At 42.6% G+C, this 576,716-nt stretch overlaps 19 protein-coding genes, 1 long non-coding RNA gene and 1 other non-coding gene across 35 annotated transcripts in view; 10 read left to right on the plus strand and 11 right to left on the minus strand.

Annotated features, from left to right (window-relative positions):
* Window positions 1-43,701: 43,701 nt before the first annotated feature.
* On the plus strand, window positions 43,702-83,909 carry rasgrf1 (Ras protein specific guanine nucleotide releasing factor 1). Its single transcript, XM_064929881.1, has 27 exons — window positions 43,702-44,306; window positions 49,169-49,275; window positions 50,078-50,225; window positions 51,117-51,212; window positions 51,308-51,561; window positions 51,993-52,072; window positions 52,202-52,395; window positions 52,834-52,943; window positions 53,089-53,207; window positions 53,703-53,863; window positions 54,149-54,212; window positions 54,445-54,587; window positions 54,847-54,929; window positions 55,037-55,285; window positions 56,534-56,904; window positions 57,056-57,175; window positions 75,228-75,404; window positions 75,581-75,687; window positions 75,789-75,901; window positions 77,943-78,003; window positions 78,178-78,281; window positions 80,323-80,407; window positions 80,537-80,734; window positions 80,991-81,070; window positions 81,207-81,324; window positions 81,419-81,487; window positions 81,659-83,909. Exons 1-27 carry the CDS (start codon window positions 44,031-44,033, stop codon window positions 81,749-81,751), a joined length of 3,780 nt encoding a protein of 1,259 aa, XP_064785953.1. The 5' UTR covers window positions 43,702-44,030; the 3' UTR covers window positions 81,752-83,909.
* Window positions 83,910-84,099: 190 nt separating this feature from the next.
* On the plus strand, window positions 84,100-87,291 carry ctsh (cathepsin H). Its single transcript, XM_064929883.1, has 12 exons — window positions 84,100-84,241; window positions 84,426-84,457; window positions 84,831-84,936; window positions 85,154-85,224; window positions 85,308-85,412; window positions 85,543-85,629; window positions 85,844-85,899; window positions 86,012-86,093; window positions 86,189-86,257; window positions 86,341-86,447; window positions 86,689-86,814; window positions 86,919-87,291. The coding sequence occupies exons 1-12, from the start codon at window positions 84,172-84,174 to the stop codon at window positions 86,992-86,994; spliced, it is 987 nt and encodes a 328-aa protein (XP_064785955.1). The 5' UTR covers window positions 84,100-84,171; the 3' UTR covers window positions 86,995-87,291.
* A 1,045-nt stretch (window positions 87,292-88,336) lies between these two features.
* blm (BLM RecQ like helicase) lies at window positions 88,337-124,159 on the plus strand. 3 transcript variants are annotated; one of them, XM_064929885.1, is made up of 22 exons: window positions 88,337-88,648; window positions 105,105-105,165; window positions 105,256-105,919; window positions 107,606-107,741; window positions 113,699-113,808; window positions 113,921-114,053; window positions 114,171-114,892; window positions 115,027-115,203; window positions 115,379-115,497; window positions 115,599-115,712; window positions 115,809-115,907; window positions 115,995-116,143; window positions 116,265-116,371; window positions 116,471-116,631; window positions 116,736-117,024; window positions 117,116-117,306; window positions 117,477-117,621; window positions 117,716-117,915; window positions 118,084-118,279; window positions 118,430-118,552; window positions 118,714-118,930; window positions 123,640-124,159. In XM_064929885.1, exons 1-22 carry the CDS (start codon window positions 88,551-88,553, stop codon window positions 123,866-123,868), a joined length of 4,440 nt encoding a protein of 1,479 aa, XP_064785957.1. In that variant the 5' UTR covers window positions 88,337-88,550; the 3' UTR covers window positions 123,869-124,159. The 3 variants fall into 3 exon arrangements, with proteins under 3 accessions (XP_064785957.1, XP_064785956.1, XP_064785958.1); XM_064929884.1 differs by having other exon boundaries at window positions 105,105-105,919; XM_064929886.1 differs by having other exon boundaries at window positions 105,105-105,919; window positions 116,736-116,931.
* Window positions 124,160-124,362: 203 nt separating this feature from the next.
* LOC135509333 (FERM domain-containing protein 5) lies at window positions 124,363-244,847 on the minus strand. Of its 3 annotated transcripts, none has more exons than XM_064929888.1 (14): window positions 244,514-244,847; window positions 154,583-154,687; window positions 153,245-153,287; window positions 152,391-152,469; window positions 148,825-148,922; window positions 147,706-147,829; window positions 137,186-137,273; window positions 136,848-136,936; window positions 135,872-135,935; window positions 135,549-135,631; window positions 134,763-134,837; window positions 134,150-134,218; window positions 133,962-134,068; window positions 124,363-130,006 (listed from the first exon to the last, which is right to left on the minus strand). In XM_064929888.1, exons 1-14 carry the CDS (start codon window positions 244,613-244,615, stop codon window positions 129,423-129,425), a joined length of 1,710 nt encoding a protein of 569 aa, XP_064785960.1. In that variant the 5' UTR covers window positions 244,616-244,847; the 3' UTR covers window positions 124,363-129,422. The 3 variants fall into 3 exon arrangements, with proteins under 3 accessions (XP_064785960.1, XP_064785959.1, XP_064785961.1); XM_064929887.1 differs by having other exon boundaries at window positions 135,549-135,640; XM_064929889.1 differs by lacking the exons at window positions 147,706-147,829; window positions 148,825-148,922 and having other exon boundaries at window positions 135,549-135,640.
* Window positions 244,848-245,926: 1,079 nt separating this feature from the next.
* trnah-gug (transfer RNA histidin (anticodon GUG)) lies at window positions 245,927-245,998 on the minus strand. Its single transcript has one exon. It is a non-coding gene; the product is annotated as a tRNA-His (tRNA).
* A 591-nt stretch (window positions 245,999-246,589) lies between these two features.
* malt3 (MALT paracaspase 3) lies at window positions 246,590-258,973 on the minus strand. The gene is made up of 15 exons (XM_064929890.1): window positions 258,864-258,973; window positions 257,923-258,012; window positions 257,674-257,798; window positions 257,426-257,564; window positions 257,117-257,292; window positions 256,813-256,909; window positions 256,049-256,090; window positions 255,307-255,510; window positions 253,480-253,657; window positions 253,260-253,334; window positions 253,044-253,171; window positions 249,679-249,828; window positions 248,658-248,812; window positions 247,496-247,618; window positions 246,590-247,343 (listed from the first exon to the last, which is right to left on the minus strand). The coding sequence occupies exons 2-15, from the start codon at window positions 257,939-257,941 to the stop codon at window positions 247,011-247,013; spliced, it is 1,944 nt and encodes a 647-aa protein (XP_064785962.1). The 5' UTR covers window positions 257,942-258,012; window positions 258,864-258,973; the 3' UTR covers window positions 246,590-247,010.
* Window positions 258,974-259,890: 917 nt separating this feature from the next.
* On the plus strand, window positions 259,891-281,731 carry alpk3a (alpha-kinase 3a). The gene is given in 15 exon segments (XM_064929897.1): window positions 259,891-259,973; window positions 260,333-260,612; window positions 261,523-261,644; window positions 264,251-264,368; window positions 264,514-265,924; window positions 274,130-275,602; window positions 275,605-276,553; window positions 276,801-276,948; window positions 277,564-277,691; window positions 277,781-277,816; window positions 277,957-278,231; window positions 278,685-278,773; window positions 278,962-279,179; window positions 279,271-279,319; window positions 279,480-281,731. Coding segments are annotated over 14 exon segments (5,526 nt in total). The 5' UTR covers window positions 259,891-259,973; window positions 260,333-260,472; the 3' UTR covers window positions 279,850-281,731.
* A 216-nt stretch (window positions 281,732-281,947) lies between these two features.
* slc28a1 (solute carrier family 28 member 1) lies at window positions 281,948-291,091 on the minus strand. The gene is made up of 18 exons (XM_064929891.1): window positions 290,982-291,091; window positions 290,643-290,713; window positions 290,479-290,555; window positions 289,825-289,916; window positions 289,388-289,577; window positions 289,141-289,282; window positions 288,719-288,832; window positions 288,225-288,299; window positions 288,048-288,128; window positions 287,829-287,909; window positions 285,463-285,588; window positions 285,215-285,345; window positions 284,921-285,089; window positions 284,390-284,587; window positions 283,057-283,138; window positions 282,852-282,950; window positions 282,590-282,695; window positions 281,948-282,487 (listed from the first exon to the last, which is right to left on the minus strand). Exons 1-18 carry the CDS (start codon window positions 290,983-290,985, stop codon window positions 282,376-282,378), a joined length of 1,950 nt encoding a protein of 649 aa, XP_064785963.1. The 5' UTR covers window positions 290,986-291,091; the 3' UTR covers window positions 281,948-282,375.
* Window positions 291,092-291,987: 896 nt separating this feature from the next.
* LOC135509337 (sodium/nucleoside cotransporter 1-like) lies at window positions 291,988-300,402 on the minus strand. Of its 4 annotated transcripts, none has more exons than XM_064929894.1 (9): window positions 300,155-300,391; window positions 299,908-300,049; window positions 299,485-299,598; window positions 298,993-299,067; window positions 298,816-298,896; window positions 298,597-298,677; window positions 296,125-296,250; window positions 295,509-295,639; window positions 291,991-295,370 (listed from the first exon to the last, which is right to left on the minus strand). In XM_064929894.1, the coding sequence occupies exons 2-9, from the start codon at window positions 299,950-299,952 to the stop codon at window positions 295,310-295,312; spliced, it is 714 nt and encodes a 237-aa protein (XP_064785966.1). In that variant the 5' UTR covers window positions 299,953-300,049; window positions 300,155-300,391; the 3' UTR covers window positions 291,991-295,309. The 4 variants fall into 4 exon arrangements, with proteins under 4 accessions (XP_064785965.1, XP_064785964.1, XP_064785966.1 ...); XM_064929896.1 differs by having other exon boundaries at window positions 295,328-295,398; window positions 300,155-300,385; XM_064929893.1 differs by having other exon boundaries at window positions 291,988-295,639; window positions 296,149-296,250; window positions 300,155-300,402.
* Window positions 300,403-301,460: 1,058 nt separating this feature from the next.
* LOC135509339 (uncharacterized) lies at window positions 301,461-308,991 on the minus strand. The gene is made up of 3 exons (XR_010450921.1): window positions 308,923-308,991; window positions 308,580-308,656; window positions 301,461-308,448 (listed from the first exon to the last, which is right to left on the minus strand). It is a non-coding gene; the product is annotated as an uncharacterized LOC135509339 (long non-coding RNA).
* A 5,677-nt stretch (window positions 308,992-314,668) lies between these two features.
* On the plus strand, window positions 314,669-322,073 carry znf592 (zinc finger protein 592). 3 transcript variants are annotated; one of them, XM_064929900.1, is made up of 10 exons: window positions 314,669-314,931; window positions 315,429-315,515; window positions 315,606-317,913; window positions 318,028-318,206; window positions 318,301-318,474; window positions 318,593-318,752; window positions 318,862-319,134; window positions 319,329-319,441; window positions 319,734-319,872; window positions 319,998-322,073. In XM_064929900.1, the coding sequence occupies exons 3-10, from the start codon at window positions 315,625-315,627 to the stop codon at window positions 320,475-320,477; spliced, it is 3,807 nt and encodes a 1,268-aa protein (XP_064785972.1). In that variant the 5' UTR covers window positions 314,669-314,931; window positions 315,429-315,515; window positions 315,606-315,624; the 3' UTR covers window positions 320,478-322,073. The 3 variants fall into 3 exon arrangements, with proteins under 3 accessions (XP_064785972.1, XP_064785971.1, XP_064785970.1); XM_064929899.1 differs by lacking the exon at window positions 315,429-315,515; XM_064929898.1 differs by lacking the exons at window positions 314,669-314,931; window positions 315,429-315,515 and having other exon boundaries at window positions 315,522-317,913.
* A 9,761-nt stretch (window positions 322,074-331,834) lies between these two features.
* On the plus strand, window positions 331,835-339,344 carry kti12 (KTI12 chromatin associated homolog). Of its 2 annotated transcripts, XM_064929905.1 has the most exons (10): window positions 331,835-332,333; window positions 334,013-334,064; window positions 334,181-334,233; window positions 334,383-334,438; window positions 334,690-334,769; window positions 335,558-335,717; window positions 335,817-335,879; window positions 336,105-336,173; window positions 336,832-336,941; window positions 337,106-339,344. In XM_064929905.1, the coding sequence occupies exons 1-10, from the start codon at window positions 332,183-332,185 to the stop codon at window positions 337,134-337,136; spliced, it is 825 nt and encodes a 274-aa protein (XP_064785977.1). In that variant the 5' UTR covers window positions 331,835-332,182; the 3' UTR covers window positions 337,137-339,344. The 2 variants fall into 2 exon arrangements, with proteins under 2 accessions (XP_064785977.1, XP_064785976.1); XM_064929904.1 differs by lacking the exon at window positions 337,106-339,344 and having other exon boundaries at window positions 331,837-332,333; window positions 336,832-337,044.
* LOC135509342 (cholesterol 25-hydroxylase-like protein 1, member 1) lies at window positions 339,296-340,545 on the minus strand. Its single transcript, XM_064929902.1, has one exon. It carries the CDS (start codon window positions 340,290-340,292, stop codon window positions 339,387-339,389), a length of 906 nt encoding a protein of 301 aa, XP_064785974.1. The 5' UTR covers window positions 340,293-340,545; the 3' UTR covers window positions 339,296-339,386.
* Window positions 340,546-340,617: 72 nt separating this feature from the next.
* Window positions 340,618-350,650, minus strand: si:dkey-24l11.2 (uncharacterized protein LOC100034462 homolog). The gene is made up of 12 exons (XM_064929901.1): window positions 350,536-350,650; window positions 348,173-348,862; window positions 347,950-348,009; window positions 347,797-347,849; window positions 344,439-344,583; window positions 343,891-344,240; window positions 343,474-343,702; window positions 343,233-343,347; window positions 343,005-343,125; window positions 342,804-342,915; window positions 342,599-342,711; window positions 340,618-342,468 (listed from the first exon to the last, which is right to left on the minus strand). Exons 1-12 carry the CDS (start codon window positions 350,563-350,565, stop codon window positions 342,399-342,401), a joined length of 2,088 nt encoding a protein of 695 aa, XP_064785973.1. The 5' UTR covers window positions 350,566-350,650; the 3' UTR covers window positions 340,618-342,398.
* A 1,087-nt stretch (window positions 350,651-351,737) lies between these two features.
* Window positions 351,738-352,585, plus strand: ch25hl1.2 (cholesterol 25-hydroxylase like 1, tandem duplicate 2). Its single transcript, XM_064929031.1, is given in 2 exon segments — window positions 351,738-351,948; window positions 351,951-352,585. Coding segments are annotated over 2 exon segments (846 nt in total).
* Window positions 352,586-363,923: 11,338 nt separating this feature from the next.
* Window positions 363,924-368,517, plus strand: tspan3a (tetraspanin 3a). The gene is made up of 7 exons (XM_064929906.1): window positions 363,924-364,123; window positions 364,852-365,043; window positions 365,736-365,810; window positions 366,099-366,200; window positions 366,308-366,460; window positions 366,552-366,635; window positions 367,575-368,517. Exons 1-7 carry the CDS (start codon window positions 364,061-364,063, stop codon window positions 367,665-367,667), a joined length of 762 nt encoding a protein of 253 aa, XP_064785978.1. The 5' UTR covers window positions 363,924-364,060; the 3' UTR covers window positions 367,668-368,517.
* Window positions 368,518-372,384: 3,867 nt separating this feature from the next.
* On the minus strand, window positions 372,385-389,832 carry pstpip1a (proline-serine-threonine phosphatase interacting protein 1a). 2 transcript variants are annotated; one of them, XM_064929907.1, is made up of 16 exons: window positions 389,699-389,832; window positions 388,094-388,194; window positions 387,924-387,998; window positions 387,766-387,800; window positions 387,545-387,651; window positions 387,050-387,112; window positions 383,829-383,933; window positions 383,329-383,374; window positions 382,038-382,117; window positions 381,749-381,847; window positions 381,458-381,554; window positions 380,117-380,204; window positions 379,908-379,993; window positions 377,662-377,771; window positions 377,386-377,536; window positions 372,385-374,818 (listed from the first exon to the last, which is right to left on the minus strand). In XM_064929907.1, the coding sequence occupies exons 1-15, from the start codon at window positions 389,726-389,728 to the stop codon at window positions 377,405-377,407; spliced, it is 1,254 nt and encodes a 417-aa protein (XP_064785979.1). In that variant the 5' UTR covers window positions 389,729-389,832; the 3' UTR covers window positions 372,385-374,818; window positions 377,386-377,404. The 2 variants fall into 2 exon arrangements, with proteins under 2 accessions (XP_064785979.1, XP_064785980.1); XM_064929908.1 differs by lacking the exons at window positions 377,386-377,536; window positions 377,662-377,771.
* Window positions 389,833-396,127: 6,295 nt separating this feature from the next.
* Window positions 396,128-529,921, plus strand: scaper (S-phase cyclin A-associated protein in the ER). 4 transcript variants are annotated; one of them, XM_064929909.1, is made up of 31 exons: window positions 396,128-396,445; window positions 434,064-434,181; window positions 435,249-435,325; window positions 435,548-435,745; window positions 440,123-440,223; window positions 443,649-443,765; window positions 444,547-444,674; window positions 444,849-445,105; window positions 445,864-446,193; window positions 449,018-449,185; window positions 449,353-449,416; window positions 452,331-452,466; window positions 452,601-452,712; window positions 453,135-453,275; window positions 453,511-453,666; window positions 453,768-453,910; window positions 454,649-454,730; window positions 454,857-455,009; window positions 457,401-457,508; window positions 475,194-475,330; window positions 487,505-487,570; window positions 487,691-487,817; window positions 496,874-496,989; window positions 508,658-508,781; window positions 510,708-510,937; window positions 512,686-512,841; window positions 515,743-515,983; window positions 517,668-517,817; window positions 527,715-527,906; window positions 528,573-528,621; window positions 529,081-529,921. In XM_064929909.1, the coding sequence occupies exons 1-31, from the start codon at window positions 396,269-396,271 to the stop codon at window positions 529,182-529,184; spliced, it is 4,458 nt and encodes a 1,485-aa protein (XP_064785981.1). In that variant the 5' UTR covers window positions 396,128-396,268; the 3' UTR covers window positions 529,185-529,921. The 4 variants fall into 4 exon arrangements, with proteins under 4 accessions (XP_064785981.1, XP_064785982.1, XP_064785983.1 ...); XM_064929910.1 differs by having other exon boundaries at window positions 452,349-452,466; XM_064929911.1 differs by lacking the exon at window positions 396,128-396,445 and adding an exon at window positions 414,224-414,847.
* Window positions 529,922-545,003: 15,082 nt separating this feature from the next.
* On the minus strand, window positions 545,004-549,582 carry isl2a (ISL LIM homeobox 2a). The gene is made up of 6 exons (XM_064928935.1): window positions 549,460-549,582; window positions 548,883-549,072; window positions 548,147-548,406; window positions 547,143-547,426; window positions 546,796-546,963; window positions 545,004-545,704 (listed from the first exon to the last, which is right to left on the minus strand). Exons 1-6 carry the CDS (start codon window positions 549,515-549,517, stop codon window positions 545,588-545,590), a joined length of 1,077 nt encoding a protein of 358 aa, XP_064785007.1. The 5' UTR covers window positions 549,518-549,582; the 3' UTR covers window positions 545,004-545,587.
* Window positions 549,583-554,207: 4,625 nt separating this feature from the next.
* etfa (electron transfer flavoprotein subunit alpha) lies at window positions 554,208-564,788 on the plus strand. The gene is made up of 12 exons (XM_064929914.1): window positions 554,208-554,339; window positions 556,061-556,210; window positions 556,336-556,417; window positions 556,585-556,667; window positions 556,918-557,017; window positions 557,660-557,770; window positions 558,001-558,102; window positions 558,641-558,709; window positions 559,605-559,687; window positions 563,153-563,218; window positions 563,341-563,421; window positions 564,429-564,788. Exons 1-12 carry the CDS (start codon window positions 554,301-554,303, stop codon window positions 564,462-564,464), a joined length of 1,002 nt encoding a protein of 333 aa, XP_064785986.1. The 5' UTR covers window positions 554,208-554,300; the 3' UTR covers window positions 564,465-564,788.
* Window positions 564,789-564,871: 83 nt separating this feature from the next.
* The window catches only part of LOC135509348 (transmembrane protein 266-like), a 59,917-nt gene continuing 48,072 nt past the window's right edge, over window positions 564,872-576,716 (minus strand). Inside the window, exons 7-11 of the mRNA XM_064929913.1 lie at window positions 575,108-575,246; window positions 574,483-574,598; window positions 573,575-573,767; window positions 566,591-566,653; window positions 564,872-566,487 (exon numbers count right to left, since the gene is read on the minus strand). Of these exons, the coding sequence (XP_064785985.1) occupies window positions 565,835-566,487; window positions 566,591-566,653; window positions 573,575-573,767; window positions 574,483-574,598; window positions 575,108-575,246 (1,164 nt within the window). The 3' untranslated portion in view covers window positions 564,872-565,834. The remainder of the gene's footprint in view (window positions 566,488-566,590; window positions 566,654-573,574; window positions 573,768-574,482; window positions 574,599-575,107; window positions 575,247-576,716) is intronic.

Consider the following 576,716-nt stretch of genomic DNA (forward strand, 5'->3'; position numbering starts at 1 on the left):
TAATCATTACCATTTTGTTTCATTCATGTGACCGACCAATACTGGTTCATAACATGTGACAGACCAACACCTCATGAGGCTTCTTCTCTCTAAGCTGAGACCTTGAAACTGAGATATCTTTAGTTCGTTCTCAAAACAAGGACTGGGCGTACTGCCAAATTACAGCTACTGATAGTGAGGATTTGTAGTCAGCCATTTACATGAACACATAAATTGATTTATTGGTTTATAGAACAGCACATGAATAGAACACAAAAATTAGTTATAGCACAATCACCAGTTGGAGGGGCATTCAAATGGATTTTTTCCCAGGTTGGAAGGCTATTTCTAAGACCTACTTATATATTTTAAGGGTTTTGCTCTGTGGACTAAATTCCTTTGGAACATTATACTGATGTATAAAAAAAGGTGCCCTTCTTTGCAAGGTACTGGAAAACCTATCTGGTCTTTGTGGTTGAATCTGTGTTTGAAATTCCCTGCTCGACTGAGGGACCTTACAGATAATTGTACTGTACTGTATGTGTGGGGTACAGAGATGAGGTAGTCATTCAAAAATCTTGTTAAACACTATTATTGCACACAGAGTAAGTCCATGTAACTAATGCCTTGAATCTCACAAGGGGAAAGCATGGAAAAGTCAAGGACAATCTGGGAATCGAAAAGCAACAAAGCGGTTATCCTGGCACTTTTTGGTGAACAGGGGTGGGATGTGGCTAGAGCAATGTAACAACTCACAAATTCATAGACAGAGAATCAATGGCTATATATCATTCATTTAAAAGTTTTAAAAAATGAATAGATATACCAATCCCAGACTGCCCCTTTAAATGAAAAACAATTCATTTTTTCCGATGACTTGTCCAATTCCATCAGTTTTGGAGCAGTTGTTATGCACTGCAGGCGGCTGCTGTTTGGGTTTCCTGTGGCTTTGAGCCTAACCAAGGCAGACTGAGAAAGGCTTATTAAAAATGCCTGCACGGCACCGCAGATCCATTCCCAAGGCCACGACCAGGGAAAATGCATCGAGCCACAAATAGAATCCTACATGTAGATGATCTAAATCAGGTATTCCCAAACTGGGGTGCAATGCCGTCGGCGGTACACTAAATAAAAATGTGATTCACATTTTAAAAATAATAATAATAATAGTTTTTTTCGTTTTTTTTTTACAAATCTTCACATTTTCAAATTTGGGTGAGGTTTCAATCTCACCTGAGTAGCCTCGTTTCACTGCCAAAAATAAAATTCAACCATCTAGCAGAGGTGTGGACTCGAGTCACATGACTTTGACCCGAGTCAGACTCGAGTCACAAAGATGATGACTTGCAACTCGACTTTGACTTCAACGCCAATGACTCGTGACTTGACTTGGACTTGAGCCTTATGACTCAACCTGACTTGATACCCTCCCCAAGCCCAAATATGAAAAATTATGCTATTAAAAAAAATGTGCAGCGCATCAACTCTTCATTTAACAGATTACAATTTGAAGCTGACAGCAGCCAATCAAATTGTGCCAGCTGAGAAAAAGTTGTGCGTGGCAGTGCAGAGGAAGGTCGGCGTGTGAGTTCAGATGGAGCCCTTGGAAAGATGAAACCCAAAATTATTATTTCTGGATATAAAGATGACGCTGTATCAACAAAAAACGGATTGCAAATTGCAAAACATGCGGGAAGAAAATTACAGACGATGGCGCAACAATTTCCAACTTTGTTCAACATTTGAAGCTGCACAAAAAAACGGTATGTTGTGGCTAATATAGCCGACAGCTATATATTTTATTACTTTACTAGTGTATCATTTAGGCTAAAGTAACGTTAAATCAATGAGCCTCCACACAGTCAGTCAGTGCGGGAACGTGATCATTGCACCCAAGATGGTAGCCTAAATCCTGCCTGATGTTACTGCTGTTCCTAAAACAATTGACATGGAATGGTCTGCCTACCCATGTGAGAGACGCAGACTCGGTCTCAACCTTTAAGTCTTTACTGAAGACTCATCTCTTCAGTGGGTCATATGATTGGGTCAATATTTATGCTGCAGTAGTTTATGCTAGGATCAGTTTATTATATCTGGAGTACTTCTCCTGTCTTATCCGGTGTCCTGTGTGTATTTAAATATGCTCTCTCTAATTCTCTCTTTCTCTCTTTGTCTCGGGCGACCTGAGCCCTCGGACCATGCCTCAGGACTACCTGGTATGATGACTCCTTGCTGTCCCCAGTCCACCTGGCCGTGCTGCTGCTCCAGTTTCAACTGTTCTGCCTGTGGCTATGGAATCCTGACCTGTTCACCGGATGTGCTACCTGTCCCAGACCTGCTGTTTTCAACTCTCTAGAGACAGCAGGAGTGGTAGAGATACTCTTAATGATCGGCTATGAAAAGCCAACTGACATTTACTTGCTGCAAACTCGACAACTACTGCTGTGATTATTATTATTTGACCATGCTGGTCATTTATGAACATTTGAACATCTTGGCCATGTTCTGTTATAATCTCCACCCGGCACAGCCAGAAGAGGACTGGCCAACCCTCGGAGCCTGGTTCATCTCTAGGTTTCTTCCTAGGTTTTGGCCTTTCTAGGGAGTTTTTCCTAGCCACCGTGCTTCTACACCTGCATTGCTTGCTGTTTGGGGTTTTAGGCTGGGTTTCTGTACAGCACTTTGAGATATCAGCTGATGTACGAAGGGCTATATAAATAAATATAGCCTACTGCAACCACACACAGAGGGAGAGAGAGAGAGATAGAGTGTGTGTTAAGGTTGGGCGATTGTGTACACGCCTACATCGCCCAATTGCGCTCCAGAGCAATCCTAAATAGTCAATCACTATTGGGGAGGGGAGCAATAAATGTATAGATATTTTTAAAAGCATTCATTATTTGCATAAATGTAATATGCTATCTATTACTCTTGTTAAAAATATCAAATGGTATTAGATTTAGTGAAGAGCACATTATGACTTGTGTAGGACTCGAAAGGACTGGAGAATTGATTCTTGACGGTCTTGACTTGAGACTTGACTCGGACTTGCCTGTCTTGACTTGGGACTTGACTTGGGACTTGAGTGTTAAGACTTGAGACTTACTTGTGACTTGTAAAACAATGACTTAGTCCCACCTCTACCATCTAGTGTTCAGCGAAATAACAACACAATGTCAAATACAGGGAGCCAAATAATTAACATCCAATCACTTTAACTGTTACTCTCTCGCAGGAATTCCACTAACGGTCCGTATGTAGCCAAAGGTAGCTGCTGCTCATGGATAAATGGTTGAAAAAAAGTAAGGCCGAGTCCATAGAGACACATACCAGCTCTACTGGTAGTACTGCTACTACTACTAGGACAATCTGTCGTTCTGCCCCTGAACAGGCAGTTAACCCACTGTTCCTAGGCCGTCATTGAAAATAATAATTTGCTCTTAACTGACTTGCCTAGTTAAATAAAGGTAAAATAAAAAAATATATAAAAAAAAATACTGCTACTACCAGCAGTACTACAGCTGCACCTGTCAACAACAAGTTGTTCTGCTTCTACGAGCACATCCAATGATAGCATCAGTAATTCTACATTTGTTGTTAGCCCAGCTAGCATGGACACTGAAAATTGTGAATCTGATTCAGCCGAAGAGCTACTGGCCCCTTACCTGGGAAAGCACCGAACTACAGACAGCGACGTTGGACCATCGAAGAGGCGCAAATATGATGAGATCTACATTGATTTGGGGTTCACTTATATTGGGAGTAGTGCCTTTCCTCAGCCACAGTGTGTTATATGTGCAAAAGTACTATCTCACAACTAGATTAAACCTTCACTCATGAACAGACTTTTAGAAACAAAACATGCAGATTTGAAAAATAAGGCACAGGAGTTTTTTGAACGAGAATTCTGACAACTTTCGAGTAGTAAGACATGTATAAAAGCTATACTGCCAATGCCTATGTCAAACAACACTGTTTCACAATGCATCAGTGACATGGCAGGAGATATTTTGAAACAATTACTGCTTCGCTGTCACGCCCTGACCTGAGTATTCTTTGTTTTCTTTATATATTTTTGTTAGGTTTGTCTATGGTTGCCTAGATTGGTTCTCAATTAGAGGCAGCTGTTTATCGTTGTCTCTGATTGTGAACCATATTTAGGCAGCCATCTTCTTTGGGTATTTTGTGGGTTATTGTCTATGTTATGTGGCATGTTAGCACTCAGTTTCTATTGCGGTCACGTTCGTCTCTTCAAGGAATACCTAGGATAGGATAAAGTAATCCTTCTCACCCCCCCCCCCCTTAAATGATTTAGATGCACTATTGTAAAGTGGCTGTTCCACTGGATGTCAGAAGGTGAATTCACCAATTTGTAAGTCGCTCTGGATAAGAGCGTCTGCTAAATGACTTAAATGTAAATGTAAATGTAAATGTCTGGTTAGTTTGTTTGTTTTAGTGTACTTCGTGTTTTTTTCGTCAATCATTAAATCATGCATTCACACCACGCTGCGCTTTGGTCTCCTCAATACGACAATCGTGACAGAATAACCCACCTACAATGGACCAAGCAGTGTGGTAATGGCCAGCAGCAGCAGCGGCAAAGAACGCAGGACCCATGGACTTGGGAGGAGATTCTAGACGGAGGGGAATATCGCCGCCCCAAAGCAGAGCTAGAGGCAGCAAAAGCAGAGAGGTGCCGGTATGAGGAGGCAGCACGGCAGCGCGGCTGGAAGCCCGAGAGGCTGCCCGACAAATGTTTTGGGGGGGGGGGGGGTGGCGGCACAGGGAGAGTGTGGCAGAGTCAGGAGTCAGACCTGAGCCAACTCCCCCTGCTTACCGTAAGGAGCCAAGGATGGAACCAGAGCCGGTCAGGGCGGTATTGAGACAGTGAAGGAGTTAATGGGGAGATTGGAGGAGAGAGTTATGAGGGAGGTGCTGTGTTGGTGCCTGAGGCACGACATCCGCCCGACGGAGCGTGTCGGGAATTTGATTTCACCTGGGTCAGCTCTCCATACTCGTCCTGAGGTGTGTGCTAGCCATCTGGTAAAGACTGTGCCAGCCCCACGCACCAGGCCTCCTGTGCGCCTCCCTTGCCCTGCACGTCCTCTGCCAGCTCGGCATTACAGTTCTCCGAGCCGTGCTTACCGTGGCGGGCGTTGTACTGGTCAGGCACCGTGTTATGCGGTGGAGCGCACGGTGTCCCCAGTACGCGTGCTTAGCCCGGTGCTCTACATCCCAGCTCCCCGCATCTGTCGGGCTAGGGTGAGGATCCAGCCAGGGCGGATGGTGCCAGCCCTGCTCTCAAGATCTCCAGTACGCCTTCACAGTCCGGTCTATCCGGCACCACCTGCACGCACCAGCCCTCCGGTGGCAGCCCCGCGCACCAGGCTGTCTCTCCGTCTCATCCCTACAGATGCTCCCACCTGTCCAGCACTGCCAGAGCCATCCTACTGCCCAGCGCTTTCATGGTCTCCCGTCTGTCCGGAGCTGCCAGAGCCGTCAGTCAGCCAGGACCTGCCAGACCGGTCCGTCAGCCAGGACCTGCCAGAGCCATCAGTCAGCCAGGACCTGCCAGAGCCGTCAGTCAGCTAGGTGCTGCCAGAGCCGTCAGCCAGCCAGGAGCTGCCAGAGCCGTCAGCCAGGACCTGCCAGAGCCATCAGCCAGCCAGGAGCCGCTAGAGCCATCAGTCAGCCAGGACCTGCCAGACCGGTCAGTCAGCCAGGACCTGCCAGAGCCATCAGTCAGCCAGGACCTGCCAGAGCCATCAGTCAGCCAGGACCTGCCAGAGCCGTCAGCCAGCCAGGACCTGTCAGAGCCGTCAGCCAGCCAGGAGTTGCCAGAGCTGTCAGCCAGCCAGGAGCTGCCAGAGCCGTCAGCCAGGACCTGCCAGAGCCATCAGTCAGCCAGGACCTGCCAGAGCCGTCAGTCAGCTAGGTACTGCCAGAGCCGTCAGCCAGCCAGGAGCTGCCAGAGCCGTCAGCCAGGACCTGCCAGAGCCATCAGCCAGCCAGGAGCCGCCAGAGCCATCAGTCAGCCAGGACCTGCCAGACCGGTCAGTCAGCCAGGACCTGCCAGAGCCATCAGTCAGCCAGGACCTGCCAGAGCCGTCAGTCAGCCAGGTGCTGCCAGAGCCGTCAGCCAGCCAGGAGCTGTCAGAGCCGTCAGCCAGCCAGGACCTGTCAGAGCCGTCAGCCAGCCAGGAGTTGCCAGAGCTGTCAGCCAGCCAGGAGCTGCCAGAGCCGTCAGCTAGTACCTGCCAGAGCCGTCAGCCAGCCAGGAGCTGCCAGAGCCGTCAGCCAGCCAGGAGCTGCCAGAGCAGTCAGCCAGCCAGGAGCTGCCAGAACCGTCAGCCAGCTAGGAGATGCCAGAGTTGTCAGCCAGCCAGGAGCTGCCAGAGCCGCCTGTCACGCTGGCGATGCCAGAGTCTCCCTCCTGTCCGGAGCTGCCAGAGTCGCTCCTCAGTCCAGAGGTGCCTTTCCGTCCAGTGGAGCTCTCTACGATGATCTTAAGTCCGGGGCCCGCTGCGAGGGTCTCCCCTCCTGAGGCGCCACCTAAGTGGGCCAAGACTGAGGTAGAGCAGGGTCCACGTCACGCACCCGAGCCGCCGCCGTGAAAGAGGCCCACCCGGACCCTCCCCTTTAGATTAGGTTTTTGCGGGCTGAGTCTGCACCTTTGTGGGGGGGTACTGTCACGCCCTGACCTGAGTATTCTTTGTTTTCTTTTTATATTTTGGTTAGGTCAGGGTGTGACATGGGTGATGTATGTGTTTTTGTACTGTCTAGGGGTTTTGTAGGTTTATGGGGTTGTTTACCATCTAGGTGTTTATGTATGTCTATGGTTGCCTAGATTGGTTCTCAATTAGAGGCAGCTGTTTATCGTTGTCTCTGATTGGGAACCATATTTAGGCAGCCATCTTCTTTGGGTATTTCGTGGGTTATTGTCTATGTTATGTGGCATGTTAGCACTCAGTTTCTATAGCGGTCTTTGTTTATTTGTTTATTTGTTTATTTGTTTGTTTGTTTGTTTGTTTGTTTGTTTGTTTGTTTGTTTCTTTCTTTCTTTCTTTGTTTGTATGTTTGTTTGTTTGTTTGTTTGTTTTAGTGTACCTTGTGTTTTTTCGTCAATCATTAAATCATGCATTCACACCACGCTGCGCTTTGGTCTCCTCAATCTCCTCGATCGTGACATTCGCATACAAGCCAGTGAATTCTATGCACACAGCTCCTGGTATACTGTATATCAGTTATGTTTATGGGGGGTCAATTAAGGAAGGCATCCTCTTCTGCAAACCATTGGAAACCAGAACAACAGGAGAGGATATTTTTAAAGTACTGGACAGTTTTGTGACATCAAATGGACTTTGGTGGTCAAGATGTGTTGGTATCTGTACTGATGGTGCAAAAGCCATGACAGGGAGACATAGTGGAGTGATAACGCATGTGCAAGCAGTTGCTCCCGATGCCACTTGGGTACACTGCAGCATCCACCAAAAGGCTCTTGCTGCCAAGTGAATGCCTGACAGCTTGAAAGACGTTTTGGACACTACAGTGAAAATGGTTAACTTTGTTTTCTGCACTATGCAATGATATGGGCAGCGATCATGTAACGCTTTTGGAAGTGTGCTGGTTATCAAGAGGCAAAGTATTGACACGTTTTTTTAAATTGAGAAACGAGCTTAAAGTTTTCTTTGCTGACCATAATTTTCACTTGTCTGTACGCTTGCATGATGACGGGTTTCTCACATGACTGGCCTATCTGGGTGATATTTTTTCTTGCCTGAATGATTGGAATCTAGGATTACAAGGATTCTTTGCTACTATATTCAATGTGTAAGGCAAAAATGTGGCTATGATTAAGAAGTTGGAGCTCTTCTCTGTGTGCATTAACAAGGTCAACACACAGGTCTTTCCATCATTGTATGATTTTTGTGTGCAAATGAACACAGGCTTACGGACAATGTCAGATGTGATATAGCGAAGCACCTGAGTGAGCTGGGTGCGCAATGACGCAGGTACTTTCCTGAAACGGATGACACAAACAACTGGATTCGTTATCCCTTTCATGCCCTGGCTCCAGTCTACATACCGATATCTGAACAAGAGAGCCTTATTGAAATTGTAACAAGCGGTTCTGTGAAAATTGAATTGAATCAGAAGCCACTGCCAGATTTCTGGATTGGGCTGTGCTCGGAGTTTCTTGCCTTGGCAAATCGCGCTGTTAAGACACTGATGCCCTTTGCAACCATGTACCTATGTGAGAGTGGATTCTCGGCCCTTAATAGCATGAAAACTAAATATAGGCACAGACTGTGTGTGGAAAATGATTTAAGACTGAGACTCTCTCCAATACAACCCAACATTGCAGAGTTATGTGCATCCTTTCAAGCACAACCTTCTCATTAACCTGTGCTGAGTTATTCACAATTTTCAATGAACAAATAAAGTTTTATATTGTAAGATGGCTAAATAAAGAGCAAAATTATTGATTATTGTTATATTATTATTTGTGCCCTGGTCCTATAAGAGTTCTTTGTCATGTCCTACGAGCCGGGTTGTGACAAAAACTCACACAAATTTGTATGTTTAATACATGTATCGTAAAGTGTGTGTGTAGCAGGCTTACAATGATGGCAAAAAACAACATTTGAGAGTGCGCTGACCCTGGTGCTAGAGGGGGTATGCAGCTAGAGGTTGAATGTTTGAAGGGGTACGGGACTATAAAAAGTTTGGGAACCACTGATCTAAATGTTCAAAGTGCAGACATAAATATCCACTGCACTATATTGTTTCCTGAAGGGAGAAGAATTCAACATTACTGTGAGCTGACATTTTCATAGTTCATTGCTCCATTTCAATATAAGCATGAGAGCAGGCCTGATGTGTTTTTCTTGTGTAATGGACCCAAATTGTGAAGTGTCATACTTTACACATCTTTGTGTACATCCTGATATAGGAATAATACAACACAGGGGAAGGATAAGCAAAAACTAAATGTTATACAATGGTATGACAATCAACTTCCTAGATACCTCAGAAACAACCTGAATGTAAACGTGTTGAATTGAACATCCAATGATCTCGAGCCCATTCCCAGTAGCAGGCTAAAATTGCATGAACTTGATGAACATATATGAATCAGTAGGGGAAAGGGAATGACTGAGGGAGAAGCAATTTCAACTTAGTGAATTTTGGTGGCACAAGGTCCTCAGTGTTGCAACTGGCCGCTAAATCACTATAGCTGGCTGTAACCATGACTCGTCATTTAGGAACAATAGATCCGACATGAAAAATATCCCCAGGATTTATGGTGTGGCACACAAAAGCTGTAAAATGAACAGCATTTGCTCTACAGCCGATCTAAATGTCACACAGACAAGTAAGAAGAGCAATGACTTGGGGAGGCTCATGTTGGGGGGGGGGGATTGTTGATGTTCTGCATCAGCTGAGATAATAGCATTTTTATTGAGAGTGGTCGTCAACAGCGCCGTAACCTTGCCTGGGCCTGGCAGGCTCTGAGCTGTAGTGTAAGTGATGGGTCTCTGCCAGGATCTGACCATTAAGACTCATTAGTCCCCATTGATAGCCCTGATGCACTGATAGGTACTCTGGAAAGAAGCGGCTAAGGAAAAGGTCAGCGTATGGATCTTGATTTGACCTCACTAACCCATCCCTGATTGGCAGCATCTGTCATCCATAGATTTAATTTAGCGGTGATTGAGTGCTGGAGAGGACAGACGGGTAAAAACCCCTGGAGGCTGTCTCATTGCCCTGCTGGCTCTTCCAGATGGAATCTGTGTCTGCCCACCTTAATAGCACATTGTCCTCTGTTCTCACTTCATATATGCTGCAAATACAGGGGGTGTGCAGTGTGGTGCCAAGACAACAACCTCTCCCTCAATGTGGGCAAGACAAAGGGGCTTATCGTGCATTACAGAAAATGGAGGGCCGAACACACCCCTATTCATATTGACGGGGCTGTAGTGGACCGGGTCGAGAGCTTAAAGTTTCTCAGTGTCCACATTACTAAGGAGCTATCATGGTCCAAACACATCAACACAGGAGGCTGAAAAGATTTGTCATGGGCCCTCAAATCCTCAAAAAGTTCAACAGCTGCACCATTGAGAGCATTTTGAGCTGCATTATCGCTTGGTTTGGCAACTGCTCGGTATCCGGCCACAAGGCGCTACAGAGGGTAGTGTGTACTGCCCAGTACATCACTCCCTGCCATCCAGGACCTCTATACCTGGCGGTGTCGGAGGAAGGAGCTAAAAATTGTCAAAGACTCCAGCCACCCAAGTCATAGACTGTTCTCTCTGCTACTGCACAGCAAGCCGTAGCAGAGAGTCTGAGACCAAAAGGCTCCTAAACAGCTTCTACCCCCAAGCCACAAGACTGATAAATAGATAACCAAATAGCTTTTTGATTTTATGCACACACACACTGGACTCTGCCCACACACTCACCCATACTTACAATCCACACAATCACACAAACGTACACTGACACAAACTTACACTGACCCAAAACACACTGACCCAAAACACACTGACCCAAAACACACTGACACAGTGGTGTTTTGGGGTATCTGTACTTTACTTCACTAATGATATGTTTTACAACTTTTACTGCTAAAGAAAATAATTTAATTTTTACTCCATACATTTTCCCTGACACCCAAAAGTACTCATGACATTTAGAATGCTTCGCAGGACAGAAAAAGTTCAAATTCACACATTTATCAATAGAACACCCCTGGTCATCCCTATTGCCTCTGATCTGGCAGATTCAGTAAATACTAATGGTTTGTTTGTAAATTATGTGTTAGTGTGCCCCTGGTTATCCGTATCCGTAAATAAAAAATACAATGTTTTCTATGAAGGTATCTTTACTTTTACTAAAGGATGACAATTGTGTACTTTTCCCACCACTGACTCCAACACATACACACACACTCACTCACACACACATACCATGTACACACAGGAACTCATTCGTCACACACACACTTTCACACTTCTGAGCTCATCAGATACACTGCTGCTATTGTCTTTTTCTATCCTGATGCCTAGTCACTTTACCCCTACCTATATTATATGTACATGTCTACAGTACCAGTCAAGAGTTTTACTTAATTATTTCCTATTTTCTACAATGTAGAATAATAGTGAAGACATCAAAACTATGAAATAACATATATGGAATCATGTAGTAACCCAAAAAAGTGTTAAACAAATCAAAATATATTTTAGATTTTAGATTCTTTAAAGTAGCCACCCTTTGCCTTGATGACAGCTTTGCACACTCTTGGAATTCTCTCAACCATCTTCACCTGGAATGCTTTTCCAACAGTCTTGAAGGAGTTCCCACATATGCTGAGCACTTGTTGGCTTCTCTTCCTTTACTCTGCAGTCCAACTCATCCCAAACCATCTCAATTGGGTTGAGGTCGGGTGATTGCAGAGACCAGGTCATCTGATCCATCACTCTCCATCTTGGTCAAATAGCCCATACACAGCTTGGAGGTGTGTTGGGTCATGGTCCTGTTGAAAAACAAATGATAGTCCAACTAAGCGCAAACCAGATGGGTTGGCGTATCGCTGCAGAATGCTGTGGTAACCATACTGGTTAAGTGTGCTATGAATTCTAAAAACATCACTGACAATGCTACCTAAAACCACCCCCCACACCTTCACACCTCCTCCTCCATGCTTCACAGTGGGAACTACACATGTGAGATCATCCATTCACCTACTCTGCGTCTCACAAATACACAGAGTTTAGAACCAAAGATCTCTAATTTGGACTCATGAGACCAAAGGACAGATTTCCACTGATCTAATGTCCATTGCTCGTGTTTCTTGCCCCAAACAAGTCTCTTCTTATTATTGATGTCCCAGTAGTGATTTCTTTACAGCAATTCGACCAGGAAGGCCTGATATTCATGCAGTCTCCTCTGAATAGTTTATGTTGAGATGTGTCTGTCTCTTGAACTCTGTGAAGCATTTATTTGGCCTGCAATTTCTGAGGTTGGTAACGCTAATGAACTTATCATCATGGGCTTGATGGTTTTTGCGACTGCACTTGAAACTTTCAAAGTTCTTTACATTTTCCAGATTGACTGACTTCATGTCTTAACGTAATTATGGTCTGTCGTTGCTTATTTGAGCTGGTCTTGCCATAATATGGACTTGGTCTTTTACCAAATAGGGCTATCTTCTGTATACCATCCCTACCTTGTCACAACACAATTGATTGGCTCAAAAGCATTAAGAAGGAAAGATATTTCACAAATTAACTTTTAACAAGGCACACCTGTTAATTGAAATGTATTCCAGGTGACTACAGTACCTCATGAAGCTGGTTGAGAGAATGCCAAGAGTGTGCAAAGCTGTCATCAAGGCAAAGGGGGGCTACTTTGAAGAATCTCAAACATAAAATACTGCTTACTACATGATTCTATATGTGTTATTTCATAGTGTTGATATCTTCACTATTATTCTACAATGTAAAATTTTTTAAAAATAAAGAAAAACCCTCGAATGAGTAGGTGTGTCCAAACTTTTGACTGGTACTGTACCTCAATTTCCTCGAATCCCTGCACATCGACTTGGTACTGGTACCCCATGTACAGTTGAAGTCAGAAGTTTACATACACTTAGGTTGGAGTCATTAAAACTCGTTTTTCAACCACCCATGGTAACTTTAACATACAGTGACTTCAGAAAATATTCAGACCCCATGACTTTTTTCACATTTTGTTTGTTTGTTGTTTGAGCGTTATTCTAAAATGTATTAACACGTTTTTTCCCTCATGAATCTACACACAATACCCTATAATGACAAAGCAAAAACAGGTTTTTAGAAATGATTGCTAATACAGTTGAAGTCGGGAGTTTACATACACTTAGGTTGGAGTCGTTAAAATTGGTTTTTAAACCACTCCACAAATTTCTTGTTAACAAACTATAGTTTTTGGAATTTGGTTATCCACTTTGTGCATGACACAAGACATTTTTCCAACAATTGTTTACAGACAGATTATTTCACTTATAATTCACTGTATCACAATTCCAGTGGGTCAGAGGTTGACATACACTAAGTTGACTGTGCCTTTAAACAGCTTGGAAAATTCCAGAGAATGATGTCATGGCTTTAGATGCTTCTGATAGGCTAATTGACATAATTTGAGTCAATTGGAGGTGTACCTGTGGATGTATTTCAAGCCCTACCTTCAAACTCAGTGCCACTTTGCTTGACATCATGGGAAAATCTAAATAAATCAGCCAAGACTTTTTTTAGACATTGGTTTAGACCACGTTCATCTGTACAAACAATAGTCCGCAATTTTAAACACCATTGGACCATGCAGCCGTCATACTGCTCAGGAAGGAGACGCGTTCTGTCTCCTAGAGATTAACGTACTTTGGTGAGAAAAGTGCAAATCATTCCCAGAACAACAGCAAAGGACCTTGTGCCGATACTGGAGGAAACCGGTACAAATGTATCTATATCCACAGTAAAACTATTCCTATATCGACATAACCTGAAAGGCCGCTCAGCAAGGAAGAAGCCACTGCTCCAAAACCTCCATAAAGAAGCCAGACTACAGTTTGCAACTGCACATGGGGACAAAGATCATACTTTTTGGAGAAGTGTCCTCTGGTCTGATGAATCAAAAATATAACTGTTTGGCCATAATGACCATCATTATGTTTGGAGGAAAAAGGGGGAGGCTTGCAAGCCGAAAAACACCATCCCAACAGTGAAGTACGGGGGTGACAGCAGCATGTTGTGGGGGTGCTTTGCTGCAGGAGGGACTGGTGCACTTCACAAAATAGATTGCATCATGAGGAAAGAAAATGATGTGGATATATTGAAGCAACAACTCAAGACATCAGTCAGAAAGTTAAATCTTGGTCGCAAATGGGTCTTCCAAATGGACAATGACCCTAAGCATACTTCCAAAGTTGTGGTAAAATGGCTTAAGGACAACAAAGTCAAGGTATTGGAGTGGCCATCACAAAGCCCTGACCTCAATCCTATAGAAAATCTGTGGGCAGAACTGACAAAGAGTGTGCAAGCAAGGAGGCCTACAAACCTGACTCAGTTACACCAGCTCTGTCAGGAGGAATGGGCCAAAATTCACCCAACTTATTGTGGGAAGCTTGTGGATGGCTACCTGAAACATTTGACCCAAGTTAAGCAACTTAAATGCAATGCTACCAAATACTACTTGGGTGTATGTAAACTTCTGACCCACTTGGAATGTGATGAAAGAAATAAAAGCTGAAATAAATCCTTCTCGTTACTATTATTCTGACATTTCACATTCTTAAAATAAAGTGGTGATCCTAGCTGACCTAAGACAGGGAATTTTTACTTGGATTAAATGTCAGGACATAAATGTATTTGGCTAAGGTGTATGTAAACTTTCGACTTCAACTGTATATAGCAATCTATCATTGCTCATTGTGTATGTATTCCTTGTGTTACTATTTTTTTCTATTATTTTTATTTATTTATTTATTGTATTCTGCATTCTTGCGAAGAACCCGTAAGTAAGCATTTCACTGTTAGTCTACACTTGTTGTTTGCGAAACATGTGACTAGTTGATTTATGTTGCCAATGCCCTATTCAAGACTAGTATTTACAGTAGATTTTGCTCTCTTTTCCTATATCAATTTTCCACTTATCATGATGACGAAACACTTCATTTCAGGAACCAGGTGTAAATAATAATGGAATGTCAAGGTGTGATAAATTCCTAGCTATCGCACTTAAAACCAGCCAGCTGTTGTAGTTCAAATGAAGGAAAATTAATACCTAGCACACTTCAAATGTTCAGTTACAGTATAAGCACAGTGACAACCAACACCTGCCTTTAAAGAGCCCAACTCTCAACTGTGGAACCCCATCAACACATCACAAAATGGTTTGTGTTCATGATACTCTTGAATAGATAAAAGAAGCCCAGGGACCATTTGTTCTTGAGGGATTGCATAGTTGTTCTTAAGTCGCTGATCAATATCTCATTTTACATTTCTGACATGTCTTGGCACTTCAGTGAACAAATTTGTACGGTGGTAGACGGCTATTTTAATGTCCCTGGCCATTGTATGTTACATTATCCAGCTATGGGATGCACTGGACATATTTTTTGTTGATCAAAGCAAGATCTGCTGGTGAATCCAATGGCAATTTTTTAGGGAATATGGGAGGAGAAGACTTCCATGTACAATGGAACATGTCCAACTATCACACATTCCCAGGATGGAGGAGAGCAAGTGTGAGCCAACCGACATCAAGCATTCCATCTCCTCCCACTCCACTCCTCTCCAGCCATCCTCCAGAGCAGATAGAAGACATAAACAGGGATGTAGAGGATGCAGGGAGGAGGATGGACCTGGTTATATAATGGAGGGACGTGTTTGCATGTCCCCTCTGAGTTCACATCAGCTGATGGAGGAGGGAAGCTTGAAAACACCCTGCCTTGTCCTTACTTGGGCTCTGCCACACTGCATTAATGTATCCATTCACAGTCACTGATAATTGGCTTACTTTTAGGTGTTTGTATCTATCTACTCTAGAATTGTGCATCATAAAACTACAGTGTGCAACATGTAGACTGCTTTGTCCAATCCTCAGCCTAGTAAAGGTAAAAAAGCAGAGAGAGTGTAATCAAATTGAAAATGAACAGAATACAGTACATAGCAAAACTACTACTGGAGGATGGATTATTTCATGCATCAGAAATTGTTCTAGATTTGGTCCCCGAATCGTGGTGCATATTCTCATTGATAAACCATTGCAGACAATGTTAAATATCTAGAATAAGAATAAAACATTTATACAGTATTCAGATTAAAATTGTTTGCATCATTGCAATGTGTATTTTATTGCTGGATATGATACGTTTATGCTAAATTACTGTACAAAATAACTGGTGTTTCCTTGTGGACCATTGACAATTTAATGTCTTTGTTCGTAACTTTAGCAAACATGGATAAGTGTTCAGGATATCAGATCCTTAAAATTGAACAGTTTAGGCAAAATAAGACATCAGCCAAAAGAGGCGATGACAATCCTTCCAAATAGCAAACATGTTTCCCTAGAAGCTTGCAGCACACAGTGTACTGCATGTCTGGGATGTTGGTTTGAAGGTTTTCTTTCCCACTGTGTTTCGTGCCATCCCAAATAACACACTGTTTCAGCTGCGGGATGAATGAGACAAATAGTAGAGAATCAAAGGACCTTGACAGCTTAGAAGGAAGGAGCTTTTAATGTTGCATTTCTAGTTAAACTACTTTTGTATACTTGAGGCTATACATGTAAAATAGAGGTTGAAAGACTTTTGTAAGCACATTAATGGATATACAGATATACAGTGCCTTGCGAAAGTATTCGGCCCCCTTGAACTTTGCGACCTTTTGCCACATTTCAGGCTTCAAACATAAAGATATAAAACTGTATTTTTTTGTGAAGAATCAACAACAAGTGGGACACAATCATGAAGTGGAACGACATTTATTGGATATTTCAAACTTTTTTAACAAATCAAAAACTGAAAAATCGGGCGTGCAAAATTATTCAGCCCCCTTAAGTTAATACTTTGTAGCGCCACCTTTTGCTGCGATTACAGCTGTAAGACATACCCCAAGCGACTTACAGCTGTAATCGCAGCAAAAGGTGGCTCTACAAAGTATTAACTTAAGGGGGCTGAATAATTTTGCACGCCCAATTTTTCAGTTTTTGATTTGTTAAAAAAGTTTGAAATATCCAATAAATGTCGTTCCACTTCATGATTGTGTCCCACTTGTTGTTGATTCTTCACAAAAAAATACAGTTTTATATCTTTATGTTTGAAGCCTGAAATGTGGCAAAAGGTCGCAAAGTTCAAGGGGGCCGAATACTTTCGCAAGGCACTGTATGTGCTTATGATTCTATGATACAAAATGCCAGCATGATTATTGAACAAACATACATATTAAAATAATTTCATAACACATCAAAAAGTGACAGTACATTCAGCATTTACCCAATAACTCATATCACTGAGGATTTTTGCAGTAGAAACCTTGCAGACTGAACAGTTAAGTGGACTGTGTGGCATGTGTGAAATTCAATTACAGACCCGCTGTGGAGGCACTCTGTGCAACACTGGCTGATTGGAGGAATCACCAGCCAGGTGGCGACCCTGCAGGCAGTATCTAGCACACAACACAATGCCCTGTGCCACGGCCAAGAGCTGGGGCTCTGCCACCTCCCAGCCCACCAAGAAACTCACCACTCCACACTGAAACACTAGGACATGGACATGGTCACTAGTCACAGACATGCAGTCTCCACAGATGGCTCTAGCTGCCTTTCTGCACTCAGGTCACTGGGAAGGGAAAGTACATTGTTGGGCACTTTCCTCTATAATTCATGCCCTGCTCCTGAAATAGCACGTTCTGATAGCGCTCACGATTTCATCGCCACACACTTACAAAGTAGAACCACTGCACATGCAGGATTTTAGAGGAAAAACAAGTGTAGGATTGTGTTTGAGGTTAGAAAAACACACAAATACCGAACATTATGGTGATATATAGAGTGTCCTTAATATCCAGATGTAGGATCTTAATTTGATCACCCTGTTGCAGGATAACTGTTTTATTCCAAAGGGTAGGTTAAACAGAGCAAGTAAAATGTGGCCATACTTTATCACTCATATATCATCAATGATGCTATTTAGGCCTATACAGATGTAGGATCTTAATTTGATTATTATTTTTTTTTGCTGAGAATTTTCCTGTACCGCAGGAAACACAAACTTGTAGTATATTTGAGGTTTTAAAAGGCCTCTGAAGTCCCTTACAAAAATGCATCAACTGCTACAAAAATGTCCATCAATTAGAATCGACATAATAATTCACATTTCCTGTGGCTGCAGGGTTATTTTCATGCTGCAGCAAACTGACTCAAATTAACATCTTACATCTGTAATGTTATCCTTTGGAGTTTGAGCTGGTAAAGTGTTTGTTTAACAAATGTAGATGAGCAAAAAAGACTGTATAAAATAAATAATAGAAATACTGAGATATATTGTATGCTCAAATTTTGTAAAATATAATTTCATACCATTACAATTGCTCAGAGAAATGTATTTTGTTTAACAAGTAATACTTTTTTTCTCTAAAATTAGGCACCCCGAAAGCTTCTCATAAATAAAATCAAAATGTAATTCCCATTAACATTCCACTTTTTTAAATGAATCCTAATTTAAGGAACTGCATTGTGGCCTTCCTTGGCTTCCTGTTTCACTGTGGTATAACAATGAGGTAACATGCATGTAAAATCCCTTTGTTATCCGTCACAATGTGAAAAGGCAAAGAACTCACAAATGAAATAGACAAATTGTTATTTACCTTCATAAATCAGACAATGGATACAAAACAATAGCTGTGGTGGGTTTGGCATTGAAAGAAGGATGTGTATGCAGAAAATAACCTCATACCTACTGTAAAATATGGTGGTGGGCCTTTGATGTTATGGGGCTGCTTTGTTTTCACTGGTCCTGGGGCCCTTGTTAAGGTCAACGGCATTGTGAACATTTCCAAGTACCAGGAGATTTTAACCAAAAGCCTGGTTGCCTCCGCCAGGAGGTGGATCTTCCAGTGAATCATCCAGCAAGAAAAGAAACCCAAGCACACATCAAAATCTTTTTACAAATGAATAAAAAATGCAAATGTCTTGAGTCAATAAGTATTCAACCCCTTCATTATGGCAAGCCTAAATAAGTTGAGGAGTAAAAATGTTTTCTAAACAAGTCATATAATAAGTTGCATGGACCTACTCTGTGTGTAATAATAGTGTTTATCGTGATTTTTTAATGACTACCTCATCTCTGTACCCCACACATATTGTACAATTATCTGGAAAGTCCATCAGTCGAGCAGTGAATTTCAAATCAAATCTAATTGTATTTATCACATGTGCCGAATACAACTGGTGTAGACTTTACAGTGAACTGCTTGCTTACGAACCTTTCCCAATGATGCAGTTTAAAAACTAATAATACAAAATGTAAAGGTAACTTGCACAAGGAATAAAATAAAATATACAAGAATGGAGCTACAGTATATACAGGGAGTACCAGCACTAGATCAATGTGCAGAGGTACGAGGTACTTGAGGCAGATACAGTATGTACTGTACATGAAGGCAGGGTATTATCAGATTATCAGTGTAAAAGTGTGTGTGTGAGTGTGCGTGTGTGTGTATGTTTGTTTGTGTTGTGTCGGTATGCGTGTGTGTATGTATTGTTTGAATGTGTGAGGGATTTGTGTGTGAGTAACAGTGTAGTGTGTGTGAGTGAGCGTGTGGTATATCAAGTCTAGTGTGGTGTGTATATAAAGTCTAGTGAGTGTGCATAGGGTCAGTACAAGATACAGTCATTAATTGGCTATTTAGCAGTCTGGCTATGTTGGTCCGAGAGCTGATGCTCTGGTAACATTTGCTGGATGGTAGCAGGGTGAACAGTCTATGGCTTAGGTGGCTGGAATCTTTTGCAATTGTTCGGGCCTTCCTCTGACACTGCCTGATATAGAGGTCCTAGATGGCAGGAAGCTTGGCCCCAGTGATGTACTGGGTTGTCCGCACCACCCTTTATAGCGCTTTACAGTCTAGGGCTGTGCAATTGCCATACCAAGCTCTGAGGGCCCATTCCAAATCTTTTCAGAACTTAAAGCTCTCGACCCGCTCCACAACAGCCCTGTCGATATGGATGGGGGCGTGCTCTAACCTATTTCTCCTATAGTCCACCATCAGCTACTTGGTCTTACTGAAGTTGAAGGAGAGGTTGTTATCCTAGCACCACACTGCTAAGTTTCTGACCTCCTCCGTATACATTTACATTTAAGTCATTTGGCAGACGCTCTTATCCAGAGCGACTTACAAATTGGTGAGTTCACCTTATGACATCCAGTGGAACAGCCACTTTACAATAGTGCATCTAAATCATTTAAGGGGGGGGGTGAGAAGGATTACTTTATCCTATCCTAGGTATTCCTTAAAGAGGTGGGGTTTCAGGTGTCTCCGGAAGGTGGTGATTGACTCCGCTGTCCTGGCGTCGTGAGGGAGTTTGTTCCACCATTGGGGGGCCAGAGCAGCGAACAGTTTTGACTGGGCTGAGCGGGAACTGTACTTCCTCAGTGGTAGGGAGGCGAGCAGGCCAGAGGTGGATGAACGCAGTGCCCTTGTTTGGGTGTAGGGCCTGATCAGAGCCTGGAGGTACTGCGGTGCCGTTCCCCTCACAGCTCCGTAGGCAAGCACCATGGTCTTGTAGCGGATGCGAGCTTCAACTGGAAGCCAGTGGAGAGAGCGGAGGAGCGGGGTGACGTGAGAGAACTTGGGAAGGTTGAACACCAGACGGGCTGCGGCGTTCTGGATGAGTTATAGGGGTTTAATGGCACAGGCAGGGAGCCCAGCCAACAGCGAGTTGCAGTAATCCAGACGGGAGATGACAAGTGCCTGGATTAGGACCTGCGCCGCTTCCTGTGTGAGGCAGGGTCGTACTCTGCGGATGTTGTAGAGCATGAACCTACAGGAACGGGCCACCGCCTTGATGTTAGTTGAGAACGACAGGGTGTTGTCCAGGATCACGCCAAGGTTCTTAGCGCTCTGGGAGGAGGACACAATGGAGTTGTCGACCGTGATGGCGAGATCATGGAACGGGCAGTCCTTCCCCGGGAGGAAGAGCAGCTCCGTCTTGCCGAGGTTCAGCTTGAGGTGGTGATCCGTCATCCACGCTGATATGTCTGCCAGACATGCAGAGATGCGATTCGCCACCTGGTCATCAGAAGGGGGAAAGGAGAAGATTAATTGTGTGTCGTCTGCATAGCAATGATAGGAGAGACCATGTGAGGTTATGACAGAGCCAAGTGACTTGGTGTATAGCGAGAATAGGAGAGGGCCTAGAACAGAGCCCTGGGGGACACCAGTGGTGAGAGCGCGTGGTGAGGAGACAGATTCTCGCCACGCCACCTGGTAGGAGCGACCTGTCAGGTAGGACGCAATCCAAGCGTGGGCCGCGCCGGAGATGCCCAACTCGGAGAGGGTGGAGAGGAGGATCTGATGGTTCACAGTATCGAAGGCAGCCGATAGGTCTAGAAGGATGAGAGCAGAGGAGAGAGAGTTAGCTTTAGCAGTGCGGAGCGCCTCCGTGATACAGAGAAGAGCAGTCTCAGTTGAATGACTAGTCTTGAAACCTGACTGATTTGGATCAAGAAGGTCATTCTGAGAGAGATAGCGGGAGAGCTGGCCAAGGACGGCACGTTCAAGAGTTTTGGAGAGAATAGAAAGAAGGGATACTGGTCTGTAGTTGTTGACATCGGAGGGATCGAGTGTAGGTTTTTTCAGAAGGGGTGCAACTCTCGCTCTCTTGAAGACGGAAGGGACGTAGCCAGCGGTCAGGGATGAGTTGATGAGCGAGGTGAGGTAAGGGAGAAGGTCTCCGGAAATGGTCTGGAGAAGAGAGGAGGGGATAGGGTCAAGCGGGCAGGTTGTTGGGCGGCCGGCCGTCACAAGAAGCGAGATTTCATCTGGAGAGAGAGGGGAGAAAGAGGTCAGAGCACAGGGTAGGGCAGTGTGAGCAGAACCAGCGGTGTCGTTTGACTTAGCAAACGAGGATCGGATGTCGTCGACCTTCTTTTCAAAATGGTTGACGAAGTCATCTGCAGAGAGGGAGGAGGGGGAGGAGGATTCAGGAGGGAGGAGAAGGTGGCAAAGAGCTTCCTAGGGTTAGAGGCATATGCTTGGAATTTAGAGTGGTAGAAAGTGGCTTTAGCAGCAGAGACAGAGGAGGAAAATGTAGAGAGGAGGGAGTGAAAGGATGCCAGGTCCGCAGGGAGGCGAGTTTTCCTCCATTTCCGCTCGGCTGCCCGGAGCCCTGTTCTGTGAGCTCGCAATGAGTCGTCGAGCCACGGAGCGGGAGGGGAGGACCGAGCCGGCCTGGAGGATAGGGGACATAGAGAGTCAAAGGATGCAGAAAGGGAAGAGAGGAGGGTTGAGGAGGCAGAATCAGGAGATAGGTTGGAGAAGGTTTGAGCAGAGGGAAGAGATGATAGGATGGAAGAGGAGAGAGTAGCGGGGGAGAGAGAGCGAAGGTTGGGACGGCGCGATACCATCCGAGTAGGGGCAGTGTGGGAAGTGTTGGATGAGAGCGAGAGGGAAAAGGATACAAGGTAGTGGTCGGAGACTTGGAGGGGAGTTGCAATGAGGTTAGTGGAAGAACAGCATCTAGTAAAGATGAGGTCGAGCGTATTGCCTGCCTTGTGAGTAGGGGGGAAGGTGAGAGGGTGAGGTCAAAAGAGGAGAGGAGTGGAAAGAAGGAGGCAGAGAGGAATGAGTCAAAGGTAGACGTGGGGAGGTTAAAGTCGCCCAGGACTGTGAGAGGTGAGCCGTCCTCAGGAAAGGAGCTTATCAAGGCATCAAGCTCATTGATGAACTCTCCGAGGGAACCTGGAGGGCGATAAATGATAATGATGTTAAGCTTGAAAGGGCTGGTAACTGTGACAGCATGGAATTCAAAGGAGGCGATAGACAGATGGGTAAGGGGAGAAAGAGAGAATGACCACTTGGGAGAGATGAGGATCCCGGTGCCACCACCCCGCTGACCAGAAGCTCTCGGGGTGTGCGAGAACACGTGGGCGGACGAAGAGAGAGCAGTAGGAGTAGCAGTGTTATCTGTGGTGATCCATGTTTCCGTCAGTGCCAAGAAGTCGAGGGACTGGAGGGACTGGAGGGAGGCATAGGCTGAGATGAACTCTGCCTTGTTGGCCGCAGATCGGCAGTTCCAGAGGCTACCGGAGACCTGGAACTCCACGTGGGTCGTGCGCGCTGGGACCACCAGATTAGGGTGGCCGCGGCCACGCGGTGTGGAGCGTTTGTATGGTCTGTGCAGAGAGGAGAGAACAGGGATAGATAGACACATAAGGTTCATAAGGTATAGGTTGATTCATCGCCATCGGTGATCAGGCCTACCACTGTCGTGTCATCAGCAAACTTGATGATGGTGTTGGAGTCGTGTGCGGCCACGTAGTCGTGGGTGGAAAGGGAGTACGGGAGAGGATTAAGCACAGACCCCCAAGGGGCCCCTGTGTTGAGGGTCAGGGGAGGTGTTGTTGCCTACCCTCACCACCGGGGGCTGACCTGTCAGGAAGTCCAGGATCCAGTTGCAAAGGGATGGGTTCAGTCCCAGGGTCCCTAGCTTGGTGATGAGCTTGGAGGGGACTATGGTGTTGAAAGCTGAGATGTAGTCTATGAATAGCATTCTCACATAGTTATTTCCCCTCTTGTCCAGTTGGGAGAGGGCAGTCTGAAGTTCGACTTAAATTGCTTCATCTGTGGATCTGTTGGGGGGGTATACAAATTGAATTAGGTCTAGGGTATCTGGGATGATGGTATCGGTGTGTGTCATGCCCAGCCTTTCAAAGCACTTCATTATTACCGATGTGAGTGCTACAGGGCAATAGTTATTTGGGCAGGTTACCTTGGAGCACTTGGGAACAGGGACAATGGTGGTCAGCTTGAAACATGTTGGGATTACAGACTGGGTCAAGGAGAGATTGAAAATGTCTGTGAAGACATCTGCCAGCTGGTCTGCGTATACTTTTAGAAAGCGCCGTGGTATTCCGTCTGGCCTTTTGATTGTAAACATGTTTGAACATTTTGCTCAAATCAGTCATGGTGAACGAGATTACACAGTCATTCGGAAAAGCAGGGGCTTTTACGAAAGGCACAGTGTTATATTCCTTGAAGCGACCATAAAAAGCATTTAGCTCCTTTGGGAGTTCTGCATCGCGGGCATCTCATGGCTACGTTTCCCTTTGTAATCCGTTATCGTCTGCAAACCCTGCCACATATGACGAGTGTCATAGCTGGTGCAATATGATTCCACCTTCCTCCTATTGTATGTTTGATATCTTGTCAGAGGTAGTAGAGGAATTCAACCCAGCACGTATGCTGCCTGTAATGCATTGTTTTTGATTTGGATACGTTCTTATAGTCACTGTGGGGACAACGTTGTCTTATGCACTTATTGATGAAGCCTGTGACTGTTGTGGTAAACTCCTCAATGTTATCGGATGAATCCCAGAAAATATCTCAGGCTGGACTAGCAAAACAGTCTTGTAGCCACGTGTCTGCGTCATCCACCCACTTTCGTATTGAGCGCATCACTGGTACCTCCTGTTTGAACTTTTGCTTGTAAACAGGAAGCAGGAGAATGCAGTCATGGTCAGATTTGTCAAAGGGCGGAAGAAAGAGGCCGTTTTTGTGGGTAGAATAAAAGTGGTCTAGAGTTTTAGCGCCCCTAGTGGCGCAGGAGATGTGTTGGTAGAATTGAGGTAGGAAGGTTTTAAGTCACCCTGCGTTAAAGTCTCCGCCCACCAGAAACACTGCTTCTGGGTGAGCGGTTTCTTGTTTGTGTATGGCCCCATACAGTTCGTTGAGTGCCAGAGTGATGAGGCCCATGGTAACTTTTATTAAAACAGTTACAGAGTTTAATGGCTGTGATAAGAGAAAACTGAGGATGGATCAACAACATTGTAATTACCCCACAATACTAACCTATTTTTTTTCTACCTTTATTTAACTAGGCAATTGCCAGAGTAATTGACAGAGTGAAAAGAAGGAACCCTGTACAGATACAAATATGACAAAATATGCATCCTGTTTGCAACAAAATATTCATCCTGTTTATAATACTGCAAAAAATGTGGCAAAGCAGTTAACCTTTTTACCTGAACACAAAGTGTTGTGTTTGGGGCAAGTCCAATACAACGCATTACTGAGTACCACTCTCCATATTTTCAAGCATAGTGTTGGCTGCATCATGTTATGGGTATGCTTGTAATCGTTAAGGACTGGGGAGTTTTTCAGGACAAAAACGGAAATGAACTAATCACAGGCAAAATCCTAGAGGAAACCCGGTTTCAGTCTGCTTTCCACCAGACACTGCGGTATGAATTCACCTATAAGCAGGACAATAACCTAAAACATAAGGACAAATCTACGCTGGAGTTTCTTACCAAGAAGACAGTGATTGTTCTTGAGTAGCCGAGTTACAGTCTTGGCTTAAATCTACTTGAAAATCTATGACAAGACCTTAAAACAGTTGTCTAGCAATTATCAACAACCAATTTGACAGAGCTTGGAAATTGTTTAAACAATACTGGACAAATGTTGCACAATCCAGGTGTGGAAAGCTTTAGAGGCTTATCCAGAAAGATTCACAGCTGTAAATGCTGCCAAAGGTGCTTCTACAAAGGATTGACTCAATGGTGTGAATACTTAGATGTATATTTAATCCATTTTGAATTCAGGCTGTAGCCTAGTGGGGAGACAGGTAGCCTAGTGGTTAGAGCATTGGGCCAGGAACTGAAAGGTTGCTAGAGCTGACAAGGTAAAAACATGTTGTTCTGCCCCTGAACAAGGCAGTTAACCCACTGTTCCTAGGCCGTCATTGTAAATAAGAATTTGTTCTTAACTGACTTTTTAGTTAAATAAAGGTAAAAACAACCAAATGTGGAATAAGTCAAGGGGTATGAGTACTTTCTAGAGGCACTGTAGCTCAGTAGCTTATTTGTTTAATAAAGTATTTTTTGCTTATCTTTATAAAGGGTGCCAATCATTTTGAAGGTGACTATATATATTATGTATTGGGTGAATTGAACAACCTGGTGACTCTGCCTGTCTCTCCCATTGTCAGAGATGGCTAAGGGACAGTACAGTAAGTCCCAGTGGCTGGGCTGATGTGAGATTGAAGTGGAACTAAATTAGAGTTATTTTTGTTTGCACAGGGCTCACCCAGGCAGACAAGAATTCTGCATTTTGTTCCCAGAGCAAGACTCGGCCCCTTCAGGAAATACTGTACTACAGTGGATGTACAGTGACTAGTGGTAACAGTAAAATAACATACAATTATTATGAAATCAAAACAGTTTTTTATTACTGTGCCATGGTCATTGGTACTGTAACAGGCAAGAGTAACAACAAAATCAGGCCAGCATTTTCTGGGTCTCCACACTCCCTCACCCATCAACATCACTTCTGACTGGCAGACCAACTAATATGTCCTGACAGAAGAGAATCAGCCTCAGTTGAGAGGGAACAGCCGTGGGAGCAATGCCTGCCTACCACATTGTGTTTGGTCATCAGCAAGAATGAGCAGACTTCAATCATACAAGATTCAAAATACCATCTCTTACTTTACTATACCATCACCCAACCGTTCCGCTTTTCTTAAGCTGATGATACACTAGCAATGTTTTGAGGCAATATAGTGATGAGCAATGTTGCCAGCAATGGTTGCTGCCAGGGCCATAGCCAGGGTCTGAGTTTTAGTGAGGTCTCGGGAGGTGTTAAGAAAATTGAAGCTAATTTACTGCATTTCTATTCTATTTAAAAATTCTCAAATGCTATTTGGAGAACAGCAACAAAAAAAAAGCAGCCATTATCACATTGGTTGCTGTAGCTTCCTATGACTCAGTCGATCTACAAAAACATAGACTATTAGCTATATAATTAGCTGCTACAGCACATATAAACTCCTATTCACTCAGCACCAGGATTAATAATTATAATTGAATAGGTATGGAGGGAGAAATCTGTTAACTGAAAAAATATTTTATGAACAAAAGGTAAACAAATATGTTTGCTTTACACAACTTTTTTGTTGTTGCAGTTTTACAGCTAATTACCTGCAATTCTACACATTGTGCCATGACTTATATCATGTTAATATGATATCTGAGGGAGCTTGTCCTAACAAAATCAATGGGGGCCCAGTTATTACTACAAGTTTAGATATCTGGCTAGACTAACTAGACTAATTAGCCAATCAAAATAAATCACTGACAGGCTAATTGAGTGATTGTCAGTGAGTGACATATAACAAGAGGAAAACTACTGATGCACAACGAAGTTTCAAAATTGAACCTTGTGTATTCTTCTATTTTTGTATTAAAAAAAATCCTCAATCCGATCACAGATATTGGTCATGTGAACAGTTTGCCATTCAAATATTTTAGGGGAAAATGACGGACGTTTTTCGAGCTGAAGTAAGAGAAACTCACCTCCCGTTATGGAGTGAAATATTGACCATTCACATCTCAAATGTTTCTTCACTGCAATATTCGATCATGTTACATGAATAATAAACTGAACCAAAATATAAACACAACATGTAAAGTGTTGGTCCCATGCTGAAATAAAATATCCCAGAAATTATCCATATGCATAACAATGACTCTAAAATGTTGTGCACAAATTTGTTTACATCCTTGTCAGTGACCATTTATTTTGCCAAGATAATCCATACATCTGACAGGTGTGTCATATCAAAGAAGCTGATTAAACAGCATGATCATTACACAGGTGCACCTTGTGCTGGGCACAAAAGTCCCCTCTAAAGTGTGCAGTTTTGTCACACAACACAATGCCACAGATGTCTCAAGTTTTGAGGGAGCGTGCAATTGTCATGCTGACTGTAGGAATGTCCACCATAGCTGTTGCAAAATAATTGATTGTTCATTTCTCTGCCATAAGCCTCCCCCAACAGTGTTTTAGATAATTTTGCTGTATGTCCAGCCGGCCTCACAATCGCAGACCACGTGTAACAACGCAAGCCCAGGACCTCCACATTCAGCTTCTTCAGAGAGCTGATGAAACTGTGGGGTTGCACAGCCAAAGAATTTCTGCATCTCAGGGAAGCTCATCTGCATGCACGTCCTCCTCACCAGGGTTTTGACTTGACTGCAGTTTGGCGTCGTAACCAACTTCAGTGGGCAAATTCCCACCTTCGATGACCACTGACATGCTGGAGAATTGTGCTCTTCACAGATGAATCCCGGTTTTAACTGTATTGGGCAGATGGCAGACAGTGTGTATGGCGTCATGTGGGGGCAAGCAGTTTGCTGATGTCAACGTTGTGAAAAAAGTGCCCCATGGTGGTGGTGGGGTTATGGTATGGGCAGGCATAATCTACAGACAATGAACAGAATTGCATTTTATTGACAGCAATTTGAATGCACAGAGATACCTTGACGATATCCTGAGGTCCATTGTCGTGCAATTCACCCACCGCCTTCACATCATGTCGGATGGATTTGTACAGAATTTCTGGAAGCTGAAAATGTCCCAGTTGGCCTACATACTCACCAGACATGTCACCCATTGAGCATGTTTGGGATGCTCTGGATCAACATTTACAACAGTGTGTCCCAGTTCCAGCCTATATCCACTTCACACAGCTATTGAAGAGGGGTGGGACAACATTCCACAGGCAACAATCAACTCTATCAACTTTACACAGTGAGTTAGGAAAGCTAAGGCTAGCTTTTTCAAACAGAAATTTGCATCCTGTAGCGCTAATTCCAAAAGGTTTTGGGACACTGTAAAAGTCCATTGAGAATAAGAGCACCTCCTCCCAGCTGCCCACTGCACTGAGGCTAGGAAACACTGTCACCACCGATAAATCTATGATAATTGAGAATTTCAATAAGCATTTTTCTACGGCTGGCCATGCTTTCCACCTGGCTACCCCTACCCCGGCCAACAGCTCTGCATCCCCTGCAGCAACCTGCCCAAGCCCCACACTTCTCCTTCACCCAAATCCAGACAGCTGATGTTCTGAAAGAGCTGCACAATATGAACCCCTACAAATCAGCTGGGCTAGACAATCTGGTCCCTCTCTTTCTAAAATGATCTGCCAAAATAGTTGCAACCCCTATTACTAGCCTGTTCAACCTCTCCTCCTATCGTCTGAGATCCCCAAAGATTGGAAAGCTGCCGCGGTCATCCCCCTCTTCAAAGGGGGAGACACTCTAGACCCAAACTGTTATAGACCTATGTCCATCCTGCCCTGCCTTTCTAAAATCTTCGAAAGCCAAGTTAACCTGTTAGTGATCCCTTCGCACGCCAATCCTTTTAGCTGGATCGATTTGACAACTTTCAGTGAAATTGCAGAGTGCCAAATTCAAACTACAGAAATATCCATATTCAAGATCAAAATAAAGCTTAACTTCTTGTTAATCCAGCCGCAGTGTCAGATATCAAAAAGGCTTTACGTCGAAAGCAGACCATGCGATTATCTGAGGACAGCACTGAGGACAACACATGAAAATAATTTTCAACCAGGCAGGTGGCGACACAAAAGTCAGAAATAACGATATAATAAATTGCTTACCTTTGAAGATCATCTTCTGTTGGCACTCCAAAATGTCCCAGAAACATCACAAATGGTCATTTTGTTTGATAATGTCCTTCTTTATATCCCACAAATGTCAATTTATTTGGTGCGTTTGATTCAGAAATACACCGGTTCCAACTCACCCAACATGACTACAAAGTATCTAATAAGTTATCTGTAAACTTGGTCCAAACATTTCAAACAACGTTCCTAATCCAACCTAAGGTATCCTAAAACGGAAATAATCGATAAAATTTAAGACAGAATATACTGTTTTCAATACCGGATAAAAACAATGTGAAGCGGCCTCCAGTTCATGCGCAACAAACAGTAGAGTCCACTTAGAGTGACACTTCCAAAGAACAGCCCAACGTCTTCATTTCTCAAAAGAAAAACATCAACCAATTTCTAAAGACATCTAGTGGAAGCCATAGGAACTGCAACCAGGTTCCTATTAAATAGGGCTTTCAATAGAAAAATGGGAAATACTACCTCAATATTTTTTTCCCTGGGTGGTTTGTCCTCGGGGTTTCGGCTGCCAAATCATTTATGTTATACTCACATACATTATTTTAACAGTTTTAAAAACTTTAGAGTGTTTTCTATCCAAATCTACCAATTATATGCATATCCTAGCTTCTGGGCCTGAGTAACAGGCAGTTTACTTTGGGCACGCTTTCATCCGGACGTGAAAATAGTAGTAAAACTAAATGCCTGCTCTTCAACTGGCCGCATCCACCCGCCCAACTAGCATCACTACTCTGGACGCTTCTGACTTAGAATATGTGGACAACTACAAATACCTAGGTGTCTGGTTAGACTGTAAACTCTCCTTCCAGACTCACATTAAACATCTCCAATCCAAAAGTAAATCTAGAATTGGCTTCCTACATCGCAACAAAGCCTCCTTCACTCATGCTTCCAAAAATACCCTCGTAAAACTGACAATCCTACCGATCCTTGATTTCGGCAATGTAATTTACAAAATAGCCTCCAACACTCTACTCAGCAAACTGGATATAGTCTATCACTGTGCCATTTGTTTTGTCACCAGGGCCCCATGTACTACCCACCACTGAGACATGGCCCCCCTTGGCTGGCCCTAGCTACATATTCGTCGCCAAACCCACTGGCTCCAGGTCATCTATAAGTCTTTTCTCAGCTCACTGGTCACCATAGCAACAACCCCCCTAGCACGCGCTCCAGCAGGTATATTTCACTGGTCATCCCCAAGGTCAACACTTCCTTTAGCCGCCTCTCCTTCCAGTTCTCTGCTGCCAATGACTGGAACGAATTGCAAAACTCACTGAAGCTGGAGACATATCTCCCTCTCTAACTTTAAGCATCAGCTGTCAGAGAAGCTTACCGATCACTGTACCTGTACACAGCCAATCTGTAAATAGCACACCCAACTACCTCATCCCCATATTGTTACTTACAGTGCCTTGCGAAAGTATTCGGCCCCCTTGAACTTTGCGACCTTTTGCCACATTTCAGGCTTCAAACATAAAGATATAAAACTGTATTTTTTTGTGAAGTGGGACACAATCATGAAGTGGAACGACATTTATTGGATATTTGTTAAAAAAGTTTGAAATATCCAATAAATGTCGTTCCACTTCATGATTGTGTCCCACTTGTTGTTGATTCTTCACAAAAAAATACAGTTTTATATCTTTATGTTTGAAGCCTGAAATGTGGCAAAAGGTCGCAAAGTTCAAGGGGGCCGAATACTTTCGCAAGGCACTGTATCTTCTTGCTCTTTTGCACCCCAGTATCTCTACTTGCACATTATCTTCTACACATCTATCACTCCAGTGTTTAATGCTAAATTGTAATTATTTTGCCTTTATGGCCTGTTTATTGCCTTACCTCCCTACTCTTCTACATTTGCACACACGGTACATAGATTTTTCTATTGTGTTTTTGACTGTACGTTTGTTTATTCTATGAGTAATTCCTTGTTGTTGTATGTGTCGCACTGCTTTGCTTTATCTTGGCCAGGTCGCAGTATTAAATGAGAACTTGTTCTCAACTGGCCTACCTAGTTAAATAATGGTAAAATAAAAACAAGTGAAGGAGATGTGCCGTGGTGCATGAAGCAATTTGTGGTCACAACAGATACTGACTGGTTTTCTGATCCACCCCCTACCTTTTTTTAAGGTATCTATGGCCAACAGATGCATATCTGTATAGCAGGTCATGTGAAATCCATAGATTAGGTTCTAATGGTATGATGTGGTAGTTGGTATGGTAACTGTTTTGCTGGATGGTATGATGTGGTAGTTGGTATGGTAGTTGGTATGCTGGACGGTATGACGTGGTAGTTGGTACGGTAGCTGTTATGCTGGACAGTATGATGTGGTAGCTGGTATGGTAGCTGGTAGGCTGGACGGTATGATGTGGTAGTTGGTATGGTAGCTGGTATGCCATACGGTATGGTATGGTAGCTGGTATGGTAGCTGTTATGCTGGACAGTATGATGTGGTAGCTGGTATGGTAGCTGGTATGCTGGATGGGATAGTGTGCTAGACGGTATGGTATGCTGGACAGTATGGTATGCTGGACGGTATAGTATGCTGGATGGTATAGTATGCTGGACGGTATAGTATGCTGGACGGTATAGTATGCTGGACAGTATGGTATGCTGGACGGTATGGTATGCTGGACGGTATAGTATGCTGGACAGTATGGTATGCTGGATGGTATAGTATGCTGGATGGTATGGTATGCTGGACGGTATAGTATGCTGGATGGTATAGTATGCTGAATGGTATGGTATGCTGGACGGTATAGTATGCTGGATGGTATAGTATGCTGGACGGTAATGTATGCTGGATGGTATAGTATGCTGGATGGTATAGTATGCTGGACGGTAATGTATGCTGGATGGTATAGTATGCTGAATGGTATAGTATGCTGGATGATATGCTGGATGGTATAGTATGCTGAATGGTATAGTATGCTGGATGGTATGGTATGCTGGATGGTATAGTATGCTGGATGGTATAGTATCCTGGATGGTATGGTATGCTGGATGGTGGCAGAAACTTATTTAGAAATCTAAAGACCCAACCTAGATTCAAGCCAATGTCTTAAATAGCTGAACTTGTTAATACTCCAACCTCTTGAAAGTGACAAACTGACACTTTTTCATTTTAGCCCGAAATAACTTTATCGGAAGAGTGCCTTTTACTTGACAGCCTGTACTTGTGTGTATGAGGTAGTTGTGAAATGTTTAGATATTACTGCACGGTCGGAACTAGAAGCACAAGCATTTCGCTACACTCGCATTAACATCTGCTAACCATGTGTATGTGACCAATAAAATTTGATTTGATTTAATGAATTGATTTAAATTGACAAATTTCCTTATATGAACTGTAAGTATAGAGTATTTAAAACTGTTATGTTAATATTTTTTGTTGAGTGTACATACGGTGTTCAGTTTGTCATGTTTAACTGACAAAAATATCCACGCTGGGGTGCATGCTAAACGATAAGCATGCTAATTAAAGCGCATATATAGTCAATGGGTCAAACTGGCTAAATTTGCTAGCTAGACACAGATCGCTTGCTAAGGTGCCTTCAGAAAGTATTGACAAACCGAGCAGGCTGTTTCTCTAAAAAAGAAAGAGCAATTAGGGAATATCGTTTGAGCGGATTATGGTGAGTTAGAAGCCTGCTGGATGATACACAATTAGGAGTAGCGCTGTCTCGTTACAGCCTGAATTTAAAATTGAGTCACTGATCTAAACACAATACCCCATAATGTCAAAGTGTAATTGTTTGTAGAATTTAAAAAAATTAAAAGCTGAAGTTCCGAATGAACCGGCGATAGTAGTTGGAGAACCCAATGAAACGTTGGAATTCCTTAAGGGTGGCGGGTTTGGGCCATTTACTGGCAGCGGTGACTTTGTTCTCATCCATGCTGACCCCTCCAGGTGTCAGTACAAAACCGGGGAAAGTTTACATGGAAGGAGCTCTTTTCAGTCTTCACAAAAAGGTTATGGTCATGGAGCCGTTTAAGAACCTTTTGCACATGCTGTATGTGTTCCTTCAGGGAATAGGAGTAAATCAGGATGTCATCAATGTAGACGGTGAGAAAGCGGTTGATCATGTCCTGGAAAACAGATTGGAAGATGGCGGGGGCGTTCGTAAGGCATGACCAGGTATTCGTACTGCACTCGTGCGGAGATAAAGGCTGTCTTCCGTTCGTCGCCTTCACGTATACGGACTAGGTTATATGCACTTCACAGGTCAAGTTTAGTATAGATGTTGGCACGGCCCACTTGTTCAAGGGTCGCTGGGATCAGAGGAAGAGGGAAACAGTTCTTGACCGTGACATCATTCAGGAAACGATGATCAATACATGGATGGAGACCACCGTCCTTTTTCCAAATGAAGAAGAAGATGGACGCAGCAGGGAAGGACGAATATAACCGTTTGAGTGATTCATCAATGTAGTTATCCATTGCCCCATTTTCCGGAATAGATAGGGGGTAAACACAGCCCGTCGGTGGGTGCACTCCAGGGAGTAAATCAATAGTACAGTCTCCTGGGCAATGTGGTGGCAGAGTGGAGGCCTTGGTTTTGCTGAAAACATTGCTGTACTGGGCGTATTCAGATGGTATGCTGGGTGGCACTGCCGAGGCAGAGTCCTCAATGGTGGTGGCTCTGCAGAGTAGGCTGAGACAACTGGAGAAGTAGGTAGAAGACCAGGACAGAATTTCACCTTGTCGTCACGAGATGGCAGGGTCGTGACGACAAAGCCAGGGGTGTCCAGGGATGAGTTGCTGTTTGGGGGATGAGAGTTCCATGAGTTGAATGGTTTCGGTGCGGAAGACTCTAATCTGGAGGGTGACGCCCTGTGTCAGGTGCGTGATGAAGCCCGTGCCCAATGGCTGCCCGTCCAGGGTGTTAATCCTTAATGGAAGGTTGACAGGTGTTAGATCAATGTCAAGCTCTTGTACTAGCACACACTGCGGCCCCAGCTTCCGACAGGGCAGACGGAGGGGCAGGTTTCGGGTCGAGAGCCAGACCCTGTCCCCCGGTGCAAACACGGCCTCACTGCGGTGCTGGTCAGCACTCCTCTTCTGCCGTTCTCCCGCTAACCGTAGTGAGTCCTGAACGGCTTTCCAGGTGTCCTTGGAGCGCTGTACCCATTCCTCCACCGCAGTAGCCTCGGTCTGGCTCTGATGCCATGGGGCCAGGACCGGCTGGTAACCTAACACACACTCAAAAGGGGACAAGTTAGTTGAGGAGTGGCGTAGGGTGTTCTGAGCTAGTTCAGCCCAAGGAACATACCTTGTCCACTCACCAGGCCGGTCCCGGCAAAAGGACCGCAGAAACCTGCCCACATCCTGGTTTACACGCTCCACCTGCCCATTACTCTCGGGGTAAAAACCTGAGGTTAAGCTGACTGAGACCCCCAGTCTCTCCATAAATGCCCTCCACACTCTGGACGTGAATTGGGGACCCCGATCAGAAACGATGTCCTCAGGCACCCCATAGTGCCGGAAGACATGGGTAAACAAGGCCTCTGCAGTCTGCAGGGCCGTAGGGAGACCGGACAACGGGATGAGACCACAGGACTTAGAAAACTGATCCACAACGACCAGGATCGTAGTACTTCCCTGGGACGGGGGAAGGTCGGTAAGAAAATCCACCGATAAGTGTGTCCACGGCCGTTGTGGAACGGTGAGGGGTTGTAATTTCCCTCTAGGCAGGTGCCGAGGAGCCTTGCTCTGAGCACACACTGAGCAGGAGGAGACATAAAATCGCACGTCTTTAGCCAGCGTGGGCCACCAGTATCTCCCTCTCAGACTCCGCACTGTCCTCTCGATGCCCGGATGACCCGAGGAGGGGAGAGTATGAGCCCACTGGATCAGCTTGTCCCGGACCCCCCTCGGCACATACTGAGTCCCCACTGGACAGTTTGGGGGGGCCGGCTCTGACCGTGAGGCCTCCTCTATCTCCGCATCCACCTCCCATACCACCGGTGCCACGAGACATGACGGTGAAATGATGGGAGTTGGCTCAACGGACCGCTCCTCGGTATCATAGAGGCGGGACAGCGCGTCGGCTTTGGTGTTTTGGGAGCCTGGCCGGAATGAGAGGGTAAACCGGAACCTGGTAAAAAACATGGCCCATCTAGCCTGACATGGATTTAGTCTCCTCGCTGCCCGGATATACTCGAGATTACGATGGTCAGTCCAGATGACAAAAGGGTGTTTAGCCCCCTCAAGCCAATGTCTCCACACCTTCAGAGCCTTGATTACAGCTAACAACTCCCGGGCCCCCACATCATAGTTTCGCTCCGCTGGGCTGAGCTTGCTCGAAAAGAAAGCACACGGGCGGAGCTTGGGTGGCATGCCCGAGCGCTGGGACAGCACGGATCCGACCCCAGCCTCGGACGCATCCACCTCCACTATGAACGCTAAAGAGGGGTCCGGATGCGCCAACACGGGCGCATTGGTGAACAGCTCCTTCAAACGACTGAAAGCTCTGCCCGCCTCTGCTGACCAACGCAAGCGCACCGGTCCTCCCTTCAGCAGTGAGGTGATGGGAGCAGCCACCTGACCAAAACCCCGGATAAACCTCCGGTAGTAATTGGCAAACCCTAAAAACCGCTGCACTTCTTTCAACGTGGTCGGAGTCGGCCAATTACGCACGGCTGTAACGCGGTCATCCTCCATCACCACCCCGGAGGTGGAAATACGATACCCCAGGAAGGAAACGGACTGTTTGAAAAAATTCAATTTCTCCCCCTTGCAATACAGGTCATGCTCCAGCAGTCGCCCAAGTACCTTACGCACCAGAGACACATGCGCCGCGCGTGTGGCAGAATAGATCAAGATGTCATCGATGTACACTACCACTCCCTGCCCGAGCAGGTCTCGGAGAATCTCATCTACGAAGGATTGGAAGACGGCTGGAGCATTCTTCAACCCGTATGGCATGACGCGGTACTCATAATGACCAGATGTAGTACTAAATGCGGTTTTCCACTCATCTCCTCCCCGGATACGCACCAGATTATACGCGCTCCTCAGGTCCAGTTTTGTGAAGAAGCGCGCCCCGTGAAATGATTCCACCACTGTAGCGATGAGAGGTAGTGGGTAACTAAACCCCACTGTGATGGAATTTAGACCTCTATAATCAATGCACGGACGCAGACCTCCATCCTTCTTCTTCACAAAAAAGAAGCTTGAGGAGACGGGTCATGCGGAGGGCCGAATGTACCCCTGTCCCAGCGATTCAGCAACATATGTCTCCATCGCTACCGTCTCCTCCTGGGACAATGGATACACGTGACTCCTAGGAAGTGCAGCGTTCTCCAGAAGGTTTATTGCGCAGTCCTTTCGACGATCTGGTGGTAATTGGGTCGCCCTCTTTTTACTGAAGGCGATAGCCAAATCGGCATATTTAGAAGGAATGCGCACGGTGGAAACTTGGTCTGGACTCTCCACCATAGTCGCACCAACGGCAACTCCTATACACCTACCTGAACACCTACCTGAACACTCCTCTGACCACCCCTAAAGAGCCCCCTGTCGCCAGGAAATCACCGGGTTGTGTTGAGCTAACCAGGGAACCCCCAACACCACTGGAAACGCAGGTGAATCTATAAGGAACAGAGTAATCTGCTCCTTATGATCCCCCTGCGTTACCATGTCCAGCGGCACCGTAGCCTCCCTAATTACTCCTGACCCTAATGGTCGGCTATCTAAGGAGTGCACGGGGAAAGGTAGGTCTAACGACACCAGGGGAATCCCTAGCCTTAACGCAAGCCCACGATCCATGAAATTCCCAGCTGCGCCTGAATCGACTAGTGCCTTATGCTGTAGAGAGGGACAAAACCCAGGGAAAGAAGTCAACACATACACATGACCGACAGGAAGCTCTGGGTGAGTCTGGTGCTTACTCACCTGGGGTGATCGAGCAGTGCTCCGCCTGCCCTCCCGACTCCCAGACAAGTTCCTCCAGCACCGGTCGGACGTGTGCCCGCGTCGACCACAACTGGTGCAGGAGGACACTCCTCCTCCGGTCCCCCTCGAAGCCGCCCCTCCTAAATGCATAGGGATAGGGGCAGGAGGGCTGGGAAGTGGAAACGACAGGGCCTGATCCGAACGCCCGCGGGCAGCCAGCAGGTTGTCGAGACGGATAGCCAAGTCAATGAGTTCATCCAGTGTGAATGTGGTGTCCCGACATGCCAGCTCCCTGCGGACGTCCTCCCTGAGACTGCATCTGAAATGGTTGATCAAGGCCCTGTCGTCCATCCTGCTTCTGCGGCCAAGGTCCTGAACCCCTGAGCAAAATCCTGTAGGCTCCTCGTCTCCTGACGCAGGTGGAACAGCCGTTCACCCGCCGCCCGACCCTCTGGTGGATGGTCAAAAACAGCTCGGAATCGGCGGGTGAATTATCCCTCGCCGAGTCCGGACCATTCCACACTGCGTTGGCCCACTCGAGGGCTCGCCCAGTCAAGCAGGAGACGAGGGCGCTCACGCTCTCCTCTCCGGAGGGAGCAGGACGCACGAAAGCCAGGTATAGTTCCAGTTGAAGGAGGAAACCCTGGCACCCAGCCGCCGTTCCGTCATGCTCCCGTGGGAGCGTCAGCCGAAGAGCCCCGGAGCCAGATGTGGTCGCAGGAACAGGAGGTGCTGAAGAAGGGGGTGCTGGAGATGAGGTGGGAAGGCCACTCCTCTCCCATCGATCCATCCTCTCCATCATTTGGTCCATGGCAGAACCAATCCCGTGAATCACGCTGGTGTGATGGAGGACCCTCTCTTCCATCGATGGGAGTGGAGACGCGGTTGCTCCTGCTGATTCCATGGTGGTGCGGGATTCTGTCACGTTTTACCAAGGTGGGTGGAATCAGGCGCAGAGAGCAGGTTTCAGTGATTTGACAGTTTATTCCCCGACGCACAAAAACGACGGTCAACCCAACACACAGGGTGAATAATCCAACACAGGATCAAAATAAACACAAGTACTCCACCAAATGACATGAATACAAAAAACAATCCCGCACAAAACAAGGGTGGGACAACCTACTACATATAAGGACACTAATTAAACTAAAATACACACAGGTGAAACTAATAAGACAAAACCAACAGACAAACAAAAAAGGGATCGGTAGTGGCTAGTAGGACGGTGACGACGACCGCCGAGCACCGACCGAACAGGCAGGAGAGCCAACTTCGGCGGAAGTCGTGACATCAGGTCAATGGAGATTTTAAAACACTTACGGAGTTGAATGGTTGCGATATGAGAAAACAGGATGGATCAACAACATTGTAGTTACTCCACAATAATAACATAAATGACAGAGTTTAAAGAAGGAAGCCTGTACAGAACAAAAATATTATAAAACATACATCCTGTTTGCAACAAGGCATGTAAGTAATACTGCAAAAAAATGTTGTAAAGAAATGTGTTTTTTGTCCTGAATACAAAGCATTATGTTAATGGCAAATTCAACACAACACATCACTGAGTACCACTCTTCATATTTACATGCTCTGGCTATGCTTGTCATCGGAAAGGACGGGAGATTCTTAGGATAATAAGAAATGGAATGCAGCTATAAGCACAGGCAAAATTCTAGTGGAAAATATTGTTCAGTCTGCTTTTGAACAGACACTGGGAGACAAATTCACATCTAAGCAGGACAATAACCTGAAACACAACTGGAGTTGCTTACCGAGACAACATTGAATGATCCTGAGTGGCCTAGTTACAGTTTTGACATAAATCGACTTGAAAATCTTTGGCAAGACATGAAAATGGATGTCTAGCAATGATCAGCAATCAACTTGACAGAACTTGAAGAATTTTAAAAAGAATAATGGACAAATATTGTCCAATCCAGGTGTGCAAACTATTAGAGACTTTCCCAAAAAGACTCACAGCTGTAATCGCCGCCAAAGGTTCTTCCACAAAGTGCTGACTCTTGGGTGTGAATACTTACAGTATGTAAATTAGATATTTCTATATTTCATTTTCAATAAATGTGGAAACAATAAAATAAAATAAGTATTAACTTTATCATTATGGGGTATTGTGTGTAGATGGGCGAAAAAAACATATATTTAATACATTTTGAATTCTGGTTGTAACACAACATAATGTGGAATATGTCAAGGGGTATGAATACTTTCTGTAGACACTGTATCTACACTCACAGATCATGTGTGACTCAGTTGGTAGAGAACGATGCCTGCAACGCCAGGGTTATGGGTTTGTTTCTTATGGGGGACTAGTATGCAATCACTATAGTAATTCGCTCTGGATATGAGCGTCTGCTAAATTAATTACGAAAATGTGTTTTTGTTTTTGAAGGTTTGAGGTTTTTGTGTGTTTAACTAGCTGGTTAGCTAGCTTAAATGTATAGTTCACCCAAATTTTTAAATTACATGTAGGTTTCCTTACCCTGTAAGCAGTCTATGGACAAGGTATGAGAGCAATTCATGTTTTGGTTTAGTTTCCCTGGTACTGTTTCCAGATACTAAAGTTCTAGCATTTGTGGCACATTCTGTTGCCTCAGACAATGACCAGTGTATCATCAGTTTAGTCTGCAGAACAGCACACAATACTCCAGCTACATGATCACACATGTAGCATGATCCAGGTTAATTAAAAGCATTATTTACCACTTTTGTGTATTCTGGCATCTGTCACTGTGAGGGTTGTTTGGCTACAGCTGATTGGTCAGTCAACACCAGTCAAAACCAATCCAAATGACAACTGTGTGGATCGTTACTTTACATTGGTCTTACTGTACTGTCTAGCCTCCAGAAATCATGGGCTAATGTGCTGGCATCGTTGGACTCCCAGTGTGAGCTCTGACAGAGACAGAAGACGAAATTCAGACAGATTATGATGCCACATTATCACTGCAATGCAGCTTCCTAAATACCATTTCGTCCTCTGCACCTTAACCAAGCTCTATACCTTCCATTCTCTCTCCAGATTCTTCATAGGAAAATCACGTTTCAGTGATTTGAATGTTAATTTGAATGTTTTGCTTACTCAGTTTCACTAAGAGCCTGGGAGTGCTGTCACCCCAGCCACCCTAAGTATGAATATGATGAAGCAGACAATGAGCATGAGGAGGGGCATGGTAAAACCAAGCAGGCTGCTTCTAAAAAAAGAATGAGTAATTAGTGAATATCGTTGTAGAGGAGTATGGTGAATTAGAAGCCTGCTGGATCATGTAATTAAGAGTAGCCCTGTCTCATCCACAGCACTGAGAGGGAGGTTCTGTAGAGATACTGCAAGAGCAGCATCCCTTGGATCTCAGTGTGAGAAATATAGGAACCACAATGGCCATGCCTTCATCTTGACTACTTTAACGCTTGTGGAAAACATGATAAATATATACTTCACAAAAATATTAAGATTGTGTATGATCATGACAATAATATGTTTGCCTTTAAATCAATGTGTGCATTTACAATTCTAAATGTTAATTGAGGGTTAAATCAGACTTTAAAGAGGCAGCTAGCAAGCTGATCATCCTTTTATTATATTGACAGACGAGCACATGTGCCATCTCCCCTCTGTAGGAAGTGTGTATGTGGGAGTAGGTTATAGACAGTGTGTTGGTGTATGGGGGAGGGGGGTCTCTTCTGCCTGAGAGCAGCAGTTTAGTCGGACCCGATTGGAGCTCCAGACATGGCTTTTCTCTGCTATGAATCTGTTGAAGGGGGCATTTGAGAGCTTGGTTTCACCTGGCCCTGAGCTTGGTTTCACCTGGCCCTGAGCTTGGTTTCACCTGGCCCTGAGCTTGGCTCCAGGAGAGCATACTAACAATACATCCAATGTTATCAGCTTCTCACATGTGCGTCTCTGCAAATGTTTAAAAAAGGGTCCGTAAAGATTGGTTGATGATAGGTGCCTTAAGCTTACGTTGGCTCAATTTATGGCAAAGGGAGTCATCTGCTCTTATTTCTTCAAATCTACTTTATTTTGTATTTTTACATTGTACGGTTTATATAACCATTCGATGAATATGACTTTGGATTAATATCAGTCCCCATAAATAGCTAATTGAAAGAATAGAGGAAAAGGTCTGCTTAAATAGCTGCCTTAGAGAAGAGAGGGATTTATAATAGAATGGATCTGCGAGAAAGCAAATAACAACAGATATGAAGTCATAAATAAAGTATTTAAATGACTGACAGCACCACATTAAAGGCTGGCCTTTGAAACAAATTGGGTGCTCAGAGAAGCATATTGCCAGTGTGCTACAACATGTTTTGTAGCTCAGCTATATAACCACTGTGACAAAGAACTAGCACAAGCCACAGGACATTATGCCAATGACTCCAACAAGCTCAGATAATGGGTTCCCTGATAATAATGAAAACGGTGAGCTATGGAATACCATTATGAATTGTTGTAAACAGAGTAGTGTACATAAATGAATGAGCAATGCTCAGAATTTATCATCATGCCAATCTATCTGATGCTGGACTGCAGTTTCTTTTGTGCCTCCCTTTTTATGGAGCAATGAAAACAGGTTAAATTAGATCCCGTGTGCAATAATGAACTTTAAAGTACCCATCCAACACCTACCATGTTCTGCAATGGGGAGCAGAGGGTAACAGTATTTCCTGTTCACTGGTTTGAAACATACCCAAATATTTCTCATGCTATTACAGTATATCACTGGTGTTGATTTCCAACACCTTAATGAACTGTAAAAGTCCTATACTTGAGTAATGCCAATGGAATAAAGATTAGGTCCCACAGTAAAGGATTTAAATAGCTAAAGTAATCCAATAATTAAATAGAGTCATTGTGATGTTGCTCTTTTTATCATCTGCTGCTGACTTCGAATAATATCATTATTCAGCAACATATTACATTTTATTATGTTTATGAGGCACTATCATATTTATTGTGTTTGAAAATGTTGTCATCAAGCCTCTTATGGAGTGGCTGTGAAGAATCGGCTGCCCTGGGACTAATCAAAGCAATGAATTATAATACAAGAGAAGACAGCTACCAAAGGGCAATGAAGGCTATTTAAACTACTGTATAGGTTAAAGAGATGCAAACACCTCCTCATGGGTGTGCCACGGTTGTGAACAGCCTATTATGTTTGCAATAAGTCAGTGATGGTTCGTGAGCGGCAGAGAGAGAGAGAGAGAGAGAGAGAAAGAGAGAGAGAGAGGGGGGGGGTGAAGGAGAATGCAGCAGGAATGTGTATGACGCAGACAGAACAGGGCAAAGCAAACAGCCCTCAGTGATAGTCTCTGCCACCCTGGTACGTGTGGACCTGGCTGGCTGGCTGGCTGACTGAGGAGAGCCGTGTTAGGGAAAGATGGACGAGAGTCTATTAGCATAATCTTAATACAGATTCTGAAGGAGGCCCCGGTTTTAGCGTATAAAACAGGAACTCTGCTCCATCCAGCTCTTTGCATTATGTGTGAAGTGAAGAGAATGGATTTCCTTTTATTCTGCTAGAATAATCACTTTGATCTGCAACAAATGAAGTGCCAGATTTGTGCCAATGCTAAAATTCTATACAGTAGGCTAAAGCCAGTTCCATTTACATGTAATATTCTAAATATAAAAGTTGTTGATTGCCACTGTTATTGTGCTATGGTAAATTTGTTGAAACAATCAGTTTAGTGTTATTTTAAAAATAGTGCTGATTTACTGTGGTGTTATGATAGCCACTTTGAAAACATCCAACTCTAACCTCAGAGGGGTAATATGGGTCAGCACTCTCCAACCATCTGCCTTCTGTCACTGGACCATCATTTACTGCAACCAAACCTTTGTTAGGTAGGCTGAGAGTGCAATAGCACTGACAGCAACAAAACAGCACATTTTTTGCAAGGAAATAAAAGAGTCACTGAGAATTGCTCAGGTGGGTCCACTTGAATAGGTTGCCAAGCATGGGCTAAAGAAATTCAAGATTTATGTCTAATCGACCTTGTCATTAACCAAATTGATTACATTAATGTAATGGCAAGGCAAACCATGTATTGATGTATGTCAGTGAATAAGACTGACCTTTACAAGTGTGTATTCAAGACGGCCAACTGCTCTATGAATTTTTAAACAATTAAAATGGTCTATAGTAGGCATTTTTGTGAATCACATGGACTTAAGACCTACCCTTATATAGCCAACCACCTGCCTACTATAGTCTATCCCATGGGTAATGAACTTTCACAATCTGACTGCCCTGTGAAATGTATGCTTTTCGTTCTCTGAGTAACAAGGAGTTACAATTCCATCTCATTAGATTCATAAAGTAGTGTTAATTCACGAATAATACAACTTCCATGTTTGGTTAATGAGAGTAGTCAGGAGGACTAAGGTATCTCTTGCATGAAAACAACTGCTCACGCGACGGCTTCACTTTCACTTGTTTTGAATTCGCTGTCCAATGTTCTGAAATGTGTTTTCCCGAAGATACGTCACGTGACTTCGCTGTCTCGCTCAGCTCACTGTTTTCAGGAGATTTCACGTGAGAATACGACAAACCACCTCGCGCACGCTATAATTATCTTCCATTGCCTGCCTCCGTTTAAATTCATAGTCGGTCTGTTTTTTCTTTATTTTTGTGTAGAAATGTGGGAATTGAAGCCCTAAAATATCCTAAACGAATTTAGGATGATACATCCGTGTTCTTTGTTTTGTTTCTCTCTTTTTGTACTTCATGCCAACATGGTAAATGCAGGGGCAGAGCGGACTACTGCTTGTCCGCAATCAGAAAGTCCACGTCTGTCTGTGTACCGGGTTTAAGAGGATGTAAGGAACAAGTAGCTTTTTTTAACCAAAGTCTCCTTATAAAAATGCAGAAGGGAATACGACTGAATGATGGTCATGTCACCTACCTGGGTCTTTTGGCAAAGAAGGATGGTACGAGGCGAGGTTGCTTGAGCAAAAGGAGCTCAGACAACACAAAATGGCACACAAAGTGGTTCGCTTTATTACAAAATATGCTGTTTTATTTTGAGAGCGAGTCCAGCTCTCGACCTGCGGGATTATACCTGTTGGAGGGATGTGTGTGTGACAGAGCGCCGTCACCTAAACCATCACAATCATCCAAAGAGTGTTTAGAAAAGCAGGTAGGAATAACACACATACAAGTTCACAACGTTGTTTCATTTGTCTTTTTTTTACGACTGTAAAGTTATAGGTTGTCATTAAATAAACATGAATGATGCACGAGTTACCGGCGTGCAGATATCCCCATGAGGTTGAAAGCAGGTTATCATGTGAATCAGACGGTTCAGCGTTATGAGTACATGTAGCATATATATTTTGGGGGGATAAGTGTCCCCCCCCCATTATTTATGCTATTTATCCTATCCCTCTTTATCCACAGCGAGTATTACATTACAGTCCAGTTAAAATATAACCCACAGTTGGTCTCTATCATATTCAATAAAGAACTGTTTGCTCAGCGTGCGTTTGTTATGTAATCTATGCATCGGATTAATGATTCCATTATAAACACCTAATTGAATGCCGGGCTGCCTCGCGGTTTTCTGCATTGTTTTTATTCTATTTTATTAACAAATATTCATTCGGTTTTGCTGCATTGTGCCTATATAGGGTTGATTATTTTAGACAAAAAAAACAGGACATTTATTGGCAACAATGTATTTCTACATGGTCTACAGGCCTACATGTTTAAACAAAACATGTGGTTGACATGGAACTATTATTGTCAAACCAATGTAATGTTATCTCACAGTGAAGTTTGGTGACACTGTTTTCTTTTTTCAACAAAATTGCGCTAAAGGTATTGCGTATCACAGTCGCCATCTTGCGGATATTTGACGTAATATCACAGTTTGACGTATTGATATAACTCTTGCACTGTTTTTATTAATAGCATCCTACCTCGGCAACTGAGTCTGCAGCAAATATTGTTTAGTAACAAGACCGTACGCCAAAACAACGGGCACGGGGTCTTCGTCACTATTGTTTTTATGTTTTGGTACACTGTATTTTGCTCGCAGAGAAATGGGATGAGTTATTCCTTCACATTGGGATCAGAGGATGAGGCTGTTCAAATCTGGAAGAAAAAATAAAACATAATCGTTTGTCTTGATTGGCTTCTACTGTGGGCCTATGATGCTGCAACCTGGTCTCAGATCATTTCGTATTATTCTTTATGTAAATCCGATACACTCCAGTTAGTATGATATGTTACGTTTCATATCATATGTATTAATTTGTGGATGTTCATCACCCATTTCCTATATTCTGCAACCTGGTCTCAGAGCATTTAATATTATTCTGTTAGTAAATCCGAGGCACTTAAAGGTTAGGGTTAAGTTTAGGAGTTAGGTTAAAGGGTTAAGGTTAGTGTTACATTTAGGCGTTAGGTTAAAGGGTTAGGGTTAGCTAACATGCTAAGTAGTTGCAAAGTAGCTAAAAAATGTATTTCCTCTCCAGTACTTTTAACTAATGAAACATATGATTTACAATTCTGCAGAAGCCTAAACCTGTAGAAGTAGATGCCATAAGATCCTACTTCCTTAGTTCAATAAGATGGTTAACTGATACTTTTCATCTTATTATATGGCTCATCTTGTTTAACATTCCTTCCAAAAAACAGTCATGAAAAACAGAATAATTAATGGTGCTGCAATCTTAGTGTTCTCTATTACTGAAAAGGTAAGTTAATATTGTGCACATGAAGAATGGTGTAATGATTGTGGAATGTTTTGTGTGTAGGATCATTGGATTGAGGCTCTATCTGCTAGTAGTTCTGTTTACTTCTGTTCTGTTCTGCTCTGTCTGCAGTCCCTATCCCATGACTGTATAGGCTGCAGTCCAAAGTGAGTCCAGGCCTTTCCTGTGAACAGCTGTCCCTGTGCTGACAAAGCAATATGTGGCATATTGGCTAATATTTTGCTCTCCCAGTTCCCCTCATTAGAGAATGAAAACTCCTTATATCATGAATGTGCAAATTGTTTTAGAGGAATTTGTCAGGGATCTTTTGATCCATCCTTTTCAACATGATCATTGGATGGCTTACTACAACAAAACACAAGGTTATAATGTTGTTTTGATAGTCTGTGAGTCTGTATTTGTGAAGGAATGATCCCTTCTCATCTGTCGTACTCCATAGCTGCCAGAGTCAACAGGCTCTGTTCACAACTCAATACAATGTTACATAGCTCAGAATATATTTGTCACACCCCATTGCATCCTAATAACATCTCCAAGCCAACATACATTACTTCTCATTGTAATTGTTTATTCAAAAACATGAACACCACCGTTTTCTCACATTAGTGAGTATTCATTGGCCAGTCAATGTGAGCGATGAGCAATAAATAATAAGTGATACGTAATTTCATTAATATAGAAGAATGAGCAGTGTATGTATGCCTTATGAGAATGCATAACCATAGACCATGCACCTTGTTTGCAAGTTCATCCTGAATGATAAGAATTAGGATGGCACAGAGACAGTCAACCGCCTAAATCTGTGACAATGGATTTGAGATGTAGACTTTTAAAGTTCAATCGAGTTTAAGGCTTAACTGGATGAACAACGGAGACAAAATACAATATGAAAGTTGATTAAAATAGGTTAGGGGAGTGGACTCGTCTCAGAGGGAAGATCCTTTGATGCCCAGTAGTCCTAAACTAAATATTATCTTCAATAGTCATGGTATGCTGGTTTGTAATCAATGTACTGTACTATTCAAATAACCATATTTATCTCACCCTCATTTCTGCCCTCACACATTGGCAGCTTTAATCGAAATTTGACTGTGAAGTAAAATTCAATGATGCAGGTCGTTGTGAAGTTTGACAGCTTAAGGGGCCACCATATTGATGAAAGCTCAGAAAGACGGGTGCCTGTGCTTTCTAAAGAGAGTGTTAATGCCCCAGGTAGAATGACAGGTCAGTAGACGTTTTTGCCTTTCTTCTATTTGCATCAAAATCAGGAGTTTGAATGACCTTTGATCTGTTAACTCATTACAATTCTGGATTTGAGCGTTTATTCCCACATTCAATTCATCCCCAAATGTCGTTATCTAACGATGATAAGGTATTTTAGCCCATGGTTCATATGGCAACCCTATTTGCAGGGAACTGCAGAGAGTATCTGTGTGTTGTCGCGCCTCCACTCCCTTCCACTATTAACACAATCAACCGCTATCTGTTGTAAATGTGTTCCTTGAACTACCTCAGAGGGGCCAGGGCCCATTGGGGAACAGCTGCATTTTACAGCATTCGGCAACCAGTGATGGCTGATGTATTTCTGTTCTGTTTTTTCTTATCTATCTAAAAAAATGTTAGCTGACATGGCTAATTGAGTGATTGTCAGTGTCTAACATAAAAAGAGGAAAACTGCTGATGCATAATCACATTTTGAAATTACACCTTGGGTATTCTACTATTCTAACACTCAACAATAAGTTCAGACCCTGATTGACTTCCTAAAAAAAACATTGAAAGTGTGTGTGTTGTGATTCAGCTGTAAACATAAAGCATGAAGCAGGCTGTGTCTTAAACAGGCTGTGTGTTAAACAAGGCTGTGTGTTAAACAAGCCTCTCTGCTTTTAGAAAGAGGATGAAGGAAATCTACAACAACAACAACAAGCATGCATCCCTGAAAAAAATAGATCCGATTATCTTTGAAGGAAGGATGAATACCATTCAGCCATGAATAGTGATGAGGTGCAGGTTGATGGGTTCCTGTTGGCCAAGGATTAGGCTGGGCATTCGCTCAACATGGCTGCCGCCAGAGTACACACTACGAGTCACATTTTTAACCTTGAGTGTGATTCCAATGTGTGAGATGTGATAATGCAGGCTGTTCTTTTGCCAAGCAGCGCTGATCTTTTCCTATCTTGCCATGCCAATCATTGTGTGTTTTGGTGTATTTGAGAAAAGTGCACTGAAATTCTTATTTGAGGAAAGAAAAGTTAGGATATGTTGAATCATAACACACACACTTTCAATTTTTTTTTAGGAAGTCAATCAGGGTCTGAACTTATTGTTGAGTGTTAGAATAGTAGAATACCCAAGGTGTAATTTCAAAATGTGGTTATGCATCAGCAGTTTTCCTCTTTTTATGTTAGACACTGACAATCACTCAATTAGCCATGTCAGCTAACATTTTAATGATTTAAATGTACAACAAGAAATGTACTATATGTACAAGACAGGGTCTGGCAAGGTCTGAAATGAACTTTTAATCCACCAGATAATGTGGATGGTCTATGATCGTTAAGTGACTGTGATGCTTCGTACACAGACCTATTGGTGTTGGGGAATTCAGCGTAGAGAAGGCCAGCTTAGTTAAAATGGAGTGAGACAAGTAGTGCTAAGAGCCTATCCATTCGCACAGAGTGGAGTTGCTAGGTAACAGGTAGTGCACAGTTATGTAATTGGCAATGCCTCCAGCTTACATGTCTTATGGCTTTTCCTCCTGGGATCCGGAGCCATCCAGGCAGCCAGGCGGTCAGACAGCCGGTCAGGCGGTAACGCGATCAGGCGGTTAGGCGTCCAGGCAGCCAGACAGTCAGGAGAGGCTTTCTACTAAAATCCCCCTTGATCGAGCTGGTGGGTGAGGATGTGGGTTTCCTTTCCCCACCCTCATCTGTGCAATGTACTCCCCTAATGTCAGCAATGAGAAAGGGTACACACAAGCTTAGATTATGAGAGGGTTCATGGTTTCAATGATGTGTGTCTGCAGGCACACTGATGTTTTTGGCCAGAAATACTCTTCATAATCTTCTGTTCAAAAATTATTTTTGTGTAACTATGTTTGTGTTGTAGCTGCTATACTGTGCATTGTCTGACCTTTTCGTTGCATTTTGTGGTTATAATATGATAGCTAATTTAGATTTCTATGGATTGAGAAAATACTTTTTCTCATACATTAAAAAACAAAGAATCCAAATGCCGCTCTACCCATGCAATGTAGTAATGTGTTTTTTTCTGTGTGTTTCAGTACTACTTCACTGTAAATTTCACCCATGAAAACCAGAAAGCCCTGGAGTTGCGTACAGAGGATGTCAAGGATGGTGATGAATGGGTGGCTGCAATAACACATGCCAGGTACCAGGCCTCTACTGCAACCTGTCTACCCAGTCAACACCTACATTAACACACACATGTGCTATTATTGATGTCTACTGTGTGGATGGGTGTAATCTCTTAGATAAGGCATGATGTATGGTTTGAAATGTACAACTTGACTCTGTGGAGATGTGATAGAACTGTCATGCAGCATTAAGGCAATGTATTTGACGAACATTTCTGGGGGGAAATGCTGTATGGGGAACTTGAGCAGGATTTTTAAACATTCGTGTCACCTGAGGTAATAGTTTGTATGCAGCTCATGTTGAACCGTATTCCTGATATACTCTGGTTTCAGGTGTTGTTATTGAACTGTTAGTAGTAAATTGGTATTGTGTAATTTCAGTTGAATGAAACAGGGTGACTGGTGATGTAGCTTACTGTATAATAATCATTGTGAAATAATAAGTGCCGTTGTGATGATTGGTGGTCTATTGTGACTGTGGATTTGGGCACTGCTCTGAGGATATTCTTATCAATATGGCCCTGCTGTATTTTGGTTGGTTATCTGCTGAGACATGAGCAGCAATGTACTGTAGCTACACTTCACTGAGCACAAAGGATATTAATATTTACACCACTGCATTATGAGGCTGTTCATAGACCTGAGGTCTGTATGGGTACACATGTGTATGTAGGGCAGGGGTAGAGTGGTGGATGTATACAGTCTGCATGGGGGAGCATACAGTCTTGAGTGTGTCTATCTGTCCCTCTGAAAGTATGGAAACATGCCTGTGGAGAGTTGCTGCAGTGTGTGTGAGTGTGTGTTTCCTGTCCACAGTTACAGGAACCTGGCCACGGAGCACGAGACGCTCATGCAGAAGTATCTCCATCTAATTCAGATCGTGGAGACAGAGAAAACGGTTGCTAAGCAACTTCGACAACAGATAGAGGACGGGGAAATAGAGATTGAACGGCTAAAATCAGAGGTAATATTCATTATGATTCCTTCTGCCTCAGTGGGGGATTGTTATGTTTATTTTTTACTTAACAGGAAAGCGGTTGGAGCGTGTGTGGGATCTAGCGCAACTACAGTACAGTGAAATATCTCTCAGGAGCACCGCTCAAGATTTCTAGGATTTTGTCATCTGAGTGAACTAAAATGGATAATGACTGTACTAGTTGTTTTTTATGTCTATATTATTGAATAATACGAGAGAGAGAGAGAGAGAGAGAGAGAGAGAGAGAGAGAGAGAGAGAGAGAGAGAGAGAGAGATTGGGAAAGATTGAGAGGGCCGCTCTGTCACAAAGAGATGTGTGCAGACCCACCACTTTACATCTCCACTCATAAGCAAACCCTCCAATAGAGCTATGTTCCCTGCTGTATTCTTCAGATCAAATAGTCATGTTACTTTAATGTGCAAATGTGGGGCTTGAAATGAAATGGTGTGCTGAATATGCATGAACAAGGCTTTTTTACAGTGCCCCCTCCCCCCACCAAAAAAAAACATAACAATAAACTCTTTCAGCCTATACAAAGTAAATGGGGACACTTACCTTCAGACAGTTCTGAGTAGCTCCCAGCTCTTTTGTGCAGCACATTTATGGCTTTTCTATGTACAGCAGCACAGTATCACACAGTGTGAGTCTGCATTTCTAACCAATGGAAATGAGTGCTGATGTAAAGATATCAGCCAAGTGAACAGAGTTAGTATTGCCACCACCACTACCACATGTCAGAGCTGGCAGCTTTGACAGCCTCTAATTGCATTTGACACAGTCACTTTGTTAATACGCTGTCAAGTGAGGAGGAAACTTGGAGAGCAGGTTGTGAGTGATGATGACTGGTGGATCTTGTCTGTGGCTGTCCTCTATGGCAGATTTCCGGCCTGCACAAAGACAATGGGAAGATCCAGTCGAGTCCAACAGCCGACCCCAGTGAAGATGATGACTCTGAACTCAAGAAAATAAAAAAAGTACATATTTACACAAAATATGTTCTACTCTATTTTCAGTGTATTTGCCAATGATGCAGGAAAGTAGCTCACCTTTGATTCCCGTGGTCCGCTAGGTGCAGAGTTTCCTACGAGGCTGGATGTGCAGGAGGAAGTGGAAGACCATCATCCAGGACTACATCCGGTCTCCCCACGCCGAGAGCATGAGGAAGAGGAACCAGGTGGTGTTCAGCATGCTGGACTCTGAGGCTGAGTACGTCCAGCAGCTCCACATCCTGGTCAACAATTTCCTCCGACCGCTCCGTATGGCCGCCAGCTCCAAGAAACCACCCATCACCCATGACGACGTCAGCAGCATCTTCCTCAACAGGTGTGCAGCTGTAGATGATCACGCCAAGCTAACCACTCACACTGCTGTCTCTCACCTCTCTCAGGGAGACAGTGATATGACTGTCTCAATGCTGTAGGATTTTATGTTCATGCATTAAAACTATGGTCGATAATGAAAACATAATAACCCTGAGATGTAATGGCATTATGCTGTGTCAAAGCCTCATTCTAAGATGTTTCTTTTGTATTTTATTTAACCTTTATTTATATAGGTAAGTCAATTAAGAACAGATTCTTATTTGCAATGACGACCTGTCAAGAGGCAAGTGCAGCGGTATAAAATCTTAACACACTTGCACATACAGGCATATTCACTGTTGCATGTTTGAATCCTTTTCACCTAACTATGGCTAGTGTATATTTTTCTCAGAATGGGCACTTAACATCTTGTTAATTTCCCCTTTACTTTAGTGAGACCATCATGTTTCTGCATCAAATATTCTACCAAGGGTTGAAAGCAAGAATAGCAAGCTGGCCAACATTAGTTTTGGGTAAGCTGACTAAAGTGCTTTTTTCAGGGTCATTTAATGGATGGATGAATAAGATAATGCTATGTCCCAATTGACCTCATACATCATCTATCAATCTCTCATTCACTTGTTGGTCCTCTCTATTCACAGCTGACCTGTTTGACATCCTGCTGCCAATGTTGAACATCTACCAGGAGTTTGTGAGGAACCACCAATACAGTCTGCAGATCCTGGCACACTGTAAACAGAACCGAGACTTTGACAAGCTGCTGAAGCAGTATGAGGCCAAGCCAGACTGTGAGGAGAGGACTCTGGAGACCTTCCTCACCTACCCCATGTTCCAGGTAGGCATACAGTACTGTACATTCCACTGTCTTCTCATTGACTGTCCAGTCCCCGTCTCTCAGCTCAAACAGCTCTCTCTCTCTTCAGACAAAGGCTCCTCCATTGATCACCAACAACAGAGCAGATATTTGTCTCACATGAATATCCCTGTTGTTTTTTTCATAAACACATAAACTGGTTGTTTGTGAAGCTCAGGGTTTCATAATGGCTATTTTCTGGCAAGGCATGCAGTTTCCGTGCAGTCTGCTCCACTGGGGTCTACTTTGGGCTCTGCTGTGTTGGTAATACATTTCTGCTGATGACTGTGAATGTACATAGAAGTCCCTACTGATCTGCTGCAATGAGTTTGATTGTGTTTGTGTCTGTGTCAGTGTGTGTGTGTCTTGTATGCAAGTGTGTGTGACTCACCTGCCCCTATTAATTTTCTGTCACTCCAGATTCCCCGCTACATTCTTACTCTCCATGAGCTCCTGGCCCACACACCACATGAGCATGTGGAGAGGACAAGTCTGGACTACGCCAAGTCAAAGCTGGAGGAGCTGTCCAGGTATACCTGCCCTACCACCATATAGCGCCAAAGCAGCAAACAGGACACCTCAGTTTACCATGCTTACTATACAGAATGCATACACACTGACAAAGTGAATACAATGACATTCCAAATGTGAAAAGACCAACCTCTCTGCCCCTAGAATCATGCATGACGAGGTGAGTGAGACAGAGAACATCAGGAAGAACCTGGCCATTGAGCGCATGATCGTAGAGGGCTGCGAGATCCTCCTTGACACCAGCCAGACGTTTGTCAGACAAGGTAAGCTCTGAGAGAAGATACACAAAGGAACCCAAGATCCCACATAAAGACAGAATCATAGAGGTGGATTTTCTACCTCGCAACTGTTTGACTGCCTTTGTGTTATCACAACTTCAAACCTCCGTAGGCCTACCTGAGCCTCCATAAGGAAAGACTTAACCAGCGGCTTGGGCGATATAATCCTGTCTGCCTTTATAGCATGTACTGAAAGTGGGCTGACTCTTTCATTTCCAAGGGTAATCAGGCTGTTGGGAGGCAATCCGACAGTGAGTCAGGGACTGTAAATGTCATACATCCCCAACGGACTTTGATGGACATATAAAGAAGAGGAAAATCATATAGAGATATGGTTTAACCTTACAGTATGTATATATCCCCCAAAGTCATTGAACAGGTGAATGAGGCCTCTCCCAGTCTTGCAGTACAGTTCGTCTGTGAGCCCTCATCACTAACTGGACAACCCTGCTGTATGTCTCTCCCCCTTCTGCCATACAGGCTCTCTCATCCAGGTGCCAATGAGTGAGAAGGGAAAGATCACCCGTGGGCGACTGGGCTCTCTGACTCTGAAGAAGGAAGGGGAGAGGCAGTGCTTCCTCTTCTCCAAGCATGTCATCATCTGCACCAGGGGCTCTGGAGGGAAGCTGCACCTCACCAAGGTGGGCCTGCCCTGGGCTGCTGAGCCTACTATACAATCTCTTAAGATGCATCCTGGACCAAAACCAATTACAATACATAGATGGTCCTATGATATTGAAGTCAACACATCCTCTTAAGGAGTCCCTTATTACTTGGGTGCTGATTTACTCTGTTTATTGACCTGTAGGTCTATATGTGTTGCTACATAATAATATAAGTCATATTGTTATTGATTATTCAGTAATGGAGGGAATTCTTGGAATGTGGTTGTGAGTGTGCTAATGCATATTGTATGTTGTTCTCAGAATGGCGTGGTCTCTCTTATTGACTGCACTCTTCTGGAAGACCCCGAGGGGACAGATGATGAGTGTAAGCACCGCACTGTTTCATTCCTACCTCACTGAAATATGGAGCACATATGCTTACTGTATGTAGAGTGTAACATATGATGAGTTTAGTATTACACTTTTATGAAGTATACTAGCTATAGCCTCCCTGCAAGTGTCATCTGTTCATCATCATTTACAAGCACAATAAACCTCTCATTATGCCATGGTAATGACCCATTTCTCCTATTCACCTCTGTTTGTTTTGCCCAAAGCCAAACCAGACAAGGGTGTACAGGACATGGAGCACCTGGACTTTAAAATCGTGGTGGAGCCTAAAGAAGGCCAGTCATTCACAGTGATCCTGGTGGCCTCCTCGCGGCAGGAGAAATCTGCCTGGACCAGTGACATCAGCCAGGCACGTCTGCTCTGCTCTGCTTTACTCTGCATACATCACGTCTGTCTGTCTCCAGCAGGGAGACATGGGGCTTGGATGTCTGTCTGTCTCCAGCAGGGAGACATGGGGCCTGGATGTCTGTCTGTCTCCTGCAGGGAGACATGGGGCCTGGATGTCTGTCTGTCTCCAGCAGGGAGACATGGGGCCTTGATGTCTGTCTGCAGAGTGGCTGTACTCACACCTTTCCTCTCCCTTAACCTTCCCTTCTTCTCCCTTACAGTGCATAGACAACATCCGCTGCAATGGGCTTATGATGAATGCATTTGAGGAGAACTCTAAAGTCACTGTGCCACAGATGATCAAGTAAGCCCCATTCACAACTATAGCCAAACAGTCAATGGGATTATCATGGTGCCTTTATTTGTGTGTTGTAGTGTTTTCATGTGTTTGTGGGTTTTTTCTGTGAGCAGGTCTGATGCCAGCCTGTACTGCGATGACGTGGACATCCGTTTCAGTAAGATGATGAACTCATGTAAGGTGCTGCAGATCCGCTATGCCAGTGTGGAAAGACTTCTAGAGAGATTGACCGACCTGCGCTTCCTCTCGATCGACTTCCTCAACACCTTCCTGCATTCCTACCGCGTGTTCACCAGTGCCGATGTGGTGCTGGACAAGCTCATCACTATCTACAAAAAGCCCATCAGTGCCATCCCAGCCCGGTAAGGCCATAAAAGATCTGCTACTGCTTTACCATATAGCCTAGACTTTGACCAACACAGTCAGATAAATCTCTAAATCTATCTCATGCCCAGTGCTGTTTAAAGATGATACATTGTCAGTGTTTTTACATGGCCGTGGCCCCTACACAGTAAAGAGGGCTGTAGTTAGGGCTGGTGATGATAACATCCCCTGACAGGCTCAGCAGCCTCTGGCCTCCTCTGGCTGCCTCTCTCTCCTCTAGCCCACCACTGATCTCCTCACAGCTCTTTTTCCACAGCCCACAGTATTACTTCTTTACCGTGTGTGTGTGTGTGTGGGTGGGTGCGTGGGCGCGTGTTTGTGTGTCTGCGTGCCTGCATGTGTCTGTGATGGAAGGTGAGGTGAGGAGAGCTGGGTAGAGGTCATGTCTGTGTGTGTGATGGAAGGTGAGGTGAGGAGAGCTGGGTAGAGGTCATGTCTGTGTGTGTCAGTGTGGTTGGTGTGTGTTCTGTGTGAGAAGGCAGTAATTGGGCCCAGCCTCTTCTTCTGCCTGCCTAAGAGCGTCTCAGCAGGGCTTTGTCGCTGTCACCTTAGCAACTGGCCTCTCTGCTGCAGGACCCCACCCTCTCTGTTCTGCAGAGGATCTATAGTATGAAATATTTATGGTGCATGTTGTCGACCAGAGCAGAGCAGACCCTCTCTCCGGCCCAGGAGAGTGAGCCTAGCTCCCAGGCTCAGATCAGGGGGAGCTCCCTCCCCATGCCCACACCATGCAGCATGTTTTCATGTGGAGCCTGTCATGTCACTGTGAGCCACCGCCACTCTGATGCTTGTGTCAGCAGCATGGCTATTTGCTCTGTCACTCGCTGTGCTATTTATGGGAACCCGTGAGGTCGCAAGGAGGGTGGCAGTGAGTGGGAGAGGTTTTCAGCAACAAAAAAGACAAGCACGACTGCAGAAGCACCATTCTGCTATTGACAATGTATTGAATTATTTACATTTTAGTAGACACTTATCCAGAGCGACTTACAGTAGTTTTGTGCAAACACTTTCATTCGTACTGGTCCCCCGTGGGAATCGAACACACAAGCCTGGCGCTGCAAGTGCCATGCTCTACCAACTGAACCACACAGGACTATCAATACAAGACAAAAAGACATGGATAATTCTGATCTCCTTGTTATTTGCAACACACTGAAGTGCTAAAGTACATAGCTATAGTACATCCTTCTGACTATAATAAAATGTGTTGTTTTTTACTGCTGCAGATCCCTGGAGTTGTTCTTCGCCAGCAGTCAGAACAATAAACTCCTATATGGGGAGCCTCCCAAATCCCCCAGGGCCAGCCGTAAGTTTTCCTCCCCCCCTCCCCTGGCCATCACCAAGACATCGTCCCCCAACCGCCGCCGTAAACTCTCCCTCAACATCCCCATCATCACTGGGGGCAAGGCTCTGGACCTGGCCGCCCTTAGCTGCTCCTCCAATGGCTATGCAAGCGTGTACTCCTCCATGTCCCCCTTCAGCAAGACCACCCTGGACATCAATAAGCTTTATGTCACCAGCCCCATCACCAGTAAGATCCCTGACGAGGGAGAGGGCAAGACAGACAAGGCAGAGGAGACCATTGTGTCTAAACAAGGTAATCCAGCTAAGGGGCAGTGGGGCAGTGGGGGGGATGGGGTGTTATGTTCTTATTGGTGCTTCTTAAAAGGAATATAGCGCAGGATTTTAATCATGACGTGTCTAGAAAGTGGTATGTACTGACCTGTTTTGCACTTGGTGTACTGTAGATATTTCAGTTCCGGAGGAAAGTGACATTGACCAAAACCAGAGCGATGACGCAGACCCAGAAACGTCTCCTATCAAGTCGCCAACCACCCCCAAAAACATGAAATGCAAAAACTCTTCAGGTACATTGTGTCCCAGACTGCACAGTGGTGTCATTATCACTCAGTGCCATGATACCAGAGCACCTGGATCACATGCTGGCATGCCACCTGCGTCCTCCCCTCAGCCAAAATGCCATATTTATCAAGAACTCAAATATGCTCTCCTGTTTTACATGGGAAACAGAGTCAGAATTAAGAAATCAAAGCACACATTTTCATTGTTACTTTTTGTCACGTTCTGACCATCGTTCGTGTGTGTTTTCCTTGTTTTAGTGTTGGTCAGGACGTGAGCTGGGTGGGCATTCTATGTTGTGTGTCTGGTTTGTCCATTTCTATGTTAGGCCTGATATGTTTCTCAATCAGAGGCAGGTGTTAGTCATTGTCTCTGATTGGGAACCATATTTAGGTAGCCTGGGTTTCACTGTGTGTTTGTAGGTGATTGTTCCTGTCTCTGTGTTTTGCACCAGATAGGGCTGCTTTTGGTTTTCCACATTTGGTCCTTGGTTGGTGGGTGATTCTGTAAGGGTTTTCCTGTGGTGAAGTAGAGGAGGACCAAAACGCGGCGTGGTTATATTGATTCATGTTTAATTAAAACAGATAACCATGAACACTACAAAACAACAAACGCGGAAAACCAAAAACAGCCCTATCTGGTGCAAAACACAGAGACAGGAACAATCACCTACAAACACACAGTGAAACCCAGGCTACCTAAATATGGTTCCCAATCAGAGACAATGACTAACACCTGCCTCTGATTGAGAAACATATCAGGCCTAACATAGAAATGGACAAACCAGACAGACAACATAGAATGCCCACCCAGCTCACGTCCTGACCAACACTAAAACAAGGAAAACACACACGAACGATGGTCAGAACGTGACACTTTTACATGCATTTTCCCTATTTATGTTATATCCTCTATCTCTGTCTTTATTAGAAATAGTCAAACATAATAGAGATAAAGTATTTTCTAAGCCTATTCAATTGTCAATGTGCATACACCCAAAGAATGCTAAACTTTGTGTTTAATGAACTCCGCCACACAAGATACAATTCATGCAGACTGTAATTTCGTGGCGAGAATAAGAACATGCTGGGAAAGCCAGCTCTAGGAATGAGTAGGTGTTGGGGATACTTGTGTCATAGCAACTACAGCATGAGTGTGTTTCCCAGCCTGCCGCCCCCGGTAAACGAGATTGTTTTAGTACAAAACAGTCAGTGAAGAAGGCTTTTGTTGTCTGTCCCAGATCCAGGCACGTACACAGATCAAATCAAATCAAATGTTTTACTTGTCACATGCGCCGAATAAAACAAGTGTAGACCTTATGGTGAAATGTTTACTTACAAGCCCTTAACTAACAATGCAGAGTAGGAAAATATTTGCTAAATAAACTAAAGTAAAAAAAGTAACACAATAAAATAACAACAACAAATCAAATCAAATCAAATTTATTTATATAGCCCTTCGTACAGCAGCTGATATCTCAAAGTGCTGTACAGAAACCCAGCCTAAAACCCCAAACAGCAAGCAATGCAGGTGTAGAAGCACGGTGGTTAGGAAAAACTCCCTAGAAAGGCCAAAACCTAGGAAGAAACCTAGAGAGGAACCAGGCTATGTGGGGTGGCCAGTCCTCTTCTGGCTGTGCCGGGTAGAGATTATAACAGAACATGGCCAAGATGTTCAAATGTTCATAAATGACCAGCATGGTCGAATAATAATAAGGCAGAACAGTTGAAACTGGAGCAGCAGCACGGCCAGGTGGACTGGGGACAGCAAGGAGTCATCATGTCAGGTAGTCCTGGGGCATGGTCCTAGGGCTCAGGTCCTCCGAGAGAGAGAAGGAGAGAATTAGAGAACGCACACTTAGATTCACACAGGACACCGAATTGGACAGGAGAAGTACTCCAGATATAACAAACTGACCCCAGCCCCCCGACACATAAACTACTGCAGCATAAATACTGGAGGCTGAGACAGGAGGGGTCAGGAGACACTGTGGCCCCACCCGAGGACACCCCCGGACAGAGCCAAACAGGAAGGATATAACCCCACCCACTTTGCCAAAGCACAGCCCCCACACCACTAGAGGGATATCTTCAACCACCAACTTACCATCCTGAGACAAAGCTGAGTATAGCCCGCAAAGATCTCCGCCATGGCACAACCCAAGGGGGGGGGGGTGCCAACCCAGACAGGATGACCACATCAATGAATCAACCCACTCAGGTGACGCACCCCTTCCAGGGACGGCATGAGAGAGCCCCAGCAAGCCAGTGACTCAGCCCCTGTAATAGGGTTAGAGGCAGAGAATCCCAGTGGAAAGAAGGGAACCGGCCAGGCAGAGACAGCAAGGGTGGTTCGTTGCTCCAGAGCCTTTCCGTTCACATTCCCACTCCTGGGCCAGACTACACTCAATCATATGACCCACTGAAGAGATGAGTCTTCAGTAAAGACTTAAAGGTTGAGACCGAGTTTGCGTCTCTGACATGGGTAGGCAGACCGTTCCATAAAAATGGAGCTCTATAGGAGAAAGCCCTGCCTCCAGCTGTTTGCTTAGAAATTCTAGGGACAATTAGGAGGCCTGCATCTTGTGACCATAGCGTACGTGTAGGTACAGGGAGGCAGGGTAGCCTAGTGGTTAGAGCGTTGGGCTAGTAACCGGAAGGTTGCGAGTTCAAACCCCTGAGCTGACAAGGTACAAATCTGTCATTCTGCCCCTGAACAGGCAGTTAACCCACTGTTCCCAGGCCGTCATTGAAAATAAGAATTTGTTCATAACTGACTTGCCTGGTTAAAAAAAGGTAAAATAAAAAAATGTACAGCAGGACCAAATCAGAGAGATAGGTAGGAGCAAGCCCATGTAATGCTTTGTAGGTTAGCAGTAAAACCTTGAAATCAGCCCTTGCTTTGACAGGAAGCCAGTGTAGGGAGGCTAGCACTGGAGTAATATGATCAAATTTTTTGGTTCTAGTCAGGATTCTAGCAGCCATATTTAGCACTAACTGAAGTTTATTTAGTGCTTTATCCGGGTAGCCGGAAAGTAGAGCATTGCCGTAGTCTAACCGAGAAGTGACAAAAGCATGGATTAATTTTTCTGCATCATTTTTGGACAGAAAGTTTCTGATTTTTGCAATGTTACGTAGATGGAAAAAAGCTGTCCTTGAAATCGTCTTGATATGTTCTTCAAAAGAGAGATCAGGGTCCAGAGTAACGCCGGGGTCCTTCACAGTTTTATTTGAGATGACTGTACAACCATTAAGATTAATTGTCAGATTCAACAGAAGATCTCTTTGTTTCTTGGGACCTAGAACAAGCATCTCTGTTTTGTCCGAGTTTAAAAGTAGAACGTTTGCAGCCATCCACTTCCTTATGTCTGAAACACATGCTTCTAGCAAGGGCAATTTTGGGGCTTCACCATGTTTCATTGAAATGTACAGCTGTGTGTCATCTGCATAGCAGTGAAAGTTAACATTATGTTTTCGAATAACATCCCCAAGAAGTAAAATATATAGTGAAAACAATAGTGTTCCTAAAACGGAATCTTGACGAACACCGAAATTTACAGTTGATTTGTCAACGAGGCTATATATGGGGGGTACCGGTACCGAGTCAATGTGCCGGGGTATGGGTTAGTCGAAGTAATTGAGGTCATATGTACGTGTAGGTAGGGCTAAAGGGACCATGCATAGATAATAAACAGAGAACAGCAGCAGCGTAAAAAAGGGGGTCAATGTAAATAGTCCGGGTAGCCATTTGATGAACTGTTCAGCAGTCTTATGCCTTGGGAGTAGAAGCTTTAAAGGAGTCTTTTGGTCCTAGACTTAGTGCTCCGGTACTGTTTGCCATGCGGTAGCAGAGAGAACAGTCTATGACTCTGGTGGCTGGAGTCTTGGACAATTTTTAGGGCCTTCCTCTGACAACGCTTGGTATAGAGGTCTTGGATGGCAGGAAGCTTAGCCACAGTGATGTACTGGGCCGTATGCACTACCCTCTGTAACGCCTCGCAGGCGGATGCCGAGCAGTTGCCATACCAGGCAGTGATGCAACCAGTAAGGATGCTCTCGATTGTGCAGCTGTAGAACCTTTTGAGGATCTGAGGACCCATGGCAAATATTTTCATTCTCCTGAGGGGGATTTAGGTGTTGTCGTGCCCTCTTCACGACTGTCTTGACGTGTTTGGACCATGATAGTTTGTTGGTGATGTGGACACCAAGGAACTTAAAGCCCTCAACCTGCTCGAAGTCCTCAATTTGAGGGAGAGGTTGTTGTCCTGGCACCACACTGACAGGTCTCTGACCTCCTCCCTATAGGCTGTCTCATCGTTGTTGGTGACCAGGCCTACCATCGTTGTGTCGTCGGCAAACTTAATGGCGGTGTTGGAGTCATGCTTAGCCACGCAGTCGGGGGTAGACAGGGAGTACAGGAGGGGACTAAGCATGCACCTCTGAGGGGATCAGCGTGGCAGATGTGTTGTTGCCTACCCTCACCACCTGGGGGCAGCCTGTCAGGAAGTCCAGGATCCAGTTACAGAGGGAGGTGTTTAATCCCAGGGTCCTTAGCTGAGTGATGAGCTTTGAGGGCACTATGTTGATGAACGTATTATAGTCAATGAACAGCAGTCCATTGTTCCTTTTGTTCAGGTGGGAAAGGGCAGTGTGGAGTGCAATACAGATTGCGTCATCTGTGGATCTGTTGGGGCTGTATGAGAATTGGAGTGGGTCTAGGGTTTCTGGGATGATGGTGTTGATGTGAGACATGACCAGCCTTTCAAAGCACTTCATGGCTACATATGTGAGTGCTATGGTTTGGTAGTCATTTAGGCAGGTTACCTTGGCGTTCTTGGGCACAGGGACTATGGTGGTCTGCTTGGAACATATAGGTATTATAGACTCGGTCAGGGAGAGGATGAAAATGTCAGTGAAAACACTTTCCAGTTGGTCAGCGCATGCTCTGAGCACACATCCTGGTAATCCGTCAGGCCCTGCGGCCTTGTGAATGTTGACCTGTTTAAAGTTCTTACTCACATTGGCGACAGAGAGCTTGATCACACAGTCGTCCGGAACAACTTGTGCTCTCATGCATGCTTCAGTGTTTCTTGCCTCAAAATACGCATAGAAGTGATTTAGCTTGACTGGTAGGCTTGTGTCACTGGGCAGCTCGGCTTCCGTTTGTAATCTGTAAGAGTTTGCAAGCCCTGCCATATCCGACAAGCATCTGAGCCGGTGTAGTAAGATTCAATCTTCGTCCTGTATTAACGCTTTGCCTGTTACATGGTTCGTCAGAGGGCATAGTGAGATTTCTTATAAAGGTCTAGCCTTTAGCTCAGTGCAGATGTTGCCTATAATCCATGGCTTCTGGTATGTACGAACACTGTGGGGACAATGTCATTGATGTATTTATTAATGAAGCCGATTACTCATGTGGTATACTCCTCAATACCATCGGATGAATCCCGGAACATATTCCAGTCTGTGCTAGCAAAGCGGTCATGTAGCTTAGTATCTGCGTCATCTGACCACTTCCATATTGAGCAAGTCACTGGTACTTCCTGCTCTAGTTTTTGCTGGTAAGCAGGAATCAGGAGGATAGAGTTATGGTCAGATTTGCTAAATGCAGGGCGAGGGAGAGCTTTGTACAGGTCTCTGTGTGTGGAGTAAAGGTGGTCTAGAGTTTTTTTCAACTCTGGTTTCACATGTAACATGCTGATAGATATTAGGTAAAACAGATTTTAGTTTTCCTACATTAAAGTCCCCCGGCCACAAGGAGCGGCACTTCTGGATGAGCATTTACACAAGGAGTGGCGTTATCCAGCTCGTTGAGTGCAGTCTTAGTGCCAACATTGGTTTGTAGTGGGAAATAGACAGCTGCAAAAATATAGATGAAAACTCTCTCGTTAAAAAGTGAGGTTTACAGCCTATCATGAGGTACTCTACCTCAGGCGAGCAAAACCTTGAGGCTTCCTTAATATTAGAGATCGCACACCAGCTGTTTTTGACAAATAGACACAGACCACCACCCCTCGTCTTACCGGAGGTAGCTGTTCTGTCTTGCCCATGCACTGAAAACCCAGCCAACTGTATATTATCCATGTCGTCGTTCAGCAACGACTCGGTGAAACATAAGATATCAGTTTTTAATGTCCCGTTGGTAGGATAGTCTCGAATGGAGCTTATCTAGTTCATTTTCCAATGATTGCACGTTAGCCAATAGGACGGATGGTAGAGGCGGGTTACCCACTCGCTGACGAATTCTCAAGGCACCCAGATCTGTGGGTCCTGTATCAGGGTCTGCTCTTCATGTGAATGACGGGGATTTGGTTCTGGGAGCCGCAGTAAATCCTTTACATCTGACTCAAAAAAGGTGAGTAATCACTGTTCTGATATCCAGAAGCTCTTTTCGGTCATAAGACAGTGGCAGAAACATTATGTACAAAATAAGTTACAAACATGAAAAAACTATATTAGCACAATTGGTATGGAGCCCATAAAACTTCAGCCATCCCCTCCGGTCTAAGGCTCTACCTGTGCAGAGCACATGCCCCTTCCATTCGCCAAAGTGCTTTTTTGGGTTGTGGTATAATTCCCCCACAAAGGTTTTGTATACCTTTGTTGTTCAGAACCCACTGCCCTCAAGTCGTCAAGTTCGCCACCACTCACACCGTCCGTTGGTTGAGTCTTGAACCAGAATCTGTCTTTACAGAACATGTTGAATATGACAATTCTCTTTCAAGCCCATGAAGCCATTCACCAACATTTCCAGCTTAATGTCAAAATACAGTCAGTACTTACCAACTGTAGTTTCACTGAGCAGCTATTGCTGCTATTCTGGCATGCACTTGAAAAAAAAAAGTTGAAGTTACAGGCAACCGAAAAAATTGCCTTGTCTGGAAATGTAGATTATGTACTCTACCGTGCACCGTAGATACTGCTGCCCTACGTCCATAGTCATTGAACACTGATGTTTACATACCGTTTCACCCACATCATATGTACACTGAAAAAAAATGTTCAAAAGATTTTACCGAATTACAGTTACGGAAATCAGTCGATTGGAATGAATTGGTCTCACGATCACACAGGTGAAGAAGCCGGATGTGGAGGTCCAGTTCTGGTGTCGTTATTTATTTCAGCTCATGAAACACTTTACATGTTGCGTTTATATTTTTTCCAGTACACACACACACACACACACACACACACACACACACACACACACACACACACACACACACACACACACACACACACACACACACACACACAGTAGTATAGCCAAGGCTCAGCCTAGATAACTACTGCAGTACACCTTTTCTATGAATATACTGTCCATACTAGCTAGACACACCATCATATATATATTCCGGACTGAGACATTGCTCGTTCTGACAATTCATTTGTATTGTATTTTATTGTATTTGTGTATTGTTGTTACGTATACGCAGGGAGTCACGAAGCAGTTGCCAAACGTTTAAAAATCAACATTACAAAAATACAAAACAGGAGAAGCATACTGAACGTAACCAAAACTGCCTAAAGACTCTATGAAAGGAGAGTAATCAGAGTGGTGATGAAGTCCATGTGTGCAATGTAGGTTGCCAGGACTGGTGGTTAGTAGACTGGCGACGTCGACCGCCAGAGAGATCAGGTGACAGTACCCCCGAGAGCACTCCTCAGGACCATACCCTTCCCAGTCCACCAAGTACTGGAGCCGACGCCCACGACGTCAGGAGTCCAGAAGGGACCTAACAGCATATGCGGGTGTCCCCTCAATGTACAGGGGAGGGAGGGGTGTCGCTGGAGATGGCAGCAGCCAAGAACCACCAGCCTGAGGGAAACATGAAAGGAGGATGAGATCTGGTAGTTGGTGGGGAATTCTAAATGATAGGTTACCTCATTGACCCTCCGGAGGACCTTGATGGGCCCCACAAACCGGGGTCTCAGCTTCCACCAGGGCAGGTAGAGCGGGAAGTTTCCGGTTGAGAGCAAGATGCGATCACCAGGATGGAACACGTGAGCCTCACTGGTCCTGATGCCAGAACCATTCATCCACTGAGGGGGCCTCTGTCTGACTTGGAGTCCACAGAGTCAGGGTCGACTGACATCCCAGGACACACTGGAAGGGAGTCAGCATGGTGGAGGAGTGACGAAGTGAGTTCTGTGCATATTCCGCCCAGGGAAGTAACCGGACCCACTCCACCTGCCGGTCCTGGCAGTGTCTCCTTAGGAACCTCCCTAGCTCCTTGTTGGTCTTCTCCACCTGCCCGTTAGACTGAGGCCGATACCAAGGCTGACCGCGGCCCCCCAGCATCTCCATAAAAACTTTCCAGACACGCGACATGAATTGTAGACCACGGTTGGAAATTTTGTCCTCCGGAAAGTCATAGTGCCGGAAAACCTGCTAGACTAGTGCCTCGGTGACATGGAGAGTGTTAGGTAGACCAGAGAGGGATAAAACAGGATTTAGAGAGTCTGTCAACAACCAGAATAGTGGTAAAACCCATCGGAAAGGAGATACGTTAATCTCTAGCGTCGAGCAATCCCGTATCCGGGAGCGTAATCATAGCCTCAAGCTCATTTGCATAACGCAACGTTAACTATTCATGAAAATCGCTAATGAAATGAAATAAATATATTGGCTCACAAGCTTAGCCTTTTGTTAACAACACTGTCATCTCAGATTTTCAAAATATGCTTTTCAACCATAGCTACACAAGCATTTGTGTAAGAGTATTGATAGCTAGCATAGCATTAAGCCTAGCATTCAGCAGGCAACATTTTCACAAAAACAAGAAAAGCATTCAAATAAAATCATTTACCTTTGAAGAACTTCAGATGTTTTCAATGAGGAGACTCTCAGTTAGATAACAAATGTTCCGTTTTTCCAAAAAGATTATTTGTGTCGGACAAATCACTCCGTTTTGTTCATCACGTTTGGCAGAAAAAAAAACAACGAAAATTCAGTCATTACAACGCCAAACTTTTTTCCAAATTATCTCCATAATATTGACAGAAACATGGCAAACGTTGTTTAGAATCAATCCTCAAGGTGTTTTTCACATATCTATTCGATGATAAATCATTCGTGGCAGTCGCCTTTCTCCTCTGAACATAATGGAAAAGTGGACGCAGCTGGAGATTGCGCAATAATTTCGACGGAGGACACCAAGCGGACACCTGGTAAATGTAGTCTCTTATGGTCAATCTTCCAATGATATGCCTACAAATACGTCACAATGCTGCAGACACCTTGGGGAAACGACAGAAAGTGTAGGCTCATTCCTAGCGCATTCACAGCTATATAAGGAGACATTGGAACACAGCGCATTCAAAATCTGGGGCATTTCCTGTATGAAATTTCATCTTGGTTTTGCCTGTAGCATTAGTTCTGGGGCACTCACAGACAATATCTTTGCAGTTTTGGAAACGTCAGAGTGTTTTCTTTCCAAAGCTGTCAATTATATGCATAATCGAGCATCTTTTCGTGACAAAATATCTTGTTTAAAACGGGAACGTTTTTTTATCCAAAAATTAAAAGAGCGCCCCCTATATCGAAGAAGTTAAAGAGTCTATGGGACAGATGTGACCAAGGCTGCTGAAGCACAGGAAGGTGAAGTAGTTTCCCTGCTGGAGCATGCTGGGAACATTTAAATTGAGTACATGACTTGACATAGTGGGTGACGTCCTGCACCAAAGTGGGTCACCAGTATTTATTGGAAAGCGATTGGGTGGTGCGGGTGATATCTGGCTGTCCATAGGCGAGGTATGTGTGCCCAGATCAACAGCCAATCTCTCACCAATGTGGGGACATAGATGCCCTCTGGAGATGCCCACCCTCTCCAGACCCTGGCAGATATTCACATCTCTGTCCCAAAACACAAAACACACGATACGGGAGGACCCGATTGATGGGCTGGAGGACACTCACAGGGCCCTCCACCAATGTGGAACCACAGGGTGCGGGAAAGCAGGTGCTCTGGTGATTGTCATCTTTGACCAGGAGATGGTTGGGTTATGAATTTGGAGCCACAGAAGGCCGAGAAGGACTTTGTGTACGGGTCAACGATGAGTGATGAGGAAGGGAAGGCTTTCCTTGTGCTTGGGTCTCACGGTGAGGGTGAGTGACTGCTGTGGCGTGCGTAATTATGCCGGATCCCAATGGATGCATATCCAGGACTTGGAAAGGAAAGGCGAGTGGGTATGAAGTTAAATTCAGGGAGGAGGCGAGGGCCTGGTCGATAAAGTTCCCCACGGCACCGGAGTCCACTAGAGCTGTAGAAACAACCCTTGAGGGACAGCCAGCAAAATGGGAACCAGAAAGGGTTTGGCGGAGAATGATAATTGAATACTCACGCCTACCCTGGGAGACAGAAGGTCATGGGGCTGTTCTAGTGGACCCAAGCCTGGAAAGTGCCGGACACCACTGAAGCTGGTGCCCCCTCCTGGCCGCAATGGGAATAGAGCATCAGCTGTCTCTGGCGACGCCACTCTGCTGCGAAGATGTGTGGCCCGTACCTCCATGGGTTCATGTACAGGTGCAGTGATCTGTGAGCTGCTCTGACAGCTGGTTCTTAAAGCTAGTGAGGGAGATGTGAGTCTCCAGCTTCAGAGATTTTTGCAATTTGTTCCAGTCATGCAGAGAACAGGCAGCAGAGAACTGGAAGGAAAGACAACCAAAGGAAGAATTGGCTTTGGGGGTGACCAGTGAGATATACCTGCTGGAGCACATGCTACGAGGGGGTGCTGCTATGGTGACCAGTGAGCTGAGATAATGCGGGGCTTTACCAAGCAGAGACTTGTAGATAACCTGTAGCCAGTGGGTTTGGCGACGAGTATGAAGCGAGGGCAAACCAACGAGAGCGTACAGGTCACAATGGTGGATAGTGTATGGAGCTTTGGTGACAAAACGGATGGCACTGTGATAGATTGCATCCAGTTTGTTGAGTAGAGTGTTGGAGGCTATTTTATAGATGACATCAACAAAGTCGAGGATCGGTAGGATGGTCAGTTTTACGAGGGTGTTTGGCAGAATGAGTGAAAGATGCTTTGTTGCGATATAGGAAGACGATTCTAGATTTAATTTTGGATTGGAGATGCTGAATGTGAATCTGGAAGGAGAGTTTACAGTCTAACCAGACACCCAGGTATTTGTAGTTGTCCACGTATTCTATGTCAGAGCCGTCCAGAGTAGTGATGCTGGAAAGGCTAGCAGGTGCGGGCAGTGATTGATTGAATAGCATGCATTTAGTTTTGCTTGCGTTTAGGAGCAGTTGGAGGCCAAAGAAGGAGAGTTGTATGGCATTGAAGCTCGTCTGGAGGTTAGTTAACACAGTGTCCAAAGAAGGCCCAGAAGTATACAGAATGGTGTCGTCTACGTAGAGGTGGATCAGAGAATCACCAGCAGCAAGAGCAACATCATTGATGTATACAGAAAAGAGAATCGGCCCAAGAATTGAACCCTGTGGCACACCCACAGAGACTGTCAGAGGTCCGGACAACAGGCCCTCCGATTGGACACACTGAACTCTATCAGATAAGTAGTTGGTAAACCAGGCGAGGAAATCATTTGACAAACCAAGGCTGTCGAGTCTGCCAATAAGAATGTTGTGATTGACAGAGTCGAAAGCCTTGGCCAGGTCGATGAATACTGCTGCACAGTAATGTCTCTTATTGATGGTGGTTATGATGTCGTTTAGAACCTTGAGCGTGGCTGAGGTGCACCCATGACCAGCTCTGAAACCAGATTTTCATAGCGGAGAAGGTTCGATGTGATTCAAAATGGTCAGTAATCTGTTTGTTAACTTGGCTTTCGAATACCTTAGAGATGCAGGGTAGGATAGATATAGGTCTGTAGCAGTTTGGGTCTAGACTGTCACCCACTTTGAAGAGGGGGATGACCGCGGCAGCTTTCCAATCTTTGGGAATCTCAGACGATACGAAAGAGAGGTTGAACAGGCTAGTTATAGGGGTTGCAACAATTTCGGCAGATCATTTTAGAAAGAGAGGGTCCAGATTGTCTTGCCCGGCTGATTTGTAGGGGTCCAGATTTTGCAGCTCTTTCAGAACATCAGCTATCTGGATTTGGGTAAAGGAGAAATGGTGGGGGCTTTGGCGGGTTGCTGTGGAGGGTGCCGGGCAGTTGACCGGGGTAGTGGTAGCCATGTGGAAAACATGGCCAGCCGTTAGGAAATGCTTATTGAAATTCTCAATTATAGTGGATTTATCGGTGGTGACAGTGTTTCCTAGCCTCAGTGCAGTGAGCAGCTGGGAGGAGGTGCTCTTATTCTCCATGGACTTTACAGTGTCTCAGAACTTTGAGTTAGTACTGCAAATTTCTGTTTGAAAAAGCTTGCCTTAGCTTTTCTAACTGCCTGTGTATATTTGTTCCTAACTTCCCTGAAAAGTTGCATAGGACGGGGCTATTCGATGCTAATGCAGAACACCACAGGATATTTTTGTGCTGGTCAAGGGCAGACAGGTCTGGAGTGAACCAAGGACTATATCTTTTCCTAGTTCTACATTTTTTGAGAGGGGCATGCTTATTTAAGATGGTGAGGAAGGCAATTTTAAAGAATAACCAGGCATCCTCTACTGTCGGGATGAGGTCAATGTCATTCCAGGATACCCCGGCCAGGTCGATTAGAAAGGCCTGCTCGCAGAAGTGTTTTAAGGAGCCTTTGACAGTGATGAGGGGTGGTCATTTGCTCGCAGACCCATTACGGATGCAGGCAATGAGGCAGTGATCGCTGAGATCTTCATTGAAAACAGCAGAGGTGTATTTGGAGGGCGAGTTAGTTAGGATGACATCTATGAGGGTGCCCGTGTTTACTGATTTGGGGTTGTACCTGGTAGGTTCCTTGATAATTTGTGTGAGATTGAGGGCATCAAGCTTAGATTGTAGGATGGCCGGGGTGTTAAGCATGTCCCAGTTTAGGTCACCTAGTAGCACGAGGTCAGAAGATAGATGGGGGGCAATTGATTCACATATGGTATCGAGGGCACAGCTGGGGGCAGAGGGTGGCCTATAGCAAGCGGCAACAGTGAGAGACTTGTTTCTGGAAAGGTGAATTTTTAGAAGTAGCAGCTCAAATTGTTTGGGTACAGACTTAGATAGCCTGCAGAGATCTGTATCACTATCTTTGCAGTAGACTGCAACACCACTCCCCTTGGCAGTTCTATCTTGGCAGAAAACGTTATAGTTAGCGATGGAGATTTCAGGATTTTTGGATGTTTTCCTAAGCCAAGATTCAGATATGGCTAAGACATCTGGGTTGGCAGAGTGTGCTAAAGCAGTGAGTAAATCAAACTTAGGGAGTAGGCTTCTAATGTTAACATGCACGAAACCAAGGCTTTTACGGTTACAGAAGTCAGCAAATGAAAGCACCTGGGGAGTGGGAGTGGAGCTAGGCACTGCAGGGCCTGGATTCACCTCTACATCACCAGAGGAACAGAGGAGAAGTAGGATAAGGGTACGGCTAAAGGCTATACGAACTGGCCGTCTAGCACGTTTGGAACAGAGAGTAAAAGGAGCAAGTTTCTGGGCATGATAGCATATATTCAAGGCATAGTGTACAGACAAAGGTAAGGCAGGATGTGAGTAAACCGCTGAGGCATTGAGTAATGATGAGAAAGATATAGTCTCTAGAGATGTTTAAACCAGGTGATGTCATCGCATATGTAGGAGGTGGAACAACACGGTTGGTTAAGGCATATTGAGCAGGGCTAGAGGCTCTACAGTGAAATAAGACAGTAATCACTAACCAGGACAGTAATGGACGAGGCATATTGATATTAGAGAGAGGCATGCGTAGCCAAGTGAACATATGGGTCCAGTGAGTGGTTGGGCTGACTGGGGACACGGCGATTCAGACAGTTAGCAGGCCGATGCTAACAAGCTAACAGTTAGTAGGCCGGGGCTAAACAAGCTAGCAGTTAGCAGGCCGGGTTAGCAAGCAAGCAGTTAGCAGGGGCTAGCAGTTACAGACCGGGCAGGCAAGCTAGCAGTTAGCAGACCGGGGCAAGCTAGCAGTTAGCAGGCCGGGGCCGGCAAGCTAGCAGTTAGTAGACCGGGGCAAGCTAGTAGTTAGCAGGTTGGGTTAGCAACCAAGCAGTTAGCAGGGGCTAGCAGTTAGCAGACCGGGTTAGCAAGCAAGCAGTTAGCAGGGGCTAGCAGTTCGCAGACCGGGTAGGCAAGCTAGCAGTTAGCAGACCGGGTTAGCAAGCAAGCAGATAGCAGAACTAGCAAGTTAGACTTTGGGGGACGTTGCGATGGGGGTAAGTCTGTTTTTGCCTCTTCGTGCGGTGACGTCGATAGACCAGTCGTGGAATTAGTAGGGATTCCAAGTAGCTCTTGGTAGCTAGCAGGCCTATCTGGTTAGCAGAATGGGCCTTCAGCGGGTGTCGCGCCTGAGGGGCCTGTTGGAGTCCTCGGGCAGGTTATGTCGGTATTCCAGTCGTAGGGGATCTGCGGGGTGCCGTGCCCCGTACCGACTGTAGAAGGGGTCTGGATATTGTAGCCCAGGAGTATGCTTCTGCGGTAGCACAGGAGCCCTGACCGGGCTAGCTTCAAGCTAATTGGCGCTTGCTCTGGGATGGAAACGCTAGCCAGGAGTAGTCATCCAGTATTGCGGTTAGATAGTTGGGAAGATCCAGATGAAAATGTTCAGTTTGCGGTAGGAATCCGGGGATAAAAATAATAGATCCGTTATGCTCTGGTTCGTCATGATGTTCGAACTGGCGAGAGCTTTCCGAGCTGAAGGTTAGCTGATGACCGCTGGCAATGGTTTGCTGACTGATAGCTGGTAGTTGGCTGGCTTGCTTCAGTTGAGGGATTCCAGATCCGAAGTAAATATAAATACTTTAGGGGAAAAAAGCAGATCCACGCCACATTGGGTGAGGCGGGTTGCAGAGGAGTATTTAGAAGTTGAGGTTTAGCAAAATATTTTAAAAGATATGCGAAGAAAAAGATGTAAAACGATATATACAAGGGACACGACAGGACAAAGACGTCTGACTGCTACGCCATCTTGGATTGATGCCTCTCCCAGGCTACCGTAGCCCACACCCATCCGGTCAGCAGGGAAATGACCATGGCAACCTTGGACCTCATGTGGTGGGGATTACGTCTGATAAGCAAAATACAGGGAGCACTAGAGTAGGACGCCACAGCATTTCGATGGAGTACTGTCATACTTCTCCAGAAGGGACAGTCAGGTGTCGCTGACCATTGTGACGACCTGTGGTAGGAGGCCCTCTGTCAGAGACAGAGAACCTCGCTAATGGTGTCGAGGCGATGGAGAACACGGAGGACCTCCTTCATGGTCGTACCCAGTAGAGCCAGCTGGTCGTGATGTTGGTGGAGTAGATGACCCTGTTCCTCAACCGTCAGGAAGATGGTGTAATCTTCTACAGTTTCCATAATTTCTGAGGCAGTATACTGTCACGCATACACAGGGAGTCAGGTGCAGAATGTGAGTTTAATAATAATAACAACAACAAATAAAAGTTATACAAAACAGGATGAGCGTGACCAAAACCAATACTTCCTGATGACTGTGGCTTACTGAGGGCTGTATGAAGGGAGAGTAATCAGGGTGGTGATGAAGACCAGGCATGCTTAACAATGGGGAGCAGGTGTGTGCAATGATGGTTGCCAGGTGTGCACAATGTGGGTTGGCAGGACCAGAGGTTTGTAAACCGGAAACGTTGAGCACCAGGGGGAGGGAGCAGGAATGACAATTGTTTGGTATTACTGCACTGTTGGAGCGAGAAACATAAGCATATGCAAAACATGTGTACAAGTCCAATAAAATTTGATATAGGGTATGTTTTTATAGTTATTGTATATTTCAATTATTGATATTTTCTTTATTTAGTGTATGTTAATTCCATTACTAATATTGCAGCAGGTGCAGAAGACGTGAATGCGCACTTGTTCAAAAACAATACTTATTTCCAGGCAATGCATTTTTTTTGGTTGTATGTAACTTTTTATTTAGACTTTTTTGGGGAGTAACGTACATACCATCCGGAACAGCAGTAATGGCTCAGTGAATCTCCATTCTTTGGTAATTACCGAATGTATGACATTATTACGCTTGAAAAGCTGGTAAATGGATAATTGACTGGCTACTTCCTGGGCTTAAATGAGGATGTCATATTCAACCTCTCCTTTGTAAACCCCAGATTCTGGTTCAGTTGCATCTGATATGCCCTGTATGTAGCTCACACACATCCGGTTGCACCTTTTTCCCCAGTCTGCCCTGTACTGAGATTGCTCCTTACAAAAAAGATTGCAGTCAAATTGAAGTTTAACAGTCGTAGAATGCAGTATAACTGCACTTATTCTGCAATTACTGCGTCCAAAATATCACAGTTGACTGCAGTTACTGCACTTTTACTGCAGTTTCAAAACTGCAATATTTTTTTTAAGGGGTGCTGGGTATCCAAATATGCATAGCTTGAGAGATTCGGTCACTGATTGAGTGTGTGTAGCTAGCTACCTAGTTTAAATATCAACAGTACTGCCACAGCAGCATTACATTTGATAACACTTGATTTAGCCTACATCATAAGCAATATTTGGTCTGGTTGGCTGATACCGGCAGCAGAGAGAGGCAAAAAGACAGAGGTAAATCACAATCAGTAAAAGTTATCGAGCTATTTACATTAATCATCAACATAAATGATCAGCTGATAGCCCACCCTCTTCCATATGTCAATTATGTCTTTAGGAGGCACTGTAACTCAATAGTGTGCAATTGCAGCCTGCAATTCGGGGGGTTCCTGCCTGTGGGCATTCGGGGGGTCTCTACATGCGCCCCCCTCGAAGCATCCCATTTGTTCCTTCATGAACCCCACCCCTCGTGCACCCTGTTGGTTCCTGCATAAATCAAGCTCCCACCTGCCCTCACCTTTGTTAACAGAACTACGGAAAATAGTACCTGACAGGCAGGGGCAAAAGACACGGTCTACCGGTTTACCGTTAGCTAGCTACAATTGTCGCCCCCGGCCCTTCTGTGGGGTTTATCGCAGATGGCATCCGTTATCGTGCATTAATGCCACCTGCTGTACTGGAGCACCCCGCCTACCATCTGTCCTTACAAAAAAAATGGATCAATAGAACTATAAAGAGGGGTTCCTGCAGATGCAGGAATACCACATGCAGGAACGACCCAAGCTGCGTGCCACAATTGCACCCTTCTCCTGTAACTAGCTTGCTTACAATTTGTGATGAGTGAGTGTGTTGGTGCAGAAATAAATAGGCCTTATACCCTATGTTCAATATGTTTAAAATGTTGCTACAGAGCACCTGCCCCTTGCAGGTCTGTGCACGGCGCTGCCCAACCCTTAGGACAAAATGTGTACCAAGTCAAAGGTGAACAGAAACCTGACATCATCTACATTAACAGTACTCAGATCAGGTTTATATAACTCATCATAAAGCTCAACTGATTTGATTAGTTCCTTAATCACACAGTAATGTCTGTATATTGTCAGTCAGTGTGCAGACAGTGTGATGAGAAACCAGTCAATTTCTCCATTATGCTGATATTGGTGGCTATATTTAGCTACACCCATCTTGAATATCATAGCCTCATGTAAGGTCTCTATGCTCTACTGGGATAGAATGTGGTGCTCTTGGGTTTCTGCCCTCTACTGGAGACAAAATAAATTAACAAATCTGTCCTGTTACACAATATGAATTACACAGCCAAAATAGATCATGCGTTTTGGGGTAAGATCCATTAAGTTGCTAAGCGTCGTCAACAACCTCTTAAATCTCAGTGAGCAGGTTATAGTTGCATCTATTTCCCTCCGGTTCCTATTGAAGTAGTAGTGAGAGACCAATTAAGAGCATTCATTTGATGCAGCTGACACTTTAATGGATATTTTTTGTGGCTGTCCTAGTGCAGTCATAATGTCAGCAGTTCTGTTTTATGGTCTCTCCATTTTATACCTATATTACTTTCTTGTAAAGGTATCACACTGCATCAATCAAGTTCACTAAAATGAATCTCATGGCATTTTACAGCCAGTATAACTGTCTCTATATTGTATCTCCCTGTAGAATTCTCCCTGTTTTCCTACAATAATGGCACGGTGATGTCATCGTGCCGCCCTGAGATGGACAATAACAATCGCAGTGCCCTCTCTGCAGCCTCCGCCTTCGCCATTGCCACGGCAGGAGCCAATGAGGGCACGCCCACCAAGGAGAAGTACCGCCGCATGTCCCTGGCTAGCACAGGTACACAGCGTATTAAACATCAGTTTTGTCCACAATGGAACAATTTGTGTACACTACATTTTCAAAAGCATGAGCTCTTCAATGTCGTTTTTGTTCTCAAGAGAGAAAAAAAATCTATATGTCATTAAAAATGTAGGTGTGATATTTACATGGCATATTTTATCCATTTTCCCCAGGGTTCCCAACAGACCAGAGGAATGGGGACAAAGAGTTTGTAATCCGAAGGGCTGCCACCAACAGAGTCCTGAATGTTCTGAGGCACTGGGTGTCAAAACACTCTCAGGTAAGTCTTCCAGATACATAGTCATTACTTGTAAGGTCAAATAGTGTCCAGGTTTCCAATCAGTTAACTCGTGTGTGTGTGTGTGTGTGGTGACCTCCAAGGACTTTGAGAGTAACACTGAGCTGAAGCTGAAGGTGATAGCCTTCCTGGAGGAAGTGATGCATGACCCGGAGCTGCTGACACAGGAGAGGAAAGCAGCCGCCAACATCATCAGGTACCTACCGGTACTACCGCCGCCTCAGCTTATGAGGCGGAATCTGGACCCTTACATATCAGCTGGGCTAGACAGTCTGGACCCTCTAATTCTAAAATTATCTGCTGAAATTGTTGCAACCCCTATTACTAGCCTGTTCAACCTCTCTTTCGTATCATCTGAGATTCCCAAAGAATGGAAAGCTGCCGCGGTCATCCCCCTCTTCAAAGGGGGAGACATTCTAGACCCAAACTGCTACAGACATATCTATTCTACCCTGCCTTTCTAAGGTCTTTGAAAGCCAAGTTAACAAACAGATTACCGACCATTTCGAATCTCACCGTACCTTCTCCGCTATGAAAATCTGGTTTCAGAGCTGGTCATGGGTGCATGTCAGCCACGCTCAAGGTCCTAAACGATATCATAGCCGCCATCGATAAGAGACATAACTGTGCAGCCGTATTCATCGACCTGGCTAAGGCTTTCGACTCTGTCAATCACCAAATTCTTATTGGCAGATTCAACAGCCTGGATTGCCTCGCTTGGTTCACCAACTACTTCTCCAGTAGTGTTCAGTATGTCAAATCGGAGGGCCTGTTGTTCGGACCTCTGGCAGTCTCTATGGGGGTGCCACAGGGTTCAATTCTCGGGCCGACTCTTCTCTGTATACATCAATCATGTCGCTCTCGCTCCTGGTGATTCTTTGATCCACCTCTACGCAGACGACACCATTCTGTATACCTCTGGCCCTTCGTTGGACACTGTTAACTAACTTCCAGATGAGCTTCAATGCCATACAACTCTCTTTCTGTGGCCTCCAACTGCTCTTAAATGCAAGTAAAATTAAATGCATGATCTTCAACCAATCGCTGCCCGCACCTGTCCGCCCGTCCAGCATCACTACTCTGGACGGTTCTGACAACTACAAATACCTAGGTGTCTGGTTAGACTGTAAACTCTCCTTCCAGACTCACATTAAGCATCTCCAATCCAAAATCAAATGTAGAATTGGCTTCCTATTTCGCAACAAAGCATCCTTCCCTCATGCTGCCAAACATACCCTTGTAAAACTGACCATCCTACCGATTATCAACTTTGACGATGTCATTTACAAAATAACCTCCAACACTCTACTCAACAAATTGGATGCAGTCTATCACAGTGCCATCCATTTTGTCACCAAAGCCCAATATACTACCCACCACTGCGACCTGTATGCTCTCGTTGGCTGGCCCTCGCTTCATACTCGTCGCCAAACCCACAAGCTCCAGGTCATCTACAAGTCTCTGCTAGGTAAAGCCCCGCCTTATCTCAGCTCACTGGTCACCATAGCAGCACCCACCCGTAGCACACGCTCCAGCAGGTATATCTCACTAGTCACCCCCAAAGCCAATTCTTCCTTTGGCCGCCTCTCCTTCCAGTTCTCTGCTGCCAATGACTGGAACGAACTGCAAAAATCTCTGAAGCTAGAGACTCTTACCTCCCTCACTAGCTTTAAGCACCAGCTGTCAGATAAGCTCACAGATAAGCTCACAGATCACTGCAGATCACTGTCCATAGCTCATCTGTAAATAGCTCATCCAATCTACCTCATCCCCATACTGTATTTATTTATCTTGCTCCTTTGCACCCCAGTATCTCAACTTGCACATTCATCTTCTGCACATCCTACCATTCCAGTGTTTAATTGCTATATTGTAAAACTTTGCCACCATGGCCTATTTATTGCCTTACCTCTCTTATCCTACCTCATTTGCACATGCTGTATATATATATTTTTGTACTGTATTATTGATTGTATGTTTGTTTATTCCATGTGTAACTCTGTGTTGTATGTGTCAAACTGCTTTGCTTTATCTTGGCCAGGTCGCAGTTGCAAATGAGAACTTGTTCTCAACTAGCCTACCTGGTTAAAGGTGAAATAAAAAATAAAATTAATTATGGACACACTCTGTTATTATTGAATACATGGGCTCTCGCTTCTTTAGGGCTTCTATGTACAGAGTAAAGAGAAACACGCACATTATAAATACATACTTGACTCTGTTGTATGGTCTATTAGGACCCTGACACAGGAGGACCCAGGTGACAATCAGATCAGCCTGGAGGAGGTGACACAGCTGGTAAGTGGGATGACTGCATGTGTAAATGGCAGTTGAGTCAAAGGAGGACAATCTTTCCTTGACATACATTATGTATGTTAAGGATGTGTCTCAGGAATGTTTGAATATAGTGAAGTAGTTTTCATACCTCATGTCTTGGGAATGGTTACCGGTGATGCTCTGTGTGTGTGCTAGGCGTCAGTAGGAAAGGCGGAAGCGTTTGAGAGCCATTCTGCCCTGGAGATAGCAGAGCAGCTCACCCTACTGGACCACCTGGTCTTTAAGGTCATCCCATATGAGTGAGTGACACTGAGTGACACAGCTGATGATACACACACACACACACACATAACAGTGCATTCGGAAAGTATTCAGTGTTACTGCCTTATTCTAAAATAGATTAAATTGTTTTTTGTCTTCAGTCTACAGATAATACCCCATAATGAAAAAAGCAAATACAGGTTTTAGAAAATTTATCAAATTATTGAGATATTACATTTACAAAAATATTCAGACCCTTCACTCAGTACTTTGTTGAAGCACCTTTGGTAGTGATTACAGCCTCGGGGTCTTCTTGGGTATGACGCTACAAGCTTGGCACACCTGTATTTGGGGAGTTTCTTATCTGCAGAGTTTCTTCTCTGCAGATCCTCTAAAGCTATGTCAGGTTGGATGGGGAGCATCGCTGCACAGTTATTTTCGGGTCTCTCCAGAGATGTTCGATCAGGTTCAAGACCGGGCTATGGCTGTGCCAATTAAGGACATTCAGAGACTTGCCGCGAAGCCACTCTAGCATTGTCTTGGCTGTGTGTGCTTGGGATTGTTGTCCTGTTCGGAGGTGACCCTTGCCCCAGTCCTGAGCGCTCTGGAACAGGTTTTCATCAAGGATCTCTCTGTACTTTGCTCTGTTCATCTTTCCCTCGATCCTGACCGGTCTCCCATTCCCTGCTGCTGAAAAACATCCCCACAGCATGATGCTGCCACCACCATGCTTTATCATAGGGATGATGCCAGGTTTCCTCTAGATGTGACGCTTGTCATTCAGGCCAAAGAGTTCAATATTGGTGGCTTCCTGAGTGGAGATTCCTGGTTCGAGTCCAGGCTCTGTCGCAGCCGGGAGACCCATGGGGCAGTGCACAATTGGCCCAGCGTCGTCCGGGTTAGGGGAGGGTTTGGCCGGCAGTGATGTCCTTGTCCAATCGTGCAGGCCGGGCGCAGGGCACGCTGACAGGGTTGCCAGGTGTACGTTGTTTCCTCTGACACATTGGTGCAGCTGGCTTCCGGGTTAAGTGGGTATTGTGTCAAGAAGCAGTGCGGTTGGGTTGTGTTTTGGAGGACGAACGGCTCTCGACCTTCGCCCCTCCCAAGTCCGTACGGGAGTTGCAGCCATGAGACAAGACTGTAACTACCAATTGGATACCACAAAATTGGGGAGGAAAAGGGGCTAAAAAATAAATACAAAATCTTATTTCTCATGGTCTGAGAGTCTTTAGTTGCTTTTTGGCAACACTCGTGTGCCTTTTACTAGCTTCCATCTGGCCATTCTACCATAAAGGCCTGATTTGTGGAGTGCTGCAGAGATTGGATGTCCTTCTGGAAGGTCCTCCCATCTCCATAGAGGGACTCTGGAGCTATGTCAGAGTGACCATCGGGTTCTTGATCACCTCCCTGACCAAGGCCCTTCTCCCCTGATTGCTCCGTTTTGACCTGGGAGACAGCTCTCAGTCTTGGTGGTACCAAACTTCTTACATTTAAGAATGATGGAGTCCACTGTGTTCTTGGGGACCTTCAATGCTGCAGAATTTTTTTGGAACCATTCCCCAGATCTTTGCCCTGGCACAATCCTGTCTCTGAGCTCTACGGGCAATTCCTTTGAACTCGTGGCTTAGTTTTTGCTCTGACATGCACTGTCAGCTGTGGGACCTTTTATATAGACAGATGTGTGCCTTTCCAAATAATGTCCAATCAATTGAATTTACAAGAGGTGGACTCCAATCAAGTTGTAGAAACATCTCAAACAATGGAAACAGGATGCACTGGATCTCAATTTCGAGTCTCATAGCAAAGGGTCTGAATACTTCAGTAAATAAGTTATGTTTTTTTATTTGTAATAAGTGGTTTGCATTGTCATTATGAGGTATTGTGTGTCGATTGATGAGGAACATGTTTTATTTAATTACATTTATAATAAGGTTGTAACGTAACAAAAAGTCAAGGGCTCTGCATACTTTCCGAATGCACTGTACAATATGGGACACATAGTGATTTTTAAACAACAACTATGCTCTATTAATGAGAATAAATTGTTTTTCTACTTGATCTTCCAATATTGTTTTACAGAGAGTTCTTTGGTCAAGGCTGGATGAAGAATGACAAGAATGAAAGGACACCATATATCATGAAAACAACAAAGCATTTCAATGATGTATGCAGCCAACAACTCCCATCTCCCAACATAGTACCGCTGTACATTTTCACTTTTCATTACAGTGTGTGGCTTTGGTTGTTATGCATTAGGAACAATGGTATTCCTTGTCTGTCTTGCCTCTGTTAGATCAGTAACCTGATTGCCACTGAGATCCTGCGTTGTGACGATGTGACCACACGGGTGGCGGTGATGGAGAAGTGGGTGGCGGTGGCGGACATCTGCCGCTGTCTCCATAACTACAACGCTGTGCTGGAGATCACCTCCTCCCTCAACCGCAGCTCTGTGTTCCGTCTCAAGAAGACCTGGCTCAAAGTGTCCAAGCAGGTGGCCACATTTCCCACTACACACACCCAGCTCACTGAGGGCTCATAGCCTGGTCCTAGTAATATTATTACACATTTTATCATTGCACTAGGACCTCAATACACTATTATAAACAGCTTGTTATGACACCTCAGACCTCCATGAATCGTTATTGCTTATTACAGATTACACATCACTTTAACTATGTTGATTATACTGTTCCTGGGTGTTTTCCAAAATAATATTATTTTAAACAGTATTTTATTTCATCCCTCAGACTAAAACCGTAATTGACAAGCTGCAGAAGTTGGTTTCGTCAGAGGGGAGGTTCAAAAACCTAAGAGAGGCTTTAAAGAAGTGAGTGTTTCTGCTGGTTGTTCTAATAACTACAAAAGCCAATGTGTATCAGACGATGATGCTGGCCATTCAGGCAGTGGATCGATCAAAGTATTGTCAAATTGGTGACATCCTACTCTTCTGTTTTTCCTTCTAGCTGTGACCCTCCCTGTGTACCATACCTGGGGATGTACCTCACTGATCTGGCTTTCATTGAGGAGGGGACGCCCAATTACACTGAGGACAAATTAGTCAACTTCTCAAAGATGAGGATGGTCAGCGGTCTCTGCTATGTGTAATGTTACAGAGATATTAATGTATTCTATGGCTTTGTATTGTATACATGGCTTCTGTTCCCTCTCTCTACAGATTTCCCATATCATCAGAGAAATTAGACAATTCCAGCAAACAGCATACAAGATTGATCATCAGCCAATGGTAAACTTTTAAAGCTCTTTCATGCTAACTTGTTTTATATTGTACATATAGAGAAACAAAAGAAAATGGCAATGACCATGAGGGAAATCCTGAGTGTCCGTATTTGTCACATCGTATAGATTATCGTAGTTGTAGCCAACCTGCTGAAACTGTATATTTGTCCTGGTCTAGGCAGCACAGTATTTGCTGGACAACAGCTCTGTCCTGGATGAAGAAAGCCTGTATGAAGCCTCTCTCAGAATTGAGCCTAAAGTCAACAACTGAAGAGGATGACAGTTTCCTAAAGTGTACTCTCTGTTAAAGAACTATGTTGTACACAGTAGACATAAACAATAACTGGTGTTAAGTCATGTTTAACATGTTTGCTCTGATACGTGTATTGTTTTTAGAAGTCTTATGTACAAATGTTAATTTAATCGTCACGTTGTTGAAATATTTAATTTTCCTCTGCAACAAGGACCATTTCACTGGGCTTACTAGGGTGATAACTAAAGTCACAATGATCTTGTACAATGGTATGTCCTTTGTAACTAATTAAACTGATTGACATCTTTTCATACTGTGGACTTTGCACTTCATGTAAGCACACGTGCTGCCAGGATCATATTGTACATAGGAAAGATTGTTCTCTTTACTCAAATGGATATGTGTTTATCTGCAACTGATGTAGCATTGTAAAAATCAAACCAGGTAAAACATTGACATTTTCTTACCCCAAATTGATGTGGCTAAACCAATGAGTGTTCCTTGAATTGTTCTATCAATTCCGCCTCAGCTCTGCTTTGTTTGCTTCCGCTTGTTTTATCTATCAACATTTGAGTCATCCTGTCACAGTTGTGACCGAGATGTGAAAGCCACTAGCACCACAGAGCTTTGTCTTGTCATCATGAATGATTCTTACAAGAAACACCTGCTCTTAGAAGTGACTGATTTGCAGCACAGTACTGACTCTGCTCTGAAAATAAATAACTCATAAGGGCATGTTCACAACACAAGCTTTAATCTAAGAACCAGCAAAGTCTGGTTTGTTTTGAAAACAATTTTAAGTCCTGTGTGAATACAACCTACTGTAACCTAGAAGATGATTAATGATATTTGTAGCTTTATTTCATTACTGTTGCATGTTTCACTGTAACGGGCAGTTAAATCAAACTTCATGCTATATATTTTCAAAAGTAATTCAAGTTAAGTAGCCATGATTTCAGTTTTGTTTTGCAGAATAAGCTCTATTAATCCATGTAATTTGAAGGGACAGTAATAAGCCAGTGTACGTTATATCTTCCAGTTTGACAATGATTAGTTGGTGGTGACATCTTGTTTCACTATGACTCACTGGACACAGTCGTCAAGTCAATGTATATTCCACATTGGTTCAACAGAATTTCATTGAAATTAAATGGAAACAATGTGGATTCAACCAGTATGTACCCAGTGGGGAGTTTGGGGAGGAATATGTTAACCATTTTGCTGCTATTCTTGGAGCATGCCATTGTATATGTAGCTGTTTCCCTTTTTTAAACCACATGTTTGTTTGCTTTCAATTTAATCTAAACAGTGCACACATTTTAAAGAAAAATAAAGCAAAACCCTTGAAAATTGTAGTATTTTTAGGCTTTGATATGTGTACAGTGCAAGGTTGTTTCGCTATTATGCTGTATAATTCAAAGACAATCTATGTCCTTTTGCTGTTCCAGTGATTGTGGAACGTGACCGTATATCACTTTGTTAAATGCATTGTTAAGAGTATGATGAAAGTAAGTGAATGAGTTACTCCGCCTGCAGCATTCAAAGGGTATTTTTGTAGTATTAGTATAAGGGAAGGGGATACATAAACACAGGGAAGTATTTTGTACTTTGTTGTTAATTCACCTGCTGAAATGTATTCTGTACAGTTTGTATATGCAGCCCTGCATATTTCTTAATGTGGAACAGTGTCAAGTACAAGCATTGTATCCCAAGCTTTAACACAAAATGCTACAACAATTGTGATTTTGAAACCATGACTTAGAGGTAGAAGACAACTTCAAAGTGTTTTGCATATACTGTAATCCTGTCTATAATCATTCTCTTAGCAGGAATATAGTAATGTAGTGCTTATTCTGTGAATATTTGTATGTATTTTTACCATGTACAGTCTAGAAACATTAAAAGCTCATGTGGCAGGCATGCAACACTGTATCAGACAACATTAAAACAATATATATACTTATATATACTGTATACACTTATACGTGCACATACTCTTATAAATGAAATATTAACAAACGTTTTGCTGTTAGCAATACCCAGTGGTATGAGAATTATCTTTCAACCCTTATGTTTATTTCCATGGCTTGAGAAATATTTCCAGTTTTATAAAAATACAAAAAATATGTATGTTTCCTGATTACCTCTTGCTAATAAATCTATTCTATCTCAGGGGCATTGTTGTCTCAAGTGTGTTTGTGGAGAAAACAATTGTATTTTTCTCTCTGCCACCTCTATCACACACAAACACACACACACTGCAGCAACTTTACTTTAATTTTTATTTATGTATAATAAAAGTTCAGCGTATATTTCGTCACCTTTTGCACTGTCACGGGGAAGTCGGGAAGTGATCAAACCTCGTGACTTTCGGTTCGTTCATTCACTGCTCTCACTGTTTGTTGCAGGAAGACAACAGCTTTACCAAACTTTGAAGTATGAAGATCTTGGTTTTGTTGATATTTGCTGTATACTCTGTTACTTCTTTATATCCGTTTTCCGAGGAGGGTAAGTTGCAATTGAATATGTTTTAGGCTATGTTGAATCGAAATTATACCTAATTTGCGCTTTCAAATGAATAATGTCAATTGATTTATCAACATCACATTTGTGATCAGAACGACTGATAGAATAATGGCTTTTAGCCTATTGATCTTTACAATCTCAAATCAAATGTTTGTTTTCTTTACAGGCGAATATCACTTTAAGTTATGGATGTCACAGGTAAGTTCGATTTGGCACGAAACCAGGTACTTTCCTACAATACAAGGAAGTTTTCTGTTTTTTTGTCTGTCTGCAAAAAGTATTATTTGAAAATAATAAATATTGGAGAATATTTTCATCATACTAAGCCCTATAGATAGAATACATTTCATTTTAAACTGCAATAGTGTGTATGGAATTACTGATAAGCTAGGCAACTAGACAGAAGAGTGTCTTATCATTGTAAATAAGAATTTGTTCTTAACTGACTTGCCTAGTTAAATAAAGGTTAAATACAAAATATCTAATGCATTTTGAAATGCACTGTATCTACATAAAAAAATGGTAAAATCACAGTGACCTGAATTGAGATGTTACTGTGTCATCCATGTAGTACAACAAGGTGTATGACATGGAGGAGTACTACCACAGACTTCAGATCTTCATTGAGAACAAGAGGAGGATTGACTATCACAATGAAGGAAATCACAAGTTCACAAGTATGAATAACTGCATGATGCTTGTTTTTTTCCATATGTTAGAAGTGTCCACAGCCTTTGAGTATGATCAGTGGAGGCTGCATAATAATAGCTAGAACGGAATGGTATAAAACACATGGAAGCCGTTACCACGAGCCCATTCTCCCCAATTAAGGTGCCACCAACCTCCTGTGTGGCATATTAATTCTGTCTTCTGACATGTGACCTTTTTACATAGTGGGACTGAATCAGTTCTCTGACCTGACGTTTGCTGAATTCAGAAAATCTTTCCTCTTGACTGAGCCCCAGGTATTTATATTCCTGTTATGTATACTTCTCTTGATTTTTTTACTTGAAAAACACATTTAAATCTTTCTTTCTGTCATTCTTAGAACTGTTCTGCCACTAAAGGGAGTCATGTGAGCAGCAATGGACCATATCCAGAGTCGGTCGACTGGAGAAAGAAGGGGCACTATGTCACAGCGGTGAAGAACCAGGTATCCTAACACATACAGTATAGGATGCACTTTCTAATGATATAAATGATGCGTTATCTGGCAAGGTAAAGATGCTTATGTGGAAGACCACTGTATGTGCTGAAGGTAGATTTTGATTTGTGGTGTTCAGGGGCCCTGTGGTAGCTGCTGGACCTTTTCCACTACAGGCTGTTTGGAGTCAGTCACAGCAATCGCAACAGGGAAACTCCTACAACTGGTGAGATACTTATCTACTTCTCTATTCTAAAAAAATAAGTGGGAAGGAAAGTTGGCCTCCTTTTGCTGAGGCAATTCAATACCATTTTTACAATTGTGTTTAAGGCTAGTAGTCGCAATACATTTAGGAATTAATTGAAATTCTTGTCCTATTTCTGATCTTGAATGATGAAAAGTATATTTTATCCAACTGCTGCTGCCTTTATATTGTTCAGTCAGAGCAGCAACTAGTGGACTGTGCTCAGGCCTTCAACAACCACGGCTGTAATGGGTGAGTGTCACCACTCGAAAACACGTTTCTTTGTAATATATATTCCCCCCTATTCTTGGTCTTACTGGACACTTAGATTCTTACTGAGGCTCTGAAAAAAATTATCTTTTAGCGGGCTCCCCAGTCAAGCATTTGAATACATCAAGTATAACAAGGGAATCATGACAGAGGAGGACTATCCATACACTGCACATGTATGTAAACAGCCATTCCATCTTTATAACTACAGTACTTGCACTTCAAACGGTGACGATATATTAACATCATTAATGTTGGAATAATTTTGAAGGATGGCACTTGCAAGTCCAAGACTGAGTTGGCTGCTGCTTTTGTTAAGGATGTAGTCAACATAACAAAGGTAAGTAAATGCAAATTACTCTGGATTATCTGGTGCATTGACTACCCAGGCAGTCAGCTAATTGTGTATTTATTACATTGCAGTATGATGAAATGGGTATGCTGGATGCAGTGGCCAGATTCAACCCTGTCAGCCTTGCCTATGAGGTGACCTCTGATTTCATGCATTATGATGGTGGTGTGTACACCAGGTGAGAATGACTCTGCTATTTTGTTAAACCTAGAATATGGATCATATCTGTGCTTTAAGAGCTATGTTGCATATTTTCCAATAAGCACAGTTAAAAACAGGACTCACAGCTGTAGCCTACCTACCATACAAACAGCATCAGAAAGCAATACAAATAAATATGTAGATTGTGCATGACTTCTTCTTTCTATAAAATAGGAATCATGGCCTTGCATTCTGCATCTTCACTTCTCTTATTGTAGCATGGAGTGTCACAACACCACAGACACAGTGAATCATGCGGTGCTGGCTGTGGGGTATGGTGAGGAGAAGGGCACACCCTACTGGATAGTGAAGAACTCTTGGGGAAGCAGCTGGGGAATGAAAGGGTAAGACTTCAATGACAAAAGTAGAATAACATTGTGAACAGTATGGGCCCAATGTTATGTAACAGAACAGTGTTATGATACAGTATGTTGTGCTGTTTTCACAGCTATTTCTTCATTGAGCGTGGGAAAAACATGTGTGGACTGGCTGGCTGCTCATCTTATCCCCTTCCTGTGCTGTGAATGTTGAATTCTGCACGCCATGGGGGCAAGAGTAGAAAAAAGGGACATGGAGCCAAAGATTTCATTATCAGTTAAACTTTTAAATCAATGATATGGTTTGATTTGTATGTTTGCTCACCACCTCAGGGAGTCTGATTATATACTGGGAGAAACACTCCCCACTGCACATCTACTGTTTTTAATCAGGATTAGATTATTGTGCTGACATGAAGATTGTTATGATTTTAATCATGTGAAATTGTTTTTTTTAACTGATTTCATGTTTGTGAATAAAGTTTCTTGATTTCTCTGTCACAATTTGATGAGCGACACATTTCGAATTCAGATAAGACTGTGTGATGATGCCGTTTATATAGTCCAGTGTTTTTTTAATTTAAATTAACTGGGTAGTTTGGCTTCTGGATGCTGATTTCCTAAAAGCTGTGGTATATCAGACCATATACCACGGGTATGCAAAAACATTTATTTGCACATTGGTAACCAGTTTATAATAGCAATAAGGCACCTCTGGGGTTTGTGGTATATGGCCAATATACCACAGCTAAGGGCTGTGTCCAGGCACTCCACATTGCGTTGTGCATATGAACAGCCCTTAGCTGTGGTATATTGCCAATATACCACACCCCCCATGCCTTATTGCCAGTGCTTGAATTGAAATAAGTGCTGATACTGATTTTGGGTAATGGTACTGTTTACATTTAGGTGCAGGAGCCCCACAATACATTAACATTCTAACATTCTATAAGAGGAACAGGAGTTAGAAAATGCAAGGTGCCGGTACTCAGCTTCAGTGACCTGCCCAAGTCAAGCACTGGTTAAATATATGGGTATGATGCAAAACTACTTGTTTACTGTTCTAATTACATTGTTAATTAGGTTATAATAGCAGTAAGGCACTTTGGGGGTTTGTGGTATATGGTTAAAATACTATGGCTAAGGGGCTGTAACCAGGGACTCCACATTGCATCATGCGTAAGAACAATAAATCAAATGTATTTATAAAGCCCTTTTTACATCAGCCAATGTCACAAAGTGCTATACAGAGACCCATCCTAAAACCACAAACTACAAGCAATGCAGATTAGAAGCACAGTGGCTAGTAAAAGCTCCCTAGAAAGGCCAGAACATAGGAAGAAACCTAGAGAGGAACCAGGGTCTGAGGGGTGGCCAGTCCTCTTCTGTCTGTATTGGCCATATACCACACACACTCGGGCCTTATTGCTTAAATACTGTATATTCCTTTCTGCATGTAGCCAGATAGCTTTTCTATCTTTGACTACATTTCCCATGATAACCAGACCCGTGACAGGAAATCAGTTTCTGAACCAATGGAAAGCATTTAGTCAAAACGGCGCTAAAACACTTTAACAGACTGACTCTTTGCCTTTGGTTGCTGAATTTATTTATTTTTGTCAATTAGCTATAGCTAGGTAGACAACGTTTTATTTTATAGACCACGACAATAATACATCCACAGACTGCACAAGTGGTGTTTCGCGAAATAACAAGACTAGACAGTTATAATGAATGCTAATGTTGAGAAGCTAGCCTAGCTGATGATGTCCAGTCTTCCTCAAAATAATTTGAAGGAACAACTCGAGAGACATAGCAATGCTGCTCAGAGAAAACTGTCGTTGTCTAAACCCAAACCAGGGTAAGTATCTTGTTTGTCCAGCTGGAGTTGTGTGACGTTAGCTAGCTAGCTACCTGTTAGCTCTGGTCCTGGGAGATCCGGGCGGCCTTCTTCAACGCTCTGTTGGACCGATTTGGTTCTGTGACCGGCTTCATTCGTTGCTCACAAAACAATTATGTATGTACGTTATAATGCCGATGGACTATCCTATTTATGCGCAAGCTGTCGTTTTTTATTTTAGTTTTATTTCACCTTTATTTAATTATTTAACCAGGTAGGCGAGTTGAGAATAAGGTCTTTGGAGGCAAAACGGATGGGACTGTGATAGACTGCATCCAGTTTGCTGAGTAGAGTGTTGGAGGCTATTCTGTAGATGACATCACCCAAGTCAAAGATTGGTAGGATGGTCAGTTTTACGAGGGTATGTTTGGAGCATGAGTGAATAAGGCTTTGTTGCGAAATAGGAAGCCGATTTCTAGATTTCGTTTTTGATTGAAGATGCTTAATGTGAGTCTGGAAGGAGAGTTTACAGTCTAGCCAGACACCTAGGTATTTGTAGTTATCCACGTATTCTAAGTCAGAGCCATCCAGAGTAGTGATGCTGGATGGGCGGGCAATGATCGGTTGAATAGCATGCATTTAGTTTTATTTGCGTTTAAGTGCATTCGGAGGCCACGGAAGGAGAGTTGTATGGAATTGAAGCTCGTCTGGAGGTTAGTTAACACAGTGTCCAAAGAAGGGCCAGAAGAATACAGAATGGTGTTGTTTGCGTAGAGGTGGATCATAGAATCACCAGCTGCAAGAGCAACATTTTTGTATACAGAAAAGAGAGTCGGCCCGAGAATTGAACCCTGTGGCACCCCCATAGAGACTGCCAGAGGTCCGGACAACAGGCCCTCGATTTGACACACTGAACTATATCAGAGAAGTAGTTGGTGAACCAGGCGATGCAATCATTTGACAAACCAAGGCTGTTGAGTCTGCCAATAAGAATGTGGTGATTGACAGAGTCGAAGGCCTTGGCCAGGTCGATGAATACAGCTGCACAGTAATGTCTCTTATCGATGGCGGTTATGATATCGTTAAGGACCTTGAACGTGGCTGAGGTGCATTCATGACCAGCTCGGAAACCAGATTGCATAGCGGAGAAGGTACGATGTGATTCAAAATGGTCCGTAATCTGTTTGTTAACTTGACTTGGCTTTCGAAGACCTTAGAGATGCAGGGTAGGATAGATATAGGTCTGTAGCAGTTTGGGTCTAGAGTGTCTCCCCCTTTGAAGAGGGGGATGACCGCGGCAGCTTTCCATTCTTTGGGAATCTCAGATGATACGAAAGAGAGGTTGAATAGGCTAGTAATGGGGGTTACAACAATTTTGACAGATAATTTTAGTTAGAGAAGGTCCAGATTGTCTAGCCGGGCTGATTTGTAGGGGTCCAGATTTTGCAGAACTTTCAGAACATCAGCTATCTGGATATGGGTGTAGGAGAAATGGTGGAGGGTGCCGGGCAGTTGACCGGGGTAGGGGGAGCTAGGTGGAAAGCATGGCCAACCGTAGAAAAATGCTTATTGAATTTCTCAATTATAGTGGATTTTTCGGTTGCAACAGTGTTTCCTATCCTCAGTGCAGTGGGCAGCTGGGAGGAGGTGCTCTTATTCTCCATGGACTTTACAGTGTCCCAGAACTTTTTTGAGTTTGTACTGCAGGATGCAAATTTCTGTTTAAAAAAGCTTGCATTTGCTTTCCTAACTGCCTGTGTATATTGGTTCCTAACTTCCCTGAGAAGTTGCATATCACGGGGGCTATTCGATGCTAATGCAGAAAGCCACAGGATGTTTTTGTGCTGGTCAAGGGCAGACCGGTCTGGAGTGAACCAAGGGCTATATCTATTCCTGGTTCTACATTTTTTGAATGGGGCATTCCTATTTAAGATGGTGAGGAAGGCACTTTTAAAGAATAACCAGGCATCCTCTACTGACGGGATGAGGTCAATGTCATTCCAGGATACCCCGGCCAGGTCGATTAGAAAGGCCTGCTCGCAGAAGTGTTTTAGGGAGCCTTTGACAGTGATGAGGGGTGGTCGTTTGCTCGCAGACCCATTACGGATGCAGGCAATGAGGCAGTGATCACTGAGATCTTGGTTGAAAACAGCAGATGTGTATTTGGAGGGTGAGTTAGTTAGGATGATATCTATGAGGTGTGCCCGTGTTTACGGATTTGGGGTTATATCTGGTAGGTTCCTTGATAATTTGTGTGAGATTGAGGGCATCAAGCTTAGATTGTAGGATGGCCGGGGTGTTAAGCATGTCCCAGTATAGGTCACCAAGCATCACGAGCTCAGGAGATAGATGGGGGGGCAATCAAATCACATATGGTGTCGAGGGCACAGCTGGGGGCAGATGGTGATCTGTAGCAAGCGGCAACGGTGAGAGACTTGTTTCTGGAAATGTGAATTTTTAGAAGTAGAAACTCCGACATATATCTGTCATTATTATAAATAAATATATATATATTTTGTAATAGTGACAATTGCAACAATACTGAATGAACAATGAACACTTTTATTTTAACTTAATATAATACATATGGGCTTTGGGATGGGTTTTCTAAAGGTGATTCCACAGGGTGGTATTTTTTTAATTTAGCCGTTTCTGACCCCATGCTTACATCTTTATCACAAATAAGACACCTTGCTTTCCCTGGTGCCAATTTCATGTAATAGTCCCACACTGGTGCTCTGCTTTTCTCTGCCATCTGTAAAACACACAGCTCTGAAGTGACAATGATACTGAAGAGTCTGCTTAGGAGACAAATACTCTCAACTGTTTGAATAAAAATAGAGCTTAAGTTACCTGTGATGAATGTTGAAAACAAAAACTGTAATTTCTATATGCAGGAAATCCTATTTTAATAATGGCGTGGTAGGAATTGACTACCAAATTGCGAGTCATAATTCCCATGACACCAAGCAAATTCTGAGAGGCGGTTCCTTCATTACTTTATTCCATAGGATATTTTTAGATTCACTTAAAATAAGGTCTGTGTTTCATGTAGGCTTACACCACCTTGCCAATTTTATTACTGTGTAGATGTCCATAGGACAAGGTAACTCTGATCAATATTGGCTAAATATAAGCGAAGTTAAATAAAATTGTACAGTGGGTTTATTAAAATATTTTGACAAAAGTTACCTTATCCTAGTGAGATTTACACGGGTCTCAAAACGCTGAGGTGGTTTAAGCCTGCACGAAACACAGACCTTATTTGAAGTAGATCAAGACATTCTCTATGGAAGACATGAACGGTAAAATAATGAAGGAACCCCTTTCAAGTTCAGCCGCAAATTATTACAGGAATTATAACGTGTTGACTATTTCTCTCTAAACCATATACCTTTGACTATTACGAGCCTGCTGCTGCTGCCACCCCTCAGTCAGACTGCTCTATCAAATATCAAATCATAGACTTAACTATAATAAACACATAGAAATACGAGCCTTAGGTCAAATCCGGAAACTATCACCTCGAAAACTAAACGTTTATTCTGTTCTGTATTTTATCTAAAGGGTGGCATCCATGAGTCTAAATATTCCTGTTACATTGCACAACCTTCAATGTTATGTCATAATTACGTAAAATTCTGGCAAATTAGTTCGCAAAGAGCCAGGCGGCCCAAACTGTTGCATATACCCCGACTCTGCGTGCAATAAACGCAAGAGAAGTGACACAATTTCACTTGGTTAATATTGCCTGTTAAACTGGATTTCTTTTAGCTAAATATGCAGGTTTAAAAAATATATACTTGTATATTGATTTTAAGAAAGGCATTGATGTTTATGGTTAAGTACACATTGGAGCAACGACAGTCGTTGATTGTTTTTTATAAGATAAGTTTAATGCTAGCTAGCAACTTACCTTGGCTTACTGCATTCACGTAACAGTCAGTCTCCTCGTGAGGCAGGTGGTTAGAGCGTTGGACTCGTTAACTGTAAGGTTGCAGGATTGTATCCCCCAGCTGACAAAGTAAAAATCTGTAGGCAGAACGTTCCTAGGCCATCATTGAAAATAAGAATGTGTTCTTAACTGACTTTCCTAGTTAAATAAAGATTTAATAAAGGTGTAAAAATAAAAATAAATCTGCAAAATCGGCGCCCAAAAATACCGATTTCCGATTGTTATGAAATCTTGAAATCGGCCCTAATTAATCGGCTATCCCGATTAATCGGTCGACCTCTACTGCTAGCTAGTGGCTTCGGAATGGATTCGATGGGCCTCGTAAGCCAACAGTCCGTTTTGCTCTAGACAGCTATTATTCAGGGGACGTTAGCTGCGAAGATCGGAAGGTGAGAGGGTTCAGAGCTTGCGATAGGAATCCAGGGATATGGAGAGAAAAATAGGTCCGGTATGCTCTGGTTGAATCGCGTTGTACAAACTGGCGAAAGCTTTCCGAGCTAGGGGTTTGCTGATGACCGTTAGCTGGCTAGTTTATGTTGGAGAGATTCCAGTCATAGAGAAAAAATACTTTAGAGAAAAAGCAGGTCCACACCACATTGGGTGAGGCGGGTGGCAGGAGAGTATTTTGAAGTAAGGGTTTAGAAAAATTAAAAAAGATATGTGAAGAAAAATATATATACATGGGACATGACAAGACGAAGGACAAATACGTCTGACTGCTACGCCATCTTGCGTTAACTCGTTGTATACGAGTTTCCTATTCCGACCAGTACGTGAACACGGAAATAGTTCCAAAATACGATAACTATTTTGTACGGTAAAATTAACTCTGGTCCATGCGCATGCGTCGGTCCTAACATTAGACTGCCTAAATATTTCTAACTAAGAGCATTTTATTTGGGACACGTCATTTACCTAAACCTCAACTAAATCTTGTAACGAATAATGTGGAAATGGAGCAAGTTGAGGAGACTAAATTGCTTGGTGTAACCCTGGATGGTAAGCTGTCCTGGTCAAACTTTATTGATGCAACGGTAGCTAAGACGGGGAGAGGTCTATCAATAGTAAGGTGCTGCTTTCTTGAAATCGCTATCAACAAACAAGTACTAGAGGCCCTAGTTTTGTCTCACCTGGACTACGTTCCAGTCATGTGTCAAGTGCCACAAAGAGGGACAAATTACATTTGGCCAATAACAGAGCAGCTCGGCTGGCCCATAAATGTACAAGGAGAGCCAACATTTAATGAAATGCATGTAGAGGAAAGATTGACTGCATCACTTTGTGCGAGGTATTGATTGACATGTTGAAATCACAGAGCTGTCTGTTTTAAGGGACGAGCACACAGCTTAGACACCCATACATACCCCAAAAGACATACCACCAGAAGTCACTTGCCAGATATATTATAGAAAGGAGAATCCAATGAATGAAGGAACAACTCTCCACCCAGCAGACTGTCAACCAATCGCATTCACGTTGTCATGCTGCGTCACGCGGTTGCTTAGCTAATCGTCAGGCAATGCAAATAGTCTGGGTAGACATTTAATTAGCTGTTCAGGAGTCTTATAGCTTGGGGGTAGAAGCTGTTAAGAAGCATTTTGGACCTCAACTTGGCGCTCCAGTGTCGCTTGCCATGCAGTAGCAGAGAGAACAGTCTAGGACTAGGGTGGCTGGAATCTTTGACACTTTTTAGGGCCTTCATCTGACACCCCCAGGTATAGAGGTCCTGGGTGGCATGAAGCTTGGCCCCAGTGATGTACTGGGCCCTATGCACTACCCTCTGTAGTGCCTTGCGATCGGAGGCCGAGCAGTTGCCATACCAGGCAGTTATGCAATCAGTCAGAAGGCTCTCGATGGTGCAGCTGTAGAACTTTTTGAGGATCTGAGGACCCATGCCAAAAAATATTTTAATTATCCTGATAGGGAATAGGCTTTGTCATAGCCCCTTCACGATTGTCGGGTGTGTTTGGACAATGATAATTTGTTAATGATTTGGATGCCAAGGAACTTGAAGCCCTCAACCTGCTCTACTACATCCCGGTCGCTGAGAATGAGTGCGTGCTCGGTTCTCCTTTTCCTGTAGTCTACAATCATCTACTTTGTCTTGATCACGTTGAGGGAGAGGTTGTTGTCCTGGCACCACCTGGCCAGGTCTCTGACCTCTTCCCTATAGGCTGTCTCATCGTTGTCGGTGATCAGGCCTACCACTGTTGTGTCATTTGCAAACTTAATGATGGTGTTGGAGTCGTGCTTGGCCATGCAGTCATGAGTGAACAGGGAGTACTTAGTCCCAGGGTCCTTAGCTTAGTGATGAGCTTTGAGGGCACTATGGTGTTGAACGCTGAGCTGTAGTAAATGAATAGCATTCTCACACAGGTGTTCCTTTTGTCCAGGTGGGAAAGAGCAGTGTGGAGTGCAATAGAGCTCAAATCGAATACAACAGGTGTAGGTAGACCTTACAGTGAAATGCTTACTTATAGGCTCTAACCAATAGTGCAAAGAAAAGGTGTGTGTGTGTAAAGAAATAAAACAACAGTACAAGACATTTGAAAATAAGAGAAGCAAGGCTATATACAGACACCGGTTAGTCAGGCTTATTGAGGTAGTATGTACATGTAGGTGTGGTTAAAGTGACTATGCACACAGTGGGGGAAAAAGTATTTAGTCAGCCACCAATTGTGCAAGTTCTCCCACTTAAAAAGATGAGAGGCCTGTAATTTTCATCATAGGTACACTTCAACTATGACAGACAAAATGAGGTGGAAAAAATCCAGAAAATCACATTGTATGATTTTTTTATGAATTTATCTGCAAATTATGGTTTAAAATAAGTATTTGGTCATTAACAAAAGTTTATCTCAATACTTTGTTATATACCCTTTGTTGGCAATGACAGAGGTCAAACGTTTTCTGTAAGTCTTCACAAGGTTTTCACACACTGTTGCTGGTATTTTGGCCCATTCCTCCATGCAGATCTCGAGAGCAGTGATGTTTTGGGGCTGTTGCTGGGCAACACAGACTTTCAACTCCCTCCAAAGATTTTCTATGGGGTTGAGATCTGGAGACTGGCTAGGTCACTCCAGGACCTTGAAATGCTTCTTACGAAGCCACTCCTTCGTTGCCCGGGCGGTGTGTTTGGGATCATTGTCATGCTGAAAGACCCAGCCACGTTTCATCTTCAATGCCCTTGCTGATGGAAAGAGGTTTTCACTCAAAATCTCACGATACATGGCCCCATTCATTCTTTCCTTTACACGGATCAGTCGCCCTGGTCCATTTGCAGAAAAACAGCCCCAAAGCATGATGTTTCCACCCCCATGCTTCACAGTCGGTATGGTGTTTTTTGGATGCAACTCAGCATTCTTTGTCCTCCAAACATGACGAGTTGAGTTTTTACCAAAAAGTTATATTTTGGTTTCATCTGACCATATGGCATTCTTCCACTCTTCTTCTGGATCATCCAAATGCTCTCTAGCAAACTTCAGAAGGGCCTGGACATGTACTGGCTTAAGCAGGGGGACACGTCTGGCACTACAGGATTTGAGTACCTGGCGGCGTAGTGTGTTACTGATGGTAGGCTTTGTTACTTTGGTCCCATTTCTCTGCAGGTCATTCACTAGGTCCCCCCGTGTGGTTCTGGGATTTTTGCTCACCTTTCTTGTGATCATTTTGACCCCCCGGGGTGAGATCTTGCGTGGAGCCTCAGATCGAGGGAGATTATCAGTGGTCTTGTATGTCTTCCATTTCCTAATAATTGCTCCCACAGTTGATTTCTTCAAACCAAGCTGCTTACCTATTGCAGATTCAGTCTTCCTAGCCTGGTGCAGGTCTACAATTTTGTTTCTGGTGTCCTTTGACAGCTCTTTGGCCTTGGCCATAGTGGAGTTTGGAGTGTGACTGTTCGAGGTTGTGGACAGGTGTCTTTTATACTGATAACAAGTTCAAACAGGTGCCATTAATACAGGTAACGAGTGGAGGACAGAGGAGCCTCTTAAAGAAGTAGTTACAGGTCTGTGAGGTAGTATATACATCAAATCAAATGTATTTATATAGCCCTTCGTACATCAGCTGATATCTCAAAAGTGCTTGTACAGAAACCCAGCCTAAAACCCCAAACAGCAAGCAATACAGGTGTAGATGCACAGTGGCTAGGAGAAACTCCCTAGAAAGGCCAAAACCAAGGAAGAAACCTAGAAAGGAACTAGGCTATGAGGGGTGGCCAGTCCTCTTCTTGCTGTGCCGGGCGGAGATTATAACAGAACATGGCCAAGATGTTCAAATGTTCATAAATGACCAGCATGGTCAAATAATAATAATAATAATCACAGTAGTTATCGATAGTGCAACAAGTCAGCACCTCAAGAGTAAATGTCAATTGGCTTTTCATAGCCGATCATTGAGAGTATCTCTACCGCTCCTGCTGTATCTTGAGAGTTGAAAACAGCAGGTCTGGGACAGGTAGCACGTCCGGTGAACAGGTCAGGGTTCCATAGCCGCAGGTCGAACAGTTGAAACTGGAGCAGCAGCACATCCAGGTGGACTGGGGATACCAAGGAGTCATCATGCCAGGTAGTCCTGAGGCATGGTCCTAGGGCTCAGGTCCTCCAAGAGAGAGAAAGAGAGAATTAGAGAGAGCATACTTCAATTCACACAGGACACCGGATAAGACAGGAGAAGTCCTCCAAATATAACAGACTGACCCTAGCCCCCCGACACATAAACTACTGCAGCATAAATACTGGAGGCTGAGGCAGGAGGGGTCAGGAGACACTGTGCCCCCATCTGATGAGATCCCCAGACAGGGCCAAACAGGCAGGATAACCCCACCCACTTTGCCAAAGCACAGCCCCCACACCACGAGTGATATCTTCAACCACCAACTTACCATCCTGAGACAACGCCGAGTATAGCCCACAAAGATCTCCGCCACGGCACAACCCAAGGGGGGCGCCAACCCAGACAGGAAGATCACGTCTGACTCAACCCACTCAAGTGACGCACCCCTCCTAGGGACGGCATGGAAGAGCACCAGTAAGCCAGTGACTCAGCCCCTGTAATTGGGTTAGAGGCAGAGAATCCCAGTGGAGGGAGGAACCGGCCAGGCAGAGACGGCAAGGGCGGTTCGTTGCTCCAGATCCTTTCCGTTCACCTTCACACTCCTGGGCCAGACTACACTCAAATTATGACCTACTGAAGAGATGAGTCTTCAGTAAAGGTTGAGACAGAGTCTGCATCTCTCACATGGGTAGGCAGACCATTCCATAAAAATGGAGCTCTATAGAATTTTAGGGACAATTAGGAGGCCTGCGTCTTGTGACAGTAGCCTATGTGTAGGTATGTACGGCAGGACCAAATCGGATAGATCGGTATGAGCAAGCCCATGTAATGCTTTGTAGGTTAGCAGTACAACCTTGAAATCAGCCCTTGCCTTAACAGGAAGCCAGTGTAGGGAGGCTAGCACTGGAGAAATATGATCATTTTTTGGTTCTAGTCAGGATTCTAGCAGCCGTATTTAGCACTAATTGAAGTTTATTTAGTGCTTTATCCAGGTAGCCGGAAAGTAGAGCATTGCAGTAGCCTAGAAGTAACAAAGCATGTACATGAATGTATAGTTAAAGTGACTATGCATATAAGATAAACAGAGTAGCAGCAGTGTAAAAGAGGGGTTTGGGGCACACAATTGCTGTTCAGGAGTTTTATTTTTTATTTATTTAGCTAGCTAGGCAAGTCCGTTAAGAACAAATTCTTATTTTCAATGACGGCCTAGGAACAGTGGGTTATCTGCCTGTTCAGGGGCAGAACGACAGATTCGTACCATGTCAGCTCGGGGATTTGAACCTGCAACCTTTCGGTTACTAGTTCAACACTAGGCTACCCTGCCGCTTTATGGCTTGGGGGTAAAAATTGTTGAGAAGCCTTTTTGTCCTAGACTTGGCACTCCGGTACTGCTTGCCATGGGGTAGTAGAGAGAACAGTCTATGGCTGGGGTCTTTCACAATTTTTAGGGCCATCCTCTGACACTGCCTGGTGTAGAGGTCCTGGATGGCAGGCAGCTTTGCCCCAGTGACGTACTGGGCCGTACGCACTACCGTCTGAAGTGCTGAGCTGTAGTCAATGAACAGCATTCTCACATAGGTGCTCCTTTTGTCCAGGTGGGAAAGGGCAATGTGGAGTGCAATAGAGATTGCATCATCTGTGGATCTGTTTGAGCGGTATGCAAATTGGAGTGGGTCTTGGGTTTCTGGGATAATGGTGTTGATGTGAGCCATGACCAGCCTTTCAAAGTACTTCATGGTTACGGACGTGAGTGCTACTGGTCTGTAGTCATTTAGGCAGGTTGCCTTTGTGTTCTTTGGCACAGAGACTATGGTGGTCTGCTTGAAACATGTTGGTATTACAGATTCAATCATGGACATGTTGAAAATGTCAGTGAAGACACCTGCCAGTTGGTCAGCACATGCCCGGAGCACACGTCCTGGTAATCCGTCTGGCCCTGCAGCCTTGTGTATGTTGACCTGTTTAAAGGTCTTACTCACGTCGGCTACGGAGAGCATGACCATACAGTCGTCCGGAACAGCTGATGCTCTCATGCATGCCTCAGTGTTGCTTGCCTCGAAGCGAGCATAGACGTGATTTAGCTCATCTGATAGGCTCGTGTCGCTGGGCAGCTTGCGCCTTTGCTTCCCTTTGTAGTCTGTAATAGTTTGCAAGCCCTGCCACATCTGACGAGCGTCGGCGCCGGTGTGGTATGATTCAATCTTAGCCCTGTATTGACGCTTTGCCTGTTTTTATGGTTCGTCGCATGGCATAGCGGGATTTCTTGTAAGCTTCCCCCACCTTGAAAGCGGCAGCTCTACCCTTTTAGCTCAGTGCGAATGTTGCCTGTAATCCATGGCTTCTGGTTGGGTTATATACGTACAGTCACTGAGGGGACGACGTCCTCAATGCACTTATTGATAAAGCCAGTGACTGATGTGGTGTATTCCTCAATGTCATCGGGAAGAATCCCGGAACATGTTCCAGTCTGTGATAGCAAAACAGTCCTGTAGTTTAGCATCTGCTTCATCTGACCACTTTTTTATAGACCTAGTCACTGGTGCTTCCTGCTTTAATTTTTGCTTTGAAGCAGGAATCAGGAGGATGGAGTTTTGGTCTGATTTACCAAATGGAGGGCGAGGGAGAGCTTTGTACATGTCTTTGTGTGGAGTACAGGTGATTTAGAATGTTGATAGGGATTTGGTAGAACTGATTTAAGTTTAGAACTGATTAAAGTCTGATTAGAACTGATTAAAGTCTCCGGCCACTAGGAGCGCTGCCTCTGGGTGAAAAAAGTATAGCCACAAAAAGTATAGCTGAGAACTCTAGGCAAGTAGTGTGGCCTGCAATTTATCACAATATACTCTACTTCAGGCGAGCAAAATCTAGAGACTTCCTTAGATTTCGTGCACCAGCTGTTGTTTACAAATATGCACATACCCCCCCCCCCCCTCCCCATCTTACTGGAGTGTGCTTTTCTATCCTGCCGGTATAGCGTATATCCCGCTAGCTGAATATCCAATGTTGTCATTCAGCCACGATTCTGTGAAACATAGGATATTACAGTTTTTGATGTCCCGTTGGTAGGATATTCGGGATTGTACCTAGTCTAATTTATTGTCCAATGATTGCACGTTGGCGAGTAATATTGACGGTAGCGGCAGCTTTCCTATTCGCCTTCTGCGGGTCTGGACTAGGCATCCGGCTCTTCGTCCTCTACCTGCGTCGCTTCCTCTTGCAAATAACTGGGATGTCGGCACTCCCGGGTGTTTGGAGATTATCCTGTGAGTCCTGCTTGTTGTTGAAAAAATCTTCATCTAATCCGAGGTGAGTGATTGCTGTCCTGATGTCCAGATGCTCTTTTCTGCCATAAAATATGGTTGCAGAAACATTATGTACAAAATCATTTACAAATAAGGGCCTCCCGGGTGGCGCAGTGGTTAAGGGCGCACAGCTGGCGCTGCAGTACAGCCACTCTGGGTTCGCGCCCAAGCTCTGTCTTAACCGGCCGAGACCGGGAGGTCCGTGGGGCAACGCACAATTGGCCTAGCGTCGTCCGGGTTAGGGAGGGTTTGGCCGGTAGGGAAATCCTTGTCTCATCGCACACCAACGACTCCAAGGTTGGCCAGGTGTTTCCTCCGACACATTGTTGCGGCTGGCTTCCAGGTTGGATGGCGCTGTGTTAAGAAGCAGTGCGGCTTGGTTGGGTTGTGTATCGGAGGACGCATGACTTTCAACCTTTCTCTCCCTAGCCCGTACGGGAGTTGTAGCGATGAGACAAGATGGTAGCTACTAAAAACAATTGGATACCATGACATTGGGGAGAAAAAGGGGTAAAAATAATTTACAAATATCGCGAAAACCCCCCACATAATAACACAATTGGTTGGGCGCCCATAAAACTGCTGCCATTCCTTCCGGCACAATTTTATATCAACATCTGTGTAGGAGTACACGTCCTGGTAATCCGTCTGGACCTGTTTAAAGGTCTTACTCACATTGGCTACGGAGAACACAGTCGTCTGGAACAGTTGATGCTCTCATGCACGTTTCAGTGTTACTTGCCTGGAAGAAAATGATGTGTATATTTCGAGAAAAGTGGCAATTTTTCTCTAAGGTACATAATCTCACGATTCCAAAGCTATACGATATTAGAGATAGCACGTTATCTCACATCTCTGAAAAGATTTGTAATTTTGTACATGTTGACAAAATTGGTGCTTCTGATGGATTTTTGAGCTGGCACCCAATAGACTCCCGTTTACTCCTTGAAGGAGAGCGTTCCTTGTCCCAGAATTGCCCAGAATGCACCACGTGGCCTTTGATGTGGCATCTCCTCAAAAGTATTTCTGCTGTTGAGAATGTCAGACTCCACTCTGTGAGGCACATTGATCTGCAGGTTGAACATGGTGAGATTGTAGTCTACTAAATTGATAGTGTAGTTTGTTTATGCGATTTTTTTTATTTTTTTAATATTTTTTTATTATTATTATTATTATTTTTTACAGCTAACTTTACATGCTGATATTGTCAGTGGTATTATTTTGTGTAGCTTATTTTGCTTGCTAGCTTGACTGTCAAGCGCATAGAGAGCATTGCATTGTGGATTTTGTAGTCGACTTGAGCTGCAACAGATTTCCACAACGATTTTCAATGTTGCCACTGTCGTGTCTGGCTATGCCGGATTAAGTGATATGACATGCTAGTCTATAAAATATTTTCTCCGTAATTAATATTACCTGATTGAGCTACTCATGTAAATGTAATTAACTAGAGAGTCGGACACCACAAAATAATATTTATAGAGCTGTTATCTTCTGAATAAACTCTTAAAGACCTAGTAATATTTTACATCAATAGCAGTCAATATTAATCGTCATCTTAATTCAGTCTCATCTGAAAGTTGTAAATTCTTGTTATCTGCACGAACCTTGTTGAATCAGCAGTACAAAATTGGGTTTAATTATTTATTTACAAAATACCTAACTAATCACAGAATTACACATAATTAAATCATAACTTGATTACAAATTACGTCATAAAGGAAAACGTCCCCTGCGGGCGGAACAGATATGACCGCTTGTTACACAAATGTAAAGGGGCTGGGTTTTGGTGAAAGAGCGGGAAGACTGAGGAACAAAGGGCGAAGCTGTGCTATCATAAATACAGTATCTTATGCATTCTAAATTACCGCCCATTTGGAAAAGGGAAATGCAATAAATATTTACACTGAGCTGCGTTTCGGTAGGTAGGTGGTAGATGAATATGTTGTATGTTCCTTCCTAACCCTCGTTTGCAGCGGCTGTTTCTAACTCAACGGCTAGGGAGGTATCACTTCTGTAGGGAATAAGAGTTCAACGTTCATACCATTCGCAACCAAAGCTCACGCTGATGTTGGCTTCGTTCTGTAGTTATTATCTGAACCATTCTGACATCGGACCGTCGTCCTCACGTCCTCGGAACAGGAGGTTATATTGTTGTCAAGGCTTTATATAGGAAGGGAGAGGAGGGCGTGTTTGAAAAGTTGTATAGCCCATGTCCCTTCACAGGGGCGGGCCACTGATTGAGCATAGCCCTAACTTATGAAACCCCAAATCTCACATTTCCGAAGCTAAAATCACATTTCATCCAATCACGAATAATCTCATATTCAAACATTGAAATTGAACAACAATTCCATGTGAATCCGATAACTCTGATGTGTAGATTTTCCACTGTAGAGTTTGTACTGTAGAGAATGTCTCAGACCGAACTGACATCGTAGTCATCAATTGGTCGGATTACCAGAATATACACTGCTCAAAAAAATAAAGGGAACACTAAAATAACACATCTGAGATCTGAATGAATGAAATATTCTTATTAAATACTTTTTTCTTTACATAGTTGAATGTGCTGACGCACAAATTATCAATGGAAATCAAATTTATCAACCCATGGAGGTCTGGATTTGGAGTCACACTCAAAATTAAAGTGGAAAACCACACTACAGGCTGATCCAACTTTGATGTAATGTCTTTAAAACAAGTCTAAATGAGGCTAATATTGTGTGTGGCCTCCACGTGCATGTATGACCTCCCTACAACGCCTGGGCATGCTCCTGATGAGGTGGTGGATGGTCTCCTGAGGGATCTCCTCCCAGATCTGGACTATAGCATCCGCCGACTCCTGGACAGTCTGTGGTGCAACGTGGCGTTGGTGGATGGAGCGAGACATGATGTCCCAGATGTGCTCAATTGGATTCAGGTCTGGGGAACGGGCGGGCCAGTCCATAGCATCAATGCCTTCCTCTTGCAGGAACTGCTGACACACTCCAGCCACATGAGGTCTAGCATTGTCTTGCATTAGGAGGAACCCAGGAGGAACCCAGGGCCAACCGCACCAGCATATGGTCTCACAAGGGGTCTGAGGATCTCATCTCGGGACCTAATGGCAGTCAGGCTACCTCTGGCAAGCACATCGAGGGTTGTGCGGCCCCCCAAAGAAATGCCACCCCACACCATGACTGACCCACCGCCAAACCGGTCATGCTGGAGGATGTTGCAGGCAGCAGAACGTTATCCATAGGGTCTCCAGACTGTCACGTCTGTCACATGTGCTCAGTGTGAACCTGCTTTCATCTGTGAAGAGCACATGGCGTCAGTGGCCAATTTGCCAATCTTGGTGTTCTCTGGCAAATGCCAAACATCCTGCACGGTATTGGGCTGTAAGCACAACCCCCACCTGTGGACGTCGGGCCCTCATACCACCCTCATGGAGTGTGTTTCTGACCGTTTGAGCAGACATGCATATTTGTGGACTGCTGGAGGTCATTTTGCAGGGCTCTGGCAGTGCTCCTCCTGCTCCTCCTTGCACAAAGGTAGAGGTAGCAGTCCTTCTGCTGGGTGGTTTTCCTCCTACGGCCTCCTCCACGTCTCCTGATGTACTGGCCTGTCTCCTGGTAGCGCCTCCATGCTCTGGACACTACGCTGACAGACACGGCAAACCTTATTGCCACAGCTCGCATTGATGTGCCATCCTGGATGAGCTGCACTACCTGAGCCACTTGTGTGGGTTGTAGACTCCGTCTCATGCTACCACTAGAGAGAAAGCACCGCCAGCATTCAAAAGTGACCAAAACATCAGCCAGGAAGCATAGGAACTGAGAAGTGATCTGTGGTCCCCACCTGCAGAACAACTCCTTTATTGGGGGTGTCTTGCTAATTGCCTATAATTTCAACCTGTTGTCTATTCCATTTGCACAACAGCATGTGAAAGTTATTGTAAATCAGTGTTGCTTCCTAAGTGGACAGTTTGATTTCACAGAAGTGTGATTGACTTGGAGTTACATTGTGTTGTTTAAGTGTTCCCTTTATTTTTTTGAGCAGTGTAGTTCATTTCCCCCCACCTTCTGAGGTTAACATAGAGATTCTGGGAACAAAGGGTTTGGCAAATGTAACATCAGTAGGGTAGAGAGAGGAAAAAGAGGTAAAGAGGTATTTATGACTGTCATAAACCTACCCCAGGCCAACGTCATGACACTACCAACCTTATTATAGTGCCAAAATTAAACATTTGTTCACAAAAAATATTGTACTCACATATTAGTGTTATTTAACACTGTAAATTAAAGGAATGAGATGTTTGGTGTGGAGTTTTCCTTTAATATTGTTGTTTTGTATTATTGATTTTGTATTGTTGATATGTTATGGTAGATTAGTGTGTAATGGTGTGTTATGTACTGCGTAATCGTGATTGGATCCCAGGAAGAGTAGCTGCTGCCTTGGCATAAAATACAAAAGAAAAATTGGACCAGAGCTAGCTAGAAGTCGGTAGCCAGCAGAGATCTATGCACAATATACTGACTAAAGTAGGTAGCTTTCCAGATAAGGATTTTCTGGATTAGATCGTCTGCTAAATTACTCAAATGTAAGAATTTTGTGGACATTGGAGCTACAAGTGTTCCTTGTAAAAAGTTAGCTATAATGACTTCACTTTTCTTTGCAGGACATTTTGTTTCAAAAAGAAGTCCACATCAGGTATCACCAAGGTGGAAGTTCACACTAAGGTAAACAGCTCAAATGGTTTAACAAACAGGAGTGTCAATGTTCCTCATGATAATGCAGTAATTAAACCTCCTTTGACGTTTTCAACCAAGCCCGAAAGACCTCTCGCCAAAATCAACTTCTCCTCAGTCAATCCCAAAAGCAAGTATGAAGCCATCAGTCCTGTATTAACCCCCTTTTCGGGGAGAAAACCCATCCCAGCTGTGTCTGCTGCAAAGATCTCCCCTGCTTTGACCAAATCTGATAGCTTGATCACAGGTAGCAATGGCAGCAAACCCTCAGGACTTGATAGCTCTTTTGGTATTCCCCTGGACGGATGGGATGATTTTGATGACTTTGAAACCCCTGTCAAGGGCAAAAGTACTCTACCAAGCCCAGGGATCTCAGGTAGGTGTGCCAAGGTGACACCTGTTTCCAGTGTTGAACAATTGGATATTAACACACACAGATCAGACAAATGTGTCCCTCTACGAGCGCTGAATACAAAGACCAACAGCCGTCATAGAAATAAGTGTATTCTTGATGGGACAGAACAATGTACTCTCACAATGGAGGAATCACAAGATGCTTCGGAGTCTGCCAGTACTGCTCCAAGAGACAATCCCATCCAGGATCCAGCAGAGTGGGAGCACTGGGAGGTGGAGGATTCTCCCATTAAAACGGTTAGAAGACGGCCTTCTGCTTATCAAGCCAAGTCTGTGCTGAGTGACAGTGAAGATGAGAACATCACTGCACCCGGTTCAGTTGAGAAGAAAGGTGAGTAGTACTCTTAAAATATAGCCTTGCTCAGGTCCAATTATCAGTGTCTCAGGTCCAAGTATTTTCCCTTTACACATTTATTGTAAGCTGGAGGTCACCTACTTAAAGGAAAACTACATCCCAAACTGTTTCATGAGTGTATTGTTGATTTAGTCCCACAATGTTTTGCATATCAGCAATCACGTTTTCAAGATGTATAGCTTTCAACATACAGAAATTAGAGGTTGACCGATTTTAATTGGATTGGCCGAATAATTAAGGCCGATTTTTAAGTTTTCATATCAATCGGAAATTGGTATTTTTGGACACCGATTTTGCCGATCTTTTTTTTTTTACACCTTTATTTAATCTTTATGTAACTAGGCAAGTCAGTTAAGAACACGTTTTTATTTTCAATGACGACCTAGGAATGGTGGGTTAACTGTCTTGTTCACGGGCAGAACGACAGATTTTCACCTTGTCAGCTAGATAATCTTACAGTCAACTAGCCCAACGCAATAACGACCTGCCTCTTGTTGCACTCCACAAGGAGACTGCCTGTTACGCAAATGCAGTAAGCCAAGGTAAGTTCCTAGCTAGCATTAAACTTATAAAAAACAATCAATCATAATCACTAGTTAACTACACATCGTTGATGATATTACTAGATATTATCAAGCGTGTCCTGCGTTGCATATAATCTGACTGAGCATACAAGTATCTGACTGAGTGGTGGTAGGCAGAAGCAGGCGCGTAAACATTCATTCAAACAGCACTTTCGCGTGTTTTGCCATCAGCTCTTCGTTGTGCATCAAGCATTGCGGTGTTTGACTTCAAGCGTATCAACTCCCGAGATGAGGCTGGTGTAACCGAAGTGAAATGGCTAGCTAGTTAGTGCGCGCTAATAGCATTTCAAACGTCACTCACTCTGAGCCTGTGGTTGTTTCCCTTGCTCTGCATGGGTAACGCTGCTTTGAGGGTTGCTGTTGTCGTTGTGTTCCTGGTTCGAGCCCAGAGAAGAGCGAGGAGAGGGACGGAAGCTATACTGTTACACTGGCAATACTAAAGTGCCTATAAGAAATCCAATAGTCAAAGGTTAATGAAATACAAATGGTATAGAGGGAAATAGTCCTATAATTCCAATAATAACTACAAACTGAAACTTCTTACCTGGGAATATTGAAGACTCATGTTAAAAGGAACCACCAGCTTTCATATGTTTTCATGTTCTGAGCAAGGAACTTAAACGTTAGCTTTCTTACATATCATGCACTTTTACTTTCTTCTCCAACACTTTTGATTTTGCATTATTTAAACCAAATTATTTCATTATTTATTTGAGGCTAAATTGAATTTATTGATGTATCATATAAAGTTAAAATAAGTGTTCATTCAGTATTGTTGTAATTGTCATTATTACAAATAAAAATACATTTAATCGGTATCAGCTTTTTTGGTTCTCCAATAATCGGTATCTGATGCATTTTGCATCATATGGTTCTGCGTTTTGCGTCATATCGGCTGTATCTTGAAAACATGCAAAACATTTTGGGACTATATTAACAATGGTCGAATAAAACATATACCAAAACATAGTTTTGGGGTGGAGTTTTATTTTCAGGATGAACATCTTGGCAGGGTGTTGATAAATAATTATGTCCGCATTGAAACGACTTCAACTCATCTCCCAAAATGTTTCCGCAGATCATCAAAGTAAATGGAATGAGACAGATGTCATAGACATTGATGACAAGTCCGAGCAAGATGGAGACCTAGATTTCATCCCCCCTTCCCCAAGTCCAGAGGATTTCAGTCATTCTACTTCTACAAAGGAAACAAGGTAAGTTTCTGCTGTTCATGTGTACATTCATCTGTTGCATTTTAGTCAGATTATGTTTTACATTTCTTTCTAATGGATGTATGACTTGACAACTGATGGTGTGAATGCAATTGTCTTTATATGTTGTACAGCAAGCTATATGGTGCCTTCAGAAAGTATTCATACCCCTTGACTTATTCCATATTTTATTGTTACAGCCTGAATTCAAAATGGATGAAATTGATTTTTCTTCTCGTCGATCTACACACAATTCCCCTTAATGGTAATCAGGGAGGCAAACTAGTCTCCTTTCAGGGGAAATTCGCAGTTTTGAATCCAAAATAGGTGACCTACGTGATTCGTGTAGATCCGATTAGAAAAGTTTTCGGGGAGGGGCTTTGGATGACTACTGGTTGTATGCAAATGAGTGATGCGCATTTGGCGCAATACTGGCTGTGTCCAAGGCTCTGCCAATCGTTCACATAACAACAGAATGCAGCACGTGGCTGAAGGGAGAAGAGACATCAGATGTGCTACTTACAGCATCAGCGCCCGTGTGTACTGGAAAGACAGCGGAAGAGTGGAAAGGCAGTTTGTATCCATAGGTTTGCCAGTTAACTTACAGCAGCGCGTCCCCTAAACAATAGTGAAGAGGTAGATGAGAAGCCTGACCATGGAGACGGGGGTGAGAAGGTGATGAAGCGTACTTCATAAAAACAACTGGCATTTGGAAAGTTTGAGGTGAGGGAGGAAGTGTGGTTGAACAAGTACTGTTAGCATTGTTAATTTGATCCAGCTAGCAAGATACTTATTTGTTAGCTAGCCAGAGAAATGTTGACCAACATTAGCCAACTTATCTGAACAAATAATTGAGGCTCTGGTGTGAAAATTAGCTGGCTAATAAAGTCAGACAGCTAACGTTACAACATCAGATGAGCTAACGTTAGTAACCTAACCAATTTGCTATAGAATTAACTGTTAACGTTATACAACTCCTTGCCGTTCCTCAATATATATTATGTGTTAGTTGCTTACTGGACCCTGGTGATCTGTGAAATGTTAACTAGCTAACAAACTAACTGCTATCTGTGAAATGTTAGCAGTTAGTTTGTTAGCTAGTTATCTGTGAACTCGTGTTTTCCCTCTACAGTATGTGATTAATCAGAATGAGAGAATTAGGTGAAAATGACTCGCTGCTTGTTAAACAAGTGTACAGTTGTGGCCAAAAGTTTTGAGAATGAGACATATTAATATCCACAACGTTTGCTGCTTCAGTGTCTAGATATTTTTGTCAGATGTTACTATGGAATACTGAAGTATAATTACAAGCATTTCATAAGTGTCAAAGGCTTTTATTGACAATTACATGAAGTTGATGCAAAGAGTCAACATTTGCAGTGTTGACCCTTCTTTTTCAAGACCTCTGAAATCCGCCCTGGCGTGCTGTCAATTAACTTCTGGGCCACATCCTGACTGATGGCAGCCCATTCTTGTTTGTTTGTCCACCTGCCTCTTGAGGATTGACCACAAGTTCCCAAATGGGATTAAGGTCTGGGGAGTTTCCTGGCCATGTTCCCCGAGCCACTTAGTTATCACTATTGCCTTATGGTAAGGTGCTCCATCGTGCTGGAAAAGGCATTGTTCGTCACCAAACTATTCCTGAATGGTTGGGAGAAGTTGCTCTCGGAGGATGTGTTGGTACCATTCTTTATTCATGGCTGTGTTCTTGGGTAAAATTGTGAGTGAGCCCACTTCCTTGGCTGAGAAGCAACCCCACGCATAAATGGTCTCTGAATGCTTTACTGTTGGCATAACACAGGACTGATGGTCGCGCTCACCTTGTCTTCTCCGGACAAGCTTTTTCCGGATGCCCCAAACAATCGGAAAAGGGATTCATCAGAGAAAATGGCTTTACCCCAGTCCTCAGCAGTCCAATCCCTGTAACTTTTGCAGAATATCAGTTTGTCCCTGATGTTTTTCCCGGAGAGAAGTGGCTTCTTTGCTGCCCTTCTTGACACCAGGCCATCCTCCAAAAGTCTTCGCCCCGCTGTGCATGCAGATAAACTCACACCTGCCTGCTGCCATTCCTGAGCAAGCTCTGTACTGGTGGTGCCCCGATCCCGCAGCTCAATCAACTTTACAAGACGGTCCTGGTGCTTACTGGACTTTCTTGGGCGCCCTGAAGCCGCCTTCACAACAATTGAACCACTCTCCTTGAAGTTGTTGATGATCCGATAAATGCTTGATTTAGGTGCAATCTTACTGGCAGCAATATCCTTGCCTGTGAAGCCCTTTTTGTGCAAAGCAATGATGACTGCATGTCTTTCCTTGCAGGAAACTATGGTTGACAGGGGAAGAACAATGATTCCAAGCACCACCCTCCTTTTGAAGCTTCCAGTCTGTTATTTGAACTCAATCAGCATGACCGATCTCCAGCCATGTCCTCGTCAACACTCACCTGTGTTAAAGAGAGAATCACTGACATGATGTCAGCTGGTCCTTTTGTGGCAGGGCTGAAATGCATTGGACATGTTTTTTGTGATTCAGTTAATTTGCATGGCAAAGAGGGACTTTGCAATTCATCTGATCACTTCATAACATTCTGGAGTATATGCAAATTGCCATAATACAAACTGAGGCAGCAGACTTTGGGGGTCACAAGCATTCTATTATAAAGGCTGTCATGGCTAACTGCAATATTCAGGTTTGTTTTTTTCTCAAGACTTGTGTGTCATTTGCAGTAAAGTCTATGCCACAAGTAACATTGGCATGCTTTCCTTACATTTTTTTAGCTGTGAGTTGGGTTCACATTAGCCACTTTTCTTTTTACACAGACTGATCATATTCTTTGTTGTTTAAATAGTTTTAACATTCTGTATACTCCCCTTGTCCTAAGGGTCAAAAATGACCCGCCTTCTCTAAACCCCTAAAATAAAGCAGCTTAATTTAATTTTAAACCCCAAATCTATTTTGCATGAAGAAGCAACCTATCATTCATCACAAACTTTGTGAATATCCGGGTTTTTATCCTCTTCACAATGCAGAAAGACTACATTTAATCAGTGGACACCACTCATTTCTGTTACAACACACCTGTCATAATTGTTTTCTTTACTAAAGTAGAGGATTATTATTGTTTGAGGTACTGCATAGGTCTAAACATACATCTTTTAGAAAGAGAGAGCACTTGTGTAGCAGAAATAAGTTTTGAATGCATTTTATTGATGGGAAACAATAACTCTTGAATGTTTTTGGCAACATAGTGATATTCTTATATACTGTACAATGAGGAATTCCACTACAAAATACTAGTCTTCTCCCATTTTTTTAAACCATTGCCCCCACCCACAAGGTGTATAAACAACAACAATAAAATAAGATAATAGATACAAAACAAAAACATGAAGAACATAAATCAAATCAATCAACTCTAATTAGCACATGTAGGAAAGTATGCAAGTGTGTGTGCATGGACTTTATACATGTATTTCTCACGTGCAGGAAATAGTATTTATTTTACAGTCCTTCTTTGGGGGGCAGAATTTGGCTGCAGCCTCAGGTGGATCAGGACAAGATTCAGCCCCATGAACATCTTTCACAAGCACTGCAGAGGCTGCTGTGCGGGGGAGGTGCTCCCTTCTTTCAATGTGTGGGGTTACAAGTGCCTTTCCCAGCTGCTCCAGGAACACCCTCCTCTTGTTCCGCTTATCAGACATCCAGGTAGGGTTGATCTTGTTCCATATCAAGAAGGCATTGTATGAGGACACATCAATGGTGTTATGGAAGATGACCAGGGGCCAGCGGGCAGTCATCCTGCAGCTGTAAGTTCCAATCATCTTGTCCAGGTTGTCCACGCCTCCTTTGTTGTGGTTGTAGTCCAGGATGATGGCTAGCTTCCTGTCCTCACGATCACTGATCTAAGCTGTTTGTGCAGTGTGCTCAGGAGGACCACATACTTGTTCCTCTTTGGGAGGTAAGAAACTGGAGTGGTGGTGAAGGAAAACTTTGGTGAGAAGCCCTCTCTCCTTGTTGTGAGGCGTGCAGGGGGGAGCTCAACTGCCAACCATGGTGATCTTCTTCATTACCTGCTGGCTGAGTTAAATCAGTAGCATAATCTCCATTTCTTATCATGTGTGTTTTTATGGTGAGGAAATTATTTTAGAACTACCGGGTCAAAAATGACCCTAAGACAATCTTTGTACCCTGGTGGTGTACAGCTTTCATGGAAATATGAACGAAGACTATGTTTCACTTTTTCTAATGTTGGGGTCACTCTAAGAAATGTCATCTCATTTCAAGTTGGAAAAAAAGATCACTTGGGGGTTTTCTCTGCTGTTAAACATAGTGGCGGGTCATTTTTGACACTTAAAACAACACAAGGGTTAACCTGCATTTCCCCCTAGCAGGGATTTTTTTGCATGTTTTAGTGCTCAAGAAAAGTGTCACCTTTTTGGGCCCTCACCAATTTGCATCCCTGGGCAATGTGAACACATGTTTTATACATTTTTGTAAATGTATTGAACATGAAATACAGTTCTCATTGACATAAGTATTCACACCCCTGAGTCAATACTTTGTAGAAGCACCTTTGGCGGAGATTTCAGCTTTGAGTCGTCTTGGAAATGTCTATCAGCTTTGCACATCTGGATTTGAAGATCTTCTCCCATTCTTCCTTGCATATTTTCTCAAGCGCTGTTAAGTTTGATGGGGAGTGGCGGTGAACAGCAATCTTTAAATCTTTCCACAGATGTTCAGAGAGATTCAAGTCTTGGCTTTGGCTGTGCCACTCAAGAACTTTCATATCCTTTTTTCTGAAGCCATTCCAGCATTGGTTTGGCTGTATGTTTCGGGTCATTGTCCTGTTTGAATGTAAATCTTCGCCCCACTGAGGTGGTTTGTACTCTGAAACAGGTTCTCATCAAGGATTTGCCTGTATTTGGCTCCATTCATTGCTCTATCCTTACAAGTCTCCCAGTCCCTGCCACTGAAAAGCATCCACATAGCATGATTCTGCAAACACCATGCTACACGGTATGGATGGTGTTAGACAGGTGATGAGATGTGCCTGGTTTTCTCCAGACATTGTGCTTTGCATTCAGGTAAAATAGTTATATTTTTGTCTCATCAGACCACTATCTTTTGCCTTATGCTCTTTCTTTCATGTGCCTTTTTGCAAACTCCAGGTGTGCTGTCATTTGCTTTTTCTCAGTAGTGACTTCCGTCTGGTCACTCTCCCGTAATGCCCAGATTGGTTAAGTGCTGTAGAGACTGTTCTGCTTCTGGCACATTCTCCCATCAGCCAAGGAACTCTGCAATTCTGTCAGTGTGGTCATTGGGTTCTTGGTCACCTCCCTGACCAAGGTCCTTCTTGCCCAGTTGCTCATTTTGGTCAGACAGCCAGCTCTTGGCAGAGTCTGGGTACTTCCATATTTAATTTCCCAGTGATGGAGACCACTGTCTTCTTGGAAACTTTCACCACTTTAGAAATAGTTTTATACCCTTCCTCAGATATATGCCTCATCACAATTCTGTCTTGGAGATCTACGGACAGTTCCTTGGACTTCATGGCATAGTTTCTGCTCTGTGATACTGTGGGACCTTATATAGACAGGTGTTTCTTTCTAAATAATGTCCAGACAATTGAATTGGCCACAGGTGGACTCCAATCAAGTTGTAGTGACATCAAGGATGATCAATGGTAATTGGATGCAACTGAGCTCAATTTGGAGTCATAGTAAAGGGGTGTGAATACTTATGTAAATAGATTTCTGTATTTCATTTTTATATAAATTAGCAAACATTTCTGAAAATATGTTTTCACTTTGTCATAGGGTATTGTGTGGCGATGATGAGTGAGAAAATAATATCCATTTTGAATTCAGGCTGTAACACAGCAAAATGTGGAATAAGTCGAGGGGTATGAATACTTCCTGAAGGCACTGTATCTACTTGGTAAGCGTTGTTTATGATCACAACAGATTGAAGTCAGCTGGCTCTGCAGTCCGTAAAGACATCAGTCCTGAATCAACAAGAGGGTCGGTGTCGAGCCTACAAAGAGTGTCTGATGGTCCTCTGAAAGAAAGAAAAGGTGAATAACATGGGTTATGTTTAAGCCAGATGTTTTTTTTATTTTTTATAATTCCAGTGAACATTGCATATACTTCTCTTGTATTGAGTCCTCGTTTTATTTGTCCCTTTAGTCACCAATCCAAAGTCTGAAGATCAGCTCTTGAGTATCATGGAGTCCATCTGTGCTCTGGTGGATTCCATCCCTGATCATGAACTATTAGGCCTGTCCTGTGGGCCAGAGCTCTTACTGCAGCGGGCTCATAGGTAATTAATTTAATCTGAGCTATTTTATATGGGACAACTACTGTAGATTAATTTTCAGCTGTAGTTCTACTGTGACATCTATTAATCTGTTAGCCATATCACCCTTTTTACCATCAGGAAAAGGATAATTGCTACTGGCAGCAGTGACACATCTTCAAGGACACAACAGCCAGACAGCACTGTCTTGGAATCCAGATTCAGTGAAAAGACTACTTTTTCCTTTGCTACTCCAAGTGTCATGACTTCCACCACTTGCCTGCCCAAGGGTAAAGGAGATTCTTCCATGAAAGCCCTTCCCTTCAGGAGGTCCTCAGTCATATCTGTGGACTACGACAGTAGTGTTTTTGAGGACTCTGACTGTATGGTCAATGTTCAGACTCCAGGCATCTCTTGGAGACCCAGCACTCATGAAAATCCTATTTTCACTAGAGACAAGAAGAAAGCATCCACAACAGGCCAAAGTAATTGTGACTCTCCATCGAATTATGGTATCTTCAAAAAACAAATTGGTGATGTGGCTCAGTCAAATTTCTTCTTCTCACCGAAGAGCCCGGTAGCTGCTGTACAAATGACTGGGCAGAGCAGTACCCAAGCCTCTGTGGCACAAGCCCCAGCAGTTACGGAGCCAGACGATTTCTTCATTGATGACTTTGACATAGATGACTTCAATGATTCAGATATCCCTGATTACTTTGAACCCCCAAGCTCCTCAGCGTCAAGGCAGGACTCCAGTTCTATCTCTAAAGCGGTGCGTGAGGGAGGACCAAGTACATCAACATGGCAGAAGAAACCAGCTACACCAGCTCCTGTGGCCAAGCCTCCTAAAATCACCTCTCCTGGCAAGTACATTCATTATAGGGCAGCCTTGAGATTGGATTATTCCTTCTACTAAACAAATGTTTTTTTAGTTTTTCTTACATGGATTACTTGGTCTGTAGCTCAGACAGACTAATGTTTATCTAATAATTTGCAGAGCCCACATACAGAAACCCTGCTCACGATCGCTTCAGAGGCTTCAACTTCCCCCACTGTCCAGAGATGATGAAGATTTTCCACAAGCGCTTTGGTCTCCATCAGTTCCGATTCAATCAGTTGGAAGCCATTAATGCTACGTTGTTAGGTGAAGACACATTTGTCCTGATGCCAACAGGTGAGTGGGGGATCAATGCCAATTGTAATATTGTAGTATACAACAAGTGCCTTTTTAATGCATTAATTCAAATAACTCAAACTGACTTTGCAGATATGTAGTATTTAGTAGGTATGAACAGAAAATGTTGATTAGATAATGTGCTGGATGTGTTTTGTTATTTCCTGTTTTTCAGGAGGGGGTAAAAGTCTTTGCTACCAGCTGCCGGCCTGTGTGTGTGCAGGAGTCACTGTGGTCATCTCACCACTGAAATCACTCATTGTAGACCAGGTCCAGAAACTCACTACTCTGGATGTAAGTTTTCTACATACTGCTCACAGTGTGAAGTATGAAATGTACACATTCTTGCCACCCTATGCTTGGAATGTGTTTTAAATATCCTTGCATGTTTTTAGATTCCCGCCACAAGTTTGTCTGGTGAGAAGACTGACAGTGAAGCAGCCAGGATCTACTTGCAGCTGTCCAAGAAGGACCCCATAATTAAATTGCTCTATGCAACTCCTGAAAAGGTGAGAACTAAATCATTTAACCAGTAATGCTGTTATCAACCTCTTCTAATGGGAAATGCTATATTCAGACCTGTTTTTCAATCTGTTTTCCTCCAGGTGTGTGCGAGTGGCAGGATGATCAGTGCCCTTCAGAACCTGTATGAGAGAGGTCTTCTAGCACGCTTTGTCATTGATGAGGCTCACTGTGTCAGTCAGGTAGGTTCCTATATGTGATGCCTTATCTGGTCTAATGTTAGGTGTTAGAGGGAGACGATGAACTTGATGCCCTGTTGTTTCTCTCAGTGGGGCCATGACTTCCGGCCAGACTATAAGCGGATGTACGAGCTGCGTCAGAAGTTCCCCAAAGTGCCGATCATGGCCCTGACCGCCACTGCCACCCCCCGCGTCCAGAAGGACATCCTCAATCAGTTGCAGATGACCCAGCCTCAGGTGTATGTGCTCTAAGACGTGCCTTACCTGGGAAAAAACACCAGTGCAGTTGTAGTATTGTCGTATGCAAACATACAGCAGCTGTTTGTATGAATGTTCCTCATGGTGTCATTTCTCTTTCAGGTTTACCATGAGCTTCAACAGAAACAACCTCAAATATGCTGTGTTACCCAAGAAACCCAAGAAGGTAGATGAGGACTGCATTGACTGGATCAAGAAGAATTATCCACGTTAGTGTTCTCCCTCACTTGGTCAGAGGTTTTTAATGCTAGTGGAATTAAGTGTTTTGAGTACTGGGATCATGACTGGTTTTTACTCCTTGTGTGTAGGTGATTCTGGCATTGTGTACTGCCTGTCCCGTAATGACTGTGACAACATGGCTGACAGTCTTCAGAGAGCTGGTATACTAGCGCTAGCCTACCATGCAGGCATCAATGACAAAGACAGAGAATATGTGCAGACCAAATGGATCAATCAGGATGGCTGCCAGGTGAGGTGATTTTAACAGATGTTTACACGTTAATGTCACTAACCACCTTCGTACTACTTGAGCTATAATTAACCCGGGGTTAATGTTGTATCCCTGTCCTCCAGGTCATGTGTGCCACCATAGCCTTCGGCATGGGCATCGACAAGCCTGATGTGCGCTATGTGATCCACGCCAGTCTCCCCAAGTCAGTAGAGGGCTACTACCAGGAGTCAGGCAGAGCAGGCAGGGACGGAGAGATCTCTCACTGCATCCTCTTCTACTCCTACTCTGACGTCATCCGCATCAAGAGAATCCTCACCCGTACAGATCTGAATTTTGACTATATAGACTTACAAATAATAGTCTGCAATTTTGTATGGGTTATATATCACGTATTGGAACATTTCCATGGAGGTATGGAAAGCTCTATGGACGATGTCGAAAATCCTGTATGTCAAAGTGTGAAAGTGATATTGAGAAAATGTCCACTCTGTTTTGATCACAGTGGACAAAGATGGAAACCACCATACCAAAGCCACTCACTTGAACAATCTGCACAGTATGGTACATTTCTGTGAGAACGTGATGGACTGCCGAAGGATACAGTTGCTGGCTTACTTTGGAGAGCACAAGTTCAACCCAGGCTTCTGCAAGGAACACCCTGATGTCATCTGTGACAACTGTGCCAGACCCAATGTAAGAGTTAACCCTTGATAATAAACCCATTATTACTATTAACCTTTTCCTTGACTCAGCACTTGTTCTATTTCACTGCAGTATTTTTACAGCTATGTGGTTATAATGTTTCATGTATGAATTTGAAGTGTTTCTATTTAGTCAAACTGGTTGTTATTTTTCACTTTCAGCAATACAAAGCAAGAAATGTGACTGAAGATGTGAAGAAGATTGTGAGATTTGTCCAGGAGAATTGTGAAAAAGTTGGCTCCAGATACAGCAAATCTGCGAACCAAACCCGACTGACTCTGAACATGTTGGTGGACATTTTCTTGGGTAACCAGTAAATTAGAGCACCACTTAATTGAATGATTAAAAATTACTGTATGTTTAGTGTTTCTGAGAGAAACTCAACAATGCTTTCTGACAGGTGCTAAAACCGCCCGTGTCCAGTCAGGGATGTTTGCGATAGGAAAGGCTTACTCCAAACACAACGCTGACCGGCTGTTCAAGAAGCTGGTTCTGGATCACCTTCTGGTGGAGGACCTGTACATCACAGCCAACAGCCAGGCAGTGGCCTACATCTCTGCTGGACCCAAAGCCATCAATGTCCTCGGGGGACACATGCAGGTGAGCTTACACACCACACATTATATTGGTCCATAAACTTAGTTCTCATTCGATACGTCAACAACTGTTGTGAACGTGTTCTGTCATTCGTTATTAGCTTCACATATTTAGTTATGTTTGTGAGATCCCTGCAGTAGAAATGGGGACAGTTATTTTTCCTTGTCCTAGGTGGAGTTCTATGAGACCGAGAGTGCCTCCAGCATCAGGAAGCACAAAACTGCTGTGGCCAAGGATGTCTCCAAGAGCGAGGAGATGGTCCAGAAGTGTCTGCAGGAGCTCACTGATCTGTGCAAGAGGCTGGGCAAAGTCTTTGGCATTCACTATTACAACATCTTCTCCACTGCCACCCTGAAGATGATAGCCGGTGAGTGCTGAGAGCATACACCACTTTTTAGACTTGTTGTATTTCATTCATGTTCATATTCCTTTCTAGACCAATCAAGTGTTTACCTAACATTATATTGGTAGACTTCCAATAACCAGTCGTTGTTGTAAAACTGTTTCCTTCTCCCAGAGACTCTGTCGGCCGACCCGGATGTGCTGCTGACGATTGATGGTGTGACGGAGGACAAACTGGAGAAGTATGGAGCAGATGTCATCGCGCTTCTGCAGAAATACTCTGAGTGGAAGCTACCTGGTGAGTGACCATACTGGGGAACGCATGTCCTATACAACTCGATAATACTGGATTTCATATGTTCATGTTCCTACTCAGTGATATCTGTGCCCTGCTGTGTTGGACCTGTAGTGTAGTTGGTTTGTGTTAACATGTGTCTGTCTGACTGAACCCCTCTGCAGTGGAGGAGCAGTCTGACACCACTGAAGGAAGCTCCACTATGGCATGGATAGACACAAGCAGAGGCCATGGAGACGACGAGGAGGACTGTTATGAGGACGACGCTGGATCTTCCAGTTATTTCAATAGTAACAACGGCAGAGGAGCGAAAAGGAAAAAGGCCCCCGCCTTCAAGAAATCCAAAAAGAGAAAAGGATATACAAACTCCAATTCTAAAGGGTTAGTGTTATGTGTCAAATGTCAAATCTTATATTCAGTCATATAGAGTGACGAGTGAAAGTTTACACACCTGCTTATGAGTACAGTCTTCACATTTTGCTGCCTTAAAATGACATCTAAAAAGGATTACATTTTATACATACAGTACCAGTCAAAAGTTGGACACCTACTCATTCAAGGCTTTTTCTTTATTTTACTATTTTCTTTATTTTAATATTTTATGTAGAATAATATAGATGACATCAAAACTATGAAATAACACAGCTGGAATCATCTAGTAACCAAAAAAGTGTTAAACAAATCAAAATAGATTTTAGATTCTTCAAAGTAGCCACCCTTTACCTTGACGATAGCTTTGCACACTTTCAGCAGAAGGCTGTGGCAGCCATGCTGGTTAAGTGTGCCTTGAATTCTAAATAAATCAGACAGCGTCACCAGCAAAGCACCATCACACTACTACCTCCATGCTTCATAGTGGGAACCACACATGCGGAGATCATCCGTTCACCTACTGGTGTTAACTTAAAATGACACAACCAGGTTCCAGTTAAACAACGTTTACTAAACCCTATTTCCACAATACATGGTTGCCATTGCACTCAGGTAATGGCAACCCCTGCGCAGGCATACTAATAAGAGTGATGGTGCCGTAATAGGGATACATGTGCCTAATAGTTGGAACCACAAATCTCACATTTGGACTCATCAGACCAAAGGACAGATTTCCACCGGTCTGATGTCCATTGCCCGTGTTTCTTGACCCAAGCAAGTCTTTTCTTTTATTGGTGCCCTTTTGTAGTGGTTACTTTGCAGCAAAGACCATGAAGGCCTGATTTCACGCAGTCTCCTCCGAACAGTTGATGTTGAGATGTGTCTTTTACTTGAACTCTGAAGCATTTACTTGGCCTGCAATTTCTGAGGCTGGTAACTCCAATGAACTTATCCTCTGCAGCAGAAGTAACTCTGGGTCTTCCTTTCCAGTGGCGGTCCCCATGTGAATGCCAAGAGTGTGCAAAGCTGTCATCAAGGCAAAGGGTGGAAACTAAAATATGTAGATTTTGTTTTAAACACTTTTTTTGGTTACTACATGATTCCATGTGTTATTTCAGTTTTAATGTCTTCACTATTATTCTACAATGTAGAAAATAGTAAAAATAAAGAAAACCCATGAATGAGTAGGTGTGTCCAAACTTTGACTGGTACTGTGTGTGTGTAATTTAATATATATATATATATATATATATATATATATATATATATATATATATATATATATATATATATATATATATATACACACACACACACACAGTTGAAGTTTACATACACTTAGGTTGGAGTCATTAAAACTCGTTTTTCAACCACTCCACAAATTTCTTGTCAACAAACTAGTTTTGGCAAGTAATTTTTCCAACAATTGTTTACAGACAGATTATTTCACATATAATTCACTGTAACACAATTCCAGTGGGTCAAGTTTACATACACTAAGTTGACTGTGCCTTTAGCTTGGAAAATGTCATGGCTTTAGAAGATTCTGATAAGCGAATTGACATCATTTGAGTCAATTGGAGGTGTACCTGTGGATGCATTTCAAGGCCTACCTTCAAACTCAGTGCCTCTTTGCTTGACATCATGAGAAAATCAAAATAAATCAGCCAAGACTTCAGAAAAAACAATGGAGACCTCCACAAGTCTGGTTCATCCTTGGGAGCAATTTCCAAACGCCTGAAGGTACCATGTTCATCTGGACAAACGGTAGTACGCAAGTATGAACACCATGGGACCATGCAGCTGTCATACCGCTCAGGAAGGAGACGCTTTCTGTCCTAGAGATGAACGTACTTTGGTGCGAAAAGTGCAAATCATTCCCAGAACAACAGCAAAGGACCTAGTGACGATGCTGGAGGAAACCGGTACAAAAGTTTCTATATCCACAGTAAAACGATTCCTATATCGACATGACCTGAAAGGCTGCTCAGCAGGGAAGAAGCCACTGCACAAAAACCGCCATAAAAAAGCCAGACTGCGGTTTGCAACTGCACATGGGGACAGGTTGTACTTTTTGGAGAAATGTCCTCTGGTCTGATGAAACAAAAATAGAACTGTTTGCCCATAATGACCAGCGTTATGTTTGGAGGAAAGGGGGGGGGGGGGGGCTTGCAAGCCGAAGAACACCATCCCAACCATGAAGCACGGCTGTGGCAGCATCATGTTGTGGGTGGGTGCTTTGCTGCAGGAGGGACTTGTGCACTTAACAAAATAGATGGCACCATGAAAGAGAACTAAAGAGGCCTACAAACCTGACTCAGTTACACCAGCTCTGTCATAAGGAATGGGCCAAAATTCACCCAACTTATTGTGGTAAGCTTGTGAAAGGCTACCTGACACGTTTGACCCAAGTTAAACCATGTTAAGGCAATGCTACCAAATACTAATTGAGTGTATGTAAACCTCTGACCCACTGGAAATAAAAGCTGAAATGAATCATTCTCTCTACTATTATTCTGATATTTCACATTCTTAAAATAAAGTGGTGATTCTAACTGACCTAAAACAGGGAATTGTTACTAGGATTAAATGTCAGGAATTGTGACATAAATGGATTTGGCTAAGGTCTATGTAAACGTCCGACTTCAACTCTACATGTGTTTTTTTTTTCAAATGAATTCTAGCGATATTCTATATACACTGCTCAAAAAAATAAAGGGAACACCTAAAATAACATCCTAGATCTGAATGAATGAAATATTTTTATTAAATACTTTTTTCTTTACATAGTGTGGCAAAAAAGTATTTAGTCAGCCACCAATTGTGCAGGTTCTCCCACTTAAAAAAACCAGAGGCCTGTAATTTTCATCATATGTACACTTCAACTATGACAGACAAAATGAGAAAAAAAATCTAGAAAATCACATTGTAGGATTTTTAATGAATTTATTTGCAAATTATGGTTTAAAATAAGTATTTAGTCAATAACAAAAGTTTATCTCAATACTTTGTTATATAGCCTTTGGCAATGACAGAGGTCAAACGTTTTCTGTAAGTCTTCACAAGGTTTTCACACACTGTTGCTGGTATTTTGGCCCATTGCTCCATGCAGATCTCCTCTAGAGCAGTGATGTTTTTGGGCTGTTGCTGGGCAACACGGACTTTCAACTCCCTCCAAAGATTTTCTATGGGGTTGAGATCTGGAGACTGGCTAGGCCACTCCAGGACCTTGAAATGCTTCTTACGAAGCCACTCCTTCGTTGCCTGGGTGGTGTGTTTGATCATTGTCATGCTGAAAGACCCAGCCACGTTTCATCTTCAATTTGTAAGTCGCTCTGGATAAGAGCGTCTGCTAAATGACTTAAATGTAATGTAAATGTACATGTAATGGATCTCCTCCCAGACCTGGACTAAAGCATCCGCCAACTCCTGGACAGTCTGTGGTGTAACGTGACGTTGGTGGATGGAGCGAGACATGAAGTCCCAGATGTGCTCAGTTGGATTCAGGTCTGGGGAACGTGCGGGCCAGTCCATAGCATCAATGCCTTGCTCTTGCAGGAACTGCTGACACACCAGCCACATGAGGTCTAGCATTGTCTTTCATTAGGAGGAACCCAGGGCCAACCGCAACAGCATATGGTCTCACAAGGGGTCTAAGGATCTCATCTCGGTACCTAATGGCAGTCAGGCTACCTCTGGCGAACACATGGAAGGCTGTGCGGCCCCCCCCCAAAGAAGTGCCACCCCACACCATGACTGACTCACCGCCAAACTGGTCATGCTGGAGGATTTGCAGGCAGCAGAACGTTCTCAATGGCGTCTCCAGACTGTCACGTCTGTCACGTGCTCAGTGTGAACCTGCTTTCATCTGTGAAGAGCACAGGGCGCCAGTGGCGAATTTGCCAATCTTGGTGTTCTCTGGCAAATGCCAAACGTCCTGCACGGTGTTGGGCTGTAAGCACAACCCCCACCTGTGGACGTCAGGCCCTCATACCACCCTCATGGAGTCTGTTTCTGACCGTTTGAGCAGACACATGCACATTTATGGCCTGCTGGAGGTCATTTTGCAGGGCTCTGGCAGTGCTCCTCCTTGCACAATGGCGGAGGTACTGGTCCTGGTGCTGGGTTGTTGCCCTCCTACGGCCTCCAACACGTCTCCTGATGTACTGGCCTGTCTCCTGGTAGCGCCTCCATGCTCTGGACACTACGCTGACAGACACGGCAAACCTTCTTGCCACAGCTCGCATTAATGTGCCATCCTGGATGAGCTGCACTACCTGAGCCACTTGTGTGGGTTGCAGTCTCCGTCTCATGCTACCACTAGAGTGAAAGCACCGCCAGCATTCAAAAGTGACCAAAACATCAGCCAGGAAGCATAAGAACTGAGAAGTGGTCTGTGGTCACCACCTGCAGAACCACTCCTTTATTGGGGGTGTCTTGCTAATTGCCTATAATTTCAACCTGTTCTCTATTCCATTTGCACAACAGCATGTGAAATTTATTGTCAATCAGTGTTGTTTCCTAAGTGTACAGTTTGATTTCACAGAAGTGTGTTTGATTTGGAGTTACATTGTGTTTAAGTGTTCCCTTTATTTTTTTGAGCAGTGTACTTGCAACTGTATATTTGAGTTATTTCATGCCAGACTTAGTATTCTGAATCAATCTGGCAACTACATTTTACCTGTTTTCATTCTCTGCACTCCTGTCTCTTGGTGTAGGAAGTACAGCAACAATGGGTCGTGGACAGGGTCCAATTCCAGAGGTGGATCTAAAGGCCGGGGGTCAGCAGCAGGACGTGCGTCAGCAGCAGGGCATGCGTCAGCAGTAGGGCGGGGCTCAAGGCCTTCAGCAGCAGGCCCAGTGGGGAGGAGGCCCGGCTTTATGGCCCTCCCCACACCACAAACAAACAGCCGGCCATTCCTCAAACCAGCCTTCTCTGTACTGTAGGAGTATAACTCCTGGCCATACCTGGGGTCTAACAGAGGGATTTTGGAGTAGCAAGGAAACTCCTAGTTAGTAGAGGATTTGAGACTGGGGTTCAATTTGATTCCAATTTACTTGTAAATTATTTACTTGTTTCATTTTAACTGTTGCACGAATGTGTGTTTCTGTACAGCGTCTTCAATAGTCTTTTTTTCACTGGATTATCACTGTTTGTTTGTTTCTTTAGCAGTATTTCTTATCCATTCTGACGTGAAGTTTTCCACTTTTAATAAAGGCTCATAAATTATTCCTTAATGTGATACTGCTTTAAACTGTTTTCTGGAAAAGGTAAACATGGGAAATTGTGTTGATTTGTTTTGCACCACGCCCTTAATACTGTACTTCCATTTACCCAAAAGCATGGAATGTGTAATGTTCCCTGTAGATGGCACTATATAATCTGAGTTTTAAAAAAAAGTGTAATTTGCATTGAAGAGCCATAAACCACAAGAAGCCCATTTTTAAATGTTTATTCAATGTTTATTTCAAATTTGAATAGTTTAATGGCACCAGTTACAAGGGACTATCAGAGAGAAGCAATATTGTATACTGTTTTGTACAGAAAGTTTTCTACAGTATAAACATGGGATTCAGAATGGATCTGAACAAGAACTGGATTTGGCACATTTGTATATTCATATTACGTAAATAAACAGCAACCTTCATTGGAGAGAGAAAGATACATCAGACACGTCTACAGACACTTATGCATATACACTTATTTACATGTATATGCACAGCTGTGTGAGTGTTTGCTTGGGAGCTGGCGACGGGGTGGAAGCATATTACAACAAGGTGACATAATAATGACTGGTTCTATTAACTCTCTCAGCTCTATAGCTGTAGCTCTGTCTGCCCTATACTTGTTAAGTAGCATTGCTGTGGGAGTAAAGGGGGACCTTCAGGAAAAGACAGCTCAATGCCATTTACCTTTTGCAGTTAAACTAGCTCATCTGCTGGCATGTTATTTTTCAAGCTGTACTTTTCACGTGATTATTTCATCTTCATGTCATTGGCAAACCGTCATATGTAGAATATATTGTACCTCCTTTAATCAGAGTAATGGCCAATCAATGTTATTTATTAGTCTGTGGTTTCCATAATGATTTCCAACATACTATATGTAAACCAGGGCAGTTGTCCAAAGATAACAGAAATCCCCTATTGTTTTACACACTACCAGCAAGAGTCTGAAACATCTACATTTACATTTAAGTCATTTAGCAGACGCTCTTATCCAGAGCATCTACCAGACAAACAAGTACTACAGCCAGTTCCCAGGAGAGATCAAAGAAACTAATGTAAACATGACATCACCAGATCAAATGTACTGTACAGATTCAAGGTTTTTCAGAGGCAACGTGCCTGTACAGATAGATTCAGACGGATATAGAACTACATAACTTTCCCTCTGATACACAAATGACTCACTCTGCCGTAAGTGCCGACCATACATCACCACATGGGATCAGTAACCAACACCCTACATTAACAACAGCTACATAGTAAACAGTGTTTTCCATTTAAGCCTATGAGATTAAAGGGTAGTCCATACATTATGAGGAGAGTTCTCTGCATCTGTCTCTATCCATTCACTCATTTGCCCCTTTGTTAAAAATGCAGAGCCGTTCGGGACTAAAGATTCCAGGCACGGGAAAGACCCTTCGGTCACAATGAAGTACTGTTGAACAAAATGCTGAATTCCAACATCCCAATAAGAGCTTTAATAATGGAAGGAAAAAAACAAATTATGGTACATACTAAGAATAATAACTGTCTTCATTTTACATTATTACTGTGTTTTATGAAAAAGGAAAAGGCGCGTACCATGAGCTCTAATTTGTTGGTAATGTAATTATACTACATGACAAAAGAATGTGAACATCTCATTCTGGAGTTGGTCCATGAGATGTTGGAACATTGCTACAGGGACTTGCTTCCTTTCAGCCACAACAGCATTAGTGAAGTCGGGTACTGATGTTGGGCGATTAGGCCTGGCTCGCAGTCGCCATTCCAATTCATCCCAAAGGTGTTCGATGGGGTTGAGGTTGGGGATCTGTACAGGCCAGTCAAGTTGTTCCACACAGATCTCGACTAACCGTTTCTGTATGGACCTCACTTTGTGCATGGGGGAATTGTCATGCTGAAACAGGAAAGGACCTTCCCCAATCTGTTGCCACAAAGTTGGAAGCACATAATCATCTAGAACATCATTGTATGCCATAGTGTTAAGATTTCCCTTCAATGAAAATAAGGGGCCTCCCCCGAACCATTATTTCTCCTCCACCAAACTGTACAGTTGGCATTATGCATCGGGGCAGCTAGCGTTCTCCTGGCATCTGCTAAACCCAGATTAATCCGTCGGACTGCCAGATGGTGAAGTGTGATTCATCACTCCAGAGAATGCATTTCCACTGCTCCAGAGTCCAATGGTGCCGAACTCAGTGTTGAGTGTTGCAACCGAGGACAAACGATTTTTAGGCGCTACGTGCTTCAGCACTCAGCTGTCCTGTTCTGTGAGCTTGTCTTCCACTTCGCAGCTGAGCCGTTGTTGCTCCTAGACGTTTCCACTTCACAATAAATTGCATGGCTATGTGCTCAATGTTACACACCTGTCAGCAACAGGTGTGGTTGAAATAGCCATATCCAATCATTTGAAGGGGTGTCCACATACTTTTGACCATGTAGTATACAATGACAGTCAACTGATTTTTGACACTGCAAAAAAAACAGCACAATGTCCAGTGTAAGACTTCTGTTTACATTTCTATGTCCATTTGCTCTTACAATTTGACTGATTATTGCTTATTGAATGATGCTGCCTTAATTGTTGCATGCTTGGAAAGAACATTAAAGCTGCATAATGCTGATAATGTGTATGAACATAGACCATCAATTGACCTTTTTTCTCTTCCAGTTCCCTGACCTTGAAGAAGTAACACTAACAGACTGTCTGGAACTGTCTTGTTGACCATTTCAGTATTTAGCATTAGGCAAGTTATAAATAGGAAATATGAATGTATAAAATAATGAAAAAGTACCGTTATCTTGCATACTGGATCAACACTCCCCATCCAGGTACAGACAAATTCAACCTTTCAAGTCATCCTCTATCTTTGTGTGCTGTTCATTGGAAGTGCATGCATAATACACTAGCATAAGGAGCATGCATATTTGACTCAGGAATTTCTGCCTTTCTATGGTACGTAACTGTTACTGCACCAGATTTGCTACTAAGGGCTTCTTTTAGCACACCTCTGCCATAAACATGGGTATTTCACACAGCAGATGTCTGGGCCCCACACTGTTGATGGAGGGTTAAGAACTGAAATGTCTAGGACCACAGTAGACACCCAGCCGTATCACTGACTAGTATATGCTGCAGTGTCTTCCTTGCTGAGTCTACTTCAACTAGCAGGGTCCTGTTGGGGGACAGACTACACTCAGGGCCAGGGGATGCAGTGCTCTGGATACATGGGCCCAGGCTGGGCTCCCCAGGGCAGAGCAGGCAACAGCACCGCTGGGGGATCAGAGCATGGAGCAGCTGTGTGGAGGTCATGGTGTTAAATAACAGGCCAAAACAAGAATGGCTGCAGCCAATAGTCACAAGCACCAAATGGTCACATATGCATTCCCCTTTGATTATACTTGTACTGGCCTCGTGGCATGTGAGGCTGGTCGACTCATCAGTGCTCATTTATTTTGACATCCCTTGAACCTCTACCTTTTTCTCATTCAATCTCTTTCTTTCAATATCTTTCTTTATCGTTTTCTCTCACTTTAAAAAAAAATAAGACCATATTTTTTATCTGTCAATACTTCACATTATCAGCTTGAAGTGTGTTACATTCCTACATACAAACACACAACACACACTCACACCTGGACCAGGTACAGTAGAGGAGGTAGAGACGAAACCCCACAAAAACAGATTTGACCCAATATCAGCCATGACAGCAGAATTACTGCTCCCTTGAGCTATGAGACAGAATAGTCTGCACAGACACCTCTCAAACCGTGGTAAACAACTGATCGATCTGCATTGTCTTTGGAGTTCTATGTTTTCTGTTGGTATTGTAGTCCAGTCTACTTTTGACAATATGTATTGTTCCTCCACCATCTGTTGTGCCTTCCTGGCCTACAGTGGGCATTTTAAATAGTTCTCTTGACAACTAAAAAGTATGCATGCTGGTGGAGTGAGAGAGTTGTGATCTATACGGAGTGGATCTGGATAAAAGCCCAGTTTTTGAGTCAACCCCTTCTTATATATGTCCATAAATGCCAGACCTCACTTGAAACACAGAGCTAAAAAAAATTATATAATTTCATCTTCAATAACAAAATATCATTTCAGTTCTGTTAAAAATATACATGGAAAAACTGTCAATATAATAGGAAACAAACTACTTTGTACAAAAAGTACATCATTGTTATTCTTATACTAACAATAAATTACAGTATAATATACGCAAAATGAAGAGCAAGGTTGATATGGAACTGAAAGAAATCATACATTTCAACAGATCTTAACATAATCAAGAAATGTACATAAAACAAAATTAAGAAATATGACAAAACAAATGCACACATTCAAAAGTACTGAAGTATTTAACCTAAAGAGTATTGCACATCTACTTAGACTGGTCCTATTGGTGCTTGTGAGTGTTTCCAAGAAGTTGATCATCAACAGTTACTGACACTATGGGGTCACATAACACCATGGTCACTGGTTTATTTAACTGTATCCTTTATAAAAACTTCAAACAGATTTCAACTTCACAGCTTCTACTTTATACACCTATTGTATTTCCACTAAAGTATAACTTTAAAACAATCCGACAAATTCAAAACGTTCTTCATATCATATACTTTTTTCTTCATAAAAGGCATTTGGTAATCATCCCCGACTTACTCAATTTCAATCACTTGCGCTTTGTTCTGATCAATGAAAACCATTATAGATGTATGGCTTGGGATGGATGTTTCTTCATCTTAAAAGGCATTACTGTCTACTTCACTGAACACTTTTCAAAGCTGTATTTATTTCACTTCATTCTGAACCATTTCGATGACTTGGGGGCTTCCCTGATATCCTTGCATCACATTCTTCTCCTATGCAATTTATTTTCCAAACAATACATAGTAAATGTAGGCAACATTCTTTCATTCGTTGCAACAAAATGTCTTGTTCCTGTTAAAAAATACTTCAGTTCTTTTATTTCAGTTTCTTATTTTTTCGTTTATTTTTTTTGAAAAAATAAAATACCTGAAATGACCTGAAATTCAAAAAAAAAATGTCTTCTGGGTTTGTAAAAAACAAACGAACGGTAAAGGGGAAAAAGGGGGAGTAACTCAAAATGGAGGGAGAGAGAGAAACTCCTGGCACAGTGATTCCAGGAGTATCATGAGAGAAGCTGGGTTCATGGTTGGAAAGGGGCTGCCCTCCATCTCTCCGGAGCTTTAATCGTCTTCTCTAACCCCGAATGGGCTTACGCGCTCTACGGCCTCATGCTCTCTCTCATTTGTTAGTGAGCAAACTGCCCGCCCAGCGGAGCTTGCAGGCAAACCACCGCCTGAGGGGACAAAAGTATTCGTAATGGAACTGCTCAAATTCGGGGGTCTGGCGGATATCACGTAAAAATGCAACGTCAAGGTCGGATTCAGTGAGGACGATGAGGAGGAAGAGCAAGACAAAGAGGAGTCCAATGGTCACAAGAAGCAAACGGAGGACACTTAAAACAAACGTATTCACCTGTTCCACTTCGCTGAGCGGCGAGGCTCCCTGTGCACCCTCAACCGTCGCTCTACTGTCTGACAAGTCGCCAGCATCCCCCACCGAGGGGGTGCCTGCCTCCGACTCCTTCTCCTCCTTGATGCTGCAGGGGGCTCCGTTGACCTGGCGTGCCACAGCCAACTCCAGGCTGTGCTCTGCCACAGGGGTAGGCAGCACGCTGTCAGAGGGGCTGTAGGCCTCGTCAGAGATCACCGCCGAGCCCTCGCTGGCGTCCGTGGCTAGGCTGCGGGAGCGCGGCATGAAGGAGTCCCCATGGGACACAGAGCGCACAGGTGTAGAGTGAGCACTGTCACGCAACGACTCCAGACCTGTCCAGGGCAGGGAGTGGAGAGAGAGGGAAACAGACTCAGAGGGGGTTTCCAGTACACAACACTACAGTGCTAACACCTAATAAGATATTGAGTTTCAACCATGTGAGTGGATATCAATGTGTTTATACAGTAACATAATGCAATCCAGTTGCTTAATGATGGATCATATGAACATCACTCTGGACTGAACCATTGATCTATTATAGATGAAGGTCTGATGAGTGGGGAATGTCCAGTGACAGAGAGCTCAAGAAGCACATGCTCCATACTGATTAGCAGCTTGTTCATTAGTCCCACAGCACGCTGAGCCCTCCCTTGTATAAACCTTGAAAATCACAGTGGGTAGGTTTATTTTTCAGACAATAATAACACTCACTAAGTATTGCTAATTTCAACCTACATGCAGGGAGTTATAATTCCCACAAAATGTGAGGTTCATACAATAGCAGGGGGAGAACATCATAATCCACAACATATAAATAAATATAAATAAGATACATGCAATTATAAATAAACACCCCACATAAAGCATTTGGTCATTCTCAAATAAGAGTTAAAAAAAAATGTTTTCTTAATAATTATTTACACAGTATTGGTCTCTGGGGTAGCCTACAGTTAGCCTTAGGATGCATTAAAGGTTTCTAGCTGTCACATGTGCTCCCTTTCCGGCCTCTAGGTCACCAGGCTGCTCGTTATGGCACACACCTGTCACTATCGTTACGCGCACCTGCACGTCATCCGATTCACCTGAACTCCATCACTTCCCTGATTATCTTCCCTATATATGTCACTCCTTTTGGGTCCTTCCCCAGGTGTTTTATTTATGTTTCAGTTTCATGTCTGTGTGCTGTTCGAGTTTCTTGTTTTGTATTATTTCTGTTTATTTATTAAAACACTCCTTAAACGTGCTTCCCGACTCTCAGCGCACATCGTTACACGAGCTCATCAGTGATCGCATGCTTACTCTACAAAAAGCAAATGCAGCATTTTTCATTATAACAAAAGGATATGCAAATGTATCTATACTGAACAAATAATATAAGCGCAACATGCAATAAATTTAAAGATTCTACTGAGTTACAGTTCATATAAGGGAATCAGTCAATTGAAATAAATTAATTTGGATTTCATGGAGAGATGGAGGGCAGCCCCTTTAAATTCATGGATTTCACATGACTGGGCAGGGGTGCAGCCATGGATTGGTCTTGGATGGCATAGGCCCACCCACTTGGCAGCCAGACCCACCCACTGGGAATGCAGGCCGAGCCAATCAGAATGAGTTTTCGCCCACAAACTGGCTTTAATACAGACAAAAATACTCCTCATTTGAGAGAAATAAGGTTTTTGTGCATATGGAACATTTCTGGGATTTTTTTGTTTCAGCTCATGAAACATGGGAACAACACTTCACATGTTGAGTTTATATTTTTGTTCAGTGTATACTTGTTCAGTGTATATTCTCATTTTACGAGCTACAGGACAGATGTCACTGCGGATGAGAAAGAGTTGAGCTTGCGCTGACTGTTCCATTCCTCAGACAGCCACCGCAGAAATATTACACCTTCATAGAGGTAGAGGGATATCATTTCCTGATGATGAGGCATATTTTAAATGAAAGAATCTCCCATTCTGAGTGATGTTCTATCGATTCCCGGGGTAATTTCATGTTTTCATGTGTATCTGAGCTATTGCTGTTAAGCAGGCATACAAGCTCTAAACATTCCAGCTGTATTTCTGCCTTCTTGAATGGCAAATAGCTCAGATAGACATAAAAACATGAAATGACCACAGGAATCGATAGAACATCACTCAGAAATGCTCAAAAACCACATAACATTCAAAATGGGTGAATCTTTCCTTTAATGCTCATATGTGTTCTTTTCATCCATAGGCAGAAAAATCCTCATCGAGGAATTACAAAATAGAGATTAGGTCAGCTCTGTTAAGCCATGCTGACTGCTGAGATCCTGTCAAAAGCAAAAGTAGGATGCCTCTGTAATGGGTGGCAGTGAGAGGCCATCTTTACTCATTGGTAATCTCCTTCAGTACATCCTAGGATATGCTTGGTTGCAGGGCAGATTGCAAAATGCAACCTATAGACATTTCATTACACAATATATCTTCCGGAGGACATTGCGTAAAGCTAGTCAAAATCCTCCAAAGGCCAAAATATCGTAAAAAATATCAAACTGAATATTTACCTGAATTCAAAATCAAATCATACCTTCACAAATCAACAACAAAGCAGTATCACCTCAATCTGTACCTCAACCATTACAACCAGAATAAGAAGACCCATAAACTCAGACTTCCTCTAAACCAGCAGAAGGATAAATGAAACGATGAAACTCAAAGAGGTCAAGAAATAGATCCAAAGACTGTTCACAAAGGGTCTCCAAGGACCATATGATTTAGAGGATCAGACATCAAAGGCATGGCATCATTTCCATTCTGTTAACATTGATGAGGTGGGAGTGAATTAACACACAGGGAGCTGGTCACTGTAACACTCCAGGAGGGTGATGATGATGAGGTTACCTGTCGGGGTGCTGGACTGGGGCCAGCCATCGGGCAGAGGGGTGCCAGGCAAGATGGGGGGAGGCAGGGGGGAGAGGCTGCCAGGCTCCTGCCCAGTCAGGGCAGGGTAGAGGGGCAGGACGCCCAGGGCCTTGCCAAGCATCCTGGGTCCCAGGCTCAGCACGCGTACCTTTACATCCCGGTAGCAGTGGTTGATCATCCGCAGGTGGACGTTCACCCGTGTGGTGATGCGGATCAGACACTTCACCATGGTGGTGTCTTCAAAAGCTCAAAGCATGCAGGTCTGTGTACTATCCTGGTGGACCCTGTCCCAGAGCCCCAGCGGTGTGCTGGTCTCGCTTTATGTGTTAGGCCAATGGCTGCAGTCTTGGCTGGCAATATGAGGGCTAGCGAGAGCGACTGTCCTGCTGTAGCAGTGTTCAAACGACTAGCACTGGCCATGTCCAGGCCCCACCCAGGCCAGTGACATACATGGAGAGGAAGGCCTTGGCTATTTTCAGCAAGGGTATTAATACTACTGTAAGACACCCAGTCAGCACAGGCAGGGGTAATGGTTGACAGGTGAGAGCTTGTCATAACTCTCTGATACATACAGCACCAGACCCTTTCACTCACACTCTCCACTCTACTGCAGCAGCATAGAGTGTATAGCCAGGTGTACATACTGTACTGTGTATTTGGGAGACAGGCAGGGACTCAGCTGTGACAAGGACAGGTCTTCAGTCCTGCTGCTCCTGTTCACCTGAGCCCATGCTGCAGTGTCAGCCTGCAAGGTTAGCCTCATGGATAGAGGACAGAGGCAGGTCAGAACATGTGTGAGAGAGGAGGAGCAGGGCAGGCCCACCTGCAGGCCCCAGGCCCCTGGGTTCAGAGTAGGTGGACTGACTGACGGCTGCACCAGCTGCCCTTGTACTGGCACTGTACCCCTCGCTCACACACACCCCTAGTGTTGATAGCTCGCACTGAAATAGACCAGCCTGAGTGACACACACACCTGTGACTTAGCCCTCCACTCCCACAAGCAGGGGAATGGCTAAGCTCAGGTTACAGTGTGTGTATATGTGTGTGTGTTCTGAGGGGGGGGCATAAAATACTTCCAAATAGGAGCAAGGACCTGATACGTTTAAAAACGTTAGGATTTAACACCCTCCATTGAAATATCCACAGATTACCTTTAAAACCTTAGACCCAAACTAAAGCATGGCGACCCATTTCCACAACTATCCAGATTACTGTACATGTGTTCATTTGGATACAGACAACAATATAGAGCTGTGTCACTCCTGTCCACATTCCTAAAGGCTCTTATGGGACAATGATTCACCTTTGTCCATAACATGACCGTGGGGATTGTTATGGAGCGCCAGTGTTGACTGAGGGGAGTAGTGGGTCAGGGGTCAGGTCAAACACTTACCCTCCATGATGGAAATGTGGACGGCTCTCCGGCGGGTGCGTGGAACACTGGTGAGGCGCGGCCCGTGAGTGATGGATGGACAGCTTCTACTGGGAACCAGGCCAGCCCTGTGGAGACACACACACACGGCATCTGAGATGGATGATACAGTGCCCACATTGACATCTAGTGAATAGCATTGATTTTACCTGTGTATTTCTGGAGGCTCTCGTTTGATTTTGGCACTCTGCTCCATCACTTCTTTCGCCACTCGTCCACTACAATAAAGCACAATAATAGAGCTCCCTGGTGCCACACACTACACAGAGCAGTTCAGTGAGAAGCATCAGTACAGTACACAAGAACTGAGATTAGATTAACCTGGTGAACCCAACTCTCTCTAACCCAATCACCGTCTCCAGACTACACTGCAATATTATTTATTTTCCAAAAGATTGAAACACAAACTCAACCTTTCATCATAACATAATGGACTCAACATACTGTAGCTATTTTAAACCATTAGAAAGTTCAGATTTCCAGTAACAAGAACCAGTAATTTTAAAGGTTTCACAGACCAAGTTATTTCCATGCTCCTAGCACTTCAGCATTCACAGATGTGAAAGGAATGAAATTAAATGAATGCTGAAACATTGTTCTGAATGTTACACTGTCCCCCTCCCTGTCCCCTCTGTGTCCTGGCTCAGGTAAAGTAGACTGACTTTACAGCAGGGCCCTGAGGTCCCCTATGCTGGAGAAGCTCTCCAGCATAGCTGTGGGCTATCTGCAGTGCCCTCTACTTACTGTCATACTTTACTGTACCTGTAGCGGAAACGACTCCCCTTGAAGAACAAGTTGCTGCTGGACACTGTCCGCACTTGACTCGACTTCTCCAGCCTGATGGAGGGGAAGAAAGGTGGAGAAGAAGAAAGGAAAGGTGACATCATACTTTTCACATTATAGCCTGTTGCTGCAGTCAAATGACTAGTGGCCTCACGGGTGGAATGTTATTCACATTTTTCATCATTTCATAATTAATCATCTTTGGTGTTTCTATGTCAAACAGTTATATTTTTTAATATTTTTGTTATATTTCAGTCTTCTGTGATGTATATAACGTGTAATATTGGGATGCAAACACATCATACTAATTCCATCTCTGTGTGTGCTGTGCTGCCCTTTGTTTGCCCCCCCCTTCTCTATCTCCTATCACCTGAGCACTCCCTCAACCCGCATGCTCCTCAGCAACCTTCCCTGTCACCCTCATCCATTACTAGACTCTCTCTGGTCATTGTGTTGATGTGTTGCAGGGGAAGGGGACCTCCCAGAGGTAGGGGGAGAGGACACACAATCAGTCATGGCTGAGACGGAAGGAGCACTCATTTCTCTGGAGGAGCCGTGCAGGGTTCACTGGCATGTCCCAGTGCACACTAACTCACAAAAGCTCACCGTTGCCTCACGTCTCGTTCCCTATCTCATAAACAGCCTGACAACGCTGCTCTCAGGACACTTCAAGGTCAGAGGAGAGGAGAGCCCTCTTTAGATAGCTCTCACAGATGCCCTGGAGTAAAGTGTATAACTATGACTTAGAGGAAGAATAACACTTACTTGTAGAAGGCTTGGTTCTCCACTCCACATTTCCACAGGTGCTTGCAGGCCTCAGGTGTTGGTGCAAAGTACGTCAAGATGATCTTTTTGTCCTGCACATTAGAAATAAATGTGCAGGAAAATAAAACAACCTAACAGTTTCTCAGTTTCAAGAGTCATTACTATTACTACTGCTGTTTATTGAACACACCGGGCTGTGGTATGACTAGAACATGCTATCTCCAGGACCTGTTTTCAGAGAGTATTGGCCATAGAACAGTCACAGTCACTGCGCAGCTCTCTATACTTGACTCCCCCAACACATCAATAATTCATGCTCTCACCTCCTTCTGATTTGCATATATATGGAATATCTTTCCCTCGAACTTCAGTTTGGTCACCTCGTTCCTGCCCACAAGGAAGGGGATAGTTACTCACACAACCAACTGCATTGAGAGCCACAAGCTCTTAAAAAATTCATCACAACCACTAGCAGACCACACAAACAGCAATGGAGCTCCATGTTTGGCTAACAGAACACATATCTGATAATACCCCAGGTAAACTGGAGACATGGGATGGGAGAATGTGCCGAAGATAAAAAAAAATCTAACAAAGCAGCTGTAAATGCTGTAACATATTGTAACATTCACATTGTCTACTTGGCCAGAATTTGTAAGTATTACAGACATACGGTACTGAATTAGGTGGTTGGATTTCTATATCAGGAGTGAATATCTAACTCATATTTAACTATTACAGACCCAATATAGTGGGCTACTGGCTTAATGAGAGGGGCTGTATGGAATAGTATGTTAGAGCAGCACTCATCCATGCATGTCATTAAGGATTATTACAGTCACTACTGCATGCATGATCAATTCTCTGTTGTGGTTGAGAACATGTATTTTCCTTGTGCATTTAAAAACAAGTTGATTTCTAACAGACATGTCTGTGAAATCATATGCCCAGAATAGTAGCAACTAACTAAGACAATGGGACACCTGTATGCATGCTGGCCCTCTGGTCAGGAGGAGAGAATCAGCTGGACACACTCCACTGATTATGAATGTAGAACCAGCAGTGGTATGTGGTTTAGAATTATTTATTTAACTAGGCAAGTCAGTTAAGAACAAATTCTTATTTACAATGACGGCCTAGGAACAGTGGATTAACTGCCTTGTTCAGGGGCAGAATGACAGATTTGTACCTTGTCAGGGATTCAATCTAGCAACCTTCCGGTTACTGGCCCAACGCTCGAACCACTAAGCTACCTGCCACCCCAGAAATCAGCATTAGAGCAGAAATCATTCTACTCACCACTTGAGAAAATGAACCCTCTTGTTTCCCTGAAGCACGACAAATCCGAATGGGGTGAAGGCAAGAAAGGCTGGATTTCCAGACACATCCTGTCATACACAAAATAACAGTGTCTCACATTGTTATGGCACAACACAATAGACCTACAATAGATACCTGTATCAAATACACACATACATACTGTATGACTGTGTAGATGCATGTGTGCTGCCATTTGCCCTAGCAATGCATTATCCATTCTACCAAGAGAGACCTCAAAGCTCAAGTAGAGGAAACAGGGTGTTTTAATGCAAATGTCTTAAACTGAAGCAGCAGTGTGTGAGAATTGGCCACCCAACCTTGCATGGATGAGGATCCACACCATATGTCTCCAGCATCTGGGCTTTCTGGAGGAAATGCAGCTCTGATGTGTCAGGTGTCTGGCCACTGAGAGAGAGAGCATCAATGTCTGATTAAGAAACTTAACATCAATACAGGTCTATGAAAAGAAAGAAGCAAAGATAAAATGCATAAATAATATTAACTATGACAGAACTACAGTGCCTTCAAAAGTATTCACCTCCCTTGGCATTTGTCCTATTCTGTTGCATTACAACCTGCAATTTAAACGTATTTTTATTTGGATTTCATGTAATGGCCATACACAAAACAGTCCAAATTTGTAAAGTGAAATGAAAAAAATTACTTGTTTCAATCCCCCCCCCCCCCCCCCAAAAAAAACGCAAAAGTAGTTTGTGCATATGTATTCACCCTCTTTGCTATGAAGCCCCTAAATAAGATCTGGTGCAACCAATTACCTTCAGAAGTCACATAATTAGTTAAATAAAGTGTGCAGTCTAAGTGTCACATGATCTCAGTATATATACACCTGTTCTGAAAGGTCCCAGAGTCTGCAACACCACTAAGCAAGGGGCACCACCAAGAAAGTGGCACCATGAAGACCAAGGAGCTCTACAAACAGGTCAGAGACAAAGTTGTGGAGAAGTAAAGATCAGGGTTGGGTTAACAAAAATCCTAGAAACTTTGAACATCCCACGGAGCACCATTAAATCCATTATTAAAAAATGGAAAGAATATGGCACCACAACAAACCTGCCAAGAGAGGTCCACCCACCAAAACTCACAGACCAAGCAAGGAGGGCATTAATCAGAGAGGCAACAAAGAGACCAAAGTTAACCCTGAAGGAGCTGCAAAGCTTCACAGCAGAGATGGGAATATCTGTCCATGTGACCACTTTGAGCTGTACACTCCACAGAGCTGGGCTTTACAGAAGAGTGGTCAGAAAAAAGCCTTTGCTTAAAGAAAAAAGCAAGCAAACATGGAAGAAGAAGGTACTCAGGTCAGATGAGACTAAAATTGAGCTTTTTGGCCATCAAGGAAAACGCTCAAACTCAACACCTCTCATCACCCCAAGAACATCATCCCCACAGTGAAGCATAGTGGTGGCAGCATCATGCAGTGGGGATGTTTTTCCATTGGCAGGGACTGGGATACTGGTCAGAAATGAAGGAATGATGGATGGCGCTAAATACAGGGAAATTCTTGAGGTAAACCTGTTTCAGTCTTCCAGAGATTTGAGACTGGGACGGAGGTTCACCTTCCAGCAGGACAATGACCCTAAGCATACTGCTAAAGCAACACTCGAGTGGTTTAAGGGGAAACATTTAAATGTCTTGGAATGGCCTAGTCAAAGCCCAGACCTCAATCCAATTGAGAATATGTGGTATGACTTAAAGATTGCTGTACACCAGTGGAATGCATCCAACTTGAAGGAGCTGGAGAAGTTTTGCATTGAAGAATGGGAAAGAATCCCAGTGGCTAGATGTGCCAAGCTTATAGAGACATACCCCAAGAGACTTGTAGCTGTAATTACTGCAAAAGGTGGCTCGATAATGTATTGACTTTGGGGGGGGTGAATAGTTATGCACGCTCAAGTTCTGTTTTTTGTCTTATATCTTGTTAGTTTCACAAAAAAAATTGTTTTGCATCTTCAAAGTGGTATGCATGTTGTGGAAATCAAATGATACAAACCCCCCAAAAATCTATTTTAATTCCAGGTTGTAAGGCAACAAAACAGGAAAAATGCCAAGGAAGGTGAATACTTTCACAAGCCACTGTATTTCCCTTATACAGAGGAGTGATTAACAGAGTGAGCTGGCAGGATGCTGAATAGACCAGTGAGCTCTGACTAGATGGCCAGACAGTGTATCAACCATCCTAGATACTGCACCTCTACCAATTAACATTTAATCAAGCACCAACCATTCAACAGCAATGGAGTAACATGAGCATCAGCCTGACCTCCATCACAATCAATGGAAAAAACATGACGAGATGCCAGTGAACCTATAGGCTTGAATTACTGGTGCATTCAAAAGATCCAAATAGGCACCTGTACCAGCATTCCAATGATATTTTCTGTGATCACAGAGTCAGGCATGTTGACAGGCGTTTTGTTGGTGGTGAGACATGAACAAACCACTAGAGAGCAGCAGAGGATCTTATCTATAATTATCATTTTAAAGATCCTTCATCTTTAATTTATGTAGAGCACATTATCGCACACTAATTATGATTTAAACAAAGGAGAATTGCCTTGTGGGAGGATAAATAGCTCAGACATTATGGCTAAAACATTATCCATGTGGCCTCAACCACATGAACGTTAGCAGCCTGAGGGTGAGTGTAAAGGATCAATGTTGGGAAGTGTCTGTTGCAGCCTGTCCCACTGGGAACACCATGTCATTACAATGTGGAGAGGTGTCTGTCGCAGCCTGTCCCACTGGGAACACCATGTCATTACAATGTTGGGAAGAGTCTGTCGCAGCCTGTCCCACTGGGAACACCATGTCATTACAATGTTGGGAAGGGTCTGTCGCAGCCTGTCCCACTGGGAACACCATGTCATTACAATGTGGAGAAGTGTCTGTCGCAGCCTGTCCCACTGGGAACACCATGTCATTACAATGTGGAGAAGTGTCTGTCTCAGCCTGTCCCACTGGGAACACCATGTCATTACAATGTGGAGAAGTGTCTGTCGCAGCCTGTCCCACTGGGAACACCATGTCATTACAATGTTGGGAAGTGTCTGTCGCAGCCTGTCCCACTGGGAACACCATGCCATTACAATGTTGGGAAGTGTCTGTCGCAGCCTGTCCCACTGGGAACACCATGTCATTACAATGTTGGGAAGTGTCTGTCGCAGCCTGTCCCACTGGGAACACCATGTCATTACAATGTTGGGAAGTGTCTGTCGCAGCCTGTCCCACTGGGAACACCATGTCATTACAATGTGGAGAAGTGTCTGTCGCAGCCTGTCCCACTGGGAACACCATGTCATTACAATGTGGAGAAGTGTCTGTCTCAGCCTGTCCCACTGGGAACACCATGTCATTACAATGTGGAGAAGTGTCTGTCGCAGCCTGTCCCACTGGGAACACCATGTCATTACAATGTTGGGAAGTGTCTGTCTCAGCCTGTCCCACTGGGAACACCATGTCATTACAATGTGGAGAAGTGTCTGTCTCAGCCTGTCCCACTGGGAACACCATGTCATTACAATGTTGGGAAGTGTCTGTCGCAGCCTGTCCCACTGGGAACACCATGTCATTACAATGTGGAGAAGTGTCTGTCTCAGCCTGTCCCACTGGGAACACCATGTCATTACAATGTGGAGAAGTGTCTGTCGCAGCCTGTCCCACTGGGAACACCATGTCATTACAATGTGGAGAAGTGTCTGTCGCAGCCTGTCCCACTGGGAACACCATGTCATTACAATGTGGAGAAGTGTCTGTCTCAGCCTGTCCCACTGGGAACACCATGTCATTACAATGTGGAGAAGTGTCTGTCGCAGCCTGTCCCACTGGGAACACCATGTCATTACAATGTGGAGAAGTGTCTGTCTCAGCCTGTCCCACTGGGAACGCCATGTCATTACAATGTTGGGAAGTGTCTGTCTCAGCCTGTCCCACTGGGAACACCATGTCATTACAATGTTGGGAAGTGTCTGTCGCAGCCTGTCCCACTGGGAACACCATGTCATTACAATGTGGAGAAGTGTCTGTCTCAGCCTGTCCCACTGGGAACACCATGTCATTACAATGTGGAGAAGTGTCTGTCGCAGCCTGTCCCACTGGGAACACCATGTCATTACAATGTTGGGAAGGGTCTGTCGCAGCCTGTCCCACTGGGAACACCATGTCATTACAATGTGGAGAAGTGTCTGTCGCAGCCTGTCCCACTGGGAACACCATGTCATTACAATGTGGAGAAGTGTCTGTCTCAGCCTGTCCCACTGGGAACACCATGTCATTACAATGTGGAGAAGTGTCTGTCGCAGCCTGTCCCACTGGGAACACCATGTCATTACAATGTTGGGAAGTGTCTGTCGCAGCCTGTCCCACTGGGAACACCATGCCATTACAATGTTGGGAAGTGTCTGTCGCAGCCTGTCCCACTGGGAACACCATGTCATTACAATGTTGGGAAGTGTCTGTCGCAGCCTGTCCCACTGGGAACACCATGTCATTACAATGTTGGGAAGTGTCTGTCGCAGCCTGTCCCACTGGGAACACCATGTCATTACAATGTGGAGAAGTGTCTGTCGCAGCCTGTCCCACTGGGAACACCATGTCATTACAATGTGGAGAAGTGTCTGTCTCAGCCTGTCCCACTGGGAACACCATGTCATTACAATGTGGAGAAGTGTCTGTCGCAGCCTGTCCCACTGGGAACGCCATGTCATTACAATGTTGGGAAGTGTCTGTCTCAGCCTGTCCCACTGGGAACACCATGTCATTACAATGTGGAGAAGTGTCTGTCTCAGCCTGTCCCACTGGGAACACCATGTCATTACAATGTTGGGAAGTGTCTGTCGCAGCCTGTCCCACTGGGAACACCATGTCATTACAATGTGGAGAAGTGTCTGTCTCAGCCTGTCCCACTGGGAACACCATGTCATTACAATGTGGAGAAGTGTCTGTCGCAGCCTGTCCCACTGGGAACACCATGTCATTACAATGTGGAGAAGTGTCTGTCGCAGCCTGTCCCACTGGGGAACACCATGTCATTACAATGTGGAGAAGTGTCTGTCTCAGCCTGTCCCACTGGGAACACCATGTCATTACAATGTGGAGAAGTGTCTGTCGCAGCCTGTCCCACTGGGAACACCATGTCATTACAATGTGGAGAAGTGTCTGTCTCAGCCTGTCCCACTGGGAACGCCATGTCATTACAATGTTGGGAAGTGTCTGTCTCAGCCTGTCCCACTGGGAACACCATGTCATTACAATGTTGGGAAGTGTCTGTCGCAGCCTGTCCCACTGGGAACACCATGTCATTACAATGTGGAGAAGTGTCTGTCTCAGCCTGTCCCACTGGGAACACCATGTCATTACAATGTGGAGAAGTGTCTGTCGCAGCCTGTCCCACTGGGAACACCATGTCATTACAATGTTGGGAAGGGTCTGTCGCAGCCTGTCCCACTGGGAACACCATGTCATTACAATGTGGAGAAGTGTCTGTCGCAGCCTGTCCCACTGGGAACACCATGTCATTACAATGTGGAGAAGTGTCTGTCTCAGCCTGTCCCACTGGGAACACCATGTCATTACAATGTGGAGAAGTGTCTGTCGCAGCCTGTCCCACTGGGAACACCATGTCATTACAATGTTGGGAAGTGTCTGTCGCAGCCTGTCCCACTGGGAACACCATGCCATTACAATGTTGGGAAGTGTCTGTCGCAGCCTGTCCCACTGGGAACACCATGTCATTACAATGTTGGGAAGTGTCTGTCGCAGCCTGTCCCACTGGGAACACCATGTCATTACAATGTTGGGAAGTGTCTGTCGCAGCCTGTCCCACTGGGAACACCATGTCATTACAATGTCAGCCTGTCCCACTGGGAACACCATGTCATTACAATGTGGAGAAGTGTCTGTCTCAGCCTGTCCCACTGGGAACACCATGTCATTACAATGTGGAGAAGTGTCTGTCGCAGCCTGTCCCACTGGGAACACCATGTCATTACAATGTTGGGAAGTGTCTGTCTCAGCCTGTCCCACTGGGAACACCATGTCATTACAATGTGGAGAAGTGTCTGTCTCAGCCTGTCCCACTGGGAACACCATGTCATTACAATGTTGGGAAGTGTCTGTCGCAGCCTGTCCCACTGGGAACACCATGTCATTACAATGTGGAGAAGTGTCTGTCTCAGCCTGTCCCACTGGGAACACCATGTCATTACAATGTGGAGAAGTGTCTGTCGCAGCCTGTCCCACTGGGAACACCATGTCATTACAATGTGGAGAAGTGTCTGTCGCAGCCTGTCCCACTGGGAACACCATGTCATTACAATGTGGAGAAGTGTCTGTCTCAGCCTGTCCCACTGGGAACACCATGTCATTACAATGTGGAGAAGTGTCTGTCGCAGCCTGTCCCACTGGGAACACCATGTCATTACAATGTGGAGAAGTGTCTGTCGCAGCCTGTCCCACTGGGAACACCATGTCATTACAATGTGGAGAAGTGTCTGTCTCAGCCTGTCCCACTGGGAACACCATGTCATTACAATGTGGAGAAGTGTCTGTCTCAGCCTGTCCCACTGGGAACACCATGTCATTACAATGTGGAGAAGTGTCTGTCGCAGCCTGTCCCACTGGGAACGCCATGTCATTACAATGTTGGGAAGTGTCTGTCTCAGCCTGTCCCACTGGGAACACCATGTCATTACAATGTGGAGAAGTGTCTGTCGCAGCCTGTCCCACTGGGAACGCCATGTCATTACAATGTGGAGAAGTGTCTGTCTCAGCCTGTCCCACTGGGAACACCATGTCATTACAATGTGGAGAAGTGTCTGTCTCAGCCTGTCCCACTGGGAACACCATGTCATTACAATGTGGAGAAGTGTCTGTCGCAGCCTGTCCCACTGGGAACGCCATGTCATTACAATGTTGGGAAGTGTCTGTCTCAGCCTGTCCCACCGGGAACACCATGTCATTACAATGTGGAGAAGTGTCTGTCTCAGCCTGTCCCACTGGGAACACCATGTCATTACAATGTGGAGAAGTGTCTGTCTCAGCCTGTCCCACTGGGAACACCATGTCATTACAATGTGGAGAAGTGTCTGTCGCAGCCTGTCCCACTGGGAACGCCATGTTATTACAATGTTGGGAAGTGTCTGTCTCAGCCTGTCCCACTGGGAACACCATGTCATTACAATGTTGGGAAGTGTCTGTCGCAGCCTGTCCCACTGGGAACACCATGTCATTACAATGTGGAGAATTGGGTAATATTTGGTACCCACTAAAAAATAGCCAAAATTCTGTTGAATTCTGTTATCACTGCACTTTTAACCATTTAAAAGCACACCAATGTTCAAATGGGAATACAATGTCAGATATTTTATTTATACAACAACTTAATGGGTTATTACTGTGCTTGATCTAATAGCACAACCAAATAACCTGAATTGCAGTTAGTTGAGATTACATCTAAGTACATGGTGCAAGTGATCAACGCCATTTGAGATTCTGTTCAGATTGTGAAGATTTCAACATACCTGCGTCCGTGAATATGCACGCTTTCTATGATTACATAAGAAGACATTTATTGTTATTGTAACCTCAAAATGTGGGCGTGGATGTATTACTCATTTTAATGTTGAATAATGTTACATTTGTTTGCATTTGATATTTTTAGGCTATTTACTGTATTACAAAAGTAATATTGAATTGTGTTTGGTTGACAACACAAACAAATACCAACATTTAAAGGAGATGTATCTACTGCTTGGATAGTTTAATCTGAACCACTGACTTAATCCTATTCATTCTTTAACATTTATTTTTGGTTGAGATGAAGATGTGAATCCAGTAGATAATTTGTTAACTTGTCGACAAGTGAATATGCTATTTACCATATTACAAAAGTGATAGTGATTGTCTTTGGTAGTCAACCCAACCTAATTTCAACATTTGAAGGAGATAGAGCTATCCAAGCAGAAGATACACCTGCACCACTGAGTCTGGCTTTAAATTTATCAGCAATTTATCAACAAATTAATAATTGATATGATGGATTCACATCTCTATTTCAACCAAAAATCCAAAGTTAAAGAATAGGACTAAATCAAATCGAACTTTCAATGCACTTTAAATACAGTTTGATTTGATCCTATTCTTTAACTTTTATTTTTGGTTGAGATGGAGTCATGAATCCAACATATTTATTATTGACTTGAAGATTCCATTTGAAATAAAACCTAGGCCTTTATAGTGTTTTTGGAAAGTATTCAGATCTCTTCCCTTTTTCCACATTTTGTTACATTAGAGGCTTATTCTAAAATGGATTAAATAAAAACATTTAAATCAGCAATCTACACACAATACCCCATCATGACAAAGTGAAAAACAGTTTTTTTAAACATTTTTACAAATGTATTAAATATAAAAACAGAAATACCTTACTTACATAATTATTCAGACCATTTGCTATGAGACTCGAAATTGAGCTCAGATGCATCCTGTTTCCATTGATCATCCTTGAGATGTTTCTAAAACCTGGAGTCCACCTGTGGTAAATTCAATTGATGGGACATCATTTGGAAAGGCACACAACTGTCTATATAAGGTCCCTCAGTTGACAGTGCATGTCGGAGCAAAAACCAAGCCATGAGGTCGAAGGAATTATCCGTAAAGCTCCGAGATAGGATTGTGTCGAGGCACAGATCTGGGGAAGGGTATTGAAAACTTTCTGCAGCATTGAAGGTCCCCAAGAACACAGTGGTCTCCATCATTCTTAAATTGAAGAAGTTTGGTACCACCAAGACTCTTCTTAGAGCTGGCTGCATAGCCAAACTGAGCAAACGGGGGAGAAGGGCCTTGGTCAGGGATGTGACCAAGAACCAGATGGTCACTCTGTCAGAGCTCTAGAGTTCCTCTGTGGAGATGGGAGAACCTTCCAGAAGGACAACCATCTCTGCAGCACTCCACCAATCAGGACATTATGGTAGAGTGGCCAGATGGAAGCCACTCCTCAGTAAAAGGCACATGACAGCTCTCTTGGAGTTTGCCAAAAGGCACCTAAAAACTCTTAGACCATGAGAAACAAGATTCTCTGGTCTGATGAAACCAAGATTGCACTCTTTGGCCTGAATGCCAAGTGTCACGTCTGGAGGAAACCTGGCACCATCCCTACGGTGAAGCATGGTCGTGACAGCATCACGGTGTGGGGATATTTTTCAGCGGCAGGGACTGGGAGACTATTCAGGATCAAGGCAAAGATGAAAGCAGCAAAGTACAGAGAGATCCTTGATGAAAACCTGCTCCAGAGCTCTCAGGACCTCAGACTGTGATGAAGGTTCACCTCAACGAACCTAAGCCCACAGCCAAGACAATGCAGGACTGGCTACAGGACAAGTCTCTGAATGTCTTTGAGTAGCCCAGCCAGAGACCGGACTTGAACTCGATCGAACATCTCTGGAGAGACCTGAAAATAACTGTGCAGCATCGCTCCCTATCCAACCTGACAGAGCTTGAGATGATCTGCAGAGAAGAATGGGAGAAACTCCCCAAATACATGTGTGCCAAGCTTGTAGCGTCATACCCAAAAAGACTCAAGGCTGTAATCGCTGCCAAAGGTGCTTCAACAAAGTACTGAGTAAAGGGTCTGAATACTTATGTAAAGTGTGATATTTCAGTTTACTAAATTAGCAGAAATGTCTAAAAACCTGTTTTTGCTTTGTTGTGTAGATTGATCAAGAAACATTTGTTTAATCAATTTTAGAATAAGGCTGTAACCTAACAAAATGTGGAAAAAGTCAAGGGGTCTGAATACTTTCTGAAGGCACCCTTTGTATTATCCATTTTTAGTTGAATCCTGGGCTGAACTTAAACAATAGCTATTGATGGCTTCCCAAATGCTATACACTGTAGGCTTAAATAGCATCATTGATGATTTACTGAATGATTGATAAAGTATGGTTACATTTAATTTGCTCTATTGAACATACCCTTATTAATGACTTTGATAGCAATATTTCAACTATTAAGTCGAGATTTCTCAACAATCATTCTCATGATAACACATTGGCAATAGTCAGTGACATATATCAAAGCTAAGCCATTGCAGGGCTAAAACCCTGAATGAGCCCAAAGGGATAGCTGTAGATAGATCAACTCTCCAGTATGAGGTGCTGCCCAGCCTTTTATTTTTTTCTTCTGTTAATGGATCTTATATTGATCTGACGTTTCAAAGGTAAAAATTGAAATTCAATATATTTTCCACATATATTCCATGTTACAATATGTTGACAAATTATGTTGAAACTACATTGATTTAACCCGTTTGTGCCCAGTAGAGTGTATCATCATTAAGAAACCATCAGTGATGCTTCATCAGCTAACCTGCTGGCAGAGAAAGTAGTGTGTGTGTGCGTGTATGCCTTTGTGTGTTTGTATGTGCACACACTACCGTATTTCACTTCATTAGGTGTATTGCACTGCACTCCATGACAGGTCTTGGGCCACAACCCTCATAATAATGACTGTATTAATGAAAGGTAGTTTGTGTGCTCAAGAAAATCCCACCATCTTGTCTCTGCAACACCCTGAAATGACAGTGGGCCATTAGCCAGCCTACCTGGTTGTTTCTGCTAGTTGCAGGTATTGGAAGGTTTTCCAATTGATTAAACAAATGTTTGAGAAGAGTATGAAGGAACTAGTTTCCAAGACAATAAGCATTCGCACAATGGTAGTTAGTGCTTTCTCAGTCAAATTGATTCATCTTATAGGTGCAGTGTGTGTATGAACGTTCATGCACGTGTGAGAGGTTAAAGAGAAACAGTAGATTGGTTCTTACATCAGTTCTGTCTTGTGTATGTCTGAGATTCGTCGCTCCAGCTTCTCTGAATGTTTTGGGAAGAACTGGAATTTAGAACTGTATCCTTCAGGATGCTTCCCAGGGTCATAGTCCCCAATCTCAGCTGGAACACAGTTTATAAAAATGATCTGCCATTTCACAGCACCACAGTCTAACCATACATGGTTACATACAGTAATATATCTAACATTCACAACATCATTAAATTCAATAAATCATAAAAAAAGTGGGTACAGAATATGTTTGCAGTAATAACTGCAAGTGTGAACTCTTAAACAAGAATTATTAGGGCTAAGGTGAGTATTTACACAGTTCTACACACACATTACTGGCACCCTTGCCGAGATGTTGTTAGTTCACAGGCAGCCTGTGCTGTATGTCAGCAGAGCTCTTAATGACGACAAGTTAAACTGGCCCAGGGTTGCTGTGGTTTATTTGTGACTTCATACCACACTGAGCTCCCTCAGGCGGCTCTGACAATCCTTTCCCCCAGCGAGCGAGGACGAGGAGGTGATCAGGCAGCACCTCCTCATGAACAGAGCCAGTGCACCTGCCAAAGGACCTGCCTTCTCTTTCTCCTAACATTGCACTTTCTGCGGCCTTCGGCTCGCTTGCCGTACCCCTCAAACATACAGCCTGCCTGCCTCTCGAGGGTCTTCTGCATGTGAGCTCCATGCTTATACACCTAACGATATTGCTGAGAGCAAGATGCCTGATAATCATGCAGAGGGCTTACAATCTAGCATGAAATTCACGTTTAGCATTCAAAGCATTGATCTTACTTATCAGCTGTCCCATCTTTCTTTGTCAGCTATGGTTTCACAGTGTAAATTAGTATGGTGGTGCACGTGTTGTCTGCATTAACATTTTAATTTAATGCTTTTTAGTACACAGTAGAGATCAGTCAATACAGAGGTAAGAATCCCTCAGGGCATATAATTTACAAAGTGATAGCTACATCCTTATGAGAAATCCAGGTGTTTTTTTCCCCGGCTGGTATTCATCTCTATGGTGGAGTGACTGGCAGAGAAGTTATGTGAAGGTGCAGTGCAGAGAGTGGGGCAGGCAAATCCAGCCTGTCAGGTCCTGCCACTGTACCTTGCAGGATGAAGGCAGCCAGCATGGCAGCATCCGTCGTCTTACACAGGAGGCGGCCATGATACAGATCTCTCTTGATCTGCAGGAAGACTAAATATCTGGGACCAGAACAGAGTGGGCGAAGAAGGTCAGAGGTCATGGATCTCAGTCACCTGTCTACTTTAATGAGATTCATCAACATTACAGACCACACTTATTTTTAGATCTATTGCAACAACAAGACATCGCCACAGATAAATCTCAAAAGATGTTGGGGACAGGGTTTGGTAAGGGATGCCCTGAGGCAAACTGCTGCTATTGTCGACTGACTGTGTTTCTGTTCAAGCCTCCAGATTAGAATCCAGACAAGACCAGAGGTTCCCAGAACACGGCAGCACTGTCCTGACAGATATAGCAGCTACACTGGCTGCAGACTGAGACTAACACCTGGAACAAAGCAGTTGTTACCAATGGTTACAGTACAGGATTGCCCATTTATTGATTCTGAAGTGAATGTAACACGTGATAGAAACAGTGGGAGAAACGACCCAACGGACCCCAGATTCCCCTGATACCAACTTCCAACAACCAACACCAAAATGAGCCCACGAGAACCCATGCATGTGAATGCGAAGAATATACACTACCATTCAAAAGTTTGGAGTCAAATGTCCTTGTTTTTTTAAAGAAAAGCTAACTTTTTTGTCCTTTACAATTACATCAAATTGATCAGAAATACAGTGTAGACATTGTTAATGTTGTAAATGACTATTGTAGCTGGAAATGGCAGATTTTTTATGGAATATATAACGAGGAGTGGGAGGACCCAGTGCACGACTGAGCAAGAGGACAAGTACATTAGAGTGTCTAGTTTGAGAAACAGATGCCTCACAAGTCCTCAACTGGCAGCTTCAAGCTGCCTCCCAGTTCTCTTTCTATTCTGGTTAGGGCCAGTTTGCGCTGTTCTGTGAAGGGAGTAGTACACAGCATTGTATGTGATCTTCAGTTTCTTGGCAATTTCTCGCATGGAATAGCCTTCATTTCTCAGAACAAGAATAGACTGACAAGTTTAAGAATAAAGTTCTTTGTTTCTGGACATTTTCAGCCTGTAATCGAATCCACAAATGCTGATGATCCAGATACTCAACTAGTCTAAAGAAGGCCAGTTTTATTGCTTTTTTAATCAGAACAACAGTTTTCAGCTGTGCTAACATAATTGCAAAATAGTTTTCTAATGATCAATTAGCCTTTTAAAATGATCAACTTGGATTAGCTAACACAACGTGCCATTGGAACGCTTTGGAGTGATAATTGCCGATAATGGGCCTCTGTACGCCTATGCAGATATTCCATTCAAAATCAGCCGTTTCCATCTACGTTTCCAATACAATAACAATGTCTACACTGATCAATTTGATGTTATTTTAATGGACAAAAAATGGCCATTTCTTAAAAAACAAGGACATTTCTTAGTGACCCCAAACGTTTGAACAGTAGTGTACATCTCCTCGGCTGTAATTTTGACATCTAGGCCAGCTTCACAACAGCTAATAGTATGTCACTTAAGGATCCATAGGTGCTAAAAAAAGCTATTTCCTTTTCTCTCTTTGGGTGACTCCAGTTAAATGGCTGATGCTTGTCAATTGTCTGCCTTACATTTCTTTTGTCCTTTCTGCTTGCCTTTCACATCTCTGCTGTCAGTAGATTTGGTGAAGAAAAGCTGTGAATTGAAATTAATATTTGACCCATCTCTATCCTCTTCCCTCATTGTGTGGTCTAACCTGTGTACCATATATTGTCCAGTATCGCTTCAGTATGCGATTAATGAGGAAACTATATTGAAGAAAACTTCAGTGTCATTGATTATTTCCTCTCCTTTCACTCTTCCTCTCTCTAGTATGAGGTGGTCTATCCTGCCCTACCACTCTCATCATATCTCTCATCATATCTCTTCCTCTCTCCAGTATGAGGTGGTCTATCCTGCCCTACCACTCTCATCATATCTCTCATCATATCTCTTCCTCTCTCTAGTATGAGTTGGTCTATCCTGCCCTACCACTCATCATATCTCTTCCTCTCTCTAGTATGAGGTGGTCTATCCTGCCCTACCACTCTCATCATATCTCTCATCATATCTCTTCCTCTCTCCAGTATGAGGTGGTCTATCCTGCCCTACCACATCTCTCATCATATCTCTTCCTCTCTCCAGTATGAGGTGGTCTATCCTGCCCTACCACTCTCATCATATCTCTCATCATATCTCTTCCTCTCTCTAGTATGAGGTGGTCTATCCTGCCCTACCACTCTCATCATATCTCTCATCATATCTCTTCCTCTCTCCAGTATGAGGTGGTCTATCCTGCCCTACCACTCTCATCATATCTCTCATCATATCTCTTCCTCTCTCCAGTATGAGGTGGTCTATCCTGCCCTACCACTCTCATCATATCTCTTCCTCTCTCCAGTATGAGGTGGTCTATCCTTCCCTACCACTCTCATCATATCTCTCATCATATCTCTTCCTCTCTCCAGTATGAGGTGGTCTATCCTGCCCTACCACTCTCATCATATCTCTCATCATATCTCTTGCTAACTATATTTCTCTTTTCCTCAGCCTTCACTCTCCTTCTCGCCTCCTCCCCTCTCTCTATCCATTCATAATTCACATAATTCATTATCTGCACTCTGCATTCTGTGTTCATTTCATCATACCTAAGTGTAGACTCCCTGGACGGTAATGAATATGAGATGGCAACCACCTGATTCAAACAGGCTAGGTTGGTGTGCCTCCTTTCAACACATACACAAATAATTGTAATAGACATTAACAAACACACATGTACTAATGCACAGACACAATAAACACACTCATACTCAATTGCACATGTACTTGCTTCTTTAATGTCATCATCAAGTGGTTGAAATCAGAGTATCAGAGGGCGTTTAAAGGCCCTATTGAGGGCACAGAGAGGCTTTTCTGGGTGACCTCATTGCAGACTGCACAGGGAATGAGGGAGTCAGGCGAAGAAATGCATAAGTGATTCTAATCTGAGCTAGCTGAGAGCTAATCATGTATCATTTAGAGGAGTCTGCTAGCCGTAATTGACCCTCAGTCTTCCTCTTTCCCTCAGCAGTCAGCCAGCCAGAGAGACCAACGCAGAGCACAGCTACACAACCTCGCAATTTAGCAGCCATTCTACTTCAGGGAGCAGGCTCGCTCACAAGCTTACTTAGGAAGGCTTTTTACATACATCTCAACTTCAAACAGCACTGTCATTTTATTTTATTTATCGCACTGTTTTTAGACGAAGTGCTCTTTTATCATAGAGGCCCTTCAATAATATCTGGGAAAAAATGCTGTCAGTGCATTCAGAACACAAACATTTCTGGGGGAAATGAAAAGTGTGAGAAAAGGTGATAAACACCAGCTGCTGCTTTGAAACTGCTTTAGAAAAGGCAAAAGTTATTGAAGATTTTTAAACACAAAGCTTTCATGTCTGCTTTCCCTGACTTTCTCTTCATACTAGAGGCTGGGGGAGTAGTTGTTGGCATTTCTCTACTTTGCTGAGTTTCACACAAAGTCCTACCTGGTGATTTCCTCTTTGAGAGCAGCGGGGTCAGGGGGGTAAAACTTGACTCTGAGACACATGGTGAATGGAGGCTGGGCTGGGGAACAAAGGAAATGGAGAACCAAATAGTCAGGAACATTTCATGATCACAGTTTAAATGATGAACTGAAAAAATGCTCTAAATGCACCGCCTTGCAATAGTGTCTAACATAGCTCTAACCTGACATGTGTTTGATTCAGACACTATGAAGTTAGAGTTTTAAATGACTGGTCAATTTAAACACTCATTAATTAAGCAATCTGTGAAGGGGGCACTGACAAATGATTACTGTAAATCTTTACTTCATATCATCACAAGGTAAACAGTAGAATAGGCAAACGGAATCTCGCTTAAAGGAAAAATAATTTTACATCATCATAATGATGTGGAAGGTGACACTTTGCTTCTTGAAAGTCCAATATCTTGAAAACTTGACTGCTGGCATGAAAAACATTTTGGGACTGTATCAACAGTGGACTAATGAAAACAAATACCAAAAGATAGATGTTGACTGGATTTTCCCTTTCAGCTCTGTATCCACAATTAGGGAGACACAGTTCAAAATGATTTGCAAGACAGTGGGTGAGAGACCTTTTGTGTGGATTATCTTTTGCTAGGAAGGGACAATTAATACAGTTCTGTCCTTCCAGTCAAATCGAGAATCTAGATATATTGAAATCCTAATACAGTAACTTCCTACCATTTGAATTCAAATGCACATTTATTAGTCAAATTAGATGATGCGTCATTAAAGATGCCATGGTGATGATAACTATAATTGCTCAATGAGCAGAATGATCATAGCATGAAGAGGAAGACACTGAAGACTTACATTTCATCTGCTTGGCAATACACTTTGTGACCTCCAACCAATGCTACATCAACAACAAAAAGACATATGATCAAAGTGTGAAAAAAGCTAAACATGTCTAAAACTCCTGCAATGACACTGACACCATGCTCTTATCACTCTATGAAGCAGGTTAAATGCAATAAACAGGAATGACAGTTCATCGAAAGACGTGTGAAAACCTGTGTTATGTTATGTCATGTCAGCTTCACGCCTAAAACACACTGACGCATGTCTCCGTTCATATCCAACACCCATCTCTAATCTGACAAGAATCATATAATAAATGCTATCAGTTCCTGATTTGTATAACTAAATCATCATCATACTGAAGCAAATTGAACAGTAAGGGCATACAGAGATAACAGCTCTCTCTATAAATGACAGTAATGGATGGTCTTTCAAATTATAATACTATACCACCAGCATGCCTGGGCCTGCCGAGACAGACAGACAGGCAGACACTGCAGTGGCAGTGCTCTCTAGGGTCAGTTCAGAAGGTAACTCTGGTTTTGCCGGTATATCAGGCACTGGTTCATCCCCCATCCTTCTGGCAACATTTACTCCATCAATCCCCTCTCTCCGCCAACCCCTCACCCCAACAACAACCACGGAAATAGCCCTGAGTGGCAGCATAAGAAATGCAGGATGGGGGAGGACCGGTCTTGTCTCTGATGCTAAAACACAATGTGAGCACATGTTAATTCTTCATGAATCAAGCAGTGCAGCTACAAGCCATCTCTGAGTAATAACCCTCTGTGCTCTGATGATGATTGTATGAGTGTCTCTCTAAAAGCGTATGTTATGAAAGTGTCACGCCCTGATCTGTTTCACCTGTTCCTGTGATTGTCTCCTCCCCCTCCAGGTGGCGCTTATTTTCCCCAGTGTATTTATCCCTGTGTTTCCTGTCTCTCTGTGCCAGTTCGTCTTGTATGTTTAGTCAAGTCAACCAACATTTTTTTCCCGTACTCCTTTTCTATCATATCGTCCCCCCGGTTCTGAGCCCTGCCTGACTCTGGGCTACTTTCCGGCCTGCCTGATCATCCTGCCTGCTCTGACCTTCATCCTGCCTGCCCTTTGTTACCTATTGGACTCTGATCTGGTTTTGACCTTTTTGCCTGTCCACGACCATTCTCTTGACTACCCCTTTGGATTAATAAACATTGTAAGACTCCAACCATCTGCATCTGGGTCTCGCCTTGTGCCTTGATATAAATAAATAAAATAACATTTCTTCAATTTGGCCCTGTATCTCTTTAACCGGTCACCTCCACTGCAGTATGCTTCATCCAACACAGACACACACACACACTCACTCACCCGCTGCTTGTCTGGGTCCACATATCTGATGCCGAAGTAGTCCTTCTCCAGCAGATTCAGGTGGTGGCAGATGAGGTCGAACAGATACTGTCCTTTAGCATCCCGCTGCAAGATAAGGGAAAAACAATAGCATGAGAAACTCACAGCGAACACAAGAAAAGACCACAACTAACAACTTAAAAGGAAATTTTGAGGAAACATCCCCACTGACAGGGAACAAGTGGTCCGGCCCAGCCCAGGAACTCAACAACTTCATGAGGACATGAGGGAGAATGTGAGATTGAAGGAAAGAGGGAGGTAATTACTGATAGCAGAATGTGCTTCATATTTTCCAGACCCTGTGGAGATATCCAGGATTCATCCAATATTAATGACAGCCACTACAGCCACCTGCAGAGTCTAGGCCGGAAACCTCCATAGCTAAAGCACAATGAGAGAATGGATTAAGTGTGCTGACAACTGGCTGGGTTAGACTGACATTTGTTCAGGGAGATGACTCAGGGACGGGGAGGGTGATATGATACTGGGTCTTGATAACCAAACAACGCACATCAAGTATCACACAGTATAAGTATGAAGATTTAAAGGCATTAATGATGTATGAATGGATTTAAAGGCATTAATAGGAGATCAAAGAGAAGTCAACTCACTTGGCACAAATTGGTGAATCAATGTTGTTTCCACATCATTGCAATCCCCCAAAATCTATGTGATGATGTTGAATCAACGTGAAAAACTGACTTGATTTGAAAAAAGTAATTGACATAGTGACATTTTTGGCTGATTTCACTTTGATTCACATTAGTTGACAACTCAACCATATGTAAATCAAAACTAGACATTGAACTGATGTCTGTGCCCAGTGGGAAGACATTGAAGGAGAGGATAGAAGAGGACAGGAGACTGCCCACCTTCACAAGCCTTTCCCCTCCTTCTCTGACACATCGCTGAAAGACTTATCCAGCTCCCAGCACTGATTACCATTTAAAATATCACTCAGACCAACATGTTTTCCATAATAATAGTTAAACTCTCTGAATTATTCCAGAAAGACAAGTTATTTGAGCTTCCAACAAACATTGCACACCACCATTACAAGTTGTTTTCCCTCAGGCATTTGTGAGGACTGCTGGTATTAGCAAAGGCACACACCAGGGATGATTACAGCTCATTGGAACAGGGTGGTGATCCATTCAGCAGGCAGGCAACTAATACATCTCTCTACCTAGTCTACAACCTAAGAGTTTTATACTGCAGGCTCAGCCAGGCTGTCAGCTTAACACTGTGTCAGTCCTCTAACTATAGTCTAGAGGAATGACACTTGTCCTGTGATGAGCATGTGTACTGGGACTGGGTGGACTAGAATTCTGACACACTGGCACCGTGTTTCAATACACTGTTCTTATACAGTAACAAATCAAATTGTATTAGTAGCCCACTTTTGCCCACTTTCGACTTTGACATTGTTTCCCAATGATAAACTGCCTGACTAAGACATCTTAATTTATCTACCATCTTTGGCTCCACTCCTCTCCACCTTCCTCCCCATTGCCAGGGAGAAACAGGCCTCACATGCCACCTCACTCCCTCCCCACTGGCTCACTGGGGGCCATTTAATGGAGCTCAGTAATAGGGTCAGTAAACACACATGCTCCTCACAATCAAACTCATAAGCTCATAACATAACTCTCAAAGGAACATGCTTCAAGGTCAAGTATATCAGGTGTCAGATAAACCAGTCACACTGCTATTGATAACATGTCAGCCTCCTAATGCTGTGTGGGGGCTACGTTTAACAGAACATCACAGTGAAGGATGTGAAAATCTTTGCTTGAGTTCATGTAGAATCTGTATCCCGCTATAGCAGTATGGGAATGGAATGAAGTCTATTTAGTGGCCTTGGTCAGGAAAATAATGTGGTTAATCCAAATGTTTATCTACAGCATCCATATACTGTATCTACCATCTCTCACTGTCCCTATTTGCATAACAACCAGAGAATTTCATGATGCCCTCAGTGTGGTCAGAGCTCTGCATGTCTATTTTTGGTAGTCTGACAGATGGGGTGCAGTGGACCTTAAATGCACCCGATTAAAGCATGCCAAGCACAATGTGATGTGTGGGTGAACAGCAGAGGATTCCCTAAATGAGCTCCTGACACAGAGGGGACTGAGGCCTGCTGGGAATGTCAGGCTGTCTGGCCATGCGTGGGTAACATGCTGCTGTGGGCCTGGACACAACCTGATGGATGCTGCTGCTATTGGATCTTGATGGATCTCTCCAGTCCAGAGAACAAGACGACATCATGTCCCTCTCCATCACAATTAAGAACAGTATGACCCTAGAGCTTCAGGCCAGGCCAGGCAGTTTGGACTTCTAGAGTCAGCCTCAGTCATTGGGCCTGTGATGGCAGAGGAAGTGTCCCTGGGAGCAGTAGTCTCCTCCATGTCATTACTCAGGCTCCAGATAACACACTTCATTAAGAGAGAGCTCTGTCAGAGAAAGCTTACTGGGTGCCAGCCGTGACTCTCCGGACAAATATTGGCGCAAGGGAGCGGTGCTCGAGGTGTCACAGTCTGACCTTTCCACAGTAAGACTAAGGGCTCCCAGGCCGCCATGGGCAATCGCCACTGTCACTTCTAGACCGTTCTTTCACAGCGAGCTCACAAATCAACCCGACAAGCCTGCTTACTGGGTTTGGGCAGCAAAAATAGAAGCGCAGGGCTGTTGCATTGTGCAAGGACACACTCGCTTTCAATTATGCAAATTAGATAATACAGTAAATGACATAGATCCCTCAATAAGATAAATCAGTATCTCACTCGTGTATTGACACAAATATCCTGTCATGCATCCTTATGAACTACATACATTGCATTTGGAAAGTATTCAGACCCTTTGACTATTTACACATTTTGTTACATTACAGCCTTATTCAAAAATTTATCAAATTGTTTTTTCCCTCATCAATCTACACACAATGCCCCCATAATGACAATGCAAAATCAGGTTTTTAGAAATGTTTGCAAATGTATTAAAAATAAAAAACTGAAATATCACATTCACATAAGTACTGTATTCAGACCTTTCACTCAGTACTTTGTTGAAGCACCTTTGGTAGAGATTACAGCCTTGAGTCTTCTTGGGTATGATGCTACAAGCTTGGCACACCTGTATTTGGGGAGTTTCTCCCATTCTTCTCTGCAGAACCTCTCAAGCTCTATCAGGTTGGATGGGGAGCATCACTGCACAGCTATTTTCAGGTCTCTCCAAAGATGTTCTTTCGAGTTCATGTCCACGCTCTGGCTGGGCATTTCAAGAACATTCAGAGACTTGTCCCTAAGCCAATCCTGCGTTGTCTTGGCTGTGTGCTTAGGGTCATTGTTCTGTTGGAAGGTGAACCTTCACCCCAGTCTGAGGTCCTGAGCACTCTGGAGCAGGTTTTCATCAAGGATCTCTCTGTACTTTGCTGCTTTCATCTTTCCCTCGATCCTAACTAGTCTCCCAGTCCCTGCCACTGAAAAACACCCCCACAGCATGATGCTGTCATGACCATGCTTCACTGTAGGGATGGTGCCAGGTTTCCTCCAGGCGTGACGCTTGGCATTCAGGCCAAAGAGTTCAATCTTGGTTTCATTAGACCAGTGATTCTTGTTTCTCATGGTCTGAGATTCCTTTAGGTGCCTTTTGGCAAACTTCAAGGGGGCTGTCATGTGCCTTTTACTGAGGAGTGTCTTCTGTCTGGCCACTTTACCATAAAGGTCTGATTGGTGGAGTGCTGCAGAGATGGTTGTCCTTCTGGAAGGTTCTCCCATCTCCACAGAGGAACTCTGGAGCTTTTTTAGAGTGACCATTGGGTTCTTGATCACCTTGACCAAGGCCCTTCTTCCCCGATAACTCAGTTTGGTCGGGCGGCCAGCTCTAGGAAGAGTCTTGGTAGTTCTAAACTTCTTCAATTTCAGAATGATGGAGGCCACTGTGTTCTTGGGGACCTTCAATGCTGCAGAAATATTTTGGTACCCTTCCCCAGATCTGTCCCTCAACACAATCCTGTCTTGGAGCTCTACGGACAATTCCTTCGACCTCAAGGCTTGGTTTTTGCTCTGACATGCACTGCCAACAGTGGGACCTTATATAGACAGGTGTGTGCCTTTCCAAATCATGTCCAATCAATCGAATTTACCACAGGTGGACTCCAATCAAGTTGTAGAAACATCTCAAGGATGATCAATGGAAACAGGATGCACCTGAGCTCAATTTCAAGTCTCATAGCAAAAGGTCTGACTACTTATGTAAATAAGGTATTTCTGTTTATTTTTATACATTTGCAAACATTTCACTTTGTCATTATGGGGTATTGTGTGTAGATTGATGAGGAAAACAATTAATTTAAGAATAAGGCTGTAACGTCACAAAATGTGTGAAAAGGGAAGCAGAGGTCTGCATACTTTCCGAATGCAACCCAAGGAGAGCCAATGACAAAGCAAAAAGGCTGAGAGACAGTGATGTATATGGACGAGCGATGATGCATTAGGTCAGACAGGAAGCCTTTCTTTGGTTACAGACAGCAAGTGTGTTAGTATTCCATAGCACTCCTCTTTTCCTCTCCTTCTCTTCTCTCTTTCCCCCACACAGAGCCCAGCTGCATTACTCCCCTCCAACAGGCTCTGTAATTACAGGATGTGTGTGATTGTGTGATGGGATAAAGGATCTAATGAATGATGCTGGTGAATTCCTAATTAAAACTAATGTTGCGTCTCTTCAGTTGGGTTGGCCATGGATTGTTTAAGGGTGTCTAACCAAACTGCCAATAGAATCTACTGGTCTGACCATTGACTAACCAAATAGCATCTCTGATAAAGACACTGATTTGTTTGTGTGAACAGGGATATGCAGTGGTTGTTGTGGCAGTAGCCCTGTGGTGTGAAAACCTATGCATTATGTTACCCCTTTTACAGTTGGGTAGTAAGGGAGCCCTCCTTCCACACATCATGTAAACAGACTGCATGCTCATCCAACAACTGATAATTACAGAGACATCAAGTAGATGATTCATTTATTATACAAATATTTGGCTAAACCTGTGGCAAAATGCCTGTCCTTTACTAATATGACAGTACACAGCAGTGGTAGCACAGCAGGGAAAAGTTGGGACAATTCTATTCAATCTCAAACTGCTTTATAAGCGTTTTCTTGTCATGGGTTTTCTCTGTCTTAAGGGAATGGAGGGAATGCTGCAGAAACAATAAAATATCTTCCATACGATACCCTTAACGTGTTTCCCTGTAAATGGTTGGTCTGTTTAACTGACAAAAGATGAAGAACCACATTCTGTGTCATGCTTGTGTGTCCAAAAAGAAACCCAGAGGACCTGCAGGGCATAAGGCTCCATACCAACACAACAGACACAAAGTTGATGGAAATGCAGCCAGATATCTGAATGGAGCAGATAGTTATAGGCCTACAGCTTGTAGGTACATTATGCTGAATGATAGAATGACAAAAAGTCTGATCAACAAAATAATCCCCAGGCCTAAAACAGCATCAATGCTCCCCTACTTCCTCAGGGTCCCACTTTCCTTTCAGATGAATCACTGAAATGGACTTGTTTTATTGTGAAGGGAAGGGAAACACAATGCTGTTGGCTCGTGTGTGACTGGTGTGTGTGTGTGTGTGGGGGGGGGGGGGGGCAGGCCCACTCCACCACTAGCCAGCCCTGTGTGAATGTTCAATCTCAGGCCCTGCTACCTCAACCAGTCCGCAGAAACAGCAGCATCACAGCCTGGGGTCTGAGGCCCAGAGCGCACGCACGGCAACTCATCCAGAACCCATTACATACAGTACACAAACAGTTCTGCTTGGAACAGAAAATCTACCATCAAGTTCTCAAGCCAAGTAACAGCCGTAGAGAACATTTAACGATCACCCAGGAAATCTATAGGTTCTTTTAAACAGAGAACATAACATCAGACAGTCATAAAGAGCAGATCCTTATGAGTTAGATTTATGAAACTAATTCTTTAGCACTCATCACATTTATCAAGATGTTTAGCTTTATTGATCCCAGAGAATGCCCTCCAGAGATCTGCTGCGTTCTGCTGTTATGAGAATGTAAGGTATCAGGGATACAGAGCAAATTCTCCACTCAGCAACTTCACACTATCCTCATAGCCTCGCCTGTCAGGTTTATACTGTAATTTATGGAAGACACACGTCTGGGAGCAAGGCCATAGACTCCCTCTAAAACTTCCACGTGGCATGGGACCAGTGCTGCTCCTCTCCCCCAATGAAAACGTATTGTGTACTGTACTGAAATCAACTCTACTTTTCTTTACTGAACTTTTAGACCCCATCATAGCACTGAGACTGCACTTGTGAAGCTGGTAAATTACCTTTTAATGGCGTCAGACCGAGGCTCTGCATCTGTCCTCTGCTCCTAGACCTCAGTGCTGCTTTTGATACCAACGTCACCACATTCTTTTGGAGAGATTGGAAACCCAAATTGGTCTACACGGACAAGTTCTGAACTGGTTTAGATCTTATCTGTTGGAAAGATATCAGTTTGTCTCTGTGAATGGTTTGTCCTCTGACAAATCAACTGTAAACTTCGGTGTTCCTCAAGGTTCCGTTTTAGGACCACTATTGTTTTCACTATATATTTTACCTGTTGGGGATGTCATTCGAAAACATAATGTTAACTTTCACTGCTATGCGGATGACACACAGCTGTACATTTCAATGAAACATGGTGAAGCCCCAAAATTTCCCTCGCGAGAAGCCTGTGTTTCAGACATAAGGAAGTGGATGGCTGCAAACGTTCTACTTTTAAACTCGGACAAAACAGAGACAGCTTTTTTCCATCTACATAACATTGCAAAAATCAGAAACTTTCTGTCCAAAAATTATGCATAAAAATTAATCCATGCTTTTGTTACTTCTAGGTTAGACTACTGCAATTCTTTACTTTCTCCGGGTACCCGGATAAAGCACTAAATACATTTCAGTTAGTGCTGCTAGAATCCTGACTAGAACCAAAAAATTTGATCATATTACTCCAGTGATAGCCTCCCTACACTCGCTTCCTGTTAAGGCAAGGGCTGATTTCAAGGTTTTACTGCTAACCTACAAAGCATTAAATGGGCTTGCTCCTACCTATTTTTCTGATTTGGTCCTGCCGTAAATACCTACACGTACGCTAAGGTCACAAGACGCAGGCCTCCTAATTGTCCCTAGAATTTCTAAGCAAACAGCTGGAGGCAGGGCTTTCTCCTATAGAGCTCCCTTTTTATGGAATGGTCTGCCTATCCATGTGAGAGATGCAGACTTTTCTCAACCTTTAAGTCTTTACTGAAGACTCATCTCGTCAGTGGGTCATATGATTGAGTGCAGTCTGGCCCAGGAGTGTGAAGGTGAACAGAAAGCCGCTGGAGCAACGAACCGCCCTTGCTGTCTCTGCCTGGCCGGTTCTCCTCTCTCCACTGGGATTCTCTACTTCTAACCCTATTACGGGGGCTGAGTCACTGGCTTACTGGTGCTCTTTCATGCCGTCCCTAGGAGGGGTGCGTCACTTGAGTGGGTTGAGTCACTGGGTTGTGCCCCCCCTTGGGTTGTGCTGTGGCGGAGATCTTTGTGGGCTATACTCGGCCTTTTCTCAGGATGGTAAGTTGGTGGTTGAAGATAGTGGTGTGGGGGCTCTAGTGGTGTGGGGGCTGTGCTTTGGCAAAGTGGGTGGGGTTATATCCTTCCTGTTTGGCCCTGTCCGGTGGTATCATCAGATGGGGCCACAGTGTCCCCTGATCCCTCCTGTCTCAGCCTCCAGTATTTAGGCTGCAGTAGTTTATGTGTCGGGTGGCTAGGGTCAGTTTGTTATTTCTGGAGTACTTCTCCTTTCTTATCCGGTGTCCTGTGTGAATTGAAGTATGCTCTCTCTAATTCTCTCTTTCTTTCTCTCTCTTGGGGGACCTGAGTCCTAGGACCATGCCTCAGGAATACCTGGCATGATGACTCCTTGCTGTCCCCAGTCCACCTGGCCGTGCTGCTGCTCCAGTTTCAACTGTTCTGCCTGCGGCTATGGAACCCTGACCTGTTCACCGGACGTGCTACCTGTCCCAGACCTGCTGTTTTCAACTCTCTAGAGACAGCAGGAGCGGTAGAGATACTCTTAATGATCAGCTATGAAAAGCCAACTGACATTTACTCTTGAGGTCCTGACTTGCTGCACCCTCGACAACTACTGTGATTATTATTTTAGGCTGGGCTTCTGTAACGCACTTTGAGATATCAGCTGATGTTAGGGCTATATAGAAGGGCTATATAAATATATTTGATTTGATTTGATCTACACTCTACTGTACTGTACTGTGCTGTACTATGCTGCCCAAACTTGTGAACCCAACTGTGGTTTGTGACTACTGTTGGGGTTCGTTCTTTGTTCCTTGTCAATCATTGGCTCATTGATGAATTTAGCGTTCAGATAATATATTTAATGAAATTATTCAAAAACCTTTATTAAAGCAATTGCAGACAGAAGTTGACAACAGGAACATAGCACGCATGTTTCCGAGGAAGTTCTGCAAAATAGAAAAGGGTCCGGGTTGTTTTATTATACCTACAGTCATATATCTTAGTTATGTCACTGCCTACGTCGTTACCTTCTACTCATGATACCAAAACCATACCTACACAGGTATATGAACAAGAGTTTTAGTGTTATCTAAATCTCAGTTGTAAATGTCCACTCCCCAATTTGATTTATAGTGGAATGTCTGTCTAGTCTCTTATCTCTTGCAGAGTTCCGTCTCACAGTCACACATTTCTCAGACAGTTTCTTTATTAGAGGCAGAGATTAGAAAAGACTGAGGAACAATACTAAACCTTTATAATGAATATATAACGTGGGGCAAAAAAGTATTTAGTCAGCCACCAATTGTGCAAGTTCTCCCACTTAAAAAGATGAGAGAGGCCTGTAATTTTCATCATAGGTACACTTCAACTATGACAGACAAAAAGAAAAGTAAAATAAACTACAACTAATTGATAAGTCTACCATTACTTGTTACTTCTGTGAACTGTCATTATCCTCCCTCCCCATGAGGAAGAGAAAATATCTTAACGATATGTGGGGTTTTGGTAATGGTCTTTCAAAGCACAAGGCAATGTTTCTTAAACTTACAGAAGGCAGACAAATTTATCCAAAACTATACATACACTGAGTATACCAAACATTAGGAACCCCTTCTTAATATGCCTTAATTTCTCAAAAATATAGACTCTTAGTTTTCACTTGACACCCAATTTGACATGCTCCTATGAACTTCACATGTTGGTGCTCATGGGTCCTTTTACATGGAAACTACCAAAACTATCAAATCAAAATCAAATCAAATTATATTTGTCACATCCACACGGTTAGCAGATGTTTTTGCGGGTGAGGTGAAATGATTGTGTTTCTAGCTCCAACAGTGCAGATATATCTAACAATTCACAACTATACAAACATTTAAAATTAAGGAATATATTAATATTCGGATGAGCAATGTCGGACTGGCATAGACTAAATACAGTATAATAGAATACAGTATATACACATGAGATGAGTAAAGCAAAAATATGTAAACATTATTACAGTGACTAGTGTTCCATTATTAAAGTGGCCAGTGATTTCAAGCCTTCCTTTGACATTGGGTGCTGTAGGTGTCCTGGAGGGCAGGTAGTTTGCCCCCGGTGATGCGATGGGCAGACTGCACCACTCTCTGTAGAGCCCTGCCTATGCGGGCAGGGCAGTTGCCATACCAGCCGGTGATGCAGCCCAACAGGATGCTCTCAATTTTGCATCTGTAAAAGGTTGTGAGGGCTTTATGTGCCAAGCCAAATTTATTCAGCCTCCTGAGATTGCAGAGGCACTGTTGCGCCTTCTTCACCACACGGTCTGTGTGGGTGGACCATTTCAGATCGTCAGTGATGTGTACGCCGGGGAACTTGAAACTTTCCAACTGCTCCACTGCGATCCCACGATGTGGATAGGGGCGTGCTCCCTCTGCTGTTTCCTAAAGTCAACAATCAGCTCCTTTGTTTTGTCGACATTGAGTGAGAGGTTATTTTCCTGGCACCACACTCCCAGGGCCCTCACTTCCTCTCTGTAGGGTGTCTCATCATTGTTGGTTATCAGGCTTATAGTGTTGTTTCGTTTGAAAACTTGATGAGTACAGGAGGGAGTTGAACATGCACCCTTGTGGGGCCCCTGTGTTGAGGATCAGCAAAGTGGAGGTGTTGTTTCCTACCTTCTCCACCTAGGAACGGCCAGTCAGGAAGTCTAGGACCCAGTTGCACAGTGAGGGGTTCAGACCCAGGGCCCAAGCTTAATGATGAGCTTGGAAGGTAATATGGTGTTGAATGCTGAGCTATAGTCAATGATCAGCATTCTTTTTAGGTATTCCTCATCCAGATGGTGTAGAGCAGTGTGAGATGTTGCAAGTTCCAAACTGCCTCTGGAATCAACGTCAGCACAATAACTGTTTTGTCGGGAGGCCGAGCAGTGGAGGCTGTTATAGCAGCAAAGAGGGGACCAACTCCATATTAATAACCATGATTTCGGAATGAGATGTTCGACTAGCAGATGTCCACATACCTTTGGCTATATAGTGTATTGTGTTGCAGTTGCATGGGAACATTGCATTAACTTACTGTTAAAGAAAAGACAAACTCGCACACTGCTCTTGCTAGTATTACTTTTTTATTGAAGCTTACATGTCGGCTTCTTGGCCTTCATCAGAGCGTACTGTGTCTACATGTACTGGAACCTCCAGAAAGTTGTTGCATGTTGAGAGAATCAGGTTGTATTGTCCAGGAATGAATTCCTGCAGCCTTCCATCAGCACCCAGTGTTCCCACCAGCAGCATGACGCTCTGCCTGGAGAAACAGCAAGCCGTTCACCCTCACCAGGCAGAAAGTGGGCCATCAAAACACAATAGGAGTGAGGCAGAGTATGGATTTGACCCAGAAACAGGAAGAACCAGAAAAACAAGCAAAGCAACAGAAGCTGGGGAGTGGGGACGGACTGAAAGCAACAAAGAGACTACATGTACATGTAATATAAACCACACATAATACTTAGCATGAGCGTCCGTATAAGCTTTTGCATGCTCAATTGAGCAGAATATTAAATATAGCTTTATATGAAATGTGAGTTGGCATGTGCAGAACACAGACGATAAATCACCTCTTCAGGGAGAGAGAATCCACACTACCTAAATGACATAGGTAAACTTCCAGTGCTCAAGTGCTTCAAGTTCATAAATGATGCATAATTAACAAGTGTGTCAAAGCTCTATGATAACCGCTTTTATAAACAAATCATTAATTACATACACAACTTAATATATGGACAGGGGCCTAACCTAGTGTGGGCCAGATTTGCCCTGGTAGACTGGATTATGTGAGAGAGAGCCTGGTCTGTCTGAATCATTTATTGAGATTGCGGCTCCTCGGGCCTCCATCAAAGCATTGACACGCGAAGCTGCGGTGCGCCTCTCACGCCTGCATGCACAGAGAGTCAGTCTCCAGGGCCAAACCGCTTTCTGCATTTTCATGGCTGGATTAATCAGTGGTAAGTGATCTCTCCTGGGGCTTGGGAAACAATGGTGGGGCTAAAGTGGCACCAAGGAACCCCCTGCCTCTCAACGTGGAAGGGCTGGGGTAGCCAACAGAACTGCAGTCCTGAGGTAGGAGCTGTACCGTACTTTAATGCATACCACTCCAAACTCTAAGAAAAAGGGTTCCAAAAGGGTTCTTCGGCTGTCCCCATAGGAGACCTTTTTTGGTTCCATGTAGAACCAACAGTGGAAAGAGTTCTGCATGGAACCCAAAGGGTTCTACCTGGAACCAAATAGGGTTCTTCAATGGGTTCTCCTATGGGGACATCTGAAGAAACCTTTTTAAGCTCTAGATAGCAATTGTTTTTCTAAGAGTGCACCACTCCCCTTCTCCAGTGAGCCTGTTTGTAACAGTATAACAGTCCTCAAAACCACAATGACATAAAAACAACTAAGCATCGCATTGAAAGAGATGGTCATCTCCCTCAGCAAGGTAAGTAAATAACTTTAACAGCTATTTTGTCCATTAGGGCCAATGCACAGAATTTCAAAGGAGAACAGTGGATCTGTCGAGCTGACCTCATGTAAGGCAGAGGTGACTTAATCAGCATAGAGAAATCAAGCATTCCGCCCCTTCACTACCAGGACTGCACTTTTCTCTCCGTTGATTGTTTTTTCCCTTCTGTTGGTTACAGTAATAATAGTATTTAATTCCTGAGAAACATCACTGACAGCAACGACCAGTGTACTTGTATTATGTTGAGCTGGATGCTCTATAGAGGAAATCTAAAAGTCCATTGGATCACAGTGTGAGATTGGGCCAGTTGATGCAGCTGCACTCAGTAGATGAGGGTTGGAGGGTTGTTGTTGACTAGAGGGGTCTCTGTGTTGTGTGTGCTGTGTGTGTACAGTTGCTGTGTGCTGTGAAGAGAAAGTTAGGGAAATGACTGCAGCAGCTGCAAGGTACGAGAGACATGTACATGTGCATTTGGCAAACCACACCATATATGGATGTGGAGGAAGATTTACATTCTACTCCGTGAGGCATGCATTGGTATGGCACCCACAGAGGTATTAAAATAGTCAGAGCTGCTCAAAATACCTTCATTAAGCAAAAAGGAAGAGAGCCTCCTGCTTTGACCACAGTGAGCAGCACAGACTGGTGACATCCTAGAGGATACAGACACCACATCAGGGAGGCAACACCAGGCCTGGATCTGATGAATACAACAAGCTCTAGGATTTGCTCAGTGGGTATTCCTGTGGCATCCCCAACAGGGAACTGTCAAAAGGAGTAGTGTACACACTATGCTTTATATACTGATTTATATACTGTAACAGACTGTGCATGGACAGGAGGTGTCTTTACTATTGGGACTGTCACATTCCCATTAAAAAAACAATTTATCAAACAGCACAGATTTGAGGATGCCTCTGTCATCACTCCTCTGTTCACCACCCTGGCCAGGCTCTGGGCAGCTCTATTTTGGACAAGTTGGCCACATGTTGAGGCTCTGTTGGTTAACTTTACGTGACAGGGGAGAGGCCAGTCCCCTGGAGAAAACTCTCTAGGAGGGAGGAACCAAGAGAACCATGTCTATTGGAGGGAGCCAAACTGCCTCTGAAGTCTTCCTCATACAGCCCCAATAGGCTACTGTACACAGTCACAGAACACATAAAAAAACCTGCTTCTGTCAGTCCTCGGCTCTTCACTTCACACTGTATGAAGCCCAGGGTATATATACCATCTGAAACACCATGGGAAAACCACAAAGACACACCGCTCTGCTTGTGAAGTAACTTGGCGAAATGCAGCCATGGAAACCTCACAATTTTTAAAAGAAAAACCAGAGGTGGAGGTGGATAAAAAAAAGTTTATATCGGATTTTGGTTTGTCTTCTTTAATATAAACCAGAGCTATAGTATATATGGCTCCATATTCACACATCAGTTGGCCCTGAACCTTCCACCCACCTCTGTATGTAAGAAGAAAGTTACTGTTGAAATGCACATCCACACTATTCTATTCTCCTGTGGCCTCTGAGTCAATCAATTAAATATACAATAATGGGACTCACTTGACAAAAAATACCTTACATTCAAGAGGGAAATTATCTTTTTACAGTCAAAAGAAAACAATTTCCCAGTGAATGCCCTCATTCTTCAGGAAGCCCCTCTTGCTGCCCTGCTTCCTGTGTGTTCTTTTTTCTTTGTGTGATGCACTGATATGACATTTTTGGCTGATACCAATAACCAATATTTTCCTTGACAAAAAACCTGATACCTTTACCGATTACCGATATTTAACATTTTTGCGGCCTTTTAAACAGTCTAGTATAGTTAAATAGTTGACACACACACATGGACGTAGCGGTCTAAGGGACTGCATCTCAGTGCAAGAGGCATCACTACAGTCCCTGGTTCGAATCCAGGCTGTATCACACCCGGCTGTGATAGGGAGTCCCACAGAGTGGCGCACAATTGGCCCAGCGTCGTCTGGGTTTGGCCGCCAGTGTAAATAAGAATTTGTTCTTAACTGACTTGCCTAGTTAAATAGGTTACACACACACACACACACCACACTGACCAAAAAGTTATTTTGTTGGCGTTTACGTTTGTCCCTATTACCAGAAAAACATTATCAAAACCTATTTCTTTCACTTACTTGCTGTGCTGTTTCATTGTTAATTTGTTCAGTCGTTTCAAACTCAACCAGGATTTCTTTGGAACACAGTTTGGGTCTTTGTGTGTCAAAAAAGATACACGTCAAACTATTTGACATGTCAAATAACACTATTTGACATGTCAAATAACATGTCAAATCAGGACCTGAATATGACTGCACGTCACATAATAATTTAACGAGCTCATAAATGTTTTACGTAGTTACTACACGTAGATTACACTATCACTCGTATTTCATATGTCACAACAATTCATCGATAAGTATGCTATGATGCTGGTAAAGTTGTATCGCGCACCTACAGTGCTGGTCATAAATAAAAGCTAGCTAGCTCATGGATGCAAAAATGTTTCTTCTTTTTCCAAATACATAGCAAAACGACATAATCTGTTTCAGTTGCTATAGTTAGCGAGCTAATTATATAGCTAGGTGTCATCATCTAAAATAACCCTAATTTATAAGACAGTTCTTATTTGATTAATGGTGGTCGGTAATGTGAAGCTAGTCACAATAGGACTTAGCCACAGTAGTGGACTTTGCGATTAGCCTTCAAAATAAAAGTATGCCATTGACAGTGATGCAAATGAATACAAATAGTAGAATTATGCCATAATTGAATAGATCATGCTAAACGAGGTTGGAATGTTGTTGTATAAAATCAACAAAAGACAATAATTTGTTAATTTGACAAAAATCTGTTTAAATCACACTGGATGTATTATACTTTAGAATTGCATTGGGGGCATACTTATTGCACAGCCTTACCTATGGATTGTGGATCAATGACATATACATTTACATTTAAGTCATTTAGCAGACGCTCTTATCCAGAGCGACTTACAAATTGGTGAATTCACCTTCTGACATCAGTGGAACAGCCACTTTACAACATGGGGTATCAGTCTACTCAGTGACACCCAGAGAACATTAGCGTCATAGCTCTTATTGCAGGTCTCTGAAACAACTGTGAATTGAGCCACATTTATTGTCAACCTACGTGTATTGAACACTATTCCAGAGGAAAAACAATACGGTGTGGATGTTTTGGAGTCTGATAACTCTGAGAAGGACTTTGGGAAAAAATAGATTGGTTATTGAGTAGACTGATACCCCATTTCATTGATCCCCAATCCTTAGATAACGCTGTACAGTGCAATATGAATGTCAATACACATAATTGACTGATTGGGGAGGTGATTTCACAGTCACAGTCCCGCCATAAGAGCTACAATGCTAATATTTGCGTAAACTCTTCACAGTTGTGTTATGTGGCTATCACCAAGTAGACTGATACCCATTTCATTGCTTCACATTCCAACCTTGTTTAACATTATCTAGTCTAAATATGGCATGATTCCGCCAATTGCAACCTTCTGCATCACCTTCAAAGAGGTACTTTTACTTTGAAGGCAAACCGCAAATTCCACTATTGTGCCTAATCCTTATTGTGGCTAGCTTCACAGCACATAACCTGCTCAGGTCGAGCCCCACTCGCCAGATGAAGCTAGCTGTCTGCTTATAATGTTACCTTTGGGTAACAGGGTTAAGTAGATGGCTAGCTATATATTTTCATGAACTGAAATTCAATTTCAATAGGCAAACAACAAGTGGCTGCCTAGCTAATACATACTCACAAGGATTCCTAAATCATTGCTAAGAAAAATGAAAATAACTGCAGTTCTACTGATCATTCAGGCTGGTTGTATTGGTGCTCGCTAGGTACCAAGCTAAAGCTAGCTAGCTACCCCAGAAGTTGCGGTTGAACAAATAATGATTTATTACCAACGCGGTATCGTAAACTCATTGTTTGTGGCCGTTGTTTGCAGACTTTTTTGTGCAGCTTTGACAGTGCTACTGATAGTAGTGGTGGTGCTTGACTTGCACGTGCAAATTCAGAACACACAACATTCTATAATAGAACTGTGTTACTTAACATGTCTAATTAAAAGTTGATTTAATGCATCAGTGTTATTTGATGTGTATCTCTTTTGACACACAAAGACCCCAACGGCGTTCCATAGTATGTAATGAAACTAATAGCAGTGACACTATTACTGTGTAAATCTAGTAGGACAACACCTGAAAAATAGTGCACTTGGTAGTGTGTACTGGTGCTCGACCAGTCGCGAAAGCCAACATCATCCACGACAGAAAACGGTTGATTGTCAAGGGCAATGAATTCCATTATCTTGGTGTTAATGGATTTCGCCTTTGAGTTGTCTCGCTGAAATGTTCTTACTCTTTCAAATGACTGTTCGACTTGTTGACTGCTCGATCCACACAGCAGACATTGTGGGCTAGGTTAGGAATTCTGTGTAGTGCAAAATTTTACGTGGCGTCATAACGTCATGCACCTACATTATATAGGTATGCACGTCAGCACATCGGGCCAATACTGATGTTGGCATTTTTAGCTAATATCATCCGATTCCGACATGTTCACAGATATATTGTGCATCCCTACACACAATACCTTCACCAGCTGTTTTATTTGTGTCAGCAAATTAAGTGGCAGCCAAAAATACCATTTTACAAGCAAGCCGGTGTTAAAAATAATAAATAGAAAATGTTTCAAGAAAAGCACCAATGAGAAATTCAAATAACCGGTTCCTGAACAGGGCTCATGAACAAAGCTGGGCTGAGAGAAGGTGGAGAGAAGAAGCAGCTGGAGGTGTTGAAATGCAGGCACCTCTCACAGGGGATTATCATGTTATCTGCTCAGTTAGAGTGGAAATTATGCAAAACAGAGTGTGCAATAGATCTGGAACAATTAGCCACCGCGGGTGTCGACGCATATTTTACAAACAACAGGCCAAATTCTATGGGCCAGTGAAGGGCAAAGCTGCTCTGGGATGGAGAAAGGATAGGAGCCGAGAGACAGAGAGGCAGGGCTCAGCTAATAACCAACCCCACACAGCCCGAACCATTGTTCCCAGAGAGCCATGTATCCAGACAGACTGTGAGCTTAATCTGGACCCTCTATTAATCTGGATCCTCTATTACCACTAATACAGTACAGGGAGCCTTCCACATGAAACCTGTCTGACATGACCTTCTGTTAAGGTGTACCTACTAGGGAGATCTTAAAAGGCCATATAAAATGGAGCAAGTTGAAATAAAACTCTTAACTGGCTCAGGGGCACTTAACAGCCTCTCCAGGAAGAAATCCAATGATACAATAGTGCCTGCAGTAAGCAGACTTATGCTTATGGCACTAATAATGCCAAGGAAGCATTGTTCAGTGTGTGAAAGAGATATTGCCAGCAATGCTAATGTGCTCAACTGGTGATGTGAGGTCTTTAGGCCAAACATAGACATGCTATGATAATATGGGCTGTGGGAGTCTCCAACAGAGTGATCTGTGGCAAGATAAAAGGCAGCAGTAAAACAAAATAAATGTTAGCTCTTGAGGGCTGATGATGCAGTCTAAAGACATTGAGTCATTGCCCCACAGACAGTCTGACTCCACGTTGTGCTGTGTGAGCTGAGACTGACTAGTGCGTCACTATCAGGGCTGTGCAGATCCCAAAGAATGAGTTATTGTTTCTATGCTAATCCTCCATATGACACCAATTGTATGGCATGTATTCTGTTGTGAGGGTATGTGCTACATTTTCTTACTGAGCAAAATTACCTATTGTACAGTAGAAGCGTAACTCCAACCCCAACTAATGCATTTAGTCTGAGTGAGTTTAGCAGCGAGAGAAATGGGCCACCGAAATATGCATTCAGTGACAGGTGACACACACACTAGGCATTGGTACATATCCAAAAACAAAAGGCTGGGTTGGCAACATTCGTCATCATAAAGCAGGGCCTGATCTAATGGGTTCCCACACTACCAGTTGCATTAAAATAAATAACTTTTCATCCAATAACTACATCCAAGTGCTGTATGTCTCATTACGCCCACGCCAGACCTTCACTGAGCCTTCATGACAATCCAGGAGATAACACTAAACAGAGTCACGTAAAGATGTTTGTTGGGGGCCTATATCTTTTTTTAATTCATAGTAAACCAGTGATGAGCCCTCAAGCAAACCAAAGAAACACACCTCACCCTAACACTAGGAGTGGGCAATCACAATCAGATGTCTTTGTAACATGATTTGTTTGCAATCATCATTGTCATTTGTTACATCCAGAAAGAATACAGTATTTCTCCTCTCATTCATAAAGGTGCACTTCTGATTTCAAGAGCAATCACAGCACGAGAGAACCAGGGATTTGATGCACCACCCTTCAGGTGAAAGGTACAGAAACCAGCTCCGTACGACCCTCCTCACATCGGGGCCTTATCTACCGTAGGTAGAAGTGAACATACCCAGAATGCTTTACTGAACCCATCAGAGAGATAAGGTAGAAAAGCTATTATGGCGGCGCTGGCAGAGATCCATCATTGATGTCTTCTATAGTGCTGAGTGATTCATCGGAATTTCAGTTATATTTGTTTTTTTAAACAACTAATTGACCAACATCAGTTCAATTATTTGAATTCCATTTAGTTCATTTTTTTCCTATCAAATCAATGCGCACATAGCACAGTTTTCTCTTTTGTTTTAGTTTTTAAGCAGATGCTAGTGACTATTGTAGTGGAAATTGTAGTTTCCAACAGGACAATATTATACATCGCTTAGCGCATAAAACATGGTAATTAACTACAATGACTATAATCCATTGCATACCTACTTGTCCGGTCTATGTTTCTTTTATGCCTGCTATGGAAGAGACAGAAGAATGGGCGATCGTGAGGTGATATAGAGAGCAGCTGTTGCTTCATGAGGTATCTCTAGCTGAAAATACATGATCTAAGTGATTGATAGTTGGTATTCAGCAGTCATAAAAGTATGCCTTATTTACTTTGAAGAGCTACAATCTAGTGATTTTCTCAGGCAGCAGCTCTATAGAGATGAGATGATGACTTGGAATGTCATCAAATAAAACAAATGTAATATACACAACAACTGAAATATGTTATTAAAGTCATGTGAATAAATTACGGTGAATAAGTGATAAGCAGTAATGGGCTGTCACTACCATCAAGGGACTTTTATTCATTGTTTTAGTCTGTGTCACAGCATTCAACCCACATAATGCAGTGCATTTATTTTTTAGATTTTATTATTGAAGGCCCATAACTTCACCTATAAAACAACATAGGCTTAGGACTATACATTCTTTAAACAGGGTTCATAGAGCCTGACTGTATCAACCCTGCAAGTCAAATTCAAGGAATTTGAAGGACTCAAGAAGATGTAACCCCCCCCCCCACACACACACACACACAGAGAGTTATCGCAAGTCACAAAGAAAACAGGAGCTGCCTCCACTATTCCAGCACCATTTCAACATCATCAAATCACCTCTGCTTAGTCTAATACAGTGGCAACTAAGAGATATGGGATTAACAAATTATGTATTGGATCACTAAAAAAAAGCACATTTTACATTAAGGTGTAGTTAACCAATTAAATGGTCTGATGGAGATGTGGACATACTCGGTATACAAATCCCAAAAAAAAGAAATGATCTCACTCCAATACATTTCTATTGAAAGTTAGCAAAAATAGATAAGATCTTGCTACCATGGAAAGGAAAACACCTGTCTTTTGTGGAAAAATCACCCTGATTAACTCTTTAGTCATATCACAGTTTACCTATTTGCTTATGCTCTTGCCAACACCTAGTGACCTGCTTTTTAAACAATATGTACAAAAAAATATTCAATTTTATTTGGAACGGCAAGCCAGACAAAATTAAAAGGGCCTATTTATACTGTATAACGAATATGAATTTGGAGGGCAGAAATTAATAAATATTAAAGCATTACACCTCTCACTAAAGGCATCAGTCATACAAAAGTTATACTTAAATCCAAAACTGGTTCTCTAGTAAATTGGTAGGAATGTCTCATCCTATGTTCAAGAATGGCCTTTTTCCCTCTATTCAGATTACACCTGTTCCCTTTCGGTTGTTTGAAAAGGAAATCATCTCCAAAATATTGTTATTTTTTTAAACAAGCCTTAGAAAGTTGGTTGCAATTTCAGTAATCCACCTGAAAAGACAGAACAAATAATACAATTGTTGTTAAACTCAAGTATACTAATTGATAAAAAAAATCTTATTTTCAAAGAAATGCTTTTAATAATTACAAAAAAGGTATCATTTTAGTGAATGATATCATAAATAGGACTGGTGGAGTTATGTCACACATGCAGCTAACACAGACATATGGAAATGTCTGCTCTACCCAAAATTACAACCAACTAATTGCAGCATCACCACAAAAATGGAAGAGGCAAGTAGAAGGGGAGAAAAGTAGGGAACTTGTATGTCAGCCCTGCATTAAAGAACATAAATGATTAAAGAAAAGGTTGATAAATAAAAACATACCAATTTCATTTAAGGACCAAAAAAACGACAGCTGTGCCATATAAATTGCAAAATAGTTGGGAAGAGATTTTCGGTGTACCCATTCCATGGCACATGGTTTATGAATAGATACGCAAAACAACACCGGATGCTTCCATTGGCATCCATGGATACACGCCACTGAATTTTCAAGGACCTCAATATTATGCAATTTGACAATTTATAGAATTGTACATATAAGGCCTTTCCTGTACAGTAGCCTATGTGGCCGACACAGGCACAAACACTGTAATAAATAGCATTAATCTCACCATCTCTGTGTTCATAATGAGAAAGGTACCAGAAACCAGGTTCCTTTTGCTATGGAAGGATTTGTATGGAAAGCCAAGTTAAAGTCGTCGTCCTCATAATAACCGCAACACCCTTCAATTGAAGCGCCGGGAAACAAACAAAGGTGGCCACATCTCTCACAAAACCAGATAAAAAAATGAAATCGCAGATAATTATAAGGGATCAGGAGAACTTATAAATTGTCTAAAATAATTACAATGACTTTTCAAGCACCAAATATCTGATTTTAAGAAGCATTTGATTTTGCACATGGAATGGCATCAAACACATGGAAACCAATTAAGGTGCCACCAACCTCCTGTGATGTGCAGAGCCTTTGCATAAAGTGCAAACACGAGGGACATGACAGAGCAAGGATTTTTAGTGGGTGCATATCCAACCATGCTGCTGTATTAGCGAGTTGCCTAATGTTCTATCATTACCACAGAGAATGACTGCTAAATGAGACAGAACAGCAACCAGCAGGATGGACTAGAGTCTGTACATCCCCCAGTGTGATGAGGTGACAGTCCTGCTTCTGACCTTCAGCATGAAGGGTATACTACTGACTGGAGGGAACATACACGCACACACTGAAATGCTTTTGCTCAAGGAAACAACATCAACACAAGTCACTAGGTGGATGCTACATTTAATGAGGTGTCAACATTTTACAGAAGAAATGTCACAATAGAAGCCTTGTTACTGGTAAACAAAACAAAGAGACGAATGGATCTTCCAGACATTCATATTCTCAGGATTGTGCAGTAAACTCAAATGCTATTTACTATATGAAATACTGCATGGCGAGTTAAAACAGGTTGACAATCCTCTCATGTTTTCATGGATGTTCTGTTGCAGCAACAAAGGTTAATTCTCTCTGTGTTGTTTGGGTCTTGACTTGAAATACAGTGACCTTTAGCAATCAGCTACTCTACCTAGAGACAAGCTTTACATTCAGTTGGCTGTCTGCTTCCTCTACGCTGGGAAATTAAGAAATTATCCTATTGGTCACACACCAAGGGATTCACTACTGTGAAACAAAGGGCCACATCAATGTCTTCCTGGTTTTCCAGTGCCCTGTACAACTATGCCCCCTTTGATAACCACCAAAGGACATGTGTGTCAAGTCATTAAATTATAAGTGACAGGGTGGCCCAGTGCAAACGCAACATGATTTGTCATCTGCTTCATAACATTAGGCCTCTCCCAAATCACAAGGTCACTGCAGTTTAGCATGCACTGTCTCTGTTGCAGAAAATACAAAAGCAAAAATGATTTTATTCAACCATGCCCTCAAAAATGAATAAACCAATAAATATTACCAAACAATTATAGAAGTGAAATGTATATTTGCCAAATTATGTTACATTACATCTGTTTCCATGTAAAAACAAAGAGCTACATGAGTTATTTAAAGTTCTAAAAACGTTCTAAAAATGAAGATTCCCAATCCAGAAACTAGGTCCATAAACCAGGGTAAAGCCTTTCAAAAGTAATCCATTCACATAATAACATCAAATATGTAAACCCTCGTAGTTAAATTTAATCTGAAATTACATAATCCTTTGTTAATCTCCACATGAGCAACTACATGCAACTTTGACAGCTCGGGACAGTTAGGGACTTTGGGCGCAAAATTGCTTTCTGTCATTCTTCCAGCACTTCATTCTCTGCAAGCTTTGAGGACAACATTGTAAGTACAATTATATCTTTTTAGACCATCCTATTCATGTTGTTGATGCGGTGTGACAGCCATGAATGGTGTGAGCAAACAGGCGAGGGGACTAACTGCTCTCTTGTAAGGATGCCTCCCATTCCTCTCTACGTCATCATCAAATGCCCAGGCAGGACAAGCCTAACAGTGCTTTTGAGTTGGTTTGTGGGCACTGGAGTGACAGCCCATTTGAGAGATTTACTTTGGTGTCACTTAGGATGCTTTGGGAAGCGTCTCTGTGTATTGCTTGATCTCTGGCTGACACAAAGATAAACCTATACTTGGGGGACAGATTAAAATAAAATAAAAACAGTTTACTGCAAAAAGCTTAGTTTAAATAAAATAACTAAACTCAGGATGTTCCTACTTGATTGACCCCAAACAAAACTAAGTACATCTATTTAATACAATTTTATTTCACCTTTATTTAACCAGGTAACCAGGTAAGTTCTCATTTACAACTGCGACCTGGCCAAGATAAAGCAAAGCAGTGTGACACAAACAAGAACACAGAGTCACACATGGAATAAACAAAACATAGTCAATAACACAATAGGAACAAAAAAAATCTATATACAGTGTGTGCAAATGAGGTAAGATAAGAAAGGTAAGGCAATAAATAGGCCATAGTGGCGAAATAATTGGAATTTAGCAATTAAACACTGGAGTGATAGAGACTGGAGTGATAGATGTGCAGAAGATGGATATGCAAGTAAAGATACTGGGGTGCAAAGGAGCAAAAAGAAATAACAGTATGGGGATGAGGTAGTTGGATGGGCTATTTACAGATGTTTACAGGCAATGTTCACGTGCAGTGATCTGTGAGCTGATCTGACAGCTGGTGCTTAAAGTTAGTGAGGGAGATATGCGTCTCCAGCTTCAGTGATTTGTTCAATTCGTTCCAGTCATTGGCAACAGAGAACTGGAAGGAAAGGCGGCCAAATGAGGAATTGGCTTTGGGGGTGACCAGTGAAATATACCTGCTGGAGCGCGTATACCTGCGGGCCTTTACCTAGCAAAGACTTATAGATGACCTGGAGCCAGAGGGTTTAGCGACGAATATGAAGCGAGGGCCAGCCAATGAGAGCATACAGGTCGCAGTGGTGGATAGTATATGGGTCTTCGGTGACAAAACGGGTGGCACTGTGATAGACTACATGCAATTTGCTGAGTAGAGTGTTGGAGGCTATTTTGTAAATGACATCGCCGAAGTCAAGGATCGGTGGGATAGTCAGTTTTCCGAGGGTATGTTTGGCAGCATGAGTGAAGGAGGTTTTGTTGCGAAATAGATTCTAGATTTATTTTTGATTGGAGATGCTTAATGTGAGTCTTGAAGGAGAGTTTACAGTCTAACCAGACACCTAGGTATTTGTAGATGTCCACATATTCTAAGTCAGAATCGTCCAGAGTAGTGATGCTGGATGGACGGGCAGGTGCTGGTTCCGATCGGATGAAGAGCATGCATTTAGTTTTACTTGCATTTAAGAGCCGTTGGAGGCCACGGAAGGAGAGTTGTATGGCATTGAAGCTCGTCTGGAGGTTAGTTAACACAGTGTCCAATGAAGGGCCAGAAGTATACAGAATGGTGTCGTCTGCATAGAGGTGGATCAGAGAATCACCAGCAGCAAGAGCGACATCATTGATGTATACAGAGAAAAGAGTCGGTTCGAGAATTGAACCCTGTGGCACCCCCATAGAGACTGTCAGAGGTTCGAACAACAGGCCCTCCGATTTGACACACTGAACTCTATCTGAGAAGGAGTTGGTGAATCAGGCGAGGCAGTCATTTCAGAAACCAAGGCTGTTGAGTCTGCCGATAAGAATTTGGTGATTGACAGCTGCACAGTACTGTCTCTTATCGATGGAGGTTATGATATTGTTTAGGAGCTTGAGCGTGGCTGAGGTGCACCCATGACCAGCTCAGAAACCAGATTGCATAGCGGAGAAGGTACAGTGGGATTCCAAATGGTCTGTGATCTGTTTGTTAACTTGGCTTTCGAAGACCTTAGAGAGGCAGGGTAGGATAGATATAGGTCTGTAGCAGTTTGGGTCTAGAGTGTGTCCCCCTTTGAAGAGGGGGATGACCGCAGCAGCATTCCAATCTTTGGGGATCTCAGACAATACGAAAGAGAGGTTGAACAGGCTAGTAATAGGGGTTGCAACAATTTCAGCAGATCATTTTAGAAAGAGAGTGTCCAGATTGTCTAGTCCTGCTGATTTGTAAGGCTCCAGCTTTTGCAGCTCTTTCAGAACAACATCTATCTGGATTTGGGTAAAGGAGAAATGGGGGAGGCTTGGGTATGTTGTTGTGGGGGGTGCAAGGCTGTTGAACAGGGTAGGGGTGGCCAGGTGGAAAGCATGGCCAGCCGTAGAAAAATGCTTATTAAAATTATCAATTGTCGTGGATTTATCAGTGGTGACAGTGTTTCCTAGCCCCAGTGCAGTCGGCAGGTGGGAGGAGGTGCTCTTATTCTCCATGGAATTTACAGTATCCCAGAACTTTTGGGAGTTTGTGCTACAAGATGCAAATTTCTGTTTAAAAAAGCTAGCCTTTGCTTTTCTAACTGCCTGCGTATATTGGTTCCTAACTTCCCTGAAAAGTTGCATTTCGCGGGGCTATTCAATTCTAATGCAGTATGCCACAGGATGTTTTTGTGCTGGTCAAGGGCAGTCAGGTCTGGAGTGAACCATGGGCTATATCTGTTCCTGCTTCTACAAGTTTTGAATGGGGCATGCTTATTTGAGATTGTGAGGAAAGTACTTTTAAAGAAATACTCGCACAATAAAAATTATCCATTGTCAGACTCAATGCATCTACTTATCGAATAGCAATTGCTGAGCTGAAAGACATACATGTATCCTCTTTCAAAGCAGAGCACATCATTCTAATGGTAGGAGAGGTAAAGCTTTCTGAATTGAAGACATTTATCTGAAGATGAGATTTAGTCTTTTGAAAACCTAGAGTGCCCCCCTCCCAAAGTCAATACTTTGTAGAGCCACCTTTTGCAGCAATTACAGCTGTAAGTCTCTTGGGGTATGTCTCTATAAGCTTGGCACATCTAGCCACTGGGATTTTTGCACATTCTACAAGGCAAAACCTCTCCTCTCCTTGCCTGGTCTGTAAGTTTTGGTGTGCAATCCTCTTGGCAGGTTTGTTGGGGTGCCACATGCTTTAAAAAAATGTATAATGGATTTAATGGTGCTCAAAGTTTCTGATATTTTTTTTACCCAACCTTGATCTGTACTTCTCTACAACTTTGTCCCTGACCAGTTTAGAGAGGTCTTCATGGTGCCGTTTGCTTGGTGGTGCCTCTTGCTTAGTGGTGTTTCAGAACAGGTGTATATACAGTTGAAGTCAGAAGTTTACATACACCTTAGCCAAATATATTTAAACTCAGTTTTTCACAATTCCTGACATTTAATCCGAGTAAACATTTCCTGTCTTAGGTCATCTAGGATCACCACTTTATTTTAAGAATGCGAAATGTCAGAATAATAGTAGAGAGAATGATTTATTTCAGCTTTTATTTCTTTCATCACATCCCCTGTGGATCAGAGGTTTACATACATTCAATTAGCATATGGTAGCATTGCTTTTAAATTGCTTAACTTGGGTCAAGTGTTTCGGGTAACCTTCCACAAGGTTCCCAAAATAAGTTGGGTGAATTTTGGCCCATTCTTCTTGACCGAGCTGGTGTAAGTAACTGAGTCAGGTTTGTATGATGCTTGCTCGCGCACACTTTTTCAGTTCTGCCCACATATTTTCTATGGGATTGAGGTCAGGGCTTTGTGATGGCCACTGCAATACCTTGACTTTGTTGTCCTTAAGCCATTTTTACACAACTTTGGAAGTATGCTTGGGGTCATTATCCATTTGGAAGACTCATTTGCGACCAAGCTTTAACGTCCTGACTGATGTCTTGAGATGTTGCTTCAATATATCCACACCATTTTCCTACCTCATGATGCCATCTATTTTGTGAAGTGCACCAGACCCTCCTGCAGCAAAGCATCCCCACAACATGATGCTGCCACCCCCGTGCTTCACGGTTGGGATGGTGTTCTTCGGCCTGCAAGCTTCCCCCTTTTCCCTCTAAACATAACGATGATCATTATGGCCAAACAGTTCTATTTTTGTTTCATCAGACCAGAGGACATTTTTCCAAAAAGTACGATCTTTGTCACCATGTGCAGCTGCAAAACGTAGTCTGGCTTTTTGATGGCAGTTTTGGAGCAATGACTTCTTCCTTGCTAAGCGGTCTTTCAGGTTATGTCGATATAGGACTCATTTTACTGTGGATATAGATACTTTTGTACCTGTTTCCTCCAGCATCTTCACAAGGTCCTTTGCTGTTGTTCGGGATTGATTTACACTTTTTGCAAGTATGTTAATCTCTAGGAGACAGAAGGCGTCTCCTTCCTGAGCGGTATGACGGTCCCATACTTACTATTGTTTGTACAGATGAACATGATGAACGTGGTACCTTCAGGAATTTGGAAATTGCTCCCAAGGATGAACCAGACTTGTGGAGGTCTACATTTTTTTCTGATTTCTTTAGATTTTCCTATGATGTCAAGCAAAGAGCCACTGAGTTTGAAGGTAGGCCTTGAAATACATCCACAGGTGCACCTCCAATTGACTCAAATGATGTCAATTAGCCGAACAGAAGCTTCTAAAGCAATGACATAATTTTCTGGAATTTTCCAAGCTGTTTAAAGGCACAGTCAAAATAGTGTATGTAGATTTCTGACCCACTGGAATTGTGATACAGTGAATTATAAGTGAAATAATCCGTCTGTAAACAATTGTTGGAAAAATGACTTGTTCCATGCACAAAGCAGATGTCCTACCAGACTTGCCAAAACTATAGCTTGTTAACAAGGAATTTGTGGAGTGGTTTAAAAACAAGTTTTAATGACTCCAACCTAAGTGTATGTAAACTTCTGACTTCAACTGTATACTGAGATCATGTGACCGATCATGTGACACTTAGATTGCACACAGATGGACTTTTTAAAAACTAATTATGTTACTTCTGAAGGTAATTGGTTGCACCAGATCTTATTTAGGGATTCATAGCAAAGGGGGTGAATACATATTGTCACGTCCTGACCTTAGTTCCTTTTTTATGTCTCTATTTTGGTTTGGTCAGGGCGTGAGTTGGGGTGGGCATTCTATGTTTTGTTCTGTGTGTTGTATTTCTATGTGTTTGGCCTGGTATGGTTCCCAATCAGAGGCAGCTGTCAATCATTGTCTCTGATTGAGAACCATACTTAGGTAGCCTGTTCCCACCTGTGTTTGTGGGTTGTTGTTTCCTGTTTTGTGTTTTTTCACCTTACTGTTTCGTGTCATTCACGCTGTTGTTTTTTTGTCATTCAGAGTTCAGTTTATTTAATTAAATTTACTATGAACACTTACCACGCTGCGTGTTGGTCCGATGATTGCTATTCCTCATCATCAGACGAAGAGGAGAGCCGTTACACATATGCACACACCACCGTTTTTAAATGTTTTAAATAATTGTTTGAAACAAGTTACTTTTTTCATTTCACTTCATAAATTTGGACTATTTTGTCTATGTCCATTACATGAAATCCAAATAAAAATCCATTTAAATTAGGGGTTGTAATGCAACAAAATAGGAAAAACCAAGGGGGTGAATACTTTTGCAAGGCACTGTATGTCCTCAGATGGCTGCTTTGCTTTCCATTATTTGTTTCTGCGGTGCAAACTCGGCTGTGCAAACATTTTCACCAAATATATGGTATTATTAATCGAGGCTATTTATTAAATGAAATTACACTTTTTCAATCTCAGCTAACCTGGAGTTTTTGTCCACAATGTGAATCACATCAAACTAACATTCAGCACGTAAGCACGACAGACATGCTTGACAAGAGTTTCCAGTGACATAGAATCCAGTCACACAGGCAGATTAGGACAGAAAGCTGTGCTGTACCAATCTGCTGTATATCCACCTGAGTAGTAGGAGAGGGCCCCCTGGGAGCATGATGCCTCTGCGGTAAGGTTAACCCTTCTCTAAGGTTAACCGCTGAGAACTACGATTGCCTCCTCAACAGAGTCGTACTTTATTGGTTGGTGTACTTAATTAAAAGTGGGTTATTTTGAGACCAATCTTATTATAGAGCTTATATAATGTATGCCTCTTAAAATAGAAGGCAAAAAAGGGTAGTAAAAATTTATCTTTCCAAAGGCAATTCCAATAATTATTTTAGGAGATTTTCAATTCATTGGCATAGGGCAGAAGTTACAGTGCCTACCTTAAAATATACAGATCTAAAATGTATAGGCTACCCTGTGCACTCCCATAAAAGCATGTTTGACATTTGCCTGTCAAGAGACCCAGTGGGACACAGAGACTCAGAGAGAGGATGACCCATGGGTGCTGAGCAGGTGGGAAGAAACTCATCATCACCTTCACGAGACTGAGTGTCCTCCTGTCTCAAACAGAACCAGTCCAACAAGCACACTCTGTCATGTGACTCCAGAGCTATGCTCTTCCCACCAGAGGAGCTAAGACATTTCCAAAACAATCAGTGGAACCCTGACCACTGCTGTGATAGGCCGGGCACAGTGCACGCTGACCAGGTCGCTAGGTGCACAGTGTTTCCTCCGACACATGCGGCTGGCTTCCGGGTTGGATGCTGTGTTAAGAAGCAGTGCGGCTTGGTTGGGTTGTGTTTCGGAGGACGCATGGCTCTCGACCTTCGCCTCTCCCGAGTCCGTACAGGAGTTGCAGCGATGAGACAAGACAGTAACTACTAACAATTGGATACCACGAAAAGGGGTAAAAAAAATAGAACTGTTTGGCCATAATGACCATTGCTATTTTTGGAGGAAAAGAGGAGAGGCTTGCAATCCAAAGAACACCGTCCCAACCATGAAGCACAGGGGTGGCAGCATCATGTTTTGGAGGTGCTTTGCTGCAGGAGGGTCTGGTGCACATCACAAAATAGATGGCATCACGAGGGAGGAAAATTATGTGGATATATTGAAGTAACATCTCAAGACATCAGCCAGGAAGTTAAAGCTTGGTCGCAAAAGGGTCTTTCAAATGGACAATGACCCAAAGCAAACTTCCAAAATTGTGGCAAAATGGCTTAAGGACAACAAAGTCAAGGTATTGGAGTGGCCATCAACAAAGCCCTGAATTTGTGGGCAGAACTAAAAAAGCATATGCGAGCAAGGATGCCTACAAACCTGACTCAGTTGCACCAGCTCTGTCAGGAGGAATGGGCCAAAATTCACCCAACTCATTGTGGGATGTTTGTGTAAGGCGTTCGGAAACGTTTGACCTAAGTTAAACAATTTTAAGGCAATGCTACCAAATACGAATTGCGTGTATGTAAACTTCTGACCCACTGGGAATGTGATGAAAGAAATAAAAGCTGAAATAAATCATTCTCTCTACTATTATTCTGACATTTCACAATCTTAAAATAAAGTAGTGATCGTAAATGACCTAAGACAGGACATTTTTACTCTGATTAAATGTCAGGAATTGTGAAAAATTGAGTTTAAATGTAGTTGGCTAAGGTGTATGTAAACTTCCGACTTTAATCATCATATCAGAGGTATAACTGCTAAAACCTGTGTTTATTTCCAACCAACACAACCACTGACAGCTGCATTTGCACATATAAAGTAACTCATTATTCCTTTCCAAATGAGTTTTGAATCTCTAAATTTTTCTTGGAGTGGGTCTAATCTTACATTCTTAATTACGTCTGTGCATCGGCAGCTGTGTCAGCCCCTCCATCTGCCTCAGGAGGGATGGAGAGCCGCAACATCCACTCCAATGGATGTAATGAGATTCTGTGGCTGCAGCTCCACAGTCCAAACACACTGGAGTGGAGGCGAGGGATTAGAGATGTGACACTCAACTAATAAACCTAAGCTCTTCCAGATAGAGAGCTGCTCTGTGTCATCTGTCCCTGTCTGGTTCATCATCATCAACACTCAGCAAAAGGCTCTGGCTAAAATTTGCATTGGGCCAAGTCAGGGCTTACTCTAAGTTGAAAGCTATGATTCCTTGCTGATGAAGATATAGAGAAAAGGAGAAGGGAAGTCAATACCCTGTCAGATACATCATACACAGCTATTGCCTTACTCTTACTAAAGAGGAGGATTCACAGTCTTACTGGAACAAGAGAGACATCTCTTTACATTACAATACCTACCCAAACAGAACACTTATATGGACTTCTAAAGCTAGAGGATAAATTCAACTGAGCGACTCCTCAGAAGCAATGCTTATCCCTCTTGTTTTTTTATCTGCCTGTGAACCAGTTGGTTAAACCTGTGAAATAGCCTAACGAGAATTATTGCAGTATGTCTCTTTTAATAAAGCTTTCAACAAATCCCATCTGCTTCAGTTTACTGACTTTGTACGAGTCAACTGTAAACTAATTTCACATAGAATTAGGCACACACATGTTCACTGGCAAAGATAAAGGAACTCCTCATTAGAGGCCCAGGGTCCCCATGTCTGCTTATGCCCCCATAATGTATGGCAGTCTCTATGGGTGTGCCTCAGGGTTCAATTCTTGGGCCGACTCTCTTCTCTGTATACATCAATGATGTCGCTCTTGCTGCTGGTGAGTCTCTGATCCACCTCTACGCAGACAACACCATTCGGTATACTTCTGGCCCTTCTTTGGACACTGTGTTAACAACCCTAAAGACGAGCTTCAATGCCATACAACTCTCCTTCCGTGGCCTCCAATTGCTCTTAAATACAAATAAAACTAAATGCATGCTCTTCAACCGATCGCTGCCTGCACCTGCCCGCCCGTCCAACATCACTACTCTGGACGATTCTGAATATGTGGACAACTACAAATACCTAGGTGTCTGTTTAGACTGTAAACTCTCCTTCCAGACTCACATCAAACATCTCCAATCCAAAGTTAAATCTAGAATTGGCTTCCTATTTCGCAACAAAGCATCCTTCACTCATCATGCCAAACATACCCTTGTAAAACTGGCCATCCTTCCGATCCTCGACTTCGGCGATGTCATTTACAATATAGCCTCCAATACCTTATTCCATAAATTGGATGCAGTCTATCACAGTGCCATCTGTTTTGTCACCAAAGCCCCATATAGTACCCACCACTGCGACCTGTATGCTCTCTTTGGTTGGCCTTCGCTTCATACTCGTCGCCAAACCCACTGGCTCCAGGTCATCTACAAGACCCTGCTAGGTAAAGTCCCCCCTTATCTCAGCTTGCTGGTCACCATAGCAGCACCCACTTGTAGCACGCGCTCCAGAAGGTATATCTCTCTGGTCACCCCCAAAACCAATTCTTCCTTTGGCCGCCTCTCCTTCCAGTTCTCTGCTGCCAATGACTGGAACGAACTGCAAACATCTCTGAAACTGGAAACACTTATCTCCCTCACTAGCTTTAAGCACCAGCTGTCAGAGCAGCTCACAGATTACTGCACCTGTACATAGCCCATCTATAATTTAGCTCAAACAACTACCTCTCTTATTTTGCTCCTTTGCACCCCATTATTTCTATCTCTACTTTGCACATTCTTCCACTGCAAATCAACCATTCCAGTGTTTTACTTGCTATATTGTATTTACTTCTCCACCATGGCCTTTACCTCCCTTATCTCACCTCATTTGCTCACATTGTATATAGACTTATTTTTCTACTGTATTATTGACTGTATGTTTGTTTTACTCTATGTGTAACCCTGTGTTGTTGTATGTGTCAAACTGCTTTGCTTTATCTTGGCCAGGTCGCAATTGTAAATGAGAACTTGTTCTCAACTTGCCTACCTGGTTAAATAAAGGTGAAATTAAAATAAAATAGCTATGCCTCCGTGCCCTTTCCTGAGATGGGCCAAGCAGGGAGGGAAATCAAACAGTGAAATCAGCCTGGCTGGTCGAGGGTTATACAAAGCAGCAACAAGGCAACGTGGAAATGCCTGCTCACTTCACAGGAAGCAGCCAAGAGGAATAGATTGCTTCATGGTTATAGAGGAAAGGGCCTGAAAGGGGGCTTTGTTTCCCCTGGGACAAGCGGGAGTCGCCTGGTTTGACTGCACTGGCCTGGGCTGCATATGGTCAGTCAGACTGGGACTCTCTCTGACTGGGTGGTGTGGGTGGGAGGATCTGCTTTCCAATTCAGGCCCTTGACCCCATCTTTCCAACCTCCTCTCAGCCATCGGCCTGGAGGCTGTGGAAGCTATGATGTCATGTAGTTCTGCAGAGTGGGGAGCCTCACTGGTTTGTCTCTGCACAGTGAGCTGCACAGCGAGTCCTGGAATTCAGGAATAGTAAAACTGATCATTTCACCTCTTTAAAAAAATCTTATTAAAAGGCATAGTGCAGTCAAAAACGTGATTCTCCCTGTGTTGAATATATATTTCCACAATATGAGGTTGTAATAATACTGTGAAATTGTGGATAATGCCGTTTTAGTGTAAGAGCTGTTTGAAAAGACCGCCTGACATTTCATGTTGTTCTGGTGGAATGGAGTTTTGGCCTTCCATGGTGACATCCACATGCGGTAAATTAGTTAACAGACCAATAAGAAAGATTTCCAAACCACTCTGCCAATAACAGCTAAATTGACCTTTGCTTAAGAAATTGACCTTTAATTAGAAGCTATTTTTGTTTATTCATTTACCATTTTAGTTGAAAACAATCACAGTAAGGTACTTAATTGCTACCCAGAAATGATTTGATATTGAGATAAAAGTGGCTGCATTGGACTTTTAAAGTATTTTTGGAAACATGTTGCTATTTTAAGATATAAATGTTATCCTATTTCTTTTCTACTTATTATAAATGTATTTATTTTTATAAGATTTTATTAAACTTTTCAAACAATATAAACATACACAGACAAAAAACAGACAGACTCACACAATCATCAACAACATCACACCTTAAACAGATCCACATGCTCCCGCCTCCTCCATCTCCAGGACCTGCAAGACTATTCGACATGACCTCAAACTGCACCACTAAGCCCTTCTCTGTCGCCCACACCCTTTCAATATTCAAATAATAATGCATTTGATTCTTCCACCGTCCCAACGATGGAGGATCACTTGAGTTCCAGTTTTTAAGCAAATGTTTTTTCTAAATTATTGATGTGAAAAGTACAGTCCTACCCAGTTGAAATCTCGCCGCACACTCATATGCCATGTATTGAAATGTGCAGATAGATGGATTAAAAGTAAATGTATATTGTTATTATTATCAGTTAATAATTTGCTAATTTTTTGCTTCATTTCATACTGTGGGTCTGCTAATACTGTACCCGTGGTGCCCCAGAAAGCATGGACTTGTCCCATCCTCAACCACTCTGGAGAATCCTCGGGAATCAATTAGCCTTGCAGTTCTATAAACAGAAAGTCATTACCTGGAAGTCTAAGGGGGGGGATTCTTAATTCTATCAATCCAGTCAAAAATGTCCAACATTCAGACGGTTTCATATCTGAGGTTGTGGTACAAGACCACTTTAAAAACATTGTTTTCCAACATATAATATATACTGAACAAAAATAAACACATGTCAAGTGTCCACCTGACAGGTGTGGAATATCAAGAAGCTTATTAAACAGCCTGATCATTACACAGGTGCATCATGTGCTGGGGACAATAAAAGGTCACTCTAAAATGTGCAGTTTTGTCACAACACAGTGTCACAGATGTCTCAAGTTTTGAGGGAACTTGCAATAGGCATGCTGACTGCAGGAATATCCACCAGAGCTGTTGCCAGATAAATTAACATAAAATTTATCTACCTTAAGCCGCCTCCAATGTCGTTTTAGAGAATTTGGCAGAACATCCAACCGGCCTCCCAACCGCAGACCACGTGTAACCACGCCAGTCCAGGACCTCCACATCTGGCTTCTTCCCCTGCTGGATCATCTGACAACAGCCATCCAGACAGCTGATTAAACTGTGGTTTTGCACAACCGAAGAATTTATGCACAAACTATCAGAAACCGTCTCAGGGATCTAATCTGTGTGCTTGTCGTCCTCACCTTGACCTTACTGCAGATCGTATCTGACTTCAGTGGGCAAATGCTCACATTTGATGGCCACTGGCACGCTGAAGAAGTGTGCTCTTCACAGCTTAATTGCACTTTCAACTGTATCGGGCAGATGCCCCTAAATCAAAGTCAGCACACTAGAGCAAATAAAATGTAAATTTACATAAAAACTATTTTGGGGTGTCGCTGTTAGAAATCATTGATGTGATTCCAGCCTTGTTGGACAATGGAATCAACATTTAGCTCATCATTTAGCTCACCCACTGGCTCCAGGTCATCTTTAAGTCTATGCTAGGTAAAGCTCCGCCTTAGCTCACTGGTCACGATAACAACACTCACCCGTAGCACGTGCTCCAGCAGGTATATCTCACTGGTCATCCCCAAAGCCAACACCTGCTTTGGCCGACTTTCCTTCCAGTTCTCTGCTGTCAGTGACTGGAACAAATTGCAAAAATTGCTGAAGCTGGAGACTTACATTTCCCTCACTAACTGTAAACATCAGCTATCCGAGCAGCTAACCAATCGCCAATCGGACATAGTCCATCTGTAAATAGCCCACCCAATCTACCTCATCCCCATATTGTTTTTATTTACTTTTCTGCTCTTTTGCACACCAGTTTCACTACTTCCACATCCTCATCTGCTCATCTATGTTAATCTGCAAAATTGTCATTACTTTGCTACAATGGCCTATTTATTGCCTTACCTCCTTACACCATTTGCACACACTGTATATAGACTTTCTTTTTTTCTGTTGTGTTAATGACTGTGCGCTTGTTTATTCCATGTGCAACTCTGTGTTGCTGTTTGTGTCGCACTGCTTTGCTTTATCTTAGCCAGGTCGCAGTTGTAAATGAGAACTTGTTCTCAACTAGCTTACCTGGTTAAATAAAGGTGAAATAAAAATAAAATTACATGAGAGATTATAGTATGAAACAAGGTATTTTATCGACTTTCTATAATGTACCCATGAACAAAAGATTCACAGGATGACTACATCATTAGAGGGTAATAAAGGTCCATCACACTTTTTTTAGATGGAAGTCAGAAGGTAATACTGACAGTTGAGGTCTACCCACCAAGAAAATATTCCACTCCACCCTGAGAAATTGAGAGGCAGAGTTAGAGACAAGGAGAGTGAGTGGGGAGAGTTAGAGATGGAAGAGTTAGAGACAAGGAGAGTGAGTGGGGAGAGTTAGAGATGGAAGAGTTAGAGACAAGGAGAGTGAGTGGGGAGAGTTAGAGATGGAAGAGTTAGAGACAAGGAGAGTGAGTGGGGAGAGTTAGAGATGGAAGAGTTAGAGACAAGGAGAGTGAGTGGGGAGAGTTAGAGATGGAAGAGTTAGAGACAAGGAGAGTGAGTGGGGAGAGTTAGAGATGGAAGAGTTAGAGACAAGGAGAGTGAGCTGAGGTGCATGAGTTCCCTTTACCACCTTAACTCAGTAAATTTAAAATGTTGCATTTTCATACCTTTCACCGCTGCATGCTGACATGATAGACAGATTTATTTAGGGTAGGGACAGAACAGGGTGCAGCCTCCAGGATCTGTCGGAACTCTCACTGTCTCTCATAGCAAGTTTGGGTTCACATTTACATCTGTGCTCAGCTCAGTGCTGCTCGGAAATAGCTTCAAATGGTCTCTATCATCCTTCAATCTGTCAACTCAGCACTAAGTGCTCTTCTATACAGTCCCATAGGTTCTCTCCCAGGTTGTCATGGATGGCCACTTAAATGACATATGGATAGTGAGGGGTTCAGTCAAGCAGTAAGGTCGTCCTGTCCACAAGGTTAAACTTAGGCTGCCTTTACACAGGCAGCCCAATTTCGGATCTTTTTCAAAACAAATTGGTATTTTGACCAATGATATTTTTCAGAGCTGATCTGATTGGTCAAAAGACCAATTAGTGAAAAAAATATCAGAATTGGGCTGCCTGTGTAAATGCAGCCTGAGCTGCTCATTGCTGCACATATAATATACCCCCTCTACCTGAATGTCTTCAGAGGAAAGTCTGTTTAGCTTCACCATGAGGAATACCAAATTGAATGAAGGGGAGCCTTTGAGCGCAGTCTTTCCCAACCCACAGAAACAAGCCTGCTAGTAAATCTGGTTTAATCCTGCCAAATGAGGCTCTTGCTTCCATTGAACTTTCATGTTACATTCCTTCTTGACAAATACTTCTAATCAAATCTTAATCCCTGCTCTGGGCTGGAAGGAGAAGCTCAAATATGATATGAGTCATTGGAGGCCTGTTTCTGTTTCTGAATGATCTACAGTAGAGTATATCACCACTCATTCATGTTTAATGATTTTAATTCTATTGTCGGAAACCAAGGAACAACAATTCCACCCCATGAGCACAAACCTTGCCATACGACTCTGTACTCTGCAATATCCCTCTTGCCATTCATAAGCCTACAGTAGATGTATTAGTTGTTACATCATGATACACATACTGTATCTGTGCTGTGAAGAGTCAGACACGGCCAGAGAAACCGGGCCACACACACACAGCGCCCCCCCCACCACACACACCCCCACACACAGTCTGTCTGCAGGGAGGAGGACCACTGCTGGCATAGTGACATGAACAGATCATTTAAGACCTAACCTTCCCCCAGACAAGAGCCAAACTAGGCTACAGACTAAGGAGGCCTATCTCAAGTACTTCCATGATGCCTATAACACCAGTTATAATTTGCAGGGGACAATTAACCAACAGGCAATATCACACACAATTAGGAGAACAACACTATGTTTACTGTTAACATCCCCAGAGAACACACACCCATGTCAAGATTGAGGTCTTTAAGATTGAAGAATCCAATAACCAATCTGCCAGCATATCAGGAACAGGAACACCATATAACAGAAAAAGATCCACAGCAACAAAACCAGAGAGTAGTAGGGACACTGGTCTTTCACCGGTTTCCAGAATTCTATACCATTTTACAGAGGCCAGTTCATGAAAGAATTGCTCATTTAAGTTTCTTAGCAAGCGTCTATGACAAATCTGGACAGGTCTTTTAACTGAGCAGCCATTACGAACACAGGCTGTAAAACAGTGATCACTAAGGTCATTACAGAAAACACCAGACTGATACCTAACAGGACTATTTGTGAGGATAACATCAAGGGGAGTAGGGTACAGGCCGGTGATGATGGTTGACCATAACACCCAGCAACAGTCAAAGAGCTCATTGAAAGCTTAATGCTTAAAACCAGCAAATCAAATTGTTTGGGGACAGACTTAGTAGAGACAACAGAGCACTGAAGGTGTTCCTTGGTAAAGATTGCCACTCCACCACCTTTGGAAGAGCTGTCTTGCCAAAAAAGGTTACAACCAGAAAGGATAACATCAGTGTTCAAAACTCTCTTTCTTGACCACTTCTCAGTAATGACCAACACAGCAGGATTGGAGCTGTGAACCCAAACTTTAAATTGATGAAAATATTATCGATTATTTGAGATTATAAACTTATAGTGCAAAAAAACAGGCTTTTACGAGAGCAGAAATCAGTAAAGCAGAAATTGGAGCACAAGTCAGAATTGGGGCTAGCAACAGTAGATGGTCCAGGGTGTACGTGCACATTTCCAGATATCATCAGCAGTAATAGAATCAGGGCACGGCATAGGACAGGGAGAGCTCTGCCGTGTTGATTTTTATGACATTTGAATGTGCAACAGAAAGGGTAACAAGATCATATTGTACAGCGATTTCATTAGGTAACATTACAAAGCCGCTGAGAGGTGGTTAAAATAGGATTTGAAGCCAAGAGTCCATGTACCTAATAGAGAGTCAGAGTCGCGAGTGTGGGAGAAAACAATGTCTGTCCCACGGTCAGGTAAACGAGTAAGTTCAAAGTCAACAAAGCACCCAGGAGTCATGGGACAAATAGCATAAAGCACAAGAAAAAAATAAAACGACTTGGGGCTAGCCATTGTAAATTCAAAGAGTCACTCGCCCCAACAAGATAACTTGAGAGAGTAGTTCTCTATGAGTCCAGTAGGCTATTAAAGTCTGAGATAAAATTAAATAAATAGTAGACCTATACTAGTTAAAGTGTTTCTGAGTAAGCTCACATGATAAGCTTCACAAGTTAATTAGCCTACATAAAATTCAGATCAGTCCAAAGTCTGCGGTGTGTGTGTATGTTTGTGTGTGCTGGAGGCGAGGGACAGCTCGGGAGAGAGGGGGGTTGTGGCGGGGGTACCTGTACCAGACAGGGATACAGGCAAGGTCAGACGGGTAACAGATCACCAGGTGAGATCAGCAGTGCAGCAGGCAAGGAGAATAGGTGTCACACCTGCTTGGGAGAAGCTTTTTTGGGGAGGCTGAGTAGGAGCGGAGGTGTTCAACCTTACCCGACATGTGCGTGGTATAGCAGATAAAAACATCCGAAGCGAAAAGCTTGTTGAAAAACCATGGTAAAATTGGCTTGAGTTTCAATTATTGCCAGACATTCAGGCCATCAAACATCAATAGCTCATGAACGATTTCCTGAGATGTGGATATTCTAGACACGACAGACCAGAATGTGCATCAAACCCAGTAGAGGGTCTCAGTAGAGGGTCTCAGGGCATCTCAGGGCACTGAGTCAATAAGTATTCAACCCCTTTCTTATGGCAAGCCTAAATAAGTTCAGGAGTAAAATACTTGCTTAACAAGTCACATAATAAGTTGCATGAACTCACTCTGTGTACAATAATAGTATTTAACATGATTTTTGAATGACTACCTCATCTCTGTACCCCACACACGGTCCCTCAGTCGAGCAATGAATTTCAAACACAGATTCAACCATGGTAGATGGTTAAAAATGGTTAAAAATAAAAAAGCATAGATTGAATATCCCTTTGACCATGGTGAAGTTATTAATTACACTTTGGATGGTGTACACTATCAATACACCCAGTCACTAGAAAGATACAGGTGTCCTCCCTAACACAGTTGCCGGAGAGTAAGGAAATCTCTCAGGGATTTTGCAATGAAAATCTACTACAAGACTTGAAAATAGCTGTCTAGCAATGATCAACAACCAACTTAACAGTGCTTGAAGAATTTTTTTAATAATAATGTGCAAACATTGTACAATCCAGATGTGCAATGCGCTTAGAGACTTACCCAGAAAGACTCACAGCTGTAATTGCTAACAAAGGTGATTCTAACATGTATTGACTCAGAGGTGTGAATACTTGTGCAAATTAGATATTTCTGTTTTTCATTCTCAATAAATGTGCAAAAACTTCTAAAAAAATGTTTTCACTTTGTCATTATGGGGTATTGTGTGTAGTTGTGTGAGAGAAAAATCATCTATTTCATCCATTTGGAATTCAGGCTGTAACACAACAAAATGTGGAATAAGTCAAGGTTATGAATACTTCTGAATGCACTGAATAGTGACATGAATAGTGCATGTGTCAGAATGAAAAACAACACCACCAGTACAGTAGCAGTCACAACCATACATATGAAGGGAAGTAGAGCAGAGCAATCTGCCATGTGCTGTCCTGGGGGAAGAATACAATGTTCAGCACGGATATCATAATAAAAATAAAGAAACATAATCTACCCACTATGAACGGGACAGAAGAAAGATGCTAATGTCAAACAAGTCAGGAGGGAGAGCACATTTTTTGAGGTTATACTGCATGTAATGCTGACAGTCAGTGCTTTGGGAGGAAGGGCTCCCTGCTCTGTAAGTACCGCACTATAATATTAAAAGCAGCACAGATTGGAAGTAAAGCAAATATTATCCTGTTCATTTGCAATGTATATTGATAACTTTGAGAGCATGTCCATAATTAACCACCCCAAAAAGACAGGGAGCATCCTTTTTCTACACAAATTGTCTCATTAGACACAGACAAACATTTTATGTATGGGAGGGCTATCAGCATTCTAGTAATGCTCTGAAACGTCTCCATACCAAGGCTGACGGCCTGATTGATGTATCAACAAAGGCATGCAGCGCCTCTGTTGATACACTGAGACAGACTGACATAAGAGAGATTTGTCTATTATTCGGTTATTAGATGAGGCCAAAAACACCAAGACAGACAACACAGAGGGATATGAACTTATGGATAGAGGGTGACAATAATTTGACAATTTTTTGTTTGACCAGAGCTGTATAAGTAACAGAAAGACAGTGACCCATACCAGTTTGAGCAGTTCGACTTCTGAACATTGAACAATGATCAATGAGTTATTAAGTCAGTGCTGCCCAATTCCCTCTGACAACTCTGGAGGCCATGTCTTATTTGGCCCCTAACCTGACACTAGACAGATATCAGCCAAACGGTCAGGTTCTAATGGAACTTCTATGAAAGTTCATCAGCTGCGCCTTTTATCTGACGATTACCTTATCTGCAAGCTAGACCCATGGCTAGATCACTCTTTAATGGTACATCTGTGCAGTACATCTGAATGTACCTCACTACCTCACTACAGAGAGCAAATGGACTAAATTGATTGAATGTGTGACGTTATAGAGAAAGGACACCATATAAACAAACCTGTCTGTACCAGATACCACCAAGAAACTACCCAGGATGAAGCAATGAGTGGAACAGCTGGCAGTTGTCATAACAAAGCCTCTACCATTCAATGATTGCAAGCACAAAATGACTTTCCACAGACCTCCTCCTCTGACATGCGTAGCTTGATCTCTGGACCAGTGGCTGTGTCATGGCCTGGGAGCCATGTGATTGTGGATGGTCTGAATGAACTGGCCACTGAAGTATAATCAGGCCTAGTGGCTTCTGGAGTCAGGAGGATCCAGAGAGGTCCTGACAGTTGAGACATAATTCCTGCACTGCAGACTGACTATGAAGGGCCACAACTCAAACACTCATATTCTGTCTACACTCCATTTCAAACAGCGTTTGATACAAGTGAAGGATGAGAAGGTCCCAGACACATAGGCAATATGTTGATTTTGACAACCTACGCTATCCCCAACCCTAACTCGTAGGGGTTGAACAAAGATGTTATGTAAGTCTTGCAGTAAAAGTCAGATTGTCAACTTCATATTTAGCATATTCAAATTATGCACCCTAAAGTCATTGTTGCCTTGTCGAAGCACATAAATAATTCATAATATTTTCATTGATCTATTATTCAAGAAACTAGTCTGCAACTTTGCGAAACAGAGGAAAATTGCAATCATGTAATAATTAGTCTGGTACAGTATATTAGTGTGGCACCCCATAATATTGATATACTGTTCCTTGATCACTTCCACCCTTGGGGCTCTATGGCAACTTTCCATCTGGGAGTGTTTTTGTTTCCTTTGATGTTTTTATTTATCTAGGCAGTCAGTTAAGAACAAGTTCTTATTTACAATGACGGCCTACCCCGGCCAAACCCGGATGATTCTGGGCCAATTGTGCACCGCCCTATGGGACTCCCAATCACAGCCAGATGTGATTCAGCCTGGATTAGAACCTGACACCGTAGTGACGCCTCTTGCACTGAGATGCAGTGACTTAGACCACTGTGTAGCCTGCTGGACTAAGTTTCAATACACAAACCCTCAATTTGCAGATTTAGATTAATAAGTATTCCACTCCCTACAAAAATGGAAATATCATACCAGAAGCATTAGATGACACCAGCTAATTGAGAGGTCAAACACCACATGACTTACAGTATGTTGTCATCTACAAGGCTATACCTTAAGGAGTAAATAACTAATTGCTTATGATTATCAATGTACTTAGTCTTGCATTCCCTCCCCTCTTCTGTCCAGCTCATAGACTTAAAAATCCCCACTGCTGCTCTGTAACTGACATTATAGATCACAGATTACTGGGGGGGGGTAATAGGACAGATACTGAAGGACACTCCTGGGAGCTTTCATAAAATCTGTGCCGCCATACCTCTGTTAGCCACTCTCTTTAATAATGGAGCTTGCAGTATGAGAGACCTCTCAAGAGATCCACTGGGAGAAGGGAGGCAGGGAGGAGGACAGTGGTCAAGGAGAAGTGCAACGCTACAGCAGAATATGACACAGTTCACTTGGAACCATTGAGGTTGTCACTGAAATACAACCTGCATTGAATGAAAGCCACTTCAGTTGACTAGAAAGGTTTAGAATGTGAGGTACTTTCTCAAGGTAGGGCTGTGTATTCTGATGGAATAAGCACAACGAGTTGTTCATGTAAACCAGTGTAAGCAAATAAGAACCAAGTCATGCCTGAAACACCCCTGCACTGTAATGACAGCAGGAGAGGAAACATATTTCACAATGTTAGGTACAATACTTCAGATTGATATCCATCAACCTACCGATGAGGTAAACAACCAATATAACAAATATAGCTCAGTCTCAGCACGTCAATAAAGTCAAAATTACAACGTAGAGAGTGCAAAAACCTGAAAACGAGTGGAATGCCAGATTCCTGGAGACCATGAGTCACAGAGCAGGCCTGGTATCTGAGTCATCATACCCCTGCCCTTCCACCACAATACCACTCCAGGCTGAGCTCCCTCCCTGAGGCTAGCGGTTTGAACGAGGCAGCTCTCCTTTCATCCCTCCATCGCCTCAGCACAACTGACAGAAGACATCGGCGCAGGGAGCCCTGCCTCAATAAAATGACTAACGTTGTTTAGAATAACACAGCAGGTCAGCCTTCAGAAATATACATGCAACAATTTCTAAGATTTGACTAAGTTGCAGTTCAAATAAGGACATCAGACAATTGAAATAAATTAATCAGGCCGTAATCTATGGATTTCACATGACTGGGAATACAGATAAGCATCTGTTGGTCACAGATACCTTAAAGAGGTAGGGGAGTGGATCAGAAAACCAGTCAGTATCTAATATGACAACCATTTGCCTCATGCAGCGTGACACATCTCCTTCGCATCGAGTTGATCAGGCTGTGGATAGTGGACTGTGGAATGTTGTCCCACTCCTCTTCAATGGCTCTGCAAAGTTTCTGGATATTGGCGGGAACTGGAACAGTCTATCGTACATGTCGATCCTGAGCATCTCAAACCTGCTCAATGTGTGACATGTCTGGTGAGTATGCAGGCCATGGAAAAACTGGGACATTTTCAGCTTCCAGGAATTGTGTACAGATCCTTGTGACATGGGGCCTTGCATTATCATGCTGAAACACGAGGTGATGGTAGTGGATGGATGGCATGACAATGGGCCTCGTTACGGTATCTCTGATTATCTTGGCAAAGGAAAAATGCTCACTAACATTTTAGAGAAATAAGCTTTTTGTGCATATGGAACATTTCTGGGATATTTTATTTCAGCTCATGGGACCAGCACTTTACATGTTGTGTTTCTATTTTTGATCAGTGTAGAATTGTTTCTCTACAAACCTCTCTTGTGGTGGATGGAAACAGCAGATACAAAAGAGACTAAAACAGAGGAAAGAGGGCACAAGCAGTGGATAAGGCAGTATGTGAGAGTAGGAGAATAGAGGCAGGGGGACAGCTTCTGTGGAAAGTGAAAGCATACGAGGGATGGAGAGATACAGCCCGATGTCATAGACATAACATAATAAATGTAAATTCAGAACATTCAAATTAGTATATGTTACATTTGGTATGGTTACATAAGACAGATAGTTACTTAAGGCAAAAACAAAAGTAGGGTGGTTGGCCAAGGTGGATGGGTGGGAGTATAACGTGAATATCTAGCAACCCAAAGGTTATGGGTTTGAATCTTATCACGGACAACTAACATTTTTGCTAATAAGCAACTATTTTACTACTTACTACTTTTGAGCTACTTTGCAACTGCTTAGCATGTTAGCTAACCCTTCACCTAACCCTGACCTTAAAACACTTTAACTAACCCTTCCCCCAATCCTAACCCTAACCTTAACCCAAACCTAAACCCAAACCTAAACCCTAATCGCTAACCCTAACTCTTAGCCTAGCTAATGTAAGCCAGCTAGCTAACATTAGCCAACTTACAAATTTGTAACATACACTAGGTTTTACAAAATCGTAACATATTGTACATTTAGCAAATTTGTAACACATAATATGAATTGTAACTCATAACATATCATACGAAATGGGTGATGGTGTCCCGGATTTATGTACAGACTAACCTGTTGGAACTCTAGGGGCGCAATTTCATTTTTGGATGAAAAACGTTCTCGTTTTAAACAAGATATTTTGTCACAAAAAGATGCTCGACTATGCATATAATTGCTACTGTTCGAAAGAAAACACTCTGACGTGTCCAGAAATACAAAGATCTTCTCTGTGCGTGCCCTTTAACGTGAGCTTCAGGCAAAACCAAGATGAGATGGCATCCAGGAAATGACAAGGATTTTTGAGGCTCTGTTTGTCATGATCTCCTTATATGGCTGTGAACGCAAGAGGAATGAGTCTGCCCTTTCTGTCGTTTCCCAAGGTGTCTGCAGCATTGTGACGTATTTGTAGGCAGATCATTGGAAGATTGACCATAAGAGACCACATTTACCACGTGTCCGCCCGGTGTCCTGCGCCGAAATTGGTGCGCAAAAGTCACCTGCCAGTATTTTTCCAAACAATACAGAGAGTAAAGCAAGCTTCCACGAACTGCATGTCAATGAAGAGATATGTGAAAAAACACCTTGAGGATTGATTCCAAACAACGTTTGCCATGTTTCGGTCGATATTATGTAGTTAATCCGGAAAAAGTTTTACGTTGTAGGTGACTGCATTTTCGGTTCGTTTCAGTAGCCAGGCGCAATGTAGAAAACGGAACGATTTCTCCTACACACAGACGCTTTCAGGAAACACTGCGCATTTGGTGTGTAACTGAGAGTCTCCTCATTGAAAACATCAGAAGCTCTTCAAAGGTAAATGATTTTATTTATTTGGTTATCTGGTTTTTGTGAAAATGTTGCGTGCTACATGTTATTCAAAATGCATTGCTAGCTTTGCATACTCTTACACAAATTAGTCAATTTCTATGGTTCAAAAGCATATTTTGAAAATCTGAGATGACAGTGTTGTTAAGAAAAGGCTAAGCTTGAGAGCAGATGCATTATTTTCATTTTATTTGCGATTTTCAGAAATCGTTAACGTTACATTATGCTAATGAGCTTCAGGCTATAACTGTATACAGGGTTTTTTCATAGCCAAACGTGAACAAAACGGAGCGATTTGTCCTACACAAATAATATTTTTTGAAAAACTGCACATTTGCTATGTAACTGAGAGTCTCCTCGTTGAAAACATCCGAAGCTCTTCAAAGTTAATGATTTTATTTATTTGGTTATCTGGCTTTTGTGAAAATGTTGCGTGCTACATGCTACACAAAATGCTATGCTAGCTTTGCATACTCTTACACAAATTAGTCAATTTCTATGGTTCAAAAGCATATTTTGAAAATCTGAGATGACAGTGTTGTTAAGAAAAGGCTAAGCTTGAGAGCAAACGCATTATTTTAATTTTATTTGCGATTTTCAGAAATCGTTAACGTTGCGTTATGCTAATGAGCCTGAGGCTTTAGTCACGATCCCGGATCCGGGATGGGGAGTTTCAAGAAGTTAAGAGATATGATACTTCAAAAAAGTGTGGGAAAGGAACATAGAGCTACACAGATCGGACCATAATATGAGTATAAATGTATAAACTTTGATTCACAAGGGTTCCTGAGTGGAGCAGAGGTCTAAGGCCCTGCATCTCAGTGCTAGAGGCTTCACTACAGACCTTGATTTGATTCCAGGCCGAATCACACCTGGCTGTGATCGGGAGACCCATAGGATGGTGCACAAATGGCTGAGCGCCGTCCAGGTTAGGGTTTGCTCGGGGTAGGCCGTCATTGTAAATAAGAATTTGTCTTTAACTGACGTAAATAAAGGTTAAATCAAAATAAATAAATAATCTTGGTGTTGAGCTTGAGACAGCATGCCGATGATGGAGGAGGCGTGGCTGGGTCATCCAGTGAGAATGTAATCTCTATACCTGCACTTTGGAGATCTACTCAGGCTAAATATAGCTCCCCACCACCACAAGCTAGACCGCAGCATCAACACTGCCTGCCCAAGGACTATTGATCTCTGTATTGATAGGACTGATCTACTTGAATTGAATTCCAATTAGGAAAGGATTAGAAGCTCTCTGGATAATTGTCTAAAATGGTATCGGAAAACAAGCTACATTCTGATGTATGTTAGTGTATGCAGTGTAACTACATGGAAAAAATATATAATCATATTTTAGATCAAATAAAAAGCATGGCAAATACAGTGTATTCCTACTATCCTCCCTATAATTCCTTAACTTCTTTGGGACTGGGGGGCAGTATTGAGTAGCTTTGTCATGTCTTGTTATGTCTGTTCCTGTCCTTTCTCTTCACTCTGTCTCTCTCTGCTGGTCTTTTTAGGTTACCTTCTCTGTCTCTCATTCTTCAGCTGTTCTACATCTCCCCTAACTAGCTCATTCACTCTTTCCCCACCTGTTCTCTCTTCCCCCTCTGATTAGGTCTCTATTTCTCTCTCTGTTCCTGCTACTTTCAGTGTCTGATTCTTGTTTGTGTTTTTGATGCCAGAAGCAAGCTGTCGTCCCGTTTGCTTCCACCTTGTCCTATCCTGTCGGAGTCTGCCTGGCAGAACTCTGTTTTCTGTTAAAACCGCTTTTGGGTCTTCACTCAAGTACATAACAAGCTTGGATAATAAGGTGCCCAGAGTAAACTGCCTGTTATTCAGGCCCAATATAATATGAATATAGTTAGTGGATTTGGATAGAAAACATTCTGAAGTTTCTAAAACTGTTTGAATGATGTCTGTGAGTATAACATAACTCATATGGCAGGCAAAAACCTGAGAAAACATCCAACCAGGAAGTGGGAAATCTGAGGTTTGTAGGTTTTCAAGTCAATGCCTATCCAATATAGTGTCTATGGGGTCATGTCCACTCGATGTCAACAGTCTTTAGAACCTTGTTTTAGGCTTCTACTGTGAAGGGGGAGCGAATGAGAGCTGTTTAAGTCAGGTGTCTGGCAGAAATTGTGGCCGTGAGAGGTAGCTATGTTCCTTTTCATTTCTAAAGACAAAGGAATTGTCCGGTTGAAACATTATTGAAGATTTATGATAAAAACATCATAAAGATTGATTCTATACATCGTTTCATGAACTGTAATATAACTTTTTAAACTTTTCGTCGGAACTAAGCGATCGCGCATAGAGCATTTGGATTACTGGGCTAAACGCGCAAACAAAAAGGAGGTATTTGAACATACAGTGGGGCAAAAAAGTATTTAGTCAGTCACCAATTGTGCAAGTTCTCCCACTTAAAAAGATGAGAGGCCTGTCATTTTCATCATAGGTACACTTCAACTATGACAGACAAAATGAGGGGAAAAAATCCAGAAAATCACACTGTTGGATTTTTAATGAATTTATTTGCAAATTATGGTGGAAAATAAGTATTTGGTCAATAAAAAAAAGTGTATCTCAATACTTGTTATATACCCTTTGTTGGCAATGACAGAGGTCAAACGTTTTCTGTAAGTCTTCACAAGGTTTTCACACACACTTGCTGGTATTTTGGCCCATTCCTCCATGCAGATCTCCTCTAGAGCAGTGATGTTTTGGGGCTGTTGCTGGGCAACACGGACTTTCAACTCCCTCCAAAGATTTTCTATGGTGTTGAGATCTGGAGACTGGCGAGGCCACTCCAGGACCTTGAAATGCTTCTTACAAAGCCACTCCTTCGTTGCCCAGGCGGTGTGTTTGGGATTATTGTCATGCTGAAAGACCCAGCCACGTTTCATCTTCAATGCCCTTGCTGATGGAAGGAGGTTTTTACTCAAAATCTCACGATACATAGCCCCATTCATTCTTTCCTTTACACGGATCAGACGTCCTGGTCCCTTTGCAGAAAAACAGCCCCAAAGCTTGATGTTTCCAACCCCCATGATTCACAGTAGGTATGGTACTCTTTGGATGCAACTCAGCATTCTTTGTCCTCCAAACACGACGAGTTGAGTTTTAACCAAAAAGTTATATTTTGGTTTCATCTGACCATATGATATTCTCCCAATCTTCTTCTGGCTCATCCAAATGCTCTCTAGCAAACTTCAGACGGGCCTGGTCATGTACTGGCTTAAGCAGGGGGTCACGTCTTGCACTGCAGGATTTGAGTCCCTGGCAGCGTAGTGTGTTACTGATGGTAGGCTTTGTTACTTTGGTCCCAGCTCTCTGCAGGTCATTCACTAGGTCTCCCCGTGTGGTTCTGGGATTTTTGCTGTGATCATTTTGACCCCACGGGGTGAGATCTTGCGTGGAGCCTCAGATCGAGGGAGATTATCAGTGGTCTTGTATGTCTTCCATTTCCTAATAATTGCTCCCACAGTTGATTTCTTCAAACCAAGCTGCTTACCTATTGCAGATTCAGTCTTCCCAGCCTGGTGCAGGTCTACAATTTTGTTTCTGGTGTCCTTTGAAAGCTCTTTGGTCTTGGCCATAGTGGAGTTTGGAGTGTGACTGTTTGAGGTTGTGGACAGGTGTCTTTTATACTGATAACAAGTTCAACCAGGTGTCATTAATACAGGTAACGAGTGGAGGACAGAGGAGCCTCTTAAAGAAGAAGTTACAGGTCTGTGAGAGACAGAAATCTTGCTTGTTTCGTTATTGACCAAATACTTATTTTTCCACCATAATTTGCAAATAAATTAATTAAAAATCCTACAATGTGATTTTTTTCGAATTTTGTCTGTCATAGTTGAAGTGTACCTATGATGAAAATTACAGGCCTCTCATCTTTTTAAGTGGTTGAACTGGCACAATTGGTGGCTGACTAAATACCTTTTTGCCCCACTGTAAATGATGGACTTTATCGAACAAAACAAACATTTATTGTGGAACTGGGATTCCTGGGAGTGCATTCCGATCAAGATCATCAAAGTTAAGTGAATATTTATAACGCTATTTCTGACTTTTCTGACACCTCTCCCTCTTTGGAAAATGGCTGTATGTTTTTTTCTGTGGCTTGGTGCTGACCTAACATAATCGCAAGGCGTGCTTTCGACCTAAAGCCTTTTTGAAATCTGACACAGCAGTCGCATTAAGTAGAGGTTTACCTATAATTCTATGCAAAACACTTGTATTTCTGTAATTTGATGTGGCTCTCTGCACATTCACCGGATGTTTGTTTGAGACAATGCATTTCTGAACATAACACACCAATTTCAAATGAGGTTTTTGGACATAAAGATTAACTTTATCGAACAAAACACTTATTTATGGTGTAACATGAAGTCCTGTGAGTGTCATCTGATGAAGATCATCAAAGGTTAGTGATTAATTTAAATCGCTATTTCTGACTTTTGTGAGCCCTCTCCTTGGCTGGAAAATGACTGTATGGTTTTCTGCTGACCTAACATAATCATTTGGTGTGCTTTCACCGTAAATCCTTTTTGAAATTGGACTCTGTGGATGGATTTACAATAACTTTATCTTTAAAATGGTGTATAATACTTGTATGTTTGAGGAATTGTAATTATGGGATATCTGTTGTTTTGAATTTGGCGCCCTGCAATTTCACTGGCTGTTGGCGAGGTGGGACGCTACCATCCCACATATCCCAGAGAAGTTAAACGCTTTTTCTATTGAATAGCCTTTTCCCAATTTCTCTACACAACTAAACAAGACAACACTGCGGACACAAAATGATCGTCAAGTCACACACATGATAGATACCAACAGTGACTGAGCGATGATTGAAAAATGGCGGTGATAGATAGGGCAGCCGAGCTTCTTTTTGTGTTATTTATTACAACAGACATTTTTTGTGTTATTACATACAGCCGGGAATAAGTTTTTCATATCAGAGTGGCGGAAACTCACCAGCATTACCGGCATTGTGACCAGGAATACGACTTTCCCGAATCGGATCCTTCGTTTGTACCCCCCGGGCAATTGAACTGATTCCAGAGGCTGACCCAAAACATTGCTGGTGGAGAAGAGGTACTTGGAGTGGACTTCTAGTCCGAACCAGGAGGCGCGCACACCACCCACCGCTTCCGAGTACTTTATCCGCTAATGTTCAGTCTCTGGATAATAAGCTGAGGGCGAGGATCTACCAGAGAGACATCAGGGATTCTAACATACTCTGTTTCACAGAATCATGGCTCTCTCATGATATACTGTCTGAGTCCGTACAACCAGTTGGGTTCTCAGTTCATTGTGCAGACAGGAATAAATATCTCTCCGGGAAAAAGAAGGGTGGGGGTGTATGTTTCATGATTAACTACTGACAGTGTGATTGTGATAACATACAGGAACTGAAGTCCTTTTGTTCACCCGACCTAGAATACCTCACAATCAAATGCCGAACGTATTACATCCCAAGAAAATTCTCTTCGGTTATAGTCACAGCCGTGCATATTCCCCCTCAAGCCGATACCACGATGGCTCTCAAGGAACTACACTGGACTTTATGCAAACGGGAAACTACATTTACTGAGGCTGCATTTACTGTAGCTGGGGATTTTAACAAAGCAACTTTGAGGAAAATGGTACCGAAGTTCGATCAAAATATTGACTGCAGTACTCGCACTGTTAAAAAAACTCAACCACTGCTACTCCAACTTCTGGGATGCCTTCCAGGCCCTCCCCCGCCCTCCCTTTGGCAAATCTGATCACGACTCCATTTTGCTCCTCCCTTCCTATAGGTAGAAACTCAAATAGGAAGTGCCCGTATGATTCAACGCTGGTCTGACCAATCGGTGACCAATCCATGCCTCTAGATTGTTTTGATCACGCGGACTGGGATATGTTCCGTGTAGTCTCGGTGAATAACACTGACAAATATACTGATACGATGACTGAGTTTATCAGGAAGTGTATAGGAGATGTTGTACCCACTGTGACTATTAAAACCTACCCTAACCAGAAACTGTGGATAGATGGCACACTGTCCTATCCCATCTGGACAAGGGGAATACACTATGCAAGAATGCTATTCATTGACTATAGCGCAGCATTCAACACCATAGTACCTTCCAAGCTCATCATTAAGCTTGAGGCCCTGGGTCTGAACCCTGTTCTGTGCAACTGGGTCCTGGACTTCCTGACGGTCCACCCCCAGGTGGTGAAGGTAGGAAACAACACCTCCACTTCCCTGATCCTCAACACTGGGGCCCCACAAGGGTGTATGCTCAGCCCCCTCCTGTACTCCCTGTTCACCCATGACCGCGTTGCCACGCATGCCTCCAACTCAATCATCAAGTTTGTAGACGACACGATAGTCGTAGGTTTGATTACCAACAATGATGAGACAGCGTACTGGGAGGAGGTGCGGGCTCTGGGAGGGTGGTGCCAGGAAAATAACCTCTCACTAAACATCAACAAAACAAAGGAGATCATCGTGGACTTCAGGAAACAGTAGAGGGAGCACCCCCCTATCCACATCGACGGGACCGCAGTGGAGCAGATGGAAAGCTTCAAGTTCCTCGGCGTACACCACTGACAAACTGAAATGGTCCACACACACAGACAGTGTTGTGAAGAGGCGCAACAGCGCCTCAGGAGGCTGAATAAAAACCCTCACTAACTTTTACAAATGCGCAATTCGCCCGCAACAGCAGGGCTCTCCAGAGGTTGGTGCGGTCTGCTCAATGCATCACCGGGGGCAAACTACATGCCCTCAATGTCACAGGAATGGCCAAAAAGATCATTAAAGGCAACAACCATCCGAGCCACTGCCTGTTCACCCCACTATCATCCAGAAAGTGAGGTCAGTACAGGTGCATCAAAGCTGGGACAGAGAGACTGAAAAATAGCTTCTATCTCATGGCCATCAGACTGTTAAATAGCCATCACAAGCACATTAGCGGCTGCTGCCGATATACATAGACTTGAAATCACTTTAATAATGTTTACATATTTTGTATTACTCATCTCATATGTATTTACTGTATCTTAGTCTATGCCGCTCTGACATTGCTCGTCCATATATTTATATATTCTTAATTCCATTCCTTTACATAGATTTGTGTATATTGTGTTTATGTTGTGAAATTGTTAGAAATTACTTCTTAGATATTACTGCACTGATAGAAACACATGCATTTCTCTACACCCACAATAACATCTGCTAAACACGTGTATGTGACCAATACAATTTGATTTGATTGCCTTCTGCAGCCCAATGGGTTGTGTGTGTGTAACTGTGTATATGAAGCAGAGGTAAGCTTGTTGTAGCTAGCATAGCCATGTGCTGTAACCACAGCACTACAATTCATTATATTTCTATGGTTGTGACATCACCTTTCATAAGACCTGAAACAACAAGTGTCTTCTTGAGACTTTGGGAGCTGAGCTTTTCTGATTCAGTGGTATGATGTATGCTGGAGAGATGGATGTCAAATCCAGGAAGGGTTGATACTTGCTGCTACATAATAATATGAGCATATCTGAGTGGAGGGTGTGAAAACAGACACATCTTATGGCCAAGGCCCTGCAGCCCCTCCTACGCAGAGCTTGGACTAGAAATCTGCTCTGGGAGAATAAGTCCCCATCCAGGGGCTCCTTCTTACTCACTCATACACACACACTCTCAGAGAGAAGGTCAGGCCCTGGTCCTTGGAGCCTACTCTCTTTCATCAGGTGGCACAGTTCAGATCACTGGATCAGAGCCAGCCATGTAGCCCTGCTTTCATCTGGCCACTCCACTCTGACATCTGTCCATCTGGTTCCTGCTAGCTACTTCTCCTCATCTGTTAATGAAGTGGTACTCAGAGAATGAAATTCTCGGTCTCACAGACCCATGTACTGATCACACATCACATACGCATTTGACTTCAATTTCCCAAAAGTCCAAATGATTTATCCAATAACAATGCATTTAATTTCAGCACTAAGCAAAGTATTAGTATGATAATTAATCAATGTATTGCACTGAAATTAAACAGACTGTTTTGTTTTGGCAGAGGGTTGAGGGGCAGCACAGCTGGCTTCTTTTGTATTTGTTAGATGCTCTGTGCCGTCACAGAACAGTCACCCCCAAGAGACCCCTGACACACACACAAATACACACACACACACACACAACCCTGTTACCCATATAACCCTTTTAACTACACATCTGCTCACGTCTGGGTTCAGGTCTGGGACATGCTGACCCAAAATACAGAATTCTATTTAAAGATATTGACCAAATAAGCAATTGAGTGCACATCAGTGAACCATCACTAAATGAGCCATTCTTCACCATTTAGACCATTTCACTAGTTCAGGTCTAAGCCTGCATTCACTTTTACTGGGATAGTCTGGTGTGAGCATTCGTTAAATGCATAATGCTAAATCATCATTAGAGAAACTAGTGTTGCCGATTGAATTAACTGAAAAATATGCAAGAGTGCATTTTGCTTTGTGATTGAGTCCTCTCTGCTCCCTATCTGCTATTATAGCCAGTGAGGTGTGCAGTGTGCAGTGCAGGCAGAAGGAACTCTCTCTCTCCCAGTCCCCCTCCCCTACAGCTGCTGCTAACTCTGAGGACAAAGACTGACTGCAGGCTGAGACAGAGGTTGGAGGGGGAGGCAGGTGGAAAGGGGACAGGAGGGGAGGGGTGTGTATCAGATACTCTTACAAGGCAGACAACAGGCCTCCATTGGCTGGTCTGGTTGTGTCTCAGACGTGGCCAGACAAACCTCAACAGCAACAGGGAGAGAGAGAGGAACATCATGTATCACCTGTGCTGTTCTGTGGCAGCTGGTAGTGGCGTCCAGACGGGTTGGTGGGGGTGTGTGTGAGTGTGTGTGTGTGTGGGGGGGGGGGACTACGTGTGCTGACACAACATGTTATGTCAGTAAAGTAGACAGAAGCAGAATACTCCTCTCTCTATGCTAGCTAATTACTATTACTTAGATATTTGAGCACTGGGTGATGAAGAGAGAAGGTCTGATGTTCAATATGTGAAATAAATCATATTATTAACTGGGTGGTTTGAACCCTGAATGATGATTGGCTGAAAGAATGTAGAATCAGAATGTATACCACGGGTATGACGTAACATTTATTTGTACTGCTCTAATTACGTTGGTAACCAGTTGATAATGGCAATAAGGCACCTCTGGGGTTTGTGGTTTATGGCCAATATACCACAGCTAAGGGCTGTATCCAGGCACTCCACATTGTATCTTGCATAAGAACAGCCCTTAGCTGTGATATATTGGCCATATACCACACCCCCTCGGACCTTATTGCTTAAATAATCAGCAGTTCACACATGCATTTTTGTCATTGTGCATTTAGAACTTGTATCACTACTGTACTAAGGTAGTTGCTATTTTGGTTGTCATATAACATACAGTATACTTAATTGGTCCTATAGCCTATCTCTTTGTTTTCTCTATTTCTTGATCCTCAGCAGACACTCATCTCCTCTGACCACTGCACTGACACACACACAAAGGGTGGAGACTGATTGAGTGAATGAATTGCTGTCGGTGTAATCTGCAGGCTCAGCCACACGTGTGACAAGTGAAGGTATCCAATCACCAATCACCACGGGAGGCTTCATTTGTGACTAAAATGGAATAAATAAATATTATGAGCCAATCCACAAAAACATACACACAAGAATGCGTGCACACACACAAAAACACAGACACAGACAAATTCTGGATTCCATTCATCAATCCACCCAGCGAAAAACAAAAATTACTCTGATGGAAAACTGCCAGATGGGAACAGAAAATTAGACTTATGAATTAGTCATTAAATGGGAGACTGTTAACTCTGAAAACAAACCCGCCTTTGTGCTGTGCAAAAACAAGACACTCATCTCTTCGATCTCTCACTCTGCTTCTCTCAGTTTTCATAAGAGAATTTGTTCAACTGTGATCCAAGGCACACCTGAGAGAAAGACTTTGTCACTCCTTTCAACTCCAAGATGAAAGACAGTGAGAGTGAATGAAAGATCCACAGAGAGCAAACAGACAATACTCTCACCGCAGTTCAAGTAGCCCTCTTTACACACTGGCTCTATCTGCACAATTCTGACAGAGTGTAATTTCTCTCTGAGAGCTAGACCCTCATTTGGAGATGTGCAGATGGCTTTCCTCAGTGCCAACTGTCAGTAAACAGCTAGCGATCCACCACATTAGCAGTAAACACAAGCCTGAAAAGCACATTCTGCTACAGTAGCTCTGAGTGTTCCAGTGGAGAAAACCTTCACCTCTTCACCATCTCAAATAGACAAAATACAGAACCCCAACAATATAACTTCAAGAAGCAATTTAAGAAAAATCCTTCTCCCTTGCTACCTCCATAAACCATGATTTTCAAGAGATGCATATGAAATGTAGGCTATTTCAAACTTCAGAATTGGCTAACCTTTTGTATTGTTTCAGTTATGAAAATGAAGTAATTTCTCCATTGTGTGTGACAGAGGATAAATTAGAGGATAATTTCCATTCATGTCACATCTACGTGTGAACATGCTGAATCATATAAGGTTCCATTTGTCAACTCTTACCTGCTCCTCACAGAGATCTATTCACTGGTCAAAGCATAGACTATAATCAAATCAAATTAAATTGTATTTGTCACAAGCACTAAATATCAACTAAATATTTACAAAATAATCTAAAGTAAAATATAAAATAAAAAGTAACACAATAAAATAACTATAACGAGGGTATATACAGGGGATACCTTTACTGAGTCAATGTGCTGGGGTACAGGTTAGTTGAAGTAATTTGTACATGTAGATAGGGCTAAAGTGACTATACATAGATAATAAACAGTGAGTAACAGCAGTGTAAAACAAAGGATGGGTCAATGTAAATACTGTGGGGCAAAAAAGTATTTAGTCAGCCACCAATTGTGCAAGTTCTCCCACTTAAAAAGATGAGAGAGGCCTGTAATTTTCATCATAGGTACACTTCAACTATGACAGACAAAATGATTTTAAAAAATCCAGAAAATCACATTGTAGGATTTTTAATGAATTTATTTGCAAATTATGGTGGAAAATAAGTATTTGGTCAATAACAAAAGTTTATCCCAATACTTTGTTATATGCCCTTTGTTGGCAATGACAGAGGTCAAACGTTTTCTGTAAGTCTTCACAAGGTTTTCACACACACTTGCTGGTATTTTGGCCCAATCCTCCATGCAGATCTCCTCTATAGCAGTGATGTTTTGGGGCTGTTGCTGGGAAACACGGACTTTCAACTCCCTCCAAAGATGTTCTATGGGGTTTAGATCTGGAGACTTGAAATGCTTCTTACGAAGCCACTCCTTCATTGCCCGGGCGGTGTGTTTGGGATCATTGTCATGCTGAAAGACCCAGCCACGTTTCATCTTCAATGCCCTTGCTGATGGAAGGAGGTTTTCACTCAAAATCTCACGATACATGGCCCCATTCATTCTTTCCTTTACACGGATCAGTCTTAATATATAATAATATATCCCATTTAGCAGACGCTTTTGTCCAAAGCGACTTACAAGTCGGCTGGGGCCACTACTTTTACATATGGGTGGCCCCAGTGGGAATCGAACCCACGACGCTTGGCGTTGCAAGCGCCATGCTCTACCGACTGAGCCACACAGGACTCTCCTGGTCCCTTTGCAGAAAAACAGCCCCAAAGCATGATGTTTCCACCCCCATGCTTCACAGTAGGTATGGTACTCTTTGGATGCAACTCGGCATTCTTTGTCCTCCAAACACGACGAGTTGAGTTTTTACCAAAAAGTTCTATTTTGGTTTCATCTGACCATATGACATTCTCCCAATCATCTTCTGGATCATCCAAATGCTCTCTAGCAAACTTCAGACGGGCCTGGACATGTACTGGCTTAACCTCTTACATCTATGGGGGCGCTATTTCATTTTTGGATGAAAAACGTTCCCGTTTTAAACAAGATATTTTGTCACAAAAAGATGCTCGACTATGCATATAATTGATAGCTTTCGAAAGAAAACACTCTGACGTGTCCAGAACTACCGAGATATTCTCTGTGTGTGCCCTAGAACGTGAGCTTCAGGCAAAACCAAGATGAGATGGCATCCAGGAAATGAGCAGGATTTTTGAGGCTCTGTTTTCCATTGTCTCCTTATATGGCTGTGAATGCGAGAGGAATGAGCCTGCCCTTTCTGTCGTTTCCCCAAGGTGTCTGCAGCATTGTGACGTATTTGTAGGCAGATCATTGGAAGATTGACCATAAGAGACCACATTTACCAGGTGTCCGCCCGGTGTCCTGCGCCGAAATTGGTGCGCAAAAGTCACCTGCCAGTATTTTTCCATGGGATACAGAGAGGAAAGCAAGCTTCCACGAACTGCATATCAATGAAGAGATATGTGAAAAAACACCTTGAGGATTGATTCCAAACAACGTTTGCCATGTTTCGGTCGATATTATGTAGTTAATCCGGAAAAAGTTTTACGTTGTAGGTGACTGAATTTTCGGTTCGTTTCGGTAGCCAGACGCAATGTAGAAAACGGAACGATTTCTCCTACACACAGACGCTTTCAGGAAAAACTGCGCATTTGGTATGTAACTGAGAGTCTCCTCATTGAAAACATCAGAAGCTCTTCAAAGGTAAATGATTTTATTTATTTGGTTATCTGGTTTTTGTGAAAATGTTGCGTGCTAAATGCTACTCAAAATGCTATGCTAGCTTTGCATACTCTTACACAAATTAGTCAATTTCTATGGTTCAAAAGCATATTTTGAAAATCTGAGATGACAGTGTTGTTAAGAAAAGGCTAAGCTTGAGAGCAGACGCATTATTTTCATTTTATTTGCGATTTTCAGAAATCGTTAACGTTGCGTTATGCTAATGAGCCTGAGGCTTTAGTCACAAACCCGGATCCGGGATGGGGAGTTTCAAGAAGTTAAGCAGGGGGACACGTCTGGCACTGCAGGATTTGAGTCCCTGGCGGAGTAGTGTGTTATTCACTAGGTCCCCCCGTGTGGTTCTGGGATTTTTGCTCACTGTTCTTGTGATCATTTTGACCCCACGGGGTGAGATCTTGCGTGGAGCCCCAGATCGAGGGAGATTATCAGTGGTTTTGTATGTCTTCCATTTCCTAATAATTGCTCCCACAGTTGATTTCTTCAAACCAAGCTGCTTACCTATTGCAGATTCAGTCTTCACAGCCTGGTGCAGGTCTACAATTTTGTTTCTGGTGTCCATTGACAGCTCTTTGGTCTTGGCCATAGTAGAGTTTGGAGTGTGACTGTTTGAGGTTGTGGACAGGTGTCTTTTATACTGATAACAAGTTAAAACAGGTGCCATTAATACAGGTAACGAGTGGAGGACAGAGGAGCCTCTTAAAGGTCTGTGAGAGCCAGAAATCTTGCTTGTTTGTAGGTGACCAAATACTTATTTTCCACCATAATTTGCAAATGAATTCATTAAAAATCCTACAATGTGATTTCCTGGATTTTTTTTTCTAATTTTGTCTGTCATAGTTGAAGTGTACCTATGATGAAAATTACAGGCCTCTCTCATCTTTTTAAGTGGAGAACTTGCACAATTGGTGGCTGACTAAATACTTTTTTGCCCCACTGTAGTCCGGGTGGCCATTTGATGAATTTTTCAGCAGTCTTATGGCTTGGGGGTAGAAGCTGTTGAGGAGCCTTTTGGACCAAGACCTGGCACTCCGGTACCGCTTGCCGTACGGTAGCAGAGAGAACAGCCTATTACTTGGGTGACTGGTGCCTCCAACATTTTTTGGGCCTTCCTCTGACACCGCCTAGTATATAGGTCCTGGATGGCAGGAAGCTTGGCCCCAGTGATGTACCGGGCTGTACGCATTACCCTCTGTAGAGCGTTACGGTCAGTTGCTGAGCAGTTGCCATACCAGGTGGTGATGCAACCCGTCAGGATGCTCTCGATGGTGCAGCTGTAGAACTTTTTGAGGATCTGGTGACTAAAGGTCGACCGATTAATCGGAATGGCCGATATTTTTGGGTGCAGATTTTGACGATTTTTACATTTTTTATTACACCTTTATTTAAACTAGGCAAGTCAGTTAAGAACACATTCTTATTTTCAATGATGGCCTAGGAACGTTCTGCCTACAGATTTTTACCTTGTCAGCTCGGGGGATACAATCTTGCAACCTTACAGTTAACTTGTCCAACGCTCTAACCACCTGATTACATTGCACTCCACGAGGAGCCTGCCTGTTACGTGAATGCAGTAAGCCAAGGTAAGTTGCTAGCTAGCATTAAACTTATCTTATAAAAAACAATCAATCAACGACTGTCGTTGCTCCAATGTGTACTTAACCATAAACATCAATGCCTTTCTTAAAATCAATACACAATTATATATTTTTAAACCTGGATATTTAGCTAAAAGAAATCCAGGTTAGCAGGCAGTATTTTTTATTTTACCTTTATTTAACCAGGCAAGTCAGTTAAGAACAAATTCTTATTTTCAATGACGGCCTGGTAACAGTGGGTTAACTGCCTGTTCAGGGGCAGAACGACAGATTTGTACCTTGTCAGCTCGGGGGTTTGAACTCGCAACCTTCCGGTTAATATTAACCAGGTGAAATTGTCACCTCTTGCGTTCATTGCACGCAGAGTCAGGGTATATGCAACAGTTTGGGCCGTCTGGCTCTTTGCGAACTAATTTGCCAGAATTTTCCACAACTATGACATAACATTGAAGGTTGTGCAATGTAACAGGAATATTTAGACTCATGGATGCCACCCTTTAGATAAAATACGGAACAGAATAAACGTTTAGTTTTCGAGGTGATAGTTTCCGGATTTGACCTAAGGCTCGTATTTCTGTGTGTTTATTATAGTTAAGTCTATGTTTTGATATTTGATAGAGCAGTCTGACTGAGGGGTGGTAGGCAGCAGCAGGCTCGTAATAGTCAAAGGTATATGGTTTAGAGAGAAAAAGTCAACGCGTTATAATTCCTGTAATAACTTGCGGCTGAACTTGAAAAGGGGTTCCTTCGTTATTTTACCATTCATGTCTTCCATAGAGAATGTCTTGATCTACTTCAAATAAGGTCTGTGTTTTGTGCAGGCTTAAACCACCTCGGCGTTTTGAGACCTGTGTAAATCTCACTAGGATAAGGTAACTTTTGTCAAAATATTTTCATAAATCCACTCTACCAAAAAAATGATCTTCGCTTATATTTAGCCAATATTGATCACAGTTCTACACAGTTATAACATTGGTAAGGTGGTGTAAGCCTACACGAAACACAGACCTTATTTTAAGTGAATCTAAAAATATCCTATGGAATAAATTAATGAAGGAACCGCTTTTCAGATTTTGTCATGGGAATTATGACTCGCACTTTGGTAGTCAATTCTTACCATGCCCATTATTAAAATAGGATTTCCTGCATATAGATATTACAGTTTTTGTTTTCAACTTTCATCACAGGTAACTTAAACTCTATTTTTATTCAAACAGTTGAGAGTATTTGTCTCCTAAGCAGACTCTTCAGTATCATTGTCACTTCAGAGCTGTGTGTGTGTTTTACAGATGGCAGAGAAAAGCAGAGCACCAGTGTGGGACTATTACATGGAATTGAATTGGCACCAGGGAAAGCAAGGTGTCTTATTTGTGATAAAGATGTAAGCATGGGGTCAGAAACGGCTAAATTAAAAAGATACCACCAATCGATATCGAAATATGGTATCGGTGTTGAAAAATCCTAATCGGTCGACCTCTACTGGGGACCTATGCCAAATCAGTATCCTGAGGGGGAAAAGGTGTTGTCGTGCCCTCTTCATGACTGTCTTGGTGTGTTTGGATCACGATAGTTTGTTGGTGATGTAGACACCAAGGAACTTGAAATATTATTGTAATGACCTTTATGGATCATAAATGAGAGAATGTCCACAACAGTTCTCGAATTGAACCAAGAACTCAGAAGGGCCACTGTCTTGCCATAGCCTATGCCAAATAAATCAGATACAACAATAATAGGTATTCATTCAACTCACTGTCGGGGCATGAACAATGCAAGCATGGCAATATAACAGACATGTCGTGCCCAGCCCACCACTGTTCCACCAACCACAAAGACGACTGGCACTGACACATTCCAGGAATTCCCTTGATTGGCAGACAGAAGGGGAACTGGCATGCTGGACCCCGCCTAACCCAGAGCTAACTGATAAACGTGCACTAATAACCACACAACTATGGCCTCTGCTCCTGGGGAGTGGGGGGAGGGTAGGATGGAGTTGCAAATAGATAGAGAAAAGTAGCATAGGGAGGAGACCATGTCTGCTAAAGAGCACATCAATTGTTTCATTCCAATAAATGTGTTCATGTGTGTGTGCAGACGGGTGTGTGCTTGCAGGGGGAGAGGGAGGTGACAGCATGGAGGGGATTAAGTGTGAGAGGCTTTGTGACAGACAGAAAGGGACTGTCTTCTGTCATGTTCTGTCATTAAACATCAGCAGCAGCGAGACGCATGGAGGGAAACACTGAAATGAGCAGAACAGCATGTTAAGTGTCAGAGCTTTCTCCTCCAGAACACTAGTGACCCTATGAAAGCCCAGAGAGGAGGGAGGCACATCAAATCTGCAGCAGAGAAGCAACTAAGGACCTAGGGAAATGAAAGATCAGAGAGATAGCAAAAGTGTAGAGTGAGAGGGGGCTCATTATCTGAAGACCTGCAGAGGAGTGGGACCATGGCGGAAGGAGAGACATACTGTAGAGATGTAACCTGCAGAGCAAAGGAGAAGAGAGAGAAAGAGTGAGAGGAGCAGAGGAGATGAGAGGGAGAACAGGGAACTGGTTAGTGAGGCTTCAGCCATGGCCGTGTCTGGACTCGCAGACAGCTGGGCTCACGTGGCAACGTGATGCATGTTAGCAGTCATTCGGCGCAAGGCAAAAAATATAATCAAAGTTTATTGGTCGCATACACAGATTTGCAGGTGTTATCGCAGGTGCAGCGAAATGCTTGTGTTTCTAGCTCCAACAGTGCAGTAACACCTAGCAATAAATAAAAATAACAATACACACATAATCCAGAAAAATGTAAATGTTTATAGGATAAGCCATGACTAGAATACAGTATATACTGTGGCAAACCTCTTCATGGTTAGGAGCGTTTGTCACAAACTAAGTGGTAAACTGTCACCAAATCACCCAAGAATGAGAGTTCTTTCGAACAGGACAGTACCTGGGTGTTTGTTTCTCCGTCCTGGTCCACCCAGGCCGTAGGCGAGGTCAAGGATAGCAGGGTTCGGTACACGAATCGGGTTCTCGGTAGGTCCAGGTCCAAACGCCAACAGGTAAGTCCAAAACAGTCCAGCTCATACACGGTAAATCCAGCCAATCTCTATTGTCTCTTTCTCTATTGTTCATAGATCCTTCCAGCACTCTCTTCTTCTCATCCTGGTTTTTCTTGACCCATTATCTGTGGGTTGGCTCCACCTTCTGAGGGTTCCCCTTGCTTCTGGGACTTTTAGTTTTGGTGGTTGGCCATTTTGTGATCTGTAGTTCTGACAGGGGTGGCCATTTTAGTGATCGGGCAGAGCCCGTTTATTAGTTCTGCTCTCACATATCTGCCATTTACCACTCGACCCCCTTCTTTGCCACAATACATACAAAGTGGGTGAAACAGTATGTAAACATTATTAATGTGACCAGTGTTCAATGACTATATACAGACGGCAGCAGTCTCTACAATGCAGGGTAGAGTACTGGGTGGTAGCCGGCTAGAACAGTGACTTAAATTTAGGGCAGTGTACTGAGCAGAGGCAGGCTTGTGGTGACTGTTTAACTGGAGGGCAGGCAGTATGCCCCTGGTGATGCGTTGGGCTGACAGCAACACTCTGCAATTGCTGTACGAGGTGGTAATACACCCCGACAGGACGCTCTCAATCGTGCATCTGTAGAACTTTGTGAGGATCTTACGGGCCAAGCCAAACTTCTTTAGCCTCCTGAAGTTGAAGACTCGCTGTTGTGCCTTCTTCACCACACTGTCTGTGTGAAGGCAACCAGTTCAGGATGTCAGTGATGTGCATGCCGAGGAACTTTGGACCTTCTCCACTGCGACCCCGTCAAAGTGGATGGGGCCTGCTCTTTTTGCTGTCTCCTATAGTCCACGATCAGGTCCTTTGTTTTGTTGACGTCGAGGGAGAGGTTATTTTCCTGCCACCATGCTGCCAGGTCTCTCACCTCCTCTCTGTAGGCTGTCTCATCATTGTTGTTAATAAGGCCTACCACTGTTGTGTAGTCAGCAAACTTTATGATTGAGTTGGAGACGTGCATGGCCATGCAGTCATGGGTGAACAGGGAATACAGGGGGGGGGGGGTTAAGCACGCACCCCTGTGGGGCCTCCATGTTGAGGATCAGCATGGCGGAGGTGTTGTTGCCTTCCTTCACCACTTATGTTCAGCCCGTCAGGAAGTCCAGGACCCAGTTGCACAGGGAGGGATTCAGAATCAGAGCCCTGAGTTTAGTGATGTGCTTGGAAGGCACTATAGTGTTGAAGGCTGAGCTGTAGTTGATGAAAAGCATTCTTACATAGGTATTTCATTCCTTTTGTCCCGGTGGGATAGGGCAGTGTGCAGTGCAATGGCTATTGCATCATCCGTGGATTTGTTGGGGCGATATGCGAATTGTAGAAGGTAAGGTAGAGGTGATATGATCCTTAAATAGCCTCTCAAAGCACTTCATGATGACAGAAGTGAGTGCTACGGGGGAATAGTAAGTTACCTTTGCTTTCTTGGGTACAGGAACAATGGTGGACATCTTGAAGCGGGGACAGCAGACTGGGATATGGAGAGATTGAATATGTCCGTAAACACTCCAACCAGCTGGTCTGTACATGCTCTGACGACCCTAGCTCTCTGCCCCTGCTCTGTTGCTGGCTTTGCTGTCATGTCTGCTAAGCGCTGTCTGATTTCTTTGCTACCCTGCACCCAGCCTGCGTAGTGTGTACTGACCTGATGGATTCAGATTAGTCGTTAATCTCCAGCAGTACCTCTGACCTGGCCAGAGCCATGACATGCACACAGTACTCCAATGTCTGCACTAAACAAGAATATATCCCCCAGGCTCTCAAAGAGGAGAGCAGCTGCTACATTCTAGGAATGGGCATTTGAAATGATTTTACTATTCTAATAATATCATGACATTTCTTTGGATATCCAGATTGTAGAAAAAAATATATAATAGTTTTTGCTATTGATTCTCAACCAATCAGATTGAGGCAAATGCACATGGCAGAGGTAAACAGTGGACATGCTGCTTTTCTCTGGTAGTTTGGCTAACAGCAACAGTAGTGCTGAGCGATTAGTGCTTTTTGAGGTCAGTTTGGTTTCGGTTCAATTGTTAAAAAATAATCACGGTTTTCATTTTTTAAATAAATTAAACTTACTATGCATTATGCGTGTTGAATGCTGCATCACAGAATAAAACAATTAGTAAAAGTCCCATGATGGAAGTGACAGCCCATTACTACTTATCACTTATTATATCATAATTTATTCACATTACTTTACTTTAATAAAATATTTCAGTTGTTGTGTATATTAAATTTGTTTATTTGATTACTTTATTATTTCATTCCAAGTCATCATTTCTGTAGAGCTGCTGCCTACGCTGTCTGACAAAATCACTAATTTAGTAGTTCTTCAAAGTTAATATGGCATATTTTTATAACTGCTGAATACCAACTATCAATCAACTATCAACTATCATCAATAATTTATTTTCAGGTAGAGATACCTTGTGAAGCAACTGCTCTCTATCCCTCTGACCGCACATTCTTCTGTCTCTTTTATGTAGCAGGCGTAAAACAAACACAGACCGGACAAGTAGGCGGGCAATAGATTATGGTGATTGTAGTTCATTACCATGCTTTCTGTGCAAACTATGTAGAACATTGCCTGTTAGAGACTACAACTCCCTACTACATTGCACAGTTCGGGATTGATCTGATTTATCTCTAGAGAAACTGCAGTGCAATGTTCCACTGAGCTCACAGAAAAAATTCTAATAATTGAACCAACACTGGTCAATTCGTTTTTTAAATACCTAAAATAACCAAAATATCTGTTATTCACTAAGCAACAGAGAAATAAGAAGTGTAATGATAGAACTGATTCTGTTACAAGAAAGGTTTTCTGGTGAGTGTTTTGCATTGATCCATGTCAGGTATTGTGGAAACTCTATTAGGTGAGTGCCTGTAATTGCCATTTGAAGTGGAGAAAATAGCATACCAATGTCAGGGCAACTTGGAGGGTTAAATGAGCAGCAGTAGCACAACGCACCACTATAAAAACCATATTCAAAACGTTGTTGTTTTATTAAATTAAGAATGTCAAATGTCATGGTATATCCTTGTAGGTAAAAATGTCACTAGGATCATTTAATTTAATGTAGACAAAGCTTTTTCCTTAGACCTACATGCACTACATGCACCTCAGAACACCACCACTAATCTTCATCCCAGAAACATGCAATAGTTAAATAATTCAAATGAAATAATCAAGTCCAGCTAGCTGTTTGTCTCTCTGAGTGTAGTAGTATTATCACATCCTTTGGTTCCCGCATTAGTCTTCAGAGGCACAGGGCTCAAGAGGAGAGAGCCAGACAAAGGATGGATTCTCTCATGCAGTGGAGAGCCCTGAGGCTCAAAGACCAGTAGGAGCAGAGAGGAGAGGAGGAAGAGAGGAGAGGATGAGAGGTAGGGCTGGGAGTGGTATGGCACTGGCACTATGATATCCCTCTCTGGTACAGTAGTGTTGTGACTTCGCTACCAATACCAGGTTTAGTATCACAATACTCGATACCATCACGATACTTGACAACAAAACATTACCAAAACGATGCCACGGCGAACAAAGAAGGTATATTAACCAAAGTTACAGAATGACACCTGATCCAGACAGACAAACTCAGCTACTGCTCTGTTCAATCGGTGCGCATCTTTTGAGTTCAATATCATTACATGTATGCATTAATGAATCAATTACACAATCATCAAATCAATTTGACTTTCTTCTTATCAATCTAACTACATAATAATAACAATTTATTTGATTGGTAAATCTCTATTGGGTAAATCATGATGCAGCCTAGCCCTATCCACAATGCAGGTAAATGCATATTCAATAGGTGTGTGCATGTATTGAGTCTCAGAGCATTTACTATTATTCTGTACGTAAATCCGAGACACTCCATTTAGTATGTTATGTTTCGTATTGGTATCTATTAATTTGTGGATGTTGCAAATTGCAATTCGTACAATATGTTACAAATTGCAATTCCTACAATGTTAGGAATTTGCAAAACATATGATATGTTAATTATTCCAATTTGTTGTGGCTAACATTAGCTAGGTGGCTAATACTAACATTCGCTAGCTCTAGGGGTTAAGGGTTAGGGGTTAAGGTTGGGGTAAGGTTAGTAGTTAGGTTAATGGGTTAAGGTTAGGGTTAGGGGAAGCTACAAAGGGTTAGGATTCGGGGAAGGGTTAGCTAACAGGCTAAGTAGTTGCAAAGTAGCTAAAAAGTAGTAAGTATACTGAACAAAAATATGAATTCAACATGCAACAATTTCAAAGAATTAACTGAGTTACATTTCAAAAGAAAATCAGTGAATTGAAATAAATTCAATAGGCCCTAATCTATGGATTCACATCACTGGGAATACAGATATGCATCTGCTGGTCAAAGATAACTTTAAAAAAAAATAGGGGTATGGATCAGAAAACCAGTAGGCATCTGGTGTGACCAACATTTGCCTCATGCAGTGCGACACATCTCCTTCGCAAAGAGTTGATCAGGCTGTTGATCGTGGCATGTGTAAGGTTGTCCCAATCTTCTTCAATGGCTGTGCGAAGTTGCTGGATAGTGGTGGGAACTGGAACATACTGTCGGACACGTAGATCCAGAGAATCCCAAACATGCTCAATGGGTGACATGTCTGGTGAGTATGTAGGCCATAGAAGAAATGGGACTTTTTCAGCTTCCAGGAATTGTGTACAGATCCTTGCAACATGGTGCAGTGCTTTATCATACTAAAACATGAGGTGATAGCGGTGGATGAATGGCAAGACAATGGGCCTCAGGATCTCATCATGGTATCTCTGTGCATTCAATGACATTGAATGCACAGAGATAATGACATTGATAAAATGCAATTGTGTTCATTGTCCGTAGCTTATGCCTGCCCATAACATAACCCCATTGCCACCATGGGGCACTCTGTTCACAGGGTTAACATTAGCAAACCGCTCGCCCACACAACACCATACACGTGGTCTGCAGTTGAGAAAAAGATTGGATGTACTGTCAAAATCTCTAAAACGACATTGGAAGCAACCTATGTGAGGACATAACATTAAATTATCTGGCAACAGCTCTGATGGACATTCCTGCAGTCAATATGCCAATTGCAGGCTCCCTCAAAACGTCAGTGTGGCATTGTGTTGTGTGACAAAACTGCACATTTTGTCCCCAGCACAAGGTGCACCTGTGTAATGATCATACTTTCTGATCAGCTTCTTGATATGCCACACCTGTCAGGTGGCTCGATTATCTTGGCACAGGAGAAATGCTCTCCAACAGGGAGGCAAACAAATTTGTGCAAAACATTTGAGCAAAATAAGCTTTTTGTGCATATGTAACATTTCTGGGATCTTTTATTTCAGCTCAACAACTTACATGTTGCGTTTATATTTTTGTCCAGAGTAGTTGAAAAGTTGCTAATTAGCTAAAATGCTAATGTTGTCTGTGATGAGATTCAAACACGCAACCTTCAGGTTTTTGCCTTAAGTATTTACACCTACTATGTTACGTCTAGTCTATGAGACCAGTCTGGATTTCATGGAGTTACAGATGACAAACAATCTGTTTCCCTTCCATTTGGGAATTATTTTACTGTACTGATCAACAACATTTGCATAGAAGTAGCTTATTAGTAAGATGGTGCCGACAGACATAGCGGAACTGCTTCTAGCTTCTAAGAAACGTTGAAGTATTTTTTTGTTTTGTGTGTTATCTCTTACATTATTAGCCCAGAACGTTTTTTGTGTTATTACATACAGCCAGAAATAACTTTTGGATATCGTTGCGGTGGGAACTCAGCATTCCGACTAGGAATATGGATACTTTATTCATACCCCCCCGGACACTTGTACTTATCCCAGAGGATGCTCCAAGTCACCGCCGGCGGAGAATAGGTATTCGGAGTGGACTTCTAGTCTGACACAGGAGGCGTGCACACCATCCACCGCTTCTGAGTATATTACTCGCCTTCAGTCTCTGGAAAATAAAGTAGACGAGCTCAGGGAGAGGATTTCCTTCCAGAGAGACATCAGGGACTGTAAAATACTCTTGTTTCACAGAATCATGGCTCTCTCAGGATATACTGTCTGAGTCCATACAGCTAGCTGGGTTCTCAGTTTATCGCACAGACAGGAATTAAGAACTCTCGGGGAAGAAGAAAGGCAGGGGGTATACGCCTTACAACATTTGGAAGGCGCACAACGATGTGGTATGGATCTTGATTTCGCCTCCGCAAGCCTCCGGAGGCTCCGCAATTGCACACCATCCGTAACGAGCTTCCAGACGCATAAATAGGCTTTAAGTGAATGAATAACGTTTTTGTTGGTTATCAGCTTTGAAAATAGAATATTTTTGGTTAGCATATTAACACAAACAAAGTACTAGGGCAGTGAGCTGAGGTTCGCTTTAGCTGCCAGCTAGCAAGAAAAGTTAGCCTAGAAAGCTGGAAGCTACCAGTATCTTCTTCCATAGTAACGTGTTTTAGCCTGTGTGGACATTGCTTTTGCACTGTAATTAACAGTTTCAACATTTCTATATGCTGTGTTGCATTATTTAAGACTGTTCACTTCTGTGCAGCATGAATGGGGAGCTAACATGATGTAGCCCAGACTCCTAGTGCAGGCTAGCAATGAAGAAGTACCGAAAGTATTTTAGTATCAAACAAGGTCTGACGTTTCAGTATACTGTGCAACACTATGGTACAGTCTGCACCCATTCACCAGCATTAATTCACCACAACACACATTCACCAGCACTAATTCCTCTGCCAGGACATACTCAGGGACACTAACAGGCATACAGTATAGCACTAATGTTCACACATGTAGAATAATACAGTGTGTGAATAGACTAAAAAACCATGAGAAAAATACTATTTTACTATGTTTGAACCATGTGTCAAATCATAACAAGAAACCTAATTCCATTGTAGTAGTCTAATATATAATATATAAAGATAATCTAGGTATGTTTATTTTCATTGCAGATAATCATTAGCCCCCATTTTTACACACGGTTTCTCCCCAGGAGTGGAGGCTGATCTGGCTCTCCCATTTTGGGCTTCTGAGTGGCCACTGCATCTCACTGCTAGAGCCATCACTACAAACCCTGGTTCAATTCCAGGCTGTATCACAACCGGATGCGATTGTGAGTCCCATAGGGCGGCAGGCACAATTGGCCCAGTGTCATCCAGGTTTGGCTGGGGTTGGCGGGGCATTGTAAATAAGAATTTGTTTTTAACTGACTTGCCTAGTTATATAAAGATTAAATTGAAAAAATCCCTTCAGAGGCATCCAGTGCAGCGTGTTAAGTCATTTATGATGCCACTGGAGCATATAAACATATCCAACAAGCTGTGCAATCTGTTAGCCCTGCCGCAGGCTCTCTCCTTTTACTCTATATGCCCTGCTATGGTCCTATCCCATTCTCTCTCTATCTCCATAGGTCATCAAAGTGGTCATAGTGGTATGTTCATTTGGCCTGTGTAGAGCCAGGGAGTTTGAGGTTCAGTATTCATATCCCAAGCAGGAGCATCACCCCTGGCACCTCTCAGATTTCTCTCTCATTCGATACAGCCCAGACAGTACAATAGGAGGACATGGCAGACAGTTATCGATACACTGATAGACTGCTCGTCTGCGGTCTGTCCAGCCCACACAAAGAGACACTAGGGACTAGGGAGAAGACGCTCAGCCACCCGCCCAAAAGCACATAAACATTCACCCACACAGTGGTACCAAACCTGGCTGTGAAAATAGAGGCAGTTGTCATTTTTGTGAGTGTGTGAATTTGGGACAGACTAGTTGAGCAGCTTGTCCACCACACTAAGCCCTTGTTATTGAATTCCGGAAACCCAATATCAGTCAGTGGAATATCAGGTCTATAGAACTGTGATAAATCCTAAGGAAGTTAGGAATCCCATCCAAAGACAGCCATAAAAAAGGATGCCTCCAAACCCTGGAAGGCTGCATCAAAGAGGATTTCATTATGAACCAGACAGTGATGCTGATAAGTTGCTTCTATCCTAGGTAAAACACATGAAAGGGATCCAGAGATCTGGGATGATTTGCCTTCAGTGTGCTGCTCTACTGGAACCCCATGTGATGTATTCATTGAATGCGGTAGTCACGCAGCCTTCCAGGGTTTGGAGGCTAGCCAATCAGAGCACAGCTGAGCCGTGATGCTGGTAAACAGTGGCGATGTACTCCGGTGTTAATTCCTCATAAACAATCAGGCCTAGTAAACATTTTAATCTTTAATAGGCAGCATATCCTAATATGCAGCATAGGTGGCTGCTCCTTCATCACTAGCTGACACATGACCAGTTGCGACTCGTCAACATTATAATTTCTATTGTTCCTCTTTTGCATGTTATTTTGGCATTAATACGTGTCACATATCATTTTTCAAACAATGTAAAAATATATAAAGCTGCATACAAAATGTGATTTTTGTTTTGCTTTCTTGAGTAAGGCAGCTCCAAAATGCAGGTGTTTCAGTCTAGCTCAGTGCTTTCTGTGGTGGTAAGGCAGCTAGCTCAAAATACGGAGCGTAAGGGTTAGTAATGTACTCTAGTTGCACTGTGATTGGCTCTGTGTTCTGTCACTCATGGGGATACCGCATCACGTCGCCGCAAAATATACAGGGAGAGCTCAAAAGTTCAAGCCCCTTGGGTGCTACCATAGAGTTATATTAGAAGAGGCCATCCAAGAAGGCTCAAGGTCATTGGACACAGAAAGGAATTACATAATGTCAACATCTTACATTCAAAATCTTAGCTAGCAAGCTAGCAGTCATCATCATCATTCAAGTCGACAATCTACTGGCAAATCCTTTTCAATCCTTGTCATATGAAGAGAAATGATGAAAAGAAATTATACGGTTGAAGTCGGAAGTTTACATACACCTTAGCCAAATACATTTAAACTCAGTTTTTCACCATTCCTGACATTTAATCCTAGTAACAATTTACTGTCTTAAGTCAGTTAGGATCACCACTTTTTTTTAAGAATGTGAAATGGCAGAATAACAGCAGAGAGAATTATTTATTTCAGCTTTTATTTCTTTCATCACATTCCCAGTGGTTCAGAAGTTTTCATACAATCAATTAGTATTTGGTAGCATTGCCTTTAAAATGTTTAACTTGGGTCAAACGTTTCAGGTAGCCTTCCACAAGTTTCCCACAATAAGTTTGGTGAATTTTGGCCCATTCCTCCTGACAGAGCTGATGTAACTGATTCAGGTTTGTAGGCCTCCTTGCTCGCACATGCTTTTTCAGTTCTGCCCACACATTTTCTATAGGATTGAGGTCAGGACTTTGTGATGGCCACTCCAATACCTTGACTTTTTTGTCCTTAAGCCATTTTGCCACAACTTTGGAAGTATGCTGGGGTCATTGTCCATTTGGAAGACCCATTTGAGACCAAGCTTCAACGTCCTGACTTGAGATGTTGCTTCAATATATCCACATAATTTTCCTACCTCATGATGACATCTATTTTGTGAAGTGCACCAGGCCCTCCTGCAGCAAAGCACCTCCACAACATGATGCTGCCACCCCCGTGCTTCACGGTTGGGATGGTGCTCTTCGGCTTGCAAGCCTCCTCCTTTTTCCTCCAAACATAATGATGGTCATTATGGCCAAACAGTTCTATTTTTGTTTCATCAGACCAGAGGACATTTCTCCAAAAAGTACAATCTTTGTCCTCATGTGCAGTTGCAAAACGTAGTCTGGCTTTTTGATGACGGTTTTGGTGCAGTGGCTTCTTCCTTGCTGATCGGCTTTTCAGGTTATGTCGATATAGGACTTGTTGTATAGGACTTAAAGATACGTTTGTACCCGTTTCCTCCAGCATCTTCACAAGGCCCTTTGCTGTTGTTCTGGGATTGATTTGCACTTTTCGCACCAAAGTACGTTCATCCCCATGAGACATAACGTGTCTCCTTCCTGAGCGGTATGACGGCTGCGTGGTCTCATAGTGTTTATACTTGCATATTATTGTTTGTACAGATGAACGTGGTACCTTCAGGCATTTGGAAATTGCTCCCAAGGATGAACCAGACTTGTGGAGGTCTACAATTATTTTCTGAGGTCTTTGCTGATTTCTTTTGAATTTCCCATGATGTCAAGCAAAGAGGCACTGAGTTTGAAGGTAGGCCTTGAAATACATCCACAGGTACACCACCAATTGACACAAATTATGTCAATTGGCCTATCAGAAGCTTCTAAAGCCATGACATCATTTTCTGGAATTTTCCAAGCTGTTAAAAGGCACAGTCAACTTAGTGTATGTAAACTTCTGACCCACTGGAATTGTGATACAGTGAGTTAAGTGAAATAACCTGTCTGTAAACAATTGTTGAAAAATTACTTGTCATGCACAAAGTAGATGTCCTAACCTGTCACGCCCTTACCTTAGATATCTCTGTTTTCTTATACTTTGATTAGGTCAGAGTGTGACTAGGGTGGGTACTCTAGGTTTTTGTTTGTCTAGGGTTTTTGTATGTCTAGGGTTTTGTATGTCTATGTTGGCCTGATATGGTTCCCAATCAGAGAAAGCTGTTTATTGATTGGGGATCATATTTAGGCAGCCCTTTTTCCCACTTTCTGGTGTGGGATCTTGGCTACAGTTAGGTGCCTATGTGCACACCCGTAGCTTCATGTTTCGTTTGGTTGTTGTTTTGTTCAGTGAGTTTCAGTTCATAAAAAATATGTGGAACTCTATTCACACTGCACCTTGGTCTCATCATTGCGATGATCATGAGATAACCGACTTGCCAAAACTATAGTTTGTTAACAAGAAATTTGTGGAGTGGTTGAAAACTAGTTTTAATGACTCCAACCTAAGTGTATGTAAACTTCTGACTTCAACTGTAGATAAAACGTATCATGCTCATCGGCCATTGGGCATAAACATTACACAACAAGTTGGAAATCACAAATTCAACAATGAGTGGTTTGGAAGGAATCAGTGGCTGACTGCAAGCATTGCAAAGCAATCAGTAGCCTGCTATTCAGTGGTGTGGGTGTGTGGTCCAAGTCTGGGTTTAAGGGTCTGATTTCTAAGCTTAACCCTTGTGTTGTCTTAAGGGTACAAAAGGACCCATCACTAAGTTTAGCGGTTATAAAATAATTTACACACCACAAAGACACACACACACACACGCAATGAGATATTGAGATTGTGTGCTACTGATTGAACTCAGACAAAACTTTCTTTCTTGTGTATGTGCAGCATCTCCCTCCACGACCCCACACATGGCTCAAGTTCACAAATAAAAACAATTTCAGACAAAATGAAAACTATTTCAGACAAAATAAACATTTCTTGAAAGCAATGTTTACTAATGGGTAATGCAGTCAGAGGCTATTAAGGTGCAGCAGATGACAGTCAGCCTAGTTCTCTCTTTGCTGAAGCCATGAGTGCCCAACAGGTCGTAGATCTAATTTTTTCAGATGTCCAGGAGGAACCAGAATACAATGATTTAGAAGAGGGGGTATCTGAAGAAGAAGATGGGGAAGAATACAAACCCAAAGCATGATGCATCAGAAGAAATCCCCCAAGCTGAAAGAGAGACATTTTTGTCAAAGAACAGCTAAATAACATGGTCCTTGTCACCATATGACAACCAGGGCAGGATGGCAGCACAAAATGTCATAAAGATGACCCCAGGACATGCAGTTGTCCATGCCCAGGACATCACCTCAACATTTTTTACTTTACCTTTATTTAACTTGGCAAGCCAGTTATGAACACATTCTTATTTTCAATGACAGCCCAGGAACAGTGGGTTAACTGCCTTGTTCAGGGGCAGAATGACAGATATTTACCTTGTCAGCACAGGGATTTGATATTGCAACCTTTGGGTTACTAGTCCAACACTCTAACCACTAGGCTACCCACATTACACATGTTCATCACACCAGCCATCGAAAAAATCCTCCTGGAGATGACAAATGTTGAGGGTTTCCGTAAAGATGGAGACAACTGGAACAGGATGGATAAGATTGACCTGCGTGCCTACATAGGGCTGCTAATCTTAATGGTGTGCATAGGTCCCGAGGTGAGGCTACATGTAGTCTCTGGGATGCAGAGTGGAAGGGTGATTTTCCGTGCCACGATGCCACTGAAAGTCTTTCACACTTTCTCAAGAATGCCACAATTTGAAAACCGTGAGTCAAGACCTGCAAGACATGTGAGAGACAAACTGGAGGACATAAGAGAGGTCTAGGAGAAGTGGGTGAAGCATCTGCCATACCTCTACAACCCTGGGCCTGAAGTAACAGTTGATGAGCAACTGGTTCCATTCAGACGTAAATTTGTATTTTCATATCTGTAATGTAAGTGATTTTCACTGTTAATTGTATTATGTATTGCTGCAATATAATTGATTTACGTGATTGTTTTCTGTGACACTGATACTAATTACTGATCTCTTTTGTCAAAAGGTCACTGTACTCTCCGGCAGTATATGCCCAGCAAGCCAGCAAAGTATGGCATCAAGATATGGGTGACCTGTGATGCACAATCCAGCTACGCTTGGAAGATGCACAGGGAAGCCGACCAGTCTACACAGGGAAGCCGACCAGTGGAGGCCCAGAGAAGAACCAGGGGATGTGGGTTGTGATTGATGTGACAGATGGACTGAGGGGGCACAATGTCACGTGTGACAATTTCTTCACCTCTTATGAACTCAGCCAGCAGCTCCTGAAGAGGAAGATCACTATGGTTGGCACAGTTAGAAAGAACAAGTCTGAGCTTCCCCCTGCATTCCTCACAACAAGGGGGAGAGAGGCCTTCTCATTAGAGTGTGCCTTCTCTCCCCACCACCACTCTAGTTTCTTACCTCCCAAAGAGGAACAAGACTGTGGTCCTCCTGAGCACACTGCACAAAACAGCTAAGATCAGTGATCGTGAGGAGAGGAAGCCAGCCATCATCCTGGACTACATCCACAACAAAGGAGGCGTGAACAACCTGGACAAGATGATTGGAACTTACAGCTGCAGGAGGATGACTGACCGCTGGCCCCTGGTCATCTTCCATAACATCATTGATGTGTCCTCATACAATGCCTTCATGATATGGAACAAGATCAACCTTTCCTGGATGCCTGATAAGTGGAACAAGAGGAGGGTGTTCCTGGAGCAGCTGGGAAAGGCACTTCCCACACATTCATAGAAGGTAGCTCCTTCCCCGCACAGCAGCCTCTGCAGCGCTTGTGTAAGCTGTTCAGGGGGCTGAATGTTGTCCGGATCCACCTGAGGCCGCAGCTGGGGCAGGCAAGAGGAGGAGATGCCAATTCTGCCCCCCAAAGAAGGACTGGAAAACAAATACTATGTGCTGCATATGTGAGAAATACATCTGCAAAGTCCATCCACACACACTTGCATACTGTCCTACATGTGCTAATTAGAGTTGATTGATTTATGTTCTTCGCATTTTTGTTTTTATCTATTATCTTACTTTATTCTTATTTATTGTTATTGTTTATACACCTTGTGGGTGGGGGCAATGGTTAAACAAATGGGAGAAGACTATTATTTTGTAGTTGAATTCCTCATTGTACAGTATATAAGAATATATCACTATGTTGCCAAAAAAGTTAGACTTATTGTTTCTCTTCAATAAAATGCATTCAAAACTATTTTCTTTTACTTTCTTAGGCTATACAAGTGCTATCTCTTGCTAAAAAATGTATATTTACACCTATGCAGTACCTTTAGCAAAAATAATAATAAACCTCTACTTTAGTATGACAGGTGTGTTGTAATAAAAACGAGTGGTGTCCACTGATTAAATGCAGTCTTTCTGCATTGTGAAGAGGGAAAACCCAGATATTCACCAGGTTTGTGATGAATGACAGGTTGTTTCTTCGTGCAAAATAGATTTGGGGTTTAAAATTCAATTAAGCTTCTTTATTTTAGGGGTTTAGTGACGGCCTGTCATTTTTGACCCTGAGGACAAGGGGAGTAAACAGAATGTTAAGGCTACACAAGGGTTAAAAGGATAAACATTCAACATGGGCCAAGCTGTCAATCCACCATGACTTCTGCCGTATTTGAAACAACTGGAAACTGGGAAATCTCAGACTTCAGTGAGTTCAAGACAACTGGGAACTCCGACTGGGAAATATGTTTTGAACGGTCATCCAACTCAGAATTCCAAGTCGGGAACGCGGCCTCTTTCTAGAGCTCCGACCTAAAGATTCCTGACATCATGATTCTACCTTGATTCTACCAGAGTTCTCAGTTGTCTTAAAAGCACCATAAGTACAGAGAATGCCAGACTTTGATGGCAAAGTTTGATGACAAAATCTGCCACGAATGTCCACCACGCCACCTTCCTGTTCAAGTGGACAAAGCACAACAAGGTGAGTCCAAAAATGTCTTGTATGCTGCTGCATAAACAATGCAATATGCAGGGATACCGTAGCTAAGAAAGTAATACTAAGTGTATGTTGTGTAGTAAGCTGTTAGTAGCCCATGTGTCTCACCCTAATACTTTTTTCACATTTCCCCTCATAAGTTAGCCTTCTGTTCTGACTTGGTGGTGCACATTTAGCCTATAGCCTGTTTTAGAGAAATGTCATCATTGAATATTGTAAGAGCTTTCATTGTCTGCTTATATGCCCCCTTTGATCCTATGATTCTGACTTGGTGTACAGGGAAAATACTATAAAAACGGCACATGTTCTGAATTCTGATACTGTAGATTTCAAAGGTGCTGAACAAATAGTTATATTGTCTATGTCCTCCTCATGTCTTAATCAAAATTACGAATTGCCTCTTATCCACTCGTTGTCTCCTTATGTCATAGTTTGTACATCTCAATTGTCAGTAGAAACCACATTTGTTTAAGCAAGTCAGCCAAATCAGCTATGTTTTTTTTAAAGCCAGTAATTCGCTGCCAGACCCCGCTGATAGCCAGGTGTAGCAGTGGTAAGGTGTTGGGACAGCTTTATGCAGGCCCTAACAGTTTGTGGGCACCGTTTGTCAACATTATAGTGCAATTAATGTAATGTTTAGTGTTGTGTAGTGGCTTTGCTGGCATGCATCACATTATTTATTTTTTTGACCCACCAAAATGTACATGCTTAAATCGCCACTCCACATGACTATCTGGCAGAGAACTGTATCAGGCTCCTGAGGACCTGACAGGAGCATGTGAGCAGACGGTGAGAGAGAGAGAAAGGCATGGGAGGAGGTGCATGGGAGAGGCATGGAAGAAGAGGCATGGGAGAGGCCTGGGAGAGACCTTTAGAGAAGCTTGGGAGAAGAGAGAGGCCTGGGTGGAGAAGTCTGGGAGAAGCTTGGGAGAGGCTTGAGAGAGGATTGTGAGGAGAGAAATGTTATGAAAGGCATCCTGGATTATGATTAGCAAATTAGCAAATGGCAGGTCAGGTAGCAGTCCATTATTCAATATCTAAAAGCTCATATGGAAATATGAAACATAACACTCACAACAATAAACAAAAAGGTGCACATTAACCAGACACATCATAGATTGTATGGGCTGTTTTATAGACCAGACAATCAAGAAATTTTGTCTTGGCCATAAAATATCTTTGGCCAATCGAAACAGCGACAGTGACAGCTTGAGTTTTTGAAGAGCCAGGAATTCCATTCAATGGCCTCCAACCCCATTCACACGTGCAGACTGCATGGTCAATGTAGCATCAAAGCCCAAACCATGCACAACAGTGAAAAATGATGAAACCATTATATTTTCAATCATAATTAGATATTCTTCATCGAAGCCCATAAAAACTGTGTCACAGTAAGATACATAAAAGCTTCTAAGGAGTGGAGTACAGAGGAGTCTTTGACGTTGAGAACAGCATTGTGGGGGAGAGGGGAACTGGAAAACTGGGTCAGGGGAACAGTTGGACAGGACTGTGGTGTAGTAGTAAGTGAGATTAGTGACCTCATCACCAGTATGCTCCAATAACATTCAGGGACTAAATAACCTTATCTGTTACACTTTGAGTGGCTACAGTTTGTCCATCGTTGGGGCTTCTGCATTGCCTTGGAATATCCTGACTAAAGTGATCTCACATTTTGGCAGTGTTAGAAGTCACCGTAGCAACAACTGAATGTTTAAATGTAACCCCTCCTGTCCCCCTGCCTGCCGTATCACCAAGGAGACAGACCCTAGGACAGTCTGTGCAGCACCCTCTTGTGAAAATTTCCCCAAACATTTCAGTCCTGCTTTTCTTTAGGGAGAGGGGGGTGTGTTCCAATGCTTCTCTTTACAGGGCAGTTTTTGCATGGAATCATCCAATCATCCAATTTTGTCTCACCACATGCTTATTGGATTGTTCAGTGCTAGCTACAGTAAAGATCCCACATTTGTAAGGTCAAAAATGATCTGTCACTAATGTTGATAAGATCTCAGCATGACATTGCTTAGGACACTTAACACAAAGAGCTGAAGAGAGAAAAGAGATCAGAATAAAATACTAAGGAGTAACCTAAATTAGTGTCCCTGAATCTAATTATCTGTATGGCAGTTCTGAAAGGATCCAACTTAAACATCCACTGACCTGAAAATGAGAGTCTCTATCTCAATTATCCTCCATGGAATTCTATTCAATATTTCCAGCAGTTCACATTCTTTAAAAACTATTCCCAACACATTATCACATTCAGACTCCAAAGCAAACTACATTGGTTTAAATTAGATAATATAGTTGCTCTTAAACACATTCTGGTCTGAAAGCTCACGTAAGTGCGATACAAAAATACAAAACATATACTAACGCACACTGTATAATTAGCTATTGATGTGGGAAGGTGTGCTGCACCATTGACAACCATCTGAGTCTTCATCAAATCACCATTTAAATGTATAAATAAAACACAGATTAACAATAAACAACACATTGGGTTCCCTGGAAATTACACGTTTCTTCCTCCATTAGAGAAAGACTGTACAAAAGACTCAAGCACTGAATATATCACATGTGCTCTCTTTACTCAAAACGGTGTCGAAATGAAGAACAAAGTTTCTGTAAAAACTTCCCTATGTGGGCAAAACAATGTAGTATTCTGATATGACTTTAAAGTGCTATTTTATGCCGTTTACCAGAAAATGGCATCTTCTTTCTTAAATGCAGCTCATGAGTAGTGATGAGGCTGATAAGCACGGGAAACTGTGGAAAGCACATCCTATTTTTATTCTATGAAAAGCATGAGCTTTGTGAAATAAAGTTTCTGAGAAAGCCAAATAATGCTAGATGGTTCGAACCCCCACACGCATACACACACACATTTAACACAGAGTAGCTTTAAGCGTGCACACTCTCCCTGGATTTGGTTGAATGTATACAGTATGCTGCGTATCCAACACAATCTACTGCACATCTTGGCATTTACACCATCGTCAGCCAAGAAGCTGCAACTTACTAAGGAAAAAGCACACCAGCACTGTGTTTTATAAAAAATTATTGCTGCTTCCAACCTTAATTTCTTGGTTCTTTACGTGCTCAGCTGGTACAGCAGTCCCATCCAGTGTCAAGCAGGGACAGAGTCTGTAGATGCAGCGATGCAACATGCACTCAAGGCTTTCATGTTGCCATGCAGATTTACCTAGGGGCTTGACAAAACTTTTAAAAGGACAGCAAACAGAATACACAACCTGAGCAAAGAAATCCCATTCATGATCTTAAATAATATATTGGACAGGACTAAATTAGAATAATGTTCAAGCCTTGCTTTAGAAGACACTGCTTTGATTTTATCGCAGCTCAGTAAAGTGCCTTCGTTCTGTGCTGTTGTGAGTCCTACCTCAACGCTGAGACTAGCTCCATCTAGACAACTATTCTCCTGGGATGTGTTGATTTTTACCAGCAAACAGCACACTATGACACAACACCTCTCCAATAAAGCAATACAAGGTGTTATGGATAAAAACAACCACATTTAGACAGAGATAGCTATTGGTTTGCAATTAGAAATCTACCTTCAACACACCTCGTTGCACTCAAATGTAACAACATGGAGAGTGTAGCAGAACACAATGAGAAGACTGAGCCACTGATGTAGCAGCAAAAAAATGGGGCTTTACAAACATGCAATGAGAGGTCAGAGAGCTTGTGATGATGGTAGTGGGAACACATGGTCTAGACATGGCCTACTTTCACTCTCACCTCTATCACACAGGACCAAAAAAAGGACTCCTATTTAGACAGCTCCAGGATGTAAAATGATACAACACCCGTTCAACTGTGTGTTCATCAAGAGAGGTTGCTTGAACAGAGAACAATTCTGGAAGAACACTCTTGAAGAGTGTGTGTATTTATGTAATTATTACTGTGCCTGTCTGTGTGTCATACATACACAGTACACATACAGCTGTCTACCTTCCATTTCTAATTCACTCTTATGCAAAATCACTACAGCCTGGCTGCCTTCGCTTGTCTGCTATTCAACTGTGACCTAGAGATGTGAGGAGCCTTTAAATTCCCAGCCATCACCAACGCTGCGATACTGCATCAGAGGAAGAGGCCTGGGGCAAGTCATTCCGAAAACCTGACCCTAGGCAACAGTGACTACCCACTGGGCACACACTGTTGAATCAACATTGTCTCGACGTAATTTGTCAACATTTTGTGACGTGGAATCAACAAGGAAAATACACTGGATTTGAAAAAAAGTCACCAACCAGTCCTGTTTTCATCTCATTTCATCCAGCGTTGTAAACATTGAAATTAGGGTAAAAGTTCAACATAAATACATTTATATAACAACCTAAGTTAGGTTAAGTCAATCTAATTTCATGTTGTAATTGCAATGAAAATTCCATGTATAAATGTACAAATTCTTGTTCATCCTATATTCAATGTACACTGAGTGTACAAAACATTAGGAACACTTCCTAATATTGAGTTGCACTCCCTTTTGCCCTCAAAACAGCCTCAATTAGATGAGACATGGACTCCACAAGGTGTCGAAAGCGATCCACAGGGATGGTGGCCCATGTTGACTCCAATGCTTCCCACAGTTGTATCAAGTTGGCTTGATGTTGTTTTGGTGGTGGACCATTTTTGATACACATGGGAAACTGTTGATCGTGAAAAACCCAGCAGCATTACAGTTCTTGACACACTCAAACCGGTGCGCCTGGCACCTACTACCATACCCCGTTCAAAGGCACTTAAATATTTTGTCTTGCCCATTCACCCTCTGAACGGCACACATTCGCAATCCATGTCTAAATTATCTCTAGGCTTAAAAATGATTATTTAACCTGTCTCCTCCCCTTCAACTACACTGATTGAAGTGGATTTAACAAGTGACATCAATAAGGGATCACAGATTTCCCCTGGATTCACTAGGTCAGTCTATGTTCCTAATGTTTTGTACACACTGTATATTGGGGTCGTTGAAATGATGTTGAATTTCATATTGATTAGACATATTTCATTTGACCTAGTTTCAATGTTGATAGTAAAATGGTATACTATATATACAAAAGTATGTGGACACCCCTTCAAATTAGTGGATTCGGCTATTTCAGCCACACCCATTGCTGACAGGTGTATAAAATCGACATAGACAAACATTGGTAGTAGAGTGGCCTGTACTGAAGAGCTCGGTTACTTTAAACATGGCACCATCATAGGATGCCACCTTTCCAACAAGTCAGGTCATCAAATTCGTGCCCTGCTAGAGCTACCCCGGTCAACTGTAAGTGCAGTTATTGTAAAGTGGAAATGTCTAGGAGCCGTTGTTGCTCATCTGTGAAGTGGTAGGCCACACAAGCTCACAGAATGGGATCGCTGAGTGCTGAAGTGTGTGGTGCGTAAAAATCGTCTGTCCTCGTATGCAACACTCACTACCGAGTTCCAAACTGCCTCTGGAAGCAACGTCAGCACAATAACTGTTCGTTGGGAGCTTCATGAAATGGGTCTCCATGGCCTGACAGCCATTATTGGACTCTGGAGCAGTGGAAACGTTGTCTGGAATGATGATTCACGCTTCACCATCTGGCAGTCCGACGGACAAATCTGGATTTGGCGGATGCCAGGAGAACGCTACCTGTGTGAATGCATAGTGCTAACTGTAAAGTTTGGTGGAGGAATAATGGTCTGGGGTTGTTTTTCATGGTTCGGGCTAGGCCCCTTAGTTCCAGGGAAGGGAAATCTTAATGCTACAGCATACAATGACATTGTAGACAATTCTGTGCTTCCAACTTTGTGGCAACAGTTTAGGGAAGGCACTTTCCTGTTTCAGCATGGTAATGCCCCCTTATTACCATGGATACATACAGAAATGGTTTGTCGAGACTTCCAAAGATCCAATCAACCATGGATGAATGATAGTATACCTAGCTACACTCTGAAATGATGGTGCCCTTTGTTGAGCAAATCAGATGTCAATGTAGCCTACATAAACCCAACCTCACTCTGAATTTACTTTCACATACAGGTTGGATATTTTTTATTCACCCAGTCAGATAAACACTCCAAACAGCCTACCCGACGTTTGGAGGTGTCTGCATGGTCCTAAAGCACACCGTTGCCTCATTTTGTATAACATTCCAATGATAACACTGGGGGGACAAAAATGCAATTTCAGAATGTGGGGGGGATATGTCCCCCCTGTCCCCAGTGAAAGTTGCGCCCCTGGGCAGTGTAGTTCCTTTATGCCTAAAGAGTCTGTCATTGAAACCAGACCCTAGGGTCGGGATTTTGAGACTATGGGGATAGGGGGATGGCAGCGACTTCAATCGAACTACAGGGATGTATAATGTTGAGCACTCACTTTCTCATCCCACAAATATAGAGGAAAGATCCATAATTCATTGGAGTAAAATTTAAGGCCATGCATTAAGACAGATACAGTACTTTTCCCATCTATGTTTTAAGGACTTCCTCTTCCCTGGTTTTGGCACAGTATTATCTGAAGATGATGATAGTGAAGGCTGTAATGGCCCACCTGTGCATTGTAGATGTCAAAGGAAGGAGGCCATCCTGCTCCAGAGGCAACTCTGAATTTGTTAAACAGTTTAGGGAAGAGATCAGAGTGTAATGAAAACAGGTCCCCAGGGGAATCTCAACACACAGTGGGAATAGGATATGCGCAAAAGTGAGCGGGTGAAAGAAGTGAGCGGGTGAGAGAGAGCGAGAAAGAGAGAGAGAGAGAGAGAGAGAGAGAGAGAGAGAGAGAGGGGGTGACCTAGTTACGCCTTTCACTGCTTCCTGATTCCAGTCTAGGTGTCCTGAAATCCTGGGTGTCTTTGGCAGGCTAGCAGCCTGGGGGAAAGGGCAGAGGAAGAATTAAATGAGGAACATGCTCTCTGGACCTCCACTGACATGGCAAGTCAGGTGTATTATTCCCTAGCCCAGTGGTTGCCAAACTGGGGGTCGGGACCCCATGTGGATATGAAAATGTGGTCTCGGGAGAATTTCCAAAATCCTGAAAAAATACAAATATATATACTAAAATATACATATTATAATATCGTCATTGTATCTCAAAATCCTTGGAATGTGGTTAACCTTAAAAAGCTAAATTTTAAATTTTCACATCTAAACTTCAACCAGAGAGCGTCCTTAGATCATGTGAAAAGGTCACACTTGACCGTTGCATTTGAATCCGTTATGAATGTGTCTCCCTCTGCCATATGGACACATTGTATGATACACGGAGAGCAACTGACGGCAAAAGAGCTGAACACAGAACTATATACTGCAGCAGGTAACTTAGGTTGTAAACACCATCCTCTGCGAGCTTTCCTCTACTTGTTCGGAAAGATATGTGGAGATATGGGATCAGAGCATTTTTTAAATTTAACCTTTATTTAACTAGGCAAGACAAATTCTTACTTACAATGACAGCCTACCCCGGACGACACTGGCCAATTGTGCGCCGCCCTATGGGACTCCCAATCACGGCCGGATGTAATGCAGCCTGGATATGAACCAGATACTGCAGTGATGCCTCTTGCACTGGGATGCATTGTCTTAGACCACTCGGGAGCCCATGACAGCATGACAATGTTCTATTTCACACTGAGGCTTGGTGGTTATCGATGGGGAGTGTTGGAAAGATTTTTCGCATTGAGAGAGGAACTGTTGTCATTCACAATGGATGTAAAAAGAAAAGAAGACTTGGTTGACTTTCTGTGTAAGAAAATGTGTCTCCTTGCCTATATAACAGATATATGGTAAACTGAATGAACTGAACCCAAGCAGGCAGGGCTACAAAAACATTCTACAGATGAGTAACCGAATCAGTGGATTCAGATCAGAGGAAAGAATTCTTATTGGAGTCTTCCAAATCCAAACCCTGGCCCCCCCCTTCCATCGGCTGTGCATGTTTCTAACAGAAACAGCATCAGTAAGGGTCCCACACAAGTGATGACTGCTCACCTCCAATGCTTGGAATAGCACTTTGGGACCTACTTTTCAATCCATTTGACTGTGATTCTGGCTCAGAAGACATGCCGGTAAGTGAAATCGAACAGCTGACCGAGCTGTCATGTGACCGAATGATGCAGACAACGCATTCACTCACGGGTCAAAACGAAGGTGTTTTGGTTTCTGACTCAAAGCGAATAATACCCTGCCGTCTCCATCTGAGCATTAACGCAGCGTTCAAAATAACTGGGAACTTAGAAATCTCGGAATTCCGACTTCAGTGCGTTCAAGACAATAGGGGAACTCTGAATAAAACTAGCTCCGACTGGGAAAAATAGTTTTGAATGGTCATCCAACTCGGAATTCCAACTCGTGAACTCGGGCCTCTTTCTAGAGCTCCGACTTGCTGACCTGAAGATCACTGCCTGACCTTATGATTTGACCTCGCATTTTTCAGAGTTCCCAGTTGTCTTGAAAGCACCATAAAACTCATGCTACCCTTTGCCAGCTCATATCTGTGTGAAGCTGGATTCAGTGCTCCTGTCTGCATTAAAACCAAATATCGATCCAGGTGAGATGTGACAGCAGAGATGAATTGACACTGTCGACCACGCTCCCTAACTTTCAGAAGTTCCAACGCCGATGCGACATGCATCAAGCACACCCATCTCATTAATGGTGGTGAGATACATTATGTCAAGTAATTTGCGACTGACTGTCATAGCCCCACATTAAAAGTATGTCATGGTGGATGGTGAGTTAAGAAGACAATCAGAAATACTGTCAGAATGTTTTTCAATTGACTGCAATAGCCCCAAATAAACAAGTAAACATTGGCTGTTAATTACATAAATATTTTCACATGGTTGAGATCATTTTCAGATATCAAAATAGGGTCGTGGGCCAAAAAGGTTTGGGAACTCCTGCCCTAGCCACATCATCACCAGTTCTTTTTGAACTGCTATTTTTGGTGAATGTCAGGAAACAAATCGCATCTGTGAAAGAGCTGTTCATTTGTCTCCCTGACTGTCACACAATTACTACTGCTTTAGACAACAACTATCTGCAGATAAATTAGAAAAACATTCTCTGAAGATTGTAATTCCTCACTGCATGACTTTTTGGTCCACACACATTCTGCAGTGCATTAAAAAAAATCGTACATTTTTGGCAGGCCATCCAATAATTTGGGCAGTTAACATGTACACTGAACAAAAATATAAACGCAACATGCAGCAAAGATTTTACTGAGTTAGAGTTCATTTAAGGAAACCAGTCAATTGAAATATATTTATTAGGCCCTAATGTATGGATTTCACATGATATGCATCTGTCTGTGGTCACAGATACCTTTAAAAAAAGGTAGGGGCTTGGATCAGAAAACGCGTCAGTATCTGGTGTGATCAACATTTTCCTCATGCAGCGTGACACATCTCCTTCGCATAGAGTTGATCAGGCTGTTGATTGTGGCCTGTGGAATGTTGTCCCACTCCTCTTCAATGTTTGTTTGAAGTTGCTGGATATTGGCCGGAACTGGAACACGCTGTCAATCCAGAGCATCCCAAACCTGATCAATGGGTGACATGTTTGATGAGGATGCAGGCCATGGAAGAACTGGGACATTTTCAGCTTCCAGGAATTAAGGTGATGGCTGCAGATGAATGGCACGACAATGGGCCATGATCTCGACATGATCTCGACAATGATCACAACAATGATAACGTCACGGTATCTCTGTGCATTTTAATTGCCATTAATAAAATGCAATTGTGTTCGTTACCCATATCTTATGCCTACCCCTACCATAACTCCACCTCCACCATGGGGCACTCTGTTCACAACATTGACATCAGCAAACCTCTCACCCACACGACACCATACACACTGTCTGCCATCTGTCCGGTACGGTTGAAACCAAGATTAATCCGTGAAGAACACACTTCTCCAGCGTGAGTGGCCATCAAAGATGAGCATTTACCCACTGAAGTCGGTAACGACACCAAACTGCAGTCAGGTCGAGAGAGAACAAAAGAAGTAGCCAGCCACTACTCCAGTCCAGACTGCCAGAGCAGAGAATAGGCAGATACTTTCTGCTTCATCACTCCTCACCCCCATGACTTCAGCTCAGCCTCAAGGCACTAGCAGGAATACAAGGGCTGTTAATATGGCCTGTTTACAAGATGGGCCTTCTGAAATCACTCTCACTCTCCTGGAGCTCTGAGATTCTATCTCATATCATCAACTCTAGAGGGAAAAGGTTCTACAGCTGCACCATCAAGAGCTGGTTGCATCACTACCTGGTATGGCAACTGCTAGGCCTCCGGCTGCAAGGCACTACAGAGGGTACTAAGTGTGGCCCAGTACATCACTGGGGCCAAGCTTCCTGCCATCCAGGAACTCTATACCAGGTGGTGTCAGAGGAAGGCCCTAAAAATTGTCAATGACTCCAGCCATCCTAGTCATAGACTGTTCTCTCTGCTACTGCACGCCAAGCGGTACCGGAGCACCAAGTCTTGGTCCAAGAGGCTTCAAAACAGCTTCTACCCTAAAAGCCATAAGACTACTGAACATCTAATCAAATGGCTACCCAGACTACTTGCATTGCCCCAACCCCCCTATTTTACGCTGCTGCTACTCTCTGTTATTATCTATGCATAAGTCACTTTAATAACTCTACCCACATTGATATATTACCTCAATTACCTCGACTAACCAGTGCCCCCACACATTGACTCTGTACCGGTACCCCCTGTATATAGCCTCGCTATTGTTATTTTATAGCTGCTCTTTAATTTGTCATTTGTTTGTATATTTGTTACTTTTATTTCTTTGTTTTTTTAGGTATTTTTCTGAAAACTGCATTGTTGTTAAGGGCTTGTAAGTAAGCATTTCACTGTAAGGTCTACACCTGTTGTATTCGGCGCATGTGACAAATACAATTTGATTTTATTTGACATATATCTCCAACAGAGATGCATGCAACAAAAAGAAAAATGTTTCAGCAAAATAACAGAAACAAAGACTGCAGCTTTAACATTTAATTGCATCATACAGGTGTCCCTAAACCTGATTCCTTTTTCCTTCTACAAGATTTGTTGAATGTCTCAATGTGTTAAAAATAGTAGGAGCCCTCTAGGGATTTCCTCAGTCCAGGAGAAAGCTCTCTCCACTAACTTCTGAGGAACGATGATCCACAGATGAATACACACACAAACATACTGTAATCGACCCTTTATTTCAGGCTGAAGATAAAATGAAGGATACATCAAAACAAGACTAGCAGCAAACAAAATAAAAAGAAACAAACACCTTACTCCTTCCTATCTTTCCTTACAGGAAATCAATCTCACTTTGATTTATACAGGAAATGTATCTCACTTTACTTTCTACAAAACATGACTTGTTTTATTATAATTCTATGTCTACATATAGTAGTGAACTATATACAGGCTCATAACTGTTTCAGTAAACAAATTGCTCTTGAGCAACAATAAAATCCTATCTGAGTAATAATAACATGGAACTCTTAAAACTGTTGACAGATTCAAATATAAAACCTGAAAACTGTTGATCACTTTTCAAACCCCAACTTCCAGCGGTCATGATAGTGAAAAATAACAATTCCACTAGTAGACTAGATTATATGTCTGTTATAAACCATAATCCACGTCGGATGTGCAGTTGCCTATAGGACATCCTCTATGTCAGGGTTTCCCAAACTCCATCCTGAGGCCCCCCTGGGTGCACATTTTCCCCCTAGCACTACACAGCTGATTCAAATAATGAACTCATAATCAAGCTTTGATTATTTGAATCAGCTGTGTAGTGCTAGGGGGAAAAACTAAAGTACACCCATGGAGGCCCCAGGACTGAGTTTGGGAAACCCTGCTCTCGGTGCTCCAAGTCAGATGGCATTGACCAGAGTTCCCAACTGCCTGCAAGTGGTCCACGGGTGGTTTCATTTGGCCCCAAAAATTTTCTGAGCAAAAAATAAATGCAAATATTATTTGTATTATTGTTGGCCATAATAGACTAGAAAAACACAAGGAGCTCAGCTCCGAGTAATTTTTATTTAAGAAATCTGTTCCCAAGTATTCTCACGCATAATAGAGAGACACGTGATCGTATACAAACGTAAGCAAGGTTTGAAATTATTATGTTTTAGTCTAACATTATTTATGTTTGGGCTTCTTGCGGTCAATTTACACAATTATTTTTAATTATGTTCCTGCGGCCAGACCATACGCGCAAGAGAACATCGGCCCACGTTGATGATCCCTGCATAGGCTACGGCAAAATGTGTTAGAAAACAAGTTATTCACACAGCGATAGATTCAGATCATGCCTATCGTGGGTCATGCGGGATGCGGGCACTTTCTGAATGGTCAGTGCTATCCAGAATTCTTGGGACATCCATACTCTAAAGCCTAACCTTATCCCTTACTTTAACCTTTTTAAATGTTAACTTCAATGGAGGTATGGACCCTTGCGGTAGTAACATCCCGAAACACTGTGCGTGCTTTTCTATACGGAGACAATTGCAGCACTTGCCTTGCAATATGCTCTGCGTAGGGAAAACAGTTATTGTAAAAATATAGAGCACGTGACTGACCTGAATTGTGCATGTGTATTCCGTATCATCCAGGAGTCTGACGGTGCAGTCATATTCTCTATCCAGATTCCTGATGCTGCCACTCATTATTCGGCTCAACATCTTCTCACAGAATTGCTGATCTGCGTCTAGGACCAGAACAATAAACTAAACACAGCACAGAATGACTACATTTTTCGATCAACCAGACTAGCAGCAGCTGAAGATTCTACTGCCAAGACGCAGCATAGTTTATCCCATGAAGTTAACACAACACAGACACTGGCCACAGTGCGGAATCATTAAAATGACGCTCGCATCCAGATCCAGGAGCAAAACCGTGGCCGAACGATGGGTGACCATTCACCACTTGCAACCTGAGCTAGAGGGCGGTCCCTTAGAATAGACAGACGTCAATGAGAGCCAACGAGAGCGATGTCCACAAAATGGGCAGAAGCCCGAAATAAGCAATACCAAAAATGAATATTTCATCCTTTAATTTTCTTAAGCCAACAATTGGCACTAGGAGGTCCAAAGGTGGTGTTTTCAGTCTCCCATGCATTCCATGTTTATGAATGTTTAGCGCCTAAAGTCAAACGAATGAGGGGTAGCCCAACGAGACGCAAGATGGCGGTATTATTCATTTTAGGCTGCGTCGTTTATGACAAATGACTTAAAAGGAATAATACCACCATCTTGCGTCCGGGATAGCTTTCCCTCATCCGAATTTATTTCCCAATGTATGACTCAGTGGCCAGAGCAATCATGAAAATACATGTATCAACTAATTTATACCAAATATTTTTGAGTTTACAGATAGTAGCCTAAGACACAAGACAAAAGCGGGGGGGAGGGGGGGGGGGAGTCATGTAGGAAGGGGTAAAATGACTAGATAATAAACAGTGAGTAGCAGTAGCGTAAAAAAGAGGGAGGGGGAGTGGGGGCCAATGCAAATAGTCTGAGTAGCTATTTAATTGACTGTTCAGCAGTCTTAAGATTTGGGGGTAGAAGCTGTTAAGGAGTCTTTTGGACCTAGACTTGGCGCTGCGGTACCGCTTGCCGTGCGGTAGCAGAGAATAGTCTATGAGGCTGGTGTCTTTGACAAATCTTTCTGTGTAAGAACTTTGTGACGAATGCTGATGTAAAAAGGGCTTTATAAATACATCTGATTGATTTATTTGATTGATGGCTTTTCGCACAATAGTCTCAGCACAACAATTATCGAATAGCGACTCTTCCACCCCCTAGCGGACATATAACACATTTCATATGAATGACTACAGCCGACTTCATAGGTTCGCTGTGTTCGGAAAATTACTTCGACACGCAATGACTGAACGAGGATAACTTATAAAACATTTTTAAGCTTAAAAAAAAGGAACAAGACAAATCCAGAAAAAATTCTACCCTTTTGCCGTGACATTGTGTTCGCAATGCCGTGACCCGGATTCGAACCGGGGTTGCTGCGGCCACAACGCAGAGTACTAACCACTATACGATCACGGCGAGCTACCAGGGCTTGTATAAGATTTGGAGATTTTAGGTTTATAACCCAGTATGCAGCGGCATAAATTGACGAAATTGTAGCCAGTGAGTTTGCAAGATTACTTTTTCTTTATGAGGTTATGATAGTATTTTCTGTATTTTATAGACCTTTCAAATGTCGAATGCTATGTGTAGTAAACTATCCAGAGACAAATGAATCTGAAAATGTGACACCATGTTTAAAAACTATTTGAATCTGTTTATTTAGCTATGTATTTTTGTTTGGTACATTTCAGTCATAATTGTTTAGGATTCTTCTTATTTTTATGCAACTTTGCAAATGGAATTAGTTAGCTAATATCCTATTGTTCCTCATCTGCTCATCATGTCTGCTTATATGACGTTTATTGTAGCTAACCTTTCTTGACTTTTGTCTTTTGCCTGAATTATTGTATTTTTTCTTTCAGTTCATGGAAATTGTATTGAATTGTAGGATTGTTGTTAATACGGTTAACATAGGCTATATATTAATAAACATATTAAAGTAGTTAAAACATAAAACCACAAATTGTGTTAATCATAAATGAATCTTGAATAATACAGTCCTAAAAATGGTATTTCATTCATTTTAATAGTTACATACAGGTACATAAGAGCTGAAATGTGTATTATTATTGTTATTATTCACAAGCATGTAGAAAAGTCAGCTTTTTCCATACTGTGATCATTTAAGAATAAATATTGCTTGGGTATCATGCTGAGAACTAAAAACCGAATAGTGCTTTAAGAGAGGAACATAATCCAGGAGATAATCTCCTCAAACTCACATGCCACATGTATACACACACTGACACACACACACCTCATAACCATCATTAAACTGATGAAATGTAGCCTAACCAGAGAAATAGAATGTATCATGCTGATTTAATTATGTACATTGCTTTAAGCCTAAACAGCAAATATTCTATTGACTACACTAGTCACTACTACTACTAAACTATCCTTTTTCCAAAGACGTGGAGAGCGGAAATCAGAAGGTAAAGTCTTGAGGCTCAGTCTCATCATTCTCCTCTGGTTCGTTGCTCCTTGCTGTAGGGACTTTGGCAGCACACTCTGCCTTCCTGGTGAAGGGGCGACCTGGCTGTCCCAGTGTTTGACGTGGGGGCTGCTTGCTGCGTGAAACGTGGCCCATACTCTGGGAAGGGGCACCTTCTTGTCTCTGGGTCACCAATGCTTGTTGTCCCCTGTACTGATCACAGGATGCTACCAAAGGCTTTCCTATGTCTAGCTGTTTGCTCTCTTGCAGCCGCAGCTTGCTGCCCGTGTGGGTATAGTGTAGGTCCACCTTTATCACTAAGGATCCCTTTTGAACAGAGAGAAAAAAACAGAATATAGATTTTTATTGATACTTTTAGTTAACCATTGAATAAATGATAGATTGCAAAATGTAAACCTTTCTACCATATTATTGAATACTTTCAATTTTAAATATGAGGATGCAGAAAGTAAGCATACCTTGAGCTTTTGAAGGCCACAAAGTCTGAGGCTACAGTCAGGGTTTTCAGCAACCAAGTTGTTTAGCAAGAGAGAGTCCATTTCACCTGACCTGCCAGGTCTAGAGAAGATATCCTCCATTGCCTAGACAGAGGTTGGGAATAAAACACATCAGGCAACTACAACAAAACCGGTCACACCCACTTATTATTATTATACACATTATACATGGAGTGGCAGGTAGCCTAGTGGTTAGAGCGTTGGGCCAGTAACTGAAAGGTTGCTGGAATGAATCCCAGAGCTGACAAGGTAAACATCTATTGTTCTGCCCTTGAACAAGGCAGTTAACCCACTGTTCCCTGGTAGGCTGTCATTGTAAGTAAGACTTGCCTACTTAAATAAAGGTTACACATACATGGTATAATGGTTTTGTGTACGGGGAAAATAATGCATTAAACCACTAGGTGTCAGTATGCTCCAAAGAGTCACACCACAGAAGCAAACACTTGACAAGCGGTTGTGCACCAATTTCCTGCTCTTGTTTCTCACTTCGGCCATTTATTACAGCTAGGAACTCTATATATGGGCCAACATTCTCTCAATGGGAAACATCATTCAATGACTGTGTTACGCTGCCGTGAAAGCCAAGAGGGCATACACCGCATTAGGCAGAACTGTGCCAATAAGTGCGCTGTGCATAAGATATACACTAGAATGGGGAGGGGATGATGCTGCGCTCTTGACAACCTTTGTACATGTATGCTCTCGACATATAAAACTTAGTTTTATGAGCAACAAACATTCAAAATTGCAAAGAGTTATGCCGTATCAGGTTCAGATAAATATCTATATGACAATTTTAGCCATGAGAGCTGTGACCACAAACTTAAATAGTTCAGACACCTTTTGCAGAACCAACTCTTAGAACCTTCTTTCAAACATTTTTCTTAACATTCTGTTTTCAGTTTTGTTGTGAGTGTAGCCTACAGTTGGATACAATTATGCATACATTTCTCGGGTCTCACAAGGAGTAATAAAGTCCTTTCAATCAAATTTTTATCTGCAGTGTCATTTAAGTTATGCAACTAAATCAAAATTATTATTAGTGGGTGTTTGTTCACCACACCCTGCCCTTTACATGATGTGGCAAGTATCAACAAGTAAGCATGAAGAGGTGACTCACAGGTGTGCTCCTCAGAGTAACAGTGCAGTCCTGGGTCCTGGGGCCAGTAGTTTTCACTGTGCCGAAGGCAACCATGACGTTAGAGAACAAGGCTGAGAAGCTGACCTCCACCTCAACTCCACAGGGGAAAATAAGCAGCTTCTGACGTGGTAGCTCTGTGTGGGATGATATCACATGGAAAGGCAGTTTTAAGATACAAATCCTATGTCAGAAAGCATCTGACATAGGATGCTATCTCTTATTCGTATCCGTATTTTTTGAAACTGCACTGTTGGTTAGGGGCTCGAAAGTAAGCATTTCACTGTAAAGGTTGTTGTTGTATTCGGAGCATGTGACATACATTTTTATTTGATTTACTTTTATCTCTAGGAGACAGACTAGATAAGATAATTAACCAGGCATGTTATCAGAAAAGTTTATTTTATCAGATGTTACCTTGTCCTTGACAAATGTTACAGTAGGAGTTTGTTCTTTAAAATCTGAGGCCAAAATATACATAGGGATTTTCAAGAACTTCAGTGATGACAACATTCTATTTGAATAAATAATACACGATAAGCAAGTTCCTAGGTGACAGGGGGACAACAAAAGTATATTCCCTTCTATTATGTATACAACTGATATACTGTGAGTGAAATAAGCTTATAGTTGACTTTAAATATACAAATAAGTTTGCTGTCTGTTATCACCACAAATAAACTGTCAATTATTGAATGGTGGTGTCATGACTCATGCTAAACCACACTGTTTTTAACAGCCACATCCATATCACATGCAGAACTGGAGGGGGTGTAGGGAGGAGGGAACATATTGCTATTCCTCTTTCTTGATAAGACTAGTTTAGGGCAAGAAAGTTATATTACAGTATTTCAGAGAAAATCACACACCATACCATTGCTAATGCATCTAAAATAAGAACAGCACTTGACATACACACAATAATTTATCAATAGTGTCTTTAGATTACCCTTTATTGTGGAAAAAGGGTCTGGATTGCGGATATTGTGGTGTAAAAACCTACCGTTGGCTTGTCTCCAGCAGGCATCTCTCAGACGTAGCTCCCCAGTGTGGCCGGTGGTCCTGACCGGATCTGTAAGGGAGCGAGGCTCCTTCAGCGTGTGTTTGATCTCCACCGCCTGCTTCCCTGTGACCAGAGGGTCTCTGCCTAGATCTGAGGAACAGGGTAAATGTTAAAGGTTAGCCTATGCTGCCAAGGTAACAGCTGTTCTTAAGGAAGGTTCAACAGTAGGACTGAAATGAAAATAATAATACTATTTGACTGATGTAAAGGCTCTGAAATTATAAACATGTGGATAATAAGAGTGAAATGTTTAGATGACAGACATGTATAAGGCAGATGTGACATTTTTCACATTTGAAATGTAACCTTAATTTACTCGGCAAGTCAGCTAAGAAAAAAATATTATTTACAATGAGGGCCTACGGGGACAACTGAAAAGGGACAACTGATACACTGAAACCCTATTCAGGGCCCTGGATACAGGCTTAGTCTTAGCCTTGCAGAGGATATGGCTTTAGTACATATTTTAAGCAAGCTGTCTTCGCTATGTTTCCATTAGAGTTGAGTGAACAGCAGTTCATCATCAACTATTTTTCCATTAATAAATAACTCGAAGACAGAAATAGATCATAATTCTTCAAATGAGGTTCTGGGAACATGGTCTCATGATCTGTCACTTCAGTGAATATTATTTCCTAGACATGAATTAGCAAAGGTTGTTTAAGGTCTAAAATACGATTCTGATAAATGCAACAGTTAGACAAAGTATTCCCACGCATAATAGAGGGACGAGATCATACACAAATGTAAGCAATGTTTGAAATTATTATGTTTTAGTCAAATGTTATATCTGTTTGGGCTTCTTGAGGTTAATTTGCAGTCTACAAATAATTTGTAATTATGTTCCGTCCCCCCGACCATGAGCTCAAGAGACAAATCGGCCACACGGCTGAATCTAGTTGATGATCCCTGCAGTACAAAACGTCACCTTTTATTCAAGGGTATTTTCATACATATCTGTTTTATTGTGTAGAAATTAATGCACTTTATGTATCTAGTCCCCCCATAAGTATTTGAACAAATTCACTTAGAAAATTAAATTAAGTCAAACGTTTAGTATTTGGTTACATATTCCTAGCATGTATTGACTACCTCAAGCTTGTGACTCTACAAAGTTGTTGGCTGCATTTAGTTTGTTTTGGTTGTGTTTTGGATTAGGTTGTGCCCAATAGAAATTAATTGTAAATAATGTATTGGAGCTACTTTTATTGTGGAGTTACTTTTATTGTAAATTTGAATAAAATATGCTTCTCAACACTTCTATATGAATGTGGATGCTACCATGATTACTGATATCCATGAATGAATGAAAGTTACAGATGCACAAAGACCACGCCCCCAAAACATGCTAACTCACCATTACCAATAACAGGGGAGGTTAGCAATTCTTGGGGGTATGATATTTATTTCTCTGTAACATTCTAACTCATCATTATTCACGAGTCATTCATGATTACACTTCCAGAAATGTAGCTGTAAACCTGAAATAAAATGTATTGTGTCACGTTTGTTTTTCCAATGTCCCAGTGAGTAACGGTGCAGTAAATATATGTCGTGTAAGCCGTGAGCTTCTGTGCCAAGGTCCGACCGTTACAGCCACTGGCAATTCATCAGTCAACCAAAGCAGTACTTTACCACCACCTCCTTGGATGGGTTGTGTTAAGTTATGCAGGATCACTGGAGCTGGAGCTGATTGACCACAGGAGAGCAGTGTAGGGGGGTACACACACACGCCAGAGCAGCTGTCTTTAACTCTACTGCTCTCAGGTTTCCTGCTGTGCTCCGACCAACAGTGTGAATTTCCACAGAATGAGGTCACATGCTAATGCAGCTCTGTCCCACAAAGTTATGTTACCAGAGAGACCCATCAAACATGTTACAGGTTTTCAAGCATTTCGCTACACCCGCAATAACATCTGCTAAACATGTGTATGTGACCAATAAAATGTTATTTTATTTAAGATTTTGTTTTTTCCAATTATGTTTTGAGGTTGGACTTCAGCACGTATAGATCGTAGGGGGCGCTGAGTGGTGTCACCTCGTTACTCAGTATGTGTTACACCTGTTCTGGTTTCCGTCTCGTTAGTGGGAAGGTGTTTCACCTGTGCTGGCCCAGGTGCTATTCAAGAGTGGCTGGCCCAGTGCTCCAATTGTCTTGAGAGATGTGGAGGGTCAACACCTTTAATTGGTGTGTTTATAGAAAAGCGTTCCTTTGTCTGATTTTGTTTTGCGCCAACTATTTGGTTTGATTCCTGTCTTTAATTTTGGTGTGGGTCTTTCTTTTGTTTGCCTCTTGGGCAAATGTATTGTGCGCTCATGGTGGGTGTCTTTTAGGTTCCAGTTGTTGTTGCTATTCAACTTTCAGTGGACAACCCCATGAGTGTCTTTCAGAACCCCTCATAAAACCCATATGTTTTGGTTGTTAGTCAGTAACTCTTTGTTAGTTCCCCCTTTGAGTGACACTTTGATTTCGTGCTGGGGAATGAAACAAACAAAACAAGCAGCCCTCCAAGCGCCGCCCACTGCTACCTGCTGAACCAGTGGGAGTAGTTAGTGATAGAGAAACATTAAAGGCCCAGTGCGGTCAAAAATGTCATTTACCTGTGTTTTATATATATTTCCACACTGAGGTTGGAATAATACTGTCAAAATTATGATAATGTCCTTTTAGTGTAAGAGCTGTTTGAAAAGACCGCCTGAAATTTAATCCTGTGTTGATGGGATGGAGTTTTGGCCTGCCTGGTTACATCACCAGGTGGTAAATTAGTTAATAGACCAATAAAGAGTTCCAAACCTCTCTCAGACCACTCCCAGATAGTTCAAGCTAAATTCTTGCTTAAGAAATTGAACTTTACTCAGAATGTTTTGTTCTTTTTTTTAACCATTTAATTAAAAACAATCACAGTAAGGAAATTAATTGTTAACTAGAAATGATTTGAGATTGAGATAAAAACAGCTGCATTGAACCTTTAGGATGTGAAAATGTCTGTGCTCCATCCAACAACAACTTCCACACTGACCCTGTTTACAGACACTATTATGCATCTTATATAGAGGAGCTATAGAACCCAGAGTCACCTAAGAAGACAAAGTCATTAGCAAGGAATTTAGTCTTTGTTGGGTAATATCTAGTATTTTTTGGTCAAAAGAAATAGAGGGGTTTCCCATATGAGTCATGGATTGGTGTTAACAGTATGTCAAAACATCCATCCTGAAATTCCAAAGTCACACAGACTGAGGGAAGTACTACAAGCAAAGCCACCGTCATACTATAAGAGCAAAGCCTATCATACAATAACACTGACCCTCAGAGACCTGCTCCAGGACGTGAGTGACCTTCTCCGGCTGTAGAATGTGCTTGTTCAGGTACTTGGTGAAGATCCCAGTGCTCTTCCCTCCGTCCTGCACCTCATACGCTTCTGCATCTTCACATCTTTTAAGGCAGCAGGAGTCATTTAGATGTCAGGTCATGAATGAACACTCATAAAATAAGTTGTTACATACACACAAAAAATACATACGTGGCATATCCATACACTGTGTTTCCCATGGGTACCAAGGGCCTGATTTCAGAAGCTATGCAATCTTGGTTGTACCTTAAAATACAAATATACAACTTAACACGAATATACAACTTAACACCTGTTTTAGTCCTTCCACAATCATAATACTGTTTGTACAAAAGTTGGACAAGATGTAGCGCCACAAACAGTAACATGAGGTGTCCATCAGGAGGCCTACCATGTTCTGCAGGTGTCTAGTAAGACCACACTCAATGCAGTCCGTCTCTCCTGCATCATGCCCATGACCCTCTGTACACAGACACAGTTCTCTGGACGGTAGGGCTGTGGAGCGTCTATGGCCACCAGGTAGTTCCTCCCTGAACGTTCGTACCCATGACCAGCATAGTAGAACAGGGCTGTAGCGGATAGCATAACGTTACAGGTATTTTTTTTATGTATTTCAGTGATACACCAAAATTACTATTTAGAGTTAGTTACCATTGATCACATTTACTTCATCAGAGGAACACAGGAAAGACAAGTCTCTCATAGGTGTAAAATAGTACATTCAGAGCACAAGAAGAGTACACAGAGTCTACAAAACATTATGAACACCTGCTCCATGACATAGGCTGACCAGGTGAATGCTATGATCCCTTAGTGATGTCACTTGTTAATCAGTGTAGATGAAGCTTTGAGTCACTTGAGACATGGATTGTGAATGGGCAAGAAAACAATATTTAAGTGCCTTTGAGCAGGGTATGGTAGTAGGTGCAAAGTGCATGGTATACAGTCTGTCAAGAACTGCAACATTACTGGGTTTTTCATGCTCAACAGTTTCCCGTGTGTATCAAGAATGGTCCACCACCCAAAGGACATCCAGCCAACCAACTTGTCACAACTGTGGGAAGCATTGGAGTCAACACGGGCCAGCATCCCTGTGGAACGCTTTCGACACCTTGTAGAATCCATACCCCGACAAATTGAGGCTGTTCTGAGCGCAAAATGACATGCAACCCAATATTAGGAAGGTGTTCCTAATGTTTTGTACACTCAGTGTATACTCCCGTTCAGAGCGAGGTAGAGATAAGGAAGAAGAAAGGGTGAAACTGCACATGAAAAAGGTCAGGGGTTTTCAGAGCAATGAAAATAGGACGTAGTAGAGCCGCAGTAGCTACATGTTTCATACTCTTTATGCATCTGTCAAACAAGGCTCCATGTTTTAAGCCGGTTTCATTTTATCAAAAGATATACTGTGTAGAATATCACACAACACTGACCCTATCCTTTATCAACAAGCCATTATGTTGCTTGCTTTCTAGTTATTATGTCCGGTGGAAACAGGTAAACTGTGCAGGTCCTAAGAGCTCATAGAAAGCCAGGTTGATACTTTTAAGATTGTTTTTTAGTTTCACATTAAGCTGACCTCGTTTTCTATAACAGCCAACGACACACACACGGACTATTAGATGAGGCAGAAAGTTATACATTCTTAAAAATGCTTACATACCAAATAAAATGTAATGTGTATGGCTCAGTGCCTATTACAACAGGGTGAACGTTTATTTATTTGACTAAAATATAAAAGGGAGATAAGCTGACAGTTTGCTGGGTTGCTAAAAGCCCTTTACAGACGCTAAATAATTCTGTAAAGTAGAAGTATCACAGGACTTTAGAAACGGCTATACATAGCAAGGCTTTTCACACCAAACACTACAGACCCATGCTTCTCCTTTCCACCTCTTATCTTCCTTCTAAACCACACTCACACCAAGCTACTAATAAGATCTCAAAACAGCACCATAGAATTATGAGCTGTGACCTCAACAAGTTCAACGGAAAATAGTAGAATAAGTTCAAAGGGAACTTAACCAGACTACGAAGTCTAATTTCCACTTAACATATACTTTAAAAAAATACATTTACACCTATTTATCTGAGATGGGGAATAGTATTACTCTCATCATTAGCTTTTTAGAGTCTCTGAAAAAAACTAAATTCAAAATACATTTTCCATTTTCCATTGTAATGTTACCACCAGAATACTGTACAGTGTTAAACTCACCATACACGCCCCTGTCAAGCAGAAGAATGAACTTGTCAATGGCTGCCAGCATCTCCTCCCTGGTGAGGTCCAGAAGAGACACCACTCTGAAGCCCAGCTGCTGCAGCAGGTTGGCCAGCTCATGGACATCCATAGTGGGGGCCATCAGGTCCGGGTGGTGGGAGTAGTTGAGGTTACCAATAAGCAGGGCCACTTTGTCAGTCGCTGAACGGAAAGACCATAGTGGAATTAGTAATTGGGGTTAATTTACTGTACAACAAGAACAGCTAATTAAACTGTAGAAACATGAAACTGCATGCAGTACCAGTCAAAAGTTTGGACACACCTACTCATTCCAGGGTTTTCTTTATTTTGACTATTTTCTACATTGTAGAATAATAGTGAACAGATCAAAACTATGAAATAACACATATGGAATCATGTAGGCTGCTTTTCCTTCAATCTACAGTTCAACTCATCCCAAACCATATCAAATGGGTTGAGGTCGGGTGATTGTGGAGGCCAGGTCATCTGATGCAGCACTCCATCACTCTCCTTCTTGGTCAAATAGCCCTTACACAGCCTGGAGGTGTGTAAGAAAATAGTAAAATAAAGAAAAACCCTGGAATGAGTAGTATGCGTGTCAACTTTTGACTGGTGCTGTATATCCGAAAATACTGCTACAACAGTTCCCCTCTTCAATAAGGAAATGCTCAAACTGCATTCTAAAAATGACAAATACTTTATTTACACAGAGCCATACCTGTGAGTTTTGGAGCTGTGACTTTGAGTTGATTAGATGGCTCTGAACAAAATGGAAAAAAGAAAGAAAAACAAAGGTTGAAATCAGTGCATAACTTCACACATCACACTTCAATCTGTCAATCAAACACAACAAACAAGATCAAAAGCAATATGAGTGTGTTAAAGGCCTCCGTTTGACTTCAGACTGGTTGAGTCAAAATGTAGAAAACACATTCAAATGCAAAAGGGGAACCTACATCCAAAGGCTAGTTTCATTTCAAGTAATTTAGATGTTGTCTATACAACCCTGCCCACTGTTGAGAGCCTGACAACTTCCTACCATTTCTGTCTTTAACAAAGGGAAAGTACCTTAAATCCTCAGCAGAATGGAAAGACCCACTTGATAGTTTTGTACAAAGGTACTGGGAGACATGTGCAGAAATCGAAATATTCACAGCTATTCCACTAGCTCATTGAAAAGTGCGGAATTACTTTACAGTGAATTATGTGGTAGACTTCATCAGGGAAAATAGAAAATGCTAATAGTAAAGCTCATGCCACTGAACAAATAACTGTTGCTATTGTTTTGTCATGTGCTTCTATGATGGACTTTTGGGTTTCATATTCACTATATCTATATATAATTAAATAGACACATTCACAAAAGATAGACTCCATAATTTTACAACATCATTCACAGTGGGGTGACTTCCTACAAACAACAACATTCCTTCCTAATTATTTGCAAAGATGCCCTTCGAACTCTATCATATTTCTATTTACCTATATCAACATCAGCTGGCTCTGTCCATCTTTCTTCTTCAACATTGGACACAGAGCAGAGATATGTTCCTCTATCGTCTGCCTCTGCATTATGTATCTACAAGGGACACAAACACATTCCCATTCATGTTTGGCTCTACTCATGCACATAAGACTATTCTAGAAAACAAACCGTATGTTAAATATTAACCAAGTTCTTCTAAATTACAATGTTTACATAGGACTGCTGAAGCAGCCAGATCAAATGTCAAGACAGAGTAAATACGATGACCTCAGTGCAGGAGTAATTAAACACTGGAGTTACCTGCAATGTGTTAGTGGTTTTGCCCAGCAGAGGATGTCCATTTCTGTACCACTGGTAGTGTGGGATGGGAATGCCAAAGGCAGAGCAGCTGAGGGTGAGTCTCTGCCCCTGTCTGACAGTCTGGGGTGCAGGGTGTACAGCGATATGAAGCTCCCCTCGCCAGGCTACTGGGAGACCTAAAGAAATCAAAAATGCAATATTAATACATTCTATGCAAAATAGTTCTCTGCATTGATCAAATAAGTTTAAACATCTGCATTGCAAACATATTATCTTATAACTAGTAACTAATATAGACTATTCATATACCTGGTTTAGCAATGTCCGGGACCTTTACTTTGACCCATTCACTGAACACACAGTTGCAGAACTGGTCATTCACTCGGCAAATGTAGAGCTGAGACCTCTGGGCTGTGACAGTCAGATCTGCTCTGGTTGCACCAAATACCTAAAAAAAACATTAGCCATTTCATTGGTTATACACTGTGTTACTCTATAAATTGACAACATAATACAGTGTCAGACAAGAATGACTAAAATCCTCCACAACCACATACCTCCTCTTCATCAGATTTGAACCACTGGTAGTTCAGGATACCTGTCCCCTCTGCTCTCACACTCAGATTCACCTGATAGTTCAGTGGTACACTCACAGAAACAGGATGCTGCACAATGACAAGGTCTGAAAATGGAAAGTGATAACATTATATTACAGAATTGTTATTAAAAAATAATGTTATGTCAGTGTACTGATCAAAGATCACAGAACATAGTTGATTTGCAAAATAAATTGGGGAAATTCACACCTCTGATCATGTTTTTCATTACTTCAGTGTGGAATAGGAGCTTCTAAACCTCAAGTATAGTCGGTTCTGGTCATTCCTGCACTGTGCTGCCTGTAAGATGTGAAAAAAAAATACAAAATATGGGCATCAGACTGGGTATCAACCAACCCAAATCAAGATGCAGCCACAAATCACAGGAACACGTGGAGATGATGTCTGATAAGGGCCATGACTATGTTTGTGGACACAATGGAACAAATGTGCATTGGCAAGTATGACTAGCAGATTTCTCCCCACTTCCCACTTTACAACTGTACATGTGACAATCACCATAAGACAATTCATCTATTGCCAGAGAAATAGACTGTAGGCTAGCATCTTTACAACTCAATCTGTGCTGGCTGGCCAAATCTGGACAGTTGTCTATCATCATCTTCCTGAAAATTGCTTATTACAGAGTAGTAACAAGTATATGCTATCAATATGCTGTACAGTTCTACAGATTAATGGCTGTAAAATTAGACCTGAACAATGTCCTCTATTAGTCTACAGCTCAAAATTGTGACTGTTAGTTATAAGGTATACTACTTGACCAATAAGAATGTCCTGACGCACACATTAGTAGCCTATAAATTTAGGTGAATCACCACCACATTCCTGTCTGCACACTCATCCCATAATGTGCTGTGTTGTTTCAGCAAGAAGGCACATTAATATGTTTTACTATTAGTGTTTGATAATATATTATTGTCATAGAAAAAAATCACTAGGCCTATGTTAATTGTTGTAATTGTGAGAGGTATTCTTACATTAAATTAAATATAGAAGTCTTTGGTAAACACGAAGGGGAACAATCCGAACAAACACGCAAATAGTATGATTATAGAAAAAGTGATCCAACACATTTCTATGGCTAGAGAGGGTTATTGTGTAGGCTACCTGTATCAATGTTTTGTACATACCTGAACTGCGACCAAACACCATGTAAATGCCACACTGTAAGAGCATTCATTCGACTGCCTCAAACAAACTGCAGTCGAGAATTTAACTAATCGAGAATCCTCAAAACTTTATCTCAATAAAAAAAATAAAAGGACATCCTTTTTTCCCGGAACAATGATACCCGCCCTTTACCGTAGTATATGTAGTATATGAGCCCTATCATATAAAATATCTTATGGAATGCAATACTAACGCAATTAAATTAGGGAAATAGTTATCCACAACGAGATCAACAGTCACACGTGGACAACAATAACATAGCACAGACATCTAAACGGTTGATTCATTTTGATTTCACTTTTGAAGTCTCTCAAAATGCTCAACAATGCTCCTGTCTTCTCACTTTTGAAATAAATAGGCTTATTACGTTATATGAAACGTATTTCGGTTTTATGAAATTACTCTTGTGCTTATTAGTTTAAATTGGGATTGAATTAAATGGCAATACAGTTAATGTATTTTATGTAATGCCCCACTTTGCTGGTAGTCCTCTGTGCTTAGTGTGTAAAGGTAACCTAAGCAGGCAATGGAAAATTAAGCAATGTGATCAGATGGATGAATTTACAACCCACATTCTCAAGGGTGTTTTGGAAGAACTCTTTAGTGGTAGGCAGTATCAAATGGGGGCCGCCCCTGGGTAAGCACACTGTCAAAAAGTATCTCTGGATGCACAACATATTAGTGTTTTGCAACAAGTCTGCCACCAACACAGTGTCCCACCGAAATATGAGTCTATACTCACTGTTGTCAACATGTTAAGAGGTTGTATGTTTAACATGACCTTGCTTGGTCAACTATGATAGTGTATAATGGTCTGATATCTCTTTTGACATACTTTCTTCCAATTTGAAATGTATAGATTTTTCCTCAGACATTACCTTTAGCCTTCTCTTGTTGAATATATGTCTGAAGGCTAGCTTGGGAAAATGTGATGTGCACTTGCGGCTATTTGTAGGCCTGCTATAAATAGTGTCCTGATGGCACCACAAGCACGCCTATGATTGACAATTGCATTCAGAGTTTTGCTGCTGGGAATCAGGCTCCAAAGGACACTGAAAAGCATATAAATGGTAAGTTCACAATATTATACACTTTTCTTTCAACCAAGAAGTGTTTGAGTTCAATGTTCACCTCTGAATTGTAAAATAATGTCTGAGGATTATGTTTGACTCCTAAAAACCTTTGTAGAGCCTGATAGCAGTTCCTATTTATAACATTCTCCATTGCAACTGCTTAACTTGGTCAAAGGAAAGCAGTTACCCACTGTCTGAATTATATTTTAGTTCAATAATTGTTACATTGCTTGAGAAAGGTGCATACATGTTATTTTTTATTCAAGGATCTATTTGAGTTGTTGAAAGGTTTCCCAAAGACTAATCTAGATCACATTTTTACAGTATTCACAGCTGTTTTCTCCTTTCTTTTCCAGCAACTCTTACATCGGTAAGACACTGCAACTTAAAACTGGGGCTTTGATCCATGCCAAGCTGAGCATTATTTACTCAAGGACCAGTCTTCTGTAGTAGACACTTTTCCTTTATATTTGTGGGAATATCTGTTGATTGGACAATGACTTCCAGAAGACCAATGACCCGTTCTTACTCTGGCAATGGGAGGTCCGGCGGCAGCCACAATGAGGAGGAGGTCAGCTCTTCGAATGGCCGCTTGGAGAGCTGCAACTACCTCTCCAATGTCAGGCCCGGAAACAGGTAGATGACCTCTTCTTCCTTGTTTCATTACGGCTCTAGGCATTTCAGTGTGACTCTGTCCACCACACACATTCATTAGATACTTTGGCCATCTCAACATATCTGTGGAGCCTTTTCTAGTCCAACATGCAAATGATACATGGCAAGTAATAACCATGCAACAGTATTTCAGTATTCTAAAGAAAAGCACAGCTCTTAGAATACCGGTAAGTATTCTTCATTTGTAGCCTACTTTATAAATACAAATGAGTCCCATGTAAAATAATCTAAGACACAAAACCACCAATATGACTGATGAGATGCCTTTATTTGCCTCCTCTATGAATAGCTACTCAAGGTATTCTCAAATCAGGTCATCGAGGTAATGCATTCTTTCTAACATTTTAACCACCCTTCCCGGTTACACCCAAGATTGAAAGAGCAAATCTACACCCGTTTTTAACAATGCTGTAAGTGAACATGTTAAATTGACTTCTTTGATGTTATTGGACATCAACGTTGATATACAATTTCATTCATACAAAGTTATATGTATATTTTCAACAACGTTATAGGCACTGTTTCCATGTCACTTTCTCAACTGCTAAGAAATGTAAAATATTTGAGAGAGCAATCTCAATCTTCCTTCACAATCAGTAATGATCATGAACTGCCTTCTTCCCCTCCCTGGAATAAACAACACACTGTGCAACGATGTCTATTCGACGTCTATTCCACATTGTTTCAGCGTAATTTCATAAAAATGACGTGAAAACAACATTGATTCAACCACTATGTGCCCAGTGGGAAGTGAAGAATGAATAATGGTTGGCTAAAAGATCCTTGAAATATTGGCTTTCTCATTGGAAAGTACTTCAGCACATGCCCTGAAGAACAGACACTCAAGCTAAAGCACCCTTTCTGTCTCCAGGAGTACATTGTTCGGTGTGATGGCTCAGCTGACTGAGGACACCCAGCCTGTATTTGAGACCACCTTAAAATCCAAGGCCGTGTCAGAGAACTGTAATGTGAAGTTGACATGTGTGGTTACAGGTAGGCCTACACTAAACAACCTCCCTCAGAATTGACCTAATTACTTGCATTTGCGTATGTGTGTTTGAATGCTTTCGATAGTTATGAGTAGGCGATGGTATTAGTCATTCTGTGGTTAGTTTGAAATCAAAGCAGAGAAACAAACCTACTTCTGAACAGCGACGCAAACATGAATTGAGAAGGGTAATGCATATATAAATGTCAATTGAAGACAATGAATAGAGAAAAGTTACTTTAAAATGCTTATGACTGCTTATTCTTATGTTTTCTTCTATAGCTTATTCATTAATGTGAAAATAAAATAAAACTGTTAAAAAGTAAAGGCAGCTGAGACTAAATTAGCAATGGCATAATGTTGGCGCAGAGAGGCAAGACATAAATAGGATTAAAAATCTAAGCAGGTTTTGCTATTTCCTTCCCCCCGGCATCTGAGTTGGCCCCTTCTCAACCACAGCAGCAGAACTTGTGGCCTTGAACACTGCCATGACGCAGCAGTCTGAAACAGGCCTTTGTTCTTGATACAATTTCCTTTCAAAGCTTTCTGTTCCTTTTGTTTTATTGCTGACTAATTAATTCATAAGATGCTTGAAAAAAACAGCTAATGGCTACTGTGTTCATACTCCAATGGTAACCTGGAAATTAAAATAATGATCATACGGGCATAATCTTAATGAGAGAATAACATGAAACTATATCTAATAAAAAATAGTTTGTTGGAGTTTTTAACCAGGTTATTATTTTACACTGTATGTCTGTGATGTACAGTCGAAGTCGGAAGTTTACATACACTTAGTTTGGAGTCATTAAAACTTGTTTTTCAACCACTCCACAAATGTCTTGATATCAAACTATAGTTTTGGCAAGTCGGTTAGGACATCTACTTTGTGCATGTGTGGCCGATGTGCAATGGCTAGCTAGTTAGCGGGGTCTGCGCTAATAGTGCCTCAGTCGGTGACGTCACTCGCTCTGAGACCTAGAAGTAGTTGCTCCCCTTGCTCTGCAAGGGCCGTGGCTTTTGTGGCGCGATGGGTAACGATGCTTCGTGAGTGACTGTGGTTGATGTGTGCAGAGGGTCCCTGGTTCGAGGAGAGGGACGGAAGCTATACTGTTACATATGACACAACTAATTTTTCCAACAATTGTTTACAGACATATTATTTCACTTATAACTCACTGTATCATAATTCCCGTGGGTCAGAAGTTTACATGCACTAAGTTGACTGTGCCTTTAAACAGCTTCTGAAAATGATGTCATGGCTTTAGAAGCTTCTGAGACTAATTTATTTAATTTGAGTCAATTGGAGGTGTATCTGTGGTTGTATTTCAAGGCCTACCTTCAAAGTCAGTGCCTCTTTGCTTGACATCAAGGGAAAATAAAAAGAAGTCAGCCAAGACCTCAGAAAATAAATCTAAAAACAAGTCTGGTTCATCCTTTGGAGCAATTTCCAAACGCCTGAAGGTACCACGTTCATCTGTACAAACAATAGTACGCATGTATGGAACCACGCAGGAAGGAGACGCGTTCTGTCTTCTAGAGATTAAAGTACTTTGGTGTGAAAAGTGCAAATCAATCTCAGAACAACAGCAAAGGACCTTGTGAAGATGCTGGAGGAAACAGGTACAAAGGTATCTCTATCCACAGTAAAAACGAGTCCTATATTGACATAACCTGAATGGCCGCTCAGCAAGGAAGAAGCCACTGCTCCAAAACCGCCATCAAAAAGCCAGACTACGGTTTGCAACTGCACATGGGGACAAAGATCATACTTTTTGGAGAAGTATCCTCTGGTCTGATGAAACAAAAATAGAACTGTTTGACCATAATGACCATTGTTATGTTTGGAGGAAAAAGGGGGAGGCTTGCAAGCCGAAGAACACCATCCCAACCATGAAGCACGGATTGGCAGAATCGTTGTGGGGGTGCTTTGCTGCAGGAGGGACTGGTGCACTTCACAAATAGATGGCATCACGAGAGAGGAAAATGGTGTGGATATATTGAAGCAACATCTCAAGACATCAGTCAGGAAGTTGAAGCTTGGTCTCTAATGGGTTTTCAAATGGACAATGACCCCAAGAAAACTTCCAAAATGGTGGTAAAATGGCTTAAGGACAACAAAGGCAAGGTATTGGAGTGGCCATCACAAAGCCCTGACCTCAATCCTATAGAAAATCTGTGGGCAGAACTGAAAAAGCGTGTGCGAGCAAGGAGGCCTACAAACCTGACTCAGTTGCACCGGCTCTGTCAGGAGGAATGGGCCAAAATTCACCCAACTTATTGTGGGAAGCTTGTGTAAGGCTACCCGAAACGTTTGACCCAAGTTAAACACTTTAAAGGCAATGCTACCAAATACTAATTGAGAGTATGTAAACTTCTGACCCACTGGGAATGTGATGAAAGAAATAAAAGCTGAAATATATAATTCTCTCTACTATTATTCTGATATTTCACATTCTTAAAATAAAGTGGTGATCCTAACTGACCTAAGACAGGGAATTTTTACTAGGATTAAATGTCAGGAATTGTGAAAAACTGAGTTATACTGTATTTGGCTTAGGTGTATGTAAACTTCCAACTTCAATTTACCATCTCCATGTGATGTCCACAGGAAACCCAGCCCCAGAACTGACGTGGTACAGAGACGACATGGAGTTGGACCGATACTGCGGTCTTCCAAAATATGAAATTGGCCGCAATGGAAAAACACACACACTCCAAATTTACAAGTATGTAAGGCAATGAGAATACCATACACAATTTACACCAGATAATAAATGTCACGAAATTCAACTTGGGTTTAGAAGATGTGTATTATTGTGCTCAATGGTGCCTGCACTGTTCCCAAAATGATTTGAGTCTCTCTCTTTCCAGCTGCACAGTGGATGATGCAGCCATCTATCAGGCTTCAGCCAGGAATAGTAAAGGCATTGTCTCCTGCTCTGGGGTTCTGGAGGTGGGCACCATGAGCGAGTTCAAGATCCACCAGAGGTTCTTTGGCAAGCTGAAAGAGAAGGCAGAGAACAAGAAGAGGGAGTTGGAAGAGAGCAGGAGAAGGGGAAATGAGAATGTCCAGAAGGATCCTCAGGAACAGAAGCCTCTCCAGAACAGCCCGATCGCCCCTCAGAGGAAGCGCAGGACCCCAAGTGCCCTCTCTTCACCACCGAATGGGGAGGAGAACACAGTCAGCCAGGGGGCAGTGGCTGTAGAACCTAATGGGGCCAGTGCTGAAGTCAGTGAACCGGCCTCAGTGACGACTACAGAGAATGGGAGCAAGACTCCCAACAATGACTTTGACAATGTAGAGATTGTCACCACCAAGCCCCCAACCACAGAAATCTTTGCAAAAAAAAAGATGAAGATCTCAAATGGTATAGATTCTGGGGTTGTCAGCAGTAACAGTAGTCATACAGGACCGGGCACCAGTGAAAATGCATATGATGGAGGAATAAGTTTGGCTCAATTTCTGTCAGAGACCCTCCATTCACAGACTGCTGAAGAAAAGAAGATCCCTGCACGAGTGGAGGAAACTGTGGCAATGGAGGCAATAGATACTACTACTACAGATCCTAAAACAAATGCAGAAAAACAGAAAGAAAGAGAGGAGAAGGGGAGAGAGAGGGCAGAAAGAGGAAGGGCGGAGAGAGAGAGGATGCTTGGAGAAGAACAGGAAAGAGAGAAAATGTCAATTGAGAGAGCAAGAGAGGCAGAGCAGTTGCAAAGGACAACAGGACATAACAACACTGCCTCAGAGGTCAGAATGGAGGCTAAGACGCATGTCCATAAGGAGGGAGATCCTCAAGATTACCACCACATTCAGGAAACACTTTCCAATGTGCTCCACTCAGTCAAATACTTTTTCTTTGGTAAGAGTAAGAAGGATCATGCTTCTTCTGATCATCATGTGAAAGGTCAGGAGAAGGACAGAGGTCATCCAGTTGCCCCAACACAGCCGTACCCTAGCCCTCCCCATCCACAGGAGCCAGATGGTCACCCAGAGTTGTATAAAACCCCCACAGAGGAGACAGTGCCCATGGCGGTAGTAGCACCAAAAAATAACGTACCACACACGCAGCAAGCATCATTTGAGAGGTTGAACCAAGCTGAACACAAGCATGGATTTACTGTTTCACACTCAGAAGAACCCTCGCCAGCTCCCAGAAGAGCACCAGAGAGTGTGCCTGATTCACTGGAGCATGTTGAGCAGAAGGAGGTATGTCCGGAGGTGATGATCAGCAGCAGTACAGAGACAGTGCCCACATCTGGCCCTCCAGCCCTCAGTGAAGTAAGTACCTTGTTGCTTCTGAGATCATCTTGATCGCTCAGTCTCAGTCTCACACTGCAGTAGGCCGGGTTATTTATAGAGTGTGCATTTGTGCAACAAGACTTGAATCTAACCACACCAGGCCAACAGCCAAAACTGTACAAATAATTAAGCTACAGCAAATAGACAGATAATGTTCAGAGTCCAGACTACGGAGAACATGGTGGATGCAGATGAATGGTATCAGAGACTATGGGTTTGTTAGTTGTTCTGTGTTTGTAGGCACCACCTACGCTCTGGAGCAGACAGAACACACTAGCCCATTTAGGAAACTATCCGCAACAGTCATCCAGGCTCTGTTACACCATCTAGACTGTTGAGAGTGTAAGTTTCAGTACATTAGTATCACTCGAGAGCTACACCTCACACAATGTAGGGAGGGAAACAAGGAACTTGCCTACATGAACATGTCAACTTGTATAAAGGAATGAGACTGTTGGGGCAGTCTGCTCTTGACCAATACAAATAATTCTCATAGAGATTGGATGAGGTTATGAAAAAATGTGTCTTTACAAAAACTTTGAATTGCACTGATGAAACAAATGTTGTAATTCTCTGTGCACTCTTTCCCACTGGGCTTTAATGGTAATCCACTTGTCAATATTGGACCAACATGCCAAAGATGGCTGAGCGTGTAGACACAGGGTACCAGGGTCTTGTGGTCTCTGAGGCAGGCCCTGGCATGAGAGTAGGACCTCTTCACATTGGACACATTGGGCACATAAAACTCTGTCTCTTCTGTAATGGAGGAAGCCTCTCCAAACGTAGTGACTGGGCACTGGTGCTTCTATCTCCCTGTCAAACTCTCAGGGTTGTATTAGCTTTTGTTTGCATGTACTGAAGACAATAAGATAAGCCTACCATTATGTTGTGATCATGAAATAGGATTACATTTCAACAATGAGCTCTGCTGGATGATGTAATGGTTGTTTGATTGTAATCCTGCCACATGATTTACTGGCACTGTTCAGTTCCATGTTATACTGTAGACTATGCAACAGTATGGCTCATCATGGATTAACTTCACTGGCAAACAGATATGCTTTTATTTCATGGATTTACTTCCCTTCTAGTTGAAATGCTGAAAGATTGTGTCAGTAATGCAACTAGAATCCACATCTCCCTCAATGCCAGTGACACATGATGACACAGATTCTATTAGTCCCCTATGGTGCTAATTTCATTAACCTCCAAGTCTTCTGTCCAGTTTGTTTGTATTGGATTAGAAGAGCATGTGCAGTAAGGGGAGCTGCTCTCCACTCTTAACACACACTTACACCTGGCAAGCAGTGGTTTTGTTAACAGGTTTCTCCATAATGTGGAACTGCAACTCCCCTTTTCTGTTGTGGCGAGTTAATGTTAGATGTTGGAGCAAATCAGTTGGAGGAACTCATAACATTCGTCAGAACTTGTGCTTGCGTACAAGAGTGAAACTTCAGTGAAATAAAGAGGCCTAGTTCTTGCCAGAGCTCCATCTTTAGATTGAACGTGACACCAGTTCCTCTCCATTAACCACAACTTCTATTTTATGGGCTCTCCTGTTCAAACATGTTGTCATAGAACTTCACGTGGCTTGTTTCTGTCAGGAGCACATGAAAGTGATTTATCATTAATGACTTAAGAAAAAAAATGACCTGAAAAAATTCAGGAGAAGTTGTAGATAGGACTGACATAGGTTCCTCAAAATGATAAATGTTATTATTCAGTGTAACTACATAGTGCTCTTCAAACAAACCTGTAATCCAGGAAAAAGAAGATCACATTAAAATATACTTTTTTAATTGTCTGAAACATTTGTTTGAATTAAGATGGAAATTGCTTTTGCCTCAGGCATTGTTACTTTTATTAGGTTCAGTTTTTCAAAACAGGAAATATGTTGACACGAATACAATTTATGACTTTTAAGTTGAAGTCACGTAGGTGTTGTCACTATTTCCCCAAAGACAACTGAATTTCCTGAGCATGTGCTGGGCAGCATGTGCTGGGCAACAGTAAATTACTTTGAGCATGAGTCACTTGAGCTGGGATCAGTTTATGGTCCCTTGTCAACAGACAGGCACTCATTCATTCAGCTCACTAGCTCATTGTGTAAATAACACACCTGTTAAAGGACTGGGGAAATCCCCAATTTCAACACAACCGGTCCCTTCTCAGGATACTTTAACCTGCCTGACAGGTAAACACCTCAATTATCATAACACAATGGTCTCCCTTCAAATACATTACTACAAAATAGAACCGCATGAAACAGAACAAAGTATAAGAATGTTTGAATTTATTGCATCTTTGTATCATCAAATCATATGATTATTTTGTTGATTATACTGCCATGTTTAATATAGTAGCAGCAGTATGACTGCTTTTATTTATTTTACTTGGCAAGTCAGTTAAGAACAAATTCTTATTTTCAATGACGGCCTAGGAACAGTGGGTCAACTGCCTGTTCAGGGGCAGAATGGCAGATTTGTACCTTGTCAGCTCAGGGATTCAAACTTGCAACCTTTCGGTTATTAGTCCAACGCTCTAACCACTAGGCTACCCTGCCGCCCCATACAGGTTGTTTCCTTGTATGGAAAAAAGAGGAGCTGTTTAGCTTATCATATGTAGACAAAGCTCTCAGTTTTGAAAAACTCTTTGTATTTGCCAAATCTTGGCTTCAACTAACCTCTAGCCTACTCAATATGGTAAGGGCGAGTTCATTGAAAACTGAAAGGTTGTTAAAAAAATGATATATTGTCCGTGGTCAAACAACACTACGTAAACGTCTGCTGATACAACATGTTCACAAAGGTTTTACAGTTCATGTATGATGAAAACTCTGATACTGTATAGGGATCTTTAGATGTTCTGGCTTTATATTATATCAGTGGTCATCTTTAAAAGATAATCTATGATAATGGCACCGGAGGGGATGGCTACCGTTCTACGGGCTCCTAACCAACTGTGCTATTTTGTTAGTTTTTTCGCATTGTTTGTAACTTATTATGTACATAAAGTTGCTGCTACCGTCTCTTATGACCAAAAAGAGCTTCTGGATATCAGAACAGTGATTACTCACCTCGAACTGGACATAGATTTTTTCTTTAACGAGTCCAATGCAAAGGATATACTGCTTTCCGGAGAACAGGTCCACATCCCGTCATTCGCCAGGTCCACATCCCGTCATTCGCCAGGTCCACATCCCGTCATTCGCCAGGTCAACATCCCGTCATTCGCCAGGTCCATATCCCGTCATTCGCGTGAAGAAAAGGCGGAGATACCGAGGGAGAAGGTCTGGATGCCTTGTTAGGATTCATAGGCGAGTGAGTAAATCGGCATACCATTGGTTCTATTGGCCAACGTGCAAACAATGGAAAACAAACTCGATGATCTACGGTCGAGAATATCCTACCAACGGGACATCAAAAACTGTAATATCTTATGATTCACCAAGTTGTGGCTGAACGACGGCACGGATAACATAGAGCTGGCTGGTTTAACATGTTAAAGAATGTTATGTTAGAATGTAATGTTAAAGAAGTCTCGAAATATTGCTCACTTGAGGTAGAGCACCTCATGATAAGCTGTAGACCACACTATCTACCAAGAGAGTTCTCATCTATGTTATTCGTAGCTGTCTATATACAATATATATATATATATATATATACACATATATATATACACAAACCGATGCTGGCACTAAGACCGCACTCATTGAGCTGTGTAAGGCGATAAGCAAACAAGAAAATGCTTATCCAGAAGTGGTGCTCCTAGTGGCCGGGGACTTTAATGCAGGCAAACTTAAATCCGTTTTACTTTATTTCTACCAGCATGTCACATGTGCAACCAGAGAAAAAACAATTCTAGACCACCTTTACTGCACACACAATGACACATACAAAGCTCTCCCTCGCCCTCCATTTGGCAAATCTGATCATAACTCTATCCTCCTGATTCCTGCTTACAAGCAAAAACTAAAGCAGGAAGTACCAGTGACTCGCTCAATGCGGAAGTGGTCCGATGATACGGATACTATGCTACAGTACTGTTTTGTTAGCACAGAGTGGAAAATATGTTCCATAATTCATCATTGGCATTGAGGAGTATACCACCTCAGTCACCGGCTTCATCAATAAGTGCATTGAGGACATCATCCTTACAGTACATATCCCAAACCAGATATGGCCATAGATTAAAGGCAACATCCACACCGAGCTAAAGGCTAGAGCTGCTGCTTTAAAGGAGCAGGACACTAATCCGGACGCTTATAAGAAATCCCGCTATGCCCTCAGAAGAACCATAAAGCAGGCAAAGCGTCAATACAGGACTAAGATTGAATCCTACTACACTGGCTCTGATGTTCGTCGGATGTGGTAGGGCTTGCAAACTATAACGGATTACAAAGGGAAACCCAGCCAAATCAAATCAAATCAAATGGTATTGGTCACATACACATGGTTAGCAGATGTTATTGCGAGTGTAGCGAAATGCTTGTGCTTCTAGTTCAGACAGTGCAGCAATATCTAACAAGTAATCTAACAATTCCACAACAACTTTCTAATACACACAAATCTAAGTAAAGGAATGGAATAAGAATATATACATATAAATAAATATATGGATGAGCAATGACCAAGCGGCATAGGAAAGATGCAATAGATGGTATGAAACAATAGCCGCAAGCTGCCCAGTGACGCAAGCCCACCAGACGAGCTAAATGCCTTATATGCTCCCTTCGAGGCAAGCAACGCTGAAGCTCCAGCTGTTCCCGGACAACTGTGTGATCACGCTCTCCGTAGCCGATGTGAACAAGACTTTTAAACAGGTCACTGTTCACAAGACCGCAGGGCCAGACGTATTACCAGGGTGTGTACTCAGAGCATGCGCGGACCAACTGGCAAGTGTCTTCACTGACATTTTAAACCTCTCCCTGACCGAGTCTGTAATACCCATATGTTTCAAGCCAACCACCATAGTCCCTGTGCCCAAGAATGCGAAGGTAACGTAGCACTCACATCGTAGCCATGAAGTGCTTTGAAAGGCTGGTCATGGCTCACATCAACACCATCATCCCGGAAACCCTAGACCCGTTCTTATTCGCATACCATCCCAACAGATCCACAGATGACACAATCTCAATCACGCTCCATACTGCCCTTTCTCACCTGGACAAATGCTGTGAGAATGCTGTTTGTTGACTACAGCTCAGCGTTCAACACCGTAGACTAAACACTTCCCTCTGCAACTGGATCCTGGACTTTCTGATGGCCGCCCCCAGGTGGTAAGGGTAGGCATCAACACATCTGCCATGCTGATCATCAACACTGGTTCCCTTTAGGGGTGCGTGCTTAGTCCCTTCCTGTAGTCCCTGTTCACTCACAACTGTGTGGCCAAGCACGACTTCAACACCATCATTAAGTTTGCTGATGACAGTAGGCCTGATCACCAACAACGATGAGACAGACTATAGGGAGGAGGTCAGAGAGGAGGTCAGATATGAGCAGGACAAAGGAGATTATCGTGGACTACAGGAAAAGGAGGGCTGTAGTGGAGCAGCTCTAGAGTTTCAAATTCATTGGTGTCCACATCTCCAGCAAACTGTCATGTTCCAAACACATCAAGACAGTCGTAAAGAGGACACGACAACACCTTTTCCCCCTCAAGAGACTGAAAATATTTGTCATGGGTCCGCAGATGCTCAGAAAGTTCTACAGCTGCACCATCGAGAGCATCCTGATCGGTTGCATCACCACCTGGTATGTAAGGCGCTACAGAGGGTAGTGCGTATGGCCCAATACGTCACTGGGGCCAAGCTTCCTGTCATCCAGGACCTATATACTAGGCGCTGTCAGAGGAAAGCCCAAAAAACTGTCAAAGACTCCAGTCACCCAAGTCATAGACTGTTCTCTCTGCTACCGCATGGCAAGCGGTACCGGAGCACCAAGTCTAGGTACAAAAGGCTCCTTAACAGCTTCTACCCAAAACCATAAGACTGCTGAACAATTAATCAAATGGCCAGCTGGACTATTTACATTGACCCGCTGGTACCGGTACCCCCTGTATATAGCCTCATTGTTGTTATGTAATTTTATTGTGTTGTATATAGCAAATATTTTCTTAACTCTATTTCTTGAACTGCTTTGCTGGTTAAGGGCTGGTAAGTAAGCATTTCACGGTAAAGTCTTCGGCATATGTGACAAATACAATTTGATTTGATTTGAAATAAAGGGGACCCATAAGCAGACAATGAAAGCTCTTATAATATTTGATGATGACATTTCTCTAAAACAGGCTATAGGCTAAATGTGCACCACCAAGTCAGAACAGAAGGCTAAATTATGAGGGGAAAAGGGACCAAATTATTAGGTTGAGGCACATGGGCTACTAACAGCTTACTACACAACATACACTTAGTATTACTTTCTTAGCTACAGTATACATATCTCCCTGACATATTACATAATTTATGCAGCAGCATACAATACATTTTGGACTCACCTTGTTGTGCTGTGCTCACTTGAACAGGAAGATGGCGTGACGGTCCTTCGTAGGCAAATCTTGTCATCAAACTTTGTCATCAAGTCTGGTATTCTCTATATTTATGGTGCTTTCAAGACAACTGTGAACTCAGAAAAAAAACAAGGTTGAATCATGATGTCAGTGATCTTCCGGTCGGAGGTCTAGAAAGAGGCCTGAGTTCCCGACTTGCAATTTAGAGTTGGATGACTGTTCAAAAAATATTTTCCCGGTCAGAGCTATTTTTTTTATGAGTTCCCAGTTGTCTTGAACTAACTGAAGTCTGGGATATCTCAGTTCCGATTTTCCAGTTGTTTTGAACACGGCAGAAGTCATGCTGGATTGACAGCATGGCCAATGTTGAATGTTTATTCTTTTACTCTCGGAAAAGACACCCTTAAACCCAGACTTGGACCACACACCGACTTCACTGACTCGCATGCTAGTGATTGCTTTTCAACACTTGCAGTTAACCACTGATTCCTTCCAAACCACTCATTGTTAAATTTGCAATTTCCAACTTGTTGTGTAATGTTCATGTCCACAAGCACGGATACATTTTATCTATTATTGCTCTTCATTATTTCTCGTCATATGATAAGGATTGAAAAGGATTTGCCAGTAGATTGTCGACTTGATTCATGATGATGACTGCTAGTTTTCTAGCTAAGATTTTGAAAGTATGATGTTGACATGATCAGTCCAATAAAAGCAACGGTATCCAACCTCACTGAGGTCGAGCTGTTTTGCAAAGAGGAATGGGAAAACATTTCAGTCTCTCGATGTGCAAAACTGATAGAGACATACCCCAAGCGACTTACAGCTGTAATCGCAGCAAAAGGTGGCGCTACAAAGTATTAACTTAAGGGGGCTGAATAATTTTGCACGCCCAATTTTTCAGTTTTTGATTTGTTAAAAAAGTTTGAAATATCCAATAAATGTCGTTCCACTTCATGATTGTGTCCCACTTGTTGTTGATTCTTCACAAAAAATACAGTTTTATATCTTTATGTTTGAAGCCTGAAATGTGGCAAAAGGTCGCAAAGTTCAAGCGGGCCGAATACTTTCGCAAGGCACTGTAATTTTATCTGTGGCCAATGACCTTGAGCATTATTAGATGGGCTCTTCTAATGTAACTCAATGGCAGCACCCAAGGGGCTTGAATTTTCGAGCTCTCCCCGTACATTTTGCGGTGATGGAGTGCCCCCATGAGTTACAGAACACTGAGCCAATCACGCTATAACTAGAGGACATTACCAACCCCTATGCTCCGTATTTTCTGCTGGCTGCCCCACCACCACAGAAAGAACTGAGCTACTGCAGGCTGAAACACCAGCATTTTGGAGCGGCCTTTCTCAAGAAAGCAAAAAAGAGACCATGTTTGTATGTGGCTTTATTAACTCAATTATACATTTTTTACATTGTTTCAAACTGATGTGACATGTATTATTGCCAAAATAACATGTAAAACAGGCAACAAACAAAATCCAACAACAAAATGTTTTTTTTTTTTTTTTAGCTAAACAGGTTGGGCTCAAAACAGATGGGGCTCTGCCCCACCTGCCCTGAACGACGGGTCGCCACTGTGTTGTTCAGGGATTTCCAAATACCATTTGAGTGTGTTGATGTTTTGTGGTACTAAACAGCTGTGTTTGTTTTTGCCTCAAGGCAACTGTGGACCAGACCCAGGCAGACCCTGTCCCCCATGTGATTGTCTCAGCCCCACATGAGCCAAACATCCAAGTGTTTTCTTCCGGGACTAATCAGGTGACAAGACATGATGCCAAAACTGAAGATGTACACAAACAGGGTCCATCTGACACTCCATGGAGCCCAGACCCCAGCAGTGGAGCAAGTTCCCATATGTCAAACCGCACTAGTGTGGGTGAAGGCGGGAGTGCTCCTAACAATAATGTCTCACTCACAGTCAACCTCGGCCTGATGACAGTAACCACAGAAAGTGAGAAAGGGAAGGTAATGCATGTGGATGAGAAGGGCATTGGAAGTGTCTATGAGACACAAAAGAAATGTGCTTGTGCTTTTGAGGAGAAAGGAGAGAAAGGTGATGTCAAAGCAGAGAATCAACCATGTCCCACTTTAAATGTGAGTGTTTTAGAGGAGAGGAGAGAGAAGATACATAACAAGGAGATCCATTTCAAAAGTTTGCTCCCAGAGAGTTCAGAGAATGATGGTCAAAATACACCAGAGGAATGCCCTCCTGTGGCTGGGGGGGACCAATATCTCAACATAAAAGAGAATTCTACCTTAGCTTTGGAGGAAAGTCTTGAAAGTGCATTAAAAGTGGAATATACTCCTGCTTTGGAGAAAAGTTTTGTGGACAGTTCATTTGAGAACCTGAAGATACAAGAACAGGTGGCACCTATTGTGCAGAAAATGTCTGAGCAAAAGGATGTGAACTTAGAGAGAAACGAAGTGCCGACCCGCACTATTGAGAGACATGTTGAAACACAAGAAAAGGTGACTGAAATAAAGGTGGAAGTGCTGGGTGAATCTAAGATCCACTCAGAGACCCAGCCTGTGAAAGGCTCTGTCATTGTGTCCCCTGTGCCACCAGTGTCAGCATCAGTTACCAGTCCAGAGGCTAATTCCACTCATCTGGGTGGATACTTTGGAAATGTACCACAGATTAGAATGGTAGATTCTGCTCTTAGAATCCCAGAAATCAAAATAATTGTGCCAGAACGACAGATAAAAGAAGAGCAAATGATTATACCAAATATAGAGATTATGGAAGCAGAAGTCAAAGAGCCTACACAGCCATTGATACCTATTACACCCAATGAACCTTCATCAGAGACAGACATTTTCCAAAAGGATGTTGCAAATGATGTGTCAGGCATAATGATAGCAGAAAACAGCTCAGCTTTTACCCCAGTGGTTATAGATGTGACACCCACTCAAGAAAGTATGTGGAATGATGAAATCATCCGACCAACAGAGAAATTGCAGGAAGTTCCACAACCAGTTGAAGAGGCAAAAACACCTACGGCAGAGCAGTCAACTAACATAAAGAATGAGTGGCTCACAAAGACGTTAATTCCTGCAATAAATGTTTCCTATACTGATGACAGTAAAGTCAGGAAAATAGATCATGAATATCCACATGTCAAGCCCCCATCTTAGATAGAGGAAAGCCAAAGGAAGCACCCAGTGTGCCTCTGTGTGTGGTCCCTCCTATTTCTGAAAGCAAGGAGCTTCCTAAAAATGAGAATAAAGAATCAGAATCATTGCCGGATATGCTCAGGGGGGTCAAGAGTGATTTTGAAAATGTTACTTCCTATGAGTCCCATAGTGAGCCACAGAAACAGACTATAGAAACAAAGGAACAGAGTATGATAGACAACATCCCCTCTGTGTCATATAAAGCCTTAATGCCAACAGAAGTAACAACAATGCAAAAAGCTGGGGACATCAGTTTTACTGAAACTGAAAAAGTAAAACCACTCAAAGAGTCAAGGATAGAGTCTTACATCATTGGCGATGAACCAAGAGAAAGAAACCCTATTGAAAGGCTTGCTGTCAAACCCCCAACACCCCCCAGGAGTCCCAGCAGTCTCCGCAGGCTCACGTCAAGGACTCCCCCTGCCATTACTGTGGATGACCCTCTCAACAGTGAGAAGGCAGTATCGGAGCAGAGTGTTGGAGACACCCCAACGTCCTCCCTGTCCTCTGAGAGCAGCCCCAGGCTGAAAAGAAGGGACAGTCTGACACTCATCCGCTCTGCCACGCCCGAAGAGCTGGCCTCTGGAGCTCGCCGCAAGATCTTCATCCCCAGGGAGGGAGAAGGGGTTGGGGTAGTGGTGGCACTGGGTGTGGGTGGTAGTCCGCTGGACACCCAGGTCAAGAAGGAGGCTCCATATATGTCACCCAGTCAGGCTCGCAGGGCAGCGTTCCTGCAGGCCCCAGCAGGCTCACAGACCCCACCACTGGAGAGACGCTCCCCTCTGCTGAGCCGTAGGAAGGCCACCCTGGAGGTGCCCAAAGTTGTGGAAGAGATCAGCACTGAGGAGCCAGAGAGCCCTAAGACTGAGGTCAAACCTCCTGAGAAGGAGAAGCAGAACCCCTTCAAAGGTAAAACAATAAAATAGGACAAGTAGGAGATTGTGTTTGATTTTAAATGAGTTAGTTGTTTTACATTAACACAATATTGTTGTTTTGCTCATCTCTTGGTGTTGGTAACTCAGGGACTGTACAGTAGACACGTGTCTCCTATCAGTGTGGGCTGATCAAGAAGCTTCCACTGGAGGAAGTGAAAACATTAGAGAGTATCATGTACAGTATATCTTTACCTTGTTGTCCCCCCTCCCTCTCCCACCAGCTCCTCAGGTTATCCGTAAGATCAGGGGAGAGCCTTTCCCAGATGCCTCAGGACACTTGAAGCTCTGGTGCCAGTTCTTCAACGTGCTCAGTGACTCCACCATCAAGTGGTACAGGGATGAGGAAGAGATAGTAGAGGTGAAAAGAAGGTAAATCTCTAGGCAATCTCCCATCCCAGAGTCTACAGTATCTGCTTGCAGTGGTGAAATATCATTTATACTCAACCTGATCAAAGCCATTATGTAGTTACAGTGTTAGACACCAGCCCTCTGAAAACAGTTGCTTTGTACAGTGATTCTGTAAACATTAATTAATAGCCCAATAGACTGGTTAATCTGAGCCATATGCTATATATGAAGGACTAATGTTGTGAAGATGAACAGCATTTAATTATACCAGCGTGGCCATCACACAGTCACGGCATTCTTTCATTCTCACTCGGAGAGGTATCCAGCTCATGTGACCAGGGAGTCCACCCAGCTCTGAGCCTTACTGTGACGCAAGGCCAGACACAGCCACTGTAAACTGAGACACTCTATTTCGCAATCACCAGGGGACATTAAAGTCTAGATCTGTGCTATTGGCTGCTGGGTCAGCAAAATCTCCCCTCACCAAGCACGGCACGCAGCACTACTGTCTCTCTCAGTCTCACAGTGACCTCTTGTGGAGTTGAATACGATATTGAATATGCCGTGAGTGTTTGAATATGCCGTGAGCGTATGCCTTGTGTCACGTCAACCTGTTTATTTTCCTTTATTTCCCAGTGGAGGAGATGAAAGCCAAGTGGCGCTGGCTATCGTCCAGACATCCAGTCGAGATTGTGGAGTGTATGGCTGCTCAATCAAGAATGAATTTGGGACAGATTCCACTGACTTCCTTCTCAGTGTAGACCGTAAGTGATGTCAACTGAACATAATTTTGAAATCACAATATTATTTCAACAATTTTTTCCATTTGTGATTGTTTTCTCTTCTTCTGCAGTACTTTCAGAGTACTTCCTGCGGGAGGATTTAGAAGGTAAGCCTCACAGGCACTGAGAGGTTTTTAGTAATAACTTCTATTTGCTTGCTCTATTGTTGGATACCTTATAGCAATTCTTCTAACAGTGTTACTACTCCTGTGGAGAGCTTCTGACATTCATATTGTGTTCTTTACAGTTGGAGAAGAGATGGAAATGACTCCAATGCTATTCACCAAAGGCCTAGCAGACCCGGGCTACTGGGGGGAGAAGTTCTTTGGGCGCATCATGACACAGGAGGCCCACCTGGGAGAGGGCTGTGCACATAAGGCCTGCAGGGTGAAGGTTATCTATGGCCTAGACCCTGTGTTTGAGTCCGGAACCACCTGTATCATTAAATTACAAAGCCCCATCTCCTATGGGACCAAACAGGAGAGCAACCTTGCAGAGAAAAACATGGAAATTACTAAGCAAGTGAGTCTTATTGTACATGTATGTACAGTACATTTCATCACAAGAACAGCTCTACTATAGAGTTATGTATTGCTCCGACTCTGCATTTCTGTGTTAAGCTTGAAAAAATGTACAGAAATGGTCAGCTGTTGTTTGGTATTGCAACATAGGAAGTAATCTCTACTGGGTCGTATTTATTAGGCACCAAACAGAAGAAAATGGACTGAAACAGGGAGGGAAGGGACTACCTGAACTTTAGTTTTCTGTTGCAAAACATTTTGCTACGGTGTGCCTTAATGCATATGACCCTGGTCTTGTGGTGTTATCGAATAATAGCTTTCGGGTACTAAGTCAGAGACTGAGTCCAGGGTTCATACCAATGCATAACCGGCGTTGATTGGTGTAACAATTGAATTGAAGAGCCTCAGTGTAGAGAAAACGCATATGGCATATTTTCACATTTTGTCTCACCAGGAGTGCAAAATCCAAAACACAGTTCGAGAGTATTGCAAAATCTTTGCAGCTGAGGCAAGGGTGATTGAAAACTTTGGCTTTTCACTGGAGTAAGTAATATAATGACTGCAATGTATATTTTGATAATTAAAACATGTTTTTTATCAATACACTTATCAATGATCATTATCAATACACAATAGTATGAGTAAATTGAGGACAAAAAACAGCTGAGTATGATTATGTAATTCTTTCTCTGCACGTGCTAACACCTTTGTTTTTCTGCATCTTTACACAGAGTGAGCCCTCTCTATCTGGTGTACCGCCCTGCCAACTCTGTCCCTTACGCCACTGTGGAGGCTGACCTGAAGGGCATCTTCCTTAAGTACTGTATGATGGATGCCAAAGGCAGGCTGATCACCAGAGCCACCTCAGAGGTGGAAATGAAATGCTGCTCCTTCCAGCATTGGATCCACCAATGGACAAACGGCAACTTACTGGTTACTGGGCTGGAGGGTAAGAAAGATTAGCAGACAGGGTCATTCCCAAAAAGATGAACAAAGTCAGTTCAAATAACAATATGATCCATGTACTTTGTTTCTTTCAGGTGTTGGACCGAAGATCACTAAAGTTAGAATCGTCACGAAATCAAAGGGGTTTGTATAGCGAAATATCAGAATAATATATTTAGGTTGTCATATGGAAATACCTATTGATTCTAGTATTTGAAGTAGGTCTATACTGTGTTAATGTTTTACCAGTTGGTCCACATCATCTTATCCAACTCTTAGTTATGAAATTACTTCTGCATTGCAGGTATCAAGGCCTTACAGATGATGGTTGTCCTAAGGTGTTTGAGCAGTTCCTGACCCAGCATCAGTGTAACTACTACTGTGGGCTCCTCAGCCTGAGAACTCTGAAGCCCATGGACACCCTGCATCAGCCCCCCAAGATCAAAGGCTCCCGGAGCCCCTTGCTCGGCAGGAAGTTAGGCTCGTCCAGCCCTCAGCACAACAGGAAGTTGGGCTCATCCAGCCCCCAGCTGCAGAGAAAAGGACTGAACAGCCCCTTGACAACCAGAAAGGCCACCTCCAGCCCAAAGGTGCCTAGAAAGACTAGGGAGACAGAAGACAACCAGTCCACAGCCAAACCCAAGGCGGAGGAGAGTATCAAAGTTGTGGTATGAGGTAGCAACGTCCAAAGGGAATACATATCAAAGCAGCATCCATTTTCTTTCACGCCAACGTTAAGCTTTTTATGTTTTCCTGTCACCCATTGCTGTATTTAGTTGGGTTGAAGCAAGGACGACCAGCATGGCCTTGAACAAAATGTTACAGAGCTTGTGCCTGAAAAGTCTTCATCCAAGAAGGAGAAACAAACAGGGAGATGAGTTCAAATCTAGGGAATAGGTCACCCTAGGGGATATTTATATAACATTACTGTGAATTTCTCAATAACCATTAGTAGTAGTAAGATACTCCCCATTCTCCAGCTTTATGCTGAAATGGTTTAAGTGAGTGGAGGAGGTACAGTACCTTTAAGACAACTTCCAGCACTAAGGAAATGGGACACAGTTTTCTCTCACATCCAGTACAGTCTTCTTCAAAAGAAGAGACTTATGAAGTGGTTGAAACAATGGTGCTGGATACAAAGCCGTGGCCGTAAGCAGACCTCTAATAACTTGATGCAGACGCAAGGGTAGTGAAGTGCACCAACTGCATTGTACATCTGGGATGTATAAGTCTTGGTCATTGAAATTGTTTTTTTGTTGAACAGTAATTGGATCTTGTTACTGTTGGTCGTATAGCATGCTCTACTTGTTTCTATTATGGCAGTATTATGTCCTTAAACTACGCATTACAATCTTCCGAACACTGAGCAAAGACAACACTACTCTTGCCTCTTCACTGGGAATATGTTTTTGTGCACTTTTTTTGCCAAATGTTTTCTTGCCTTTTGAAAACTGCCAGGTTTTAGTAGTTCAGTTCATTTTTGTTGAACTTTGTTCAAACCCTGTAATGAACATGTTCACATGCTTAACTCTGAACAGTACAGTAGACCGAACCCTTTAACCTGGTTCTTTAAAGGAATAGTACAGTAGACCGATCCCCTTAACCTGGTTCTTTAAAGGAATAGTACAGTAGACCGATCCCCTTAACCTGGTTCTTCAAAGGAGCAGTACAGTAGACCGATCCCCTTAACCTGGTTCTTTAAAGGAATAGTACAGTACACCGATCCCCTTAAACTGGTTCTTCAAAGGAGCAGTACAGTAGACCGATCCCCTTAACCTGGTTCTTTAAAGGAATAGTACAGTACACCGATCCCCTTAACCTGGTTCTTTAAAGGATTAGTACAGTAGACCGATCCCCTTAACTTGGTTCTTCAAAGGAGCAGTACAGTAGAACAATCCCCTTAACCTGGTTCTTTAAAGGATTAGTACAGTAGACCGATCCCCTTAACCTGGTTCTTTAAAGGATTAGTACAGTAGACCGATCCCCTTAACTTGGTTCTTTAAAGGATTAGTACAGTAGACCGATCCCCTTAACCTGGTTCTTCAAAGGAGCAGTACAGTAGAACAATCCTCTTAACCTGGTTCTTTAAAGGAATAGTACAGTACACCGATCCCCTTAACCTGGTTCTTTAAAGGATTAGTACAGTAGACCGATCCCCTTAACCTGGTTCTTTAAAGGATTAGTACAGTAGACCGATCCCCTTAACCTGGTTCTTTAAAGGAACAGTACAGTAGACCGATCCCCTTAACCTGGTTCTTCAAAGGAGCAGTACAGTAGACCGATCCCCTTAACCTGGTTCTTCAAAGGATTGACTCTTTAACTGACCTTGAGTGTTGAAGAGCAATAAAGGGATTACTGAAATAAATGCTTTATCTTTGGAATGCACATGTTTGGTGCCATTTAAATGGGTCAACTCACAAAGTGAAAGAATAAGAGCTATAACATCAGAACCATGTAGAAACTGCTTTGGACCTGGCCCATGATCACAGTAAAACAGTAGCTCACCTCCAGCTGACTTTTGTGATTGAAAATGATATGCATTCTCAACATTCACACTTCTGGGGGAGGGGTGGGATGGGGATATTGTCATTAGTTTGAAGCGTACAGTATGTGAATGTGCGTGTGAGTGTGTGAGTGAGAGCGTGCAAGAGGGATTAAGAGTGTTTGATATGTTGGCAGAATGCTAATGAAATGAATGTCCCTGACACTATAATATCTGGTATGTTATGTTGTGATTTTGTACATACAATTCATGTCAAATGTTCATATTCATATTTTCACATACTGTTTATTTAGATACAATGCAGAATTTGACTTACTGATTTACTCAATGCAGATAATCCACTCTTACAATTTCCAATCCTTATTTAGCACATTTCAGCATTTCTTTGCATTGATTTCCAATATATCTGTTCTCTGACTCTTTGAATGAAAGAGTGAATCTTTAGAACTAAAGAACTATATTTATCATAAATAAAATTGTAAAAACCCTTTAAAGGATTTGTTTTATCTGTACAAGCTTTATCTTCATTTTGTAATCTTTGGATGGAGTTTAATCTACATTACTTATAGTATAAATATATACAATCAAATGTGAAAAAAAGTTATGAAACATAATATATACTGAAAATATATACTGAAAATACAAAGAGCTGATCTACTCACTGGTAATTAACACATAAAATGACTTACAGGAAGACCTAGTTACAAACTGCATAATCAAAGAGATCACAGCAGTTCGTAAAGTACAAAGTGGCGTTGGTCACCGTGCTCCAGGAGCCCTCAAATGAGATGGTCCCATTGTTCACAGTGCTGCAACAAAGTATTAGGTTAGATTTGGAGAATGATCTGTAGAGAAACGTGTTATATCCAGCGCCTAACCCCTCTTTCACTGTTGTACTTGTTCAAACCTACCTTCCAAAGAGATCAGTACAGCAGTTTTTTAGGTCTATATTTGTGGTGTTGAAAAAGGACGTCCCGAAAACATCTAAACAGTCAAGAGGAGGAACAAAGAGAATACCTGGAGAGGTCACAAAGAAACAAAGTAAACATGATGCTCCTGCACTCCTGCACATACTAATCTAAAAATAAACGTGTGAGATGACACATCCAGGAGAGGGCAGATGATGAGGAAACTGATATTAAGAACAGTTTTGAAGTGAAAATAAGCACAGACCTGCAATACAGGCATTAATCAGAGACACACAGGTCCCAGTGAACAGGGCTCTCAATACCAAAGAGGAGACGTCGGCTCTTCTGGATGGGCATATGGAGGCTATAAAGTAACATCACAAAATACGGAAATTGTTAAAAATAATTCTGATGGATGGCAACACATGGAGAAAGATAAGGTGGTACAAAGTGTGGAATCTTATACTCACAAAGGCCTCCAATTACGATCCCCAGTGAGCTGAAATTGGCAAATCCGCACAGAGCAAAAGTGGAGATGATCTCTGATCTGACCTGTAAATGTAGAAACTCAATACGTTAGAAGATTGTGCAACAACTGTAATGTGGTTATCTCACCTAGCTATCTTTATTTTATTTGAATGAACCTTTATTTAACTAGAAAAATCAATTAAGAAAAACTATATATATTTACAATGAAGGCCTACCCCAGCCAAACCCTAACACATACGATGACGGGCCAATTGTGCGCCGCCCTATGGGACTCCGAATCACGGCCGGTTGTTATACAGCCTGGAATCAAACCAGGGTCTGTAGTGACACCTCTAGCACTGAGATGCAGTGCCTAAGACCGCTGCGCCACTCGGGAGCCCTTAAGATGAATGCTCTAACTGTAAGTCGCTCTGGATAAAAGTGTCTGTTAAATGACTAAAATGTAAGATACACTTACAGAGCATCAAAGAAACTTCCATAGTACACAGGTCAATACAAAGGTCTTACACATATGGAGGAATGTACATGTGTTGTCAGGGGTTCACCTGGGGGTCATGATGGGGGCTGTACCAAATGTTTTATGCATTATAATAATAGATTATGCTTATGTTACATTAAGAGGTATAGGAGTTATAAGACCCCTCCCTCATTACATTTACAGGGTCCTAGACTACAGATTAACAATATTGTTCCACAGTTGTTTTCTAGTCTATCTGCCTCTTATAAAGAAAGAAACGTTCTGAGAAATGTGTGACTGAAACAGAACTCTGCAGGGGAGTGTAAGAGATAAGAGACAAGTCAGACATTCCACAATTAATCAACTTGTGGAGTGTACATTTACTGTCTAGGCCTTAGAAAACACTGGAACTATTGTATCTCTCTTGCAAGTTTATATAGCTGTGTATGCATGAGCTTGGTCTGATGAGTAGAAGGTAACGACGTATGCAGTGACATCACTAGGGATGGACTTCGGGTTTAATAAAATAACTTGGGACCTTTTCTATTTTGCAGAACTTACTCGGAAACATGCGTGCTATGTACCTGTTGTCAACTTCTGTCTGCAATTGCATTAATAAAGTATTTTGAATTATTTAATTAAAGCTATTGTCATAATGCTAATTTCACCAATGAGCCAATGATTGACAAGGAACAAGGAACGAACCCCAACAGTGACCAAATCCACGTTTTGGGAATAATCAGTAATACTACAGTATGCATGTACAGTAGTATTTATGATGTTATGCACATAATAATTTCCAATAAGCACATATAGTATTTGTACACTAATTATAAGAGTGGGGAAAGCATACGCACGGAGATCCATTGCCTCTCATCACCAATAATTTCATCCAGACCGTTGATTCTGTTACTCTTCAACTCTGACAGCTTCTGATATGCCAGAAACTCATTGAGGAAGAGCTTGGTGCCGATGAGTTCCGCTACTATGAAACTCTCTTCAAATGGTATCCCCATCATGAAGGCCACAGGCATGAACACATAGGAACAGATTATCTATGGGTGCAAAGTGCAGCAAGAGCAAGGGTCAATAATGGGGTTAATAGTTTCCAGTACATAAAGTATCAACTTTAGATATTCTAATCTGAATTATTTTACACATTTCGATGATATGGACATCTTACCAAGGCACAATGAATAATTATCTTATCTTATTTTGTGATGTGCACAATTATTCAGCCATGCATCACATGCTGTTAAATAAAAAAATGCCATAGCATGTCCATCACTCATCACGAAGTACTGGGTTAGTCATGGGTGTCAAGTCAAGACAGAAGGATCTTTGAATGTGAAATGGGATTAAGGTATGTGGAGCTGCCTGGAGCATACCTCAAATGTGATAGAGGGAAATCCCACCAGGCCTCCCAGCCAGCCAAGAGATGCATTGATGAATGCCAGTATCGCAAGGAATGCTATCAAGTTGGCAGCTATATTAGCAACAAGGCCTATTGATGTAGATGCTCCACTGCTAGCTGCTTCCAAAATGTTCTGTTCATCACTGGGGAGTTAAGTCAGTCCAATATGAACCACAGAAAGTCTATTATATATACAACAAAATGCAGAGGAATGTAAAAAAAATCGGTAAATGGCAAACACATACACACAAAACACAAAAACACATACCCACAAGCCACTTTGATATTTTCCTCTGATGTAAATTTGCTCTCTTCTGTCTCCGGATAGGACAGCTTGGAGATTGCCAAGGCACATGGGGCAGCCATTACAGAGGCAGATATCATAGAGGATGCATCAATCTGTGGGGCATTGAGCAATCTCAATCTCACATAACGATGAAGATCAGTTACATTAGAATTAACTGAGACAAAAGATGAAATACTGGGTGCATTGGAGGGATGACTCTTTGGTCTTACCCCAAATGAGATGAATGCACCCATCACACTTCCTGCAATGGTGGCAAAGCCTCCAACCATGACAGCATGCACTTCAGATTTGGTCATGTCCATCAAATAGGGGCGAATCAGCAATGGCGCTTCAGTCTGATGAAGAAAACATTATAACGTTAATGCTTTAATAAAGAATTCTACACAGCAAGTGGATAGAATCAGCTAAGCCTAACCAAGTTGATTTAATGTTTAATGTCACATTTTTTTAAAATAATGATTGGAACGATTCATTTGAATCGATGAATTTACAAAAGAATTTGACGGCATGAACGATTACCATACAAATATTTTTAAACGCCTGAAGCAAGCACACACATTTTCTACAGGAAATGTACCTATTTTAGTTTAGCCATATTTATCTTACCTTAGAAGTGTTTAATTGAATTGCAATGTCCCATAAATTGATTGCCCAAATCAACTTGAAGTATCTACAAAATAAGTTTTGCAGCCACATAATCCAAAACAAAGGCTAGCTAAAAAATGTATTCCTAAAATGACTGTTCGCAATAAACAAATGAATACTTTGATTCACATGATTTGAGCAGTCATAGTGGACTGAATTATGTGAATCAAATGAATCATTTGTTAATTTGTTAAGATTTTACTGTGTTAGAGTTCATATTAGGAAATCAGTCAATTGAAATACATTTGTTAGGCCCTAATCTATGGATTTCACATGACTGGGAATACAGATATGCATCTCTTGGTCACAGATATATATTTTGTAAAAGGTAGATGTGTGGATCAGAAAACCAGTCAGTATCTGGTGTGAACACCATTTGCCTCATGTAGCACGTCACATCTCCTCCACATAGAGTTGATCAGGCTGTTGATTGTGGCCTGTGGAATGTTGTCCCACTCCTCTTCAATGACTGTCGCTGGATATGTTTTTGTTTAACCTTAATTTAACAAGGCAAGTCAGTTAAGAACAAATTCTTATTTACAATGATGGCCTGGGAACAGTGGGTTAACTGCCTTATTCAGGAGAGAATGACAGATTTTTACCTTGTCAGCTCGGGGATTCGATCTAGCAACCTTTCAGTTACTGGCCCAATACTCCAATCACTAGGCTACCTGCTGCCCCGATATTGGTGGGAACTGGAACACACTGTTGTACATGTCGATCCAGAGCATCCCTAACATGCTAAATGGGTGATGTCTGGTGAGTATGCAGGTTATGGAATAACTGGGACATTTTCAGCTTCCAGGAATTGTATTCAGATCCTTGCAACATGGGAATGTGCATTATCATGCTGAAACATGAGGTGAAGGAGGCGGATGAATTGTACGACAATGGGCTTCAGGATCTCGTCACAGTATCTCTGTGCATTCAAATTTCCATTGATAAAATCTAATTGTGTTCGTTGTCCGTAGCTTATGCCAGACCATATCATAACCCCACCGCCACCGTGGGGCACTCTGTTCACAACGTTGACATCAGCAAACCGCTTGCCCACACGACGCCGTCTGCCATTTGCCCGGTACAGTTGAAACCGGGATTCATCTGTGAAGAGCACACTTCTCCAGCGTGCCAGTGTCTATCGAAAATGAGGATTTGACCAAGAAAGTGAGTTGTGATGCCGAACAGCAGTCAGGTCAAGACCCTGGTGAGGATGACAAGCCCGCAGATGAGCTTCCCTGAGATGGTTTCTGACAGTTGGTGCAGAAATTCTTCGGTTGTGCAAACCCACAGTTTCATCAACTGTCTGGGTGGCTGGTGTCAGACAATCTCGCAGGGGAAGAAGCCGGGTGTGGAGGTCCTGGGCTGGCGTGGTTACACGTGTTCTGCGTTTGTGAGGCCGGTTGGACATACTTTCAAATTCTCTAAAATGACCTTGGTCAAGAAAATAACATTACATCCTCTGGCAACAAATCTGGTAGACATTCCTGCAGTCAGTATGCCAATTTCACGCTCCCTAAAAACTTGAGACATCCGTGGCATTGTGTTGTGAGAAAACAAAAATACATTTTAGAGTGGCCTTTTATTGTCCACAGCACAATGTGCTAAATCCCCTTGAGTTCTCAGTGGGTTACCCTGACCAGGACTCAAACTGTGGTCCCTGTGACTGTCATTCCAAAACCGAAATTTAAAAGGCTAAAATCTATTTTTTTTATTCGCTCGCCTCACTTTTCAAAAAATGTAATCTGTTAAACAGTAAATCAACTTTGTATGTCCTAATCCTCATCAATATTACTTTGTAAGACATTGTGAAGTGTAAACATCTCTTAGTGTAATTACTACAATGGAGTTATCTTCAGTATATGTATCCTCCAATAATTATTATATTAAAGTAGGAATTGAAATACCCTCGACTACAAACAGGCAAATGTACCTGTCCAACAAATATGTTGCCTGCAACACTCAAGGTCTCAGTGGGTGAGGTTCCCATCGTTATCTGCATTACCCATGCGATCTGAAAGGGGAAAAACACATAGCTTCTTGTTAACATAAACATACAGTACACGCACAAACCTAGAGCCATATGTATATGACTGTGCCCAAACCTAACACAGAAGCTTCATTTTGGGCTTAATGTTTGAAGGTCTCTTACCTTAATGATGAGCCATTGCATTATTCCAAGGAAATAAAGAACTGACATCACACTGCTGAAGAATATCACAATGGGCAAAGCCTGGAGAAGGAACAGGGACATATATTGATCAATCCTGGATTCATTATCAAATAAATAAATGTTTCTACTACATCTACTGAACTATTGCTCACTGACCTGAAATGCGAAGATGTCGGATACTAGTGGTCCAAAAACAAATGATGACCCGTGTTTTGTGTAGTTCAAGAATATCTGAAATTTTAAAAACGAGGGAAAAGATGATTGTCTTCTCATTTGTATTCATGTCAACAATGAGGCTCATAGTTTGTCATTCCATGCAACTAGCTACAATTGTTACTTACATAATACTGTCTCAAATCAATGGTTAAGACAAAATAGCAGTTTTAGATTAGAGAGTCTGTAGATTAGAGAGTCTGCCAGGTCGCAGTTGTAAATGAGAACTTGTTCTCAACTGGCCTACCTGGTTAAATAAAGGTGAAATAGTTTTAAAAAAAGTTGTTGTAGATTGCTTCATGGGCCATCTATGAGATTTCAGTGTGCCTCATAAAAGAGGGACCTCCCAGATACAAGGACAATTTCCAGGTAGTTAAGGTTTACTTCTTTAAGATAAGGAGATAAGGAGATAAGGAGCGGTTCAGCAACAAGGATACCTGCACTTGCTCTCCAAGCCATTGGAAGGCAGTGAGTCCTGGCTCTGTCCTTATGACAAACAGTCCGATACAGAATTGTAAACCAAGACCCCAAAACACTGACCTCCATGCCACCTGAAGCAGAGACAAACAAACACACTTGACATACTCTTCAAACAATGTTTGGATATGTATTATTGTTTAACAAGTGATTCTCCATAAATTGGTGAGTCAATGGAAGGAATTACTAGACGTAACTGGTAAAAGACACACAAGGCCAAACAAAGGAAGTCCACAGGAAATTCAAAGTCTAAAGAAAACAGTCATAGATACGCTGTTATAAGCAATCATGTGTTATTACAGGTAGACATGCATTATGGGAAAGCCTGGCCACTCTCATCCTGTGATGGGATCGGAGCGATTTGCTGTGATGTTAAGCTTACCTCTGTCCTGTGGGCTGAGAAGATGAAAATGACTAGAATGAACATGCAGACCCCTCCAAATGAGATGAGCTGCTCTGGTCGCTTGCTTGTGTCCACAACGAGCCAAGTCACTAGCAGGACCAGCACCGCAACAACGAAAACTCTAAAGAACCCACAACAGACTCTCAGTCAACAGAGGAAAATACACTCACCAAATGAATTCATTTTCTCAGACCATTTAAAGTGTCCATATGAAATAGCTTCTTACCCTATTATCCATCCCCGGAAATTGTTGAAGCATCTTTGAGCTGGTATGAAACATTTGGTTATGCTATCTCCATGGTATGTCTTCACAAGGTCATAGGCTTTGGAGACAACTGCCAAACTGGTGAGGACCACAAGGGCAATGGCCCTATCAAAGTCCAATATGCATGCTGTGATGAAGTATGCCACATAGCCTGTGATATAGAAACAAAGGTAATATCAAAACAGCATCACATTGTTGTGATGAGAAATTGTCAGGGGACTGATTCTTAGAACATTTAATTTTCATAGGATAATTCATAGGATAGTGTACAATTTTCTCATTCAGTCTGGTTTTATTTTCTGGTGTTTGCACAAAAGGCGACACCTATATCGAGCAATGAGTTTGTAAATTAGAAGCCCAATAAGTACATTTGTTAGGGTTAAATTCAAATAAAATACCTGCTCCGAGCAAGCCCAGTACAATGTATTTGATGGTTTTGGCGTGAGCTTTAAAGTAATCCTCTGTGGCATTAATAGGCTTGGAAACCTTACTAAAGAACCAATCAAAGAACAGGTTAGTTACCACGGCATATTACAAACAACCATTCTTATATTTATCTAATAATCAACAAAGACATTACAACTTGTCTTTTTTTCTGCACAATAGCTTGACGTGGCGTCAGGCAATGGACTACGCTGCCTTGTATTTATATTGGGAGATTTCTCTTATGAGTTCATAAACATGAAGAGGACTTCATGAAATAGGATAGCTCAAGATAAAAAAAAGCAGGGACAAGAAGATTATCTGAGGTTGGAATTCAATCAAATAAACACATTGCAGAAAAATGGTTTTGTCTCTCGCTCTGCACAATGTACAGAACATTTACTAATACTAAATACAACATGTTATTGAGTGGGTGAGACGAAACTAAACTAATTTTGATTTCAGTCAAACTTTTGCAGTGAAGTACTGTAGTGTAATTGTGTTCTACATCCCTGCAACGAGGTGTTGATTAAATCTGTTTCTCAGAATCAACATTCAGAACGTTATGCTGATGTGTGTGCACCACAATAAACACTACAAACTTTAGCCCTTTAGTTTGATTGGCATACCTTAAATATAATCCCAATCCTTTTCTTGAGTGCTCCTCTTTGAAACTGCTTCTGGTACTAACTGAAATGTTATCCCCCTGAGAGGAATGAAGTGTCTGTTTATTCATCAATTCACATACTGTACATGTTGAAAAATGTAAGCATGCAATTTTTTCTTTACATACCTGTGTTTCAAATCCCTCATTGACCACCCCATTAACATGAGACAGAACTTTAAGCGCTGTACCAGTATCTTCTGCAGAAAAAGAGAGGCAAAGTTTAGTCATTTGTATCAGCTGTTTGAAAAACAATGTTCACCACACTCAATGGAGCCCAAAACGTCACATCTTAAATCTGTATTTCCTCTGTGAAACACGTTGAGATTCTAGCACCCAGGGAGGGCGAAAGCATTCAAACACTATCCTCATGGTCATCTTGTGGAAAAAAAGTCTTCAAAAACACACAATCTGTTCAAAACTTCCTTAAACGTTCAATTCAGGAAAACAGGAATGCCAATAACTTACTCATTGTGAGTGCTCTTAGTCTGTGTGACGAATGCTATGCTGCAAAATACTGTGTTGGGACATATACACTGCCCTCCTTGAGAAGTCTTATCATGAATTAACAGACAAGTTCAAGAGGAGCTTTAATCAGTTTCTCAGGCAATCCTTGACGTAGGCATGCACGTGGCAAGTGTTGGGATTGATTTATTGATAGACCATTTAAAATAAATATTAGATTAGAGGCATTCTGTTTACTTTGGAAACCAAATAATTCACTTTGCCCATTCAGCAAAAATATATAATAGATAGGATTTTAGACTTAGGCCTAACCATGTAATAACATCCAATATGCAATGGTTGATTAGACACAACTGACTTTGTTAGGGTTAAATTCCTACTAAAGAGTCCATACAGTATAGTGGATTATCCTAGAAGGTCTATCTGGTAAACACTCCACCCTATCCTCTATATTATTATGTCGTAAGTAGAAAACAGAAGACCTAGCCCCTTTTTCTCCAGTACAACCATAACATACATTTTACATGTCTCATAAAAGTGCTCTTTGAAAAAAGTATGACACATTTAAAAAACTTCAGACAAATATGTACTTAAAAATGTAATCTAAAAGATTGCCTATTTTTTTCAATTCACAAACGCAGTGCTGTTTGCTTCTGTAAACAAGATGCCAGTGTGGCACAATACAAATTCTGTTATGTTGGTTTGTATGGACAGTGTAGACAAAGATTTTTATAACTTAACCCAAGATAGACCATAGCCTGTCCTTTAGCCTGTCCCTTAGTCCACTCTGTACGTAACAGATTCTAGTTTTGGGAACAGAAAACTGTATTGAGATCAAAAGTTTCATCAATCAGAAAATGTGCATAATGTTGGCCAAATCCATCTCTCTCGATCTCCTCCCACTGCTGGCCACTAGGCTTCCTCTCATCACCATATTTTGTAGTGAGTGGATACGCCAACCGGATGATGAACACTTATCACTTATACATCCGGTGAAATATCTGGCTCATTGTTCTGTGCTATAACTGCAGTCCAGAATGTCTATGCTATTGGCTTCAATAGGTGAGTGAGTGAGTGAGTGAGTGAGTGAGTGAGTGAGTGAGTGAGTGAGTGAGTGAGTGAGTGAGTGAGAGCATTTTTTTTTAAATTACATTTTTATTTCACCTTTATTTAACCAGGTCGGCTAGTTGAGAACAAATTCTCATTTACAACTGCGACATGGCCAAGATAAAGCATAGCAGTGTGAACAGACAACAACACAAAGTTACACATGGAGTAAACAATTAACAAGTCAATAACACAGTAGAAAAAAGAAAAAAAAAGAGTCTATATATACATTTTGTGCAAAAGGCATGAGGAGGTAGGTGAATAATTACAATTTAGCAGATTAACACTGGAGTGATAAATGATCAAATGGTAATGTGCAGGTAGAGATACTGGTGTGCAAAAGAGAGATCACAAAGAGATCAGGCTATAAACATCACAAAATATGTGGTTATTTCACCTAGCTATCTTTATTTTATTTTAATTATCCTTTATTTAACTAGGCAAGTCAGTTAAGAAAAAAAAAAGTATTTTCAATGAAGGCCTACCCCGGCCAAACCCTGCGCCACTCGGGAGCCCTTAAGATGAATGCTCTAACTGTAAGTCGCTCTGGATAAAAGTGTCTGTTAAATGACTAAAATGTAAGATACACTTACAGAGCATCAAAGAAACTTCCATAGTACACAGGTCAATACAAAGGTCTTACACATGTGGAGGAATGTACATGTGTTGTCAGGGGTTCACCTGGGGGTCATGATGGGGGCTGTACCAAATGTTTTATGTATTATAATAATAGATTATGCTTATGTTGCATTAAGAGAAGGAGAGAGGTTATAAGACCCCTCCTTCCTTACATTTACAGGGTCCTAGACTGCAGATTAACAATATACAGTATATATACAGTGGGGCAAAATAGTATTTAGTCAGCCACCAATTGTGCAAGTTCTCCCACTTAAAAATATGAGAGAGGCCTGTAATTTTCATCATAGATACATTTCAACTATGACAGACAAAATGAGGAAAGAAAATCCAGAAAATCACATTGTAGGATTTTTTATGAATTTATTTGCAAATTATGGTGGAAAATAAGTATTTGGTCACCAACAAACAAGCAAGATTTCTGGCTCTCACAGACCTGTAACTTCTTCTTTAAGAGGCTCCTCTGTCCTCCACTCGTTACCTGTATTAATGGCACCTGTTTGAACTTGTTATCAGTATAAAAGACACCTGTCCACAACCTCAAACAGTCACACTCCAAACTCCACTATGGCCAAGACCAAAGAAAGAGGTAGTTGTTTGGGCTAAATTTTAGATGGGCTATGTACAGGTGCAGTAATCTGTGAGCTGCCCTGACAGCTGGTGCTTAAAGCTAGTGAATGAGATAAGTGTTTCCAGTTCCAGAGATTTTTGTAGTTCGTTCCAGTCATTGGCAGCAAAGAACTGAAAGGAGAGGCAGCCAAAGAAAGAATTGGCGAGGGCCAGCCAACGAGAGCGTACAGGTCACAATGGTGGGTAGTATATGGGGCTGTGGTGATAAAACAGGTGGCACTGTGATAGACTGCATCCAATTTATTGAGTATGGTATTGGAGGCTATTTTGTAAATGACATCGCCGAAGTCGAGGATTGGTAGGATGATCAGTTTTACAAGGGTATGTTTGACAGCATGAGTGAAGGATGCTTTTTTTGCGAAATAGGAAGCCAATTCTAGATTTAACTTTGGATTGGAGATGTTTGATGTGGGTCTGGAAGGAGAGTTTACAGTCTAACCAGACACCTAGGTATTTGCATTGTCCACATATTCTAAGTCAGAGCCGTCCAAAGTAGTGATGTTGGACAGGCGGGCAGGTGCAGGCAGCGATCGGTTGAAGAGCATGCATTTAGTTTTACTTGTATTTAAGAGCAATTGGAGGCCACGGAAGGAGAGTTGTATGGCATTGAAGCTTGACTGGAGGGTTGTTAACACAGTGTCCAAAGAAAGGCCAGAAGTATACAGAATGGTGTCGTCTGCGTAGAGGTGGATCAGAGACTCACCAGCAGCAAGAGCGACATCATTGATGTATACAGAGAAGAGAGTCGGTGCAAGAATTGAACCCTGTGGCACCCCCATAGAGACTGCCAGAGGTCCAGACAACAGATCCTCCGATTTGACACACTGAACTCTATCAGAGAAGTAGTTGGTGAACCAGGCGAGGCAATCATTTGAGAAACCAAGGCTGTCGAGTCTGCCGATGAGGATGTGGTGATTGACAGAGTCGAAAGCCTTGGCCAGATCAATGAATACGGCTGCACAGTAATGTTTCTTATCGATGGCGGTTAAGATATCGTTTAGGACCTTGAGCGTGGCTGGGGTGCACCCATGACCAGCTCTGAAACCAGATTGCATAGCAGAGAGGGTATGGTGAGATTCAAAATGGTCGGTAATCTGTTTGTTGACTTGGCTTTCGAAGACCTTAGAGAGGCAGGGTAGGATAGATATAGATATAGATATATTATAAAGAAGCATTTTGAGACATGTGTGACTGAGACAAAACTCTGCAGGGGAGTGTAAGAGATAACAGACAAGTCAGACATTCCACAATTAATCAACTTGTGGAGTGGACATTTACTGCCTAGGCATTAGAAAACACTGGAACTATTGTATCTCTCTTGCAAGTTTATATAGCTGTGTATGCATGAGCTTGGTCTGATGAGTAGAATGTAACGACGTATGCAGTGAAATCACTAGGGATGGACTTCGGGTTTAATAAAATAACTTGGAACCTTTTCTATTTTGCAGTACTTACTCAGGAACGTGTGTAATATGCACCTGTTGTCAACTTCTGTCTGCAATTGCATTAATAAAGTATTTTGAATGATTTAATTAAAGCTATTGTCATAATGCTAATTTCACCAATGAGCCAATGATTGACAAGGAACAAGGAACGAACCCCAGATATTCTAATCTGAATTATTTTACACATTTCGATGATTTGGTCATTTTACCAAGGCACAATGAAATAATTATCTTATCTTATTTTGTGATGTGCACAATTATTCAGCCATGCATCACACGCTGTTAAATAAAACAATGCCAAAGCATGTCCATCACTCATCACAAAGTACTGGGTTAGTCATGGGTGTCAAGTCAAGACAGAAGGATCTTTGAATGTGAAATGGGATTAAGGTATGTGGAGCTGCCTGGAGCATACCTCAAATGTGATAGAGGGAAATCCCACCAGGCCTCCCAGCCAGCCAAGAGATGCATTGATGAATGCCAGTATCGCAAGGAATGCTATCAAGTTGGCAGCTATATTAGCAACAAGGCATATTGATGTAAATGCTCCACTGCTAGCTGCTTCCAAAATGTTCTGTTCATCACAGGGGAGTTAAGACAGCCTAATATGAACCACAGAAAGTATATTATATATACAATAAAATGCAGTGGAATGTAAAAAAATCGGTAAATGGCAAACACATACACAAACACAGAACACAAAAACACATACCCACAAGCCACTTTGATATTTTCCTCTGATGTAAATTTGCTCTCTTCTGTCTCCGGATAGGACAGCTTGGAGATTGCCAAGGCACATGGGGCAGCCATTACAGAGGCAGATATCATAGAGGATGCATCAATCTGTGGGGCATTGAGCAATCTCAATCTCACATAACGATGAAGATCAGTCACATTAAAATTAACTGAGACAAAAGATGAAAAACTGGGTGCTGTAACGATATTCGTCTTGCTCTGATGAGGAGTATGAAGGATTGGACCAATATGCATTGTGGTACGTGTCCATGTTGATCAAAAACTAAATAACAAGGAGAATGAACGGAAACAAAACAGTTCTGTCTGGTGAAGACACAGAAACAGAAAACAATCACCCACAACTAAAATGGGGAAAACAGGCTACCTAAGTACGATTCTCAATCAGAGACAACGAATGACACCTGCCTCTGATTGAGAACCATACCAGGCCAAACACATAAATACTACCTAGAAAAAAGAACATAGACTACCCACCCCAACTCACGCCCTGACCAAACTAACACAAAGACATAATAAAGCAACTAAGGTCAGAACGTGACAGGTGCATTGGAGGGATGACTCTTTGGTATTACCCCAAATGAGATGAATGCACCCACCACACTTCCTGCAATGGTGGCAAAGCCTCCAACCATGACAGCATGCACTTCAGATTTGGTCATGTCCATCAAATATGGGCGAATCAGCAATGGCGCTTCAGTCTGATGAAGAAAACATTATAAAGAGGAATGCTTTAATAAAGAATTCTACACAGCAAGAGTATAGCATCAGCTAAGCCCAACCAAGTTGATTTAATGTTTAATGGATGCCCCGCTTCACATTATTTTTAAATAATGATTGGAACTATTAATTTGAATCGATTAATTAACCAAATAATTTGACGAAATTAACGATTACCATACAAATATTTTTAAACGGCTGAAGCAAGCACACACATTTTCTACAGGAAATGTACCTTTTTTAGTTTAGCCCTATTTATCTTACCTTAAAAGTGTTTAATTGAATTGCAATGTCCCATAAATTGATTGCCCAAATCCACTTGAAATATCACCTAAACAAGTTTTGCAGGCACATAATCCAAAATGAAGGCAAGCTAAATATTTTACACCTAAAATGACTGTTCGCAATAAACAAATGAATACTTTGATTCACATGATTTGAGCAGTCATGGTGGACTGAATTATGTGAATCAAATGAATCATTTGTTAATTTGTTAAGATTTTACTGTGTTAGAGTTCATATAAGGAAATCAGTCAATTGAAATACATTTGTTAGGCCCTAATCTATGGATTTCACATGACTGGGAATACAGATATGCATCTCTTGGTCACAGATATATATTTTGTAAAAGGTAGATGTGTGGATCAGAAAACCAGTCAGTATCTGGTGTGAACACCATTTTCCTCATGTAGCACGTCATATCTCCTCCACATAGAGTTGATCAGGCTGTTGATTGTGGCCTGTGGAATGTTGTCCCACTCCTCTTCAATGACTGTCGTTGGATATGTTTTTGTTTAACCTTAATTTAACAAGGCAAGTCAGTTAAGAACAAATTCTTATTTACAATGATGGCCAGGGAACAGTGGGTTAACTGCCTTATTCAGGGGAGAACGACAGATTTTTACCTTGTCAGCTCGGGGATTCGATCTAGCAACCTTTCAGTTACTGGCCCAATACTCCAATCACTAGGCTACCTGCTGCCCCGATATTGGTGGGAACTGGAACACACTGTTGTACATGTCGATCCAGAGCATCCCTAACATGCTAAATGGGTGATGTCTGGTGAGTATGCAGGTTATGGAATAACTGGGACATTTTCAGCTTCCAGGAATTGTGTTCAGATCCTTGCGACATGGGAATGTGCATTATCATGCTGAAACATGAGGTGAAGGAGGCGGATGAATTGTACGACATTGGGCTTCAGGATCTCGTCACAGTATCTCTGTGCATTCACATTTCCATTGATAAAATCCAATTGTGTTCGTTGTCCATAGCTTATGCCAGACCATATCATAACCCCACCGCCACCATGGGGCACTCTGTTCACAACGCTTCGAGGATGACATCAGCAAACCGCTTGCCCACACGACGCCGTCTGCCATTTGCCCGGTACAGTTGAAACCGGGATTCATCTGTGAAGAGCACACTTCTCCAGCGTGCCAGTGTCCTAAGCCGCTATCGAAAATGAGGATTTGACCAAGAAAGTGAGTTGTGATGCCGAACAGCAGTCAGGTCAAGACCCTGGTGAGGATGACAAGCCCGCAGATGAGCTTCCTGAGATGGTTTCTGACAGTGTGTGCAGAAATTCTTCGGTTGTGCAAACCCACAGTTTCATCAACTGTCTGGGTGGCTGGTGTCAGACAATCTCGCAGGGGAAGAAGCCGGGTGTGGAGGTCCTGGGCTGGCGTGGTTACACGTGTTCTGCGGTTGTGAGGCCGGTTGGATATACTTTCAAATTCTCTAAAACGACCTTGTTCGAGAAAATAACATTACATTCTCTGGCAACAACTCTGGTAGACATTCCTGCAGTCAGTATGCCAATTGCACGCTCCCTCAAAACTTGAGACATCCGTGGCATTGTGTTGTGAGAAAACAAAAATACATTTTAGAGTGGCCTTTTATTGTCCACAGCACAATGTGCTAAATCCCCTTGAGTTCTCGAGGGATAATTAGGGGGTTACCCTGACCAGGACTCAAATGGTGGTCCCTGTGACTGTCATTCCAAAACCCTTATTTAAAAGGCTCAAATCTCTTAGTCACTAGGTGTTTTACTAAGGTTGTTTAGTATTTTTACAAATTGTATTGTATTTTGTCATATTTAATTTTTATTCGCTCGCCTCACTTTTCAAAAAATGTAATCTGTTAAACAGAAAATCAACTTTGTATGTCCTAATCCTCATCAATATTACTTTGTAAGACATTGTGAAGTGTAAACATCTCTTAGTGTAATTACTACAATGGAGTTATCTTCAGTATATTTTTCCTCCAATAATTATTATATTAAAGTAGGAACTGAAATACCCTCGACTACAAACAGGCAAATGTACCTGTCCAACAAATATGTTGCCTGCAACACTCAAGGTCTCAGTGGGTGATGTTCCCATCGTTATCTGCATTACCCATGCGATCTGAAATGGGAAAAACACATGGCTTCTTGTTAACATAAACATACAGTACACGCACAAACCTAGAGCCATATGTATATGACTGTGCCCAAACCTAACACAGAAGCTTCATTTTGGGCTTAATGTTTGAAGGTCTCTTACCTTAATGATGAGCCATTGCATTATTCCAAGGAAATAAAGAACTGACATCACACTGCTGAAGAATATCACAATGGGCAAAGCCTGGAGAAGGAACAGGGACATATATTGATCAATCCTGGATTCATTATCAAATAAATAAATGTTTCTACTACATCTACTGAACTATTGCTCACTGACCTGAAATGCGAAGATGTCGGATACTAGTGGTCCAAAAACAAATGATGACCCGTGTTTTGTGTAGTTCAAGAATATCTGAAATTTTAAAAACGAGGGAAAAGATGATTGTCTTCTCATTTGTATTCATGTCAACAATGAGGCTCATAGTTTGTCATTCCATGCAACTAGCTACAATTGTTACTTACATAATACTGTCTCAAATCAATGGTTAAGACAAAATAGTAGTTTTAGATTAGAGAGTCTGTAGATTAGAGAGTCTGCCAGGTCGCAGTTGTAAATGAGAACGTGTTCTTAACTGGCCTACCTGGTTTAATAAAGGTAAAATAAAAATAAATACATACAAAGTGGTTGTAAATAGCTCCATGGGCAATCTATGAGATTTCACTGTGCCTTATAAAAGAGGGACCTCCCAGATACAAGGACAATTTCCAGGTAGTTAAGGTTTACTACTTTAAGATAAGGAGATAAGGAGCAGTTCAGCAACAAGGATACCTGCACTTGCTCTCCAAGCCATTGGAAGGCAGTGAGTCCTGGCTCTGTCCTTATGACAAACAGTCCGATACAGAATTGTAAACCAAGACCCCAAAACACTGACCTCCATGCCACCTGAAGCAGAGACAAACAAACACACTTGACATACTCTTCAAACAATGTTTGGATATGTATTATTGTTTAACAAGTGATTCTCCATAAATTGGTGAGTCAATGGAAGGAATTACTAGACGTAACTGGTAAAAAGACACACAAGGCCAAACAAAGGAAGTCCACAGGAAATTCAAAGTCTAAAGAAAACAGTCATAGATACGCTGTTATAACCAATCATGTGTTATTACAGGTAGACATGCATTATGGGAAAGCCTGGCCACTCTCATCCTGTGATGGGATCGGAGCGATTTGCTGTGATGTTATGCTTACCTCTGTCCTGTGGGCTGAGAAGATGAAAATGACTAGAATGAACATGCAGACCCCTCCAAATGAGATGAGCTGCTCTGGTCGCTTGCTTGTGTCCACAACGAGCCAAGTCACTAGCAGGACCAGCACCGCAACAACGAAAACTCTAAAGAACCCACAACAGACTCTCAGTCAACAGAGGAAAATACACTCACCAAATGAATTCATTTTCTCAGACCATTTAAAGTGTCCATATGAAATAGCTTCTTACCCTATTATCCATCCCCGGAAATTGTTGAAGCATCTTTGAGCTGGTATGAAACATTTGGTTATGCTATCTCCATGGTATGGTATTTGCGGATGACACAACAGTGGTAGGCTTGATTACCAACAACGACGAGACGGCCTACAGGGAGGAGGTGAGGTGAGGGAGGTGAGGGCCCTCGGAGTGTGGTGTCAGGAAAATAACCTCACACTCAACGTCAACAAAACTAAGGAGATGATTGTGGACTTCAGGAAACAGCAGAGGGAACACCCCCCTATCCACATCGATGGAACAGTAGTGGAGAGAGTAGCAAGTTTTAAGTTCCTCGGCATACACATCACAGACAAACTGAATTGGTCCACTCACACAGACAGCATCGTGAAGAAGGCGCAGCAGCGCCTCTTCAACCTCAGGAGGCTGAAGAAATTCGGCTTGTCATCAAAAGCACTCACAAACTTCTACAGATGCACAATCGAGAGCATCCTGGCGGGCTGTATCACCGCCTGATACGGCAACTGCTCCGCCCTCAACCGTAGGCTCTCCAGAGGGTAGTGAGGTCTGCAAACTACCTGCCCTCCAGGACACCTACACCACCCGATGTTACAGGAAGGCCATAAAGATCATCAAGGACATCAACCACCCGAGCCACTGCCTGTTCACCCCGCTATCATCCAGAAGGCGAGGTCAGTACAGGTGCATCAAAGCTGGGACCGAGAGACTGAAAAACAGCTTCATCTCAAGGCCATCAGACTGTTAAACAGCCACCACTAACATTGAGTGGCTGCTGCCAACACAATGACACTGACTCAACTCCAGCCACTTTAATAATGGGAATTGATGGGAAATTATGTAAATATATCACTAGCCACTTTAAACAATGCTACCTTATATAATGTTACTTACCCTACATTATTCATCTCATATGCATACGTATATACTGTACTCTATATCATCGACTGCATCCTTATGTAATACATGTATCACTAGCCACTTTAACTATGCCACTTTGTTTACATACTCATCTCATATGTATATACTGTACTCGATACCATCTACTGTATCTTGCCTATGCTGCTCTGTACCATCACTCATTCATATATCCTTATGTACATATTCTTTATCCCCTTACACTGTGTATAAGACAGTAGTTTAGGAATTGTTAGTTAGATTACTTGTTGGTTATTACTGTATTGTCGGAACTAGAAGCACAAGCATTTCGCTACACTCGCATTAACATCTGCTAACCATGTGTATGTGACAAATAAATTTGATTTGATTTGATTTTGATTTTGATTTGGGTTTTTGATGTCTTCACAAGGTCATAGGCTTTGGAGACAACTGCCAAACTGGTGAGGACCACAAGGGCAATGGCCCTCTCAAAGTCCAATATGCATGCTGTGATGAAGTATGCCACATAGCCTGTGATATAGAAACAAAGGTAATATCAAAACAGCATCACATTGTTGTGATGAGAAATTGTCAGGGGACTGATTCTTAGAACATTTCACATTCATAGGATAATTCATAGGATAATAGTCTGTGTGACGAATGCTATGTTGCAAAATACTGTGTCGGGAAATATACACTGCCCTCCTTGAGAAATCTTATCATAAATTAACAGACAAGTTCAAGAGAAGCTTTAATCAGTTTCTCAGGCAATCCTTGACGTAGGCATGCACGTGGCAAGTGTTGGGATTGATTTATTGATAGACCATTTAAAATAAATATTAGATTAGAGGCATTCTGTTTACTTTGGAAACCAAATAATTCACTTTGCCCATTCAGCAAAAATATATAACAGATAGGATTTTAGACTTAGGCCTAACCATGTAATAACATCCGATATGCACTGGTTGATTAGACACAACTGACTTTGTTAGGGTTAAATTCCTACTAAAGAGTCCATACAGTATAGTGGATTATCCTAGAAGGTCTATCTGGTAAACACTCCACCCTATCCTCTATATTATTATGTCGTAAGTAGAAAACAGAAGACCTAGCCCCTTTTTCTCCAGTACAACCATAACATACATTTTACATGTCTCATAAAAGTGCTCTTTGAAAAAAGTATGACACATTTAAAAAACTTCAGACAAATATGTACTTAAAAATGTAATCTAAAAGATTGCCTATTTTTTCCAAGTCACAAACGCAGTGCTGTTTGCTTCTGTAAACAAGATGCCAGTGTGGCACAATACAAATTCTGTTATGTTGGTTTGTATGGACAGTGTAGACAAAGATTTTTATAACTTAACCCAAGATAGACCATAGCCTGTCCTTTCTTATTCCACTCTGTATGTAACAGATTCTAGTTTTGGGAACAGAAAACTGTATTGAGATCAAATGTTTCATTAATCAGAAAATGTGCATAATGTTGGCCAAAATCCATCTCTCTCCATCTCCTCCCACTGCTGGCCACTAGGCTACCTCTCATCACCATATTTTGTAGTGAGTGGATACGCCAACCGGATGATGAACACTTATACATCTGGTGAAATATCTGGCTCATTGTTCTGTGCTATAACTGCAGTCCAGATTATATACGCTATTGGCTTCAAGAGGCTGTTTAGTTGTTATTCAACTATACAAACTCATTTCACTTAAAGGGTTTTGTCAATTGAGTCGTGGATACCATTTGTATGTCTCTGTATGCAGTTTGAAGGAAGTTGCTAACTTGTGCTAGTACAATTGCTATTTAGCGTGCTAGTAGATACCCATAGACTTCCAGTCATTGCGCTAACACTAGTTACGGCACATGGAACTACCTTAAACTTCCTTCATGCTGGACAGAGACAAAAATGGTATCCACGACTTCATCTGACTCTTGGGAAGTAGATACAAATCCCATTACCAAAATCCCAAAGTATCCCTTTAATATTCATCATTTGTTTGGAAAGCTGGATATGTACATCTCACATTTGAAAGAAGCAGAGGAGAAAGCCAGTTCCATGAGTGCATCTAAGGACAGCTATTTGTTCTACTCATTACAACTCACAACTAAAACAGTCTCAGACATCCGACAAAGTGATAAAGTGCTAAGGAAATGGAGACAACCTAGCTGAACAGCATAAAAATCAACTGGCCCTCAAGCCATTCCAGAGTAGGATGAGAAATTGAGAATACATTACTGGTCATTTAAAAGTAAGCTCTGGCGATGTTCACTGGCTATTAAGCCATATTTGAAGACAATGAAATGTATTAACAGGTGTTAATGACCACATTTATGGATTTTGCTGCGATTAAATTGAGAAGGTCATGAGTCACTGATTTGGTCTCACCTAAGTGTCCTTTAGCAAATGATTCCAAGTAAATAGCGTATGATTCATACCATTTCCTTGTATTATTTATAGATACATTTATAAGCAATACATTAACTAACGGCTTGATTTGACACATTTTTCTATAGTCTCTAACGGTCCTGTTTTTAATGTATTAGAAGCAACATTTTATGACATAGTAGCCATTGTAGAAAAAGCACCATGTGTAATAAAAGATTCCAATAACCAGAATTGGTCTGACAAATTCAGTTGCCCATTGCCAATCTATTTTGAGGCCCAGGGTGTGCTCAATGTGTTAAGTGTTCACAGAAGCAGTTATGGAGCTTAGCATCTAATGTCTAATGCAGTTCTGCTATCAAAAATTGAAATTTGCCCTCAAAAATGTGTAATTTTAATAAGACTGATTAGTGTTCATCCACTGAAAGTCAAATCCTAGCATGAACTGGTCATAAGACACCAACATAATGTTATTCATAAAGAATCAGTGAAATACATTCATGTGCAAAGACTACACTGTTTACATCATCTGGCCTTTAGCAGCCTGGATAAGATATCCAGAGACCTATTCAAAACAGCTGAGATTTCACACAATTGAAACATCTATTCAAACCAAAGATTCAAGGCCCATTTAACCTAGAGGAAACATTCAGAGGCTATAGATATTATTTATTTGAATGTTTTTATTTAACCAGATGTCACGTAGAGATTTACATATTTTCACAAGCTAAGCGTCTGTATAGAATGCTGTTCATCGACTACAGCTCAGCATTTAACAAACTTGTCATTAAGCTGCAGCAGGGATTTTGGCCCACTCTTCCACACAGACCTTCTCCAGATCCTTCAGGTTTCGGGGCTGTCGCTGGGCAATACGGACATTCAGCTCCCTCCAAAGATTTTCTATTGGGTTCAGGTCTGGAGACTGGCTAGGCCACTCCAGGACCTTGAGATGCTTCTTACGAAGCCACTCCTTAGTTGCCCTGGCTGTGTGTTTCGGGTCGTTGTCATGCTGGAAGACCCAGCCACGACCCATCTTCAATGCTCTTACTGAGTGAAGGAGGTTGTTGGCCAAGATCTCGCGATACATGGCCCCATCCTCCCCTCAATTCGATGCAGTCGTCCTGTCCCCTTTGCAGAAAAGCATCCCCAAAGAATGATGTTTCCACCTCCATGCTTCATGGTTGGGATGGTGTTCTTGGGGTTGTATCCTTCTTCTTCCTCCAAACACAGCGAGTGGAGTTTAGACCAAAAAGCTTTATTTTTGTCTCATCAGACCACATGACCTTCTCCCATTTCTCCTCTGGATCATCCAGATGGTCATTGGCAAACTTCAGACGGGCCTGGACATGCGCTGGCTTGAGCAGGGTGACCTTGTGTGCGCTGCAGGATTTTAATCCATGACTGCGTAGTGTGTTACTAATGATTTTCTTTGAGACTGTGGTCCCAGCTCTCTTCAGGTCATTGACCAGGTCCTGCCATGTAGTGCTGGGCTCATCTCATCTCAAATGTATATACTGTACTCTATACCATCTACTGCATCTTGCCTATGCCGTTTGGCCATCGCTCACCCATATATTTTTTTATGTAGATATTCTTATTCATTCCTTTACACATGTGTGTATAAAGTAGTTGTTGTGAAATTGTTAGATTTCTTGTTAGATATTACTGCATGGTTGGAACTAGAAGCACAAGCATTTCGCTACACTCGCATCAACATCTGCTAACCATGTGTATGTGACAAATTAAATTAGATTTGATTTGATATTTTTTAGGTGAGTCCTGGCCAAGAAAGCAGCATGTATATGTATATGCATGAGACATGACATAATGAATTGAAGTTAAACCAGAGCAAAAAGCATTAAAAAACGTATGAGGTTTCATAGCAGTGAATAGCTACAGTAAAGCTGCATTTTACTCAAAAACATTTTCAATTGGCACCCTCACCACCCAACCTGGTCTCAAAGCATTTTGTATTTTTCAGTATGTAAATCAAAGATACTGGTATGATATGGTACATAAGACAGATGGTTACTTAAACGCAAAAACAAAAGGAGGGTGTTCGGAGCTGGGTGTATAACGCAAACATCTAGCATCCCAAAGGTTGTGAGTTCAAATCTCATCTCGGATAACTTTAGCATTTTAGTTAATTAGCACATTGTCAACTACTTACTACTTTTTAGCTACTTCGCAACTACTTGATCATGCTAGCTAATTCCCCTAACCCTTTACGTACAAATAATATGAATTGCTCTGAGACAAAGTTGCTCCACCTACCACCGCCAGTACCTGCCCTAGAACACAACACACACCAGCAACCTAGACTCAAGGCAAACACCCCCAGCTAAAATCCAAAATCCTCCCAAAAATCCCCCCAAGAAAAGGCAAAGGTTATGAAAGGCTTCAGGTTTACATTTGCGTGTTTGAGACAGATTGATAGTAAAACACATTAACACGAGTATACAAATGATGATGTGGGTCTCAGTTAATCAATCTACTTTCACTGGATGGCTCACACGTTCTAAAGAAGCCTATAGGACTACCACTTTGCTTTCACAGAGACTAGGCTACTACTACGCTAAATAGCTGACGATTAAAAAAACAGACCAAAAACAGTGACAAACAAAACTTGTGATGAAAGAAAGAGAACAGTTAGCCACTGCATTTACAAATACACAGTGAATATGAGTAGAAATGCAAATACATCAACTTAAATATAGGAAGCACCAGCAACTCGGTCAATAAAAAAGTGGAAGATGACGCAGATGCTAAGCTACAGGACTGTTTTACCTGCACAGACAGGAATATGATCCCGGGATTCCTCCGACGGCATTGAGGAGTACACCACATCCGTCACTGGCTTCATCAATAAGTGCATCGATGATGTCATCCCCACAGTGACTGTACGTACATACCCCAACCAGAAGCCATGGATTACAGGCAACATCCTCACTGAGCTAAAGGGTAGAGCTGCAGCTTTCATGGAGCGGGACTCTAACTCAGAAGCTTATAAGAAATTCCGCTATGCCCTCCGACGAACCATCAAACAGGCAAAGCGTCAATACAGAGCTAAGATTGAATCGTACTACACCTGCTCCGACGCTTGTCGGATGTGGCAGGACATGCAAACTATTACAGATTACAAAGGGAAGCACAGATGCGAGCTGCCCAGTGACACGAGCCTACCAGACAAGCTAAATTACTTCTATGCTCACTTTGAGGCAAGCAACACTGAAGCATGCATGAGAGCATCAGCTGGACAGCGGTGTGATCATGCTCTCTGTAGCAGATGTGAGTAAGACCTTTAAACAGGTCAACATTCACAAGGCTGCAGAGCCAGACAGATTACTAGGACATGTACTATGCTATGACCAACTGGCAAGTGTCTTCACTGACATTTTCAACCTGTCCCTGTGTCTGTAATATCAACATGTTTCAAGTAGACCACCAAAGTCCCTGTGCCCAAGAACACTAAGGTAACCTGCCTAAATGACTACAGACCTGTAGCACTCACAGCTGTAGCCATGAAGTGCTTTGAAAGGCTGGTCATGGCTCACATCAACACCATTATCCCAAAAACCCTAGACCCACTCCAATTTGCATACCGCCCCAATAGATCCAAAGATGATGCAATCTCTATTGCACTCCGCACGGACCTTTCCTACCTGGACAAAAGGAACACCTGTGTGAGAATGCTATTCATTGACTACAGCTCAGCGTTCAACACCATTGTGCCCTCAAAGTTCATCATTAAGCTAAGGAACCTGGGACAAAACAAACCCCTCTGTAACTGGATCCTGGACTTCCTGACGGGCCGCCCCCAGCTGATCCTCAACACGGAGACCACTCCGGGGTGTGTGCTCAGTCCCCTCCTGCACTCCCTGTTCACTAATGAATGCACGGCCAGGCACAACTCCAACACCATCATTAAGTTTGCCGACGACACAACAGTGGTAGGCCTGATCACCAACAACGATGAGACAGCCTATAGGGAGGAGGTCAGAGACCTGGCCGTGTAGTGCCAGTATAACAACCTCTTCCTCAATGTGATCAAGACAAAGAAGATGATCGTGGACTACAGGAAAAGGAGGACAGAGCACGCCCCCACTCTCATCGACAGGGCTGTAATGGAGCAGGTTGAGAGCTGCAAGTTCCTTGGTGTCCACATCACCAACAAACTATCATGGTGCAAACACACCAAGACAGTCGTGAAGAGGGCACGACAAAGCCTATTCCCCCTTAGGAGACTGAAAAGATTTGGCATGGGTCCTCAGATCCTCAAAAAGTTCTACAGCTGCACTATCGAGAGCATCCTGACTGGTTGCATCACTGCCTGGTATGGCAACTGCTCGGCTTCCGACTGCAAGGCACTACAGAGGGTAGTGCGTACGGCCCTGGGTCCAAGCTTCCTGCAATCCAGGACCTCTGTACCAGGCGGTGTCAGAGGAAGGCCCTAAAAATTGTCAAAGACTCCAGGCACACTCGTAATAGACTGTTCTCTCTGCTACCGTGAGGCAAGCGGTACCAGAGCGCCAAGTCTAGGTCCCTGAGGCTTCTTAACAGATTCTACCCCGAAGCCATAAGACTCCTGTACAGCTAATCTATTTGCATTGCCCCCCCCCCCCCCTTTAAGCTGCTGCTACTCTCTGTTTATTATCTATGCATAGTCACTTTAACTCTACCTTCATGTGCATATTACCTCAATTACCTCAACTAACCTGTGACCCCGCCCATTGACTCTGTACTGGTACCCCTGTATATATCCTCGCTACTGTTATTTTACTGCAGCTCTTTAATAATTAGTTATTTTTATTATTATTTTTTACTTAACACTTACTTTTCTTAAAACTGCGTTGTTGGTTAAGGGCTTATAAGTAAGCATTTCACTGTAAGGTCTACTACGCCTGTTGAATTTGGCGCATGTGACAAATACAAAAATACAATTTGATTTGATTTGAACCAATCACATTAATGAAGCGGTTTCCTCTATCTGCTTGGACCCCCAAAGTCTCTTCACACAGCGTAGGCCTAATTGGGCAAAAAAAGTCAAAACAAAGGACAATGTAACAGTGATACCTTCCAAAGCAATGCACATTTGGATTCTGTCAAAAGGGAACAAACACACATTGATACAGTTGAAGTAACAAACATAGGCCTACCTTCTGAGCACAGTCGACCACAACCAAACAATTGCCTTCAAGCCAAACAAACTCAGCGACACCGCAGCAGCACAGACCTTCAAATAAATCATACAGAAAAGCTAATATCCATGCTTTTGTCACTTCTAGATTAGACTACTGCAATCCTCTACTCTCCAACTACCCGGATAAAGCACTAAATAAACTTTCATTATTGCTAAATACGGCTGATAAAATCTTGACTAGAATCCCCCAAAATATATCATATTACTCCAGTGCTAGCCTCTCTACACTGGCTTCCTGTTAAGGCTGATTTCAAGGTTTTACTATTAATCTACAAAGCATTACATGCTTTTGCTCCTACCGATCTTTCCGATTTGGTCCTGCCATGTGTAATGTAAGCTACGGTCACAAGATGCAGGCCTCCTTATTGTGCCTAGAATTTCTAAGCAAACAGTTGGAGGCAGGGCTTTCTCCTATAGTGCTCAATTTGTATGGAATGGTCTGCCTATCCATGTGAGAGATGCAGACTCGCCCAGGGGTGCAGTCTGGCCCAGGGGTACAAAGGTGAACGGCAACGCACTGGAGTGACAAACCGCCCTTGCTGTCTCTGCCTGGGCGGCTCCCCTCCCTCCACTTGGAATCTCTGCCTCTCACCCTATTATGGGGCCTGAGTCACTGGCTTACCAGCGCTCTTCCATGCAGTCCCTAGTAATGGTGCGTCACGTTGTGCCAGGCTTTTATTGCTATACTCAATTTGAGTGGGTTGAGTCACTGACGTGATCTTCCTGGATAGTTTTCAAGGCCTCTCGGGCTCGTGTGGTGGAGGAGATCTTTGTGGGTTATACTCAGCCTTGTCTCAGGGTAGTAAGTGGTGGTGTGTTGATATACCTCTAGCGGTGTGGGGGCTGTGCTTTGGCAAAGTGGGTGGGGATATGTCCTGCTTGGTTGAACCTGTCCGGGATATCGTTGGACAGGGCCACAGTGTACCCACCTAACGATATCCCCTGACAGGGCCACAGTGTCCCCCGACCTCCCCCTGTCTCAGCCTCCAGTGTCCATGCTGCAAAGATCTATGTGCCGAGGGGTGTGGCTCAGTCTGTCCTATCTGGTGAAATTCTTCTGTCTTATCTGGTGTCCTATGTGAACTTAAGTATGCTCCCTCTAATTATCCCATCTCTATCTCTCTCTCCCCCCTCCAGGAGGACCTGAGCCCTAGAACCAAGCCTCAGAACTATCTGGCCTGATAACTCCTGGCTGTCCCCGTCCCCAGTCCAACTGTTCGTGCTGCTGATCCAGCTTCTGCTGTTTTGCCCGTGGCTATGGAACACTGACCTGACCTGTTCACAAGACATGCTACCTTGACGTGCTGCTGCTCCAGTTTCAACTGTTCTGCCTGTGGCAGTGGAATCCTGACCTGTTCACTGGACGTGATACCTTATCCCGGACTTGCTGTTTTCAACTCTCTCTCTCTCTCTCTCTCTCTCTCTGTCCCTCTCTCTGTCCCTCTCTCTGTCCCTCTCTCTCTGTCCCTCTCCCTCTCTAACGCACCTGCTGTCTCAACTGCTGAATGCTCGACTATGAAAAGCCATCTGGCATTTACTCCTGAGGTCCTGTTGCACCCTTGACAACCACTGTGTTTATTATTTGACCCTGCTGGTCATCTATGAACATTTGAACATCTTGAAGAATGATCTGGCCTTAAATGGCCATGTACTATTATAATCTCCACCCGGCACAGCCAGAAGAGGACTGGCCACCCATCAGAGCTTAGTTCCTCTCTAGGTTTCTTCCTAGGTTCCTGCCATTCTAGGGAGTTTTTCCTACCCGCCGTGCTTCTACATCTGCATTGTTTGCTGTTTGGAGCTTTAGACCGGGCTTCTGTATAAGCACTTTGTGACATCTGCTGATATAAAAAGGGCTTTATAAATACACTTGATTTGTTTTGATTTAAAAGCTCTAATCTAACCCGGGGTGCTTTTATGCTGTTTGAACTGTCTGTTATTTAAGGTCCCATTGGAGACACTGACCAAAATTGGGATTCCTATCCTAATCGTACCCTGTCACATAATGCAGTGTAAAAGATGTACCCATAGAGATAGATAGAGGACTGATCTTTGTATCTGTGCCATTATAGCATCTGTGAAAGCTTGGGCAGCACATCTCCATTTTGTAGTCAATTTTATTCTTCACGATTGGCTGATCCCTCCTCACCAGGAGGGATCAGCCAATTAAGTTTTCTGTGGCTAATAAAACAATTTTCCACCACCATTTTCAGATTTTAAGACACCTTATGATGTTGCACACCCTTGGCTGTTGTCGGAAAATCTGAAAATGGTTGTGTAAAAATTGTGTTTTAAGACAATACACATATTTGTCCTGTTTTTTTTCCCAGATGGCACACCATTAACTGCCCTGTGCTTCGCTGTCCATGCATAGGCTATAGCCTACTCTACTCTACAGAAAGTCAGCATGTGCAGGTGGGAGCGGAATTAAGAAATCGGTCCCGCACGTAATTCTATTGTGTACCATGACAGTGAAGCCTGTAATGTTGGAGCTGTTTATTGCTGTGTCCGTGTGAAAGGTAGGGAATTAGCTGGAGAAACTGACAGATCAATAATGTTACATTACCATACTGACTAATAAAAGTCACATTTCACTGAAATAACGTCAGAATTTCAATCTTCAATCGTTTGGCTGATGGTTTCATCCTTTGATTCAGGTCTAGTCTGATTGAGACAAAAGAATAGCTAATGTTAGCCAACTTTTGGCCAGCTCTCTCTCTAGCTGGTACATCAACTAGCCAAGTTTACTTCTGAAACAGGACAAAACAAAGGCTACAAACCATTTCTATACAAACAACTGCTGTTAGATAGTAATAATAGCCACCTCAAATCTCTATCTAACAGATAGCTGGAAGCTAAAACTGACCTGGCTGTGGTAGCTACTAGCTAGCATAGCTAATTAATGCATCTCAATTGAGAGGGGATGAAACATTAGCTAACATTACATGTTAGTTACAATTCTAGTTCAGCACTGGGCATAAATACTAGTTCCGTTTAAAAGATCAGTTAACTAAAGAGTAGCCAGTTTCCGCTCTGCTTGATTTTACAACCCGGTGAAAGAGCGCAACTCAGACACACTGAATGAACTATGCTCAACTCCCAAGTACTGGTCCAGCCAGCCATCTAGAAACTGTGCCTTCACACAGCCTGTCAGCCTGTTCTGCAGTGTCCGGCAGGCCCTGAATATTCCAAACATTCTGAGGCGTCCGTATGGTCCTAAAGCACACCAGTGATTGTTTTTGTATCACATTGCAACGATTAAAGTACAGTCATTTACAGTGTGCGCAAATGGAGTAAGGTAAGGCAATACTTTAGTAAAAGTAAAGACACCTTAATAGAAAATGACTGAAGTAAAAGTGAAAGTCACCCAGTAAAATACTATTTGAGTATAAGTCTAAAAGTTTTGGGTTTTAAATATACACTACTGGTCAAAACATTTAGAACACCTACTCAGTCAAGGGTTTTTATTTATTTTTACTATTTTATACATTATAGAATAAGTGAAGACATCAAAACTATGAAATAACACATGGAATCATGTAGTAACCAAAAAGGTATTAAACAAATCAAAATATAATTTATATATCTTTAAATAGCCACCCTTTGCCTTGATGACAGCTTTGCACACGCTTGGCATTCTCTCAACCAGCTTCATGAGGTAGTCACCTGGAATGTATTTAAATTAACAGGTGTGCCTTCTTAAAGGTTAATTTGTGGAATTTGAGCCAATTAGTTGTTTTGTGACAAGGTAGAGGGGTATACAGAAGATAGCCCTATTTGGTAAAAGACCAAGTCAATATTATGTCAAGAATAACTCAAATAAGCAAAGAGACAGTCCATCATTACTTAAAAATCTCTACAGGATCAGTGTCCCCCCCTCCCCATGGGATGGTTAAGCTAACATAGGCTAATGTGATTAGCATGAGGTTGTAAGTAACATAAACATTTCCCAGGACATAGACATATCTGATATGGGCAGAAAGCTTAAACTCTTGTTAATCTAACTGCACTGTCCAATTTACAGTGAAATAATACCTTAATATTGTTTAAGGAGAGTGCACAATTATGAACATGAAAATACATGAATAAACCAATTAGGCACATTTGGGCAGTGTTGATCAAACATTTTTAGCAGATATTCAATAGTTCATTGGATCAGTCTAAAACTTTTCACATACACTGATGCCATCTAGTGGTCAAAAATATGTATTTGTATTATGTTTTACCGTATCTAATGTGTTGTGTCTGTTTTTGTGTCTGTTTTTCCTACATTAACTTCAAATTTCCACATGCATATCTTTGCTTCAGGTCCTGACCTACAGGCAGTTAGATTTGGGTATGTCATTTTAGGCGAAAGTTCATTAGAGTTCCAAGCCTCAAAAATTGCAGCCCAAAATAAATGCTTCACAGAGTAAAAGTAACAGACACATCTCAACATCAATTGTTCGGAGGAGACTGTGAATCAGGCCTTCATGGTCGAATTGCTGCAAAGAAACCACTACTTATGGACACCAATAAGAAGAAGAAACTTGCTTGGGACAAGAAACACGAGCAATGGACATGGGACCTATGGAAATGTGTCCTTTGGTCTGGAGTCCAAATTGGAGATTTTTGGATCCAACCGCTGTGTCTTTGTGACACGCGGTGTGGGTGAACGGATGCTCTCTGCATGTGTATTTCCCACCGTAAAGCATGGAGGAGGAGGTGTTATGGTGTGGCAGTGCTTTGCTGGTGCTACTGTCTGTGATATATTTAGAATTCAATGCACACTTAACCAGCATGGCTACCACAGCCCTCTGCAGCAATACGCCATCCCATCTGCTTTGCGCTTAGTGGGACTATAATTTATTTTTCAACAGGACAATGGCCCAACACACCTCCAGGCTGTGTAAGGGTTATTTTACCAAGAAGGAGAGTGATGGACTGCTGCATTAGATGACCTGGCCTGCACAATCCCTCGACCTCAACCAAATTGAGATGGTTTTGGATGAGTCAGACTGCAGTGTGAAGGAAAAGCAGCCAACAAGTGCTCAGCATATGTTGGAATTCCTTCAAGACTGTCAGAAAAGCATTCCAGGTGAAGCTGTTTGAGAGAATGCCAATCGTGTGCAAAGCTGTCATCAAGGGTGACTATTTGAAGAATATCAAATATCAAATATATATTGATTTGTTTAACACTTTTGGTTACTACATGATTCCATATGTGTTATTTCATGGTTTTGATGTCTTCACTGTTATTCTACAATGTAGAAAATAGTCAAAATAAAGAAAAAACCCTTGAATAAGTAGGTGTTCTAAAACCTTTGACTGGTAATGTACTTGAGTACCAAAAGTAAATGTAATCACTAAAATATACTTATGTATCAAAAGTAAGTATACATCATTTCAAATTATATTAAGCAAAGCAGATGGACACACTTTCTAGTTTTGTTATTTACAGATAGCCAGGAGCATGCTCCAACTCTCAGAAATAATTTACAAACGCAGCATGTGTTTTGTGAGTCCGCCAGATCAGAGGCAGCAGGGATGACCCGGAATGTTATCTCGATAACTACGTGAATTAGACCATATTTCCTATCCTGCTAACAATTCAAATCATCGAGTACTTTTGGGTGTCAGGGAAAATGTATGGAGTAAAAGGTACATTATTTTCTTTAGGAATACAGTGAAGTAAAATTAAAAGTTGTCAAAAATATAAATATTAAAGTAAAGTACAGATACCCCCAAAAACGACTTTACATTATTTTTACGTTACACCACTATGTGCCCCAAATGCAATTCTGAAGTCTAATACATCAACAGCGCGATTTCAACTGATTCTTACATTTTTTGTGTCAAATGAACTAATTATTGTATTTTGTTGGATTTATATAACAACTTTCCAACCTTGTTTAGCATGATATATTCGAGTCCAATTGTGGCATGATTCCACTGTTTTCTGTCGGTTTGCATCAGTTTCATTGGGGGGCTTTTATTTTGAAGGCGATCCCTCGAATCCGCTATTGTTGCTCACGCTAATGTTGTTCACAACACACTGGTCTGATGACGAAGGGGTGGACTGCCTTTTCACATAACAATTACTGAAGCCTATCACATTGATAGCTTCCAATAGTTCATCAATTTGTGAATGATCAATACATTTTTACTACAGGCTCGCTAGATAACAGGACATGTTAGCGCCCGCGGGTTATCTAGCAAGAAATCAATAAGCTAGCTAGCTGTTTTGTTGCAAAGGAAGAAGTCCACCCGAAAAGAACGAGGCCTGGGGAGAATTATGGCAGCAACACCGGTAGCTAATCGATAGATAGGTGAACTCTTATTTTGTACTCATTATATGGTCGAATATATATTTAATCTCATAACTATAGATGATTTAGCTTGTCATTGAGTTAACGTTAGCTATGTTAGAACTGCAAGTGTCAAATATCCGAAGCTAACTACACTTCTAACGTTACTTTAGCTAGCTTGCTAACTAACAGCTATCTCTAGCCTCTATACACATATACGCTTTATTTAGCTACAGTTTCAACAGCTCTCTTGTAGTATAATACGTTTGATGAGATATATTATAGCCAGCAATCTATTTTGACGTTAAACTTCAATAATCTACACTTTGTTGTGGCGAGCTTGCCTGCTGGAGATTTGTTAACGTTTTCTAGCTAGCTAAGTAGCCAATTGGGTCAAGTGCTAGGCGAAGTTATTTGACAGCTAGTTAGCTAACGTTGGTGAGCCAAAGTGTTTAGCATTACAAGGTAGCTAGTTAGTGCACTTTAAAGTAAACATAATTCATATTAATTGATCTCAGGTATCTGCACAGAGGGAGCGTCCCATAATGACACCAACTGACAACCTTGCAGAATTTTTAGCAACAAACATAAACAAGAGCCAAATGGTAAAGAACTCTCCAACGTCACGGTCCTCGGGGAATATGCCATATATCTTGTAAGTTTATGTGCTTATGTTTTAACTCTGTTTTACTCAGGTTTTGCAAGCATTCGAACATGGGGGACATGAAGACCCCTGATTTTGATGATCTTTTGGCTGCCTTTGACATCCCCGATGCGACCAGTTTGGATGCCAAAGAGAACATCCAGGAGAGTCACGATGAGGCAGAAGGTCAGCTGAAACACACAGGGATGTGTATGGATGACAGCTTATCTGTTCACCAAGCTGTGGGTGCATCTGATGTACCTGCTGTCAGTGTCATAGTGAAGAACACAAGTCGCCAGGAGTCGTCTGATAGTGGTGGAGAGAGAGAGGGCCCACACTTTGGACACCCATTGCAAAATGGTTTCAGGGGGTCAGGGGCTGCCATGGAGTCTCATCAAATAGACCACAGTGGTTCTAAGTCTTTTGTGTCTGCTTTGAATGGGGGTGGCTCAAGAGGACTCTTAGGGAAGACCCCCGTCCAGCACAAACTTGAAGGAACGCCATCCTTCTCACAGTCCTTTTCCCAGTTCAGCCCCATCTCTAGTCCAGAATCTGAAGACAGCCGAAGCAATGGAGTTGATATCCGTCCAAAACAAGAGAGACCCTACTTCCCTGCTGCCTCTATATTTATGTCTGCAGAACCCCCAGTGTCAGACAATCAGAAAAAACAGCTGTCTTACAGCATGTTTGACAAGTGCCATGAAGTAGACTGTGACGTACCTGAGAACCTTCCAAGGGGCAAAGGAGAATCTATCAAAGCAGAGGATACCAGGACAGAGAAGCCTGACAGTAATGTCAGTGACCAGAAGGTAAAGGGAGATTGTCATAGTAGTGCAATGCTCCCTACAAATGATCATAACAATATTGAGTCAAGCAGTAATGTTAATATAGTGGCAGCGTCTAATATGCCCACCTCTCATCCATGTGTCAAAACTCCAACATCAAAACTATCGTCATGCCTTGAGGCATTAGTGGCTCTAAATGCCAGAAAGGATCCCAGTGAACAACCAAACTATCAAGACTTATCATTGGCTCATGATGACAACATAAAGGTTAGTCCAAAAGTGCCCATGTCACCACAAAGTCCCAGGAGTCCTCTTGAAGCTGTGAAGCGGTTAATGAAACCACCTGACAGTCCTGTAAGCATTTGCAGTAACAGCAGTGGCAAGGGATCCCCTGCACTGGCATCTGGCTCACCCCCAGCCATACCGAGGGTCAGGATAAAGACCATTAAAACCACGACTGGGCAAATCCAGCGCACGGTTACCAGTGTAGTACCTGATTCAGAAAACGAGGACGTTCACTCTGTTGAGTCCTCTCCATCCCAGAGTATGATTGTTGAGGATGCCTACCCTAGTTTGTCTCCCTATCCCTCTCATAATGTGATAAGTGATATTATTGTTGATATGCCCATCAAAAGTACACCAGTTGGTGCTCTGCCCTCAAAGGTTACTGATACTAAATTAGAGGGGAACTCCAAGAGGCCAGGACAAATGCAGTCCGCAACTATTTTTCATAATACAAGTAGTCCTGTTATGAGGTCTATGCCAGTTGCCCAGCATGGGCCTTCTACACAAAAGAGAATTTCATCAGTTCAAACAGGCAACTCTCCCAATACAAGCTTGCTTCCCAAGGCAATGCACTTAGCTAACCTGAACCTAGTCCCTCACAGTGTTGCAGCCTCAGTCGCAGCACGCTCCACCTCCCATCAACAGAGCCAACAACACACACTTTCCTCTTCTATGGTGTGCAGCACTGTCCCATTGGTACACCAAGTGAAAAAAGCTGCCCCTAATCCACGTGCTACCATTCCTAGCACAGCAGCAGGAACTTTAAACAGACTGTTAAATAATGCCAACCCTGTACCCACATATGTACCCAACCTAAACCCACCACCTGAGAGCAACATCAACTTGCCACCACGTGGATATTGCTGCCAGGAGTGTGGGGACTCCTTTGGGGTAGAGAGGAGTCTTGTTTATCATTATGGCAGGAGGAGTGTGCACATTGAAGTAGCCTGCACCCACTGTGCTAAGACCATGGTATTCTTCAACAAGTGTGCCCTGCTGGCACATGCACGGGAACATAAGAACAAAGGTGTGGTGATGCAGTGCACACAGCTGTCCATGAAGCCCATAGCAGAGGGACAGATGTTTGCACCCTTGATCACTGAATCCTCTGTGCATGTGGGCTCCCATGTGCCCCCATTATCCTCACCTAAAAGCCAACCAGTCATGCCCCTCTATCCAGACAAAGTCATCCGCCACAGACTCCGCTGCCTCGAGTGTAACAAGCAGCTATCGGACTACAAAGGTCTCGCAGGCCATTACCAGAGGTTGTCAGAAGAAATGGAGGGACTGGTGAGAAATAATTAAATTAAAAATAATTATAATTGCTGAAATGTTCAGTATCATAGGCCAGGTAAAAATTAGGGTATTTCTATATGTTTTGCTCTGTGTTATTTTGTCATATAGATGTGTAAAGTGTGCTCAATGCTGCTACCCAACAAGTGCAGCTACCGGGCTCACCAGCGTATTCATGCCCACAAGTCCCCTTATTGCTGCCCTGAGTGTGGTGCGCTGAGTCGCTCTGTGGATATACAGAAGCATGTGAAGGAGAACTGTCTTCACTATGCACGCAAGGCTGGCTATAAGTAAGTCATTACTAAAGTATATGCTCAGTGGATACATAACACAAAACTATTCTTATAATGTTGTCCACTTTTTTGTAAATCCTTTTTCTTCTAGGTGTCTTCATTGTGATATGGTTTTCATGTCATTTAATGTGCAGAAGAGTCACATTGAGGAGAAACACTGTGAGGTCTTCTATAAGTGCACCATCTGTCCTGTTGCTTTCAAGTCTTCTGGTGGATGTCAAATGCATTTGACAACTAAGCACAATGCCAGCAAAGTGTCTCCTCAGTGAGTTTGTGTAACTAAATGCATGTTCTGAAATGGGCATATTTGCTAACACATCTTAAAGTTTGACATGATTGATTTCAATGCTATTTGTTTTAATTGGGTTGTTTTTCTGTTCCAGGTTAATCTTCAAGTGTTCTTGTGAGACAGTGTTCAAGAAAAAGCAGTTATTGCTTCAACACTTCTATCAGAACGCCAAAAAGCGTGCTACCTGTGTGTTCAAGTGCCCTGAGTGCACTTCAATCTTCACCCAAAAGCAGCCGTTAATGCAGCACTTCAAGGTATGGCATCATCATCATCTTCAATCTAGTCACATTGATGTAAAAAGGGGCACATAATGCTCAGTTTTAGCTCTGTCTTTTAAAAGCTGGCTGTCTGTCTATATTACAGGAGGTACATGGAGGAATCTTCAAAGAGGAGGTGGAGAAAAGTACAAAACCACCAGAGATGACTGCACAGCACCAAGATGTTAGCTCGGGATTCCACCAGCCAAAGGTAAACACTCCCATAAAACACTCAGATGGAACCAGAAAAAGGGCCAACTTGGCCGCTGGAGACAGCAAGCCCAATCTGAAGAATGCTGGCTGGAACTGTGGAGAGTGCCTACACTGGCTGCCTGACCGTGAAGCCTATGTCTCTCACATGAAGAAAAGCCATGGGAGGGTGAGGATCAACTTTGTAATTCTATTGTGCATTCAAACAAATTAGCTGTAGCATTTATACTATAGGACAGATGATTATTTAGGGACCACCTCAGATGTGGGATTTACAACCTTCAGGCCCCTTAATGAAATGAAATAATTCCAAAGTCAGCTCAACCCTTAATTGAGTAAATCTGCTCTCTGTGCATTCTGTAGTCATTGAAGAGTTATCCATGCCGGCAGTGTGAGAGGTCTTTCAATTCCTCTACAAGTTTGAGAAGACACATTCGCAATGACCACGATGGAAAGAAAAATACATTTACCTGCTGGTGAGGGTTTCATCCTGAAATCTACATTACAGGGCCCGGTTTCCCAAAAGCATCTTAAGGCTACGTTCATCTTTGGAACCATAGGATCTTATTGTTCTAAGATTAACATAGCCTTAAGATGCTTTTGGGAAACTGGGCCCAGTACATTGCTTCCTGAAAGATTGGGGCATAACTGGCACTTATTGGCTGCAGGGTGGCTCCACAGTAAATGGACAAACATGTAAAAACAAAACGGTGGTTACCACATTTTATGACTATTTTTAGTATGATATCATGTATTCTTATTGTGCAGGTATTGCACAGATGAGAGGACAACATTCGCTACAAACATCATGTTGAAGAACCACATCAGTTTGATGCATGGGATCAAAAATCCAGACTTCAGTCTGTTAAAATCAGCCCCTCTGGATAGCAGTAAAGCCTTGGGAGAGGTGATTTTTCTTTTAGAAGTAATACCAATATGTATGATCTGTCATATTTCATTTCTTCTGCATTTTACACATTGTCAAAAAAGATACACTTTTTAAATAGAATTGTCTTTAACTTTGATATGCAGGGACCTGTTTCAAAGAGACCTGCTGTTGAGTCTGAGGGAGAGGGGCAGGAAGGCGCTGCCCTAGAAGGCTCCCTCGCCAAGCGTCTGAAACATCAGTTTCGCTGCTCAAAGTGTGGCTTCACCACAGAGGATGGAACACAGTTCCAGAAGCACATACGTCAGCATAAAACTGATGAAAACACTCCCCAATGCCTGCACTGTGGATTATGTTTTGCGTCCCAGCTATCTCTCAACAGACACCTGTTTATTGTGCACAAAGTCAAAGAGCCCGAAGAAGAGAGGAAAGAAAGGATGGACATGGAGTACGAGTGCAGAAAGAAGCAGGAAGAGGACGTGGGGAAAGTAGTGGGTGTGAATGAGAGAGAGGACTTGCCACCACCATTAGTTAAATCTGACCCCCAACGGGCAGAGGATCCAACCAGGTTGCACTGTGAGCCTGCAGTAAGACTGACTGTAAATCCACATACAGCTTTCATCTAAAGTTTCATGGATAGTGTCATCAGCAGGCAAAATAAAATCAATGAGAGCATTTTTGAACTTCATAAAAGCTGCAATCTCCATTTCCTTGGGTAATAGTAGTTTAACTTCAGATGCTTGACATGCTGCACTAAAGTGGTACCTTTTTTTATTTAATTTTTTGCCTTTAAACTAAATGCTTTTTGTGTTTCTCAAAGCCTTGGGACTGGCAGTTGTTCCAAATCAATTGGGTAATTTTGGAAAAGTATTATAATGAATTATTTACTTTGTTTTACCTTTGAAGCTTGCATGTTATATATTGTAATAAATGTATTAAAATGCCTCTGGTACATAACCACACCCACCTGTAAAGGCACAGGGTTTGGTTCATCAGTATTCTGTAGTGACCCCAGTTATATCAGTTACATCCCTCAGGCTTACCTCACATTTAGTTTCATATCATAATGACTTTGCTTTAGTTTATGGCAGCCATATCATATACTTGGTTTCATATTTTTGGCCTTATAAAATACATAATAATAGATGGCGCTTCAAGCAGGTCGTGGCTATACTGGTGTTATGTAACAGTATTACAACTTCTATCATACTGTATGTTGAAATATTTACTCTTACCTAGGTACCATTTAGCACAGATTATATATTTTATATCCATTCCATACCAAAAATAGTTTCACATTCATTTATTATGAAAGCCGGCTAAACTACCCAAATAGCACTTTTCTACAAGATCAAATACAGGTGTTGGAGTGAAATGCCTTGCTAAAAGATATTACCTTTTTTTTACTACTGATTTTGTAGCTTGGTAAAAGTGAGCTTTCATTCATTTAAAATTCTCATATCTATATTCATAGTAGTGGTGACTTGTCTTAGTGATGTCATCGATGTTTTTGTTGGTTAATTGTTATCTTTGGTGAGTGTGAGAAAGCATCTGTTTTGCAAGATAATGCAAGGTGTTGGAAGTGGCTCATTGCCAGCAGTGTACTAAGGCAATTAAAAGAGCAGTGATTTAAATGTAAAGGGTTAGAGCATGTCTGAGTGCATGTGAACATGTTGAAATAAGCTGATGATGGAGACCTGTGCAGCTGTATCTACCTCCATGGTGTATGGCAGTGATTGTTAAACTTGGGATGTTTTGGGAGATTTCACTTTTGTTGCAAGCAATGTCAAATTAATTGTTATTATTCTCAATGTATATCTCCCACGATATTAAATTTTATAAATTACTTTGGAGATTATTTATAGTCACATTGACTTATCTTGTAAACTTTCTATTAAAGTGCTGTATGAACTGTTCATTTTCTAGTGGTTATCTGATAGTCAGTGTTCATCCCAAACAGAGCCACTGTTAAAACGCAGTGTCTATGAAACTTCACATCTCAGTGTTTTTATATAGCCTGTCAAGAGAAACTTTGTACTTTTGATAATATGTACAATATTATGGACATGTAAGCTAATCCATGTACACAGTAGCTAATGAACCCTTTATATTTGCAGCATTTCTTAATCCATTACATATATATTCAACCTGCATCGGCCATTGTGCCTTGCTGTAATGTTTACTTCAAATAACTGCAAATAAACATGAACGTGTCAGCATAAGCATCCTTTGTCTTGAAATGATCCCCTCTGGTATGGCGGATATCCCTTCTGTGATGAAAATGTGCTGGAGAAAAAAAACATGTTTGCCCTTCAAAAGGTTTTTTTCTCAGTCCAGTCAAACAAATATGGCTAGTGTCTCCCCAACCAACTGGACAATATGATGCGCCAAATCCAATCCCAGTCAAGTAATAAAGAGTAGCCAGCGGGGTTGATAATGAATGACTTAATCTCATTTCAATAAACGGCGCGTGAACATATAAATGCTGGTGCTGTGACACGAGAGCACGAAATTCCCAAGAGCGGAGCAAAGGGTGGTTTTAACCTTGACAAGTAGCCTACCATATTCTGTACACAAATACTGTAGTTTAAAAAAAAGGATGACGAGAGGCACATTGACCTGCAAATCGGGACTTCTTTCTTGCTTTGTTCTACTCTCATACATAGGTATGACATCTTCGATGAGTCTCAATTTAAATGAACTCAGAAATAAATTTTCAAACATCAAGGTAAATCAGAGGGGAAGTTTATGGGCAACTGGTAAGTTATTGTCATTTATAAAGTGTCACTAGAAATTATTTCAAATTTGAGGCTAGAGCAATTTATTACTTTACAATTTAATTTTGATGTCATGTTATATCACCATAATATGTTGGTTTAGTTTAGTGAGCGAACTCTGAATAATTCCGTTTACTATTTGTGATTAGTCATGGATTGATAACATTTTAAAATGTATATTTTGCCCTTAGGCCATTTCATGGGCAAGAAAAGTGTGGATAGCTCGTTTTTGGAGTCTTCCTTCGGGGATGGAAAGATCCCTTTTGGAGTTCAGTCTGCCAACCCCAAGCGCAAGGCAGAGAGTTTGACAGAGCTGTTAATTGAAGAGGTGCTGAAAAGGGCTCGACAGATTCCGCAGAAACGGGGCATTAGATCGGGTGAGTTCAAAGGGGTTTAAGGTATCTACTGTAAGTGAATGGTGTATGTTGATGTTGGGTTCTTATTGTACATGTATCACATTCCATATGATACATTAATGTGCAAGCAGTAGCCTATACTGTATGTGTGTGTACCGTACCAACAGAGAGTACATTAATGACCGTCTCTGCCTATATCAGCCTAATGCCAGATTGGTCGCAGGCACATGCTGCGTTGTAATTTCCCTTGTGTATTTCGTGTTGACCTAACAGCACAGTGTATTTTTATTTCATTTGTTAAATTGTTAGGAGGCGGTTTTCCTGATGAAATTACTGGACAACATTTGAACCAACAGAAATAAACTGAGAAGGCAGAGGGCACGCAACATCTGTACAGTATCAACCCAGAAAGAAGATGAATGGAGGATTTCAATAAAGTCCTCATATCGACATTCGCAAGATGTTTTAATCTAAACCAGCGTTTCTCATACTCGGTCCTCAGGACCCCAAGAGGTGCACGTTTTGGTTTTTGTCCTAGCACTACACAACTGATGAAAATAATCAACTAATCATCAAGCTTTGATTATTTGAATCAGCCGTGTAGTACTAGGGCAGAAGCCAGAACGTGCACCCCTTTGAGTCTCCAGGACCAAGTTTGGGAAAGCTGAGCTAAACTAGCCTAATGTATTATTATTTATTTTTTAAAGTTATATATATACATATATTTCTTCCCATAATTATACACTCTTGTAGTGCATCTCATATCTGAATAAAAATTGAATAACAAAAATGTTTCATGTCTTGAGGCAATTTGGGTCACTGTCACCCACATTTATCATATAAAATGAAGCCTGTCCACTACACTTATTGTTTTAGCAATTAATCGATGTTCTATCAACGCTTCTTTACACTATAAACGGATAATGTGTTCAGCCTTAGAGCATATGCCCTTCACATCACTTAATGCTTTGATTATCAATGATGTGTGATGTGAAGATATACCAAAGATTATATTTTACATAAACCTTGTCCATCTGTGGTTATACACTGAACAAAAAATATGAACGCAACATGTCAAGTGTTGGTTTCATGAGCTGATATATGAAAGATCCCAGAAAATGTTTCCTTATGCATAAAAAGATTATTCCTCTCAAATGTTGTGCACAAATTTGTTTACATCTCTGTTAGAGAGCATTTCTCCTCCAAGATAATCCATCCACTTGGGATATCAAGAAACTGATTAATCGGCATGATCATTACACAGGTGCACCTTGTGCTGGGGACAATAAAAGGCCCCTCTAAAATGTGTAGTTTTGTCATACAACACAATGCCACAGATGTCTCAAGTTTTGAGGGATTGCGCAATTGGCATGCTGACCAGGGGCGGAGCCAGAGGGATGTCCAGGTTGGCACTGGACACCCCTGACATCTGATTGGCCACCCCGGGTGCCACCCTAAAGTTTTATTCGCTACTGGCAGTTTGATGCTGATTGACATCTCATTTCACCTCTTGTTGAAAGAAGCATTTATTTTGACGTTAGGTGGTGCATTTTTCAAATCGAGTACGAGGAAGAGAGAATATTAACGTTGGTTGCGAGATACAGAAGAAGAAGAAGAAGAAGAAGAACATATAGAAGAAGAGATAATATTTCCACAGCTTCACGATCCATACCCAAACAGTTCGAACTACTAATCTTAAAAATTACTCTCTCCAGAAATAAGTCTCTCACTGTTGCCGCCTGCTACCGATCCCCCTCAGCTCCCAGCTGTGCCCTGGACACCATTTGTGAATTGATCGCCCCCCATCTAGCTTCAGAGTTTGTTCTATTAGGTGATCTAAACTGGGATATGCTTAACACCCCGGCAGTCCTACAATCTAAGCTAGATGCCCTCAATCTCACACAAATCATCAAGGAACCCACCAGATACAACCCTAAATCTGTAAACAAGGGCACCCTCATAGACGCCATCCTGACCAACTGGCACTCCAAATACACCTCCGCCGTCTTCAACCAGGATCTCAGCGATCACTGCCTCATTGCCTGTATTCGCTACAGAGCTGCAGTCAAACGACCACCCCTCATCATTGTCAAACGCTCCCTAAAACATTTCTGTGAGCAGGCCTTTCTAATCGACCTGGCCCGGGTATCCTGGAAGGACATTGACCTCATCCCGTCAGTTGAGGATGCCTGGTCATTCTTTAAAAGTAACTTCCTCACCATTTTAGATGAGCATGCTCCGTTCAAAAAATGCAGAACTAAGAAGAGATATAGCCCTTGGTTCACTCCAGACCTGACTGCCCTCGACCAGCACAAAAACATTCTGTGGCGGACTGCAATAGCATCGAATAGTCCCCGCGATATGCAACTGTTCAGGGAAGTCAGGAACCAATACACGCAGTCAGTCAGGAAAGCTAAGGCCAGCTTCTTCAGGCAGAAATTTGCATCCTGTAGCTCCAACTCCAAAAAGGTCTGGGACACTGTGAAGTCCATGGAGAACAAGAGCACCTCCTCCCAGCTGCCCACTGCACTGAGGTTAGGTAACACAGTCACCACCGATAAATCCATGATTATCGAAAACTTCAACAAGCATTTCTCAATTTCTCCATGCCTTCCGCCTGGCTACTCCAACCTCGGCCAACAGCTCCGCCCCCCCCAGCAGCTCCTCGCCCAAGCCTCCCCAGGTTCTCCTTTACCCGAATCCAGATAGCAGATGTTCTGAAAGAGCTGCAAAACCTGGACCCGTACAAATCAGCTGGGCTTGACAATCTGGACCCTCTATTTCTGAAACTATCCGCCGCCATTGTCAAAACCCCTATTACCAGCCTGTTCAACCTCTCTTTCATATCGTCTGAGATCCCCAAGGATTGGAAAGCTGCCGCACTAATCCCCCTCTTCAAAGGGGGAGACACCCTGGACCCAAACTGTTACAGACCTATATCCATCCTGCCCTGCCTATCTAAGGTCTTCGAAAGCCAAGTCAACAAACAGGTCACTGACCATCTTGAATCACACCGTACCTTCTCCGCTGTGCAATCTGGTTTCCGAGCCGGTCACGGGTGCACCTCAGCCACGCTCAAGGTACTAAACGATATCATAACGGCCATCGATAAAAGACAGTACTGTGCAGCCGTCTTCATCGACCTTGCCAAGGCTTTCGCCTCTGTCAATCACCATATTCTTATCGGCAGACTCAGTAACCTCGGTTTTTCTGATGACTGCCTTGCCTGGTTCACCAACTACTTTGCAGACAGAGTTCAGTGTGTCAAATCGGAGGGCATGCTGTCCGGTCCTCTGGCAGTCTCTATGGGGGTGCCACAGGGTTCAATTCTCGGGCCGACTCTTTTCTCTGCATATATCAATGATGTTGCTCTTGCTGCGGGTGATTCCCTGATCCACCTCTACGCAGACGACACCATTCTATATACTTCCGGCCCGTCCTTGGACACTGTGCTATCTAACCTCCAAACGAGCTTCAATGCCATACAACACTCCTTCCGTGGCCTCCAACTGCTCTTAAACACTAGTAAAACCAAATGCATGCTTTTCAACCGTTCGCTGCCTGCACCCGCACGCCTGACTAGTATCACCACCCTGGATGGTTCCGACCTTGAATAGGTGGACATCTATAAGTACCTAGGTGTCTGGCTAGACTGTAAACTCTCCTTCCAGACTCATATCAAACATCTCCAATCGAAAATCAAATCTAGAGTCGGCTTTCTATTCCGCAACAAGGCCTCCTTCACTCATGCCGCCAAACTAACCCTAGTAAAACTGACTATCCTACCGATCCTCGACTTTGGCGACGTCATCTACAAAATAGCTTCCAACACTCTACTCAGCAAACTGGATGCAGTTTATCACAGTGCCATCCGTTTTGTCACTAAAGCACCTTTTTTTTTTCTTTTTTTTTACCTTTATTTTACTAGGCAAGTCAGTTAAGAACAAATTCTTATTTTCAATGACGGCATAGGAACAGTGGGTTAACTGCCTGTTCAGGGGCAGAACGACAGATTTTGTACCAGAGCAACTCCCTACCCGAGGCTCGTCAGAGTCAGTGTGGTCAGACTTCACAAGGACTCAGTCTACCACCACTAGGTCAGAGCAACTCCCTACCCGAGGCTCAGAGTCAGTGTGGTCAGACTTCACAAGGACTCAGTCTACCACCACTAGGTCAGAGCAACTCCCTACCCGAGGCTCGTCAGAGTCAGTGTGGTCAGACTTCACAAGGACTCAGTCTACCACCACTAGGTCAGAGCAACTCCCTACCCGAGGCTCGTCAGAGTCAGTGTGGTCAGACTTCACAAGGACTCAGTCTACCACCACTAGGTCAGAGCAACTCCCTACCCGAGGCTCGTCAGAGTCAGTGTGGTCAGACTTCACAAGGACTCAGTCTACCACCACTAGGTCAGAGCATCTAGCAGGCAGTCAGTCACATGCCCAGTTCAGAATTTAAGTTTAGCTTCAGTTTGTAATAGATTATTTTGTCAGGTTAAGCCTCACTTTAAAATGTTGGTTGTTGATTCATGTGTGTTTTTGATGGCTGTGGCATTTTCATTGTGATTATACACTAAAGGTTCTTGTCTTATTTTAATGTAATAGATGTATCTAGGGATGACACAGAGCAAGACAGTGAGCCAGAGCTGCCAGGAGATGTCATCCAGCCCCTCCCAACTGCATCAAGCACCAGATATGCTGTTCCAAAAGGACCCAATGGTAGGCCAGGCCTATACTTTAATCTACACATTTTAGTTAGCAGCTGTTAGTATCTAATCTTGTGGATCACTTAATTATACATTTCTATAGAGATATGACACATTATTTAACGTGTATTTCAGACATTTCAAGATCCAGAGAAGAGGGTCCTGTACAGCTGTGTTTGAAAACATTTCCCAGAACTCAGCATGGTACTAGGAAAAGGGCTTTCTCCAGCTCCTGGTGTAAGGACAATTCATGGCTTGAATATTCTGTAAGTCAAGATTTGACTTGTTGTTTCGCATGTAGGCATTTTTTTCTCTGCCCAATGCACTTGAATCTGCCTTCACATCACAGTCAGGTTTTTGTAACTGGAAAAAGGCTCTGTTTAAAGACTCTGGGTTTAAGCTCCATTCGAAGGCAGAGCATCATATCAATGCTATGTATGTTTGGAATCAGCATAAAAGGGCTATTGACAGCAACTCATCAATGTTAGATGACATAAATGAGGACTGAAAAAAGAAAGTGGAGGAAAACTGTACTGACATTAAAACAATTGCAGATGTGCTCCTATTAACTGCCACTCAATATATAGCGCAGAGGTCATCGAGAGTCTGACTCTCACAACAAGGGTCATTTTTTGACAATCTTAGAAGAAATAGCAAAGCATGACCCTCTCATAGAGAAAATTATGAATGTGGCAATGCTAAGTACACAAGACACCAAATCCAGAACAAAGTTCTTGAGGGCTTAGCTGAGATGGTACAAAGGGAAATACTAAGAGAAGTAAAAGTAAGTGAAGTTTTTAGTGTAATTGCAGATGAAACCAAAGATTTAAAGAAAAAAGAACAAATGTCTTTAGTGTTGAGGTACTATTACTATTACATCCTCAAACTTTTTACAGTTTCTGTCAGCTGAAAGATAAGATGCAGCAGGTCTCACAAAAATGATAATCGATTGCCTTGAAAATCATGATCTGGAATACAGAAATAATCTTGTGGGGCAAGGCAATGACGGTGCATCCGTCATGAGCGGAAAGCATTCTGGTGTCTGCACGGATTAAAAACAGTGCAAGATTAGTATTTTTTGTCCACTGTAATGCACATTGTTTGAATTTGGTTCTTGACGATACTGTAAAATTAGTGCATGAGGCAGTTAACTTTTTTGCTCTCCTGCAGAAGCTTTATTACTTTGTATCTGGCTCGTACGTTCATCTCAAGTGACTTGTAGTTCAGAAAGAGCTGTATCCACAGCAGCAGCCCAGGGAACTACAGAGACTTACGGATGTAAGGTGGGCATGCAGATACAGTACATGAAATGGCCGTAATCTGAGGTACAGTCTTCCAGCAGTTCGGAGAGTGCTACAGGATATCACACTTGAAAATAGTGGGGATAGATCAGTGGAGGCAAGGGGCCTTCTTTCTCAGATAGAGTTACATTTCATAGGGCTTTTGGTTACCTTTTGTGAAGTGCTTGGTGATGCCAAATATCTTTCTGGCATGCTCCAATCAAGCTCTCTTAACCTAGCAAGGTCTGTGGATCTAGTAGGTGCCCTTACAGACACATTACAGGACTACAGAAGTGAGGGTTACTTTGGAGAACTATGGAAAGAGGTTGAAGAGATTGCAGAGCATTGCAAAAAAAAGTGTACAAACAGTGTCTAAAAGACAGCCTAAAACAAGCTTAAGATTTCACGACTCATTGATGATGAGCACTGTAGGACAGAAAAATTGTGACACAAGTGATGGTGAGAGCTTCCAAAGAGCTGTCTTTTATCAGGTGCTTGACAGTCTTTTCAAAGAAGAATTGTGAGATAATGCAAGGGGTCCAGTCTTTCAACTTAAAGAGTACAACATTCTTGAATGAGGAGCCTTTGAGTCAGATTTAGAGGACCTAAAACATGAGTTTCATCAAACCAAGCAGCTTCTTGATAGGAGAGAGAAAAGTGGAAGGGACAGACCTTCTACTCTCCTACTCCTCCTTTGATGTGTTTCTAGAATATTCTCAGCTTTAAAACTGATTAAATCCCACCTTAGGACAACAATGGTTAACGACAGGTAAAGTCACCTCAGAATTCTCAGTGTTGAGTCGAGGAGGGCATGCTCCCTCAACATGGATGAGTTTGTGAAACATTTTGCCAGTTCTCACCAGAACTGCAGAATTATGCTGTTTTAAATCTACCTAGGATAATTTGACACTTAGGCGGTCCCTCTGGTCATGATTAAAACCTGCATTGTGTACTAGCTAGGACACTGACTTTCTAAAATGATATATCCAAAGGGTATCATGTCACACAGATTTAATTTGGTCTTGATTAGGCTAATTCCAAAACGTTTCTTTGCTATTAGTTAAAATAATATATATGAGCATAAATATGATACTGTAAGTTTGTAATATTGATGGGCACCAAAAGTATTAATATTTTATTATGCCTGGTATGTCAAATTGCAGTGTGTTTTTTTGTTGTTGTAAATAAACAATGCAATTTATGTAACACACAAATGCTATCTTATCTCCTTGGTGCTTGAGCTTTATTTTCTGGAAATACTTTGTATGTTCAACACGTATAGACCCAGATTATATATTCATGAAAACAGAGTGACCCAAGTATCTCCAGTATGTGAGTACAGTGTGTGTGTGTGTGAGAGAGAGAGAGAGAGAGAGAAAGAAAGAAATTGAGCTGCAGTTCTGAGGTAGAGACTGTGACTATTCATAGTATTTTGAAGAATTACAGTGAAGTAACCCTTTTGGACCATACTATCACACATTTAAGAACTCCGGGTTAAGTGAATTATCACTTATAACTCTAATCAGCAATCATAGGATTCATTCATGCTCCTTAGATGCTAGGTTAGGGTTACACACACATTTTCTGTCATGGTCTATGGACCCCCTGAAGTAGCTTTGGCCAACCCACCTATATAAAACTCTAGTTCCACCACTGATGCTGACTGCAGGAATGTCCACCAGAACCTTTGCCAGAGAATGTAATGTTAATTTCTCTACCATAAGCTGCCTCCAATGTGGTTTTAGATCATTTGGCAGTAGGTCCAAACAGCTTCACAACTGGCAGACCACGTGTATGGTGTCATGTGGGCGAGCGATTTGCTGATGTCAACGTTGTGAACAGAGTGCTGCATGAAACTACTGACAACGAACACAATTGCATTTTATTGATGGAAATTTGAATGCACAACAATACAGTGATGAGATCCTGAGGCCCATTGTGAGGCCCATTTTTTTCAAGGTATCTGTGACCAACAGATGCATATCTATATTCCCAGTCGTGAAATCCATAGATTAGGATCTAATGGATTTAATTCAATTTACTGATTTCCTCATATTAACTGTAACTCAGTAAAACCAATGAAAATGTTGCATTTATATTTTTGTTCAGTATAGTCGTGACAGTGATAGACGAGTCGGGCGCGCCAGAAACCTGGATCGCGAGTCTACCACTCCATTTCACACCATGGATGAAAGCACATTTAATTTATTCCCAGTATGGGACCTCATATGTGTGCACGCGCACCCCAAAATGTAGCCTAATCATAGAATTACATACAGAGATCCTATTGAATTAAAAGGGATTGTAAGTGTAGTAGTAAAGATTTGTCATTTAACTTTTAAAATGTATTACCATATATTCAGGCATAAACACAACCAGTCATGGCGTTTTCATCTGATTGTCAAACAGTCACTTCAAAGGGCTCCTTTACTAGGCTACCCGTGCACGTTCATCCACTCGCAACATATTTCCAGCCTCCAAACAGTGGTGAATGGAAAGATACATATTTTATACAAAACACCAAAAAGTGTAATAACATTTCAAGATTGTCATTAGGCCAGAATGTATTCGTCCACTGCTGTCCGCGCGCATCTCGGTGTCTGCCAATCATCTCTGCCTTGACAAAATGTAAATGTTCTCTTAGAACCACATCGGATTTTGGAGTTTAGGATATATCACCAGTTTAAGTCCATTTGCTCATTTCTCTGACATAAGGTAGCCTAATGATAGGCATAAATAATGGTGTGATAGCCCAGTTTTCTTGACATTTTGTTTGAATGATTGTGACAGGTCCATGTTTTACCGGTTTGGCGTACCACCGCTATTTATTTTGCAGGCGTGCGCGTTCACGCGAAGGGAGCATTTCGGCACAACACCGGGACGCCATACCTGACCGACGATACATTCACCCTCGGCTTCACACACTAGATTGTGGAAGGCGAGAAAAAAACAACTAACCAATGGTTTCCACTAGATAGAACAGCCACAAAGTCAAAATTGCTGTCGTAAAAATTATCGAAAACAAAAATTCGCTTTTTTGTCTTAATTTAAGGCTAGGTTTAGGAATATGGTTAGCAGTGGGATTGCGGTTAGGTTTTATATCAGGTTTTAAGAAGATACTTTGTAGAAATAGTTTTTTTTTTCATAATGGGGTGGCTAACTTCCGGATACTACTTCCGGGTTTATGCCTAGCTAGCTGCATGTGTTTTTAGCATTATGCCACTCATAGTAATGTGTGGTTTTCCATGTAGTGGCAAAACACGAAGAGCGGTGGAATTACAGGAATACTTTGAACGGAATACAGAGAGAAAGGTTCACAATGTAGGAGATGGAACGTTGGGAATTGAGAAGAACGCTGTATACGCAGGTATGCTGAAAGTTAGCTGATTAGCTTGCTACAGTTAGCTAGCTAAACGTCTTAGCTAACAGTAGCTAGCTCACATATGCCTTTCAACCACGAGGTTGGTGGCACCTTAAATTAAGGAGAACGGGCTCGTGGTAATGTTTGGAGCGGAATGGTATCAAATACACGGCTTCCATGTTTTTGATGCCATTGGCTCCGTTTCAGACATGAGCTGTCCTCCCCTCAGCAGACTCCACTGCCCAACCACTTTGTTCTGGGCAATGTTGCTGTTGCCATGCATGTAGCCTACACTCCCTTTCTGTACCGACTTCCAGAGATTATAGAAATATAATTAATTATAGTTCTGTGGTTCTAACTTGCTGTTCTAACATAGCTAACGTATCTGAAAACGAGTCTCTGGTGTGACCACCATATGCCTCATGCAACACGACACATCTCCTTCGAAAATACAGTTGATCAGGCTGTTGATTGCGGCCTGTGGGATGTTGTCCCATACTTCAATGGCTGTGCGAAGTTGCTGGATATTGGCTGTAACTGGAACACTGTCGTACACATCAATCCAGAGCATCCCAAACAGGCTCAATGAGTGACATGTCTTGAGTATGCAGGCCATGGAAGAACGGACATTTTCAGCTTCCAGGAATTGTGTACCAATCCTGGCGGCATGGGGCCGTGCATTGTCATGCTGAAACATGAGGTGATGGCGGCGAATGAATGGCATGACAATGTGCATTCAAATTGCCATTGGTATTATTGTGTTCATTGTCCGTAGCATATGGCTGCCCATAACCACCATAGGGCAAACCGCTCGCCTACACGATGCTATCTGCCTGGTTGATGCCGGGATTAATCTGTGAAGAACGCACTTCCAGCGTGCCAGTGGCCATCAAAGGTTAACATTTGTCCATTGAAGTAGGTTACGACTCTGGTGAGGATGACGAACACCCAGAGGATCTTCCTATGACAGTTTATGCAGAAATTCAAAGGTTGTGCAAACCCACAGTTTCATCAGCTGTCCGAGTGGCTCGTCTATGACTATCCTGCAGGTGAAGAAGCAGGATGTGGAGGTCCTGGGCTGACGTGGTCTGCGGTTGTGATGCAGTTGGACGTACTGCCAAATTTTCTAAAACAATGTTGGAGGCAGCTTATGGTAGAGAAATTAACATTAAATTATCTGGCATCAACTCTGGTGGACATTTCTGCAATCAGCATGCCAATTGCACACTCCCTCAATTTGAGACATCTGTGGCATTGGGTTGTGTGTGACAACTCCACATTTTAGTGTTCCTTTATTGTCCCCATCACAAGGTGCACGTGTGTGAGGATCATGCTGTTTAATCAGCTTCTTGATATGCCACACCTGTCAGGTGGATGGATTATCTTGGCAAAGAAAAAATGCTCACTAACAAGGATGTAAACAAATTTGTGCACACAATTTGAGATAAATAAGCTTTTTGTGTGTAAAGAACATTTCTGTGATTTTTACTTCAGCTCATGAAACATGGGACCAAAACTTGACATGTTGCGTTTATATTTATGTTCAGTCTACAACCAGTTAGCACTTCAGACATTTCTGAGTTTCCTAGTTCCGACTAGCACGTGAACGCAGCATGTGCCAATATTGCCCCATAAATCCCCCCCCCCCCTATGTATTAACAACATTGTTGATATATGTTTCACAGATTCTCAGAATGAGAAAAATGTAAGAGGATCTCTAAGAGCTGAAGCAGAGAGGTGAGTGTACTGCTCATAGATTGTGTAACGTTGCTGCCTCTATTTCCAGAATCAAATTTGATTTGTTTTGAAGTTACAGATAAGAATTCATAAAAAATGTTGGTTTATTGCATTAGGAGAATCAACAAAGAGGATATTGTAATTCTGGATTCATTGAACTATATCAAAGGTAAATGTTCTCCATTTGTTTTTTTATAATTGATTTTGATCGATATTGCAAATAAGTGTGTGGGTGGCTATGGCAATAAGGTGCTTTCTACATATATCACCTAACCTAAACATCTTTAAATTTGTGTTTCTTCTATTGTAATCTATTAGGCTACAGATATGAACTTTTTTGTCTGATCAAACACACACAGACGCCTCACTGTCTGGTATGTAGTATGTTGTTGATGGAAAACATGATTTTAACAGTGGCTGTGCATGATACCCCCTGGGGTTGACTAGCCATTATGGGTAGGTGGAGTTTGCACTCTGTTTCAAATTTAGGAGCACCATGGTGTACAGTGCTTATGTAGTTTAGGTGTACGCTACCATTCAAAATATTCTTTCTTTAATTCATGAGATTTGTTTTCTCGGTGACACTGAGATTTACCTCTTAAATGTACCATATTTATTCATGAAGGTTTATTGTTTGACGTCAGCCGAAGTGAGCTCAACATGGAACACAGAAAGGGATGTTGAAGAGCAGTACACTCAGGAGATGTAAGTAGACCAAGTTACTTTCCCTTGGACAATTTTTATTTTGCTCACCGGATTTATAAGAGCTAACGACAGTACTGCTCAAAGATCCGCCTTGTTCTCAATGAGTCATTGTATGTCTAAACAACATGACCATCTCCACATTTGAATAAATGCAGACTACTTTTTGTAAATGTTTTAAGATACCATTGATGCCTAATTCTTGCTCATGTTGTGTTATTGCCTAAATTGGCAACATTTAATGTATTTCTATTTGGTAGAGAAACACATTGACAAATTGAATAAACAATTGTCTGATGCATTGCACTATAGTGTTTTGTAGTTTATGCTAATTTTCAACACCTGTCCCTAAATAGGTTTTTATGGAATCAAAAGGAAATAAAGAAATACATAATCAATAAAATAAATCACAATCTCATATCAATATATTGCATTTGTAACCTTTATTTAACTAGGCAAGTCAGTTACGGACAAGTTCTTAATTACAATGATGGCCTACACCGACCAAACCCGGACAACGCTGGGCCAATTGTGCGCTGCCCTGTGGGACTTCCAATCACAGCCGGTTGTGATACAGCCTGGAATCGAACTAGGGTTGCCAGAGATGCAGTGCCTTAGACTGCTGCACCACTCGGGAGACCTGATTTACAATGACATTTTAGTCATTTACATTATCACAATTATATGCACAATGAAAATGTCATAGGCTTCAATTAGATGCATGAGTGAAATTCCATTTGCTAATGTGACTTGCAGACTCATGGTCTTTGGTTCTGCTTTTGCTTTCACAGCCTAGATGCGCTGGTGCTGAGATTTGAAACTCCAGATTCCAGGAACAGATGGGACAGTCCACTTTTCACCATTCAGAAAGAAGACACACTTCCATTTGAAGCCATCTCTGATGCCATCTTCAAAAGGAAAGCACCCCCTCCTAACCAGTCGACACAGAGTGTAAGAAACTTGTTTACATGCATAAATCATAAAGTAATGTTTCTGCATGCAGTTGGTAGTTTCAGGTTTTAAGTGAAGTTTTTCATCCATCTGTTGCAGCAACCACTGTCATCTACAAACTTCTTGTATGAGCTGGACAAAGTCACACAAGATGTGTTGATGGTGAGAGCCTTCATATTTATCAGTAACTTCCTTTATTGTTTTTTCAATCCCTGCATTGGTCACCCCCCTGCTGTTTTCTTCTGTTTCTCTGTTTTTCTTTCAGGATCATTTGTTGAATGTATTATTTTTTAATGCATAACATTATTGCTTCAGTTGTGTTATTAAATACTGTCTGCAATGCTGTCTGTTGGAAGAATGTATATTGACTCTTTCTGTTTGTACCAGGCAATTCTCAACTCCCAGAAGACAAGTGTTCCAGGGGATCTCATTGCTGTTCCAGGAGCTACAGAAAAGATATCCTTTGCCACATTTTGCATGTTGCTCACATATACCCCCCTCCTTCTAAAATGTATTATTTTAGTATTATTTATTTGACAGTCTCTCATGGACGTATTCTTTTTATTTTAATCACCACCTCACAACAGTCTAGCACCAACAGGAGTTAATGTCATCTTGTATCAAATAACTGGATCTCTTAGCATGGGGCTGTGGATAAATGGACATCCTTCAAAGAGTATCTTTCATTTGATGCAGTTGGTGGCGCAGCAACTGAGCCACCAGAAAGGTATCGCCATCAAACACATAGGATGTTTGAGACAGGGACCAAATCATTGGAAGCATGGCGACTGGCTTTTATCAGGATTCCGAAGCAGACTCAGAAACCAGTACTTTGTTGTTCCCCCTGCAGCTCACTTTGAACAACATAGCACAGGCAAAGTAGTGCTAGTGGAGTCTTGAACTACAACATGTGAGTTGAATATTGATTGTCTTCAGAGAGATGATGTTTCTGCACAGCCTTCTGAAAGCATACTTTCATCTCTTCAAATTGTGGTTTTGGGACATAAAGGGGCCGAAGCCAAATGTATTCGATACTGTAACCTTGCTTTCAGTTCTGACACATCAGAGAATTCATGAGTGTTTATCACTGTGTTTCCTTAACCTGATGTCAAACATAGAACTGACCAGAAGTCTAAACATGGCAGAGCTCCGGAAACTACGACGCCAGTTCATCAGCTACACCAAGATGCACCCGACAGAGAATATTGGACACATTGCTAACATGTTTGTACAGTATCTAAACAAGAGTATACATTGATGACGTTTTATTTTAACGCCTTTGGATCAGGTCAATAAAATTAAGGAAATGCCTTGTATGATATGTTTACATTGTCTCAGACAAGTACATTCATTTTAAGTGTCTTTGTGTGTCTCTTAATGTGTTTCAGAGGCTGCATCGAGGTTGCCCTTTTGGTATGAATCAAAATGGATCATATTTAGCTGTTAATGTTTCACAAAATTATATAAGACTGCAAACTTATTAGAGAGTAGTCTGGCAGGTTTTTGGGGTAAATCTGTAACAATCGGTCTATTAATTAGTACAATATAAATATTCTTTATCCAGTTTATTTTTGTCCTTAGGAGGCCAATGCAAGATGTTTCTATTGGGGTTTTCCCCATTGGTTTAGTATACTAAGCAGTCTTTACACAAAGCATAGATTAAAGTGACACTGCATGACTGCTCAATTTCTTAGTTTGTAATATTTTATATTTGTCAATACGCATTGATTATTGCTTTTATTTCTATACTAGTCAAACATTGTGGGTGCAATGTATAATCCCTTAAATTCATAATACCAAGCTACAGAACCATACACTGACATTTAAGAATCATGGATTAATGTTTATTGAAACATGCACTACCCTGTACAATAGGATGGTCAGGGATTTTGTTAGCTGTTTTCAGTGAGAATACAGCACAATACAAAATGTCAGTTCACTTGTGGCTTCAGTCCTCCAAGCAGTGGGTCTGTGGGGATGTGCAATGAATTGGCCTGCGGCTGAATCTAGTTAATGGTCCCTGACGTAAGCAGGATAATTCCATCCGACTGCTGAGACTATTTCAGAGGTGTTTGATGCTTCATCGTTTTAGCCTGACGTGTGACCACTTCCCAAGTTAGGCTTTGCTGCCTGCTAATTGTAACACTTTGTCTTATCAATGACATAAATGTCATCATATGCCTGCTGATGCTATTGTAATTGCCAAACCAGGAGATTAAGAGAAATATGGTCTCATTTCAAAGAGTAAAATGTCGATTTTGATGAGAGCAACACTGACATTTATTTTCTTGAATATTCCTAAAGCATTTAGAAAGAGAACATGTTTTCCTTGTGGAGTTCTATTCCATCTCAGTGGTTTCTCATTAATGACCAGCAAGCCCATAGGCTTTGTATTATCACCCTGTGCTTTTCAGATTGCCTTCACTTTGTTCCTAGGGAGACATTGGCGCAAAATCCACTCTCTGTCATTCATTCAGACTAAACGCAGATGGCAGTGGACAAGTCTTTGTGCTAACCCAGTCTAAAAATAGAGTCCCCATTCCCTTATCAGTGGACAAGTCTTTGTGCTAACCCAGTCTAAAAATAGAGTCCCCATTCCCTTATCAGTGGACAAGTCTTTGTGCTAACCCAGTCTAAAAATAGAGTCCCCATTCCCTTATCAGTACCTCTGACCTTGAGGCTTCCGCTCCAGGTCCTACGTGATCTGAAAATGGTGTAGGCTACAGAGTATCACGATGCCATAATACATTTATTTTATTCTCCTTCCCTTATCAATTCATTTAGTGGTCCATTTATTTTATTCTTCTTACCTTATCAATTCATTATAAGGCGGCAGATAGCCTAGTAGTTTGAATGTAGGACTAGTAACAGAAAGGTTGCAAGATCAAACCCTTGAGCTGACAAGGTAAAAATCTGTCGTTCTGCCACTGAACAAGGCAGTTAACCCACTGTTCCTCGTTGAAAATAAGAATTTGTTTTTAACTGACTTGCCTAGTAAAATAAATAAAATCTAGAGTAGTCCATTTATTTGGATGCTTTTAAACTGTCTTTTTAGATCACCCAAAGAGCTATGCCAGTTTATATGGCTCTATAAATATCATACTAGATTTTTGGTTTAACCAAGTTCTGTCACATAGCTATGGATTAACAGCACCTTTCTCTAATTGGCTCAAATGTTCTTGTCCTGTACTTCAACCTTGACCCTGGCAAACAAACAGTGGATTTGTTGATTAGAAATCTCCTAAACCCTTCGAAACAGAGGAAAACAGGAACATCCTGACTAAGCTGTACCTCTTCAAAGACCGAAATAATCTTTTATGTAAGAATTAGCACATTTATGCTGCATGGTGTAGAATGTCATTTGCTGAATCAGACTGAACATGCATGACAAAATGTGATTTAAAAAATTGTTTGCTTCCATCCTCTGGGACAAAAGTTACACTTGGAGTTTGCTGTATAGTTGTACCCTCTGACTATGTATTACTAAGGACCATTACTTTTGCTCTTATTCTACCCATTATTGTCATAAGATTAATCCATTTAGAAAAACTTTACACGTGTAATAACGTTTAGTACATTTTAATACAATTGATGTCAGTAAATTACTAATAAAAACAAATACATTTATTCTAATTAACATGTAAGCATGATGATAGTGAATGGTCCTATTTACAGTGAATACATAACTTTCTTCTCAGTTATTTTCCCTGGCAGGATGGCAGTGCCAAATAGCCTGTCCCAGTGGCTGAAGAAAGGTGCATAGTTACTGTTGGGCTTCTGGTGGTGCATGTCATGAGCTGGTGCTCCTCCTAACAGACCAAATGGTACCAGGTGGTTGAGACCCCATGGCAGGTCGTAGCCTATGTGGTCCTCCACTGACATCCAGATACTGATGATGGTGACGCACCAGGTAGTAAAAGGGTGGCATTTCAGCAGGATGGGGTCCAGGTTGCTCCAGAATCCCACTGTTATCAGTTCTGGAATGCTGAGTTGCTGGGTGTTCCAGGAAAAGGGTGCCATGTATTCATGGTGGATGGCATGGACCCACCGATACAGTTGTGGATGCTTGTGGTGCACAAAGTGCCACATATAGTACTGGGTGTCAAAAAGAAGAAGGGCAGCAAGTCCATCAATGAGAACCTCTACCACAGTTGGAGCACTGGTAGGCAGCGCCACTGAAGGCATTAAGCAGGTCTGAGTCAGCACAGCAGGCAGAACAAAGATCAAGTGGTTATAAACAGCCCTTCCGAAGCTCTTTGCCATCATCCCTATGGTTGGACGTCTCTCTTGCTGGATCTTGTAGTGGTGAATGGAGGGGACCAAGTCTCCCAGGAGGTCTAGTACAGCAAAGGGGAGACTGGAGAAGAAGTAACTGGAGAAGCAGAGTATGACAGGGAAGAAGGGAGAGGAGATGAGAAAGTAGTGGTTGAAAAGGAAATAGTCCCATAGAGGCTGAAGAAGCCTATCAGAGGATCTGGAGAAGGTAGGAAGCTGCAAAGGCAGCTGAACCTTGCTAATGTTCAACATCCTGGTTACTCTGGATGCCTGTGGCTGTAATGTGCAGAGAGAAGACATTCTCCCTTTATATAGTGCTGAGCTAAGGACTTGGCTCTCACATCAATGAGACAGCTGTTTTTTTGTAATTTTTTTGGTACATACAATTTCAACAATAAGTTCTTTTCTAGTGGATTTTGTTAATCTTCCGGAACACACAAACCTTTCGGCACTGACCAGTTCCAAGTTCGTGACTGCAACACTGTCCTCCCACTGGCAGTTTATCCCAACAGGCCAGTGAGTTAATCAGCTTATTCAAAATGGTAAGTCATATTGTACCAGATACAGGTCCCTGCTTGAGTTAATTATACATGTTACCTATCAACTTAAACTCAATTGCAAAGCATCTTAATTAGTAGAATTTATTAAATTGATAATATCCACAACATTCACTTCTTACATATTTGTATTTCAATTCGAGACCACCATGGTGACCTATTCATATAAAAATGATCAATCATCATTTTGATTCTCAATAGCATTAGTTGAGTCCATGAAATCTGTTATTTTCCATCTGTTCATTGGCCATGTGCTCTTAAATTATTTTAGAAGATTAGTGAGTTTATTTAGTCATAGATTCCAATCGTATGTAATCTTACTTAATCATTATTTTGCATAATCTTACCTCATAATCTGTGGAGCTACTTAATTACGGTCAAGGGAGCAAACCTGTCACAGCTATTCTATCCAGATGCCATGGTCAAACTACCAAGATTTTGTCTAGCCTGCCCACCTAAAATACAAAAAACACAGTTCTGAGAAACAGAACACAGTTGCATCCCACTGGGTAAAAACTGGTTGAATCATAATCGTTTCCACGTCATTTCAACAAAAATAATGATGTGTTGACATTAAAAATGTTTTTCAATTTTCGCCAAAAATGACATGCCCAAAATCTAACTGCCTGTAGCAAGAATATGTAAATTATTGATACCATTTGAAAGGAAACCCTTTGACATTTGTGGAAATGTGAAATGAATGTAGGAGAATATAACACATTAGATCTGGTAAAAGATAATACAAACAAACATGTTTTCAAAAATGTTTTTTTTTGTTCCATCATCTTTGAAAAACAAGAGAAAGGCCATACGCTCAGATAGGATTTTAGGTGTAATTTAGATGTTGTCCACAAGATGGAAGCAGTGTGGGGTGGAGCCAGTTCCTACATTTGAATACATTTTTTCAAACAAAACTACACTATGTCTGGAACCCTCAGGATGACAAATCAGAGCAAGATTACTGAATGTAAGTACATTATTTACCTTCAGAGGTGAATGTATCAAACCGGTTGCCATGATGTTTTGTTGTTGTGCACTATCCTCAAACAATAGCATGGTATTTTTGTTGTCGTAATAGCTACTGTAAATTTGACACTGCCGTTAGATTAACAAGAATTGAAGCTTTCTGGCCAGAAGACATGTCTATGTCCCTGTTGTTTACAACGTCACTCTAGTCACACTATCGAATATTGAGCAACAACTGTCCCGGTTTAGGGACACCGATCTCGTAGATCAACGTGGAAAACTGATCGGATATGCAAAAAGTCAACGTAAGGGAATTTTGTATTTTTTTCAAACCTAAATCCAATTACACAGTGACATTTTTTGTTGATTTTACATTGAATCCGCATTAGTTGACAACTCAACCAAATGTAAATCAAAACTAAACGTTGAACTGACGATTGTGCCCAGTGGGATGGCACTCATCCTTAAATGATGAGTGGGTTAAGTTGTGAGAGAATTGGAAAAGTGGCAACACTAAAGAGTCAACTATAAATGTAGGGCATTGCATTGATTTTACAAGGCAGTTGGGGAGGCTGTTACAGAGATAAGAAACATAATGGGAGTGTCTGTGATTACAATGAACACAAGCACCAGGGTTACTTGTACTGTGCCGGAGAGTGTTCTGCTGCATGTTCCCACCAGGGCAACAAGGCTGAGTGCTACTCCAGGACCGGGGCTCAATCCTCACAACAATGTTAACACTTCTCACCAATCACATCAGCTGGATAACATTACAATAGTTGATTTATTAGAAATCAATAAGGCATTGATAGAAGGGTTGCTCTTGAATCACACAGAGCAGGCCTGATCAACCTCTGCCATAACGTTAACATGTGGTCTCTGATTATTTCTTTTCGCTGGCAGCCTTCCGTGAAATTGTTTTGTTTGTGTTGGCATACTTGTGTTTATCATTCCTGTAAATGAGAGAAAATAGATTTATGAAAGCACAATTTCATCAGGTATGAACAAAAATATAATGTATTTTATTTTTAAAGTAAGATGATGTGTTTAGACATCAGTGTGCGTGCGTGTACACTATAGTACCTGCTCATTTTGACTTTGCTCCTGCAGCCCAGTCCTCCCTCCCAGTGACTGGTGTAGGCTCCTCTCGTCATCATGCCTCCACAGCTGACACAGGGCTTCCCATTGCTGTACGGCTACAAGTAAGGACAACAGCAGTTTAGGGTTGGAATCTAGCATATGGATATGCCAATGAAGATGCACTACTCTAGCCATCCAGGCAGCTTACCTGCTCTTTACAGCAGTGACCACAGATCATCCTGGTGGCCAGCTCCATGGGGTGGTCCTGGTCCTCGTCATGACAAACATCACAGGGGTAGGCCCGGCCACAGCATGAGAACCTGAGAGCACACCCATGGGATGTCACTCATCAGCAAAGCTTGCTTTGGAAACAAAAAATGATGTTAAAGAGAAAGAGGTGGCTAAAAACCTGAGCCAGCGATGACTCTGTTTGTAGTGTTTGCAGGATCCCTTCTCAGGTAGTGGTTTCCCCATCTGTATGGCAGGGTCCCTTATGTTACGCCGATAGGTCAGTGAAGAGTCACTGTGGCCTGTACAGTACAGTCAACTATGTATTACAGACAGAATAGCCAAAACAGCTGTTTAACCTTCTTCCATATTTCATCATTAAAATCCTACTATAGGCCTTGTTTCTGACCGGTTTTCTCTTTGCGTGGCGGAATGTACTGGAATCGTGTGCTGTCAACCAGGATGCTGAGTTTGCTGTGACAGTGCTGACAGTTGAACTCCTTGCTCTGGCCATACAAAAGGTTCTGCAGACAAAATAATACACAAAATCAGACTAATCAAATAACAGAACAGACCATCTTAAATCAAAACTTCACCCAGATATAAATACTTTCATCATCATAAGACAAGAATGGAGCAATGTTGGTGACCTTCACAGGTCCCTCTTTTGAGCAGTTGAGGCAGACAATGACCAAATCACAGTCTTGCAGGACCAGGTCCACAGGAGCAGCAGTGCCCAGGTCCAGATAGCCCAGGACGTCACTGTAGTGGTGCAGCATGCTGGGTCTGAAAGCAGCACTGATCCCTGCGTTACACTTCTCACACTGAGCTGTGCAGGGGTTCCTGCCATTTAGAGTCAGGTCTGCTGTCACCTTACACCTGCAAACAACATGCACAGGCCAGACAGACACACAGTTATGTCACATCTCCAAGTCCGATCAACACAAAAATAAATACTGCAGATAAGTTTAATCTTTCCTCCTATAAGCAATATTCCAAGGGGAAAATGTGAGATACAGAGTAGGCTACAGTAGATGGCATCAGTGAAGGACAGTCTGTCTGCTCACCTGCTGCACTGCAGACACACAGTGACCTGTGTGGCGACCACGGTCGCAGTGCCCTCTCCCAGCCTCAGGCCCAGCAGCTTCACCTCTGTTCCTCTGCGGGGCTCACTGAGCTTAATATTCTCCACCTTCCCCTGGTCCTCTTCATCACTAACACCACCATCATCATTATCATCACAGCCAGGGTACAATAGTTTCTTCCACTCATCTTCTCTGCTCTCCTCATCAGTTGCAGTGTGGAGGACAGGGTCAGGCATGTCATCAGCGGCATGCTCTTTGCACACGGTTGCCTGGAGCTGCTGGTATGGCACAAACTGAATTCCGGCCTTTGCTATCTCCATGTCTTTTTTCAGCTGAGGAGAGATTTAAAAGAGAGAAAGGATTAGAACGATGCTGTCAAGTTAAGTAGTTTTAAGGAAATACACTAATACAACACAGAGAATTCATAACATTACCACAGTCTCTCATGGAAAACAGAGGTTACCAGAAGGATATTATACTAAGTAGACTAACATAAATGGAACTCTGTTTTTATACCAGTCTCGTCTCACCTGCCTGGCTCCCTCAGTGAACAGTCTTTCCATGCTGCGGTCCAACCAGCGAAGGAAGGGCCGGAAGAGCAGCTCCACCTTACCCATCAGCTGATTGGTGGCATGTTTAGCCTGTAGCCATTCCAGTGAGGCTTGTTCAACATACCTATGTGAATAAAAAAACATGAGCTGGCGCACAAAGAGACAATTATTGTATGGAGAGGTGCTGATTAACAGCAAATAAACTATAACCTATTTAAAAAAAAAGTTGTGCACACTATATATAAACTCTCAGTAATTTATGGGGTTAATCACCAACGTTTCGGCATCTCTGTGCCACAATTACTGGGATATATGAACTCAGCTAAAAAAGAAAACATCCTTTCACTGTCAACTGCGTTTATTTTCAGCAAACTTAACATATGTAAATATTTGTATGAACATAACAAGATTCAACAACTGAGGCACACTGAACAAGTTTCACAGATATGTGACGAACAGAAATGGAATAATGTGTCCCTGAACAAAGGGTGGGGGGGGGGGGCAAAATCAAGAGTAACAGTCAGTATCTGGTGCGGCCACCAGCTGCATTAAGTACGTCCGTGCATCTCCTCCTCATGGACTGCACCAGATTTGCCAGTTCTTGCTGTGAGATGTTACCCCACTCTTCCACTAAGGCACCAAGACCCTCCAATCCAACAGGTCCCAGACATGATCAATGGGATTCAGATCCGGGCTCTTCGCTGGCCATGGCAGAACACTGACATTCCTGTCTTGCAGGAAATCACACACAGAATGAGCAGTATGGCTTGGTGGCATTGTCATGCTGGAGGGTCATGTCAGGATGAGACTGCAGGAAGGGTACATGAGGGAGGAGGATGTCTTCCCTGTAATAATAAGCTCAATCCGATGATGCTGTGAGACACCGCTGCAGACCATGACGGACCCTCCATCTCCAAGTCGATCCCGCTTCAGAGTGCAGGCCTCGGTGAGAGTACAACGCTAACTTCTTCGACGATAAACGTAAACTCGACCATCACCCCTGGTGAGACAAAACCGCGACTCGTCAGTGAAGAGCACTTTTTGCCAGTCCTGTCTGGACCAGCGATGGTGGGTTTGTGCCCATAGGCGACGTTGTTGCCGGTGAGGTCTGGTGAGGACCTGCCTTACAACAGGCCTACAAGCCCACAGTCCAGCCTCTCTCAGCCAATTGTGAACAGTCTGAGCACTGATGGAGGGATTGTGCGTTCCTGGTGTAACTCGGGCAGTTGTTGTGCCATCCTGTGCCTGTCCCGCAGGTGTGACGTTCAGATGTACCGATCCTGTACCGATCCTGTGTCTCACAGTACAGACATTGCAATTTATTGCCCTGGCCACATCTGCAGTCCTCATGCCTCCTTGCAGCATGCCTAAGGCACGTTCACACAGATGAGCAGGGACCCTGGGCATCTTTCTTTTGGTGTTATTCAGAATCAGTAGAAAGGCCTCTTTAGTGTCCTAAGTTTTCACAACTGTGACCTTAATTGCCTACCGTCTGTAAGCTATTCGTGCCTTTACGACCGTTCCACAGGTGGATGTTGATTAATTGTTTATGGTTCATTGAACAAGCATGGGAAACAGTGTTTACACCCTTTACAATAAAGATCTGGAAGTTATTTGGATTTTTACGAATTATCTTTGAAAGACAGGGTCCTGAAAAAGGGACATACACATACCACACAGTTGAAGTCGGAAGTTTACATATACCTTAGCCAAATACATTTAAACTCAGTTTTCACAATTCCTAACATTTAATCATAGAAAAGATGTCCTGTCTAGGGTCAGTTAGGATCACCACTTTACTTTAAGAATGTGAAATGTCAGAATAGTAGTAAAGAGAATTATTTATTTCAGCGTTTGTTTTTATTATATTACTTTCATCACATTCCCAGGTGGTCAGAAGTTTACATATACTCGAATAGTATTTGGTAGCATTGCCTTTAAATTGTTTTATCTAGGGTCAAATGTTTCGGGTAGCCTTCCCACGATAAGTTGGGTGAATTTTGTCTCATTCCTCCTGACAGAGCTGGTGTAACTGTGTCAGCTTGTAGGCCTCCTTGCTCGCACGTGCTTTTTTCAGTTCTGCCTAAAAATATTCTATAGGATTGAGATCATGGCTTTGTGCTGGCCACTCCAACACCTTGACTTTGTTGTCCTTAAGCCATTTTGCCACAACTTTGGAAGTATGCTTGGGGTCATTGTCCATAAAGCGACCAAGCTTTAACTTCCTGACTAATGTCTTGAGATGTTGTTTCAATATATCCACATAATTTGCCATCCTCATGATGCCATCCATTTTGTGAATTGCACTCGTCCCTCCTGCAGCAAAGCACCCCCCACACCATAATGCTTCCCCCCCATGCTTCACAGTTGGGATGGTGTTCTTCGGCGTGCAAGCCTCCCCCTTTTCCTCCAAACATAACGATGGTCATTATGGCCAAACAGATCAATTTTTGTTTCATCAGACCAGAGGACCTTTTCTCCAAAATGTATGATCTTTGTCCCCATGTGCAGTTGCAAACTGTAGTCTGGCATCTTTATGGCGATTTTGGAGCAGTGGCCTTTCAGGTTATGTCGATATTGGACTCGTTTTACTTTGGATATAGATACTTTTGTATCCGTTTCCTCCAGCATCTTCACAAGGCCCTTTGCTGTTGTTCTGGGATTGATTTGCACTTTTCGTACCAAAGTACGTTCATCTCTAGGAGACAGAACGCATCTCCTTTCTGAGCGGTATGACGGCTGAGTCGTCCCATGGTGTTTATACTTGCATACTATTGTTTGTATAGGTGAACTTGGTACCTTCAGGTGTTTGGACATTTCTCCCAAGGAAGAACCAGACTTGTGCAGGTCTACAATTTTTTTTCGGAGGTCTTGGCCGATTTCTTTAATTTTCCCATGAGGTCAAGCAAAGAGGCCACTGAGTTTTAAGTTAGGCCTTGGAATACATCCACAGGTACACCTCCAATTGACTCACATTATGTCAATTAGCCCATCAGAAGCTTCTAAAGCCATGACATCATTTTTGGGAATTTTCTAAGCTGTTTAAAGGCACAGTCAACTTAGTGTATGTAAACTTCTGACCCACTGGAATTGTGATACAGTGAATTGTAAGTGAAATAATCTGTCTGTAAACGATTGTTGGAAAAATTACTTGTGTCATGCACAAAGTAGATGTCCTAACCGACTTGCCAAAACTATAGTTTGTTAACAAGAAATTTGTGGAGTGGTTGAAAAACGAGTTTTAATGACTCCAACCTAAGTGTATGTAAACTTCCGACTTCAACTGATATAGATATAGATAAAAAAGCCATTGAAAATAAAATAAAGTTTCTCTCACCTTCCCATAACTGATGGCAAGTCCTGGTCCAGTGGTATATCTAATGTAAATACCTAGAGAAAAAAAGAAATGTACACCTTTAGTCTTAGCTCTAGACACAATAGGATTATAATCAAACAGATGAGATTTGTAGGTCAAAGATTTTAAGTTTACCTCTTGTGGGTACTTTTCCGGAAAGCTCACCATTATGTCAACGTCTTTCAAGTCAAAAGGCTGTAAAACAGTATAAGGAGTGAGTCAGCATGTTTTTATGCACAATTTTCCATGTTGTAACATTCCTATGATGTTCATAAAACTATATCATAGTAGAAATGATAAAAGACAATGGCCTTTGAGGCCTTGTATTGTGGCTTGGAATAATGCAGACAATGTTTACCCAGTCTGGATCAGTGGGCTGTACTGTGGCTCGGTAGAAGGTGACTTGGCCGTCGCTCCGTTCCTGCACAATAAGCTGTTCTTTAGGAAAACGCTTTATCAGCTGCTTGATCTCAGTGTCCCGTAGCTGTTTGGTGATATTGTCAGTCAGGTCACTCAATTTGACCACCTGAAGGGCACTGGGAGGGGGGGCATGGGGCACCCTGGGCCTGCCTCCATCTCTTACAGGCTGGTCGTCAACTAGAGGAAACTGTGGTGGGTGCCAGTAGTGACATCTATCTTCCATGGTGCAGCACCCAGATAGAAAATAGCGACAGGGCCGGCGATTGTTGGCCCTCTCAACTCTGGTTGGAGCAGCCCTTGGTTTAGATGGCAGCCTGTGGCCTACATCTCCATGGCTGTCAACCACTGGATTCTGCAGTGTGATTCCAGGGTGGCTGTGAGGGCCTGTCCCTCTTTGGTTCTCCTGTTCTGACCTTTGCTTTGTCCAGTTATCTCCCTTCCCCTGGGTGAGGGTGGTGGAATCTCCTCTTTGATGGAGGAAGCGACACTTCCTCCCAAAGTTACAGTGCCGTCCCTGTGAGTAGAAACGACACAGCTGGACTTGAGGGCCACCATGTGCGGGTTGATTCCTGTTCTCTTCCTCATTGTGACACAGAGAGACAGAATCCCCATTGCTCTCTGGTGATACCTATAGAAAATAACTCTTGTTATGACATTCATGAAAACGTGCAGGGAGTACAAAGTAGGAAACACTGAAAAGACTATCACTGAAACAAGAAAATACAAAATGTAGTTTTGTTATTAGAGAATACCGTGATTGACACAATAAGATAAATCCGTCTCTCACTCGTGTATTGACACAAATATCCTGTCATTCATCCTTATGAACTACATACAGTGCATTCAGAAAGTATTCACACCCCTTGACTATTTCCACATCTTGTTATATTACAGCCTTATTCTAAAATAGATTCCATTGGTTGGATGGGGAGCATCACAGCACAGCTATTTTCACGCATCTCCAGAGATGTTCAATCAAGTCCCAAAGCCACTCCTGCTTTGTCTTGGCTGTGTGTTTGGGTTGTTGCCCTGTTGGAAGGTGAACCTTCGCCGTAGTCTCTGGTCCTGAACAGGTTACCACCATGCTTCACTGTAGGTATGGTATTGGACAGGTGATGAGCGGTTCCTGGTTTCCTCCAGACGTGATGCTTGGCATTCAGGCCAAAGAGTTCAATCTTGGTTTCATCAGACCAGATAATCTTGTTTCTCATTGTGCGAGAGTCTTTAGGTGCCTTTTGGCAAACTCCAAGTGGGCTGTCATGTGCCTTTTACTGAGGAGTGGCTTCTGTCTGGCCAGTCTATCATAAAGGCCTGATTGGTGGAGTGCTGCTGAGATGCTTGTCCTCCTGGAAGGTTCTCCCATCTCCACAGAGGAACTCTGTCAGAGTGATCATCAAATTCTTGGTCACCTCCCTGACCAACAACCTTCCCCCCCTGATTGCTCAATTTGGCCAGGCAGCCAGCACTAGGAAGTCTTGGTGGTTCCAAACTTCTTACATTTAAGAATGATGGAGGCCACTGTGTTCGTGGGGCCCTTCAATGTTGCAGAAATGTTTTGGTATCTTGATACAATCCTGTCTCTGAGCTATACGGACAATTCCTTCAACCTCACGGCTTGGTTTTTGCTCCACATGCACTGCCAACTGTGGGACTTTATAAAGACAGGTGTGTGCCTTTCCAAATCATGTCCAATCAATTGAATTTACCACAAGTGGACTCCAATCAAGTTGTACAAACATCAAGGATGATCAATGGAAACAGGACTCACCTGAGTCTCATAGCAAATGATCTGAATACTTATGTAAATAAGGTATTTCTGTTTTTGCTTTGCCATTATGGGGTAGTGTGTAGAGTGATGACAAAATGTTTATTTAATCAATTTTAGAATAAGGCTGTAACGTAACAAGATGTGGAAAAGTGAAGGGGTCTGAATACTTCCTGAATGCACTGTATATCAAACTAATCTATTTCACTAGAAATAGCCTCCAGTGTCCATCTTATGTACTGTAGGCCTACTACTACTAGCTAGCAAAATCATAACACACATTAAATGGTTGACTAGATGGGATGCAGCTAATGTCAGCAGTGCCTACTTAGCAGGTTAGGAGAACTGGGGTAAGGTTAAGAAAGGGGTTAGTGTTATCTAAAATGTAAACAGAATCCTCGACGCGACTTTTGACGTCACTTTGACAAATAACTGCATCCCTTCTAGCCATGACCAGCTAAAATATCAAAATATGGCACTTATTTTGAATGAGTTAGCCCAACAACACTATTACAACTTTTTTTAAAGTACAGTACCTCAACGCTGTTTACAGGTGAACGTTCCATGTAGCTATTTGCTATACGTTTGTATCCGTAAAGCTGATGTTACTTTGTTGCATTCAGTAGATACAGTATCTGCAGCCAAAGTCCAATGGCTGACGTAGTTTTTCTTTCCTCTGGCATGGGTAGCGAAGACAATTCTTATACTCTATTGCCCCCTCCTGGTATGGAGTGAGATGGACACAGCTCGCACCATAAATTGCTGCATAGAATGTATACAGTCCATCCAATTGTTGACACATTTTCATGTGAATATTCTAGAATCGGCATCTGATAATATGTGCATTTTCCCACCAGTGGCGTGTTTCCACAAAAGTGACCCGTTGCGGATAATATCAGTGCATAATGACGTACTGCACACAAAAATGTACTTTTTCATGTACAGAATAAAAATTAAAAGTTCAATGTGTTTCCATCGCATTTTCAACTCTACCAAGCATCGATCATCATGTTACAAGAATAAGACCCTCGATATTTATTGGAAAGGAGCACCAAGAGAACCTTGCACTTTCACAACCCTGTGAAGTTCATAATAACGTATTTTATCTTTAGCCTAATAAACTGTATGTTTCTCCGACTACGACTCCTGAAACATGAAACCAAATTTACTTTGATATGATGGTTATTATATCAATATTTGCGCATAATTAATTTCACCAACACAAACATATCCCACCATGTTGAACAAACAAATTATCTGTCGGGAAATTGTACAGACATTTCCTGTTTCCATCACAGCTGTTATGATTTTTTTTATACGGTAGGACTTTACCCATAAAAACTCATACAATACTTTAACAATAATTTAATGAGCAGAACCTGAGGATAATCTCTACCCTGTGATAAATTGAATAACCCAATGTATAATAATAACGCATTTTGTGTGCTACTGAAAATAATCAAAGGAAAAATGTAATGGAATACTACTGTAGGCCTGCACTTATACTAACAATCAAGACATTGGTTGGTCATATACATTACATCCCTGACTGTTGTATAACCTGAGAATGAAAAGAGTTACAATATAAATAATTTTGAACCATGTTAGTGGATACTGGACATTCAGGGAGAGGAGCAGTCTTTATTGGTCAATGCACCTGGCTTCCACATTCACATTTATTACACATTAAGTACAAGGGAATGAACACCATTTACATTCTTTATTTTACAAAAGCAGGATGGATCTAGTAGGAGATACATTTTCAGGCCTGGGAATCGACCTGGGAAATGACTCCTCTCTTCAGCCTCTCTGGAACAGTGTCAGGCCCAATCACAGGAACTCTTTGAGGTCTCCTCTTTTCCCCATTGTTTTGAATGTGTCTTCATACTTTCTGTTCTGCCTCCCCATCCTGGCGTGTGACATCATAGGGGACAGATGGCCATGAGTCCAGAGTTCAAGATCCAGCCGAGCCGGCGGCCAACACCTTCCATGCTATTGCATTGTGCTGGCATCAGTCCGCATAACCATATGCTCCTTGTGCTTCCTGCAAGTGTGGCTCAGTGGACATGGAGACCACCGGTGACAATGCCAGACCAAGTCCCAACTCTAGTGGAGTTCATCACTGGAGTGACGGGAAACCTTCTCCTCTTTGACTTCCAGTACTTCATCTGGCACCTGCTGCACCACTGGTTGTACATCACTTTCCATGCAATCCACCACAACTACTCAGCTCCCTTTGTTCTGTCTACATAATGCCTGGGAGGGTGGGAGCTGGTCACAGTGTGCTTTTGGACCACCCTGAATCCTGTCATCCTGAGATGCCACCTTCTCACCACATGTGTCTTTATGGTGCTCTATGTCTATGTGTCCGTGGAGGATCACTGCGGTTACGATTTTCCTTGGTCCATATCTCGTCTGATACCCTTCAGTATTTATCAAGGGCCCAGCAAGGATTATGTGCACCATCAGAAACTCAACAAGAACGTTGCACCATACTTCAGCGACTAGGATAAAATATTTGGAACACATGCTGATTTTAGTTTCTCTTACTCTTACTCAGCGCCGGTGACGAATACATTCTTATGATGAAATTCTATGAAATTTAATTCAAACTAAATGATTATGACAGATAGACCTCTTTCAAATGAAATTATATATTTGAGACCTGTAAATTAACTGAGTGAACACTAAGTTATCCTTCTCTACTTTGGGTTGTAGAACTCATTGGAGTGAATTCTGTTGGACATTATGGTTAAAACTGTTTTATTATGCAAAGGAAAAACGTATATAAACTTTTCCATGTTCTTCATATTTAATACATGTATATAACATGTATATTTATCCATGTCCCTTTATTCAACCTGCCAGTACACCCAAAGTATAATAAGTTTCTTGCACCCCAGATTGAGACATAAAAATCAAATGTACCATCAATTGCAATTCTCGCAACGTGATCTATGTGATTCGCTGCCAGTGCAGCTTATTTTACATAGGAGAGACCTCAAGGGAGTTACACTAGAATGGGTGAGCACCAAAGTGCCATTCGATGTGCTGACCCCAACAGCACAGTGACCCTCCATTTCAAATAGCGGGGACACTCACTTTGTGAGTTATTTTAGTTTGGAATTGAACAAGTCAGCAAAAACAAATGCGGTGGTGATGTTGACAAACACTGAAAGTCCAGAGAGACGTTCTGGATCCATTCCTTAGAGACTTTAGTCCCCAGATATCTTAACCTAGGAAAGGACTATAGTATGCTTTTGTGAAGGGCCCCATCCCTTTTTTGGACTTATTTGCACTTAATGTTTACACATGGAGGGAGCTTAGACTTCTGTATCTCATCACTGGGTGGAGACATTGACCATAGTACCCCACACCCTGAGTACCGCCCTGTACCACTCCATCTCTCATTAGCACCACCAGCTGAATAGAGTTTCTCCCTAATGGTCTTCCTCATGCCCTATATCAGGAGTGGGCAACTCCAGTCCTCGAGGGCCTGATTGGTGACACACTTTTTCTCCATCCCTAACAAACACAGCTGATTAATCAAATTGCATTCTAAACTGAAGATCATGATTAACTGATTATTGGAGTCAGGTGTGTTAGCTGGAGCTGAGGCAAAACTGTGACACCAATAAGGCCCTTGAAGACTGGAATTGCCCACCCCTGCCCTATATTAACTTGTCCATTCCCTTTGTGTTTATTCTGAAGGCCGAAATGTCAATCTTTTAAACTTGCTTACTAAAACCTATAATTGTTTGTGGTGAACCATCTCCTAGACTCACTTTGGTTGAGCACCCACTCCTTTCCATTCTAGATCAATCAGTCAATCACAATTTATTAAAGTAAATCTGTAGGAGCAGTCAAAAACATGCTTCTAGACCTGAATCCTGGCCCCTTGATTTAAATAATTGTCGCTGAGGCCAATTTTTTTATAACTCAGCCAAAGATATTAACATATGTTCATCCAACGCCTGCCATGTTTTTGGATATAGTTATGACATTATCGCTGCTCGTGCCGCTCCCTGTGCTTCCAGCGCTAGCAAAGATTACGGATATACTGACAAGATACTCGTCTCTCCTCCAAAACAATAGGAGTCGTTGTCCACAAAGAAGCACGGTGGGGTGTCAAGCTTTCGCCTATTCCTCACTTTGGATTGGTGGATACATATAATTACTTTAATACATTTCTGAATATTCGATGAGGAGGTTTTCTCTGAAACATGGATAAATTGTTCTGTCTCTGACAAAGACATTGAAGTAAATTATTATAATTTATTTGTGACTGATTACAAAAAACGGGAGAAGTGGCCATAGTGTAAAATCTAATTTCATGGTGTCCCAATTTTTAAATATTTTTGTTCCCAATAAATGCGATAACCTGGTTGTCGATGTGTCAATAAACCAGAATACACATTGTTGTTACTGGGATTTACCGTCCCTCTTGCTACCATGGTGGATGCTATTAATGCTATATCTGAGTGTTTAACACATTTTCTGTACTCGGAGTTGGTAATTTTATGGGATTTGAATCTGGACTGGCTATCCCGGCCTCAGATGAATTTAAAAGTATATGCATTGATTTTAATCAGACTCAATTGATCTCAAAACCCACACGGCTAAATGTGAAAAACCCTGTTGACTCCTGATTTAATTCTTACTAATAACCCCCGTAAATATTTGTATAATGGATAATTTGCATATGATCTCAGTGATCATTGTCCCATAGTATGTATTAGAGATACGAAACAGCAGGTTTTCTCCCCAAGGGTTTTTACATGGCATGTTCTTACTCTGATTTAGCCACTGTCTCCAGTATTCCTGACCCTGAGTTGGCTCTAGAATATGCATCCTCCATATTTATTCCTCTGGCAGATAAACATGCCCCTTTTAAACTATTCAGAGAAAAAGTCAAAGTTAAAATGCCTAGTTAAATAAAGGTTAAATAATTAAATAAATATATATTCAGTGTCAAAGATAGCTCAGAAAACTAAGTGTTAGATCTATCGGAGCTCATTCAGATGAGAAATCAGATCAGGGCCAAAGGAAGGAAAACAGACTCTGTAGTGGACTGGCAGTCTTTCAGACAATAGAGAAACAGATGTACTATCTAGATTAAGAAAGCTAAATCCAGTTACTTTTTAAGCTCCATCTCTGTTGGAAAACAGGGGCCTCCCAAGTGGCACAGCGGTCTAAGGCACTGCATCACAGTGCTATAGGCATCACTACTATGAAATAACACAGATGGAATCATGTAGTAACCAAAAAAAGTGTTAAACAAATCAAAATATATTTTAGATTTCAATTTCTTCAAAGTAGCCACCCCCTTTGCCTTGAAGACAGCTTTGCACACTCTTGGCATTCTCTCAGCCAGCTTCACCTGGAATGCTGTTCCAACAGTCTTGAAGGAGTTCCAACATATGCTGAGCACTTGTTGGCTGCTTTTCCTTCGCTCTGCGGTCCAACTCATCCAAAATCATCTCAATTGGGTTGAGGTCGAGTGATTGTGGAGGCCAGGTCATCTGATGCAGCAGTCCTTCACTCTCTTTCTTGGTAAAATAGCCCTTACACAGCCTGGAGGTGTGTTGGGTCATTGTCCCGTTGAAAAATAAATGATAGTCCCACGAAGCGCAAAGCAGATGGGATGGCATATCGCTGCAGAATGCTGTGGTAGCCATGCTGGTTAAGTGTGCCTTGAATTCTAAATAAATTACAGACAGTGTCACCAGCAAAGCACCCCCACACCTCCTCCATGCTTAATGGTGGGAACCACACATGTGGAGATCATCCGTTCACTGTCACAATCATTGGAAGCATACTAGGACCAACGTGCAGCATTGGTTTCCACATCTTTTTATTTAAAGTAAGTGAACCATTAAACAATAACGACTAACCGAAACAACAATGGAGTGCTAACATGCAGCTACACGTAAACAATATCCCACCAACACAGGTGGGAAAAATGCTACTTAAATATGATCCCCAATTAGAGACAACGATTATCAGCTGCCTCTAATTGGGAATCATACAAATCACCAACATAGAAATACTAAACTAGAACCCCACATAGAAAATATAAACTAGAATACCCCCCAGTCACGCCCTGACCTACTATACCATAGAGAAACAAAGGCTCTCTATGGTCAGGGCGTGACAGTTCACCTAGTCTGCATCTCACAAAGACACAGCGGTTGGAACCAAAGATCACACACACACAAATCTAAGTAAAGGAATGGAATTAAGAATATATAAATATATGGACGAGCAAAGTCAGAGCAGCATAGATTACGATACAGTAGAATATAATAGAATAGAATATAGTATGAGATGACTAATGCAAAATATGTAAACATTATTAACGTGACTAGTGTTCCATTTATTAAAGTGGCCAGTGATTTCAACTCTATGTATATAAGCAGAAGCCTCTAATATGCTAGTGATGGCTGTTTAACAGTCTGATGTCCTTGAGATAGAAGCTGTTTTTCAGTCTCTCGGACCCAGCTTTGATGCACCTGTACTGACCTCGCCTTCTGGATGATAGCAGGGTGAACAGGCAGTGGCTCGGGTTATTGTTGTCTTGATAATCTTTTTGGAGGCCTTCCTGTGACATCGGGTGCTTTAGGTGTCCTGGGGGCAGGTAGTTTGCGCGCCATTGATGCTTTGGACAGACCGCACTACCCTCTGGAGAGTCCTGCGGTTGCGGGCGGTGCAGTTGCCGTACCAGGCGGTGATACAGTCTGACAAGATGCAGCCCGACAAGATGCAGCCCGACAGGGAGGTGCTACCTCTGCTGTTTCCTGAATTTCACGATCATCTCCTTTGTTTTGTTGACTTTGAGTGAGCAAAACAAAGGAGGGTCAACAGCATCAATGTAACAGTGAAGACTTTACGTCTGTCCGCTCGCCCTGACCTGGGCGTGAACCAGGGACGCTCTGCACACATCAACAGTCACCCTCGAAGCATCGTTACCCATCGCTCCACAAAAGCCGTGGCCCTTGCAGAGCAAGGGGAACCACTACTTCAGGGTCTCAGAGCAAGTGACGTCACCGATTGAAACGCTATTAGCGCTAACTCGCTATCCATTTCACATCCGTTACATGACTACCTCATGGAGCTGGTTGAGAGAATGCCAAGAGTGTGCACAGCTGTCATCATGGCAAAGGGTGGCTACTTTGAAGAATCTCAAATGTAAAATATATTCTGATTTGTTTAACACTTTTTTTGTTACTACATGATTCCATGTGTTATCTCATAGTTTTGATGTCTTCACTATTATTCTACAATGTAAAAAATAGGGAAAATAAAGAAAAACCCTTGAATGAGTAGGTGTGTCCAAACTTTGACTGGTACTGTACAGTGCACACACACACACACACACACACACACACACACACACACACACACACACACACACACACACACACACACACACACACACACACACACACACACACACACACATATATGTATATACAGTGGGGAGAACAAGTATTTGATACAATGCCGATATTGCCGGTTTCCTACTTACAAAGCATGTAGAGCTCTGTAATTTTTATCATAGGTACACTTCAACTGTGAGAGACGGAATCTAAAACAAAAATCCAGAAAATCACATTGTATGATTTTTAAGTAATTCATTTGCATTTTATTGCATGACATAAGTATTTGATACATTAGAAAAGCAGAACTTAATATTTGGTACCAAAACCTTTGTTTGCAATTACAGAGATCATACGTTTCCTGTAGTTCTTGACCATGTTTGCACACACTGCAGCAGGGATTTTGGCCCACTCCTCCATACAGACCTTCTCCAGATCCTTCAGGTTTCTGGGCTGTTGCTGGGCAATACGGACTTTCAGCTCGCTCCAAAGATTTTCTATTGGGTTCAGGTCTGGAGACTGGCTAGGCCACTCCAGAACCTTGAGATGCTTCTTACGGAGCCACTCTTTAGTTGCCCTGGCTGTGTGTTTCAGGTCGTTTTCATGCTGGAAGACCCAGCCACAATTATATTTCACGCATCGTTGTATTGTTTCTATACTGGTGTTTTTTTGTGATTTAAATACCTTGTCCACGCATCTCAACTCTCCTGCGCCTGACTCATTTTCACCAGTTACCCAAAGCCTTGACAGAAACACGCCCCTCAAATGGAGTCAACAGGAGCAGGTTCCCCTGCAGTAGGAGTCGAGGAGCAAGTCCAGCAGTATGCTACTATGCTCCAGCATCTCGGCAGCACCATGGATCGCGTGCTAAAAACCATGGAGTGCTGGGAGAGAAGAGGAGTTCCTCCAGCGTCTCCACCTGCACCACCAGTTTCACCTTCACCCCTCCTCCACCTGGTCCCAGTGTGATTCGGCTAGCTAACTTCGGGGATTTCACCCGCTGATCAATCACTACCGGTGCAGTCTGCGCGAGGACGTCTGTCGGGAGTTGGCCTGCAGGAACACCACTCTCACATTCAACCAGCTGGTGGACCTGTCCATCCGGCTGGATGACCTGCTTGCTACCCGCGGACATCCCGATCGGGGTCTGTTGATTCCGTCCCCCAGCACCACCGCTCCAACGCCCATGGAGTTGGAAGGTGCTGCACTTAGGGCGACTGGAGGAGGGGCCGTTCCATGCACCATCTGTGGCCGCAGAGGGCACACTGCCGGTTGGTGCTGGGGAGGTTCCTCTGGGAGTCGAGGCAGCAGGCAGGGCACTCATGTGTCACCCCAGGTGAGTCGGCACCAGGCTCACCCAGAGCCCCTGTTGCTCACATGTTTTTGTATATTAATTTTCCTGAGTTTTTCCCGCATTCCCAGCATAAGGCGCTCGTAGATTCAGGCGCAGCTGGGAATTTTATTGACAGATCATTTGCCCATAGTTTAGGGATCCCCATTGTTCCTGTGGATATGCCCTTCCCTGTGCACACCCTAGATAGTCGACCATTAGGGTCAGGGCTAATTAGGGAGGCCATCGCTCCACTGGGCATGGTTACGCAGGAGGGTCGCAAGGAGAGAATCAGTCTATTCCTTATTGATTCTCCTGCGTTTCCAAAGGTGCTGGGCCTACCCTTGTTGGCCTGTCATGACCCCACTATTTCGTGGCAACAGGGGGTTCTCACGGGCTGGTCACGAAAGTGCTCGGGGAGGTGTTTAGGGGTTTCAGTCAGTGCTACTATGGTGGAAAGTCCAGACCAGGTCTCCACCGTGCGCATCCCCTCTGAATATGCCGATTTGGCTCTCGCCTTCTGTCAATAGAAGGCGACTCAATTACCACCCCATCGACGGGCAGAGTGTGCGATAAATCTCCTGGTAGAAGCAGCACGTCCCAGGAGTCACGTGTATCCCCTGTCGCAAGAGGAGATGGCGACATATGTCTCCGAATCTCTGGAGCAGGGGTACATTCGGCCTTCCACTTCACCTGCCTCCTCAAGTTTCTTTTTTGTGAAGAAGAAGGATGAAGGTCTGCGCCCGTGTATTGACTATTGAGGCAACAACCAAAACACTGTGAGGTACAGTTACCCGCTGCCTCTCATAGCCAGTGCGATCGAGTCAATGCACGGGACACACTTCTTCACAAATTTGGATCTCAGGAGTGCTTACAACCTGGTGCTTATCCGGGAGGGGACGAGTGGAAGATGGCATTTAGTACTACCTCAGGGCACTATGAGTACCCCGTCATGCCGTATGGGTTGATCAATGCTCTTCCAGGCCTTTGTAGATGAGATTTTCCAGGACCTGCATGGGCAGGGTGTATTGGTGTATATCGAAGACATTCTGATATACTCCGCTACACGCTCCGAGCATGTGTCCCTGGTGTGCAGGGTTGCTTGGTCAACTGTTGGAGCATGACCTGTACGTCAAGACTGAGAAATGCCTGTTTTTCCAACAGTCTCCTTCCTAGGGTACCGCATTTCCACTTCAGGGGTGGAGATGGAGAGTGACCACATTACAGCCGTGCGTAATTGGCCGACTCCCACCACGCTAATGGAAGTGCAGCGGTTTCTAGGGTTTTCCAACTACTACTGGAGGTTTATCCAGGTAACGGCTCCCATTACCTCACTGCTGAAGGGGGGACCGGTACGTTTGCAGTGGTCAACTGAGGTAGACAGGGCTTTTGGTCAGCTGAGGGCTCTGTTTACCTCGGCTCTTGTGCTGGCTCATCCGGATCCCTCTTTAGCGTTCATAGTGGAGGTGGACGTGTCCGAAGCTGGGATAGGAGCCGTGCTCTCTCAGTGCTCGGGTACACCACCAAAGCTCCGCCCCTGTGCCTTCTTTTCGAAGAAGCTCAGCCAGGCTGAGCGAAACTATGACGTGGGGGACTGGGAGTTGTTGGCTGTTGGCACTGTCCCGGATGTATGACACCGAGGAGTGGTCCATGGATCCCACTCCCATACTCCCAGCCTCTTGCCTGGTGGCACCGGTAGTGTGGGAGCTGGACACGAACATCAAGCGGGCGTTACGTACAGAGCCCACTCCCCCCCCAGTGTCCAGCTGGGCATCTGTACGTTCCAATTGATGTCCACGACCGTTTGATCTATTGGGCCCACACGTCACCTTCTTCTGGTCATCCGGGCATTGGTCGGACATTGTGCTGCCTTAGTGGGAAGTACTGGTGGTCCAGCTTGGCTAAGGACGTGAGGGTTTATGTTTCCTCCTGCTCGGTGTGCGCCCAGTGCAAGGCCCCTAGGCACCTGCCCAGAGGGAAGTTACAACCCTTACCCGTTCCGCAACGGCCCTGGTCGCTCCTGTCGGTGGACTTCCTGATGAATCTACCTCCCTCACAGGGTAACACCACGATCCTGGTCGTTGTGGATCGGTTTTCTAAGTCCTGCCGTCTCCTCCCTTTGCCTGGTCTCCCTACGGCCCTACAGACTGCGGAGGTCTTGTTAACTCACGTCTTCCGGCACTACGGGGTGCCTGAGGATATAGTGTCTGATTGGAGTCCCCAGTTCCCGTTGAGGGTCTGGAGGGCGTTCATGGAACGTCTGGGGGTCTCGGTCAGCCTAACCTCAGGTTTTCACCCCGAGAGTAATGGGCAGGTGGAGAGAGTAAACCAGGATGTGGGTAGGTTTCTGCGGTCTTACTGCCAGGACGGGCCGGGGGAGTGGGCGGCGTTCATATCCTGGCCAAAGATGGCCCAGAACTCGCTCCGCCACTCCTCTACCAACATCTCCCCTTTCCAGTGCGTACTGGGGTACCAGCCAGTTCTGGCGCCGTGGCATCAGAGCCAGATCGAGGCTCATGCGGTGGACGACTGGTTTAGGCGCTCGGAAGAGACGTGGGACGTCGCTCATGTGTACCTTCAGCGAGCCGTGAGGTGTCAGAAGGCCAGTGCAGACCGCCACCGCAGTGAGGCCCCGGTGTTCACACCGGGGGACCGGATCTGGTTCTTGACCCGAAACCTGCCCCTCCGCCTGCCCTGCCGGATGCTGGGTCCGCGGTTTGTGAGGCCATTCAAAGTCCCGAGAAAAGTGAACAAGGTTTGTTACAGTTTACAGCTTCCCCCAGATTACCGTATTAACTCCTCGTTCCATGTGTCTCTCCTCAGGCCGGTGGTAGCAGGTCCACTCCAGGAGTCTGAGCTGCGGGAGGTTCCTCTGCCCCCTCTGGACATCGAGGGGGCCCCGGTGTATGCAGTCCGATCCATACTGGACTCGAGGCGTCCGGCGAAGGGCCTTCAGTACCTCGTGGAGTGGGAGGGGTATGGTCCGGATGAGCAATGCTGGGTGCTGGTGGAGGACGTATTGGACCCTTCGAGGCTGCGGAATTTCCACCGTCTCCATCCGGATCGCCCTCCGGGTCGTCCCAGAGGCCGGTGTCGGCGCACAGCTGGAGCTTCGCGTCAAGGGGGGATGGTACTGTCACGACTTCCGCCGGAGTCGGTCCCTCTCCTTGTTCGAGCGGCATTCGGCGGTCGACGTAACTGGCCTTCTAGACATCACCGATCCACTTTTCATTTTCCATTTGTTTTGTTTTTGTTTTTTACACACCTGGTTTCAATTCCCCCATTACATGTTCATTATTTAACCAGTTACATGCAGCCTGGTCTAGGCCAATAGGTAAGCCTCAGAATTTGCAGTGAGTGATTAACCTCATCAAAAGCTTTTGACAGGTCAATAAAGAGGGCAGCACAATGTTGCCTTTTAACCATACAGTTAAGCACATCATTTATAACTAGGGATGCAGCAGAGAGTGCTATGACCTGGTCTAAAATTCGACTGATGTACATTGAGAATACATTTCAAAGATAAGAAACATTTTAGCTGAGATTTAATCAAGGATTCTAATATTTTACCTTGGAGAAAAAGTTTAGAAACAGGGCTATAATTAGTTAGGTCACAAGGGTCACCACCTTTGTGAAGGGGGAATACATGGGCCACCTTCCAAACCTTGGGGATAGTTCCAGATATAATCGGCAGGATAAAAAATATGGGTTAATGATTCAGCAATCAGGGGAGCAGAGAGCTGCAGAAAAAAATGGATCAAGCACATCAGCCCTAGTGGATAAAAAAAAGTGTATCTTGCATAGGGCCCAGCACCCGAGCCGGCGGAGGAGGGTGGCAGTGATGCGGCAGGTGGCGGCGAGGAGAGAACGCGAGCTCCTTTCCAGAAAAGATCGGCGATGCGAATGGCGAAATTAAGCAAGGAATCTAGCACATTACAGGTAGTAAATTGTTGAAATGAAAACAACTAGAAGTTGACGGGTTAACACTCAAGTCAGCTAGAGAATGGCAGAAGGAAGAGAAGTCGACTGACTGACCAGAGTCAATTAAATCATTGTTTCTCTCAAATAAAATGCCTGCTGAGGTAAAATAATGATTGTAAGTCTTTAATTTACAATCTGTAGAAACTATGAGAATAGAAAGATTCAGAACTTTTTTGAAACATCACAGCACAGTTGAAAAATATATGGCAAATAGAAATCCAATATGGATAGTGTTAAGCGGTAGATGGAAGGGGTTGAGTGGAGTTGAAGGGTGGGAGTTAAAACAAACAAAAGATAACTATTTGTCAAGGCTTTGGGTAACTGGTGAAAAGGAGTCAGGTGCAGGAGAGTTGAGATGCGTGGACAAGGTAATTAAATCACAAAAAAACACCAGTATAGAAACAATACAACATTGCGTGAAATATACCGGTACCACGAATAAACGGGCGTAAGTATAAAACCCGGCACAAAATACCAGCCGTCAGAATCAGCCATCAACATAGAACAAACACGCACACAAACATGGGGGACACCAGAGGGTTAACCGCTACGGGATCGGTGTGTCCCCCATGGGACGGTTGAGCTAACATAGGCTATTGTTATTAGCATGAGGTTGTAAGTAACAAGAACATTTCCCATAGACATATCTGATAGACATATCTGATATGGGCAGAAAGCTTAAATTCTTGTTAATCTAACTGCACTGTCCAATTTGCAGTAGCTATTTCAGTGAAAGAATACCATGCTATTGTTTGAGGAAAGTGCATAGTTATGAACTTCAAAATGTATCAATAAACCAAATTGGCACATTTGGGCAGACTTAATACAACATTTTGAACAGAACTACAATGGTTCATTGGATCAGTCTAAAACTTTGCACATATACTGCTGCCATCTAGTGAACAAAATCTAAATTGTACAAACCTGGAATAATACATTATGGCCTTTCGCTTGCATTTCAAAGATGATGGAACAACAACAAAAACTGTTTTTTTCTTTGTATTATCTTTTACCAGATCTAATGTGTTATATATCCTACATTAATTTTACATTTCCACAAACTTCAAAGTGTTTTCTTTCAAATGGTATCAAGAATATGCATATCCTTGCTTCGGGTCCTGAGCTACAGGTAGTTTGATTTGGTTATGTCATTTTAGGCGACATTAAAAAAAAGGGGTTGTTATTATACACACAGCAAGGATGACCAGCTCATCGGGTCACATGACATACAGCCGGTTTATGTGATGCTAGGACCCCGGTGTGTGGGAGAAAGAATCTACTCCAGTCAGGCATGGATTGTCAACGCAGGAGGACATAGCTAGTTAGTTCACAAATACGTTTTTACTGTAATAGAGAATCCCTATTTTAAACATGGGTCAGTGTGGTATTACTTCATCAAAGACCGTGCTGGTCTTTCTGAACCTCATTTTTTGGGTAAGTTAAAACGACATCTGTGTCGTTCGAGAATGCGCAAATTCTCATCCACAACATTATACGCAGCAACCTGCTACTTACTACCATTCAATGCAACCTAGGCCATGTGGCTGTTTGTCTATTTTTATCTTCAATAAACTGTTTGAGCCTTTGGTTACTACATAGTGCAATGTTCTTGCAGTCATGTTGCTATCCCTTTTACACGTAACTAACGTTAGCTAGCTGAACATTTCCTTTTGTTCTCTGTCTTTCTTTGTCTGGTTGCTTTGGCTACTGCGGCTAGAATCAGGGAGTTTCATGCTGGGCTTCTGTGCCTCCTTTGTCCCAGCCAATGTATTTGTATCTTTTTAAATGCCCCTTCCCATAAAGTGAAACGGTAGCCTAATAGCCATACTGTAAGTGGGTCCTCAACATAGTGTTTGTTGGCAGCTCTTTTTCTAAACTTCCATGTGTTAGGATATAAAGGGAAAGGGGGACACCTAGTCAGTTGTACAACTGAATGCCTTCAACTAAAATTAGGCTTGAGAGATCAATTGACACAATGGTCTTTGCCAGTCAGTAAGAAATCAAATAATTCCAATTTGAAGGATTGAGTTATTATAATGCCAATGGGATGGTTGTAAAGTTGAATGCTTTTGTGTCAGACAAACATGTCTTTTGGCTCTTTTGTTTTATAATGTGATTTTTTTTGTGTGTGTGATTTAATACTCTCTCCCCCCATAATACAGGCAGCAGCAGGGATTTTGTGCTATGTTGGAGCCTACGTGTTCATCACCTATGATGACTACGACCACTTCTTTGAGGATGTGTACACCCTTATCCCTGCTGTGACCATAATTGCAGTTGGAGGCCTCCTTTTCATCATCGGTCTTATTGGATGCTGTGCCACAATACGAGAAAGCCGCTGTGGCCTTATAACGGTCAGTGCAGGGCACTACGCTGATGTTTTTTACAGGGAGCACGTGTGCGCATCAGTTGAAAAATGTAGGCTCACACAAAGAAATTTAGGAGCACAATGAAAAATATTTGAGGTAACAACGTTTTCCTTTTAGTAATGGTACAAGCGTGGCGGTCATGAATCTGCGCTCAATGTATTCCCCATGGCACTTGGGCTTCGGTGCATTGAAGTAATCGTTGCAAAAAAATATTTGGGTGCATATGCAAGTAAAATGGTTGCGCTTTAGAGCCCTGCAGTGAATGTTGCCTTATCCCCTACTACTACAACATTCAAACTGGTCTCAGAACTCCCTCAGTAATCCTGTTGGCCAGAAGACTGGCCAGCAGAGAGCTTTTGTATCATGTTTTAAAAAAAATAATTGTATTTCACCTTTTATTTTGGATAATCCTTAATTACAGTGTTGATTTAAATGTGTGACTTATTTCCCATCTTATAGTGGGTTAACTGCCTTGTTCAGGGACAGAATGACAGGTTTTTACCTTGTCAGCTCGAGAATTCGATCCAGCAACCTTTTGGTTACTGGCCCAATGCTCTAACCACTAGGCTCCCTGCTGCCCCAAATAAATGCTGGAGATCTTAAAATGTTCCGATCTGCCTCGGACTCTTTTATTTTCAGGAGTTTCTTACGTTTAATTCTTTCTCTTTTCACCACAGTTTGTCATCATTCTCCTGCTGGTGTTTGTGACGGAAGTGGCTGTGGTGGTTCTTGGTTATATTTACAGATCGAAGGTGTGTAAGTCAAGTACATATTGATCAAGGTTACATTTGTGAAAATCAGATTTTGTTCAGGATACCAATTATCTGGATATGTTCCAATGTGAAACCTTTTTTGTTTAACAATATTAAAAATGTTCTAGTAGGAAATGTTTCTTTTATATTTAGTCTTCCCATGAAATGTAATGGAGAAAGTGTTATCTTAAGTGGTGATTCACTATAGTAGCCTAGTATTCATCAGAAATGCATTAATGAGGTTTTGTAAGATTGTCCCGTTAAGCCCAGTAACCTGTTTGTTTACAGGTTGAAGATGAGGTCAATCGCTCCATCCAGAAGGTGTACAATGAGTACAATGGCACCAATGCAGATGCCTCTAGCCGTGCCATTGACTACGTGCAAAGACAGGTGATAGAATGGAACTTGGGCAATTCATGTTTTGTGTAACAGTTAAGTTATTTAAAGCTGTATTGAAATGATCTAGTGTTAACCATCACCATTTGTCATGCCTGCAGCTCCATTGTTGTGGAATTCACACTTACTCAGACTGGATGAACACACGCTGGTTTAATGAGTTTCAAAACAACAGTGTACCAGTGAGCTGCTGCAAACCTAATGTCAGCAACTGTACAGGCTCTCTAGCCCGTCCTGGAGACCTCTATCCAGAGGTAAGAGATTGTCCAAAACATACCTATGCTTTGCTCTCATGCATAACATTCACATTGATTCTCTTACACAATGTTATGTTTGTGTTTCCAGGGATGTGAAGCCCTTGTTGTGAAGAAACTAAAGGAGATAATGATGTATGTCATCTGGGCTGCACTGACGTTCGCTGCAATTCAGGTACAGAACCAATTCCATCAGCCCTCTTCGTTCAACTAATGGATGTGTTCCATCATGTGACCCCCCCCCTGCCCTTCCCTATGGTATGACTCATGAAGTGATTCATTATGGAGGCTGAGTGGGCCTGGGTATGCCGTTATTATGTCAACCCCCAGCCACACTCCACCAGAGCCTCAAGGAACAGGGCCGAGACGGGACTGTTTCGTGGGGACAGGGAAAATGCATCTAGGAATTTCTGGAAAAGGGGAAATGGCATGGCCACAAGGACATCTCAAACTAGGCTAAATGGAGCCTTAAGGAAACATTGTCCCCTGCCAATTTGCATTGACTTAATATATTAGTTACTTTGATTTGTTATAATGTTCATAATCAGATTCTGGAGGCAGTGGGAAATTGAGTGGATTAAGACGGCATGTCATTTGTTGGATTTACCCCTTTTCATTCCGTTCATTTGACTACAATGAGGGGGCTGCTTTTAAAGTGCTGTCATTCATTATTTCAGTAAAAATCTATCATGTATTTTCTGAAGCCCTTTTTACATCAGTAGTTGTCCCAAAGTGCAATACACATACCCAGCTTAGCCCCAGGACAGCAAATGGTTCTAGTCTACATTTAAATAGCAGTTTATCAATGTACTGTAGTTGTATCCTTTTATAATATCACCTCTGCATTTCATCAACATTAGATTTTATATTATTTTATGGGCTAATGAGTGTGTGGATGTGAATTTTCTGGTTTGCAGTAATCCTAGAGCCTTTTCACCCAGAGGCTTCCCTGTTTGCTGCTGATGTGGTAGCTTTGTGTTCTTGCTCAGCCTTTCCTGGGAGAGTAGTTGGCCTAGTGCCCAGGTCAGAGGCTGACAGGTGACATCCTCAGGAACAGATGGATGGAGGACATGGATCACACTACACTTCAACCCCTGGTGTTTTCCTTTCCTAGGTATTTGGGATGCTGAGTGCCTGTGTGGTGCTGTGCCGTAGGAGCCGTGACCCTGCCTACGAGCTTCTCATGACAGGGGGAACCTACGCATAAGGAACACACACACCTAGGTTCATGGCTTTGTCAGTGGGGGATGGTTCACTGGCTTGCCCAAGCTCAGGTCTCTTCTGCTGTAAGTTGAAAAGCTCCTCACATGGTGGCTCATACTCCACAATGGTGATGGGTTAAGTGGTGAAAAAACAGCTTATTTACATGCAATGTAAGTTGGTATTTTGTTACTTTTTTTCAAAAAGCCACAAGCCAAATTCTTAAATGGTGATTAAACAAGTTTTTTTTGTTACTTTTTTTTGTTATTTGTTGCTCTGTGATATGTGACAAATGATATTTGTTGCGCTTAAGTTTTACCTGTGCACCTCAAACAACAAGGATGAGGCCCCTGTGAATGATAAACCTACTGTATGGAATATGTGGACTGAATACTTTACTCATATCAGTTTGCAATATGTGTATAGTTTTGGAATATTTTATAAATATTTGCATTTATCAAGTAGCAGAGTTGAACATTTCCTGTGTGTGAGGTTGCCTTGTGCTACTGCTTTGTTTGGCCCAGACCTCACCCTTCACCAGCACCATTCTGTTTCTGATGAGAAGCAGTTGAACTATAGACGGTACACAAGTCAATGGCACTGCGTCGGCCCACCAGGAATGGGCAGTAACCAAAGTGCAGTCAATTAACTGATTTGCTTTGCAAGAATGTGGGCATTTGATTAATCCACATGCACTGTTACTAAAATGTTCTGTTGTACTTTCTGTGTGGCGTTGAGCACACTCGTGGTATGTAGGCCTAGTTATAAAATTAGATTTTTAAGAAATGTAGTCATGTAGAGAAAAAGAAACCAGAGATGGGGGGACTTTAACAAGGAAATAAACTGTATTCCAGCTAGACGATTTTGTAGTTTCATTTATTTCTATATTTCACAAAAATATGCTCACTTCTCTCTGCACACAACCAAGACTGTAACCATGGCTCTCTTGTGTGGACATTAGAGCTGTATGGTTTTCTCCAGACAAAGCACCCTGATGTTCATACACTAATTGTCTGAGAGCTGTTGTCATTGGCAGAGCCAGTGAGTCACATCCTAAACCACTTTTGTGGAAATAGCTTTCCCAGGGGAGGGAGAACTGGCTTTAAGTGATTCATGTAGCCATGCTTTTGGTTAAGCACAGAGTCCGATGATTGGGTATGTCTTAATCTTGTTATTGGGACAAGCCTTGTCATTAGATCGTTAAATTGGGTATCAGGGTGCCATAGGCCGGTTCTACCTTGTCTGGTATTAAAGCTACAAATGTCTAGCTACTTGCAAAGTTGCTCTCTTATGCATCAGCTAACAGTTAAACAGTAATTATATTTATACATTGGGACTTTGAGTCAGGCTCTTAGTGACCAGATGCCTTTGAACTGCTCCCAAGTGGTGCAGTGGTCTAAGGCACTGCATCTCAGTGCAAGAGACTCCAGTACAGTCCCTGGTTCAAATCCAGGCTGTATCACATCCAGCTGTGATTGGGAGTTCCTTAGGGTGGTGCACAATTGGTCCGGGGTAGGCCGCCATTGGAAATAAGTATTTGTTAAATATTGTTTTTAAACTAGTTGGATCAGTCTGCACTATATGATTTGTCTTGAGTCACAAATGGACAGCTGCTTGTGTGGTTTCCAAATAAGTATTGTATTTACTTGCAATGAAGCCTGTAAATTTTTAAATCAAAGGAATTTTGTATTTGTATTACTAAAAACAGTCAAATATGTTATTATTTGTGAAGTGGAACATGTGCTTTTATGGCAGAATGTGAAATAAATAGTTGACCACATTAGACTACACAAAATGTACTCTATTCGAGGAACGACCCTTGTGTTGTTTAGGAGTCATACTGTAGCGAGGACAGCTGCAAAGTGCACTCGCACACTGTAGTCACAGAGCTATTTATATTCTTTAGTATTGAATATTACTTGTGTGTTTGAGCAATTGGGGTGGCAGGGTAGCCTAGTGGTTAGAGCATTGGACTAGTAACCAAAAGGTTGCAAGTTCAAATCCCCGAGCTGACAAGGTACAAAATCTGTCGTTCTGCCCCTGAACAGGCAGTTGACCCACTGTTCCTAGGCTGTGCCTTCAGATTTTGAGAAAATTAACAACTAAGGAAGAATATTCACTCAAACCCCTAAACCCAGCCTGGTCTGTTTCACAAGCGTTCCTGGAATTCTCACAATGTTGCTCCTCTGGGTTTAGAAACTGTGTCGGTAGAGCATCAGGAGAGAGTGGTTTTGTCACTCTAGCACAGGGTTGGGCAACTTTGATGGGGGTGGGGGCCACAAAAAATCTGAACTCATGAGGGGCCACAAAACATTTTAGTGACTCTCCCCTCTTGACAGCGGAGAGACCTTTTTTGTTGTTGCAATTCTGCACATTTTACCATGGGCCTTAGAGAAAATGTTGCCATTTTAAGGCACGTTTGCTGCAAGAGGCAGAGAAGAAAAAGTGCAGTTTTTAAGATGATATCTGTTTGAAAGTGACTGACAAAATCAATGTGGGAGCCCCGGTCAGTAATTCAACCATGATTAGGGCTACTACAGGTTTAGATAGCTAGCTGCTAAACTAATTTACCAATCTAAAAATGTTTAGCTGACATGGGCTAATTGAGTGACTACATTGCAGAATAATATTAAATACATCAAAACTATCAAATAACACACATGGAATCATGCAGTAGCCAAAAAACTGTTAACTAATCAAAATATATTTTAGATTCTTCAAAGTCGCCACCCTTTGCCTTGATGACAGCTTTGAACACTCTTGGCATTCTCTAAACAGTTTCACCTGGAATGCTTTTCCGATAGTCTTGAAGGAGTACCAACATATGCTGAGCACTTGTTTGCTGCTTTTCCTTCACTCTGCGGTCCAACTCATCCCAAACCATCTCAAATGGGTTGAGATAGGGTGATTGTGGAGGCCATGTCATCTGACACAGCACGCCATCACTCTCCTTCTTGGTCAAATAGTCCTTGAACAGCCTGGAGGTGTGTTGGGTCATTGTCCTGTTGAAAATGAAATTATAGTCCCACTCAGCGCAAATCAGATGGGATGGCGTATCGCTGCAGAATACTATGGTAGCCATGCTGGTTAAGTGTGCCTTGAATTCTTAATAAATCACACACAGTGTCACCAGCAAAAATCCCCCACACCATCACACCATCTCCTCCATGCTTCATGGTGGGAACCACACATGCGGATATCATCCGTTCACTCACTCTGTGTCTCACAAAGACATGGCGGTTGGAACCAAAAATCTCCAATTTGGACTCATCAGACAGTAGGACAGATTTCCACTGGTCTAATGTCCATTGCTCGTGTTCCTTGGCCCAAGCAAGTCTCTTCTTCTTATTGGTGTCCTTAAGTAGTGGTTTCTTTGCAGCATTTCAACCATGATGGCCTGATTCACGCAGTCTCCACTGAACAGTTGATGTTGAGATGTGTCTGTTACTTGAACTCTGTGAAGCATTTATTCGGGCTGCAATTTCTGAGGCTGGTAATTGTAATGAATTTATCCTCTGCAGCAGAGGTAACTCTGGGTCTTCCTTTCCTGTGGTGGTCCTCATGAGAGCCAGTTTCATCATAGTGCTTGATGGTTTTTGTGACAGCACTTGAAGAAACGTTCAAAGTTCTTGAATTTTCCATATTGACTGACCTTCATGTCTTAAAGTAATGATGGACTGTAATTTCTTTGAGCTGTTCTTGCCATAATATGGATTTGGGCATTTACCAAAGAGGGATATCTTCTGTATACCACCCCTACTGTTTGAGGTTGTGGACAGGTGTCTTTTATACTGATAACAAGTTCAAACAGGTGCCATTAATACAGGTAACGAGTGGAGGACAGAGGAGCCTCTTAAAGAAGAAGTTACAGGTCTGTGAGAGCCAGAAATCTTGCTTGTTTGTAGGTGACCAAATACTTATTTTCCACCATAATTTGCAAATAAATTCTTTAAAAATCCTACAATGTGATTTTCTGGATTTTTTTTTTTTTTTGTCTGTCATAGTTGAAGTGTACCTATGATGAAAATTACAGGCCTCTCTCATCGTTTTAAGTGGGAGAACTTGCACAATTGGTGGCTGACTAAATACTTTTTTGCCCCACTGGGTATATATCTTGTTTTTGAGATATTGATCCGAGGGCTATTAAAAGGGTGACCATCCCTGCTCTAGTGCATTCACAGATTGATTAAAAGCCAACTTTATCTAAGTAATGTAAAATAATGAATAGATGTGTCATGTTCACAGTGGTGGGGGCAGACATTTTTATCAAGAAAACAACTTTCAGAAAATATGCATATGTTCTCAAACACTAAACATACCAATATGTATTTTACAGTTATAAGGTGAAATCTTAGTCATTTTATTATTTGATTATACTATATTTAGAAAGCATATAAGTCATTTCAAGCTGTATTCATACAGTTTTGTTGAAGAAATATTTCATGTTTTCATATGTTTATCATATTTGTACTGTGTACTTGAGTTTGTGTCCTCAAAACTGACTCCACCTTTAGCAATTTATAATTATTTTTACCAGAAATGTGAGATTGAAACATTTTTTGGAGTATGCAGAATTACAAGTTATTGTTTATGTCCCTCTTATGATAAATAATTACTTTTGAGGATTACATAGATTACACTTTATTTATATTTATATAGATTATGTTTAGTTACATTTAACTGGTTCAAATCTTGTCGTGGAAATTACCACCAGGGAGTCATAGTCAAACTCAAATGAATCATTCTTTATTATCAGCAAGTTGGAGAGGTTCCAACAAACTTAATGCACCATAGTACACATCTGTCAGGAGCTCTGCCGGGGCAGTCCCATTAGTTCTCTTATATACGGCTATTCAAACAACCTACATAGGCATGGTTCATAGGGCTGGTTCCTGCATGTGACTGGCACCGTCTCCTACCTACATTTATAAAACTTATTCTGGGCGTTCTGACAAAAAGTCTGAAGAGGGGAACCATCTCCCCCTCATATCTCTAACCAGCACCTATAGGAACCAATGATTGTATGAGACAAGATGTACAATTAAAGGCTATCGCTTCAGACAAAAAAACATTCTGTATACTCCCTCCTCTTATCACTCTGTGATAATTATTATTACATTTTATTCATTTGGTTATTGCTTAAACTATCAAAATACATCATTATAAGTAAACAAAATTAACGCATAAAAACCACAGACACTTTCAAACCCTTCATTCTGGGTTGTACACTCCAACTAGTAACTGATCCTTATTCCATACCCCTTACTTGTAAAACCATTGCAGTAGAATGTTTTAACTTAAGACCTTCATTTCATACAGGTACACATATGCTTGATTACACAATTTAATTTATGGATTCTGGCTTTTGACTTTGTCTTCTTCCTTCATGTTCCTAAGAGAGTGACTAGAACTATTGATAAATTATCCAACCCAAATTTAAAATAACAGTCCCTACTGTGTTGCGTTGAGTCTATCACTTGAATTTAAGACCCTCAACTTAGTACACACTGGCAGAATGTAAATTTACAGACAGAGAAATAAATATACAGCATGTACTACTAACATTGACATACATTATATTCATCTTATATTTCTAGCATGACATTTTCTCATCACGGCCCCCATTTGTCCCTGTGTTAATGACAAGTCAGTATCTCAATGCATTTTTTTGTATGAATTACTATACATTTTGCAGTGTGCAGACCTCCAGAATCAACCTGATACCCCAAATAAAACTTTTTGGACAAGCATAAATTAATTACAGGCACACTTGACCATCCCCATCCTTCCCGGCACTCATTCTTCTGGTGTTTCTTAATTTTCTTCTTCAAATAGTGTTTCAGTTTGTCCTCTCAATGGCACATGTTCAAAGTGGATGGCCCTTGATAATGTCCCGATTCCAATATCTGGGAATAATCCGATTTTTCCCAAGCAGACAAATCTCTCACCTTTAGCCGCCACCACCATCCTTTACGGTGCATTAAGTCTTGTCCATTTTCAAACTAGTACACCAGCAGCAGGAGAGAATTTTGGACGGGATCTCTCCATACACACTCCACGTGGACTCATGCTGCCCTCCTGAGAGAAAAGGTAGTTGATAGCTTCGACTAGATGCTGTGTACAGGTTGCTGGCTCGGACTCAGGTAGAAGTGTGAAGGACAGGGCCATAGTTAATGCCATTGTCGCCATTAATTCAGCAGGTTAGAGGGGGTGAGGCTCACACTGTTCTCGGTCGAATTAACCCTTCCATGCATCTAGAAACCATCTATGGTCACATTCGCCATAACCCGAGGGAGGACAAACTATTTACTGTATGACAAATTATTACGACTACCATTATTCTTAATACAAATTTCAAAGACAAAATCTCAAAGAGAATAACAACACACTGTTGAAACCAAATTGGCTTATACTCCCTTATCACATTGGCGACCTCACCGCAGAGGGGCACTTCATTTAATGTAACAGCTAACAAAAATGTTTCCACAACTTTGGAGAACATTCCCTTAAGAGTCTCAGCAGACCATTAACTAATGTTTTCATAGGAATGTTCCCGTATGTGAACTTACCCAGAATGTGGTTACCATGTTCTCAGAATTTAAGATATGTTCTAGACATGCTTCATGGGAATGTTGTAAGAACATTCAATCAATCAAATTTATTTAGAAAGCCCTTTTTACATCAGCCAATGTCACAAAATGCTGTACAGAAACCCAGCCTAAAACCCCAAACAGCAAGCAATGCAGATGTAGAAGCACGATGGCTAGTAAAAACTCCCTAGAAAGAACCTAGGAAGAAACCTAGAGAGGAACCAGGCTCTGAGGGGTGGACAGTCCTCTTCTGGCTGTGCCAGGTGGAGATTATAACAGAACATGGGCAAGATGTTCATAGATGACCAGCAGGGTCAGCACCTCAGGAGTAAATGTCAGTTGGCTTTTCATAGCCGATCATTCAGAGTTAGAGACAGCAGGTGCAGTAGAGAGAGAGTCCAAAACAGCAGGTCCGGGACAAGGTAGCCCGTGCAGTGAACAGGTCTGGGTTCCATAGCTGCAGGCAGAACAGTTGAAACTGGAGCAGCAGCATGACCAGGTGGACTGGGGACAGCAAGGAGTCATCAGGCCAGGTAGTCCTGAGGCATGGTCCTAGGGCTCAGGTCCTCTGAGAGAAGAGAGAGAAAATTAGAGGGAGCATACTTAAATTCAAACAGGACACCGGATAAGACATGAGAAATACTCCAGATATAACAGACTGACCCTTGCCCCCCGACACATAAACTATTGCAGCATAAATACTGGAGGCTGAGACAGGAGGGGTCGGGAGACACTGTGGTCCTGTCCGACGATACCCCTGGACAGAGCCAAACAGGCAGGATATAACCCCATCCACTTTGCCAAGGCACAGCCCCCACACCACTAGAGGGATATCTTCAACCATCAACCTACTGCCCTGAGATAAGGCCGAGTATAGCCCACGGAGACCTTCCCCACGGCACAAACCCGATGGGGGCGCCAACCCGGACAGGAAGATCACGTCAGTGACTCAACCCACTCAAGTGACGCACCCCTCCTAGGGACGGCATGGAAGAGCACCAGTAAGCCAGTGACTCAGCCTCCAGAATATGTTTAGAGGCAGAGAATCCCAGTGGAGAGAGGGGAACCGGCCAGGCAGAGACAGCAAGGGCGGTTCGTCGCTCCAGTGCCTTTCCGTTCACCTTCACACCCCTAGGCCAGACGACACTCAATCATAGGACCCACTGAAGAGATGAGTCTTCAATAAAGACTTAAAGGTCGAGACCGAGTCTGCGTCTCTCACATGGGTAGACAGACCATTCCATAAAAATGTAGCTCTGTAGGAGAATGCCCTGCCTCCAGCAGTTTGCTTAGAAATTCTAGGGACAGTAAGGAGGCCTGCGTCTTGTGACCGTAGCGTACCTGTAGGTATGTACGGCAGGACCAAATCGGAAAGATAGGTAGGAGCAAGCCCATCTTATGCTTTGTAGGTTAGCAGTAAAACCTTAAAATCAGCCCTAGCCTTAACAGGAAGCCAGTGTAGAGAGGCTAGCCCTGGAGTAATACGATCATATTTTTGGTTCTAGTCAAGATTCTAGCAGCCGTATTTAGCACTAACTGAAGTGTATATAGTGCTTTATCTGGGTAGCCATAAAGTAGAGCATTACAGTAGTCTAATCTAGAAGTGAGAAAAGCATGAATGAATTATTCTGCATTTTTGGATGGAAAGTTTCTGATTTTTGCAATGTTACAAAGAAGGAAAAAAGCTGTCCTTGAAATATGCTTGATTAGTTTGTCAAAAGAGAGATCAGGGTTCATAGTAACGCCAAGGTTTTATTTGAGATGACTGTACAACCATCAAGATTAATTGTCAGATCCAACAGAAGATTTCTTTGTTTCTTGGGACCTCTGTTTTGTCAGAGTTTAAAAGTAAACAATTTGCCGCCATCCACTTCCTTATGTCTGAAACACAGGCTTCCAGGGAGGGCAATTTTGGGGCTTCACCATGTTTCATCGAAATGTACAGCTAAGTATCGTCCGCATAGCAGTGAAAGTTAACATTATGTTTCTGAATGACATCACCAAGAGATAAAATATATAGTGAAAACAATAGTGGTCCTAAAACGGAACCTTGAGGATCACCAAAATGTACAGTTGATTTCTCAGAAGACAAACCATCCACAGAGACAAACTGATATCTTTCCGACAGATAAGATATAAACCAGGCCAGAACTTGTCCATGTAGACCAATTTGGATTTCCAATCTCTCCAAAAGACTGTGGTGATCGATGGTATCAAAAGCAGCACTAAGGTTTAGGAGCACGAGGACAGATGGGGAGCTTTGGTCTGATGCCATTAATAGGTAATTTACCACCTTCACGAGTGCAGTCTCAGTGCTATGATGGGGTCTAAAACCAGACGGAAGCGTTTCGTATACATTGTTTGTCTTCAGGAAGGCAGTGAGTTGATATACAAATGTTCTTGCAACATTCCCATGAAACGTGTCTAGAACATTAATATCTTATGTTCTGAGAACATGGCAACCATGTTCTGTGTATGTTTGGTGGGACGTTGATGGAATATTCTCCTAACCCACAGAAAACTGGACACATGAATGTTCTTGCAACGTTCTCATGAAACGTGTCTAGAACATTAACATTGTATATTTTTAGAATGTGGTAACCAGGTTCTGGGTATATTCTGTTTGACTATAAGGGAATGTTATAACTAACGCCAAAACATGCTAAAAAGGTTCTCTGAAGGTTTATGCCAACATAGATAGAATGTTCCCTTAACTAATGGAAAACTGGACACAAACATTAGGGGAACATTAAAGGTAACATTACAAAAACATCCTCTCTCTATAATTGTTAGCTGGGAGGCTTTTAAAGTTCAATATTCTTGCACAATTTCTACAATTTCTACATAATAGGGAAGCAAAATGTACTCTATTTGTGTAACAACTCACAAACTGTTGTGCTTGTAGACTCGAGAGGAAAGTAAAACAGGTCAGTGCACGTCTTTACATCTTGACGATACATAAGTGAATAATCTCCATCATTAGATAAAACCATGGTCTCAGGTCAGTGACGTCACTCAACAACGCATACAGCCAAGACTGAGCTAACATTATCAGCCCTGTAAGGCTTAGAGAAAATGGTCAAACTAAGACATGTGGGGTGGGGGTATGCTATGTGCCCTATACTGTAGCCTTACTACTTGTGCCAAGGATAGTTCATTCTTTGGCCAGATAGGACCCAGGGACCAGTCCTGAAATGCCGTTTCTCTCCACAGTCCACCAGCCATCCATATCTTGTTCAATGACCACAACCGTCTCCCCTGCAAACATGGAGAGCTCGTCCTCACCCTAGAAATGGACAAGGCCGTGTTAGGCATGTTGTGGTTCAAATGTTACATAAACGTGAATCCACTCATTCTTAGTGTAGGCCTATATGTTGAATGCAGGCATATAGAGTGTCAGAGTATTCTGACCTGAGCAGTATAGTCATACAGAGCCTGGTACTCCTCTCTGCTCTCTGAGATGGTTGGCTGCACTTGCTGAAATCCAGGAATGGAGGCGTACACTCCATCTGATGTGTTGGCTAAAGATTACACAGAGGCAAGCAGATTAATCCGTTTTTTTGTTCAAGCCACTGGCAGTTTGAAACCTCATTACTACCTCTATTAACTGAACTGAAAGAGTAAGCCCATGTGATGTCGTGTCAGACCCTGCTTAATATTGCTGAAACAGATACTTTTATGCGAAGGGACAGTCACCCTTGGCGGCGGTGGCAGAAAGCCGACGTTTCTGTTTTTCAGGGATATGGTATTTTTAACCTAACTTCCGTTTCCCCTGAAAAACAGACGTGGGAACTCCGCTCAGGCGTCTTTCTAGGCCTGCTACGTTAGGTTTGAGGACAGTTGATCTGCAATCAGATGGATGTTTGTGCCCCCTGGTCGTCAAGGAAATAGATTGAAAACCTGCATGATAAAGTTATGGGCTACTACTGTTTCCAAATTATGAATGGAACAAGACGTTTCCCTTTTAGATAAACACAATGCATTGTTAAGAGGGAACATAGAAAAAAACATACATCACAATCGTCTTCGTCTTTGTTTTTACCTGATAAGTAAAAATGCAATGACAGTGGAAAAACATTATATCCCTGATCCTGTCCACAAAATGGTTTCTATTGACAGTCCTACACACAATGAAAAGTACCACACTTACTGTGTTTACACTGAACAAAAATATAAACATAACAACATGCAATAATGTCAAAGATTTTACTGAGTTACAGTTCATATAAGGAAATCAGTCCATTGAAATAGATTCATTAGGCCCAACCTTATGGATTTCACATTACTGGGAATACAGATATGCATCTGTTGGTCACATATGCTTTAAAATAATGGTAAGAGCGTGGATTAGAAAACCAGTCAGTATCTGGTGTGAACACCATTTGCCTCATGCAGCGCAACACTACTCCTTCGCATAGAGTTGATCAGGTTGTTGATTGTGGCCTGGGGCCTTGTCCCACTCCTTTTCAATGGCTGTGTGAAGTTGCTGGATATTGGTGGAACTGGAACACACTGCCATACATGTCGATCCAGAGCATCCCAAACATGCTCAATGGGTGACATGATTGGTGAGTATGCAAGCCATGGAAGAACTGGGACATTTTCAGCTTCCAGGAATTGTGTACAGATCCTTGCATTATCATGCTGAAACATGAGGTGATGGCGGCGGATGAATGGCATGACAATATGCCTCGGGATCTTGTCTGGTATATCTCTGCATTCAAATTGCCATTGATAAAATGCAATTGTGTTCATTGTCCGTAGCTTAAGCCTGCCCATACCATGACCACATGGACACCATAGGGCACTCTGTTCACAACGTTGACATCAGCAAACTGCTCGTCCACACGACGCCATACACGTTTTCTGCCATCTGCCCGGTACAGTTGAAACCGGGATTCATCCGTGAAGAGCACAATTATCCAGCGTGCCAGTGGCCATCGAAGGTGAGCATTTGCCCACTGAAGTCGGTTACGATACCGAACTGCAGTTAAGTCAAGGCCCTGGTGAGGACGACGAGCATGCAGATAAGCTTCCCTGAGATGGTTTCTGACAGTTTGTGCAGAAATTCTTCGGTTGTGCAAACCCACAGTTTCATCAGCTGTCTAAGTGGCTGGTCTCAGATGATCCCGCAGTTGAAGAAGCCAGATGTGTAGGTCCTGGGTTGGCGTGGTTACACATGGTCTGCAGATGTGATGCCGGTTGGGTGCCAAATTCTCCAAAACATCGTTGGAGATGGTTTATGGTAGAGAAATTAACATGAAACTTTCTGGGAACAGCTCTGGTGGACATTCCTGCAGTCAGCATTCCAATTGCACACTCCCTCAAAACTTGAGACATCTATGGCATTGTGTTGTGTGACAAAACGGCACAATATAAAGTGACCTTTTATTTTACCCAGCACAAGGTGCACCTGTTTAATCAGCTTTTTGATATGCCGCACCTGTCAAGTGTATGGATGATCTTGGCAAAGGAGAAATGCTCACTGACAGGGATGTAAACAAATTTGTGCGAAGTAAAGTGAAATAATCTTTTTGTGCATATGGAACATTTCTGGGATCTTTTATTTCAGCTCATGAAACATGGGACCAACATTTCACATGTTACATTTATATTTTTGTTCAGTGTTGTTACAGTAATTTTAGCAGCATACATACCCGTAGGTGGTGCTAGTGGCTGTGAACTGTCATTGACGTTTGTTTTAGAGCCAGTCGATGAGTTCCCTTGCAGAAGGTTTGAAAACCTAAAAGTAATTAAACAGAACTTGTTTTGTTTCACATTGTAAAGATGTTGTTTTGCTGGTTACATTATTTCAAATATGCATTGTTGTAGTGCAACAACAACAATTAAAAAAAATGTCTCTAACCTCTTCATAACTCCTCCTACAAAGCAGGCACTGCCATTGCTGTCTGTCGAGGGCTCTCTCTCATAATAGTTCTCAAACACAATGGGAGCTGGGAAGAAACCACAAGCATTCAGCAAAGCAAACTCACCCAAGGCCTAAGTAAAATGTGTATCACAGAAAGGTGGGTGCACTGCAGAGTGCAAAAACAGGGGGAACACATTATTTCTCCATGTGGCCACATACAGTGCCTTGCAAAAGTATTCAGACCCTTTGGATTTCTTCACATTTGATTGCGTTACAAAGTGGGATTAAAATGGATTTAATTGTACTTTTTTGTCAACAATCTACACAAAATGGTATTTTTATATATTTGAAAATAAAAAAAATTAATGGCTAAAATAGTCATTGCATAAGTATTCAGCCCCTTTATTTAGGCAAGCCTAAATGAGTTCAGAATTTCACATTTGGCTCAGCAGATCACAAAATAAGTTACATGTGGATCTATTTTCAGATGGCGTTAAGGCGGCACGAGTGTCAAACGCATGTTAGTTTGCAATTTTGTCATGTAAAAACTAGCACACTCGCATTTTCCAGCTCTAACTCCAGGTTTGGCAATTTACCTGTCTTATATCAACTCGCTTGCACTCAGTTAAGCACAGACAAAATCCTAGAGGAAAACCTGCTTCACACCAGAGACTGGAAGAGGAATTCTCCTTTCAGCAGGCCAATAACCTACAACACAAGGCCACATCTACACTGGAGTTGCTTACAAAGAAGACAGTGAAAGTTTCTGAGTGGCCAATTTATAGTTTTGACTTAAATCTACTTGAAAATCTATGGCAAGTTTTGAAAATTGCTCTATAGTCATGATCCCCAACATCTTGACAGAGCTTGAAGAATTTTGAAAAGAATAATGGGCAAATGTTGCACAATCCAAGTGTGCAAACCTCTTATAGACTTATCCAACAACCCTCACAACTGTAATCGATGCCAAAGGTGTATATAACGTGTATTGACTCAGGGAGCTGAATACTTATGCAACGACTATATTTTAGTTATGTTTTCATTATTATTACATATATATATATTTTTATTTTATTTTTATTCTTCCATTCTTCCACATTACAGCGTATTTTGTTATAGATTGTTGACAATTTAAAAATAATGAAATCAATTTTAATTTCACATTGTAACAAAATAAAAATGTGAAGAATCCAAGGTGTCTGAATACACACTCTATTCTCATCAATATTTGAATAAGTTGACATTTAAAAAGTTCAGAGATAATATTGAAATGTTCAGACCTGGAACATATTCATGTACACAAACCAGGAAACTGGACAGGTGGTGTACTGTACTTACCTGGTGGACTTGAGCCAGTGCTTTTCATCTCAACAAAGCAGTCATTGTCTGCCGTGATGTCACACAGTTCTAGAGTTTTCCTCACTTCTTCATAACACTGAAAGTATATTTTGGGCACTGCTTAAACACATAAAATTGGTTTTCTTTGTTAATTACTAATCAGCTCTACAGCCCAGTTATAATCTAGTAGTTATTTAAGCTACTATATGGTACAGTCCATACAAATTCTGTATATTGTCTTACATACTGGATTACAGTACAACATGGTAAGGGAAGACAAACTTCACCAACCTCATCATCTTTGACACATTGCATTGAGAATTGGTTACAGTGGACCCAGATGGCATTCCTCAGGATGTTGATACGATCTCCCTCCAGCTGCTGAAAGACCTGCAAAACAAATTTCCATTGTATGATTCATCTGTATTGAATGGACATCCCCTTTTTACAACAATCTGTGAACCAGCAGCTAGTCTGATAGCAAATATTTACATCATTTAAGAAATGTTTGTCTCATCGTACTGTTCAATCCAACTTGAATTCTGTTCTAGGACTAACATCAGAATATGGCTTAATGTACCTCACAAGTACTCTCGTGTGTAGTTTCCCATTCTTGACGAATCTTGTCTAGCTGATCAATATTTGACATGTATTGTTTTTCTGCAAACAAAGAAAAGGTGGTACTCAGATAATACACAGTCCTTTATGTTTCTCTCATCTCACCTTTTATTCATTTTTTTATATTACAAAATACACATACAAACGACAGTATACAGAGACACACAAACATCAACGACATCACACCTGCCCAGACCCACCTGCTCCCTCATGTCCTCCATCTCCAGCGCCCGCATCACTCTCCGCCACATGGCCAAAAACTGCACCATTTTGTTTCTCTCGGTCACACTTTCAACATTTAGATAATAAAACATTTTGACCATTCCATTGTGTTGACAGAGGATTGGTTGATTTCCAGTTTAAGTATACATGTTTTTTTCAAGATGATTGACAAGAAAAGTATTGTCCAACCCATCGGGCTTCTCACTGCATCCTCATATCCCATGTCTTTAAATATGCAGACAGACGGAATGAAAGTAATTTCACCACATTGTAATATTTCTGACTGCCAACTATATAACTCCGCCCAAAACTTTTGGACTTCATAGCTTTCTACACCTGCATTGTTAGCTGTTTGGGGTTTAGGCTGGGTTTCTGTACAGCACTTTGAGCTGACGTAAGAAGGGCTTAATAAATACATTTGATTTGATTCCTAGAAGGCAAGGATTTTTGAGTCATTGTTAGTTTTACATTTAAGATATGACTGCCGTTGTGTTATAGAATTTGTGAATTTTGTCTCACGCAATAAATTCTAAACATTAATTTATACTGGATTAACCCTACATCTTTGCTAACTGTAATTTAATTAGTTATGTGCCAACATTCCCTCCATCTTGTGCCAATACCAGTTATTTTGAAGTCTTGGTTCCAATAGTTTATATTTTTTTCTAAGAGATTGTCAGTTGCACATGTTTCCTTTAATGACTCCTATGCCGGTAGAATTTTTGAAGGTTCAGTGGAGGGAACAAAATCTATGGCCTTTCGAAATATCATCTACACATAAGAAGCCAATTCCAAGATTACTTGATGAAATAGTAACTGAAGTCATTGCACAACAGTTCATTTCTGCTAAATCTCAGCAATATGGTGATGAAAGGGAAACAAAACCAAGCTGTCAAATCATGCTGTGGCTTCTCAGCAATGTTGATTTCAAGGATTTTTAATTAGCCAAGTCATAGACTGCCTTTATTCGTAGTATTTAGATTTTTTTTAAATAGGAAAAGATAGGAGCTCACTAGCCTAGTATCCCATACCTGCCTCTGCTGCTGCCTCCCTGCACTGCTTAGACTTGTTGTGCACCTGCAAACGAACAGGAATGTTACTGTGACTGGCAGGAAACCATTGCATAAATGTCAGGACTAAAGAGTATGGAAATGATCTTCCAATTACATAATTGGAAATCTTTTAGTACGTCTTTAAAGAGGAAATGATAGAACAGCATTTCTATTTCAACACTCAGTTGAAGAGGAAAGTTGCAGTAATCTTCATGAACAAGCAACAGTGCAGAATGCGTGTTTCTATTCACTCTATGATGAAAGTGCAACATCCTTTGCAATACACATCCTTTGTAATTTTTCAAACAACTCAAAATATGTACAGACTGAACATACAGTAGTTGTCGGTCAATCTTACACAAGTACTCCGAGGGAGTACTAATTTCATACAACTTAATTGTCTATTTCGAAGCCTTGTTCCCATTGTCAGGTAAGTAGATGTGTTGTCCAGTGTGGATGGGAAGAGTAAAATGATTTACCCTCTCAGCCTGCTTGGGTGTGGTGGTAGCTCCACTGATCATCCTCTCAGCAACTTGCTCGGCCTCATCCGCCTCTCTGCACCTCTGGTCATAAGTTCTCTTAGACTGGGAGGGAATGGACACACAGAAAGGGAACCTGTTGTCTGGTTTACAATACTACACAATGTACATACCTCCAATTATTAGATACTGACAGCTATTATCATTATTTGAAACTTTACAGGAAGTTGCTGCAAGATGAGGAACAAAGTACAATTGAGAGTGAGAGATGCATGTGTAAGCAGAGAGACTAAGATAAAACAAACAAATCAGGATTTGCTAAGCCGAGAGTTACGATGTTTCAGAGGCGCTCCCTCGGCTTGCCACAGAATTCATACATCCAATTCCTACATCCACTACATGCCCTATCTGGACACCTGCTCGTCGAACATCTCATTCCATTCTGGGAAGGCTCGCAGTCTGCGTTTCCAATTCATCCCAAATGTGTTTGATGGAGTGGAGGTCAGGGTTCTATGCAAGCCAGTCAAGTTCTTCCACACCGATCTTGACAAACCATTTCTGTATGGCCTTCACTTTGTGCACAGGTACATTGTCATGCTGAAACAGTAAAGGGACTTACCCAAACTGTTGCCACAAAGTTGGAAGCACAGAATGGTCTAGAATGTCATTGTATGCTGTAACATTAAGATTTCCCATCACTGGATTCATCACTCCAGAGAACGAATTTCCACTGCTCCAGAATCCAATGGCGGCGAGCTTCACACCACTCCAGCCGACACTTGGCATTGCGCATGGTGATCTTAGGCTTGTGTGTGGCTGCTCGGCCATAGAAACCCATTTCATGAAGCTCCCGACGAACAGTTTTTGTGCTGACGTTGCATTCAGAGGCCGTTTGGAACTCGGTAGTGATTGTTGCAATCGAGGACAGGCGATTTTTAAGCAAAAAGCACTTCAGCACTTGGCGGTCCTGTTCTGTGAGCTTGTGTGGCCTACCACATTGTGGCTGAGTTGTTGTTGCTTCTAGACGTTTCCACTTCACAATAACAGCACTCACAGTTGACTGGGGCAGCTCTAGCAGGGCAGAAATTTGACTAATTGACTTGTTGGAAAGGAGGCATCCTATGACGATGCCACGTTGAAAGTCACTGAGTGCTTCAGTAAGGCCATTCTACTGCCAATGTTTGTCTATGTAGCTTGCATGACTGTGTGCTCAATTGTATACACCAGTCAGCAATGGGTGTGGCTGAAATAGTCAAATCCACTAATTTGTCCACATACACTATACAGTTGAAGTTGTAAGTTTACATAAACATAGGCTAGAGTCATTAAAACTCGTTTTTCAACCACTCTATACATTTCTTGTTAACAAACAACAAACAATTGTTTACAGACAGATTATTTTACTTATAATTCACTGTATCACAATTCCAGTGAGTCAGAAGATTACATACACTATGTTGACTGTGCCCTTAAACAGCTTGGGAAATTCCAGAAAATGATGTCATGGCTTTAGAAGCTTTGTTAGGCTAATTGACATCATTTGAGTCAATTGGAGGTGTACCTGTGGATGTATTTCAAGGCCTATCTTCAAACTCAGTGCCTCTTTGCTTGACATCATGGGAAAATCAAAAGAAACCAGCTAAGACCTCATAAGAAAAATTGTAGACCTCCGGAAGTCTGGTTCATCCTTGGGAGCAATTTCCAAACACCTGAAGGTACCATGTTCATCTGTACAAACAATAGTACGCAAGTATAAACACCATGGGACCACGCCTGCCGTCATACCGCTCAGGAAGGAGACGCGTTCTGTCTCCTAGAGATGAACGTACTTTGGTGCGAAAAGTGCAAATCAATCCCAGAACAACAGCAAAGGACCTTGTGAAGATGCTGGAGGACACAGGTACAAAAGTATCTATTTCCATAGTAAAACGAGTCCCATATAGACATAACCTGAAAGGCCGTTCAGCAAGGAAGAAGCCACTGCTCCAAAACCGCCATAAAAAAGCCAGACTACGGTTTGCAACTGCACATGGGGACAAAGATCGTACTTTTTGGAGAAATGTCCTCTGGTCTGATGAAACAAAAATAGATCTGTTTGGCCATAATGACCATCCTTATGTTTGGAGAAAAAAGGGGGAGGCTTGCAAGCCAAAGAACACCATCCCAACCATGAAGCACAGGGGTGGCAGCATCATGTTGTGGGGGTGCTTTGCTGCAGGAGGGACTGGTGCACATCACAAAATAGATGGCATCATGAGGAATGAAAATTATGTGGATATATTGAAGCAACATCTCAAGGCATCAGTCAGGAAGTTAAAGCTTGGTCGCAATCGGGTCTTCTAAATAGACAATGACCCAAAGCATACTTCCAAAGTTGTGGCAAAATGGCTTAAGGACAACAAAACAAAGCCCTGACCTCAATACATAGATTTGTGGGAAGAACTGAGAAAATGTGTGCGAGCAAGGAGGCCTTCAAACCTGACTCAGTTACACCAGCTCTGTCAGGAGGAATGGGCCAAAATTCACCCAACTATTGTGGTACGCTTGTAGAAGGCTACCTGAAACGTTTGACCCAAGTTAAACAATTTAAAGGCAATGCTACCAAATACTAATTGATTGTATGTAAACTTCTGACCCACTGGGAATGTGATGAAAGAAATAAAAGCTGAAATAAATCATTCTCTCTACTATTATTCTGACATTTCACATTCTTAAAATAAAGTGGTGATCCTAACTGACCTATTTTTACTAGGATTGAATGTCAGGAATTGTGAAAAACTGAGTTTAAATGTATTTGGCTAAGGAGTATGTGAACTTCTGACTTCAACTGTATATACAAAAGTATCTCCAGTACATATTGTGCACTCACATTTACACTGAAGCGTGTTATACCTCTACACTCTTTCCACAGCTCATCTTTCTCTTCCACCCTCTCTCACAACGCTTATGACTTTGATGGCCCTCCTTGTTTCCATTTTTATCTGTATGCGCTTGGTGGTGTGCCTTATATGTTTTGTGTATATAACCAATTTACCAAAACCTTAAGGTTTTCTTGAACCATACTAACCAAAGGTTCTTTGTAAGTAAAGTTAAAATAACCCTGACACATTGAGCCCTACCTACCACAGACAAACATAACTATAAGTTTTGTGGTTTGACGTGACACAAATAAGCATACAGATAAAGAAATGAAGATGGTTTTTGGTAGGAACTGTGCTCACCTCCATTGTTTTCTTGTGTAAAGACACCTTTATCTTCTGAACCTTGTCCATGATGCCTTCAAACTGAGACAGAAGAAAGTATACTGTGACTGATGCACAAATTGCTGATCAATTACAGATAAATAGTGGATGTCTGTCCTTTATTATGAAAAACAGCAAATGGTTATGAACATTTGATATCAAAGTATATGAATTAATTGTACAACATATGTAGATATTCACCACTATGAGCTAACAATAGATTGTCTTTAGACATGCACAGTTCCAAGAATATGACCTGAGATACTAACTTACAGAAATCTATGTACTGTATCTCACTACAGTGTTTAGGTGGGGAGATTCACATTAGGTGGGACAACTCAAACCGTCCAGTGATTCTGGACACATTACAGGGTGATTATAGTAGCCACATTACTTCACTGTCTGTCAGATAGAAGTAAAAACTCCTGTGCAATTTCCTCATGTGGGTGAATACTGTAAAGGTCAAACCAAAACCTTTTTTCTCTGCTCTTTCTGTCGCTCCCTGAACTGTTCCATCCTCTTGACCTCTTCCTTTAACACCCCAGACAGTTGTATGTGTAGGTTCCCAATGTTTTCAATTTCTACAAAACATGAGATTTGACAACATTACAAATCTGGGATGAAGTAGAGTGCCGCTGACAGATGTTGCAACTGCATAGCTAACAGGTGGACAAGTGAAGTTGTGTTCTACTTACGGACTTTGAGTTGGTCAAGGGATGCTTTCAAAGTGCTGTGAAAAGAAGATAACAGTGAGAATGTGCAGATACATTCATTTCACACACACACCTCTCTCTCTTTCCACCAAAAAGTAAGGCATTTAGTTTCCATGAATCCTGAGAGCAGAGCCACTCACTTGATCTCACAGAGTCCCCCTGCCTTGCGTGCAATCATCACCAACTCTTTGCCATATCTCTCTTCAGCAGATGCCCTACCCAATGGAAACACAATATTTCTTAATTTATAATTGTGGCGTAATATAATTTCATACACAATGTAGGAAACGCTTTTGCTGACAACAATTACCTCATCTTCAAGAGATCCTCCATATCTTTGCACATCCGTCGACCCTCACAGAGTCTCTGGATGAGAGCCTCATATCCCACATTACTGATGAAATCCACTCCCTACAACCATACATAATCATACCATTATCTTAGCAACCTCAAATAAACAAATATGTTTTAATATAAAGGTCCAAAGAAAGTCATTTTCAAAAAATAGATGCAACAAAGCAACTATTAATCTTTCAGCCACAGCCTTTATTGACACTTATCCAGCTTTGTGGTGTTTGATTTCATGGATGCTGTGTACATAATAGTACTGAATGCCAGTGCAGGTGAAAGTCATAAACATGTTATATGATACATCACCTTCAGTGGGAATGTTGCTGGGCCCACACTGTATCACTCATACCTTACAGTACACACCACCCAGTTACCACAGGAAAACAACCATAAACAGTAGTTGGTCATCACGTACTTAGCAGTATCAGAAATGATTCCACTGTCAACCAACTTATGTATCAACAGCAAACAATTGAATGTGTTCTGTTAGCTGAACTTTGGCTTATGCATGATTGTGTACTATGTGAAGTCCAAAATAAATAAATAAATGTAGAATACAGAATGCTAAATACTGGTATTTGTATTACACAATATCAAACATAATTCAATGCCAAAACTATTTAATACAAAGTAATAAGAAAACATGTACAATAAGTGAATGAATTTCATGTGTTCATTTTCATTTGCAAAGGTTAGAAGGGGATTATGGTACTGAGCCTGTAATGCAAATCAACCCAGAAGTTGTCTGTGGCTTTGTAGTTCTGACAATGCATCACAGTCAGAAGATAGAAAACAGAAAGAGTGGGGAGCCTGGCCTGTTCACGGTTGGGTTCATTTCAAAGGAAGCTCAGCAGGAAAGGCTTATCACACTTACCGACCCGCTGAAAAGAGCAATCCAGCTAAGAGAATGAGCTACAACCAAGTTGTGTAGAACATTTGTCAGCGACTATTTTACAAAAATGGGGCCTAGTTATTTAGATAAATTACATAATACACCAGTACATTTATTATTCCACACACTGAAGAGCAAGTTTCCACAAAAATAATTACTAATACATTTCTTAAACATAGCATCTGAAAAAAAGTTTTAGTCAAGAAATTGGCCGAGGCCATAAAACAAACAGATATGTCAACTACAATCTGAGAGCCAATGAGAAATACTATGGTTAATTTAGTAAAGTACTGCCTCTGAAGCGGGTATAATGTCTTAGGTGTTATGTCATCACAAAAACATAACGGCAGGTAGCCTAGTGGTTAAGAGCGTTGGGCCAGTAACCGAAAGATTGCTGATTTAGATCCCTGAGCTGACAAGGTAAAAATCTATTGATGTGCCTTTGAGAAAGGTAGTTAACACACTGTTCCCTGGGAGGTTGTCATTGTAAATAAGAATTTGTTCTTATTATTATTTACTTGCCTAGTTAAATAAAGGTTACATTTAAAAAATAATAACAAAAAAATTGACTCTGTGCAGTGCATTTCTAAAAATAACCTTCCCCTATCTTAACCATAGAGATCATATGGATTGAGCATCAAAGTAGTTAGTCAGTATGTTAAAGTAACTCACCCAAAATACATCTTTGAATTGTAAAGTCATCTCAGCAATAGACCAAATATAATGTACTCTGCGAGTGGATTCAGTAAAGAAAGCACTGATGGTTGTCAAAGCTAGTGAAGATGTACACACAGGAAACCCCCAGCTGAAACACAGGGCTTGGTTCACTAGTTTGACTCAAATGAGGAAGTGTTTTGGTGTGGTGTCAGCTACCACATACAGCCTGCATCTAAGGTAACATTTAAGTTGGTTGTTATGTGATAGATACTGTAAGTACATGATTTTGGACATCTTTCTAAATATGTTTTCTATAAATGATCATTCCAGCAACCCATCCTGCTCTACAGTACATAAACAGACATTATAAAGCAGGAAAGCGAACTCAGAATTTACAAACCATTCTGTCTATCATAGTATGTTGATAAAAACAAACAGCATTCCTCTGTGCTTACCATTAGTTTGAACATCTCCAATAAATTAACTTAGACTGATGAGCTCATATTTAGCTGTGTCATATTCACTCAACACATTTTCATGGGCAAAAACCTGAAAGAAAAATGAACAGCAAATTATTAACCGCATCAAACGTTTCATTCTGCATCCTTGCTCATCTAAATAGTCTACCATTACCTTAGCAACCTCAAATAAACAAATGTTTTAATATAAAGGTCCAAAGAAAGTCATTTTCAGAAATGATTCCACTGTCAACCACCTTATGTATCAACAGCAAACACTTGAATGTGTTCTGTTAGCTGATACTTTGGCTTATGCATTATTGTGTACTATGTGAAGTCCAAAATAAATAAATAAAAGAAAAATGAACAGCAAAATATTAACCGCACCAAACATTTTAATTCTGCATCCATGCTCATCTAAATACACACGTAAACAGCTTGTTCTGTGTAGAAATGTCTCAGTCATGTGATCCACTTCAGATGGGTGTGTAAATGTGAGACACTTGGTTAGGTTAAGGCCTGGTGTGCCATCCACCTCAGCAAAGTCAAAATGCTTATTTTATTTTAATGTGGAGCTAAAAAGGAAAAGATTGATAAGTACTGTGAGGTGTAGAGCATGTGCAATCCATATGTTGTCAACAATAAAATACAGGCTAACTGGTAAACTAAGGTGATCATACAAGTCTGAGAACTCTTCCCCTGGATCCTCCAGAACAGCATTCTCATCAATATTACTGACTCATTCAAGGAGTATTCTACCCAGGACACAACAACGTTGTTGGTGTCAAATTCAGGGAAGTGCACATCTGCATCATCCAATGCGTATTTCTTGTAGACATATTGAACCAATAGCGTGATCTCCTCTGTAGGGACAATCCATTACACATACAGTATCCCTACATTATATCAACTGAGTGAGTTTCTTTGAACAATGACCTTGAAATAAAAAATTAATCGCACAAACAAAATCTCGTAAAACAAATATATATATACCTACATATGCGTACAGAGGCCTTATTATCAGCAACCACCACTCTTGTGTTCCAATGGCACGTTGTGTTAGCTAATCTAAGATTAGAATTTTAAAAGGCTAATGATCATTAAAAAAAACTTTTGCAATTACGTTAGCACAGCTGAAAACTGTTGTCCTGATTAAAGAAGCAATAAAACTGTCCTTCTTTAGACTAATTGAGTATCTGGAGCATCAGCATTTGTGGGTTCGATTACAGGCTCAAAATGGGAAGAAACAAATAACTTTCTTCTGAAACTCGTCAGTTTATTCTTGTTCTGAGAAATGAAGGCTATTCCATGCGAGAAATTGCCAAGAAACTGAAGATCTCGTACAATGCTGTGTACTACTCCTGTCACAGAACAGCACAAACTGGCTCTAACCAGAATAGAAAGAGGAGTGGGAGGCCTCGGTGCACAACTGAGCAAGAGGACAAGTACATTAGAGTGTCCAGTTTGAGAAACAGACACCTTACAAGTTCTCAAATGACAGCTTCATTAAATTGTACTCGCAAAACGTCAACAGTGAAGAGGCGACTCCAGGATGCTGGCCTTCTAGGCAGAGTTCCTCTGTCCAGTGTCTGTTATTTTTCCTTTTATTTTTTATTGTTCAGTCTGAGATATGGCTTTTTCTTTGCAACCCTGCCTAGAAGGCCAGCATCCCGGAATAAGAACATGAATAAACTGACGAGTTTCAGGAGAAAGTACTTTGTTTCTGGCCATTTTGAGCCTGTAATCGAACCCACAAATGCTGATGCTCCAGATAATCAACTAGTCTAAAGGACAGTTTTATTGCTTCTTTAATCAGGACAACAGTTTCCAGCTGTGCTAACATAATTGCAAATGAGTTTTCTAATGATCAATTAGCCTTTTAAAATGATAAACTTGGATTAGATCACACAATGTGCCATTGGAACACAAGAGTGACGGTTGCTGATAATGGGACTCTGTATGCCTATGTAGATATTCCAGAAAAAATCTGCCATGTCCAGCTACAATAGTCATTTACAACACTAAATGTGTACACTGTATTTCTGATCAATTTGATGTTATTTTAATGGGCAATACATTCTCTTTTCTTTTTTTTTTACCTGAGTTTAAATGTTTGTCAGAATCTGTATCAATCTTTTTCACGATGTCCATCATTTTTTCCTTTGCTCAGCTAGACAATAAAAAAAAAAATCATCTCTGTCCTAAAACCCAAGTTCTAGAAATGGAGAGATAGTGAATATGACTGAGAGGGGAAAACATTATTCAGATGATTATTCAAAAATGTAAACCCCAGTACCCAGCAGAACAGTGGTTTTCAACCAGGGGTACTGGGACCCCTGGGGGTATTTGTCCAATCCACAGGAGGTACTTCAGAAAACTCACGAGACAATAGGGTTACTGGTAAAATGCACATGAGGGGGTACTTTAGGGGTACTCTAGGCAGAGTAAAATTCAGTTGGTGGTACAGTAACCGAAAAGTTTGGGTACCACTGCATGTCACGCTCAGTGCTGGTGGACACATAATGTCTTTCCAAAGGCACAGTGCATCACAAGCAATACAATGGTTAAAACTGCATATTTAATCTATGAAGAAGGAAACATGCATAATGTTACAGTAATGTTTGCATCTTTTGTAAGCTGAAAGAAGTATACAGCTTTAGAATGATTATATACTGTAATATGTTGTCTGATTCTACACTACTATGAAAAACTGAAGACTAGCGCCACCTGGTGGTGGACATTGAAGAGAGTGAGTTGGGAGGAGGGGCAAAAACAATGCATACAGTAGATACTGTAGCTAGCTATATCAAACACAGGAGGCTTGTGGCACCTTAATTGGTGAGGACAGGCTCGTGATAAATGTCTGGAGCGAAATGATATCAAATACATCAAACACATGAGCTGTGTTCAAACACCCATACAAACATAATTTATACTACATACTTAATGAGCAAACTACATACTAAACTCAGCAAAAAAAGAAAGCTGAACATAAACTGAGCAAGTTCCACAGACATGTGACTAACAGAAATGGAATAATGTGTCCCTGAAGAAAGGAGGGGGGGGGCAATCCCCTCCTCATGGACTGCGCCAGATTTGCCAGTTCTTGCTGTGAGATGTTATCCCCCCCCTCTTCCACCAAGGCACATGCACGTTCCCGGACATTTCTGGGGGGGAATGACCCTAGCCCCCCCCCAGTCCAGCAGGTCCCAGATCCGGGATCTTCATTGGCCATGGCAGAACACTAACATTCCTGTCTTGCAGGAAATCACTAAACAGAACGAGCAGTATGGCTTGTGGCATTGTCTTGCTGGAGGGTCATGTCAGGATGAGACTGCAGGAAGGGTACCACATGAGGGAGGAGGATGTCTTCCCTGTAACGCACAGCGTTGAGATTGCCTGCAATGACAACAAGCTCATTCCGATGATACTGTGACATACCGCTCCAGACCATGACGGACCCTCCACCTCCAAAGCGATCCCGCTCGGTGTAACGCTCATTCCTTCGACGATAAACGCGAATCCGACCATCACTCCTGGTGAGACAAAACCGCGACTAGTCAGTGAAGAGCACTTTTACCAGCCCAGCGACGATAGGTTTGTGCCCATAGGCGACATTGTTGCCAGTGATGTCTGGTGAGGACCTGCCTTACAACAGGCCCACAAGCCCTCAGTCCAGCCTCTCTCAGCCTATTGTGAACAGTCTGATAGGGATTGTGCGTTCCTGGTGTAACTAGGGCAGTTGTTGTTGCCATCCTGTACCTGTCCCGCAGGTGTGATGTTCAGATGTACCGATCCTGTGCAGGTGTTGTTACACATGGAGTATGATCAGCAGTCCGTCCTGTCTCCCTGTAGCGCTGTCTTAGGCGTCTCACAGTACGGACATTGCAATTCATTGCGCTGGCCACATCTGCTTAAAGCATGTTCACGTAGATGAGCAGGGACCCTGGGCATCTTTCTGAAGGTGTTTTTCAGAGTCAGTAGAAAGGCCTCTTTAGTGTCCTAAGTTTTCATAACTGTGACCTTAATTGCCTAGCATCTGTAAGCTGTTAGTGTCTGTATGTTCATTAATTGTTTATTGTTCTTTGAACAAGCACGGGAAACAGTGTTTAACCCCTTTACAATGAAGACCTGTGAAGTTATTTGGATTTTTACAAATTATATTTGAAAGACAGGGTCCTGAAAAGGGACGTTTCTTTTTTTGCTGAGTCTATATGGTAATTTTAGTATACTCCAAGCCCAGTGTCCTTTCAGTTGAGTGTACTAGCATTCTTCTGTCTACCGGAAGTTGATGCTGTTGCTATGCAACTTGTACTACATAAAAAATGAGTATATTCTACATACTATTCGGTAATTTTAGTGTAGTGCAAACAAACATTATCCTTTCAGTTGAGTGTACTAGCGCTTCTTCTGTATTCTGGAAGTTGATGCTGTTGCTTTGCAACTTCTTGCTAGCATAGTTAACAAATTACTAGCTAGACATCTTACGACTTCATTAGCAATGTACATTGACAACGCACAATGACTATACCACTTAGCTAAGCATGACGTGAATAATCAAGTCAATAAACGTTGGGTAGTTAGTTAGATAGCATATAGTTAATATACTGACAAGTTTGATGTATTTGTAGCCAACTAACGTTAAGTAGCTAGCTAACATACTGGTACAGACAAGCAACTGTAACGGATGTGAAATGGCTAGCTAGTTAGCGCTTCAATCGGTGACGTCATTTGCTCTGAGATCTTGAAGTAGTGGCTTTTGTGGAGTGCGGGGTGACGATTCTTCGAGGGTGACTGTTGTTGATGTGTGCAGAGGGTCCTTGGTTCTAGCCCGGGTTGGGCGAGGGAACGGTCTAAAGTTATACTGTTACACAACTACTGTAATGATATGCTATGTGGTTAGTGTGGCTAACAAATTGTCAGCCAACATTTCAAAAGTCATTACTTTATACCTTTGGATAGCATTTTCTTAACATTTGTCATAATTAGTTAAAGCAATGAATTTGTATCCCCTCTCTTTCGGACTTCAGCTGCATATTTCCCTCCATTTTCTTCAAATCTGAAAAAGTGGTGAAGCCATGCCCATTTTCTGAAGAATTGCATTATGGGGACTAAAAGCACGGAAATATTCCACCTTTATTTAACTAGGCAAGTCAGTTTAGAACACATTCTTATTTACAATGACAGGCCTACCACGGCTGAACTCTCCCCTAACCCGGACGACGATGGGCCAATTGTGCGCCACCTTTTGGGACTCCCGATCACAGCTGGTTGTGCGATACTGTGCCTTAGACCGCTGTGCCACTCGTATCTACTGCTTGTATACTTCGTATTTTGGCGAATGTAGTAAGAATCCGGGAACTTTGGGCATACTAACTATATCCATACCATGACCAATAAACATACTACATACTCAATTTATGTCACAAGTAGTAAGATTAGTGCAGTTAGTATGAGTATTTGAATACAGCTATGGTTTCCATGTGGTTGATGCCATTCCATTTGCTCCAGCCATTTATGAGCCATCCTCCCCTCAGCAGCCTCCACTGATACCAAAGTTTGGCTGACAGTCATTGAGCCAAAAAACGATGTGCCTACTCTTAATACTAGGATATTGCTTGGCGAGGATGAAAAGGCTCTGAATTTCCATGAAATACGTGATTTGGTGACAATTCTGAAGTCAGACGCGTTAGCTACAGGCGACCGCCTGGCAATCTGTAGGAATCGTAGACAAACTTTTTGCGTGCTCCAGTTCGAACAATTTGGGTAAATATTTGGGCAATAATGATGAGGGTGACAAGACGAGAACATCGATCTGACAATTTTTTGTTTGTTTTTATCCCGCCCATTTACTTGGTTGCCATGGTTGAAGGTTAACTCCTACCGGGGTAGCCCGAATAATGAGCTTTGTGATTGGTTTGTATTTCTTCAGTTTCCACCAAACCAATGAATGATTGGATATCCTATGTGTCTGTCATAAATTTGATCTTACTCCTGTAAAATGCTAGGTTGCTTTTAGCTGTCAGTGGTGTTTTATGTCGTTTCCATCAACACCGAAAACGCGACAAGTGAGATCATTTTCAAATAAAATAAATTTTACCCCAAGAATTGAATTACATTTACGTCAATGTCAAAAGACAGTCGCCACGATGGACGACGGCGTGGCGCTGGTCAACACCGACTCGGCCCTAGAATTGGACAAGGGCAAGGCGGAGACGGGAGGGAGAGGTCTGGCAGCAACAGCTCTGGATCCTCGCATGGAGGAGGGAAAAGCCGGAATACTCCCATAACCGTTGCCTCGAAGGTAGCTAGCTCTATTTTCAAGTTATACTGTATAATACACCAGCAAAGTAAGACCGCGTTTAGCCAGCCAACAAAAATATACCTATTTAGCTAAGGGGTTTTAGGCTGGGTTTCTGTGTAAGCACTTTGTGACATCTACTGATGTAAAAAGGTATTTAAATACATTTCATTTGTTGATTAATTGTTTGCGCGCTAGATTAATTGTTTGCGCGCAGTTAGCTAACTGGGCTACTAGTGTCGCTATTCTGTAGCGTTCGTTATGTTGTCGCTAACTCCGCTCAGCTGAAACCCACGGCTATTTTACCTAGCTAGCCAACTAAAGTAGCTAATGGTATGTTGAGTTGCAGGCCCTTTCGATAGGGGTTTTATTCCTTTTGTCCAAAGTAAATAATATTGTCTTGTATCGTTATGTTAACTATACGCTACCGGTTAAACATTTTAGGATCAAGGTTTAAAAAAACATTTTTTTTTACCATTTTCTACATTGTAGAATAATATTGGAGACATCAAAACTATGAAATAACACATGGAATAATTTAGTAAACAAATCAAAATATGTTTGAGATTCTTCAAATAGCCACCCATTCCCTTTGACAGCTTTGCACACTTTTGGCATTCTCTCAACCAGCTTCACCTGGAATGCTTTTCCTACAGTCCTACATATGCTGAGCACTTGTTGGCTGCTTTCCTTCACTCTGTGGTCCAACTCATTCCAAACCATCTCAATTGGGTTGAGGTTGGGTGATTGTGGAGGCCAGGTTGTGTGTTAGGTCATTGTCCTGTTGAAAAACAAATGATAGTCCCACTAAGTAAAAAACCCCAGATGAGATGGTGTATTGCTGCACAATACTGTGGTAGCCAAGCTGGTTAAGTGTGCCTTGAATTCTAAATAAACCACTGACAGTGTCACCAGCAAAGCACCCCCAGACCATAACAACTCCCCATACGTTACGGTGGGAAATATACATGTGGAGATCATCCATTCACCCACACCGTGACTCACAAAGACATGGCGGTTGGAACCAAAAATCTACAATTTGGACTCCATACCAAAGGACAAATTTCCACCGGTCTAATGTCCATTGCTCTTTTTTTTTGGCACAAGCAAGTCTCTTCTTATTGGTGTCCTTTGGTAGTGGTGTCTTTGCAGTAATTCGACCATGAAGGCCTGATTCACGCAGTCTCCTCTGATCAGTTGACGTTGAGATGTCTCTGTTACTTGAACTCTGAAGCATTTATTTGGGCTGCAATTTCTGCGGCTGGTAACTCTAATGAACTTATCCTCAGCAGGAGAGGTAACTGGGTCTTCCATTCCTGAGGCGGTACTCATGAGAGCCAGTTTCATCATAGTACTTGATGTTTTTTGCTACAGCACTTGAAAAAACATTCAAAGTTCTTGAATTTTCCGTGTTGACTGACCTTCATGTCTTAAAGTAATGATGGAATGTAATTTCTCTTTGCTTATTTGAGCTGTTCTTGCCATAATATGGACTTGGTCTTTTACCAAATAGGGCTATCTTCTGTATACCATCCCTACCTTGTCACAACACAACTGATTGGCTCAAACGCACGAAGAAGGAAAGAAATTCCACAAATGAACTTTTAACAAAGCACACCTGTTAATTGACTACCTCATGAAGCTGGTTGAGAGAATGCCAAAAGTGTGCAAAGCTGTCAAGGCAAAGGGTGTCTATTTGAAGAATCTCAAATTTTTATTTTGTTTAACGCTTTTTGGTTTCTACATGTGTTATTTCCTAGTTTTGATGTCTTCACTATTATTCTACAATGTAGAAAATAGTAAAAAATAAAGAAAAACCCTTGAATGAGTAGGTGTTCTAAAACGTTTGACCGATAGTGTAGTTGTCACAGAACAATGCGACCGACATTTCACTGGATGTATAAATGTGAAGCATCCGCTTGGCCTGTCCACTCACTACCAAAACTGGTTTTGAGAGGAAGCCCAGTGTGAGAAGATGGAACAAGATAGATTTTTATGGAGCCATCGAGCTGCCGAAAGGTTGAATGTACGTATCCGTATCGTTTGGATCGTAAGAAAAGCCACGCATGACATGAAACAGTTAAATTAGGTCTGTAAACGTGCAAACCCTATGTTACGACTATGAATTAACATTTACACGTTCAATTATTACTTTTTTTCCCTTTACTCTGTTACAGATATTTTTTTATATGTACACATTGTCAGAAAGGTGGCATTTGCAATGGACATGAACTTAAAGTTGCTAGACGTCAATAAATCAACTCTAGCCCAGACGTTAGTTGCTTCCGGTTTCATTTCCAAAATAAAAGCCAAGAGCTTGTTTTAGAACACCATTCGATAACGACGTTACACCAATAGTTGGCGTAGCATAGGGTTGGGCCTCCAGCAAATGACTTTGAAGATCCTTTTCTAGAATAACCGTTGAGCTGCAAAATAGAAAGTAAATATGATTTAGTCTAGGCCTATTCCACTATCTAAATATGCCATTCTGTTGTGTTATTTAATTGCCATATAATTGCATAATTTATTTTTACAGCGGTGTGGGGATCCTGTGGGTATCATGTAACCTAATGAATCACACTTTTTCCAGTATTTGGGAGCACGGACTGTAAGCCTTAAATTAAGCATTTTGACTGTTTTTGCAATTTCCACTCTGAATGTAGACTTGTTATAGCCATTTGCGTTGCACAACCCCATCACGCAGAGGCTATATCCATATAAATAAATGAGACAAAACAAAATATTGACTAAATCTTGGCTATAATCTGTCCTGAGTGAAATAACCATGGGGTCCCAAATGGTCAAGACTATCTATAGCCTATTCTTATTGCCAGATAGGTTTTCCCTATAGGCCACTGCATGTGCTTATTCAACTATTTTGTTGAAAATGTATTTAGATGCTATATTTAGAACCCTGTGAGCTCGGGTTTCTTTAAGGGGAGGCCTATAATAAGAACAGTTATAAAACACAAATCGAGTTCTAAAAGTATTCTACAAGACACCAGTACCCAAAATTATAGCCTAAATTGCAATGCCTATAAGTTGAAGGCCTGTTTTTATTTTTTATATTTGGGTAGGCCTTAATAAAACATTGAATTGTTAAAGTAATAGGCTAAAGAACTTTGGAGAATTGATGGCTAAGGCTATTCTCTTTGATTTTGTTCCTATTGCAACTCAGATATATTACAGAATGGATGACATTCTCACTGACTGAAATGAACTGAAGGAAGAAATCAAATCTAATTTTATTGGTTACATAGATGTTGATTCGAGTGTAGCGAAATGCTTGTACTTCTAATTCTGACAGTGCAGTAATATCTAACAAGTAATCTAACAATTTCCCAACAACTACCTAATACGCACAAATCTAAAGGCGTGAATGAGAATATGTACATATAAATATATTGATGAGCCATGGCCGAGCGGCAGTTAGGAAAGCTAAGGCTAGCTTTTTCAAACAGAAATTTGCATCCTGTAGTACAAACTCAAAAAAGTTCTGGGACACTGTACATTCCATGGAGAATAAGAACACCAACACTGTTATCACCGATAAATCCACTATAATTGAGAATTTCAATAAGCATTTCTCTACGGCTGGCCATACTTTCCACCTGGCTAACCCTGCCCCGGTCAACTGAGCGGCACCCTCCACAGCAACCCGCCGAAGCCCCCACCATTTCTCCTTCACCCAAATCCAGATAGCCGATGTTCTGAAAGAGCTGCAAAATCTGGACCCCTACAAATCAGCAGGGCTAGACAATCTGGACCCTCTCTTTCTAAAATTATCCACTGAAATTGTTGCAACCCCTGTTACTAGGCTGTTCAACCTCTCTTTCGTATCGTCTGAGATCCCCAAAGATTGGAAAGCTGCTGCGGTCATCCCCCTCTTCAAAGGGGGTGACACTCTAGTCCCAAACTGCTACAGACCTATATCAATTCTACCCTGCCTTTCTAAGGTCTTCGAAAGCCAAGTTAACAAACAGATTACTGACCATTTTGAATCCCACCATACCTTCTCTGCTATGCAATCTGGTTTCAGAGCTGGTCATGAGTGCACCTCAGCCACGCTCAAGATTCTAAACGACATCATAACCGCCATCAATAAGATACATTACTGTGCAGCCGTATTCATTGACCTATCCAAGGCTTTCGACTCTGTCAATCACCACATTCTTATTGGCAGACTCGACCTACTACTTCTCTGATAGATTTCAGTGTGTCAAATCGGAGGGGCTGTTGTCCGGACCTCTGGCAGTCTCTATGGGGGTGCCACAGGGTTCAATTCTCGGGCCGACTCTCTTCTCTGTATACATCAATGACGTCGCTCTTGCTGCTGGTGATTATCTGATCCACCTCTACGCAGACGACACCATTCTGTATACTTCTGGGCCTTCTTTGGTTGGACACTGTGTTAACTAACCTCCAGACGAGCTTCAATGCCATACAACTATCCTTCCGTGGCCTCCAACTGCTCTTAAATGCAAGTAAAACTAAATGCATGCTATTCAATCGATCACTGCCCGCACCTGCCCACCCGTCCAGCATCACTACTCTGGACGGCTCTGACTTAGAATACGTGGACTACAAATACCTAGGTGTCTGGTTAGACTGTAAACTTTCCTTCCAGACTCACATTAAGCATCTCCAATCCAAAATCAAACCTAAACTTGGCTTCCTGTATCACAACAAAACATCCTTCACTCATGCTGCCAAACATGCCCTCATAAAACTGACTATCCTACCGATACTCGACTTTGGCGATGTCATCTATAAAATAGCCTCCAACACTTTACTCAACAAATTGGATGCAGTCTATCACAGTGCCATCTGTTTTGTCACCAAAGCCCCATACACTACCCACCACTGCGACCTGTATGTTCTTGTTGGTTGGGCCTCGCTTCATACTCGTCGCCAAACCCACTGGCTCCAGGTCATCTATAAGTATTTGCTTTGTAAAGCCCAGCATTATCTCAGCTCACTGGTCACCATAGCAGCACCTGCCTGTAGCACGCGCTCCAGCAGGTATATCCCACTGGTCACCCCTAAAGCCAATTCCTTCTTTGGTCGCCTTTCTTTCCAGTTCTATGCTGCCAATGACTGGAATGAACTGCAAAAATCACTGAAGCTGGAGACTCATATCTCCCTCACTAGCTTTAAACACCAGCTGTCAGAGCAGCTCACAGATCACTGCACCATAGCCCATCTGTAAACAGCCCATCTATCTACCTCATCCCCATACTGTATTGTAGGCTGTCTCGTCGTTGTTGGTAATCAAGTCCACTCCTGTTGTGTCGTCTGCAAACTTGATGATTGAGTTGGAGGCAGGCATGACCACGCAGTCGTAGGTGAACAGAGAGTACAGGAGGAGGCTGAGCATGCACCCATGTGGGGCCCCAGTATTAAGGGTCAGCGAAGTGGAGATGTTGTTTCCTACCTTCACCACCTGGGGGCGACCTGTCCAGGACCTAATTGCACAGGGCGGGGTTGAGACCCAGGGCCTCCAGCTGGATGATGAGCTTGCATGGTACTATGGTGTTAAATGCTGGGCTGTAGTTAATGAACAGCATTCTTACATAGGTATTCCTCTTGTCCAGGTTGGATAGGGCAGTGTGATGACAATTGCATCGTCTGTGGATGTAATTAAACGTTGAAATATATTGGAATGATGAGTTGCACGCCTCATGCATGCGCTGCACTTTATTTGGCTAGTAGGTAAATAGGCCTACATTAGGGTATAATGACTCGATGGCTGTATGCCTCCAGAAGGGCATCTTCTGAGACTGAGGGGTGCTTTTCCGAAGCTGCATGGTGCTGCATGGAGATCATAAGCTCTTCAACTGGGCAGCAGTGTCGTGGCATAATTGCCATATAATTGCATAATTAGACCACTGCAACAGAGTTGGTTTGAAGTGTGGGAATAAGTGTATGCCCGATTTAGCCTACATTTAAGCTCTCCTTTGAAGTCCATATGTTCAAGACCCGATTCATATAAATTATTTTAAATTCATATTAACCACTCCTACAGAATATGCTTTGGCAAGATTTTGAGTGATGAAATCAATGTCAAAATATTCTGTCAAAAAATATTTTGATTGGCAAAGACTCCAATGGTCATACATAATTCATAGATTCACCAAACATCTGTTATTATTCTGTTTCATTTTTCCTGGTATATACTACAGGTTATGATTCATTATTCCTGGTATATCCTCCTGGATATGTTTCATTATTCCTGGTATATACTACTGGTTATGATATGCAGACAGAGCCCAGAGAATGGGATGGTGCAATAATGAATTAGTCATATGTTACTGACCGCTTTGATTCGGTCTTATGTAGCAAAATTTGTAATAATTTTTTATATTCGATAAAAGCAGAGACACAGGGCTACAACATTGTATATCATACACTGCATTTGAGGAACAATGGGACAGTAATTCTGCTTTGAAAGTTGATAAACGTGTAACCCCACTTTTGACAAAATGGGCCTTGAATCATTTTGGTACACCTGCTGGCAAGCTCTTCTTTGTCTACACCCATTCAGCATTGTTCACACCCTCCTAAGCCAGTCCCACCCATCTCTTTATGGATTCACAAGTGAGGTAATATGCTAAACAGTGAGTAGTGTAGTAAAGATTAAGTGTAAAAGTAGTAGCCTACATTAAGTAACAATTCAAGGTAAACAAAGTGTCCGGATACAAATATTTTATAAATATTAGATGACTCTTACCCAGACACACTTGTTTAAATTGACGGGTCATGTGAAAGAAATGCTATAACCCCCAGCCACATCTTGCTAAGTGGATGGGTCTCTACGGAAGGTGTAAACTGTACAGCGAAATGGTTACTTGCATAGTAGCAAAATCAAAAATAGTGTCAATATAAAAATGTGTCAATACCAATAGAGAGAGAGAACATAATATACAGTACATACAAGAAAAATAACCATATCAGTGATACTGGTGATAGATCAGGTAGTTATATGCATACAGTAAGGGGTAAAGTGGCTGAGCAGCAGGATTTAAAAAAAAATGGTAGCAGCAACGTGTGTGTGTGTTTGGAGAGTGTTGTGAATAAAAGTTAGTTCATTTAAAGAGCATTTCTCTCTCTGTGGGTCCAACCCCAAGAAGTTCTGGAAAACAGTTAAAGACCTGGAGAATAAACCCTCCTCACAGATGCCCATGTCCCTTAATTTAGGGATCCCTAAGCGCGAATCATGCTCGAATCCCGCTAGCGGGATTGATTTGACAACATCCAGTGAAATTGCAGTGCGCCAAATTAAAGCCACAGAAATATCAATATTCAACATTCACGAAAATATGTGTCATGCATCAAAATAAAGCTTAACTTCTTGTTAATCCAGCCGCTGTGTCAGATTTCAAAAAGGCTTTACGGTGAAAGCAGACCGTGAGATTATCTGAGGACAGCACCCCACATACAAACACACGAAAATAATTTTTCAACCAGGCAGGTGCGACACAAAAGGCAAAAATAGCCATACCTTTGAAGATCTTTTTTTCAATCTGAAATGTTTCAGTGACACAATGAATGGTCGTTTGTTCGATAAATTCCTTTATATCCCAAATATGTCCATTTATTTGGGCGTTTGATTCAGAAATACACCGGTTCCAACATGACTACAAAGTATCTAATAACTTACCTGTAAACCTGGTCCAAACATTTCAAACAACGTTCCTAATCCAACCTCAGGTATCCTAAAATGTAAATAAACAATACAATTTAAGACTGAATAAACTGTTTCTAATACAGGAACGCAACAAATGCACACAACAAATGACTAAAGCCCTTCAGAGTGACACCTACAAAGAACAGCCCTACTTCTTCATTTCTCAAAGGAAAAACATCAACCAATTTCTAAAGACTGTTGACATCTAGTGTAAGCCATGGGAACTGCAATCTGGGACCTAATAAATCAGGTCTCCCATATAAAACCATTGGAAAACACAATGACCTCCCCCAAATAAATTTCCCTCTGGGTTATGCTCGGGGTTTCACCTGCCAAATCAGTTCTGTTATACTCAGACATTATTCTGACAGTTTTAGAAACTTCAGAATGTTTTCTATCCAAATCTACTAATCATATGAATATCCTAGCTTCTGGGCCTGAGTAACAGGCAGTTTACTTTGGGCACGCTTTTCATCTGGATGTGAAAATACTGCCCCCTATCCCACAGAGGTTAACTCTTAGGGATCCCTTCACCCCCATTCCCGCTCGGGTCCCGTTAACGGGATTGAGACAGAAATACTCATAAGAATTCATTAAACATACAAGTGTTATACATCAAAATACAGCTTAACTTCTTGTTAATCCAGCCACAGTGTCAGATTTAAAAAAGGATTTAATTACCATGTAATTATCTGAGGACAGCACCTCGCATACAAACACAAGAAAATCCTATTTCAACCAGCCAGGTGCGACACAAACATCAGAAATGACTATATAAATCATACCTTACCTTTGAAGATCTTATGTTGGTATGCCAAAATGTCCCAGAAACATCACAAATGGTCTTTTTTTTGCGATACATTTCTTGTTTATATCCCCAAAATATCAATTTATTTGGTGCGTTTGATTCAGAAATAAACCGGTTTCAACTCGCCCAACATGCCTACAAAGTATCTAATACGTTACCTGTAAACTTGGTCCAAACTTTTCAAACAACTTTCCTCATCCAAACTTAGGTATCCTAAAACGTAAATAATCAATACAATTTACGACGGGATAAACTGTGTTCAATACCGGAAAAAAACAAAGGGAAGCACGTTCCAGGTTGCGCACACCAAAAGACTTGAGTCCCTCTGAGTGACACATGGAAGTAACAGGGCTACTTCTTCATTTTTCAAAAGAAAAACATCAACCATTTCTAAAGACTGTTGACATCTAGTGGAAGCCATAGGAACTGCAAGCAAATTCCTATTAAAAAGAGCTTCCCAGAAGAAACCTAAAAGAAAACACAAAAGATTTCCCTGAATGGATTGTGCTCGGGGTTTTGACTGCTAAATAAGTTCTGTTATACCCACATAAATTATTCAAACAGTTTTAGAAACTTCAGTGTTTTCTATCCAAATCGACTAATAACATGCAAATCCTAGCTTCTGGGCCTGAGTAGCAGGCAGTTTACTTTGGGCACGCTTTTCATCTGGACATCAAAATACTGCCCCCTAGCCTTAAGAAGTTTTAACCAGGTAGGCCAGTTGAGAACAAGTTCTCATTTACAACTGCGACTTGGCCAAGATAGAGCAAAGCAGTGCGACACAAACAACAATTACACATAGGATAAACAAACGTAGAGTCAGTAACTCAATAGAAAAGTCTATATATAGTGTGTGCAAATGTAGTAAGATTAGGGAGGTAAGGCAATAAATAGGCCATAGTGGCGAAATAATGACAATTTAGCAATTAAACATTTGTAGTGATAGATGTGCAGATGATGATGTGTAGGAGGGATACTGGGGTGAAAAAGAGCAAAAATAAATAACAATATGGGGATGAGGTAGTTGGGTGGGCTATTTACAGATGAGCTATGTACAGGTGCAATGATCGGTAAGCTTTTCTGACAGCTGATGCTTAAAGTTGGTGAGGGAGATATGAGTCTCCAGCTTCAAATCAAATTTTATTTGTCACATACACATGGTTAGCAGATGTTAATGCGTGTGTAGCGAAATGCTTGTGCTTCTAGTTCCGACAAAGCAGTAATAACCAACAAGTAATCTAGCTAACAATTCCAAAACTACTACCTTATAGACACAAGTGTAAGGGGATAAAGAATATGTACATATATGAATGAGTGATGGTACAGAGTAGCATAGGCAAGATACAGTAGATGGTATTGAGTACAGTATATACATATGAGATGAGTATGTAAACAAAGTGGCATAGTTAAAGTGGCTAGTGATAGTGGCTATGTATTACATAAAGATGCAGTAGATGATATAGAGTACAGTATATACGTATACATATGAGATGAATAATGTAGGGTATGTAAACATTATATTAGGTAGCATTGTTTAAAGTGGCGAGTTATATATTTTACATCATTTCCCATCAATTCCCATTATTAAAGTGGCTGGAGTTGAGTCAGTATGTTGGCAGCAGCCACTCAATGTTAGTGGTGGCTGTTTAACAGTCTGATGGCCTTGAGATAGAAGCTGTTTTTCAGTCTCTCGGTCCCAGCTTTGATGCACCTGTACTGACCTCGCCTTCTGGATGATAGCGGGGTGAACAGGTAGTGGCTCGGGTGGTTGTTGTCCTTGATGATCTTTATGGCCTTCCTGTGACATCGGGTGGTGTAGGTGTCCTGGAGGGCAGGTAGTTTGCCCCCGGTGATGCGTTGTGCAGACCTCACTACCCTCTGGAGAGCCTTACGGTTGTGGGCGGAGCAGTTGCCGTACCAGGCGGTGATACAGCCCAACAGGATGCTCTCGATTGTGCATCTGTAGAAGTTTGTGAGTGCTTTTGGTGACAAGCCGAATTTCTTCAGCCTCCTGAGGTTGAAGAGGCGCTGCTGCGCCTTCTTCACGATGCTGTCTGTGTGGGTGGACCAATTCAGTTTGTCTGTGATGTGTACGCCGAGGAACTTAAAACTTACTACCCTCTCCACTACTGTTCCATCGATGTGGATAGGGATAGTTCCCTCTGCTGTTTCCTGAAGTCCACAATCCTCTCCTTAGTTTTGTTGACGTTGAGTGTGAGGTTGTTTTCCTGACACCACACTCCGAGGGCCCTCACTTCCTCCATGTAGGCTGTCTCGTCGTTGTTGGTAATCAAGCCTACCACTGTTGTGTCGTCCGCAAACTTGATGATTGAGTTGGAGGCGTGCGTGGCCACACAGTCGTGGGTGAACAGGGAGTACAGGAGATGGCTCAGAACGCACCCTTGTGGGGCCCCAGTGTAGAGGATCAGCGGGGTGGAGATGTTGTTGCCTACCCTCACCACCTGGGGGCGGCCCGTCAGGAAGTCCAGTACCCAGTGGCACAGGGCGGGGTCGAGACCCAGGGTCTCGAGCTTGATGACGAGCTTGGAGGGCACTATGGTGTTGAATGCCGAGCTGTAGTCGATGAACAGCATTCTCACATAGGTTTTCCTCTTGTTCAGATGGGTTAGGGCAGTGTGGTTGAGATTGCATCGTCTGTGGACCTATTTGGGCGGTAAGCAAATTGGAGTGGGTCTAGGGTGTCAGGTAGGGTGGAGGTGATATGGTCCTTGACTAGTCTCTCAAAGCACTTCATGATGACGGAAGTGAGTGCTACGGGGCGGTAGTCGTTTAGCTCAGTTACCTTAGCTTTCTTGGGAACAGGAACAATTGTGGCCCCTTTGAAGCATGTGGGAACAACAGACTGGGTTAGGGATTGATTCCGTAAACACACCAGCCAGCTGGTCTGCGCATGCTCTGAGGGCGCTGCTGGTGATGCCGACTGGGCCTGCAGCCTTGTGAGGGTTGACACGTTTAAATGTTTTCCTCACGTCGGCTGCAGTGAAGGAGAGTCTGCATGTTTTGGTTGCGGGCCGTGTCCTTGGCACTGTTTTGTCCTCAAAGCGGGCAAAAAAAGTATTTAGTCTGCCTGGGAGCAAGACATCCTGGTCCGTGACGGGGCTGGTTTTCTTTTTGTAATCTGTGATTGACTGTAGACCCTGCCACATACCTCTTGTGTCTGAGCCGTTGAATTGAGATTCTACTTTGTCTCTATACTGACGCTTAGCTTGTTTGATTGCCTTGCGGAGGGAATAGCTACACTGTTTGTATTCGGTCATGTTTCCGGTCACCTTGCCCTGATTTAAAAGCAGTGGTTTGCGCTTTCAGTTTCACGCAAATGCTGCCATCAATCCACGGTTTCTGTTTTGGGAATGTTTTAATCGTTGCTACGGGAACGACATCTTCAACGCACGTTCTAATGAACTTGCCCACCGAATCAGCGTATTCATCAATGTTGTTGTTTGATGCAATACGAAACATATCCCAGTCCACATGATGGAAGCAGTCTTGGAGTGTGGAATCAGCTTGGTCGGACCAGCGTTGAACAGACCTCAGCGCGGGAGCTTCTTGTTTTAGTTTCTGTCTGTAGGCAGGGATCAACAAAATGGAGTCGTGGTCAGTTTTTCCGAAAGGAGAGTGGGGCAGGGCCTTATATGCGTCGCGGAAGTTAGAATAGCAATGGTCCAAGGTTTTTCCAGCCCTGGATGCGCAATCGATATGCTGATACAATTTAGGGAGTCTTGTTTTCAGATTAGCCTTGTTAAAATCCCCAGCTACAATGAATGCAGCATCAGGATATATGGATTCCAGTTTGCAAAGAGTCATATAAAGTTAGTTCAGAGCCATCGATGTGTCTGCCTGGGGGGGAATATATACGGCTGTGATTATAATCGAAGAGAATTCCCTTGGTAGATAATGCGGTCGACATTTGATTGTGAGGAATTCTAAATCAGGTGAACAGAAGGACTTGAGTTCCTGTATGTTGTTGTGGCCACACCACGTCTCGTTAACCATGAAGCATACGCCCCCGCCCCTCTTCTTACCAGAAAGATGTTTGTTTCTGTCGGCGCGATGCGTGGAGAAACCAGCTGGCTGCACCGACTCCAATAGCGTCTCTCCAGTGAGCCATATTTCCGTGAAGCAAAGAACGTTACAGTCTCTGATGTCCCTTTGGAATGCTAACCCTTGCTTGGATTTCATCAACCTTGTTGTCAAGAGACTGGACATTGGCGAGAAGAATGCTAGTGAGTGGTACACGATGTGCCCGTCTCCGGAGTCTGACCAGAAGACCGCTTCGTTTCCCCCTTTTACAAAGTCGTTTTTTTGGGTCGCTGGCTGGGATCCATTCCGTTGTCCTGGGTGAAAGGCAGAACACAGGATCCGCTTCGCGAAAGTCATATCCTTGGTCGTACTGATGGTGAGTTGACGCTGCTCTTATATTCAGTTGTTCTTCTCGACTGTATGTAATGAAACCTAAGATGACCTGGGGTACCAATGTATGAAATAACACGTAAAAAAAACAAAACTGCATAGTTTCCTAGGAATGCGAAGCGAGGCGGACATCTCTGTCGGCGCCGGAAGTCTCTTAGCTTCAGTGATATTTGCAATTCATTCCAGTCATTGGCAGCGGATAACTGGAAGGAAAGGCAGCCAAATGAGGAGTTGGCTTTGGGGGTGACCAGTGAAATATACCTGCTGGAGCGCGGGCTACGGGTGGGTGCTGCTATGGTGACCAGTGAGCTGAGATAATGCGGGGCTTTCCCTAGCAAAGACTTATAGATGACCTGGAGCCAGTGGGTTTGGCGACGAGTATGTAGCGAGGGCCAGCCAAAGAACATACAGGTCGCAGTGGTGGGTAGTTTTTGGAGCTTTGGTGACAAAACGGATGGCACTGTGATAGACCACATCCGATTAGCTGAGTAGAGTGTTGGAGGCTATTTTGTAAAAGACATCGCCGAAGTCAAGGATCGGTTGGATAGTCAGTTTTACGAGGGTATATTTGGCAGCATGAGTGAAGGATGCTTTGTTGCAAAATAGTATTGCTGAACAGTATTGTCTTTTATCGATGGCTGCTATGATATCGTTTAGGACCTTGAGCGTGGCTGAGGTGCACCCATGACCAGGTCGGAAACCAGATTGCATAGCGTAGAAGGTACGGTGGTATTCGAAATGGTCGGTGATTTGTTTGTTAACTTGGCTTTTGAAGAGTTTAGAAAGGCAGGGTAGGATAGATATAGGTCTGTAACAGTTTGGGTCTGGAGTGCCACCCCCTTTGAAGAGTGGGATGACTTCGGCAGCTTTCTAATCTTTAGGGATCTCGGACGATATGAAAGAGAGATTGAACAGGCTAGTAATAGGGGTTGCAACAATTTCAGCAGATAATTTTCGAGAGGGTCCAGATTTTCTAGCCCAGCTAATTTGTAGGGGTCCAGATTTTGCAGCTCTTTCAGAACAACAGTTAGGATTTGGGTGAAGGAGAAATGGGGGGGGGGGGCAAGTTGCTGTTGGGGGTGCAGAGCTGTTGACCGGGGCAGGGGTAGCCATGTGGAAAGCATGGCCAGCTGTAGAAAAATGCCTATTGAAATTCTCGGTTACTGTAGATTTATTGGTGGTGACAGTGCTTCCTAGCCTCAATGCAGTGGGCAGAACTTTTTGGAGTCTGTGTTACAGGATGCAAATTTCTGTTTGTGCTTTCCTAACTGCCTGTTTATATTGGTTCCTGGCTTCCCTGAAATATTGCATATCGCGGGGGCTATTCGATGCTAATGCAGTACGACACAGGATGTTTTTGTGCAGTTCAAGGGCAGTCAGGTCTGGAGTGAACCAGGGGCTATATCTGTTCTACATTTTTTGAATGGGGCACACTTATTTAAGATGGTGAGGAAAGCACTTTTAAAGAATAACCAGGCATCCTCTACTGACAGAATGAGGTCAATATCCTTCCAGGATACCCGGGCCAGGTCGATTTGAAAGGCCTGCTCGCTGAAGTGTTTTAGGGAGCGTTTGATAGTGATAAGGGGTGGTCGTTTGACCACGGACCCATTACGGACGCAGGCAATGAGGCAGTGATTGCTGAGATCCTGGTTGAAGACAGCAGAGGTGTATTTAGAGGGAACATTGGTCAGGATGTTATCTAGGAGGGTGCCCGTGTTTACAGATTTAGGGTTATACCTGGTAGGTTCCATGATAATTTGTGTGAGATTAAGGGCATCTAGCTTAGATTGTAGGACGGCCGGGGTGTTAAGCATATCCCAGTTTAGGTCACCTAACAGTACAAACTCTGAAGGTAGATGGGGGGAAATTAGTTCACATATGGTGTCTAGGGTACAGCCGGGGGCTGAGGGGGATCTATAACAAGCGGCAACAGTGATATATTTATTTCTGGAAAGGTGATTATTATTATTATTTTTTAAGTAGAAGCTCAAATTGTTTGGGCACAGACCTGGATAGCATGACAGAACTCGAAAGGCTATCTCTGCAGTAGATTGCAACTCCTCCCCCTTTGACAGTTTTATTTTGGCAGAAAATGTTGTAATTGGGGATGGAATTTTCAGAATGTTTGGTGGCCTTGCTATGCCAGGATTCAGACACGGCTAGGACATCATGGTTGGCGGAGGGCTTGCAAACCATTACAGACTACAAAGGGAAGGACAGCTGAGAGCTGCCCAGTGACATGAGCCTGCCAGACGAGCTAAACTACTTCTATGCTCGCTTTGAAACAAATAACACTGAAACATGCATGAGAGCACCAGCTGTTCCGGAAGACTTTGTGATCACGCTCTCCACAGCCGACGTGAGTAAGACCTTTAAACAGGTCAACATTCACAAGGCTGGACAGCCATTTGCATACAGATTCACAGATGATGCAATCTCTATTGCACTCCACACTGCCCTTTCCCACCTGGACTAAAGGAACACCTACAGTTGAAGTCGGAAGTTTACATACTCGTTTTTCAACCACTCCACAAATTTCTTGTTGACAGACTATAGTTTTGGCAAGTCGGTTAGGACATCTACTTTGTACATGACACAAGTAATTTTTCCAACAATTGTTTACGGACAGTATAATTCACTGTAACACAATTCCAGTGGTCAGAAGTTTACAAGCACTAAGTTGGCTGTGCTTTTAAACAGCTTGGAAAATTCCCAAAAATGATGTCATGGCTTTAGAAACTTCTGATAGGCTAATTGACATATTTTGAGTCAATTGGAGTTGTACCTGTGGATGTATTTCAAGGACTACATTCAAACTCAGTGCCTCTTTGCTTGACATCATGGGAAAATCAAAAGAAATCAGCCAGGACTTCAGAAAAAAATTTGTAGACCTCCACAAGTCTGGTTCATCCTTGGGAGCAATTTCAGAACGCCTGAAGGTACCACGTTCATTTGTACAAACAAGAGGACGCAAGTATAAACACCATGGGACCACACAGCCGTCATACCGCTCAGGAAGAAGACACGTTCTGTCTCCTAGAGACGAACTTACCTTGGTGTGGAGAGTGCAAATCAACCCCATAACAACTGCAAAGGACCTTGTGAAGATGCTGGAGGAAACGGGTACAAAAGTATCTATATCCACAGTAAAATGAGTCCTTTATCTACATAAGCTGAAAGGCCGCTCAGCAAGGATGAAGCCACGGTTTGCAACTGCACATAGGACCAAGATCATACTTTTTGGAGAAATGTCCTCTGGTCTGATGAAACAAAAATAGAACTGTTTGGCCATAATGACCATCCTTATGTTTGGAGGTTAAAGGGGGAGGCTTGCAAGTCGAAGAACACCATCCCAACAGTGAAGCACGGGGGTGGCAGCAGCATGTGGGGGTGCTTTGCTGCAGGAGGGACTGGTGCACTTCACAAAATAGATGGCATCATGATGAAAGGAAATTATGTGGATATATTGAAGCAACATCTCAAGACATCAGTCAGGACGTTAAAGCTTGGTCGCAAATGGGTCTTCCAAATGGACATTGACCCCAAGCATACTTCCAAAGTTGTGGAAAATGGCTTAAGGACAACAAAGTCAAGGTATTGGAGTGGCCATCAAAAAGCCCTGACCTCAATCCTTTAGAAAATGTTTGGGCAGAACTGAAAAATGTGTGAGAAAGGAGGCCTACAAACCTGACTCTGTTACACCAGCTCTGTCAGTAGGAATGGACCAAAATTCACCCAACTCTTGTGGGATGCTTGTGGGAAGGCTACCCAAAAGGTTTGACCCAAATTAAACAATTTTAAAGGCAATGCTACCAAATACTAATTGAGTGTATGTAAACTTCTGACCCACTGGGAATGTGATGAAAGACATAAAAGCTGAAATGAATCATTCTCTCTACTATTATTCTGACATTTCACATTCTTCCAATAAAGTGGTGATCCTAACTGATCTAAGACAATACAGGGAATTTTTACTAGGATTAAATGTCAGGAATTGTGAAACTGAGTTTAAATATATTTGGCGAAGGTGTATGTAAACTTCCGACTTCAGCTGTACATGTCTAAACAAAATATCCAAGATATGCTGTTAGCTAGCTATCTGACATTAGGTTGCTGGTTAGCTAGCTAACATTACGTCACCCCTTTATTTTATGAATGTGAAATGTGAGATTAATAGTATACATTTTTTTATTTTATAAAAAAAAACATTTTCGGGTGAGATGAACCTGCCAAAACTCTGAAAGGTATTATTGTACTTCAGAATTGCGACACACTATTGTTTCAAGCCTAAAATGTTAGTCCGTTATCGTAACATGGTGTTTGAATGTTCATAGATGAAATTTCACATTTTACGTTTCAGGTTTTACACATGGCTTTTCTTACGATACTAACGATATGTGTGTTCAACCTTTTTGCAGTTGTTTGGCTCCATAGATTTTGGCCGACATTCATTTTTTTTTTGCAATGCTTTGTCACCATGTGGCAGTACATTGTCTGCTGACATAATATGCCAGTTGATTAAATTAAAACAGTCAAATACTTCACTCTGTAGTGTTATGTCAGTCATTAGGAAAAAACTTATTTCACTGGAGCTGTGGATGTACTTTCTAAAGATGGTTGTGCTAAGGTTATTGCTCCGACATAAGGTAAAAATTCTTAATAGATCCTGTTTAGCCATTCTTCCATTGCTAAGGGTTGATTTTTAGGCATTGCATTGTTTTCTATAAGAATCCCTGCTCACACTAAATATCTTGCTGCATACCTCATTTGCTCGTAGCAAAGCTTATTTTGAGACTCTTACTCATTTGGCACAAAGTTGCAGTTGGCCCATGTGGGTTTGTGTTTGTCCTCCGGCCTTGTATGATTCATTGCATGCGGACCATGTGGGTTTGTGCTTTTCCTCCAGCCTTGTATGATTCATCCACTGCCAAGTCCAATCGGATGCTGCCTAACCTCAGCCTCTCTGGCTAATGCAGGCTTACATTAGCACACTCCTTGAGCCTGCAGCTACACTCATTTCTGGCAGTGGAGGACAGGGGCTGAGGGGCAGGCCTGTGAGATGAGAGGAGCTGTAAACACAGGAAGCAGTGCAGAGGAAAGGAGAGGAGACCCGGGTGAATGGCAGGAAGGCAGACGGACAGCAGCAGCAGTGGTCTGCAGCACAGGCCCAGGGGCTGGATGCTAGCTCAGCACAGTGCTCCGAGCTAAGCCCTGATTACAAACGGAGCAGAAAGGATTGACAGCCCACTAAGCACCTGGCTGTCTCAATCACCATTTGTGGTGAAGTTGACACAGCTGGGCAAGTTGCTATAGAAGTGCTAGCTACACACGGTCTATTTTGATCCTTCTGTCAGATGATGATGTCACCTATCACAAGTGGCAATGCTGGGGAAACAGGTTGGCTGAAGTGGGCTGCAAAAGTATGTCAGGGGTGGATAAGGACGAGGAACCTGCTTACAGACTCTACTTCTATTCTGTATGTATTTTTTAAGCCATCTTTCTCTCTCTTCACTCCCCCACTCGTTCTGCATGTCTGTTTGTAAACCTTCAAGCTCTTTCCTGTGTGCATGTAGAGGCTGTCTGTGACCGAGTTGCATAACAAGACTGTGTATTCTCCATTTTAAATGCAGAAGTGCGGAAATAAACAACCTGCACTGTCTACCATAGTCAAGGCCAGGTGGCAGGTGGCAGCAGCTGATTAAGTGGATCAGGAGAGCCTTTCCAAAAGCCTTGCCTACCTCATGCTGTACAGCTAGGAGTCAGTCAAGATAGGCTTCCCTTCATGTCAAGAGTCATCTGTGATAAGATGGCTGCCAATCCCATGAAACGGTGTTAATATTTACTGTCAACTGGGCGACGCATTTGCTATGATGGTAATGTAGCTTGCTATTTGTTCATTTCAGTGGGATTTGGCTACTCTGTTTGATGTGCAGCCCAGGGATGTTGGTGCTTGATCCTAATGTCCTTTGTTTCCTATGCTTTTCTGGTAAGAGAATGAAGCTGTGCATTTCCATCTAAAAGGACCCATTTAGCACCAACATAGAAGCATGTCAAATTGGGTCTCAAATGAAAGCAAGGAGTGTATGCTTGGGTGGTATACCGGGTATTTTGGAAATGGCCACGATGGTTTTTCAATACCGTCAATGCTGTTGAAACTATTTCTTTGAAGTTTTTTATAGATTTTTATATTTGTAACTGCTTTTTAAATAAATACCTGCAGTCAACTTGTACAATACATAAGGAGATAAAGCAGATCGCGTTCTTCATTTCACCTGTCACATTGTTTTACATTATGAAGCATTCGTAGTTCCCCAGAACAGGTGAGCCAGTCATGTGTTTGTTTGTAAGTAGCACAGTGGGAGAAAATCAAATTTAATTTGTCACATGCGCTGAATAGAACCTTACTGTGAAATGCTTACTTACAAGCCCTTAACCAACAATGCAATTTTATGAAAATCTGAGTTAAGGAACTATTTACTAAAGAAAGGTTGGGGTAAAGTGACTATGCATAGATAATAAACCGTGACTAGCAGTAGTGTAAAATAGTAAAAAAGTGCAAATAGTCCAGGTAGCCATTTGATTAATTGTTCAGCAGTCTTATGGCTTGGGGGTAGAAGCTGCTAAGGAGTCTTTTGGACCTAGACTTTCGCTTGCCATGCGGTAACAGAGAGAACAGTCTAATACTTGGGTGGCTGGTGTCATTGACAATTTTGGGGGGGCCTTCCTCTGATACTGCCTAGTATAGAGGTCCTGTATGGCAGGAAGCTTGATGTACTCGGCCATACGCACTACCTTCTGTAGCGCCTTAGTCAGATGCTGAGCAGTTGCCGTAGCAGACGGTGATGCAACCGTTCAGGATGCTCTTGATGGTGCAGCTGTAGTACTTTCTGAGCGTCTGTGAACACATGACAAATATTTTCAGTCTCCTTAGGAGGAATAGGCGTTCTCGTGCTCTCTCCGTGACAGGTTTGGCCTTAAACTGCCTTAATTTGGACCCCAGGGTAGCAGCTAATGGGGATCCCTAATTAATACAAATACTACAGCCCCGTTGACGTGAATGAGGGCGTGTTTGCCCTCCTTTTCCTGTAGTCCACAATCATCTCCTTTGTCTTGCTCACGTTGCGGTCAGGTTGTGTTCCTTTTGTCCAGGTGGGAAAGGACAGTGTGGAGTGCAATAGAGATGGCGTCATCTGTGGCTCTGTTGGGGTGGTATGCGAATTGGAGTGCCGTAAAACGGCAGGCATCTCCTCCGGCGCAGAGAGTGATCCGGGGCATTCAACTATAGTTGTCCTTCACAGAAAATAACTTAGTGCAACACAATTGGCAGGAAATTAGCTTAGAATGAAAAATATTTATTTTTTTACATTTTTACATTTAAGTCATTTAGCAGACGCTCTTATCCAGAGCGACTTACAAATTGGTGAATTGGTGAATTCACCTTTTTTCCCGCAAAAACAATGCAAGGCCATCATATTTCTGTTTTTCACTGAAAGAATGTAGCCAGCTCCTAATGTTTTGCTTGCGTTTTACCAGAGAAAAGTAGGCCACACCGAAAGGTAGCGACAGCAAGATTACCCCCCCCCCCCCAGGGAGAGAGAGACAGCTCTCACATTTTTCAACATGTTTTTTTACAAAAGGATAGATTTGGAGTTAGATAAACTTCGATTTTTCGGCAAGGACATATGCAGGATGCTACACTTAACAACATGGCCTTCGTTCCAGAACCAAACTCCAAACCTTCAACCCAATTATGACCAAAATTAACCACATTGATTATTGCTACGAAGGTTTCCTTTTGATAAGCCATAAAGAGGTTTGTTTGCTAGAGCACCCTACCATTAGAGACATGAGGACACTATCCATCCTGGAACTGAGCTGCCAGACTTGCAAGGACAGACCAGAGGCAACTTCAATTAGCATTTTGAGGTGTGAAGTAAAAGGTGTTGAGGCCTTTGGGCCCAATAAGTGGCCGAGGTCTGTGAAGCCCCCTCCTGCTGTTCAAAGACTGGCATTTTCTACAAGAAATTCACCTCAAGAAATAAAAGCTTCTCTCAAGTGGGTGTGACACCTACTCCCGTTGCCTGCTGCAGTGCTGCTTGGATTCCACCTGGCGATCTGTTCACCAGCTGCCTTGGCCTGTCTCCACCTGTCTGATACAGGTACCCCCATCACACTCCCCCCCCTCTCTCCCGAGCTTCTGCACACACACACGGTTGGGGCGAGTGACTACTTTATGGTGGAAATTACAAGATTATGTTATAATTTTATTGCATCAAATGGTTGTTTTATGCAACAGAATAGAGGATTCTTAACTATTGTTTGTGTGTTCTACTGAGGATGGGTCTCTGGGAGATGACACTGAAAGGAGATTTATGATTATTTTGGGTGATAACCTAATGAGACCGCCTTCCAGAGCGTGAGTTAATATTTCTGTTCTATATGGTACCAGGGAGCGATGACCCCAGGGCCAGACCCTGGTCAGTACACAAAGATAACTGTTTCTACAGCAGATACTTTAATTCACAGCAGACAATATCTTCCATATAAATCTTAACCTTGTGACCCATTCTATACATCTGTTGTTCGTCATGTAGGTTTTAGCTATAAAAGACCTGGGTACTTTTGTCTCGGGGCTCTCAACGAATCATCTGAGGGTGATTCGTCAACCAGCCATCATTATCGTAGAGCACTCAATCGATTCACTTTATATGTGTGTGTTGTATTGACCTGCTCCCTTATTAATAAGTTATTACAGATTTAGTTTAAGTATTACTCTGACTTGTGTGATAAACTTATCTCCTCATTTGATAGTAAAGAAATTAACCACGACAACTTACAATGGCTAGCTCCAAGTCGTTATATATTACATTTTTTTCTTGTGCATTTTGCTATTTGCCTCATGACTCCTGCATGCTTTGTTGACTACAAACTTTCTTTATCCAACCGTGGGACAGACTGTTTGTTCCCACACTCGGGACTCTGACTCTCTATTGGTTACACAGACTTTAGGTCTCCCATCCTTTTCTAACCACCTCTCGCCGGCTTTGTATTCATGTTACCTGATGAAATTGCTGTACAATATGATCGTGTTGCCATCTAATGCACTTCCAAATGTCATAAATCAACACAGCGGAGCTCTTCCTGTCCTCTGCCGTGCCTTGATTATATTACTGCTGATGATATCTGGAAATGTGCATGTACACCCTGGACCATCTACTGTTGCTAATTCTACTGCCCCAATTCTGATTTGTGCTCTGATATCGGTTTCACTGATTTCTTGCTCTCGCAAAGCCTGGGTTTTCTGCACATTAACCAGTGTCCGAAATTAACTTTTTGGCTCACCTGCCAAGGGGACTGGTAGATTAATAAATCCACCAGCCAAGCATATTTTTTACCAGACAAAATAATAAATAGCCTTTTTGTGTAACATAAACATTATTTTCAGTACGTTTCATTGAGATAATAAGGTATTCCGTTGAATACAAACTTAATGAAGAGGCCAGGGCAAAATTTGAAACAAAAATTATTTTAATATATTGATCAACGGTTAATAAAATCAAGTTTATTTGTAGAGCACATTTAGAAACAACTGTAGTTGACCAAAAGTGCTGTACAGAGTGCACAAATGCCAAACAGTGGGCACACAATGAAATGAACAAAACCGATCAGATACAATGAGTAAGAGCACATAGAAGTCAAAACAGGGCAACAGCAATGGTAAGATAGTTATGAGAAGTTCAGTGGACATAGAACTGGTGCTCTTTTGATACAAAGGGGAAACAGGGGAAGCAGATCTACAAATCCTTTGATTTGAGTAGAAATACCCTGATAAAATACAGGTAAAATAGAGACTTATCACATGCAGGTTAATTTTGACTGTGGCTAGATTTCATTTCCCAGCTTGAATACAATGGAATAATTCTCAAAATTCTACTGAAGTACAATATTTGCTATTAAATGTACTCAAGGATCAAACATAAGTACATTTAAAGGTTTTGTAAACCTATCAGATGCTTAATAATAATTTGAATCAACTTAAACCTCATCAGTCTCCTCACTCTCTACCGCAACCACCCTCTTTGCACGGTCCATGAAGTCTGGTCTCCTGATAGAGTCCTGGTGCCACAGCATTACAGCTTTTTATCAGATCATACTCCCTGATCTCTGGAGAGGACAGCTGGACCATGAGGAGGTCTGACAGTGTGTCAGACTTTAGGTTAGACCGCCAATCAGTTTTCACCTGTATTAAATGGTATTAAAACCTCTTTCACATTCAGCTGTGGAGGCAGGGAAGAACAGGACCAGGTCAACCAATCTCATCAAGTCAGGGTAGGAATGCTGATGGCTCCTGTTGACACGAAACCAGGACATCTTCTGCAGGGACTGAGGCTCTTGGTACATCAGCACCTTCAGGACAGTCCACTGGTCAGTGATCCTTTCAACATGGATGCCAGAGGTCTCCAGGACAGGCTTGAAATGGTCCACCAGGGTTTCCAGTTCAGTGTCACCAAAATCTAGAATAATTGTATAAATTACAACAAGCATCATGCAGTTTTAATTCTCAAACTATAAAAACTTTGCTCAGGTGTGTTAGTGTGTCATGCAGGACGCCACAGAAGCGGATATCAACAGCCTCCCTCTTAGTACTGCAGTATTTCCTGGCCTTGGCATGCTTTACACCTCAGACATTTTAGGCATCAGCAGATTGAATCTGAAATGCATAAAGAACAAAGATTGCAACTGTGTTTATCATTTACTGAAACATGATGACTTTTGAAGTACTTGGCATAGCAATCTAGACAAGCCCCTGTTAACATGTGCTTGTCAAGCCCCTGTTAACATCACAGGAAGTGGTCCAGTGCAAGCAATAGGTGTCCTGCCAATTCTGGTGGGCACCAGTGGTGTGTGCCCAAGAGCCTGGAAGCTGTTTACTAGGTTTGCCCTGTTCAGTGGACTGGTCTGGTAGGTGTAGAGTCTACTGAGGTCTTCTAGTTTCTGAAACTTCACGTTGGACCGGATGGCATCAGAAAAGGTCAATTCAAGGCGGTGTGCCATACTGTGGATGCCGATTTGATTAATACCCTGTCCCCCTTCAGCCGGCTGACCACACCATTCTTGGCTCCGGTCATCACAGCAACTCCATCTGTTCCCAGAGCTACCAACTTGCTCACGCACTCATCACACACTCCCTCCATGATGGCACTGATGGCGTTGCTTATGTGTGCCGCGTCTGCCTTCTCCACCGATTTGATGCCAAAAAACTTTGACTCGATCTTGCCCTTGAGAAATGTTGTGTTTTTCAGATTATCTCTGTTGTTTTCTCTCCACCTCTGCAATATGGTGCATAAACCCTTTGGCCTGCTTCTCTTTTCTATATGTTGAGCCCACAGCGATAACCTTTTTTATTTTAATTTTAATCCAAAATGCAAAAATCAAACATCAAATTAATTAAATATACAATCAGGTTATCCAATATAGCTGGCACATGATTGTGCTAAATTTGCCTTCTACCTTTTGTTTACTTAAGGATCTATACTATAAGGCTGGTTAGTAAATTGTGTCACAATGCCTTAAAATCTAAACACCATCTGGAGACAAACATTAAAATAGAATGTTACAGAGCCATAGGAACGCATGGAGAGCCATGTCAGCATCAGTAGGCCTATCATTTTATTGTATTTATACACTATTTTGAGGAGAACTCAAGCTTATCAAGAGCTGAGAAATAACTGACTACTGGACCACATCTGTTAAATAGACTTGAAAAAACTAGCTACAAAAGTAATAGTCTAGCTACAAGAGTAACAACATTTTCACTTACTCGCACATCCACTCGAAGTCAGAAAGTGGTCTCGCCTTCTTGCCAATGGCATGTACAGTCCTTAACAGTGTCTTTGTGCTGGATTCCTATTTGACTCAACCATGCCTCGCCTGTCCATCATTTCCTCATCTCCCACCCCTTCTAATGCGACTATCACCGATGCTTCTCCCTCTTTTTATCCTTCCCCGCTACAGTTTCTCCCTGCAGGCAGTCACTGTGTCCGAGGTGCTAAAGGAGCTCCTTAAACTTGACCCCCCAAAAAACATCTGGGTCAGATGGTTTAGACCCTTTCTTATTTAAGGTTGCTGCCCCTATCATCACCAAGCCTATCGCCAACATGTTATAACCTCTCTCTCCTTTCTGGGGAGGTTTCCACTGCTTGGAAGGCAGCCACGGTTCATACTTTATTTAAAGGGGGAGATCAAGCTGATCCTAACTGTTATAGGCCTGTTTCAGTTTTGCCTTGTTTATCAAAAGTGTTGAAAAAACTTGTCAATAATCAACTGACTGGCTTTCTTGATGTCTATAGTATTTCTCTCAGGTATGCAATATGGTTTATGCTCAGGTTATGGATATGTCACTGCAACCTTAAAGGTCCTCAATGATGTCACCATTGCCCTTGATTCTAAACAATATTGTACTGCTATTTTTATTGACTTGGCCAAAGCTTTTGATACAGTAGACAATGCTAAGTGCCCCAATGCATAGTGTACATTTTGGTGGAGGGATAATGGTATGGGGCTGTTTTTTCATGATTCGGGCTAGGCCCCTTAGTTCCAGTGAAGGGAAATCACTACACTACAGCATACAATGATATTGTAGACCATTCTGTGCTTCCAACTTTGTGGCAACAGTTTGGGGAAGGCCCTTTTCCTTTTCAGCATGACAATGCCCCCAAGTGAAATCCATACAGAAATGGTTTGTCAAGATCGGTGTGGAACAACTTGACTGGCCTAGACAGATCCCTGACCTCCACCCCATCGAACACCTTTGGGATGAATTGGAATGCCGACTGCGACCCAGGCCTAATCGCCCAACATCCTTTCCCGACCTCACTAATGCTCTTGTGGCTGAATGGATGCAAGTCCCCCAGCAAAGTTCCAACATCTAGTGGAAAATCTTCCCAGAAGGGTAGAGGCTCTTATCGCAGAAAAGGGCGGATCCAATCCCTATTAATGCCCATCATTTTGGAATGAGATGTTCGAGCAGTTGTCTACATACTTTTGGAGGAGTAGTATTTGAAATATATGAATATGAGCTGGATTGCAGGTCTTTTCAATTCGTTTATATTAGTTTGTGCTCGTTAGCATATTTAGCTAGCAGGCTCCATTCGCTATTACTTGTGCTAAAAAGACGATATGGGCCTCCCGGGTGGCACAGTGATTAAGGGCGCTGTACTGCAGCGCCAGCTGTGCCATCAGAGACCCTGGGTTCGCGCCCCAGGCTTTGTCGTAACCGGCCGCGACCGGGAGGTCCATTGGGCGACGCACAATTGGCCAAGCGTCGTCCGGGTTAGGGAGGGCTTGGTCGGTAGGGATGTCCTTGTCTCATCGCACACCAGCGACTCCTGTGGCGGGCCGGGCGCAGTGCGCGCTAACCAAGGTTGCCAGGTGTACAGTGTTTCCTCCGACACATTGGTGCGGCTGGCTTCCGGGTTGGATGCGCGCTGTGTTAAGAAGCAGTGCGGCTTGGTTGGGTTGTGTATCGGAGGACGCATGACTTTCAACCTTTGTCTCTTGTAGCGATGAGACAAGATAGTGGCTACTACAACAATTGGACACTACGAAATTAGGGAGAAAAGGGGGTAAAATCCCGCCCCCCCCCCCCCCACCAAAAAAAAAGTAAAAAAAACGGTATGGAAATCTGGGTACCGCCCAACCCTGTGAGTACTTATTCCTAATTTTTAAGTGCCAAAAAATGTGGAATACGTAAAGGCTGTGATTTTCCCTGATTGTTAAGAGTCTAAAAATGTGGAATATGCCAGGCTTCGATTTTTGGTAAAACAGATGGAAAAGGGGTCTTAATTAGGGATCAAATCCCTTTAGCGGGATCGATAATTCAAATTAAATTACTATAAATATTTAACTTTCACAAAATCACAAGGGTAATACATAAAAATAAAGCTTAACTTCTTGTTAATCCAGCCACCATGTCAGATTTCAAAAAGGCTTTACGGCGAAAGCAAACCATGCGATTATCTGAGGACAGCACCCCGCATACAAATGCATGACAAATATTTTTCAACCAGGGAGGTGCGACACGAAAGTCAGAAATAACGATATAATTCATGCCTTACCTTTTGAAGATCTTCTTCTGTTGGCACTCCAAAATGTCTCAGAAACATCACAAATGGTCCTTTTTGTTCAATAAATTCCGTCGTTATATTCCCAAAATGTCCATTTATTTGGCGCGTTTGATTCAGAAAATGCACCGGTTCCAACTCGCCCAACATGACTACAAAGTATCTATCTTTCGCCTGCCAAATCAGTTTTGCTGTACTGACAGACATTATTCAAACAGTTTTAGAAACTTCAGAGTGTTTTCTATCTACTAATAATATGCATATCCTAGCTTCTGGGCCTGAGTAGCAGGCAGTTTACTTTGGGCACACTTTTCATCCAGACGTCAAAATACCACCCCCTATCCCAAAGAAGTTTTAAGACATTCTGGTAAAGGTATGTCTAAGGTATTAGAAAAACATATCACGATAATGTTGAAGTAAAGACCCCCTGCCAATTAATAAACACTTTTATATTTGGTTTTGGATAAATTATTTGCCTTCTGTAAACATTGCCTTGTGCCTTGTGGGGTTTTGGTAACACAATTACATCTTTAAGATATTGAGGCAGGATAAGAAAAGTTCACTGAAGTAACAAGTAAAGGTATACCTACCAATTAGTGTTTTTACTGATATAGTTTGTTTATGAATAATTAAGGTATTAAAACTCTCAATTCTTTTATGAAAATTGGTAATAGAATACAAAAAATTCTTACAGAATTATTGCAATTGAATTGGCTAAAATGGGAAATAATAGTTGGGTCAACTGCTACTGTCCTTCCTTCCATTGGCATACACAATGTCCCCCTCTTTCTGGTGTATAGTGGTTAAATCCAGACTGTTTTCAGTCTGGACAAACCCCTCACTCTCTGCCGCGCTCTCTCTCCAGTTAATGTCACTTCTCCTGGGTCTTATTGAAACCTACCATGACACCTACACCCTACCCTCTTTCCATTTACTGTAACACGCATCCTCACCCACTGAGCACCGACCAACACCAGACGTCAATGGATGTTGAAAAGTAGTTGAAATTTGGTCTGAACCAATCATAGACGTCTATGTTTCACACGTTTGGACAGCACAGAGCATTATGTACTGTACTAAACATTTCTACTTTACTGTGCTGTACTCTACTGTGATGTACAAACTTGTGAAACATAGACGTGATTGTTTCAGATTTCGTAATAGATTACAATAATAGCCCGTGTGTAGAATAATACGCAACGAAGGATATTGCATATTTCTACATTTGTGTAGCTTTTCAAGATACATCATCATGAAGAGTGATAACAATAAAAAAAATATTAAAAAAAAATTTTTTTGCTCACTTTAAGTAGGTCAGTTGTGTATATTCCCGAAGGACAGGAAATAGTAACAGACCGGGACACTGCTTGCTGTTTATGCATGTTTAAAACCTAATGAGCCATATCAGCGTGTATTCTGTCAGCATACTAGGATACTGTTGTGTGGGAGGTTCACACCGAAGAGATGGCATGGGCTTAATTAACAGACACTTCATATAGTAGATATAAATGGTCATGGTAGTGTTTTAATTAGATCTTCTGAACAGTGTTGTGGAAATAATGGTCTTGTTGTAGTCTTTGTGAATTGTAGTGCCTGTCAGTGACAGTTGAGACTCGAGAGAACCATTTGTCCCATGACACGACTTGGGATAGAACTCAGAGAACCTTGAGTCTGGTTCAAGCCACAATTTTAATAACCATGTCCAAATTAATGTAGCAATTTGTATAGTCTAATTGTGTTACCAGTAGATTTGACTTTGTTATCCACCAGGAGATTATTTAGCGTTTTAACATAAAATATGTCGTTGTAAGTCAACTCTGTTCTTTTATTTGGAAAATATAAAATGCATGGAATGAAGTGAACAACAATCCAGTATGATATTACCATGACAATAACCATACTTCTATCCACAGTTTTTATGTGAGAAAATTCACACCGTATAAAGAAAAATCATGACCGCTGTAATTAAAACAAGACGTTTCGGTACAATTTTATAAATGCCAACGGATAATTTGTTTGTCCGACATGGTGGGATCTTTGTGTTGGTAAAATGAATTATGCAACAATTGGAAAAGGCGGTGGAAACACTTATGGGCAAATATTGATAAAATAACCATCATATCAAAGTAAACTTGAAGTCACGCGATGACATGGTATGTGTGTGGTCCATATCCCATTACGACTTGGGAAACCATGCAATTTATTAGGCTACAGATGAGTATGAAGTAAGTTATGATGAATTTCACGGGGTGGTGAAAGTGCACGGTGATCTTGATGCTCCTTTACAATAAATATTGAGAGTCTGATTCTGGTGACATGATAATCGATGCTTGACTGCCGATTTGACAAATACTCTCACTCTTATCCATAACAATCTCATGTAGACTAACCTAGCAGCACAGCCTACCAACACTATCTGCCAGCTGTTGGCTAGAGTACACGTGCTAAGACCAGAGTAGCACATCTGCTATTTAATGCAACAGTTGTGACAAAACTATCGGTTAATTTAAATTGATTTATTAGCATCCCCATTAGCCGACGCCAACGGCGACAGCTAGTCTTACTGGGGTCTGACACATAACAAAAAAGACATTACAGACTAGACTTTACATTTAAAAACATTAACAGGTAGCCTGCGTGTTACACATACATGTCAGTACATAAAAACAACAAGTAGATCACATGTGGGAGGCGTTGTGCCATGAGGTGTTGCTGTATTTGTTTTTTTTTTAAACCAGGTTTGCTTTTCACTTGCGCTATATAAGATGAAAGGCAGTTCCATGCACTATGAATGGCTCTGGAGCAAATTGTATTGTGCACTATTTTTCTCTTAATTAATATGGATAGGGGGCACTATTTGAAAAGCGTGCCCAAAGTAAACTGCCTGCTACTCAGGCCCAGAAGCTAGGATATGCATATTATTAGTAGATTTGGATAGAAAACACTCTGAAGGTTCTAAAACTGTTTGAATAATGTTTGTGAGTATAACAAAACTGATTTGGCAGGCGAAACCCTGAGCACAATCCATCCAGGGAAACATTTATTTGAGCTCAATCTGTTTTCCATTAGGTTTCTTTGGCAATCCCTTTTTAATAGAAATATGCTTGCAGTTTAATATGGCTTCCACTAGATGTCAACAGTCTTTAGAAAATGGTTGTTTTTCCTTTGAGAAATTAAGAAGTAGCCCTTTCCTTGCTGGGTGTCAAGCCAAATGTACTTTTATGTATGGTGCGCGTGACCTGGAACTCGCTCCACTTTCATTTTATCCGCTATTGAACACAGTATATTCCGTCTTAACTTTGATCGATTATTTACGTTTTAAAATACCTAAAGTTGGATTAGGAAAGTTGTTTGAAATGTTTGGACCAAGTTAACAGGTAACTTATTAGATACTTTGTAGTCATGTTGGGCGAGTTGGAACCGGTGCATTTTCTGAATCAAACGCGCCAAATAAATGGACATTTTGGGGATATAACGACGGAATTTATTGAACAAAAATGACCATTTGTGATGTTTCTGGGACATTTTGGAGTGCCAACATTAGAAGATCTTCAAAGGTAAGGCATATATTATATCGCTATTTCTGACTTTTGTCGTCCACCTGCCTGGTTGAAATCTGATTTTCATGTGTTTGTATGTTGGGTGCTGTCCTCAGATAATTGCATGGTTTGCTTTCATCATAAAGCCTTTTTGAAATCTGACACAGCGGCTAATGTTTTACACTTGTGATTTCATGAAAGTTAATTATTTATAGTAATTTAATTTGAATTTGGTGCTCTGCAATTTCACCGGATGTTGTCTAATCGATCCCGCTAAAGGGATTTGATCCCTAAGAAGTTTTAACCTCTGCAACTAAACTTCACCCAATAACTTTTATGCAGTTTTGATCATTATTCTTCTGATGAAATTGCGATGGAAACACATTGAACATTAGATTTGTATTCGGTACATGAAAATTTAAGGGGGTACATTTTTGATGAATGAATAGCTCTCAGGGAAGAAGAAAGGCAGAGGTCTATGTTTTATGATTAACTACTAATGGTGGGATTGTGGTAAAGTACAGGAACTCGTGTTCACACGATCTAGAATACCTCACAATCAAATGATGGCCAAATTGCCTCCCTAGAGAATTTTCTTCGGTTTTCGTCACAGCCGTGTATATGCCCCCTCAAGCCGATACCATGACAGCTCTCAAGGAAATGACACCTTGTACAAAATGGAAACTGCATATCATGAGGCGACATTTATAATAGCTGGAGACTTTAAAGCAAATCTGAGGATAATTCTACCAAAGTTCTATCAGCACATCGCCTGCAGTACTTGCGCTTCAAAAACTCTTGAATAATGTTACTCTCCCTTCCGGGATGGCTACAAGGCCCTCCCCCCAACCTCCCTTTGGCAAATCAGATCACGACTCCATTTTGCTCCTTCTTTCCTAAAGGCAGAAACTCAAACAGGAATTACCCATACTAAAGACTATTCAACGCTGGTGTGACCAATCGGAATCCACATTTCAAGATTGTTTTGAACACGTGGACTGGGACATGTTCCGGGTTGCCTGTGATAATAACATTGACGTATATACTGACACGGTGACTGAATTCATCAGGAAGTGTATAGATGTTGTTCCCACTGTGACGATTAAAACAAACCAAACTGTGGATAGGCCTATTTATATGCTTTATAATGCTATGTCTGGATTTGATTAGAGCTTTGCTCGAAAATTCAAGCCTGACGCGACCTGAGCCTGATGAGCCCTACATTAGATTTTTAATGAGCCCATGCCCAAAAAAGCCCAAACAATTGTGCTGTTATCCAATACATACAGTGCATCCAGAAGGTATTCAGACCACTTTTTTTATTCTCATTAATCTACACACACTTCCCCATAATGACAAAGCAAAAACATGTTTTTAGACATTTTTGGAAAAATGTATTCCAAATAATTTATGTAAAGAACCAAGCAATGAGGTCCAAGGAATTGTCCGTAGAACCCCGAGACAGCATTGTGCTGGCATATATCTAGGGAAGGGTACCAAAAAATGTCTGCAGCATTGAAGGTTCCCAAGAACAGGCACATGACAGTCCTCTTGGAGTTTGCCAAAAGGCACCTAAAGACTCTGACCATGAGAAACAAGATTCCCTGGTCTGACTGAACTTTTTGATCTGAATGCCAAGCGTCACATATGGAGGAAACCTGGCACCATCCCTACGGTGAAGCATGTTGGTGGCCGCATCATGCTGTGGGGGTGTTTTTCAGCGGCAGAGACTGGGTGACTAGTCTGGATCGAGGGAAAGATGAACAGCGCAAAGTACAGAGATCCTTGATGAAAACCTGCTCCAGAGCACTCAGGACCTCAGACTGGGGTGAAGGTTCACCTTCCAACAGGACAACGACCCAAAGCACACAGCCAAGAGACTGAATGTCCTTGAGTGGCCCAGCCAGAGCCCGAACACAATCTGGAGAGACCTGAAAAATAGCTGTGCAACGCAACGACGCTCCCCATCCAACCTGATGGAGCTTGACAGGATCTGGAGAGAAGAATGGCAGAAACTCCCCAAATACAGGTGTACCAAGCTTGTAGCGTCATACCCAAGAAGACTCGAGGCTATAATGTCTGCCAAAGGTGCTTCAACAAAGTACTGAGTAAAAAGGGTCTGAATACTTATGTAAATGTAATATTTCAGTTATTAATACATTTGCAAAGATTTCTAAACCTGTTTTTGCTTTGTCATGATGGAGCATTTTGTGTAGATTGAGGGGGGGGAAACGATTTGATCGGTTTTAGAATAAGGCTGTGACGTAACAATGTGGGAGAAGTCAAGGGTTCTGAATACTTTCCGAATGCACTGTATACATCGAGAAAAGGATTATCTATTTGGATGCTAATTGAATTGGAGTGAAAAAGACTGCGAGAGAGTACTCTTGAGTGCACTGATTTTAAAGCAACGATATTTGAGTAATGGGCTGTTTTTAAAACTCTGCAGCTGCAATTAAAAAAATAATAATAATCTTGGTCTGACCTTAGTCGCTATCACGAGCCGGCTACCACCCTTTTCCTCATCCCTGCACTGTAGAGGCTACTGCATAGACATGGAACACTGGTCACTTTAATAATGTTTACATACTGTTTAACCCATTTCATATGTACATACTGTATTCTAGTTAAGTCCATCCTATTCAACAATTGCTTTACATGTACTGTTTTATCCTATGTATTCTTCAGATATACTATGTATACTGGCCATAATGTCTGTGACGGAAGAGTCAATCACTGACCACGGGCAGTGTTTGGTATACTAACACACACACACACACTCATCGCCCCCTCCCTGCGACGCTAACTTCGCTATCTTAGTACATACATTACAAACTGTATTCTTACCTCCCGTTAGTCATAGTTTGTTATGGTATAAACAATATACAGACAAGCATTCATGTTTAAGTTAAGCAACATTTATTGTACTTATCAATGTTATGGATGAGAGCGCTGTTTGTTTGGTTCTGTTCCTCTTCTCCGTCTCTGTAGCTTCCGGGTATGCTGGGATAAGGACCAGAGCTATGGCAACCGAGCTGGCTTTGTAGTGACTGTCCATATTGGCTCGTTCATGTGAATGGGCATATTGGAGGACACCATGTCAGTAGTGATGGGATTTTGTAAATGTGTTATATTGTATCATGAGAAATGGATTACAAAGGTGCAATGTATATCATTCATGTTTAGCTGAGTGGAAAATGTAGGCTTTGATGATGGTAATGACTTCATTAATTAGTGTTTGGTATGTCCTGATGGGAGGGGCTTCCCCTAAAAAAGGAGCGCCTCTCTCAGTTCAAAGGGGTGACCATTTTGGATTGAGCTGTAGATGGGGCAGCATTGTTTTTAGCTGTCCCATCATGTACAGTGGGGCAAAAAAGTATTTAGTCAGCCACCAATTGTGCAAGTTCTCCCACTTAAAAAGATGAGAGAGGCCTGTAATTTTCATCATCGGTACACTTCAACTATGACAGACAAAATGAGAAGAAAAAATCCAGAAAATCACATTGTAGGATTTTTTATGAATTTATGGTGGAAAATAAACTTTTGTTATTGACCAAATACTTATCTCAATACTTTGTTATATACCCTTTGTTGGCAATGACAAACGTTTTCTGTAAGTCTTCACAAGGTTTTCACACACTGTTGCTGGTATTTTGGCCTCCATGTAGATCTCCTCTAGAGCAGTGATGTTTTGGGGCTCTTTCTGGGCAACACGGACTTTCAACTCCCTCCAAAGCTTTTCTATGAGGTTGAGATCTGGAGACTGGCTAGGCCACTCCAGGACCTTGACATGCTTCTTACAAAGCCACTCCTTCGTTGCCCGGGCGGTGTGTTTGGGATCATTGTCATGCTGAAAGACCCAGCCACGTTTCATCTTCAATGCCCTTGCTGATGGAGGGTTTTCACACAAAGTCTCACGATACATGGCCCCATTCATTCTTTCCTTTACAAGGATCAGTCGTCCTGGTCCCTTTGCAGAAAAACAGCCCCAAAGCATGATGTTTCCACCCCCATGCTTCACAGTAGGTATGGTGTTCTTTGGATGCAACTCAGCATTCTTTGTCCTCCAAACACGACGAGTTGAGTTTTTACCAAAAGTTATATTTTGGTTTCATCTGACCATTTGACATTCTCCCAATCTTCTTCTGGATCATCCAAATGCTCTCTAGGAAATTTCAGACGTGCCTGGACATGTACTGGCTTAAGCAGGGGGACACGTCTGGCACTGCAGGATTTGAGTCCCTGGCGGCGTAGTGTGTTACTGATGGTAGGCTTTGTTACGTTGGTCCCAGCTCTTTGCAAGTCATTCACTAGGTCCCCCCCCCGTGTGGTTCTGGGATTTTTGCTCACCGTTCTTGTGATAATTTTGACCCCACGGGGTGAGATCTTGCGTGGAGCCCCAGATCGAGGGAGATTATCAGTGGTCTTGTATGTCTTCCATTTCCTAATAACTGCTCCCACAGTTGATTTCTTCAAACCAAGTTGCTTACCTATTGCAGATTCAGTCTTCCCAGCCTGGTGCAGGTCTACAATTTTGTTTCTGGTGTCCTTTGAAAGCTCTTTGGTCTTGGCCATAGTGGAGTTTGGAGTGTGACTGTTTGAGGTTGTGGACAGGTGTCTTTTATACTGATAACAAGTTCAAGCAGGTGTCATTAATACAGGTAACGAGTGGAGGACAGAGGAGCCTCTTAAAGAAGAAGTTACAGGTCTGTGAGAGCCAGAAATTTTGCTTGTTTGTAGGTGACCAAATACTTATTTTCCACCATAATTTGCAAATAAATTCATTAAAAATCCTACAATGTGATTTTTCTGGATTTTTTCTCCTCATTTGTCTGTCATAGTTGAAGTGTACCTATGATGAAAATTACAGGCCTCTCACATCTTTTTAAGTGGGAGAACTTGCACAATTGGTGGCTGACTGTAAATACTTTTTGCCCCACTGTATACTTTTGATGGCAGTACTGTTGTTTCTCTTCCAGATTCACAATGTAAATAAACACCCTTGCACAGAAGTACTTTTGCGGCTCTGCCATCTTTTTATTTGATAGAGGTTAGGTTTTTCAGTGTAGTCTTCTGGCCTACTCTACGCGACAGTCTATACATCCCATTATATGGAAGGAGAGTTTATATACATTTTATACATCCCCAACCTGGTAGGAGAGTTTACAGTCTAACCAGACACCTAGAATATGTGGACAACTACAAATACCTAAGTCAGAACCATCCAGAGTAGTGATGCGGGCAGGTGCGGGCAGCGATTGGTTGAAGAGCACGCATTTAGTTTTACTTGCATTTAAGAGCAGTTGGAGGCCACAGATGGAGAGTTGTATGGCATTGAAGCTCGTCTGGAGGTTAGTTAACACAGTATCCAAAGAAGGGCCAGAGGTATACAGAATGGTGTCGTCTGCATAGAGGTGGATCAGAGAATGACCAGCAGCAAGATTGACATCATTGATGTATACAGAGAAGAGAGTCGGCCCGAGAATTTAACCCTGTGGCACCCCCATAGAGACTGCCAGAGGCCCGGACAACAGGCCTTCCAATTTATGATTGTCTTAACTCACCATCACTGTGGAGCTTCTCAAAGTAATTTTTCTTTCGTCTCGAACAGGAAGTAAACAAAGTGTTTTTACATCCATTAAGAATGACAATAGTTCCTCAATCTAGCCTATTTAAAAAAATCTTTACAACTCTCTCCCTTTCGATTACCACTCAGCATGAAAGGTGAAATTTCATGCTCTGATCCGGTGGAAACGAAATAAAATAGGCCTACCTGATTTACTTCTTATCCCTACAGCTGAGTCTGTCTGTCCAGAGCTCACTGACCTGGGAAACTCTGAGGAGCCAGAATATGTTATACAATGTTGCAAGTTTACTAGCACTAGCTTCAGGCTGGACCAAGTTAATCCAATACTTGATACAATGTTTCAAGTTCCTTGCAGACAGGGCATGCACAGCCAATGTGATTTATAGGATATTTATATTCCTCGTGATATTTTCTACCTGTTGGCTGCAACGTTTTTTGTTGTTGGCTTTATGTAAACGATTTTTACATATTGGCAATAAAGTTACTTTTAGATTTGTATAATTTTCACTGTTGGAGCTGGGAATGTAAGCATTTCGCTACACCCGCAATAACATCTGCTAAACGTGCATGCGACCAGTAAAATTTGATTTGACGCAGAGATTTTTATCCGCAAGAAGTCAGTTTGGTGGAAACACTCCACTGGTGGGAAAATGTAAATATTTTCTTTATGCAGGTTTTAGAATATTTGCATGAATCTGTCATCAATTGAATGGAAACCTAGCTAGTGTCAAAAAAACTATTTTGTGGTTATGGAGAACATAAACCTAGATGCCAGGCTTTCTCAATAGATGGAAACAGCCGTCTTTAATTGGCATTGCAAAGTAGGACTCACTGCTTATAAAGCAGATTTTCTTTTGGCATTCATGCATGGGATCCTTTAGACCATGTTGTGATATGTGTGTGCTTGTCTGTCTGTGCATATCTGTTTGTATGCGCACATATGCATGCATGTGTGTGTGAGTGCGAGAGAGGGGAAAAGATAGTCACTCCTAGCTTGCTCTCGCCCTAACTCAATGTCACATGATGTGCCAGGGCCCAGAGTTCAGAGATGTCTCTATTAAACACAGTACTCTGCATTTATGTATTATAAGGCATTTGATGCCCCATTCTGATTAAAACCTAGACTTATATCTACATGTCCTCCTGTTACCAAGCAGCATAACATAACATGCTGGTGTGAAGAACCACATTGTGCTTTTCAAAACTTTATATGCTATATCTGTCCAGTTTGGGACAGGTCTCCTCAGATGGCCATAAAACATTTGTGCACATTCTCTAGTGTAGCCTAGTCTATATGTAGGCCAACCCTGCTGCATAAACATTTCCATCTGCTGTACAGAGCACCAGCTTTTATCAACAGCTTGTCAGTGTTATAAACTTGCAAATGTGTAGTTAGTTTTTGGTATTTGGTACCATTTGACGTGATCCCCATTTTGTCTGCAGGCATCCTTTCAGCGCTCAAACAGCCATGACAAGGTGCGGAAGATTGTTGCAGAGGAGGGCCGTGCTGCTAGAAATCTCATTGCCTGGAGTGTTCCTCTAGAGAACAAAGAGGAGGAAGGTCAGTGATGTCAAAATGCACACAGGCATACTCACATGCTAAAATGGGGCTTTCAATACTATGTCAGATTAATGACTGTCTTAATGTACACAGTGGTTTTGCCAGATATTTTGTTATCTTGGTGGGTATACAATTGGTTGGATGGGGAAACTCCAATGTTCATCTCCAGTGGCAGAAGTTGATGTTTACTTTTATAGTGCATGAATCAGAGGGCATTGGAGTGAGGAAAAGTCACAAGTCCAGACACTGCTCTTAGTTGTAATACAACATCTACTATAACAAAATTACATCCTCAAATTCATCTCTCTGTTGTTCTTTTGATTGGCCCCACATCTATACTACCCCTCACTGAGACGACTACAGTAGATTAGAGATTGCCTGCCCTCTGATATTTCTATATCTGAGATGGTATGCAACTTTGCATTAGTGATTCCAACTATTAAGTTAAACTGGTGTCAAGATGTACACTGATAATGTGTGTCAGTTCATTAGTTTAAAAATATCAATATGACTCTGATTTAATGAGCTTCACATTCACTGACTAGGCAGAAAAGTGGGGTTTGTGTTTTCCGTCAATCAATTAAAAATCAGTTTGCCCGCTTTTAAACAACACGATTGATTATGATTAGGAACATGCATCATATAACCCAGTTAGTCCTTTGAATGACCAAAGGCAGAATATTTCCAAACCGGCTAGATAGGTTCTGCAATGGGTAACTACAATAAAGAAGAAAGATGTTTAATCTGTGATACCAATAACCTGCTCTTGCTCACAGCCTTTTCATTGTAACAGGTTTGTTTTTCCACAGTATTTGGGCATTTTGCCACAGTAAGCACCTTTTACCTACTCTGAGAATGTTAGGCAGAGAACAGCTTGAGAGAGAGCGTTTTTCTCTTGCAGGGGCTTTGTTACAGGCCTGTGTGTGTGTGTGAGGTTCTGCACTTTTATGTTTAGTTCCTCCCTCAGGCCATATTCTATCTTTGGCAAAACGAAGGGTGACCAGATCAATGTAAAAGCCATGTGTGTGTGTTTCAGAACTAAATGTTTTTATTTTTATGTTTCACAGGGAAGTCCAAAACTCATACCAACACCCATTTGAGGAACCAGCGGATCAACTCTGGTCTGCACAGGAATAAGAAACAGGTGTGCATAACACATCGTCAATTCTTAAACTAATGGGGATAGAAGCCAATATTAGCCCACATATTCTAATTTTGCCGCCCTTTTATAAAAAACGTAGTAAAAACTATGATGTGTGAAATGGTTTGCTCACTGCTATTTATTCACCTTTACCACTAGAGGGCATTGTAGACGTAGTTGCATCATATAATTTGTCTTATGTCTTCCCTCTTGCTGTCTCCACAGAATGCAGGCCTGGACAGCAAGAGTACAGCCGGCGCCTTGCTTGAAAAGGGAGCGGAGAAGAGCCCCTCCAAAGCCAGGCAGCCGCGCAAGGTGGACCTGCGAGCACGATACTGGGCCTTCCTCTTCGACAATCTGCGGCGGGCCGTGGACGAGATCTATGTCACCTGTGAATCTGACCAGAGTGTGGTGGAGTGCAAGGTAGGGACCCAACAGACTGTCACCCAACACCTCCTGTCATATGTTAACTCTAGCTACTTCAACAGGGTCCTTCTCAACAAGCTCACAGACGATAAATATAAGTAGTTGGAGGCACGGCAGAGCACCACACTTCATCAACACTAGAGGGAGATATTGAGTTGATAAGAGATTCTCCCTCTCTCACATTCTTGTTCTCTGGTTAGTGTCAGAGGGGCCTTTGAAGGCTTGCTGGTGAGAGAATTATCACAAGGCACTCTCCTGGGTCTGGCTGGAGGGGGTGGATGTTGATGACATGGTGTAAACAGTGTGGATTTGTGGCGTGTGGTTTTCTGGGGTTGTGCTAGTGAGCTTGGAATGGAGGCTGGGCTGGCCGACTGGAAGGGAAGCCATGCTGGAGTCTCTGTTTGGGGCAACAATGAATGTGAACTGAAAGGATAGGCTACTGATAGCACACAATAAGGATATCGGGATTTGTTATGAAATTGTTGCTGCTTACAACTGAGTTTCATTCCAAAACACTATACAGCCATTTTCAGGAATATTAGTAAATTAGCTTTTATTGATAAGAGTACAAAAATAAATAATGAAATAGATTGGTGTCTTTTCACTCTCTAATCATGACATGGGGTTGTTCAATGTATTTGTTTAAAATCTATCACTTGATGGCTTAATTTCAGAGACACACATACGTTGTTGTTGTTTTGCAAAATGCTATATATCCTCCTCACGCTGAGAAAGTAGTAGTACTGCTAGGTTTTACAGTCAAACGTAACAAATAACTACATTTATTACAAATAAATGTACAAATGATACATTTGACATCAATAAAGAAACAAAATATATATATTATTCAATACAATGTGAGATCTATATGTAAAATATTTCCATTTTATATTTGAGTCATTTAGCAGATGCTCTTATCCAGAGCAACTTACAGTAAGTGCATTCATATTAAGATAGCTCGGTGAGACCACCGCATATCTCAGTCATATATACAGGATACAAACATTCCATTCCAGCTAAACAATGGATATATAGCATTTTGCAAAATAACACATTTTCATACACATCTAAAATCTATGAATAAAATATCTTATTTTACACACACATGAAGGTAGCCCCATAAGCAATCATTTCTGATGAAAAAACACAAATGTGAATTATTGGTGGGTATAGATATTTGGGCGGCAGGGTAGCCTAGTGGTTAGTGTGTTGGAGTGTTGCAAGTTCAAACCCCCGAGCTGACAAGGTACAAATCTGTCGTTCTGCCCCTGAACAGGCACTTAACCCACTGTTCCTAGGCTGTCATTGAAAATAAGAATTTGTTCTTAACTGACTTGCCTAGTTAAATAAAGGTGATAAAATAAAATAGCGTTTTGGAAATAATCTCAACTGTTATCAGTGGTGTACACCAGGCATGGCATGGTATGTTCTTGAGTGTCACTCCAGCAGCACACTAATGCCCTTGTTTACTAGGCAGGGCCAGTAGTGTAATACTGCTTCAGGGCTGTCCTGCCATGTTGATCTGGCTCTGCTCTGCTGTATTGATGAGTCTGCCATGCTGCATTATGCTGAGCATGGTTGTGGTGACTGCGTGTGGTCAGTGCTGGAACACACTGCCCCTGCCTGTGGTCTCCATGCTGACAGTAGGGCTGTGTGAGATGTAGTCTGGCTGCTGTGTTGTGTTCTCACCCCAGTGAAGTCTAATGGGCTGGGCTCATATCCCCGTCAGTCCCACGACTCCCACCCAGCCAGCCTCAGCCTGGCCCTAATGGACTGACTGACTCTAATAAATGATTCAATTAGCTGGAGGGGAAGCAGAGTGCTCTGATACCACCTGGCCACAATCCCCTGGAGTGGTGTAAATCTGCACTTTGTGCTCTCGCACAAACACAAACAGGCCCACTGCGCTCTGCCACCCACAGGCACATAACGCTGGCCTGGTGATGTGACATCACTTTGTTCTCAGGCCTATAGACTAGTTTAGACATTTAGAACTGTGGGGAAAGTTTGATTCTGTGCTTCTGTTGTTTGAATGAGACTAACAGACCAACAGATACAGTTCCGCCCTTCCTTCATCAACACTGGCTTCTCCTGTGTGGGACCCTCCAGCCCCAGCCAGGAGAGCCGGACCATGCAGTGATCTGATTTATGCTTGTATATTAATAACGCCCACATCTCTTTAACCCACAGCCCCCAGGTCTAATTAGTTATTTCTTATAAACCATTTGTTCCATCTGGGCCCTGATTTATGCCACATCATACTACGCTACCATGCAGGGGAGGAGAGCTACAGTAGAAGGGATCTACTGCATCATACATTTTGACTTTGAGGAAGCTTCAAGGCAAAAATAAACCTGATTTGGCACACAATATATTGTCAGAAACTAAAAGTGAAATTGGATGAACTTTCACTCTAATGTTTTCAGCATTTCATTGCTACTGAAATGACCATGTTTTTACTGTTCATCAGGCTTCATATGACCTCTAGCAGGTTTAAATCTTTATGCAGTTCTCAGGAAATCTTAAGTACTTCTACTTAGGTGAGTTTGTCGGCAAGTGTGTTGGTTTGTGTCGTGAATATGGTTTTCAGTGCCTTCACGCAGTGTCACACCAAGCAGTGCCTCCCTCTGTCCTCAGCTGTTGCAGCCTTCATTATCAAATGAAACCAGCAGCGGAGGGCCTGGCTGGGGCTGTTAACTAGCTCTAATCAGCAGGCCTGCTGCTGGACACATCTTTCACTGAGCTGACTTCTCTATTAACTAAAAGCACTGTGAAGCTTTACTCTCAATTACCACTCCCTCCCATACTCCCCATCAATCACCAGAGCTCTGCCTGGGCTGACTGCTGAGGAGGGGACAGATGGGCTATAGTCTTCACAAGCCAGTATGTCCCCTCTCTGTCGGTTTCACTAGAGTGCTGAGCGGAGGAGAGGACTGGCTCGAGCCTCCACAACTCACTATGTCCTCTCTGTGATAAACAAACATGAACCTCATCTCTTACAAGTAGGCTAGTGCACATACATTGTGATTTATAGTTTTTTTGACCATGTCAGAAGACCTATAATAATTAAAGAAATATGACTCCTTATGGAGCCTACCAGTTTGACTGAGTTTTAAAATGTGGTATTTTGATAGCCACCTTCACAGAGGATGGGAAATGAACAGTGGGAAGAGTGAGATTAGGTATCAGATGGACAATAGGTGGCGTCACCGGACTCTCCCTGTGCAAGAAATGATTACAAGCCAATTAAATTTGTCCTGGCCCCTCTGGTAATGTCATTGGTAATTTCAGCCCCACCTCTTGTGGTGGATCAGTGGTGCAGGGAGAAGTATTTTTACTGAGATGTTTTTGTCTTCCCTTGTCATGGGCTGAATAGAAGGGCCTCTTACCTGTTTGTGTGGGTGAGATGTGCTCCACTGACTGTGACTGGGCCTGGCCCTGGCCCAGATTCCCACTCCTCTGTGTTATAGAGGTGCAGGGGGCGTTTGGGTTACTGGAGCCCCCGAGTGCTGTGAGATTTGGAGCTGGATAGAGCCTCTGAGATTCTCTACAAATAGAGACAATACACAGGGTGCAGAGATCTGTGCCACTTCTCCCTCACTATGGCTGTTTCCAAAGGTAACCTATTACAAGACCACACTGAACAGTCTGAACTGAATTTCAAATCCTAATCTCTAAGACAAAGTAGTTTCTCATTGTGCTGATATTATATGTGGATGATTGCAGGGGTGTCAAGCATCTAAAAAATCTTAAGGGACACAAGGTACGTAAGGATGGCTGGGGGGGGGGTCTCGGCCCCCCTTTCAAACACATGAAACAGCTTTTTCCTGCTATCTAGAGCTATAATCGTCTTGTTAATTCTATGCAAAAAAATATATAACATTTTATTAAACGTATATTTTTCTGCATATCTAAGCATACCTCTTGAGCAGTTGTTATCCTCCTGACTGGTGGTTCTTTTTTTTAAGGAAACTAAATATGCTTCTTCGCATTTGCTAAAATCTAGGTAAAAGATTTTAAGGAATGTGAGTTTTATTCAGTACATTTAGTTATTCCTAAAACCTACGAACCATGCCAGCTAACATGGTTAATCCAGCTACTATAACCTGATTAACAGCCTGAAATGGCTTCTTGGTAGCTAGGCTAGTTATGAGGTTGGGAGATTGGGAACCTGTACGGGCTAGCTAAAGCATACTTCATAAAATTGACAAGTGGCTAGTAGTGTTACAGAAGAGAAAAAAATATTGGACAAATCTGAGTGGGCAAAGTACCCCTGTGCCCCCTATCGGCATGACGCCTCTGGATGTTTGTGTGATTGGTGATGGATACACTGAGATGCCCCCGTCTGTCTGAAAGGTGTTTGTCTTTATTTAGGAGGTGCTGATGATGTTGGACAACTATGTGCGGGACTTTAAAGCTCTCATCGACTGGATCCAGCTGCAGGAGAAGTTAGAGAAAACAGATGCCCAGAACAGGTGATCGACCGATGTCTTGTCTCTCTTTCTCTCTCACACAGATGTGTGTGTATATGTGTGTCATATATATATATATATATATATATATTCCATTAGCGGCGGCTGTCGTAGAGCTGGGCGATGGCGATTTGATTAATTAAAAATAATGTCTTTGCCCAATATTCCAAATGCCTGTATCGCAAGAATCAAAATTTTGTTATTTTTCGTTACGTCTGCTTTGTTCACGTGTTGTATTTTTGGTCTCATCTCTTTCACTCCTTCTGTGCTGTATGCACCTCCCCATTTACACCAGAGATCTGTGTATAATGAAAAGATGCTTGTATCCGCCCTAACAATGTGAGTCTTTGTCCCAAAGGTGGGAAGACAGGCGACAAGCTTAGGTCCAAAATAAACCCATAGAAATGCATTGGGCTTATTTCGGACAGATTTTAGCAAAAGTGAATCTTCTCGCTTCACCACTTCCTCTATGGTTTACACACACCAAGCCCCTACCCTGTATCTCATGCCAACACAGTTGAGAGATCACATGGACACCTAAACACATTGAGACATTAGTTTACTGTAATATAGAAGTTACATTTTCTAATCATACCCTTTTTATGTCTCAACTACTCAAATTGCATGCAGAGCAGACACTACTAAAACGAGAGTATCAATGAACATTGATTCTGGAAAATGAATGCTCAGGTTGTCGTACGCGGCATTGGGGTACCACGTACCGCTAGCAGCATTTTAGCCAGACTGTTATACAAGCTGTCTAGTCTGTTTATATGTGTGCAATAATGCATAACACACCATTTTATATAAGGAATTGGCAACTCGTTCTCATTCTGATAAATAAGGTAGGCCACTTGATTTCAACATCTGACCAAAGTGGACAGGCTAACATGCTTTTCAAGCAGTTGGAGGCAGACAGAGGGGTGTGCTCGTAACAATTCAACTGTTCAACCTCGTTAGCTAGCAAATAGATCCAATTTGGCTAAACTTGAAATATAAAGATTAGCTGGCTAAGCACGAGCATGTGGACTTGAGATTGTTGATGAGACCTGTGTTATTTTCTATAGCCTAATGCCTGCTACAAGAAGTTAGTCATTTATTAGTGAATGTGCATTATGTATGGTTCTAGTTAAGTGTGTAACAAAAAAGGGCATTTTCATAGACAGACTTGAAAGCCAGATCCGTGACTATTACAACAACAAAGCAGTTTAAAATATGTGGATGAAATAAATACACTATTAGTGGGTCTTATGGTTGTGGAAGGCTTATATTTAGCCTAGGTATAACTTCACACGCCGTGAATTAATTAGATTATTGCTGATTCTTTGATATGCTGTGTATTTTACCTTTAACTGTACACCGCCTATTTAGAGAGAACATACACAAAATTGAAATGCATATCGTGAATCGCACATAAGTTTGAACAAAATGTAGATATGATTTTTAGGCCATATCGCCCAACCCTAGGCTGTCAGATAATCAACCGATTACAGATTAATTTTCCACTTCATATTAACTAGGCTACTCTATATTTAAAAGTTTCAATTCACGAGTCAGTCGAGCCCTCTCCTGCTGGAATGAACGACATGCATTTTCTAGCGATCTGTTGATAGGATAGACACCTGTCAGTCACAAATTGAGTGATGACAGAGAAACGCAGTCTGCTGTCTATCCCGCCTCCCTGTATACGTTTTGTGTGCTGGGGTTGGTTGCAGTCAAATTTCTATACACGGGAGAGAGCAAGATGCTGGTGAATTTGTATGTCCCATGTAATGTAAGCGGTAACGATGAGTCAAAATCCATGATTTAGCCTAATATTTCTGACATATTCACGTGTTGCACATAGCTAGCCTCGGAGTCTTGGAGCATAGTAGGCTATTTACCGTGCTTTGACAACTAAACCACAAATGTTGACTAGTTTATAAAAGCTGTCTAACTGACTGGATAAAGTCGATCTCCCATATCCCTTTGCCATTCATAAATCATGCAACGTGGTTACACTATGTCCATGGTATCGCATCCGGACAAGTAAACCAAATGATTTCCCAGGTTTCCTTTCCTAGGATGACGGGACTTGCCAGACATTGACGCTAAAGTGAGCGACTCGTCTTGTCAGTGTAGCCTAACGAATCTGAAAGAGACATTTATTTGGCTCCCTGATTTGCATAGTTTACTGGTAGGTTTCTTGGTGATTATCTTTAGATAAATTATGAAAACATTCGATGAAGATGGTGAATCATCACTGCAGGAACAATAGGTAGTGGAGAGCCTCATTCTGGTCCAAATACTGTGTGATAATTCGGGCTCAAACGGAATCCAGGCATTACAACGGAATTTAACAATATACATGTTTTTATTGACTTTAGTAAGGAACCAACTAAATGTATTGAAAATGTTTTAATTCCCCCAAGTGTATCATAAGAAATGAGCAGAATGCATCAGTGATAAGTATTTGCTGTAACTTTCTGAAGAGGTAACGAGAATGTCCGTGTGTGCGCGTTGCGCGTCTCCCACAGTCTTCTGGTAGATGGAAAGTCTCTTTCCCAAAACCTTCTCAGTTAAATCTCAACTACAAAGTATCCTATGCTTACTTGGCAGAATATGATAATTATTTTCATCAATCCAGTGGGTATTTGTTTTGCAAACTCTACCATCATGTGCGCTACAAAAACACAGCTCAACAACAGCCTCTTGCTGTGATGTGGTTTGAGCATTTGTGGATTCTGAACATCTCGTTGTGGACTTACAACATCAAATGTGTTTGTTTCTCTATTAAAAGTGAATTTGACCGAGAATAAACTGAAAATAATAAAACACAATTTGAAAAACAAACATCATTGTGGCCATTCCTATCTTGTAATAAAACCGTATCTAAGTCAGGTTCAATGTTAAAGGTTTAATGTTCTCCAACTTAGAAAATAGTCCTGATCATATAGAACTAGACAATGTCTTGTTTTGGATATTAGAATCTACCAAAATAGAGCTCCTTCGGCCAAAGAATCCTTCTCACTTTGCCCTGGGTCGCCTGGCTGTTTCTATTTGGCTGGGTACTCGCACTGCTTTCGCTCTCTGTCTCGCTGTCACTCGCTCTCACTCTCTCACTCCCATCTCTCCCGGAGGGAACCTCTAAGTGACATCTCTGCTCCATGCCATTGAGTCACAAACACACTGGATCAATGGCGTCTCTTTAACACAGTGACCACAACACCTGTTAATTGACTAAGATATAAAAATCCAAGCTTTTATGATGTCTCCCAATTTGTACATTTTACATAGACTGTTAATCAATCAGACAACCTTTGTTTCTGTGTTCCATTAATTGAATTGTTTTTAACTAAAGTGAGACATAAATCTCAGCCTGAACTATGGTACTACACTATATTACAAGTTTATGAAAAACATAATTTCTTTGTCCCCTCTGAATCAAGACCCACGTCTTTGGCTTGGGAAGTGCGTAAAATGTCCCCAGGTCGTCATGTGTTGCCTAGCCCCTCATCGGACAGAATGGTCCCTTCTCCTAGTGCTCGCCGTGCCCTCAACTTTGGGTAAGATTTCTCCATCTCATTTCTGGTTCAGTTGACAGCCCTAATCTCCACTGTTTCCGATCTGAGCTGAAATTGCTTACCATCATGTTTATGTAATGACTGACAGTCATTATGAACACACAGCAGTCATCAAAATCCCTTGTTGTTTTACTCCCCATCAGCACATTCTGGGAAGCAGTACAATCTGTTGCGCCTCAGCATCTTTCAGCTGCAGCCTGGCTGACATTACGTGTAAAATGGTCAGCCATCATTAGATGTTTACAGTTAGCGAAAAGAGAATGCAAATGCTAAAACCTCTAACAAATCAATGTAAGATATGATGTGCCGACTGGTCTAGGTTGGTAGAGGCTACTCTGTGCGTGATCTGATCAAGGGGATTGATTGCTGATGGCGAGGCATTTGTTTAATGTAATTTGTTGAGTCTCACTGGCCCTCGCCACAGAAACAGTGGGAGGTGTAGATAAGTGTGGTTAAAGACTGCTGAAGCATCAGTTCAATATGTGCAGTTCCCTGTAATCGAATGCTGCAGGAAATGGGTATTGATCATGAAGGAGGTCTGTTGCCTGAGACAGCCCTGTAGGCCCTGGGAGTGTTGTGATGAAAAGCCCAGCCTGGAAGAGGCAGATGGAGCTGCTCACCTTAGGGTCATCTCTTTTAGTGGTCCTCACAGCCATTTTTACTATTTTTGTACAGTGATAATCTCTCTGGTTGAAATGCTTTTGTGTATGTTGGCATTGTTCTCTTCTGGTTCTGGTTCTGATGTATGTGTTTATCTCTCCAGTGGTCCTCCACCCACACTGGCGGTAGCTCGTCTGTCCCACACGGGCCCCAGCTGGGCTGAGCGTGTCAAGTCCTCCCAGTCTCTCCCTGTCCCCAGCCAGCCCAACACCTGTCATGTAGAGAAGCCAGGTAAGCAGAGCTCTTTCCTCCACATCTATAGAATGAACTACATGATCCTCATCATTTAGTACACCTCTGATGTCCTTTTGTCTTCAGGGTGTGTCCCCCCTTCTGATTAACGCCTATGGGGCATTAACATTTGTTTTGTTCTCTTCTTATTTGTGTGTGTCCTTCTGTGTCCAGGTAAGAAGGACTCTGAGGGCTGGGAGACAGTCCAGCGTGGACGTCCTGCTAGGCCTCGCTCTGCCATCATCGTAGCCAAGGTCAGCCCGGTCCTGGCCCACATCAGCCCTAACGACGACAGTAACAAGGAGAACCAACAGCTCCTTGGCAGGTCCTGCCCCCTGGATAAAGACACGGGTCACTGTGAACAGACAATCCCTGAGGAGCCTGTCCCACTTGAGGAGACGGCAGAAGACTTGGAGAAGGGTAACATGGAGGTACTGAGCCCTGACGTCACTCACCCTCCCAGGAGTCCCCAAATCTAAATTATTCAGGAAGACGGGAGATGTGGTGCAGAGTAACTGAAAACCGTTTTATCAGCCACATTGTTGTTGTTTTGGGCTCCACAGTACTCATAGACAGCCTGTCCAGACGGGGCATATCAGTTTTAACACAATTGATCGTACACTGAAATTTCAGAGGCAGAAAGATGCCATTTTCACTCATTAAATAAATTCTCTCAATGCCTCAGAACACACTGGGTAGGGGTGTATTCTAGGCATTGCTTGATTTAGACAGATTTCATGTGTTTCCACATTTATACTGAAAAAAATTATAAACGCAAAATGAAACAATTTCAACTATTTTTACTGAGTTACAGTTCATATAAGGGCATCAGTCAATTTAAATAAATTAATTAGGGCCTAATCTGTGGATTTCACATGCCTGGGCAGGGGTGTAGCCATGGGTGAGTCTGGGAGCACGTGGGCCCACCCACTTGGGAGCCAGGCCCAGCCAGCCAATCAGCAAATCAATTTTTTGTTTAGTTCATGAAACATTTTACATTTTGCGTTTATTTTTGTTTTTGTTCAGTATAGTTTATTTGATGATCTGATGAGGTTTGGGTGTTTAGGGCATGTTAGTACCAACCTCCCTGCATGATGTGTGTGTTAATCGTTTTGATTTGTCACTGCTCTCATGAAATGCTTGGAATATGCATGTGTTTAATATTGTGTGTGTGATTGTGTCGGTGCAGCCCCCAGCAGACAGTGTGCAAGACTCGGGGCAGTGTGTCGACACACCCCGTGAGGACACGCCTCCGCCCATACCAGCCCCAACCCCTTCTCTTACACAAGCCGAAGACCCTACCCCCTCTGCAACCCTATCCCTACCAGCTCCAGTCCTTTCCTTAGCCCTCCCTCCGTCCCTAGACACGGCCCAGATGGATGGGCCCAGTGCTCTGGGGAACAAGGGGGCTGCCGGGGGTGCGTCACAGGGCATGGCAGCATCTGCTCCAGGACAGGCTGAGACTCCCATGGCAGCGGTGAAACTGGAGATTGTGCTGGACCCCACAGAGCTTTCCACTGTGAGTGCTGAGCGATGGAGGAGCAGAGGGGGGAGGGCTCAGTGCGGGGGGGGGGGGGGGGTCAGAGATCCCCCAGGGGCCTTCACCGCCTAAACAAAGTCAATCTACAGAACCTTCAACCACAATGTGAGATGACATGCTGCACAGCCCCCTCAGAACCTCAGTTTACTTGGGGGTGTTGATAGTTGGCTGTGAGAGGATGACCATATGGGTCCGGTTGTGGGAGCTCTGAAAGCAGTGTCTGTCGTGTTCGTTGCTGGAAGTAGCCAGCCCAGTTGTTATGCTGTGTTGATGAAGTGGGCAATAATCAAAACTTGACTGTGATTTGAGCTGAAATGGTGAGAGAACCTATGACAGGGTGTCCAGTTCAGGGACAGGTTCAGCCCAAAGGGCCAGGGGTCATGGCATGTGTACAGTTGTGGCCAAAAGTTTTGAGAATGACACAAATATTAATTTCCACAAAGTTTGCTGCTTCAGTGTCTTTAGATATTTTTGTCAGATGTTACTATGGAATACTGAAGTATAATTACAAGCATTTCATAAGTGTCAGACTTTTATTGACAATTACATGAAGTTGATGCAAAGAGTCAATATTTGCAGTTTTTCAAGACCTCTGCAATCCGCCCTGACATGCTGTCAATTAACTTCTGGGCCATATCCTGACTGATGGCAGCCTATTCTTGCATAATCAATGCTTGGAGTTTGTCAGAATTTGTGGGGTTTTGTTTGTCCCCCTGCCTCTTGAGGATTGACCACAAGTTCTCAATGGGATTAAGGTCTGGGGAGTTTCCTGGCCATGAACCCAAAATATTGATGTTTTGTTCCCCGAGCCACTTGGCTGAGAAGCAACCTGAATGGTCTCAGGATGCTTTACTGTTGGCATGACACGGGACTGATGGTAGCACTCCCCTTGTCTTCTCTGGACAAGCTTTTTTCCGGATGCCCCAAACAATCAGAAATGGGATTCATCAGAGAAAATTACTTTACCCCAGTCCTCAGCAGTCCAATCCCTGTTCCTTTTGCCGAATATCAGTCTGTCCCTGATGTTTTTCCCGGAGAGATGTGGCTTCTTTGCTGCCCTTCTTGACACCAGGCCATCCTCCAAAAGTCTTCACCTCACTGTGCGTGCACATGCATTCACATCTGCCTGCTGCCATTCCTGAGCAAGCTCTGTACTGGTGGTGCCCCGATCCCCCAGCTGAATCATCTTTAGGAGACGGTCCTGGCGCTTGCTGGACTTTCTTGGGTGCCGGGAAGCCTTCACAACAATTGAACCACTGTCCTTGAATGAAGTACTTGATGATCTGATAAATGGTTGATTTAGGTGCAATCTTACTGGCAGCAATATCCTTGCCTGTGAAATCATTTTTGTGCAAAGCAATGATGTAGGCACGTGTTTCCTTGCAGGTAACCATGGTTGACAGAGGAAGAACAATGATTCCAAACATCACCTTCCTTTTGAAGCTTCCAGTCTGTTATTCAAACTCAATCAGCATCAATAAGTGATCTCCAGCTTTGTCCTCATCAACACTCACACCTGTGTTAGAGAATCACTGACATGATGTCAGCTGGTCCTTTTGTGGCAGGGCTGAAATGCAGTGGACATTTTTTGGGGGGGATTCAGTTCATTTGCATGGCAAAGAGGTACTTTGCAATTCACCTGATCACTCTTCATAACATTCTGGAGTATATGCAAATTGGTATCATACAAACTGAGGCAGCAGACTTTGTGAAAATGTATATTTGTGTCATTCTCCATTTTTGGCCATGACTGTACAATGACTGTGTCAGGTATTAGTTTGTTTTCTGTAGCTGGTCTCCACTGTGCATCAGCAGCCTTCCCGTGTCAGGTTTGTTACTGCCTATGTCGTCTCTCTGCAGTTAATCAGGAATACCCTCCTTCACTAGCAGGGTTACTGTCTGTCATAGATACTTCCACAGCACTTTAACCTCTTATGGAGGTTTTCTCTATACCTAGAGATTATGTCTTTTGAATGATCTACAGGGAAAGTCATCTTTGCTCAGATCAAATGCAGGCAGATCTGGTCTTAGTTCTGGAGCAGGCCAGACACCTCTCTGGGTGGCTCAGATAAGCCCAGTGCTGTTTAGACTCCCCTGCAGGACCCGAGTTAGAGACAAACAGCTTTGTTGGTGAGAGAAACCTCTCCCTCATTCCCCTTGTTAAGTTAGACTGGAGCTCTGGTCTCTGGACTGGAGTGCAGCTAGCTATCTATTCTCCCTGATGGTAATTTCGGACTAAGGAAAGACTATTTGTCAAGTTCATGTCAGAAGTGTAAAGACTAATAGACATTGAGACATTTTGGTCTCCATCAGGCTATTTAGACTAATCTAGTAGGTATTTATTCCGACCTGTGTTTCATTGTTTTGAACCATGTCAGTGAAATGGTCCCTTAGTTGTGCCTCCTTCCACCATCTCGTCATCCTCACAGTGAACTTGTTTTGCATGACTCCTGAATGCTTCCTCACCTGTGATCTTGTGATTGGTCGATGCAGTTAACTTTTTGGTTTGATCTTCTTTTCAGTTTTGACGTTGTTATAATACCAACATCTCAAAATGGTACTCTTAGAGCTGTATGAAATGAAGACACATTCTTCAAAATAAAACTCAGGAAATGTTTTAAGTTGATCCCGCCAAGCCCACCACTATATAATAACACCTTTCAAAGACTTGGTAAAAGCAATAGACAACATTCCTGCATTTTAGAAATGTCGAGATAGACCCTGACTGCCAGTGGGCTTGGTCAAACCTGAATGACCTGAGGAAGGAGCTGTATGTGAGTCTGTGTGTGTGCTGTGTGTCCAGCCCCAGTCCATGGCAGAGGTCCTGGCTAAGAAGGAGGAGCTGGCTGACCGCCTGGAGAAGGCCAACGAGGAGGCTATTGCCAGCGCCATCGCTGAAGAGGAACAGCTGACCAGAGAGATCCAGGCTGAGAACAATGACCTGGAGACTGACAACGAGAGTGACTTCTCTGTAAGTCACATACCTCACACACTCACGCTTTTCTTTGGTCATATGAAAGTAGTTTGGTGGTTAAAAATGTGAAGTGGTAGGATCTCTTTCCGCAGGTCTTGAGTTTTGCTCACCTTGCAATATCCTAATGCTTGTCACTGATCATGAACTGATTCTCTCTCTTCTAGGCCAGCATTGGCAGTGGAGGTGGACTCAACATGGACTGGAGTGACATGTTAGCCGATTATGACGGTAAATCTCTTTTCTGTTTAGTTGTAATTAATCTATACTGTACAAAAAATATAAAGGCAACATGTAAAGTGTTAGTCCCATGTTTCATGAGCTGAAATAAAAGATCCCAGAAATGTTCTATAAGCACAACAATATTATTTTTCTCAAATTTGGTGCACACATTTGTTTGCATCTCTGTGAGGATTTCTTCTTTGCCAAGATAATCTATCCACCTGACAGGTGTAGCATATCAAGAAGCTGATTAAACAGCATTATCATTACACAGGTGCATCTTGTGCTGGGGACTAAAAGGCCACTCTAAAATGTGCAGTTTTGTCACAACACAATGCCACAGATGTCTCAAGTTGAGGGAGTGCGCAATTGCCATGCTGACTGAAGAAATGTCCCCCAGAGCTGTTTCCAGAAAATTGAATGTTAATTTCTCTACTATAAGCCGCCTCCATCGCTTTTGAGAATGTGGCAGTACATGGAGTTATGTAAGTGAAGACCCCTGTGAAATGGACAAAAATGAATGGCTACTTATTGTCATTGGGCGAAACATATACACAATCGCAAATACCACTCAATTGGGTGGCAGTTGGTCAAAAACATATTGCAAGTGGAACATAGCAAATGCCGGTAATGTAATAAACCAAAAATCCCAAAGGGGGCGAGCGCGCTCCACCATAGGATTCTATGTGGGAAATGGCCAAAGTCAGGTCTCAAGTGTGAAATATTCACAACCTGAATAAAAAAAATGAACCTTGTAAAAAGTGTATTTTTGGACTGTTTTTTTTAACATATTTTTTTGTTGTCAATTATACGTATGTAAGAACCGTATCTACCTAGATTTTTCTTATGCGAGTTTGTTCATAAGGCCTATGTTTAGTCCATTTGCCATATATGATCATAGGAAGTAGGCTTCCAAACCCAAAAGTCAGTGAACCATGTGCAAATGGCATATATAATGTCGAGATGGCCTATATACTGACCAAAATGAAATATATCACTATATTTAGCCCTAAATCAACCTAGAAGGTCTATTTGTCAAGTTCTGATCATAGCAAGTTAGAATTTCTCATTGGTGTTGATTCAGCATGTTAATTTTGTAATGGGAAGTCCTTATGAATATACATTGGCAATGGACACTGTCATCTTGCAGAATAGCATGTTCACACTGACAATATGCTGTATAACATGTTAAGACTGGCAATGTATTACACTACCGTTCAAACGTTTGCGGTCACTTAGAAATATCCTTGTTTTTGAAAGAAAAGCACATTTCTTGGTTCATTTTTAATAGCAACATATTGATCAGAAATAGTGTAGACATTGTTAATGTTATAAATGACTAGAAACTGAAGATCTCGTACAACGCTGTGTACTACTCCCTTCACAGAACAGTGCAAACTGGCTCTAACCAGAATAGAAAGATGAGTGGGAGGACCCGATGCACAACTGAGCAAGAGGACAAGTACATCCGTCTCTATGGGACGAGGCGGTTTCAATGCACCTAGTCTTGTTATTCTGGGGACTTTTCTAAATGTTGTCATTTCCGCGATGTTAAAAATTAATTGAAAATATTGCAAATGGACGAGGCTGTTTCTTGACCTGAGAACCTTCTAGAGCCACATAACTCACCGTGCACTACCAACTTAAGCTCTAGAACAGGTTTATAAGTTTCGGAGCTCTAGGTCTGACGGTTCTTTGATGGTTCGAAAGCCGGTAACTATTGCAGGCTCCGTCTGTCTAAGCCCCACACTGTCACTCCATATTGGTTGTGTGTGAGTGCAGAAAATCACTTAGAGCTCTGAAACACACCTTAACACGCCTCAACTGGATCTCTAACTTTTTAAAGAAAAAAAACATTTGTTTAATTAATCATCATGAAATGGACGTTGTACGATTTCTCCTAAACTACGATGATAAATGGCTGGTTCATGTACTTTGACGTGAAGCGGTCAAATTAGTGCTGTATTAACGTTTTCGACCTTCAATCCCACAAAATGTGCATGAACTCAAAGAGCATTGTGGCCTCGATGCCATCATGTTTCTGGGCTAAAAGTACATTTGGCCACCCACTGTGCTCGAGTTTTGTCTTTGAAGTCTGTTTCATTTACGAGAAAAAGCCATGTCCATTTGATTATGAAATGTCCATTTGCAATATACATTCAGTTGCCATCTGCTGGAATTATCTGGTACAGCAGAACATTTTCAAAAATAAATAAATGTATATCTTCGAAAACGAGTCTCCTTGACACTGTATTTTTTGACTTCCTGGAAGACCAGGCCTTGGGGGGCACCCTGAGGCCGTCGGACTATTTTAATATCACTCGAGGTCCTCTAGTAAGGGACCGTCCATTTGCCCTATGAAAATGCTCATCAATCATAAGGGAGCTGCCACATGGGTCCCTTAAGTATGGTATAGGCAGGCATAAGCTAGAGACAACAAACACGATTGCATTTCATCAATGGCAATTTGAATTGCTAGAGATACCGTGACAAGATCCTGAGGCATGTCACCCATTGAGCATATTTGGAATGCTCTGGATCGATGTTTACGACAGCAACTTCGCACAGCCATTGAAGATGAGTGGGACAACATTTCACAGGTCACAATCAGCAGCCTGATCAACTCTATCCTCAGGCGATGTGTCGCGCTGCATGATGCAAATTATGGTAACACCAGATACTGACTTGTTTTCTGATCCACGTCTCAACTTTTTAAGTTAAAAAAATCTGTGGCCAACAGATTCTGTATTCCCAGTCATGTGAAATCCATAGATTAGGGCCTAATGAATTTCTTTAAATTGACTGGTTTCCTTATGACCTTTAACTCAGTAAAATCTGTTGAGTTTATATATTTTTGTTCAGTACATATAATGAAATGTATTGTGATGCTCTTGCTAAAGACACAGATGTGATCAATGTCTAGACTCACCTCTCTCTGCAGCGAGGGAGCCCTGGCGTCAGAGCACCTCCTGGGGGGACATTGTGGAGGAGGAGCCTTCTAGACCCCCTGGCCATGGAATCCACATGCACGAGAAACTGTCCTCACCGTCTCGTAAAAGGTGGGACACACCCACCCTCATGTCACGCTGAAGTTTGTCAGAGAAAAGATCTTGATTCATGTCTAAGTTCATTGCTACTGTGTGTAAGACAATTGGGGGAGAGGAAAGTCATTTTTTTCTGTCTTTGTTGGCAGAACCATTGCGGAGTCTAAGAAGAAACATGAGGAGAAACAGCTGAAGGCCCAGCAGCTCCGAGAGAAACTGCGGGATGAGAAGACCCACAAGCTGCAGAAGCTCCTGGAGAGGGTGAGTGGCAATGCAGTGCAGAGCCAACAGGAAACACCACAGCCTAGCCCCAGACTGGCCACGAGGAGAGCTTCTGTCAGCACACTGCCAGATAGAATCACTAAATATCAGAGGCCAGCTCCGCCTCTCTCAAACCAGCTGGCCACAGATGTGTCTGGGAGAGACTTAGCCCAAACTCAATCTTTCATGACGTTTGTTTTTGTTCTTCAGGCCGTCGTGGGATGAGTGAGCCCTTGAATAATCCTGAGTATTAACCACATAAATACATGAAGTGGTGTATATTCACATTAATCCCTGTGGACATGAGACCAGAGCGGGTAGCAGGAAATGCTTTGACAGCAAGACACCATGAAAATGTCTACCTTGGTTAGAGAAATGTACATGAATGAAATGAGCTGACCCAAGCTGTCTTTCCCTCACAGGAGAAGGAGGTCAGGAAATGGAAGGAGGAGTTGTTGGACCAGCGGCGGAGGATGATGGAGGAGAAGTTACTCCATGCAGAGTTCAAGCGGGAGCTGCAGCTCCAGGCCATAGTAAAGAAGGCTCAGGAGGAGGAGGCCAAGGTACAGGATTGACCCCTGGAACACTGCACACCTAGCTACATGTCCAAGAGTTGAAGTATTTTTCTACTTAGATTTCCCTTGTGATAATACATTTTTGACACTGAGAATGTTCTTAAAGTAAAGACAAAGAACGACTAAGAAACAATGGCAAACTAGAGTAGAGGCAGACTTTTAGATTTTTTTTGTAGCTTAGTGATTCCGACTTGTTGACCGGTGGCCTTGTGACTCTGTACAGGTGAATGAGATAGCATTCATCAACACTCTGGAGGCACAGAACAAGAGGCACGACGTGCTGGCTAAGCTGAACGAGTACGAGCAGCGCCTCAACGAGCTGCAGGAGGAGAGAGGCAGGAGACAGGAAGAGAAGCAGGCCAGAGATGAGGCTGTACAGGTAACAATGAACAGCAGCTCCCCCTTTTCCCCCCAGACCTCTCTGGCTTACCCCAGTGTACAGTCCCACTGACTGGCTATGGTCCCCGTCTGTCTCCCCAGGAGCGTAAGCGTGCTCTGGAGGCAGAGAGACAGGCGCGTGTGGAGGAGCTGCTGATGAGGAGGAAGGAGCAGGATGCGCGCATCGAGCAGCAGAAGCAGGAGAAGGAGAGGGCCAGGGAGGACGCTGCACGAGAGAGGGCCAGGTCTGTACCACCTGGCTCACAGTCGGAATCACACATCTTTTTTTGGACTATCAAATGTGGCCCTCATTGTTCCTTATGTATAATAGATTTACATTTGGGAGTATCCGTCTGATACGGATGTCAAGGAGGATGCTCTCCTCACTGAGAATGGTTACATGCACACAATAATACCATTATTGTAGGTAGTCAGATTAATATAATCATTTGTTTAAAACTTTTACATGCTTTGCAAGAAGAACGATTTCACTAATAATCCTGTTTCCATGACACCTGAAATCGGGCTACCTGATGGGACTTTTGATAAATGCAGAAAATTGCCAATCAAATAAAAGTTCTACCACAGTGACTGTTATTTTTGCAAATACTCTTTAATTCTGAGTTCGGACATATAAAGTTTGTATGTGAAAGCTATGCATTCTAAAATGCATACATTCAGTTTTTCCCAAACTCACTTCACTCGTGCATAAGGGGAGGCTTGCGCTACCTTGCTGGCACAAGCACAGATCAAATCCACAGCTCGAATACTGACTTAAACTGTTTACATGTCCTAATCATTTGAAAAATTGCTCCGAAATTCGGCCTTTGCTTACTTAGACTTTGACGTTACAGTGATTAAGATAAGCAGAGTGTTTACATGACTAATTCCATACTCGGCCTTCTGCCATAATCCACTTAATATTGAATTATTAGTGTGAATGTAAACGTATTCACTGCTCCTGTATGTTGTCCTCTCCACAGAGACCGAGAGGAGCGTCTGGCTGCCCTCAACGCTGCTCAACAGGAGGCCATGGAGGAACTGCAGAAGAAGATTCAGATGAAGGTTAGTGTTGCTGCTGCACCTCACTCCTGTCCTTCATTAAAGACCAGACTAATGTTGACATTTCCTAGTTGCAGACCAGACAAAAGTTTACAATTTCTAGTTCTTCTTGGTTGTTCTCCTTCCCAGCACGATGAGAGCAGTCGCAGGCACATGGAGCAGATTGAGCAGAGGAAAGAGAAGGCAGCAGAACTCAGCAGTGGCAGACATGCCAACACTGACTATGCCCCTAAACTGACACCATATGAGCGCACGAAACAGTGCTCCTTGTGCAATGTTGTGGTATGTACTCATAAGTCTGAAATTATTTTTAATTATCTGTTTTTTAGCCAGATGTCCTTGTATTATTCTTAGTGTAGATGCTGATTTTATATTTTGCCCAGTTGTCCTTGGCATATATTCCCTCTGACACTAGACGTGACACTAGTCACCAGACATCTGGTAGCATTAGACAGATGCTGGCATACTGAGTAAAGAACCATTTTAGCATATATATTCAAATTGGCTTGATCCACTCTCCAGTGAGAAGTTCACCCTTTACTTAATTAACTTAATTTCTTGCAATAATTTGTGATGCTGATTGGCATACATGCTTAACCTAAACTGAAGGGGAAAGCAGCAGCAGCTTTGTGGCAGTAGAGCGTCTGTGGAGGTCCCATCTATTGTTGCTTGGCAGACTGTATGCATAAAAATGCTGACGAGAAGGTGATTCAGAGGATTTTGGGAGAGAATGTATTTAAATGAGGATTTAACTGCATTGATTAAACATGAACTCTGGAGTAGAGATTTATGACTGGGCATGATTTTCAAGTGACAGGCAACAAATCCATTGGCAGGCACATTTGTCTGTGACGGACCCGGCCGGCTCTCACTGCTACAAGGTTGAGACACCTTGAAGCTCCAACTAGCATCAGATAAAGAACAGTGTGGGTGGTAGAGGGGGGAATCTTGTTAAAAAATGTCAGATGACCTTGGCCAGCATCTGACACCAGAGATCATCTATAGGTCAGCAGCTGGCACTCTATTTAATGACATTAAACACAGGCCATCTGTAATAGGCTTTATTCCAGCCATGAGTGGGAGGAAAACGACACAGCCACATCAACCTCACCTCACGCTGTTTGTGTCAATTCTTCATCTTCACACCACTTATTCCAATGCTTCTGTCTGTGTATCATCCAATCTTGCCCACAGTTTAATATGTTAGTACTGTCAGCTATTCAGTAGTGATGGGGGGAAAAAAATTGACACAGTTACGTATCACGATATTATATTGATACTTTGACTCCAAGTATTGATTTAGCTAGATAGCTTTAGCTGGTGCTTGTCAGCTGTACCTGCACCAAAACTCCGGTATTTTTCATCCAATAACTTGTTCTGGGCAATTCTACGGTAACAAAATTACACTGACAATACGATTTTCCACTTTAAAATGTATTACAAACACAAAACATTGACTTTAAAGTTCAACAAACTGTACAACACTATGCATAATGACTCAATTTATACAGTAAATAAAAAAATATTAACATTTACTGGAAAACTGTGCGGATGCGAGGTTTGGTAATAGAGTTACGGTAAAATCTCTCCCAGTTTTATTCTTTTACCAAAGTTTGTATAGTTCTTCCTGTAAATGTGTTTGTCAGTGGAAATTGTAAAAAGTGCATAGTGTTGTATGGTTTGTTAAACTTTGAAATCAATGGTTTTTGTTCAGTATACATTTTAAAGTAAAATATCTGAGTCTCAGCATAATTTCCTTACCCTTGGAATTGCCCTTCTGCATCTTCTTTTTAAATACTGAGCCAACATGTTTTCAGCATTTTTGTTTATATTACTTTTCAAAGGCTCCCTTGTACCTCTGCACCAGCAATTTGTTTGGAACTTCAAATCGTAGTATCGAATCACATGCATATAGAATCTTGAGAATCACATATCATATTGGCACTGAAGTATCATGATAATATCGTGTTGAGAGGTCCCTGGCAAATTGCCAGCCTTACTATTCAGTGTGTCGTTTTCAAAACATGCCACTGTATATGGTCACTGTGTGTGTGAGGAGCATGAATGACAGAAGGGACATTAGTTAATCAGTTGGTGTCAGTTGGTGTGAGGAGTAATCATTGACACAGAGTAGAGGGATGAAAGATAAAAAATATTATGCTTGATTTGTGATTGACCATCCTAAGGCAATCACATTAATGTTGTTATATAGGCTGGATCATCCTGATTGGATCTGTCAGCCACAATTTCATACTGCAGTATTTAGTATGGTCCTGCTGTGCTGTCAGAAAGGAGAATATCATGAAATGCAGCCATGAAGTCATCTTCAGTTTAACAGTGCTCTCATGTCTGTCTGACACTACACTGCCACACTTGCCACCTTTCTTCTTTACCTTGTCAATTCATTCCACTAAAGGCGTATTGTGTTTAACATGCACAACATATGGATCACGATCTGAAGACTGCATTTAAGTTATTCACACCTACTAAAATATTAGGTCTCACTATGTATTTAGTTTGTGAGTGGAGGTGGAGAGGAAACATTCTGTAAGATCTTATTGAAAACCAGTTGTAATGTATAGTTGTAGTGGCCTCCCATGGGGGGTGGAGACCTTGTTGACTGTCTCTGCCTACATTGTCCTCAGCAGTAACCTCTGACCTGTGTGTTTGTAGATCACCACGGAGGTGCACCTGTACAGCCACACCAAGGGCAAGAGGCACCAGCAGGCTGTGAGAGACAGCAGTAGCATCCAGGGACGGGAGCTCTCCGATGAGGAAGTGGTGCGTACCCCAAAGCACTTAAAGGCCCAGTGCAGTAAAATAAAATAAAATGTTTTCCTGTTTTTATATATATTATCTCCATACTGTGAAATTGTGAACATTCTGATCATGCCCTTTTCATGTAAGAGCTGTTTGAAAAGACCATCTGAAATTTCAGCCTGTTTTGGTGGGATGGAGTTTTCGCCTGTAAATTTGTTAATAGACCAATAAGAAAGAGTTCCAAACCTCTGCCAATAACAGCTAGTTTTCAGTTTTCCCCTCCCCACTCAGACCACTCCCAGACAGTCCTAGCAAAATACTTGAGAAATTGCCCTTTGCTATGAATCTATTTTTATGTTTTTGACCATTATTTTCAATCCAAATCATACTAAGGTACTTAATTGTTACCCAGAATTTTAATATGATTTATATGATATGATATGGAGATGAAAAGGGACGCAAACAGTGGGGCAAAAAAGTATTTAGTCAGCCACCAATTGTGCAAGTTCTCCCACTTAAAAAGATGAGAGGCCTGTAATTTTCATCACAGGTACACTTCAACTATGACAGACAAAATGAGAAAAAAAATCCAGAAAATCACATTGTAGGATTTTTTAATGAATTTATTTGCAAATTATGGTGGAAAATAAGTATTTGGTCAATAACAAAAGTTTATCTCAATACTTTGTTATATACCCTTTGTTGGCAATGACAGAGGTCAAACGTTTTCTGTAAGTCTTCACAAGGTTTTCACACACTGTTGCTGGTATTTTGTCCCATTCCTCCATGCAGATCTCCTCTAGAGCAGTGATGTTTTGGGGCTGTTGCTGGGCAACACGGACTTTCAACTCCCTCCAAAGATTTTCTATGAGGTTGAGATCTGGAGACTGGCTAGGCCACTCCAGGACCTTGAAATGCTTCTTACAAAGCCACTCCTTCGTTGCCCGGGCGGTGTGTTTGGGATCATTGTCATGCTGAAAGACCCAGCCACGTTTCATCTTCAATGCCCTTGCTGATGGGAGGAGGTTTTCACTCAAAATCTCACGATACATGGCCCCATTCATTCTTTCCTTTACACGGATCAGTCGTCCTGGTCCCTTTGCAGAAAAACAGCCCCAAAGCATGATGTTTTCACCCCCGTGCTTCACAGTAGGTATGGTGTTCTTTGGGTGCAACTCAGCATTCTTTGTCCTTCAAACACGACGAGTTGAGTTTTTACCAAAAAGTTATATTTTGGTTTCATCTGACCATATGACTTTCTCCCAATCTTCTTCTGGATCATCCAGCTCTCTAGCAAACTTCAGACGGGCCTGGTCATGTACTGGCTTAAGCAGGGGGACACGTCTGGCACTGCTGGATTTGAGTCCCTGGTGGCGTAGTTTGTTACTTTGGTCCCAGCTCTCTGCAGGTCAATCACTAGGTCCCCCCGTGTGGTTCTGTGATTTTTGTTCACCGTTCTTGTGATCATTTTGACCCCACAGGGTGAGATCTTGCGTGGAGCCCCAGATCGAGGGAGATTATCAGTGGGTCTTATATGTCTTCCATTTACTAATAATTGCTCCCACAGTTGATTTCTTCAAACCAAGCTGCTTACCTATTGCAGATTCAGTCTTCCCAGCCTGGTGCATGTCTACAATTTTGTTTCTGGTGTCCTTTGACAGCTCTTTGGTCTTGGCCATAGTGGAGTTTGGAGTGTGACTGTTTGAGGTTGTGGACAGGTGTATTTTATACTGACAACAAGTTCAAACAGGTGCCATTAATACAGGTAACGAGTGGAGGACAGAGGAGCCTCTTAAAGAAGAAGTTACAGGTCTGTGAGAGCCAGAAATCTTGCTTGTTTGTAGGTGACCAAATACTTATTTTCCACCATAATTTGCAAATAAATTCATAAAAAATCCTACAATGTGATTTTCTGGATTTTTCTTCTCATTTTGTCTGTCATAGTTGAAGTGTACCTATGATGAAAATTACAGGCCTCTCTCATCTTTTTAAGTGGGAGAACTTGCACAATTGGTGGCTGACTAAATACGTTTTTTGCCCAACTGTTTATCCTTTTCAACGGAAGTCTTACCTCAAATATTCAGATACCCCATCTGTCCATCATCCCAACAAAATAATAATACTTAGATATCGTCTGTGATATTAAATGAAGGTTATTGTTGTTTATGACGGGCTCATTATTATTGTTTGAATCATATAATGTTAGGCTCTCTCGCTGGCTTTGTGAGATTATAAAGGGGCCCTGAAATGTAAACAGCTAGGGTTCAGTGAGTCAGTTGAGGGTTGACATCACCCTCATATCTATAGGCCGTTCTGTCACAGAGCACTTTTCATGGGAAGACTGCTCGTTAAAGGAAGGGGGCTTCTCAGCCTGCTCTGCAATATGAGATTTCCTTTTCAGCATGCTGCTCTTTGTGAGGCTGACAACTGTTGGTGCTATATGCAAAACCTTTGGCCCCAGCAGCTCCTTCATTCAAACCTGTTTTCACTGGCTGATCATTAATCCCACCACCTTCCACTCTAAATCATTTGCTTTCCAACTGATGCCCATTTCTCTGTTTGACAGTACGATAAACAAGGCATTGGCAATGAAGGCATGCAACTTTCCAATACAGTACTATGGCCACAGCCAGTATCACACAACCTCTTTAGACTGCCTTTAAACCATGCAATGTAGGCTATGCTTTACACTAGTAGTGGCTGGTGGGGTATGAAATGGCTTAGCTAATGGGTCCAAACGATTGCAATGTATGTACAATGGATTATCAGCATGGTGTTCCCTGCGTAATAATGGCTCTTTGTTGTAATGGGATGAGACAAGACAACTCTACTGGACATGCTCTTATCATTTACTACACTATGTTTCAATTATGGGCTATTCAGCCCTGCTTTTGTCACACATTTTCATTCAGCTTTTGAGGGCAATCAAGCAGGCGTTGGAGAAATGTCCTGGGATTTTTGTTTAGATAGACTATGCTGGCCCTTCTTTATTTATGTCCTGCTCATTTTGGTGTGCAGTATTTCATTCATGCAACTGCCAACAATTTTCCAGCCGCTGGTTCCATAACTCTTGCTGGAATGAAAGATTTTTAATTAAAATGAAGATGGTTGGCTGAACTGTACAGAGGTCACTACATAGTTTTTCAGTGGAGGCAGGCGGCAGATGCCCCAAGGCTTCATATTTAGTCATTTTCTCTCATTTTCAAGGACTTGCGAGTTAAATAGAAAATACAATGATTATCAACAGGGCTGGATCGATGTGCCGAGGGAACGTCTGGGATTGCAATCACTCTCTTTACTTACACTTATTAGTTGTCAAATGTCCTGTTTTAATGATATACGCAATGTCCACAGCCCTTCGGGTTGGACATATTGGATTTATTTATTGGGTCACCCTTGACACAGCAGCACAAAAACACCAGTGACCTCTCCAAGGGAATACTCATCCCTTCCCAGCCCCCTCCTGCACCCTCAGCTGGGCCTCTGAGAATGGAGCTGTGGGACAGGCCTGTGCCAAAAGAGGGATCACTAGGCTGTGATGGACTCCGGCTTCTGGGTATGAGAGTTGACCTCCTGGAGCCAGCAGTAAACGAGGGTGGTGTTGATGATGAGTCCCTTCTGGTGGCCAGAGACCCCTGTTGAAATACACAGAGTGCCAGCTGAAGTACCCCTGTCTTTGCCAGGCTGTTAGAACAAAGTGTACAGAAACCATTTGAACTAGTTGAAGGAGTGAAGTTGCAGTTCAGATTTCCTGGAAGATAAAATATTAATTGAAACACTTCTAAAAATGGAAGGCATTGAAAGATGCATAGAGAATGAATATGCATTTTTTGTAAGTCTGTCAGATTTATCATGTTCTGCGTTACAAGTGCTACTTGAATGTCACAGAAAGGATTCTGTTCCATAAAACAAAGGTCCTGTGAGCAAGTTGCATGGATGGTGTGTGTAGCTGGATCCAGTGTGCCATCACATTGTACCCAACATGACATACCGCTGTCTATTTCACACCAAGTGCAAAGCCAACCTCTGAGTCCTGTATCTCAGATTGTGCTCTAAAGAGGCCTTTTTTCTTGGCGCTGTGGGGGTGTGATGTTTAGAAAGCCCTCTGGTTTCTCCTTCCAGAACAGAGGAGAAGCAGTGTGTGGTAGGTATTGTGAGGGAGCTCTGCCCTCAGGCCTGGCTCTGTGGCCTATTGTCTTCCTGCTTCATCCAGACACCTGTCTGTTACACATCCTCATCAGATTACCTGTCATGATACAAAATAATCTTATAGTTAAATTCAAATAAAAGCATTAGGCAATGACATGGTCATGGTATCAATTAATTCTGTAGATGAGTTAATATTTAAAATCCTTTCTGTCTTTTAATGCGATTTGTGAGATGGCTCATGTTTTTGAACAATTCCGTTAAGTAAACGGAAGGAGCATTGGAAGGGGATAGGCTCTCAGGAAGATTACTGAACAGCTGCCTCTCAAGCAAGGCAGAGCCACGGTCATGACGGAAAGGCTCAAGAATTTCCTAGCCTATCCATTGCGCCAATGTCTCTGGGATACAGATGCATCTTGAAGACAGTCTTGCGAGCACGGGGTACTCTTTTTTTTCTGACATAATGGGATGTGGCCCCTTGAAACCGCCTCAGCTATGACATGTTTGTCTGTTAGGGTAGGGTACACTACAACTTTTTAAATGCCTATACAAAAACTTCTCTGGAGATACGAACGGGCATTTTACTTGTCTGTAAAGGAATGCCACTTCTGAAGTGGGACTAACATCCATCAGAACGCCCCTGGTTGCCTAGTGACTGGCTCAGTGGTCTAAGACACTGCATCGCAATGCTAGCTGTGCTGCAAGAAATCCTGGTTTGAGTCCAGGCTCTGTTGCAGCCGGCCTTGACCAGGAGACCCATGAGGCGACGCACAATTGTCCCAGCGTCGTCTGTGTTAGGGGAGAGTTTGGCCGGATGGGATGTTCTTGTCCCATCGCGCACAAGCGACTCCTGTGGCTGGGCGGACGCAGTGCACTCTGACACGGTCACCGGGTGTACGGTGTTTCCTCCGACACAGTGGAGTGGCTGACTTCCGGGTTAAGCGGGCATTGTGTCAAGAAGCAGTGCGGCTTGGCTGGGTTGTGTTTCAGAGGACGCATGGCTCTCGACCTTCGCCTCTCTCAAGTCCGTACAGGAGTTGCAGTGATGGGACAAGACTGTAACTACCAATTGGATACCACGAAATTGGGTAAAAAAAATAAAAATAATAATCACTAGACAACCAGAACAAATAATCGAACAACTGCACCTTGCCGGCTGCCTGCGTGCAGAACACTCTCTCCTAAAAAAGTACTTTAAAGTTTCACTTAACAATAAATTTAGTAGCTGCACATCAATCAGGAAAATGTATTGTTGCCAGTGAAAGAATACAGAACATTCTATGCACGTTCTACCGATACCGATTATTGGAGGACCAAAAAAGCCGATACCGATTAATCTTCCGATTTATATATGAAAAATATATTTTTTTAAAACAACAAATGTATTTGTAATAATGACAATTCCAACAATACTGAATGAACACTTATTTTAACTTAATATAATGCATCAATAAAATCAATTTAGCCTCAAGTAAATAATGAAACATGTTCAATTTGATTTAAATAATGCAAAAACAAAGTTTTGGAGAAGAAAGTAAATGTGCAATATGTGCTTTGTAAGAAAGCTAACGTTTCAATTCCTTGCTCAGAACATGAACATATGAAAGCTGGTGGTTCCTTTTAACATGAGTCTTCAATATTCCCAGGTAAGAAGTTTTAGGTTGTAGTTATCATATAGTTATAGGACTATTTCCCTCTATACCATTTGTATTTAATTAACCGTTGACTATTGGATGTTCTTATAGTCACTTTAGTATTGCAAGTGTAACAGTATAGCTTCCGTCCCTCTCCTCGCTCCTCCCTGTGCTCAAACCAGCAACACAACGACAACAGCCACCACATCGAAGCAGGGTTACCCATGCAGAGCAAGGGAAACAACCACCAAGGCTCAGAGCGAGTGAAGTTTGAAACGCTATTAGCGCGCACTAACTAGCCAGCCATTTAACTTCGGTTACACCAGCCTCATCTCGGGAGTTGATAGGCTTGAAGTCATAAACAGCGCAATGCTTGACGCACAATGAAGAGCTGCTGGCAAAACGCACGAGAGTGCTGTTTGAGTGAATGTTTACGCGCCTGATTCTGCCTGCCACCGCTCAGTCAGATACCTAGATACTTGTTTGCTTGTATGCTCAGTCAGATTATATGCAACGCAGGACATGCTAGATAATATCTAGTAGTATCATCAACCATGTCAAATCAAATGTATTTATATAGCCCTTCGTACATCAGCTGATATCTCAAAGTGCTGTACAGAAACCCCAAACAGCAAGCAATGCAGGTGTAGAAGCACGGTGGCTAGGAAAAACTCCCTAGAAAGGCCAAAACCTAGGAAGAAACCTAGAGACGAACCAGGCTATGTGGGGTGGCCAGTCCTCTTCTGGCTGTGCCGGGTGGAGATTATAACAGAACATGGCCAAGATGTTCAAATGTTCATAAATGACCAGCATGGTCCAATAATATTAAGGCAGAACAGTTGAAACTGGAACAGCAGCACGGCCAGGTGGACTGGGGACAGCAAGGAGTCATCATGCCAGGTAGTCCTGAGGCATGGTACTAGGGCTCAGGTCCTCTGAGAGAGAGAAAGAAAGAGAGAATTAGAAAGGGCACACTTAAATTCACACAGGACACCGAATAGGACAGGAGAAGTACTCCAGATATAACAAACTGACCCTAGCCCCCCGACACATAAACTACTACAGTATAAATAGTGGAGGCTGAGACAGGAGGGGTCAGGAGACACTGTGGCCCCATCTGAGGACACCCCCGGACAGGGCCAAACAGGAAGGATATAACCCAACCCACTTTGCCAAACTACAGCCCCCACACCACTAGAGGGATACCTTCAACCACCAACTTACCATCCTAAGACCAGGCCGAGTATAGCCCACAAAGATCTCCGCCATGGCACAACCAGAAACAAAATTGTAGACCTGCACCAGGCTGGGAAGACTGAATCTGCAATAGGTAAGCAGCTTGGTTTGAAGAAATCAACTGTGGTAGCAATTATTAGGAAATAGACATATAAGACCACTGATAATCTCCCTCGATCTGGGGCTCCACGCAAGATCTCACCCCGTGGGGTCAAAATGATCACAAGAACGGTGAACAAAAATCCCAGAAGCACACAGGGGGACCTAGTGAATGACCTGCAGAGACCTGGGACCAAAGTAACAAAGCCTACCATCAGTAACACACTACGCCGCCAGGGACTCAAATCCTGCAGTGCCAGACGTGTCCCCCTGCTTAAGCCAGCACATATCCAAGCCCGTCTGAAGTTTGCAAGAGAGCATTTGGATAATCCAGAAGAAGATTGGGAGAATGTCAGATGAAACCAAAATATAACTTTTAGGTAAAAACTCAACTTGTCGTGTAAAAGAAAGAATGAATGGGGCCATGTATTGTGAGATTTTGAGTGAAAACCTCCTTCCATCAGCAAGGGCATTGAAGATGAAACGTGGCTGGGTCTTGGCTTCGTAAGAAGAGGTCAAACTGAGGTCAAACGTTTTCTGTAAGTCTTCACAATGTTTTCACACACTTGCTGGTATTTTGGCCCATTCCTCCATGCAGATCTCCTCTAGAGCAGTGATGTTTTGAGGCTGTTGCTGGGCAACACGGACTTTCAACTCCCTCCAAGATTTTCTATGGTGTTGAGATCTGGAGACTGGCTAGGCCACTCCAGGACCTTGAAATGCTTCTTACGAAGCCACTCCTTCGTTGCCCGTGCGGTGTGTTTTTGATCATTGTCATGCTGAAAGACCCAGCCACGTTTCATCTTCAATGCCCTCATACGATGCCAGCCCACTGAATGGACGTGTGGAATGGGCGAAAATTGTGCAAGTTACTTCACAATCAAAATTAAATTAGGCATTGCTGAGGTTGATTTTAATTCAGAACAGTAGTGTAATGTTGAATTTTGTGTTATGTCTATTTATCAGCGTTGATGCTCATTTTAATAATTTGACCACACGCCTTGCATGATACATTCTCTTTTTTATGTTTTACTTTGTAAAGTCAGCCTGCACAGCCGGCCCATCGAAACTATACCAAAATGAATTTCAAACAAAGCAAGAGTTAGCCTATAGACAAGATTACATTGACAATCTGATGAGTGACAATATTAGGCCTATCAGTTGTCAAATTGTACATGACGAGATGGGTAACATCTTGTAATTGACAGATGCAGGGAAAGGAGTATCACTTTATCAAATCCTCCTTCAGTCACATGCAGGTAAAACATTTTGATTGCTATATAGTATCTGAAATAGCACATTCTGCGGTTTATATGACTCTTACGTTTTGTAAACTCAAAATTCAGGAGGTGCAGCTCTTTTTCCAAATGTAATTTTTCCAAGAATATCTGTGCTGTCCATGCTTTCAGCACATGACCACTCACATGGCATCATTGCTCTGGCTGTTAACCAAAAACTAGTAACATAATAAATGTAAAATTACAATATGCTATTCTATCTTCAATGGATAAATGGGCGATAGAAACTGATAATGGTGCATGTGACTTCAGTTAAGTTTTGGTTAGCCGCCGATGTCCAAACCAAGTACTTGCTCAATGGCTTTCCATATCAGGGGAAAGATGAAACCAGGCCAGCGGGTGAGCGACTGTCTGAGACTTTGGTTTTGAGATTCGTGGAGCCTTACATGGGCAAATCTGACCATGGACAACTTCTTCACATCAATTTCCCTGGCAGACAAGTTGATTGCAAAGAAGACTAGCCTGCTCGGAACTGTGAACAAACACTGGCGAGCGCTGCCCCCGACTGTGCAAACCAACATACCAGCGGCACTGTACTCCACATCCAGTGAAGGAAAGTGGTAAAACAACACTCACCGGTGTACAGATGTCAAGTAAATAAGTGTTTCATCTAGAGATGCACGATATATCGGTGAACATATCGGAATCGGACGATATTAGCTAAAAAATACCAACATCAGTATCGGCCCGATGTCTAGTTTAAAGCCGATGTTAAAAACTGATGTCAAAGCTGACGTACATAGGTATATAACGTAATGACGCCACGTAAAATTCTGCACAACACGTACAACACAGCATTCCTAACCTAGCCCACAATGTCTGCTGTGTGGATCGAGCAGTCAACAAGTCGAGCAGTCATTTGAACGAGTAAGAAAATTTCAGCGAGACAACTCAAAGCAAAATCCATTAAAGCCAAGATAATGGAATTCTTTGCCCTTGACAATCAACCGTTCTCTGTCGTGGATGATATTGGCTTTCGCCGACTGTTCGGGCACCGGTACACACTACAAAGTGTACTATTTTTCAGATGTTGTCCTACTGGATTTACACAGTAATTGCGGCACTGCTATTAGCTTCACTACATACATACTATTGAACGCCGTTTGGGGTTTTGCGTGTCAAAAAAGATACAGTAGACTGTCAAAGCTGTACAAAAAAGTCTGCAAACAAGCAAACGCCGGCCACGAACGATGTGTTTACAATACCGCATTGGTAATAAAGCATTATTTGTTCGACCACAACTTCTGAGGTAGCTAGCTTTAGCTTGGTACCTAGCTGCACCAATACCACCAGCCTGAAAACGATGACCAGTAGAAACTGAAGTCATTTTCATTATTCTTAGCAGTGATTTAGGAATCCTTGTGAGTAAATATTGGCTAGGTTGCCACTTGTTGTTCAGCTATTGAAATTGAACTTTAAAAATAAATAGCTAGCCAGCTACTTAACCCTGTTGCCCAAAGCTAACGTTATAAGCAGCCGGCTCGACCTGGCAGGGTTATGTGTTGTGAAGCTAGCCACAATAAGGATTAGGCACAATAGTGGAATTTGCGGTTTGCCTTCAAAATAAAAGTATGTCATTGACAGTGATGCAAATGAATACAAATAGAATTATGCCATACATTTATTTTGAAGGGTAACCGCAAAGTCCAAAATTTTGCCTAATCCTTATTGTGGCTAGCTTCATACAAATGGGTCCGACCACCATTAATCAAATAAAAACTGTCTTGTAAATTACTGCTGTTTTAGATGACAGCTAGCTACTGAAACAGATTGTCATTTTGCTGTGTTTTTGGAAAAGAACATTGTTTGCATCCATGAGCGAGCTAGCTTTTGTTATGACCAGCACTGTAGGTGCACGAGACAACTTTACCAGCATCATAGCATACGTATCAATGAATCGTTATGACATATGAAATACGAGTGATCGTGTAATAATTACGTCATTGTTTTTACGCGTTAAATTATGTGATGTGCAGTCATATTCAGGTCTTGATTGGTCAAGAAAATTATTTGACCCAAACTGCGTTCCATAGAAATCCTGGTTGAGAATGAAATGACTGAACAGAACAATACAGCAAGTGATACAGCAAGTGAAATAAATAGGTTTTGATTATGTTTTACTGGTAATGGGGACATACGTAAATGCCAACAAAATAACTTTTTGGTGTGTATGTGTGACCTTTATTTAACTTAGGCGTCCCACCTCGACAACAGCCAGTGAAAATGCAGGGCGCCAAATTCAAACAACAGAAATCCCATAATTAAAATTCCTCAAACATACAAGTATTATACACCATTTTAAAGATAAACCTCATGTAAATCCAACCACAGTGTCGGATTTTCAAAAAGGCTTTACTGCGACAGCATACCATGCGATTATGTTAGGTCAGCACCTAGTCACAGAAAACCATACAGCCGTTTTCCAGCCAAGGAGAGGGCTCACAAGTCAGAAATAGAGATTAAATTAATCACTAACCTTTGATCTTCATCAGATGGCACTCATAGGACTTCATGTTACACAATACATGTATGTTTTCGATGAAGTTCATATTTATATCCAAAAATCTCAGTTCACATTGGCGCGTTATGTTCAGAAATGCATTGTCTCAAACAAACATCTGGTGAAAGTGCAGAGAGCCACATCAAATTACAGAAATACTCAACATAAACATTGATAAACGACACAAGTGTTAAACATGCAAATAAAGATAAACTTCTCCTTAATGCAACCACTGTGGTAGATTTCAAAAAGGCTTTACTGCGAAAGCACACTTTGCGATTATGTTAGGTCAGCACCTAGCCACAGAAACCCATACAGCCATTTTCCAGCCAAGGAGAGGGCTCACAAGTCAGAAATAGCATTCAAATTAATCACTTACCTTTGATCTTCATCTGGTGGCACTCCCAGGTCTCCATGTTAGACAATAAATGTTTGTTTTGTTCGATCGATAATGTCCCTCTTTATGACCAAAAACCTCCTTTTTGTTCGTGTTTTGTCCAGTAATCGGAATGCTCAAGGCGCGTGCAATAAGTCCAGACAAAAAGTTTTTTTAAAGTACAATAAAAGTTAGTAGAAACATGCCACACGATTTTTAAAATCAATCCTCCGGTTGTTTTTGACATAAATAATCAATATTTCAACAGGAGAAAAGCGTTGTCAATAGAAAAAGAGAAACAAGAAAGGAACTTTCCCAATCAGGCGCATGGCTGATGTCTGGAAATTTCCATTGGCCACTGATTGAAAGTGTTGTATCTACCTAATTTTTCAGAGTAAAAGCCTGAAACAATGCCTAAAGACTGGCCACGTGTAGAAGAAGCCATAGAGCTTGTGAACTGGGTCCTAAGTCTTTGTATGGTGGATAGGCTTTCAATGGAAAAACAGCCTTTCAAAATAATAATACTTCCTGGTTGGATTTTCCTCTGGTTTTCGCCTGCCATACCAGCTCTATTCTACACAGACATCATTTGAACAGTTTTGGAAACTTGGAAACTCCAAATCTACTAATTATATGCATATTTTCTGAGCCTGAATAGCAGGCAGTTTCATTTGGACACGCTTTTCATCCAAAATTCCGAATGCTGCCCCCTACCCTAGTGAAGTTAAGAACAAATTCTTATTTACAATTACAGTCATATCCGGACGATGCTGGGCCAATTGTGCACCGCCCTATGGGACTCCCAATCACGGCCGGATTTGATACAACCTGGATTCGAACCAGGGACTGCAGTGACGCCTCTTCCACTGAGATGCAGTGCCTTAGACCGCTGCATCCGTGTGTGTTAACTATTTAACTGTACTTAGAATGCTTAAAAGCACGCTAAAAAGTAAAATATCGGTATCAGGTTTTTTTTGGCAAGGAAAATATTGGATATTGGTATCGGCCAAATATGGCATATCGGTGCATCACTAGTTTCATCCTCACCACCATGCTGGACCTGGCATGTGAACTTTGTGAGAACCATATGAACGCCAAGAAAGAAGCTACAGATGCCAAGCAGGCCGCCAAGGCAGCAGGTCCTGCTCTCCCTTTCCCCCAAGCACCACAGCTACCGCTCTAGGAAAAATAAGACACAATGTCAAGTCGGCAGGTGCCTATGAAAACTGTGCAGTGCAGCCAATTTGGTTGTGGGGCTTGCTCACACAAAGCCTTGAAGCTGTGTGATGACTGTGGATCCGAAGCATAAAGAGAAGACGCGATTGAATCATGCGTAAATGCACGTGTAGAAGGGCACAGTGTCTGACACAATCTACAAATTACTGTTTTTGTTTCTTGTCATGAATATATTTCCACAAATATTTCTTTATGCAATTAATCCTTTACAATTGTCCATGTCCTGGTGCTTTTGTTTAGAAATACAGCAAGTAAATTCACCTGCGCTCCTGCCTGGTTATTATATTATTATTATTTGTATTTTTTAAAATTTCTGCCTTGTCAAAAGAAGCTGTAACTGGACATTATTAATTACTCTAACTCTTACGAATGAATCTACAAATTAAGTTGATCTAATGGATTACACTAATGTTTTTATTGTAAGGGAAACTAAAATGGGCTATAGGCCTATGTTTTTTTTCTAGAATTATACAAACATATCCTTGACTCTATAAACAAGTCATTAAAAAAATGTAAAAAATTATCCCTTTTTCTCTCCCCAATTTCATGATATCCAGTTGGTAGTTACGGTCTTGTCCCATCGCTGCAACTCCCCTACGGACTCGGGAGAGGCGAAGGTCGAGAGCCATGCGTCCTCTGAAACACGACCCTGCCAAGCCGCACTGAATCATCGTCCAGCTGGCGAACGAAGTCAGCTTGCAGGCGCCCGGCCCACCACAAGGAGTCGATAGAGCGCGATGGGACAAGGAAATCCGTACAGCCAAACCTTCTCCTAACCCGGGCGATGCTGGGCCAATTGTGCGATGCAGTGCCTTAGAACGCTGTGCCACTCGGGAGGCCCCGTGAATATTTATTAATGCAATTAATCCTTTACAATAGTTTATGCACTTTTTATCAATATTTTATTCATCAAGCATGTTTGCGTGCCTTGCATATGCATCTGATGCAAATTTTAAAGATGGACACCCGGCAACCTTCTCTAGCGGGTACTAACAGTGCATTCGGAAAGTATTCCGACCGCTTCACTTTTTCCACACTTTATGTTACAGCCTTATTCTAAAATGGATTTTTAAAAATGTATTCCCCCTCAATCTACACACAATACCCCATAATTACAAAGCAAAAACTGTTGTTTTTTTAATATATATATATTTTTTTACCTTTATTTATCCAGGCAAGTCAGTTAAGAACAAATTCTTATTTTCAATGACGGCCTGGGAACAGTGGGTTAACTGCCTGTTCAGGGGCAGAACGACAGATTTGTACCTTGTCAGCTCGGGGGTTTGAACTCGCAACCTTCCGGTTACTAGTCCAACGCTCTAACCACTAGGCTACCCTGCCGCCCCGATATACAGTATATATTTGTTTTACAAATGTATAAAATAAGAAATGGAAATATCACATTTACATAAGTATTCAGACCCTTTACTTTGTTGAAGCACCTTTGGCATCGATTACAGCGCGCCTTGGGTATGACGCTACAAGCTTGGCACACCTGTATTTGGGGAGTTTCTCCCATTCTTCCTTACAGATCTTCTCAAGCTTTGACAGGTTGGATGGGGAGTGTCGCTGCACAGCTATTTCCAGGTCTCTCCAGAGATGTTCGATTGGGTTCAAGTCCGGGCTCTGGCTGGGCCACTCAATGACATTCAGAGACTTGTCCCGATGCCACTCCTGATTTGTCTTGGCTGTGTGCTTAGGGTCGTTGTCTTGTTGGAAGGTGAACCTTTGCCCCAGTCTGAGAACCTGCTCCAGAGTGCTCAGGACTTCATCAAGTGTCTCTCTGTTCTTTGCTCCGTTCATCTTTCCCTCGATTCTGACTGGTCTCCCAGTCCATGCCGCTGAACAACATCCCCACAGCATGATGCTGTCACCACCATGCTTCAGCGCAGGGATGGTATTGGCCAGGTGATGAGCGGTTCCCGGTTTCCTCCAGACGTGATGCTTTGTATTCAGGCCAAAGAGTTCAATCTTGGTTTCATCAGACCAGAGAATTTTGTTTCTGAGACTCCTTTAGGTGCTTCCGTCTTGCCACTCTACCATAAAGGCCTAATTAGTGGAGTGCTTCAGAGAACGTTGTCCATCTGGAAGGTCCTCCCATCTCCACAGAGGAAATCTGGAGGTCTGTCAGAGTTCTTGGTCACCTCCCCATCCAACCTGACAGAGCTTGAGAAGATCTGCAGAGGAGAATGGGAGAAACTCCCCAAATACAGGTATGCTGTAATCGCTGCCAAAGGTGCTTCAACAATGTACTGAGTAAAGGGTCTGAATAGTTATGTAAATGTGATGTTTTTGTAATTTTTTTTATATATACATTTTGAACCCTCCTGGAGTCCAAATACATTAAGGCACTTACATTTACATATACATCAAAGGAGAACACTTTATCTCTTTCCTTCCTTGAACAACTCCTCAGAACAACACTGCAGAAGTCTTTGTTTCGGTGACGGTCTTAGTTTTTGCAACGATACCGCCACTTATAGCTGCCACTGAGAAAACAGAGACTGAAACACTAAATACCAAATGCCTTACAGAGGTGAAGAGCACACCACCTGGTACTAACTGATGATCGCCTAGGAGATGAGAAATCACTCCCCCTCTAATACAGCCTCTGATTACAAAAACAACAACAATCACAAATTGCCCTGCCCCTTAATCCTGGTTAACGTGTCAATCATATGCAATTTATGAGCATTCAGCAGGTCACACATCAAGTAGGCTACTGGGAAGACAGACTTAAAGTAGATGGCCCTATCTAGCAAAAAAACAAAAACTATACAGCAGATTAAGACAAAATAAAGTATACTTATCACTCCTGGATGTATCAGGAGTCCTTTAGCAATAGAATGAAGCACTGCAGTGTACTAGTTATATGGCACTGTAACTGTAACTGTAACTGTACAGTGGGGAGAACAAGTGTTTGATACACTGCCGATTTTACAGGTTTTCCTACTTACAAAGCATGTAGAGGTCTGTGTTTTTTATCATAGGTACACTTCAACTGCGAGAGACGGAATCTAAAACAAAAATCCAGAAAATCACATTGTATGATTTTTAAGTAATGCATTTTATTGCAATGGGCAATAAGGACTTTCAGCTCCCTCCAAAGATTTTCTATTGGGTTCAGGTCTGGAGACTGGCTAGGCCAATCCAGGACCTTGAGATGCTTCTTACGGAGCCACTCCTTAGTTGCCCTGGCTGTGTGTTTCGGGTCGTTGTCATGCTGGAAGACCCCGCCACGACCCATCTTCAATGCTCTTACTGAGGGAAGGAGGTTGTTGGCCAAGATCTCACGATACATGGCCCCATCCATCCTCCCCTCAATACGGTGCAGTCGTCCTGTCCCCTTTGCAGAAAAGCATCCCCAAAGAATGATGTTTCCACCTCCATGCTTCATGGTTGGGATGGTGTTCTTGGGGTTGTACTCATCCTTCTTCCTCCAAACACGGCAAGTGGAGTTTAGACCAAAAGGCTCTTTTTTTGTCTCATCAGACCACGTGACCTTCTCCCATTCCTCCTCTGGATCATCCAGATGGTCATTGGAAAACTTCAGACGGGCCTGGACATGCGCTGGCTTGAGCAGGGGGACCTTGCGTGCGCTGCAGGATTTTAATCCATGACGGCGTAGTGTGTTACTAATGGTTTTCTTTGAGACTGTGGTCCCAACTCTCTTTCATGTCATTGACCAGGTCCTGCCGTGTAGTTCTGGGCTGATCCCTCACCTTCCTCATGATCATTGATTCCCCACGAGGTGAGATCTTGCATGGAGCCCCAGACCGAGTGTGATTGACCGTCATCTTGAACTTCTTCCATTTTCTAAAAATTGCGCCAACAGTTGTTGCTTCTCACCAAGTTGCTTGCCTATTGTCCTGTAGCCCATCCCAGCCTTGTGCAGGTCTACAATTGTATCCCTGATGTCCTTCCACAGCTCCCTGGTCTTGGCCATTGTGGAGAGGTTGGAGTCTGTTTGATTGAGTGTGTGGACAGGTGTCTTTTATATAGGTAATGAGTAGAGAACAGGAGGGCTTCTCAAAGAAAAACTAACAGGTCTGTGAGAGCCGGAATTCTTACTGGTTGGTAGGTGATCAAATACTTATGTCATGCAATAAAATGCATTACTTAAAAATCATACAATGTGATTTTCTGGATTTTTGTTTTAGATTCCGTCTCTCGCAGTTGAAGTGTACCTATGATAAAAATTACAGACCACTACATGCTTTGTAAGTAGGAAAACCTGCAAAATCGGCAGTGTATCAAATACTTGTTCTCCCCACTGTATATTGCAAAATTACTGCAGTAAAAAATATATATATATATTTTAGACACAGTATTTGCAGCATACTGAAGTTGTACTACAGTTATATTGCACTCTGACTGCAATCTTTTTTGTAAGGGTCCCTCTGACTGATCAGGTTGATAACAAATCAATAAGTCAAACAATAAAGCCGTAAGAATTGATTCCTGATCCTGTTTGTGATCGCTATTGCTCATGGATTATTGAGCACTTTAGCACATAATTAACTGTCAGTCTTCTCTAGCTCTAGTGTGCTTATGATGACACCGTTCTTTCAAGGGTTTCTTCTGAAACCCCTTTTCAAGCGGCAGGTGCACTGCCAACACTTAACAAAAGAAATGGAATTCCTCATGCAGGCTAGACTGCTGAATGGATACTGTCATCGAGTTAGACCATTCCATCCTCTAGGATTCTGGATGACAGCATAATTGGGTAATTGATTTTTTTGCACATTTTTATTTATTTCACCTTTATTTAACCAGGTAGGCAAGTTGAGAACAAGTTCTCATTTACAATTGCGACCTGGCCAATCATCCATCATGATTTTTAAATTGGGTTACATCCCTCTGTCTCCTGGTGGAGATATCAGCAGCATCTGATCTGACAGACCTGGTGTGGCGTATTCTAGACTGGAGGCAAAACCTCTACCTAATTCCGCATTACCATGGGTCCCAGGCAGCAGGTGGACTCACAGGTTTCTCAGTGCCAGAGGTTATATCTACCAAGGAAAAATGGCACCCTAGATAATTGCCTGCCTTTTTATTTAACCTTCTTTCCTCACTCCTTGTGTCCATTACAATTTCATATCAGCATCACTTTTGCTTACACTGTTGGACACATTTTTAATAATGAGATTAGTTGTAATGAAATGTTTGCATGTGTTTCAGGAGCATCTTTCCTTAAAGAAGTACATAGTTGACATTGTGACGGACAGCACTGTCTCCTCTGAGAGTGTGAAGGACGGAGAGGAGAGGCAGAAGGCACGCAAGAAGGCAAAGAAGCTCCGCGGACGCATGAACTCCAGGTGATGCATCCATCTGTCCCTCTTCTCTCTCCCCTCGCTCTCTCCCCCTCTCTCTCCCCTCGCTCTCTCCCCTCGCTCTCTCCCCTCGCTCTCTCTCTCTCTCTCTCTCTCTGTGACACCCTCTCAGGCACAGAGGACAGCGCTGCCTTCGGCGGGGTGCTTTGAGTGACAAGGCGATGGTAGCAGACGTTATGTGCATCACAGCTGTCCACAGAATAACACTGATGAGCTTAATTTATGGCCACTTTCTGTGATTGGGGAAGAAAAATGGGTATCGATCTGAGGCCCTGGCTTTCACCTGTTAAGAGCTCTCCCCCTAATTGCTGCCAGGGTTCTGCCAAAACTGAAGCCGCCTCCAGTGGACAATAGCATGTTAAAGTATGTGTAAACCATGCCTATTTTTCTTTCTCCGGGCTATTGATTTTTAAATGAAGTATCAAAGAAAATCAATACTAATCAACAAATAGGAGGCAACGCGCCTCTGTCAGATCCCAGACATGGGATCAATCAGTTTAGTAGCCTGTCACAACAAGGGAGGAAGGAAGGGGTTGGGGGGCAGGATAGGGACACGGCAGAGTAGAGAGAAAGTTGTGGGATGAGCTGTTTGTCACGGGGCAGGTTGGACTGTGGCGGCTTGGGGGGTGCAGCACCTGAAATGACATATGTCTTATGTGCGTCGTTAACTCTTACGAGCAAACGGTCCTGTTTTGTAGTCACTTTTATTATCAGAACACTCACTCACCTTGTGATGGATTCACTTTGTTATACATTCTATTTTTAGCAGCGCCCACTAACATTTTAACTTAACTCAGCTTCTCAGTATATGTCCGACTTATGTTTTATTTAAAGGGGACTGGTAGAGGGGGCAGAAATATCCAACATATTAAATATTTAGTACTTTATTCTATATAACTTCGCTTTCAGTGAAGTTTGTCATGAGTGTTTCTGTTCCCTTATGGAGGAGCTTGCAGCTGAGAAAGTGACATGATCTGCCTCTGTTCACCATCCCTAGCCCCATCCCCAGCCCTCTCTCTCAGCCCCAGCTCTAACCCTGCTGAGACTAGCACTCAGAGGCACAAGGCTTTTAGAGGTAGTAAATAACACAAAGCCCCAACTAGCATAAAGGTGAGCAGTTCCATCGCTGAGTGGAAATGAGCCGTTTTATTGGAGCATGGCAGGGTGTCGGTAAAATGCAAGAGATGTTTTCATTGGACTCTGAGGCGGGCTTTTATCCCCTCCATCATAAACTGCTGAACACAGTTTAACCCACATTTTGGCGGTTTGGCTGTCTTTTTTCCTGTAATATTGGGCTGCTTTTCTGATGAAAATATGCATTGGGATGCGTTCTGAACTTTGAAACATGGATTTGGAAGTGTGTACCTGCTCCTGTAGTGCAAGCCGTTTGGCTGTAGCCCGCTGTGTGTGTTTCCCTTGGCTGGGAACAGAGTCAGTAGTGTGTTAGTGGAGCTCAGAAGGAGGTGGGCACACAAAGACACCCCTGTGTGGAGCCTAGATCGGTCATCACAGCAATACTCCTTTCACCCAGTAGAGGAGCTGAAGGGGTCCATATACACACAATGTTCCTGTGAGATGAGGCCCCAGGGAAACCACGAGAGGTTTCAGGCTCATCAAGCCGACTTGTAGTTAAAACAACCGGTCCATTTGGGTCCAACCCGACTGTTTAGCTGTTTTGCCATAATGCACAGTATATACAGTAACACAGCATCAAACAGTATACATGTAACAATATAAAACTAAATTGGTTACTTTTTGCCTCCAAAGGTAGACATTTTTACAGTGTTGGCTCTCTTTAGTTCGTCAGGGCCAGCCCAGTCCAGATTAATAAAGAGCAGACTGTGATGAATTGATTATTAGTTCTGCATTGTAGATTTGTGCTTTTTCTCTTATAGCTGATTACTAATATTTATAGCCGCAGCCCATTTAGCCGAGCCTGCTGCCGAGCATGATGAATGGCTCAGCAATTGCTCCCCGTTTAACCTGGGTGGGTGTAAACCTGTCAGAGATGAATATTGTAATATTAGGAATGACAAACGGGCCAGGTATAGTTCAAGTTCTGGTGACAGGAAAGCAGCAGCATTTTTTTATTCAGTCGTCTTGGAGGACATGTTAAATAATGTGATAGAATGATGGACCTCCGTCACCCCACTAGCCGTTTAGCTGATCGGTTTACTCAGCATGCCTATAGCATTTAAGGATCCTGACCTTGCCTTCACACCAGGCTCTGAATATCTCGGGGTAATGCAGTTTATGGTCTGTTCTCACGGTAAACAATCTTTCTGTTTTCATACATTCGGAAAAGACAGTACTAATAGCGTTTCATGTTAGGTTTCTCTCAGCATTGGGAAAATGCATACATCCTTGGTTAATCCAGTAATCTTTGTGGAAATGTACATACACAACTAGGTTTCACATGGGGGCCACATTTTTCGGAGCTAATAGTCGGCGGGCCAGGACATAATTTGCATATAAAATATTAGCACAATTAATAGGCCTACACAACAAATTGAACAAAATGTTTGAACACATCTGATGAATACATCATTTAAATGACACTAACATAATAATTTCGATCTGATGACACTAATAAAATCCCCAGTGTTTCTATTAAGTTCTTATTTTTGTCTATTTTTCTGTGCTGTGATTAGTGGGGAGAAACAGGTCTACGTAGCCTACTGTAGGCTATACTTTTTTTAATGGCAACATTAGTTAGAACAATTAGCTTTCTAGCAAGAGAAAATGTCACTCTCAAAGTAGAACCACCAGCCTACAGGGCCCACCCTTGAGGTGAAAGGGGCAGTGACAGAGCTGACGTTTCTGATGAAACGGCGGTAGAAGTTGGCTAACCCCTTTATGGTGGTTGGGACTGGCCATGATCTGACCACATCTACCTTCCTGTTGTCCATCCACACGACTTGCTGGCTGATTTGGTAGCCTAAGAAGGAGACAGCCCTCTAATGAAGTTGGTACTTCTCAGCCTTGATGAACAGGTGGTTAGCCAGGAGATGTTTCAGGACTGCCTTGAATGTGAGTGATGTGATCCTCCAGGGTAGCCGAGTGGACCAAGATATAATCGATTTACACGATGACCTGGCATCCGAGCATGTCCCTGAACACCTCGTTAACGAATGCCTGGAACGCTGACGGAGCGTTGGCTAAACCAAATGGCATCACCAAGTACTCATAGTGACCAGACATTGTGCAAAACACAGTCTTCCACTCATCCCACTCCCGGATGCGGATGAGATTGTAAACACTCCGCAGGTCCAGTTTGGTAAAGAACCAGGCCCCGCAGAGCTGTTCGATGGCTGCCGGCACCAAAGGGATAGGGTAACGGTACATCTTGGTGATTTCTTTGAGTCCTCGCTATTCATTACATGGATGTAACCCTCCATCCTTTTTGGCCATGAAGAAGTGGACATGCAGATGAAACCTTGTTGAAGCGCCTCTGTAATCCTCCATGGCCTGGGTCTCAGCCACCGATAGAGGGTTGATGCGTCTGTGCGGAGGCGCAGACCCTGCCAGCAGTTCGATGGCGGGTCTTGGAAAATACCTCCTGCAGGTCCTGGTATACCTCCGGGATGTTGGGCTGAACGGCAACCACAGGACTCTCAACTGACTTGGAACCACAGGGAATGGGGAAGCAGGTCCTCCGGAATTCTGGTGATCAGTCTGTGATTCCCATCCTCGACCATGACCATGGTGGGGTTATGGCGTTGAAGCCAAGGGAGGCCGAGGATGATCTTGTGACCCGGTGCACTGGTGATGAAGAAGGGTATGTTCTCCTGATGAATGGACTCCACGGTGAGGGTGTGTGTGTGTGATGGTTCCGGATCCTAATGGCCAATTATCAAGGACTTGAACCGGAAAAGGAGAGTAGAGCGGGTAGGAGATGATGTTAAGAGAGGAGGCAAGGGTCTGGTCAATAAAGTTCCCCGCGGCATCGGAATCCACTAACGCTGTAGACACAGTACATGAGGGACAATCAACTCGTGTGATGGACACCAAAAAGAGTTTAGCAGAAAGTGATGAAGATGGAATACTCACTCCTGCCCTATGAGGTGGAAGATCACGTGACCGTCCCTCTGCTCTTGTGGATCCCGGCGTGGGGAGGTGTAAGACCCCTACCTCCATGGGTTCATGCTCTGATCCAGAGTGTTTCCTGAGGGAGGGGGAGAAGCGATGAGAGTACCGACGCTCCAGTAGTAGGTTATCCAGACGGATGGCCATCCCAATGAGTGCGTCCAAAGTGAGGTTGTCATCTCGACAAGCTCGTTCCGTCTGGACCTCCTTGCGCAGACCTCTTTGGAATAGTGTACGAAGCGCCTGCTCGTCCCATCTGCTGGATGCTGCTACTGTCCAGAAGGTGAGCATGTACTCGGCAGCTGTCTGGTCCCTCTTGCGTAATTGGAGTAAGCGCTCACCCCACTCTCTGCCCTCCAGGGGATGATCGAAGCTGCATTTGGACAGAGCCATGAGCCCCGCATATGAATCTAGCTCCTCTCCCCTCTCACAGATGTCTGTGGCCCATTCCAAAGCCTGCCCAGTCAGCAGAGAAATAACAGTGGCAACCTTGGAGCTCTCTGTGGTGGGGGCTCCCCTCTGGTGTGTAAAGTAGAGTGAGCACTGAAGTAGGAAGCCATGGCATTTAGATGGGGTGTCGTCATATTTATCTGGGAGGGACAAATGGACATCGCTGACCTGAGTAGGTTGCTGAATGGGCTGTTGTGCTGGGTTGACTGGTTGTCGAGTATCCTCTGCTAGTTGATGGCAACGCCTCCCGGGTACGTTTGAGACATTACACACTACAAAGAACCTCTCCCATAGCTGTCCCCAGTTGTGCCGGCTGGTCCTGATGTTGACGTAGAAGGTATCCCTGCTCGTCGACTGTCTGGGAGATATTTTGTTCTCTTGCTGCTTCCATTGTTTGAGTCAGTATTCTGTAACGAAAACTCTTTGAGTTGATAAGCAGGTGCAGGTGAAACGTTTAATAAAACGACCAACGTAACAGTAGCATATATGCGTTAACACAGGATCAATACTGACTGGGGAAGGAACTGAAGAGAGTGCGTGATATAGGGGAGTTAATGGGAGTCCAGGTGTGAGTAATGATGGATCCCAGGACCGGTGGTTAGTATACCGGCGATGTCGAACGCCGGAGGGGAGGAGCGGGAGTAGACGTGACACCGAGACTCCTGATATTAACAGACATCGAGTTAGAGTTCTGTCATACTATCCAGGTCTGTGCCCAAACAATTCGAGCTTCTACTTTTAAAAATCCAACTTTCCAGAAACAAGTCACCGTTGCCCCTTGTTATAGACCCCCCCCCCTCCCTGTTAGGTGACCTAAACTGTGACATGCTTGACACCCCAGTCACCCTACAATCTAAGCTAGATGCCCTCAATCTCACACAAATCATCAAGGGACCTACCAGGTACAACCCCAAATCCGTAAACATGGGCACCCTCATAGATATCATCCTGACCAACCTGCCTTCTAAATACACCTCTGCTGTCTTCAACCAGGATCTCAGTGATCACTGCCTCATTGCCTGCGTGTGTACTGGATCCGCGGTCAAACTACCTCCACTCATCACTGTCAAACGCTCCCTAAAACACTTCAGCGAGCAGGCCTTTCTAATCGACTTGGCCCAGGTATCCTGGAAGAATATTGACCTCATCCAGTCAATAGAGAATGTCTGGTTGCTCTTCAAAAGTGCTTTCCTCTCCATCTTAAATAAGCATGCCCCTTTCAAACAATTTAGAACTAAGAACCGATATAGCCCTTGGTTCACCCCAGACTTGACTGCACTTGACCAGCACAAAAACATCCTGTGGCGTTCTGCATTAGCATCGAATAGCCCCCGCGATATGCAACTTTTCAGGGAAGTCAGGAACCAATATACTCAGTCTGTTAGGAAAGCTAAGGCTAGCTTTTTCAAACAGAAATTTGCTTCCTGTAGCACTAATTCCAAAACGTTTTGGGAAACTAAAGTCAATGGAGAATAAGAGTGCTTCCTACCAGCTGCCCACTGCACTGAGGATAGTCAACACTGTCACCACCAATAAATCAAGGATAATCAATCATTTCAATAAGCATTTTTCCACAGCTGGCCATGCTTTCCACCTGGCTACCCCTACCCTGGTCAACATCTTGGCACCCCCTGCAGCAACTTGCCCCCCCCCCCCCCCGCTTCTCCTTCACCCAAATCCAGACAGCTGATGTTCTGAAAGAACTGCAAAATCTGGATCCTTACAAATCAACTGGCCTTGACAATCTGGACCCTCTCTTTATAAAATTATCCCCCGAAATTGTTGCAACCCCTATTACTAGCCTATTTAACCTCTTTTGTATCGTCTGAGATTCCCAAAGATTGAAAAGCTGCCACGGTCATACCCCTCTTCAAAGGCAGGAGACACTCTAGACCCAAACTGTTACTTTTTGCCCCACTGTATAGGCCTGTATTTAGTCAGCCACCAATTGTGCAAGTTCTCCCACTTAAAAAGATGAGAGGCCTGTAATTTTCATCATAGGTACACTTCAACAATGACAAATACTTTTTTGCCCCACTCTATCCATCCTGCCTTTCTAAACTCTTCGAAAGCCAAGTTAATAAACAGATCACCAACCATTTTGATTTTTAAAAATGTATTTGCCTTTATTTAACTAGGCAAGTCAGTTAAGAACAAGTTCTTATTTTCAATGACGGCCTAGGAACAGTGGGTTAACTGCATGTTCAGGGGCAGAACGACAGATTTGAATATAAATAAATAAAACTGAATATCCTACCGATCCTTGGTTTCGGCGATGTCATTTACAAAAATAACCCCCAACACTCTACTCAGCAAACGGGATGTAATCTATCACCGTGCCATGTGCTACTTCCAGCGCCGACAGAGATGGCCGCCTCGCTTCGCGTTCCTAGGAAACTATGCAGTTTTTTGTTTTTTTACGTGTTATTTCTTACATTAGTACCCCAGGTCATCTTAGGTTTCATTACATACAGTCGAGAAGAACTACTGAATATAAGATCAGCGTCAGCTCACCATCAGTACGACCAAGAATATGACTTTCACAAAGCGGATCCTGTGTTCTGCCTTTCAACCAGGACAACGGAATGGATCCCAGCCGGTGACCCCAAAAAACGACTTCGTAAAAGAGGGAAATGAGGCGGTCTTCTGGTCAGACTACGTAGACGGGCACATCGTGCCCCACTTCCTAGCATTCTTCTCGTGAATGTCCAGTCTCTTGACAACAAGGTTGATGAAATCCGAGCAAGGGTAGCATTCCAGAGGGATATCAGAGACTGTAACGTTCTTTGCTTCACGGAAGCATGGCTCACTGGAGAGATACTTTCGGCGGCGGTGCAGCCAGCGGGTTTCTCCATGCATCGCGCCGACAGAAACAAACACCTTTCTGGTAAGAAGAGTGGTGGGGGCGTATGCCTTATGGCTAACGAGACGTGGTGTGATGACAGAAACATACAGGAACTCAAATCCTTCTGTTCACCTGATTTAGAATTCCTCACAATCAAATGTAGACCGCATTATCTACCAAGAGAATTCTTTTCGATTATAATCACAGCCGTATATATTCCCCCCCAAGCAGACACGTCGAACAAACTTTATTTGACTCTTTGCAAACTGGAATCCATACATCCTGAGGCTGCATTCATTGTAGCTGGGGATTTTAACAAGGCTAATATGAAAACAAGACTCCCTAAAATGTATCAGCATATCGATTGCGCCACCAGGGCTGGCAAAACCTTGGATCACTGTTATTCTAACTTCCGTGACGCATATAAGGCCCTGCCCCGCCCCCCTTTCGGGAAAGCTGACCACGACTCCATTTTGCTGATCCCTGCCTACAGGCAGAAACTGAAACAAGAAGCCCCAACGCTGAGGTCTGTCCAACACTGGTCCGACCAAGCTGATTCCACACTCTAAGACTGCTTCCATCACGTGGACTGGGACATGTTTCGTATTGCGTCAGGCAACAACATTGACGAATACGCTGATTTGGTGTGCGAGTTCATTAGAACGTGCGTTGAAGATGCCGTTCCCATAGCAACGATTAAAACATTCCCTAACCAGAAACCGTGGATTGATGGCAGCATTCGCGTGAAACTGAAAGTGCGAACCACTGCTTTTAATCAGGGCAAGGTGACTGGTAATATGACCGATTACAAACAGTGCAGTTATTCCCTCCGTAAGGCTATCAAACAAGCTAAGCGTCAGTATAGAGACAAAGTAGAATCTCAGTTCAACGGCTCAGACACGAGGTATGTGGCAGGGTCTACAGTCAATCACGGACTATAAGATGAAATCCAGCACAGTCACGGACCAGGATGTCTTGCTCCCAGGCAGACTAAATAACTTTTTTGCCCGCTTTGAGGACAATACAGTGCCACTGACACGGCCTGCAACGGAAACATGCGGTCTCTCCTTCACTGCAGCCGAGGTGAGTAAAACATTTAAACGTGTTAACCCTCGCAAGGCTGCAGGCCCAGACGGCATCCCCAGCCGCGCCCTCAGAGCATGCGCAGACCAGCTGGCTGGTGTGTTTACGGACATATTCAATCAATCCCTATACCAGTCTGCTGTTCCCACATGCTTCAAGAGGGCCACAATTGTTCCTGTTCCCAAGAAAGCTAAGGTAACTGAGCTAAACGACTAGCACTCACTTCCGTCATCATGAAGTGCTTTGAGAGACTAGTCAAGGACCATATCACCTCCACCCTACCTGACACCCTAGACCCAAACCAATTTGCTTACCGCCCAAATAGGTCCACAGACGACGCAATCTCAACCACACTGCACACTGCCCTAACCCATCTGGACAAGAGGAAAACCTATGTGAGAATGCTGTTCATCGACTACAGCTCGGCATTTAACACCATAGTACCTTCCAAGCTCGTCATCAAGCTCGAGACCCTGGGTCTTGAACCCGCCCTGTGCAACTGGGTACTGGACTTCCTGACGGGCCGCCCCCAGGTGGTGAGGGTAGGCAACAACATCTCCACCCCGCTGATCCTCAACACTGGGGCCCCACAAGGGTGCATTCTGAGCCCTCTCCTGTACTCCCTGTTCACCCACGACTACGTGGCAACGCACGCCTCCAACTCAATCATCAAGTTTGCGGACGACACAACAGTGGTAGGCTTAATTACCAACAACGACGAGACGGCCTACAGGGAGGAGGTGAGGGCCCTCAGTGTGGTGTCAGGACAATAACCTCACACTCAACGTCAACAAAACTAAGGAGATGATTGTGGACTTCAGGAAACAGCAGAGGGAACACCCCCCTATCCACATCGATGGAACAGCAGTGGAGAGGGTAGTAAGTTTTAAGTTCCTCGGCATACACATCACAGACAAACTGAATTGGTCCACCCACACAGACAGCATCGTGAAGAAGGCGCAGCAGCGCCTCTTCAACCTCAGGAGGCTGAAGAAATTTGGCTTGTCACCAAAAGCACTCACAAACTTCTACAAATGCACAATCGAGAGCATCCTGGCGGGCTGTATCACCGCCTGGTACGGCAACTGCTCCGCCCACAACCGTAAGGCTCTCCAGAGGGTAGTGAGGTCTGCACAACGTATCACCGGGGGCAAACTACCTGCCCTCCAGGACACCTACACCACCCGATGTTACAGGAAGGCCATAAAGATCATCAAGGACAACACCCACCGGAGCCACTGCCTGTTCACCCCGCTATCATCCAGAAGGCGAGGACAGTACAGGTGCATCAAAGCTGGGACCGAGAGACTGAAAAACAGCTTCTATCTCAAGGCCATCAGACTGTTAAACAGCAACCACTAACATTGAGTGGCTGCTGCCAACACACTGACTCAACTCCAGCCACTTCAATAATGGGAATTGATGGGAAGGATGTACAAATATATTACTAGCCACTTTAAACAATGCTACCTAATATAATGTTTACATACCCTACATTATTCATCTCATATGTATACGTAAATACTGTACTCTATCATCTACTGCATCCTTATGTAATACATGTATCACTAGCCACTTTAACTATGCCACCTTGTTTACATACTCATCTCATATGTATATACTGTACTCGATACCATCTACTGTATCTTGCCTATGCTGCTCTGCACCATCACTCATTCATATATTTATGTACATATTCTTTATCCCCTTACACTGTGTATAAGAAATTAGTTTTGGAATTGTTAGTTAGATTACTTGTTGGTTATTACTGCATTGTCGGAACTGGAAGCACAAGCATTTCGCTACACTCGTATTAACATATGCTAACCATGTGTATGTGACAAATAAAATTTGATTTGATTACCAAAGCCCCATATACTACCCACCACAGCGACCTGTATGCTCTCTTTGACTGGCCCTTGCTACATGTCCGTCGCCAAACCCACTGGCTCCAGGTCATCTATAAGTCTTTGCTAGTTAAAGCGCCACCTTATCTCAGCTCACTGGTCACCATAGCAACACCCACATGCTCCACTGGTCACCATAGCAACACGCACATGCTCCAGCAGATATATTGCACTGGTCATCCCCTAAGCCAACACTTACTTTGGCCACCTTTCCTTCTAGTTCTCTGCTGCCAATGACTGGAACGAATTGCAAGAATCTTTGAAGCTGGAGACATATCTCCTTCTCTAACTTTAAGCATCAGCTGTCTGAGCAGCTTACCGATCACTGTACCTGTACACACACTCTGTAAATAGCCCACCCGACTACCTCATCCCCATATTATTACTTACCCTCTTGCTCTTTTGCACCCCAGTATCTCTACTTGCACATCATCTTCTGCACATCTGTCACTCCAGTATTAATGCTAAATTGTAATTATTTTCGCCTCTCGGGCCTATTTATTGCCTACCTCCCTACACTTTTACACACACTGTACCTAGATTTGTATTATTTTTATTTATTTTGTGTTATTGACTACATTTGTTTATGTGTAACTCTGGGTTGTTGTTTTTGTCGCACTGCTTTATCTTGGTCAGGCCGCAGTTGTAAATGAGAACTTGTTCTCAACTAGCCTCCCTGGTTAAATAAATGTGAAATAAAATAAATAAATAGATGTTAAAACATTTTTATTTACTCCAGGCAAAACGTTTGCCCCTTTAGTTCATGTACTGCCAATGTGCAGTGATTTACAGTACACTTTTAGATCGGAAATAAAGCCATATTAATATTTTTGCAACTGTTACAACTGCTGAACAAGACATTGATAACGTAGTGCAAAGACTAAAAAGTTAAGCACGTGAATCGATCATTTCAATCATGGTATCGAGTTTAAACTCATGCCTTTTTATATGGGAATGTTGCCGTTGAGAGCAGACATTTCTAATTTGCTCATAGATATTTCTCTGATTGATAAATGTTTGCTGATTTAACCTTAGAAATTGTAAACATTGATAAAACCCCATAGTCAGTTTACCTAAATATTTTGTCTTCACTGGAGATACACAACCTTTTATTTCAGGGTTTAATTCTGAGCTGGATTGACATTAACAGTGTTTCTAATGACTTGAGCCTTGTTCTGCCAGGACAGGTCTGGTCCTCTAGGGAGGCTCCACCTGTCCTCTTCCGGGGCCTATTAGTGTTTCAGCTGCTTTGTGTCTTACTGTAGGACCTTCTTTCTGTCAGCCTGGGATCTATAATTGCGCTTATCTGCTCTAAGATGCTGACTGTCTGACTGACAAACAGATGCTCTGTGTGCTACTAGTAGAGCCTGTCTTCTTTGCCATGTCTGCTGGTCTAATGCCACAGAGAACAGTCCTAATGACCCTGTGAATCTGTGGAGGTCATAGATTCAAAACACTGATGTCTTGCTACCCGAGTTGGAGCATACCATTTACTATTTATTTAACAATATAGTTTAACAGAACATGTGATATGCCATTTTAAAGTGATGAGGGTGGAATGTCCTTATGAATTTTTAAAACCAGTGAGGAACTATGCCCCTGTAGAATTAATGCATGATTTATTTAGAGTTACTGGGGGGGAACAGTTGACAGGCAAAATAAACACTTTGTCTTAACTTGATATTTTTCTGTTCCTTCAGACTTCTCATCCTCCCCTGCCTTTTCTCTGACCACTGGAGTACTCTTTTCCTCTTATTCAAATACTGTTTTTTTATGTTCCCTCTGTAGGGCAAAGGAGTACGAGACATCAATGGAGGCAAAGACACAAGTCCCCGACTCCCCATACAAGGCCAAGTTAGTTCCCTACTTAACATTTATGCCTTCTACTTCATCTACTTAACTGTAGTGAATATTGATGATACTGAAATTATAGATGGATGGATGACTGGACTAAGCCTCTCCCCCTCTCCCTAGGCTCCAGCGTCTGGTGAAGGACTTGGTGAAGCAGCTCCAGGGCCAGGACAGTGGGCAGTGGGCCAACACTAGGGTGTCAGGCCTGGACAGAACCCTGGGAGAGATCTCCCGCATCCTGGAGAAGCAGGTAAATCACTAACACCTCTCCTCCATGTCATATAGTGCTGCTTGGGTGTTGCTATGTCAGTGCTTAGTCAGTGTGGGTTGTGTGTGCAGTGAGTGGGGCAGTTCTCTGAACTGAAGCGTTCTGTTTGGCTGCAGCTCTCTGTCTGTCTTCCAGTGTAGAGTATCACTTACTCCCCAACTCCTTGCCCCAGGTTATTTGTAATGCAGGCCAGATTAGCTATGTCTTTTCATTGGCCACATGTTACTAATAGAGGAGCAACCCATTACTAGACAGGCAAACATTTGCATGCTTCAGAAGTATATTGTGGGTTTATACAATAACATAAGGTTTTCCTAGAAAATGTAATCCAAAGGATCTCAAATTACAGTGGAGTATCAGGTATTTCATTGGTATTTGCTGCTTTTTTAGAAAGCTATATACTGAATGACAGACATTGATAACAACAGTTGACTTAAGTCAATGTAATGAATGAAAGAAATCCACTGTAGATGAGACTTTGTTTGATGGTATTTTATGGAGTTGCACTGGGTTTATGAAGAGGACCTGTCACTGTGTTTATGAAGAGGAAAACATATAGTGACAAGACATCATTCTTCTGCCAAGTTGCAGTTCAAGGTCTGATAAAGCGCACTGTGCATGTTGGTGGGTGGGAGGATAGAGAGATGATGGTGTCTGGTCATTGACAGGGGAGGGGTGGAGAGGCTATTACTAAATTTCCCTAGAGAGAGGGAGAGTGAGGTGGCAGGAGTGACTGGCACAGCAGTACAGTGTAATGAGAGAGGAGGAGTCCAGTGTGATGGTGTTCAAGCTGTCACTAACAGGGGGACTCCTCCCATTAGCTCCATACTCTCCCTGTTGGAGGTCAGGGGTCACTAGGCCTGGAGTCCTCCTCAATTCAACATTGGGATCGCTAGGACAGACAACTCTGTGTGGTTAAAGCTCTTTACATATTTCTAGTTCATTAAAACAATTGAGGAAAGCCCTATTGTGAATTAATTACAGTTTTGTGAGTGTAGAGGGGTGGAAGAGACTTCATTCGGTATGTCTGTTAAACACATTCTTCCCACCCCGGCCCAGAAGCAGAGTGAGGCCTGGCTAAGGGGAGTGGGGTGGGCCATGGTGGGCTGGCCTGTGAACCAGCCTGGGGAGCACTTCCTCCTCTAATCCCAGGACAAAGGCAAATAAATATAGTCTCTGTCAGCATGGGTGTCTGCCCCCTGAGTCACTTTAAGTCAGGATCGTTTAGATTATTTGACCTAACAAGCATATCTCATGTTATTGACTCACCTAGATATTTGTTTTTCCTCTGCGGTATCTGATTCAGTCTCCACTTTCCCTGCTAATTCCTTGAACAACACCCGACACTCCCCCTCCACGGCTGCCTCAGTCACCCCCCCCCCCAGTCTCCGACCCCAGCACGCCTCTCCCTCTGTGAGCACTAATGGGTTCTTTTTTTGTCAAACTCAAAAGAAGTAGAGAGCTTTTTCCCTCTAAGATTTTTTTTCTGGGCAATTTCTTACCTCTCTGCTCTCATACCTTGGTAATGAACTCGCATATTTACACACTGGCCCAAATTTGTTTGTCACTGCTTTCAAATAAAGGCTAGCCTTAGATGGAGAGAGTTTATGACACTTGAGGGACTGTCAGAAACACTGTGGTCTAAGAGCTGAAGAGTGGAGACTGTATTTACATTTTCATTTGCCAGCTGTCATGGGCTGGTTGGTCTCCCCTTCATGACTAACCGTTGGCTTGTTCTACCTGGGATGTGGAGGTGGGGGAATAGGGCAACAGAGTAACAAGAACATAGGGCCTCAAGGAGCCTGCCTGAAGTTGACGGATGTAGCCAAATTAGCAGTGTTTGAATGTTGTGAAATTCCAAGGTTATATTTTGTATTCCTGCACACTGAATGCAATACTCACCTAAGACGAGTATACTGGTCTTGTAGCTGAAAATCATACTTTTCTCTAAATTCCTCATCCCCTTGGAGGGTTTTCTTTGTTCCACCTGGCTTAGAATGGGAGTGTTAGTGTGTCATAGATCCACTTTCCCCAAATGTTTGTTTTATTGAGCTTGTCAGATGAGACTAGGACCAAACTGACAGGAAGTGTGACAGGAAGTGTGTCAGGAAGCTTATTATTATTCCTCAATAGTCTGGTCTATGGCTAGAAGTGCTCACATTAAGCATTCAAATTGATGAGATTAATTGTTATTTCACATCCAGGTTAATAATACACTTACTTTTGTAAAGAAATTGCAGATTTTGTAAAGATTAGTACCATTTTTGTACATTTTTTTTGGCTAAGGGTTATACTCCAATGAGTTTCAATGCTATTGTTGGCTTACCCCTATACAAGAAGTGTTAAGATTTGAATTATAAGTGTTATGGTTATTTAATCTAGTCTTGACAGCTATTGAACAGAGGCTATGTGATTTACTATGTCGCCAAACCTTAACCCATCTGGAATTCTTTAGTTATTATGTTAACTACAGATTTTACTACAATAAATGAATAGAGTAGACTAAAGTTGGCCAGAATATGATCCATTCACATGACCTGCTCTTGAATAGGCCCTATTGTATGAAAATAACCCTCTTATTATGAGTTCGGAAGGAGTTATATTGTTTATCAAACAAACAAGCTTTTGTGTTGTTGCTGCCAAAGTATATCGTAAAGTCAGGGAAATCGTTTAATTTTACATTCTTTGTTTCTCCGAAGTACCTACATGTTTCTTACCTAACCAGGACAGGTTTGCTGGAAGACTATGAATATGGCCTTTAATATTTGAGTTGATGTTTCCAGGATGGCTGAATTTTTGTAACTTTAACTGGGGTCAAACATTGAAATCCCTCTGTGTTGTAGTTCCTCCATAGGCTGCCTGGTGTCTGATTTTGCGCCTTAGTACAGGGTTTGTATTAGCCTTTATCCCCACCCAATAATGCTTTTTATTCATTGATGGAAATACCAGTCAATGTGCTTCATCTTCAAAGGCAAATATACTTCATAGACTAATAAATCCTCAAACTGCTGGGAAATTAGTATTTGCTGGGTTTCTATTTTTACTCACGTAAAAGACACGCATAAGGGACTTCAGCTAAGTGCACCCCGACTGGGAAGAATTGGTGAAGATTGTGTTGATTGTCCCTGTTTCCAGTGTGCCTTCTGAGAGGGGATTTTTTTCCCTCCAAAACATCTTAAAGATGGCCTCACGATTGAGCCATTTTGAGGACAAAGTAAAGAGGCTGATGCGCGTCTCAAGCTGCTCCAAGGAGTTGGAGAGTTTTGACTTCCCAACAGCAGCGGCTCACTTTGAGCAGGCCAAGGTCTACCTCAAACACAAGCAAATTAGAAGAAAGTGTTTGTGAGGCCCAGTCCTAGCAGTTCTGCTGCCACCCTAGGCCAGAGCAACATATGCGCCTGTGTCATGTATAGTATAAAGATTTGGAAGGGATTGGTAGAGTAATGATGTGTATCATGCACAGTTGGTGAATTTCAGTTGAGCTTATTCAGTAGCACTTGGAAACTAAACATCATTGTCAACTGTTCACATCGCAGAGTTACAATGTTGCAATAACTAGGCAGACAACTGCCTATAGTAGGAAACAGAGTTCTCAATAATCCACGTATATCACACATGGCACGAGTCACGACCCCACGATAGTTGAAATTATAATAAACGTTTATTATCATCCATTAGAAAATGGTGAGATATGATTTGAGCTTCATAAAAGTGTTTTAATAAATGTAGGGCTCATTTTACAGCATTGTTAAATAAGCTTTCTCTCAATAAACCAGCCTTAACGAATTAATTTATTTATGTCTTTTTACATATTTACAATTTGTTTGTCCAACATCGATTTCTTCATTTTGTGGCTCCCTGGAGCAGGGGTATACAACTCTTGCCCTACAAGGTCCGGAGCCTGCTGGTTTTTTGTTCTACCTGATAATGAATTGCACCTAATCAGTCCCTGATTAGACAGAAACAGGGATAAAATGTAGTGGTACTGGCTTTGCGGTCCAGAGTTGAGTTTGAGGGGCCTAGAGTGTCCTCTTTCCACTGCTGTGGTGCTGAATCACAGAGGGAGTGGGGTGGACCAGCACGGTCATGGCTAGAAGGGATCCAGCTTTTGTCAAATTAACAAATTTATCTAACCCATTTCACTACACCCGCAATAACATCTGCTAAACACATGTATGTGACCAATAGGATTTGATTTTGTTTTAACCTTTTTCTCCTAACCTGTTATGTTAGTTCTCCTAACCTGCCCACGAAAAGTCAAATCTGAAGTTAATTTAACAAAACTGGTCCCTTCTAGCCATGTTTTGTTATTTATTAAGCCTAATTAAAATGTTTATGCCTAAGCTAATTAAATTAGCGAGGCCTACATTTAATTTGAAAACAGCTGTTTTTTGTAATTTATTAAAAATGTAATGCAAATAGCCTATAGGACAGGTCGTTTGCAAATTATAGTATACAAATATTATATTTTTTTTACTTTTGACTGTGTAGGCGACTTGTTCTTCTAGGCTAAATGTTTTTCTTTTTTAAAATGACCTTCACTAGCCTCATCAGTCTAATGAATCTCAGTTCATTTTATAAAATAAACTCCCCCAGTATTGTTTCCCATTTTAAAATAAACTCACCCAGTTTTGTCACCCATTTTAAATTTAACTCGCCCAGTATTGTTTCTCATTTAAAATAACTCATCCAGTATTGTTTCTCATTTAAAATATACTCACCCAGTATTGTTTCTCACATAAAATACACTCACCCAATATTGTTTCTCACATAAAATAAACTCATCCAGTATTGTTTCCCATTTTCAAATGAACTCACCCAGTATTGTTTCTCATTTAAAATAAACTCACCCAGTAATGTTTCTCATTTAAAATAAACTCACCCAGTAATGTTTCTCATTTAAAATAAACTCACCCATTAATGTTTCTCACATGACAACATAAGCTCCACCAGTATTGTTTCTCATTTAAAATAAACTCACCCAGTAATGTTTCTCACATGACAACATAAGCTCCACCAGTGTTGTTTCTCATTCAAAATAAACTCACCCAGTATTGTTTCTCATTTAAAATAAACTCACCCAGTAATGTTTCTCATTTAAAATAAACTCACCCAGTATTGTTTCTCATTTAAAATAAACTCACCCAGTAATGTTTCTCATTTAAAATAAACTCACCCAGTATTGTTTCTCATTTAAAATAAACTCACCCAGTAATGTTTCTCATTTAAAATAAACTCACCCAGTAATGTTTCTCATTTAAAATAAACTCACCCAGTAATGTTTCTCACATGACAACATAAGCTCCACCAGTATTGTTTCTCATTCAAAATAAACTCACCCAGTATTGTTTCTCATTTAAAATAAACTCACCCAGTAATGTTTCTCACATGACAACATAAGCTCCACCAGTATTGTTTCTCATTCAAAATAAACTCACCCAGTATTGTTTCTCATTTAAAATAAACTCACCCAGTAATGTTTCTCATTTAAAATAAACTCACCCAGTAATGTTTCTCACATGACAACATAAGCTCCACCAGTATTGTTTCTCATTCAAAATAAACTCACCCTGTATTGTTTCCCATTTACAGTCTCTCAACCAATCATTCTACTTTATTGTACCACACAGCATGCCATTACACCCTTTTAATAAACTCTTACTCAGTCTCTAAATGTTTACTCCAGCAGTCTTGTTGTGGTTTATCACTCCTCCCATACATGCAGATGCTGGTTTAGACTACTGAACAAAATTGAGACTTTGTTTACTCCTCACAGGCTTTTTTTGCAAGTGTATATGTTAGTTGGGGTCCAAGATTAAATGCATGTATGGGGGTGTCTGCCCTCCTCACTCCGTCTGTAATATTGTTTGGGGCAACCAGTTTGAGGCCAAAGACTGATTGACAAAGGGGCTGTCCTGTGTCACACCTTTAATGAACTCCCAGCCAGTTGTTCCCCAGCGTCTGGGGCCAGAGGATCGGGGCTTTCCCCTCCATTTCCCCTCTTTTCTTTATGTATCTTATTAAAGTGGCTAGTGGGAGGTGACTACAAAGAGCTGTACGGCTGGCCCTCCCTACCTCCCTTTCTCCGCTTCTCTCAGAGCTGTACGGCTGGCCCTCCCTACCTCCCGTTCTCCTCTTCTCTCAGCAGTGCCACAGCCACAGGAATTAACAGCTGCCAGCCTTCTGATTAGCTGGGGTAGTAATGGTCAGCAGGAGTAAGAATTGGGTAAGATTCCTTCAGCTCTATAATTCATGTTAGACTCAACTGTCTGGCCTGCCCCCTCGCCTTTCCTCATGTCTTCAGTCATGTTGAGAGTTTCACTTTAGAAGAAATGTACCCCTCATCCTATTACACTGTCACCAGATTGTCTAGCAGGTAGTGACGTGACACAGACAGATCACACACTGCTCCATAGTTACATGGAGTGGAGGATTGGTGCTAAGCTAGATGTGGCTTGTTGAAAATATGAATCAAATCCAGATGTTGTAACCATGGCTTTGGAACCGGAAGCCTGTTGGCTGTAATCAACATTTGGCAACAATAGATACAATAGTTACTACAGCACACGTCCTATGGAGATCTCACCTTAAGGTTGTTATACAGTTCCCAGTGTGTTTCAACGGGTTATTTAATGAAAGACAGCTCTATTGTTTCTATGTGTAACTCACAGTAAGTGTACCTGAAGAACTCCGTACCAGAGGGTTCTGTTTAACATGGCATGTAATTCGGCTGTTATTGCAATTTGCTCTCTTTAGTTGTTTCAATTTAAAAGTTATTCTTCATTGATCGGGAACAAGAATGCCTATTATTCCTGCTCTGCTCTACTGCCATCCACAGTACTGAGCCAGCAGAGTGTAAAGCTGTACATCCTAGATAGAAGGAAGGGAAAGGGGGATACCTATCCAATCAGTTGCACATCTGAATGCATTCAACCAAATCGTGAGGAACACCACAGAGGTCCACTCACTGAATACTATGCTGGTTCCTTCACCAAAAACACCAATATCTGATTGTGTTCTTTTAAGAAATTAATGATTGTGTATCTCCACACGAGCAGATGGGTCATGTCTGGTAAGGATGCCATGGGTATTGCAGATGTAGACCACCTGAAGATGTTGGCTAAAATTATTGGAGGTTTATCCTCTTCTTATTCTTTTTTTTTGTCACATAGATCGATCTGTCAACAGGCCAAGACTGATGCAGCCAAACTGTCCCAGTCTGGCTTTACCGTCAGACAGCCAGAGCTGGGCAGGTCCTAGTTAACCCCTTTAAAAGACCATTTGATAAGACCCCATGAAAGAGCTGCCTTTTCTCATTTAGCCCAGAAGCTTTTAGATGGCTGTGTTGATGGGTGAGTTAAGAATGGGTTAAACCCAGCTCAGTGCTAGAGACCATATCGATGGAAACCATTGGTAACCTACATAAAGGAGGTTGTTCTCTTATAAACAGCACTCAACCACACACATGGGCAGATTGGATCATGGTAGATATTTCCATAATCCTCACTGCACATCATACATAGGGCCTCTGGTGTTTTTTCAGTGTGTTGGTCCAAATCCCTTAACCCTAGCGGAGTTCAGTGTTTTTTTGTCACCGGATCCTGCTGACTTGTGCCTTTGCAGTCTGTGAGTGACACATAAAGAGCTTATATATCGTTTTGCAAAGCGCTTCCTCAATGTGTTCAGGCTTGTTGGCAAACCCTTCATCCGTGGAACTAAAATAGTGGAGTGGAGTGCCTGGATTTGAGGTCTGTCACACTACCTGGGAGAATGTGACCTCATTAGGTGTAGGAGGGACCCCCAGTGTACCTCCATGCTTGGTGTGGTGAGGAATGACTGTCCCCCTGGCTGCACCCTCTGTGAGGAAAGCCTTCCATCAGCACCCACTCCTCCCCTGGAGCCCCTATCCTCCCGGTCGACTCAGGCACTAACATGTCTGATAGCAGCCGCTTGCTCTGGGCTTTGGAGCTGTTGATTTATTGGACTGTGTAGCTGCAGCAGCATCTGACCCAATGCCAAGCGCTCTGACTCTCTTCTCTTCTCCTTGCAACAGGGCAGGGCCCTCTTATTTAGTGCTGTTTGGTCTTAAATCTATGGACTGCTGTATTGACACTATTGTGTTAGACTAAACATGTTTGTTTAATGATTGTTTTAATGATGGGTTCGAGGCGCATTCTACTATACCTTTTAAAACTGCAATATGTAACTATTTGGGCGACCTGACCAAATGCACATAGAAATGTGAGTTATAGATCTTAACTTGCTGTCAATAAGAATGACAAGAGGTTGATATGTTCTATGTTCTCTATTTCTATGCTTCCCATGCTAAAGTTGTTTTTGCGTCTTTTGCTTTCATTTTTTGTAGACCAGCTTCAAACAGTTAAATACAATATTTTTGGTTCTAGAAAATATATTTCACATCGGTTTAGATGACAATGATTCTCTACACTATACATTGTTTTGTCAGACAAACTGAAATTAGGCAACCTATTAGAATATTAGCCACCAGGAAATGGCGGAGTGATTTTTGCATATTGCACCTTTTTTAAATGCAGTGTGCTAGGCTCAGCTGGGTGCACTTCCTCTGTCAGAGTTATAGCTCATTTCATATTGGAATAAATAAAGAGTAAATTCAGAATGTATCCAATACTCTTATCTGGATTGATGATTTTCTTAAGTTTAGTTTGATTTCTCTGTTATCTACTTTTGTACAGTCTCTCCTCAGCCTGTGTTTGTGAACACAGACCACCCTGGTGCTTTGTGTGTGTGTGTGTGGTTGGTTGGTTGTGTGTGTGTGTAGGTCTGCAGAGTAGCTGTCCTCCATTGAGACTTGCCTGGACTATAGTGGGGGTGGAACGCTGGGGTTGTGCACTTTTGAGATTTAACAGGAATGCTTTGGGGATCACTTTGTTTCAGATTTCATTCCCAACTGGGAGGTGAGGAAAAGAGAAGCTGGGTCCACACTGAGAGTAACGTGATACCTTGGTCCGTCCAGCTCCCTGTTACCTGAATGTGGTTCTTGTTCTTTCTCTCTACAGAACAATGCAGATCAAGTGGCGTTCCAGGTGGGCGGGGGACTCTCTGCTCTGGAACAGATTCTGCTGGTCGTCACTGCAGCCTCCACCCCCACCGCAGTCCCACGCATTCCAATCAAGTGAGTACCAGCTTTTACAGTCAAATACAGCTCACCTCCTCTCCAAGCACACTGTCTTTTGATACTCTATTCATATTAGAGGGTTTTACACAAACTATGTGGTTGCTGCTTGTGGCTCTGCAGGGGTCATGACCATTTGTCAACTCTCTGTCACCTCTGCTGAGACAGCCATGAGGAAGTGTACATTTCAATTACCCCGTTGTTTTTGGATAGAACGACCTTGTTCCCCATACAATACAACTTCATTAATCCATTGAAATGGACATGTTGTATTTTTGCTGTGTTCCTTCCAACCCCCCCCCCCTGACACCACACATACACCCTCAATAGGCTAAAAACAGCACAGGGTCATCTGCAAAGCAGCACCCCTAGAGCAAATTAGTCTCATTTAGTCTTCACAACCAGCATACAATATCCTGGCCTAGTGCTACTCTCATAGCCTCATGAGCCAGCGTTTCACTGTCCGGCGTCCGACCCGGCCTCAACTGAAAAACCATGAGCCTTTTCAGCTGCTGTGTACAGCCTCTAAATACATGGTCCACACACAGACTGTGTCCTCTCCCTGACCTCAGTGACAGCTCTCCTCTGTTTACAATTGGAGATGTGAGGTAACCTCAGCCCCTCCTTTTATTTCTCTGTTTATAGTGCTCGCATCTCAATAAATATCCTAAATGGATCAGGAATAATAATGCACCATTTAAAGAAAAAAAGAAGGGGATTATATTTTGGTCATCTATTTTGTATTCATTCTTTTCTGTTGATCTACAGAAAGGCCGTGTGTCTAATCCATCAGACAGACTCTGTCGTGGTTTTGAGTTGTGGGTCTGGAGTTAGCGTGGCCTGCCAGTAGATAACCTCTGAGAGACCGCCATTCTCACAACACTGGGACTCTAATGGACTGGAATGGACTCTCTCCTTCACTTATTAGCATTTACTGTTTCCCAAACCTCCACTAATGGACAAACGTTACTTGTATTTATAATGCTTTTACGTATGGCCATTCCTGTTTATCGATTTATTTAAAACATTTTACTTCCTCAATCACTAATCCTAGAGAATTTGAAGCAGACTTCAGTATTGTGAGAAATTTGATTAACTTAAATGGGGGGAGAGTTTTCTGCTTGTAGGTAGCTTGGAGTCTTTTGCTCACAATTGGACTGTTTTTGCTTGTTGGAGCTGAAGACCATACACACACGGTTGTTACTATACTTTGAGAGTTCCACTTGACATACAGTGCATTCGGAAAGTATTCAAACCCCTTGACTTTTTCCACAATTTGTTACGTTACAGCCTTATTCTAAATTGGATTAAATAAAACATTTCCTCGTCAATCTACACACAATACCCTGAAATGACAAAACGAAAACAGGTTTTTAGAAATGGTTGCAAATGTTGTTGTTTTTTAAATACCTTAGTTACATAAGTGTTCAGACCCTTTGCTATGAGACTCGAAATTGAGCTCAGGTGCATCCTGTTTCTATTGATCATCTTTCAGATGTTTCTACAACTTGATTGGAGACCACCTGTGGTAAATTCAATTGATAGGACATGATTTGGAAAGGCACACACCTTTTTATATATAAGCCTCCCACAGTTGACAAAACCAAGCAATGAGGTCGAAGTTTTTTTTGTTGTCATTATTGTTTTTTGTGTGTAGATTGATTGAGGGGGGGACTATATTCATTTAGAATAAGGCTGTAACGTAACAAAATGTGGAAAAAGTCAAGGGGTCTGAGTACACTCTGGATCCACTGTAACTATGAAGAGGTGTGTAAGATCAGAGCAGGGTTTCCGTTAGGAACATGTGGTGACGGACATTTGATAAATGTACCGGACTCATATGCATTGGGTTCATAAGCTGATTAGGGCGCCCACCCACGATGCTCAGAATGACAGAAATCACTTTTAGAATATGGTCATTCATATTAACAGAACGTGCAAGTTGAGAACGCAGCGATGGGCGGTCCTTCTTACCGAATTCTGATGTGCACTTTGATCATGTTAGAATAACTGTCCACATTAACTTTTCATCTGTCAACAAGACGAGTAATGAACAGCAAAATCACTAGCCTATGTCAATTTACTATAGTAGAAAAGTTTAAGCTACCTATTCTATTGGTCAGCTTGTCAAGAAAGAAATAGCCTATTCCAAACAGACTCTGGGAAAGTTGTGGGAATTTGAATCATAGTATTAATGTATTAAACGTTCAGATTTCAAACAATTAAGCATATGTTTTCAAAATGCATACGGCCTCCAGCAGATTGCAAAGTGGTGTGTGACGCGCTGTTGAAGCCTGCCTTTCGTTGCCGTTTAATGCCGCGTTCAAAACAACTGGCTCCTACTGGGAAAAATAGTTTTGAATGGGCTCTGTATCTGTATGCTGTAGGCCTTTGTGTGTGATAAATAAGATAGATAATGAATATACAATACATGTGCCAATTTAATTCCATTGAATTATGCAAATACACTATAGATAAGCATGTCAAATGTATTTACATGGACTGATATTTCCATCAATGAATAGGCTAAAAAGTATTATTTCGCAATGGGATTTTTTCTTCTTCTCCCAGACAATTGGCCGGCACCAATTTTATCTATCGGATTTTCTATTTTTTTATTGTCCAACAACCGGCTATTACTGGCTAACGCAAACCATGGATCAGAGGTACTTATTTCATCCTCTACAGAACAGCTTGTCCAATCCAGAGCTGAAGTGTGCAATGTCTAGTGATAATGGAATGGCCTCCCAGTTACCTTCTTTCAGTACTCAATTACTTACTACCTTGTCTGAACATGTTGAGAAGAACTTCTCCAGAGTTTCTACAAATATGCATAAGACTGAGGACAAGTCCACCATGAAGGGGCAACTCACTCCTTCGTCATCACAATTAGGAATGTTAAGATGCAACTAAAGAAAAGCTCAAGAAATTAGTCCAGTTCTTGGTATGTGTTTCACTTGAGATAGATAGATAGATAGATAGATATATATATATATATATATATATCTATCAATAGTATTATACTTTTAACAGTATTTAGTGACCGTATTCATGATGTTGCCAATGGCAAAACATGCGACGTGTTGCCAGGTCCTGTCTGGACAGCTGAATGGTCTAACCACCACCTATGGTGTTTGTTGGTATTGATTGGTTCAGGTTGTGATAGGCTGTCTGTCTATAGACCGTCTCTGTGCTGTAGAGTAGAAGGCCTGGGGTTGTTGCTATGAACTAGGGTCTGAACCTGGGATAACCCTCCAGAGCATATCAATCCAGCCCCTCAGACACACCCCGCCCACACTCAATGTAGTCCTGTGCCTGGTTAAACATGTATTACTCCACCCACATTCTATAAACACACACATTTACAAAATAGGAAAGGTAAGGGAGTCAAGTCAGGTCAAGGGAAGAGAACATTGAGAGCTACAGTGGTGATGAGATGCAACACAAGGACATGGTCTTTCTGTCCACTAATCACTATTTCTCATCTGGATGGCGTAATGGGCGGTGTCTGTGAGACAGACACTAACCACAGCGCTCGCTACATTATCTGTTTACAGTAATGCTGCCGTATTGATCGCCTCCTCTCAGATAAGCTGAGTGATTTACAAAAAAAGTAAACTGCAGAGTTGGAGATGCTCGGGCAATATTACCCCTCTGGGAGGTCCACTCCACCTCGTTACCATTACATTAATGAGCTAATTCCTCAGTGAGGCTCTGCTAATGTCCCTGTGTAACCCTGTTGCCGCTGGATCCCTGTCTAGACTAGCAGAGCAACAACTCTCATTAACATGAATATAGCAGTTTGTCGAATATGTCAAAGATGTTAACGTGGAAAGTCATGCATAAACCATATTTACTTGCATGTGAAGATCAACCTTAATTGGTCTGCACCTGGAGAGTAATTTTGTAGTTTTGAAAATCGTTCAATCATCTAAATAATAATAAATAAATAATCTTCCTAATAAAGTTGTGTATTTCAATCTTAACTTGAGGGACTATTGTTAAAAATCCTTCAATGAATGTATATTTTTTATTGGAGCAGTGCAAGTGTGTGCTCTGTGGGATTCTGAGTGGAGAGTGTTGTGTTCCCTAGGGGAGGAGGGGGAGAGCTGTCTAAAACAAGCTGTAAATGATCCCAGATCCTCACCAGGCAGCGCCTCTGCTCTGCTCTCTCTGCCTCTGGAGACTCTTATCTTCAGTGTCACTATTAGTATATGGTGAGAAAATGTTTTGCCCCAGGCTGGAGGTGTGGATTAGGTGGAGGGTAAACTGAGGTGTCGTTCTGACTGCGTTTTTTAAAACTTTATCAGCACATCCTTCCTCGCTTTGGGGAAATCACTGTGTGAATTGATTAGCAAAAGCAAGGTTTTCATTTCACTACTTTAACAAATCCAACACTTCTCAGATGTGTTAAGGAAAGATGGATGCTTTCTTCAAGTATTCCAACCTTGTGACAACTACTGCGTGTTTATGGGACATGTCCCTTTGTCTCCCAGAAGGGGTCACTGGGGAGTAGAGAGGGGGAGAGAGATGGGACTGGTGTCCCAGTGATATCTGGGCTCAGCACCAGAGCCTGTCAGCATATGGGCCCGTCTCTGGTGCTGCTGGAGTATAACTCAGAGAGAAGACAAGCCAGCGTTAGACCAGACATACTGGCCTATCTGAAGGGCTGAAGAGCCAGTCTTATAACTTTGAGTTGAATTTTAGAGAATTGTTTATTCCTTTAGAGTGGGGAGAAGAGACCATTCAATATGACTGTGGTTGTGGTATCCATTTTATCTAAGTGATAAGTGGAACAGGGGCCCCTGTCCTACCTTGCTGAAAATGGAACGAGCTGCTTTCTAGTTTTAGAGAGACGTCTTAGGACACTGCATGTTAAAACACTATTGTAGTTGACCACCTCTGTCACATTACTGAGTGTGTCCAGTGAAATCAAAGCTGCTACCTGTGGTTTCCTTTCAGGATGTCGTTATAGGGTACGAGTGAGTGAGTGTGTGCTTGCATGTGTGTGTGATGCGTGACGGCTCATCAGATTTCTCCCAGTATATACCCAGCCGGTGTGGCATGACAGGCAGAATGGACATCTTGGAAGCACTCAGGGTATCAGATAGATCAACAGGAGAATCAAATGAAATGCCATTTCGATAGCAGTGAATGAAGGGATTGTTTGACGGTACCAGGAAATGGATTTGCTCTTCACCTTGTGTTTTGGCTTACACCGTGCGCAAATTGATTTTGTCGCCCCACACCAAACGCGATCACGACACGCAGGTTGAAATATCAAAACAAACTCTGAACCAATTATATTAATTTGGGGATAGGTCGGAAAGCACTAAACATTTATGGCAATTTAGCTAGTTAGCTTGCAGTTGCTAGCTAATTTGTCCTGGGATATAAATGTAAGTTATTTTATTTTACCTGAAATGCACAAGGTCCTCAACTCCAACAATTAATCCACACACAAAATGGTAAACCAAATCTTTTTTAGTCATCTCTCCTCCTTCCAGTATTTTTCTTCTTTGGACTTTATATGGCGATTGGCAGCCAACTTTCATAATAAGGTGTATTACCACGAACGACCGACCTCGGTTCATCTTTCAATCACCCACGTGGGTATAACCAATGACGAGATGGCACTTGGGTATCTGCTCCTATAAACCAATGAGGAGATGGAAGAGGCAGGACTTGCACTGCGTTCAGCGCCACAAATGGAACGGACTTCTATTTTAGTGCTTGGCAACGCAGACGTTCGTTGGCGCGCGTGAGCAATGTGGGTGCAGTGATTGAATAACATGTATGTGTAGATTCATTTTGCAACATGAGCAGTGTGGACAGCATGTTAGGATTTTTTTTTTTTTCTTGAACACAAATTTTCTTTGTTGAACAGCAGGGATTCAACCTGATCTGGAAGTTGATCAGATTTCTGCAGCATTTCCATGGTCAGGCCTTACTGGGCACATAGGAAAAGCACAGGGACATTGGGAAACGTGAGCTTGAGGTTTAGGTGGAACGATCTCCTGCTTGATAACCCAGTGACAAAAAGCATAAAGAGTCTTTTACATGGTTGATGTCCTGTTGTCTTTGCAAGATAGGAAGTGCTAGACTTCTGAAAATTGGAAACATCTATATGTAAGGGGAGTCTACTTGGTATTGTCCCAGTACCCTAAACTATTATGCTGTTTCTGTTGTTTATGTCACTAAGAAAATACTGTTAAATACTCTTGAGCCCTAAGTGTCTCCTGGGGTATTTGAGCAGTACTATACTATGTGGGGGTGGGGAGGATCCTGACCTTCGCTCTAATTTTCCCTTCCCAGCCATCTGTCTATCAGCCCCTGGGATACTCTATGGATTCTGGGACGGTTTAAACTTAAGAGTTTTAATTCAGCCACAGAGGTCAGTGACACTCCCAATCCCCCAGCCCCCCTGTTATGTCCGAGCCGGTCGGCCACCCAGGGTGATCCCCACAGGGCTGCATGGTGTAGGGCTGTCCCAGGTCAAGGTGTTCTCCAGTCAGTGTGTCTCTAGTCTATCTAGCACTCTACACTTGTACCTGTGTGAAATAGGACAAATATAAGCACCCACCAAATAATTCTGATGATTATTATTACAGTAACTCCTAGCCTGAGATCGCTGTGTGCCTATGGCCTCATCAGGCCAGTAAGGTGATCAGCTCTGCTGTGGCTGACTGGGGTTAAGCAGTTTACAGTAGGTGAGGAGATTACATTGCTAATTATCTCCATCTCGCTAGGATTCTTCCTCTTCTCTCTCGGGCTCTCTCTCTACCTCGTTCTCTATACAACCTGTCAGTATGGGCCAGCAGTGGAACCTAATCCCGCGTCTACAAGATAAGGCTTCATTATTCTCAGATTAACAAAGTGCCCGTTGTGTTTCCTGCTGGGTGAAGTCTGGCAGGTGGAGCAGGCACCAAATGATGGGTTCCAGCTGTGGGCGTGGCACGCGGTCAAATGGGCAGCCCAGAGCTATGTAGGTGGAGGAATGCTGCCTGTTAGGATGGATTGGCACTCGTGGGTCAACCAACACTACCTACATACTGCACGGTAACACGAGGCGGGCTAGCGTGGCACTTTACTAAATTGCTCCTCAAAATCATTGAGCCTGTCGTTGAGGGGGCACAGCAACAGAGATTCCAGGAGACTGGATGATATCAGGTGTCATGCTAATCATACCGATTTAGGTGGGATGGAGCAAAAGACAGATCACTGAGATTGCTCATTGTATGAGCTGCTGTAAGGACATTGTTCAAACGTGCCTTTGACATTCTCGCCATTTGTTTAAAGTGGGTTTAAGACATGCCTGATTATCTGTGTTACAAAGCAATTGCATGCTCATTAAATGAGCAGTTGACTGAGTCTATTGTGAGAAGTCGGTAGGATGTTCATAACTTCAGATCTGACTGTTTGGTTGAGTGTGTGTGTGGTGATTCGAATTAGAATGGAATGGATTCCTATCCTAAAATTCTTTATAAACTGGATGGTTCGAGCCTTGAATGCTAATTGGCTGACAGCCGTGGTATAACAGCCGTGGTATATGTCGTACACGTATACCACGGGTATGACAAAACATTTAATTTACTGCTCTAATTACGTTGGTAACCAGTCGATTAATAGCAATAAGGCATTGCTTCGTGCCTAACAGCCCTTAGCCATGGTATATTGGCCATATACCACACCTCCTTGGGCCTTATTGCTTAAATATACACGGAACAAAAATATAAACGCAATATTTAACGTGTTGGTCCTATGTTTCATGAGCAATGTACTAAGGAGTATTTCTGTCTGTAGTAAAGCTGTAGGAACAACTCATTCTGATTGGCTGGGCCTGTTTCCCCAGTGGCCCAGTCATGTGAAATCCATAGATTAGGGCCAATTGAGTTCATTTAAATTGACTGATTTCCTTATTTGAACTATAACTCAGTAAAATCTTTGAAATTGTTGCATGTTGCATTTATATTTTTATTCAGTATGATATAATTCATAATATATTATCTTCTACCAAATGAAATGCATGTTCTACATAAGATTGAACATTGTCTGCATACATTTGATATGTTGACATTTACAGCTAAATGTGCCTTTAGATCCATCTCTGTCCTATGGGTTTGTGAAGAGAATGGAAGCAGTCAACAGCTGTTTTTCTCTCTAATAAGATTAAAGAAATGAGGGATGTGCCCTTTAATCTGCTGGATAAGGGTGGCAGCCACCTGGGGACTGGCCTGTCTCTCCCCCCCCAACTCCCAACATGGATAATGACATTCTGGGTAGGGCAGCCTCCACTTACGCATGGAGTAAAACCAGGGTGCTATGGTTGACAGGTTATTATAGAAACATTGTGAAGATGGTGTTTGCCTAATCCATTTCGGGCTTTGCTTTTGTAGCCTATTATTTACAAGTTATTTAATAAATACTGACATTTTGTCATCATTCATCTTCCATTTAGTAGTCTGTGTTTTAGGACTGCTCTCTTGCTCCCTCTCCTCATAATTTCTATGTCTTATAGATTTCCGAGGCCTTTTCATGTAGGACGATGTCAGTGTTGTAACAGGATCAGCCTACCCTGTCAGTTAACCTTCCCTATGTTTTGACACCCTGTCTTGTTTAATTCGATAAGGACACCTTGCATTCCATCACAGTAACTGAAAGAATCTTAACCTGAAATGGATTTTCTCCCTTCTGTGTCAGGCATGGGAGTGATAATAGCCTGGTTTCATCTCTGTACATACAGAATGAACACATTAAAAGCAGCACAGCATCAGACTGAGAGGAAAGCTACTATTTCATTCCATTGGTTTGCAGTGTTTCCAATGGTGGAAATCTGTCACTGAAAAACTGACTTGTGGCTGAATTACAAAATTATAATTTGAGGCAGCCCCGGTTCTGGTCGGCTGCCCAGAGAGCACAGTTTGGTGGGGTTCTCACGTTACTTCACTTTAGCCCAATAGAGGCTGTGTTATCATTCCACTCAACCATGATGGCTGCCTTCTTCCACCCACTCCAAGACTATTAATGGACAATAGAATTAATGTGGCATTTGTGTTTTTGTGCATTCCTGGAAAACAGATCTTATTAAGCGAGGCGTTTGGCAGAAACAGGGATCAACACACCAAATCATGTTGTTTTGGTTTGCATTTTCTCAGGAATTTGTATTTAAAATGGTGACGGAAAAGATCCCAACATTTTATTTGGCTAGAATGCCTATACACATACAGCATATGATACTCATATAGTAAGGTGTTTAAAAGTTTTAAGCAAGCAAACCCCAGAGTTCTTAACCAGACATTGATGGGACTATTTGGATACTTTCCCATTACTCACAATGTAATACTTCTCACATTATCACCAAATTCTATGTCTGACAGCTTTACACTACAATGTCAATAATGATATAGAACAAATTACAGATCTCCCCACTAGCATATGAAACAAGATGAGTAATTTTGGTCATGAGGAAGTTATTGACAGACCTATCAACCTAGGCCTACATCAGTCTCTGCTATATTCTAAATGCCAACTAGGTTGGAGTGGAAATGCGTTGCAGATGTGAATGTTGCGGGAGATATCAAAATGTTTACCAGTTGAAATAAACATGGCCTACTCTTGAATAGGAAAGCCAGATTCCATTCTTCCTCAGAGCAGATAGGACACGCCACTCTTCTATTGGCTAAAATATACAGATGTCAGAAAATATTAAGTGATGAAACAAGGGGGCGCAGCAGTCAGAGCAGAATTATTCATCAGTTATCTGTGGCATGAATCTTCTCATAGGGTTTGTTTAAAGCAGACATAATACAGAGGCCTGCCTTTAGGCTCTGAGCTGAGGAGCTGCTGAGAGGAATGGCCTTATCGCCACAGAGGAAGCACTGCAGGATCAGACTCCAGATTGGAGTGACTGTGATTTGCACCGAGCTCCACTGGTTCTGCAGATCTCTTGTCTTATTACTGTCCCTAGCTCTGGATAACCAGTTGACTAGTAGTGAGGGGGTAGAGCTATAAGTATACTGAACAAAAATATAAACACGACAAGTGTTGGTCCCATTTTTCATGAGCTGAAATAAAAGTTCCCAGCAATGTTCCATACACACAAAGTTTATTTCTCTCAAATGTTGTGCTCACATTGGTTTACATCCTTGTTAGTGAGCATTTCACAGGTGTGGCATATCAAGAAGCTGATTTAACAGCATGATCAGTACCTTGTGCTGGGGACAAATAAGGTCACTCTAAAATTTGCAAGTTTTGAGGGAGTGTGCAATTGGCGTGCTGACTGCAGGAATGTCCACCAGAGCTGTTGCCAATTAATTGAATGTTAATGTCGCTTTAGGGAATTTGGTAGTACATCCAACCGTCCTCACAACCGCAGACCTCGTGTAACCACGCCAGCCCAAGACCTCCACATCCAGCTTCTTCACCTGCGGGATCGTCTGAGACCAGCCACCCGGACAGCTGATGAAACTGTGGGTTTGCACAACCAAAGAATGTCTGCACAAACTGTCAGAAACTGTTTCAAGGAAGCTCGTCTGCGTGCTCGTCGTCCTCACCAGGGTTTTGACCCGACTGCCGGTCGGAGTCGTAACCGACTTCAGTGAGAAAATGCTCACCTTCGATGGCTACTGGCGTGCTGGAGAAGTGCTCTTCAATGATGAATCCCAGTATCAACTGTACCGGGCAGACTGCGTGTATGGCATTGTGTGGGCGAGCAGTGTGCTGATGTCAACGTTGTGGACACTGACCCATGGGGGCAGTAAGGTTATGGTATGGGCAGGCATAAGCTACGGACCACAAACCCAGTTGCATTTTATTGATGACAGTTTGAATGTGCACAGATACTGTGACGTGATCCTAAGGCCCATTTGTCACGCCATTCATCCCCAGCCATCACCTCATGTTTCAGCATAATAATGCACGGCCCCATGTCGCAAGGATCTGAACACAATTCCTGGAAGCTGAAAATGTCCCAGTTCTTGCCTGCATACTCACCAAACATGTTACCCATTGAGCATGTTTGGGATGCTCTGGATTGATGTGTACGGCAGCATGTTCCAGTTCCAGCCAATATCCGGCAACTTCACACAGCCATTTGAAGAGGAGAGGGACAACATTCCACAGGCAACAATCACCAGCCTGATCAACTCTATGCGAATGAGATGTCGCTGCTGCATGCGGCAAATGGTGTTCACACCAGATACTGTGTTTATGATCCACAAACATATTTTTTGTTTTTAAGGTATCTGTGACCAACAGATGCATATCTGTATTCCCAGTCAAGTGAAATCAATAGACTAGGTCCTAATTTATTTATTTCAATTGACTGATTTCCTTATATGAACTGAAACTCGATAAAATCTTTGAAAATGTTGCATTATATATTTTTGTTCAGTGTAGTTGATATGACTGGGTTTCTGAATTCTGCTTACCTACTGTTACATAAATGACAGTATATACTTTCAACCCTTCCAAAGATAACATTGTGCCCTTAAGGAACCACACATTTGGTGGAGTGTGTTTTGGCTTCCTGATTACTTCAAATAGCCATGTCAATGCCTGGGGATGAACACCTACACTGTAACACTAGTGTTGAAATTTAACTATTTAGTTTGACTTCTGACAAGGGATTCATCTGGTTCTCCCTCTGTCTTTCTCTCGCTCTCCTCAGGTCCCTATGTGCTGCTGTAAACATATACTTTCTGGCATGCTCTCGCTGCCACCTCAACTGCTCCTACGTTCTGTTCAGCAATAAGGTAGCCTCCCTCATGGACCTGCTGCTGCATCAGCTCACAGTAAGTGTCTTTTCACCACACCATAAAAACATCACTTATTACTATCATTATTGCTATGATGGCATTACATTAAATGTATGTTCACTTAAACAACGCATGTATTATTCAAAGATGTTATTTGTATGGAAGCGTAAGTCCCTGAACGTTGTGTAATACTTACGAAGGTTGAATGTCATGATCAGAACTGTAGATCGTATTCCCAAGGACCAAGCTGTTTAATGAATCCCTCTCAATGGCTCTGTCTATGTAAATTCTCCTGACGATATGCAACACTGTGAGTGCTGAAAAACCATGGCCACATCGCCAGCATTTGTTCCTTCCTGGCACAGTGTTAATAAAACACAGAGACCCACGCTACAGTACAAATCCTGGCCCTGCCACCACCTCAGCCTCCACCTCAGCCACACAGAGACCCACGCTGCAGTACAAATCCTGGCCCTGCCACCACCTCAGCCTCCACCTCAGCCACACAGATACTTCTGGGCTTTAGGGAATGACAGACTGAAGCAGGCAGTATGGTGGATGGGTTATATGTCAGTCAAAAACCTTTAGCACTCTTTCAGAGACTGTAAACATCTAATGGTGGTGACTGCACAGACCGGACAAGGCAAAGACATGGGCTTTGCTACATGCATGAACTCTTGGGGCTTCCTTCTCCAGCCCTGACTTCCAATTCAAAGCAGTCATGTTTCCTTAGGGCACGGAGGGGGAGGTTAGTCTGTATGCTTCAGATTATATAAAACGTATATCCCCACAGCTGCTTTGACAACTGACATGTTAAACAGGACAACGTTAACTTATTTAGACGTCTTGGACACTGACGAACATGGGACTCATGAATAGTCTGCGTAAGAACGTGTGTGTGTGTGTGTGTGTGTGTGTGTGTGTGTGTGTGTGTGTGTGTGTGTGTGTGTGTGTGTGTGTGTTTTTTGGAAGTGGGTGGAGGTAGAGTGCCGGCGTCTGTGCTTGTCCCTCTTTAATTCGATTTGTGGAGAATGTTGGTGGATTTACTAACGCTGTCAGCATGCTGCCCTAACCATTAATTTAAATGAGATGGTTCAGACATTTTGCCTGACCTTCTCCTTATTTCTAAAACTAAACCTTAACCTCAATATACACACACACATGCAAAAATGTCACTGAACTAAAAGGGGATATACACTCCTGTCACCAGAACACCATGACCTGAGTCTTTATATACCCTGAGACTCTTAATATATCTTCATAAACATTTCTTGGAATATTTCAGATGCTTGTGCTCTTCTGGTAATAAAGAGTTTGGGATAACTAACATGAAAATATGACATTTTTAAAAAGTCCACAATCATGTCAGAGGAATCAGTATGCTGCAATTTCTATCATCCCGTCTATGTATATGAGGTATGGGTAAGGGGAGCATTTGGTTTAATATCACAGATGATGGTGAACACAGACCACCCCCCTGTGTTAGTTCCAGTGGTTTTCTCTACAATCTCATTATCCGGTTGTCTTTCCTTGTTACCAGGGATGGAATACCTCTGAGACCTCTCATATGGCAGCAGCAGTAGTCTGGTATGACCCACACCTGATGATTTATACAATAACACTTGTGTTGTTGTTCCCATGCCGTATCAGGATCCCAACCAATACAAATGGCCTTGGCCTGTGTTGTAGAAGTCAAACTGAGGTTGCAATGAGCTGGTCTTCTGTTGAACTCTGCTGTTGGTGGATAATGTGACTGCCTGGGACACTGTCAGTTTTGCACTGTGATCGATCAATGTCAAGATTCCTTTTTTGACAGAGGACTTGGCAAGCTGACAAGGACAAGCCAAGGCTGTATGTGATACAAGCTAGCTTGAAAGAGCAGGTATAGAGCTACTGGTACAGACTGTACTGTGACATAGAGGTTTACGGAACTCTTGACTGACCACACTGTCTTTTTCTCAGCTGTTCGTCCCAGATGAAGACAAGTCCATCTTCGGTCGCAGTGTGAACAAGCAGGTGTTTGAGGGGCTGACCACCGGCCTGCTGCAGACCAGCGCTACCATCCTGAGTCTTATTCTTCCCTATGTTCCCGAGTGTGGCCGCGGAGACGCCCCTCGCATCCTATCACCAGACACCAAGACCAAGACCTCCCCTATGGAGCCATTCAACACCCGGGCCCATGACCTCATCAGGTAAGCTCTTCCTCCTCTCTCTCAAACCACACATTACGCTACTACGGCCCTCCTCCCTGTCACAACACCTCTGTCCTATCTCTACTTTCTCCTTTAGGGTTGATCTGGGGAACCACTGAAATTAAGCCAACTTACTTACTATCAGAAATAGCCTTTCGTTGAAAAGATTACTACAAAAGGTCAGCTCCCTTTAGAAAAGGTCAGATAATGTTCTTGCCAGGGGCTTGGAGTGAGGGTGAGAGAGGGTGTCCTCTGGTATCTGTCCAAAAACTACTTTTTCACACGTTCTGGATCAAACTCCTCAGCAAAGTAATATGTCATGTTTTTTACTTGAGGCAACATAAACAAAGAACACTCCTGAAAGTTTGCAACATCCTCTTGAGCGTGGCCTTTGAGTAGCAGGGGCTGTGTCTGTCCAGGCACTGTGGGGCGGTGAGGAAAGGCAGGCCCAGACCTTCGGGAAGAGTGGAGTCTTCACATCATCCCTCCCACAGCCAATGATTCATCTGACCAGAGCAGCTGCACCAGGCCTAACACTCATACTATGACCCAGTCGTAACCCTGGAGACAAGGGAGAGCCTGAGAAAAATGGTGTCGTCAGACTAGTAATCCCTGCAAGCAATGAAAGATTTACCTCCTCTGCCTCAAATTATGTATGTGATGGTAGGGAGGAAATAAGATCAAAAAGATGGTAACTTCAGCAACACTTTTTTTCCCCATTATGGTGAACTGTAGATCACACAGAAAGAGAACATCAGCATTCCCCTTCTAAGTCTTCATTTCTCATTACCAATCACTCACCGGGCTTTGTACCATACTTATCTCCTACCAGTGTCAGAAACATACAGATGCATGTAGGTCATAAGTTGAAACACACAGGGACAAGACTGAACAGCTTTTCAAACAGACTTTGGACCAGGCATTGTGCACAACTGTGCGTGGAAAGCTCCTTTCAGCTCTAGTGAAGTTGTGGAAGAGGATGAAGTCATAACAAGGGGCCGTGGTTCAAGTGTCAGATGACCTATTGTGGAGGTTGAAAAAATAGGAATTACCTGCCTTGAGGAGCCCATTTTGATTGACAGTTCCAACAAAAAAAGGTATGCGAACGAGGGAGCGAGTTGAGGGAATAAGCTAAGCGGAGCCCGAGAGGGTAAGGAATGAACTCATGTAGTGTAGAACAGTGGCAGGCTTCCTGAATCTGGACTGAACTATCTGGTACATCTGGGAGGTCTTGTGATTGACTGCTGAGCCTCCCTGTCGGCCCCTATAGTGGGTAGGGCTGAGTGGGGTGGGAAAGGCATACCTGAGCTGTGAGGCAGCCTCAGGTCAGTAGACAGTCAGGGGCCTAGCTCTGGGCTGGCACAGGGGGGCACAACCACCTTCTAATGACTTATTGGAGTCAGAAAAAGTATGAAAATGTATGCTCTGGATAAGAGCATCTGTTAAATTACTCAAATGTAAATGTAAGGATTCTGTTACGACAGAATGATCATGAGACCTGTCATTGGCAAGACAAATTGGTGATATCACACTAATAACAGGGAGTATAGAGGGCTTAGGTGAGAGATCACATTTCAACTGTGCTGCCGGTGATTTGCACTCAGTGAGGGCCTTTGTTAGGATAAAACATATGTCACAGAGACACTTCTTGAATGACATCAAATATTTAATTGTGAAGGTTTAGTAATTTGTTGTTTATTTCCTGTGAATTTACTCTTATCCTCCTTTTGTATTTGTCCCTCTCTCAGTTATGTGGTGAACATGGGTCTGATTGACAAGCTGTACGGCTGCTTCCTGTCTGTCCAGGGCCCAGTGGACGAGAGCCCCAAGATGTCCACCTTCCTCCATCAGGCTACCGCTCTGCTGCACGCCATGTGTAAGCTGTGCTTCGCTGTGACTGGCCGGTGGGTGGCAGCCGTCTCCCTTCCTCTATGACCCTCCTCTCCAGACATCCCTGTGAAAAAATAAATAATCAAATGTTATTTGTCACATACACGTGTTTAGCAGATGTTATTGCGGGTGTAACAAAATGCTTGTGATTCTAGCTCCAACAGTGCAGCAATATCTAACAATTTCACAACAATAGACACAATTCTAAAGTAAAGGAATGGAATTTAGAATATATAAATATTTGGGCAAGCAGTGTCAGAGCGGCATAGACTAAGATAGAGTAAATACATATGAGATGAGTAATGTAAAATATGTAAACAGTATTAAAGTGGCCAGTGATTTCAAGTCTATGTATATGGGGCAGCAGCCTCTAATGTGCTAGTGATGGCTATTTAACAGTCTGATGTCCTTGAGATAGAAGCTGTTTTTCAGTCTCTCGGTCCCAGCTTTGATGCACCTGTACTGACCTCGCCTTCTGGATGATAGTGAGGTGAACTGGCAGTGGCTTGGGTGGTTGTTGGCCTTTCTGTGACATCGTGTGCTGTAGGTGTCCTAGAGGGCAGGTAGTTTGCCCCCGGTGATGCGTTGGGCAGACCGCACCAACCTCTGGAGAGCCCTGCAGCTGCGTTCGGTGCAGTTGCCATACCTTGCGGTGATGCATCCTTCCAGGACGCTCTCAATTGTGCATCTGTAAAAGTTTGAGGGTTTTAGGTGCAAAACCAAATTTCTTCTGCCTCTTCTCCCAGAGCCCTCACACATGGCAGTTCAGAAATCTAATGGCAGGCGTGACTCACTATTGAATCTTTTAAGTCCTCCGTCCCATAAAGACTGGTTGTTGGAACCCAAACAAATACACAGCCTACTTTTTAATCGCACTCAGTGGTTTCCTTTAGTCTGAGCGCTGGCGAGGCCATCGTTACTGTTGATGGAGATAGGCATCTACTTGACTCCAGTGCTCTGTCACTCACCATAAACCCTTGCCTCCAGCACACTGGGGGAAACCCACCCACGTGTGTCACTGTGACCACCCCTAAGAGAGGCACAGTGGCGCCGCTGACAGAGGCTAAGCACACAGACTGAGACGCAATACTGACAAAGATAGCATGACCCTTAGTAGAGGTATGCTGCCCTGCTAGTTAGACACGTGTCATATGGGTACATCAGATCCCTTTAGTATCTGTCGTGTCACAGTTTGAATTAGGACAGATGTATTTTAGCTCAAATAGTTCAGGTCTGTTGTCAAAACCTGGCATAAGTCAGTATCAACAGGACTGATTTACGTACAATACTGTAGATGCTGTTCTGCGAGTATACCTCTCCCCTCCAGCTGCTGTGTGCTGTAACAGTGCCCAGCTGCTTCACACCAGCACGGGGAGTATTGCTGAGACTGTCACCTAATATCTGTGAGAAAACACAGCACCATAACTTTAATGAGCGGACAGAGCGATGTTGTGTAATAATCAACACCCTGCTAATCCAGCCAACTATCTCCATTCTTACCCGTTCCTCTGTGTGTTCATGAGATTATACTGGAGAGAATGCATACTATGGTCCTGGAATATTTCTGGTCATGCCAGTTGCTGTGTCAAGGGATTTAATTGGCATTAGAGACCATGTATTTGCCGAGCTACGAATTGCCACACAGAGCTGTTGGCCAACATCAAGTAACAGCATGTACAGTGGGTTCCATCCAGAGGTCAAACGGCCTCTTCTCTGCCTGCAAATCACAGCCTGTGCAGCAGGAGTATTCCTGAATTTCCTGTCAGCGCTAGCTCATGGAACTCTGTAAAACAACGGGAGCGATTTGAGATGAGTTTTCTCTGATGCCATTGACTTTGATGTAGTGCTGTTTATCTAGTTTGAAAGAGTACATTTTGTACTCTATTTATAGACGTTTGCATTGACTGGCCTCCAGTCTTATGAAGAGGGCAGCTGAGGCACCAGAGCAACGTCTCCTTCCAGCCAATTCAGTATTATACTCCGGTTTTGTTCTCACCTGTGATGTGTACTGAGAGGATGATGTTACCAATCCCTTTAATCTGCAGGGTGGCATCCTGGCTAAGACGCACGAACACGCTGCTTTCAATCCTGTAATGTGTGCCTTAATTAAATGTGCCTGAATACACAGCATGTTGCCAGGAAGACTCTGCAGCCAAGGGCAGAGGAGCCGTTGTCAGAGCTACTTCCAAATTCCTGTGTTCTCTGCCCAGCTTGGAGGAGCAAACTCAGATTCCGAATTGGTGAAGATAAGAGCCACATTTCTGTGTCACTGTTGTACTATTAAATAATATCTCTGGCTATGGTTGTAGTGGTAATGACCAAGCTTTTTAACCCTGATTATTCAATCATTTTCACTTGCACAGCTGAGCATAGACACCTTCTCACACACAGCCACCAGACTCCAACTTCTCTCTCTGTGTAACCAGTTAAGCCACTTGACCCGATAGGCATGCAGGGTAAAGAGGGCAGGCCCAATTATTTATATCTGAGGGGACAGCCCTGGTCTAGCGAGTAAATCTAGGGACCAGACTGCCTTCACTCTTACATCCTGGGTCTCTGGTCACTGCGGTGAGGAGAGCAGCCAACACCTTCTCAGGTTTACTGACTTTCAGCTTGTTGTCAAACTCAGCTCGGCTAGCTCGTTGCAGTTGCTGGCTGTAAGCTGAAGAGCTATGTTGTGAATTCAACTTCTGCTTGATATAGAATGAAATGAAAAGTCAGGATATTTTTAACTAAGCTTTTTAGTAGAAAGGAGATCTACTTCTTTGTAAGCAATAATGACTTTGGAGATCTTGTAATGTGGAGTACTCTGATCCAATTAATTTCCCTATATAACATTTCTGTCACTATGTTCATTGAGCAGAAATGAAATGATCATGTCACATGTTTATTTATATTCCCTGTATCCTCTGCAGGTCTCCCAGTATATTTGACAACAAGCGTGCAGACCCCACAGGACTGACAGCCCTGCTGCAGTCCACAGACCTGGTGGGTGTGGTGCACACTCTGTACTGCATCCTGCTCCACAGCTCCTCCCTGCCTGAGCCGGCTGCCCAGAGCCCACAGGAGCCCTACGCCCCCGGGGTCATCCAGGTGGCCCTAACAGGCCTCCGCTTCCTCAACAGCTTCGCCCTGCTCGACCTGTCTGCCTTCCAGGTATGACACACACACTCTCTTCTTCATTCTGAGGTACAATAGACACACATTCTCACACTTGAATCCCTCATCCTTCAGGTCCAGTAGATGATGTTGATTACAGTGACTGTAATCTCATAAATTATGCTGCGGTGCAGGTTTTTCATATATACTGGCCTTGCTGGTTACATAGGTGTATTATGCTGGACACATTCCACAGACTGACATTCCAAATAGGGGGTCTTGTCACCTTATGGCCCCTCTGTTTGATTGACTAGCACCCCCATATCCCTGTGCACAAGCATCAAGCAGCACTGAAAGTATCTCTCCTTCCTGTTCCTGGCAGCAACAAGGCCATATGTAACTGATCGGGGCAGCAGAGGCCAGTTCTCAGAGCTGCTGCCATTACGACTGGAGTATTTTTCCTTAGGATAAAGCTGAACTCTCGGACATAAACATGCCTGTCCCGTGACCTGGGGTCACCTGCTGAGGTTCAAAGGAGCCCAGTGGGTCAGCAGTGCGGATGAACCTGAGTGATTAGTGCTGTAGCCAGGGCCATACATTTTCAGCTGTGATGAAGAGAGGATGACAGCTTCACTGTGTGTAAACAGAAAGGTGTGAGGGAGAAAGTTGGAAAGTTATTAATTATTTTAATGCCTGTGGGTAATTAACATAGAGGCCGTTCTCCCTCGGCTCCGCCATGCTCAGGCTATTCAAAACAGCTGGAAGTCAGCTTCAGTACCATTTTTATGAACATTTTAAATAATGATTCTTTGGCCTGTGAGTTGTTTTCACCTTGTGGTTCACATTACCCCACACTAGTGCTGACTAATAAGCACTACAGTGGATGCTGAGCTGCTCCCTCTTCTCATTGCCCATTTTGCTAGGCTCCAGAATCAGCTACCAAATGGGGTGGATTTCAAACTGGAAAAGTCTATTTTGAAGTAAATGTATAATATTCATAGCATTTAATCATCAACCTTTGGTGCACATCAAAACACATTATATTCAGCCTTTGCATTCATTCACTGACAGACACAGTATAGACAGACAATATGGACAGACACAATATGGACAGACACAATATAGGGTTAGTTTGTCTTACTGTTCTTCCCAGGTCCTAAGACTGATTACATTGGGGGAGATGGTTATGTCTACAGTATGCAGAGTGTTATATTTAGAGTGTAGACAGGAGTGAGACTCAGGTCTGATAGCAGGATTGGGCCTCTCAGGTAAGTCCTGTTGTTTAGGAGACTGTTTACCCCCTCCTCTCCCTTAGTCCCCAGTCCAATCATCATCCATACACCCCAAACTGATTCCAGTGGTTTGTTTCTGTGCTGACCCTGTGGTGCTCAGTCATACTGACATGTTTAATAAATACTGTCTGTGGACCACTGATAGCATCTCATCTGCAGGGGGATTGGGGTCCCTCTGGTAGGACCCCCTGGTATTGGGGCTGGGGAGAGACCCCATAGCAGAGTCTCTGTACACAAAATCAACCAGTCTGTAGCCGCTAAAGCATAACCATCCCTCTCCTCTCTTTTAATTCAGCAAATCCAGCTTCTCGTACAGCATAGTGTTGATTTCTCTACTTTTTAGCACTATTGTTCATTTATCCAGTTAGTTTTAGTGTATGTCTCTAGCTAGCTAGTGTCTGCTTTGTGTTTGGTTTCTCAGTGGTGTTTAATTGCTGATGATGTTTCAGACTGTTCTAGGTGCCGAGGGGCTGTCCCTTGCCTTCCGCCACATAGTGAGCTCCCTGCTGTGGTACTGCTCTCAGCTCTCCTCTGAAGAGCTGCTGCAGGAAGTCATCATCTGTGTAGGCTACTTCACTGTCAACCACCCTGACAACCAGGTAAAGGTTTTAACATACACGACTGTGCTAAAATACAGTGAGCTCCAAACGTTTTGGGACAGTGACACTTTTTTGGTAGTTTTAGCTCTGTACTCCAGCACTTTAGATTTGAAATGATACAATGACTATGAGGTTAAAGTTCAGACTGTCAAATTACAGCTCTTTTTGTACATAATACCCCCATTTTAGGGGACCTAAGGTATTGGAAAAATGTGCTTTTGTGTATTAAAGTAGTGAAAAGTTAAGTATTTGGTCTCATTCATAGCTCGCAAAAGACTACATCAAGTTTGTGACTCTACAAACTTGTTACATGCTGTTAGTTTTGGTTGTGTTTCAGATTATTTTGTGCCCAATAGAATTCAATGGTAAGTAATGTATTGTGCCATTTTGGAGTCCCTTTTATTGTAAATAAGAGTACAATATGTTTCTAAACACGTCTACATTCATATGGATGCTACCATGATGACAGATAATACTGAATGAATTGTGAATAATGATGAGTGAGAAAGTTAGACGCACAAAATCATACCCCCAAGACATGCTAACCTCTCACCATTACAATAACAGGGAGGTTAGCATTTTGGGGGGATATGATATTTATGCCTCTAACATTCTCACTCATAATTTTTTACAATTAATTTAGGATTATCTGTAATCATGGTAACATCCATAATAATGTCGGTGTTCAGAAATATATTCTATTATTTACAGTCAGTTACTCCAAAATGACACTGCATTACTTTTAGTCCCCTAAAATGGGGGGGACTATGTACAAAAATTGCTGTCATTTCTAAACAGTTCACCCAATAAGGATGAAAATACCCTCAAATTAAAGCTGACAGTCTGCACTTCGGTCATTGTGTCATTTCAAATCCAAAGTGCTGGAGTACAGAGCCAAAACAAAAGTGTCACTATCCCAATACTTTTGGAGCTCACTGTATGTAGTGAAGTCAAGTGTTTTTTTTCATGAGCTTTAGTGTTGATGCTATTTGTTTAGTTTTCACCATGGATCGCTTTTGGACAACTGTTCATTTCACATGTCTGTTCTGTTTCAGAAATATGAGATGAATGACAGTTTGTCAAGATGAAGTCAGTGTGGCCCTGTAGCACCCCTGTCTTTCCATATGAGGATACTTCTGTTTCCTTTATATGCTTCTGATAACGTATCATTAGATGAAGAGAGGGTGTCGTTTTTTTGTGATTCATAAAAAAGCAACGAGCCACCTCTTTAACGATTCCTGTGTTGCCACGTCTGTGCTGTTGGGCTGTCTATTGTCCCTCAGAGTAACGGGGTCCATTGTTCTGTCCCAGTGGAGCAGCCAGTTTTCTCTAGTGTAATGTGGGTCCTGGCCTGGCGCTAAGGTTACTAGTGTTGCACGGTAGACCGAAACTTCAGTCATTTATCGATACTAGAACATTAAAAACTTCAGTCATTTATCGATACTAGAACATTAAAAAATTCAGTGAGTTATCGATAATAGAACATTAAAAACTTTGTCACTAGAATGTTTTGTTTTTTTGGTACATCTGTCAAATGTGTCTCACGTCATCTACTAAAGTCTATCAGCGCAGCTCATGTCCCCTTATAGCACCAGAGCACCGTGCCTGTTCCACTTACATGTTGCTAGCTCTAGCCAGCGGACTTCCTAAAATGTTACACATTTTGCCATTGGGCATAGAGACACATTTGTTTTAGAGCTAATCTCATGCTATTTCACACATGTTGCTATTAGGCTGAGAGAAACTGTGGCTGTTTTAAAACTGATTTCCTGCAATTCTACACATATTGCCATGAGGCAGAGAGAATAAAGTGTAGTTTTATAGCAAAAATCATGCTTTTCTACACATTTTGCAATTTATTTAACCTTCATTTAACTAGGCAAGTCAGTTAAGAACAAATTCTTATTTACAATGACTGCCTAGGAACAGTGGGTTAACTGCCTTGTTTAGGAGCAGAATGACAGATTTTTACCTTGTCAGCTCGGGGATTCGATCTAGCAACCTTTCCGTTACTAGTCCAAAGCTCTAACCACTAGACTACCTGCCGCCCCACTGAAAATGAGAATCTAGCATTAACATCAATTCACTTCCCTAGTACCTTGTTTGTGATGATATGCAAACCATAATGCAAAATATTTCTGATTTCAAAGTTGATTGTCCGCAAAAACCTTATTCATTCACTTCCTCTCCCCCGCCTCACATCTCTCCCAGTCAATAGCATCTTTGCTCAAGCCTCGAACTGATTGTGTGTGTGAATGATATCATGGGTCTTAGACAGCGCACACTTAAAAATAAATTGATTGCTTCCTCAAACGTTTTTTATTTTATTTAAATGTAACCTTTTATTTAACTAGGCAAGTCAGTTAAGAACACATTCTTATTTACAATGACGGTCTCCACCGGCCAAACCCAGACGATGCTTGGCCAATTGTGCGCCACCCTATGGGATTCCCAAAGACGGGCGGTTGTGATACAGCCTGGAATCAGACCACGTTGTCTGTAGTGACGCCTCTTGCACTGAGATGAGGTGCCCTCGACTGCTGCGCCACTCGGGAGCCCTAAAGCTGAGACTCCACAGGCTGGAAATCATATCAGAAAGCGTGAAGCGTATTTTCCGCTTTGTGGACTAGCTTTGTGGACTACATTGTACACCCTAGATATGCCTTATAAACGAGTCCTTACTCCCCGTCGGGGAATTGAACCCCGGTCTCCCGCGTGACAGGCAGGCATACACACTCTACTCATCTGTGGCCCCATGAGATTAGCCAAAACAAGCTCAATAACTCAATGCACGCACACACTCCACTCCTATTGAATATGCATTCACCTGTCTTGTGAATAGGCCTAGGCTACATCTTGATTTACCCAGTTTATCAATAGACTAGAGATTTACCATTCAAATCAATTATTTTGTAGTTAGATTGGTAATGCATAGTCTGTCTACTGGGCCCAAGAGCAGACTACAGTGCTTACAGTTGTCCGTGCTTTATTTTATTTATTTAAGTCTTTGTAAGTTTATTGGATATAGAGATGAAAGAAAGTGTGCTGGATTCAAACCCATGATGCAGCTCTACATGTGACCGGAGGCAGCGGCCTTGACCGCTAGACCACCCTAGGCCACTTGCCGGGCATTAGTTATGTGAAGCCTGACCCTCAGTGCCAGCAGTTGAGCTTTGAGACTCAAACCTCTGCTACAAGGTCTTTGTCTTCACAGGCGCAGTCAACCACGCAGCAATTTATAGGCAGATTACAGATTCTAATTTCCAAGATCTTTTAGTCCTAATTAAAGAATCTGCCTCCACTTTATGGCAGTTCAGCTCTCTTCCACTGCTCCTATCCAATTTAATTATTCTGATGTACGTAATTAGCATTTTTATGCCATTGTTGGATGTATTTGCATATTATATTGGATAATTGAATGAGGACTGATGATTGAATTAGGGGGTGACAGATGATTGGGCTTTGTACTTGCACAGTAGAGTTAACCTAACAGTCTGCCGGGGAGTAGCATCCTTTTGCATATTAATTTATGACCAGCGCACTTTGTTAATTTGAAATGCCCTAATGCAGTTTTTAACCTGTGACTTCCATTCAGGGCACAAGCTGCTAAAAAATGTAGGACGATCATATGATGCCTTTCTCTATATCTGCTCCAAAGTCATCCCAAAGAGTGAAATCAGCATTTAGGACGTGTTAGCAGAATTCCTTTTATTGTTTATTGTAGATTTTGATAGGTGTGAGAGCCCTGTTGAGAAAATGTGAGGAAACATAAAAAGTGATCCTTGGCGACCTCCACAGAGCTGATCCTGGCCAGTGGCACTGTTCCTGGAATGTGTCCATGTGTTGTGGGCTCGGAACAGAGCAGGATGGATGGAGGAGAGGGAAATATTTGGAGTAGTTTTAGCTTTTCTCAGGCTAATGTAAGCATTGGCAGAGCACGAAAACAGGCCGACCCGCGACCCGTGCGGTCACACAGACTGCTGATTCACTGTCGGCGGACAGGCACACCAGCCTTTGTTTATATGTGTGCACTAGAAATAATGCTGCTCATAAAACGCAGAACTTTGAAGAAGGACTTTGTAGAGAGAGAGATTCTCCCTGCTCCGAGGGTATGAATAACTCGGCCTGTCACACATAAAGCCATTGGGAGAGTGACATATGTAGCCTTGTGTGTCTTCAAGTGCATTTTAGCTCACAGAGCCATGTAGTCATATGTTTTCAATGTCTTTTGGGAGGACCCATAGACAGACACTAAAAAGAGGACTAAATGTAATGTTTTTAACTGCCATATTGCTTGGCTCTTGAGCGGATATGTAAGCTCATCTTTTTCTTTCCAACCTTCAGTGATTCATTTGTGAATCATTCATGGTGGTGATCTCGAGCTTCTTTGAAATGTGGGAACAGTAAATGATGGCTGTAAGCTGTTGACATCTTAACCCAGACACCTGGCTTTGAGGTCTTAAGAAAAACTCTCTCTCATTCATGGAAAATGGCCACACACGTACGCACAAGCAGACTCATGCAAAGGTATGCAAATGTATCCCATTTCATGACCGGTTCCAGACTATGGACATTTCTGAGTAGGTTAATAAAATGTCACTAAATCGACTTAAATTTACACCAATTCATCCTGACACTTGCAATGCATCTACTACTCAGATGCAGTATTTCAGTTCATTATGAAGGCTAGTGTAAAATAGAAAACTGGCGGCTTGTGAACTGCAGTAGGCCCCTTCCCAGACTGACATCCCACACATCAATGTTATCTACAGCCAGGCAAGTCCCTGTCCTTCCCATTCTGTACAAGGGCGCTTCCTCTGCCCTGCAGGCCCCAGCTCCACTCTCAGCTCTGGGCCTGTAATCCATAAACTCATGTTGAAACCATCCCTTCAGTAGTCCATTATTGCCAAGAAACCAAATGCTCCATGCCTCCAGGGTGAAGTGTGGCTCATGCAGACCTTGGGAGCCAGCCCAATGCACTGTCTTACTATACACCAGAGTAAACACACAGACTGGTGACTGGCAGGAAAGGGCCTGATTGTTAGCTTTGTAGATGATTTACACGCATCTTGGGTGAGTCCAGGTCTAACTAACTTTAGTGTAGTTCAGGGGGACATTTTCCCCATAAACTTCCAGATCTTTTTAGAGGTTCTGTTTGCATAATGATTCATTTGATTGTGGCCCTGGCACTTTCACAACCAATCTGCTGTAAGATCTAGAGCAGGGATCATCAACTAGATTCAGCTGCGGGACGATTTTCTGTTGTTCTTGAGTGGGTGACCAGAGGGCCGGAACATAATTACAAATAATTTGTAGACTGCAAGAAGCCCAAACAAAGATATTTGACTAAAATAATAATTTCAAACCTTGCTTACATATGTATACAATCACATATACCTCTCTATTATGCATCAGAAGAGTTTGTAAAATATTTCCAAAATTAGAATCACAGAGTTGATTTGCTGGTGTTTCTACAGTGTTTTATGTCCCCCAAAAATAAGGGGGGGGGAATCAGCCAAGGGGCAAATTCTGCCCACAGGCCACCAGTTGGGGAGCCCTGATTGAGAGTAAGTTGACAATGTCAGTTGGCAGATGAATCTAGAATAATTACAGGTTATTTGGCAAATACCATGTTTTTTTTGTGGTTTAGAGGAGATGGATACTCTTGGCCTGTCTCTTAAAAGCCAGGGTGGGATCTTCTCTTCTTGTCCATGTCGTCATCTGATTGTCAGTAGATGATTTCTGTAGCATTCAGTGCACGTCTTCCATCAGCTGTGGGTGAGTGGTAGGTAGGTAGTTGTTAAAAGGCCCTTTTAGCATTAACTTCCCTTCCAGAAAAGACTCTTAGTATCCTCTGATGTCATCTGCCCACCTCTCTTATCACTAGGGTAACTTCAGTGTGTAGAGGAAGGCTTGGGAGAAGGTCTGGTTTGTGTTGTGCGCCAGAGCTTCAGATTTGTGGCCCTGTTCCAAGGCTGACATATCCTGGTTCCTCTAGTTTGTGTCTGGGCCTGTCTAGACAGCATGTAGAATAGACTCCGCCACTGTCCACTCATCCACGATGGTCTCCCTATGTGTGGAGGGTGTCGCAAATCAAAGATATGCTGGATGTTGTTTATTCTGGAATTACAGTACATGATCGCTTTGGATCTTAAAAGTTGTCAAATCTAGCAAACTAATCTTGTTTTTTGCATGGCCTTTTTTTGCCAGTGTGATGCGTGTTCTCAATTCTACACTGACATCTGTACAGCACTGAACTGTTCAGCTTGGTTTCTGCTTCAACTTGGGCATTCCCGAGGTTTTGTTTGTGTTTCGGAACATTAACTTTACACACTCTTTGTTGTCGGTGTACAACAAGGTGATTATGTAATGGAGTGTCGTAAAAGAGCAGGCCTGTTTGAAAAGGCAGGTCTCTGTAGTTAAGACACACCAGAGCTACCAGGCACTTGAGCTTTACAGGTCTGTGTTAAACTGAGGCCTGATTCATGGCTTCAGACGCTTGCTGGTCCTTTTATGATGTCAGGGTTTGAATAGATACTTCCAGTGGACAGGGAGAGACTGGGCAGAGGCCTTATCCCTGTTTGGAGCACTGCTATTGCTCTTCGCCTGGAGAGGCCTGGAAAGTTGGCTGTAGACTTGGTTTTTCTAGGACTAAGTGACCTCTGGTCTGTGGCTGCCAGTTGGCTTTGTTTTATGTCTACCTGCAGCGTGCACTTGAGGGTGGACAATGTGTTTAGGTGGCGGAAGTTGGAACACTGTGTAGTATAGCAGAGGATTATGAGATTGCTGTATGATTTGTGGGTTGAGTCTCCTTAGAGCATCGGCCCCAACACAGATATACTGGCTTCTGAATCTCTGAGACCTATAACAGCTCTGGATTATTATGTCCAGCACCTGGCCCTGCAACAACAAATTGTTAGTCTGCAGTGTTTGTGTGTTTTTCAATGTTCCGATGAAAGATTCCTTTACCTGGGATCTCATAATCAAATGTATGACCTTTCTCTCTGCCAGTTCCTCCTCGGGCAGCGTTGCAACGGTAAAGATTGATTCGGTGATCTAGAATCTTGTTAACTTAGCGCATAAGTCCTGCAACTTTAGCTCCAATACTGAAAATAAGCAGCTCCATTTTGAAAACAACCAGATCTTCCTCTGGTCATTGGACAAACTATGGTGGAGATAGAGACATTCCTTTGGTGAAAACATTACATGACAATGTGAAAATACAGGGTGTTTCAGTATCCTCCTAGTGAACCTGCATGTTTGTGAATTAATCTCTCTCATTGAGAATTTGCTTTAGTTGACTGCCAGGGGAGCATTACCTCCCCTAAAAAGGTTCTTCAGTGGTTTGTTTCAGCTGGTCAGTAAAGAATCTTTAAACAGACGGAAGAGGCATCTCCTGTGGCCCGTTTGAACGCTGCTGTAGAACACAGCTTTGAGGAGCTTCAGCTTGAAATGATAAAAGCAGTGAATTATGGTTTTGTTTATCCTACCCTTAAACCTTAAAGTGCATTATCAAAGAGAGAATGCATTGGAAGAGTATTGTTAGTGTGTTCTCCAAATCTTGTAAATCCTCTTAATTTATGTCACTGTGGCCAAGAGACCTCACCCTGCCCTTCTGGTTCCTATTTCAGCTAAGCCCCAGCCCGGGTCTCTGTACCTGTAAAGCAGTGGGGTGTTTTTCCAGCCAGGATTTACTCTGGTGACCCCCCGGTTTGCCTTCCCAGGCTCTGGGGAGATGCCCTGAGCATTAGGCCAGGACCAATTCCTTTGGACCAGTCCCCCCTCTAATCAAACTAGGCTGGGAGGGATTTGGTTTTAATATTGGTGGGCCGGATGTAATTGTGTGATTGACGGGCTCTGGTAAAGGGGAGCAGGATGTCGGCCAGGTGAGAACTCCAGTAATGGTATTGCTCATTTCTTAAAGTGGTGGTGGCAAGGCTACAGTGGAGGTCTACTCACCCTTCCCCCTACCCCTGCACTGTGCATGCCCTTTCAACCTCAACTGCACAGAGCACACACAGGAATATAGTCTGCTGTTCAATATCCCAATGACACTCGCACAATTGGAGACAACTATAACCTGGTAAAACATAAAAGCCTGTATCTTTTGATAATGAAGTCAAGATCTTTCTCATTCAGAAGATTTTTCACGGTTAATATTTCTCATTGCCTCCATTTAACAACAGCTCAGCAATTACAGTGCTTTCAGAAAGTATTCACTTTTTCCACATTGTCTTTTACAGCCTGATTTTAAAATTGATTAAACAGATTTCTTGTCACTGGTCTACACACAATACCCCCTAATGTCATTGGAATTATGTTTCTATACAGTTTTACAAATTAATAAAAATTGAAAAGCTGAAATGTCTTGAGTGAATAAGTATTCAACCCCTTTTGTTATGGCAAGCCTAAATAAGTTCAGGGGTAAAAATGTGCTTAACAATTCACAAAATAAGTTGCATCGAGTCACTCTAGGTGCAATAGTGTTTAACATGATTTTTGAATGACTACCTCATCGCTGTATCCCACACATACAATTATCTGCAAGGTCCCTCAGTTGAGCAGTGAATTTCAAACACAGATTCAACCACAAAGACCAGGGAGGTTTTCCAATGCCTTGCAAAGAAGTGCACCTATTGGTAGATGGGTAAAAAATAAAAAGTAGACATTGAATATCCCTTTGAGCATGGTGAAGTTAATTACACTTTGGATGGTGTATCAATACACCCAGTCACTACAAATATACAGGCGTCCTTCCTAACTCAGTTGCCGGGGAGGAAGGAAATCGCTCAAGGATTTCACCATGAGGCCAATGGTGGCTTTAAAACAGTTTGAGTTTAATGGCTGTGATAGGAAAAAACAGAGGATTGATCAACAACATTGTAGTTACACCAAAATACTAGCCTAATTGACAGAGTGAAAAGAAGGAAGCGCGTACAGATATAAATATTGCAAAACATGGATCCTGTTTGAAACAAGGCACTAAAGTTATGCTACAAAAATGTGGAGAAGCAATTAACATTTTGTCCTGAATACAAAGTGTTATGTTTGGGGCAAATACAATATAACACATTAACTGAGTACCACCCCATATTTTCAAGCTAGCGGTGGCTGCATCATGTTATGGGTATGATTGTAATTGTTAAGGACTGGGGAGGTTTTCAGGATAAAAAATAAACGGAATGGAGCTAAGCACAGGCAAAATCCTAGAGGAAAACCTGGTTCAGGCTGCTTTCCACCAGACACTGGGAGATGAATTCACCTTTCAGCAGGACAATAACCAACAACACAAGGCCAAATCTAAACACGGAGTTGCTTACCAAGAAGACAGTGTATGTTCCTGAGTGGCCGAGTTACAGTTTTGACTTAAATCTACTTGAAAATCTATGGCAAGACCTGAAAATGGTTGTCTAGCAATGATCAACAACCATTTGACAGAGCTTAAATTTTGAAAAGAATAATGGGCAAATGTTGCACAATCCAGTTGTTTCTACAAAGTTTTGACTCGGGTGTGAATACTTATTTAAATGAGATTTATGCATTTAATTTTCAATAAATGTGCAAACATTTCTACAAACATGTTTTCCCTTTGTCATTATTGTATGTAGATGGTTGAGAAGAAAATGAATAAATTGAATTCCGGCTGTAACACAAAATGTGGAATAAGTCCAGGTGTATGAATACTTTCTGAAGGCACTGTACTTGCAAAACATCCCATTGTGTTTTTTAGCCTGTAATTGTGTGGTGGGAGGCTGTGCCCTCCAGTTCTCCTCCTAATGGGTGTTTGTGTGTTGCTTTAGTAGCGGATTTACGGGGAGGAGTGCAGGGTGGTAGTTTACGGTTGGCACTGCCGCTGACTGACTGTTTGACTGGCCCTACTCTGTGTGTGTGTTCCAGGTGATAGTGCAGTCTGGCCGCCAGCCCAGTGTGCTGCAGAAACTGTGTCAGCTGCCCTTCCAATACTTCAGCCACCCGCGCCTCATCAAAGTGCTCTTCCCCTCACTCATCTCAGCCTGCTACAACAACCCCCAGAACAAGGTCATCCTGCAACAGGAGATGAGCTGTGTGCTGCTGGCCACCTTCATACAGGTAACACAGACGCGTACACATACATGTTTTGGCAACGCTTTTCAAATAAATAATAGACCCACAGTTCTTTAGTCAGTCTTTCTGTTTTTTTCATGTCTGTCACCTTCCAGTGAATGTTTATCACCAACACAGATGGAGGGCTTCCTCAGTGGATTTACCTGCCAGGGGTTTAGCCTCCAGTAAACAAGCTGTCTCCTCCCCTCTCACCGCCCAGCTAATACTATTATTTACACTAAGATTGGCTCGCACTATAGAGGGTGATATATAGTGTTTCCTGCCTTGTCATTATTTATTTTACAATTAACCAGAGATTAAGCTAAAACTAGTTTTTGCAATGCTAATAGTATGAAGGATATGGTTCCGATTAACATTTTTGAGTACATTGTGACATCTTTACATGCTTCAATAATGTGTGTGTTTACCAGAGGAGTATACTACAAAGCAAGATCAATGACATCATTGCAAAGCTTGTTTTTTAAGTTCAAGTTATCTGTTAGTATCTGAGTTTGGTTAGCTTCAAGCCTGATGAGTTATCTTTTGGTAGATAAGATTAACCACACACACTTCCATTTATTCACAGCTGGTGGACAATGGTGTCTGGCCTCCACCTGTACTCCTGCCTTAATGCTGTGGATCACTGATACGTTCCTATTTTATTTCCTCCAGGACTGTGCCTCAAGCGAGAACCATCCAGACAACAGAACACAACAAGCAGGTAGATAAAAAATGTTAGCGTAGTTGTGCATAAGTATGAATCTTTGTTTATAGTCCACGTGTGTATATATATAAATAAATAAAATACCACTTTTTCTCCCCAATTTTGTGGTATCCAATTGTTTTTAGTAGCTACTATCTTGTCTCATCGCTACAACTCCCGTAGGGGCTTGGGAGAGACGAAGGTTGAAAGTCATGCGTCCTCCGATACACAACCCAACCAAGCCGCACTGCTTCTTAACACAGTGTGCATCCAACCCGGAAGCCAGCCGCACCAATGTGTCGGAGGAAACACCGTGCACCTGGCAACCTTGGTTAGCGGCCACTGCGCCCCGCCCACCCATAATTGGGTCTATTTTAATCAATTGATCGAATTCTTTAACATTAGTGAAGAATCCTGAAGCTTCTCCTTCAGACACATTATAATTGTCTTTTATTCCTTTGCTTTGTCACCATGCAGACAAAGTGTCTCAGCTGCTGGATTACTGTGAGCTATCCAACCGCTTTCCTAGAGACCAGTGGGACTCGGCACTGCAGTTCTTCCTCAAGAAGCAGGAGGACTAATTCAGAGTTGCACGCCATCCTCTAACAGGGATATACATGTGAAAAACAAAATAGATACACTTCACCCTTCATTCTACACTACATACTTTTCCATTTAGATTTGAGGTCTGCACATGGGCTTATTCGTAAATGCAGTTTCTTAGCTTTGCCAAAACTCTTGAAATCCTAGAATTCAAGGGCTGAATCCTAACTTGAGATGTTTGTGTCCAACTCAAGTGTTCGTGTAAGTCATCCATCCATGTCCATGGGAGATTGCAGAAAAGTTTGAGTTGGTCGTGTGCATCTTGTGTATTCTTCCCTGAGTCACGCACAATAATGATGTTCCCTGTCCAAACCTAGTCATGTTGTGTTGTGTGTCTGTGGATGACAACGTAGCAGAAAAGAGCAGAGATGATAATCAAAAGCACTCATGATGATTAGATAACATGTTCATCAGTAATACTGTACTTCCTGTTAATTCCTTTATTATTTTCATATCCGGTTAAGATGTGAATAACCTGCCCAGAATGGTTTTTCCCTACAGTTATTTTACAGGCGTTGGACAGTTTTGTACTCCAATAAGTTACATAGCCTGTTTGTTTATTCTGTACATTTAGATTTGCTCTAAGTGGGAGCTGTCCAGTTTTTCAAGTACAAATATTTTCCTTGTTCTTGCCTTTGTTGTGAAGCACTTACAAAATAATATAATTTATTGAATAATTTACATTTCTATCCCATTAATAAATTATTTATTATTAGCATTGTTCATTGTACTCCAATTATTTTTAACTACAGACTGTGCAGCTCACTCAAGTCTCAGTGATTTCTCTACGTTATACATTTACATTTACATTACATTTAAGTCATTTAGCAGACGCTCTTATCCAGAGCGACTTACAAATTGGTGAATTCACCTTCTGACATCAGTGGAACAGCCACTTTACAATAGTGCATCTAAATCATTTAAGGGGGGGGGTGAGAAGGATTGCTTTATCCTATCCTAGGTATTCCTTGAAGAGGTGGGGTTTCAGGTGTCTCCGGAAGGTGGTGATTGACTCCGCTGTCCTGGCGTCGTGAGGGAGTTTGTTCCACCATTGGGGAGCCAGAGCAGCAAACAGTTTTGACTGGGCTGAGCGGGAACTGTACTTCCTCAGTGGTAGGGAGGCGAGCAGGCCAGAGGTGGATGAACGCAGTGCCCTTGTTTGGGTGTAGGGCCTGATCAGAGCCTGGAGGTACTGCGGTGCCGTTCCCCTCACAGCTCCGTAGGCAAGCACCATGGTCTTGTAGCGGATGCGAGCTTCAACTGGAAGCCAGTGGAGAGAGCGGAGGAGCGGGGTGACGTGTGAGAACTTGGGAAGGTTGAACACCAGACGGGCTGCGGCGTTCTGGATGAGTTGTAGGGGTTTAATGGCACAGGCAGGGAGCCCAGGCAACAGCGAGTTGCAGTAATCCAGACGGGAGATGACAAGTGCCTGGATTAGGACCTGCGCCGCTTCCTGTGTGAGGCAGGGGCGTACTCTGCGGATGTTGTAGAGCATGAACCTACAGGAACGGGCCACCGCCTTGATGTTAGTTGAGAACGACAGGGTGTTGTCCAGGATCACGCCAAGGTTCTTAGCGCTCTGGGAGGAGGAAACAATGGAGTTGTCAACCGTGATGGCGAGATCATGGAACGGGCAGTCCTTCCCCGGGAGGAAGAGCAGCTCCGTCTTGCCGAGGTTCAGCTTGAGGTGGTGATCCGTCATCCACACTGATATGTCTGCCAGACATGCAGAGATGCGATTCGCCACCTGGTCATCAGAAGGGGGAAAGGAGAAGATTAATTGTGTGTCGTCTGCATAGCAATGATAGGAGAGACCATGTGAGGTTATGACAGAGCCAAGTGACTTGGTGTATAGCGAGAATAGGAGAGGGCCTAGAACAGAGCCCTGGGGGACCCCAGTGGTGAGAGCGCGTGGCGAGGAGACAGATTCTCGCCACGCCACCTGGTAGGAGCGACCTGTCAGGTAGGACGCAATCCAAGCGTGGGCCGCGCCGGAGATGCCCAACTCGGAGAGGGTGGAGAGGAGGATCTGATGGTTCACAGTGTCGAAGGCAGCCGATAGGTCTAGAAGGATGAGAGCAGAGGAGAGAGAGTTAGCTTTAGCAGTGCGGAGCGCCTCCGTGATACAGAGAAGAGCAGTCTCAGTTGAATGACTAGTCTTGAAACCTGACTGATTTGGATCAAGAAGGTCATTCTGAGAGAGATAGAGGGAGAGCTGGCCAAGGACGGCACGTTCAAGAGTTTTGGAGAGAAAAGAAAGAAGGGATACTGGTCTGTAGTTGTTGACATCGGAGGGATTGAGTGTAGGTTTTTTCAGAAGGGGTGCAACTCTCGCTCTCTTGAAGACGGAAGGGACGTAGCCAGCGGTCAGGGATGAGTTGATGAGCGAGGTGAGGTAAGGGAGAAGGTCTCCGGAAATGGTCTGGAGAAGAGAGGAGGGGATAGGGTCAAGCGGGCAGGTTGTTGGGCGGCCGGCCGTCACAAGAAGCGAGATTTCATCTGGAGAGAGAGGGGAGAAAGAGGTCAGAGCACAGGGTAGGGCAGTGTGAGCAGAACCAGCGGTGTCGTTTGACTTAGCAAACGAGGATCGGATGTCGTCGACCTTCTTTTCAAAATGGTTGACGAAGTCATCTGCAGAGAGGGAGGAGGGGGGAGGGGGAGGAGGATTCAGAAGGGAGGAGAAGGTGGCAAAGAGCTTCCTAGGGTTAGAGGCAGATGCTTGGAATTTAGAGTGGAAGAAAGTGGCTTTAGCAGCAGAGACAGAGGAGGAAAATGTAGAGAGGAGGGAGTGAAAGGATGCCAGGTCCGCAGGGAGGCGAGTTTTCCTCCATTTCCGCTCGGCTGCCCGGAGCACTGTTCTGTGAGCTCGCAATGAGTCGTCGAGCCACGGAGCGGGAGGGGAGGACCGAGCCGGCCTGGAGGATAGGGGACATAGAGAGTCAAAGGATGCAGAAAGGGAAGAGAGGAGGGTTGAGGAGGCAGAATCAGGAGATAGGTTGGAGAAGGTATGAGCAGAGGGAAGAGATGATAGGATGGAAGAGGAGAGAGTAGCGGGGGAGAGAGAGCGAAGGTTGGGACGGCGCGATACCATCCGAGTAGGGGCAGTGTGGGAAGTGTTGGATGAGAGCGAGAGGGAAAAGGATACGAGGTAGTGGTCGGAGACTTGGAGGGGAGTTGCAATGAGGTTAGTGGAAGAACAGCATCTAGTAAAGATGAGGTCGAGCGTATTGCCTGCCTTGTGAGTAGGGGGGAAGGTGAGAGGGTGAGGTCAAAAGAGGAGAGGAGTGGAAAGAAGGAGGCAGAGAGGAATGAGTCAAAGGTAGACGTGGGGAGGTTAAAGTCGCCAAGGACTGTGAGAGGTGAGCCGTCCTCAGGAAAGGAGCTTATCAAGGCATCAAGCTCATTGATGAACTCTCCGAGGGAACCTGGAGGGCGATAAATGATAAGGATGTTAAGCTTGAAAGGGCTGGTAACTGTGACGGCATGGAATTCAAAGGAGGCGATAGACAGATGGGTAAGGGGAGAGAGAGAAATGACCACTTGGGAGAGATGAGGATCCCGGTGCCACCACCCCGCTGACCAGAAGCTCTCGGGGTGTGCGAGAACACGTGGGCGGACGAAGAGAGAGCAGTAGGAGTAGCAGTGTTGTCTGTGGTGATCCATGTTTCCGTCAGTGCCAAGAAGTCGAGGGACTGGAGGGAGGCATAGGCTGAGATGAACTCTGCCTTGTTGGCCGCAGATCGGCAGTTCCAGAGGCTACCAGAGACCTGGAACTCCACGTGGGTCGTGCGCGCTGGGACCACCAGATTAGGGTGGCCGCGGCCACGCGGTGTGGAGCGTTTGTATGGTCTGTGCAGAGAGGAGAGAACAGGGATAGATAGACACATAGTTGACAGGCTACAGAAGAGGCTACGCTAATGCAAAGGAGATTGGAATGACAAGTGGACTACACTTATCGAATGTTCAGAACGTTAAGCTTACGTAGCAAGAATCTTATTGACTAAAATGATTGAAATGATACAGTACTGCTGGAGTAGGCTAGCTGGCAGTGGCTACGTTGTTGACACTACACTAATCAAGTCGTTCCGTCGAGTGTAATAGTTTCTACAGTGCTGCTATTCGGGGCTAGCTGGCTAGCTAGCAGTGTTGATTACGTAACGTTACGTTAAGAGAACGACAATAGCTGGCTAGCTAACCTAGAAAATCGCTCCAGACTACACAATTGTCTTAGATACAAAGACGGCTATGTAGCTAGCTAGCTACGATCAAACAAATCAAACCGTTGGACTGTAATGAAGTGAAATGAAAATGTGATACTACCTGTGGAGCGAGGCGGAATGTTGACCGGGTTGTTGAAGTTCAATTCGGAAGACGTTGGCTAGCTGTTGGCTAGCTAGCTAGCAGTGACTCCTACGTTAAGGACGACAAATAGTTGGCTAGCTAACCTCGGTAAATTAAGATAATCACTCTAAGTCTACACACTCTAAACTACACAATTACCTTGGATACGAAGACAGCAAAGACAACTATGTAGCTAGCTAACACTACACTAATCGAGTCGTTGAGTGTAATAGTTTCTACAGTGCTAGTGGACGTTAGCTAGCTGCTGTGCTAGTGGACGTTAGCTAGCTGCTGGGCAGAAAGCAGTGTAGACTACGTTAGGACGACGAAATACGATAATTACGCAATTATCTTTGATACAAAGACGGCTATGTAGCTAGCTAAGAAGAAATTGCTAAGATTAGACAAATCAAACCGTTGTACTATAATGAAATGTAATGAAAAGTTATACTACCTGCGGACCGAAGTGTAGATGCGACCGCTCGCTCCAACCCGGAACTATACTGATAGTCAAGTGACAATGAGAAGTACGGACTGTAGCCTCTCTACCTGTGTAACTTTCTGCTCGTACAGCATACTATAACATTTGTTATAGTGATTTAGTATCCCAGGTGCTGTGAGGAGCTGGGATAAAATTAAAATGGCTGGGCCTTCTCTATACCATACTTGGTTTACCCGGCTCAGTCAGTCCTTTGCAGCAGCCCCATCAAACCAACTGCCTAGCGAAAGTCTACACACCCCTTGCAAAGTTTTCACATTTTGCTGCCTTATAATTCAATCTAAAAAGGGATTCAATTATTTGATTTTTTTTTCCTACCGATATGTTCAAAGTGAAAGAAAATGTATAGAACCTTTTCTAAGTGTATATGTGTGTGTGTGTGTGTGTGTGTGTGTGTGTGTATACACAGTGGGGCAAAAAAGTATTTAGTCAGCCACTGATTTTTTTATGAATTTATTTGCAAATTATGGTGGAAAATAAGTATTTGGTCACCTACAAACAAGCAAGATTTCTGGCTCTCACAGACCTGTAACTTCTTCTTTAAGAGGCTCCTCTGTCCTCCACTCGTTACCTGTATTAATGGCACCTGTTTGAACTTGTTATCAGTATAAAAGAAATCTGTCCACAACCTCAAACAGTCACACTCCAAACTCCACTATGGCCAAGACCAAAGAGCTGTAAAAGGACACCAGAAACAAAATTGTAGACATGCACCAGGCTGGGAAGACTGAATCTGCAATAGGTAAGCAGCTTGGTTTGAAGAAATCAACTGTGGGAGCAATTATTAGGAAATGGAAGACATACAAGACCACTGATAATCTCCCTCGCTCTGGGGCTCCACGCAAGATCTCACCCCGTGGGTTCAAAGTGATCACAAGAACGGTGAGCAAAAATCCCAGAACCACACGGGGGGACCTAGTGAATGACCTGCAGAGAGCTGGGACCAAAGTAACAAAGCCTACCATCAGTAACACACTACGCCGCCAGGGACTCAAATCCTGCAGTGCCAGACGTGTCCCCCTGCTTAAGCCAGGCCATGTCCAGGCCCGTCTGAAGTTTGCTAGAGAGCATTTGGATGATCCAGAAGAAGATTGGGAGAATGTCATATGGTCAGATGAAACCAAAATATAACTTTTTGGTAAAAATTCAACTCGTCGTGTTTGGAGGACAAAGAATGCTGAGTTGCATCCAAAGAACACCATACCTACTGTGAAGCATGGGGGTGGAAACATCATGCTTTGGGGCTGTTTTTCTGCAAAGGGACCAGGGCGACTGATCCGTGTAAAGGAAAGAATGAATGGGGCCATGTATCGTGAGATTTTGAGTGAAAACCTCCTTCCATCAGCAAGGGCATTGAAGATGAAACGTGGCTGGGTCTTTCAGCATGACAATGATCCCAAACACACCGCCCGGGCAACTAAAGGAGTGGCTTCGTAAGAAGCATTTCAAGGTCCTGGAGTTGCCTCGCCAGTCTCCAGATCTCAACCCCATAGATAATCTTTGGAGGGAGTTGAAAGTATGTGTTGCCCAGCAACAGCCCCAAAACGTCACTGCTCTAGAGGAGATCTGCATGGAGGAATGGGCAAACAATCCTAGCAACAGTGTGTGAAAACCTTGTGAAGACTTACAGAAAACGTTTGACCTCTGTCATTGCCAACAAAGGGTATATAACAAAGTATTGAGATAAACTTTTGTTATTGACCAAATACTTATTTTCCACCATAATTTGCAAATAAATTCTTTCAAAATCCAACAATGTGATTTTCTGGATTTTTTTTCCTCATTTTGTCTGTCATAGTTGAAGTGTGCCTATGATGAAAATTACAGACCTCATCTTTTTAAGTGGGAGAACTTGCACAATTGGTGGCTGACTAAATACATTTTTGCCCCACTGTATATATATACACTGCTCAAAAAAATAAAGGGAAAACTAAAATAACACATCCTAGATCTGAATGAATGAAATATTCTTATTAAATACTTATTTCTTTACATAGTTGAATGTGCTGAAAACAAAATCACACAAAAATGATCAATGGAAATCAAATTTATCAACCCATGGAGGTCTGGATTTGGAGTCACACTCAAAATTAAAGTGAGAAATCACACTACAGGCTGATCCAACTTTGATGTAATGTCCTTAAAACAAGTCAAAATGAGGCTCAGTAGTGTGTGTGGCCTCCACGTGCCTGTATGACCTGGGCATGCTCCTGATGAGGTGGCGGATGGTCTCCTGAGGGATCTCCTCCCAGACCTGGACTAAAGCATTCGCCAACTCCTGGACAGTCTGTGGTGCAACGTGGCGTTGGTGGATGGAGCGAGACATGATGTCCCAGATGTGCTCAATTGGATTCAGGTCTGGGGAACGGGCGGGCAAGTCCATAGCATCAATGCCTTCCTCTTGCAGGAACTGCTGACACACACCAGCCACATGAGGTCTAGCATTGTCTGGCATTAGGAGGAACCCAGGGCCAACCGCACCAGCATATGGTCTCACAAGGGGTCTGAGGATCTCATCTCGGTACCTAATGGCAGTCAGGCTACCTCTGGCGAGCACATGGAAGGCTGTGCGCCCCCCAAAGAAATTCCACCCCACACCATGACTGACCCACCGCCAAACCGGTCATGCTGAAGGATGTTGCAGGCAGCAGAATGTTCTCCACAGCGTCTCCAGACTCTGTCACGTGCTCAGTGTGAACCTGCTTTCATCTGTGAAGAGCACAGGGTGCCAGTGGCGAATTTGCCAGTCTTCGGGTTCTCTGGCAAATACCAAACGTCCTGCACGGTGTTGGGCTGTATGCACAACCCCCACCTGTGGACATCGGGCCCTCATACCACCCTCATGGAGTCTGTTTCTGACCGTTTGAGCAGACATGCACATTTGTGGCCTGCTGGAGGTCATTTTGCAGGGCTCTGGCAGTGCTCCTCCTTGCACAAAGGCGGAGGTAGCGGTCCTGCTGCTGGGTTGTTGCCCTCCTACGGCCTCCTCCACGTCTCCTGATAGCGCCTCCATGCTCTGGACACTACGCTGACAGACACAGCAAACCTTCTTGCCACAGCTCGCATTGATGTGTCATCCTGGATGAGCTGCACTACCTGAGCCACTTGTGTGGGTTGTAGACTCCGTCTCATGCTACCACTAGAGTCAAAGCACCGCCAGCATTCAAAAGTGACCAAAACATCAGCCAGGAAGCATAGGAACTGAGAAGTGGTCTGTGGTCACCACCTGCAGAACCACTCCTTTATTGGGGGTGTCTTGCCAATTGCCTATAATTTCCACCTGTTGTCTATTCCATTTGCACAACAGCATGTGAAATGTATTGTCAATCAGTGTTGCTTCCTAAGTGGACAGTTTGATTTCACAGAAGTGTGATTGACTTGGAGTTACATTGTGTTATTTAAGTGTTCCCTTTATTTTTTTGAGCAGTGTATATATAGTTGAAGTCGAAAGTTTACATACACTTAGGTTGGAAACATCAAAACTCGTTTTTTAACCACTACACAAATTTCTTGTTAACAAACTATAGTTTTGGCAAGTCGGTTAGGACATCTACTTTGTGCATGACACAAGGAATTTTTCCAACAATTGTTTACAGACAGATTATTTCACTTATATTCACTGTACCACAATTCCAGTGGGTCAGAAGTGTACATACAGTAAGTTGACTGTGCCTTTAAACAGCTTGGAAAATTCCAGAAAATGTCATGGCTTTAGAAGCTTCTGATAGGCTAATTGACATCATTTGAGTCAATTGGAGGTGTATCTGTGGATGTATTTCAAGGCCTAACTTCAAACTCAGTGCCTCTTTGCTTGACATCGTGGGAAAATCAAAATAAATCAGCCAGGACCTCGGGAAAAGAATTGTAGACCTCCACAAGTATGGCTTATTCTTGGCCACAATTTCCAAACGCCTGAAGGTACCATGTTCATCTGTACAAAAAATAGTACACAAGTATAAACACCATGGGAACATGCAGCCGTCATACCAGCTCAGGAAGGAGACGCGTTCTGTCTCCTAGAGATGAACGTACTTTGGTGCGAAAAGTGTAAATCAATCCCAGAACAACAGCAAAGAACCTTGTGAAGATGCTGGAGGAAACAGGTACAAAAGTATCTATATTCACAGTAAAATGAGTCCTATGTCAACATAACCTGAAAGGCCGCTCAGCAAGGAAGAAGCCACTGCTCCAAAACCGTCATAAAAAAGCCAGACTACGGTTTGCAACTGCAAATGGGGACAAAGATTGTACTTTTTGGATAAATGTCCTCTGGTCTGATGAAACAAAAATATAACTATTTGGCCATAATGTCCATCGTTGTTTGGAGAAAAAAGGGCTGGTTTGCAAGCTAAAGAACACCATCCCAAACGTGAAGCATTGGGGTGGCAGCATCATGTTGTGGGGCTGCTTTGCTGCAGGAGAGACTGGTGCACTTCACAAAACAGATGGCATCATGAGGAGGGAAAGTTTTGTGGATATAATGAAGCTCCATCTCAAGACATCAGTTAGGAAGTTAAAGCTTGGTTGCAAATGGGTCTTCCAAATGGACAATGACCCCAAGCATACTTTCAAAGTTATGGCTTAAGTACAACAAATTCGAGGTATTGGAGTTGCCACCACAAAGCCCTGACCTCAATCCCATAGAAAATTTGTGGGCAGACTGAAAAAGCTTGTTCGAGCAAGGAGGCCTACAAACCTGACTCAGTTACACCAGCTCTGTCAGGAGGAATGGGCCAAAATTCACCCAACTTATTGTGGGAAGTTTGTGGAAGGCTACCCAAAACGTTTGACCCAAGTTAAACAATTTAAAGGCAATGCTGCCAAATATTGAGTTTATGTAAACTTCTGACCCACTGGGAATGTGATGAAAGAAATATAAGATTAAATAAAACATTCCCTCTATACTGACATTTCACCTTCTTAAAATTAAGTGGTGATCCTAACTGACCTAAAACATGGAATTTTTACTAGGTTTAAACATCAGGAATTGTGAAAAACTGCGTTTAAATGTATTTGGCTAAGGTGTATGTAAACTTCCGACTTCAAATGTATATGTATGTGTGTGTGTGTATATATATATATATACAGTTTTATATCTTTATGTTTGAAGCCTGAAATGTGGCAAAAGGTCGCAAAGTTCAAGGGGGCCGAATACTTTCGCAAGGTACACTATATATATATATATATATATATATATATAACACACACACATATATACTGTACATATACATATATACTGAACATATATATGTACACACAAGTGTATAAAAATGTATTGATTGCATATGTCTTAACTCTGGGGAGTGAACTTGATAGAAGCACCTTTGGCAGTAATTACAGTTGTGAATCAATTTGAATACAATTCTAACAACTTTGCAGAACTCGTAGGGCATCCATTCTAAATTGGATTGGGAATTATTGATGAACAGCAATAATCAAAACTTGTCTCAAGCAGATTTAAGACTGGTTAATCTGGTTGAGAGAATGCCAAGCGTGTGCAAAGGTAAAGGGTGGCTATTTGAAGAATCTCAAATATAAAATATATTTTGATTTGTTGAACTTTAATTTATGGTTACTACATGATACCATATGTATTATTTCATAGTTGTGATGTATTCACTTGTGTTCTACAATGTAGAAAATAGTTCAAATAAAGAAAAACCCTTGAATGAGTAGGTGTTCCAAAACTATTGAACAGTTGTGTATATCCGGTGAAATATCTATCTCATTGTTCTGTGGTTTCACTCTTGTGATTATTTGGATCTGACCCAAACCTGAAGTTTCTGATATAGGCCAAATAGTGTATTTCTTTGCCAGGGGTTCTTGCAGTGTTACTTAACGGCCTTGTTGCAAACGTGATTTGGAATGGATTTTTTTTTAACACAGGATTCCTTCGTTTGACTTTGTCATACCCAGGCCAGTATAATGTGGAGTGAATTTGATGTTGATCCATGCGCAGTTCTCTCAGCTCAGCCAATGATTTATGTGGCTTTGAAAATAATCTTAAATATGCACACTTGCTATTTTTGAACTTTTCCTTTTGAAAAACGAATTCCCAAGTATACAGTGCATTCAGAAATAATTCAGACCCCTTCCCGTTTTCAATATGTTGTTACATTACAGCCTTATCCTAAAATGGATTAAATACAAAATATTTCCTCATCAATCTGCACACAATATCCCATAATGGACAATCAAAAACAGTTTTTTATAAAAACAGAAATACTGTATTTACATAAGTATTCAGACCTGTTGATATTAGACTCGAAATTGAGCTCCGGTGCATCCTGTTTCGACAACTTGATTGGATTCCACCTGTGGTAAATTCAATTGATTGGACATGATTTGGAAAGGCACACACCTGTCTATATAAGGTCCCGCAGTTGACAGTGTATGTCTGAGCAAAACCAAAAAAAATAGGTCGAAGGAATTGTTCGTATAGCTCAGAGACAGGATTCTTTCAAGGCGCAGATCTGGAGAAGGGTACCAAAACAATTCTGCAACATTGAAGGACCCCAAGAAAACAGTGGCCTCCATAATTCTTAAGTGGAGGAAGTTTGGAACCACCAAGACTCTTCCTAGAGCTGGCTGCCTGGCCAAACTGAACAATTGGGGGAGAAGGGCCTTGGACAGGGAGGTGACCAAGAACCCGATGGTCACTGACAGAGCTCCAGAGTTCCTCTGTGGAGATGGGAGAACCTTCCAGAAGGACAACCACCTCTACAGCACTCCACCAATAAGGCCTTCATGGTAGAGTGGCCAGATGGAAGGGGTGAAGGTTCACCTTCAGCACAATGACTCTAAGCACACAGCCAAGCCAACGCAATATTGGCTTTCGGACACGTCTCTGAATGTCCTTGAGTGGCCCAGACAGAGCCCGGACTTGAACCCGATCGAACATCTCTGGAGAGACCTGAAAATAACTGTGCAGCGACGCTCCCCATCCAACCTCACAGAGCTTGAGAGGATCTGCAGAGAAGAATGGGAGAAATTCCCCAACTACAGGTGTGCCACGCATGTAACGTAATACCCAAGAACACTTGAGGCTGTAATCGCTGCTGAAGGTGCTTCAACAAAGTACTGAGTAAGGGTCTGAATACTTATGTAAATGTGATATTTCAGTTTTTCTATTTTTGATAAATTTGCTAAACATTTAAAAAAAAAACTTTTTTTGCTTTGTCAATATGGTTTATTGTGAGATATGAGAAATTAGATATTTCTGTATTTAATTTTCAATAAATGTGCAAACATTTCTTCTTACATGTTTTCTCTTTGTCATGATTGTGTGTAGATAAATAGGTGAGAAGAAAAAGAAAATTGAATTCCGGCTGTAACACAATGTGGAAAACGTCAAAGGGTCTGAATACTTTCCGAATGCACTGTAAATACAATAATATACACGCACTAAAAATGGCATTGCAGTCTCCTTTTCACCTCATTTAACACCTTATTTCCAAATGGGACATCTCATTAGGTGGTTCAGGTAAATCATAACATGGCACAAGTGGGGGTTGGGCCTTTCCTCTTTTGTCCTCAATTGTTCCTAAAGCAAGGGGGGAAGTCGATGACATCATGGATTCACATCAGACCAAATCCTTGAGTGCCCTACTCCTTGAAGTTTCCAATTGTAAAAAAAAAAAAAAAAAATTTTTTTACTGTATTTATACTTTACTGTATTATTGGGATATCGCTTTTCAACAGTAAAAGTTCATAAATTGCAGGAGGATGTCTAAGGATATTCCAAAATATTTTTTACACAACTACAAACTTCAAGGAGTTGGTCTTATAGTGATGTCATTGGCCTCCCCCCTTGCTTGCGGGAACAACAGAAGAGGAAAGATCCCCACACACTTCTGCCATACCTACACTAGTGTGTATACAGTTTCGTACTGCTCCCCCATGGGAATCAAACCCACAGCCCTAGCGTTACAAGCGCCATGCTCTACCAACTGAGCCATACAGAACCACCTATTGAGCTGTGCCTTTTTGTTAACTAAATCAGGTGATAAATTAGCTGAAATTTAGCCTGGAGTGCGTCATATTTGCTGAGCAGTTTCCATTCTCGCAACTCCGTTAGGATGTCCAGAACTTTGCGGTGTCTGGGTGATATGATACACCATCCACAGAAGAATTGCCATACTTGACCTTACACAAAGGGATATTCAGTGTCTTGGGATTATTGCTGAACCTCCCCTGATCTATGCCTGTCTGAAAATGTATCTCAGACATGCTTTTAAAGCTCATTGGTGGCTTGAATCATTGTTTGATATTCACCCTCCAATTGAGGCACCATACAGACACAAGGGAAGTTGTTCTTATATCATTTTTGCAAACACATGGCCCTCCTTGAACATTTTTTTTAATATTTTTTAAATTAAAATATTTTCTGCTGAACTTATTTCTATGTGCGACAGCTGGGGGTGTGAAGACCTTCAAAATCAAAACTTTGTTTTTTATTACTTTCAGAAAAAATCTAAAAATATATATTTTACTCTGAAAATGTTGATTAGGTTGTTTATTTCAGTGGGGGGAAATCCTAATTGAATCCATTTTTAGATTTAAATTTAAGGCTTAGAAATGTGAGAACAGTACAAGGCTGTATAGACTTTCAGCACTATATTTCATAGCTCCCAACAAGGAGACTTACCAGTGGATCGTTTTTAGAAATAAATCTTTCATATAAACAATGCACAATGTAATAATCATTTTCAGTGTTTGTATGTAAGCCTGTACAGGGCAGGGTATGTTCTCACAATGTTACCAAGTGTTCATTGTAACTGCTGTTGAGCATTTCTTACATGCCAAGCATCTCTTCGACTTTTATCTAAACTGAAGAGGTCTCTCATACTAAGGGATAGTAAATCTGTAAAACTCTCAAAAACATTACTCATGCAGTTTGTATTCTGTGGTAAACGTATGCTCTCAGGCAAAGTTCTGTAATTCACCTGCAAGTGTTACTACGGTCAGTTGCGGACTTACCATTTAGTCAATTGCTTGCGGCCCTCACATCAGGGGGCCTCATGAATAAAAAAAATAGTTACTCAGTCGGGTCTCAATTTACCGTTGGGAGTTAGAATAGTAGAATACTTAAGGTTACAGTTTTTCTCATATCATTCACTGACAGTCACTCAATTAGCCCATGTCAGCTAACATTTTATAGCTTGCTAGGTAAATTGGTCTAGCCAGCGATCTCAACATTGTAATCATGGCTGAATTACTGACGGGGCACGAAGGGCGCATTTTGGGGAACCCCGACCTTCAATCTCTTTTAGGGCCCACAAATGCTTGAGGTGGCTCTGGGTGGGGGGGGGAGGGGGGGGGGCTCACACTGGCATCTGCCTGGGTCTTCCAAATTACTTAATCTGCCCCTGTCTACAGTAGGTTGGGTGCCTACCAGGTGCTTAAAACGTATACCCCAATTGTTTATGCATCAACCTGTAGAGTAGCCTAATTAATTACACAGCATGTTATATGCGTTGAGTCCAGAGTTTAGGACAACTGGTGACTTTAGTATGGGAACTGTGTCCATTAAATTCCAATCATTTGTTAGCGCATGAGGAAATTACAGTAGGCTATCTATTTTCATTCCGCCGCTCAGGGCGCATTGGTGGCGCAACAGTTGATGAATGATGCTTTTGTTTGGGCTAATGATGTGTATCAGATACACCATGACTATTTAGATGGATGATTGTGGGCTGTAGATTTGTAAACTACCTATACAATTATCTGGTAAAAGGGAAGCTATTTTCTGTGTGACTCCTTTTTTTAAACTTTATTCTAGACATTGCCTTTTATACGCTAAATAAATTTAAAAAATACGCAACATGTCTAAAGTCAATTATGAATGTGTATTAGGCCTAAATAATGTTTAAATTGCGATTAATTTGATTCGGCCTATATCTCAAACACGCTATAAGCTTTGTTTCTAAAATATCTGAGTTTTTATCCACGATAATGAAATATTTCCAGACGAATAATTAGGTGGAGTATAATGGCAGGAAACCTGGATTTATTGGTCAGTAGGCTACTGGATGCATAGCAATTATTGACATAATTGACATAGCAAGATAGAGTATAGACCTAATGGCTTTTTGATTTGATGCCAGACGTCACATAGAGAGGCCTACGATGTTTCTTTCAATTGCTGTTTCATGTCGTGATAAATAGATTAGACTGCTATTGCATCCTCTGTTCAGAAAGTTCATCCTCGACAATAAATTGTTGATGTCGAGTTGGCTATATGTCAGTCGTAGGCAAGCTTGACGTACTCCGTGTCCAGAGGCTATTCCTATCCGGGATTCCGGCTGAAATGTAAATAAACCCAAGACACTCCAGAAAGCGTTATCAGGGTGAGAGTCCCCTTTAGCACTGACTCCAGCGACAGAGAAGTGGGTTTGTTGTGGTTCCGTTCAATGTATCGTTTGCAGGTGATGCCAAGCATAGATAAAGAGCCGCCTAGCCCTGTCTTCTGTCTAGACTTGTGACTTTACAAGTGAAACTGGAATGATCACATCGCAAATCCATATGTGGATGCCCATTCAATTAACAATTTGTCCTCGGTAGTGATTAACAGGCCTCAAATGCTTGAATTTGACCCGCTATGATGCTGCTCCTTTATCCATTTTGAATAGCCAATACAATTAAATTGACAAGCCTACAAACTGGTTTGGTCTAACAACCCTAGCCATTTTCGAAATAGTGTCCTCTAAACTGACATCAAATCAGTGATTTCGTTTGAGTGGTTCGAAATTAATTTGAGATTATATTGGCCTATTATAAATCTCAGACGTTTTTCATCCTAAAAAGTGACATCATTTAAATTAGGCCTAAACCTACCATAAAGTGCTGAAATAGCCGTTTCATAAATACATAAAGTGATTTATTTTTTCAATTTAAATTTCGGTGAATATTTTAATGAATTACTGCAGAGATTTCGCATGCAGTTCATTAAACATGAAACAATTAATATGGGTTTATTAAGATTACCTGTCTTTCCTCACAATAAATAATAACTTACTTTTTCTTAAAAGGCTCAAACAATTTGTATCTCATCCACTTAATTACAATATTTTACAAGACTTGATATTCATAATCTCTAGAAATCATGCACATCTATACAGACATGGGGCTCCATATGATCCCAACCCAGCATAGGAAATTTAGATGAAACTACAATGATGACCCTGTTGGCCACTATGGATAACGTTCTGATATGTTCATTATAAATTAGCGGCTCATAATAAAGTGTAATGTTTGTAGATATAATCCTCACGTATGTCCAACCATGTAGGATCCGAGGCTCAGGCTGCTTTAGTTATAGGCCTTGGTTCGCACACTGGTACCTTGAAATTCATCTGATCCTGAACAATGCTGTGGACAGGTCCATCCGTGAAAAAAAATTGGTATCCTCGTAGACAATTCCAACGATATTGTTCGTTAAATAAGATAAAATCATTTTCCTATCCATGCTGTGAGCTGGCCAGTTCTCATGCAGGACACGCGGGAGCATGCTGGGGTTCGAAGCGACCTGTTGGGCTGGTCTCACGTGTCCACCGGACTCGCTACCATGCTGTTCGGTGTGTCCGGCAACTGCGACGACAGGGAGGTCACATCACTGCCGGAGGAGTTACCCATGGAGCCCGATTCAGAAAAAGACACCTGCGATGAAAACAGGTGTTTAATTAGCGTTGTTTCCTAACCGATATTGCAACAACAAATGTTTATTGCATAGCCTATTAATATGGACCCTAAAGCCGATGCCACACGAAGCAATCTGGATGCAATGTATGTCGCTCCGTGTGTCTAAATTGCATTGCGTAACAAAACAGAAATCAATCATGTTTCATGCAACTGATTGAATGCAATGTCCAATCAGTGAGCAGAACTCATATCGTTCAGTTCCGGACTCCAACCAGTTGTCGTGTCAACACAGCTGTCAGTGTTGCTGAAAACCGAGACAGAAAATACATGCCAAATGGGGAATGTATAAAAAATTCTAGACATAATGGCTAGTCATGTCTTATGTACATGGTCTGGCAGACAATACATGTCATTTCAGAAGTGAACCCAGACCATTCTCTATCCAGTTTCAACTGAAATTGTTCAAAATGTACTGCACTGGCTAGTTAGCTAGCTTAGCTTATCCCTAGCTTGGTTAGCTATATTGTTAAAACATGGTTGGCAGATAGGCAACATTTTGGCTAGTTAGCCAAATTGTACAGATAGCAGTTTGTTTATATCGATGCTGTTATAATTACCAAACAAATAAATGAAACCGTGATGTATGAAAGGATTGGATGTTGCATGCCATTTCAATAGCGTTTGAATTGCTTAGTGTATCAGCAAAGTTGCTCTAGCAGATGTCGCTTGCAGCTTGCATTGACTTGCTTAGTTAGTGTTTTTTAAACCACATAAAAAAGGAATTTACAACATAAAATGCGTCCAAATTGCTTCGTGTGAATCAAAGATTATTTAAGCCTATAATAATATGTATAGCCTATTACAGCCCATAATGTAAATCGATCAGCATTCGAATTTAATGAATAAAAGCATATATTTATTATTTAGAAATGTATTGGGTGAATAAAGCATCAGTGTCTAATCTGAATTGAGATTCAGAGATCGAGTGGATGGTGTTCAGCTCCGTGAATAAACATTCATTTATGTCAAAATTATTGTGTGTGTGTGTGTGTGTGTGTGTGTGTGTGTGTGTGTGCAGCTCTCTTTTTCTTTTTAATGTGGGTGCCTACCAACTGCTGGAAGGCGGGCTGGTCCAGATCACTCTGCAAGGCGAACTCGCTCAGGGCCTTCCATGGGGGCTGGTAAGTCTGCACCTCTACTGGGTTCCCTTGGACCGTGTTGTCGTGTCGAATTGGACTGCCTGCCACCAGAGGCGTACCCGTCAGTCCCTGAAGATTCTACAGAGAAAACGAAAATGTATCACAACAAACATCTCACCAGCATCTGGTTGTCTCAACATTTAAAGTGCAATATGCATGCATTGCATTCAACATTTTGGCACGCCCCATTCAATTACACCTTTATTTTTAGAAGACCGAAATGTTTATGTTGAATTGGAATGTCTCAATAAGCTCACCGTTTTATCGCTGTGATGCTGTTGTTGAAGTTGCTTCATGAATATCGATCTCTTCTTGTCTTTACAACGTTTGTTCTGGAACCAAACTCTGATGACCCTTGGGCTAAGACCGGTCATCTCAACCAATTGTTCTTTCATAAGTGCGTCTGGTCTTGGGTTGGCATTGTAACAGGTCCGAAGGGTATGAAGCTGCTTCTCGTTTAATACTGTTCGCACCCTAGTGGTCTTCTCAGACTGCTTGTGGACGTGGTTCCGATGAGGAGGCTGTCGAACAGACACAGGATCTGTGGGACAAATATTCAAAAGGAAATACCTTTGAAAATTGAATTTCCACTGACTGATTCAAATGTAGAAATGAATCGAAAGGAAACATGGCTGATGATAACCTTCTCCTCCCTATTCTGCTAATAATAGGCTAAGGTTGATACATGTCATTTCGTGATAGACCAATTAATAAGATGCTTTGTTAAACTTTTATTAAACCTAAAGGCTATTTAGGTTTGCATCTCCTTGCAAATAGGCTAGTAACTCCCCCCCCCAAAATGTATTACATTAAAATAACATTAATTATTTTTATGTTGTAGAATTAGTCTTGTGTTTTGATCGAGGTCTTCTATTCTCTCTTTTTCTAACTTCACACCTATAAACTCTAAACGTTCAGTAGGCCTATATAGGCTAAAGTACCACAAATATATCGACCATTGCAGAAAGTCTAAATGTTACCTTATTGTTTTAAAAAAAATAGTCTAATAACTTAAACAACTTAATAGATACAAACATCACCCAATAGGCTGTACTTTGTTTAGTCTATCAATGAGTGTAATTTAATAAACTAATAGGCTTAAAAGTCTGCAAACTTGCTCAATAAAAGGACAATTTTACAGACTATAATAATAATTATTATTATTATCCTATTATTATGTTATATATTTTAGTTGTTATTAACGTTGTTATTAATATTATACTCTCGCGATTATTATTACCACCAATATTATTTTACTGACCTGCAATATGAAGAGACCTGGAGTGAATAATTCCCGGACTGAGGGGACTTCCCGCTGAGGCCTGTTCCATCAGTAAACCATGATCAGCTCGACACAGCAGCTCCTCGTCCCGCAGAGAGAACTCATCCCCCGGCAAGAGATGCCTGCTGCACACGGAGCACCTAAAACACTCCATGTGGTACACGTTGTCACGAGCTCTCATCACTAGATCGCTGCTGCAGAAGCCAATGTTACAGTTTGCACATTTAATCCCAAATAATCTGAAAAGGACATAGGAATATGTCTTAATATGTTATAATACATGGGCCTATAGCAGGAATGACGTCACGCATCCTTGCCTGGTTTTAATGTCTATGATCCTGGCTGAGTAACTTAAATGTATTTCAAGTATATAGCAATCAGCAACAAAAAATCATCAAAACAGTTTGGGAATTCATATTGTACCTACTAGGCCTATATATTACACACGTTTCGTTCCAAGCATAAAACAGACTCAAATTATCATAAAACATGCATAAAACAAACTTTTTAATTTAATGTTTACAAAATAAACCAGAAACATTGACGAGCCTGTATGCTATTGTCTCTAATATAGATAATATTTTGCATTAATGTCAACAAGCTTCTCACACAGTTCCACTTTCTTGTACAGTAACTAAATCAAATCACAATTTTGGCATTTGGAAATTCCAAAGCTCTGAAATCATGTTAGTGAGGAAAGTTAGTCAACTCCTACCTTACATAATCTCTTTTGCAGTATGTCTTGCCATCTCGGACGAAGCAAGTGCACGTCTCATCCAGGTACTGACTGCATTCCGCGCACTTCAGACACGCAGCATGCCACTCCAGGTCCGGGGCGACCCGCAGGATGTACTGGTCGTGGATCTGACTCCCACAGCCCACACACATTGCGATTCCAGACTTCTCTGTGGAATGCACATTGTATATTTATGCTACCACCACGTACACCCATGTAATCCCCCTGACATACTCGCTAAATCCCCGCATGTGTTGTGTCTACTCTGTAGTCTGTCAATACATCTTGTCCTGTTCTGTCATCCTTGTCATTTCCAGAATGAAGGGCCGTAACCTACGCTTAAAACTGATCACAGACCTCTACTAAGATGTATTCATATCACCATTACCAACGATAATGGCCTTGCTTTCGATTCACTGGGTCTGTTTCACGCTAAACATATGCATAGGATTGTACGTACAATGTTCCAATAGTAGCCCAATATGATTAATTATCAAATCAATCTTCAATGTGCCTGGGTCAAAGTAAAAAAAGAGAGACACAAATGTTTACTTACTTTTGGAATGATCCCCCATATCACCCAAGAAAGAAGAATTGAATATAATATCCACCATACAGGAGGGATAGTGCAGGCCGATAGCTGAAGAAATGGAGTGGGAGACTGCCCCGTCCCGTTCCTGGCTGACAACTTCTATTCCTCGAGTGAGAGGTGGGAAGAGAGCAATGTCCCACGCGTACAGTGACGTCACATGCTAACCTGGACCTCTGTGCGTTTGGGGAGGGGTAAATTATGCTTAGTCTTTGACTATGAAACAATACTAGATCAACATTGTTTTTGTCAATTTGTTTTTATCCAAGCCAGCGTTTGCTTTTTTGTTTGAAAAGAATGAAAGTGGAAGTTCTAAAGGTAATTAAAAGCCATTAGAAAATGAAATGTCATTTTGTATTTTTGAAAATACTATTTTTGCATGATAAGACACATTTTATTAAACTAAAAACATTTTATTTTCTAAACATGCATTTAATTTCACACATATGTTGTGTGGAAAGTTAAACTTTATTGTTATGATTATGCTTCTAAACTTATTATTGTAATAATGATTATGGTGATAATGATGATTATTTATAATATTCTTAATATTATTATTTGTATTACCATTCTTTTTCCTGGTGACAATACATTATTAAAAAATATGCATTGCAAAATCATATTGAAAGCCTTGGTTTCAAAGGGTAAAATAAGAATAGAGACCTCATAGAGAACTATGAGAGTGTTCTATGAGTGAGCCCTCTACTGGAAAATGAGCAGAAAGGTCCTTTTGGAGCAGAAAGGTCAATTTTGTTGTTTATGTTTTAAATAACAGCTACATTATTTCATCAATATTATTATGTAGTCAAATTGTGAAAAGCAAACAAAATCCATCCATAATAGTAAATGGCGAAGCTATTTTGACATGCATTTCCTGAACTAACTACTCAAATAAATGTTTCCATTCTGCAATATTGTATAATCCTAATTCAAATTCGATTAGTATTGTCCGAATATATAACTCAATGAATCTTTAGATACCGTTTTCAGTACGTTTTAAGACACGTTTTGAAATGGAAAATCCATCCATTTTTGTGCATGTGCAATAAATACATAGATTATCGCAAAGAAATGCATGATATCAGATTACCTACCGGTTTATTTGTTCAAGATGTCTTTATTCAAAAGGCCATGTGGCAACATCAACCTTCTCCTGAAAATCAAACTGCGACTGTGTCTCAAACCTCACCTTTGACATTGACCCTCACCCCAGATACAAATACAGATACAAATTATTTTAAGTTACAAATCGTAATTAGGATAAAGGGATGTCGATGTCGTCCAGAAAACAATGAATAAAAAAAAAGCTACATATTTTTTTATTTGAAGCATTCTTCAAGTTTGATTCCAAAGCTGTTTAAAGAAATAAACATTTAGCATAAAAGTTGCACTAGAAATGGATAGACTATAAGCAAACGTTAACCAATCATTATGATTGCCCTAATCGAATAAATGCTTTATATTTCAACGCAATTGCATTTATAGACATATAGGCCAGTTAATCACTAAACAAAACTCAAAAATGGAATGGGCTATATGGAATAAATTGCAATTCAAACCGCAAATCTGTCTAATTTGAGTTGGCAATGCATAACTATTGTTTATGAAAATCATAATTTAGTTTTGTGAATGGCTACTTAATCTTTATTTGTTACATGTTCATGAATGACATCCATCCCACCCTGAGACGTTTAAATAAAACGTCTTCATAGGCTGCCTATTATTTTTATTTTTTTTAATGTATCATTTATTTCGTTATTCATTTGGCCTAGATAGTTTAAAAGTCTAATTCCTACAATCATTTATACATTTATTCATCACAATCTAGACATGTCCCAAGACTGCAATCAAACAATCAAGACTCACAGCTCACTGGGCAGAGACCAGTTGAAGGTCTAGTTTTGATTTACATTTGCTGAGTTGTCAACTAACGTGACTTCAACGTGAAATCAACAAAACAAATGTCACCATGTCGTTGGATTTTGGTTACAAGTTTGGTGAAAAAAATGCAAATCCAATCAGTTTTCAATGTTGACTCAAATTCATCACGTATATTTATTTGGTTTAAATGATGTGGAAACAACGTTTTTTAAATTTATGTTTTACCATTGGGCATGAAAAATAGCTTACAGTTTAAGATCTAAGATAAGACTTAGCTTTTGCCTGGGTGAAAATGTCTCCCTTATTGCACTTACCCAGTAAACATGTCCACATTGGCACGATGTGGGCTCAAATATTGGCCCCATGTAGGCTGCCAATATTGGCCTCTGCACCTTTGCTATTTAATAGGAATTTATATATTTATTGTTTATTTCTGACACTTAATTCAATGCATAAACTGTATAATGTTCAATGGTTTAAGGTATTCAGGAAACATGATACATTGTATCAGAAATACAGCCAAGTTGTTGCTATCATACATAGGCCTATAATTTATATACCATAAGTAATAGACCTACATAGTTTCTCATATGTCACATGCACGTATTTAAGTATTTTTAAAGACTTCATCATTGTACAAGATTAAACAAAACTGGGCATCACACAACAGAACCCTTAAATTGGAAGTGGAATGACACTCAGTAATGGTTGCAAAACAAGAACTAAGTGCAAACCATGGCCCCCAAATATTCTAATGAGCCACCGCCTTCAGCTGGGCTTGCTGTGGGCTAGCCGGTGCTGCAGAGGAGGCTGGTGGGAGGAGCTACAAGAGGACGAGCTCATTGCAATGGCTGGACGGGTATAAATGGAATAGTGTCAAATATCAAACATATGAAAACCACGTTTGACTCTGTTCCATTTATTCCATTCCAGCCATTACAACGAGCCCATCCTCCTATAGCTCCTCCCACCAGCCTCAAACTGCCGTGCTGGGCTTGGGTTAGCATGTGTTGGGCTTGTTGTGGCTGGTGTGAGCTTGGTGTAACCTTGGTATGGGCTAGCCAGTGCCCAACTTGCCCACTGAATAACCATAGGGGCCAATGGGGTAATGTTTGTTGGGTATGGTCTAGGGCAGGGTTTCCCAAACTTGGTCCTGGGGCCCACACTGGGTGCACATTTTTTTCCCCTAGCATTATCAAAGCTTGATGATGAGTTGGTTATTTAAATAAGCTGTGTAATGCTAGGGCAAAAACAAAATGTGCACGCAGGGGATGCCCCAGGACCCAGTTTGGGAAACCCTGTTCTAGGGCAGGGATTGGCAACTTTGATGGGGATGGGGGCCAATGGGGTTATGGTTGCTGGGCATGGTCTAGGCTACTATGGATTGGTTACATCTCTCCAACCTACATGTATGGCTAAAGTAATTTATGGCAAATCAAGAACTGGCCCCGAACCAGTTATCACATTTTATTTGGCGTGCATCGTCTTGCCCGGTTCCATGTCGGTCCCTTTACTATTCTCATAGAACTTAGTAGCCACATTGGCTACTCATTAAAATTAGTATATTTACAGATTTGGATTGAATGGCTATGCATAATGATTTTGTTGGTGACAATAGAAGGCCTATCTTGTTTTCCCTGGGATGTGCCGTGGCGGAGATCTTTGTGGGCTATACTCGGCCTTGTCTCAGGATGGTAAGTTGGTGGTTGAAGATATCCCTCTAGTGGTGTGGGGGCTGTGCTTTGGCAAAGTGGGTGGGGTTATATCCTTCCTGTTTGGCCCTGTCTGGGGGTGTCATTGGATGGGGCCACAGTGTCTCCTGACCCCTCCTGTCTCCTGGCCACAGTGTCTCCTGGTGGTTGAAGATATCCCTCTAGTTGTGTGGGGGCTGTGCTTTGGCAAAGTGGGTGGGGTTATATCCTTCCTGTTTGGCCCTGTCCCGGGGTGTCATCGGATGGGGCCACAGTGTCTCCTGACCCCTCCTGTCTCAGCCTCCAGTATTTATGAGGCAGTAGTTTATGTGTCGGGGGGCTAGGGTCAGTTTGTTATATCTGGAGTACTTCTCCTGTCCTATCCGGTGTCCTGTGTAAATTTAAGTATGCTCTCTCTAATTCTCTTTCTCTCTCGGAGGAGGACCTGAGCCCTAGGACCATGCCTCAGGACTACCTGGAATGATGACTCCTTGCTGTCCCCAGTCCACCTGGCCGTGCTGCTGCTCCAGTTTAAACTGTTCTGCCTGTGATTATTATTATTTGACCATGCTGGTCATTTATGAACATTTGAACATCTTGGCCATGTTCTGTTATAATCTCCACCCGGCACAGCCAGAAGAGGACTGGCCACCCCACATAGCCTGGTTCCTCTCTAGGTTTCTTCCTAGGTTTTGGCCTTTCTAGGGAGTTTTTCCTAGCCACCGTCCTTCTACACCTGCATTGCTTGCTGTTTGGGGTTTTAGGCTGGGTTTCTGTACAGCACTTTGAGATATCAGCTGATGTAAGAAGGGCTATATAAATACATTTGATTTTGTTCACACCCACCTACCCAGTCATCATGGACCCGAAGGCTACAGGGTGACAGGGTCTAGGACGGTCATCACTATCTTCTATAGACACAAAGTCATTTGTACAATTTATCTTCATAAAATGTGATTTTAAACCTCACCTCACTAATAACTTTACGACTAACCTTAAATTAAGACCAAAAATAAGCTGTTGAATCTGACTTTGTTACTGTGGAATCTGATTTTGTTGCCATGGAAGCTACTTGTGGAGACCGTGGTCTCTGAAATAAAATTGTATTCTGCTCCCACCTAAAACGGAAGTGATTTTAGTCCATCCCATAGTTTTGTCTCGCGAGAACATTCTACAGCTGTCAGAGTTCATTCGAAGTAAAGTAGCATTTGGCAACATCGAATAGCAGGGTCCAAGATGCTTAGAGCTGTCAACAAAACACATTTCAAACAGTTGGTAAGTACACGATAGACGCATATGATTATATTATATTAACTAGCTAAGTAACTTGCTATTCATTCGCAATATGGCAAATGCAAATCAGCACAATGTCGCTGGTGCCTAATAGACAGTTAACGTTCGCTAGCAAGGAAGCTAGCCAGTCAACTAGCTAACTTAACTTACTCGTTAGCTAGCTGTGCACAGTGAACGAAATGGCATATATTTTCTTTTCTATATTCATAAAAATGAAATAAATCGATTGCCACAGTTTGAACATCTGATCATAGTTGATGGCACAGCTAGCGTCCTTAGCTAGCTGTAAATAGCTAGCAGTTAGCTAGCTTACTTATGCAACCTTGTAAACAATCACTTAAGAAACTAACAAAAAATGGCCATGCAATGATTTTAAAGACATTGAAGCACCATTTCAATAACGACAATAATTTAATGTACAATAAATCTATTATACATGTATTGTGCTGTGACGTTGTCTAGACTGCTGTGAGTGACCTCTACTCTATAAACTGTCATTCAGACACAGGTTCAGATAGAGCAGCTGGTACTGTCATGTTTTAGCTTGGTGATAGGCTTGCTACTTCCTGTCAAAGGTTGTATAAGCCCATGTCTAGCTCTGATGTTATGTCAGATTGTTTACAGAAGGGTTTCACAGCTCCCTCCTCCCCTCAGGTGATGTTATGTACTAGTTCACACTTCCTGCTATAACTGACCTCCAATAAATAACCCACTAGATGTTGCTTTCCCCAAAAAGCTACATCTGAACAGAACCAGTAGTATGCTGTATGAACTCAATATTAATGTTGCCTTGCTCTTTATTGGACTACCCAAAATGCTGTCATATTATTCATTGCTATTAATCATGAGTGTTTAAGTTTGATAGGCATTCGAACCATGTAATCAAGGCCGGCTCATCCATTAGGCAGACACATATATGTAGACGCATATATGACGCAAAATATGTATCTTATCCATGCCCAGCACGCCTCTCCAGGGTGCTGTTGGAGAGACACAGCGCTGCGGCTCTCCACCAACGCTCAAATAATCTAACATAAATCATGTAGCCATAATAGAAAGTGTATTAGCCTATGTGGTTTTTCTGTAGCTTAGACTTGGAGATCTTATTTCTGACAATGTTAAGAGACACTTTTTATTTTTACATAATGCACATGTCTCCTATCAAATAGCCTAAATGTCACCCTTTCAAATACAAACGTGCTTCGATTTGAATATGACTTTACCTAAAAACAGGACAGGTCAAAAATAAAATGGACAATATCGAATGAAATTAGCCGACTCACGACTGCGGTCCGGGAGTTTAACTCTGTGGGCTAAATTTTCATGAATTAGTGATTTCAATTGTACATTCATACATTTTTGATGCGCTGATCATAGCGAAGAAGAAAATGCTTCCTCATTTCTCACTGTGTTAACACATCAATTCTCATTGCAAATAGGCTCAGAATAACTCCTGGTAAACTTGGGTAGCTGATATGCAGATATTAAATAGCCAAAATGATTAGGCCTAGTCTTAGGCCATGGTTATGAATCAGGCGGTACGATATGGATGGGCATTCATAAAATTGCATTACAGGCCGACACTGTAGGCTACACTATTCTAGTTTTGCAGGATAGGAGGAGGGAAGCAGAATGGTCAGGACTGGGGCTGAGTGTTATGTTAATGTTATGTCTTATTTACTGAAAATATATTTTCCCCATAGTCTGGGCTCCTCCAGAGGTTTCAAAGCACCTTGGTGGTGGCAGAACACAACAATGACAAGCTGACCCCCATTACGCTGAATGCTATCACTGCAGCCAAGAAACTGGGAGGAGATGTGTCCTGTTTGGTTGCTGGAACAGACTGTACAAAGGTAAGTTAAAATCGTGGGTTTGATCATCAGACTAATAACCTGTTGAAAATGGATGATATCCAGACCTACACTGTTAGTGTTTTTATTCAAGGGATTGATTTGCTGTATATTTATAATTTGTTCAGGTTGCACAGGAAATCAGCAAAGTCCTGGGTGTGAAGACAGTTTTGATTGCTCAAAATGATGCTTACAAAGGCTCTCTGCCAGGTATGTATATCCACAGTGTGAAGTAGATGCAGCCGACAGATTCACTGAAGCTGTAAATGAGTTGGACATTTTACTTCTATGTAAAGTTAGTATGTTAAATTTGAGGGTTATTTTCTGTCAATTTGCATGTGGTGTTAACTGCAACTTGCATGCATGTCTTTCCATAGAAGCGTTGACTCCACTTATCCTGGCAACCCAGAAGCAGTTCAACTTCACCCATATTTGTGCTGGAGCATCTGCCTTTGGGAAAGTAAGCTTATAACACCTTTATATACATAGCTTCAGTGAGGTCATTTGTTACTCCTCAGCAAGCTGTCTGCCTGCAGATGATTTCATACAATGGATTTAATTTCATAAGGCTAGTGTAAAAAAACAAACAGCTGTTATCAGTATGCTGGGTTTTTCAATCATGGTTTCTGGAAGTTATTTGTGGGGCATCTTTGGCTGATTGTTACAGATTGCCTTATATCCCTGCTTATTTACCATCCTGTCTTTTGTAGAACCTGTTGCCCAGACTGGCTGCCAAGTTGGATGTTGCTCCTATTTCAGACATCATCGAGATCAAATCCCCTGACACCTTTGTGAGAACCATCTATGCTGGTAACTAGCTTTTTGTGAACGTGTTACAGTATATTTGAACTTTTGAAACCTATTGTTTCCCCCCCAAGCCAACCTAAGATGGTGCTCATATTTATTGACCACATTATAAATCACCAATGCAGTTTAGACTGCTTTAGAATTTTTTGGGCAGATTTGTACCTTGTCAGCTCGGGGATTCGAACTTGCAACCTTTCGGTTACTAGTCCAACGCTCTAACCACTAGGAAACCATTTCAATTTCTAACTGCCTTTGGGACTGCTCTTACAAATTAGACCAGTAACTCACCACTTCTCCATGTACACAGTACTTACATGTACCATAGAGAACAAGTTTGTTTATACATCTAAAGCTAAATCAGCTTTTCGGCAATACCAGCTTTGATTAGATCCCAAAAGCCTAATTTTTCAATTGCACTAATGAGCTATGAATAAATCAAAATGATCCACTTCAACCTTTGCTGTTTGTCATGTCCAAATAGGTCTTATGGAAAACTCATGGTGTACCTTGAGCCCAGAAGATATTTTATCTTTTAGACTCTATTTGTGTGAAATTAATTTTCTATTTTAATTCCCAGTTGTCATCAAAATAGTTGCATGTGGTAGTTACAAAACTGAACATCACTGTTGTTTGTCTCATTCACAGGAAATGCTCTCAGCACTGTCAAGTCTAATGACAATGTCAAGGTTTTCACTGTCAGAGGGACATCCTTTGAGCCCGCTGAGGTGGAGGGAGGCAGTGCTACATCAGAGGAAGGTAGCTCCAGTACTAACCATGCACTGATACACACCCGAAAAGCACACATACAAAAGCCATTGTTCTTGTTTATCATTCTAAAATAAAAAAATAAAAATTCCTGGCTGGATAACATATTTGTCAGGGTATAGTTAAAAGCAAGGAGACATGAGACAGTTTGTCCCTGAGATGCAGTTTATTTAATATGATCCTCTGATGTTTCCTCATGTGTTGTTGTTTGTTTATTTCAGTTGCTGCGTCCGCTCCTGCTGGGATGTCCGAGTGGCTGGAAGCGTCCTTGACCAAGAGTGACCGTCCAGAGCTGACCAGTGCAAAGGTTGTGGTGTCCGGAGGTGAGAGACACCTAATTTCATGCTATTTGCTTTTACTTGACAAATGAATTCAAATCAAATCAAATCAAATTTATTTATATAGCCCTTCGTACATCAGCTGATATCTCAAAGTGCTGTACAGAAACCCAGCCTAAAACCCCAAACAGCAAGCAATGCAGGTGTAGAAGCACGGTGGCTAGGAAAAACTCCCTAGAAAAGCCAAAACCTAGGAAGAAACCTAGAGAGGAACCAGGCTATGTGGGGTGGCCAGTCCTCTTCTGGCTGTGCCGGGTAGAGATTATAACAGAACATGGCCAAGATGTTCAAATGTTCATAAATGACCAGCATGGTCGAATAATAATAAGGCAGAACAGTTGAAACTGGAGCAGCAGCACGGCCAGGTGGACTGGGGACAGCAAGGAGTCATCATGTCAAGTAGTCCTGGGGCATGGTCCTAGGGCCGCGGTTCAGTTGAAACTGGAGCAGCAGCACGGCCAGGTGGAATTGATGTGTATGCCAAATGTTTAAAGAAATCATTACTGTCTTGCCCTTCTTTTAGGAAGGGGCCTGAAGAGTGGAGACAACTTCAAGCTGCTGTATGACCTTGCTGACAAAATGAATGCCGCAGGTAAGTGTGTGATTAGAATGAGTCTTTGAATGTTGACCTGCATATACAAATGCAAGTTCTGCATTTGAATACGTAGCTAGGTCTTCATCTAATTGGTGACAGACTTTCATGCAAATACTTTTGAATCTGCATAAAGAAAACATGTGCATTTTCCCACCAGTGTTGTGTTTCCACCAAATAGATTTTTTGCAGATAAAGATCAGTGCGTGATGATGTAGTGCACATACATTTCATGTACCGAATAAAAATCTGAAGTTTAATATGTTTCCATCGCTTTTCCAATTCTACCGATAGTTTTGTCACAAACTGTTGCATTAAATAGCAAATGTGCCTACTCTGGTTTTAGCACGTGTACTCCAGCCAACAACTGGCAGATAGTGTTGGTAGGCTGTGCTGCTAGGTTAGTCTACATGAGATTATTATGGATAACATATTATGGATAGAACATTTTTATTTGTCAAATGGCAGTCAAGCATCGATCATCATGTCACCAGAATAAGACCCTCAATATTTATTGGAAAGGAGTATCAAGATCACCATCCACTTTCACCACCCTGTGAAGTTCATCATCACATATTTAATCTGTAGCCTAATAAACTGCATGGTTTCCTGAGTCGTAGTGATAGGACCACACACCATATGATTGTTATTATATCAATATTTGCGCATAAAGGCACTGCCATTTCTCACATAATGAATTTTACCGACACAAAAAGATCCCACCATGTCGAACGAACAAATGATCTGCCGGCATTTATACAATTTTACCGAAATGTCCTGTTACCATCATAGCTGTCGTGATTTTTTTTTATACGGTATGACTTAGCAATTAAAATATTGGTGAAGAAATTTGATTGACAGCAGTAAAGTAGGTTTGAATTGATTCTCCCCACAGTTGGTGCTTCCAGAGCTGCTGTGGATGCTGGATATGTCCCCAATGACATGCAGGTTGGACAGACTGGCAAGATCGTGGCCCCCGTAAGTGACAAACTCAAGATAATTTAACATTCATCCTATTCTTTGATAGGCAATGTTGTGTTCACAATGGTGTATTCTGTATTGATATTGCACAATTATTCAAGATAAACCTTTTGTGGAAACATGGGTGTATACTTACAACAAAATAAATCTGAAAATGCGTAGATATAATTTCTGAGTTTCCCACCCAGTATTGATTATTGTGCAAGTTGCTCGCAGCTTGACAAAGGCCTGTTACTTTAGATGCAAACACAATTCCTTGAATTCAGTGTTCTAAAGATGGATCCCTTAGCCCCTTTTAAAAAGGTTAAATTCCCATTATCCGGTTCAAATGGGATATCCCAGCTGTGATTATCCACACATTTGAAATGTAGTTAATGGCACATTTATGCACCTAAATGATTTAGCTGATCCATTAGAGAGCAGAGCACAGTGCAGTGGGTATCTGCTCAGAGCCACAGACCAGGCCATTCTGCCCAAATTGGATTTTGCTAATGTTTTGACAAGCTTGTCACATTTGGGCTAAAAGCCCATTTATTGTTTTTGTTTTGTTTATGAAACATACTCTGCTATACTATCGCTCGTGCAATGATGTCTGAGGGGAAAAAACAGTGTTCGTTGTTTGAAGTAACACCATTGTCACAAACAGATGTGGCAGTTTCACCATTACGGATTCCAGCTTTAATGTATTACATCAAATTTTAATGGCAGTATTTTTATCCTGCTCATATTTGTCAGTCAGTTATTCATAGTCCTCATGCAAACCATTCAGAGGATTCAAGTATTAAATGGTAATTTTTGATCGCTACCTTCCGGCATTGTTAGGACAGAAGAACGATGTCATATAAGTGTCAATGTCTGTCTGACATCTTTTTTATTTGACAAATGTCCCCTTGAATAGCACAAAACTGTGTTCCTTCTTGTTATGTGTATTTGAATGATCCACTTTTGACAGGAGGAATATTTAGCTAATCAACTATCCACTATTGAACTGCTCCAGTTATAGTTTTTCTGAAATGAAATTTGACATTTAGTGTTTCTGTCAGTATGTATTCATAGCTTTTGCATATTTACAGTGGGGCAAAAAAGTATTTAGTCAGCCACCAATTGTGCAAATTCTCCTACTGAAAAAGATGAGGCCTGTTATTTTCATCATAGGTACACTTCAACTATGACAGACAAAATGAGAAAAAAAAATCCAGAAAATCACATTGTAGGATTTTTAATGAATTTATTTGCAAATTATGGTGGAAAATAAGTATTTGGTCAATAACAAAAGTTTATCTCAATACTTTGTTATATACCCTTTGTTGGCAATGACAGAGGTCAAACGTTTTCTGTAAGTCTTCACAAGGTTTTCACACACACTTGCTGGTATTTTGGCCCATTCCTCCATGCAGATCTTCTCTAGAGCAGTGATGTTTTGGGGCTGTTGCTGGGCAACACGGACTTTCAACTCCCTCCAAAGATTTTCTATGGGGTTGAGATCTGGAGACTGGCGAGGCCACTCCAGGACCTTGAAATGCTTCTTATGAAGCCACTCCTTCGTTGCCCGGGCAGTGTGTTTGGGATCATTGTCATGCTGAAAGACCCAGCCACGTTTCATCTTCAATGCCCTTGCTGATGGTAGGCTTTGTTACTTTGGTCCCAGCTCTCTGCAGGTTATTCACGAGGTCCCCCCATGTGGTTCTGGGATTTTTGCTTACCGTTCTTGTGATCATTTTGACGCCCCGGGGTGAGATCTTGCGTGGAGCACCAGATCGAGGGAGATTATCAGTGGTCTTGTATGTCTTCCATTTCCTAATAATTGCTCCCACATTGCTCCCACAGTTGATTTCTTCAAACCAAACTGCTTACCTATTGCAGATTCAGTCTTCCCAGCCTGGTGCAGGTCTACAATTTTGTTTCTGGTGTCCTTTGACAGCTCTTTGGTCTTGGCCATAGTGGAGTTTGGAGTGTGACTGTTTTAGGTTGTGGACAGGTGTCTTTTATACTGATAACAAGTTCAAACAGGTGCCATTAATACAGGTACCGAGTGGAGGACAGAGGAGCCTCTTAAAGAAGAAGTTACAGGTTTGTGAGAGCCAGAAATCTTGCTTGTTTGTAGGTGACTAATTACTTATTTTCCATCATAATTTGCAAATAAATTCAGAAAAAATCCTACAATGTGATTTTCTGGATTTGTTTTCCTCATTTTGTATGTCATAGTTGAAGTGTACCTATGATGAAAATTACAGGCCTCTCTCATCTTAAGTGGGAGAATTTGCACAATTGGTGGCTGACTAAATACTTCTTTGCCCCACTGTATGTATATCAAAGAATTGTCACACTAGCATTCAGTAGCCTAAAGTCTTTATAAGACTGTCTTCACCCTACTGTCCTGACGTTTACAGACAGTGTGCCGCTGTATTGTTTATGTAATCTAAGCTGTGGGGTGTCATGCCTGAGCAACGTTTCAGACGAGTACCACATTCGGATAACAGCTTGGCAACGGAGCAGCCAGGTTGTCATGTTGCGGTCTTTTTTTTTTTTTTTATCGGCTAACAATAGCATCACCACAGTTGAACGACTAGCTACCAATACAATCATGTTCCTTGCAGGGAGTTGCTTTCACACCTGAGGGAATGCTGGGTGTGAAATAGCAGGCTGAAACAGTGCTTTATGCCCTGTCTAGCCTTCTAATTGAAAATGCAAAGCTGCTAGAAGAGCTTAAAGAGACTAACTCTGAGAAGATTCTCCAAATAGGTTAGACATTGCACTCTTGCTAGTACCTTTTTGTTTTAGTTTTTTTATTTTAATCTTTTTTTATGTACTCTGATCTTTCCATACAGTGATACTACAACATGTTTTGTGGTGATTCTATCTCTGCAAGGACAGTACACTTGCTGGATAGGACAGTGCCTCTCATGGTGAAATATTGGTCCTCACTTCCAGTCGTTGGCAGACTTGTGTTCATAAATTGATGTTCTGCTCCTCTGAGACTACTCCAATAACATTAAGTAGCACTGAAATATTAATATGGCAGTGCATTACGCTGAAAGCTTCTGATGTGTTTTCCCCATAGGTGAGGTGGATGCTTGGGAGGGTCCTACACTCTGCTACACCCCCCCCCCCCAGCACTCTCCCTCTGAGAGACTACACAGACCTGGTCAGGGTCAGCACTAGAACAGCTCCATACTCTAACCCAGGACTGTCCTGCAATAAGTTGCATTTGTACTAGGGTGCCAATGATGACCTTAGTGGTGTCGTGATGGTTTTCTGGAGATTGATGGAAAGTTATTCAATAAATATTGTAGGCCCACATATTATACTACTGGTATTGAGTCCGTTGCAGGCATTCCTACAGTAAGGTGTCTTACCTGTGTTCAGCAGCCTGAAACAACTGGGACTACACAGATGTGGCGGTCCACCAAGCGCTTGTATTATGCTGATACAGTTTGTTTTGTCATCGTGTTGTCTCTGTAGGAGTTGTACATCGCTGTTGGCATCTCTGGAGCTATTCAGCATCTGGCTGGGATGAAGGACAGCAAGGTACAGTACAGTTACCATTCTTACTTGTTTCTTCCCTGTCCCTTTATACCAGAACGTTCTGTCATGTATACAGAGTAGGCATGCTGCATTATTTATGAAACACATTCTGCTTTGCACTACAGACTATTGTGGCCATCAACAAGGACCCAGAGGCTCCCATCTTCCAGGTGGCAGACTATGGTCTGGTGGCTGATCTGTTCAAGGTGAGATAGTAGGCCGACTGTGTTGGAGGAATATTCACCCATGAGGAAACATTACCAAACACTCTTGCCATGACTGAAACTAACCCAACACTGGGTTAGCTTTCAGCACAGCGCTGACTAGATGATCAGCAAGACACCGGCATTTCAATAACCAAGAAATGACAACAGTGCCAATCAGAATATTACATTCACTATTTCCCTGATCAGTGTTGCAAGAGCCATTATTATTCCACCTAATGGAAATGTGTTGAATTATTGAGGTGCTGAATTAATCACAGGTGAGTTGTGGCCAGAGCTTGCTGTTGTGTAGAGATACAACAGCGCTCCTTCAAACCATAAGTTCTCATGTATTATTTTCTCTTCCCTTGTGCCATTACTTTACATCCTCAGCTGCCCTCTAATGTCTGGCTGGCACATATGGCCAGTGTGTCAGAGGGTTGCCATACTCTTGAACAAGAGGGCCCGTGCTTTCGGTGAAAGTGTATTAGCATTTATTTTCATGTGTGTGTAATGTTGTTCATCTTTTATTTACTATGGAGGTGGCGGTGTGTGAGAGGCCCAGGTGTTATGGGGAAACTCCATAAAAGTGATTGGTAATAATAGCTCGTGGCAGCAGAGTTGTAAGCTGATAACCAGCAGGTCACATGTGATCACTCCTCGGATAACTCATTCAAATGTATGGTCTTTCTCCTCTTCCTTCAATTGAAAACTGATCTGTGGGACATACTCGACTCGGGCGCTACTGATACTGATAAACTATATGTCATTCGGCAGGCAACCCCGCTCATGTCCCTTTGATCAGTTACTCTCAGAAAATGAAATAGTTTATCAATGACTTGATCTTAAATGGTGTCACCCCAAACTGTGAGACTCAACACTTACATTTATCTAAAAGTTCAACCTTCCATTTCCATGTCGCAAGCACACATTGTGTCAACCTTGCTAGATATGCCTGGTTAGGGGGTGCAACCATCTTAAACTACTCTGTTTTGTCTTTGTCTCACTAGGCTGTCCCTGAGATGACTGCAGCTTTGAGCAAGTGAGCCAAAATTCAGCTCAACAGCCATACCTTCACTACCTGGGTACCAAGACCACATGGTTACAGCTCTCCTACAATCTCTGCCTTAATGTTTCTGGAGCTACTTTTCTGGGAACACTAATAATGTTATCATCCTCCTTCCTAAATGGAAACAGAACAACACTGTTTATAAACTGTACATGTGTTTTTATGGACTTAGCTATGATAATGCCACAAATAATGTTTTGCTTACCTGGCGTAGGTGATATTTTTGTTCCCTGTTAATGCATATTTTGTAATATGTATTTAACGTAGCGTCACAATAAAGGCAATCTTCAGGAAGTCTAAACCTGCCTCACTAATGCACTTTTATTAATGTGTAGTCCCCCGAAAGGTCTTGGTATCAATGATACAACTGACTGTAAATGACTGTTCTTTTACCACGTTTGCTTTTAATTGCTTTTACTCTGCACTGAATTCCCTTCATGATCAATTTACAAAATGCCTGTTGACATTTAAGTGCACAGGATTAGATTGCCATGTCTGAAAGCAGATATTTTTAAAGGTCCATGCTATAATACTTTATCTTCTGACCAACACTTTACATAACATCTTCAATTACAAATCCCTTGAGATTTGGTAGCTGAAACATCACTCAATTGTCTGGCTTAAAAATATTTTGTCATATCATTTGAGTACAAACTTTAGCATTGATAATGTAGAAAGACAAAGGTAAGAAATAAGCTGAGAACACAGCTCAACACAGAACACAGATCAAATGTACCCTGCATTAGTCCGATCAGAGAGGACTGTACTTAATGTTGAGGTCGAGAGACTCCAGGTTGAATTTCAGTATGGTTTGTTTATAAAATGTCTGATTAGTGTGGCTCATGACATCATAATATGATTGCCAGTTAGTAGTTGTTTTGTGATCAGTCTAGTGTCTCCAATCCCTAAGCAAGTATATCAGACAAACAAACAAACCACCCAGTTCCACCCACACACACCCAGCCCCATCGCTAAATGATATCACATTCAAAAGCATCAGAGCCAGTCACATTTCTGCTGAGCCCTGCTACCTCAGAGCTTGGGCTAATGTCCTAATGCTGGTTTCTTTTGGTGACTCCATATACTCATTTATAGTGGCACTTCCTGATAGTTGTTCAGTGCCTGCTCACTAAGGCATGTTTCCCTGTCTTCAATGGACGATGGGCTGTGCTGGCAGAGCTGCCATTCACAGTTCCAAGGTGCTTTTGGCAATGAGGAAGATGGCTGTATGCCAGTGGAGGATGCCTCTGAGTTCATGCCTTTAGTTTTAGTCAGTGAGTTTCAGGAGGGTATTTGAGGAGTGAATCAGTGCTGGCTAAGAGATACAGTACCACCTGTAGCCCTTTCCTATGTCTCAGGCAGGCTGCTGACAGGGGCATCTGCCTGAGACAGCCTGTACTTCTCCTCCATGAAAGGCTCCCTGGCCTGCAGGTGGATGAGAGGCTTGGTGTGGAAGCCTCTGCGGCTCTCCTTGTTCCTCTTGTTGTAGATGTTGAGCCTGTGCTCCAGCTCAGGGCTGGTCTTGGCGGAGCCAGCAGGGCTGGGCAGTTTGAGGTTGACAGGGTCCAAGCCCTTCTGTCCCAGACAGGAGTCCTCAGACAGGGAGGAGAGCAGCTCCTGCACCACGGCGCTGGGGTGTCCTCTGGGGCCAGGCTGTGTTCCCAAGCCCAGGGCCAGGGGGCTGCAGTAGGGCGGGGGGTAACAGCGCTGGCCGCTGTAGGAGTCTGTGGAGGTGGAGGCCTCGCGGACGGTGGAGCTGCAGTCGGTGTTGGAGCCCAGGGTGTGGCTACTTATACTGTGCTGGTGGGCGCTGAAGCTGGAGCGAGAGCGGGACACGGTGGTGTTGGAGGCCTCGCTCACAGAGCTACCCGTCCGCTGCAGACAGCTGGACGCTGCATCTGCACTCACCAGAGACGAGGGCAGCTGGCTGGGGTTATTGGGCAGGTGCACGTCTATGGCTGCAGTGGTGATGACACGAGCTGGGTCTGGGATCCCAACATCTACAAGAATCACAAACATCTTGGACTCAACACATGATCCTGCTGACTGACCGCAAAGTACACAAACAAACCTGTGAGGGTGTAGACAATTGTTTATTCTTACCACTGCTTGCCTCACTGTAGTACTGGCTGATGTAGTTGTTCATGTCATCTTGAACTACATGATCTGAAAGAAATAAGAAACAAAATAGGTATGTACTTTTTCTTAAACAACTGAATGAGTTAGATGTTTGGTACCCTTATCTAATAGAGCTTGTGACAGTCTATTCCCATGTTTGTTCTGTAAAGATCTCCCAGAATGCATCAGTCAGATATTCCTGACCAGAAGGTTGAACACATAGGAAGCAAGGTAAGGAATGTAAAAAGAGGTGAGGTGGTGGGTAGAAGGGCCTGTGGCTGGCATCTCTGACCTGTCACAGTTTACCTCTAAGTGCCATCCCCATTCCCTCAGGACCACTAGACAGATGGGTTTTATTTATGTTTCTTCCAAGAAGGCAGGGGATGCTCGGACTAAAATGTGGCGTCAGAGACAATCACTCTGCGATTAATAACACATGAGCATGTGAGGACCACTTAAAAGGCTGCAGTCTGACACAGCCTCTCTGTGAAACCTCAGATATATAGCAGAGAGAGGAGCAGGGTGATTTATGTCTTTACTAAAGGAAAGTGCTTTGTTTCTCCTGTCTCCTGCAACTTATGATCTGTCTCCCTTTGAAAGTTTTATGGCTCCTGTATTCATTGGAGTGTTTGTTCAGAATTTTAAAGACTTATGTTTTGATAATATTTCAGTACCCCCATGCCAGTATGTATGCCAGTCACCCTGCCTTCCTTCTCCTGAGACATGAAAACAAACAGTAGGTTTAGGCGGATGTTCTCCTCATGATTAAATCCGATGGCGGGCTATAGGCGAGGCGGCTTTTAAAGGCAATGAAAAACAATTGGAAATTGCCATTAAAAGGCCCTGAAAAGTCATTCTGAAAAGTACTTTTTCTCTCATGGCTAACTACCAGGAAGTTTGAAGAGACAGGTTGAGTGGGCAGGGAGCTTATATTGAAGAGCTCGCCTACACTGACAGCTCTTTGAAACTCCTATGTCAAGCAACTTGGATGCAGTGAGCAACTAATTTGTTGATACACAAAGCAACTAAAAAAACATTGAAATTGCTTCAATGATGCCAATTTGATTAATACATTCCTGTTTGATATGTCTCTTGTGATGCAGTTCACAGCAGTACTGACGAATGTGTTGTCATGACAACTGTCAGAGTTTTGAAAGACCCTCCCCCCTCCTTTGTTCCATGCTGGTTGAAGACCCAGCAAACCAGTAACTAGCTAACACCAGAGACAGATGAAGACCCAGCAAACCAGTAACTAGCTAACACCAGAGACAGATGAAGACCCAGCTAACCAGTAACTAGGTAACACCAGAGACAGATGAAGACCCAGCTAACCAGTAACTAGCTAACACCAGACACAGATGAAGACCCAGCTAACCAGTAACTAGCGAACACCAGACACAGATGAAGACCTAGCTAGCCAGTAACTAGCTAACACCAGACACAGATAAAGACCCAGCTAGCCAGTAACAAGGTAACACCAGACACAGATGAAGACCCAGCTAACCAGTAACTAGCTAACACCAGACACAGATGAAGACCCAGCTAACCAGTAACTAGCTAACACCAGACACAGATGAAGACCTAGCTAACCAGTAACTAGCTAACACCAGACACAGATGAAGACCCAGCTAACCAGTAACTAGCTAACACCAGACACAGATGAAGACCCAGCTAACCAGTAACTAGCTAACACCAGACACAGATGAAGACCTAGCTAACCAGTAACTAGGTAACACCAGACACAGATGAAGACCCAGCTAACCAGTAACTAGCTAACACCAGACACAGATGAAGACCCAGCTAACCAGTAACTAGGTAACACCAGACACAGATGAAGACCCAGCTAACCAGTAACTAGCTAACACCAGACACAGATGAAGACCCAGCTAACCAGTAACTAGGTAACACCAGACACAGATGAAGACCCAGCTAACCAGTAACTAGCTAACACCAGACACAGATGAAGACCCAGCTAAACAGTAACTAGGTAACACCAGACACAGATGAAGACCCAGCTAAGCAGTAACTAGGTAACACCAGACACAGATGAAGACCTAGCTAACCAGTAACTAGCTAACACCAGACACAGATGAAGACCCAGCTAACCAGTAACTAGCTAACACCAGACACAGATGACCTAGCTAGACAGTAACTAGCGAACACCAGACACAGACGAAAGGGGAAACATATAAGTATATTTGCCATAGATCAATATGGTAAAGATTTAATTATATTTGCTGACACCCTACAGTCACATTTTGGAACCAGTAGAGTAGCTATCTTGCTATATAAACCACGCCCCTCTGCAATCACAGCTTTCTTAAATTGGTTACTAGGCGGAATTTATTTCAATTAGACAAAATAATATAATTTTACCATTGGTGTATTAAAATGAGATTAAGGTGATGTTACCTTGTCCACGTATCCAAGTGTTTGACATGGGGAGGGGACCAGTAACTTTATGATCAAACTTTATCAATGAAGAAGCAACAGTCATTCGTCATCATACTTTGATCTGGTTTTCTTCAAATATCATCACATTTTATGAAAAACATGATTTTGACTGTTTTTTTGATACATAAACTTTATACATAATACATAACCTTTATAAGCAGCAATGCCTATAATCCACGATCGGATTGAATCCTGGCCTAGGTTAGATACAATGGTCATCATACAGAAGTGCGACATCTTTTTAAACCAATCTCTTGGTTTACAGATACACTCCCCTATATATTCATTTGGACAGTGAAGCTAATTTGGCTCTATGCTCCAGCATTTTGCATTTGAAATCAAATGTTTTATTTGAGGCGACAGTATAGAATGGCACCTTTTATTTGAGGGTGTTTTCATAGATCTGTTTTACCATTTAGAAATGAAAGCACTATGCATCTAGTCCCCCCATTTGAAGGTGTCATAACTATTTGGAAAAATGTATTTATAGTGTATAAAATGTTGTCAACATTTTTGTATTTGTTAAAATATTCCTAGCACACAATGACTACATCCAGCTTGTGACTCTGCAAACTTGTTGTATGCATTTACAGTTTGTTTTGGTGCTGTTTCAGATTATGTTGCGCCCAATAGAAAATAATGTATTGTATCATTTTGGGGTCATTTTATTGTAAAAAGAATTGAATATGTTTCTTAACACTTCTATGTTAATGTGGATGCCACCATTCTTACGGATAATAATGAATCAATTGTGATTAATGATGAGTGAGAAATTTACAGAGGCATAAATATCATCCCGTTACTGGTAATGGTGAGAGGTTAGCATGATCTTTGTGCATCTGTAACTTTCTCCCTCATCATTATTCACTATTCATTCATTATTATCCTTAATCATCGAAGCATCCACCATTCTTATTTACAATAAAAGTGACTCCAAAATGACTCAAAACATTATTTACCATTCATTTATATTGGGCACAACGTAATCTAAAACACAACCAAAAAACTACAAATACATCCAACGACTTTGTTGAATCACAAGCTTGATGTAGTTATTACGGGCTAGGGATATGGGACCAAATACTACACTTTTGACTAAATGTAATACACTATAAGTGAATTTGTCCAAACACTTAAGACACCTTCAATTTGTTTTATTTAACTAGGCAAGTCAGTGAAGAACAAATTCTTATTTACAATGATGGCCTACCCCGGCCAAACCTGGACGACACTGGGCCAATTGTGCGCCTCCCTATGGGACTCCCAATCACGGCCGGATGTGATTCAGCCTAGATTCGAACCAAATCTAATTTTATTAGTCACATGCGCCAAATACAACAGGTGTAGACCTTACAGTGAAATGTTTACTTACAAGCCCCTAACCAACAATGCAGTTTAAAAAACATGAATAAGAATTAAAAGTAACAAGTAGTTAAAGAGCAGCAGTAAAATAACAATAGCGAGACAATATACAGGGGGTACCGGTACAGAGTAAATGTGCGGGGGCACCAGCTGGAGTCTTGACAATTTTTAGGGCCATCTTTTGACACCACCTGGTATAGAGGTCCTGGATGGCAGGAAGCTTGTCCCCAGTGATGTACTGGGCCATACGCACTACCCTCTGTAGGGCCTTGCAGTCGGAGGCAGAGCAGTTGCCAAACCAGGCAGTGATGCAACCAGTCAGGATGCTCTCGCTGCTGCAGTTGTAGAACCTTATGAGGATCTGAGGACCCATGCCAAATCTTTTCAGTCTCCTGCGGGGGAATAGGTTTTGTTGTGCCCTCTTCAAGACTGTCTTGGTGTGCTTGGACAATGTTAATTTGTTTGTGATGTGGACACCAAGGAACTTGAAGCTCTCAACCTGCTTCACTACAGCCCTGTCAATCAAAATGGGGGCGTGCTCGGTCCTCCTTTTCCTGTAGTCCACAATCATCTCCTTTGTCTTGATCACGTTGAGGGAGAGGTTGTTGTTCTGGCATCACACGGCCAGCTCTCTGACCTCCCTATAGGCTGTCTCGTTGTTGTCGGTGATCAAACCTACCACTGTTGTGTCATCGCAAACATAATGATGGTGATGGAGTCGTGCCTGACCATGCAGTTATGAGTGAACAGGGAGTACAAGAGGGGACTGAGCACGCACCCCTGAGGGGCCCCTGTGTTGAGGATCAGCATGGCGGATGTGTTGTTACCTACCCTTACCACCTGGGGCGGCCCGTCAGGAAGTCCAGGATCCAGTTGCAGAAGGAAATGTTTAGTCCCAGGGTCCTTAGCTTAGTGATGAGCTTTTGAAGACATCATGGTGTTGAACGCTGAGCTATAGTCAATGAATAGCATTCTCACACTGGTGTTCCTTCAGTCCAGGTGGGAAAGGCCAGTGTGGAGTGAAATAGACATTGCATCATCTGTGGATCTGTTAGGGCGGTATGCAAATTGGAGTGAGTCTAGGGTTCTTGGGTTAATGGTGTTGTGAGCCATGACCAGACTTTCAAAGCACTTCATGGCTACAGACATGAGTGCTACTCATGTAGTCATTTAGGCAGATTACCTTAGTGTGGCTCAGGGACTATGGTGGACTGCTTAAATCATTTTGGTATTACAGACGTGGACAGGGAGAGGTTGAAAATGTCAGTGAAGACATTTGCCAGTTGGTCAGCGCATGCTTGCAGTACACATCCTGGTAATCCGCCTGGTCCTTTCGGCCTTGTGAATGTTGACCTGTTTAAAGGCCTTACTCACATCGGCTGCAGAGAGTGTGATCACACAGTCGTCCGGAACAGCTGGTGCTCTCATGCATGTTTCAGTGTTATTTGCCTCGAAGCGAGCATAGAAGTAGTTTAGCTCGTCTGGTAGGCTTGTGTCACAGGGCAGCTCTCGGCTGTGCTTCCCTTTGTAGTCTGTAATGGTTTGCAAGCCCTGTCACATCTAACCAGCATCGGAGCCGGTGTAGTACAATTCGATCTTAGTCCTGTATTGATACTGCCTGTTTGATGGTTCGTTGGAGGGCATAGCGGGATTTCTTATAAGCTTCCGGGTTAGAGTCCCGCTCCTTAAAAGCGGCAGCTCTAGCCTTTAGCTCAGTGAGGATGTTGCCTGTAATCCATGGCTTCTGGTTGGGGTATATATGTACAGTCAATGTGGGGTCGACGTCATCGATGCACTTATTGATGAAGCCAATGACTGATGTGGTGTACTCCTCAATGTCATAGGAAGAATCCCGGAACATATTCCAGTCTGTGCTAGTAAAACAGTCCTGTAGCTTAGCATCTGCATCATCCAGGGACTGTAGTGACATCTCTTGCACTAAGATGTAGTGCCTTAGACCGGGAGCCCATTGGGGAGGGGACTAAACACATAAAGTGCTTCACTGTCCAAATAAACACGGAGGGGAGTGCATATTTACATAGAGGATCTTGTCCTCATTCAAACAGCACTCCCATAGCACTGAGGTCTCCGACTCAGAGGTCCCACACTGTAGGCATCCCATCAGGCTGCTGTTCTTGTGGAATTATTTTCCTTGTACAGTACTCTACTATTCTATCCTCCCTGGAATCTGGTGTGGTTTGTTAGATGTCTGTTGTGGTTTCCAGGTGAACGGAGAACTTCTTTTCGACCCAGCCAACCTGTTTAACAAACATGACCCAAAGCACAGAGCACGCTGTTCATTCGGCCACTTTTCCTGGAAAATCTGATCTGACTTGGCCAAGGCATCCCTCTATTCCCCTGGCTTCAAGAGAGACCCTCTGTGGTAAAAACCACAGCCAGCAGGCAATCCCTAGAGATAGAACCCTATGACATTGTTTTATCTTGATGGGACAATCTGCAGTATTCTGATGTAATGCTAGTGCAAGTCCTAATCCAGGCACTTGTCATCTCCCGTCTGGATTACTGCAACTCGCTGTTGGCTGGGCTCCCTGCCTGTGCCATTAAACCCCTACAACTCATCCAGAACGCCGCAGCCCGTCTGGTGTTCAACCTTCCCAAGTTCTCTCACGTCACCCCGCTCCTCCGCTCTCTCCACTGGCTTCCAGTTGAAGCTCGCATCCGCTACAAGACCATGGTGCTTGCCTACGGAGCTGTGAGGGGAACGGCACCGCAGTACCTCCAGGCTCTGATCAGGCCCTACACCCAAACAAGGGCACTGCGTTCATCCACCTCTGGCCTGCTCGCCTCCCTACCACTGAGGAAGTACAGTTCCCGCTCAGCCCAGTCAAAACTGTTTGCTGCTCTGGCCCCCCAATGGTGGAACAAACTCCCTCACGACGCCAGGACAGCGGAGTCAATCACCACCTTCCGGAGACACCTGAAACCCCACCTCTTCAAGGAATACCTAGGATAGGATAAAGTAATCCTTCTCACCCCCCCCCCCTTAAATGATTTAGATGCACTATTGTAAAGTGGCTGTTCCACTGGATGTCAGAAGGTGAATTCACCAATTTGTAAGTCGCTCTGGATAAGAGCGTCTGCTAAATGACTTAAATGTTAATGTAATGTAAATGTAGGATCAGGGTGTGGTACCTCTAGGGGCTGCTGCCTCCCTGGCTTTAGCCTGGCCTCGCTGATCGGGGCCCCCAGGGGCCAGGCCGTCCACCTCCTGGAAGCTGCTGCTCTGCTTGCCCCACACATGGTGGATCTGCATGGCAGCCTCTCGCTCTGCTACCAGGTCCAAGTCCTGCTGAGCCAGGTGGGCCCGCAGCTGCCTGATCTCAAACTAATAGAGAGTGAACGAGAAAGAGAGAGTGAGAGAAAGAAGGAAAGAGTGTGAGAAAGAAAGACAGAGTGAGAGAGAGAAAGAGAAAGAAGGGGGGGAGGACAAAGGGAGAACATACATGTGTTATCCTTGCATACAAACACCTAAATACCCTTTAAGAGCTCTGGCCCTAACGTCCACACACTGTATCTCATCCACTAACTACATTACTGGTAGCTGTTGGCTATATTGCCAAACCCTGACTTGTATCACACTGACCATTGCACACATAAATAGATGACATATACGTATGTACATATTACAGATCCGCTCTAATGGTTAGAACATAAACCTTTTCCCTCTTGGGTCAACAGGACCCAGCAGGGTTGTACAGTGACAGTCATAAGCCCTCAGCTTTACTATATTACATGGACAAATGTGACTTTAGAATTTTCCTGAATGGAAATCCCAGGATGGGAATAACAGGAATGTTGTGAATCATTATGACTGAATACAGAGCCTGATAGTATCTCCTATTAAGGATATGTGATCTATTTATGTATTCAAAGGGTCAGTGTGACAAAATTCAGTGTTTGTCAGATTAAAGGTTTGGTTATTCCACTAATATGTGTGTGAATTTGAATGTGTTATTTTAGCAATTATTTCTGGCACTTTGCTTCCCTCTACTGGTCAATGACAGGTAACGGTAACTCGTTCGACAGTTGTGTGAACATACTGCCTGCTCCTGGCAGATCTGGGTGAGTCTCTCCAGCTGCTCCTCCCTGACAGCTTTGGCCTTCTCATACTGCTGGTTCTCCATCTCCATCTCCACCTTCACCTGCAGCACGTAGGCTGGGACAGAACACAGGGCAGACTGTTATAGAGACTGCTTTGTAGGGATAAACAGTCACACTGACATAACTTTTTTTTTTTTAATATCAGTAGTAGGCCACATAAGATGGATTATGATCAGTAAGAAAAATATGTTTCCTGTCTTAAATCAATCATTGTACATGTGTGTGCATGTGAAACATGGAACTTCCACAAGAGGGCGTAACAATTAAAAACAGCTTAGACTCAAGAAACAGTACAACGTGTGTGTATCTGTATCAGATTATGTATGTATTTGTCATAGTGTTGTAAAGCAAGTATTGATTGTGGTTGGTAATATGCATGGTAAAAAAAAATCCGTAAAGCTCAGTAAAAAACCAGTTAGGATAATAACATCCATAAGGGTGGAGCTGCAGAAATATTGTTGTCGCATCTCTGTGACCTGACAGTTAAGGACATGACACAGAGGAGACTGTATTCATCCACCCTTTGCACCCCATACATCTACCCTCAGGCCCTCCCAGCCTCACCATCAATGATCCTCTTGACCCTCCAGATGCGCAGGGTGATGATGAGGCCGATGGCGTCCCAGGGACTGCTAGGGCCGTTGGCCACCGTTGAGGCCACCATGGGGGCCAGGGACAGGACAATGACTGCACCGTCAAACACCTACACACAAGCACACACACAAAGATATTAGCAAGAAGACAATATTTGAATGAAAAAACATGTACAACTATGACAGACAAAATTAGAAAAAAAATCCAGATTACATTGTAGGATTTTTTATGAATTTATTTGCAAATTATGGTAGAAAATAAGTATTTGGTCACCTACAAACAAGCAAGATTTCTGGCTCTCACAGACCTGTAACTTATTCTTTAAGAGGCTCCTCTGTCCTCCACTCGTTACCTGTATTAATGGCACCTGTTTGAACTTGTTATCAGTATAAAAGACACATGTCCACAACCTCAAACAATCACACTCCAAACTCCACAATGGCCAAGACCAAAGAGCTGTCAAAGGACACCAGAAACAAAATTGTAGACCTGCACCAGGCTGGGAAGACTGCATCTGCAATAGGTAAGCAGCTTGGTTTGAAGAAATCAACTGTGAGAGCAATTATTAGGAAATGGAAGACATACAAGACCACTGATAATCTCCCTCGATCTGGGGCTCCACGCAAGATCTCACCCCGTGGGGTCAAAATGATCACAAGAACGGTGAGCAAAAATCCCAGAACCACACGGGGGGACCTAGTGAATGACCTGCAGAGAGCTGGGACCAAAGTAACAAAGCCTACCATCAGTAACACACTACGCCGCCAGGGACTCAAATCCTGCAGTGCCAGACGTGTCCCCCTGCTTAAGCCAGTACATGTCCAAGCCCGTCTGAAGTTTGCTAGAGAGCATTTGGATGATACAGAAGAAGATTGGGAGAATGTCATATGGTCAGATGAAACCAAAATATAACTTTTTGGTAAAAACTCAACTTGCCGTGTTTGGAGTGCAAAGAATGCTGAGTTGCATCCAAAGAACACCATACCTACTGTGAAGCATGGGGGTCGAAACATCATGCTTTGGGGCTGTTTTTCTGCAAAGGGACCAGGACGAATGATCCGTGTGAAGGAAAGAATGAATGGGGCCATGTATCGTGAGATTTTTAGTGAAAACCTCCTTCCATCAGCAAGGGCATTGAAGATGAAACATGGCTGGGTCTTTCAGCATGACAATGATCCCAAACACACCGCCCGGGCAATGAAGGAGTGGCTTCGTAAGAAGCATTTCAAGGTCCTGAAGTGGCCTAGCCAGTCTCCAGATCTCAACCCCATAGAAAATCTTTGGAGGGAGTTGAAAGTCCGTGTTGCCCAGCAACAGCCCCAAAACATCACTGCTCTAGAGGAGATCTGCATGGAGGAATGTGCCAAAATACCAGCATCAGTGTGTGAAAACCTTGTGAAGACTTACAGAAAACGTTTGACCTCTGTCATTGCCAACAAAGGGTATATACAGTGCCTTGCGAAAGTATTCGGCCCCCTTGAACTTTGCGACCTTTTGCCACATTTCAGGCTTCAAACATAAAGATATAAAACTGTATTTTTTTGTGAAGAATCAACAACAAGTGGGACACAATCATGAA

The sequence above is a fragment of the Oncorhynchus masou genome, chromosome 22 (genome assembly GCF_036934945.1).
Source record: "Oncorhynchus masou masou isolate Uvic2021 chromosome 22, UVic_Omas_1.1, whole genome shotgun sequence".
Lineage (NCBI taxonomy): Eukaryota > Metazoa > Chordata > Actinopteri > Salmoniformes > Salmonidae > Oncorhynchus > Oncorhynchus masou.

Excerpts from the sequence above, each read along its gene's own strand:
- rasgrf1 (XM_064929881.1), top strand. The coding sequence starts at position 44,031 with ATGCAGAAGGGAATACGACTGAATGATGGTCATGTCACCTACCTGGGT. Across the intron at positions 51,562-51,992 it reads AGCAGCATCTTCCTCAACAG|TGAGACCATCATGTTTCTGC; the intron begins GTGTGCAGCTGT and ends CCTTTACTTTAG. Across the intron at positions 53,208-53,702 it reads CCAGACGTTTGTCAGACAAG|GCTCTCTCATCCAGGTGCCA; the intron begins GTAAGCTCTGAG and ends TCTGCCATACAG.
- ctsh (XM_064929883.1), top strand. The coding sequence starts at position 84,172 with ATGAAGATCTTGGTTTTGTTGATATTTGCTGTATACTCTGTTACTTCT. Across the intron at positions 84,242-84,425 it reads ATATCCGTTTTCCGAGGAGG|GCGAATATCACTTTAAGTTA; the intron begins GTAAGTTGCAAT and ends TTTTCTTTACAG. Across the intron at positions 85,225-85,307 it reads TCCTCTTGACTGAGCCCCAG|AACTGTTCTGCCACTAAAGG; the intron begins GTATTTATATTC and ends TGTCATTCTTAG.
- blm (XM_064929884.1), top strand. The coding sequence starts at position 88,551 with ATGATGTCCAGTCTTCCTCAAAATAATTTGAAGGAACAACTCGAGAGA. Across the intron at positions 114,054-114,170 it reads TTACTGCAGCGGGCTCATAG|GAAAAGGATAATTGCTACTG; the intron begins GTAATTAATTTA and ends TTTTACCATCAG. Across the intron at positions 117,916-118,083 it reads TCCTCGGGGGACACATGCAG|GTGGAGTTCTATGAGACCGA; the intron begins GTGAGCTTACAC and ends TCCTTGTCCTAG.
- LOC135509333 (XM_064929887.1), bottom strand. The coding sequence starts at position 244,615 with ATGTTGAGCCGAATAATGAGTGGCAGCATCAGGAATCTGGATAGAGAA. Across the intron at positions 136,937-137,185 it reads TGGATCCTCATCCATGCAAG|GATGTGTCTGGAAATCCAGC; the intron begins GTTGGGTGGCCA and ends TGTGTATGACAG. Across the intron at positions 135,936-136,847 it reads AGGGTTCATTTTCTCAAGTG|GAACGAGGTGACCAAACTGA; the intron begins GTGAGTAGAATG and ends CCTTGTGGGCAG.
- malt3 (XM_064929890.1), bottom strand. Across the intron at positions 257,565-257,673 it reads TCAAATCTGATGAAGAGGAG|GTATTTGGTGCAACCAGAGC; the intron begins GTATGTGGTTGT and ends TGTTTTTTTTAG. Across the intron at positions 255,511-256,048 it reads CACAGCTCCAAAACTCACAG|CGACTGACAAAGTGGCCCTG; the intron begins GTATGGCTCTGT and ends CTTTCCGTTCAG.
- slc28a1 (XM_064929891.1), bottom strand. Across the intron at positions 289,283-289,387 it reads TTCCGGGGATGGATAATAGG|AGTTTTCGTTGTTGCGGTGC; the intron begins GTAAGAAGCTAT and ends TGGGTTCTTTAG. Across the intron at positions 285,090-285,214 it reads AATATCAAAGTGGCTTGTGG|TGATGAACAGAACATTTTGG; the intron begins GTATGTGTTTTT and ends TTAACTCCCCAG.
- LOC135509337 (XM_064929892.1), bottom strand. The coding sequence starts at position 299,952 with ATGTTCATTCTAGTCATTTTCATCTTCTCAGCCCACAGGACAGAG. Across the intron at positions 299,599-299,907 it reads TCTCAGCCCACAGGACAGAG|GTGGCATGGAGGTCAGTGTT; the intron begins GTAAGCATAACA and ends TCTCTGCTTCAG. Across the intron at positions 298,897-298,992 it reads CCGACATCTTCGCATTTCAG|GCTTTGCCCATTGTGATATT; the intron begins GTCAGTGAGCAA and ends TTCCTTCTCCAG.
- znf592 (XM_064929898.1), top strand. The coding sequence starts at position 315,574 with ATGTGCTTATGTTTTAACTCTGTTTTACTCAGGTTTTGCAAGCATTCG. Across the intron at positions 317,914-318,027 it reads CAGAAGAAATGGAGGGACTG|ATGTGTAAAGTGTGCTCAAT; the intron begins GTGAGAAATAAT and ends TTTGTCATATAG. Across the intron at positions 318,475-318,592 it reads GCCAGCAAAGTGTCTCCTCA|GTTAATCTTCAAGTGTTCTT; the intron begins GTGAGTTTGTGT and ends TTTCTGTTCCAG.
- kti12 (XM_064929904.1), top strand. The coding sequence starts at position 332,183 with ATGCCACTCATAGTAATGTGTGGTTTTCCATGTAGTGGCAAAACACGA. Across the intron at positions 334,065-334,180 it reads CTAAGAGCTGAAGCAGAGAG|GAGAATCAACAAAGAGGATA; the intron begins GTGAGTGTACTG and ends TTATTGCATTAG. Across the intron at positions 334,234-334,382 it reads TTCATTGAACTATATCAAAG|GCTACAGATATGAACTTTTT; the intron begins GTAAATGTTCTC and ends GTAATCTATTAG.
- LOC135509342 (XM_064929902.1), bottom strand. The coding sequence starts at position 340,292 with ATGTCTTCTCTCTGCACATTACAGCCACAGGCATCCAGAGTAACCAGG.
- si:dkey-24l11.2 (XM_064929901.1), bottom strand. The coding sequence starts at position 350,565 with ATGGAACGTTCACCTGTAAACAGCGTTGAG. Across the intron at positions 348,863-350,535 it reads CACCTGTAAACAGCGTTGAG|GTATCACCAGAGAGCAATGG; the intron begins GTACTGTACTTT and ends TATTTTCTATAG. Across the intron at positions 347,850-347,949 it reads CGGAAAAGTACCCACAAGAG|GTATTTACATTAGATATACC; the intron begins GTAAACTTAAAA and ends TTTTTTCTCTAG.
- tspan3a (XM_064929906.1), top strand. The coding sequence starts at position 364,061 with ATGGGTCAGTGTGGTATTACTTCATCAAAGACCGTGCTGGTCTTTCTG. Across the intron at positions 364,124-364,851 it reads TTCTGAACCTCATTTTTTGG|GCAGCAGCAGGGATTTTGTG; the intron begins GTAAGTTAAAAC and ends CCCATAATACAG. Across the intron at positions 366,461-366,551 it reads CTGGAGACCTCTATCCAGAG|GGATGTGAAGCCCTTGTTGT; the intron begins GTAAGAGATTGT and ends TTGTGTTTCCAG.
- pstpip1a (XM_064929907.1), bottom strand. The coding sequence starts at position 389,728 with ATGACTTTACAATTCAAAGATGTATTTTGG. Across the intron at positions 381,848-382,037 it reads CACACGAGAGTACTTGTGAG|GTCTTTCAGCAGCTGGAGGG; the intron begins GTACATTAAGCC and ends TTTGTTTTGCAG. Across the intron at positions 379,994-380,116 it reads GTAGGAGGAGTTATGAAGAG|GTTTTCAAACCTTCTGCAAG; the intron begins GTTAGAGACATT and ends AATTACTTTTAG.
- scaper (XM_064929909.1), top strand. The coding sequence starts at position 396,269 with ATGTCAAAAGACAGTCGCCACGATGGACGACGGCGTGGCGCTGGTCAA. Across the intron at positions 434,182-435,248 it reads AGAGAACAAAGAGGAGGAAG|GGAAGTCCAAAACTCATACC; the intron begins GTCAGTGATGTC and ends TATGTTTCACAG. Across the intron at positions 528,622-529,080 it reads CAACAGAACACAACAAGCAG|ACAAAGTGTCTCAGCTGCTG; the intron begins GTAGATAAAAAA and ends GTCACCATGCAG.
- isl2a (XM_064928935.1), bottom strand. The coding sequence starts at position 549,517 with ATGGTGGATATTATATTCAATTCTTCTTTCTTGGGTGATATGGGGGAT. Across the intron at positions 547,427-548,146 it reads CAGGTCTCTTCATATTGCAG|ATCCTGTGTCTGTTCGACAG; the intron begins GTCAGTAAAATA and ends TTTGTCCCACAG. Across the intron at positions 545,705-546,795 it reads AGCCCGCCTTCCAGCAGTTG|GTGTCTTTTTCTGAATCGGG; the intron begins GTAGGCACCCAC and ends TTTTCATCGCAG.
- etfa (XM_064929914.1), top strand. The coding sequence starts at position 554,301 with ATGCTTAGAGCTGTCAACAAAACACATTTCAAACAGTTG. Across the intron at positions 557,018-557,659 it reads TGTGAGAACCATCTATGCTG|GAAATGCTCTCAGCACTGTC; the intron begins GTAACTAGCTTT and ends TCTCATTCACAG. Across the intron at positions 563,219-563,340 it reads CTGGGATGAAGGACAGCAAG|ACTATTGTGGCCATCAACAA; the intron begins GTACAGTACAGT and ends TTTGCACTACAG.